Source organism: Rhamphochromis longiceps, linkage group LG2 (assembly GCF_057381845.1).
Source record: "Rhamphochromis longiceps isolate RC_006_pf linkage group LG2, R_longiceps_female_GT1.1, whole genome shotgun sequence".
In the NCBI taxonomy this organism is placed as follows: domain Eukaryota; kingdom Metazoa; phylum Chordata; class Actinopteri; order Cichliformes; family Cichlidae; genus Rhamphochromis; species Rhamphochromis longiceps.
In genome coordinates, this window is record NC_140558.1 from 40,716,796 (window position 1) to 41,226,876 (window position 510,081).

Below are 510,081 nucleotides of genomic sequence, written 5' to 3' on the forward strand. Positions count from 1 at the left end.
TCTATACAGAATAATTTCTTCAGGTAACACAAAAGCAGTGTCTCAAAGAAAACACAAGCTGAATCTTTCAGACTCAGATGAAAAATTAAACAGAAAGTGCAGGTCAAAAAGCTTGAAAGTGATTTTACACTTTCAGACTACTGTATGCCTGGAGTACATTAAAACTTTAAGGGCTTAGTCCAATATACTAGTGTAAGCTTTCAAGCTGCAAACTGCTTGGTTCATGGTTAGTCTGGCATCTGAAATCTAATGGTGCATTTATGGCATCACGGTTTATTAATATGTGAAAGGTCAAGTTTGCATCCGTCACACAGATGCTACATTTCAACAACGAAAAACGCTTTAGAAATGGTCAAAAGGTTGACTTTATTTTCACTTTAAGCATTGCATAAAGTGTCCAGAGCTGCTGTTGTACATCTACCTTGCAATCACAAATAACCTGCGGAGTTTATTGAGTCTATAAGCCAGAAAACACCCAAACAAAGGTCACTCAGTCTGGAACTTACACAGCAAAATCAGTGAAGTAAAGCACAATGAGTGGCAGTGATGGAGGACTAAAAAAACTGCTTGCAGCTATTCATGCAGTGGCTGAGAAACAAAAACAGCTCACTCTGGAATAACACCTTTTGACATGACTGCTTTATAAATGTGTTTTTCTGTAAGTGCTAATGAACTCCATGTCAAACTAAAAAATGTGCTACATTTCACAATATTTTTTTATAGGTCTCATTAGTCGCCAAATAACAAAAGTTTGTATCATTTTACATATCGGTCATGCTGGATCCTTTCTGTGTGAAGCTTGCAAGCTTCTCTCTGTGCCTGTCTGAGTTCTCTCTGGATACTTTATTATAAACTGCCCATGTCTGCGGATATGAGTTGTAGGTGTTAGTGTGTGGTTGTCTAGCTGTGTTAGGCTTGCAATAGACTGACGACTTGGGTGTGCTCTGCCTCTCACTCTGCGCCAGCTGGCATTCACTCTTTGCCACAACCCTGAATTGCATAAGTGATTAAGACAATGTATGAATCCATGTATGTATAGACAAACTGGCAAGATAAAGTCAAATGAAAGGATCACAAAGGTTAATACATTCCCCCTTTAAAGGACGACATGAATGTTTTTAGCCTCCCAAAATGTCACTAAAAATATAGTATACTTTTTAAGACATGTCAACCAAAACTCCAGTCGTCAACATCAAGATACGATTCTGTGAAACAAAGTAAGGTTAACCACGTTTATCGGCCAGGAACCTTTCGCTTCATGTTTACATTTGGGGTCAATTTTTTGAGGAGGGCTACTGCTAAAAAATTATTATTTCAAAACATCAGGAAGAAAAACAATTTGCAAGAATACACATAAGAGGGCAAATAGCACGGAGAGTGTGTGAGGAGGGTAAACAAGTTATGGCAACAAAGGTTCTTTTTGATTCAAATATCAATTTCCCTGAGCCTGGTTCTTCCTGTTAAAAGGGAGTTTTTCTTTCCTACTATCACCAAGTAAAATTCCTCCTCATGTGAGGGATTGAACTAGATCACACTGCCCAACCTCCAACATCAACAGCTTCCCATTGCAATACAATGTATACTTTAATCTGACTGGTCCTGCATACGATTTAAACTGTTCCTGTGTGGATTGCAGGGACATCAAGTGGCAACCATAAGCAGTCAGTCCATCTAGTAAATGCTGCTGCTGCTAGATAGAAAGTCAGATGATCATCAGAGTATTTAAGGTTCATTATCTGAGCACGATAACATCAGGGATAAATTTTCAAGGCCATCCTTTCAGTAGCTGTCTAGACATCTCTTTCTGGAACGGAAGGGTACATCATCCAAGTCACATTGCAAAAAATCGATCACTTCTCAGTCAATACAAAAATTAAAACAAAGGTACTCAGTATTGACTTCAATGCCCCTGCAATTATTTGGTTTGCCTCTAATTGCTAAATTAGGTGAAGGGACTTAATTCTTACCTGGAACAGTACGGTCTAACTGGAAAACCGAAAACAATATTTTCACCAGAGTTGTGGCAATACACAACTGTCCCTTTGACTTAAATAGACACAGACATGAAAAGTGCCGCAGAATAAGACTTAAACAGAGGCCAATTAGACAGCCTCAAAACTATTAGAGTTAATGTCCCAGACACTAAGCAGAGCAAATCACTGATTTCATCAGAAAATGTACTGCCTGTCTATTTCTTTTGGCTTTTGCAATACACTTTGTTTACCAGCAAGACTACACAACAGACTATTCTATCTAATTACTGTAAAAAATGTGCATCGTCAGGAATCCTAAAGGTAGGATTATCCCTGGCAGGTAATCAGTGTTTCTGTAAGAGCAACTGAAGCAAAGGGCAGCCTTTGTGTGCTCCCTGTCTTTTTAAAGTCTACAAACTGAATTTTGTATTGATTCTACTATTAAAATTGATTTTCTCAATATATACTGAAGTGCCTTCCACAGAGATGTTCTAACTATCTCCACTGGAGTAGCCTCTTATTAGTAATAATATTTCAGATGTAATCATTAGGAGAGTAATACTGAACAACATCCTCGCATTGGCAAAAGAGCAGAATCATAATGTGGTACATAATACTGAGAGCTGTTGTTTATTGCAGAGTCTAGGTGTGAGAAGAGAAAATATTTCAGGTTCTCTTCCCTCAAGGAAAAACATCCAATCTTGAAAAAGTAAAATATATTTGAGAGTCCCAAACTAGACAAACAAGACACTTCTTTCAGTTCAACCCTTTAGCTGTAAAGCAGTGAATAATTTATTATTGAGGTTTTTTTAAGTACCTATGCCTCCGAAACTGATCTGCACAAAAATAGAAAATGAAATACATGACACTTTGAAATCAAAGTCAAAATCATGTTTAATGTCAAATAATTGCTCAGAGAAAGACTGAACATTAGTAAGGAGTGAAAAACTGTGTAATGAGCTATTTAAGGAATGCATGTCATCGCTTCACATTCCTCTAGACATCTTAATCTGCTGGAATACAGAACATGCAGTTACATGGTCCCTTGCTGAGAGAGATTTAATCCGATTCCTGAAGGACCAAGAAATCCATCTTTGCTCTGAGTGCTTACATCTGTGACTTTATGGGAAAAGGAAATGAAATATTCCTGATGCCATCTCATGACTACAACATACTGAGTGAGTGGATTTAACCATACAGGAGATATATATATATATATATATATATATATATATATATATATATATATATATATATATATATATATATATATATCTCTATCTATCTGACATAATGACTTCCTAATTGCATTTTCACTTGTAATAATGGTAATAATGAAGCACTGAATTACTGAATTATATTGAGAATCTAATTAAAGATATCATCTACAATTCAGCTGGATAACCATACAACTTAGTGGTTCATTCTTTCTAATCACATGGTAATTATAGATATCCTAAATTTTAAAAAATAACTAAATATTAAAGTATAGCCAACATCCCCCAATTTTCTTTAGTTAGAAATGTTTGAAATCCAGGGATTGACCCATCAAACTCCAAATAGTAGTAGATGACCTGCTCTACCTCCTGAGCTGAAACTTAGAACACATGGTATTCCCAGGCCCATCCACGTTTTAATCAAGCCCAACCCTGCTAAGCTTCCGAGATCATGCATGCACAGGGTGGTATGGTTGTAAACTAACAAAGTATTAAAGAGTTATAGTTAGCTGAGTGTCTCCACCATCAGCCATGTGCAGTCTTAAAATGGGGGAGAGGAGCTTTCCTTCAGTTGGATGAAGAAATAAAGGCAGGAAATACAAAAAAACACAAAAACCAATCAAAAACAGAAGATTTCAACCAAACATATGAAGCACTCTGCTAGTGAGAGGACAACTACGTCAAAGAGTCTAGTTTGACAAACAGATGGCTCATAGGTCCTCAACTGGCAGCTTTATTCCAATAAGGAGAAATCATTTGGAAGAAAAATACAATTTATTGCGAAATTGAAACATTGGGAAGCAATCATAGGGTAAAATCCTAGATAAAGGCAGGATAGTTACAGACCCCCTGGAGTGTAGAAACTGGTGGAACAGAGTCAGCAGATGGCTGATGGAGACTTTGAATGAGATGCCCTGGGCAACCCGGATGAGGTGGAGATGGGGAGGAGAAGAGCTCCACAACAAAGTGCCTGAAAGGGAGAGTGACAGATCTCAATGAATTTGAAGGAAAGGGAGTGGAGGCTGACTGGCTCCAAAAATGTATGACAAAGGATTGTGTGACAAGAGCAGTGACATTGAAACTACAACGGAGGTAAATTTAACAGGGAGAGAAAATCGAAGTGCCAAAGAAAACAGTGATGCAGAAATAGCAAATAACATCAAAATGAACAGATACATAATGTGAGAACAGATTTTCCTAACCATCTAATTCTCAGTCATAATGAGCTGTTATGAAAACAGCTTAAACTTGTGGTAAAAACAGAAGCATCTGATCAGGATGTCTTCCCAGCACCAACTATGAGGTGGCATCTCCCACCAGAAGAAAGCCCTAGGATAGAAGCAGGACACCCCAGAGAGATTAAATCTTGCAGATGACATGCAAATGCCTTGGTGTCCTCCTGGAAGAGCTGGCCCAGGAGACAGAGGTCTGGGCATCTCTGCTCTGCAAAGGTCCAAATGGAAGATCATCTGACAAAACGCTTAACTAACAACTTAATCTCTGTGGGGTATTAAATCCATTTTTAAGCTATTTTTATATGTGTTTGATTAATAAAATATGGGTTTTCCATCAAGTCTAGGTAACATAGACTACTTGCATATAGTTAGGGCTGGACCAGGTGACCCTGAATCCTCCCTTAGTTATGCTGCAATAGACGTAGGCTGCCGGGGATTCCCATGATGCATTGCGTTTTTCCTTTCCAGTCACCTTTCTCACTCACTATGTATTAACAGACCTCTCTGCATTGAATCATATCTGTTATTAACCTCTGTCTCTCTTCCACAGCATGTCTTTATCCTGTCTTCCTTCTCTCACCCCAACCGGTCGCAGCAGATGGCCCCGCCCCTCCCTGAGCCTGGTTCTGCTGGAGGTTTCTTCCTGTTAAAAGGGAGTTTTTCCTTCCCACTGTCGCCAAAGTGCTTGCTCACAGGGGGTCATATGATTGTTGGGTTTTCCTCTGTATCTATGAAGCGCCTTGAGGCGACTTTTGTTGTGATTTGGCGCTATATAAATAAAATTGAATTGAATTGAACTTGTCACACGCCATGAGAGCTCCGAATGAAAGCAGCTCTACAAACAACAAAAAACCAAAATAAATCCTCTGATCATTAAACACGCTGGGTTTTACACTTAATATAATCTTTACTTCATTAACAAAAACGTTTGCACAAGTGATTTGAATTTAACTAACATAACCAAGCTGAAAAATGCACTCAATACATTGACTCATTTACGGGTCATGAGTTTGCCCCTAAAGGTTATTACCAGAGACCGTTTCAGACACACCCCGTCCAACAAGGACCTAATTAAAGTAGCCACATCAGCACATGTAGGCTCTTTCCCTTGTGACACTGGCATAAACAACTTAAGCACCTAATTACACAACAACAGATGATTCCCCAGTGAGGATATGTGAGCCATAGAGTGTTAGTCGTCGTATTTAAGGAAGCACAACTTTCTGATGGCATTTACTTGCACTGCTACCTGTCCCCATAGAGATCAATACAGTAATGAAGCTCAGTGGTGAGGAGGCACACCGTAACACAGCTTTGCCTTTTATTTTATCACCCTACACTTCATAACAAAGTTGCCAACATAAGTCAGCCATGACAGTCATTTCAATTATATGACAGTGGGGAAGAAAGAAACATGATGGATTGGTGTCAAAGCTCCGGGGAGCCATATATACCAGACAGCAAGCACGGGCTGCCCATATGTCAACAACCTCCATTAACCACTGTAAAGACAGAGGCATGCTCCTCTTTTATGCGCTCCTGTGAAAAAACAATGGTTTCCATCACAACCGGGGGCGACATCCCATTTTTACAAGAAGAAAACTGTGTATTCAGATGAGCTGGATTGGCCCATCCATCAGCTGGGAGGGGAGTCAAATTGAAATCTGACATTTAGAGCCCCAACGCCTTTGCTCACTGGCTCTGATATGAACTATAGCATGTGACAAATTGTTTGTATCAGGCCTGTCCCAGGGTGAAGCCTCTGATAATGTTTAGGGTTGAAATGGGCACCCTTGACATTTCGCTGAAAGGTCATGTTTTGTGTTCATTAATGCTCCCTTTTTACATGCACCCACCGGTGGAGGGGGGAGCAGGGGGGTGATATTATTGTCATAATCTGGGTGCGTGCCAACTCAGGGATGCATCATTTGTTTTGACTCCTCTCAATATCAGAATGCAAGGAGTCATGAGCAACAAAGACGGAGTGTCAGCAGCAGGATCACAGGGGGGTTTTACACAGGCAGTCTGCTGATTCAAATTATGTCACCTCTCCTTTGCAACTACCCCAAAACAACTGATCTGACAGCCAAATAAACCAGTAGCAGCTGTCCCTTAAATTTCTCCAAAAGAGCAAAGTAGCACATTTAATGCAAGACTCATCGCTGTCTCTGCGTGTGTGAGACGATTTCACAAATAAAAACATCCAGGATTATTAATTCTGCACCAGGGTGTCTGTTTACCTCTAAATTAAGAAAGCTATCTGTAATTCATTTTGTGTCAGCGGCAGACAAATTAGTGTCTCGCATCCATAGCTAATACACAGTTTGAAGCAACATCAATATGTACAAAGTCTGCGTTATTGCTGATGCTGTGCGAGGCATTTTTGATTAGGCGGGCTCCTCAGGGTAAATTGGTCCTTTTCTTCTTTTGTTCTTAGTGTCTGATGGAAAGAAAATGCAAGTATCAGGTGAAGGGTTTTCATTTACATTTGAGTACCTCCTATATTAAAACATGGCTTTAGTTTGGGCACAGGGTGATGGTTCCCTAGATTAATCTACTTACCCTTTACTTCCCAAATAAAAAAAAATTAAAAAAAGAAAAGAAAAGTGTATGTATGTAGGAAGACCTGAAAGACTGAGTTACCTGAACTAGACCTCCAAGGTTTACATAGCAACTAATTTTGATCACTATCCAGTGAAATTCTTTTATCAAATTAGATGATTAGATTGTTTTAACTGACAATTAAGTTAAGACAGCTACTTGAATCATTAAACTAAATAAGCTATTTAGGATGACACCAGAAGAAATTAAAGTCTGAAATTAAGGCTGTTTCTCTCAGGAGTTGACAATGAGGTCCAAAAGTCTGAGATCACTTTGAAATATACTTCTCTTTTTCATCAGCTTCAAATTTAGAACACACTGTTATTGTGTTCTGAAAATCCTATCTAGGTAAAAAATAATGTCTTTGTATAGTGTACAGTGAGCTGACATGGATAACATAATGTTACCGAAAAGCCCGGTGTTCCTATAATAATTTTTTAGTCTTCAGGTAACCCTATAATGGTTCAGTGGGACTGAGCTCTGTTGGCAGTGAGCACTCCTTGATGCTTTTTGGTCTTTAAGTATTCTTGCAAAGCTTTGGAGGAATCCTTTGGCCTCGGTATAACTCCTTCTCCAAAAAGATGCAAAGGAGAAAACATGCTATATCTCTGGAGGGTTGCTTCTACTTAGATGCAGCACCACTGTTTTGACATGGTGGAGTCAAAGCAGTGGATACTTTCACTCTGGGGGTTAATACTCATTCACTTACTACTTATTCCCACTGCAATGTGCACAGGTGTACCTGATGCTACAAGGTAATTTACTCGAATATGTTTCTTTAAGGATCAAATCCACTCGATCTTAAGTGGACTGAAAACTATCAACCTCAAAGTAATAAAACTTTAAATAAAAAAATTCTTTCCATGCAGGACAGTAATGATGATAGGAGTTAACTGCGATTTTTAAAAATGGCAATGTGCTCTACTACATTAAATTACCCACATGCATTTATCTCTGTTAAAGCATACTGATGGAAACTGAAATTCTGTCCTACGCAATGCATACTTTAATGCGGGACTCAGACAGGCATTTTAAATGAGAGATGGAAGCTTATTTTTAAAAGCTTTTGTTGGAGACAAAAGCGGTGTAAACTAGTGATGGGTCGTTCGCGAACGAAATGGCTCTTAGAGCCGGTTCTTTGACGTGAACGACGCGAGCCGGCTCCTTATCGCGAGTCGTCACGTGTTTGTTTTTTTTTCTTTCTCTCACCCTCTCTCTCTCTCTCGCACTTTTTTTTCGCTTCACTCTGCACGCGAGCCTTGTGCTTTACGCTGGGCAGAGGGGGGAGGGGCGGTAGTTACACTCACTAGCACAGGAACAGAGCCAGAGGGAGAGAAAGAGAGCCAGGGAGAACAACGTCACATTAGAAAGGTATAGTAATCATCCACAACTATTTTACGTTGCAGATGATAAAGGATTCAGAAAGTTTATTCATGCAGGCCCATATGACAGAGAATATGCATGTTCTTTTAGTTTTAATATTATAATTTATATTTAATTGTGTTGTGGTTTGCAGTGTTGTTTTCACTTTAAATTTGTAAAAGGAAAAAGCTGAAAATTTAAATAGTTAAAAGTTGAAATGTAAATAGTTGATTTTTGTATTATATGATTTATTTATTACATTTTATGTGGAGTGAATAAATAAAAGTATATTTACGGTGGCCCCTAGAGACAAAGCACATACAAACTTCAAATCACGTACGAACTCTGAAGCATGTACAAACTCCAAAACACGTAAAAACACGTACAAACTCCGAAGCACATAAAAACTCAAAACACGTACAAAAGACAACAGAATTGCTCCAGGATGCTGGGCGCAGTGTTGAGCTTTTGTTATCTTGTGGCTACACAAGCCAGCAAGTACCAACGACCGGATTTGGTGTGTGGTAATAACAGGTAAATGAACTTTTTTTTTAAATTATTTGAATATATATGAGTGCCTGTGTATAAATACACAAACAATACACACATGCTTTCAACTGTAATTTAAGTGATCTAGTAGCTCTGCTTTGGAAGTTCAGTTCATGCTAGAAATGTGTTTTGGAGTTTGTACGTGTTTTGTCTCTAGGGGCCACCGCATATATTTATATATAAACATATATAAATAAAACCACTTGTTTTTACATTAGTAATTCCTTTTGTGCATAATTTTATATTATTGTTAATAATAAATAAATTAAAGCAACAAAACAACCTGAAGAGCCGGTTCGGAGCCGAAAGAGCCGGCTCTTTTTAGTGAGCCGAACCGAAAGAGCCGGGTCTCTAAAAAGAGCCGGAAATCCCATCACTAGTGTAAACAGTGTTAGGGTGGAAAATTACTACAATAGAGTGTTTTCATACCCAATTTAGTCTTATAAATGTGCATCAACTTTACTATTTCCCCATCTACCAGATTAGGTGTGAAATTAATCACGTGGTTGCGGCGATGTTTTTGTATTCGGGTGAATCACAAGACCATCACCTGCCTCGTGGTGTCACCTGACTTTTCATGTTTTTCACCTGAGTTTTAGGTTAAATCCCGGCGCTTCCTGGTTTCCAGCAACGTCATTGGACGGTAACAGACGCATTTTAATTCAATTGGTCCAGCTTTGTGTCACTCATCCACGGGAGGCGGGCTGGCTGGCTTTGGCACTAGGAAATGAATAGTGAAAGAACTACAGTCGTTTGTTGCCGGTCACTGCACAACTATTGTCGAGCTGAAAATCTAAAATGAGCAGAGCTGCCTGTCTTCTCGTAATTATCAGCTTAATGAGTCCTGCTGCTGAGGCGCTGGACAATGGTCTGGCGCTGAAACCCACCATGGGCTGGCTGCACTGGGAGAGGTTCATGTGTAACATCGACTGTGACACGGACCCAAATAACTGCATCAGGTAAGAAGTGATCCGGTTATCCTGACGTGTATGTACGCTAAATCAAAGCACAAGCCTACATACTCTGTTAAAACTGAACATATCACTGAAACACATTTAAAAACCTCACCTAAAAGAATTCACCATTGATTACAGGAAGTGGCATTTGCATTTAGCCAGGTAATCAGGTATTATTAAAGAGGAAAGACATTTCTTGTGACAACTAGTAAGCACGCCTTCACCATTCATTATATGTTTAATCTGCCTTGAAAGTGTGGTATTTTTATACAAGTACGGAGGAACTCGTTATGAGGGGCTGTCATAAGAATAAGAGCAGGATCACGTGATTGAAATAGTCGTTGACAGCTGATTAAGTTCGCCTTTCTTTGTTCTCTGGATTCAGGCATTGGGGGACGTTGATGTGTGAGATATTGGTGTCAGCAAGTACTGTGTATTGTGGAAGCAAAATTTGCAACAGCTGTAACATAAAAGTCATTTATTGTTAAAGTCTAGTGGAGAAATATGTGAGGTCCAGATTGGTTGGGGGGAAATGATGCACATATAAAACAAGGCTTTAAAAATGAGAAAACTCGTTTAAAATAGCCAAAGTTTCACGTACATATACTGAGCAATAATAAATTGGTCAGTGTAAGCAACCTGGCTCAATAGAGGATAAGTAAGCATTATTTTGTAATCAAAATCATTCAAAGCTGCTCTGGAGGAGCTGGAAGTGATCACAGTAGGTCTGTTTTAGGCCCGGGTGTACTTGATGGTGCAGGGTAGAAGTGGGCAGATCAAGCCAATATCAATACCTACACTGATACTGGATCAGTACTAATGACACACTGCTGTCCCCTACATAAGATGCCGTTATATGTGAAAAACATTAGTATTGTTTTTGGTATCCGTAATATTGGCCTTGTATTTACTTGGTATGGCATTGATACCAAAATTTGCAGTTTCGCACAACACTACCGCAGGGTTCATTCAGGGTTTTCTCATAATGATGATATGTTAAGTCATAATTACAGGTTAACATATCTAACATATATATATTTTCTTGAATTAAAGATAACGTAAACGTGGTTTTGCTTTCAACCTCACTAATGCCTCCATTTTTGTGCCTGGCATATTTTTCCTCACAAAACGTAATGTTATTCACCTCTGAGCAAACCTTTTGTTCACTGTTATAATATCTCCTTCATCTCTAAATATTGGTGTGTGCCATATATCCATTACACATTACATTGTACACTGGCTTCTAACGGCTAATATTAACCCCGCCTGTCTCCTCCTGTTGCCTTGGCAGTGAGCATCTGTACATGCAGATGGCAGATGTGATGGTGAAGGAGGGCTGGAAAGAGGCCGGTTACGAGTACGTCTGCATCGATGACTGTTGGCCCTCCCACCAGCGTGATGCCCAGGGCCGCCTGCAGGCAGACCCCAAACGATTCCCAGGAGGCATCAAGAAACTGGCCGACTATGTGAGTATTAGTTATGGAAGAGGAATGAAAAGTCTGGATGTGAATATAGTATTAATGCCATAATTCCTCTATGGACATCAAACAGAAAGAGCTTCAGAGAGACTCGGTGAAAGTGAGAAATACTTTACTAGCTGGGAGAAGCAAAATGAGACCATGTGAGAGGACGTGACTGCGTTTATTGTAGCTTCCAGCTTTGGGGCAGCAGTTTGAATAATATACACAGTTCAAAGAATGATAAACCCACTTTATGTTCAACATGCCGCTGTGATTTTATGGTATGCAGTATTATCATGTCAGTACAACGTGTCTAAAATTTCAGATGTTAAAAAGTTCTTGTAGCCCTGGTTGAATATCTCTAGAAATAAGTGATTACATATTCATCATATACCCATTCAAGCTGACCTGCAGGTATTTACATAATGAATAGGAGCCAACATATTGTGTTGGATAGGAAAGTGCTGCCGTTGACTCTCTTCGCAGGAGACTCACAATAGAAAGGAGCTGGAAGCCATGATGCCAGGCGCATTTCGATGTATAAGGCTTCACGTATAAAGATTGCTAAAAATATATTGTTTAGCAGGAAAGGAATATATTTAGGCCCACTAAGGCAACCTTGAGTTCTGTATTAAAAGAATCACGTTTAGAGCTGTGCAACATTGCCACCTACTGGAAGAAACATACTGCCTGCTCAGAAAGTTTATGCTTTAAGCAGAATCAGTGGTTTGTTTGTTTTTTTGAGTAAAGTAGACCCTTGGGATGATCTGTTTGCTTTTTGGGGGGTTCATCTTTTTTAGCAATTTGCCTGTGCAGCTGTGGCTCAGGAGATAGAGCAGGTCATCTAGTGGTTCGATCCCTGGCTACTCCAGTCTGTATGTCTAATCAGAATCAGAATCAGAATCAGAATACTTTATTGATCCCTGGGGGAAATTATTTTTTGTTACAGTGCTCCATTTTAAACCAACATTAAGACAAGACAGACAATACGCTAACTAAGAATAGTACAATATATACATATATATACATACATACATAAGTCACTTATAAATAAATAATTGGAAAAGAAACATGTGTAGCTGTAGCAGCAAACAGTGTGTTAAGTGGATGCGTTGTACAGGGAGATGGCCACAGGCAGGAATGATTTCCTGTGTCGTTCAGTGGTGCATCATGGGTAATCTCAGTCTCTCACTGAACGAGCTCCTGTGACTGACCAACATGTCATGGAGTGGGTGGGAGGTGTTATCCAACATTGTCTTTATCTTGGACAGCATCCGCCTCTCCGACACCACCTTGAGGGAGTCCAGCTCCATCCCCACAACATTGCTGGCCTTACGGATCAGTTTATTAAGTCTGTTGGCATCTGCGACCCTCAGCCTGCTCCCCCAGCATGCAACAGCATAGAGGATCGCACTGGCCACCACAGACTCATAGAAAATCCTCAGCATTTTCTGGCAGATGTTGAAGGACCTCAGTCGCCTCAAAAAATAGAGACGACTCTGGCCCTTCCTGTAAAGTGCTGTGGTGTTTTTAGCCCAGTCCAGTTTATTGTCAATGTGTACTCCAAGGTATTTATAGTCCTCCACAATGTCAACACTGACCCCCTGGATTGAAACAGGGGTCAAGTGTTTCCTGGTCTTCCTGAAGTCCACGATCAGTTCCTTGGTCTTTGCCACGTTGAGCTGCAGATGATTCTGCTCACACCACGTGACAAAGGAGTCGACCACAGCCCGGTACTCCTAAGTATCCTTAGGGCAAAATTTACTATTTAACCCTTAAAGGGATATGGTACAAGCTTTTTCCAGCGTGCACAGGCACAGTGGCATGGTTGCTCGGATGGGCTCCAGCACCCATATGACCTTGAATTGGACAAGTGAAAGAAAATGGATGTCACTGGTATTTGTCATTCACTGAGATGAATCAACAAATCTTTGATATTTTTTTATGCTTTAAGATCCACTCTAATGGCCTGAAGCTGGGTATCTACGCAGATGTGGGGGACAAAACCTGTGCTGGATATCCTGGGAGCCTTGGTTACTACGAGAAAGATGCTCAGACTTTTGCTGACTGGGATGTTGATCTGCTCAAATTTGATGGTTGCTTCATGAATCGGGCTTTGCTGGGAGAGGGTGAGTTTCTATTTCTGATTGGCAGTGCCACAAAGGTGAACAACAGGCACCGTATAAATACACATACAGACACATATATGAACGTACAAAAAAACCCTCTGCCATTCTTGGGGGCATCTCCCATTTTGACCTCGTGACCGTTCAGGCCATATTTGGCCTGTTGATATGGGGCTGGATTAGCTACAATCTTCCTCTTAATGATCCTTCCCACTTGGTACCCAATCTCGGGTGATGATATCTCCCCCCCTGACCTGGCATCCTGGCTCCCCCTTGCCGTAGCATGTGTGTTGTACCTGTGAAAGCAGTCTTCTTCCGAACACTTCTAGTTGTTTCATGTAAGCTCTTTTCATCTCTCTATGTTTTTGTTTCTTTCTGCTGTAGGCTTGGTTAGCATGAGGTGTGTAGCTGGATACATACGCTCCAGGCGGGAGTCGAACTTGCGTCTCCAACTCTAAAGGCGTGTAGTCTTATCACTACGCTATCCAGCTGCTTACAAAAATACATATAAAATATAAAATATATATAAAAATATACGCGCAAACAAACAATGTGGACATGTACTCTCCATCTATACAGGAGGTCAAATTTCTTTCCTAAACATCATTTTATTTACCAGTTAAGGTGTTTAAAGGGTTAACTACTAAATGTTTGCTCTGTTTAAGGCTACACAAACATGTCAAAAGCACTGAACAACACTGGACGGCCTATCCTGTACTCTTGTGAGTGGCCGTTGTACGAGTGGCCTTTAAAACAGGTGAGAACTTGTTTTAATGGTTAACTTGGTTTTTTGTAGAAGATGCTGCAAAAATAATGGAGTATACTCAAAATAAAGAGCATTTCTGTGCTTCCAGCCCAACTACACAGCTATCCGTGAGACTTGTAATCACTGGCGCAACTTTGATGACGTGTTCGACTCGTGGAGCTCCGTCAAATCCATCTTGGACTGGACTGCCGCTCATCAGGACATCATCGTCCCTGCAGCTGGACCCGGAGGCTGGAATGACCCCGATATGGTACTTTGTTCTACTGAAGGCCTTGGACATGAGTGGTTTTACTATCATGAACCTGCTTATTTTTCTTTTTATCTAATGCTAATCTAAATCTCCTCATACTTACTATTGTATTTAGACATTTTTGTAGGTTGTGGACACACTGTAGCGTAAGCCTGATTTGCTTATGAATTTACATATTGAATTTATTTCTCTAGCTTGTAATTGGGAACTTTGGCCTGAGTCACGACCAGCAGGAGTCTCAGATGGCGTTATGGGCCATCATGGCATCTCCTCTGCTCATGTCCAATGATCTCAGAGACATTTGTCCTCGCTCCAAGGAGCTCCTGCAGAACAAACGCATCATAGACATCAGCCAAGATTCAATGGGCAAGCAGGGATATCGCACTGCCAAGGTGGGTGTGCGACTCAGTACGAACTCCTTCTGCAATGGCAGCTCAGTATTTATGGTAGCCTGTCGTTGCTGTTTAGAAATGCTACATGGTTTGTGATCAGCCTGACAGGCTCTTTATAGCATTAATTACAAATGATCAGTGTGGGTAATGGCAGATGAAGGTATAAACCAGTAAGACTTCCCCTTTTTCTACAGGGGAACAATTTTGAAGTGTGGGAGAGGCCGCTGTCGAAGAACCGCCTGGCTGTTGCTGTGCTGAACAAACTGGAGACAGGTGGTCCTCGAGGGTTCAACATTGGGGCTGCCCCCGGTTGGAAGATCTGTGGCCCGCAGTGCAACGTCACACAGATCCTGCCTCAGTACAAGGAGATGGGAGTTCAGACTCAGCAGAGCAAAATAATTGTATCTGTCAACCCTTCAGGCACAGCTCTGTTGACTGTCACTCCCATCAGCAGCGATTTCACAAGGCTTCACAAGCTGAACTGGCAGGGTACATTTGTCAGACGAAAGCACACCATTTTGTAGTCCTCAGGTGGTTAAACGCACCCGAGACGTGTACAATATCTCAATTGTCTGGGAAAAAATGAAGCTGAATAAGTTTTAGGTGTTTATCTTGTGTAAATCTTAGTGAATTAAAATTAAAGCTGCCTGGAAATGGATCACACTTCATCCCATTTATATTCAATAAATTAAACACTTGCTGTTAACTGTCTAGACTACTGAAAGGTTAAATTACCATAAGAGACAAAGCTTGAATTTTTGTACAAGGAAAAAAAAGATTCAACTCAAACACTCAAAAGTATGTTTGGATCCATTTATTGAAAATAGTGACAACTTCATCCATATGACTGGACCACAGTTTAGAACTGGATGACCTGGCCCTGTAAGAAAACAGAGGGAAACATTTGTGAGAATGTGCAACTTATATTTGCATTACTTTACAGTGGTGACTGCCATGAATTTATAATTAAATTCTGACTTTTGTACTGTAGTTGAATAAGACTAAATAAAACCCAGTATCTTCACATTCATCAGCTTTACCAGCCTGTTGTAAAGTCCTGCCACATATGCATACAGAGTGGATAGGACTTAACTTTTGTGCTGTTGATGAGGAAGACAGAAGCTTTTAAATAGAGTAAAGTCTGATTAATGAGGTAACCCAACACATGAATACTGAGTTATGGGGGGACACAGGAGCCAAATCACCTTGAGGCAACCGTTGTTGTGATTTAGAATTAGAATAGAATAGAATTCAACTTTATTGTGATTGCACATGCACAGGTACAGGGCAACGAAATGCAGTTTGCATCCATCCAGAAGTGCTTTAGTGATATAGATATATTACAATATATATTAGCAATAGTATAGATATGTAAGTATACTACAGAAATGGGTCTATTATGGTATGTTATAATGTACACGGTATGAAGTATGTTGTGAATATTCTATAACTAAGTATGTACAGGCTGTAGTGAGTACAAGCTATGTACAGGCTATGAACAGGATATAAATATGAAAAACTATACAGAATATGAAATAAATAACTTTACAGAATCTGGGATATACAGCTATACAGAAATGGGAACTATGCAAGTTGTAAACAGTTGTAGGATTAAAGATTATCGAATGTACAGAATGATTATTTACACAGAGCTATACAGTAGTGCAGTTAAGATAAGTGAGGGTGTAGATAGTTTCTACAGAGGCTATATAAAGTGCTAGTGGTTGTGAGTGGTGGTTCAGTCCATGTTGTTATTGTGTGTTTGAGGGTACAGTTGTCCATTGTGGGTGTGTGTATGTTCAGTCCATGAGTTTAACGTGGGTCAGATGTCAGATTTGAAATTGAAATAAAAGGTAGCCAATCATGAATTTGAGAATCATGTATTAGAGCTTCTATTGAAGGAAGAAAAAACAAAGACGACAAGCTCAACAGCAAACCTTGTAAAAATAAATAAAAACTAATAACTGTATTGACAGTATATATATTGAGATCAACTCATGCATCGTATTTTAACCACCACAATAAATCAACAGCCAGCCCTGAGTCACCATCTCATCAAAACAAATACAATTTACCACTAACCACAAAAAACGACAACAAAAAGAAAAACAATCTGTCACTGAAAGCGAAATATGCTCCAGTTAAAATCCAAGCTGGGCTGCACATTTATCAAGTGTAGCAAACAAACATTTCCTAATGCAATTCTGGTGCTATAGCGTGTGAAATGCGTTCATACATGCAGACGCATGCCTCTTTCACAACTCAATTTCAAAAGCGGTTTCTCACTAATTACATCAGAAAAGGGTGGGCAGAATCGAGTCGGACATGGTCAGGGTTGGCCCTTTCCCTCGTCTAACACACAGAGCTCGTGTCAGACGCTTTCACACTACTGGAAAAAACTGTTGGGGTATTTTTCCACCTCTTGAAGAGTGTTGCCTAGGCAGAAGCGCCGACAAATACTCTAAAATCCGTATTTTTATATGTACATCTGAAGAATTAAACAATTGCCAGAACAAATAATTCTGACAGGAAATGGGACGACTAGAGAGCGAATAGGCTCAAGATAATTACATATCCGATCAAACTGCATCCAACGTTTGCATTCTCGTGCACCTTCTTGAATATCTTGCAATATCCATCTTTAGCGTGCAAAGCTAGTGTGCATGTGTAACAACAGCTTTATGCAAACTATTTTTTCCAAACAGGAAATCCATGTTTAAGTGAAAAAACAGCTGATATGCAAAATGTGCATTTTTATAGCTGTCACCGTGTTGGTTCCATAATTTATCATAATTAACATAAAAGATGTCAATATGTCACATGAAAAACTAATAGTGGGTTATGAACATGAGGTTATTAAATGTGTAACAAAATAATTACCTACAAATATAAGAAGTCAGAATATTTTTAATGACAGATTTCTGTGGGATGATTCTGACACCAAACTGTAGCTTTAGCCGAAATTAAACCCACTATGAAAAGTACTACTGAAATAAAGTTAATATAAAGAATATGTTGTAAAGAATAGTTAACTTCAATCTTTACAATACCAGGGACATATGTGAGTCTTACCTTTCTCTTCTTGTCACCACCCAACTCGAAGTGCTTACATCTCTTGATGGCCAGCATTCTCTTGGATCTGCAGTTGGGCTCCACACACTCGAGCCTCAACACAATCTTCTTTGTAGTCTTAGCCTGTTTGACAGTATTTCAGTGAGTGTCATTTCCCCTCACATATATCTCAACACGATCAATCCAACAGTACAATGCTGTGAGATAGTATTTACCCTTTTCATGATCATTTTTCCTGTGAATTTGTCACACCTTAGCATTTTAACACTAGATAAAGATAATCTGAGTAGGGCTTGCTGTTGCGTTTTGGATCAGTCCTGCAGCATAACCCGAGGGCACTTGCAGATAAAAGCACAAACAGATGGCTGGACACTTTAGGATTTTCTGGCAGAGAGCAGAAGTCATAGATCCATCAATCAGAGCGGCAAAACAGCCTCTGACCATCACACGTCTGCCACCATGTTCGATTGGTATATTTTATCAAATGCTTTTAGTTTTGTGCCAGATGTAACACTACTTACATTTTCCAGAAATTTCAACTCTTCTCGACAGTCCACAGAATATTTCTGTCTTGGAGGGGGAGGGTGGGCGAAAGTGAAACTATTTGGTCAGTAATGGTTTGCACCTTGAAACTCTCCCATGGACGCCATTTTTGTCAACTCTCTCCCCACTGTTGAATCATGAACTCTGATCTTAACTGAGGCAAGTTCTTTAGATCTTTTGCGACCTCCGAGATGAGCCATAGATGTGCTGTTAAGAGTAATTTGGATAGGCTAGTCACTCCTGAGAAGGTTCGTTACTGCCCACAAGTTTTCTCCATTTGTGGACCATGGCTCTCTCCATGTTTCCAAAGCCAGAGAACAGCATTGCAACCCTTTTCATACTAATAACATCAATGTCTTGTTTGTCATCGTTTCTTAATTCCTTTAGATTGTGGCGTGATGTGCCGCTTTTTGATATTTTTTAAAAACTTAAAACCTGTACAACACATTGAAGTAAGTGACTTCTTCATATCAACAGATATGGCAGTATTCAGGCCTGGGAGAGGCTATTGAAATTTTACTCAACTACCCAAAAAATGTGGCTAATTACACTTAAATCATGATTTCACACAGGGCAAAGTAAAAACTGTGCTTTCTATTTACTTAGGTTATTTTTTTATAATATAAACAATTAGTATGATGATGATCTCAAACTTTAAAGTGTGACAAAATTAGCAGAAAAATATAAATCTGGAAAAGGACATACTTTTATTACAGCACTGAATGAGAAAGCCATGGTTACCTTTTTTCGGAAAATCGGCTTAGACTGACCGCCATACCCACTCTGCTTTCTGTCGTATCTCCTCTTACCTGAAAAACATTTAGTTTAGTCAACACATACTTGAACAATTAATAAAATAAAGCAAGGATGCACTGATGCATTATGGGTTCAAAACAAAATATTGGCCCATATTTGCAGACATCTTACAATTTCCCTTCTGTGATAGGAAAAAGATTGTAGATATATTAAGTGCTAAGACACTAATCTATTGATTTATCAAAATATGTGACGACAAATAATCAGATAATGCCATAGATGAGGCCAGTGTCGTGCTAAAAATTTACTGCTGATGCTCGTGTGACTTTGTGTATATCTTTGTTTGTATTAGTAGATGTAGTAAGCAGAATTTACTGAGTTATATATAAAATAAAGAAATGACCTGTTTTACAAGAATCCATCCACGTCATCAATCCAGTCTTTTTTGGCTACTTAAAATATATTTATGGAAATGCTGTTATATTTGGTGCAATTTGCTCTAAAATCTTGATCAAATCTACTGAAAAATAAACTTTTAACTGCTTGTATTTTGCGACAGGAACGTTCTTCCTGGCTCATAGTGACTTGATATCACTTAAAAAAGATGTTTTTGACAGATCACAGGTCAATGTTTTATATACAGACACTTTTTTTTGACTTTAGACACCAGTGCATCCCTTAAATACAGGACAAACATATTTACCCTGTACATAAAGAGAATCCTTCCCCTTCTTGTACTGGGTAACTTTGTGGGGCTGGTGCTTCTTGCACTTCTTGCAGAAGGTCCTGCGGGTTTTCGGGACGTTCACCTGCACAACACAGAGAATAACATTTGAGCAGACGTGCAGTATACACAAAATACCACAACGCGGACTAGCTAGCCACGTCCAACAGGCCCAAGCCATAAAACTCACAACACTTATGAAATATCAAGTGCACAGCTATCAAAGAGTTTTGTTCAATCATTTTCGAAATTGACTTAATACACAGAAGCACCGAGTTTATCATTTAAACTGTGGCCGGCAGTGTTGGGGCAAGCTAACACGTTAGCATCGCTATTTTAATGAAAACAGCGTAAACAAGTGATGCTCCAATACTTTTTACAAAGCAAAACACGTTTTGACGTAGCTGTTAATTGATTGTGATGTTTCGCTTGTTTAGTTTTTCGCTTCTGACAGAAAGGCCGGCTGGAGTAGAAAAACCAACAGTGGCGTTTCGCCACTAAGATAGCATCCATCAATATAACAGCGTTAAATATACCAAAGATGGCCAATACCGCCATCGTTACGCACATTGTAACATTATCAACATGACCGGGTGTATCAAATACAGAAATTGTACTTTAATCGGCAGGATTGAGATAGATTTGTTTTAGGTGTAATGGTAGCATACCATGGCTGCAACCCGATGCAGAGGGAAAGAGGAAGAAGGAGGCCGGAAGCAGTTCTTAAAGTCGCCCCTTCAATAGACCTCAGCCGTAGACAGGTCTGCCCCCTAGCGGCCGGAGATGCAAAGAAGCCAAAACCATGAAAAGACTGCAAACGGCCCCAATTTTAAGGAGAGTGACAGCCATGGAGTGCACAGCATAAACCTGACAAAACTCAGTGGGTCAGTAATATACTAAAACACAAGCTATACATTTTACTCACAGTGAAAAGGCTTTAATGCCTGCAGAAGTTATCATTTTGAAATATCTTTTAACAACGTAATAAGCAGGTGAGAAACTAAGAAATCCACTCAGGTTACAGTGTAACTATATGTAACAACCAAATATGGCCTTGCATTAATGTTTAGCCCGCTTCCACTTATCACCAAAACTGTCCAGAAGGCTGATATGAAAATTAGCAGCAAGAAAAAGGGGAAGTAAGCCCTGTCGATTCCTCTCTGTGGGTGTGTTTTAAGCTTCTTGCATCACAGACCAACACACATTTTATGGAAAGCCAGCTACTGAGGCAAAGGTCCATGCCACTCTTCAAGCTTCAGCATCTGCAGTTGTCTGATGTGTGTCATTTTTCAACATCTGGGTAAGCAGCACTTGTTTCTAAAGGAAGTATTTTTAGTCGCACTTTGTTCATAGAACTATAAATGAGAGAAGCAACCTTTGAGTACACTTCATCTGAAAGACCGAGGCCAAAAGTAGCATAGATTAGTGCAAGTACTCAACTGAAACCCACTGTAATTTCGTTTGTATGCAAATCCTGTGAAATAACCAATGAAATTATGAATCCACAAGTGACATTTTCAGCTTAAAGTCTAACGATGTATAAAGTTTTGAATGTTTTCTGGACATAAACGTACTGTTGTGTGCTGAGTGCTGATAATCCTTTATGTGCACACACTGACACTGTTCATCAAAGTGCTTTCTTTGTAGCAGAAACTGGTTAAATGTAAAGCAAATCGCTATCGCTAATCAGGTTGTACTTTCACACAGTTACTGACTCTCCATGACAGGTATCTTGCATTGAACTGTCATTTTTAATACTTACGTGTGCATCATAGGAAATTCTCGTATCCTGACAAATAGTTCTCACAAGTCACCACAATGTTAAACTTATGTGGTATTTTAATATGCCTGAGTATTCTTTGTGGTTAGAATCAGTCTTGTGACATTACTCACTTTTTTTCTCTCTGTCTGTTTCTTTGTTACGTATGCTCACACAGAGACACACACAAACACACATACACAAGTACGCATTTTATTGCACATAGCACTTATCTACCAGGAAACATCAGGAAACACAGCATCTTTACAGGTTCCTGTTAACATTAGTCTTTCATGATAAGGTTGTGTCTGCTGTGTCATTCACATCAGACATCATGCAGTCAAAATTTGTGCACTTTAGAATAAAAAAATGCAATAATGACCATTTATAATGATTTATTTGCTACTTAATTGCCTTTCACACAGAGGGTGTAGTGACACAGTTGGCCTGTATTAGATTATATAGTCTAGGTCACACACAGAAGAGTAAAATTACAAATGGAACCTGCCAAAACTGGTACATTACATGCTTTTCAAATGTCCAACTCATGCACAGCAAAATTTAAAAGAGAGATACTGTCAGGTAAGAAGAGGTGCAGGCCACAGGGTTTCTTCTCTCTTCATATTGCAAAGCAATACTGATGCAACTTCCCTATGAGTTTGTCTGTGTCAGCCACCATGAGTCAACTCCCATCAGAAAAGGCAAAAAAATAATCTCCTCTGAGTAGCCATGATGCATTGGTAGCTGCACAGTTTCAGTCAAAAGGCTTCACTGATTTAGAGGCACATATCAAAGTTTTGGGCGTGCGCCCTCAGAGTTTTTTGACCTTCACTCGAGTTAGTGATGTGAGAAAAGACGGGTCGTGTTAAATGAGGAATGAGTAAACAATGTTTCACAGAATAGGGAACACCTCTGTCTGCTCATGAAGGCACAAACAACACCAGCAGGTAGTGTCACTCGAGTGTGAAGAAATGTCAGACTCCCTGTTAGCAGAGAGCAACAGAAGCTTCTCGTAGTGCCACAGTTACAGTTCAGATGATAGAAGGAAGTTCTCTCTCTCTCTCTCTCTCTCTCTCTCTCTCTCTCTCTCTCTCTCTCTCTCACTAAGCTGAAAATAGGCTGAGTTGAAGTGCGCACACATCTGACAGAAACTGACACACAGTGAGCGCTCGGCCGTGTAACGAGGGTGAGTCTGAGAATTTGATAGTTCACATTTGAGCGGTAACCGGTAACAAATAACTTCCCCGCATTGGTGCACTTTTGTTGCACTTTTAGAACAATGTGGTGACGGGAATACCTTGGCTTTTCTTCTGGTCATTTGGTGAGATTTTAGTTTTAGTTCTGCATTGGTCAGAACCAAAGAAGCCTTTGCTTCCCAACCTATCATCAATATCTTTCAGCTTTGTTTTCATCAGTTGTCGTGATTTTCTGCGTGTACCGTCACTGCAGTACTATTTATACTGAATTAAGTTTCAGCTAGCTATATTTCCCCTAAAATATCAGGCTGTTAATGTCGCTATGTTACTAATTTCCACAACAATTAATTATTGTATGCTCCCCTTCACTCAGATTCTATCAATGTGTCTTGTTTTGGAGGTGCAAGTTTCATTTCAGCGCTGGTGGTTAGGAGGTGCTGCAAACAAGACACACTACACTGCCATAAAGCAAAAAGAGAGCCTTTTTCATTTGCCTACTTATCTTATGTGCGTGGTAAAATGTATAAATGTGCCCGAGGGGAAGGAAGCCTTCTGATAGTAGGAGTGATATATTACATGATATGTTTGCCAGCAAACAAATTTTATTTAGAAGTAAAACAAAAAATGAATCATGTCTAGACTGTATAGTTATATAAAATGAAAGAACTATACTACTGTATTTAGCCAGGTTTTTGGATCAACAAATCAGGCACTTGATATCCATTCCAAAGGCAAAGAGGAGTTAAATACTGTATCCAGATGACCAGGATGTAACAGCTAAGAGAAACAGATGTGCCACAGAGGCAAATGTTGGAAACCGAGGATGTTGCTGTCAGGAAAAGCAGGGCTTATGCAAACTACACCTAATCACACAGCGATATGCGCTAACACTGCATGCCTGTTCATCTCTTTCCAGATCTCCACTTTCACCTGTTGCAGTGGCACTGCTCCAACTCTATGAACAGTGGGTAGGTATTACATTCTTTAAAATGCTTTTCAAAGGAAACGAAAACACTGAATAAGTGTAAAGTTCAGCAAAACTTGAGGCTTTGTCATAATGCTGAGCCAGTCACAGCTCTCAGCAGAATTACAGATGCTGTTGTAGTCGGGGTGTGAACATGCTGTTTAGTGGAGAAGCATTGTGTTTTAAACGTATCCATTTGTCACTTGTTCCAGTGCAGCTGAATCCTGAATGAATCATGTCAGACTCTATACTGGAAGAAGTCTTCATTAAAAGATCTCAACAGAAGAAGAAGACCTCACCTTTAAACTACAAAGAGAGAATGTTTGTTCTCACAGCAGAAAAAATATCCTACTATGACTTTGACACAGACAAAATGGTATGTATATAGAACTGAAGAAAGGTTCGTTTCATATTAATGTTGGCTGGCAACCTTGGGCCACCAAATAAACACTTGGCTCTTTATCTTGGACTTACCTGACTGTTTCCTCTTCTGTTAAGCAGAAGCGAAAAGGTCTGAAAGGGTCAGTTGACCTAGAGAAGATCAAGTGTGTAGAGATAGTCCAGCCAGAGCCCAATGCCCCACAAGAGCGCATGTATCCATTCCAGGTAGATATTTTTCAATCCAATTTTCATTACTGAAGTTATAAACAAGAGTCAAATGCAAATGCTTTGTACCCGATTAAACTTTATATAAAATATACACTTTGCTTGCTTTCACTGCTGTTTAGCTTCGGGCCAGAACACGTAACAGGAAGATTATATAAGAATAGAGCTGCAGAAAAAGAACAACAAACACTTTCTATTAAAAAAAACACGTACGAGCAGCACACAGCAGCATGAGTGAGGCTCTCCAAGGACTGTTCGGTGCTCCAATAGTTAACACTGTGAAAGTTAATTGTTAAGAAGTGAAACTTCCTCTCACACTCAGATGAGCTAGGGGCTTTTAGTGCCAATGTTGCCATAAATAGTAAAAGTTCAAGCTAAACATGTCTTAATTAAAGAAAAAGCAAAGTAACACTTCGTGGGTTCATGTGTTGAATTTCCGCTAACGCATTTGAAGAGACTTTTGCCACACTTGCAGCAATCTATTCTGCAATACCAAACTTGAAAAAAATAAAGAAAAAAAATACTGAAAATTGCCGTCTTGCTCCGCTGTGGATTTTTCCACAGGTCATTTATGATGAAGGGCCACTGTATATATTTTCTAAGACTGAAGACACCCGGGTTGCGTGGATAAAGAAGCTCAAAGAATGTAAGTGTGCATGTCTATTCTCGCATTTCGTCACCGTATCTCGTATCATCTTTCATGAACATGACCATATCTTGTGTATCTGAAAAACTCTGTGGCCGTATACGTGTACAGTGGTGCGCTTCAACAGCGATCTGACGCAGAAGTACCATCCATGCTTCTGGGTTGATGGGGTGTGGTTGTGCTGCCACCAGGAAGTTAAACAGGCCATGGGTTGCAAAGTGCTTGATAGTAAGAATGGTGAGAATTAGACTCCCCTTAGTTTAAAGTCTAAAATGATCAGGTCCTAAACTTTTAAATTAATATATCTAATAATGCCTTCATAGGAGTGACATCACAGCTATCTCGAAGGTCAACAAGGAAGCCGCTTCCTCCAACCCCAGCAGAGGTATAGACCTAGGACTATGAGATGAACATTCACCAAGTACACACTGTTTTCTTCTATATGACAAAAAGCTATCTTTTTTTTTTTCCAGAAAAAGCCTACTCGTCCTTTACCTCCACAGCCTCCTGACCCACCAGCGTCCTCTGCAGGCATGACTGTTGTAGCTGAGTACAGTTACACACCCATGACACCACAAGACCTGGAGCTAAGGAAGGATGAGGAGTACACCATCCTGGAAAAGTCCGATGCAAACTGGTGGAGAGCTCGAGACAAATATGGGTAAGCTGACTAGAGGTGACCCAAAGATGTCTCGTAAGAAGAGTGTGACCGCACGTAGCCCATCAGACAAATCAAAAATCTCTAGGTCAACTCTGGAAACTTACAGTGGAGGCTAAAGTAAACCAACTGCAAGCATTATAATGAGGAAGACAGATAATCAGTGATGATTTTGAAGCACACAGATTAAAGATAATTTATATAAGAGAACGTTCAAAAAGTGGCTTCCGGGGCTACACGGCTCGTTAGTTCATAAATTTTGCATAACAAGTAGAAATGAATTTATATAATATACGATTCACTTGAATGATTTGTAAAAGTTAGAATCTGCTGGTGTTAAGAAGAAGTTCACGTTTTGCATGTGCCATCTGTTAATGTTCTTTTCTTTTCCAGAAAAGAGGGTTATATACCAAGCAATTATGTTGTAGAAGCTGAAGATGGGCTAGAAAGATTCGAGTGAGTATCAGTGTTATTGCTTTGCCCCTAAATAGGTGTATTAATGTCACATATGGTTATACATTTTATTATTTTTAACCTAACTCATTCTTGGTTCCTTATCTGCACTCTAATTAATTTCTTATTGTTGAACTAATACAACAACATTCAGGAAGAATTAAAAATTGTTTATTTTTTTTATTGACAGCTGGTATTGCAAGAATATGAACCGTAGTCAAGCAGAAAAACTGTTAAAGGCTGAGGTAAACCCATGACTGTCATTGCCAAAAATATGTTTCCGGACTGTGTTTAAGTCAAAACTTATGAAATATGTTGTTGTAATCAGAACAAAGATGGAGGCTTCTTGGTGCGGGACTCCAGCAAGGCTGGGAAATACACTGTGTCTCTGCTCACAAGGGGTGGCGGGTGAGTAAGCTTAGCGGTGTTAAACACTGCTACCATTTATATAGTGTATCCACTCGCTCCGGTCATGTGTGAACGCATGAAAAGAAGAACTGTTTGTAATGAAAGAGGAAACAGTGGCCCACAGAGGGAGAGAGATGTAAATGACTTATGCAAAACTAGGACTAATGTGTCTGCGGTACTTTTTTTTAAATTCCAAGACTGAGCTACCCTGTTCAGAACACTGAGGACATTTTACCTAATTATGCATATATGATAAATCATTCCTGTTCGGTGGTTCCAGTGAAAACGTGCGAACTAAATCCACCCGTGTTACTCTTCTCTCTACAGGGAAGCTGTTGGAAGCTGCCGACATTATAACATCTGCACCACCCAGCAGAGCCAGTATTACTTGGCAGAAAAGCATAATTTTAACACCATCGCAGAGCTCATCAACTATCACCAGCACAACGCAGCAGGTCAATATAACTGCCCGGGCCATATGGATACATAGTCTCAGCTTTAATACTGTGGTATTTGTTACACAATAAACTCATTTTCAAATTTGGTTACGGTAACAGGAAAAAGGAAATGAGTCATAAGCAAGTTTGAGTGGGGGGTAGGGGGCCATTGGAAATTTTGTGGGTTTAATTATTCTTTTTTTATTATTAATCTCCACTTTATTTAACTTAAATTTACAGTTGCTTTTTATTTTCTTTTTTAACGTCTTCTGTAGCCCTTTCACTCACATGTCAAAGCTCAATGAATTAGTTCATTCTTGCAATTCATATTCCAGTCATCTTTTCAAAAATGACTATCTTAATAGGTAATGTGGCTTTGTTATCTCCCCACTAGGCATGGTTAGCAGACTGAAACACATCGTATCTAACCGGGCACGGCCCCCATCCACAGCAGGCCTTGGTTATGGTAAGATTATGACTGCAGATGAAATTTAATTACACCTGCTTTCTTGGATTATGAATGTATTCTTTTTTATTATAACAGCTTTCAGAGAGTGTATAAAAGCTAACATGTAAGATACTGATCATTGTTTTAACAGTGTTTTGTGCTATTAGTATATTTGGCAAAGTTATTACACTTTTGTGCCTAGTATGAGATCAGAAGATTAAAAATGGTTTTCTGTCTGTGCACCTGATTACCTGGTTTTTAGTTTGATAAAAGGAAAAATGTTTCTAGTGTTTATGGTAACCAAGAGTGGCATCTCATTTATCTCTCAGCAGCAGCGCTAAAAAGATATATACAACGTGTCAAGCAGTTATTTTAATGAGGTCGTTACATGCTAAAAGAGCACAATTATTTTCTCTTGTTTGACGTAGGTGTGTGGGAGATTGACCCACGCTACCTCACCTTCATCAAGGAGTTGGGATCTGGACAATTTGGAGTGGTGAAGTATGGGAAGTGGCAGGGACAGCACGATGTGGCCATTAAAATGATTAAAGAGGGCTCCATGTCAGAAGATGATTTCATAGAAGAAGCAAAAATCATGATGTAAGCACAACTAAATGATAATTGCTGAATGTCTAACTCACTCTAAGATGAGTCTGTTTGTGCACAAGACTCATAAAACTGATCTGTCATACTGGGAATGGTAGTTCCTATAATGTCTTTGAGGAAACCCAGCTCACAGTGCTTAAGTTCCTTCTTCTTTTTGCTCAAACAAGGAAGCTTCGCCATGAGAACCTGGTCCAGCTCTATGGCGTGTGCACCAAACAAAGGCCTATTTATATAGTGACCGAGTACCTTGCAAACGGCTGCCTCCTCACATACCTCAAGGAGGGCCTGAAGCAGCACCCAACAAGCATCCAGCTGCTAGAGATGTGTAAAGATGTCGCTGAGGGCATGGCCTACCTCGAGTCACACCAGTACATCCACAGAGACCTGGTGAGAGACAATGATCCACTGTGTCAAAGCTTAAAAAAGAAAAATCCTGTTTGCTACCCAAAGATAACGCTGAAGGTTTAATGATTATTCCTGAACCAAAAGCATTGTTTGTTTTATCTCCAGGCTGCCAGGAACTGTTTAGTAGATGGAAATGGCACTGTCAAAGTGACTGACTTTGGGCTATCAAGGTAAAACACTTTACATAAGTTGCAAAAAGAACAAGACACACTGGTACATCATCAGCATAATATTAAAATCCTCTTCCTCCAAACCTTCCAGGTATGTTTTAGATGATGAATACACAAGCTCGGTTGGCTCAAAGTTCCCTGTCCGCTGGTCGCCACCCGAAGTCCTTCTTTACTGCAAATTCAGCAGTAAGTCTGACATCTGGGCATATGGTAAGTAATATACTGTATATATTTTTACTGTTTTATTGATGTACTTCAAAGTGAGTGGACACAGAAACTTCAGTATTAAAAATAATAAAGGTGCAAATGATTTAATAGGTTAATTAATAATTACTCTACTGTATAAAAACAGTTTTGGTGAATACATAGGGAAAATAAATGTGCTAACAAAAGTATTCTTTAAAATTGTAATTAAATAGTTAAATGGAAAACTAAATACATACATCGGGAATTTATATTACAATTAATGCATTAATACCTTCATTTAAAAATATATATTTTTATGCATGTAATGTTTTATTGTTCTGTTGATATCTATTTTTGACCTTTATATTTTGTTTTGTTTTGTTTGCTCAAATTGCATAAAAGCATAATGATTTTAAATTCTAACCATTTATATAATCCATTAGGGGTTTTAATGTGGGAGGTGTACACTCTGGGACGGCTTCCTTATGAGCGCCTCAACAACACGGAAATAGTGGACCAGGTGTCCCGGGGCCTGCGCCTCTTTCGCCCCCAGTTGGCCAACGAAAGAGTTTACAGCATTATGTCAAGCTGCTGGCTTGATGTAAGTGAATTTTCATATTTTATTGCAACTCTCGGTTGAGTTGACATTTAATATTGGCCCTAATCCTAGAGGTTTCCTTTGCTGTTCCTTTCAGAAAGCAGAGGAGAGACCAAACTTTCAGGAGCTGGCGCTGACTGTTCAGGATCTGCTATATGAGCTCCAGTAGGACTCCGAATAATGTATCAGCACAAAACATCGACAGTTCACTCAGAAGCCCACAGAGTCGTATCTTCAGATGCCCCTGGAAAGATAACAGTCAGTGAAAGTAACAGCACAGCGAAGTCCTCTGAAATGTGAATATGTGTACTGTGAATATCACTGTTGCTCACTGATTATACTATCCTTTCCATCCCATAAGTAGAAGTACATTCCTATAGAGTAGCATTTCAATTGTGGACATTTTATTAAAGAGCACCGGATTGAGTTTGTATGTATGTAGTGAATTTTGTGAAATATTTGTTGAATGTGTAAACATCTTTGCATGTCTAAACAAGCTTTGTACGCGCATATGTATTGCACAAATAAAAGCCAAGTATACCAGGCTTTGAAATGTTTGAAACATCATCATGTGGAATGAAAATTAAAAATGAAAATGTGCAAAAGATGGAATGAAAATTTCCAACCATGCGACAGACCTGCTGTATTCACGGATGGCGTTATCCTCACCGAACTGAAAACAAACGCGTAAACACACCCTCAAATGGATACGGCTGTTACGAACTGCGGTCAAGTGAGCCCTCACTTACGAAGTCACAGTCAAGCTAGCCGCTCCGCCAGCCGCACCGAAAATGTGGTTGCACTACTCTTACGTATATTACGGTATGGGTGAAGACTGGCTTAGAAACGCAGTGTTTTGTGTCCTGACACTATTTTACTTCACAATCCACTCCCAGTTTTAGTGTATCTCCACTTTCCCCCCTGTGATCCACAGCCCAAATTACTGTATGATTCAGAGAAAATTAACAATAAAATTTACCCAATTTACTCTACTGTACTCTTAATGTCCTCATCTTTGAGCTCAGATTACAGGAAAACTATAGGAGGTGACGCAGATATTTCACTGGATTATGACTCTGGGTGACCCCCACTCTGCACCCTGTGATCCACAGCCAAAATTACTGTATGGATTTCCAGAAAATTGATAGTAAACTTTGCACAATTTACTGTACTATACTCTATATATTCTCATCTTTAACCTCAGATTACAGGAAAACTGTAAGAGGTGACACAGATATTTCACTGGATTCTGACTCTAGGCTGTCGCCACTCTTCACCCTGTCATCCACATCAAAAATTACTGTACAGTTTTTGAGAAAATTGATAGTAAACTTTGCACAATTTACTCTACTGTACTTTTAATATCCTCATCTTTGACCTCAGATTACAGGAAAACTGTAAGAGGTGACACAGATATTTCACTGGATTCTGAATCAAGGCCATCTCCACTCTGCACCCTGTGATCCACAGCTAAAATTACTGTATGGATTTCCAGAAAATTGATAGTAAACTTTGCACAATTTACTGTACTATACTCTATATATTCTCATCTTTGAGCTCAGATTACAGGAAAACTGTAAGAGGTGACACAGATATCTCACTGGATTATGACTCTGGGTGACCCCCACTCTGCACCCTGTGATCCACAGCAACAATTACTGTATGGATTTCTGATAAAATTAAATCCTATTCCATTACCAAACAAAATGAGTTCATTGAAGTATTTGCTTAACTACAAGAAATTTCTTTCCACACACAATTTAAATTTTTCAAAATGTCATTCACACACCACCTCAAGTATCAACTTCAGTTTTAGACATTATTTATTCAGTGCTTAATCACAACAATAGTCACCTTAAGGCACTTACATAATAAGTTAAACCTTACAATAATACATACAGAGAAAAACCCAACAATCATATGACCCCCTATGAGCAACAGTGGGAAGGAAAAACTCCCTTTTAACAGGAAGAAACCACCGGCAGAACCAGGCTCAGGGAGGGGCGGCCATCTGCCTCAACCGGTCAGGGTGAGAAATTACATTACTCAGATTACTGATTTCTCATATTACTACTACACAGTTTAGATATATTGTTATTCATTATCTGTCATCACACAAATCAACCCAAAAAATCAAAAAGGAAATACTTGAAGTACGTGCACAAAGCAAGAATGTTATACACATTGTGTTTTACACATGTGTTCCTCAAAACACCAATAACAACTATAAGCAGATTATTCAAGTAGCTTTCACTGCGTGTGGAATTAGGTTACACAAAGCACACACTTCCACTCTGTCTTCTGAGCACTGCTGAGCTGTTCATTTGTCATGTCCAGGCCTTCAGAATGGAACCAGCGGTTATCACATTGGATCTGTAAACAAAAACATATGAACTTTCATAAACACATTAAGTAAATAATTCTATGTTTTAATCAATTACAATCTTTAAGACACAGAGTCAAATACTTTGTTGTAGATAACATAAAACAATTATATATATATATATATATATATATATATGTGTGTGTGTGTGTGTGTGTGTGTGTGTGTGTGTGTGTGTGTGTGTGTGTGTGTGTGTGTGTGTGTGTTAGTGTTCATCAGTTTGACACAAATAAATATGTCCATTTGAAGAAGATATTACACACCGGAGGCCTCAAGTATTGTCTGTGCAAATGTCCTTCGTGCCTGGGCCATCTCTTTTTTGTCGTCAAAAATGTCATTTCTGGTTTATTTGGGAATGCTTCCATTACTACTTTGACCATCTGAAATAAAAAAAACCCCAAAAAATATATCAATTTTCTCAAAAACCGTACAGTAAATTTGGCTGTGGATGACAGTGTGAAGAGTGGGGGTCACCCAGAGTCATAATCCAGTGAAATATCTGTGTCACCTCTTACAGTTTTCCTGTAATCTGAGCTCAAAGATGTTAATATGTGGAGTACAGTAAAGCACAATGGGAAGATTTTGCTATGAATTTTCTCAAAAACCGTACAGTAATTTTTGGCTGTGGATCACAGGGTGAAGAGTGGCGACAGCCTAGAGTCAGAATCCAGTGAAATATCTGCGTCACCTCTTACAGTTTTCCTGTAATCTGAGCTCAAAAATGAGAATATTAAAAGTACAGTACAGTAAATTGGGTAAATTGACTATCAATTTTCTCAAAAACCGTACAGTATATTTGGCTGTGGATCACAGGGTGCAGAGTGGGGGTCACCCAGAGTCATAATCCAGTGAGATATCTGTGTCACCTCTTATAGTTTTCCTGTAAGCTGAGCTCAAAGATGAGAATATATAGAGTACAGTAGAGTAAATTGTGCAAACTTTACTATCAATTTTCTCAAAAACCGTACAGTAATTTTTGCTGTGGATCACAGGGTGCAGAGTGGGGGTCACCCAGAGTCATAATCCAGTGAAATATCTGTGTCACCTCTTACAGTTTTCCTGTAATCTGAGCTCAAAAATGAGAATAATAAGAGTACAGTTGAGTAAATTGGGCAAATTTTATTGTTAATTTTCTCTGAATCATACGGTAATTTGGGCTGTGGATCATAGGGGGGAAAGTGGAGATAAACCAAAACTGGGAGTGGATTGTGAAGTAAAATAGTGTCAGGACAGAAAACACTTCGTTTCTAAGCCAGTCTTCACCCATACCGTAATATACGTAAGAGTAGTGCAACCACATTTTCGGTGCGGCTGGCGGAGCGGCTAGCTTGACTGTGACTTCGTAAGTTGTTTTTTTTTTTTTTTTAAACTTTATTTATCACATTATAGACATACAGTCAAGTAAAACAGGGATCACATAAAAGATAACATTGTGGTAGTACAATGAGGAACAGAAAGAGTGACAAAGACAGTGAGACAAAAGTGAGTACAAAAAATAAAATAAATCAAGGGGAACATAAATAAACAAAAGTTTGCAAGAGCCAAAATCAAGTTAGCAGTTTCAATCGGTTACAGATGTTAACAGTCTTGAGAGCCTTCGTGTTTTTTGATGAGGAGATTGTCCTTATATATTGTGCAAGTTCCATTTTTAATCCAAGAAGTTCAGGCTTTCTGCCGAGGACTTTGCTTTTGTGTATATGAAATTTTGCCAAAAATAAAACCAAATTTATAAAGAAGAAAGCATCATTGTCCTTGTCTTTAAAATTATAATAGCCAAAGATAACATCCTTATAGTACAGTTGAAGATTAGGGAGAACAGAGTCAGTAATAAACTTGTGGAAATCCTTCCAGAATTTACACGTAAATTTACACGACCAAAACAGATGAGAAACTGTTTCAGGTTGCTCTTGACAGAAGGTACAATTTACATTTATTTCAGCCATAAATTTGGACAAATATTGTTTGGTAGGGTAAAACCTATGAATCAACTTAAAGGAAATCTCTTTAATTTTGTTTGTCAAGAAAAACCTTTGTGGTAAAGTCCAAACTTTTTTCCATTCAATATCTGTTACAAAATTGGCCCAATAAAATATGGCTGATGGAACAGAGACCATTGCATCCTGAATGTGACTTTGTAAGTGAGGGCTCACTTGACCGCAGTTGTTACGAAAGTCTACGTGTACAGGATGACGATGCTTGTCACACAAACGTGCTCTGTGATTGGCTGAACTACTTCCCGTTTCCCGTCGTGCACACACACGTGAAGGTCAGCAATAAAGCCATTAAGCATTTACAGTTTGCAAAATATTACTAGTACGACCCCTTTATAAGCAAGTATGGACAGCCAGGGAGCGACAGCTGACCCTCAGCTTCAGCAGTTCATCGAAATCGAGTCTCAGAAACAACGATTTCAGCAGCTGGTGCATCAAATGACGGAGGTCTGCTGGGTAAGATGAGCGTTACGCTACCAGCTCAGCTCTGCCATTTGCTATGTGTATAAATATATCTGGTTTTTTTGACTGATGGCTGGTGTGTCTTATATTATACACAATTTTAGGCTTCCGTTTTTACTGGACAGAAAACTATATTAAAAATTGATTTTAGCCGTTTACAAACACCGGGTCGCACCGCTTTTCTTAGGCGACCCTTACCGCTATGTCAAAGCAGGGATTCAGTAATAAAGTGTTAGAGACACTATACTATTCACTATACCCCGGCTTGGTATAGCTGGCGCTTTAGATAAGGAGTATCGGAGTGAAGCGAGGTGGACGGACATGTAGTATTTTAATGTTCATGTCAAAGCGGGCAAAAGGCAGACGTGTGAGGTCACGAAGGACCGCCTAAGAATTTCCTGAATAACTGGTTTAAAAACACTTTTGGCTTCGACTTCGAGTGTCTGAGCAACACGTCCGAATCGTGGAGTGCCGCACTGCGTGCTGAGGTCACAGCTGGGGCACATCACGCGCTGACGTAAAGTTGGTACTTTGTAACAGGAACTCTGGCGCTGTATCCAATCTTGCCGTTACATTTCCTTTTAATCGTGTCTCTGTTTCCAGGAGAAGTGTATGGATAAACCCGGGCCGAAGCTGGACTCGAGGACGGAAGCGTGCTTTGTTAACTGCGTGGAGCGATTCATCGACACCAGCCAGTTCATCTTAAACAGACTGGAACAGACTCAGAGGAGCCGGGGGTCGTTCTCAGAGACCATGTCAGACTAAAAACTGTCTCTCAGAGCGCTAACGAGGCACGCGGGCACTGCTCTGAGAGGGACCGTACCTCTGACCCTGCTGTCTGTACAGTACCTTGAAGAACTGTCCAGCCAATGGGGGGAAAAGGAATCTAAAGTGTTACCTTTTCATACAAGTGCCTGAAAGTAACATCGAGCATGGACTCCTGTAGTTTTTTTTATTTGTCTTCTGCTGGCATCTGAGTGTTGAGAAAAAAACAAACAAAGCCACAAACCTAAACTCTGTTTTTGTCAAGTCACAGAGCTCAAGCTTTAAAACTGAGTCTGAATGTGAAAACTCACAAAATGTGCAAAAACACACTAAGCTGGCCTGCTGGGGGGTTTACTTGCAGCAAGAGGACTTAACTACATGCTGGTGTAATGAAAGGAACTAAAGATGTCTTGACAGAAGAGGCATGATCAGCAGCCGAGGCTGAACATATGCAATAAATAAATTTAACAAAAAGAAAAACCAAACAATATTGTCCATCTTTTGGAAGAGTGCAGTGACATGATGTTGTAAATGTGTTTTAATCGGCATTATCAAACATCCAAAACACAGTTAACGCAGCAATTTGTTACAGCTTGCACACATTAGGTAGACATTTATACAAGTAGACAGCATTCTTTGGTGTGGTTTGTGTGTAATACTGAGGTAATTCAGTAACTGACATCATCGACTCAGAGCAAATTAAGACTTTAACACTGACTGCATTTAAATAAGCTCACACATTTTTAAGCATGATGAAAGCTAAAGGTGCAAAACTTTGGTTATAGTTTTCAGTAACAGAAGGCACAATCTGGCTTGTGAAGGCTACTTTTTAACTCAATATGTTGTAAAAAAAAAAAACAAAAAAAACCCCAAATGTACACACCAGTATGATGTGGACAACTAATTTTAAATAAAATCCAGTGTACTGATAGCATTACTCTCATTTTAAAGCCTCCTCTCCCATCCTCCTCGCTTTTTTGTAAGATAGATTGTAAAGCTGTGATATGCATTAAAGTTTTAGAATGACTTTGTAGTGATAATAACAATACTGGCCCTCTTTAAGGTGCTCTCTGGTGTATACCCCACCCTCCATTTGTGGCTCCTTCTCTGGGAAGATTCATCTCGTCTTGTGCTTGCAAGTCATAGCTGGGAAGAGCCAAGTATGGCTGTTGGCCCCATGGAAAGCCCTGAGGACCTTTCCTCAGATAAAGTGGGAGGGAATCCCAGGTAAATGTAATGTCTTTAAAGGCATGGAGGAGAAAAATTCCCAAAATGATGGTCAAGAACCCACTGATTGTTCCCACTATTCCATCTATGTTCATTCTTAACCATTCCTTGAAGAGGATGGCCGAGCAGGCCATGACAGACGTGGTGAAGAAGACGTAATAAATGGGAGTCACTAGTGATGTGTTAAAAATGTCAAGGGCTTTGTTCAGGTAGTTGATTTGAAGGCTGACACAGATTACCAGGCAGATGATTAAGGCCCAGAACAAAGGTTCCTTCAGCACCGCTGTCCCGGCAAACAGCTCCTTAATGCCAATGCCCAGGCCCTTGACACAAGACACAGAGAGCGAGCCAATCACAGAGCAGATCAGGATGTAGACCAGCACATTCTTCTGTCCAAAACGCGGAGCCACAGCACAGATAAGAATCAGACTGCTTCCCACAACGCACACAGCAAACACAATGAAACCTAACGGGAGCATTCAAGAATGAGTTAGTAACCTGAAAAAAATCAAACATCTAGCTCCTTTCAGGGATTCAGCTTCCACAGTGTTGTTAATCAGATCACAGCAAAGCAGGTCTGGTCATACCTGGATCCAGGAGCTTCTCAGACATGGCACTGAGGGAAGCCACCTCTTCTTCCTGCGGTGCATGGATAACCATGACTGTGGAGCCCAAGACGCAAAGCAAACAACCAATCTTCCCATGCACATTCAACCTCTCGTTCAGAAAGTAAGAGGACAGCACGGCACTGGAGATGAAAAACATACACAGCAGAGGCAGCATTGGCACAAATGGTACTGTTCCATATTTAGAAGGGTATTTCTTTCATAGTGGAAAAAAGTGAAAGCAACAGCTTTTAGCAAATATATAGATATTTCAAACCATAGTAAATATACTGTATTTATTGGGGATCATTTTCAATCTCAGATGCATTTCCAACATGCATCCTTCATTAATAATACTAGTATACAACATAATACATTAAACCTTTAAAACGTTTACCTGACAAGTACACTCAATGCTCCTAGTGGAGTCACAAGTGTGGCTGGTGCAAATGCATATGCGGCAAAGTTGGCAGCCTCTCCAGCTCCCACTGCAACACAGCAAAGATCGTCATTAGCATGCAGATATATTCATATCTGGTGCAGCTGCTTAGGTTAAATATTTTCTTCCAAACCCACATGTGCAAATGTGCTCTTTGAAGGAATGTGTACTTGGAATATTTGGTGTGGGTGCAGTGCTTACTGCCACGTCACCAGCAAAAAAAAAAAAAAACAACCCACAAATGCCTTGTTTTGTTTTAAGAAAACAAAGAAGACAGTGTTTCTAGGAAGAATCCTGACCTTGTTGCCCGTTTACAGGGCAGGATTAAATCTGCCAAAGATTCACTTACTTGAAATTAATCCTGCCCACCACAGCCATTCTTTCAGGTAAGCATGGCCCCCTTGACCTGTTAGTTGCACAAAGAGAAACTGCAGTAGATTTCACAATAACAGCTGCAGATTTCGCCCTCAAAACCATCATTGTTGGTACATTTATGAACAACCAGGTTAATGTTACTAATCATAAGTTACACAATGTACTGCGGTAGCTTGAATGTGCACAGCCCTTCCGATACCCGCTGTAGTATATTTTTATTATTCAGGTACACCTGTCTTCTTTTGCACTACAACATATAGCTGTAGTTTTCCACAACTTATCTCGATTTTATTTATGCAGTTCAAAACAGCCAACATCTCAAGGACCTTACGGATTATGATTAACTCATAAAACATGATATAAAGTTCTCAGTTACAAAGCCCGAGGTTTTATAAAGTAGTTTAAATCAATTCCATATCAAAAAGCTAAACTGCTGTTTATATAATAATAATAATACAGTAATAAGACATTAATAGAAATGCCTATGTATTTATGGAAGAACTATAGTCCATGAGTCATTTTGAGTCATTTTGTCAAAAGCAAAATATTACATATTTACTGCTTCTTAAATGTAAGCATTTAATGCTTCTCTATGTCTTGAAGCTTTATTATACATATTAACTCCTGGTTAACTAGTAAATCCCTAAAAAGTAAATCCATTCTTTGTTTAAAAAACATACATAAATAAATCTAATTTCATTTGTAATAAGGGATAAATCTTTACTGTACCAGATGGGTGTGTCTTTTAGTAAACTCTTGTAAAACAGGGTTAAATACCACTGGCATACTGTGACTAGCAGCTTTGGTGCTACAGTGCAGTGGTTTCTGCATACCTAGGTGTCAGAATCACATAGGAGAAGTCACAAGGAAATCTCTTACATTTTTTTCTCAAATTAATATGCCACGTTTTCTCATAGTTGTGCTTTTTAGATGAGCTGACTTGTTTATTGTCACAGAAAAGTCCAATATTCTGTCATTTTCCCTCTAAAATGTCAGACTTCGATGCAATGATTAAATTTTTAGTCTTACGTGATAGTTAAGCGAGTAAGAGTCTCAAAGTATGTGAATGCAACACAGCTGCATGACAACTAAGCTCCCTCCATCTTACTGTTGATAATGAAAGCTGGATCATTTCCATCATGACAATTGCAATAACAATTCAGCTTTAAGGGTTACTTTATCGTGTTGTAGTTATTGTTGATACAACTACGTGTTCTAAAAATCTCTTCGCGCGCTCGCATAAACTTCGCTACAGTTGAGTTTTGTTGTATCACCTGCTCGCATGGACCCCTTGCTGGCCAATCGGAGCAGGCCTTTCTTCTTCAAGATGAAACTTGAGCCGATAAAAACACTGGAGCTCACAGCTAGTGAGAGGCCAATGTAGAAGTCCAACCGCGTCACCTCCATCTGAAACAGCGGATAATGCAGTTAAACATGTTCCGGGTGTAAAAATGGTCGACCTACTTCAAACACGAAACTTTCCAGGCATCGAGCGCCGGAAAGCTCATGTTTAAAGAAGTCACATGACAGGCTGACCGTACCGCGACGAACTGAAACTACCCATTAAAACGACCGTAAAAGCGGAGCAATATGAAAGTACGTACCGCTCTGATTTGCTTGTAGTTTGTTTTAGTGCAATTCAGCTTTAGCCGGTCGGCTAACGTCACATTTTGTGAAATGTTTTACCTCCGTCGTCACATTAAAGCTATTCGTCACATTCATTGCGGACCGCGGGAGGAGAAGCAGCTGATTGGCTGGTCGTCACCAAGCAACTTCCTTGTGATCGTCTTGGAAACGGTTATCTGCTACCGGTCAAACAAACAGCTGCTCGCCATGTTTTCATACGGGATTACAGATTAAATTATTTTCGTGATATTTAGTTATAATGGCTGTTTTCCTTAATAACATCAACAAAGTACTGGAAAGAAAGTCGTAGAAGAAATAACAGAGAAAGGTGTTAGAATATGATACTGATAAAACAGTAAAGGGTCAGTCTACAGTTGCAGGACATTTTCTGTATGAAATACGACAACATGTTTGTTGTGTAAAACACACTTCTACTAAGATAAAATGTACCTAGTTGTTTAAAACGTGGTTCCAAAATATTATTTAAAACACAGACAAATTGCATTTTTCTCTTGTCCCTACTTGCTGATAATGACATGTCTTATACACTATAGGATTTTAAATGAGTTTTACATTAACTTGATTGTTTTGAATTCGTTAACATATCTATAATTGTTCAACCTTTTTTAAACCTTTTCTAAACATCAGGATAGTTTAAAAAAAAACGTATATATCCACAGCAAGTTCCCACAAAATATGTGCAGACTTGTTACCGAAACCTATTTAGCCTCAAAAAGGAAGAGACAAAACAATGAGGTGGCATGATAAAGAAGAAGTGACATGATCAAGTCCCGTGCTAACACCAATGGTAGACCAAAGGTCAGTCCCTTTGACATATTTTGTATTTGTCCAAGCTTTTCTGACTAAAGTATGTCACTCTAACCATTACAAGTCCCTGTTACCCATATTATCAAAAGAAGACAAATGAATTTCACAGTTTCATTCTTTTATTAACTACGTTCATCCCTGACTTCCACAGTACATTACATTCCACATTACATTATCTACAAATAAAGCAAATATAGCTATTCGACCCTGTTGCCTTGTCCTACACTGTTTTTAACACTGTTACTATATAATTTTTATTAAAAATAAACACATTTTTTATTAGCTCACAAGGGTTGGATCTACTACCTTTGTAATAGTAACTATTATAAAGTTCAGCAAGGTAGATTTAGAAAGTTGCTTAAATGAATCAATCTTAGCTATTAGTATTAGTATATTAGTATTCCACGTAAAGGCAACCATCATCACCTTTTTAAAATCTAAACTTTTACAATTTTATAATCTACATTTTCTGGTTCTGGAGAATTGGAAAATATTTTTGTAAGTTTAATATGTAAACTTAAAAAAATATTATACATTACTTAAATAATGCTGACAGTTGATAACATCAGGCAATATCAATATTTAATAATATTTACAGTATTATTAAGTAGATATACAGTTGTGGTCAGGAGTTTACTTGTCATGGGCATGAATGTGATGGTAATTTTTGATGATTTCTTTGAAAAATTTCCATGGTAGATTAAATTGTATGGAACACATGTTCACTGACTTTACAAAGCAATAAAAATTTGGATTTATTTTGGATTTTCTCTAATCCACACTGGGACAAAAGTATATATACAGAGTCAAACATATACACAGGACCACTTAAATCTTTTCAGAAGTGGTGCTGAACGTTCTAAAATATCTTTTAACTTGACAAAGCCAAGGCATACTAACTTCTCGTTAGTAATAATGATTGACAATTGGAAGTTTCTTTTTGCCAGCAAAAATGATTTGTTTGACACCGCTCACTGGACTCACCAATACAAAATAATTCGTATTTCGACGAAGCTATCAGTGGATACAGTAAATCCACCAAATCCAGAAAATTTGGCCAATCATCAGGAAATCAGGCGGTGAAAGCAGTGCTCCACTACTGCTGACTTCGACTAAGGGCATAGACAAGCAGTAGAAGGAATACTTTGTGAACCTCTTTAATCCTACTGACACGTCTTCTGTAGAGGAAGCGGGGTTACTGGAAAGGAGAGTTTGTCCATTAGTTGAACCCCAGATTCGGGAAGAGCAATGTTGTTTTCTTGCGCTGGTGGAGCGCTGGACCATCTATTTATCCTGTTGAGGATAACTGAGTGTGCATGGGAGTTTGCCAACCAGTCTGCATGTGTTTTGTGACTTCAAAGTCTGAGGCCATGGTCTTCAGCCAGAACAGGTGGAGTGCTCACTCTGGAGTGGGGACATGTTTCTGGAGGAATTCAAGTATCCCAGGATCTGGTTTGAGTGAGGAAAGGGGGGAACAAGTTATTCAGATGTGTCACTACTTTGCCAAGGTTTGGAAGAAGATTCGAACAATCACAGTTTTGTTTGAACTGTGCTCCAATAATAATCACATCAACAATGTGCATTTTATTAAGCACATTGTTGTATTAATATATGCAACAACTCAACAACTTAATTGTGATGAGTGGATTAAAAAAAAAACAAATCCTTTGTATTTACCTCACTGAAACCATGTGCCTGTGCACATGTCAACTTCCTAGTCTGTTTTTTGTCAATAAATTCAAAGTTTAAAAAAACGTCCCACTGAAATCGATGTAGTTTTTTTTTTTTTACCGTAAATATTTTGCTTTTTGTATAGTTTCTTTTTTTAATATGTGTTAGAATATCAGCGGTAACACTAAATTAAAGAGAAAAAAAGGAAAAATAAGAAAGAAATAGGGGGAAAATACACCTCGTAATCTGATTGGTGGTTGATAGTCAATGCGCAACATACAGCGTTTTCATTGGACAAATTATTGTTATTCGTAGAAACCGGAAGAAGCCTCAACCTTCACAGGCAATGAAACACATGGATTCCAGGGTTACATTGAACTGAATTTGCCGGTTTTACGCTAACACTCTACACTACGTGGATTCAGTATCGTGTTTTGGTCTTCATGTGGACGTCGCTTGGTATCCAACTATGAGGTTCCCCTTTCTGTTTGCTACCAGAGGATGTAGAGCGGTTTACAGACTCCATCAAAAGCAGTTTTTATCACCGGTTCCACCTCTCTGGGAACATCGGAGCAGCGCTGCTTTGAGCACTCAGCTATGCAAAGATGACAGAAGTTACTATATAACTACTCCCATCTTCTATGTCAACGCTTCACCTCATTTAGGACACCTTTACTCAGCTGTCTTAGCAGACTGCTTACACAGGTACAAACTACTGCAGGGATTTAACTCAAAGTTTGCAACAGGTAAATCTTCCATTTACGCTAAGTGTTCGTTTTTCATGTTACTTTAATTAATGGGTGTCTATAGGTATTAAGGTCTTTGTTATACACCATTTTAAGCCTTACACTGAACAGATCAGGGCAAACGAGAAAATGGTATAACAGAGAAGAAAAGACTAAGATGTTGACATAAAACTCTTCTGTGATCACCTTATAATTTTGACATTTTGAAACTGTTGAAAAAGTAAATTAGTTCGTTTTCTGTTTTATATGATTGTGAGTGGAATGCATTTTAATTTTAACCATTATTATTGCTCAGTTGACTTTTGATGATGCTCTTGTTATGTTTGTCATACATTCAGGCACTGATGAACATGGCTTGAAAATCCAACAAGCTGCTGAAGCTGCAGGAAAAGATCCCCTGACCTTCTGCACGGGTGTGTCCAAGCAGTTCAGACATCTCTTCAGTAGCTGCAACATATCGTACACAGACTACATAAGAACCACCGAGCAGAGACACCGTGAGGCTGTGGAGCATTTCTGGTCGGTGCTGTGGAACAAAGGGCTCATCTACAAGGGGAGTTACGAAGGCTGGTACTCCACGCAAGATGAAAGCTTTCTTATGCCCTCTCAAGTCGGTGATGCTTTGGACTCATTAGGGAAGGAGATCAAAGTGTCGCTGGAGAGTGGACACAAGGTAATTTCGATCAAACCGTGCAAACAACTTTTTCCTTTTGTCTCTTGAGGAGCTTTAAGAAGTCTAGGAAAAATACGCTAACTTGAGCCTCTAATCTTTAGTGTGTGACATTTGCTGAGTACGTGGAGCCTAACAATGGGTTCGATTTTACCACAGACTATTTACTGCATGTAGTTCCTGTCTGTGCTCTACTGCCCTGCCAAATAAACACTGAAAATGCTTCCCAAACGAATTGTGAAATGGAGATTTTTATCCGTTTTCCCCTTTTCAGTGTTTATATGAAGCTATTTTAACTTCATTAACAAAGTTTCAAAAACAGATTATCTCGCCACTGTTTTGCAGGTGGAGTGGATGAAAGAGGAGAACTATATGTTTCGCTTGTCTGCGTTTCAATCTCAGCTGCTTGACTGGCTCAGAGGAAATCCTCAGGCTGTACAGCCTGAGCGTTTTCACCAGGCCGTACTTAAGTGGTTGCAGGAAGACCTTCCTGACCTCTCGGTGTCCCGTCAGAGAAGCCGTCTTCAGTGGGGGATCCCAGTCCCCGGAGATGATGAACAGACTATCTACGTATGGCTAGATGCTCTGGTGAACTACCTCACAGTAGCAGGATATCCAGAAAAACACAACCAATGGTGGCATGTGGCCCGCCATGTTATAGGAAAGGACATCCTAAAATTTCACGCCATCTACTGGCCAGCTTTTCTCCTAGGAGCTGGACTGCCACTGCCACAGGTGATTCATGTGCACTCCCACTGGACAGTAGGAGGAAAGAAGATGTCTAAAAGTTTGGGAAATGTGGTCGATCCTCTTGAACGCTCACAAATGTTTACAGCTGATGGTATGAGATACTTTCTCCTGCGTCAGGGTGTTCCTGACTCGGACTGTGATTACACAGATGACAAAGTTGCCAAGCTGCTCAACGCAGAGCTCGCAGACTCTCTGGGTGGTTTGCTTAACCGCTGCACGGCACCAGCTCTCAACCCAGCTCAGGTCTACCCCTCTTTCTGTCCTCAGTCCTTCCCCAGAGCACACGGAGGCAGAGCTGTGCATGAAGACTACCACATGTTGGATGCTATACAGAAACTCCCAGCTGTGGTGGAAAAGCACTATGAGGCTATGCATATATACAAAGCTCTGGAGGCCATCAGTGCCTGTGTGAGGCTCACTAACGGGTTTGTCCAGCGCCACACACCCTGGAAACTGGATAGGAAAAACAATGAAGACCAGCGCTGGGTAGACACCCTCATTCATATCTCTCTTGAGTGTCTGAGGATATATGGCACACTTCTCCAGCCAATTGTACCAGAGACTTCTAACAAATTGCTGTCACGACTTGGGGTGCAACTGCATGAGAGGAGCTGGGCAGGTCTGAACTTCCTGGCGAGGTACCAAGGAATGGACTGTCCTTTTGAAGGAAGAGCACTAGGATCTGACAGCGGAGTGCTTTTCAGTCGCTTGGAACCTCATAATGCCGATAAACAAAAACCTAAGAAAACAAAAAAGTCTGCAAATTTGAAATGAGGATGGTGTGGGTTTGTTTTTTAATGTAATCTCAAAAGTAAGTTTCACAGTGTGAGAGTTGTCACACATGCATTGCAACCATGAACCTTTTCCTCAGTGGTGGGTGTGAGAACACAAAGATCTAACTCAGTCACACTGCACATTAGGCCATCTTTCATCTAAAACCTCGTTAGGATAAGGGTTTATATCTGATTGCGCTTGCATCAAAGTACCTAAGTGCATTCACTGCTATCTGCACACTTTATACTGCAGCACATTTCCAGTAGTGAGAATATATCTGAAGTCATTTCTTGTTGAGTGCTACATGTGAGAAAGGACATCAGTCTCATTCGGATTCCAAAAATCGACAGTTCCTGTCTGAAAACAGCTGAAGCCTTTGTTTTAATATCATCACTCTAAACCGAATGGAGCCATGATTCAACATCTTTTTATTCTACTGTTGGATGTCATACTGTCTGGATTGAAACTCTATTCTAAACACTGTTAAGCTGAAATGAAAACACCTGTATAGTTACACGTGTATACAGGGCCTTTACACCTTGCTGTTTGTATTTCTGTGTTGAAATTTTTTTTGAAAACTCCAAGATTAGTTGTACTGAAAAAAAACATAATTAAATACTACATATTTCATAGCTGCCCAGTCTCTGAACAGTTGTTAGTCAAAGTGTCCTTCCACTCTTTTTACTAATCACTATGGTCGCAAGCTGAGGAAACACACCAACTTTACCAGTATGCCTTCCCCCTCTCTCCCAATATTAAACACACAGACGTGAATAATGAACTGATGCCTCAGTCCCATTTAGCTGGTTCACTTTCACAGTCCTTGTAATAAGAACACCGTTTTATTTACTCATTATTGGAACACTTTTACAAAACAGTCATTTACGGTGGTATTTACATCAGTTTGATACATTTTATGCACTCGTTGTCATTTTCCTTCTCCCAGAGCTTGAAAAAGAGCAGCGAAAGATAAAAACTTTCACTACCCGGTTTTAAAAGAGGCAGCTAACACAAGTACCAGACATTAAAAACTGACATGATTTTTAATGAGAAATACACGAAACTGAGAAAAATTGTACAAATTGAAAAAAAAAAATTGCATTATTCTTATAATTTGTGGTAATTTTTTTCTTTACATAGGCTCCATCATTAAGCATTACGTGTTTACTTCAGATAAGGATCACTCCATTGATATTCTATAATTACACAAGTGACACAAGATCATCTCTGATTGTGGTCAATATTGGATTTCGTTAATCTGTTTGGTGGTCCTTTGTGCCTTCAAGTCATCCCTCCTAACTACCTTCATGGGACAGGACACATGTATTCCCCCAATCCACAGAGCAGGGCCTCCACTCTGCCCACCACTATGAACAAACATTATCAGTAATAAGAGTTGGTGCCCTGTGATGGTTGTGTACCTGGAAAACAGAGGGGAAAGGTTTACAAATGTGGAACAATGAACACGCATTAGAAATGTGAGAAGATGCCACTGAAGAGGTTTCTGACTTACTTGATAGTTGCTGTTGCAGCTGTCTGACCAGCGCTGCGGTCTGCTGTTGCTGCTGAGTCTGCTGCATTCCCTGTCGTGGGAACTAAAAGAGAGAGAGGGTACTTAAAACTATTTTTGCACCTTTATCCAAATTAACTCATTTTAAATAAACTCAAGCTGGATTTCCAACTTGGAAGTCAGAGCAGCCCTACTAACCCAGGGTTAATGCAAGATGACAATAGTCCACAGAAACCTTAGTAAAACTGGCCAGTCTCTCTCCTTTAACCTTGATTTATTTAAAAAGCAGCCATTTAGCAGCAACTGAATATTTGGGGTGCCTGAATGCTCAAGTGGGCTGGTAAATGATCACAAACTGATCGGCCACTCGATAACGTTCACGCTGGTCTTCGGTAGTGAGTTCTTCACCAGGAATGACGTATGTTTTGGATTGCTATCATCCTGTAAGACAAAGTGATGACCCAGACCCGGTTTTGCTGCTGGCTCTAGTTTCATCTCATCTGACCAAAGGATGCACTTCCAGTATGCATGGTCCCTCTCCAGGTTGTCCTTAGCACACTTCAGTCTGGCTTTAAAGTGTCTCTTCTGCAGAAGTGGAGTTTTTCAGTGCAGGATCCTAGTGACTGTCGAGTTGGCTAACAAATTCACTAGTGTCTTGGCAGTTGTTCTGGGGTCTTTAAACACATCTCTCATCGGTTTTCTCTCCAGAAACATTTCGCTTCCTACCTCTGCCAGCCGCCTTCTGTGCTGTGTGGCTCTCTTAGAATTTCCTGATGATACTTTTCACTCCAGTTCTTGGCACTTGGAAATGCAGTGATAACTTTGTATAGCCATTTCCTGCTTTGTGAGTAGGGCTGTGCAATATGACCAAAATCTCATATCCCGATATAAGAATTCTATCGTCCGATAACGATATAAATCACAAAAATGTAACATTTTCTGTAATTTATGTGAATCTCGGGCAGCTCGACTTGCGTGAAGTGTTTCCAGCTGCGCGTCGTGTAGCTGGAGTTTTAACCGATGCATGAAACGATACATTTTTAGACATAAGTTGTAACGGCCGCCGTTTTCTTTATGAGTATTTATTACACGGCGTGCTGCGGGGAGAAGCCTGTTCTGACCTTTGAGTCTAAGGTTTATTTTTTAGCACCTGACGGCTCTTTTTTACTTCTCATCCGTAAATAATCTGCTCTTTCACGTGATTCAGTTTATTTTGAAAAGTCTCAACAGGATCTTGAGCTTTATTGTGAAAGGTTTATGTGGAACATAAACAAGCGGACACGTGATGGTGTTACTGTCGTTGTTGCTAACGACAACACATAAAAACAGTCGCTTGTCCGTCCGTAGTGTGGTTTTATTAAATATAAGAGAAAGAGAGAACTTTAACAAATGAATATAGCCACTACAGTGACCATCAAAACCATGAAAAAATATTGTTGTAAACAGTTTATTTTGCGACACCACGAAACAAACGATAGCGTAAAATGAAAGGACAGATGTTTTTATATCGTCATCCGATATATATTGTTATATCGAACAGGCCTATTTGTGAGTGTCAACAAGTCTTTTTCTCAAGTCTAAAATGATTACTCTTATTCTTGGCATTTATCTTCAGTGAGGCTAAATCAGAATCAGAATCAGAATACTTTATTGATCCCTGGGGGAAATTATTTTTTGTTACAGTGCTCCATTTTAAACCAACATTAAGACAAGACAGACAATACGCTAACTAAGAATAGTACAATATATACATATATATACATACATACATACATAAGTCACTTATAAATAAATATTTGGAAAAGAAACATGTGTAGTTGTAGCAGCAAACAGTGTGTTAAGTGGATGCGTTGTACAGGGAGATGGCCACAGGCAGGAATGATTTCCTGTGTCGTTCAGTGGTGCTTTTCGGTAATCTCAGTCTCTCACTGAACGAGCTCCTGTGACTGACCAACATGTCATGGAGTGGGTGGGAGGTGTTATCCAACATTGTCTTTATCTTGGACAGCATCCGCCTCTCCGACACCACCTTGAGGGAGTCCAGCTCCATCCCCACAACATTGCTGGCCTTACGGATCAGTTTATTAAGTCTGTTGGCATCTGCGACCCTCAGCCTGCTCCCCCAGCATGCAACAGCATAGAGGATCGCACTGGCCACAACAGACTCATAGAAAATCCTCAGCATTTTCTGGCAGATGTTGAAGGACCTCAGTCGCCTCAAAAAATAGAGACGACTCTGGCCCTTCCTGTAAAGTGCTGTGGTGTTTTTAGCCCAGTCCAGTTTATTGTCAATGTGTACTCCAAGGTATTTATAGTCCTCCACAATGTCAACACTGACCCCCTGGATTGAAACAGGGGTCAAGTGTTTCCTGGTCTTCCTGAAGTCCACGATCAGTTCCTTGGTCTTTGCCACGTTGAGCTGCAGATGATTCTGCTCACACCACGTGACAAAGGAGTCGACCACAGCCCGGTACTCTGTCTCATCATCCCTGCTGATGCATCCAACCACCGCAGAGTCATCAGAAAACTTCTGAAGATGGAGGTCTCTGTGCAGTGGCTGAAGTCTGTGGTGTAGAGGGTGAAGAGGAAGGGGGAGAGGACAGTCCCCTGTGGTGCCCCTGTGTTGCTAATCACCTTGTCAGACACACACTGTGGGAGACGTACATATTGTGGTCTTCCTGTCAGGTAATCAACAATCCAGGACACCAGAGAAGCATCCACCTGCATCGCTGCTAACTTATCACCCAGGAGGGTCGGCCTGATGGTGTTGAAAGCACTGGAAAAGTCAAAAAACATGACCCTCACAGTGCTCGCCGGCTGGTCCAGATGGGTGTAGACACGATTGAGCAGGTAGATGATGGCGTCCTCTGTTCCGAGACGAGGCTGATAAGCGAACTGAAGGGGATCCAGATGTGGTCTTACTATGGGTCGCAGCTGGTCCAGGATGAGCCTTTCCAGGGTCTTCATGATGTGGGAGGTCAGTGCCACGGGCCTGTAATCCTGGGGGCCACTGGGACGAGGCGTCTTTGGTACAGGGACGAGGCATGATGTCTTCCACATCACCGGGACCCTCTGCAGACTCAGACTCAGCATAAACAGTTTATGAAAGACTCCACACAGCTGGGGGGCACAGGCCTTGAGGACAAGGGGACTCACTCCGTCTGGTCCAGCAGACTTGCCTGAGTGAAGTCTCCTCATTTGCATCTCAACCTGGTATTGAGTGAAGGTGATGGGTGGGGGAGGGGTGTCAGGAATCTCACAGGAGGCAACATGTGAAGAGAGAGGCTGGCACAGTGGTGTGGCTCTGGATTCCAGGCTGACTGCAGGTGAGGTTGTGGGGGTGGGAGCAGACACTGTGGTGTCGAATCTATTGAAAAACAGATTCAACTCGTCGGCTCTATTCTCACCTCCCTCAGCTCCCCTGCTGTTGGTTGGCCTGAATCCAGTGATGGTCTTCATGCCCCTCCACACCTCTCTCATGCTGTTCTGCTGGAGTTTCCACTCCAGCTTCCTCCTGTAATTGTCCTTAGCCTCTCTGATCTTGTCCTTTAGTAACACCTGGATCTTCCTCACCTCCTCTTTGTTGCCCCCTCTGAAAGCCCTCTTCTTGTTGTTGAGGAGGGCTTTGATGTCCTTAGTCACCCACGGCTTGTTATTTGGGTAACAATGAACAGTCTGAGCTGGAACAATGGAGTCGGTGCAGAAAGTTATGTAGCCTGTGAACTCAGTAAGCCCATTGATGTCCTCGGCGTGAGGCTCACAGAGTGTTTCCCAGTCGGTCACCTCGAAACAGCCCTGTAGTTCCGCTATTGCCTCCTCTGACCACCTCCTAACAGTCCTGGTGGTCACAGGTTCCCTCCTCACAATTGGCACATAGCGGGGGGTGAGGTGAATCAGGTTATGATCTGACCTACCAAGTGGGGGGAGGGAGGAGGAGCTGTATGCATCCTTGACGTTAGCATACAGTAAGTCTAAAGTTTTCTCTCCCCTGGTGGGACAGTCCACATATTGTCTGAATGTTGGTAGTGTATTGTCCAGTGATACATGGTTGAAGTCACCCGAGATCACAATAAAGGCACTCGGGTGCTGAGTCTGTAGCCGAGCTATGGCAGAGTGGATAGTGTCACATGCAGCTGTGGGGTTAGCAGAGGGGGGAACATAGACAGCCACCAAGATGACGTGAGAGAATTCCCTGGGTAAATAATACGGCCTGAGTCCAACAGCACACAGTTCAGTGTCCGGGCAACAAATCCTTTCTTTGATTGTTATGTTGGTAGGGTTACACCACCGGTTGTTAACTAAAACAGCAAGCCCACCTCCTTTACGCTTACCGCTAGCGATGCTGTCCCTGTCCGCCCGAACAGTGTGGAAGCCTTCCACGGAAGCATTCTCATCGGGAATGTCCTGGTGCAGCCATGATTCGGTGAAACACATCAGGCTACACTCTCGGTATTCCCTCTGACTCCGTACCAGTGCTGAGAGCTCGTCGATTTTACTTGCCAACGATCGCACATTTCCCATCACGATAGACGGCAGACACGGTTTAAACCTCCTCCTCGCTTCGAGCCTCCGCTGTCTCACCGTCACCTTTTTTCTTCTCTTCAACCCTTGCAGAAGTTGTTACACTGAGTGTAACTTGGTAGATTGGTTTTAACTTGATTTTACATGTTTTGATCATTACTAAGCTAAAACATGTCATTACATGTCAGTCATTTGTGCTATTGCTCAATAAAAAGGTCCGTTTTTCAGGCAGTTAATTATATTGACTTGTATTTTTCCTGGATTAATTTCTGTCATTGTGTTCAAATCACTAATTTAAGCTTTCTAAACTATTATTACTAAATATTAAACTAAATTACTAAACTATTATGTTTAGAAATAGTACATTAGAAATGCCTTGCTCTGTTGAAAAAGTACTTGGGAAAATGTTTACAAAAACTTTAAATTTCATGGGGGGTGGACGTGTCCCTATCTGTAATTGTTTTTGTTTTATTATGCAAGACCATTTCCTTATTGCACTTTCTAAAAAAAAAAAATGGAAGAAAAACATCAGAATTAATGGAAGAGAAAAAAGACCCAACAACATTGGAGCTACTCTTTGATGCAAACGGCACCTTTTTTTATCCCTCTTGTGAATTATTTTTTGTGATAACTGAACACAGACTTTAAATAATTATTTAGCAGCATAACAACAAGTCTTAATCCTTTAGTTTATCTCGCCACATCCAAAACATATTTAAATACAGATGACGTTTCCACGAAAACTTCCCAGCACCTGCCACCTGTCCAGTCGTAATGAATAAATCCTGCGAATGCCTGGAGTACTAAAAGCCACTAAAATCACCTGGACTCCTACCATGGGTTGCTGCGGTGGCAGCGGCTGCATGCTCAGGCCCTGGTTCTGTGCCTGGCCCGGTGGAGGCACAGCCGTCACCTGTGGCTGTTGCTGCTGTGGAACCTGCTGTTGAGGAGGAACCTGCTGTGGTTGGACCTGCTGCTGCTGCTGTTGCTGCTGCTGTTGCTGCTGCTGCTGCTGTTGATGTTGTTGTGCCTGCTTTGGTTGGGGAAACATAACACAGAAAAAGCTTGTAAATTTCAATAATGCACCACAACAGCTGAAAGAACAGCAAGGGCCTCTTGCATACTGGATTTAATCTCAAAAGATGCAGATTTAAACAAGTTAACATGTCCAAATGGTGTTTCCCCCCTAATATGGTAGAAGACAAAGCTAGGGAACCAATCCTATCAATCTGAGATAAGACTAATTTTGTTGGGAACAACTTTTATTCAGCATAGGAGGAAACATTTAGCTGTGACGTGTTTAAAAGTAAAGTTAACGCTATTCAATACTACTACACTTCTAACACAGTAGTGATGTGCTGTTAGAACTTTAATCTATGCTAGAAGAGGAACTTTCTCTGCTTTTACAGGCCATGCCTTTTAAGCACAGCCTTCCATCAACCTGTTTTTAGTTCTTAAGGCTGCATCAGGCAACTTTTTTTCTGTTTTAAGAAAACCCAAGCCATGGCCAAGATGTGACTAACTTCATATAAGTGACATACCCTCATCGCTGCATGTTGTCTGAGGTACTGCTGCTGCTGCACTAATTGTTGCTGCTGTTCTGTTAATATCTGATTGGGCCTGGACAAGCCTGGATGGACACCTTGTCCCATTTGCCCGAGATGGGATGGCATGATAGGATTCTGCTGGAGTTGCTGGTGGGGAAACCTGATATGTACAAGCCAATAAGAAAAATTAGCATATGCAACAATACAGCAAGCATAACAAGGACAAAAAGACACAAAGACTTCTAAGTGCTAATAATTATCAAACTAGCAGATTTACTTGCAACATAATACTGACCTCTGTGTGTTCTGCATACTCTGTGGGTAGCCTGTGGGCTGTGGGGCCTGCTGGAGAAGATACCCACTTGACCTCTGTTGCCTTAGAGGTTCCACTACAGCAGGGTTGGCTCCAGGATGTGCGCCTGGGAAATTTTGGTTGCCATAGGAATGAGGTACTATACTACCACTTTGAGATGGATGCTGCTGCATTCCCATGTGTGATCCGTATGTGGTATAGCCCTGTGGTATAGCACAAATAAAAACAATGTTGATAATTCAAGCCAAGCAAGGAGGAGACAACTGCAGACAAAACCAGGAAAGACCACAGGCAAAATATAGGACAGATTTCAAAAACGGTCTGTGGTCTATGGTATCATGTTTGATACAACCTTGTGTTAAATGTGACAAAAAAAACAAAAAAAAAAAAACACCACTTACCTGGGATTGCATTGAAGTATATTGTTGGTTTGGTGGCATTTGTCTAATCTGCCCTAATGCATTTGGATTTTGATGCTGAAAACACAAAAATTGAATTACTCATTTTTCTCTACTACAAAAACAATCAAGGATCAGAATTTAAGCAGCAGTTAAACACAAACTACGTCTGTTTAAGTTTACTAAATAGTGCCAAGGTGGCACAACTATTCTCAAGGAGTAACTATTGCTTGACATGTCAGAGGTACAGACTCACCAGTCTGACCTGTAGTTGGTGTCGCAGATTCGGGCCTTGTGACATGGTAGCATGGGGCTTAAAGGTCATTTGGTACTGTTTGTCTGGTCCCATGATGCCAGGCATGCTTCCCGGCATGCCTGGCATCATGCCTGGATAACTAGGCCGAGCGGGCATCATTTTGCTAATTTGGCTGCGGTTTGGTTGTCTGTATGGAACATCTAAACCTGGACCTCCTGTGTAGAAACAAATAAAACACAAGTCTCAATCCCAGATGTTCCAGCTGTGGCAATTCCTCTTGGGTGCTACAGCAGCATAAGTCATAATGATGAGAGTATCCTGCAGTTACTATCTGACCTGTAATCTGACCTGGAGGTAGAGGCTGGCTCTGTGTGTACACGTTCTGTGGATTATAGGGCATGGTCCTGGGATATGTGGGGTTCTGCATCAACTCTGGTGCCATACTTGTATATGCAGGACCTGGTGTTCGGTTATAGTCCTAGTCACAGAGGATAAAGTATTTATTTAAGTTTGGAAATCAATGTTTCAAATATAATGATCTCTCATATTTAATAGCAAAAACATCAATTGGCAGGATAACAGACCTCTGTTTTGTTAGAAGGAGTTTTCTTTTTCTTGGACTTGGACTTTTTGTTGGACTCTGGTGGCACAGTGGCTACATTCTTCTCCGTCTTCACCACCTCTATCATCTTCTCTGGTTCCTGTGAGACAGGTGTCAGGGGTTCCTCCTCTTCAGGGGGTAGGGGAAGAGGCTCCAGGTAATAGCTACGTGGTTTGGGCTTCAGGTGGGTGTGATAAAGGAGGAATCGCTGCTGCTCCTCAAATTTAGTCACCTTACGGTCCACACGTACTGTACCAAACCAGCCCCAGGAGAGAGGGGCGGAGTGTTTCAGACCCTCAAAAACATCCCACGGAGAAATCTTTTGTTTAGTAGATACTTGAAGACCCTGATAGATCAGAGACAAATTAAACTTACTAAACTCTTGCTAAATTCAAAATCATCAAGTTAGCATCAGTTCGTTGCAGATTTATCTGGTTTTCCTGTGACCTTAACTTGTATTTATCTTTACAAGCTGCAGTATTTGCATCTTTAGTTGTCTTCAACATACTTCTCTACCCCTCTTTCAAAATATAAAAACTGTGTACATCTAATTTTTTAAGCCTAATGTACAGGATGTATATTGACAAATAAAAAGAAAGTGTTTACCTCCTTCTCAAAGCCAGCTATCTTGTTGCCCTTAGTGTCTATCAGCGAACCCTGAGGTTCACAGGTTATGACATCGCGGGTTTGCTTGGGCAGCGGCAGAAGCTGGCGAACCTTTTCCAAACTTTCTGACTGCCGATCTCCAAGTTCTTTCTGTGGACACAAAACAGATGGAGTGAGTGTTAATAAAACTTAACTTTACATGGGCAAAATGCAGTTCTTCTCATTTAATGTCTACATGAGCAAAGCCATTACTTTGGCTGCCTTCACATGCAAAATGATCAATAACCAAGATAGTTACAGCTAGAATTAACCATGACCTTTAGTCTTCAAAGTAAACAAGCCTTTTGCACTTAAGGTGAAAAAGCAATTGTTTCACTTTTGTCACTCTGAACAATGTGGTCAGTCTCATTTTTAACTTGAACTCAAGTGGTTATTTTTATAGACGGCGCTCACCCTTTAATCTGGCGAGTTCGCTACTTAATACACCTTTACTACTTATAAGGAAAGCAGGAAGTCGCTGTTACATACGCAGTAACTTCTAAAGCAGATCATGCATTAACATTTTTCTTTTGACACTGAATTTATTTATTTTGGTATTTATTTACTAATTGTATTAAGTAATTTAATAATCATGTAATAGTAACTTAATATTACTGATCATTTAGCAGTAAATACAAGTTTAAAAAGGAATAAATACGTGCATTTAAAAACAGTTTAACGAGTTAATACAATTAAATGGAAAATTAAATGACATGGTTAATATATTTCATGCAATACTTATTCAGAGAGTGACTTTTTTTATCCTTCATAATAAGGACCACAGTTGAGCATTACATAACATCACACATGGAAAGTATTATACACAGTAACAAAATCTTGCATAAGTGAGGAAACTGTGCTCATCCTACCCTGAGCTTCTTAACCAGGTTCATGTAGGCTCTCTTGTTTTCCTCCATGCTGCCCTGAGAGATGCTGGACATGTCAGCAGCCAGTGTGCCATTAATCAGCACACTCAACATGTCCAGCACTGTTGTGAAGAGCTCGCTGTTGGACAGAAGCAGAGTTAGTCAGTTAGATAAAGTCAGTGCCCAGTAGTAACACTCAAGATTTTCAAACTATAGTTTATTAGACTGTTTATTCAAAGATTCACGAGTGACATTAGATGGTACTCCACAGTTTCTTGCAAAGCAAAATACGACTGTAACTGTTAAAAATGCAGGTCAAGTGCTAGCAGCTGGAGAATCCAGCTCATGGTGTCCAATTCAAGAAATAATGTGCCAATATTTCAATAGAAGTTACTTTGAAGCAAACACTTACTTATTGGACTGCATGTCCACTGTGCCACTGCTGATGATGTCAAGGAGTAGTACCGCCCACTCCGTGGTCTGTTGCGTGCTGCGCTGCACTGTATCAAACATGCCACCGACCTGATGGGAGAAGAAGAAAAACAGGTGATTTTAAATAGTGCTCACATGAAAGATGTTCTTGCTTGCATTTCTTTTATTGGTCTCAGCTTTTTTCCACGATAAACGCTGGGTCATTCCAGCTTTCAACAAACCAAATCTACTAAGATTTGATTTGTTTCCACATGACTGCTTCATAATCCATATATTAAATGAAGCCATGCAAAATTTTACCCTGCAACCAACTATGTGCCCTCACAGCACATAGCAGCCGGTCAAAATTTCACTCTTTTAAAATTTGGACATTTTTTTTTAATTACTTTAACTTCAAATATAAATGTTTCAGAGCTGAAAAACAAATTTATGCTCTGCTAAAAACATCAGCAAAATCCATTTTACACCCACTCAAATGTAAAGCCAAAAATCACATTTTTGTTCAGCACCATCTTCTCTAAAACAATACATCATAGTTTCAAATGTGAAACTTGTGTGCTAGTGTCCACCAATTTAATGCAAATGATGTAGAGATACAAAGTAGCACTGATACACAACATCTCTGTTTCCTCATAATAAACTGAAGGATGCATCCTATGATTGGACGGGTGGCTGTGGCTACAGACGTAGATAATCAAAAGGTTGTTGGTTCGATCCCTGGCTGCTCCAGTGGATTGCATGCCAAAGATTTCAGATACCGAATGCTAGTTGCTCTCAATGACTTTGCAAGGGTGTGAATTAGGGGTGGGTTTTGCTTTTTGATTTATTCTAGTTTGGATAACGTGATATCGATTCATTAAAATTCTGAATCGATTTTTTTAATAGAAATTTTTTTGGCCGAAATGCCAGAATCTCAGGTTAAACCTCACAAAATTTCTACAACCACCAAACAGCTAAAACAGTCAATGAGAGCAGGAACACGGACTCTGCACAAAGACATAAACACAAAGCGCCGACGCATCAGAATCAGTGAGATGTGACTTTCTCACCCGACGGCACGGACACGGTCGGGGCTGAAAGCCGACAGCTCGCTGATTCCGATCGGTCGCGCTTTGTGTTCACGCCCTTTTTGCGGTGATTATGAAGCTGAAGGTTTTATCTCTCTCCAAACAATACTGTTTACAGCAAAATACAGCAAAAGAAGATCCAAACTACGCTTCACATAAACATCGTCGTGATTTCACTCTTAGTTTTGCTGCTTTGCTTCCACCAGGATAAAAATCACACTTCATGCACAGCTCTCTCTCTCTCTCTGTACTTCAAGAACAGTTTCCTGTCTAAAAACCCGTTTTCTGCATTATTCGCTTGCTTGTTACGCACAAGTCTACCGTTGTTTACAGCGCTGTCGGACGCTGTTTTTTTCCCTTTTACTTCTGAAACGAAAGCCTCATTTCTGCCGTTCAATACTGAACAAATGTAAACTTTTTAAAATTATGCAAAATTGCAAAACGCTCAGCTGTGTCTGTAATAAAACCTCTGTAACTTTGCTCTGCTTCACTTCAGCAGCATCAGGTAATGTTCATATGTTGATTAATGGTTTTCTTTCGTTTTTGATCGACTGCAGAATATTTTCATAAAATCCCAGGAGAATCACCTCCACGTTTTTGTTTTATCCTCAGCTACTTTGACACAAAGGCATCTGCTGTGACGCTTATACACCTTTGATCAAGTCTTGCAAGTGTCAGCGTTCGTTTTATAGATATAAAAATATGGAAATGTACTGATGCATGATCTGAATTGTAATATTTCTGACTGTCTGAGGCAAAATTTCCACGATTCAAATCACATCGAATCGAAGATCAAATCGATTCGGGACTTTGTGCATCAGAAACGAATCGATTCTAGAAATCAGTGACGATACCCAGCCCTAGTGTGAATGTTAGGTACTTCTCCCCACAAAGATTATAAAACAATGTGGATTTTTTTGCCTTCTTTGTAATTTGATTTAATTCATGCAATTCTTTCTTTCTTTTAAACCAGCTGTCTCTTCTTTAAAAACGCTTACAAGATTCAGTCGTAGCTTCAGTGCCTCATGCATCATTTGCTTTGCCTTGCAGTCATCTTGGTACTGGTCTTCTCTCCAGTTGGTGACAATCTGCTGCACTTGGCTGTAAAGGGAGGTGAGGAGACCCTCCCTCTGTTCATCCTGCCCTTTTAAGCAGGTCAAGACCAAAGACAGGAACGGCTGCTGGCTCAGCAGAGACATACTGTGAAAGGAAAACAAATTTCACTTGATGAAAAAGGAATCATTGTCCAGAAGTGGGCAGACTGAGTTTTTGGAGATTTCATAACATGTGTAAGTGCTACAAAATGAAAAATGTCCTTCCTGCCAAACATTTCTTTCTGAGATTCCAGATCAAAGAAATCTAACTGGTTTAACGACAAAGAAATGTTAGTTTGCCACATACCTTTTCTGTTTCTGCCTGTCCCTCTCCTTACGTGAAGAAGAGCCAAGGTGCTGCCCTTTCTCCAGCTCCTCTCCTGCCGCCTTTAGCACATGGCCCTGGACTGACGTGGGCAGCTTGGCTATCAACGGAGCCACCAGCCAAACACCCGATCGCTCTGATGAGCTGCAGATAAGAAATATTACACGTCAGCATCGCTGTATTCAAACCCAAATGCAATGGCTATGATTTTTTCCTTATAAATGTCCAGACACAACAAAAAAACAAACAAATTTTAACAAGACCCGAGGAGAGACGCACCTTAAAATAGGCTTCATTTTGCTTGTGGTACTGTTGTTATTAGATGCAGAGCCTCCTTGGGCTGCTGCCCCGTTCCCTGAGGGGTTACTGGAGTTCATCTCAGCTGATTTCTGGAACACCTCTATAGTGGCCTTGGCTATGTTCTCCAAGAGAGAGTAGAGTTCCTAAAGGAAAACAGATAAGAAATAATCTGATATGTCTGATAACAGAAATCCCACGATTATGTTTTTTTTTTTTTAAAAACCCAAAACAAACAGATGACACTTACATTGTTGGTGCTCTGTTTGATCATCAGCTGCAGCTCCAGAGATGACTGTCTCATCGTCCACTGGTCCATATTCTGCATCAGGGAAAGGATTACTGTTAAATTCTCTTCTTGTGGTAGAAATTAACAACCTGTCATGAACAGGTTATGGATAGTTGAGGCATTAGTCCTGTGTTAAACCATGTCCTAAACATGTTAGATTTTCTGCTTTTGTTTTAAACCACATGTAAAGGGACATAATGTGAATATTAAAAACAGCCTGTGATACTTTACGCAACTAAGGCCGTTCATAATTCATTATGTAAACAAACAGTTCACTGTGTGTCTGTATTTTAAAACAGGGGCATGTTTTTCTTTACTGATCCGATTTTTTCTGGTGGCCCATTAAATGAAATGAGTTTGACACTCCTGTCCTAAAAGCCTCACTTAGCCAGGAGAGGGCAGCAACACTCCACCAATCACACTCAAGCAACAACTTGATAACAAATGATTTCAGACATGTGTCTGAAATCATTTGTTATCAAGTTGTTACAGTTAACACGCTCGTTCTAAACGGCAAACAAAGTTTCATGCATCATGTGAACTTTTTTTTTCTCTACCTGGAGGATGCGTTTGATACGCTGCCTCTGTGGGTTGTCACCGTCATCACTGTCCAGCTGGCGGTGAGGATAGCAAATAAGCTGCAGCAGTCGCTGGGCTTGAATGTTCACCAGCACCGGGTCTTGGAGGGCACTGCTGTCCTCAGACAGAGACTTCAGGCAGCGTTCTCCAACCCATTCCTGAAAAACGAGGGAAAAGGCGTAAAGTGGGAAATGTCAACAACTTCAGCAACCCCCACGTTCAGGTTCAAGTATCAAGATAAACTCTGTCATCCAAAACAAGCATGACTAAAGCTAAGTGAGTGGTAATGAGAACAGGGCAATGGGTCAATTCTTATGAAACAGAGCTGCTGACTAAAAAATATTTTGGAAATTTCATGAGGTCTCAGAGCAAGTACATTCCTCTAAGATAATGAGCTGCCAGCTCTTTATCCAGCCTTCATATCTAAGTGACATCTGGTGCAGAATATGATCTCATTCATGCTTTTTATGCACCTCTGGCTTACTGAATTTACGTGAAGTACAAAATAAGAATAATCAGTTACTATTTGCCGTCTCACAAAAGCTTTCTGACAAAAACAATGCACCAAAGACCAAAGTTCTCAAAGTAAAAAGCAATCTTTTTTTAGCCATTTTACTGTGGACTATATTCACACCATCTTAACTCATGTTCTCACCTGCTGGCAGATGGTCTTCAAAACATACTTCGCATATACATCCAAGCTGGCCGTCTCGATCGAGACATTGCGTCCTTCGGATATGTCGTCGAGGCCGGCGGTGTGAGACAACCCTGAGCCTCTCAACTCAGCATCACCTGCAACAAGAAGGAGCCGGCAAAACCAATCAGTAAACATTTGGCAAAACTGATTATGCCTGTGTTTGATACCAGTTTTTACATGGTGCACTCTAAGCTCTAAATTATATAAGAGGAATATAAATAGTCATACCCAACATAAACACAGCTTTGAGAACAGCAAATACAGCTCCAACCACGATGCTGTTCTGGGAGGCAGCAAGAAGGTGGCGATCGCAAGACGACCGGATACCAACTGAAGCCTTGTCTGCAAAGTTATAACACCAGTTTAAGACAGGCTTTGTTTCAAGCTGAGAAAAATGGTAAAACGTTTGTAGATGCGCTCACTACCTGACTTCACGCCATCTTGGGGGACAGGGTTGCGTTGTGGTGTCTTGAAAAGATGCAGCAGAATTCTGCAGGTCAGTCTGGCTCCTGGTTCAGAGTCTTGCTCACTGCAGGCTGAAGTCACAGATCAAAACATATGCTCTGATTAACACAGAGTTCCTTCACATCGCATTAGGAAGGTTCACTCCTTTTTTCTTTTTGGATGGGCTACACAATCCACTACATCAAAGTCACACATCTAAATTTAAACCCTGTCCTAGATAGGCTCCTCATCAGGCAAGATAAAAGATGAATTTTCATAGAGCTGTTGTCGTGAAACAGGGAGTGAGAACAAAGCATTTACTACAAGTGAGAGCTGTTGGCATTTGGCACATGTAGTAGTGTTATAACATGAGCCAAATGCAACCAAACAGCATGGCTGAATGAGGCTTTGTCTCCACTCTGGGAGGGAAAAAAAGATTAACAGCAGGGAGAGAGGCACTTTTCTGGTGAAAGCACAAACTGCACCGAGGCTTTGTGGACCCAGATCAAATCAGTCACGTTTATTCTCCCCTTTGATAGAACTAATGCATTATAAAGCTGGATATTTCTTCCTGTGAGCCAGGCTGAAATGTGCTGCTCACTCATTTATAGAATGCCCAATGCCTGTGCGGTTATATAGAGATGCTTGGAAGGAAAGTGGTATAGAGAACGCAAGTAAGGCTAAAGGAAAAATGTAAGCGAGAGATTTAGTGGACAAATGGGCTTTACTATAAAGAATGTTTTAAAGAAAACACTCCCAACAGGGGGCAGTTTTTAAATAATACATAAAAGAAGTATACTTATCCATATCTATTATTAGATAAGTATTTCACACACATATCATATTCAAATATGATACTTAGGGATAGCTCAGTAGGTAGTGTGGTCGCCCCACGATCGGGGGTTCGAATCCACTGAACGGCTACCTTGAGGTACCCCACACGCTGCTCCCCGGGCGCCTGATTAGTGGCTGCCCGCTGCTTCACTGAGTGAATGGGTTAAATGCAGAGAGAGTAATTTCTCCACGGTGAGCAATAAAGTATACATTATTATTATTTTGGGTTTAGCAGTGGAGCACACCGATGACAGAGTTTAACCATCTCTAGAACAATGCTAAAATAAGGCAATGAAATGCATCCCATTAGTTAGGTGGACAAAACTCAACGTCTAAATGCACTATTGGGACTGAAGTTGTGTAGGTCACAAAACTTCAGAGTCCTCATATGTCACATGGAATAAAGAGCGCACTCTTTGAAACTTCACAAAGCTACATCTAATCAAAAGATGGAGTTGTGTCATTATTGTTCTTTTTTTGTGAAACGATCAGAATTAAATCTCAACCCTTGCATATACACATAACATAGTTACTTGTTCCTTTTGTCTTGGTTCAGTGCTTTCTATTTTCTTTTAATCTTCACATTTATTTTACTTGGTTTGCCTAATTTTACTTTTGAAAAGATAAGGAGCTGAATTGTAGATTGTAAAACTTAAAGCGTTTGACGAACAGTGGAAACCACGGAGAAATCGATATCTCAGCTGGACATCTGGATCTGCCAAAAATGTCCTTTCTGTCTGATACCAGCTGATCAACAATGTGATGTTTACTGATGGAAAATAACAAATTGTTACTTTAACAATTTCACAATTGAGGCATCCCTAACTGAACTTGTGAAAACGAGCTAGCAAAAGCATCAAGCTCCTGTGGATTCTGTTTTAGTACTACAACTGTAAACTTCACCAATGCGATCAAGGCTCCCGGCATCTGACCAATAATATTTGAACCAATGGCATAAAGTACTTCCTTTACCCGAATTCATGGGATTTAAAAACTCTTACCTGCATTGAGAAGGGAAGGAATGGCAACACAACGAACCAGGTCTTCAAGGAGCAAGCACTGTCTGGCAATGAGAATGGCTACGAAGGTTGCCAGAGAATCGTGGAAGGACAAATCGCTAACCTTAAGGACACAAGACAAGTAAAAGATCAAATTTAACACGTGTTTTGTGAAAAAACATTCTTCCCTAATTTAGAAAAAACAAACCAACCCCAAAAAAACCAAAATACTATGAAACTTCGGAAGAAACTAGCATTTGCTTTGCTTAATATGAGCCTCGACCACTGTTGAGAGTATATGCATAAGAGAAAATAAGGAAAACAGGTTTACTTTAAAAAGAAACTTACATCTACGTTACACAGCAAGTCATTGAAGCCACAGTTGCCGTTGTTAGAGGAGCAGCAAAGAGCCTTGAGAATGCCAAGCCATTCGGCGCTCAGGGAGCGGCAATATGCCGTCAGCTCCGCACACAAGATCCCAATATCGTTCACCCTGAAAGCACATCACATGTCATGAAACCAAAGTCCAGTAGTGCAGCAATCCGAGCCCTACACCCGCGTAGCCCAGCAGGAGTAACGCACCTTTCTGGGTCTCGGTGATCCACACACACATCCATTAGCACATTACAGACAAAGCTGTAGCGGTTGGGTGGGCTGTCATTCAAGAGTTTGCCCACCATGGAGTGGTTGAAGTTGTTGGCTGAGGGGTTGGCGATGGCCTCCATCATGAACATAGGATCCCAAAGCATGTTGGAGTCTGATGGGTCAATATTGCAGTAGATGGAGTTCTTCACTTTAGAGCAAAACTCACTGTGGTAGAACACAAGGCAAAAACAAATAGTTGAGATTATGTTGCACCGAGCAATAAAAAAAAATAAACATTAGTTCAAAAGTGGGTTCAAATTATTCTATTCTAGCATAATTTATGAGTCTATGCATTCTTTCCTGTGCATTTATACAAGTTGTTTTTTTCCTTACCTAAATATCTCACCAAACTTGTTCTTGAGGTGACTACAGGAGGTGTAGAGATCATACAGATAGGCCAGAATGCAACGCTCAGCAGAGGAACAGTCTGCTGGGTTCACACCTGACTTCACCACAATGCGTAACCTGTCAATACAACGAAAATGTGATTCGTTCAGTTATGAAAAGAAAAAGTTGGTTATTTCTTGCTCAGGAGGATGTGATGGGACAGCACGGGGAAACGGTGTTACTCTGATAAAATGTAATAAAATCCATTTAAAAACCACTAATAAAAACACTACTGTAATAACAATGCACCATATACGCAAGGTTATGAGGGTCCTGTTGGCCTGCATCATTAAAAATCAAGAAATTGCCTGCCACATAAAATCTGAACATGTGTTTCCACAAAAGAATAGAAAGCGATATACTGTGGTAATAACTGCGCTTTAGAGGTGCAATTAAGAGGCGTTTGTTAAGTGTTTTACGGTACACAGCATTCAGGAATCAAATGCACCGTCAGCATCCCCGCAGTATAAAAATCCCAATTAAAGTCAAGTGAATGCCTTTCTGAATGAGTGCAAACCAACAACAATTCTTTAACTCTGCAATGACTAAACGCATCCTCTCTTTACTACTTTAATTACAAGTTTAACTGAAGCCTTAACCCTGCAAACATCCCTTTATGGGTGTGATGAAATCTCTATTTCAGTTTATCTAGCAGAAAGATGACAACACAGTCTTGGTCCACCGACTGCAATTTAAACTGGTATAAAATGAGCTTTTCCAAACATTAAAACTTGTAACATACCCATCAAAAACTTGGGCTGTCTGCTCAGGATTGAGGATGAGGCAGGAGTGGTACCTCCTCAGCACTGCTACAATACACAGACACAGGCTTGTGGTGTAGCTGCCCACCAGGCTGGATGACTTCAGCAGCAGCTCGGCTTCCACCAGACTTAACTCATTCAGAAGCTGCGCAACACAGTCAACAGATGTTTACACATGACGCTCAGTAAACGGTGAAGTTAACTTGATTTGTCTGCATAAAATGTGACTGAAGTGCCAGTACCTGAATAGCGAAGTCTATGAGGCCACTAATGTTAAGGGAGTACTCCATGAGGTCAAAGATGAACTGAATGTGCTGGACGAGAGGCAAGTGGTAGGACATCCCTAAGGCAAAGCTGGTGATCTGTTCCAGCACATTTCTGGACACCTGCACACAAAATACCAGACGTGAAATTAATGCAAGAAATATGAGAACAAATATCTTCTTTAGAGTCAATAAACCAATTTGGAATTTTAAGTGCATGTGGATTAATACTCAAATCATGGTAAATAGGCAAACTTAGTTTAACTACCAGCAAAAGAGGAAAACTAATAAACGCTCAAAGTTTCTCACAAAGAGTCTGATGAATAAAAAGGACGACTGAACTGTCACATCTGAAGCTACAGCTGAAGGGTGATTAGCTTGGCTTATAGTAAAGACCAGAAGATGGGGAAGTAGCCAGTCTGGCTCTTTATAAAAGTTAAAAAAAGAAAGAAAAAGCTTAATGTTCAAGAGATATATGGATGGAATCAATCTTCTTACCCACTTGAATCTTCAAGAAAGCGAATAAGCATATTTCAGAAAATGTCAAACGATTCCTTTAATATAAATACAGACACCGACTCAGCTGTAAAGTGGTGGAAAGTTATCCTTATGTATTAAACTGTAAATCCCCAAACACTATGAGACAACGTCTGGCCTCCTGAGGCTTCTGAAATCTGAATTAGGCCCTTGAAGACTTGAGTCCAACTAATAAAGTAAAAAAGTTCCAAATGAAATTTTCAAAATGTTTTACACAGTTTATAATATGTGGGCTAATACTAAAAACACTTTACTATTCAGGACTGACTGCATTCTCTGCCATTTATAATTTAAATAGATGACATTATGATGCGTTTTTACCAAGTGGCAATCTCAGGAGCTGAAAATAGAGCCAATGCTGTTTCAGCTGCTCCCTTATACACAGGGGGTCGCTCCAGTTTGTGTTTTTAGACCAGATGCCCTTAACGACTCAACCCTGAATAGACTTGTCTCAGGTCTGTGAGATGGAACCATGCTAAATGCTAACCAAGCTGGTACCCGACTAAATATTCACACTTCTTTCTCCAACAAGTCAAAACTAAAATGGCCAAAATGCTAATGTTAAGGCCTCAAGGTGCAAAGTAAAAACCAGCTGATGGCATGGCCAATGGCTATATTTTATAAACTCAGGTTTTCAGGTTCCAACCTTCTCAGAGCTGTTTTGGTTCTGAGGCATTAAATTGTTTTGTGACATCTTACAGAAGAAATATTTATACGGATACATTTGAAAGGTCATTCCTTCGGGTCCATTTGGCTACTGTTTAAACAATAACAGAATCTAAAACACGACTCCAATGAGAAGATAAAATAATTCCTTGTCTAACCTGGGAGGTGACCTGGTGCTGGTCAAAGTGGGAGAGGTGCTGGAATTTGGAGAAGATATCCTCTGCAGTGGGAAAGGCCTCTGGCTTACTCCTCTTCCTTTTTTGTCCTTCCTCTCCTCCTGTGTATGCAGAGGGTAAAAAACAGAAGAAAAAGAAATTTAAAAAAAAGGAAGCAGCAACTCTTGCTGGTCAGCAGTATTCTTTCCAGTCCGCCAAACAGGCCAGCCATGAAATCTAGTTAAGCTAGTGGAGTCTTATCTTATTCCAGCCTACTTCGAAGCTTCGCTGCAAAATACATTGCTATGGAGGCACTTTAAAGAAAAGGAACGAGGTACTTTTTATTTAAGAGATACATAGCTGTGAAGGGAAGGTCATCACAACCTCAGAAATCTGCCATAAAACATTCTGGTATGTGCAATTATTACTCCCAAAACCTTAAATCAGACTAATAAGGTCACGTGTATTTGAGATAAAGTGTCTGTGAACAGATGAAAGCTATTAGCATAGAAATTGGGTAGAAAGAAGATTGAGTGATGTAAACCCCTGAGGGTTCATAGAGAACAGAAGGGAAAAAAAGAGGGCTTTTTCTTTTAAGAAGGGCAGAAGAAAGGCGTTACAAATGTAAAGTACACAAAGAGGAGAATTATTAGTCGGATAACGGCTGGAACGGCCACAGTGGGAAAGCAAGCAATTACCCTACGTGTGAAAAATGTTTTACAAACAACCAAACATGATAAAGCTTCTGTTTTCCATGTTGCTTTCAGCCAAAACATTATCTTTCATATGATAAACACGGATTATTCTGCAGAAAGATGCGGGGGAAACATTCAGTCAACAAATTGGGGGAACATGTATAAAACATTCAAACAACCCCCTGACTCCCATTTTCATCCTTAAAGGTGAAAAGTAGGTAAAATAAAACTGTAATGTAATCTTAAAAAAACATAAAACTGCCAGACAAAATTCATGCCCGGAGAAGCAAACAGAAAATGTTTAGCATCAGTCAAAGGAGGAACGCTGTTACCTGTTTCTGCTGTGCTTTTGCGGTTTAGCACCTTCAGGATGTCTTTGGTAATTTTCTTAATGGTGTGTCTCGCCTCATCTCTCAGTTTGCCCACACCGTAGAGGACCACTAAACGCTGGTTGCATTCATGACTGGCACTTTCCTCCTAAAAAGAAAGAAAGAGATCCTGATGAACTTCAATAAAAATCAAGAACGACAGGAACCAAAAGAAAAAGACGAGCAATAATTTAGCAAACTTTTCAAACCAGCTGATAAGGACAATAAAAACTACCCCAAAAAAAGAATCTTACACTGAACTGTGTTAAAATCATGCTGTGAATGAGTCCAGAATTAAAGCAGTTATAATTCTGTGTATGAAAAAATCTCATCGAGCACTAAACAGAGCCATTTCACAAATAACATTAAAAATATCATATTCATTTAGCTATATTAATATTAGAAATTATTCACATCAATGCTTTTTGTCCACCAATGACATTATAAAGCATCATTTATATAATTTAAACAACATTTAGGGACCAAGATTTAATAGATTCAAAAGTTCAATGGCCTCAGTGTATGTGCAACTTCATGTATTAAGCAAAGTCATTTTTTATAGCATTTACACCCATTCACAAAGACCTTGCAAAACAAATCAAGTTAATATACAAGACTTTATTGATACAGAGAGTAAGAGCTAGCTCTTCATGGGAAAAGGAAATCAAATCTAAAATAGCTGAAAAACAATTCCAGACCTCATTAGGAAACTAGGAAACCACCAAAACATATTTTCTTTTGGCCACCTGAGTTGATCTGGGTTGATTTCATAATGTAAATTTGCTTTTCAGTAATTTAGGCTATAGTTAAACTGAGACTGAAAATGAAAACGGGTTTCAGGAAACTAAATAAAAACTAACAGATGTACCGACAAACATCCAGTTCAGATGTTGTCAAAGTATAGAGGAAGAAGATTATTCTCCATCTTTATCATTTACTACATAATATCACTGAGTCATACTGTGCTTTCAGTGTATTAGGAAGATATCTGCGCTTAAGTCCCTGTAGGAGAGAGTATCGGGTATTTCTGTTTTCAAAGTCACACTGTAAGGATTCTTACCTGAGGAATAGGGAAGTGAGTGGCATACTGGATGTGACGGGGTTGCTCATACAGTTGAGGAAAGGCGGGGTCCATACCCTTGTCCTTACAGTTGGGCTTGCTGTCCTGATCTGTAACCGGCTTCTCTGGAGAGGGGCTTCCCTTGGTTTCACAGTGCATTGGAGGTGAGAACATCTGCAGGACAAAGAAGGCTGAAATTACTTCAAGCGAGGAACACCAAAATGTTCAGACAGAAATGGCTCCTAGTGTTTGTGTGTAAATTCTGGCAAAAATATACCTCATCAAAATTAGCACTGGAGTTATGATCGATTTCCATGGACTCCGACAGGCCAGTATCCTGTTGAACAAACAAGAATTCATGTTATCTTTTTACACCACACAGCTACTGTGTCTGTAACTCTACACAACATCGACAACAGATTCCTCCAACATGCCTCCATCTTGACACTGCTGCCTGCATCCTGCTCTTTGCGCTCCGATTCATCAGAGGGCTCATCGCTGGGTGAACGTGGGCGGGGCAGGTGGGAGTCAGAAGCCAAGTCGCCACGGGAAATGAGCGTGCACATGTAGATATTGTGGGAAAAGACGTCGTGACGGATGAGCTCGCAGAAGAGAAGGACTAGGTTGGAGAACTCCACGCGTTCGCTTTCATTCCCAGGCTCCGCTGTGAAGGGGAAAAGAGGATTTGAATAATTTATTAGCAGATTTCCCCTGCCAAATCATTTCGAATAAATATGCAACGAGTAATGAAGTAAAAAGGCAAAGACAAAAGGACGTAAAGTTCGTTCAATATTTAGACTGAGATCATGTGTGACACATCAGAGAATCATCGCTGCAAGAAACAAACAAAAAGAAAGACTCACTCAGGGTGGGAGCCTGAGTGTCGAGGAACTGCAGCAGCACATCCTGAAAGACTGGCAGTGTGGCAGCTGACAGGGAACCAGATGACACAGAGCCCTTCTCATCCACCACCTCCGACTCGCCGCACCTCTGCAAACAAATGTGCAACAGACAGTCTTTGAGTGCTAAATTCAGAAAAATGTTCTTACTTAGCATGTTTCTTTGGATTTACAGTAAATCTACACACACGCTGAAAGTCAACTGTGTATACACATTTAAAGCTTCTCACTAAATCTTATACTCAAAAGATAAAGATTAGGGATGCGACAACTACAAATAAACAACATCAGAGACTGATATGTTCAGACACAACAGATGGTTACCGTGACTTCAAAATATAAACTAAAGAATAAAACCCTATTCACACATTATCTGGAGATACATGCTATGTTGTAGGGAATGGAGAGCTTACCTGTGATCTTAATCACAAAATGTCACAAATATGTCTGCAAGTCATGAAGCATGCAGCAAATTCACCACCAAATTTTGTCAAATGGGTCATGTTAATAGTAAGCCCCCTGTAAAATGGCATTTCTGCCTTTTATTTTATTTGAACAGTTTCATTTGTGTCCCCACTGCTTTCTTCTCCTGCATGAGGAAGTTTTAGGGAGTTTGTATCGGCAATTATAAGGGACAGTCTGGAAAGCATTTTCACAGCACAGAGGCCCAGTCATAAAAACAGTGAATGGTGAAATCCATCACAAAAGGAAAATATTAAAATATGATGATGATGATGATGTTATGATGATGGATGACATGCATGGCAACATTCGGTAAGGAACTGTAACAGTAATAACGTGGCAAAAATTATTAGTGTTAGATCTGCGGCTGACAGCCACGGATGTCATTAAATTTGAATATATCCTGTGTAAGAAATGTAATAAATTATAAGGTTTCTGTGACAGAAGTTGCACTAAAGGTGCAGAAGCGGCACAACAGAACTCAGATTGGAGGGCGGTGTGTTTCTTACCTCTGCTTCTATTTCAGCCTGCCTCTTTTCCAGCAGCTTGGCCACAACCATGGCCCTGTGTCTGCCTGAACGCTTACAGCACACAGCCCATTCACAAAGCAAGGTCACCACCGCATCATCATCAGGTGACATCTGGGTAGAAACACGCTTTATGAGACAACATCTCCAAAAATAACATCACTCTGTGTCACACTATTATCTGATGATCGGTAATCACATGGCATCAGCAGTCTGCTTTTTATTACAATTAACAACAACGTGGTCAGTACTCTCCTGTAGCATGCAACTACTAAAGCTAACTCAAACTAAACTAACAACTGTGGGAAAAATCACTTTTAACTTAAATAAAAACCTAGCCTTTAGTGAACCATTCAATCAAAACTGGAAACGACCAAAACTACTTCGAAAACTAGAACTAAACTGAATACCAAACAAAATGTAACTAACTATAACTGCATTTAACTGTTAACTCACTAAAATATACACCAAACTCATTACCTCGTGGCCATCTTTGCTCTGGCCTGAACCAAATATCCTGTTGTACAGTGAATCCAGGGAGTTGTTGAAGTCAGACTTCTCAAAGCTGTGGTTGTCCAAAACCTCCAGAGTGTGGAGAACCCTTCCGATGGTGAATCCTGCCAGAAGATCAACATTATTTTAATTTGTTCTTAAAAGCTGCAATCAAGTATCTAAAGAGTGAAAGAAACAGTGTTCATACCCGCTGTCGTCTCCTGGCACTTATCAAACGACCACCTGAACTCCACTGCCTGACCTCGCTCCTTAATTTGTTCCTCAATCTCCCGCAACTTTGCACGAACCTGTGAAAGACCACTCTGTTAGAGGGCAAGAAACTGAAACCCAAAACCTGTGGGACTGCCAACAAATCTTAAGATTATGAGGTAACTAAATAACCAATTAAAAGTAGTGAAGAAGGTTTATGTAAAGCACAGTTGTGTTTATAAGTAGAGAATCTCCAAACACCTGACATATATTTCAACGCAAACTTCCATTTGCTCAAACTGGCTTTGTTGGTACTTCAGAGACTGTCCTTGTGTTTCTGCACTAGGAGCCTGTTTGTGCACAAATCTGTTTTGCTCTGTGCATTTCTTGTTCTTTATTGATTTACTGTAATACACTGGAATCCATTGCTTTTGTGCACTAGAAAAGCCAATACAATGACTTTAATTGCAAACAAATGAAAGAAAAGCCCATGAGGTTTTTTTTTTGAGCACCATATGAATAATTTCACATACAAAAAAAGGAAAATGTGAGTATGGATGGAGGTACCTGCTGTGTAAAGGCAGTGTTGCCTCCTGGCATTGGCAAGCTGGAAGGAGCGATGGGCAGGAGGTCGAGAGGGGAACCAGTCTTGTTTCTGCTGTCTGTTAAAGAGTAATGCCACACAAGAGCACTGGGACAGCACAACACAATGCTCTAATGTGACAATGACAGGAGAGAGAGGGGCAGGGAGAAGGAATAAAGGAATAAATACCGGGCTTAGAAACCATGTATTAAGTACATGAGAATGAAATTGGACATAGAATACCTGTAACATGCAGCTGAGACCAAACACCAGAGGCCTGTGCTGTGGACAGATATAGAAGTCTGTAAAAGGTGTCTGGGGCTGGTTCCCTCCCGCTGGCTGGGAGGTTGGTGTGGAGGGCAGAGCGTTGCTTTGCTGTGTCAAGATGCCGTGAGCTGGATGCCCTCCTGTGCCGGGGCCCAGGCTCCCGTCACTTAGCAACAAGTTGAGGCGGCGCGTGCAGAAGTAAGCCAGTCTTCGTGACAAGTAAGCAGACTGCACGAATTCCCCCGAGTACTGTGGCACAGAGGAGAGATTCACAGCATTAACCATATGTTTGATTTGATTAATATGGCGGATGTAGCAGGTGGTGGTGCAGACGTAGCTCCGACTTTCAAACGGTCACGATTAAAACCAGAGATATATAAAACAACTGATGGAAGGGTAATTGTAGAGGATGAACTACTTAATTTCCTTGCTGTAAAAATCAAAACTTTAAGTCAGGATGAAATTGTGTTGTTGGCCACGAACACATTTGAATCCGAGGGGATTGAAGCCTCCAAGAAAGTTTTGTTTGAGCTCTGCCCCACTACCTCACAGCGGTGCGTTGGATATAAAGGACAGCATAAAGACGCCAACAATATTAAACTCTGTCTTAAAGTGCTGAATGAGTGTGGGGAGAATATCCCAAGATTTGTCTCTCATCACCTGGATGATCTGCCGCCTGTTACATACTCCAGCATGGATGTGTGTTGTCTACTACGGCGAATGGACCAGCTGTGTGCTGAGGTGGGTGCTTTAAAACATGTAGTTAAACTACAGGCGGATGTCTGCGAGCAAGTTATGACCAATGCTGTGGAGGTCGACCAACGTGTGACTGTTCTTGAGTGTCAGCCTGAGGTACCGGCTGAGCCTGTTATGCTGAATGCTCAGGGGTCGGGGACCGCTTCCCACTTTCCCCTGGGGAAACACGCAGAGGAGCGGTGGGGGAATCGAAGTAAAGGCGGCCCGCGCGGAAGGCAGGGAGCCGGAGCTTTGGCTGCTTCAAGGACTGGGACAACAAGCACAGTGTCAGCGTTTTGTCCGGAGATGTTGCTATGTGGTCAAGATCGGGCTCCGACGACAGCCCGAGGCCGTAATATGGAAACTACAGCAACAACGGAGGATCCCGTTGAGACAGTGCTTTCTACATGCTCTCCACAATGGAGTAAAGTTGTGAAAAATGGCAAGCCTCGTCACAAGCTGGAGAAGGTTAATTCAGGTTCAGGAATGCATGCTGCTACCACTGGACACAATAAGAGGCCTGGACCTGTATCGATTATCGGCACTGGAGCTGTGAGTACAATCAGAACTGTGAAAACTAAATTGGTGAGCGTGTTTGCCACTAAATTTGCCCTGGATGTAGATGCAGAAACTCTTGCTCTGTATTTGAGAGAGAAACTTAAAAGAGATGTGACCTGTCAAAAAATTGCTAGTAAACGTAGCAGGTTCAGCTCTTTCAAGGTTACTGCTGAATGTAATGATGTGGGTGAAATGTACAATCCTGAACTCTGGCCTGAAGGGGCTCTGGTCCGGCGTTTTTATGAACCTCGTAAGCCCGGTACGGTGGTGCCAAGCTCAGTGGATCCAGCAGGGGAGATAACTGCGCCTTTTGGTACCAACGTATCAACATGAAGATGTCTATTCGGGTATTATCTTACAACTGTCGTGGTCTACGTTTGGGACAGAGTGCAGGGGACAAAGCTCGACGGATTGTTGTGGACAGTCTGCTTGCAGAATGTGACATTTTATGCTTGCAGGAGACATGGTTGTCCAAACAGGACCTGGGAAAACTTAACTGTCTAAATGCAAGTTTTTTGGGAGTGGGGGAATCAACAACTGATCTCAGCACAGCTATAGTCAGAGGCAGAATACCTGGAGGGGTTGCTGTGCTTTGGGACAAAAAAATAGACCCTGTGATAAAGCCCATTAGACTGGATGTAGACTGGTGTATTGGTATACAATATACACAGAACAATAGTAGTTTTATCATTCTTAATATTTATACTCCCTATGAATCTTGTCAAAATGAGCAAGAATACCTCAGTAGGCTGGCTTTTATTAATGCATTTATTCAAGACAATGATACTTACAGCATATATGTTTTGGGTGATTTTAATGCTGATCTCACAGACAGCAGTTCTCAGTTTGCTGACCACTTAACTCATTTTTGTCAAGTTAATAATCTTATCTTGTCTACCAAAGTGTTACTGCCTGCAGATAGCTATACATACATAAGTGAAGCCTGGCATAGTACATCATGGCTGGACCACTGTATCTGTACAGCTGATGGACATGCAGCTTTAGCAAACATGACTATTAGGTATGAGGTAACTGTGTCAGATCATATACCTTTTGGTTTTACTGTGAATGTGGAACAAATGCCAGCAACAACTGGAAACAATATTGCTAATATTGCTACCAGTGTAAAATTAGACTGGTCAGCTTGTAGTGAAGATGATTTCTTAGCTTATCATAGTAATACCGATATACATCTGAACAACATTTCTTTGCCGAAAGAAGCTATTTTGTGCAAGGATGTCAACTGTAAGAATGCTGTGCATAAACATTTACTCTGCTCCATGTATGATGATATAGTGACTGCTCTGCATGAAAGTGGCACACTGCTTGATAAACAATATAAGCATAAGAAACCTAACATCAGACCTGGCTGGAAAGAACATGTATCCATGTACCATGATGAAGCTCACATAGCTTATAAATGTTGGGCCATGGCTGGAAGACCTAAACAAGGCCCAGAATTTGAACAGAAAAAATGTGCGAATGCCAGATATAAGTACGCTGCTCGCTTTATAACTAAAAATGAGCAAATGCTGAGAGCAGATTCTTTGGCCAGGAAAATGTTGTGTAATAATATGGCAGATTTTTGGAAAGAGGTGAAAGCTCTTAATAACTGTAAACCATCTCTACCATCAACTGTTGAAGGTGTTTCTGGGGCAGATAACATTGCAGCATTATGGAGACAGCATTACAGTGCGTTGTTTAACTGTATAAAAAGTGATCCATATGAGGACAATCTTGACATGAGTAATGACACAATAAGTGTAAGGACACATGAAGTATATGAAGCCATTCATAGGTTGTCTGATAATAAATCCTCTGGTTTGGATCACATCACTGCAGAACATTTAAAACATGCTAGTTTAAGGCTAGCTCCTCTTTTAGCACTCTGTTTCACTGGGTTTATGATTCATGGCATATTACCAGACTCAATGCTGTGTATTTTACTGGTACCAGTTATGAAAGACAAAGCTGCAAAAGTGAGCTGTTTGGATAATTACAGGCCGATTGCACTAGCCAGTATTTTATCTAAGGTGTTAGAAAGAATCCTGTTTGATAGAGTTAGTGTGTTCATCTCTTCTCTGGATAATCAGTTTGGCTTTAAACCAAAGCACGGCACTGACATGTGCATATGTGCACTCAAGGAAATAGTCAGGTTGTATAGGGCTAAAAATTCATCTGTCCTCATGTGTTTCATTGATGCCTCTAAGGCTTTTGATCGAGTGAACCACAGAAAACTTTTTGATAAATTGAAGACACGGGGAGTTCCTCAGTACATCGTGAGGATTCTCTCTTACTGGTACGCTCATCAGAACATGCAGGTTAAATGGGGAAGCAGTATTTCTGCCCCCTTTGGTGTCAGCAATGGTGTCAGACAGGGTGGGATTTTGTCTCCAATTTTATTTAATTTATATGTCGATGATTTGTCCATACAGCTGAGAGCCTGTAACACTGGGTGTATATTAGGTGAAGCACTGATAAATCATCTTATGTATGCAGATGACCTGGTTGTTTTTAGTCCAAGCAGTGCTGGGTTACAGGATCTTCTTAATGTCTGTACTGAATATGGTGTGCAATATGACATTGAGTACAATGCTGCTAAAAGTGCTGTTTTGATATGTAGAACCAAGCAGGATAAACAGCTAAATTTCCCTTTGTTTAAACTGGCACAAAAAACTCTTGAAGTTCATAAAAAGGTGAAATACCTCGGTCACTTTATTACTGAGCAAATGAATGATGATGATGACATATACAGACAACGATGTAAGCTCTATGTGCAGGCAAATACTATTGCACGCAAATTCAGCTTTTGTTCACTTCCAGTTAAAGTGGCTTTGTTTAAAGCGTATTGCACACCGCTATATACTGCCCCCTTGTGGTCATCCTACAAACAATGTAGCATGCAGAAGCTGCATGTTGCATATAATGATGCGATGAGAATCCTTTGCAGGATACCTAGAAGTGGTAGTGCCAGTCAGATGTTTGTAGCTGTGGGTGTTTGGACTTTTAAAGCACTTTTAAGAAAGTTAATGTTCAGTTTTAGAGAACGACTGGATGGTTCGAGTAACAGTATAATTTTAGCACTTACAGATCCAACAGTGAGTGGTTCCCGTTACTCATCCAGTCTCAGAAAGCACTGGTTAAAGTGTTTGTGTATTTATTGATTTATTTTAAGTAATTGTGTTTTATGTATATTATGGTTTTATATTTTTACAAATGCTTTATATACTTATTTATATACATATATATATTTAATGGTATACCTTGTGTTGTGTGTGTGGGGGGGGGGGGGGGGGGGAGTTGTGTGTGTGTGTTTCTTGTCTTGTTTTTATGGACATGTAGTCTGCCAATAAAGATTGAATTGAATTGAATTGAATTGAACCAGAGCACTTGGTGTTCATTCACATCAGTCAGCTACAGAAATTGAAACAAAATGAGGGCTGTGGGCCCCGGTGGGTGCGGTCACCAAAGGTTACTGCCATCACACGAAGAAACAAAACAGGATAAAGTGGTGACAGCTGTAGAAGCACGTCATACCACAGAGCAGGTGGGTGGGTGTATCTGCACAGCTGTATGAATGTTAAGGAGGAGTGCAGGTTTCGCAAATGTGATCCATTAAAGCACGAGTGATGAGGTTAGATTGAAACTAAAGACTGAGGTTCATAATGAGGTGACAGTGAATGAGCAGATGTGTATACCTGTAGTAAAAGGGGCAAAAGTAGTCTGAGAAGCTCATCTTCACCAGGCCGGACTTTCTCAAAACACTCCAGCACCCACGTCAGGAACTCGTGTCTGTCTAACATACCATCCTGAGCACAGAAACACAATTCCAGCTTAATACTATGCAGATCTTAACACTCCTACACACTGTCTCCTTTGTGTGGCTGAAAAATGTATTAAATTAGAACATTTTCAACATCATCATATATACACAGAACACAGTAGCTGCCTCAGACTTCATATCATCCACTCAGAAGACTACTGAGATTAATATGACTGAATATGCTGCACATACATGCAAGAGCAACATCCTTTGGCAACATCTAACCTCAAAACTTTCCAGATCTAAAACAAATGATAATTTTTAGAAGAGAAACTATTGATACAGCAACAACCCTGAAGTTCAAAGCATCAATCAGCGTCTGTAACACGTCCATTTAAATTTAAATATCAATTACAGACGGCACAATTTAGTGAATTAAATATGATAAATATTTGTTACAAATTGCACGCTTGTGACTCAAAGATAAAATAGTATAATAAACCAGTGCGATTCATCAAAACCTAAATGTTGCCATGGAGCGTCATTAAGTTTGTGCACAGCAGGTAACTCGTGTAACTACCAAAGCTCAACTGCAGCATTTTAACTCCAAGACTTTTTCAGCAGCAGACTTGAGAGTGTGAGCTGACCTGAAACATGAACATGGCCAGCTTCTCGTTGTATTCCCACTGCTTCATGGCCGTCTCCACATCAGGGGGATTAGCTGGCAGGGGTGAGCTGCAGCCTTGGCTGGGAAACTGTCTGTAAAACTCAGCCACCTTCTGAAGCTGCTCCCAGAGATACTTGGTAATGATTTGGGTCCATTCTATACAAACACACATACACACACAAAGAAATTACTTTCACAGCTAATACATATCTAATACATGATGTCACAATATCAAATGAAAGGTAAAATTATATCGTTTAGCCAAATGATCCCTCGAGACTGAAAAGACCCAAGTAACATGCTCACCTATGCACGGGTCAATCACATGCCTCTTCTTGACTTTAGTTTCTGTGATAGCTGCATGATATGCGCAGGTCATCTTAATCATCCATGCTGAACGCATTACAGGGACTGAGTACTTGGCCAAGTATCCAAAAACCTCTTCCTTCTTGCTAAAGATCGGTACCTGTAAAAAGATTTAGCAACAAATTTAATGGAGTGCTGTATTGAACTGCTGACAGGGAAGCAGGAGTACACTGACCGAACAATATTGCTATATCTGACTGATATCTTCATCTCCTTATATGTAAAAATGACAGCATTTTCTGATTGCAGTGGCTGATATTTATTTTGTTGTGTTATCTTAATTGTGTGGTAAACGGCCTGTATTTGTATAGCGCCTTTACTAGTCCTGCCTAGGGACCCCAAAGCGCTTTACACACCCAGTCATCCACCCATTCACACACTGGTGGAGGCAGCTACAGTTGTAGCCACAGCTGCCCTGGGGCAGACTGACAGAAGCGAGGCTGCCATATCGCGCCATCGGCCCTTCTGGCCATCACCAGTAGGCAACGGGTGAAGTGTCTTGCCCAAGGACACAACGACCGAGACTGTCCGAGCCGGGGCTCCAACCGGCAACCTTCCGATTACAAGACGAACACCCAACTCTTGAGCCACGATCGCCCCGTGTGCTGGCAAACTGCTCAAAACCACTGTGATAAAGAGCTAAAAGAACCTTAATCATAAGTTAAAAAGGAAGAAATAACATAATAAGACTAAAAATATCCACAGTGATGACGGCCATTAATAAAATGTTTAACATGGATAAAATTAAGAGAGACTGTAGAACTGTGTCAAATTGCCACACCTCTAAATACACACAAATTGCATTCTGCACTTTTTATAGACTTCTTAGTAAGCCATTATTATTTAATAATTCCTTTATTTATTATGTCTATCTATATTATTATTAACATTAATGTTTAATTACATATATTTATATTACTTTTATTTTATTAGGGTATCATTCTTTTAATTGTTCCCAGGATGAGACCTCAGTAACTTCACCTCATTCTGTCACGTTTCTTCATCAAAATGTAGCATACATATCAGGAATGTATGTTATTCCTAAACTATATGGCTCCAGTCTTCAGAAATCATTTCATTCATTGCTTGATCTGCTTTGAAAATAAATGGTGAGAAAGAAAACACCTAAAACGCAGCCAAGGAGAAACCTGGAATTGTTATCCTTCGGGAAAAATGATCTGCCAAAGTCCTTAATAAATCCAGCCAGTTTATCACGGCACAGTGAAGTATGTTAAGCAATAAAATAATTTTAAAAACTGCAATGTGCAGGTAAAATGATAAGCAGCTTGCTTGAAAACACACACAAAGCTCACCTTTCATTTATTTCGATGCTTTAAAACTTCAAAATCTATATGCTTCAATTTGTAAGAGCACTTACTTGGAGAATAATTTCACAATATTGAACAAAACAATTCAGACGATCTATGACTAACAGATTTCGTAGTTCTTTAAAAAAAGAAAAATAAGCTGCTGACACTTTCAAATAAAGACATGCATTGTGTTTTGGGTCAATACACCCAAACAAGACTAACAAAAGGCTTGATTTACACAAAAGCATTACGTTTTCTTAACTAGGCTATTTAAAAAGCACTTTTGAATTGTTCCTGTTTCGTAACATCTCAACCAAACAGGGGAGTTCTGTTTAATATAGGAATTATTTTCTCTACACTCATTCAAACTGCTGCCTTTTCTCCTTCAGCTTTTACAGAACCAACACACTTTCTTCTCATGGTCATGTACACGTAAGGATTTTGCCAACAATATTTTTATATTTTGATCTTTTTTAACTCCACCATTTCTTTTGATCACGACCTCATCTGCCACGCTCTGGTGTGGTTTACCCCCAGATGCTTTCTATAACATCATCAAGAGTCCTCTTTGATGACCTCACCTGGGCTTTATATACACACTCCATTTGCTTCTCTTGGGTTGAGAAGCAACCTAAGAGTATGAGGAGTTGATGACTCCTCATACTGTTGCTCAATAATAAATACTAAGTTCTGTCTCACTAGGAAAAGCTTTCAAACCAAGCCTATCAACTTCAGTCAGCTCAATAAAAAAAAACAAAAAAAAAACAACAACAACAACAACAACAAAAAACTGTTATTAGCTAAAATCACTAGGTTTAAAAAAAACCTACAAATTCATATAGCTAGCAAAAAATATAGTTGTTGCTGTGGCTCAGGTGGAGTGCCCAGTTGTAAGTTTGGTAGACTCCTCTGGTCCTCATGCAGAAGTATCCTTTAACAAGATACTGAACCACTTGTCCCTGATGCATCCATCAGGGTGCAAGTGTGTGTGTAAATGTTAGAAATCTTAAGCAGTATATGTCTGTGTTATTGGGTAAATGAGATTTGCAGTTGAAAGGCAGTATATAAGTACCAGGCCATGTTCTACAATGTGTGCCTTTCTCTTATTTTTGTATATATTTCTCCTGTTTGCCATTTATTCCTGCTCTCTGCTATTTAATACATATATATATATACACACACACATATATATAACACAAAAAATGACAACTTATAAATGATATTCTACAACACTCAGCTCTGTTAATAGCTTATCTAGTAGAGCACACAACATCACATTTCAACTTGAAGAGGCAAAAGAGCCACTAAACTTCAAACTGCTGCTCCTTATGGTTATATAGCTATTAAACATGCAGGAAATCCAAAGTGTGGGACCATTTCAGTAAGTACCATTTCAAAAGACAATCCTAAAACGGTAACATGCAATCTCTGCAGGCATACATTCCCCTGTTATTCATCAACCTTTAAGAAAATGCCCCATAATTTGAAACATGGATCCACTTGGCATGCCTGCTGGCTAAACATTAAAGTCTCTTTTATTTATCTATTTATTTATTTTATTTAGAAAGAGGGGCAATACATATTAATGAACAAGTTAACAAATGTAAATATGACAGATTATAGCCTTGGGCTAATTTGCATCTGCAGACCCTCTGGCAGGTTGGTGTTACACACAAGTTAGTAAAAACATACAGAGACACTATTTACAGGTCAGGTGACAAGGACAAAAACAGTGAGCACATTATATTAGAACAAACAATGACAAGAAGAGTGGACAAGAGAGGACAATATAGATAACAATAATGGAAACACATCAATTATATTGCAAAAACCCCAAAATTACACATGCCCTGACTGTCCTGATATTGCACTGACCCATTACACTAATAGTTGTAATACACTAACTCTTTCTCATGTCCAATATAAAGCATGATTAATTAAACATGATCACATGTTTGTGTGTCCCTGAGCCACCCTTTTAAGTGACTCTTAAAGATTGGGAGACTTGTACTTCCCTCACTGACAGTGGAAGAGTATTCCAGAAGCTCACTCCCTGATATGACAAAGCATCTATGAAAAGGTGCTCCGTCTAAATGCCAATTCACAATTACATCTCTCAGTGGCTCGAGTCAGTCGAGACCCGGCAACACTGCTAGACTTTTGTTTAATAAAATCACTGATTGGTGGAGGCACCAGACCATGTATAACGTTGTATATTAGACAGGCAGATTTAAATCATTTGAAATTAGTAAAATTTAGAAACTTGTATTTATCTCAAATTTGACAATGGTAATATAAAAAAGGTTTCTTATGTAATATTTTCAATGCTCTTTTGTAGCACACTTCGATTGGCCCAATAGCAGCAGAGCTCGTATAGGACCATCTTGTAACACAATATTCAATATGAGCCGGTATCATAGAGAGCAGGAATGTAATCGCTGCTGTGTCTGTTAATGATGTGCAGATATGTCTAAAGTTCTATATTAACATTTACAGTTTTCACTACTTTTTTAACATGTTTTTTAAAGGATAATTTTGAGTCTAGTAGCACTCCCAAACACTTAAATTCCTCAACATTAATTAGTTCTTGTGCACCCAAGAAAACTTTTACTGCAGCCACGGTTGTTTTAGGTTTACTAAAAAACATTGATACGGTCTTTTTAACATAAAGGCACAGGCATGAGTCATTCAGCCATTTTTGTAAATCATGTAATGCCAATGAAAGCTGATGGGCTGCATCATCAGCAGTTTTGGCTTGTGTAAAAATTACCATATCATCAGCATACATAATCGTGTCCACATTTTTGCACACATTGGGCAAGGCATTTACATAAAGTGAAAATAACAGGGGGCCTAGAATTGAACCCTGGGGGACACCTTGCGCACAGTAAAGATAGGGTGACTTGCTATTCTTTATTAGCACGCATTGTTTTCTATCTGATAGATAAGACTGTATCCATTTAACGGTGTGATTACTAAAGTTAAATGTTGACAGTCTAGACAAGAGCTTAAGATGATTCAGTGTCAAACGCACGGAAATCAAGAAAAACAGCCGCAACGTAACTGCTCTTGTCTAAGTAAGACTTCACTCTCTCAACAAAAACACAGACAGCCGTTTCAGTTGAGTGAAGAGTGCGAAACCCGAATTGGAGTCATTAAGATGTTCAATGATTTAGCAACCCACTTTTCTGCTATCTTTGAAAAGATGGGGAGTATGCTAATAGGTCGATAGTTAGCAGGGTCTATTTATCACCCAATTTATAAATTGGTGTAACTTTTGCCACCTTCCAACTCAGAGGAACGACTGCCTGCGTCATTGATAAATTAATAAGATGGGTCACAGGCACCAAAAGACAAGATTTATAATACTTCAAGAAATTGGTATGAAACCCACACTCATCCCTTGCTTTAGAACTTTTTAATTTAGAGATTATATTTTCTACTTCATTTTCTGTAATTTTTCAAATGTTGAACTTTGAATCTTCAGAAGAAACATCCTCTTTGGTGTCAGTATTCCCAATATTTTGTTGAGGGTCACAAGAATTAGAAAACACGTGTGCAATTTCATTAATAGTACTTTGGAAAAAAAATCATTTAATTTAGTAGCTAGGCTGAGAGGCTCTGATACCAGCTCACTGGCAAATTTAAGTTCAAGGTCTTTATCAGCATTATGCTTACTGTTACCAAGGAGTTAATATTTTCCCAAATTAGCTTACAATTTCCTTTAGCAATATTAATTACAGTCATGAAAAAAAATTTGCTTTTGCCATTCTCAAAGTCTGTGCGACTTTATTCCTTGCAGATATAAAATGTAATCAATCAGTATTTAATCCAGATTGTAACAATGTTTTAAGTAACTGGTCTCTGAGTCTCATAAGCTGTTTACACTCAGTATTAATCCAAAGCAAGGAATAAACTCGTTTCTTTCAATGGCTCTCGTTCTGAAACTGTGACAAGACCCCTTTAATAGAAGAGTATAATAGATCACAACATTTATTAGTGTCATCATATTATAGTATGCTATTCCAATCGAAATTATTTAGAGCTGCCATTAAATGTTGTTCTTGACTATTTGGAATCAATGTTTTTTTTATATTCATGCTTTTACTGACGTCTCAGTCGCTTTTAGTCAGCTTTCTGGAGAAGAATATGGCACTGTGGTCAGACCTACCATCCCCCCCAGTAGCTTTTCTGGCTACTGAAGCACATTAAAAATCATTAATAACTTTTCAGGTTCTCTGAACTTGAGGCTTTCCTCCTGCATGCTTTGGGAAGACTTAAAGTGTAGTTGTTGTTGTGATTTTGCTTCTCCACAGCCCAGGAATTTAAACTATGCTTTAATGTGTACTTACTTCATATCATAAATTTAAAAACAATTAACTCACTAACTAGGTGGCTTAATGACTTGTGCTCAACTAGGAAACCAATTACAGGAATGCCCAATAATAAATAATAAACAAGGGTTTTAAGTTTTACCTTTTTAGCCAGCTGTGTCAGAGGTTTAGTCCCAGCTAAATCCGTGAACCAGTTATTGATGGAGCTCTGTGACCTCGCTGTGACAAGCCAGAAATTATCCTTCTGGTTGACCTGTGGTTTACGCTTCCCTGTGTCTGGAAACGTGCTGTAGCGCAGCTTCTCTGCAATAATGCTGCTGAAGTTTGAGCTGATCTATAAAGAGAGAGGGGAACATGTAAGATGGCCAAAATCCAGCAGGGAGGGGGGGGGAGAATCTATCCAGTTGTGAATGGTATGCTAGAGCAGGAGCTGTGTTAAAATGAGCCATTACCTTGGAAGGGTTGAAGTTGACATTTTTGGCACTGCCATGTTCATCACCGGATACAGCTGGTTGGTTATTGAATCCTTGCTTCACATTCAATGCAGTCAACTCATCCTGAAACACATTTCAGCGAAGAGAAATGATATTTTTCATGCGACGTTAGTGTTTGAGATCCCAGACCACTGAGAAAGTCAGGATGTGTGGTTGATTGGTTTTGCAGACATGACGTAAACATAAATAACAATAAAAACATTTTTTTAATTATTATTGGGGAAACATAAAGAGTCACTTTTTCCATTTGCATCAACAGATTACATCAGGTTATTGCTGGATATGAACGAACAGGGATACCTCAGCTAGGCCAAACTCCAGTCTAAAAACTCAGCAAATAATTTACAGCTTGCTGGTAATAAAGATTAGCTTTGAAGGTCTGGTTATTCGTAAAAACAAACCATATGGCTATTAAACAGAAACAGTCACGCACAATCCAACACCGAGCGCATATTGTTTAAAACCACACAGTAAGACAATGGCTGCAGTTTATATCAAACTGCAACGCATCCGCCACCCGAAGAGTTAGCTTAGCAAACTCAGCGATCTTACCAAGTAGCTGATTGTCAACTAAGAAGGGCAAGCTAGCTAACAAACTGACAACTAGGTTCTGTTCATTGTTATTGCTAGGCCCAGACCGTTCACAGGACTGCAAGCTAGTGTTAGCTCGCACAGCTCCTCTGCCTACAATTTTCCTCGAGAAAACGTTACTCCCGGCCGTTCAGGGAGCACGTCGTCAAATCTGACCTCTTTTTGCTTTGGATCTTGCGGATAAACGTCCGGGGGGCCGAGTCGGGGCCGCTTTAATGGACGGTGTTCGTAACTTAAGATCCCGAAAGCAGCCATCATCCAGCGGCATCACAGCTAAGGCTTTCCTCCTTCCAGCAGCCTGGGGCGAGCTACAACAGCCAAACTCACTTCCGGCAGGGTTCCAGTCGTGAACTTCAAAATAAAAGTCAGGGAAACTAAATTGCATAAAAAGCTTTGTGCTTTTTAGTTACTCTAGTAAACCGCCAGTAGACCCTATACAGAAGAAGAAGTTACTCTAGTACAGGGGTCGGCAACCGGCGGCTCTTTAGTCCTTTTAGTGCGGCTCCGCGTGGTTTGGGAAAATAAATTAGTTTTTTTAAGTAATTAGCTTTTGTGTATTTTACTTATGTTAGTTCTTTTTTAACTTGTAGTTCTAAATTGGAAGATTATTGTGATATTGAAATATAAATCTAAAATGATATTCTATTATTTTTTTGATCGCTCAAAATAAGCCGCTCAAACAGCGCTCACGCCTCACAGACGACAGCTTACAGTCCTGCGTAAAGTTGAAAGTGACTTCGTACAGCCTCGATTTGCAGACGCTGTGCGCAGAGGTTCAGGAGCAGAAGTCCCGTTGTAAACATATCACGGCAGACCCGACGATGTTTCCATGAACAGGCTTTTCAGCATCTCTTTATTGACCACTTTTCACACACGGGTGCTGTACGCATACAGCCGGCTGTAGCTTTTCAGCTCACTGCCCGACACACACCAACACAACAGCATAGAGAGCACAGACGTTAAGGCGTGATTGCGGGCGCCGCTCAGGTGCGTCCGCCTCCCCTGCAGCGGGGCTGCACACATTAACCGGGTAAAATACATATTTAGGCAGAATTTTGCAAACATCTGCTTTTCATTTTCCAATAATTTTTTTAACAGTCAGGTCAAGGCTCCAAAAGTCCAAAGGCGATATAAGGGTGGCGGCTCACAACAGTTTTTGTTTGCTGGATCATTTTAGTTCAGCTGCGTGTCTTTGCTTTTGTTATATTTCTTTAAGAGTTCAAAGTGTGTTCATTACATAAATAAAATGTAATTTTCTCTGTAGCACTTCATGGATTTAAGCAACACACCTTAGTTCTTCACACAAAGCATAAAGGTAAAAAAAAAAAAAAACAATATATACAGTGTTATCTTCATTTTAGATGTCAAAAAGTATTTGCGGCGCCCAGTGTTTTCTTTTGCGTGGAAATTGCGTCCAAATGGCTCTTTGGGTGTTAAAGGTTGCTGACCCCTGCTCTAGTAAGTAAATAGAGAACAAATAATGTTTTTCCTTTCTGATTAAAAGTGTGCTATTAAAAACACTCACGTGTATTTGGTTATTAGGCTATTATATAATATTAGATTTAATTAGGGGGTATTTAGCTTTAATGTCTGACTAAAAAAATCTACATCCTGCATAATTTGTGGTCTCCCATTTAACCTTTAAAGCCTAGTCAACACACGCACGCACACAGATATACAAAATAAATATACATGGTTTTTATACATGGTGTAATACGGCAAAATAAGTTTGTACATCTCTAACTAACTGGAAAGTCAATATTTGGTATGAGCACTTTTATTCTTAAACACAGTCCGAACTCAGGCAAGCTTTCTTGTAATTTCTTTAAGATGTCTTCAGAAATAATCTTCCAGAAAATTTTCCATATTTAACTCCAGTTTCAGCACATTAGCAGTTATCTCAGTGTAATATGAAAATCTGTCCCTCCAGTTCGGACTGAGGAAGTCAGAGTCTGAGCTTTTAAGAAGAAAAAACTTCACAGTTAGTCAAACATTTCAAATATTTTCCTCCAAAAAAATAAAATAAAAAGTTACAACACAAAAACACTGTGGACTCTCTTCAAGTATACATTATAGCATGAAGGCAGCAGGTAAGGTTATTGTAAGGTGTGTGATGAGGAGGTAAATCCTGGGCAAAAAATATTAACATTCTGAGTCTGATATGCAATCATTTGGGGGTCCGAGAAAACACACACAAAGGTTACTCCAAATGAAATGCAGTGTAACTTTTGCATTATGTGGAATAGTTCAAGTTTCATAAATTAAAGGTATTCCCTTTACTCCTGTGTGACTTCACGATCTTCAGATATTTCCCTACCTTGTAAGGAATTAATGTTATTTACCAACAGCTGTTTATGCCAGTTTGGTGGATTTTCATACTGCAGGAAGAGGTGACCAGATGGGAAAGTCATATGTTCTATTTGTTACTTTCATGTTTCTTCACTTGGAGTTGATCTCAAGGGTTAAAAAAAAAAGGTGGATTTCTTAGTTTTGCTGAAGTGCATGTGGGCAGATTGTTGCTGAAATCTGCAGATTAGGACTTTACACTTTTGAAATGTTCTCATAAACCCCAATTTAACCTTTGCGTTTGTTGAACGCCTGCATACAGTACTGGAGGAGGCCTTAGATGTCATGTTCATGCGGGGTTATTCTGAAACAAAAGGCTTCACAATTCCCTAACGAGCTAATGGAATATTCATGTATAAATGTCTCTGTGACTTTTATAAAATAGACTGAAAAATAGGAGTTGACTGATACAGCGTGACTCGTCTGCGGCACTGTTACACTCACATTGGAAATGCTTTAAAATTCAGTAGAACCAGATGTGTTTTGTATTCCATGCATTCTTTTCCCCTGTCAAAAAAAAAAAAAAAAAAAAAACACACACTGTGTCTGCAGTACCCACAATGCAAATCATGTTTACTGGTAGCATTTGGTACTATTTCCTCAGGCTAATAGCCTCAAGCGGGAATAAAGTGAGGGTGATAAAGGCTGGTAAGCTCACTTCTTTTAACTGATTCTCATTTTGAAACTTGTAGCTAACTCTAGGCAAGTCACCCAAGGAAAAATCATCAGATGTTTTGCTGCTAAGGAGCAACAAGACACTTTACAAAACTTTCTTTTTCCCTCTATACTATACTGACTGCTCTTACTTTTAAAATAATGCAATTTCCTTTACCATTAAAACTAGAGTAGCATGAAGAAGGCTCAAGGCTTTCAGGCTGATAAAGACCTCCACAGCATGTATGAATCGAGTCTAGTAAATCAAAAGCATGTATCGAAATTATTTCAATGTGAAGATAAAACATGAATTGCCCTAGTTTGTTTTCTCAAGGAATGCAAAAGATCCTTTCCAAAAATTCCTCTGGTAACACTTTCCTGCGTATGCATTCATAACCTTTTGAGGAATCCAGAGACAAATCAAACAACCACATAACATCCTTGATGGACATCTTATAAGAATAGACTAGACACGTCACCAATAAATTAAAAATAGGTTTATTCAAAAAAACCTCTATATATCAAAAATCCCACATTTAACAAATTTATATTACAGCTTCACAATCTCAAGTGTACAAAGGCAATCTTGAAAATAAGGGATATTGCACTTTTCATGATTGTTCAGCACATACTCGAAGGCAGACGTTTGCAGTCCTCTCATGTGTGAAAACAGAACATGTACAGACACACCCTGATGGTTTTCAGTTTTGTTGCAAACCACACACCATACTTCAACACCTAAATGATCTTGCTGGCAAAACATTCAACTCCAGCATTTGAAAAGATGAGCTAATTTGAAAACACAGTGCTTGCATGCAGTCTAAAAAGAGCATGCTTACATGGCTAACTCCATTATATAACCTGGAATTGTTTACAGGTCTAGGCACATATCACATCTGCAATAATTTACTGAAATTATCTCATTACAGCAACAACAAAAAAACACAAACATTTTAGCCTCTTTTGGAAAGCCATTTTGAGGAATGAATAGAAGGTGATGTTTTTCAAATATACTGTATTTAATAATTAATTCAAACAAATAAATTCCTGACATAAACAAACAAACATCAGTAGCAATGCAAATAAGAAATTAAATCTGATCCACACCATTTTCTGCCTAACATTAATTTCCTGGACTGTCAGGTCTCAGTCATGGAAATAAAACTAATTTAGTGTCTGACTGATTAACTGAAAAAAAGAACCATCCTACGTCCTTCCAAGTGTCCACATGACACATAAAGTGCTATTGTCAGAGACGCAGCTCTGTTTCACTTGCAGCTAATTGTTTGGTGCCCAGGAAACAACTCCTGTGACACGGCGGCAAAGAGCAGGTGGCTGATAGATCTCACTTAGCATACTAAGATTTGATGTGCTGTTAGGAAGTGCTGTCTCTGTGTCTTTGGTGAGGAAATAAACGGACACGGTTGCATGGACAACCCATCAGTGGATTTCCTTACTCATCATTTTCACACTTGGCAGGATTTGTGTGTGTGTGCAAATCATTTATTCAGCTTGATATTTTGTAGGATCACAGCTCAGGTCCAAAGTTCAGCTCCAGCGTGTTTTATCTGTTTTGGTTTTCTGATGCTTCTATCATGGCTCTAAATCTTGAGTTTTCATCTGCCAGCAAGGCAACGGGACTGTCAAACTCCAAAATCTACGAGAATGAAAAGGATAAAACAAAATCAGCACTTGCATATAAAGTCTGGGCACGTTATCTCCAAACTTACTCCAACCGAAGATATTTCCCAGCGGCCGTGTATGAAAAGCATTTCAATATGTGGGAAATATTGTCCTCAGACAGCCTTTGCTGCACTTTGCTGAATCATAAGTTCCTATAAGGAGTAGCGATCACTCCCGGCACACAGTGGCCAACACTGTTTGAGCCATGTTGACATTATCAACGAGGCTCGAACAACAAAATATTTTGGGATCTTTTATAATACAGGCAAAGCCAAAGATTACAAAATGGAAATGTAATTGTCTTTTTAATGCAAAATGCATGAAGTAATGAACCATTTAGGTACATCTAATAGTAATAAAACAACACGCTTACGAATATCTGTGATTTTTTCACTCCACTGCACAGCCAAAAAACTGGGTGTAAATTCAAGCTATAAATCTTGTCTCTTCTGATGCATCCATCTTATTTTACTCTACTTACTGATGCCAAAAATGCAAACTCAACTGATTAAGGGATAAGGGCTGAAACACATAAACTGGTGACTACTTGTGTGCTTTTCATGTTATCAGCTACCATCAAGAGTCTTGAAAACTGCTCAAGTGAAACATGAACTGTCTCATTCCATCCGTCATATCAAACACACAGTAATTTAGGGAATATCACATCAACGATTGAGTTTCAACCACTGGACCGAGTTTCACAGTCAGACATACTGCATTTATATTCACCTGGCCGCTGTCCATGACCATGACTCTGCTGCAGCTCATCACTGTGTTGAGACGATGGGCGATGATGAGAGTAGTGCAGCTGCCAAACGCAGTGCGAATGGTCTCCTGGATGAGACGATCTGTCTCGGTGTCAATGGCTGCTGTTGCCTCATCCAATAAAAGGATCTTTAAAAAGAGACACATGCATTCATATTATGGGAGTTTGGTTACTTCGATTGCACTGTTTCATTGACTCTAACGACCCACATTATGGAATCGAGTAATTTTTTATAATATAAAAAAAACGATGCAAATATTGCTCAAAGCAAAGTTTTTGTTTTCAGTGAAGGAGAATTTATATGATGTGAGAGGCATTTGAGGGGCAGGTGTGTGATAGCTGATTTAATCAACCAAGGTTGCAGAAAAATAAGATGAAATAAGAAAACTGAAAGAAACCTTCCAAACAAAGCAAAGGCTGAAATTGTGGTGCACATGCATGGTTATTGACATATAAAGTTATGAAATAGTACTTCACAAAAATAGCTGAAAACAAATAAAATTATACGCTATGTCCTGATGATGTCTGACCTCATGCTATCAGTTCAGAAGCCGTACCAGCTATGGGATACCACCAGCAGGGGGCAGTGGTATCCCATGCAGGTGGTTGTATGGCAAGACTGATTATTCATTTCAGTTTATCAACTATTCCACATGGAAATATAAACCAGCAGCATTATACAATCAGCACCTTGCTGTTTCTCAGCAGGGCTCTGGCCACACAGAGGAGCTGCCGCTCTCCCACTGAGAAGTTCTCTCCGTTCTCTGTCACCTCTGAGTGGAGTGAATGAGGCAGCTGGCTGACCTGAGGAAGGTCAAAGGGACATAAAGATGTAAAAGGAAGCTGCTTTAGTCATGTAAAATATAATTTACACTCCAACCAATTTGTAACTCACCATTTCTTTTATATGTGTCTTCTCGAGAGCTTCCCAGACCTCAGCATCAGAGTATTGATCCCATGGGTCTAAATTGCTCCTATTGGAAATAAACCATGGTATTGACGTTCATACTGATTATACATTATGACAGTGATAAATGGACAACACTTATATATTATACTATTATACTTTTCTAGTCTCATGAAGTGTGTTTTTTTATGCAGAGGACCACACACCCTCACAAATTGGTACATCTGGGGCAGGTTTTAGGGTGATCGAAGCAAACTCAACCTCCTGAAATGCATCTGCCCGTGTCTATTTCACATTATGACAAGAAGGGCAGCATACTCTGATCCTGAGCTCAAAACAATCCATGGCCAGGATCGATTCTGACCTGCAGCTGAGGGAATTCATTCACAAAACAGAGGTGCTTTTTTGCTTTTGAATACTCTGGCCTGTCAGACCTAGCACCCCTGTTGTTTAATTTCTTAACACAAAGCATCATTTTTCCTTTTTGTAATGGGCACACATCAGATCACCGCTGTGCACACACAGCAGCGACATCTTCCAACATCTCCCAAAAGCCAATTTCAGGCAAAATTGAAAACACAATCACAGACACTGAGTGACTAGATGGAAAATATCCTGCTCACTTTTGATGTTCAACACATATACTATAGCTTTAAACAGATGGGCTGACTATAGGCACTTTCGAGGAAGAGAGTAGCTATCTACCTGGTTGTACAACTAAAACAAATTTTCCATTAAAGCAGATGCATTAATTGCCAAAACGTTGGTGTTTTCTGATATGATTTTTTAGCCAAAAGATTTTTAAGGTAGTTCAATAAACCAGTTGCAGTGATTAATAATGAAAGTAATTATCAATGGATTACCTGATAGTACCGATGAAGAGCACAGGCTCTTGAGGAATAATAGCTAGCTTGCTCCGCAGGTCATACAGACCGATCTGTGCAACATTGACTCCATCAATGATAATAGAGCCCCCAGTCAGCTCCACAAGTCTGAACAAAGCTACTCCTAGGGAGGACTTTCCTGCAAACGCATATAGAAAACATGCTGCGTTAACAAATGCAGACACATTTAAGTGGAAACGGAAGCTGAAAAGTCTGCCGGCTGGGGAACTGAAAAGGTCAGTCGTACCTGATCCAGTGCGGCCCACAATGCCGATGGTTTCTTCAGGCAGGATAGTGAAGGACAGGTTCTTAAGCACCAGCGGCAGATCATCGCGATAACGCATCTCAACATCCTGAAAGGTGATCTTTCCCTCCTGAGGCCAGGAGGGGGCAGGTTGGGCTGCCTCAGGACTTTGTCTAGGTGCTTCGCTCTCAAGAGTCTTAGATAAGGAAAAGGTGATGGTATCTGGCATTAATCTGTAAATCTCTGTGTAGGGGCAAGCCCCCTAACTGATTTGTAGTGATTTTCTTTCTATGAGATTTTCTTGGCACGTCAGAAGAAAAAGTTGAGCTGATATTGTGGTTTGATGGCAGTTGTGTGACATAAGCTCTATCATGTGCCCTGGAGTGTGTTAATACTGCACAAGAGGTTTCTATCATTCCTAATCAAATGCTTGTGACACACACACACACACACACACACACACACACACACACACACACACACACACACACACACACACACACACACACACACACACACACGGACTTGCCAACAGCCTTGAATTAAAACGGTGTCATATATCTCATGTGGTCTGGTCTAGTGCTGTTATTTCAGACATGCTGTTACACAATCTACCTTTCTCACTGTGCTAATCAATGCTGTTACCTTTATATAATGATTGATCCTCTCAACAGATGTAAAGCGAGCTTCTGTCTCGGTGAGGAGCCGCACGGTAAACTGAAACAAGCCAGTCAGCTGGAAGAGAAAGAAAAGCAGAGGGGTAAAAAGGTTAATGATTAACAGTGTCACACCAATTACTATGAAACACTCGCTATTTATGTGCGCTGCCCCCCTTCAGCAATTGAGCAATAAAACAACTGGCAATTTACAGCCTAATAAACAGGTTTGCTGATATGGCTCCTTCACGATCTTGTTAATCGATTTCAATTCTCTGTGTCGATTATAACATGCAGTAAAGAACAGAATCTTAAAAAACCAAAAACTGGGCAATGAGAAAACAAACATATTTCTAAGACACACTGTGAAAATCATCCTGTCTGTGTACAGCAAGGTGAGAGTGTGCGTTAAAGCCAGACCATGTAACCTGTGCTAATCAATGGCTGCTTCATGCAGTGCTACAAGACCCATATTAAGCAGCAAATAACAGCTAAAATACTGCAGAATAAAAAAGATGAATGATGTTTTGTTCTGTCAAACACAAAAAGCCTCATTTTAATCTGTCTCTTCAAATCGATGAAGCAAACATTAAAACTAGGCAAGGTGAAGATGCCAAGAATGACAATGGTAACCCTGTTAGAGTTCAATGTTCCACCTTGAACTCTTACTTCATGGGATTCCTGTGGTTATATTGTGGTTACGTAACTCCTACCCAAACAATGGTGCAGACAAAGCTTACCACCCATGGCAGCAACCAGAACACCCACACTGAAGAATCTGTTCAGGACTAACTTGAAATTCTCAACAAAGAGCTCCCAGTGTTGACTAAAATCCCTGTCTGATTAAGCATCCACAGGATGCGCCTGCAACAAGACCTATCCGGCCCGTGCTGTACACGTTGGCAACATCCAGCCACATGTGCTTGCCCCAAACTGCCTGGACCAGTTTTCTCAATAAGGTTAAGTACACAAGGCGATCGGTGTATATTCAGACAAGTTTTAACTCACATTTAGACGCACACAGTTATAGAGGCTGCCTTGCTACCCTTCCTACACAGCCCGGAGCTTCAAACTGTCAACTTTTTTGCCATTCAGAGGACCAGAGCCGTCAGTGTTTTTGCACATTCTGTGTTACTACATGAGTTTGTTTACACACCTGCACTGCATATGATATGGCCAAGCCTGCGTAGGCTGGAGGTATCTGATTGTGCATGAAGACAATGAGCAGTGCTACAGCAGTGATAAGGGAGATACTGATGAGGTCCAGGCGGATAGCCAGCCAACGCATTGCACAGCTGAAGAGGTAGTTTGAGGCCTGGTTGGTGTCCAGCAATTCCTGATATCTGAAAAAAAAAGAGAGGGAGAGAAAGAGAGATACCGTAAACTAATTTCAGCCAGAGTAGAAGCAAGCAGAGCTCTGCACTCTCCTGCTTGCTGAGGGGAAATATTCTGGTATGGGCTCTGGTATGTTTACTAACAGAGGAGCAAACTCAAAAACTACAAGAAGAGATAAGATGAAATTAAAGTTTAATGATGCCCATAGCTAGCCTTGTACTCACCTTTGGAGGAAATCATGCCCTCTTCCATAGGCATGGATGGTGGAGAGGCCTTGAAGGCTGCTGGTGATGTGAGAGGTGAATGGTGATTGGCTGATATTCTCCAGGCGCTTTAGCTCACGAAGCAGTACCCTGCAAGTGAACAATGAAAATCATACATTGAACTTCCATGAAATTCACATTTTTATTTAAAATACATAGCTCAGTATTGATGATACTCTGAGCCGTTTCCACTGTGTATACATCACAGAAGCAGATATATTAGAAACACATTAGAACTCATTTATGTTGTGATTTGCAGCCCTAAATGGTTATGAAAATCCTAATGAGTCAGCACACTGCAGAACTGTAAAGCCTCCACTCATCTTAGTCTCATTTGAATGAAAATTATAAGGCATTGTGAGAAAGTGCGCTCTAGCATGTGCGGGGTAAATGGTTCAAATGGATTACATTCAACTGGAAATCACAAAAGACGAGCCGGAGTACGTGCAAAAGAGACAATTTTATGAAACACGAGAGTAATGTTTGTTTTGACAACCAACGCACGTATGTTATATTTCAGTTAAATTGACAGTGCAGCTTTCAGCCACATTTTTACTTTACTTGCACTGGCCTCTATTTCGGAGGGAAAACTGACCTCACACGTTAATACCGAAACACAAGTGAGGAGTGAAGGAATGGAGAACGCATCAGCTTTAACGATCCAAGAGCGCTGCAGACAAATCATGATGAAATGACGGGCAGAGACGGATCGGCACATGGTCCAAAACATGGCACCAGTTTTTCTTACTTCCCTACCGTTTCCCTCTATCTGATGCTTGTGCAACATTATGAGCAGTGTTTCATACACACAGACAGCCAGACATCAGACTCGCCATTCGAGACAAAGTGTCGGGGAGAGAGTTATACTGACAAAGGTGTGGTGTCTTCCTATTTTTAGATGCCAAGACTGAACGAACAGTACATGGGAATTACACATCTCCTATGAATCATTCAGTTTTCTCATAAAAAGCTGCGAAGAGAGACGGAAGGAACATGACACTTCCTCGCTTCGAGGCTGTGATCCAGACAAACATGTTTATGCCCTGGGCTGCTCCGTCTCAGAATTCAATAAAAAGCTGCTTTAGAAGTGGGTAATATCAATGGGAGATCTAGGTTGATGTAACATCCATAAATATCTCGGGATGTCGTGACTTTGTCAGATACAGCATTTCGTCCTGTTCAACAGCATTGCCAAGGGTCATCACTACCTTCCAGTGACAGGTGGGGATCATCTCTTCCTTCTGGGTCTCTGTTGTTTACTCAGAATTCATCACTAATTCCTGCACTACCCATAAATAAAATGTTTCTTTAAAGATGACTGAAGATGCTTAGTGATTTATTAATCACTCGAGAGACAAAAATGGTGTCAAGTCTGATTAAAGTAATCAAGAATTCCAGTTTAAAAATATCAAGCGGTACATACAGAGATTGGGAGGGAAAGTTTTAAATGTCTGAGCTCCCTGAAACTAAATCCACCTCCAAACATAATCATAGCTACTGTATATCAGTTTATCTTATATTTGTCATTATGATACAAGTCTAAAAGTCAAAAACACTCATAGTTTTATGTGTTTAAATCGAAATGTGCTTTCAGATTTCACATCGGAGCAGCAATAACACAGAGACTCGTGAGCTTCTTGAGCTCACTGATAGAGGAAATAACAATATGCTCTGGTTATTTCCCGAGACTCCGGCGAGCTGTTGTTTCCCTCTGTGGTTTCACCTATATTGCACAACTGCTGAAAAAATTATATAAAATGACTAGGTGCATTTGCAAAATTTACTATGGAACAGATCAGTTCAGATAAAGATTATCACAGTACTTCTTTCCATGGTATTTACCTTTAGCAGTCTCTCTCTGTGGTCCAAAGTGACTCCATATTAAACACTACTGATTAGAGCATGTTTTAAATAAGTGGAGAAGATTTTAACTGGCGGCTTGTTTGTGTTTGTCTTTTACTTTTGCACCTTGTGGTCTTGTTACATAATTTCTTTGTGCAAGCAACTGTACAATGACAATAAAAGTTCTCAGTCTGAATAATGGCAAATGGTCAGTATTTGTATAGCGCTTTACTTGGTCCTAAGGACCCCAAAGCACTTTACACAATCATCCACCCATCCACACACTGGTGATGGCAGCTACACTGTAGCCACAGCCACCCTGGGGCGCACTGACAGAGGCGAGGCTGCCGGACACTGGCGCCACCGGGCCCTCTGACCACCACCAGTAGGCAACGGGTAAAGTGTCTCGCCCAAGGACACAACGACCGAGACTGTCCGAGCCGGGGCTCGAACCGGCAACCTTCCGATTACAAGGCGAAGGCCCAACTCTTGAGCCAGGATCGCCCCCAGTAAGTGCAGTAGTGAGTTAAATATTTTTGGATTAGCAGTTCTCAAGACTTGTACCAGACTTTCACCCAGACTGAATGATCCCTGCTCATATTCGTGTATGGGAAGAATGTCTTAAGCAATAGTTTTCCAGGCTTTCTGAAAGCCTTTCAAAGTTTATCTTTGGCTGTTTTTTTACTCCACACATTTTCAGTCTAGTTCTTGTACCTGATCATCTTCAGAGGAATATGTTGACCTATGAATCATTCACGCATAAAAAGGCAACAAACTCAAAGGAAGAACCAGTGTTGTGTGTACACCTAACAGACAATCAACGATAGAACCAATTTTATATTCTGTCTTTTGATATGTTGTTATTTGCAGCTTGCTATGTTATGTGACAAAAGAAATGGCAAGCCCGGGGATCATCTTCAGCAGATGAAAGTTGTGTCCTTAATAAATAGGAAAAAAAGCCAGAAAAGGCTTGACATAGGACCTGAGAGATACATCTGTCCCTTCAGCTTATCTACTGTTTGTCGAAGCCTCATCAGAAATGGTCACAGTGGAGGCTTCGCTGTCAAGAAGCCATTCTTAAAAAGGGCAAACAGGGAGAAACACCGAGGTTTGCTAAATTACACAAGAACTGGACTGAAAGTGAATGACAAAAGGTCTTATGGAGTGAGGAATCCAAATTTGACATTTTTGGTTCAAATCATTGTCAAATTGCACAGAGGAGGTCAGGAGAGTGGTACAACAGTGAGTGTCTACAGCTATCTGTAAAACAGTGATGGTGTTGGGAAATTATGAATGCAGAAAGTAGTATATAAGTATATTCACTGACAATTATTAGCCCGAAGCAGCTTACCACTAAGTTCAACCATCACAAGTACGTGACAAGGCCTTTCCCTAACAGAAAACTAAAACTTATTCAATCGTTTAAGCCTCAAAGAGGCCTTTGAAGTCTTTGAAAAGGCCTTTGAAAAGGAGACATGACAGAGACATGTAGCTTTTACAAAATGTCATCACTCTAAGGGTCTAAATTTCAAACTATTTCACACACAGAAGAGTAGACAGTTTGATTTATTTTCATGTATTTTTGGTTTTACTTCAGTCACTCGTGATGTTTTGATGAGCAGTTCTCAAGAAAGCTGCAACCCACAATCTGCCAGCTCTGCATGGCCACATTTTAAAAAGGAACAAACAAACACACACACAGGTCTGTTTTCATATCTTAGTGGGGACATCTAATTGACATAATGCTTTCCCTAAAGGCTCACCCTAACCCTAACCATCAAAAATGAATGCCTAACCCTAACCTGATTGTAACCCTGACACTAAAACCACATTTTGAGTCTCACAAATGCCTTCAAATTCATAGGGATGGGATATTGTCCCCATAAAGTCTGCTGGTCCCCACAAGTATAGTAACATTCCAATATTTGGTCCCCACTGGGGTGATTAGATCCAAACTGACTAAACTAAGCGTAAGGCAAAGAGTATGTTTGTGTACAAGAACTTGAGCCACATGACAAATGCTAAGAGCAAGTCTTAAATTTTGATATATCTAACCTAAACTTTGTGCACTGTGTCATATTCCCTCAGTGCAAAAATGGGAAAAGTAAAACAAAACAGGAAAAGAGCCAAAAGGCTTTGAGAATCACCAGCTTTCCTCCATTCTCAAGTAATTTCTCAGTCCTTGTTATAGCTGGATTTAATTTTCTTTATCGAAGCATCCATCAGGCTTAAAGAAAATCTGCTTAACTTTGCTTTCTTCACTGCTGTCAGATAAAGGCTGGACTTTAGAAAAGTGTCTCTCTTAAAACTTTGAATTTTAAAATGAGAGACACTAAAAATGAAGGGTATTGTTTCAATCTGTGGACCAGAACTAAACGAGATGAGAACTAAACAAAAGAAAACAAAAATGCAGGTGTTCTGATTAGTGAGTGACTTATCACCCTAACTTTGACGATCTACGGTGGGCTTTTTGCCTGTGTTAGCTCTGTGTGTTAAGCCTCACCTTTACTGCATGCACTTCACTCTTATCAACTCCATGTAGAGAAAATAAGAGGCAGCTGTCAGTTAAAAATACAACTCATAGGGGAAAGCAACTTACTGCTCTCCAATTACTTTGCATTGCATGACGGTATCTCCTTGTCAGTTACGCTTGCTTTGAAAAAAAAAAAGACTTTAAGCATCTGTGTGGTGGGATGAACCACCAAGAGACTAGCGGACCCGTAACTTTTGTAAACTTATGAAGGCAGGAAAAATGGAGAAACTGTGTGATCATGACTCTTGGTATGCCTGCATGTGGAGCATGTTTTTAGTGTACACAAATCACACTTTTAGCACATAGTTGATACAATCTTTCAAAAGTGGATATTCTGGGGTCAATAATTTGAGGGACCATACAGTATTAGCTACTTGAATTTTCAGAATTTCTATTATGTCCATATCTATCATAGAAAACAGCTCTTTTACTAAAAACTGGATAAATTATAGAGGTTTTACTCTTGATTTTTTAAGTTTTAGACTAAAATAAAGTCACATGAAGGCTCTTTACCCTTGGCTCAGCTCAATCATGTTGGCACACTTCATTCATCCATGGAAGCATACACCAGATACTGGGTGAGAGGTTACGCCGACAGCCACTTTAGAATGACGAATTAAAATGACAAGCAGAGAATCTTCTTGCTTGGCAGCCAATGCACCACTGTGCTCCCAAGCTGTTCTACTAGTTAACTCATGTTATAAACCTAACTATCTATCAAGTTAGCTAGTCAACGCTGAATCCCAAGTTGAGTTTCAAAGCCATGATCACAACTGCATTCACAGACACATTGTTAATCGTCACGCATTTATCCAAACCCAGATGGATGCATCATGGGGTACTTGGGGTTCAATATTAGTTACAGTGAAATTTATTGCTTTTCATAAAAAGCTTAAGTCATTTTGTCTGTATGGAGCAATTTCACAGTATGGAGCTGACCATCGTACATTGTCTGCATTATAGTCTTGGAAAAAATAACAAAAGCCAAGATTAGGACGAGAGTGTTGAATGTCTGACCTGGAAAGACGATTGACAATGTAGAGAAAGCCTCCCAGAGGCAGGACTGAAATGAGGAACCAGGGGAAGACAATGCCCACCATTCCCAAGCAAAGCAGCACCAGGGACAGGTTCTGCAGGAGCATCTCAGCTTGCATGGTGAGACGCACATCCACTGTGGAGATAAAGTACATCAGATGCACTGTGTAGAGTCTCTCTAGGTCCCACTAAGTGTCTTTTGTCAGGGGAAAATCTATGAGCGGCAAAAAAACAGCAGAGTCTGCGAAAATATTAAACCCAACCACCCAAAGAAACAACAGCTCACAAATCAACATGTCAAGCAAAGACACCAGTGAAGTGCATAACAGAGAGCCACTCACTAGGGAAAACGCTCCATGTCAAATCACACTGTGTCTTTGCACTACACCTTGTCAACCAGGGTGACTTCACTGACTGAAAGGTCTCCTGGGGGAAAGGTTCACAGTCAAGACAAATCAAGACTCACCCTCGTCCATGTCCCTAGAGAAGCGGGTCAGGATACGACCCAGAGGTGTTGTATCAAAAAAGTGCATAGGGCAATGGAGGATCCGGCTGAACAGCTTGTCGTGGAGCACGGAGGCAGCCTTCACGGTGCACTGTCAACACAGACAACACATGTTGTGCTTGAACACGAGACCTGACACGTGTAAACAACAACCGTATGGACACATTCATTGCTTGGATAAACAGACAGTTGGAGTGAAATTGTCTGTTAGTCGACACAGTTTTAAACCTCAAAGCACAGCGGGTACAGTGGAACACATATGTTGCCCGAGTGTTATAAATGCTACATATGCTATGCATGTGCACAGTGGTGGGTAGCTGTCATGCACAGAGTAGTGCTGTCAAATCTTCATTTATGATGAGTTTCCGGGAGGCTGACATAAAAGGTCATGACCTACTGCGCATGAGACATTTCAACAATTGGACAGAAATTACATGTGGCAGCAGAGAACAAATTAATTCTATTACCGGTAATGGAATATTTAACACTCACAAAGATCTCATCACAGCTAGAGGTAAAAAAAAGATTAGCCATCTTTGAAAAATTAGCAATTTTAAGTGGCACACATTAACGTGGGGATCTAACCTCTGCAGTGCAGTGTCAGGATGGGTTAGCTTGAAAACGAGGATGCACACTCGAGGGGATGCTGAAATACACGAGCGTGCACGCACACACACAGACGCACACTCACAAGCTCTTTCTCTCTGCTTCTTTGTCTCCGTTTCTCATAAAGAAACAGACTGATATGCATGCAGCCACTGTATGAGTTGTGAGACAGGACAGTGGACAGATAAACTGACTTGTCCTGCAAGCACTGGATCCATAAGAGCATGAACAAATGACAGTGTAGACGTTCAAGCAGGAGCGCTGTCTGGATATAAGGTACACATTCTACTCAATTTTAAAGTTCATCAGTGGTTAAGAGGACAAACGTGAAAGAAAGGGGCTTACCTTCACAAACACCAACCCTCTGATTGTCTTCAGCAACAACACAGCTCCCATGGAGATGATGTAAACAGTTGAATAGTACCGAATATGAGGGTTGAGTCTCATGCTGTTGCTCGCTATTGTTTCATTCAACGAGATTAATGATGTGTTCTGAGGGCAGATGGAGCAACAAATTACAGGCTGACAAAAAAAATCTTTCTTTCCCCATTTGGTCTCTAATGAAATTGAGAAAAGCACACTTTGGATCACAAAAAAAAGGCATGAAAATCAGTCCGTTGGGTGGTGTTTGCCATTCCAAGCACATTTCTCAACAGCAGCCACCAACTGCTTAGCTGCACATCTGTTTCTTTACTGCTCACTCTTGTTTTTAATTAAGTTTACCAAGGTGCTGTTACTTTTTTAATCATGCACATCCAGATTAATGCTCAGTCGGCTGCCACACTCATCCAAACACAGTAGTTATTTTTCTTTTGGGAGTCAAACACACACCACTGAGAATCCTGTATTATAGAAAACTAGAGTCATCTACACTCACCCCGCTGCCCTGTCTGATCCAGTGGCTCAGCCACCAGTTACTGAAAGCTAGGCTGCCTGTGGTGGAAACAAAGAAGAAGATGTTGATGACGAAGACTACTGGGCCTCCCGCTGCTTTGATGTAGGCTCCGTAAACAGACCACGGGACTGAACCAGAGCCTTTCTCTTCAGCTTTCATCAATGGTTCTAAATATAAAAGCCAGAAAAGAAGTTACTTATGAACCATTCTCATGGAAAACAGCGATTTACATGAGAAGCATGAAAACGGGCAGAGTTTCTCACCTCCTTTCTTGCTTTCCATCTTTGGGCTGACCTCGGCAACATCAGTGGCACTGTCAGCCTTATTTCCACCTACCCTCTGCTCTTTGTTTTTTAGTTTCTCTTTCACCAGATTCTGAGAGTAAAAAAGGGGAGTGGGGGAAGAGTTTTGACACATGTCACCAGCAGAAATCACAACGGCCATAGCAATGGCATTGTGGACATTATTAAAACAGAGATATCGGTGACATGGTCTTTAGCAGCTCACCAGTAAATCACTGCACACATAAATAATAAAAGCCTTTGTATGCATTAACATTTCCTTGCTACAGGGCCTGCCTTTCTGGGCTTATGAATTATTCAGCTTGTAATGTTCAGTTTTATTGTGTCGTGAGGGCAAAGATGCCTTATTCAAAAGAGTTGGCTTTGCTCCTCGTGCGCCCCTGGCCTTACCTCCTGTTGCATGCTGTTGAATAGCATGGCATAGTTGCGGTCTTTACCAATTAGCTGCACATGGGTACCGTGCTCAGCAATCTGGCCGTCCTTCATCAGAATAACAACATCGCACTCAGGAAGATACTAAAAGATAAATGCATGAAAGAGGCAAAAGAGCAAGATATTAATTTTGCAGACATTCTGTGGATTTTTGAAGGTTTAAACTTTTTATTAATTGATCGCAGGAGCTTTTCCAGCAAAGAGGCAACATTTCTCATGGTTGAAAAAGCAAGAAAGACTCAGTTCGACAGAAAGGACTGAAATATTCTAAAAGAGCAGAAACTGCAAAAGGATGTTGATGGAAATTATTGGAATTTCACAGGTGATACTTACCTGCAGCTGATGCGTTACAAAGAGTATGGTTTTGCCTTTAGCGGCCCCCCGAATGGCTTTACTGAAGATATGGGAGCCCACACAGGCATCAACAGCACTGAGAGGGTCATCCAGGAGAAGAATGGGCCGCTCACTGTAGAGTGCACGCGCCAGGCTCACTCGCTGACGCTGCCCTCCACTCAGGTTGGCACCCCTCTCGCCAATCTAAAAAGAGAAAATAAAAATACATTTTGCACAAAACTCTCCTCGTGCTGAGGCTGAATTAAATTTATTGCATAAAATGAAACTGCTGGGCATGATATTTGAGAAATCGATGTTTTCGGAGCTGACATTTTGTTAAAAAGAAGCAACAGATACCTCTGTCATGTCTCCATATGGGAGCTCTGCAATGTCTGGGAGTAAACAGCACGCCTCCAGCACTGCACTGTATCTAATGTCGAAACAAATATGCAAAGTTAGGGATAAATTTGCAGGTTTAGCGCTTTTTTACTTATAACACGGTTATACAGTACTTATTCTTACTTGTCTGGGTTATACTTATTTCCAAACAAGATATTTTCCTTGAGAGAATCATTTAGGATCCAGGCTTGTTGGGACACATATGCGAAGCCACCGCTGACAGCAACTTTTCCTTCTAACAGAGTCATCTAAAACACAAAGGCAGAAGGTAGGGAGCAGAGAAAACAGTTGAAAAAGTCCTTTTCAGATTGCAGGTTATACTGTGACATTGTGTGTGACTGAAAACTTCAGCAAGAAAAGCTGTCCTTGTTGTTATTCATGAGTTATTCTGGGTTATCTGAAGAGGAAATCTAAAGTGAGCATCTAGTTGAGCATTCACTCGAATCTCACCTGTCCCAGCAGAGCAGACAGAAGAGAGCTCTTTCCACTCCCGACACCTCCACAGATTCCAACCAGCGACCCCTAGTAGCAGTGGCAAAATAGAGAACATTCTCTAATGCTACCAAAGTAGCCTTGTAGGAATCACTGTTTAAAATGATCTTTACTTTATACCCTTTTGTCATGTTTAATATGAGTATTCACCACTGTAAGTAACATGTATGGAAGGACTACAACTGAGAAAAAGCATAATTAATCGACTTGATATGTGTTTGTGGTGTTACCTTCTTTATACGCAGGTTAATTTGGTGCAGGGTCTTGTGCAGTGGGGGGCGTATGCTTTGAGTGGAGGAGACGGTGCTTTGTGGACTCTCCTGCTCCATATTTGTGAGGAGACTTTGCACATTGGGGTTTTCCTTGTTTCCTTTGCCATCCTCTGTGGAAATGTACAAGCTAAGCTTTTCCCTTCGCAGCACATGCTTCATTACTCCTCGCTTCTTGGGAGCCGGGTTTGGCTTTTTGCCTTTTGCCTTTTCCCAAGCCAGCGTGGCAACCTGAAATTCTACGGCGTTGCCAGGATCCTCCATTTTTTCTACAACCTCCTCTCTGTCATCCATCGTGAAGAGCCTCTGTGGAGTCAAACGTAGTGGGATAGATTATAGACAACACGCATTGTGATGACCAGTTTAATAGTTACTTAAATATTTTAGTGCTTGGAAAACAAAAGTGCAGTTTAATCCTTTTTTAAAAACATGTTTACATGTGGTAAACAGGTTAAGTACTACGAAAACGGAAAAAATAAAGAAACGACTGTAAATAAAAATAAAAAAAAAACAGAAAACCCAAGGATAAATCTAATGATCAGAAGGTCGGGGGTTCAAATCCACTGAACGGCTACCCTGAGGTACCGCTGGGCAAGGTACCGTCCCTACACACTGCTCTCCAGTCACTGAATTGGTGGCTGCCCACTGCTTTACTGACTGATTGGGTTAAATGCAGAGAGTAATTTCACTACAGGGGATTAATAAAGTATATTTTTTTAAAAAATGCTTTTTACTTAGTTTTGTATTTATCACGTGTTTGGAAAACAGCAAAAAATGTCAGATGTGATACGTGAATAGGCTAAAAACTGCTTCCCCACTGACACACTATGTGAGTTTAATTTAGTGTGTGACCTCTAAAAAAAGGTACTTATTCTGAGAAGTGATATGGATTATTAAGTTCATGTATGCTTTATCAACCTTGACATCTTAAAATACTATTAAGACATGAAGACATCAACAGCTACATCACTATTCTTTACATGAAACATTATCATTTATCCACTTTTACAAGACACCAGTCCGTCTTTCTCACCTGAAATCTTTTGACTGCAACAGAAGCCTCTGATAGTGACCTCACCGCCAGTGGTGTGACTCTCAGGGCAAAGGTCATAGCATTGAAAACTGCAACCACAGTGAAAGCCTGAGGTGGGATGTGTAGAGATGGAGACAGTTATACTCAATAATTTATTTATATTCATGAAGTTTGACTTTAAAATGTGTATATGTGCTCGTCATGACCACAGACTCGGTGGGCATCTTAAAAGTTACATGATTTAAATAAATATGCAGTCAACATGCTGACTACGGATGGGTGACAAATTATAGGAAAACCACACCATAGTGCTTCAGTTTTGGACAACATTGATTAATGATTTAGCCAGTGGACCATCCGTGCCCCAATATGTCCCTTAGATTTTTTTTGTCTTGTTGCCATTTTGATGTGAAAATCAGAATCCTCTGGGCCGGGCTCAGTACTTTTCTACATACCACAAAGCATAATTGTCATTCATTGTCTTTATGATTTGTTTTTCCTATTTTCTTGTCACACACCGGTAGATTTTTATATATAAATACCTCAGCTGCGGTTAGGTCATAACCTAAGGCCATATGTAAGGAGAAAGTGCAGACGCTTGCGAGCACCATAATGACAGGAGACAATCCCACTGTTATGCTTTGGACGTTCCCGGCCCTCTCTAGTATGCTCCTCTCTTCTAACCGCACTTCTGTCGAGGAGATCAGAAAGACAGAGATGATAAATAACCAAGGACAGACACAAAGAATGCGAATGTGACGTAAGGGTCGAGTGAAAGTGTTGGCCAGCCAATCCACACCACAATCAGAGTCACTCACCAAAATAGCAAGCACACAAAAATAGATACAAGAGAGGACAAGAGACTCGCTCTTCAAAGGGGCTCCAAAAGCTGGTGATCCTTGAAAACTTTTCAAGTCCAATTCCTGAATCCTGACCCTCTCGTCTATGTTTGTATATCCCGTTTGCACGGGCTCGTTTAGTCACTTCATTGTCCTTATTCCCCATTGGGATGTGTGTGTTCTTGCATAAACTACAAAGGAGGAGTCATCGGCACAATTGCTGACTGTAAATTTGGAATGACATTGTAACTCTTAAGACTCATTCACCAATGAACGCCAATTAATTATTGTTATTATAGCAGGTAATCACAAGACAGCAATGAAAGTGAGACCCAGCTGGCTAATTTGGAGCAGATTATATAGGGAAAATGATGCTTATCCATGACCTAGAGCAAGGACCTCATGAGAAAAGGCCATCGCTTAGTCATGAATAAGTAGAGCAGCCTTGACAGCCATTTAAGGTATCATAGGGCCCCAAACACTTTGCAAATTAATCTTGAAGTGCAGGGATTGAAAGTGCCTTTGAGTATAGACAATGGCACACTTAAACAGGGCAGGTTAATGGAAATGGATTAAGGGGCAGGGTTATCATGCCAGTTTGCTACGAGGACAAGCCTACTTTTAGGTGATAAACCGCTCATTTAGTGACTAATTTGCATGAGTAAAAGATGTTCAAGTGAAGTGGCACTTTATTCTCAAAAATGCTGACCTGCACAAAGTTCCCAGGTCTTCACCACATTCAAGAAATGAGCATTGGATATATTGCTGAGTCACATGACTGCCACTCACTGCGAATGTTTTTTGCAAAGGCATCTTCCCAACAATACATCTTGATGAACTTTATGCAGCCCAAGATCTCGTTCATCAGCCTCACGCGCTGGTCGCTGACTGCCACACACTTCTTACGGAAATATGCCGTCAACCTCGATGCAAGCATCTGTCCAGACAGGAACGGGGGAAATGATGACAGGAGAAATAAGTGGCGGGGGAGGAAATGAAAGCAGACATAATCACATTAACTGTGCTGCAGGCCTGTCCCGGAGACCAGAGTGATAAACGCCTTCCCCATCAATAGCAGGGTCTCTAGCTGTCAGACTACAGCTCAGACTGAGTGTAATTTGAAAACAACAGTTAGAAAGTTGACAGGCGACTGATAGCCACAGAGTTATGATGCTTTTAAAAAGTGTCTGTTTGGCTCTCCAATAATCTAAATTAACTTAAAGACTTTAATGACGTTACGATTTCTGTCTTCAACTAAGAATGAATCAGCAATAATAAACTCTCTGCTGAGTAATCTTTGGTAAAACTTTTTGAAACTGCTATAATTACATTATCTTAAAGTGGACCTATTACGTCATTTTCTCTCATATCGATGAACTGTCATACTGATGGACGCTCATATTACACATCACCAAAATTTTAAATCAGGTCAATTTATGTACACGTAATCCACATGAGCCAAAAAGCTTCAGTCTGCCCTAAACGCTCCATTTCAATTTCTTCTGCTGCTGGATTTGTTTGTCAAAGAGAGCAGATATTCCTAATACGGTCATCTAAAGCACACCACTCTGTCTTTAAAAAAAAGTTGGCTTACAGGGAGGATGGGAGAAAAGGAGAAAAACAGCTTGCTTCAGACAGAGAAGGAATAGAGGTGCTGCAACGAGGCACAGCACAAGATAAATAAGCAGTTTTTTGAACTGTGACTCATGCAAGTCTAGCAGAGTCCAGGAATAAAAAATAAGGAGCCGGAAATCAGCATAAAAGGTCCACTTTAAAAAGAATGACAGACAGACAACCATGTTTTCCATTCTTTGCCTCTGGTTAGATGTTATAGTGAAAGTCGTACCATGACAGGGTAAATGATGATGAAAATGGATGACCCCATCAGAGCCGTGGGGCCCAGGAAGAATGCAGTGTAAGATAGACCCAGTATTCCCACAAGTGGCCCTCCAGCCAGAAGGCAGCCCACACACACTGCTTCATAGAGCCGCTGGCCATCACTGGAGCAGATGTTGATCAGCTAGGTAGAGAGAGACAGTGATTTACATAAAGTACTGCTTCAAAATTCCTCCAAATATTACTACAAAAACAGTTTTATGAACACAGTTATCCTTATTCCCACATTCACTTATGGACAATGATTCCTCTTAAGCTGAGTAATGACTAATCTTAGACAGCCTCCCCTCCCTCAGGCTATGGGATTTGTCGAAATCTAAGCAGGACTGGTGTAAGAGCAGAAATTAAATCCATCTCAATCATCTGCATGTGGTGCCCTGCAGCGAGGGATGATTTCTTTAATATGAAGAGGAGTTCCCTCCAGGGTTACAACACCTACCTCGCCCGGACTGATGTCTTTAGTGCTGCGCAGGCGGAGGATCTTGTGGAAGGCCAGGGTAAGAGTGGCCCCACGGAGGCGTGCTGCAGTGCGGTAATTGACGCCCCACATGAGTCCCAGAGACCAGGAGCGCATCAGTTCCATGAGGAAGAGCCCGGCTGCCAGAGACAGGCCATACCACACAGAGCTCTCTGAGCTCTGGGAATACTCCAGCAGAGATTTAACCAGGATAGCCTGCCCACATAGAGTGACAGGAAGGAAAGAGTGAGGAAAGAAGGAAAGCACAGAGAAAAAGTGGCAGTGGCAAAACAGAGAACAACAAGGACAGAGATAACGTAGGAGACACAGAATAAAAACAAGCAGAAACACAGGAAATATTTCATATATAACTTGATTAAAAGTGGACAAAATAAAATATGACAAAATGCATTTTTAAGCAATATTTTTGCTCGCCTGGATAAGTAAAATTAGTCAGTAGAAAGAATACATACAACATTGCTTTGTCATTAAATGCACTAAAGAGGAAAAAATCACATAAGAATGTGCGACAAATGTGTCATTGTCTAAGAACTAAATCCAGTTAATGCTATTAGTTGTGGGTACAGGAATCACACAGTATGCACATAAGACATCAAAAGAAACAGCTTGGAGCAAAAGGAACAATGAAAGTCACTCAGACATGCCACAGACTTAGAACTTCAAACATCATTACTTTTCAGTTTTCTGATAAGGAATGTTTAGAAATATTCACACTTTGAGTTTGTTCTGCGACAATCATCTGAGAGCTGTTTTGGCAGGGAATCTAAAGCTACAAGTGTGCCACATAAAAAGCCCTGCGCATATCTGGACCAAAGTGTGACTGGGTACAAAACAGCTAATCTATGGTATTAATATGACTCTCAGTATCTAAGGCTTTGTAATCTCCCAGTATGTTTTCATTTCAATTTCCAGACCAGCATGAAACAGGATAAAGTGATTTTCTGAAAATACATGGACTTGAGGCTCCAAGCCAGCGACCATGCTGAAAGGCGTTTTAGCTGAATCAGCAAAAAAATATAAAAGGCAAAGAAGGATTTAGACTGTACTCACAGCCCCAACAAAGCCGGCCACCATTGTGAGAAGCAGGGAGAATACGGCCACCAGCGTACGGGTTTGGCAGAACCTCCAGAAGACTCTTGTCAGGGATGCCCCCTCTCGCCCGCTTCGTTTGAGCTCCTCGTGCCACAAATGTTCAAGCCTGGAACCAAAACCCAGGATCACAAATAGTGACAAACTATAGGAGTGCACAGTTCAGCCAAACATGAGTCCATTCTCACTAAACTAAATATATATAACTCTCTAACGGCTTCCCCTTTGTTCACGCATCAGTGCTATCCAATGTGGTGGTAAAGAGCCCAAAAGTTTCTTGGATATTTTTTTCTTTAATTGGATAAAATCAGCACTTCCCAAAATAGAGGATAAAAACAGTATAGAAGGCAATCAATGCAATCAAAAAACCCCAAAGACAACTGAAGATAGCTAGGGTGATAATAGTATAAAGGTGACCTACAATATACAATCACGCTTCACATAATCGCACTGAGAAAGGTACCACCAAACATGTTAAAGATGTGCTAATGCACTTTTATTGCTGTATAATGCCATTTGAAGTGGGTAAATATCTTGTTGGCCAAATGCATCACGGCTAATGACTCTATAAAGCAGCAGTCGAGCAGCTGCAGAAAGTAATTAACGCCCTAACGACTTTATTAAAAACGTATCAGAGATAGACACAACATTATACCCGCTACACTCTTGCACGGCCTGGTAATTGCTACTTGAAGTCAAATGGTGCTAAATCTAAGGAATTGCAATTATTTGCACTCCAAATGCTGCAGAGACACAGTTTGATTCACAGAAAGTTAGACTAGTGTTCCTAAATCCAATCAAAGAACCAAGCGAGGAATAGCAAATTAAACTGGAAGAGATTTTTTTAAGCACCCCCCCATTACTGTCCAAAATGAATATACAACTGTGGTCAGAAGATTACAGATAATTTGGGAGTTTTAATGATTTTAATGAGTTTGAACTGTTCTTTTTCCACGGTGGAACGATTTTAAAGCATTACTTTAGAAAGCAAGAACTGGTTGCACAAGTATGAATTTATAATGGATTTAATCCACACGGGGACAAAAGTATACATACAGGCTAAAATGTGCACATACATAGCATTTGTGTGACAGGACTGGCCAATATTCAAAACAATGAGAAAGTCCAAGGAACTCAGTCAAGATCTATGAAGGGAAATTGTAGATTTACACGAGCGGGGGAGGTCTCTCTGAGCCATTTCTAAACAGCTGCCATCATATTTATATGCACGATGAGCACATGCAAACTTCTGATCGCACAAATCCAAAGTCATGTGTATTTAGAAATACCATATTAGATCTCATGTGCGTACATGTACCTACATATAAATGAAAAGGAGAACAGCGGGGCAACAGTGCGGGCTGTAAAGCAGGAATTATTTGCTTTCGAACAGGAGTGAAATGTCCCTGACAGCCATCGTTTCAGCATGCCAGATGGCACGCAAAGCTGATGTTGCAGGAGTGTGTTTGAACAGCACACAGCATTCAAGGTTCGCACCTCACTGAGCAACCAACAAGTGTCAACTCTCCCAGGGCGCCTTTCCAATTTCCCGTGCTGTGCTTTTGCATCTCCATTCTGTAAATGTTCTTGCTATGTAAACTGTGACAGACACCCACCCAGTGGCTTTGTGCTCTTTTGCTGCTTCCTGTGTCTGCTTCTTTTTAACATACACAAAGCAGCACAAAAACTCTCAGCCCTGAGCCACGATCTTTAAACAGAACAAGCATTACTGGCAACCTACGCAGTTGTCACCAGATACAAGAGTGAACTTCCTCAAATAGTCGCTCTCCTTTTTACTGCTGAGTCACAGCAGCAATGGAAAAAAACACTGGTTTTACTTTCCCTGAGTAGCACAAATAATAAGCTTAATGTAAAACATTTAAGTTCATTCATAGAATCAGAGCGTCTTTACGAGGCATTTCCCAAGCTGTAGCTTGGCCTTTTATCTCACGGTCTGCCCCAGCCCGGCTCCTGTCAGTGACAGCTAATGGATGAGACAGGGAGACACTGTGCATTGCAGGTACACACTTAATGCCATTATTGTCTAAGAGAGGCACAAATTCTCACGGTAATCTGTAATCCCAGCCTTTCTTAGCAACACTCCCCTGCCTTTATCCCATCACATCGTTCCTGTATTGTAAACAGACACAGGATGTTCATCAGTTAAGTCTCAAGGTATAGCTTAACTATGTGCTGCACAAACACACAAAACGGTACATAATTATGAATACTAAAACGACAGCATAACAGCTGTATCACTCCAAAAACCCTGACTAATAACACTGAATGAAACGTGAACTTGCATTTTCCGTTTTCGTCACAATTAATCTCACTAGGTTTAACAAAAGGGCTTTCTCAATATTTATTTTAAAAAGACAACCCTGTCCCACGAGACTGAAACAGGCTTGTACAGTTACATATCATATCAGTGGAATTCATCCTCAAACAGCAAGCTCCACAGGATACTCTGGACAAATAACACAATCTCAGCTCAGGGTTGCAGCACAAAGAGAATCTACTTGTACAAGTGACCGAAGCACATTTTAACCAAGAATGGATTAGCAACTCTCCTCCACAACTTCACTAGATGTTAATTAGCAATTTGAATATTTGAAAATTAGTAACTTCATTTTCACTCCTTCAGCTAAAGCATCAGAGCATATAATGAAGATGCCAGTCATGTGCAGTGAGCTGACTGCATGTTACTTAAAATGATGACACTGGCATTACTCAACACTTATAAAGAAACCAAGCAACAACTACAAGGGCTGAAAATGGAAGTCAACAGAGTTCCCCTCGAAAAAACTGTATAAATTAATGTTGTTACACCGAACCAAAAAAAAAAAGGGTAACTCTGTTATTCATTTCTTGTTGAGAGACAGGGCCGATGTTAGTGCCAAAAAGGGGCTGTTCAGGCTGCCTGCCAGGCTTCATTTGGGTTCATTTATGTCTGTGCCCTCTCGACTGTCCTTGTGGTACCGGTGCCTTTTGAAATCCATTTTACAGACCATCCAGTTAATCTATGCTATAGGTTAGGCTACTAAAACTGTAGTTTTGTGCATATGTATCAACCTATAATGCAGCCATTTGCAAATCTCATGAATCCATATTTTATTTGCAGCTGGTTGTAGGGAACATATCAACTACTTGAACTGAGAAAATGTGCCAATTCACAAAAAAGTATTAGCTTATTTTGAATTCGACGGCAGCAGCACGTCTCAAAAGAGTCGGGGAGGGGTCAACAAAAGGTTAGAAGAGTAAGTGGCGCTAAAAAGAGAAGGCTCAATAACACGACTGGTTATACAAAGAGCATCTTAGAGAGGCCGTTTCATAAAAGCAAAGACAGGCAAAGTTTCACAGTCTGCAAAAAATAAAAAATATCACATCTACAACTTGTGGAACAATATCAGAATAACATGAATAAGTGTTAATAAGTCGTATTTATGTTAACATAAATAAATGTTAACATAAATAACAAAAAAAGATAAACGGGTTAGGTTTTGTTGGAAGAATTTGACAAGATTTTTTATTTCACCCTCTCAGAAATCTCAGGCTTAAGAGGGCTAACCTCCCTGTCAACTACTATCAGCTATCTCTAAAGTACTACCGTGTCTTTTCATCATCTTGTTATTAAAGACTATTGAAGGGGGATAAAAGACACTTTAATTGAAAAATTCCTCTAACGAGCAAGTCTATATATTTTGGGTATACACCTCTAGACTAGATAAAAGAGATAATAAGAACTTAATGAAACTACTGGTGGCTGGTAGAAAGACTAGGAAGGAGAGCCCAACATCTAATATATGAATGGAAATCACAATGTTCATTGACAAACTGGACAAGCATTTCTCAGTTATACATCTGAACAATTTGTTTTACACTGGGAAATATTGGTCAGCTCTGTGACGCCCTGTAGACCTGGTATTGTTTTTGAACATCTATAACTAAATTGTACTGACCAGTCGAAACCTTCCTGCTTGGTCAAAGTTGTTTCTCTTGTTTCTTTTTTCCTTTGTATATATGTTGCATATGTAGTCTTGGATGTTAATAATAATACAAAGAAGAAGAAAAGATGAAGAAAAAGAAAATGGCAGATCCATTTAACAGGAGTTTGTTCTTCAGTAGTTTCCAACACTCTGTCTGTGACCCTCATTCTCACTCTCTTTGTTAATGACGACATAAATCTTGAATAAGGCTATAATTTTGTGCAATGACGCTGCAAATTTTAGTAAATGCTGTTTCATAAAGGAGTGAACAGCACATTTGATGCTGGGTAAATACAGCCAGCTAGATATACTAGCCTGTATTTACCGCAGTGCTATGCTACACAGATGACTGATTTAAAATAATTCCCAGATTGTTGACTGTAAAGAAAGAAAGAAAGTAGAAGAAACAGTTTGGCTCATCAAAACTCAATATTAATATGTTATACAACATGCAGTGTCTGTGTAAACAGCATATTATAGTTTTGCTTTGTGATTTCACTCAAAAGTCCCTTTTTTTTTAAAGAGGGGACAGTTCCCATATATTAAATTTCTCTGTTATAAAGAAAACGTAAAAATCTAACACCGTCAAATAACTCCCACCTCACCTTTTTATTTCATGCCTCACCAGGTTCCAGTATTGTGGGAATACTGTGTTTCAACAATAAATAGACTCTTCCTAACACCGCAGGTCCCTTTCATCAGGCAAACCTCAGCTTTGGCACAATTACCTCACCTTTGGCAGTTGACTGCAGAGGCTTCGTGGCAAGACAGTCCCCACACATCATCTATAGACAAGCTGGACGCCTTGTAGGCTTTCACTGCCAGCGGCGAGAGCCAGTGCAGAGTCATAAATGAGAAGAGGCCAGCATTATCGACTGGATGCTGGTGCCTGGAATAGAGTGGAAGACGTGGAAATAGGTGAGATGTATAAAAGCACAGGTACACACACAGAGGCGCTATGCTGGGGGAACAGACAGACATAGGTTTTCTGAGAAATAATCGGCGCCTTTGACTCGCCAGAGTCAATGAAAGGTGAATCATGCCGGCTGTGTTTGGATAGTAATTTACACGCTCTTCACAGAAATCTAAGAGTGCAGTGAAAAGAAAAAGAAGTTGTGTGTGTGTGTGTGGGGGGGGGTTATCAGTGGGTATATGCTCAGACATGGCACTGTGCTGCTGGAGGATATGTTGCAAGCCCTTATCATGGCCTCAGGCTACACCCGAATAGTCAGCACATTAGGGAGGGGCCAAACAGAGCAAATGTGTACTCCAGAGTCTGTGTGTATCTTCACACTTCAACATACAACAACATCTTCACACTGTAGGAGCTTAAAACCGTCTCTGCCTTTATGTTCTCATTCATCTCTCTCGCTACCAGAGTCATCAAATACAATTAAAGTCGATTTTGTTTACTTGTGCCTTATCCTGAAGGGCTTTAAAAGCTGAAGGCTTTTCCTGTAGCGTCCTGGCCTCTTTGGCCCCCTCTCCAATGAAGCCTCTGCTTCCTCTTCCTCCAGTTCTGGCAGCGGTTGCAGAGAGGGCAGTGACAGACCCTCTACACACTCGGCTGCTTCCAGTGCACCAGGGAACATGTTGGGCCCTCTGAGGAGAAAAGAGCATTGTAAAAGCCATTGTACAAATATTTCTATTTATTTACACCAAGTTGTTACACAGTAACTGATCAATAGTACAAAACCCCCAAACATTGTTATATAATATCTCCAGACACAGTAATTCATTTTTGTGCACTGTAGTACACATTTAGTTTTTGCTTGCATCACTCACACTCTACATGCCACTCTGCTGAGTCCTGATGTTTCTTAGAGGACAACAGTAGCTTTAAAATGATGTCACATGTAAGCATGATAGCTACATTTAAAATATGTTTTTAAACTCAGATTATGATTAATTTTCAAAAACAAACATCTAGTAAGTAATTTGAGGGGGTTTTCAGACCTAAGCTTATTTAGTTTCACAGAGGAAATGACTCATTTATTAATGTGTACTCTGGTGCTCGTCAGGACTTTGTACTTAAATTTATTTCACTTTTTTCTAGTAGACAACTCTTTGACAGAGGCAGAAAGAATTCTTAACACAATCATTGAGGGAGATTCAGACATAGATCTTTCAGAAGATGAGAGTCATATGAGCCAAATAGGAGAGGGTGAAAACCCAGGAGGAGCCAGACAAACATTATCAAGATGCAGTGGCGGATGTAATGGAGAACGACACAGGGTCAGCTGGAATCTGCCGTCATCCTATCTGGTCCAACACCAGCATGTAGGAGAATCAGGAATTTTTGATTTTGAGTGAAAAAAGTACGGGTAACGTGCAGAAATGTCTTCCAGTAAATTGATTTAACTTATAAAGATGGTGTAAATGTGTTGTAAGTGAACTATATCGGATATTGGAGTATCTAAATTTTATTTTGCTAAATAATTTTCCATTATCTTCGGTTTATGACTTTGTTGGAAGAATGCAGAATTGGAGATGATGGTACCCTAATGACACTTAATGACTGGAGCCCACAGCAGTATTTCCAGCAGTAAAACTAATTCAGGACTTGTCCTTGTTGACCAACCAGCGTATGGTACAGGATTCAGGGTGTCGTTTAAACACAACACCAGAAGAAACCAATAGCTTTTTAGGAATCTCAGTGTACCATGCCAATGTACTGGGCTGCCAAAATAAGAGTCGCAGTTATGGCTGATTCCATGACATGTGGTCATTTCTACAAGATCAGGTCTTCGCTGAAAGTAGTCGATGAGCTGCCAGAAAATGAGAAAAAAAAAGGATCTCCTGGGGAAAGTCAGACCACTTCTAAAGAGAGTCCTTCAAGGTTGCCTCAATCTGCCCAGGCCAACAAAGGTCTGTATGATGAACAGGGACAAATATATGAACAAGACCTGAATAATACCAGTGATGAAGAGTTCTCTCTAGAAATCAAGAAAAGGACTGAATTTTGTTAGTTTCACATTCGTGATCAATGAACTCTCCTTGTGCACTGTAGTGCACATGTTGTAACATTTTAATAAAATTAGTTAAAAACAAAATTGTTTTTGCAATGTGTTTTTTACCAACCCAACACTTGATTTATATGGAAAAAATCAAAATACCTTTTTTCCATATAAATCTCAGGAGGATATAACATATGTTAATGTTTGAGGATTTTGTTAGCAGTTTTGCTTGATTATAGCATTATCAAAACCTCTGGAGTTTCCTTATGGCTTATAACATATGGTGAGTGTTTTGCTGAATCGTCCCCTGAGACACAGATAGGCTCGAGAATCACCTTGCTCATAGGTCACAGCCCCTCTCTGGTGTACAACTAAAGTGCTTATCTATTTAAAGACAACCTGCCAGCAGCCCCAGGAGCTCGGGAACAGACATCTGAGCTGTCGGTGTGTCCACACACCATCACTGATCCCTTGTATGGCAAACCTCCATGACAAGGTCAGCTTGACCTGTGTCAAGAGACTCACCAGAGACCGTGGTAGATAGTGAGATTCAATACAGTGCATACCGAAGGTGCATAACAGAGTTGCATAACAAAAAGTAACAACATGTTGTAACTCCTAATGTAAAAGTATGATGTGAACCTAACTCTGAGTTCAGGAAAAACAGAAAAAAAAAGTCCTCCATGCCCCAGTCATGTGAAGTTTGTCATATGGCTGTGAAGTTTCAAAGCTCTCTTTAGGGGAAAGGCTGCACGCTTTTAGTTTAAAATATAAACCTTTGCAGCCTGCATTCAAAGAGCTCCTGGAGCAAAACAAAGAAGGTTCAGACTAAATATGCTGGATAGTTGTTTAACTTGTTAGTCAGGTTTCAGCTGGGACAACAAAATCATAAACATGCATGAGAGAAGTCATTTTGCAGCTTTCATTTTACCAAAACATAAACACATAAAGTTCACATATCAACTAAAAAGTAGCAAAGGCACAAAGAAAAGTAGAAATTAGAGGCAGAGAAGTTAATAACTGGAGTTACGGTAAACATAATGTCTGATATTAGGATAGACACACTTACACGCTTTGCCCTTAAATTCCTTGATGACTTTATCAAAAATCAATACTTTTAAAACGCAGCCTCCCTCTAAACAGGCATTTAATTATAGAGATCCCGCAGAAGATCATATGTTCCTGTTACTGGTGTGGAAACAGAGGGATTAATTTATGTTTTCACTGTGACACTTACTTTTAAGTCCTCCTTGGTCAGGTCAGTACAGATCTCAGATGTTGTGCCTATAAGCAAGAACCAGAGAAGAAGAAGATTCTAACGACCATGGTATCTCTTCTCTAACTTTTGTCATTTCATTAAAGTCTAAACTCCGCACAGACACATCTTCCTCATCTGCGGAGCTGCGCTCGGATGAATACACGTTTAGGAAACATGGGAAACTTTAGCGCCTCACGTGTATGAAATGCGTGCTGCTTTCTCCCGGCATTAACTGAAGCTACCTCCTTTTGCCGTCACACGGAGCCCCGAGGGGAGAGGAATTCCCGATAACGCTCTTATGTCACACGGTCTCCACCAACCGCTGACAGAGCTTAGCGGTCACCCTAGTAACGGGGATAACAACGAGGAAGTGCACACAGCAGGGAGGGGCGGGTCCACAGAGGATATTTTTAAACAGGCGGAAGAATGCTGCATTTTAATTGGTTGCTAGGTTGTTAGGCATTGGGAGGGCCGCTCTGCTGTGATTGGTTATATTTGGCTCGCCCGGTTCTCGTTACCGCTCAAAGTGCACCATACATACTGTCCGTCCCTTCATCGGAAGGCTTTCTTTGCACAATCATCAAAATGTAGACAGTTTTCTAATGGATCATTCGGCGCCCGCATGAGCTTCAAATGACTTTCATTTTTTTTTAAAAAGTCCAGGTTAGAGAAATGTCCTAGAGAGATAATAAATATAATAAAGAAATAATATGTGTGAGTGATCCCATCAGGTATTTCTCACTTTTTCAGAAGGGAATGGGCTTTTTAGTTATATCTGATATAAAATGATAGATCACCCTCAATAAACACGAAGCAATAATTCTGAGTAAATTGAGATATATAAAATTAATGGTTGATATATATTAAAGAAAACGTGCTCGGTTTAAACCGAATCTACACCATTCGAGCAGATTTCATTTGAACAGATTCCATTAAATATAACATGGTACAAAATTACATGGAAAATTTACATGCAATTAAAATAGTGAAAGTTAGAAGTTTGGGCAGAATTTTTTGAATGCACGTGGCAAGATTATTAATATTAATAATCTTCTAAATTATGGCCACTATTTAAAAAAGAAATAAATCTATATTCAAGGTAAGAATTGGCTTAAATAAGTAAGATTTCTGGTCAGATGTCTCATATGGATTTTGATCTGCACACTTAGTTCATTAATCTGACTGAAATTATTTATTTATCTGCAGACTTTAATTATAATCTAAATTTTTCTTGAAGTACATCGACCTGAAAGCTCTGAAAAAACGACTACTGCAGTTTTTCGGTGCACAAGGTCATTTAATCACGTGTCTTTTTCGTCTGACTACTTTAAAACCCAAAGAGATTCACTTTACACTGAATATTAGTCAATAAGATGAATACATTTGCAAAGCTGGCAGCCTTCACCTCCGGCCCTAATGCCCTGTGATTAACAACTACTCAGCTTTATATCTTCCCATACATTGTGGGAGCATTTATAATGAATCCCATTTGCATGCATGTGTGCATGTTTATTCAATTTTGAAGGTCACTATATTTTAAATCACATAAGGTACCGATCCAAGCACAGACTATGTCCTTTAATATTTTCCTAAATGCCCATAAGACTGAAAATATCATTTTTCATCCCATAAACTGAGACAATTCAAAGTATTAACATGTCAGTTAGGTCTGAACAGCACGGCTCATGGTTGGCAGGATAGGGAATCAAAAGGTTGAAGGACATAAGCAAAAAGAAACGAAGATAGTGGATCACACAAAGGGCCTTTAGAGGTGTATAAAGCTGTGCTGCTGGTGCTAATAAAATACTCTCACTGGTTGGAAGAGTTTCACTACACTAACTATGACTCTATGGTGACTTGAAATTGTCCTCATGTAAATGTTAAGACCTCAAGCTCAGCTGGCTTTGCAAATAAAAGCTTCACTGAGACTTCGTAACGAGCCAAAGAAGTCGGGTAACGGCAGTTTACAAGCCTCAGCCAAGCACAACAGGATGGGAAATAAAGCCACCCAACACAGCAATGCAGCTGCAGCTTAGCTATAAAATGGACCCATCTTTCTACACTCTCCTCGGGTAAAATGGTAGCATCTACAAATTAATAGCTCTTCTTTTGAAAAAAAAAAAAAAAATGAAAAAAAAAATTGGGGGTAGAAATCATTGTGCAGAGAAGGGCTTTGTCTTTGCTGCTGATATAGTCACAGATCAAGACACAGCTCCTTCCACATCAGACTTTTGTGCACCTTTTTAAGATGCTTGCCTTGTCATTCAGGATAAGCAACACCAATTGTTACAAATGTCCCTGGGTTGTTATCACAGCATCAATAAAGGAAATCCTAAAAATACTTGTAAGGTGGAGCAGCAATGGAAACGGAGACCATCCAAAGTGCATCTGGGACACTGGCCAAAAGTTTTCCCCAAGGTTTGTTAACAAAAGTTAGCACCTGTATACTGCATATTATTATTATTACGTATGCTGCATTACAGTGTTCCCCATAGATCTTTGAAACATATTTATCTGGCTTTACATTATGGAGTATATACCCAGTGTTTGGGGTAATCTGTCCTGTGCTAAACATGTAATACCAAAAGTAATATGGGAGTTTTAAATCTATCTAATAAAAATACACCAACTGGGGGTGAAACATGTAAAATTTTCAAACTTTGAGAAAGACCAGATGTCTTTTACCCATTTCTCAGGCACACCACTAGCAACAGGTGCAGTGGCCACTTTGTCATCTCCCAAGCAGTTTCCCTTCACCATCTTCAGTCTAATAACGAAACGGTTTAAACTGGAAGAGACAAATTATGCCTTCAGTCTGGGAGGATTTATGGAAAGGTTTCATTGATTTGCTGAACTAACCGAAGCCTTTTTGGTTTTTTTTTTTTTTGGGGTTTTTTTTTTTTTTTTTTTTTTTTTTTAAATGACATCAGAAACAGCAGTATGCGACATTACGTGATGGCAGAGCTTCAGTTCATCCTTTGTCATTTTTTTTTTTTTTTTTTAATAAATAGGACAGGGGGAATGAATGAGAGAAAGAGGGGGAGAGAAAGAAAGAAAACCAAAGGGGAGAAGAGACGGTGAGAAGGGGGGGGAAGAGAGAGAGAAAAAAAAAAGAACTCCTGGGTCACCTGTATGGAGAAAAAAAAAAAACAAACAAAAAAAACAAACAGAGGAGACAGCAAACAACAAAGAGCAACATAATAATAGAGAAAACAAAGCACCATCACAATAAACTAGCTAGTCATAGATATCAATATTTACTAAATAATAAACGATATTGTGCAGCACGCAAGATAGACAGCGCACAGTGTGCTTTGAGGCAGCAGCCAAGAAAGCTTTAGTCCGCGTCTGTGAATACCCATGTGTGCATACCTGTGTGGATCAGCATGCTTGCATTCCAAAGGTTTCTCCATGTAATGATCTGCTAGGGAGTGTGGGGGGGCCACAGCCCCGTCCTCCAGGGTGTGAAGCGGGTATGGAGGAGATCAAAACTCCAGACATCCAGAGGCCCCCAGAACACAAGAGACCAAGGAAGACCAACAGAGGGGCAGCCGCGCCACTGTTCCAGTAAGAGCTGAGGAGAGTCCCAGATGAGGGCTCGCCCAGCAGCCGCGGAGCAGAAGTCAGGGGGAGTTGCAGTGACGCGCCCGTGAGCTCCGCCGGCCCCCAGCTGTGCCTGAGTGACCGAGCCCCAGGCCGAGAGGCCGGGGGCACCCCACCTCCAAAGGGGCCCGAGCGAGCCCCAGGCCCCGACAAGCGGCCGCCAAGGAGTGAGCCGGTGTGTACCCGGACGCCCACCCCCAGACACAAAGAACCACCAACACACCGACACCTGAGGGAGTCCGCCACCGGCAGGGGAAGTGGTGGTGGGTGGAGATAGGCCTCCAAACCTTGGAGGGCCTGAGGTGTCCCCAGAGAGGTGGCGTCTGATACCCAACCTGACATATAGACACAGACATACAGACACACACAGACACAAACATCCATTCCCACCCTCATGCTCTCATATGCACTCACTCCACACTCAACCAACGTGGAGACAGACATAAAGAGACGCTGTACACACGATCACACTCCCCAAGCGTACTCTACAAACCGGGTCTAGGTACCCTTGCCCCTGGAGGGGGGAATTGCACCCAGACCCAGGTGGTGTTACCCTTTTCCCTGCGGTGGGGAGAGGCAGACCACCCCGACTCCGCAGCAGCAGGGAGGCCCCACACCCCAGACCGCAGTCGGACGGCCAACTCCTCCTACTAGCCCTCCCGCTCCAGCAGGCCGCAGAGAATGGGGGTGGGAGAAGACTCCAAACCTCCCTCCACCCGCTCATTGTAGTGTTGATGCATATGTGTTCTAAGGTGCAATTAAAACCCAGGAGGGCATGGAGCTACCTGCCAAGGATCAGCAGGTAAGCGCATAGTCCCTCCTGCTAGCCCTCAATGACTAAGTGTATTTAAAATTGAGAGGTGGGCAACGACGTCAGGGGTGAGGTATACACCCTGATGGTGATTTGGACTCCGTGATTGTGCCCACCCCCAAGATCCTATATGTATGTGTAATGAGAGTGTGAATAATGTGAATGTCTAAGTTGTGGGATAAAATTGAGGCAGAGGCAGCCAGAAGGGGACAGGGGGGGGGGGGGGGTAGCCTCCTCTGCACCCTGGTGACATACCCCCACTCCAAGGCCCTGTATGTGTGGGTGGTTGTGGAGGAGCGGGAAGAGGGAGGCAGCTGGAGATGGGGAGGGAAGGAAGGGAGGGGCAGGTAACCCCTCCCTGGGGCCAGCTCCCCCGCTGACCCCAGTAGGCACTCCCACCCTCCGCGACCCGCCAGGGAAGGGGGGCCCAGGCCCATCAGACCGGGGCCCAGTGCAGTAGCGCCCCCCGGCTCCACAGAGCCCTGGACAGTCCACCCAACCCCACCACAGAGAAAACTGCACCCACCCCACCAACCACACATCTTCCAGACTACATAAGACGGTAAACGCCCAGGCTGAGATCTTCCTCCACCTCTCCTGTATCTCCCCCTCCTGCAGAGAGTTCCTGAAGAGAAGAAAGCTCCTGCAAGATGTGACCATCCCCCCCACCAGTTGAAGAGCCCCCCAGGCGGCTCGACGCACCGGCGGCACCCTGCTCCAGGGCCGGGCCCCCATGCACCCACCCGCCCACAACCCCGGCAACACACCAACCAGGACCCAAGCCCCCGAGGCCCGGCCCGGGCCCCAGCCCAGAGACGGAGCGCCCCCAGAACCTCACGCCCATCCCGGACCCACCCAGGGGCAGCCAGGTTGCCAGGTCAGTAACCCACGTCCGTCAGCACAGACCCTCCCCTAGCCCCGCTGCACGCAGCCGCGAGGAAACAGTCACCTGAGAGCCAACAGAGCCCCCAACCGGACGTGACCGCTACCCCGGGTTGAGCCCCCCAAGGAAGATGCCTCCGGGGAACCCCCCGACGCCCTAAGCCTGTCCCTACCCCCTCACCAATCACAACAGTGAAGGCGGGACCAAACTATGACCCCCCACCCCCACTAGGTGATGGAGCTGATAAAAGGGGCCCAGAGCAATTGATCTAATGTGGTGGCAGAGGCTGTATCAAGACTAATGTAATCTAATAGATAATTTCTATATTGGTTAGAATTAAGATTATTTTTATTTTTCCAGTTCATGAGGACTGTTTTCTTGGCTATGCATAGGGCAGTGAAGATCATATGGGCGATATTCTTTTCTGAAGTGACATTATCTAAGCTGCCCAACAAACACACTAAGGGGGAAGTTGGGATGTTACATTTCAGACACTTTGATAAGTCTTCACATATCTCGCGCCAAAACTTTTGCACTGGTGGACAGAACCAAAGAGCGTGGATGTAATTGTCTGGTGTATTGCCTTGACAGTGTGAGCAGTTGTTGGAAGATGTAAAGCCTTTTTGTGACAGCCTTTTGTCTAAAGTGGATAAATCCGTCTGAATGGACTGATTTTTTAATTTTCATGAGATTAATCCAAACATTATTGGAGAAGTTCAAAAGTTTTAAGACTCCACCTATAATTATTTTGCAGCATTTGTGCGATCTCGCTGGCAGCAGAGAAAGAAAAAGAAGAGGAAAAAAAGCAGTACACAAAGAAGAAAATCATCGATAGGGTCTCACTTTACTGAGCTGGGAAATTTGCTGAACTTCTGCAATCAATGCTCTGAATGTGGGCTTTGCTATCAACCTCCTGAGACTTTTAAGATAGCGACCACGCCGTAGTTAAGTACAATCACACAGTCCTTTCTTTTCTACAATTTAAGGAGGACTGGTTGACCATGAGGGACATGTTCTGTAAAAGGCTTGCTATACACGGTGGATTTGTACAAGTACATTTGAAGTGGGAAAGATCCCTGAGTCTAAAGCTATGGACAGATGAAATTTACACTAAGTGGAGACTGGAACTTCATATGGCCCTTTTTCACTGCTTCATTTGAAATTTTTCATCTTCTCGCAGCCCTCACACAATATCATCACACAGTGCTTTACTATATGAGCTTTGCTCTAGGCTAGACATTTCCACTGGTTATGGCCAGTTGGGGCTGCTGTCAGAAATAAATTGGTTTCTCTGCCTCTTCTCTGATTGTTGAATATACGTGCAAAATGGTGAAAAGGACCAGGCTGCTCCGCCGTTGAGTTAGAGACAAAAAAATATATATATACACCTCACATTTACGTACCACTTATGTTAGACGGCTGACTTCCATTCCATTAAACTGCAGTGTAGCTGCACCGGAAAGTTCACCACATGATAATATGCTGACTTTGTTCGATCGGTTATTCACAAGGGGGGGGAGAAAAATATATGCAGCACATTGCCGATAGCTGTCATGGTTTTTTTTAACAAACTCATCACTCCTTGATGATACCTTAAATGTTCCCACACATAAATGCGGCGCACAGCCTGTCTCTTTCTTTTAGGAGAGTTGTCAAATGCCATTAATATTCATAAATCTGTCAGTAGCTCTGCACATTTTAATTAGTTGGCATTTATTAGCAACTGGGGTTCTTAACATAGTGAAAATGTTGCAAATGTTGCATGCTTTCGTGCAAGGAAATTAACCTACAGCTGACATACAAGGTCGAGGCCCTTGGATTATTTAAAGCAGCAGAACACGTCTCTGAATATGTATCGCCACGACTGTAATCATTATCTTAGAGAAAACTCAGAACTAACAGAAGCCCTTGGATGAAAGTCTGAAAGAGGCTTGGCCTCTGTTTGTAAGCGCCATCTGAAAATGAATCTCTGTTTGACTCATAACTTTCCCCAAAATGAATTTTCTTGTTTGTTGTGTTTGGTGCCTCAGTGTGCAGTTTCATTTCATTTCAAGACGATTCTTTTCATTTTCCATCCTTTATGCATATGCAAAAAGCGACTTTGAACGCGACATGGTTGTTGGTGCCAGACAGGCTGCTCTGAGTATTTCAGAAACTGCTGATCCGCTTGGATGTTACCGCACAAACATCTCTAGTGTTTACAGAGAACCTTCTGAAAAAGTGAAAACATCCAGTGAGCAGCAGTTCGCTGGGTGATAATACCTTGTTGATGCCAGAGGTCAGAGGAGAACGGCCAGACTGCTTTAAGCTGATAGGAAGACAAAGTTAACTCAAGTTACTCGTTACAAACGAGGTATTAAGAAGAGCATCTATGGACACATAACATGTTGAACCTTGAAGCAGATGGGTGACAGCAACAGAACAACATACCAGGTGCTACTCCTGTCAGCTAAGAACAGGAAACTGAGCCTACAACTTGGAAAAACGCTGCCTGGTCTGTTGTCTGTTGGTGTTGATTTCTCCTGCTATATTGGCACAAGCAACATGAATGAATGGATCATCCTATCTTGTGCTGTATCAATAGTTCAAAAACAAGAGATAACTAGAAGTAACTGAACATGATGCACAGAATTCAGTGGAGAATAGTCTAGACACTGGTTGCAGGTGAAGATGGAGGCTTGGATGGAGGCTGACTGATGAGCGAGAGGCGGAGACGGAGAGGAGGTGGGTTGCACGGAGATGTCTGGAAGGGAGAATGGCAGATGCACAGGAAGCAGGAAGATCATGGGACTAGACCAGTGATGTCAAAATCAGCTTGACAGTGTAGGAAGGTGGGAGCTTAGATTAGCCGCCAACACTTGGGAAGCAGACAGATGAGTTACTACAGATCTTCCTTATTGAACCTGTGTACACTTTGGGCTCCATAGTACCAACTGGGCATTGTTTGAATACCATAGCCTACCTGAGTATTATTTCTGGCCAAGTTCATCCCCTTATGACACTTACACAACCTCCCCTTACACAACCTTTGAAGGCTCTTTCCAGCGGGTAACACGCCATGTCGCAAAGCTCAAATCATCTTAAACTGATTTCTCAACCAAGACAATGAGGTCTCTGTCCTCAAAAAGCCTCCACAGTCACCACATCTCAACGGAGCACCTGTGAGTTGTGGTGGGACGGGAGATTGATGTCATGGATCTGCACCAACTGTGAGATGCTATCATGTCAATGTGGACAAAAAACTCTGAGGAATGTTTCCACCACCTTGTTGAATTCATGCCATGAAGAATTAAGACAGTCCTGGAGGAACGGTGTCACCAACAGTTCAAAGCCCAACAATTATTTTTTTGATGAAAAATATTAAAATAAAGGCCTCTATACTGATTATAGCGTGCAAAGAAAAACATGTCTTTGTCATGTCTGGCAAAAACTACAAATGTAAAAGCTCGCTGCTGCTGAGCTACATGTCTCAGAAGCTGCGAAGATCTGAGCCTGCATGCTGCTTGTTTCAGCACTTTTTTTTTATTTTTTAGAGTTACTACAAAATCCCTGACAGTGACTCAGAGCAGAGCTTACACGTTGACAATAAGTCTGGTTTAATAAAGGGTCAGTCATGCATTGAGTGAAAGCTCCAGGGCTGTCCGTGTTGATTTTCCTAGAATGTATCCTTGGGATCTCAATCAAGCTGTGCAGCAAAGAATTAAAAGACATTAACTGACAACTGACGCAGTGCTAATGACAACCAGCTCCACAGTTCCTAGAAAGAAAGGAGTTACAGTACGTTTTACAAATTGCAAAAAAGAGTTTAAATATATGTTTTCTAAATTTGTAATTTGGGAATGAAACACTGTAATATGTTATGTGTTAATAAGAAGGAGACGGACAGGTGCACACATAACAGGCATGCAGTCAATCTTAACGCTTTACCCTTAACAAGGTTATTGATATTACTGAATAAACAAAAGCTACAGCATACTCAGATTTTTACACAAGTCCTAAAAGTGGAAACAGAATCCAATTAAATGACATGATGCTATTAGACTTTGCCATTAAAAAAAAAAAGAGTAGTGCAATTAGATTAACCACAAATGGATTCTTTAATTCTTAGAAATGAAGAAGCATATAACAGATGGATATAACCTTGACGTGTATTACTTTAAATGGCCAAGACTTCTGTTCAGGTAGGTGGTGACTTTAGGGGGTCAATCACTAGTTTTAAGTGATATTTAAAACAACCGGAAGTTTAGTTTTTGAATAACATTCTTTATTAGAGTGACAGAAGAATTATCCAGGGTATGATCATCAGCATACACATAGGTCATTAGCTAATCGGCATGCAGTGCCTTTGGTTTGTCAGGCAGAGCCAACCAACCTCATAATGTCTGGTTTGTTTGATTGATTTACAGTAACGAGTTCAATTTCAGTTACTGCTAAATACGAGATATCAGAGGAAAGTTCAGATACTTTTGCACCTTACAAACATATGTTTTTAAAAAATATATTTCTTTCTTTTTCCTCAATAAATCAGCAACCAAGTCCAATATTTTCATGTCATTTGTTTAAATTAATTGTCTAAGGTGAGTGAAACACCTGAATTCTGTGATTTGGATGGTTAAGTGGACACGTTTGGCAATAAAGTGCTAAACATACACCAACCTTTCTTGTAACTGTACTGGGCGAGGGACAATAACAGCAGCTGTCTGGTTTTCTTGCATTAGAGGTCAGATCAGGAAAAAAGAACCCACACAAGACTCTTTTACACACCATTTTTAAAAAAGGTGGATGAAGCTACTGTAATATCACTCATAGGTTAGTGAAGTCCTGTTTTAAAGCCTCAAGTTGTGCATTTCCACCATGCTAGTTCTTTTGAAACCAGATGTCAGAAGCTCAGGGTGTATCTGAAACCACCCAACAACCTGCGTAACAGCTTGTCTTTAACAAGCCATTAAACAATAAGCATACCTGGGTTTATTATCCAGCAGAGACCATATTGCATGAATTTTCCAGTTGTATAAACGAACATCATTTTGAATATAACAATGGGTTTTTAATACTTGGGTAGAAGTACTTTAGAGTTAATGACTGCCTTTACTGCAGGCAGTAAAGGCTTCAGTTGCTGCTTATCTGTGGGTCTCTCTGCATCCAGTTTCGTATTTAATAACTGAAAAGCATGCTCCATCAGACCGAGATCAGGTCACCGACTTAGCTTTCAGGATTCTAGCAGGACTGACATCATCAGTAAACACTTGCAACCTGTTTCCATTGGCAGCCATACTGTACGTGATCATACCACAGCAGTGCCTCCACCTCCTGAACAGTTAATCCAATACCTCTGCAAGCTGAAAGTCTGCACTGTTTGTTCAGTAGCAAAACTACAAAAACTGTCTTTATCCAACCAATTAATGACCGACTGAATGACTGTAGAACATTGTCTTTGTTTGTATTCATACAATCAGTAGAAATACACCAAAGTCTGTAATGTATGCAAGTCTACAAACTTGGCAGCTATCTGGAAATGCTTCCAGGCAATTAGATGTGTTGTTTTGGGGGTGTTTGAGTTATTTTGAAGCATTATGTAAAATAATTGCACCTATAGAATAAGAACTTAAATATTCTTCCAACTTTTCCTCCAAATGAGTTTTGTTTTACCCCCCCCCCCCCCATATCATCATATGGATGTGGAATTCTCCCATACATTTTAATTCAGGACGCTCTCAGCCTCCTTATGCTATGTTGTACCCGGTTATGCTAATCCAGCTGATGTTAATTATACATTTACTCAGTGGCTTCCATGCATGAAATTCAATTAATTTGCAGTTGTTCATGCTATATGTAAATTACCTTCAAATGTGCTTTAAAATATTCTATTTTTTTTTAACTATTACACACCATTTATCAGGTTTCAAGTTAGATATGTGGAGTGCAACTGTGTGGTAGAACACACTTCCCCTCAGCAATTTACTAAAAAAAGGAAAAGAAAAGAAAACTTCCTGTTTTACTACAGAGAGCAGTTTGTTTACAGATCCTCTGAATCCATTTTCTTCAAATGTACAACCATTAGTCTGACCCTGCTAGTCAGACAAATGGTTGCATCTCATTTGTGATAAATTATTTTTTATTTCACAGACGATTCTTGGCATATTGGTTTATTGAAGGAGGAGCGTTGCCAGTCTACAAGGAAAAGCAGTCGGACTTTGTGCTTTAGCCAACGAGGGCTCCTTGTTCATCTGCAACCTGGCTCCTCCAGCCTATCCCAGTGGCGAGAGGCGAGGTATGCCCTGGAAAGGGGACCAGCCTATGGCAGGGCGTGATGGAGAAAATATTAGTAGTATGTAATCATATTTCTCAGTGTCAGCTGAGAGGACTTAATAAGCTGATTTTGATTATGAACTTTAACTAATGTGATGTTAGCATGACACTGGTCATCGTGTGCTTGTCAGGAGTTAAACTTGTCCTTAGCGCTGTGATGTACTTCCCCTGCTGTGCTCCACCTTCATTAGTCTTTATGATCCACAGCACAGGCCCTTCTCCATCTTCTTCTAATCCGTCCACCCAGATCTCAAGTTGCAGTGCTGTGAAAAAGTATTTGTCTCCTTCCTGATTTCTTTCTCTCTTTTGGCATATTTGTCACACTTACACGTTTCAGATCAAATGGATTTTAATAATACTGTTAATAAAGTAGCCACATCAGAGGGGTTTAGAGTGTCTTTGTCTAACGTTCAAATTTGTTTGATGATCTTAAACATTTAAGGGTGACAAATATACTAAAAAACGAATAAAGGAGGAGGAAGCAAATGTCTTTACACAGCACTGTACAGACTTCTCAAGTCGTCACCAGATCTTCTGTTTTGATTCTGATTTCATTCAAATATTGGCTTCTTTAGTCATGCATATGCACTCACATCATATTAGTTTTTTGCAGTTTATAGTGATAAAGCTTTGAGTTTATTCTAATGATCACTAACCACTGTTTTCAGTTGGTAAAAGCCACGGTGCACAATGCTATGTGGTAGCTCCATTAATAGTTATCTTAGATTTCATCACTGGTACACTATTCAAAATTAAATATACAATCAATGGCATTTGTATGCAAACTACCAACTACTTTCATCTTAAATATTCATTTCATGGACACAAAGGTGGTTTTTTAAAAGTGAATTCTTTTTTTCAGGCTCAGGGACTGTTGTTGAAGGCTGTCTTTGTTTTCAGGAAGCTGATGAAAGTCTTACATTCACTTAACTCGAAACAACGCAGCGATGCTTTGCTAGCTCCGCCGTCAAACACAAGAATTACTTAAAATGAGTGTGTAAAGAAAAAACCCATCGGCTGAGGAAAAAGTCAAAGCACTGACGCTAGCGTAACCACTTCTCCTTTCTAAAAATAAACCTCTTTCAAATAAATGTCCGCAGTGCAGATAATTGCTGTCAGTGCAAAGCAATTCTTCTCCGGTAAAGGTCACTCGATTCATATCAGCATGAGAGTCCATCGCTCATCAGGCAAGGCAAGGCAAGTTTATTTGTATAGCACAATTCAACAACAAGGTGATTCAAAGTGCTTTACAGAGACATTAGAAACAAGAACAAATAAAAAGCATGATTTAAAATTGAATAAAACAAGCAAATAAACTAACTAACTAATTAACAAACAAACAAACAAACAAACAAACAAACAAACAACAGTATATAAAATCAAAACAGATAAAATCAGAACAATAGATAAGATCAGTAGTTAAATGTAAGTTTTGAAATTTAAGCTTAAAGTGTGGATTTGGTGCTTTATTCAAATGCAGCTGAGAACAGGTGAGTCTTCAACCTGGATTTAAATAAACTGAGTGTTTCAGCTGATCTGAGGCTTTCTGGGAGTTTGTTCCAGATATAAGGAGCATAAAAGCTGAATGCAGCTTCTCCGTGTCTGGTTCTGACTCTGGGAACTGATAAAAAGGGAGGGAGTATCACTGTCCCACCTTACCTGGCATGGGCCACACTGTGTTGGCATTCAGATCAAACACACTGGTTTCATCAATTAATGGGCCACGAATACCAGTGTAGGACCTCACCCCAGGAGGATGTTCGGTCCAAACATCTTATTACCAGTGAACAGGGTTAAAGAATCCAATAAATATATTTCCTGAACTACACACAGAGAGTTTCCCTCCAACTTTTTCCACCAAACCTTTCTTCTTACCTGTAGGGTTTCAGCATTTGATGTTGCGGACATCTGCTTAGCGGTTTCAAATACCTCGTGGGCATTCACCACTGTGCTTTCAAGTTGTGCCTACTTTGTATGAGGAGCGATGTACAAGGAACAAGTGTGGGACGAGGGGGATGAGGAAACCGTGAGCGGCGCTGGCATTGCGTGACATATGCCACTGAAATCCTCAGCTTGATATCCTGTACTCTGACACCCTGGGGAGCACAGTGTAAAGCAGTTATTCTAACACTTGATGTTCATTCAGGCTAAAAGTGGATGCAATTCTCCGAGCTTACCAAAACACAGTGGGGAAAAAAACATACAAAAAAAAAAAGATTTGCTACCTGCCAAACTAATAAGCCTCAGAGAAACAAATCTCTTTAGTTCTAGCTTTAATATTCCATAGTTTCCTGGTTTCTAAGATGTCATTCCAAGTGCCTCCAGGCAAGTATTTCTGGAGCTGCGCTGCAGAACTGGCACCTTGGATATAGAGTACAATTTAGGGGCTTTTATGCATACATAAATTAATGAGGACCGTGGAGCTTCTATTGAGAAAGAAACCTGCGTGAGCATGTCCCCCGGTGCTGTGGCCGAGCTGTCAATGCAAATCACCCCTGGTGCTGGACTGCAGACTGAAAAAGAATTACAGCGTGAGGTGTACTTGCTGTTAGGCTCAATAGGAGGAGCTGTTGACTTAACGCTACAAGTCAAAGAGCCATCTGAGTTTTTTTTCCAGTGATATATCCAGATAAACTGTAGCTTATCTGGCGACAGACAAAACAGCAGTGCGCCAGGCTGCGAGATGCCGGTCAGAGAGTTTAAACTCCTCATCCAGGTCCATAACGCAGACGAGCTTAGAAGCGAAGCCCCTCTGTGCTCTTCTAATCCACTTCCTGAGGTAATCGTTTATCTTATTTTGGACCACAAATGTTGCACACACAGACAGCATCATCTTACCTGCTCGCTTAAGGGAGGCCATAATCATAATTAAGTAGATGAAGATGCCTTCAGGACGCAACATGAGAGGAAAAGGTAATTAAGGGTGTCTAAAGCATCATCATGTCACCCACAAGAACCTGGTTATCTCCTCGCGTCCAATTATACCCATCTTACACTTATAAATGGATTTACAAAATCATTTGAAGAAATCCCCCCAGTATGACACCTGTGCCCTAAAATTTTAAATTCACACTAAGAATTTGTTCAAGCTCAACGTGAGCAGATGCCCAAGGACATCTCCAAATCTCTCTCTCAGAGGCTTTACAAGGTGGGAGCTGTCCTCCGGCATCGTCATTGTTGGTGAGTTAGATCACACCCTTTTCCCCTGCATACACCTTGAATCGAATTAATGAGGAGTCCCTCGCCGTGCCACAGCGATGAGACGACAACAATGGATGGAGAGCGGCATTCACCAGGGACTGCCGGTGGATTTAATTAGTCTGTTTACCTCCTCGTGTGATGCCTAAGGACCTGATGCACAGTCACAAGAACGTCAGTGCGTGCACGCTCGTGCACAAACAGCTGTAAAAGAGATAAATTGCAAGCGCCTCCAGTCTATCAGTGCGTAGGAATGGCAACTCAGTTGGGAGAAAACTGCAGACAGAAAACAGCTTCTGAAAAGAGAATTCGCCGTATTAGTGTTTTGTTTATGTCAGAGAGCGAGCCTAGTGAGTGAGAGCGAAGAGGCTGGTGTGAGGTGTGCTGGAGTTTGCCATCAGGGATGTTTCTGCTGAAATCAAGCCTTGCAGCGTGGAGAGGAAGTGTAGCGATGCACAACTCTGCGCAGGCAACGTCTCTCACAATCCCAAAGTGCACCATCACACAGACGGGAGGCTAAAAAGTACAGATTCACAGTTCCACATCTATCAGTAACATCATTATCATAACAAATAACTCTAGCATGCTTTTATGAGAAGAGAGAAGGCTGGATTTCCCTGCACATAAAAACATAACGTCCTGCATTACAGCACCAGCATTTCCTCTCCTTCCTAATCACGCTTGACAGAGGCCTACAGGCTAAGTGGGTTGGATATTACATACTATATTTAACGTGCAAACAGTTCCACTCCCATGACAGACAGTTTACTCTCCATCCATGAAACTGCCGCTCTTAATAACGGACACATGCGTACAGGAAGGAAAGTCTTGTAAGAGCTTGTAGGCAAAAACATTTCTCATTATTAATTCAGCTACAAGACGAAGTAGTATGCTAAGTGCATGAGTGCTAATTTTTCAAATGCAGTGAAAGCAGGAGATGGAGGAGGCCAATGAGAGCAAATCATGCGTAATAATAAACCTTTGTTTCCCAGAGCAACTGAGGAAGAGAGCATGCCGCCAAAAAGCCCAGTGGAGGCGTATTAAGAATGCTTGACTGGGCTTCTGGGAGGAACCACCAAGTCCTGGCGGCGAGAACTCTCTATCTAGCGAAGGTGGAGAAGAAAACTCCCCTCTGTAGAAAGAGTGTTGTATAACCACTTAATATATGGATCCAGGCAAGCGGAACACAAACACAAACATTTCATGTATGCCAGAATGCTCACAAACTAACTGCCTCACCAATTAAACATCATTAACATGATCCCCTAGGTGTGCTTCCTAGTTAAGTGCGATGTGGCTGCACTGTGCCTTTAGTCAGGCTGACAGCCAGGCTTAATTGGCTTCTGAAAGACACAAACGTCCTTCTCTAAGGTTCTAAAACCAGCTTCGAGTACAGCTTCTGTAAGAACAGGAAGACTAAAGAAATACAGCCCTTCAAGCAAGAGTGAGCACAAACTGAAGTGGACCACCTGTCTTGTTCTGTGCAGGTCTACGTATGTGTCTCCCAGGACTGATAGTAAGGGATGACAGGCATAAAGATATCTGAACAACTGCACCTGAATATCATATATCCACCCCCCATACAACCATCTCTGAAAATCACACATGTATATATAAAAAATAAAAATAAAAAAAATAAAAAAAAGGATTTTTAGCCAAGATTGCTACTTTTAACAGAAAAATCCCAAAAGGCCAAACCTGTGGGCTGTGCTCTGGAACATGAGTGGATTTTGTTAGAGGCCTAGAAACCTTTCTCTGGTGTCTGTCATGTGCTTACTTGTGTCTGCAGCAACATGAAGGACACAAAGCTGAGCTGTAGGCAAAGGAGCAGACAGTACCCTGTCTGGACAAAGTGATAAACACGCTTTTTGTTTCAAGTAAAAAATACTCCCTAAGGGTCATACCATGAAAAAATAAAAAAATAAAATCAATCGTTGCCTCCCACCTCACCCTCTCAGAATAAGCCCATTTTTTAAAAACATGAGCACATCACTCCAGTGCTGGCCTCTCTACATTAACTTCCTCTCCAGTTAAGTTTAAGAATTGATTGTTTTTAAGGCTTTTTAACAGTCTTATTTGTTTACATTCAGCTCCCAGTTCTCTCAGATCCACTGGTAAAAACTCAGAACACCTTTACTCTCTGACCCTTCCAGCCCACTAACCCCTCATTTGTTCTTATGTATATTCAGTTCAGTCCAGTTCAATCTTATTTATATAGAGCCAACTAACAGCCACCTCAAGGTACTTCATGTCGTAAGGTGAAGACCCTGAAAGCCTCCTAATTAATGCTTGTGTGTATTACATACTTTGTTAAGCACTTGGTCAGTGAACACTGTTTTAAATGTGCTTTATAAATAAATTTAGCTTGCTGTCAACTTTTTATTTGTAGCTTTAGCATTTTTAATGAAGCCATGCAAATTTTTTTACCTTTATTCTATGAAACTGCAAGTTTGGTGCTTTTTAATTCACTGTATTTTTCCAGGATTTCCGAGCTCTTATACCTTCATAAGTGTGTGCAATTTCCAGGACTGAAAGACACGCTTCAGCTCTGTTCAAATCTGCAACCAGCTCAATTTTACACCCACTCCAGCGTCACAATTTAAAGACAAAATCTTTTTTTTTGTGAGATGTTCCACACTGCACCATGACGTGGGCTATTAGGAAATGGATTTTTCCCTCCAATTTTCTGATAATACCCTGGAGAATAACATGAAAAGTGCTTTTTTTTGGAGCAAACTTTTAGAGGGCACATCATCACATTTTGACATTCATCTTCTAGCCGTGATTTCATCTGCTTTAAAATTACTTTCTATTAGTCCTGGTTTTTTAAATGAAGAAAAAAAACAGCTCTGTTTAAGGAGTGTCATGTGCCCACACTATTAACAGGTCCTGAAATGTTTTTTCAAAAACCTTCTAGTTTGAGAACAGAACTTATTTTGCTGAATTAAAAACTTTATATGGGATGACCCTTCCCCAAGTATATGATATCCTCCTATTAGCAACCTGGAAATCTTCTGAAAGTTTTAAGACAGCTGAGGAAAAAATATTTGATTCAAATCCCTCAGGATAAACGGGGAGAAAGTATTAAACATGCAAAAAAAAAAAGGGGTACACTTTCACTATGGTAGGTGTGGCTCTTCCTCACAGTTGCCCAAATTTACATCAATTCTGTGTATCCACATTTTTCTGATATTTTCAACAGTGTCAAAACGTATCAGCACTAGAACCAGAAGCCGGATCACTCATCACCCGAGTTTGTGAGGCTCTTTTTGGACAAGCTGACACAGCGGGCTTGTGATCTAACCTTTCCATGTGGATTAAACACGGTAAGATTAAGATACACTCTCAATATAACATGTTCAGGAATCGTTTCATATCATACTTTGCATGTAGAAGTTCCTAATCTGCAACCTAAACTGATCCTGTCTTGAGATCTGTGAGTAAACAGTGAGAAATCAGAAAGGTTTAGGTATTTAAAAACACATTTTTATGCTTTTCTACATATCTGTAATGGCATAGAGAATTGGTAATTCCTTATTATACTCCTTGGCTCAAAATAATACTTGAAATATGTACAACCCTAACCCTGCTAACCTTCATTGACACATATAAAACATATATATAAAAAATAAACAGACTCATTTATGTATACTCAAACATCTTTTTTATAATCAAAAATATCATCCAAGCATTTACAGTGTATTACAACAAATGATTCTATGCAACTGTTAACCGCCTTTACAGAAAATGAAGAAATATATCTATTTTTTGATCTATGTTACAAACCAGGAACAGCAAAAAAGAGAAGAGAGGGAGGCCAAAGGGTTTGGAGGATTGAAGTGTTCAGGCGTACCCTGATTACCTCCCAGTGTAGCCCTGTAGACCGGGCCCACACTGACACCACACAGAGCCAACTGTAGGCTTTGAAATCACAATGCCCTGCCCCTGTGGGCAAAAAACTACAGAATAATCCAGTGACTGTAGGAATTGGTGCTGTTCTGCGACTCGCGGGGAGTCATCGCGTCTAAAAATATTTAGCCGACATCGAGAAACTGAGTTCAAGCTCATGAAGACTGCATCACCAGGGCTTGGTGTCAACACTACTGTAGCCATAGAAATGCAGCATTTGCACGTCTCTGCCACCCACACAGAGTCCCTGAAATGCTGTTAACTTTCCTCTCTGATCTGTGCTCAGTCTGCTGTGTCCTCGTACAGTCCGGTCTTTGATAGCTGTGGACTTTACATGGTTTCTTTCACATGTCTACAGTATCTCAGTGTTGCCTTGTCCGCCTGTTTTCTCCTCCACAAGTGCCACCGGCCGTCTCTACGTGCTCTTGATGCCCTGAAAGCCGCAGAAGTTCCAGCGTTTCTCTAGACTGGCTCCGACACCAGTTAGCTCCTGTCTGAAGGTGCAGGGCAGCCGAGAGAGAAGAGACTCCACCTCAGTGGGGTTGATCTGCAAACACAGGTACAGATTATAAGCCCACATTGTCTAAGACATATCCATCTGCACCTGTGCACCACACAATCACATTAATTAAAAAAAAAAAAGAAGGTATTCCTGAAACAGATCTTGCACAAATCACACTTGAAAGTAGTGAAACCTCTGGAGAACCAGCATCAGACCACAGGTCACATCCATCTGCTGTCCCACTAACCTCTTGTGACTTCACTCGGCTCTCAGAATTCTGTTTTGACTTTCCTCACATGAGATAAAACACTTACACAGTTATTAGAAGCCAGATGTTGTAGTTAAGCAGTGGAACTATTAATTATATCATGTCTTGATGGACAGCTTATCACTAAAATTAAAACCCCTTGATTTATTTTTTGATTTAAAATCATTTAAAAAATGTTTTAATTTAAAACTGTCAAAGTCTGCTCATGGCACTGAAGTAAGCAACTGTGTTTGAATCAGCTGGGACACGTGACTATGATCGGTTCATTGCTCTTGTTAGCAGACCTGAGGAAGGTCATTCAGGCCTTTATCTCCTCCAGACTTAATTATAGTGATGTGCTTTTTTTCAGGTTTTACAGGAAAAACATTAAGAAACTACAGCTAGTCCAGAGTCGTGCTGGTGGAGATAATCTATCACATTAGCCGCGTCTTTACCGTCCTTCACTGACAGAGTTTAAGATTTTTGCTACCTTTGAAAACTTTGCGGGAGTGGGAACCTTTGTGCAACTCAAACGCAGCTTTGCCGTCTCCTGTCACTGCCGTACAGACTCATTAGCTGAAGAACTCAATGCTTGACTTATTAACCAACAAAAAGGGTTTTTTAAACCCCTTCTAACTACCAAACCTTTTGCAATACTTTAGTAGTTTTAATTGCAATCATTCTAACTTACTATTTTACAGATTTGTACCAAATTGCAAGCTGGTAAGTTGACGGGCGTCCATATGCCGTAAGAACATCTTTAATCAATCCTGGTACTGATTCTGCAAGCTTCCAAAATGTACTCAAGGCTCTCCTGGTATTTTAGTTATAATGTGGGAGACGCTGGCCACAGAATCTTTCTTAATCACCTGGGCTTAAATCTGGTGGTTGCACAGCGTAGCATGTGATTCATATCCCTTTCCTACTCAAACTATTCAGTGACTCATGGTATCCTGCGGATGGAGACATTGTCATCCTAGAAATGTTTCGACCCTAATGGAAAAGTTTCATTATAGGATGAAGGATAAGTCATTCAGAGCAGCTATTTTCATCTGTTACGATGGGCAGCGCGTCAAATTACGCATGCTAGAATAATAAAATCTCGACCTTCCCGTGAGTGTGAGACAGACTGCATTGCTCCCCATTTATAGGGACCGTCTTTCTTTACATGTGCGCGGCCTTTGGACTCTGTCTTCTAATGTAGAAGAAACTGAACAGCTGTGTGCTCATATTGCTTAATCTCACAGAAGTGCGCTGAAGAAGTTTCTAATGTTCTAGGCTTTTTGTCAGGAGAGCCGCGAGAAGTCCCAGATGCAGTGTCGGTACTCATTACGACATATTATGCAAGATAATGTGATCAATTTTCATGCGTGATGGCCATCTTTGTTCCAGACATCAACCAACACCCAATTTCATCTGGATCTGGTGATTATCGGGCTGATTTTGTGTAGTCTGCAGACTGCAAAAGGGGGCGAGTTAACCCCAAACCATGCTTTCTACGGCTTAACAGAATCTCTGGATCCCCTTAATGTAGCGCTCAAACCTTCAGGCTTGTCAGTCGTCTTTGAGCTAATTTTCAGTTATATTTGCACGACGCACATCAAACTCGGCACAGATGAAAAATATACTTAGCCCCTAATTATAACTTTGCAAACATTTTAGTCATACCCATTAGTGAGAAAGTGTACTCATGCTTTTCAATTCACTTTGTTTTCAGTGGAAACATCTTTTAAGGCAGGAAACCACTTTGGGAGAAAAATGCTCACCAGCCCTTGTTGGGTCACCCAGTGAGTTGTTCATAACATTCAGGCTTTATTCTCTTACACCTCCTCTACACGTTCAGTCACATGGGTGGGCTGAGGATCAGTCAGCCTAAATCCTGAGGTGACGCTGCCAAGATTCACTGTCCAAGCTGCTGTAAACATCCCACAGTGACTTGAATTAATAAGTAGATTGTTTAAGAGCTGCACTCATGTCAGGACGCATTAAGAGCCATCGTGGAGATAGGACTAGAGTGTCATTACACACAATGAAGCCGTGCGTGATTGTGTGTGTGGAGCGACCAGATAAGGAGAGAGGATTGGACTCGTTGTTGGTGAGTCCAGCCAGTGATATTGACAAAACTCTGTGGGCTGCTTAATGTGTGTAGCGAAGAGTCTGTGTGGGAACAACAGATGTACAGGCAAACTCAGACGCACACAGACAGACAAGCGTGGGCGTCCGCTCACATTAAAACACACTCAAGACAAAAAAATCCCCAAAAGGCATCAGAGAAGTCCGTCACACTCTTTGCATGTGTGGGAATGAGTCAGGCTGGTGATGAGCATATTTAAAGAGTTGCTACAGAGAACACGCATTTCTCGGGGCAGCCACGTCGATGCGCTTGAGACATCCGCATTTTTGCCAATTAATTCTACTAAATGATAAGTTGTCAGAAAAGGGTTTAATGTTTGCTCAGCGCTGGGAATATAAAGGGATAGGCTGCCATTTTTTCCCCCTGAAGGTCTTCTTGTTGGGGCGGAGAGGAGAAGTGGCCATTAATCTTAGTGTTGCTTTTTTGGAGGTGACACTGAAAGTTGGCATCTTGAAAGCCTCATATAAGTGGCAGTGAAGAGCGATAATGTGTCTAAAACGCCTCGTCGGAAAGATGGGGATGGAATAGCCTCAGCGGACAGAGTGGAAGCTGAGGATGTGTGAGGATTGGGCGGTGTCTGGCTTCAAGTGACATGAAGAAGGATCTACTTTTAATACGTTCCCGCATCAGGAAAAGTCAGATATGAGAAGACATGTTTGAAGTCCACATACAGAAAAGTGAAATTGTCAAAGTTAAACTTGCTTGAAAACCATTTTCACCACATTATTAGGTACACTCCTTCAACTGCTTTTTAAGGCAAATATTAAATCAGCCAATTGCACGGCAGCAACTTAAAGCATATCCAGTCATTTTTCTGATCTCACAAAGCTCAAACAAACTAAGCTCAACGAACTCATGCATTGGTGTCCTGAACATGTCAATGAGTTCATTGTACTCAAGTGGCCTTCACAGTCCCCAGTCTGACGTTTACTATGACTGGTTATGTATTTGTCTCAGTAAAAGTGGAGTGTCTCTTTTCCAAGAGACCTTTCCAAAACCCACAGTTAGCTCACAACATTTTTCTATATTTAACAAAACATTATAATAATAATAAATACCAAGCTGTACGCATTTAGAAGGCAAAGAAGAATGAGCAGTGTGGAAGTTAGTTGTTAGATGTGTTGGTGTGCACATGTTGGCACTGCTGGAAAACACCACCAAACCTTTAAATGACCCAGCGTATATAGGAAGCCACTCACATGACCCAGGTGTCTTACGACATCAAAATGTACACATTTGAACTTACAGGGAAGCGTTTACATGGCTAATGAAAAAAAACATATGTTAAAACAGCAAGCTCTCGGTTTATCCCAGTTCAAGTCAAAGACAAAAGAAATGTTGCTAAATACCAAAGGGGGCTAAAACACAGCGCTGTGTAAATCTGTTTGGACAGACACATGTTATCCTTCCTCTCACCTATCTCTTGGGGAGAAAACAAATATTTGTATTGTCAAAGGGCTCTAAAAGCAATACAGCTTGTGTTGATGGCACAGCAGGGCCTTGGCATACAAGCCCATACATCAGTCCTATACAGGAAAGAGACACGCTGCCAGTACAGGTGCATACAATCCACAGTAGAAGAAGTTTTGATTCGTGCGAGTCTGTTACCTTGGTGTCCAAACGCTGCAGGTATGAACAGATGTACTCGATGCTGGCTCCAAACGGGTGGACGTGCAGGAACGTTGAAATGATCCCTGAGGTAGAACAAACAAATCGTGGGAAGATGTTAACACAGAGCCATGTCACAAACCTCCTGTCACCCATAAAACGTCGATGAACTACACCAGTATGTTCACAACGCCGCTTTATCTGACTCTTTCTCCTGTCCTCTGACTGAGCTTCGAGTGGCGTCTCCCAGAGTCCCACTACTGTTAAGAGCCTCTTGTACATTGTGGCTCCAGATTAGAGAGAGTGTTTAATGGTGGCTTTGATGCCGTTGTCTCATCAAAGCCCAACTCTCCCCTAGCTCAAACATACCATCTGCTATCAGCTCACAGACAGGGCCAGGAGAGAGGTAATCCTCCACCTCTGTTTACAAATCACCTATGCAGCATTGAGGTACCCTGATTTGAAAAAAAGAAGCAAAAACAAGTAAAAAACAAACAACAATAACAAAACAAAGTGAAAGCAACAATGATTTCTGCTGGGTCAAACACCGAAGCAAAAATATGATAAGCATTAGAGTCTTTTTAGAGGAAAACAGTATGCCAAGACTTCATTTTTGTCACCTGCAGGAGGTCAATCGATACTTGAACACAAACAGCGTGCTCGTCTGGAGCTGCTCCACTGACAATGATTAAGAGACCGACTGAGAATCTAATGGTGCATTTAGATAGCACACCGAGTTAAAATTCACGATGATTTATTTGCAACAATTCGCCCACTACAATCGTTTTGCTGTCCATGCTTATTCACCTTAAAAATCAGCCAATAAACACCTTCTCCAACTGACAGCAGACGTTTGCTGGAGCAATATGCACCCACTCTCTGCGTCTGTGTGTAGATTACCAGAATGTGCTAGAGTCAGAGCTCATGATCATTACATTGATGAGACCATAAAAGATGACAAATGGTGATTTTCACTTCCAGAAAGGAACAGACACTGCTGCCATTCCTCTTATTTTACACCACATTTCTTTCTAAGAATTGTATAACTATTACGTCTGAAAGCTGACACAACTTTCAAGCACCTGAAGAAACAAGCCAATAAATATAAACAACACTTGAACTTGATTAAAAGTTTCTGTAAAATGTTCCATGAGGCAAATCCAAAAACAGGTGATCGCTCTATAGAAAGGAAGCTTTGAAGCTACAGTCACACTAATGAAAACAGTGGTTGGAGACCGAGACACAAACTTGCAATATTGTTGCCAAACTCATAGATTAAAAAATGGAATTCAGAGATTCCTTCACAAAGAGTTAAAAAGTATCTGCAGGGTGGTGATTTACCTGCACAGTGACAGCCACTGTGGAACCTGGTCTTTCAATAAGATTATAACCAGAATGCAACCAGAGTTAAATCTCATAGTTGATCATTATTTGCCAACCTCAGCCAATCTGTCTGAGTGCGACTGCAGTCAGTCTAAGGAAGAGTGCAACTGTTTGGAGACATGTTGCCTCCCACCAGGCAACCTGTGCTATCGCATTTCAATCTTAAGCAGTCGAAAGCAGCTGGTCACGGCAACTATTTGCAAAAATGAAAAACAACGCAACCCTTGATTTTTACTTGTTGCAAGGAAGTCGTCATCCTTTTTTTCCCCCCCATAAGCCATAAATGCAGCGGTTGGTGCAGCATCCAGACTTCCCATGTTTGGTGTTTCTGAATCTTTATCCAAATCTTCCTACTTTCTGCCTTCAAGGCACTCTGACACTTTGTGTGCAGCTGCAGGGCCATGAATGCTGAGGGCAGCTCGAGTAAGGTGTGTGTTATAATAATAAACTCTGCATATAAGAAACACACATTTCTGGAGAAAGGGGCATTTGAATGTAACCAGGAGCCAGCGATCAAATGTAGCTGTAAGCTTGTGTCCTGGTAAAGGGCACAGTGAAAAGACAATTTACTTAGCATGTTTTGGTGAGAAACCAGAGCTCCCGGAGGAAGCGTGAGGAGAGGATGCAAACTCCACACAGAAGGGCCCGGGCCTGCCACTGAGCAGTTCATGGGTTAAGAAATGTCTCAGTGAGAGTGCTGGGAAAAAGCCAGAGTGTCAGCGTACCAACTAGCAGAGCTTCCCTCTCGGAGTGGACAGGACTTGGTGGATTCCTCTCTGTGGGACCTTCTTTCTCCTGACTGCAGGACACCACCGTCGACGCTGTGGCTTCCTACACGTGCACAAAACACACACACGGTTAGCATGAATCAGTCTGCAGACAGCCACTGGCACTGTTTGACTGAGTTATCTGGCGTAATGTAAACAAATTCAAATTTAGGCTGATGCATGGGACACAATAAAAAGACAATCATGCACAAATAAGTGCGACGAGCACACCAGAAAGTTTCACCACCAACATGTCAATCCAGAGAGACAATGAAAACGGGGATAATGAATGAGGAAGGGGATAATGAGGCGAGGGAGGATATTCAGCCAGCAGCTATATTTCTAATAGAGGGAAGCGTGTCTCGCACATACACAATGACAGGACAGAGGAGACGAGTTTGAAAAGAACAAATAGAGGGAGAGGGGAAGAGACTTGGAAGGCGAACGATCAAGCTGCTCGTTTCAGATCTCTGACAGGTGGCAGAGAAGAGGCAGCATAACAGAAGAGATTTTGTCTGTGTTTGTTGTTCTACATAGTACGGTGCGTACCATTTCCACTTCTAGTGTGGGATCTCTGGTGGCCTTTTTTTATCCATCCATAACACCCTGTGAGTGTGTCTTGGTGTGTGGGTGTGTAGACATACGCACATGTGCAAGCCGTTTTGACTTTATGACTCCTTTATTTCCTAGCCCACTTGTGTCTGTGTGATTTATTAAATGACACATGCAGTTGCAGTGAACTAGTTTGGCCCGTAATGATCTGTCATGTCATTGGAAGAGGAGAGAGGGGGAAATCGGGAGGAGGAGGAGAAGGAAAACAAGAAGAAGAAAGGGAGAATGAGGACAAAACTATGTGGAGGACTGAGCATTTTTCCCCACTTACGCTGCTTTGATTAGCGCTCTCCTCGCTTCCTCTGTCGTCTTGCTTCGACATCTCCAGCTGTAGCACATTAGAAACATATGAAGAATAACACACTGAGAAACAAGCCAGGCACCAATGTATGCAGACAGGCAGGAGGGAGGTCTTAAAGTTGTTTATTTTTAGAATAATGTCAAGATATGAGCTGATTGTGAAGAAACAAGAAACGCTAAGACAGTAAACTCCATATGGATGTAATTAACTCTTCCTGAGTCAAAACTGGCACAAACAAGTCAGCTATTAAATATGTAACAGTGTGCGTCCTGATTTTTCTGGAATATAAAACAGCTCTAATGATACGTTAGTCCATCAACAGCAAAGTAATCCACAGCAGACCTGCTAAATGATCAGCTTAAAAAACAAAAAAAACAGCCTGTCAGGTGTAAGGACGGGTTTTCACGGATGTACAGTCTGTGTATTTAATTTGGATTGGTGGACTTGCTGGTGTGTTTCGGATCACTGTCCTGCTATGTTAACAAGTTGAGTCGAAAATATAAAAATTAGGAGCTTCAGAAGCTGTCAGAGTGTCAAACAGACCCACTGTAGCTCACAGACAGCTTTATCTTGTGAAAAGCAGTTACTACAAATAAAGTCATTTATGTCTATAAGTTATTATGGACTGTTATGGATTCTACATACACATCAATTTCTTTACTGATTTATAATCAATATTCTGTCTGGAACAATTTACTGGCTCTGGACCCAAACACAGCAGAAAAACAGTGTTTAATAAAGGCTTGCATTTGACTCAGGTGTGCAAAGCTCCAACGCCACAAGTTAGACTGTCAGATAAACCCGCCAAGCTTACAAAGAATACAATTAAATGGAAAGGACTCAACTAGAATTGGTTTTAGATTGCTACCCTTACCTCTGGCTCTAAATTATGCTTTTTATCATAAGGAATAATTGTGGGTGATGCTGAGTTTACATTTACAGTGTGGGAGGCTTCCAGTGAAAATAAACTATTGAGTTGCATAATGGGAAGTGCTTTCCTTATATTAGGTACTGAAAGTCTGAATATCCTGGCTTTCTCATGTATATCGTCTCACAAGTGGTAACTTGCGATACTAAGTCAGCGAAATGCCCCTTTACTCACAAAGGAAAGCAGCCGATAAATCCCAACGGAAAACTCTTAGTGACGACAATAAAATACATACAAAGAAATGATAAAGATGTTTGTTGTGATCATAATAATAAGGTTAATGGCTTCAATGACCTGCACTTGCATCGGTGAAGTGATATGTGGCGACAGCTCGCTGACAGTAAGGACAGTGACTGAACCAGTGAAGAAGAACTGATGGCATGAGAGATGTCCTCGGCATGACAAATCATCCTACATTGCCTGCTAATCTTCGGAGAAAGCAACGCCCCAAAATTGATTTCTCTTTCTCCCTTTAATGAGACTGTCTTTCATGATTCATGTTTGCCCATATGCAAGAATTTAATTAGCATATTTCCCAGGGCTCACAGTTGTGGAGGGACACATTTCTAATCAAACCCATCACTCTTAACAAGCTATTGACAACCCTGTCATTCCAGCTGATCGGAAGAAGAAGAGATCCGTTAACAAATGACTAACTCAGCTCGGCGTCGCATGAAACCTGTTATCTCCGAGCTAACAGACAACACACGCAGAGGCTCCCACATAGTTTGAGAGCCTTTCGTTTGTATTATCATCCAATTTAATAGGCGATTTAACCCGAGGCTCATTTTAATGACAGCCATTTCTCTCATTATACCGAGCGAGAAGGAACATTAACAAACATGAGCACTTTAGCACTCGGCGCATGGGACAACACCTGAAACATTAGTAAACATGACACAGCAAGCAGAGAAAAATGACCCATGAAAACTGAAATTATTTATAAGATTGAGGATTGTGCGTCTGTCAGTGGAAGAGTGTAGTAATACAGCTTGACACGAATCAATATTAAATGGAAAAATGTGTCTCAGTGGAAGAAGCACATTTAACTAATGTGTTTTTTTGGGGTAGGCAGGGTTGCTCAATGGTGGCAAAAATCCTTTTATCGTGATCAACATTCAGATGACCATTTACCACAATTACTCAGTTCGGAAAAATACTTAAGGCTTTCTGAAGGTCTTTCAAAGGTTTCACTCATTTTCATTCCAGTCCTTGTACCCGACTGCTTTCAGAGGAATGCTTTTGTTTGTTTGCGGAACCACTTAACATTGACCTGTGAATCACTCAAGCATTACAAAGGCACCTAACTCAAGGGATGAGCCAGTGTTATGTCAACACAGACGACTGAGCAAAGAATCAATTTGAAATTGCATCTTTAGGCACTTTGTTACTAGCAGTCTTTTCCCAAAAACACCAATGTAGATTAATAAAGCAGCAGGTGTGGCCACGTGGCTCCTATCTGGCAGGTAATATCCCCCAATCTGGTGACCATACTCTGACATCGCTGTTAGTTACAGCCTCTCTGAGAGAAAAAAAACACTGCTTTGTGTGATGCCGGTGCAGATGCATGACACAAAGGACAAAATGTTCAGGACTGAGAGCGCGTGACTGGGTAAGGCTGGTGGTCGGCGTGACATAAAATCGCAGCTGCAGAAAAGGGAAGAAACCATTTGAGTTTGGTCAACTGTGCTCAATGTGTTTCTAGTTAAAAAAGTGAATTAATTTCTTTGGTATTTTTGTCATGCGGGTGTTGTGAGAACATACAGTTCAGATGGTTAGCCAGCCTGCCTCACAGAAGAGAAAAACCCTTAAAAACTGCATTATCTGGTGCAGACGAGGGCACGGTGAGATGGGAGTTGCTGCTGGCGCTGCCTTACTGTTAGACAAACAGGTTACAACCTAAAGGCTGAAGGTATTTATTTTGGCAGTAATCTTTTTGCTGGCATGGATGTTCTGCAGAGAGCTTTTAAAAACTCTGTTTACACCTAGGTATATTACTTGGATAACGATAAGGGCCTTGAAATACTCAGCATTGTTATAATGAGGCAGCAAGGGCAGGTTTTCATTTTATGATAGTAAGGATGTAGAGATAATGATTGAAGAGCCTGTGGAGACTGATTAAATGTACCCGACTGGGCAGGATGCTGTTGAGGGTGCGTGCGGAAAGTTGGCCTTATGGGAGTTATTTAAAAGAAAAACAAGCCTTGCTACGAGCGATCGCTGTTTTTGGTGAAATAACGCTACATTCTGGTTCAGTGTGCTGTCACCCACTCAAAGATGAGACTCTGGCTGACCAAGGGAGAGGTGCTTTAGAGGCACCACAGCCCAGTCTTCTGTGTAGTCCAGCTTAAACACTGAATAAGGTCTGAATTAAAAACTCTAGAAATGGGTACATGAAAATCTAAAGCCTCGTTTGATTTACATTTAGCTCATGTCATTTTCTCATAGGTCATCTTCTTGACCATGTGCAGAAACCATCTACTACAGATTGGTCTCTGTAAGCCTTGTTCTGATCACTTAAACTGTATACTATATGAATTCGCAGTGGAGTCCAAACTTTCCACGGCTTAAGGCGGCGCTTCAGGTGAGAAAACACTCAGACAAATCCCATTTTTCCCCCACTGGGTTGTGCATCGTGAGTTGGTTCCCCAGGGTGAGACTGTTAATGTGGACTTTTACTGTACTGTCCTGAGGCGTGCAGAATAATAACTGTTCGAACAAACAAACTCACTCTCCTATGAAACGCAGAATGGCAACGCTCACATGTTCCCAGTGAAAGCGTGCATGTCTGTCACCTACCTGCATTACGTGTGCGTTTTGCAGGTTCTGGAGACCTTCCTTCAGGTTCTGCACTTGATTCTTCAGCTGTTGTTTTTCCTCCAAACTCTTCTCCAGCTCGGCCTCCCGCTGTTTTAATTCTTCCCTCATTTTTAACAGTTGCTGTAAAAACAAAAAAGCGAGCACATTAAGCCACTAATGCCTTTGTGAGCTAACTAACCGTGACAATGCTAACCTCATAATCAACCTGCTCTGAAAGCAGAGGAACAATACGCCATTTGTTCATTAATATTTAGCATCTAATCCCCATACTGGTAATTGGAACTTCAGCTCAATACAAAAAAGCAATTAGATATGGATGTGAATTATATGATTAATAAACATTTTTACAGAAAGAAAAATTCTGCTCTCGTGCATGTGTCCAAGAGGAATCATTTTGCAGATCTTTCAGTCAAAAATGAATATGCATGAATATAGAAGAAAAACTCTTAATAGGGATGTTAATCGGAACGCTCATTTGGGTTTCATGCTTGCTTTGAGTACCAGATGAACCAGTTTTGAGAAAGCTTTGAAGGCTAACACCTAGATTTGTGTCCAATTTGTCTGACGTTTCTTCCTGAACACAGATAAAAAGATCCACCTTCTGTGTTCATTTCAACACAAAGGCGGTACGCTTGTTGGAGGGGGGTCTTTGCAGCTAGAAATGTTCGCCTGCACTCCTAATCACTCAGTGCTTTTTGTCTGTTACACTATAATTCACAAGAATACGAGACAAGGTTGTCAGTATGTGCTGATATTTTTGTTTACTTTCTAGTCTGAGGGACTCTGCAATACAACGTGTGGACGCTGACAAAGGAGAGGTATCCCATTGCAGCGCCTTCCAGTTCATTTAATCCATTCACCTAATCTTTTCATAAACACACCACGGGATATGCAAGTTGGAAAGGTAATTACTCTCCGTGAGCAGAAATGAGCAGCGGGGGTTTAATGGATTTTTCTTCTTCTAAACATGAATTGATCATAATTTCCATTACCTGAGACACCCAGAGTGAGTCAAACTTTAGCATTGTAAAGGCAGATTTAAGGATTTCTGACAGCCTATGGCTGCTCATTTCAAATTTAGAAAGATTATTAAGCTGTCAGGTAAAGATCTAGTAGTTAAGATAATATTTCAGTGATCGTTTTGATCTTAATCAGCAGATCCGGTTCACAATGCTGAAACAGAATTAGAGTTAATTGAACTTACGCATGTCCTTGTTTCCCCATTTTGCTGCAGAACTACTCAACAGACCTTATAAAACTGTTTGCTGATCTGCTGTTTTCAAGGTCAAGAATAAAAGGCTCCAAAGGTAACCCATACAAATAATAAAAACTTTAAATGACTTAGCCAATATAGTCTTAAAGATTATCTTCTTTACTTTTGGACAGCTTTCAGTGTGGCTGCTTTTCCCCCTAAAACATAAAAAAATACTAAAGCCAATTCCTTGTAGAGGATCAACAGCGGTGATGAGAGGTGTGTCCTCAGCTGTGACCCAGCATGTAGGCGTGTAGGGTCAGGAGGGTGATCCAGGGGATCTGGGTCACTTTGCACCTTCACTTTGTCCCCAGACTGTTCTGACTGCAATTTTCCACAATCTGGAAACCAGGTGGAAACTCTGCAGGCACTGTGGAGGCACAAGTGCAAGGGGACCAGAAAAAACACTTCTGTGTAGGGATGTAAAACATGAGCTGAACGAAAATGGGTCCAGAGGTGCATGAAAAGATAATGCTGCATGTGAGGATGCATGAAGTCAAATTATTTTTGGAGTTTTAGGAGCCTATTAACTAAACTTTGTAGACTTGAACCTGTAAAATGTCTGCACATGCTTTGTGACATTACTGACCACCTCAGCCTCCTATCTTTCAGAAAACCTGACCTCACTCCTTGACCTTGGGGTTGAGGTCTTTTTTTGCCTGTCCCGTTTGGGTCTTTTGCCATCAGAATTATTGTCTAGAGGCAAAGAAAGATGCCCAAATGTTTTAAAACACTTAGATGGGTTCTTTTCAAAGTAGGAAATGTAAAAAGTTATTCAGCAACTTTTAGATTGAAACCTAGTTCATGTCATTAAAATCCTAATAATGTTTTTTCAATATCTTTTTTTGATTAAATGGTCTGAAATAGTTTTAATAGGCTTGGGTTCGTTCCAAGAACATGCTGTTCGAATCGCAGCACATAGCTCTCCAGTTCCAAATAAAACCCGTTCTGACAGTGAACAAGTGTTCCAGTAAAAATATTTTTCAGCTGCTCTTCACAGATGCTCCAGACAACTGTGCTTCTCTACGTGCTCCCAAATAGCACTTAGCTACCATTTAAAGTGCTGGGTCATGGATAAATGACAGCGAAGGTTTCAGCTTGCATAGAAAATTCAACGAGTTAACCTGAGCGACCTTGTTGGTACAAAGTACCCAGTGCCGACAGGAACCAATAGGAGATTAAACCCACTGATGGACAGAAGGCTGGAAGATGGTGTCTCTGTATGCTTCTGTGTAGACAATAAGCATCACCTTCTGCATGCCTTGTAGAGCCTGCTGCAGGAAGCTGAGCTGCTGTGAGTGAGTGTTGTCCTCCTCGCTCCTAATTGGCTGATTTTTGCCTTGTTCTTGTTTTAGCAGCTCCACCTCGTTCCTGTAGGCGTCCAGCTGGCAGCGTAGGGAGTCGTTCTCCTCCTTTAATGCCTCTGCTTGGGAAACTCCTACATAATAAACACAGAGAAAATTAAATATTCTGGTTATCATGGATCGCCACCGGTCATTCCATGTATTCATTTAACACCCCTAACAATACAAATTCCAGTTGAGATAAGGCTCAGTTTTACTGTGTCACTCCTGATACGGTGCTCTTGAGTTTTCCCCGAGCTGTTTGTTCTCTGAAGACGTATATATTAAAACACAAAGAAGATAGTAAAGGTTGCACCTCTGACAGTGACATGTGCAGTCATGATTGCATCACTCCTCATTCACAGAGGCAACAGCAGGAGGTGACTATTAGAGCGTTGATAACAAAAGAGTTAGGACAGAGCATGACAGAAAAAGATGGTATTTATCTACAAAGCAGCTGACATCAAAGCTCCAGAAAGCTTGGTTTACATCCCATTATTTTACCCACTGTTATTTTATTCGCAGTTGGAGGATTTCTTTCACTTGGATAGGCATGAAATTTACATACCATATTCCTGATAATATAATGAAGCATTTTCTGTTTGCAACCACTTTGATTTGCACCTCTGACTGGCTTCAGCTACCCAACAATAATGGCTGAGGTACAAAGGCAGCCATCAAGGTCAGAAATAATGGTCAAAAACTGATATCTCAGAAATAAAGTTGAAGAAAAAGCTAAAGAATGTGTAGTGATGGGATCGTGTTACCTGCGACGTGTTATGTTTCTGATATATAATTGGTAAAAATCGAATTTAGTAATAAATATATCATCGAAATAGTACTTTGTGTTCACAAGTCAGGCTACGGTGATTTTTGAGATGTGGCTTCTTTTTGATCTAAACTGAACACCTGGAAAATTTCAGATCTGCTAAAATCCAGAGGCAGACACGCCCTTTGGTGCAGGTTTTGCCAGAGAAACATTTTGCCACGTCTGCACACAGACACATACAGATTCACAAGATGAAAATCATGCCAGCTAGAGTATCACGGCTGGCAACAACTCACTGCTATATCCTGGACTTCAGCTCAGGCACATTTACTTTTCACTGCCATCAGGCGACACCCAGCCTCACAGATCTATCTTTAACAACGTATGTAATTCTTTATCTTAATAATTCAGCCAAGGACTAAAATACATTTTCAAACAAACCATTGGGTTTAACAGTGAACTGAATAATGTAGTGTGCATGAAGTGTGGTCTCCCAGTGAGTTTGTCTGTTTTTTCATTCAGATAAAATAGATGCCAGGAGAAGATGGACTCAAGCTAGGGAGAGACCTAGGTGAGAAAAGTGACACAGAAGCTTATTGTAGTTTCCTTTCATGAAAGTAAACCGCTATGAAAGTCTATTTCAGTTAGCCAGTTGCTACAATAAGCTAGCCAATAGGTTCCACTGCTAGCAGGGTTAGCTTACATTTGCACACTGTTCAATACAAAGTACTGAAAGCAGTGAAACATCACTTATAATGTCTATAAAGAATTTTCCTTTTGATGTAATTATAAGAAAGGCTGGACCATGATTATTAATTCCCATCTTTAAAGTTTGATGCTTCAACTTTTTTTACTTCAATATGGACCTTTTGTATGCAGAAATATTTTTCTGCCAGTCACAGTTATAAGTTACACTTATGAACCTCATACAAATCCCAATTTAATCCCCGCTTATAGCAAAACAAATACATACGATGTTTGATCAACTGAGAAAGTGCTGTGTCTCCAGGTTAACAGTGAGGATATCATTCAAAGACATTTTGAAATTGGAACCAGAGGCTCCTTCCCTTTCATAACTTGAATGACAGCGGCTTGGCAAGATATTAAAAAGAAAAAACAACTCTCATCACATTTTGAGTAAATCCAGACTGATGAACAAGTTCACTATATGAAATTTTATAGCTGACCCAGGGAGGAAAGCTTTACATTGCTACCCATAATGCTTTTCCTTATTTTCTGTGTAGTGCATGCTTACACTAAGCACTGCAGAACTTTCAAACACTGAGGTCAATATATATGAAAGTTATCCCTGTGAGCCAAAAGCTCGGGCTGCTCTAAATGTTTACTTTGAGGCATATTTTCTACTCTGGGCTCTGTAAAATGTCAATGACACTGGATAAACTGATATGGCCACACCAGGCCAACAGCACTAGCGGTGAAAGACGGCCCCAACAACTCCAAACAACTAGCAAATCAAAGAAACGCTGGGAAAGGAAAGAGGAAGGGAACGAAAGCAGCTTGTTTTAGACCAGTGACTGGCTGGACCAAGCTGAGGGGTTTGCACTAATCCACAGTATAAGATAAATACAGATTTTACAAAACTGTTACTGATACAAAGCTACAATTTTAGAGTCCACGAATGAAAACAAGACTTTGGAAATGAGCATAAGGCAGAGGTGGTTAGTGTCCTCACAGGAGAAAAGGTTGCTGTAAGCTGCGGGCTCGCTTTGTGGTGTTTGAATGCTCTCATTGTTTCTGTGTAAGTTTTCTCCAGGCACTCTGCTTTCCTCCAGTAGTCCAAAGATGTGTGTGTAAAGCTAATTGGTGATTCTAAACTGCTGATCTGTCCAGGATATACCCTTATGTCAGCTGAAAAAGGGGCCTCCCCCCATCCCCCTTAAACCAAAGCAGAAAGGGTAGTTAAGCAAACAAGCATTGTAGGTCCCCTTTAGAAAGCAGACTGGGTAACCAAATGTAAATGATATTTAGCTACTTTTCAAGCATTCTAACACAAAAGGGCCCAAAGTCCAACAGTACAATGCTGTCAAGTTGGTGGAGCACTGTCACTTCTATATACCATGTCCAGGGATCAAACACCTGTAGTATATATTAATGTACTCAAAGCTGTAATAATACCAGAGTGTTCTAGCCAGTAGCTCTCATCTGGACATTTGACCTGACCTACTGAGTAAAGGAGTAGATTGGGAGGAGGTATTATTCCATGAGATCTGCTTAGCTCCAAAGATGTCCACTACTATATCGGTTCTGCTCTCCTACTGCAAGCCTTGAGCAGAAGCTCTTTGGGAAACTGCAACACACTGACTGGACTGGGGAGATAAGCCCCATCCTGTGTGAGTGAGTGTGTGCATGAAAGCATGTCTTGTTAGGTTTTGTGTGGGTGTTCACGAGTGCTGCCTGCAGTCTATCATGGAGGACCATTGGCAGTGTTAATGAACTCTTGCTGGGCGTGTGTGTGTGTGTGTGTCCACGCTGGGTTTGTGTGTGCTCTTTCCTACCAGCAAAATGAAGGTTTGAGGTGAGAAGTGTATTGATCTGAGAGCCTCATCAGCTTGGTGTGAGGAGATGTCAACTGCTTGGCCAGATTCTGTTACGTAACAGGCAAAGCTATCGACCTGCAGATATCCGCGAGTGTGCACGTAGGCATACACCTTCGGGTGTACAGTCATGCACAGAAGCGGCTCTTTTGCCTTCTATTCTGTACATGAGTCAGATGCGGAGCATCGATTCCCTTTTTAAGAGGCTGCAGTCATAACACAGGTGTTTTTAGCCGGGATGGTTGACGTGTAAACATGCCCGTTTGCTTAAAGGTTAGTGAGTGTGTGTGTGTGTGTGTGTGTGGGGGGGGGGGGTGCAACACTCAGCCTGTTAACACAAATACGAAAAAGTGTCACATTAACACCTGCCACCTCAGCCAATCCTGCAGCATTGAGCGAAATGACAGGTCTTTGACAGCAATGCTAATTAATGATAGCTAAACTGCAAGGCTGCAAAAGAGAAGGGGCTGAAGTGACGAGTGCATTTACATACATTTGCATGCTAATTAGAGATGCTGTCATATTAGCAAAAGGCAGAGATCAGGCTGATTAACAGCCAAGAAGAAACCACACATCTGAGACATGAAAAGAGGCACAGAACATGGGATGAAGAGGCCTCACATGTGGTTCCCTGCATGTTGCACCAATGACTACTATAGAATTATTGGGTTATTGTTATGGGGTTTGAGGGATTAGCAGCATCATTAACTTTTGTTGCTTCAGCAAACACAAAGAGTCTCCTTTGAGGGAGCAACAGAAGATTATGGCACTTCAGTGATACCCCAATCTGAAATTAGATGGCAGCTGGCAGATGTGGACAGATTGGCACATGTACATGCTCCTATGTGTACATTCACTGGGGTGGACTGAGGTGAATGACATTCAGCACTTATGTTCAACATTAACTCAGGCTAGCCTGCATATTGTCAGCAACTTGATGTAGTCTGAATGTGTTTTTTTATTCATGCAGGCATGTCAGGTGCTTGGGGGATGATTACTGTCGTTTCAGTCAAACAGAGCTGTCTCCCTCAGTTATTTAACAGTCTCTGTGCTGATCCTTTGGAAATCGTGATCAGTGTACTTCCTGTCAAGATGACAGAAGTGCTGAACTGTGGATGCATATGCATACCTGAGTCCTCAGAGTCCTTGCTGTCAGGGGCATCCTCCATATCATCATCAGACATCTCCATCTCCTCCTCTCGTCTGATGCCCATCAGCTGCTCGTTGTGCATGTTTCTAATCTCCTGCAAAACACAGTGAAAAGAGCGACGGGTCAAAACTGCAAAGACTCCAGAGTGATGCACATTTTAGCAGGTGCTGATCAGTAAACTCCTTCAAAGTTGACGCTAAAGGAAAACTGAGCTGCAAAGGAAAACTTTTAACATATTGGTACAGAACAAAGGAGTGCAGCTGCAGAGAGATAAAAAGGATGATATCAGAGCTAGGGCTCAGTTCCTTCTATGGCTCGGAAATGGGGTATATGGTAGCACATATACAATGAGACCTCACCGTTTTGTACTTGGAGAAAAACAGTACACATTAAAGCAGCCATACAAATGCAACTCTACCATCTGTCAATGAAATCAAAGCTCCTCAATTTCACTACACACTGATTCACAACAACAAACCATGATAAGTGTCTCGGTGCACATTGCGCCTGCTGCTGGTTTTTATGCCCATGTTTTATTCTAATTGAGGGCACATCTGGAAACACCAGCAGTAACTGTAAAATACCAATCTTCTCCATTTCATTTCACCCTCACAGACAGAATCGCTAATGACTACATCCATCTGGAGACCAGTAACCAGAAGCAGGTTTCAAAATGGTTTAAAGATTAAGGTCATACCACTGAAATGGAGTGGCTGTAATTGAGACAAAACCTTCCAGGTTTGTGTTGAGAGAAAGTCAAAACCAACAAACGAATAAACATATGGTCGACTGTTAATACTAAGACTATCCTACCACATCTTCATTGTTTGGTCTGTGTCTGGACCTTTATGTAACATGCTTGCATTTTAGTGTAAAATATACATCTCGAAAGAATTATAATGCACAGCTAATTTAGATGTACGATGCATTAGATACACGATTACATGCTCTGACAGGCCTAATATTTTAGCTTGTGCTGCAAAAGGGGTGAGGACTTGATTCACACATGTATGCAACACATATTAATGAATATAATAAAAGCAGTTGTTAATATAACAGCTGCACAATCATCTATAGAGCTCAACCTTTGTTGCAGCTTAACGGTTGAACTTTGAGGCAGCCGATTTAAAGCCAAAGGCATCGATCAATATCATCTCACCATGATACTCCTCTCTCCTGCGACTTCACTCATTTACAGCATTTAGCGATCAAAAGTGATTTAAACTTTGACCTCCATTTATTTGTGTTGTCCTCGGGATTCCCATACACTTGTTTGCCATACACCTAGGGGTCATTTTTGACCCGAGGACGACACAAGGGTTAAATCATTAAATATATGATTTATGCTTTAGAACAAAAGCAAAACATACAAGCCATCACTTAACAAGCCTGCATGAGCCTCTAGTGTCTTTCAAAGGAGTTTTTTCAAAGCATGATATTCTCTTCATGTATTACACACAACTACACGGACACATTATCAACAGGGTGTCTCTTAGGCAATCAATGAAATAAAGACAGTGAAACATGAAAACAAGTATTTACTGAAATAAATACAGAAAGACACATATGGGGAGTGCTGTGTTTACAAACACCATCAGTAGATAAAAAGTGCAAAATCAATGAAATAACAATTTCTAAGGGAGGGAGCAAAAAAGCCGCCCAAGCAGCCCAAGAGTAAATACATTTAAAACCATCTGTCAGCTGATGTTATCAGCCTGAGCCCGTGGCACAGGTCAAACAGGTACTCGAAACACACAAGCACATGTGGAGAAACAACCCTCTGTGCACAAGCACACATCCACTGCATATACACAAACACACCACATAAAAACAGAGAGACAGCTGTTGTCTGATTCTGCCTGTGAGCTGCAGCTCCTCAACAGCGCCGCCCGTTCCTCTATTATTCGCCTTTAGGCCACAGAGTGATACTGGCTGCCTCTGATGTTAAACTGTCCCCAAACAAACACACTTACTTACCTATTCTCTATACACTGGACAGCGGCTGCAAGCACTACAGCCTCTAAGACAGATAGGCAAGAACAAAATAAAACCATTATTTGATAGTAATGTAAAGAAATGATCAGCTTTAATGGTTAAAGTCGAAGCATCCACCTCTACAGCCACATGCAGTTTTTGACTTTTTAAACCCATTGTTTTGGTTCTCTGACCTTCACACACAATGTGTAGTTGCCTTTCACACTTCTTGTTACACGTCCATATATAACTAAAGGTAACAGCTTCCGGCTCACGCAGCTGAGTGCACTGTACCAACCCAGCAATATAGGCGTGGATGTGTTTCTTGTAAGCAATCATGAAATGCAAGTGCACTTTTTGGAATTGTAAGCATTCGGTGAAGCATAAAGGAGCATTGCCTCCTTAGAGGTTGATTTTTTTCTATACCTAACGTGAGTAATTGTTCCCTATTTATTTAATACATTTTAGAAGAGTTTTTTTTTTCTGCCTGCTGCAGGTTAAGCTCAAGTGCCAGACTGATCCAAAGCAATGAGCTGACAGATACTAAAACACCTCACAGTGTTTGAATGTACAGGGAGTAAGGGCACCGAGTGATTTATTAGGATAATCTATACTTGAAGACGCCTACCGGTTGCATATGACCTCGCTAGTTACGATTACTTTCCCCCAGGCCCTGAGCCCTAACAGCCAGAGATAAAGACTCAACTCGGGTTTATGCTAACCCAACAGCTAGAGTTGAAATTACTTCACTTATCGCTCACTTTGAGACAAGCACACAATGTCACGAAGTGTCTAAAACGCTTCTCAGCGATTGTAAGTGTAAAACAGCCTAAAGAGAAAACACTTCGAAGGATGTTTCAAACAGGGATGTTTCCTTGTATCAGGACATATTTAGCAGCAGTGTCCACCCACCGTGGTCTCTTTTGTTTACATTTAGGGTCATACTGTACACTCAAATGTATGCAAGGCAGGAAAAGAACAGAAAAAACCCCAAGGCCTGATGTAAACACTGTTCACAGCATAAGAGATTTGAAAACTTTCAATATCTAAGAGTATGTTTTTATATATGTACAAAAGTATGATTCGCCAGTGAGTGTATTGCTTAAGGACTGAGTGAGGAATGGCAACAAAACAAAAGGGTCTTTCCTGATGGCAGCATGTGCAATTAAATATGCATCATTCTGCTTTCTCTTACTCAGAGGCCTTAACATGAGTCATTATAAACACAATTTCCATGCTCATAATTCTGCAGTACATCTGATAATTGGAGCGACATTTCTGATTTGCACCACCACCTACCTTCAATGTGAAGTTTTTTTGCACAAGTTGACTGCTGCTTCTGCTATGACTTATTTTGTTATTAATGAGCATCTTAACTGGGCTTTAACTTGCATCTTAAAACGGTTGTTTTTCATACTATGGTTCAAAGAAACTTACCAATCAGATATGCTCATATATGGTCCATTAGACGCAGGACTGCAACACATGCCAGACCCTCCATTACATACAACCCATCATCATGTCAATTAATGTTCCATTTGGCAGAGAGAGAAAATAGCAAGCAGACAGCAGATGACAAAAGTGCTGTTAGACTTGAAAATGAATATGCTTTTAGCTCTCAATATATGTCCCTCAATCATTTACTTCAGAGAACGAAAAAAGCCCCCCAAAATCAACATCTTCTAATTTATTGGTGAAGAGGGCAGGGAAGGCTTGTACAGATTTACCTTTCTTCTTGAACACACTTAGGGGTGGAAGAAACAGACTCACCAAGCACCTTGTATCTCTTCATGGGGGAGGCAAGGCTGGAGGAAGGAGTGGAGGAGGAAAGGGCAGAGGTCTGGGCCTCAGTCTGTGCCTGGATCTCGCAATGACTCGATTGAGAAGGCACCTGCTCTGCAGCCTTGCTTCAGTCAAAGTACTTACTATTACAAGGGCTCTGCCCTTTCCTATTATTTCTTTATTATTACCATCACCTCTTTGGTATCAAACAACATTTTAAAGAGCTTTACATTGAGAAGGCGTAAAACAAAGTGGGATAATGACTAATTTTTTCCATAAATGATGTGATTGACACAGTTAAATCAAAATGTACCAACCTCTGCTTGTTTGCGCCACATGTCCAGATTCTTGCGCTGAGCTTTGGAGAAATGGTCCCATGCCTTTTGTTTGGAAGCAGCTTGGAATACAGACACAATCTGTTCAACTGTGGCAGGATGCAGGGAAGGACCAGTGACCACCCAAAGACAGAGAGAGAGAGGGAGAAAGAGAGAGAGGACAGTTGGGAAGGAGCAGAGGAGTGAAAAAGCGGAGTCAACTAGGGATGTAAAGAACTGTGTGTGTGTGTGTGTGTGTGTGTGTGTGTGTGTGTGTGTGTGTGTGTGTGTGTGTGTGTGTGTGTGTGTGTGTGTGTGTGTGTGTGTGAGAGAGAGAGTGTGTGTGTTCGTTCAGTGGTATATGCATGCGTGTGTTCTACTTACCAGCTGATGCCAGTGCATCATCCAATGGGAGAGTGATCAGATAGTTCCCACAAGCAAAAGTTCAATAAATTATACAATTTCCGCAGAGCGTGCTTGAATTATATGAGACAAACTGGTTTCTGCAGAGCAGTTGCTCTTTAGCACATGTCTACTCTTGACTTTAATTACCAACACGGCTCACAAATTGATTATTTTAGTTCAAGCTGACACAAACATAACCACTGGATCACTAAACTTGGCAGTTATTCATGAACCCCAGAGGATAAACTCCCCTGAAATTTTCTGAAGGAACATCTTGTAGTTCTGTAGCTATCTTGAAATATTTCCAGGCACATATTTGGGAAGCTACTTCACTCAGCTTCTTACTACAAGCAAGCAAATTAATGGGTAATCTGCATTTAACAGGTATGGTATAATTAAACCGAGTGGCTTACGATTAGCCAAATACACCACCATGTCTAACAAATTTGAACATACCGAATTCAATCTTGACACTGACTGAAGAGTTACTCATATCTTCTTTTTTCCTGTCAGTTCAGGTGCTTTTAAATGCCAGTTGGGAATATCACAGGTTTCCCCAAAAATGTCAGCTTTCCAGTCATAATTACATCTTGGATGCTGAAGTTAATACTAGTTAAAAAAGACAAATTATAGTACCTCACATGTGACTTGAAGAAAGGAAGGAGTACAGTGTCTCAGAGCTGCGAGCATGGCTGCAGACTTATTGTTTAATGAGGGACATTTTGCTCAGCAACTGCCAGCTGCCAAAAATAACCAAGGCCGACTCTCAGTATGCTACCGTTGACCACAATGCAGCTCCACTGCAGACGTGGGCTCTCAAGAACCTTGCCCAAGGACAACAAGTTGTTCAAGTAAGAGTGTTCCTGATTTATTTTTCCTGTGCAAATGCCATAAGCTCCATGCCGCTGCTAAAACCTTTTACACGACTGTAACTACAAAGTCGTTTAAAGGGTAGAGACTCGAGTCTGGACTTTGAGTTTTTTTGGGTCATCGTGCCTAATTAGCACGAGGCAATAAGCCAGAACCTTTAACTTTAGGTTCTCCATTTACTCTGGAAGCGATGTGGTTGGGGACAGCTGCTCTGGGTCTAAATATATTCTGTGTCAGATTTTGTCTTATGTGCAGTACATCAACTGAGTGATTTTTCCACCACCAGCTACCTGTCTGTTGTCATGCAGGTGGTCATGGGTGGTCTGTGTATCTCAGAAGCCCTAACTCACGCAGAGGGGGAGCCAATAAGACCTCCAGTTAAGTGTGCGTTGGTGTGTGTGTGTTTGCAGAGTGGTGAGAGATAGCACAGTTCAAGGATCAATATCATCTTCCCAGCACCCTGTAATTTGATGGATCCAATCGATGGTCAGGGCAAAGAAGAGAGGCACATGTTCAGACAGGCTTTCAGGCCTGTGAGCATATATGGAAATATTTATACATTTTGTATACTACTCGTCTTCGACACGGCAGAAAGTCGGTCAAATACAACCTCTTCACTGTCAATTATCTGGAGTTTCTGGAGAAGCAATGTGCTTTTGAGTCTGTTTTTTTCAGGGCTTTAAGTAACACAACTTCAAATCTAGTGAGGTAGCAGCAGAAGCCAGTATCTCAAAACCTGGGCATATGCAATGTGACTGTATGCAACAATAGATACCACTAAAGATTAAGTGAACATGTTTTTGTTAAATTTGGGATAAGAGACATCCTGTAAGGTGACATATAGCTTCACAAACTACAATTTGTGGACGGCAAGTAGTAAAGCAGACAGACTTTAACTGTTATGACAAATAAAGCCTCCCCCACAGGCTGAGTTACAGTATCAGGAAAAAGCTAAGAATTTATGTTTGGCTGAAATAATTGAGAATGGCCAATACAAAACAACAATAACAACAACAACAACAACAACAAACAGGCCTGCCTCTCTTTCTGGTTTATACAAAGAACTATATACCCACCATCTGTGTTTTCCATGTGCATTGTTTATCTAATAAAAATGAAACAGCGAAACTAGCGACCGTCTCTAATGACGTTACGTTGTATTTAACATGCATGTGGTGACAAAGTGTTGCAGACTTTAGTGTAAATCAGCAGCCGAAGAGCTGAAGCTGCCAAAGGTGGGTTTCTCCATTTCATTATGCCTTTGGCTTTTTATCAACATCAGTGTGCAAAGCATTCCCTGTACATGCTTGCTCTCCAGTGTATTCTTGCAGAAAGTATGTTACTACGTCCATCCTGCAACCTTAACATTCCACTCCTGTGTTTTCTTCCAACAACAATATGAACCTTTCATTCCTCTGACTTTTTAAAGAAATATTTTGTATTATAGATGCAACAAAAAGGGAGCAGGAGCCTTACAGGGAACATTTTGTGGCGATCGTGGCTCAAGAGTTGGGAGTTCGCCTTGTAATCGGAAGGTTGCCGGTTCGAGCCCCGGCTTGGACAGTCTCGGTCGTTGTGTCCTTGGGCAAGACACTTCACCCGTTGCCTACTGGTGGTGGTCAGAGGGCCCGGTGGCGCCAGTGTCCGGCAGCCTCGCCTCTGTCAGTGCGCCCCAGGGTGGCTGTGGCTACAGTGTAGCTGCCATCACCAGTGTGTGGATGTGTGTGTGGATGGGTGAATGATCGTGTAAAGCGCTTTGGGGTCCTTCGGGACTAATAAAGAGCTATATAAATACAGACCATTTTCATTCTTAGGAAAGAAATTAAACTTACCTTTAAGCCATGGTCCCAACAACAATTTAGTACAAGACAAGAGGGCAGCTATGACACTATTAAGCCTAACCTTTAAATCCGCAGTGTGTCGGTCAGTAGTTACATTTGTGTGCAAGCACACGGTCTGTGCATCATGTGAGAGACTGTGAACAATGTCATACTTACTTTTTAGTGGATTACAGTTCTCCAGAATGCAGGCTTGATTTGGATTCTTGGTGCCTTTGCCTAGCTTACAAACTATTTACATTCAATGTGGGTGTGCTATCCTAAAACTTACACTGAACCAAAAAGGATTTGACTCATGCCATCATATCCTCTTCCTGCATTGCACAATAAGGAGCTTACTTACAGTATATACAGTGTAAATATTGAAATATGCAAGTGTGTGTTTGTGAGAGACAGACTGTAGTAACTCACATTGAGCCAGTATACCAGCCAGAGCAGTCTTGAACTTGTCTTTGGCTTCTTCCATCTCTTTTTCATGCTGACTCTTCTCGCTCATCAGCCGGCGGATGTGGCTGTTGGAGGACTGGATCATGGAGTAGAAGTTGTTGGCGTTTCTGCGGTTAACTTCGCCTCGTTCAAGCCAGGTCAGGAGCACACGAACCGCTTCAGGAAATTTGCCGTCATCTGGGCAAGAAAGAGTAAGAGTTACGATTGACACGGAAAAGAAAAAACGTGCTGTACCCTGTACAGTCTCACGAAAGGAGAGGAGTAGGAGAGGAGTGCACCAAACACCAAGCATGATGATAAAGCAGAGACTTCTCACCTATAATCCCATAAGGCTGAAAATATGCTCTGCTTTCTGGTCACTAATAAATGTTTCATATCATAAACTGTGAAACGCAGGGACATTGTAATATTAAAAACATGTTCTCCTGTACTGACCATATACAAAATAAAAGCAGGGTTAATAAGAGCAAGGAAACATTAAAAGCAAGTGCCTCTGGATGAAAGAAAAACAAATTATGACACACAGTTATATATTTGGAAACAAACAACTTTGTGGACTTCAACAACAGCTAAGGGCAGAGACAAGCACCCATTTATAGGGATCTTGGTGAAAACCTCCTCTATAGGTGTCTTGTCATTAAAAGCAGGATCTGAGTTATACAACTGCCTGGGAGAAACGGCTAAATCCTCTTTCCCCTTTGGAAAGAAAACCTAAATCTGAAGCAATAGTTGGGATAAAAGTTTTCACAACAGCAGCCCAAAGTGATCAGAAACAAATCCTTGGCTAGAACGGCACAGTGCTGGAGTTCTTCGCACCAAAGGCTGGGGAAGGGAGAGCTGAAAAAGACTCACGCAGATGGTTGAGAGGCACAAAGTCACAGCCATTATGTTATTAGGCAACTGTGACTGAGACCTGGAAGTGTCACTGCTCATTAGTGAAACAAGTTTATTCAGCCAGAAACTCGACAGAAAGCCGAGAACGGGAGAAAGAGCTGAGAAGAAAAAAATAGAGAGGATGAGCAGGGAGGAGAGTAGAAGAGAGAGGACGAGATAAGAGAGAAGCATTTGCTGAGGGGAGAGTAAACTGATATACTGTGTTTAACAGCCGTTTCGTCTTTTGAAAGCAAATTTGTTAGAACATCAGAATTACTTTCTCAGATTTACCGGCTGCAGTTTATGGCTGTTCCTGTAATGTCCTGCTCTGGGAAATCCCTGCAAGCACACACACTCGCAGTACTCAACCACTGTCATGACTTATTATCTACCTTGTCAGTTTTTGGATTGCATGAATAAAGACAGTACCATGAGGCCTATTTTTGTATTCTCTCAATAACAATGTGACAGAAGCAAATGATTTTCTTCCACACATGCGACAGGTTCTTCTCTTCTGCCAATCTGTGTTTCTTATGTTTGTGTTGTCATATCCTGCATGCTTTTCATTGTACATGCTTCACAGATTGCCAGCATCCATGTCTACCTTTGATCTTGTCTCCCAGCTGACCGCACTCGTGCTCAGAGTAGTGGACGATGGGAGGAGGGGATGGTGGCCGGAGGCGATCTTCTTCCATCTTGCGTCTGTGACGCTCCTCTCTGGCTAACATGCGCTGGCGACATTCCCACTCATAGAGGTCGTCTCTGGCCTGTGCGAAGTCGACGTGGAGGCGTCCAGTGTCTTTTTTGTCTGTGCTTGAACCCAAACGGATACGATAACCTAGGAAGGAAACGGAAATTGTAAATAAAAGAGAAATAATGGTCGAACGAAGTAGGAGGCGCTTAAGAGAAACTAATGTGGAGGAGCAGAAGGAGCAACGGTAAACGTACCAGTACAAGTGAACAACTTTGTGCACACAGTTTTTATAATGTGATGTGCAATCTGCTTAGTAACAGCGTGATCACAGGTGTTACATGTTAGCCTAACGATTTCAGAATTTAGTCTAAACCACTGCTACATTTTTCCTGTCTCACAAAGCCTCTGGTTTCATTTGTTACTTCACAGTTCAGAACACGAAGGGAAAAAAGTAGAGGGTAACATGTGACATCACTCGTCACAGAGTAACAGTTACGCAGCCTCCTGTGGCACGTAGACTGCTGCAGCAAAGCAATGCAAGGCATGAATGCTTCTAATCCCGGACATCTGTCAAATTCGTACGTCCTGTTTACATCAGTTTCTTATTAAACCGTGCTCATTTGTCTATGGTACTCTCCATTAGTCTTACACCTTCTACACTGCTCGAAAAACTGAGAAAAATGATTTAAGTTACACTTGACTGAACTGAAAAGCAATACATTTGAAAGGAGTGACACTCTAAAAAGGTATGTGTAGTCGGTGCCACTGGGGATTTCCTCTGAGCCAACAGTAAAACACTTTCCATTACTTTCAACAATGTGTATTTAGATCCAACAAAATCCAGTGAAGACACTTTTTATTGGGATCTACGAGTTGATTCAGCATGCCCTCATCATTACTCTCTTTTTCTTGTTAGATCTCTTGGTTTGAGAAGATATATTAGCTGTAGGGTTTGTGGAGTACAGAAGGCCTGCATCCTTTTGGGAATACACAAGGGAGACTTAGAGAGGCCAATTACTTCTCTAGTGGCACTGAAACACCACAATATCCCTCATTACCCCCACTCTTCTCCACACTAGTTCCCACTTATCCCCACTCTCCCCTCCTTACTCAATTTCCACTAATGACTGGTTGTGGACTGAAGTGAAATCTGGTCCATTTTGTGATTTAATTGCTTCGAAATGATCAAAGTGCATCCAACGTGTGTTTTCGGTCACACGTGTAAGAGTGTGTTTTCCAACTGAGCAAAGTAATGATGTGCAGAGTGATTTACTGACAGACACAACACACTCTCATCAAAGGAAAAATAAAAAGAGGGTGAAACAGTGTTGGATGCCAACAACAACAAACAAAAAAAAAAGCAGGAAAAGAAATGAGCGCGATTTCAGGGTCTCGACTGTCTGCTCCCTCTGCTTCAGGCTCCCAGTCTACTACTGCTCCAATATTTCATATGAGGAGATCTTGGTGGGTGTCATCTCTAGGTAGTGTTTGCACAGTGTGTGTGTGTGGTATTATTTATGGGGGAACTACACAGCTCTGTCAACACTTTAATATATGGACCCCCACTCCCACATCTCACTGTAAGAGTATATGTGGACGAAATCGACGGGTCTCTCATTCAAACCCACACTCAGACATACACACACCTGCCTACCTACCTGCATGGACACACAATAACGCAGAGAATATTCCTGAATTGGGTTAAGAGTTTGGGGGGAGCAGGAACACAGGACAATGTGTTTGCTCTGAGAGATTTAAGATGTCTGTAGTCCAGAAGCTACTGTGGTAATATAGGAGCCTATAAGCCAATGATACATGGTTAGTAGAGGTTTTTTGCCTTCATGGTAAATGGATTTTTTTGGCACCTGTAGTAGAAAACTCCGCTTAGATCTCTTTCCTTAAGTGACTTAATAGAGACTAGCCAGTTTTTGATTTCTGATGGTGCTCAGTCTAATAAAGAAATACGAAAACATTTTTAATAATTGAATGCTCTTCTTTGTGGTATAGCCACAAAGTTTAACCTTGGGTGCTGAAGGTGAATTACAAATGCACTGATCTACTGGGATTTCCCTGTACCACCATCTCTAGATTTTACAGAGAAAGAAAAAAATATCCAAAAGGTCTTTGTTTGTGGGATTTTGAATATTTAACCACTTGATATAAACAAAGTACGTAGAAGAGCATCTCTAAACGCACAACACACTGAGCCTTGAAGCAGATGGGCTACAGCAGCAGAAGACTGCAGCAGGTGCCACTCCTGTCAGCTAAGAACAGCAATATAAAGCTAAAATTCACACAGACTCACCACAATTGGACAATGGAGGACTGGAAAAAAACTCTGCCTGGACTGGTGACTCTCGATTACTGCGGCAACAGTAGGGTCAGAATTTGGTGTAAACATCATCTATCCTGCCTTGTATCAGACTGGCGGTGTTGTAGTGGTGTGAGGTAGTGCTGGGCGATATGGAAAAAATATTTATCACGATATGAATTATTTTATATCACGATAACGATATATATCATGATATACCACCTGACCTGTGGTCATCTAGAAAGTACGCAGTCTGTAAACAGCAAGTGCCGAGGGTGCAGTCTTTGTTGTGAGTTACCGTAAAGTATGTCGCAAATCCGGGTGCACGTACAGCAGCACCAGGTCGCAAACCACAAGACGGAATTTCTTTGCAAAAATTATCATTTTTTTTATACTTTATCTTCTCTTGCATAAAGTTAAGAGCATGTATAGTGAGAAGACAACACTAATATATTTGCCACAGGCTACTTAACCCTTTAAGACCTACCATAGAACCAAGTCCGCCAGAGCTTATCTTTATGTTTTTACATGCTGTAGTGCCATTTGTGGGAGCATTTCAAGTTTCCATACATCAATACAACCGTTATAGCCCAAATATTAAAAATATGTATGCATTAAGTCCATAGTAACTATATAAATTGCAAAAATTTGTAGTGCAATAAACTACAAAAAATTTAAAATCGTTTTTGTTTTTACATATATTTCTAGTAAGAAAAATTTAAGAGGCTTATCCCTCAAAACTGTAAATACAAAAAAGTTGCACAAAATAGTTTCCAACCACGAGAAATTTATTTTGAGTGTCTTCATAGTTTTATTTCTGAGATACACTAATTTTTATATACTACAGGAAAAATGAAAATAAATATTATAATTATAATTTCTAAGCATCCCAGAAACGATACAGAAAAGCATAAAATCAAACATGACTTTTAAAAACACCAACATAGGCTTATAAGGCCCTTTCGCGGAAATGACGTCACTTCCGGTTTCGGGCAGGTAATGGCGGATGTGCGATAGTTCGTGCTGACGTATATGCCAACGTAGGAAGTGTTATGAACATCAGCAAAGCGTGTTTCTGGAATATTATGCTTTTGTTGCTGCAAGTGCTTCTTATGCAATGTTTGCAAAGCTATATGTGGAAGGAAATCGTGACCTAGGGCAAGCTGATGGCATTAGATGTAAGTACGACTCCGGTTTCACATGCAAAAATTTTTTTTTTCGCTACCTTACGTGGTTCCAGTTCTACAGGGATTTAAAAATAGTTAGGTAAAACGGAGTTTGCCTGCTCCGACCGGTTGTAAAGGGTTAACTATATATTTTATGTAATAATTTATAAAATTTGGGTTAGAAACGATAGAAGACACTTTTCTCTCGTCCACACGATACATATCGTCATATCGCCCAGCACTAGTTGGAGGGATGTTTTCTGGCAATCCATTGTTTCAACACCGCAGCCTGAGTGCTGCTGCTGACCATGTCCATCCCTTTATAACCACACTGTACCCATCTTCTGATGGCTACTTTGAGTAAGGTAACATGCCACGTCACAAAGCTCAAACCATCACAAACTGGTGTCCTTAACATGGAAATTAGATCACTGTACTAAAAAGGCCTCCACAGTCACCCCATCGCAATCCAGGAAAGCACCTCCGGGTTGTGGTGCAACTGAAAAAATCTGCAGCAACTGTGTGATGCTATTACGTTATCGTCATGCTATGTTAACATGGAGCAGACTCTCTTATGAATGTCTCCAGCAGAATAAGGCAGTTCTCATATCAGAAAGAGGGCAGGGCTCTAGAGTGGTCAATTTGGTCGCATTTGCGACCAAATTTTTCAGTGGTGCGACTAAAAATAAATATTTGGTCGCACAGGTGCGACCAACTGTTCCGGTAACAAAAAAAAAAATCTCTGTAATTCTCCGTGTGGTCAACAACAGACACACATTATGCCCCTATCGTGGACTAAACCAATCAGAGATAGTCAGGGGCGGGACCTCTCTGATTGGCCGTGGTCCAGTTGAAAGTGCAGGTGGAAGAGAGAGGTGAGTAGCTTGAATAAAGCGATATCAATTCATTAACGGATTCCACACAAAGACCTAAACACGGAGCGGACCCAACACATCAGAATCAGCTTCGTCTTTCTCGGCTTTCTCACCCGACGGCCTGAACACGGACACGCTGTCGGAGCTTAGCGATTCTTCGGGTCCGCGCTGTGTTTACGTCTTTTTGCGCTGATTCTGAGCTGCAGGTTTTGCCTCTCTCCAACCAAAATTCACCGAGCCTGCAGCAAAAGAAGCAGCAAACTGCGCTTCACATTTGATCAATGTCGTCATGAATTCCCTCTGACTTTTGCTGTTTTGCTTCCACCACGATAAAAATCACACTTCCTGCACAGCTCTCTCTCTCTCTGTACTTCAGGAACAGTTTCCCGTCTCAAATCTGTTTTCTGCATTATTCATTCGCTTATTACCCACCAGTCTAGCGTTGTTTACAGCGCTTTTTCTTTTTTCACTTAAATGACCTCGGACAAGAAAGCCTAATTTCTGCTGTTCAATACTGAAGAAATTTAAATTTCTTAAAATTATGCAAAATTACAGAATATTTTTAAGGTTATCTGCTATAAAAAGCCAGACCAGGAAAATCTCCTTCATGTTTTCCTGTGTTTTATTCTCAGTTACTTTCACACAAAGGCATCTGCGGTGATTTTCACAATTCTGATGAAGTCTCATGTGTATCAGTACTGATAAATGATCAGAATTATAATATTTCTGACTGTCTGAGGCTAAATTGAATCAAATCAGGACTTTGAGAACCGGAATTGAATGGATTATAGAAATCAGTGATGATACTCAGCCCTAGTGAGCAGCCTAGGCCTGAGAGAAGTGGATGTACTGTAGCTGTGGGTAATAAGAAAAGATGAAAAGAACTATTGATAACTTTTTTGTTAAGTTAAGGCCTGATCTGTCTGAAATTCATAGCCAGTGCTCTGACACGGTGCCATCAATATTTGAATGCTGAAAAAGCACAGTGTATCCAGAAAACACATTATATGCTGCAATAAATGCACTGCCCAAGTGTCCCCTCTCCCCACGGCCTTTCAGCAGCAGACAGCAGCAAACAGGTCGTCAGAGGAGGCCAAGATGATGATTAAGTTTTTAACATTTTCTACAATATTGACAAAGCACTTTAAGCACAAGTTTGTTAGTTAATAATTTAGAAATTAATATTGTCTGTATGGACTTCCCCCCCCAAAGAAAGTGCACATGTAAAACTGCGGTGTTAAGCGATGCGGTTGAAAAATTTGAGTGCGCCTAACTTTTGTGCCGGTACGCCTAAATTTTTAAAGTTAGGCGTACCGGTGCGCCCATGTCAAAAAGTTAGTCTAGAGCCCTGGAGGGTCAAACATGGTACCAGCAAGGTTTACACAGCGAGTTGTTTTAGCAAAGGTCTTGATATTTTCTGACAGTTGTTTTGTTTGTTTTTGGTAGGCATTTTACCAAAGCACTGAAGTGCTCAATGAAAACACGGATGGCAGCAGGACATCCACAAGCTCACTTTGTGATTCTTTAAGTGGTACTTGAACTACAGAAATTCACACCACTGCGTTTCATCAGTAAGGCCTTAAACAATAAATAAAATTAAGGCTTTAGATTTGCGACCTCTTACCTGACAGGAAGAGCGCCTTGTCCACAGTTGGCTCCTCCGCAAATCTGATATGGCAAAAGTTCTTCTTGCTTTTGCGTATGGCTGTGATATCGCCACACTGTCCAAAGACCTCCATGATGAGCTGCTCTGTGGCATTTTCTGGCAGACCACCGACAAACACAGTCTTACATCCCGGAGGGCGGTCTCTGGTTGCCGGAGGGGGCAGGTCTGTGACAAAGAACAGCCATGTGTAAGACATCATCAAGTTGAAATATAAATACGAGGCTGGAAAAACTAACAACTCTAATTAGTCGACAGCATTTCTTAATGTTTGCAGTTCAAAAAAGTCCTCTGCAATGTTTCTCAATCACTGCTGTGTGAACTTAAACACAGGCAACCCGAGAACAATTCGGGTAAAACACTTTATTTTGAGCATGAATTTTGCTCCTTGTGAAGATGAAAACAATACAAGCAGCGGTAACCATTGATTGGACTTTGCCAGAGAAAAGTGGTTTTCTTTAAAATTCATTGCAAGAAAAAAACAAAACAAAAACAAAGTAACAAACAGAACTATTATCAACAGCACTGCCTGAAAAATGAGGGAAAATGATTAAAAAACCTTTCATCACTTTGTAATAATAACATTTTGTTCAGCTTTTAATCGAATAGGTGTTTATTTTGTCTTTTTTAAGACATCTGTGTATTAAACATGGAGACAAGTCAAAACTATAGATGAAAATAAAGCAGAACTGCAGCCAACCATAAAAATAAAACCTGGATTATCATGTACAATAAAAATATCCATTAAAATAAAGAGAAGAGAAGACCATTCAAATTCAAATTCAAATTCAAATTTTATTTGTCACGTACACAGTCATACACAGTACGATATGTAGTGAAATGCTTGGACAACTGCTCGTGACCTAAAGAAAACAAAAAAGGAAAAGGCTATGAATAAGATAGGAAATAAATATGAAAAATTAAAAAGGGTAAATTTAACTAGGAAGGAATAAAATATAAATTAAGGTTAAAAATGAAATAACTGTACAACACAAATTAGAATGAAGGGTAAATTTAACTGGGAAGAATAAGATCAAATATATAAATTAAAGTTGAAAATAAAATAACTGTACAACAAAATACACAATACACAATATAGAACTATATAAGAATGTATGAAGAAATCTAAATCTAAATAAATATATACACAATAACAGCAGCTGTACAAGTATTAACTGGAAATGAAGAATATAGTGACCAGTGTTGTGCAAAACCAAAGTCCAGAAAGTCCAGTGTGTGTGTAAGAACCATATGTGTGGGTCAGTACTGTGTGGTGGTGTGATTGAGAGACCGTATCGCCTGCGGGAAGAAGCTCCTCCTCAGTCTCTCTGTGTTGGTCTTCAGGGAGCGGAATCGCTTTCCTGACCTCAACAGAGAGAACAGTCTGTTGTTGGGATGGCTGAGGTCCTTCACCATCTTCCTGGCCTTGGTCCAGCACCGCCTGCTGTAGATTGAGTGCAGGTCAGGGAGCTCGGAGCGGATGGTGCGCTCAGCTGACCGCACAACCCTCTGTAGAGCTCGTCTGTCCTGCATGGTGCTGTTCCCGAACCAGGTTAAGATGTTTCCCGCCAGGATGCTCTCTATGGTGCACGAGTAAAAGTTCCTGAGCACCTTGGAGGGCAGTTGGAAGTCTCTCAAGCGTCTGAGGTGGTAGAGACGCTGTCGGGCCTTTTTCACCACGGTGTTGATGTGACAGGACCATGACAGGTCCTGCGTGATGTGAACTCCGAGGTATTTGAAGCTGTCCACTCTCTCCACTGGGCACTCGTTGATGACGGGGGTCTGGTAGTTCCTCTCCTGCTTAGTGCTGAAGTCCACTATCAGCTCCTTTGTCTTACTGACGTTTAGAAGGAGGTTGTTCCTCTGGCACCAGTTCTCCAGATTCCTAATCTCCTTCAGGTAGGCCGTCTCGTTGTTATCAGAGATCAGGCCCACCACGACGGTGTCGTCAGCAAACTTGATGATGGTGGTGGAGCTGGTAGTGGCCACGCAGTCATATGTGTACAAAGAGTACAGCAGGGGGCTCAGAACACACCCCTGGGGGGCTCCAGTGCTGAGAGTGGTGGAGGCTGAGACATGTCCGCCCATCCTTACTGCCTGTGGTCTGCCAGTTAGGAAGTTGGAGATCCACTGACACATAGATGAGCTGAGTCCCAGATGCTCCAGCTTGGTGGTGAGTGTGGAGGGAATTATGGTGTTAAATGCAGAGCTGTAGTCTATGAAGAGCATTTTAACATAATTCCCCCTTCCATTGGTGCTATGAGAAATGCAAAATTTTAATAAATAATTATAGCATAATAAAGGATCCCATCACCAAATAAGCAAGACTGACAAAAGCAAATGCAGCGTAATAGCAGGGCATTAATAAAAAATCCATTTTAGAAAAAGCCTCTACATTCAGACTGAGAATAATGAGGGCCAGATCACAGCAACATTAAAAGAGCAAGATGGTATCTGTATATAATACAAGCAAAAACCAAATTCTCAGGGTGATGCTGTGCATTTTCAGTGAAGTCATTCTAGAATAGAGCACTCATGACCTAAAAAAATTATGAAGCTTAATCATATCATTAATGAATAATGACCTCTTTAAGCAAGAGTTTTTTTGTAAGAGAAACTGAAAAATCAAACCCTCCCATCCATGAAAATGAAATTCTGTTGGCCCCAAAGTGACAGATCTTTTAATGTGAAGGGTCCCTCGCACTGCAGAAATCACTTATTCATCACAGATGAATGTTGACTGATTTAATCTCCAATAGCTACGGCTTCTCATCCATGATGAATATGATTAGCGTGGTCTACGAGAAGTGAACCAGCTAATCAGTGTAGTGCAGAGGATGCTGTATTTCTAGACGTCTACTAGGAAATCTCTGCAATGGGGCTGAACCTGGTTGGATACCTGAGATATAGGAGGAAGATTGGTCAGGATATAGGTGTTTTTAGTAGTAGATTTCAGTAGTGGCATGAAACGAAAAACAAAAAAGTATTTTTTCCTAGTAACAGCTGTTAAGAAAGAGTCTAGCAGCACCCTGAGTTTCCTATTCTGCCTTCTGGATCAGTCTTTAAAGGATTCATCTGTTGACACAAGTGCACACATCTAGAGTGCAGTCAGAAAAAAACTCCCCTCATATTCTCATTATTCTCATATATGCACTGGTGAATACAATTTCAGATTCACGTTACACATGGTTCATGTTTCTTTATATTTTGTTTTGTCATTCAACAACCAAACAGTCTTCCACTGATGCTTGTAAAGCAAGAACTCAAACTTTAATGAAAGCTCTGGATTCAATGCAGCACAGGATTTGATAAAAGAATGACGGAGAGGACGGCACGAGCTGCTGTGTTCTCAGCAGGGTGGCTCATCTCATGCTCAACAACAAACTAGACTGGTAGTGGACTCCTGATGCAGTTTCGGTTTTGGTAACAGTTTAGGATCATTATTAGCTACTATGAAACACTAATGCCTTATTCTCGATCAATAGCCTCCTACTTAACAATAAGGAAGAAAGTCGTCATTAATAAGTTATGTTCTTATATATGTTGTTCTATATATGCTCTTACTTTGTGCTGTACCACAAGAACAGGCATTCTTCGTTCTGCAGCCTCAAACATTTAAACATGTTATTTGGTTACGTTTAGACACCAAAATGACTTTTTGGGTTAAGTTTCAAGGTTAACATATTTACCTGAGGTTTTCTCAATGCTCTGTGTTGTTTTCTGTTCAATCGCTGATTACAGTGAATGATAACTGCCTACTAATCTCTGCAGGCAGGTTTGTAGGGAGATTAGCCTGTTAAAGATCATTCCTATGAGACTCACGAGAACTGATAACAGGAACTCAGTGGGAATTAAACATCTGGATTGGCTGTGCACATAGATAATCCTGCACAACAAAAAGCTCCGTCAGCTGAAAACAATGATTGTTTCGTAGCCTTGAACAATTGCAGCCTCTTTCAACTGCTTTTCAGAAAATCTCTGAAGTGGACGAGTATGAAATGGGATCGTTCTACGTGTAATGACTTCTTGTTTAACTGGAATAAACCCTGTATCATTTTAATGTGTTTACGGTGTTACAAATAGAACTTGTTAACTGCAGAAGTTGTGCACTATAAAGGATTTTATTATTACTTGGTTCTGGGGAGGCAACTTTATACCAGACAGTAGGAAGCTTTAATTCTGAGCTACTTGGAGACTATTAACACTTGGAGGTTTTGTAAAAGTTAACATCTTACCATATTTATTTTAAATAATTAACCACATGCTATTTGGGGAGCCTGACTATTCGCGAGATACTACTACCTTAGAAAGTCTATACTAAACAAAGCATACTGAACATGTAATCATGTAAAATTTCATTGCTTACTATTAACAACAAGTAATTACTGACTGACCTAGCAGATGCACAGCATGATCATAAGGAACAAAGGTGAAACAACTGGTTCATAATATCTAATAAAAAGCCAACCGGCTATGCACTTGGACAGTTTAAAGCCAAGCCTTGGTTTGGCAATAATAAACAATATATTGCTAACTGTTACATTATTTAGTTATTATAAGCACAACAATATACTACAGCATCATGTAACACACAAAGAAAAAAGTTAGGGGAAGGAAGTTTAGTTGTGAAAACATAACGATCCAAAGTCAGAGTTTTCTTTTGGCTAAAAAGCTTAATCAGCTCATAATCCCCTGCTGTCAGAACTCCTTGTACTTGCATGCAGCACTGTTAAGAGCTGCAAACAAACTTTATGTCTCTGAGCCGGAGCCAGCACCATCTCTTTCTTTTAATTTTTCCCCCTGTATCTCTTCTACCTTTACACACAGGCTCCAACAACCCATCCCTCCCCCTGCCTCTCCTTTTCTTTAAATGCGACCGTTAAAGCAAACATCGTCTGTTTCATTCCTTGACCTCTAGAGTTGGCGGATTAGACTAGTTTTTCAGTTGAGATGGACAGAAAAAGTAAAGGCAGAGCAGAAAAAGCTGCGATAGCACAGAAACGCTTTGTTGGCAGATGCAACAAAGACTTCCAAATTAACTGACCTTTTCGGTCCACGAGCGGCCGATGGAGCAAGGAGGACAGAGAAGGGAGAACAGGTGCAGTGCAGAAATAACTTACAGCATGTCACATTAGGTTATCTAAAAAGAATACAATGGAAAGTCTTGGGTTTTTTTTTGGCCTAAATCTGTGAATTTCTGTGTATCTTTTAAAACTTAGCAGGAGTGAAATCATTTTGCAATCCCCTCGGCTGCCTGCTGTGCTACTGAATCGCACTGTTTATCACAATCGAACATTTTATGCAAACGAATTAGAAACAACTCTCTAGATGAGCTATTTGTGACTTCCAGATTACAGTAAATACACGATATCAGAGGATATCAAAGCATTTATGAACAGTGCATGTGATTGCATTTTATGCAAATATAATGAGCCAGTGAACCTGAGGCTAAGGAAGCATAGGAAGAGGATGGATGGAGCAGCTTTTGCAGGATCTTTTGTGGAAATCATTTGGGAAATCATACAACACAAATGACTAAAAAACATTCTGTGTTTTCGACAGTGCACACAAAGGAAAGCAGGAGAAACAGAAAATTGAGCAGACGGCTAAATGGAAGAGACAAAACAGAATTTTAGCAGGTTAGAAAGTACTAATAATATAATAAAGGACAAACCAGTGGCTCAAAAATTACCCTGTGATTTTCTCTTGTATTAGACCGAATTATTCTGCACATACAGTTTCATGAATGTGGCTGTAAAGCAAACAGACTGGCTAATTTTTAGTTCAGCCCTGTCCCAATGGCCTGCTCTTCATATGACCACCCAGTGGTTTGCTACACTGTCACAGGTTATTGTAATCCATCAGCTCGACTGACCAGACACCCTTTCATGGTCTGAGAAGATGCCACAGAGAGGAAGCTTTGTCCCTCAAAGGCCAACAGTTTACAAGAGTGTGGTGTGAATAAGGCACGGCGGGACCGCAGATCGTCATTTTGAGCCGTCTTTATTTGCTGCGGCTGCAGCTCACAGGCTGCCAGCCGCACATGAACCGCACCACAAAACACTCCACCAACCCCTGAGTCCCGTGTTTTAACACGGCGGACGTGATTGCGGATGCTGTGCAAGTGCGTCCGCACGGCCCCGCAGACCACGCCCCACCCCACCACAAAAGACAAACTACAATCTACACACATTCAAGTACCTATGTTTAGCTGATTCTTGTCAGGGGTAAACTAAGCCATGTGCACGAAGAATTACGGTGAAAAATGGCACAACTGTCTCACAACTGCACACACTGCGATCTGCACATCAGTGTCTGTTTGCTTTTGTTTGGTTTAATCGGTTTGCTTACTACTGTCTGAATAACTGGTTGTTGCAAACACATGAAGCACTGGCATGTACAATGGGGCCCTGCTTATGGCGCGCAACGCTTGCGCGAAATGCATCAAAATCAATAATGAGCCAAGAAACTGGGAAAAAACAAACAAACAAACCAACCAAACATTTCTGAGCATCCTTCCTAAATATTTTATACTGTATGTGTTCATATGTCGAACTGGTACACACTGCAAGAATACTAAAATCTCTTTAAAGATAGCTATACAAACTCTTCTCTAACAACATCCTCAGAGGGTTGGATAAGAAAAACAGTTATCAAGCTTTGAAGTGGGTCCATAGGTCCAAATACTGGGAGCAAAGCCTTTGCAAACCATTTACAATACCACCGAAGCATTATATAGTCGACCAGGCAAAAGAGGCAGTAGAGAAGGTGAACCAGTGATCAATGCTGAATTGAGAGGGTTTGACTGAAGTCAAGAGGGGGGACGCATTGAGAAGAAGGGCTTGATGAGGATGTACGCTGATTGTAAGGTTATGCACACTGAGAAGACAGAAGAGCGAGAACACACAAGAGCTGGGGGAGGGCTGAAAGGGTTGTTGTTGCTCAGCTAAAAGGTCAGTGAGCGAGGATGCTGCATGCGGTGTCAGGTTGAGTGTGTGCAGCTAGAGGGTAATGACTACTTGTGATGGACACCATATGCAACCTTGTTGCCAAGATGCGAGTACTTTCCTGTGATATTTGCTTAACGCCTCAATGCAGCTAATGCCAGTGTTTGCTTCGCTGTTACAGTTCAAACCGTGAGCAACATTAATATGGCTCCAATATGGTTCCAAGCAGCAGTCCTTAGTTACTGTAACAGTGATTCATGCACATTCCATTAACAGCAAGCTTTATACTGGCTCAATGGTGAAGTATAATCCAACTGTATTATATGTTCTCTGGGTAAACACATGACAAAGACTTCAAATAACTTCATCTCCCAACGATTTGTCCCGGCCACCACTATTTTGCATCTCAAAGCACTTTTGACAGCATGCAGTATGAAATAATGATTCAGTGCTATCAAAATGTTCTCCTCTCACTCACCCGTCAGTTCTGTCATACTGGGAAGACAACACAGCCTTAGCGAGACAGATGCTGACAAGATCCTATTCTCAAAAATAAAACACCACTTTTTGATATGAAAGACTGGGTAAACTTTCTTGCCTGTTAAATAAAAGCTGATACAGTATCCGGTGCAACTGTGCATTTAACTATCTGACAGTATTGACTTAAATAAAGCGGTTTTCTACCGTTTTCTGCACGTCAGACTCTCTTTTTAGCTTCAGAGGTCTCCAGATATATCCCCACATGCCACGCCCAGCCCTGTCCTTTAGCTGACTGAATTTTTCAGTCGAGGTGAGATAATCGTCACTGACACCACATATAAAGACGTGAAATTAATAACACTGATCCTGTAACAATGATACCTTTCAGGCTTGGAATGTAATAAGCAGCAAGCAAACAGACAGGATTTCAAGTTTGTGTTGGAGACAGGAGAAAATGGATATGTGTAAGAGTTCAGGCAACTCTGACAAAAGGCCAAATTGCGATGGCTAGACGACTGCTCAGAGCAACTCCAAAATGACAGGTCGAAGTTAGTAGCTTCAGAAAGGTTATCAAATGAAGGACAACGAGTGATGTGGAGTGATGGCTGGCCCGTGTGGTCCAATCACATACACAAAAGCAGAAGTAGTGTAAGTGTAAGATGTGTCAGAACAGAGTCCACTGCAGTTTACTGTGTAAAGGTGATCACTGCCCATGCCTTAAAGCTCCTACAAGAAATGTGAGCATTACACTTAAGACCACAGAACAACAGCAGGAAGAGACCAGGTTTGACTTATCATCCATCTTTTACATTATAGTGATCGCCAGATGTTCACACCACATCTGGTAGAAGGGTAATTTACATAGCAAAACCTCCCAAAGAAGAAACAAGACAAAGAACAGCGTTACATTTGCAGTCTGTTAGATATGCTGGCCTTGCCTCGCTCCATAAAGATGTGTTGTCCAATTCCTCAAGACACCTTCAAAGGTCCTGTAATGGTCTGTTAAGTGCAAAACTCCTTTGGGGTTTGGCCTGATAGTCATTACCTTAAGGCTCAGCAACATATTTTTAATATTATTTCTCAATTAACAGTTTTTGGGATGGAAATAGAATGAGTCAAACTGTAGATGAGATATTGTAAATAAACTGGCGACATACCACAACCTTGCCAAATACCTGAACTGGTTTTAGTCAGTTCCCTTAGCTGGAAAATGCGACCCTGACAGATACACCTGAGATCGACACCAGAACTCTCAGAGCCACAGAAACACAAAATCAACCCATTTGATAAGGCGCCAATTCTCACTGGGCATTAGCCATTCCTGTAGACCTCCTACAGAGCTACTTAGCTTTCATGAGAAGAATCAAGCTAGACAGCTTCTCAATTGTCTGCCTATTTTAAAATACCTGGCTTATAGATGGACTGCTTTTTTGTGACACTGGAATAAGTGACACGCAAAAAGATCATAAGTAGAGCTGGGGAGCAAAAAAGCGAGAGAAGAGTAAGTGGAGCAGAGTAGAAAGGCAGGGAAGTAGAAAGTAACAAGGAGGATGAAAAAGGTTACCAATTAAGCCTCATGTCCATGTGCCACCAAGGATTGAAAAGGTTTTGGGAAGAGATCATTTTCCACAAAAAGTTTTCACTCGCGCTTGTGAGTGACTGTGACAGGCTATAAAGTTGTTGGGTAATTTCTTGACAAGCTGATCCCTCATTTAGCCTCAGGGTTTGTAGGTGCCCCTGAACAAAGTACCTGGTTCATTTCTGTACTTGCTCCTGACAACTAGCTCGAAATATGATCCAAGGTGAAGTTAAACTTTTAATCTGCTTTTCTCTCTGCTCTATTTTGTCACATATACTGAGCCAAAATGCATACAGCAGATGCACAAGAATATCTTAAAACAGCTTTATGTGCGCCGTGAAAAACAATATTTGCCTAATAAAATTCAGGAGTGTGTTTTGTTTTGCAAAAGGATTGTAAACTAGTGAATGCTAATGTGGTAAGGAGCTTTTCTTTCAGTTCACCTTGAAGATGACATGTAGCACTTGTTTGAAAAAAGTCCCCAGGCAGAGAGCTTTATGCAGCAGGAAATCTGTAAAGCAGAGGTGGGATCAATCAAAGTACCCCCCCACTATTTTGGTTCCTAACTCGGAATAATTGGAAGGTGGCGGTGAGATAAATATAAACGCCACTCTGGGAAACACACATACCATCAGATTATACAAAGTGAGATTTTTGCCCTGAGAATTTCCACTGTGTTTGTCAGAATGTAAATGCAGCTTAAAGTGAACAGGTGTATCTTCTCTTGTACTGACATTGTTTATGACAGTGTAATACTAAGTCTAAGCAACATTTTAACAAAACCGTATGGGTAGAAATCCTGCAAAGCAATAAATCACCTAAACTGATAAATATGATCAAATCTTCAAGAAACAACTCAATTTTTTTCTTTTTTCTTTTTTTCATTTCTTTTGCATCTGCAGTAAAGTGAAAAAATAATTTTGGCGTAGATGTTGTGGGACTTCCCTACAGTTCTGCACATGGATCGAAAGCATAAGGACATTGAAGCACGAAAGTAGAATCACAAACAGAACAGACTGGAGCTTGATGTGGGTTGCAAAGTGGCTTGCACGACAACTGTCAGCAGGCTAAAGCAATGTAAATAAAAGGGCTTACTTAAGATTTTACCAACATGATCAGTGGTCAGCTGATGTCAGCTGGAACTGAAACCAGCTGATGAGATCAGCTGTTTGGTCTCAACTTTGTAGCCATCTATGCTCAATCTGAACTAATGTTCCGATCAATTTAGCTGAAGATGCTGTCCAGGACACTGGGAAATTATTAACAAGATTATTAATTAAACCAAATTAAAAAATAATGCATTTCAAAACCTGACCCTTCTTTGAGGTATTTTTAATTAAGGTGCTGCATCTCAAGCTCTAACACAAGCCGATGTCTGCCAAAGAAATGTGGTCTTTTTAGCTGTATTAGAAGAAAAGAGCCGGTGTAGGATTAGCATAATACTATGACTTACTGGGGTTGGGGGGGAACAAGGTGCAGCTTTTGCAGTGGATGATCTCCTTGACAACCGGTACGTCTTGGGAGAGAGCTGCAGGTACCATACCGAGGCCGGGCATCATTGGGTTCATGGGGGTAATTCCAGCCATCATACCAAGGCTAGGGTCAAAATCTGGAGGCAGGAGAGAAATATGAATGAGCTCAAACAGTAGTTTCCTTCCAAAGGGAAAAGGTAACACCTACACAGTAACAATAAACAGAGTTGCACTGAATAACCAACCTTTGGTCAGATATCACCTCAGCCCATACTAAATCTTTTAAGTTGCATTCACATTGCGTACTTATTCCCTGAGTGATTCTCTGTCAACAACAGTGACACACAAGCAGCCTACACATAATGGAATACACAGCCATGCATGAATAAATAATCTTGCAAACCACATGCATATTTCAAGAAGTTTTTACTGAGTCATTCTTTCTCTGTCACCCCTGTTGTTTGAATGATGAACTTACAGATAATGCAAGTGGGTCTACATATCAGAGCAGCTTTATTTACAATGCTGATTCACACTGGGGCTGGGAAACATGGACACATCTACTCTCATACTGAAACACAGGCAAACACTGCACTTTTTTGTGCATACTAGTCTCAATATGGAACTTTATAAAATGGAAATGATGCTCCTCACCACATCGTCCAATGTGTCAACATCATCTGCAGAGGATCTGGAGTTTACAATTATGCCGCGGGGTGAGTGAAGCTTTTGCATTTGTGCATGCACATGCAAGAGCGCTGCTCGCAAATCTGTCACAAAAGGTTATATGCAAAATGTGATGCTCGAGATACTGTATGTTTAAAAAAAGTGACACTAGTTAAAACTGTTTTACAGACGGTGACATTTACTGATTGCCAGACATGTTGGTCACCAGCGGAATCAGGAAATACATAAATTAACCAGCAAAATAATGAATCTGAGACATCTTACAGCAAACTAATTTCTGGGAGAATTTAATGTTTTTCCTTAGTTTATTTGTAGATATGCAGATGCGGTCCTATCAGTCAGCACAGTGGGAGGGTTCAGCAGAGCAGACAGGAGGAGTGTGGATCCCCACAGTGTTCGATATCCAACAAATTAAAAAGAAATTAAACGACATTTAATAACCAAACTGTGTAAAATATATAATGAACCATGAAATTACTAAAGAAAGTATTAAAACTCGACTAATTAATTTTCAGTGACAGATTTTTCAGAACTGTGATCATGTCACAGACATGTCAAAGTAAGGCTCTTCAAAAGATGATGTAACAGTTACTGTTTCTGCTGATTAATCTGCTTCTACTAAAATCAAACACCGACAAAGCAATACAGTTCATCTGACGTGTAACATCCTGCAGGCATCTTTCATCTACTCCTTAAACACTATTGTTTATCTTTCTTGCAAACAAAGTTAAAGTGACAATCTGGTAGCATGTTGTGCTTTTAAAATCAGTCTATTGTTAACCACATGAATGTGTAATGTGTCAGTCGTTTCCTTTTAATTACAGGTTAATTACTATGTACTACTTCTATGACAACTACTATTTTATGACATGGCAAGGCAATCAAAATATTTGCTTCTGACTTATATAATAGGCTTGTTCTAAAGGCAGCAGGTGTTAAAAGCTGTTGAGTTATCGTCTTAACTGCTTCTGATTTTTGATGAAAACCCAAAATGTCTTCGTCATCTTTAAACCATTTGCTGGAGGTCACTTTGTTCTTCTTGCTGCTGAAGACAGTCCTTTATAGCTGGGGTAGTAGTCATGATGCAGACTTAATTTGGGGACTATCAGATTCATCAGATGCCTCATAGGGCTGTGCCATGCTGTCCACAATGATAGCAGTATTTAAAAAAAAAAAACCATGTCTGAGAGCAGTGTGCCAGCCTCTGATGACAATTTAAGGCCTAAAAAAAAAAAAAGGAGCTGCTTCAATAATATGCAAGTGAGGTGGCTACAAGAGGTCAGACCTCCAACTAAGCCCCATATTTTACAAAATATATAAGGAAACTCTTCCTGGTAAAGATGGAAATAAACCCGTTCCACCACTTAAGGCAAAAACACAGCATTGACTACAACCAGCCTATTGAGGCATGTGAGGAGGAGATACGAGCAGCTGGTGACTCAACAGGCAGTTGCTGGAGCACTCGCTAGTAGCAATCCAAATAACAAAAAGAACAAACAGCGGGGACTGATGCGGTTACGGTGGAAAAGAATGGCTTTAAGCAACTAGTTAAAGAGCTCAACACAAGATCCCACGCAGAAAATACTTCTGTTTCAATTTTACTATTCTATGCAGGCTCCTGAAGAGTTACAAGGTTAAGCTAGTATAACAACAATTAAAGTAAAAAGCTGAGCAGGTTTATTAAGGAAACACTTCCTAGGTTACCGTTCTGTATCACTATTGGACTATAATGCTACTGCTGGCACCTGCTGGCAATACAGTTGCACTTCAAACGAGCTGTTTGCTGTTGCTCATTAAAAAAAAGAAGGCTGGAAAATGACATTCACTTTTTTCCACTAATAAATGCCACTGCCTGCAAGCTGCAGTCACCTTATTTCAATATCATGAACATTATCACAGATTTCCTCTCACAATATAATCGTGATACATTTTTGAGGCGATATCGCCTGCCCCTAACGGGTAATAATGTAAAACAAAAAACCCTTTTGCATCTACCTTGGCAATTTAAAATATAAAACGGAGATGTCTCGCTTCAAATACCACGCTTTGATTTAATTAAATGCACATTAAACAGACATGTCACTGTAGTGTCAACCCTTAATATCTCACTTCTCTCATTGCCACCTCTGAGGTCCACGTTTCACACAGCATACTTAATGATGTGAACAGACAAGTCATCCATCCCACATGACATGATCACGGAATTAAAACTGACAGTTTGCTGGGATATTTCAGCTCCTCCTGACATGAAACATGATGCAACTAACTTTCACTGTCGCTGCAGTCTTCATGTAACTGCACTGTGTCGTTCTTACAGTACCTTTGGGTCCAACTCATGTTTATTGAATCCTGATTTGTAATCGGGAAATTTCAGCCTCTGATTCACCAACGCTTCCAGTAAAACTACATCGACGCATAACTTGCACTCACTTGCATCCAAATGTCTTTTCACGACTTGCTGCTTCCCCGCCTCTCTCTTACCCTCTTATACTTTCCAGGCAATTAAATTCCCCCGTCTCTTAACCAATTCGGAATTAACCAAGTTCATGCTGCTTTGAATAAACAGTAAAAAAGAAAACAGAAACATAATAAATTAAAAAATGGTTATGGGGAAAAAATGCCATTATGAAAACAAATTAAGTCCTGTAATTTTATGTTAAATTATGAAAATAAATAAAATGTATTATATAGTAATGAGTTGAGTTTTAATTATCTCCTGAATAAATTTGCAAATTATTGCTTAATTACAGCCATTCATATTTATTTATTTAATGCTGAGCACTTTGGGGGCTCCATATACGATGAGTCACAGTTTACAGCAATGCAAATAAATCACTGTGATAGGGCCCACCACCAGAAAATAATAGTAGCATGTATTATCTGTGATCTGAAGTCTGCTCATTTGAATCTTCAATAGCAATAAATCCATTGAGGAAAATATTATTTACTGTTCTTCGGTCTGCAGCATTAAGTGGAAATAGATGGCTATAGATACATTTCCTCATAAGTGATTCCCTCTAAATCTACTGTAAGAGAGGGAAGTAAAGGAATTAAATGACACTTAGTGAAGGCGAATAAAGAAATATGCATATTATCGAAGGCTCAAAATAGGTCCCTTGAGCAGGGGAGGGTGTAATGAATATGTTGGGCTGATAAAAATGGCTGAAGGATAAAAAGGAAATAGAGGCTGGATACTGAAAAAACAAACCCCCAAAAACACGGCCTCAAAAAACTAAAATGAGCAAAGCGAGCTACATCAAGGGAAAATGGATGGATGTGTGCTGATGACCTCAGTCTCTAACCAGGTGTCACAGTGAGAGGAAAGAATGATAAGAAAAGGTTGATAGAGGATGGGGTGGTGGTGCAACAGCCTGAATGCCAAACAATATGTCAAAAAGAAAAGATTCAGAACTTCAGGACTGCCCAAGCTCCACTGTCCCCGTTTTAAAACAAGGAAACATGCTGGTGAGTTTATAACATATTTTGATACAAATCAAACTAGATCTCAGCTCATATGGAGAAAACGATGTGGCTGCATCAGGCTGCAATTTCACTGCAGCGCCGTTCATGTTCCCTCTAGACAGGGTGAGAAAATGTGAGCCTATGAATTTATCCTTAACCATCAAATGCCTGAGACCTGAAGCACGTATAAAGCAGAATCAAGTGTAATAAAGACGATTATTTACTTCTTCCCAGAGATTTACAGCACCCGCAGCTTCCCTCCCCATCTCCATTTTTAACAATACAGGTCAAGGAGCACATTTCATCATGAATATAAACACACATAACTTTCAGACAAATTCTTTGTCTGAATTTCTACGAACATTATTGCTAAGGATTGTCTTATTGCATTGGAGTCACACTGGGTTAAATATGTACACTTGGGTTTTAAGGGGTATTTATTATTTTCTTCTTTTTTTTGGGGTTGTATGGAAGCCCCAAACGCAATTTCATTGTTCTTGACAATGACAATAAATAAATAAATACTAAATACTAAATAACATATTTCCTCCTATGCTACTTACAGTCTATTCTGTAAATGGACATGGATGAAAATTTAAGCTTTTGTTTTTAGGATCTGCTGTTTTGTCAGAATTTACACTTACATTAGATCTTATGCACCACTGTTTATGCCTGCTACAGAAAATATGTGTCAAAAGTCTCACTCCTACTAAGGTAAAATACCACTACTACTACTACTACATGTCCATACTGTAATGGAGATCATGTGAGCATATTTGGGATGCTGATTGCAGATATCAGATTAAAAACAAAAGAAAAGAAAAAAAAGAAATTTGGCACACTGTAACTAAGATGGATATTAAAATATCCACAACCTGATAGCTACACGCAATTATGTGCATTGTAAGACAAGAAAAGCAAAAAAAACACAAAAAACACAAAGAACACACAACCCCAAAAACAATACAATCTCACCAGACTATTACAAAATCATGACCAGCTGTTCCAACCACAGTGTAAATAATAAGCAGAATCTGTCACACAGTTGAAGGAGGAGATCTCATCGATCACACAAATCTAAGCTGGAAGACCACAGTTTGTGTGTTGTTTGCAAGCTCTGCTTTCACTCTTTGTTTGGTTACGTTCAGGCACCAAAACCATTTGAAGTGCTTAGAAAATATTGGTGGTTGCACCAGTATAAAAAAAACAACAGGATATCCAGTGTGCTCAAATGTGACAGGAAGTGGTGACCAAGTCTGTGGAGGTGAGACCGAGGGTGGGCTCACACATTGCCTTATCATTTCTACAAGCCTCAATCTTCTCTTACTTGTAGGAAAAAGAGAAAACAAAAACCCAGTCATTAATAACTGTGAACATGGCAACACTGCCAACTATTGGAGATAGTTCAACACAGCTCATCTAGCTAGCTTTGGTACACTTGGCTGGTAATCAGGGAAACACCACGTTCTATTAGAGTTTCAATTCTTTAAAAGTTTTTCCAGGAACGTAGCCATTAGTGTATGTGTTACTAATCTGCAGGAGTATTCAGCCAAAACCCGAGTTCAAGCTTGAAATATATAGCACATGCAGTGGATGAATCCTTCTTTGTTGCCAATTTTACTTTTGTGGTTTTCTTCTGTTAAAGGTTAAAGTGGACCGATTATGCTTTATAGCTAAAGTTTTAAATAATAAAGAGTGTCTGTCTACAAGTAATGACTTTGATCCAAAAGCTCAAAACACTTCCAAGCAGTCAGATTCCAACAGTTTTCTTCTGCTCCTGGATGTGTACGGCAATGAGACTGCATGTCCTTAATATGGTCATCTCAGGCACACAGCTCAGTCTGCCAGCAGAAGCGCTTTATCCACTCGCAACCATGTAAACCCTTCTGTTTGAGAGGAGAGGAAATGGCAAGGTGCTAAAATGGCTTGTTTCAGACGGTGGATGAACTGAGAGGCTACACAAAGGCTCACTAAGAGAGAGGAGGGGGAAAAGATTTTAAAATGTGAGCCATACAAAGCTACTAGAGCCCAAAAATAAAACACGAGGGTGGAAATTAGCAAAAACAGGCAGGCTTTAAATTGCTGTCGGAAAACACAGGAAAATGTCCCGTGTTTGAGGTTACTTGGGTCATTTGTCGGTCATCTGTTGTTTTCCTAAGTCATCCTAGTGGGGGAGAGGAAAACAACAACAAAAAGACAGGCTAATATATGCGGCATTTAAGAAAATCAATACAAATTTAAAATCAATCTGAAATTCCATTCACAGCTGGCTGTGTCAAGGTGAAAGAGGTTAATAAAGCCCTGTTCCCTCTAAGTACTAAGCTCCACTGTGATAATCATAAAAAGACAAGCAACCAAATAGCTCCATCGCCATCACCCTTCACACCTTTAACACAAAAACCACAGTAATGGCTGCCAAAACTTGTATTGAGAGACGAATTAAGGAGAAGGAAGACATTTAAAGGATCTTAGAAACTGAAGAATTAAAACAAACACTAAATTAAAGACAAATGAAGAGAAAAAATTAATCTAGGCCATTGTGATTTGCACAGTTATAAAAAAAGAATGTATAAGAGACGCGTGTGTGCTGCAGAATTGCTGCAAAAACAAATGATAAACAATGATAAACTGTCTAAGTCATGTGGGTTAAGGCACAAACAACTGTTGCTCCCAGAAACAGAAACATCTTCACAACGATGTCAATTCAGCTTTAATAAACGAAGCTTCGGAAGCCTGTGGGTGTAACAATAATGGAATGATACTTAATTGCAAATTTACAAAAAACCGAGGGGCAGCACATGCAAAATAATGAGGACATGATTGGGCACAGCTATAAGAGGCTATTACTTACGTTTAATTCAGTCAACCAGTTAAGCAAAAGGAGCACTAATTCAGAGGCAAGCCCAGATAACAAGACCCAGATTTGTGATTCAACAATAGCACAATTGGACAAGGATGAGATGAAATGATTAGTCAGTTACTCAATCAGTCCACCAACAGAATACAAGGAGACCATTCTGAACTAATCAATACACACAAAATATTTGAACCGTTTTAACAAAACAAGAAATTTAAAGAGACCGTCTTGGGCGCTGAGACTCTGGATTTGTAATGTAAACATTAAACATGGCTGTTTATTTGGCAGCGGACTAGCTGGACTACTACCGTCTAATATTCAAAATATAATCTTTAAGGTAAAAATGGTGTTGAGTGATTTTCAGTGCAACTTTTCTTGTGTTTAGAAAACATTAACATTTTTGTATAAATGATGCATATTAAACAGTTTGGTGGAGATACACGTCACACTAGCAAAAATAGTGTGAACTCATTGAGAGCTGAAGGAGAGGTCTCTCTGACTCGGTAGAAACCCCACAGAGAGACTTAGAGAGCACAAGGGTCCTCTTGTGTAAGAAAAACAAAAGATACCTGGGGCTGGGTCCACCCACACGTAGCCGCACATCTGTCTGATTGTGTTTACTACGCTTGTCTTTCAGCTTTAGTCTCTATTTTCTCCCAGTGTGGAAAACTGAAACGCACAAACATCTTCCTGCAACACCTCTTTCTTGTACAGTCACATGCATGAGTGCACACACAACGCTGGCCTCTGAGGTTATTCTACTCTCATTCATTTTCCTCTTGTTCTTCTTGATGATGTTCTTTTGATGTTAAACAATCTAGTTCCTGAAGGTTTGTTCAAAGTAATTACATTCTGAGTTGCCCGTCAATCAAGACGCGCAGATTTGATTATGTGAAGCTCCTGGCTATTAATGTCATCCTCCTCTTCCCTCCCCCGTTCTCCTCTCTGATTTCCAGGGTAAACGTCCCTTCTAGCAGAGTCAGCGGTGGGTGGTGGTGGGGGGGCATAGGCAGCTGCCGTGAGGCAGTGCTGGATAATATTCTTTAATGAGGCGAGCTACCCATGCCACCTGGAACCTTACCAGAGGCCGCCTCGCTCAATTTCTACCAAAAGTCACCCCCTTTACATTTTCATATGAACATCTCAGACTTAATTTCTTTTACTGCAACATTTCTTGTGAGCTGCAAGCTGCAGGATAGAGAGAAACTATCTACTTGCTGTTCATAAAAGTTATTTCATCTCTCTATTCGATTACATCCAAATAGGAATCAGTTCTCTTATGCTGCCCTCCAAAGTCCATTGTCTTCATCTGCTGCTTGTATACTCAAATCTCCATAAGAAATCCAGCTTTTAACAATATATAGCCTACAACAGGCAAACACATTTGAAGTAGATTGGTGAGAACGGTCAGAAAAGTCCTATTTCAGCAGCTCTATAAGTACTGTTCTATTTTTTTCCACATGTATTGTATAGTCGAGGTAGGGGAAGGCTTTGCCTCTCCGCTCTGTCCGCCTACGTGCAGCCAAAAACCTCTGGCATCGTCCCACTGCTGCTTCTGAGCAGTCAGCAGAAAGGGACACAGCTTTCAGTCCAGGGATTGGAAAACGCTTACGGCAAAGGAATGACTGTCATGTAATGTATTTCCTGATGTTAATCCAGGTGAGCTAATGCGTGAGAACGAGAGAGCCCAGATTCATATCCTATCATATGAGGAGTCCTTTTTAAATGAGTAATGAGGCATGACACTAACTTTTTATATATTCCACAGTGTGTACAGTGGTGCAGGGGTTCGTGGCAGCTGTGGGGAAAGAAAGAGGATGAGTGGGAAGCGACAGACAAAGGAACGTTTGTTTATTCAGGGAACACTTGTCTGTCCCTGGAGTCTGCTTATATATTCTCCAGAGTGTTTGAGCTTGTGTGTGTATTCATGCAAATATATGTGCATCTAAATTAATTCTGACAAACTTGCAAATACGTGTGTGTGAAGTGTCGAATGCTTTCCTAATGTGTGCGGCCAAGCCAGCATCTGCTGTTAGTCCTACAAATTTCTCTTTTGTCCAAAGAGTAGATTTGTCTCCAAATGTGAGAAACTAAATTAGCTAATCAAAGCCATCATTTGTGTGAAAACAGACATCTACTATAACGATTATTACAGAAGTCTTTTACTCGTCTAAAATGTGGTGCGAGCATTGAGCCAGTCAAAAGTTACTGGTTAAGCAAAACAGATTTAACCTTATAGCCAATAACTGGCAATTTGTATTGACCCTAATAAGAGTTAAAATGTTACTTGCTGTGGTCACTCTAACAGTGTATTCATATTATTGGAAAGAAATTACTGCAATGGTTATTTCTTTGTAACTGGGACTTGATGGGCAAAGCCAAATTAATTTTGACCACTGTTTGATCTGAAAGACTATTTATATATAGCATATTTGTATATCTGAATCCATCAACAATATTCTGAGACCAAGAATAAAAACAACAATTTTACGTATATATGTGTTTATATTCTTTGCAATGTGGCATCAGGCACCAGCTGTTGGTTGGTGCACATATTAGTTGAATAGTTAATTCATATCAAAAACAAACAAAAAAAGAAAAAGAACATGAGATAAAGTCTGTGAAATATAGTGATCCATTACTGGCATTATTAGAAGTGCGAGACACTGAGCGACAAGTAATAATTATAGAATCTCTCTCAAAACAAAGCCTAATAACTGTGTATACAAAAATGAAGGAGACTACTTCGATTTTCTGTATCAGAAACAAACAAAGATCGGGAACTTGCGCAGGCTTCAAATCAGGCCAATTGCTCTGCAGAATGGCGGTTACACTATACTGTCTTAAATAACTAAAACCATCTTGGGAGGTCTGTATGTAGTGAGAAATGTACAGGGGTAACTCTATAGCCATGAATCTGGTTCTGCTTATAGTCTGGATGTGTGGGACTAAAGGGAATACTTACGAAGGGAGGGGAAATACAAGGTGAAGCCCCTAGGAGGAGGACATGCGGAGGATATCTGTGTCAGATCTCAAAAATCTTGAAACCAGATGTTCTAGTTACTGTTTGCAACATTTGTTCCATTATCACAGTTTTCACTATTTTAGCTTTGTGAATGTTAAAGATGTCAACTTATCCACGAGCATTCAGCTCAGACGACTGCACCATGTAATGTATTTTTTTTTCTTTTCTTTTTTTTTTGCCTGTCCCATTTGGTTCTTTAGCCATCAGAATTGTTGTCTGAAGACCAACAAGGATACCCAATGGATTTACTTTGCCAAATGGATCATCGTGGCATTGCCGTATTGGTCCATTTGGTCGATCTTTGTTTTTATTATTTATTATATTTTATTTTCAGATGTTACAGACGGGACAGACATGAGTGAGGGATAGGAAAGGGAGAAAGAAAGAGGAAGGAAAGGAAAAACAGAAGGGGAGAGGGACAGTGAGAAAGGGGGGGAGAAAAAAAATAAAAATCTCCTGGATCACCTGTTGAGAGAAGAATAGAAAACAAGCAGAAAAAAAAACAAAGCAACATACTAAACACAACACCATCGCATTAATCTAGCTAAGTGTAAACAGCAGTAAATACTAAATATTCAATGTTGTTGTGCAGCACGCAGGACAGATGTGCTTCGAAGTAGCAGCCAAGAAAGGTGTAATTTGTACTACAACCCAATTCCTGAAGAAAAAGGAAAAAATCAAAGTTCAGCATGCTGATTTTACAGAGGGCAGTTTTGAGTGTAATTTTTCTTTTTTCCACATCCACAAAAACCCTTTTAAAACAGGAAATCAAAGAGTATGAAACCCCTGAAAAGCAAGCAGATCCCTCCTGTAGGACATGCATAAATGCAACAGATATATTCATTTATTCAGAATTGACAGAAGCAGCAACAGTATGGGGACACTGAATTAGTTAGGTAAATACAATGCAAACAAAAGGGAAAAAAATCAATCACAAAAGCCTTCAAGCAACTTCTAGGAACCATCCAGCACCAGTTGGAAGCAGACCACAAAAATCCTCTGCAGCATAAAGATCATAAATCATACAGTATGTACAACCTCACGCCTATTGCCCGAGTCCAATCTCTCTCTCTGTGTAACACAAACACACATCACAAAACTTTCTAATATACATAACCATTACCCAGTCCATCTACAGAAATAAAACTGTCATCATTGTAGATGTGCACTAGACTTTGAGAGGCTGCAGAGAGTTGAAGGCTATGCCCACAGAAGTCTGTTTATCCAGCTGTCTGTCTGGATAAACCCACTTGGCTGGAGGCAGGGAAAGACTCTGCAGTGTAGAAATACATTCTGGGCTCACAGTGGATGAAACAGAGGCAGACTTTAATGTCTCGGGAAAGTGGTCTGGCACAGGCAGTCCGTTTAATGAATGAACCTAGAACTGACATAAAAATCTCACATAACTCTACATGCAGGAAACATATGACAAAGTGTACTCGTGCAGAAATGCCGTCAAAAATCAAAGACAGACAAAAAGACCGAGAGAGTGTTCTCCCCATTGGTTAGAGGTGAAAATAAAAGGAAAAAAAGATGATGTACAGTCATGATGGGGAATCAATAACTAATCCACCTGGATTTCTTCAAAGGCAAAGGTGCCCTGGCAACAAATGCTGCATGACAGCATAAGTCTTTGATGAGTGTGTGTGCCTCCTGCTTCGTGTTCAGAGATTTCATAAGAGTTCATAATGAAACGGAAGAATCTAAATTTACCAAAAGAAACCTCTACGACAGAACTGAACAGTTTATGAAAGCTGAATGCACATATGTATAGTGGCTAACCTTGAGCTATTTTGTCCTACTGAGACAGGCAAAGAAGATGGTTGTGCTCAAGTGGATCCACTTGCATGTTTTTTTTCATGCTTTGAAATTAGTGGAAAATGCACTGGAGGAAAATGTAAAACTCCTTCTGACTGGAGACAGATGATAAGACAATTCGCACATTTCAATATTACATATAATTATTTTTGTGGCGTTTATCTGGTTGAGAAAGCATCAATTTCCATTTCTGTACAGCCTGCTGACAGAATACTATAAGTTAGCTGTCAGCTGTGTATTTATTTATTTATTTTTAAATAGGGTTCGAGTCCAGATGTTCATTGCAGAGTAATTGAATAAAGTCTGAGTGTTTAAGAATTTACTGGGATGAACTCCGTTCATAAAGAGCAGATGAACAGCAGATCTTCTGATTTGGCTCAACCCATCACCCTTCTGAAATTTCTTCTGACATCTAATGTTTCACTCTAATCGAGATTTAAATGCTTTGAAAACTGAAGCTAAACCCACCACATGGCATTTGCCTGATGAAAACTCTTCCTAAGGTCGCGTGGGTGTGAACAAACAACACTTGACCAACATCTTCACTCCCTTGCTGGTTTATTGCACCTCTTGGAGTGGAATAAATTACACCTCCCTCTCTCAGCTCCATCAACATGATACTGCATGAAGTCAGTCAGCTCGCATTAAAGGCAATCAAAATGTCAACATGCAAGCTATAATACAGCTAAAATAATTTTAATATTAAATGAAAGCGTTATTGTAGAAGTCACACCCATGATTGCCTAACCAGTAAGAATGTGGTCGGATGAAAGCACATTGATCAAACCATTGATCAGTGTGCTACAAGCCTGGTAAAATATACCTAAGAACCGTACTGAAGTGTAATTAGCTACTTCCAGTTATACACTACCAGTAATCTTTTATGATGGAGCTGAACTGAGGCATAAGTCTAATGAGACAGCAGAAAACATCTGTGTGGGTGTGTCGGCCTCGAAGCCATTCTTTCATACACACGCACAAACACACAAACACGCACACACACCGTTTTCCTTCTTACCACATCAAAATCAGGTTGTAAGATCGACCTGAGGCAAACTTGTCTGAGCGTCTGACTAAGTTTAAAAGCAGTTTAATTGGCCTTTCTCACAGCAGACATTTTCCTTGGACACACAGGTGCGGCTAATAACACTAATTGCTGCATTCCATCTACAGGTGCGAGTTTCACGGATCTCATATTGTGCACCCTGGATTACTGGTACGGGCATCATTAGTGTTTTAGTTGTGTGCCTTTTCTGCTATGAATTTAAATTACTGCTCTGAAAAGGTCTTCAACTGCTGCAAATAAAGTTCCAAGAGAGAATCTCAGTAGGGGGCCATCAGTCCGCTTCACACATACACTTCAGCTGCAATATAGACTCTTGAAAAGATGTGTTTATGTCCACCTTCCAGCATTGGTTTTCATCTCAAAAATTGTTTATTCTGACTGAACCAGAGTCTGGTTTGTTTCCCCCTTGAACTGATTTGTTTGGGGAAGATCTTAAAACTGCATTCGTAGCTGGATGTTGACCAAAATGACCACCAAGTACACCAACTGACTTCGCCAGTTTAGGCTGAAAAGCTACCAAAGGTGGGTATGTTTTGCAGAAAATACAAACCTTATACAGTCAGTCTTCCAGCAGCTAGCTGGAAAATGAATTAAGGGCTGACCTCCTCTGTAAGCAAGTACATTGCTCTCTTGCCATTTGGTTGGACAGAACCGTCTTCAAGACCTCATCCCTGTGTTTACTTTCCTGATGCTGTCCCAGAAACAGAAGGAACCAATAAGCAAAATGAATGTTTTTTTGGCTGACTCCGTAAACAGAAATCAAATCAAGGAAACATGTATTTTTCATTCTTAGTCAGCAATATGGAACTTGTCTGGGATGGTCAGATCAGTGTTAAAACTTTCAAACAGGCAAAATCTGTCTGGTTTCCATCTTTATGAGACTTTTTTGGTGTCACTTCTGACTTCTCTTTTTCTTTACTGGAAAGACTTCTACTATATTTGAAATACGCAATGCCTGCGTCTGTGTGTGTTTCCCTTAATATTTCCCGAGGAGTGCATTTGGAAGACAGTTCGCCTCCAAGTGCATATATATACACACACACACACACACCAGCCTGGCATATTTCAAATATGAAAGTGCATTTCAGCTAAGAAGTGGGAAGTGATTTATAAAAGGCTTTAGGGAAAGGCTTTCAACTGAGAAGAGAGAAAAGACATGGCAGAATAACTCTTCAGAGATGGAGAGTGGGAGGTTGCTGCTGAACCTAATGTTATAGATAGCAAAGCAATCGGTAAGGCTGGATATTTTAGCGGTAGATCGGGACACAGTAGCTCAACCTGGCGCATACAAAATGCACTTTGAGGTTGTAAGAGTGTGGGATAAATGAGCAAATAAATGAAATTTCACCGTTCTAATCCCCAAAACGGAGAGGTTCCAAACAGTTGAAGCAGCTGCTTTTAACACTAGCATCCCCAGGCTTCTACCTTTCATGCACACGTGTCAGGTCAAACACAGATGCAAAAAAAATCAGGCCACTGTGCGATGTGTTCACTGCTACAGGTACACATGTGGTAAATGCAGACGACAGATACCGTGGCAGTGCCAGGATTGTGAGTGATTGCTGAAAATGTTGAAATGTACTCACTCACTTTTTATCATTATTTGTAAATATGTGTACAAATGGTTGGTTTTTTGTACTGTTTTCATCAATAAATGTCAGCAACAAAGGACATACAAAGGACGTGTTGATTTCTCCCTAAGATGGCAAACTGAAACACTCCACTCCCCCACCCCCTCAATCACTCACCCCCACTCCCCTCCCTCCAGAATTCCTAGGTAACGACCTAATATACATATGAATGACTCCAGCATTTGACTGACTGCTCTCCGGCTTTTAAAGGTAGAAACGCAAAATGATGACTCCGCGGGGGTCTAAGGTAGAAAACCAAAATGACTGCTCTCCGGGGGTCTAAGTTAAACCAATGACTGATTTTTTGTCATTGCTTGGTGCTGAGCGATAATGCAGCAGGTATAATACAATACATGCCTTTAGTGCTGATACTGGTGTATTTCATTAAAACAAAGGGAGAAACTATGAAAACGTGCGTGAATGTTCTTGTTTGATAAGCTGATACAGGTGTTTTGTTTTGTGTCCTAAGGACTAGTTCGGTAATAGTGTTTCATATGCATCCTTTAATGCATTTAATTAATGGAAAGCAGAGCGTACAGAAGGCCATCGGTGTCAGCGTGTACACAAATATATAGGCATATGTGAACCTGCATTTTATCAGTACACAGCCGCCTGAAAAGGCCGCAAGGAAACGTTAACTTGCTAAAGGTGGAAGACAAAGAATGACCGATTACAAGTCACCTCAGCATACATTTGTTTTTTAACAGTTCTTTTATAACTTGCATGAAGCACAGAGTTTGAAAACAAAAAAAGCTCCTTTTAACTGATCCTAGTGGGACTGAGTCATATCAGCATCTGTCAGACAGACTTTGCTTGTGTGTATGCCAGTTTGAAACAGATTACCAGCCTGCAATCCCATCTTGGTGACTCAGCTCATGCCGTTTAAAAAAAAGAAAGAAATATGCTTACTCTAAAATGACCAGCGTAGCCACACTGATGACAATCCACTTTGCTCCACAGCAGCAGTCAATCCACACTTGACAATGCAGTCAAAGAAAAAGAGCTACAAATCCACAAAGGCCCCACTTCACACATGAAATGTCATCTTTTTCGTTCTTACAATGACATTAAAATGCTGTGCTTGAGAAGCTTTGGAGGCGAACTCCAGGTAAAAACTTAGATTTGCTTTCGTATAGCACTTTCCTTCCACGTAAAACGCTGTTGCCCATTGGCACATACATGAATACATCAGTTTGACGATCCCACACACTTAAACACTGATGACACTTCCACAAGAAGAAGCTGGAAATCTGACCAGTGAACACCTGATTACAGGTTGACCCGTTCCATCTCCGAGCTACAGCCGCCTACACGCTGCCTTTTCTTCTCCAATTTGGTTTAATAATCTCATTATTTTTCCTGTCTTTAAAAGGAAAACAACCAGAAGGAAAACACTGTAGCCATGATGAATAAAATAATTATCAAGGGAATGGATTAACAACTAGAGCTACATTTCTGAAGCGAGCACTTCAACATAAATCACCATTTTAGATGAGAAGAAATCAGGTAATTATGCCAAAAATGCAACTGCAATAAATGCAATAATTCAATTCAACAAAAACAAAACATACTTGGTGTTGGGTAACCAATATCTGGGAACTGCAGACAGCAAAATGATGTTTCCAACATGTGTAAAATCAAACTGATGCAATTCAACTGTGTTATATGAGGACAACTCCTCCCATATTCATATTTCATGCTACAGAGTCACATTTTCAACACAAGATTGGTTCTTATATGGAGAAATCTGGTACCTGGCATGAGTGGCTGTCCAGTTATTCCCATGGGAGGCATCCCCAGGTTATTCATAGCTGTCGCCCAGGCGTTGGGGTCTGACATCGGCATTGTAATCGAGTTGGAGTCCATTGTCATGTTGCAGATGCCTTCTGCAAAAGGACAAACACACACAAAAAGGGATAAGGAAAAGCGTCAGCATCAGTCAAGTGACTTTCAAATCACCATGACAAAAAGGTAACGGCAGAAGAAGAGCCATGTTGTGGTGAAGACCGAGGTAAACGACTGTTTTTAAGTGTGCAGCGCTGTCGTGGCATGTCTAGTTGCCAAATTGTTGCTTTAAGTCTGTGTTCTGTCTGAGGCGAGGAGAGGCGAGGCTACCGTGACCCTGCAGTCAGTCTGACCACAGTGATTTCAGCAGCGCTGTCACAGAGAATCTATTTTTCCTCGTGTTGTCGTTTGTTCAGTTGGTGCACAGAGGTTCAACAGCCTGGCCTTTTGACACATTCTGCCTCTGTGAGTGTGCTGAAATGGCGCCAGATGCCTTAGAAAGGCACGAGGAGGAGGGGGGGGGAGAAGGAGGACACTCGCACATATCAACACAAAAATGTACACCAATAAGTTCTCCAATGAAAGATCTGAGCTTTCTTTTGCAACCAGAGTAAGAAAATAATAAAGGCTAAACCAAGATTATCAAGGCGAGGAGCATAAATCCTGATTCTATCACACGTTTGCCAGGCAGTCTGCTACTAAACCTTGACAAGCTGAAAACTCTCCAACTTAGAAGGACAAATATGCACATTTCATCTCAAACAGACAACTCCAGATCTGTGGTTTTGCTTCCAAGTGTTGCATAATAAAGCATATTCTGGTCACCATAATAAAAAAAGCCAACATGAACACAAACCAGGGACCTATTCTCTCCATCTGCAGTCCATCCAAGAGCCCTAAATGCTTCTGAATTCTTTCCTCCGGTTGACCTTTTTCTTTCTGACAGACCTGTAAGTTGCTGTGGCTGCAGCATGAATGCTCTTCTTTCCTGATGCCAAATCCAACAGTCCTAATAATGAGAAGAGCTGTAGCCTGCACATACTTCACGCCTCAGAAGGTCTGTGACAGAGCTGACTGTGGTGCTAACTGTCTGCTCCGCGTGCACGAATGTGTGCGTCTGACGAACAACAACTGCTATATTGGTATTCCTGGTGTTCAGACACAGCTGGGAATGTGGAATAATGCCGTGTGCCTCTTTGCTTTCCTCTCAGAGCTGCTAATTTCAGACCCGTCTGCTGTCGCTGCCATAGAGAGGCCCGATAAAACCCACATTGTGTGTGTCGCTGTGATAATGCTGCTGACGAGGACTTCACAGGCTTGTTAACTAACACAACCCTATTAACTGGGGACACTTTTGAGGCGTTAGAATAAAGGAAGAGAAGAGTGGCTGTGAGCTCTGGTGAACAGCTGTGCTGCAGTTTACAGTACAGAAACCTGCAGTGCTAAAGTACTTTTAAATCCTCACTAAAGGTCAGTGTACTTCTTGATTGTGGTGCTCACATTCAAACTATCATGCATTTGACTAGTTAGGTCAAAGAAGTTAAAGTATCAAGTGGCAGGTCAAGTAAATTCAGCTGCAGTAGCCTGTTCCAGTCTTTTGCTGCCCATCCTGCATCGAACCACCCTGCTATCCACTGTCTCGGAGACATACACTCTGTCCTTCATAAATCAATTATATTTTTCTGACTTGCATCCCCTGTATGTCAATATTTAAAGGAATTTTAATTTTGTTATGACCCTAAGGACAGGCCTTGGCTCCCCCTGAAGCAATCATCCTACACCATCGCATCGATGTAAGTGATCTTCGGGGAGAAACGGCAAACAACTGCTGAAGGATCAACACAGGGAGACACATGTGTGAGCACACACCAAGAAACAGATAAACACAGTGCACAAGTTCACCTTGGCAGAAAAGAGGAAAGGGAGCCTGGGATAAGGGAGCCAATAACAGAATCAATGTTGGTAAATATTTTTAACTGAAAACACGGATTAGAGCACTTTGCTTTGCAGCCAATTGTCTGCATGGAATAAAAAGTGCCTAAATAACTCACAGAATCTAAGAGTATTCATCAAGGTCAAATGACTTGGGAAAACTTATAGCAACTTATATACAGTTTCAGCTCTTAGCTTAAGTAACATGTGTGCACCACATAAAGCTGAACATTTAATATCTAGGATGACACAAATGCCTAATATACCGAGTCCGGTTACGAGTGTCTAGCTTCAAAGACAGCAAGGCCTATTCACAGCATGTCCCCATGTCTTCCAAAGTAGTGACATCTTATCTGATTTGATTATTAATCACTAAATTATTATCCAAAAAGGTCCAAAATTCACAGCAACAGCTTGAACAACTTAGATGAAAATTGGGAAGGTCAAATTTCAAAAAAGCTATTTTCTTTTACTTTTACTGCATAAAAATGATTAACAACCGCTTTGTATTCTTACTGATTTGTTAAGCAGCAAAACTCAAAATGATGACTGCATGCTAACAGTAACAAATACTAATGGACATGCTGTGAAAAGACCAACATGTGTGCACCTCCACATCACTATGACACATGTCTGTATTACGGATTTTGCCAGTGGCAATTAGAGCAATAGCGATTTTGATTCAGCCGGGGTCCACCCGTTCCAAGTCTTTCCTGACACTCTCTGCGGGCTGTGACCAGCTTTTAGCTTCGCTAAAAGGTCCCCCAGGAGGCAGATAGGAAATTAAGTCATTTAAAGGCCCATTGGCCGTAAGCCCCAACAGCAGGCACAGGGACGCTGGGGGCCATTTAGTCTAAAATGCACACGGTTTTAACAGCTAACTACAGGTTTATTACAGCCCCTAGAGAGTGAACTCAAGAGGGAGCATAAAAGATACGGAGCAGAGACAAAAACAGAAAGAACAGGTCACTTAATAGATGTGATGCTGACGGAAGAGTAAAGTAGAAAATGGAACCGAACTTCAACATTGCACTAAATAAAGCACAGAGGACTGATGATAGTCATTACCACAAAGCAGGAACAGCAAAAACCCACAATCATGTATTATATTATTCCATTGCTGAACACAAAGTGGTTGAGCTGACAGATAAGCACATTTAAAGTTCACTGCATGTCCTCCAACCAAATGAAAAACCAATACCCCAAATATTTGTTCCACACTATGTTCTGACTTGTTAGTTTCAGGCAAAACATTGGAAGAGAAATCTGCCACTTTCCATCAAGAATCATGAGTACAGTAACATACATTTACAAGGAAAGAAAAAATGACTGCCCTAGATGCCTTTAATGCAGAAGACGCAATGTGCAGAACAACTGATACATCTTTAACCTAAACCGCTCCCGAAGTCTCCTGAGGTCTGTGTGTTTATCTGCAACTGTCTCTGAGTATGTGAGATAAATAATAAAAAAACTACTTCATATGTGAAAAATACTTAGAGCCTAAAACCACGAAGATCAGACTTACGCAATAGTAGAAAATCTCCTTTTGAGGACAATTTGTACGACTTTATCTTTGATAAATTATGAAAACCTTCTCAAAACGGATAAATCGGTTCATAAAGATCACGATTTTTTCAATGACTTACGTGACTAACATACACAGGCACATATACGTACAGAGTGTGTGTGTTTAATAATGCATGACTGCCCTTCTTTCTGCGTCTTTGATCTGTTAATTATGATAAAACTAGTAGGGGTCTGGTAATTAGTGGTAGCAAAGGCAAAAATGCCCAGAGTGTTATACTGCACTGCGTCTCACTTAGGACCCAAAAAGAGGACAACAAAGTGAAGACGTAAAGATGACAGACAAGGCCTGAAGACAGTCTGGCCTCATGGGGGGGGAAAGGGGTCAGAAACTCCCTGTGCTGTTTCACTTTCAATCACCTCGGTGTTTCTGATACATAAAATCATTAATGAGAGACGAGTGCTGAGAGAGAGTCTCAGATCTGTTAGGTTAGTTTGACGTTGCAATCATTTAGCACTGCTGGTGATGTCGAGACAGATATTTTTTTGTGACTGCTTATCCAACTTTTTCTTTCAGCATCTTGCACTTGTGTCCATGACTTTTTCCCAGACATTAGCTTTATTTGAAGAAAAATAAGGAGAAATATTATTTTACAGCAATACAAAAGCCAAACCGCCTTAAATACAGACGCTGTCTGTCAAATAGCCGACTACAAACTACAAGATTCATGGTGCTGTACGGTGACGTAGGAAGAAATTTCATCACCCGGCAAATGTGAATAAGAGGCAACCTCAGGCATTGTTCATTGTACAGAGGGCTAAACAGCCTTAAGATTTTAACCATAATGCAGTGCTGCTGAAAATAGGTGTTACAAAATACTCCCAGCAACTGACTGCAAATAAATTCATTGCAATTTGATGGCTGAGAGTGTATCTTTGTGTCCAACAGGTGACTGTGGGTTTAGTGAGGTGGTGGCAGCGGAGGTTGTCAAATCAAATTACGGACTCTAAAATTGGATTGGAAAAACTAACCCCAACACTAATTCTCAGCAGAGGTGAAATTCCAGCTCCACAAAAAAATACTAAGAGACCAATGCATATCTAATGACTAATGCATAATGTATATTATAGTCCAATCAAGCGCTCACGCTTATAAAGACTCCACTGCTTAATCAAAGTGCAGGAAATACTACTTTCTCTGCAGAATTTTTAAATAAAAAGGCATTTCCTTATAAAAATGTGCCAATTTTTAACTGATAAAGGAAAACGGGTTCGTTGTTCACTACAAACCACATGAAACTGTCGCCACAAAGCAAAGCACAAACAGTCAAACTGCAACACCCTTATGTACTGATGCTGCATAGATCTTCCCTTTTAGTAAACGGCTTCTTTTATATAATATCTGTAAGACTACGAAGTGTTGATCATGCGCTGACCCATAATAACGTAAGAATCACAGTTCAATATTTTCATTCTAGCTATGAATTACAGTTATTGTGCCACTGCGAGCACACTAGTGAGAGCAAAGACTCAACAAAAGCTGCTATTGTTGCTAATATGTTTGTAATAAAAATGATAAAACCCATGCTTTAATTCGCTCATCCCAACAAGTCATCCACGCTGAGTGTAACTGGATAATACTGCTGACATAATAAACCAACAAATTACTGCTGCTCTCTCATGACTCCAACAAGCTTTGCTCAGCAAGTACAGCTAAATGCCTAATTTCAATTCCCCAAATGAGTTTCATCGCTGGATTTGAAATGGCTCAATGCTGCTGTTGTGTCTTTTAAGAAAATATTGCATGATTAGACTGCGCTATGAAGCAAAGACGCCACACTAGCGCACATCGGGGGGGTTGAAGAGCCATAAACCCACAATATGACAAGTGGCAATGACTGAGAAACAGAAACAGACGCGGTGATGCACAGTGGACATCAGCATTCATCTCACTAAAAGAGGTCTTTCTGAAGACTTCAGTGATAGGCATATTACTTATAGTAAACAACTTCAATGTCTACTTCCTTATCTGGAGCTATTTTTATACAAATAGAGCAGAGGCCCTTGTGTTTGCGTCAATGTTGTCAAGGAGAAACATCCGTTCCTGGACGGGAGCATGGCTCTTCCCCTCCTTATCGGGTTGAGAGAGGTGACAGACAAGAACAGATTACTCCGACATCTTGGGGTGGGGTAAGAGGGATGGGAGATAAAAAGCATGAAAGAGAGAAAAAGAGAGATCACAAACAGAGTAGAAACCTGACCACATCAATATTATCAAGGCATTTCAATAATGCGATGGGGGCTGGGGCCTCTATCGGATGCTTGTAAAGTATCGTATGTCTCTAAAGCTGGCGCTTGGTAAGGAAATCAATGAAGACTCTCTTCCACACTTTCTTTGGAAGTTCCTGAAATGTATAATTTACTGGTTTGCATTGTTGGATGAAATTGTGCAAAAGCTTCAAACTCACAGTGCAGTTTCCTGCAGTGCTTTCCCACATACACAGGTGATTCTGAACATTTTGATTGGTCGAAATATGAAGTTTTATGCTAAGATGATACCGGTGGATGCATCTGTACACCACCAAGCAAAACAAACTTCAACTTGCTGCACAATCAATTGTGTTGCAGAATCTTTGCTACGTCGGCTTCAGCCCTGGTAAGCAACAGCAGGCAAATGATTTCGTTGTTGCTTCCTCCCAAAGCTTCTGGGCTCTCTGCCTCTTCTCCCATACAATCCCCTTGACTGCTAGCTCCTTAATTACTGCAACACAAAACAATATCTGCCGTCCAATAAATATCAGACTTCTGAGGAGCCTGAAATAAATCAGAAACCATAACGCTGGCAAACATTTACAAACAGCTGCAGAACAATTCCATATCAAAGTTACCCAGGTCTGCTGCTGTAATGGTCCACTTGCCCAGTTCTTACTGAAACTAACATTTTCCCTATGTATTGACTGACGACAACTCTATGAAGGAAAAATTAAAAGCACTAGACAGAAAGTTTGGGCAAATTATACATTTTAGCTGGAAGGGTGCTGACCCCGTGAAGCGGCCTTGGATTGGGGTAGAAAGTGGATAAACGGATGGATTTATGGATGGCTGGGAATAAATACAACAATCAAGTTTTTCCCCTTCCTCCTCTGCCATATACCTCTCAGAAGAAGTCATTCTTTGGCAAAACATCAAATGCACTGTGTTACTTTGGAAGTTAACGCACAATTGATTATTCAGAATCTCTTTAATCATCACAACTGAAAACATCCTTAGCTGAAATATTGCTGGAAGCAGAAGAAGTGCTGCAGGCCTGACTGGACGCAGGAGTAAACTGATTGTAGGACTGACTTTAATGATGAAACAAAAACAGCTGCTGCTAATCTGTAGGAATGATGAGCTCTGAAAGACAGGAAGTCACTTTAATGAACATATCTACAGAGAAAGCTAACATCGTTCTGTCCACACTGACAACAGTGTGGATTTGCCCAATTACAGAGAAGCAGATTATTTTCCTGTATTTCTGTCACACCTGGGACAAAAACACGAGACAGCTGGGAAATCTGTGAGACTAACATTAGGAATGGAAGTAGGGCTGCGTCTTCCTTTTCATTTCTTGGCCTATTAATTTGAACATGCACAATGAATCACTGACGCGATATATAATGTAAAACTCTATTGCCAGCTTATTAATTTAAACATGAACAATGAACAGTGAAGCACTACATTAAACTGTATAAAGGCTGACGCATGGCATACGCAATGTTTGTGAGGTGCATTTCATTCCAGATACCTATCTGGCATTTAGACGGCACCCGTTAAAAAACACCAAGTCCTAGATCTCATTACTGAGTGGAAGAAATGGGTTCTCATTTTAATGTGCAAATGATGTACAGCGCCTATTCCAGTGTCCTGGAGAGGGTATGAGCGACAGCGGCAGAGACTATGAATCTGGAATATTTTAAGCTGGCCGAGCTGTCACGTCGTTAAATACTGATTTGCGAGTAGGTAATCTAATGGTACAGATGTGAAGAAACGCAGTAATACAAGAACATCAATCTCAAGGAGCGAGGTGTAATAGGCAATTTGCTCATTTCAAGTTGTGCAAAAGAAAAATGTGAAAATGGTATTAAATCCTCCGGGATCTGTGCCACCAATTTATGTGCTACACAAAGTTAAGTGCTTAAATAACAAACTACTTGAACCAGATGAACTATGCTTCACCCTACATGCATTTTCTCTACGCACAATGAGGGTTCATTACAACATCTTTTTACTTTTGTTCTCATATTTCCACAAATAGCGGGCAGGGCATATAATTATTTCCTCTTTTTAATTTAGGATATATGCAGTTTTACATGGAATGAAGCTTTGACATGATGGGTTTGCATTTGCCCAGTTAAAGTTATCATGTTATAACTTTAACGGCCACGGTGTCTAACGGTGAACTCACGTGTCACAGCTCTGTCTTAACCTCAGGTTAAGAGCCTTGGTGTCATCCTAGACAGTTCGCTTTCCTATAAATCTCACATCAATAACCTCACCCATTATGCCTACTTCCATCTACGTAACATTAACAGATTGCTTCCTTCTCTTTCCACCCAGTCTACGTCCATTCTTGTACATAGTCTTGTTACCTCCCGTATTGACTACTGCAATTCTCTCTTGCATGGTCTCCCCCAAAAATCCCTCCATAAGCTTCAACTGGTTCAGAACTCTGCTGCTCGCATTATCACCAGAACCCCTCCTACCAGCACATCACCTGTTCTTCAGGAACTTCACTTCACTTCACAGTTCCGGATAATTTTCAAACTTCTTCTGCTCACCTTCAAGGCCATTCATAACCTCGCTCCTTCTGACCTTTCTGACCTGTTAACCACCACCTGTTCTGCCCGTTCACTTCGTTCTTCTTCTTCTATCCAGCTTACTGTACCTTCCTTCCGCCTCACCACCGTGGGAAGCAGAGCTTTCAGCTGCTCTGCTCCCAGGCTGTGGAACTCTCTGCCCCCTGAAATAAGAAACACTGGTTCTCTCCCCCAGTTTAGATCCCAACTCAAAACTCATCTATTCAAATCTGCATATTCACTGTGAATCCACTGTTTGTTCATTTTATCTTGTGCTTGTATTTTATTGTTCTTATTCTGCCATTGTTTTACTAAGTGTTTTATCCTATTGTAAAGTGTCCTTGGGTGACTTGAAAGGCGCTCATAAATAAAATTTATTATTATTATTATTATTACTGTTGTCACAGTGCCAGATTTCGATATCTAGGACACAACCTTATGCCTGATGTCATTTTTGATAGCACATGTGGAATGACAAAAAAAATTAAGAAGTATTATTTATTCACTTATGCATTCTTTTTAACAATTAAAAACAATCAAACAATAACATCAGTGCATAAACGGTGGCACTATTTTTAAGTCATCTGATGCTGGGCAAAAAATAAAGACATACACTCATAACTGTAGGGCATCTCCAGCAGTATTATTATTAGCAACATTCTCTTTGGCAGTGCATAACAAGAAAGGACAGAGTTTTAGGGTGTCTCACGTAGTGCTGCTCTTATGACTTGGCACTACAGCTCCTTGCTGAGCAATCAGAGTTGATATGATACACACTGTACACATCTGTTTTCACATCTGGGACTTTAAGAGAAACACTTTTTGGACACAAATAATTATGTTATCCTGTTAAATTATGATAATGGCCTATTTATAAGCTTAGTCAAATCACCGCTTACTTGCCTCCAAGCTATACAAAATGCTGCTGCTGCCCAACTATCAACACCTCTTAAGCTCACATTAGTTCTACTTTGTATTCTTCACACTAGCACCCAGTAGATTTTAGGATTTACTTTACAATTCCTGTAGTGAAATACAGAGTACCACAGGGACAAGTTCCAAATTATTTCAGCTTCCTATTAAACACACTCGGGCTCAGAACTTGGTGGTTGTGACCGGGAGGGGCAGCTTTTCAGCCTGTGGCACAGAGTTTACTCTAACTTTGGTTAGCCGACTCTGTGGACTCCTTAAAAAAGCAGTTCGCTGCTTTCATATTTAAGGAGGTCTTTTTTGAGATACTTCTTGAGTCACTGTTTTCAGTCTTCTTTCCTTTAGTGTATTTTTATGGGGTTTTGTATTCCTGCTCACTTTTTTTAGCTTTCCATTTTATTTCTAATATTCTTAATCTGTTATTATTTTGATTGTACATCACTTTGTAACAATATATCTCTTCAAAGCGCTTTACAAATAATCTTTACCTACCGATTAATGTTACAGATGGGCAGGACTGCCTCCAACATTAGTGTTATTGTTTTATTAATTAGCCACAGCCGCTAGCTGCTACCTTTATGATAACTAAACAGATGGCTAATGTAACATTCTGCATGTCTGGCATAAACGAGTATTTGTCCCCTTGCTCAATATACGCCGGAATGCAAAGTAAGAACCACTAAATCCAAGCAACATGTTCTGCATGTCACCAGACTCCACAGATTTCCAGGCAGTTTAGAGTTCTTGGAGTAGCTGAGAAACAGGATGTTGTTCCGGTTGACCACACTCAGCGACACTGTGGCCTGGTCTGTGTCGGTTTTTCTTTTGTTTTTCCTGAGAGTCTGTGTTTGGGTGTCCAGTGGCTTAAAAGCCAAACACTTCTGGTAAGAATCATCAGGGTGACAGAGATGAATGTGACACATACTGTAAGGTACCAATGAGAGCAGTCACAGATCATGTACTCCTTAAACAGCGCCTCTGGTCAGACCAGAAATGCGCCACCCTGACTCTGTAACAGCGCTCTCTCTCTTCTTTTTATTTATTCTTATTTTTTTACTATTTGGTAAGCATGCACTGAAAGTACCAATACTTTTAATCAGATTTTAGATCAGCTTTTTCTGACGTGATGATAGCTGGGACAGGCTTCGATGACCTAAGTGAATAAGCGGTAAAGAAAACAGAGGAATGAATGGTAACAATTAAAAACTATTATAATGTTTGCTTGGCTGATTACAATGGGAAAATAAGTGAGACCTTTTGTGAGACGTAATTGGGGGGAAAGTCCTGGAGCGCTTTCACGAAAGCTTAGTACAAAGCGTACGTGTCGTTAGATATTAAAAATGGTGTTTAACTTTCCTGTGACCTAATCTACTTCTACTTCACATTACTCTGCTCAAGCAGAAATGTCAATGCATTTAATGTATATATTATTATGGACATTGATGAAATAAGACACCCAGATTCATGTACATTTTAAATGAACTCTCTCATTCATTAATAATCGTGTCAAAATGTTACTTATGAGCAATTTGTATAACTTCGATCTCTCCTGCAGAGGCTGTATGTTCACCTGAAAACAATCACGTACACGGAGAAACAACAGTAGTTGAGCTTCATCTAAACTCAACATCAAAGGTAAGTCCATAAGGTAAGACAGCTGAAATAAAACACGACTTTAAACAAAAGCTGAATAATGCAACAGAGCTTTAATTTATACCACAGAGAAAACATTAAACACTACAGCTTCTTACTGTCTCGCACTGGTTCACAGACACACCAAAGGAGAACAGACCCAGCAATGAGTTTTCTCTGCAGAGTAATGCAGGAGCTTAGAATAGGTAGCTAAGCATCACTCTCATTACTATATCCTTAAAATGAGGAGTCAACATTTATGAATTTGTTTCTGACTTCATCTAGGTTCTAACAGGTCCTAAAGTTGGTAAGTATTAAACACTTACGTGCTCTGAGAAGAGCTCTGAAATTGAATTCAACTTTTCAGTTAAAATTTCTGAAGTTTAAATTTTAAGTGCATGACTTAACATTAAATATTTGTATTGATGGCCTCTGGTTCAGAAAAGGTAGGCCTTGGCTCTCCACTCTTAAATTAAAATGACATCTGAACATCGCTAAGTCAACAATCTACTCTTGTAAAGGGAGGCTAACCCGGTCTCTGACACTCCCAGCTCTCTCTGTTTGCCACGGCCAACTAACTGAAACAAAAAAAAGTAGGTGCCACTAATCGGCATGTGAAAATATTCATGTTAAAATGCAATCATGCAGACCAATTGTCAGAATTTAAATTGTTCAAAGGAAATGTGTCAAATGTCTTTCACATACTGCATATCTGTATTTTGAAATTCTACAACTTCAAGAAACGCTAACGTTAATTAAAAAAAGAAAACGTCATCTTGGTGGTTTCTGCCTTGGCTTAGTCCCCTATAATATGTATGAAATTGTCTCTAATGACTAAACCATGATGCCAAATCAAAAGAAAGCAAAAACCAAGGATCAGTGAAAAATGCTGCCAACTGAGGATGGATCAGATGGCAACTTGGACAAGGGGGGAAGAAAAAAAATGGAAAGCCTCCAGTTTTAGGGGAAAACAATGCATAAAATCCCAATTGTACTACAGCCTGTAGTTCAAAGCTGGTTACATCTGATGAGAAACTGAACAGCTGTGCAGTATAATTGATCCCACATGTGATGTCAAGCACACAGTCTAAGGCAAAAAACCCCCAAAAACATCTCTCTGTGCTCAGTTATTGGAGGTTAGTGCTACTGCAGACAAGAGGCAGTAGTAAGCCTGGCATTCCTGGATGTACTATGAAACCTATTGATGTGCAACATGATAACCCTCTTGGTGATTAAATTAAAAATCTGAACCTCCTTCCGCTACTCACTGCACAAGAAGAGTAGTGGAAGATATTACTTTGAAAATTAAATTGTTAAAACAGAGCTACAATCAATACAATGGCCTCTATCATGGCCTTCTGAGACCTTCCCTTCAGAATGCAAACACTTTCGCCTCTTTGTATTTGCCAGTCAGTGCCCTTTAACACTCTTGTAAACATCATCTCAACACAGAAGAGGGTTAAAAAGAAAGAACATACTTGATACTGGTGTTTACTGCCCTTCAAATAAAGCTTTCCCCTCTAACCCTGATTTATCTTTACTGCACAGACACACAATTAGCTATGGATCTTATTTATTGTTCTGAAACACAAGCTTAAAGGTTCCCCCACCCCTCCCTTCTTTAAACTGTTGCATGACAGCAGAGGAAAACCTAAAAACAAAGGTAGTGTCAAGAGAAATCTGCAGCCTTTTTTCCACCCTCAGGTTTCACAGGCAGAAATCTCAAGAGTGACCAAGTGTGAAGTTCAGAGGGCCTTATTAATCTCCTCAGTTCTGTCAGTGCTCATGTCTTTCATCATCCCAAGAGGATAAGCAGGAGAAAAGGATACCCTAAGTAAAGATTTATGTGAGTATTTATATAGAGCAGATATACAGTATATAATAATAAATTTGAAAAGCTTAAAGAAAATTTGCTAACATGCCAGGCAGCCAGAGGTAGACCTCGATCAGAGGATGTGAGTTAGGGAAGAGATTATGCTATAGATGAAACATAAAAACCAAACCTATAAAACATGTCTTCTCACGGTAGTACAGTTTTAATAGGTGAATATTAAAACATAACACACTGTGATGCATTAAGTGAATGCGGTGACCGCTATCCAATCAAAGCTTCGGGACTGATACTTTGCAGTCAGCCTGTGCCCAATTTGAAGCCTTTAGCTCATTGTTTAAAAAGTAGTCATTATGCAGCCAAACCCTCGGTTAGTACAAGAGACATGAATTGAATGTAGTTATTGATGCCTGAAGGACAGCTTGACAACTCTGAGAAAGAAAAACAAGTTCAAGCGCTTCATATAATCCCTTTTCTTTCTTCTTTGAAGTTTAAACTGTCAGAACTAGAGACCAGGGCCTGAGACAAAAAACAAAAAAAAGTTGTATGACTGTCATTCTTTGTTGCGGTAACAGTGCTTTAGGTCCCCATTGCTTGTTATGCCGTTCTTGGAAAGAAAATGCGTTTGATGGTCGTGGTTAATCAACAGCTGGAACAGTCCTGAAGCAAACTGTGAAACAATTACAAGCCTCTGACAGACAGTGTGTCTCCATCAGCTCAGCCTAAAGATAAAGTGAATGTCCACCGAGTTACCTTAAAGAGTCAGTTTTATATCGTTTCATTGGTATTTGTAAAATCTTTATAATTACATAAAGTCACTGAGAAAAAATTGTTCAGGCACAATTATTTCATAACTTGTTGACAGCGAAGGCTTTAAGCAACTACAAGTATTTGTATGATCGATTTCATTCAAACCAAACCATGTGATCACCAGTCTACTTACACGAATTTAAATTTGATGGCAAATAATTTGTTGTCAGTGGTTACCATGGCAATTATAGCTCGCACTCAGTCACTTACTCATTAGTGTAACTCAGGTGATTCCAAGTGTGACTATTATTGGCCACATGGACAGCTTGTTATTCTGGCTCCATATAAAGAAACACCAATAGCAATAAACTGAAACCGATAGTCAATAGAGAGCTGTGTGTAAGGAGATATCAGAGAGGCAGAGAAGGGCATTCAACACTGTTCTTGTTCAATTTTGTTAAATGGAAACGCTAAACTTTATTGAGTCACATTTGGTCGTTGACCTGAAATCGTCAATCAGAATTTAAAAAAAAAAATGTTTCCTTTAGGAGAAAATATAAGAAAAAAGTGCCTCATGAAACAATTTTTTATGTGTACATGGTCAACAATAAACCTTAAACTCGTGTTTTCTCTGCTGTTGCTAGGTAGAATAGTAGGCAAAGAAAAAGGTGTGAAACAAATCTTTAAGATTGACAGATAACAATTTACTGTGAAGCTGAACTCCAGTGACACTGGACGTCCTGGTGCCTGTGAGCAAAAGCATTTGTTTGAGACATCTACAAACAATGACAAACTCTGGGAGCTGTAGCAAGTTTCACATGGAAACTCTGCCTGGCAAAGTCGCTTATGTATATAAAGACAGAAGCATAATTACTTCCTGAAGATCAATCAAAAAAAATTATACGGACTGCAAGAAACTATGGCCCGCAGTTCAAGGAAGGCAGAAAGGAAGTAAAGTCAAGAGGAGTGTAGAAACTTTAGTCAGAGTTTTGAAAGCATTAATTACTTGGATTTTGAGGCTAAGGACACAATAGTGCAAAAATGTCTTTATCAGCAGTTCCAGCTCATACCCATGAGACCTCAGGCTACTTCTGCCAGCAAAAACATCTGCTAAATCTATGAGTATAGCCTGAGATATGTCCAAATAGACCAAAATTTCTACAGAAAGAAAGTGGCCCGGATTTAGCACAGTCAGCTGCACAAGAATGAGTAAAGACCTGGGATAAGGTGAAAAAAATGTGAATCTTTGTGACATGACTATCCCAGGAACTTGGACAAATTAAGTTCAGCGTTGTTAATGACAGCATGGACCTGTAAAGATTCATGGTCCAGCAAATATGTCCATCTGTGTAGACATTTTTGTTCGGATAGCAAACAGAGTGGTTTTCACCCTCTGCAGACATGCACCCGTGCAATCCTCCAAAATCCTAACTGCGCATCAGTGCATGTAGGTGACCTGTACACCTCCCAAATGCTGACCTGTTGACAGGTGGGCCAAATAGGGAAGTGAGTGACAATGGAATTTGCTGGAAACCGAAGAACCGATACAGAAGCTGTACCTTACATCAGATACTTCCCTTATAAGCTCATTCTTTGGTAACGGTGATTGTATCAAGATCCCCACAAAGGTTCCAGTGTCTATAAAACCAAGTGACCAGAGATTAAAAGCAAATAAAATTAGTTTTACACCAGCCCAAAAGGGATATTCATCTTCAGCTGGAACTGAACCAGCAACCTTTTGCTTTTTAAGTAAATGTGCTTCACTACAAAGCAGGCGAGGAATTACAAACCCCTCATCATCAGTGGCACGCCAGTGGAGAGAGTGGACAGTTTCCGATACCTGGGTGTCCACATCACTCAGGACCTGTCATGGTCCTGTCACATCAACACCCTGGTTAAGAAAGCCCGTCAGCGTGTCTTCTTCCTCAGAAGACTTAGAGACTTCCATCTGCCACTGAAGGTGCTCAAGAACTTCTACTCCTGCACCATCGAGAGCGTCCTGACGTCAAACATCTGCACCTGGTTTGGGAACAGCACCAAGCAGGACAGACGAGATCTGCAAAGGGTGGTGCGCTCGGCAGAACGCATCATTCAATCAGAGCTCCCTGACCTGCTGTCCATCTACACCAAGCGGTGCAAGTCCAAAGCTAGGAAGATTATGATGGACCTCTCCCATCCCAACAATGGACTCTTCTCACTGTTGAGGTCTGGGAAGCGCTTCCGCTCCCTTAAGGCCAAAACAGAGAGAATGAGGAGGAGCTTCTTCCCCCAGGCTATTCGGGGCCTGAACCAGGTGTAGGACTGGACTCTCCCACACATCACCACACGCACCACCACACATTTCCTATAATCCTATAATTCCTATAATTTATAATCCTTATCTTTATAATCTCTTCTGCTATTTGCACATTCTTTACTGTAAATTCCTAAATTAATTTGTACATTTTTGTAGTAAATTGTAAATATTGTAAAACTTTTCTTCTGTCATTTAATGGTCGGGCATTGTACAGCTACAAGCATTTCACCCCCATGTCATACTGTGTATGGCTGTGTGTGTGTGACAAATAAAAAAATTTGAATTTGAAATGTGTAATCCACTACAATATGGAGCCCCCAAAGTACTGGGACCTTTCCTTAAGATATTTTCACAATTAAAAGTTTTTTAGTTCATTTAATTGAAAAGAGAATATTGTACTCATAAATACACATTGATTAGTGTGTAATTCCATGTTCCAACAAAGTGATGTTCCCACAAACTGAGAACTAATGCATTGAAAATACACAGGAGCAGGCACTGTGGAAGCCCCAGTGTTGCCCTGTCATAATGAATAGGATTTTGCACTTGATTCAGTTGGCTCTGATCTACTGAAATCTAGTTGTGATATTTATACACTGAACCATTAAACATTCTTAATTGTAATTCTGGAGTTCTGGTTTTCAATCATTTTTATGCAAAGAGGAGTTTTGATATCACAGCTCCACCAGATCTTTATGCCATACTTGGCTGGTTTAGCAGAGATGCATTCCCTGAAACTGCACCTGCTTCTGAAATCGACCAACTGTTCATCAGCACAGAGAAGTAGCAGGGAGATAGTAACTGGATAACTTGGCTACAAATACTGCCCTAATATCTCAGAAAGCAGCACAGTTGTCTGTGGCATGTAGTTCAGGATCTCTTTGAATCTTGTTTGAGCTCTGTTATGTCTGCCATGGTCTACTTCAAAACATTACAGTTTACACACAATGTCCAAAAAACCTAGATACAGTTAAGGAATTATAAATAGCCAGACAACCTACCCTTGTCCTCATGGAAATGTGCATGAACAACCTGCTACCCCCAACACTTATGACAGATAAGTTTAATATGGATAAGATTTCATAAGATAATGGCCTAGCAGCAGACAGAAACAACCCACAAAGCAGTTTGTACCCATTTAGATTTAAATAGTGCTCAGATGTTATTGTTACACAGAAATACAGCTTTTTCAGAATTACTGCAGCCCTTATCACAGCAATGACAAGAGCATAGATAAGCACAGGCAGAGACAGATTGTCTTTAAAAAAAGGCAGAGAAACTGCATTTTCATTCATATTAAGAAACGAATTGATAAGACGTATTTTTAGGTTCTTTAAGCACCTGCTCCCTGGTCTGCACGATTGCCATAGCCAGCGCCAACCCCAGATTGGAATAGAATCTCTGGAAAACAAGGTTCAGGCCCTGGATTTAGCCCTGTCCGCCTACTGACTGCTGAGTCGTTGTCATCTCCCCGTGCTGCTGACTACTGCAGCAGGTGACAGCATCTTATCAGCAGCTGCCAATTACAACATGGGAATCTTATCAGCAGTAGCCAATTAGAACCAGGGGACTTGCTGTGAGGAAATGTCAACAGCTCAGTGAACTTGCCAGGGCTCTTATCTGGCCACGCCTCTTCATCCAGGCAGCTTTCTTTGAGCTTGTCACTGTAACGACTGCCAGTGCAATGTTGTGACAAGAAGGGCTGGAGGAATAGCAGGGCTTCAAAAGAGCAAGCCTCCCAGAAAGACTCCACACTTCCTGAAAGCTGCAATATTTTAGTAGGCTTCTGACAGATGATGACTGGAAAGCTTCAGGATTCGTTCACCTTTCCCTGGGTGGGTGTCCACGCTGAATACCTAAGCTAAAAGAATATATGAAATATTTTGGAATGTAACTCTGCGCATGGGGTCACAGCTCGGTAAAGTTTGAACGCAGCCAAGGAATAGAATAATCTACCTGACATAATGCCAGGAAAAAAAAGTTCTTAAAATTGTAAGGGTAAATTCTCAAATATATATAAAAAAAAAAAACCCAAAAAACCCCAAAAAAAACAATGCTAACCCCCCCCCCCCATTAAAGCCTGCATTGAAACCTCAGTCTTTGAACTGTGCAGTAATGTTGCCTTGCTTTTTTTTCCCTAAGCAATAACTTTGTGTTTAAATAGCTTTATTAAAATTACTGGACAAAATAGACTAGCATGAGCTCCACATCATTGCCGTTCAGCTTAGCTATGCTCATGTTTTGTGCACATCCCACACCAAAAAGAAGTCTCACATCCTGTGACGAACACAGGTGCTTCTATACCTCTATCAAAAAGTAATTGAAATAAAACTGGGTTGTGGAACACACTGGCTTTAGATCAATTACTGTGTAAGATTAGAAAGACGTAGGGAAGTTCAAGAAACTCCAGTGGGGATCAATGGACGACATGCTTCTGCATTTCTGTTCCACAGCTGAGGAAAAGCTGTAACCAGAAAAGATGTTGCAATTTTTGTATTTCTTACATAAAATGATAAAAACGTCTAGATGTCCAACTGGTATTTCAGAAATGTTTTTACACTTTTTAACTTTATAATGTTTCTAACATGTTGTATGCCGAATTTGCACTGTTTTCAATTAAATATATAATTTCACACATTTTCAAATCATTGCAATCTTTTTTCTAATAGACATTTTTACACAGCATCCAATTTCCTGAAACCACTTTAAAAGTTTCTTTTTGCATGGTGAATTTGTGGTTTCTTATCATGTCACACCATGGTTACAGTAACTGAGTGTTCCAATTACAACGTTACAAAATAATCTAAATGATTTTTGGACTTTTCATTTTTTTAAAATATAGCAAAAATGTCAATTGTATTGACTGTGGAAAATGGTTATTCAAAAAAAAAAAATAATTGAAAGCTATGCAAACCATTATACACCTGATTATTTCAGTATATAATGAAAAATATGTTGCAGGCTGAATCTTTGCTCGCCAATCTCTGTAAAGAAAGATTAAAAAAAAGAAGCTATCTTACATGTGTACATGTAAGTGCAATGGCCCCTCTTTTGAATTACTCAAGGACAGATACCCAGGCTGGTACTGATAAACGAAACAAAGGCCAACAGTACATGATCAATACCAAAACAAATTAAAGGACATCACTTTTTACTATCACTCTAACAGCTGGAGGTATAGACATTTTTCTGTTGTATGTCATCAACTGCATCACCGGTCGTGAAACTTAATGGGAGACACATATTAGTATGGATGGGTTTTTAAGACCATATATAAAAGATTCTAGCAGACAGTGACCTCCACAGAGACGTGAAGCATTCAATAAATCATGGTCTGATGCGTTCTTTAGTAAAGCTCGGTGGATGGAGGTCATTGGCGTTATTTCAATAGATCATCTTTTTTCTAATGGAAGCATGGTTGACTAGAGCCATGAGAGATACCTTCCCTCGCAGAAGCACATAGCTCATGGCAGACAAAAAACCTGAGCTGCCTTTGTAAACCCCCTTAACTGGCTTGGAATAGCAACAACGCTGCAACAAAGACATTTTCAGCACCATATTGTGGTACGGCGTTACTGAACACAATGCCACTGCATACTCACAGCTGATCCCCAATAGAAAGGTTTAAAAGGAAAGCAAGGACAAACCGTGTTTCTGTCTGCAGTGAACCAACTTTTTCTATCAGGTCATGTTTTCATGCATGTATATTTTTTAAAGAACCACTTTTGGATGAGGTTCCAACAAACTCGTCGTGAAGAGAATACAGCTGACGTTTCTTTATCTGAAATCACGTCATTTTGACCGTGTGCATGCAGTGTCTCCACATCTCCTTCAGCCACTTGAAACTCTACTTTTTAGTTAGACAAAAGGAAACGTTCTAATAATCAAGTCTCATTGCACCTGCAGGAAACTGTCAACAGAGAAAAAGATAAAGGAAGGAAGGTATGATGGAAGAGTGGACACACTTGGCAAATGTAAAAAGGGGAGCTTCCCTTCCAGTGGCTTTGACAAATGACTCAAAACGCTTTTCCGGTCGATGCCATTACAACATAGTTTGGGATTTAACAACACTAATCATCTGGCATGCTGACTTTAGATTAAACCTATTAACTCCCTACCTGAGGGGGAAGTCAGGCCAAGGAAGAGAACGTCAAAAGAGTGTTAATAAAGCCAATGCCGCATTGATACAATCATCATCATGCTGCAATAACCCTACATCTTCCAGAACGCATATGAGAAGTGACACTTCAAAAACAAAGGTTTGATCACAACATGCAATCTGTGAAACTCTAGTCAGACAACAACCATGTTTTTCTCATATAATTGGATTAAGAATATAAATTGGCCACATTTCCAATATGAAAATGAAAGTCTTGTATAAATATACAGTACAGATTGAGCATGCACAACCTACGCACACAGTACAAAATATATGCAGGTAAAGACAAGCTTATGAACTCCTTAGCATATCATCTAAATCATCCACCCAGAGGATTATCGCCTCCACGTACTAGGAGAGGAATATGGGATGTAGTGAAAGAAGGAAAGGGAAAAGCAGCAGCGAAACCCTGGGCAGAGAAAGTCATTGTTAAGGAAGGGGGTTGCTTATGATAAGATGTTGAAAGTGCAGAGTATATCTGCCCCTCTTAGATGTCTGGGAGACTTTGTGAGAGAAACAGAAAAAGAGACACATCCAGAATTTTAGCAGACTTTCTTCTGATCCATCAGGCTTTTCAAACTGCAGACCAAAGGTACCTGCATGATGTAATCTTGAGCTCGTGTTGCCAGTTGTTGCTAGAGAGCAGCAAGACCGGTGTCTTTTAGAAATTGGAAAAGGTGACGAATAAATGAATAAAGATCACTTCACAAGTAGAAACTGAAATTTAGCTTTCAAAAGAGAAAAAGAAGTTCAATAAATTTGCAAATACTTCTGTAATTGCAGCTTTACTCAATTATTATAGGGGCTTGAGTGTTGAGTGAGTGACCAAAATTGCGATTGTATAAATTTCAATTAAATCTACCTCACTAAAGTAGAAACGATTTGATTCTTTCTGAATCTATTGCATGAATCTGTTCTTGGTCTAAACACACGCACCCTCATGTAGACACTTGTTTTCTTTACTTTTTTTTTGAAGCACACGTATCCCTTGAGAAGAAGGGTAGTTTAAAGGCTTTTTTTCTTTGCTTACTTACATGCTGTACGTGTTTCTTCAAAGGAGTCCGAGCACGTGATCAGCCACAGTGCAGCTCTCCCGTGACATTTTTGTTTTTCAGACTTTGCTCAAACGTAACAAAAAAAGAGAAAGACCCTGGACTGTCTGTCAAAAAGTAATCCTGCTTTGGATATCTTCTCTCTGATGTTTTACTATGTTGTCTGCACCTGAAATGTCTTTCAGATAGACTACTTCACTTCTGAAAAGCTCTGACATCAATAACTATTCCTAGGCTGTGCGCACACTGGTACAATCATGCAATAATAACAGATGGGTGGCACTTTATGCGTATCGCTGAACAGGCCTTGTGATGAAGCTGCAAGGATGACGGAGTACACAACTCATATTCATGAGTACTGAAGAAAACAGCTGAATAGAAAATAAATTAGCGGTGAACTGATTGTCTTTAGATTTTGAACCAATGTTTAGATAAACACAAAAACAACAAAAGAATCATAAATATGCCGTAAACCTCATGTTTCTTATTATATTCTGCGATCTAGCTGACCTGTTTTTTCCTGCTATACCACAAGCTATGAATCAAATAATAATAATAATAATAATAATAATAATAATAATAATAATAATAATAATAATAATGGATACTTTATTGATCCCCATGGGGAAATTACTTGTTTTTCTCTGCATTTGACCCATTCACTCAGTGAAGCAGTGGGCAGCCCACTAAGCAGGCGCCCGGGGAGCAGTGTGTAGGGACGGTACCTTGCTCAGGGGTACCTCAGGGTAGCCGTTAAGTGGATTCGAACCGCCGACCTTCCGATCATGGGGCGACCACTTTACCTACTGAGCTATCCCTGCCCCAAATCTGATAATCCAAGATAATTTGATTGTTACTCAATAATAAGCATCTGTGCTCTGTGGAACAGTAACTGAGCAAATGATTCACCGCTGGGAATTTTTGTTTTGGACGAAGATGTTTTATTAGCGCTAGCCTGAAAAGGCCACACTTCAGCTGTAAAGCTTGTGTTTACAACTGTAATGAATATAAAATACCAATTTGTTTCGGCCAGTCACAAGCAACTTATGAAAACAGCTGATCCAGCTGTTGTGTGAATGGGTGATTGATCCAGTTTCATTGGCTTGGTGACCATCGGTTTGTCAGCCTCTCGTCAACCAAACTGTCAGTCCTTCGCAATCTAAATTATATTTTTAAAATGCTCTGATATTTGCTAAGATTCAGGTGCAAAGAGGTCCCTTCCTAACCGAGCAAATGCATAAGATAAATTCGTCACGTTACCCGAATCTCAAATTAGAGAAGCATACACAACCTACATGCCGTTATGAATCTAAGAGTCAGATGACAGCTCACATTTAGTCAAATAAATTAGGCTAATTTATAATTGATTAATTACTCATCTTTCTTTTTTTAGTATTACTTCTGAACCACTCTCTCGAAAGATGGTGGCAGGATGACGAAGAAGAGGCAATAATGTCAGGCAGTAAGAGGCAGCTGGTGTGGCTGAGTTAAACTGGCTTCAGGCTTAGAGGGGAAAAAAGACGAAGGAGAGGAGGAATGGGCGAAAGGCAAGGCGAGGCGGGGCATTAATAGAAGAGAAGTGGAGCTGTGGAGCGTCTGTGATGAACATCCTGCTGTGAGCACAATACCGGTTAAAACAGGGAGTTTCACTCACACGGAGGCAACGAGACAACAAGGAAAACTATGACGTGTCCAAACTGTATTTTCCATGTTTGCGCCCCTTCTTGTTTTGCTTAGGTTCCCAAGAAACTCAAGCTCTGAATGTATGAGCCAAACATACCACTTCCTGTATCATGTTCATCTCCGATTATGTGGTGAAGGAACACTGTGGTCTGTGTGTTCAACAGTCTTCTGGTACCATTTAAAAGAGTTTAAAAAACACACCAAAGGATTGTGTAAAGCAATTTTGGTTCAGCTGTAATAGAAACAAACCTCATCCACATAGACAGCATAAATAATTCATCTAGTAATCCGACCTTTCTGAGAGAGCAGTTATTCTTTGGTGTTTTAAGCAATCTCAGACATGTAGAGATCTGACAATCGCTGGTGGCTTCATGAAAAACACTCTAGATAAAACCTCTCAATTGCCTTTACATTTGTAATTGAACCATCTGAGCCTTTGAATCTCAGGCCAGCCCTCTCTGTTAGAGAAACATGCACTCAACAGGAGGAAATGGCAGCTTCTATTTCAACTAAATTGAGGATGGGGGTTGGAGGGCTGAGATACAGAGGAAGCGCTGGGTAGATTACAGCCCTCTTCTGGAGATGTACAACCCTCTTTTCAAAACGGTCGGGACACTGACGCAAGCAGCTTTGTAATTTAAAGTCTGTATTGTGCTAAATGGTAAAACATACTAAAGGTTCTAAATCAAAGAGAACGTACAGGCTTTCTGTATTATTATTCCACATGTTCTAAGGTGCCAAGGTGTATGCTTCTTGTTCCAGTGTCCATGAAAGTTCTCCAGTGACCTGGGTTGGAAAAGGGAATGGATCGGTAGGGGATAAATGCATGGCAGTTTAGCACCAAGACCATTTTATTTTATGGCCGTCATAGTGTAAATAATTAAAAAAATATATAATTTGCCATCATCTTGCTAAAATAAGCAATGCTTAAGCTGAAAAAGACATCATCTTGATGGCAGCATATTTTCCTCCCAAACCTTTATATGTATATATAACGTTAACAGAACCCTGACAGATGTTCAGTTTACACATGTCATGTGCACTAATGCACCCCTATGAATGTCATGGATGCAGGCTTTTGAACTGTGTGCTGAAAACACTCGAGGACAGTTTTCAGCTTCACTTCTAAAATGCTTTCATACTCAGAAAAATGAGCAGTGTTTCTGGATTTTGTTTCATGGGAGTCTTTTCTTTACAAGATAAAGTTCTAATTTGTGGATGTAGCTCTGAACTGTGTTCACCGAATCAGTTTCAGGAGAGCATCTGAGCCCACGCAACGATTTCCAACAAAGAAGTTTTTAATGGATGAAGATTATGGCTATTCATTACTGGTAGTCAGCCCTTGCACACATAAGTTTTTTTTTTCAAAATTCCCCAAATTTCATAATGTTTTAATGTGTAGTCCATATTTTTAATTGCTTATCCAATTCAGGGTCACCGGGGGATGTAGCCTATGTCAGCTGTTATAAGGAGAGAGGCAGGGTACACCCTGGACAGGTCGACAGTCTATCACAGGGCTAACAAAGACACAGTCAATTATTTGCTCTCAGACTAATTGCTGGCCAATTAAGAATCACCAATTAACCTCATGTGTATATCGCTGGACTCTGGGAGGAAGCCAGAGTGTGCAGAAAAACTCACATTTCCAGCAACTCCACTCAGAAAGGCTGCAGCCATGTGGTAGATTCAAAACAAGAATGTTCTTGCAGTAAGGTGGCAGCGCACCATCACAACGCCCTCTTTTATTTACTGTAGATGATGAGGTCTTCACACTGTTTGCAGTCACATGTTCAAAAACACTTCTTAAACTGTGCAACTGTGTGCCCATGAATTCCTTCTGTGCTGCTTACGAAAGCCCATCCTTACTTGTGACAGACTCTGTCGCTATGGGTATATAAAAAAAAGAACATCCCAATCACACTGCTGACCTGTTGCAAAATAATTGGTTTTCCAGCATCTTGATGCGCCTGTCCCTGTTTTAGAAACATGTTGCTGGCATGAAATTCAAGAGAAGCATATATTTTTTTAGTGTATTGAGTTTGGGGGAAAATAACTTGCTGTTGTAGCTTACGGTCTATAAAAGCATGTATCTTGCTGCAGCTTATTATGCTAATTTATAGTACGTCTCTGCCGAGATCTGAAAATACCTGTTACTGGCCAACGTTTTCTGTCATGGCCTAGATTTTTTTAAATCCTAAAAATAGAGCCAACTGGAGAAGAAGAAGCGTAGTTCTTTCTCAAAATAATGACGAAAATGTTTTGGGTTTATTGTCAAGTGTTGCCAATAAATGCTGTCTATTCCAGCTTTAGGAGAACCAATGCATTTAGCATGTTGGATAAAGCATTATGTTGTTTTTATGCAATAATACTCCCAAATCAAATATTCTCTCTGTATCAATTAACTGTTTATCAAAGTTTATACCAAAATGAACACTGAGCATTTTATGGGCTGTAGGTAGCTCACTGCTAAACTCTAAAATTTAAGCCTGCAGGGCATGTGCTGATTTCCCCGAGGCTGAGGAATGAAGAAGCAACTAATTGTTCACCTTTCTTGTTACACTGCATGAATTATAACACCGAGAGGACCATTTGCAAAGCAATGCAGGTTTTTGGGTTTTGTTTTGTTTTTTGCTTTGACCATGAACAAAAATGACAGCCAAATGAATATTTCTGTTTTTATACTTTCAGAGCTTGAACCTTGCTTAAGGCTTTACCATTAACTTTAGTGCAAGTCTAGAGACACGTCAGAGCTGAGCGCCTGCTGGCACTGAATTATTTAGGTCTCATGTTTGCAGGCTTTGCAAGATGGGGTGAAATGGCACTAAATCCCTGACCACTGCAGCTAAAAGAAAAGTGGCAGGGAGCAAGACAGCATGATTAAAAAAATATAAGGATGACAAATGGGAAAAGGAAAGAGGACAAACATCAATTTAATTTTCTTGCTCGACGATCATCAGTGGAATAGATCTAGAAACTGCACGTTTACCTGGATCAGACGCTTTGTATACGTGGTCTTTTTGTTGGAACTGCTGTAATTAACAGTTTCCTAAATACTAAAAGCTGCTTGACATAACTGTGCAAGAACACACTGTTCACAGTGACACAATGGCACTCTCCGTCTTTCCCTCAGCAGGAGTAGAGATAACTAAACTGTTATTTTGCAAGTGAAATAGAAGAGTCCCAGAAGAATAAGGAGCTGAACATGCATTTCAATCACTATTCTCTCCTGGAGTTAAAACACATATACTCTGTAGATATTGTGCGTAGAGTATCTGTCTTCAGAAACTTGCAGCTGCTCAATCTAGAACAATCACTTCAGAACTCAGAAAGTCATTACACTTTAATTCCCCTGCATGGCTGCATGCATCCTGTTAATCTCTTAATGAGTTCTTTTTAACATCAATCTGTCATTAGTGTCTCCAGTCCATCAGCATCACTCTAAATCTTCTGTGTGGCCTTGGCATCACAAAGACTGACATCCCGCTGCAGATCTGCCCCCACCTCAGCACGCGCCATGCAAGTCAGCTTACCCGCACACATACACCTCTACAGGACAATGACATAGTCATATATCTCAATGGACTGTCATCCACGACAGCTTGAGTAGCCCATTACAGAATTTACTTTCCAATAGACCCTTTGCCTACCAGTGGTGGGTCAGTGACATCACATTACATCTTTTATACTCAAATCCATTACCCTCCCATGTGACAACCAAAAAGGGCCACAAAAAGGCATACTACTGCCTGTAGTTCTCAAAACTATTACAAAGCACTTTTCAACATTCAGCTTACTGAACGGAAGTTTATTTCTGGTGTTTTGGAGCTCCACACAGTCAGAGTGGAAACCATTTATCACGAGCAGGCCACAGTAGAAGACAGAGTGTGAACTACACGCTCAGACTTTGTACTGGCTAAATGGCATGACAAAAAAACGTTACGACATCGGGTTAGTCAACACTACTCTCCTTTATAGCGCTCAGCTGTTTATCAGAGGCAAAAATAAAGTGCTGTGCGATGGTTTGTTCTTCGTCAGGATTTCAAAACTTAAATCACTGTGGTTGCAAAACTACGTAGCACAAATACATCCGTCACATTATGTTAAGCAGTCGAGTCCAGGCATTTTTTTGGCCAGCGCAGATGACGAGATGAGCTAGGTTTACCGTTATAGCTCGGACACCTTCATTTTTTTTGTTTCTTTTTTACTGACTAGACAAGCTTCAGCAACATGAGAGAGATGCACCTGCTTCCACAGGAAAAAATAAATCTGTGTTTTAACATATCTTTATTGTAGCTAACACTTTGGTGGCTCAGGAAGCTACAAAGCACTCCTACTTATATTGAGCTTCCTGTCTGCATGTATTAACAGTGGGACATAGATTCATACATATATGGGCGTCCAAACCTTTGTGGACACGGGCAGGTGATGCATTTTACATCAGATAGATCCGTGTGGATATGCATACATCAAAAGGTACGATTTCAGCTTAAGGCTCAAGGAGACTGAAGACTGAATACAGCGAGGCACAGAAACTGAGAAACCTCTCCAAACAGTAGTTGTATAAATAGTATATATGAAAACTTGCTGAGCCATTTGATGGTTGTTAGGATGCAAGATTGTATAGATAAATCTGCACATGTCGAATATTTAATATATGTAATAAAGTTCTCTCTATAAAAGAAAGGTAGGATACATGTTTAACAGAAAGAAGTCAGACCTACATATATTTTAATAACATTTTTAACATTAATAACATCCCACTAGGATACAATAATATATACTGTCCATATAATTTTGCTGCTATATTTCAGATTATGATGCAGAAGCTGTCTGACAATTGTTACCACTACCTACCTGCGCAGCATGTATTTTTATTTTCCTTGGCTAAATGGCATTAACCTTTTTCCTGCAGAATCAATAGATTCTATTCAATTCCTTTCTCACTAAAGGTTAATGCATACGTGATTGGATCGGTTAGAGCACAGTTCTTTTATTGGCTAAAACAATGCTAGTGAAATGGCATTCGTGTTGAAATTTAATTAATTGATTTTCATGCAATGAAAAAAAAAAACCAATAAAAAGAAAAACATTTCTTTAATCTAGGCATTGGAAATGCGTCGGATAAAAATCACACGCATGGCCTTAGGTTTGAAAATATACCTCCCCTCTGATCACTTCAATATTTTTCCCAGTCAACCAACCTTGTTACAAGGGTGCTTGAAACCCAATCAGCCAAAGGGTAAGTGTTCTCCTTCAAAGAGCGTTTTCCACACAAAGTTATTTGTTACTGCAATGAGCAGACACACTGCTTGCAGCGGACATACAGATGTCAAACTATGCTAACTAAACTCGCCAATCCAAATAGTCCTTTCTTTACGAGTTTGTCCTCATGTCAGACATATTTGGGTTACATGAAAACACATTTAATTCAAAGTCCTTTAAGTAGGAGTGTTTCTTAGTATTGTGTTAACTCTCACTAACACACTGTAGACTGCATGAGATCAAGAATGTTAGTTAAAGAGTGCTGGAGGCACAGCGCTGCGATTGAAATCACACCTCATTACCAGAGTTGACAGGGCCTCCCCACAGCAGAGGAAACCCTCATTTTAAGGCCTGAAAAATGACAGACAGTCTTAAACAGAAATACCTTAAAAAATAAAATTGATTTCCATCTTCCCCTTCAGCTGTTCGGTTTTTTGGTAACTCAGTTTTAGTTTGACATCACAAAATATTAGAATGCCTTTAACTTTGGCTCTCTTTAAATCACACAAAACTGTTTTGGAAACTGCTCCACAAATTATGATTATCATTACTATTACATTAACATGCGCAACAGGCACGACATAATTCAATGTAACATGTGCAGTTGCTACTACACTGATATTTATATTCATTATAAAAGGGTAAAACTGCTCCACTACAGGAGCAGCATCATTTTAAAAATCTCATTCTCTTCGCCACCTGCAGCTTAAACACAGCAGGACTTGAGGGGAAATGGGCATCTCTGGCTGTGTTGCAAAACTGATAACAAACAGTATAGGGAAGATCCGTGCAGTGCGCCTGCTAACCCTAAGGCACCACTTATTATGGATGGTTAAAAGACAGGCACACGCACAGAGTGGGTGCACATAAACAGAGAAGACTAAGAAAATAAAGAGCAAACATGGTGGCTGAGTGTGTAGTCGAACTATAGAGGGAATGGTCGCTGGGGAAAAAGTGCGTTAGTGTTTCATTTAAAAACTAAATAAAGTATAACAAAATTTTACTGGGCACAGAGAAGCTCAATAATCTCGTTTTTGTAATAACCAACTGGTAATGACCTCCCAAGTGATATGATGTTCACTGAACTTAATTTCTCTGGAACTTTTTCATACTGAAGTAAATAAAAACATGGAGTTAGTCACATCGAGTCAGAGAGAGAAGTGACTCTGACAAACTGTGTCTATTTAAAGGCCGAGTCCACAGAACATCAATTCAATTTCAAATGTTACTTTTTGACTGTTTACAAGAGAGGAGTGCTCCATCCCCTATGTGTCTGTCTGCTTAGTGTGGCAATTTAACGATTTAAAGAAATGTCATCAGAAAAAATGAAATCTTTCCAAAGCAAGCCATCAAATCTGTGATGACTTCAATTTCTCATGTCAGTTAGTTCATTTGTTAATTCCCTAAATTTTAAATCAGTTAGTGAAAGACAATTCTGCTGTGTAACATTTGAGGGGGCTGCTGTATAATGCCACTAGAGTACCATGAATTGTACATGTAATGAGAAAACTCTTTCTATTTGAGTTTCTGAACAAGACTCAGTCAATACAGCTGTTAATGAGTCACAGTGCTTCAGAGGGCTCAAGGACCTGACCAGGTGAAGACAATCAAAAGCCAGACAGAATCCAACCCTAGAAGCCGATAAATTCACAGCTCCATCTGCTCTAGGCCACCATTTACCTGCTAGTCCTGCAAGGGCTCCAACCAAGAAGGCAGAAATAACAGACTCTCAGGTCATACCAGGCCAAGTCAAAGCTAATTTGTAGCCAATTTAATTCTGGAATAGCACATGGGGCAGCTAGATTTGTGATTTGTCAGTTTGGACTCAATGTAGTCCAACAGAATCACGTTAAAAGTCAAGAGAAGAAGAAGAAACTAGTTAAAGACAGTCTGACGCTGAATGGGTCCTTTTCAGTGAGAGACACCAACCTAAGACACTTCCAATGCAAAGACCCCTACACTTAAAGTCAATGAAGAAGTGTCAATACAGGTTAGACAATGGGATGAGGTCAAACATAAGAGGTAACCAGTGCTCCTCTATATCACCAAGTAAATGACAGATCATAAAAAAGAATTACTGGGAATTTCAACACAATGTGGGCTGCTCCTGTACAATGTTAGTGCGGTGCTGCAATAATGCTTCAGCAGGTAACTTAATATGGCAAAAACTGGTAAAAGGTATATAGCAATACGATCAGTCCTCTATATTATTTACAATCTGAAATTTACGCACACTCGTGATTTCTAAGAACTGTTCTTTTGATGATTAACAATTATTACTGAGTATTACTGTAATATACGAGATCAAATCTCCAAAAATAGACTATGTTTGAGCAACCTTTGGTTAGAGAATGACAAAGTAGCTAATGATCCATTGCAACTCACAGATTATTGTAATGTGTCAAGTACAGAAAGAAAGTGTCAAGTTCTGTTGTCACTGCTTGACTGTACGGCACAAAATAATGAGGACTTAAGTCCATAGAGGAGTCAAGGAAGCTTGCAAGTGTTATATCCGAAACAAATTAGAATCTCATTTCAGAAAATCTGACCAAGACTCTAAAAATAGTTGAGATTCCTATGAAAATGGACATCCACACGTAAAATAACAGCCACTTTTCCATTTTATACGATCTTAACCCTGGGCACAATTTGAAGGAAGATTCATCAGGTGAGTTTCACAAAGAAAAAAAATTAATAAATAAAAAAATCGGACGAATGCTGTAGGAAAAGCGGTGATTTTCCTACAGCATTCGTAGGAAAATGCTGTAGGAACACATAGCTGGATTTGCATAATCCAGCTATGTGTAGCACCGTTTACCCAAGACAAATTTCCCATGTGGGAGAATAAGGCTTATTCTTATGATTCTTGTGAACTGTAGAGCGTTGGATGGAGGGATGATGGATGCCTTACCACCACATCAGCTCATGGGCCCTTCAGCTGGATGAGAAAAATAAATAAATCTCCTTTTGCTTTTTTGACAGGCAGAAATAGAAATTCTCGACCAGGATATCCTCTGGTTACACTGGAAGCTCTGAAAAACTGTCCATTGCCCCTTGAGGCCACTTGCTGTTGAGTTCCCAGGCTGTAAAAGATCACATCCTTGTATTATGTAATACTGGAGAAACCAAGTTCTCAGAGAATGGCAAATATAAATATAATAATATAAATAACTTTGTGCAGAATTACCAAGTTACACAGAGCCAAAATACTGTAACCGTAAAACTATAACTCTATACACTGTTACCACTGTTGCTCTGAGCACTTTTTGAATATACTGAACATTTCTGCCTCGTCTAATGTGACTTAAACATGACAGCAGAACAATGCAGTAAATATTCTCAGTTTCTGCTGTGAATGCACGGTCATACTGACAGAGTGATTTCACATTAAACTAATGACATTATGACCGTAGGATACTTGGTTCTCACTGCTGTTGTGGGAAATCTAACAAGTGAGAGCTCATTGATCATGAAGAAACTGGAATCTAACAAAAGAAAAAGCTCCATGTTTGTTTACATTTGCACAACATGCTCTCTTCATAAACTTATCTGTATAGATCAATTTTAGGAGGTTTGTAACACAGTTGAGACATTTTTTCTTAATTGAAAAGCTGTATTAAGCCAACTTCTCTTAAGCCAACAAACTCCTGCAATAATACAAAGCATTGTGTTTTGGTAATTGGTGCATTTTCTAATTTAAGGCTTTTTACCGATCGCTACCTTCTTTTATTTCCCCCACATGTCAACATGTGGTGTCAATTTCACTACCCCCCCCCCCCCCCACACACACACACACACACACACACACCCCGCCCTTCTACAATCATCTAAGATACATTGCCCAATTAGAGTTTAGCGTGGTCAGCGAATTAAAATTAAATTGCCATCAAGTCATGGACTCGTTCATGTGAAGATGTGAGGAAAAGATGAAGAGTCGATTAAGACTGCGCTAATGTGAAGTATTAATTAGCATTGCCACGAAAGCAGAGCTCACAGAACAACACCTCTCTGTCTTAAGGGCCTTTTTGTTCTATTACTTACAAAGCAATTAATTAGTCAGTACTTCTTTAATTCTTTAATTAGAAAGTCCTTTTTTAATTTGACACATTACCAGGCAAACACCAACACTTACTCAAATTACTGTTTAATTATAGCACATCCTCACATAAACGCATGCACGCGTGTGCACTTTTCTCAGTGTGTCCCTCCCTGTGGTCAGTGTTTGTGTGAGAAAACTGAAGCTGTGTTGGAGCTGTGATTGGCAGCCTGTGTTGGCACGGTAACAGACAGTCAGGCGCGTACACACAATCTCACCGGAGCATTTTTTTTTTCTGCTGCAGCTGCCTGACCTCCAAACAGGCCTGACAACCAGAGCCCGAGGACATGGCAAGGTAGAGCTGGGCGATAGAACGATAACGATATGTATCGCGATATAACTTTTACTCGATAGAGAAATTAAGCTATCGCGATAGACCTCGCCGCTCTTGTCCTCTTAAAAAAAAAAAAAAAAAAAAAAAAAAGGTCAGCCAATCCAAATTAAGCAGCGCAGAGCCGAACCAATCACAGCCGCAGCGTCACGTCGCGTGACTTGTTACGTACCGCACAAGTGCCAAGCCGCACGTGTGTTTGTTTGGGAAGCAGCCAGCGCGTAATGGAGGAAATGAGTGTGCCGACTAGAAAAATCAACCGAGCGTGACCGAAGAGAAAACAGATGATGGTTCCAACGCCGGAGAGATTGTCGAACGGAAGAGCCATAGAAGTTCCGTAGTGTGAAGGTATTTCGGCTATTTCAAGTCTGACAAAAAACAGAGTAGCTGCACTGTAAATGTGCCGAAAGCAAGTCTGGAAATACAATAAACTGGTGCATGCGTCACACTGTGCGCCACGTTATTGTTTCGGTGAAATGAATTTCTACAATACTGTTAATTCTACTCTCTGCAGTGTTTAAATGCTTACATATACACACAGTTACTGTCCCTCCACACATACGACTCGGTTCTGCTTCTATGCCCCAGCTTTGTTTACTTTTTCCCACCGAGGCTTCTAGACTTCTGATTGGCCAACATTTCTGCACGGTTAGGAATCTAGCGCCACCTGCTGCTTTGGCATGTTCATAGCAGCGTTTTCCTTCATTTCTGCCTTTATGTGTGGACGGGATTATTTTTAAAACAAAAACGGAAAATCTCCGTTTTCAAAAATACCCGTGTACGTGTGGACGTAGCCTCAGTCTCTGACTGGAAGCGCTAATTCGTCATTCGGCTTTTGTCAGACTAAAGTAACTGTTAAACTGTTTGAAAAGCTCAGCTATACAACAAGGAGAGATTGAGAATTTCCTTTTAGTTCTCAGTTTATTTGATATTGACAAAAGTTAGTCAGTTTTGTCTGTTCTTCTGTAAAACAAACTAAGATTTATTTTTAGAATTAATATTTTGTTTCTAAGTGGAATTGACAATTTAGTCTGTTTCGTTTGTTCTATTTTGAAACTTAAACGCTTTAGCGGCTGCCTTTTGTGTAGTTTGCAATATTTGCCTTTATTTATCTGAAAAAGTCTCATGTTCCTTAAGTACATCTACCCTGTTTAACTTATTATGGGAAATAAATATTTAAATAAAAACAAGCTGCTGATTATTTCACATTTTACTTGTGAGCAACGGCACATTTAAATCTTACAAATATAGTTATTTGGCTTATATCGTGATAGATATCGTTATCGCCTGAAATGAAAAAAACATATCGTGATATGAAAAAATCTCATATTGCCCAGCTCTATGGCAAGGTAATCGAAAACAACAAAGACTGAACTAAGCTACTCTTTTCCATACTGCCGCCAAATAATAGGATTATGCAACAATTCACATTGCACTTATTTGATGTTGGTAGAGGAAGACGGAGGGGAGAAAGGTAAGAAATATAACTGTTGTATCAAAGCACTCCTAAGTGAAGGGGGGTATTCTCCATTTGAGGTTACAAACTCTTGCATTTAGAAATTTGACATGGCTGAGGGCAAAATGAGGATTTGAGACCATAGAGCAATCCTGCAGCAGTGGTGCAAAACTTGTGAGGTAGCTGCTGTTAGTACCTGGAGGAAGGCTGGCTCTCTTCCTCTTCTTGCTGTTTTCTGCAGTGTTTTCCAAGGGAGGACAGTCGGTCACCAGCTGTCCGCTGGAACCGTTGAACTGAAGAGGGTCGTTGTTGGCTGCTGGATCAAAAGGCAAAGCGTTGAGTCCTGCAAAACAGACAAAAACAAAAGCCACAATATATTCAATTAAATAACGACTCTTCGTTTATTTAAAATGATGTGAGATAAATGAGATTACAAAAAAGTGGACGACATATATAAAGAGTGTCACTAAAAATGCTCCCGTTTTGGGCCTGACACTGCAAAACAAGTTCAACTATCTTCGAGTCACACTGGACTCAAACCGTTTACATGCTAAAAGTTGTAAAATATATTTTTAAATGTAATCAGTTTAGACCATTGCTACAGTCAATAGCAGATGGAATAACACTTAAATTAATTAACCCTAATCAGGCTGATAAAACCCATTCTCATTGGTACAGCAATCTAGAAAGCCAACTGGGCTACACTGATAAATTAGTATTTCTGCTGAGATTCAAATAGCCAAGGTTTATATTGCTGTTAATTAAAATGTGCTCGCTCTTTAAGAAAACAAAACCAAAACTAATATGGGATTTTATTTTCTAGGTCTTCGTTTCAGTTGCTCACTTGCAGGCAAAAATAGACAACGATACACTGGATGCCTGACATATGAATCAATATTTTGTGCTTGCCTGGGCAGACGGGTATGTGCAATGCTTCCTTCTCTTCTAATCAAGGTCAGTTTTAACAAAGCCACAACCTAATAGTAAAAATAAGACAGTGTGGTGAAGACAGCTTTTTCCTTAGCATCTTTATTTCGATCATACGAGACAGTAAGAACACTTGAATGAATCTTTATTTATCACTAAATTATTATGAGATTCCCCCCCAAGTCCTAATGAATGTATCACTTATTCTGCGCTCTTTAAGAGCTGCATTAGTTCATAATTCAGAGCGGGGTCCTGGAGAGACTCCGTCTTAATTCATGAAAAATTCATGACACTTCTTTGAGCTCAGATTTGTTTTCCCTCCATGGCAAAACAGAGCAGAAACCCCACTTTACTGTGGCTCTATTACAGGTCTGAGAGACTAATCAGTTTGTATCAAACTCAGAAGTAGCTATAGACATTCATTTTTTATTTTTTTAAATTGTGCACTGAAACTGTTGTAGCCTTGTTTTTTAGCCCATCAAATACTCAAGACTTCAGGGTGATGCTCTAATGATGCAGCTTTGAAGTAGTGGTTTAATTAAGGCTTATACAGCTAATGAGGTTACTGATACCTTTGTCAACTGTGTCTCAACCTTTCATGACTATAATCTGTCAACAACAAGAATGACCAGTAGCTTTTATGTGACTAGCAACTGACATAGACAAAGAAAAACAGATAGATCAAGCCTCACTTTAAAAAGGAGAATAAGGAAAGTAGAGAACTACCAAATTTCCCCTTGAATTTTATAAATCTAGTGTGCAAACTCCCATTCTGTTACATAAACAATCAGTTAAAAACAAACATACAAACAAACAAAGAAAAAAAACCAGAAAAAAAAACATAGGATAAAGTCTGTTAGAAAGTTAATGCCATGCTTGCAATTCCAGCAATAAAACCTGAAACGAGGCCTTAAAATACTTTAAATCTGTGCATGGGAGATTTCTCAGATTTAGGCATTGGTATTTTCTGCACAGTCAGTCTGAGTAGTGTGTGTGAGCGTGCACGCACGCACAGAACCCTCTTAAGTCAATCTCTATTCAACATCCATCTGTCACGTCTTTAAAGATGACCGTCCAGAGAGCGAAATAAATGCATTCCTCTGCCAATGTTAACTCTGTCACCAATAAACAGCAACAGTTTACATCTGAAGAGATGAGACTTTTAGTCATGCGCTTGTGAGTTCCCAAGCGAAAGGCAAAGAGTAGTTATGGAAAAAGTGAAGCAGCACTGAACACTGACCACTAAGCTTCAGTGGTTACAGTGTTACTGCCCTTCCAGATGAAGGAAAGAGCGTCACTTTAGCTCACAGTGGTGAGCTTCTCCAACAATTTTACAAGATTTGTTCCTAAACGGAAAAAAAGGACTTGAAAATATGGTGCAAAGGTGAATGAAAATAGGCAAATCTGTGGCACTCAAATTGTTGATTTTATTTGATCTAGAGTTCATGACAGAATGCTCCAAGGACTTAAACATTTTTTATTTTTTTAAATCAAGTTCAGTAACTTATCTGGCTCTTGAATGATACCATTACTCTGGAATTAACTGCAGAGAAAATAATGGACACAATAAATCGGCCTCAATGAAAAAGATTTTGGCTGCAAATCTTCATTTCTAATCACACACTAGAATCTTGTTTTTGAAGTTTAAGCTCTCAAGAGGCCATTTTCAGAACCAGAAATTGGACAGTTACTCACACCAGAAATGTCTTGGTTTAAATGTGCAGGGTGGGAAGAGAATTTATGAGTAAAGGCGGTGAGTGTGTGAGCTTTGTATACTAACAATGTCTTTCCAGGGTCATCGCCCCTACTTGAGTCTGTGGGCTGATGAATGGCGTATTTAAGTTTCAACATCTGGCCAGGGCGTGTAGCGATGTCGGGGAGAATCACTCCCCAGAGGGAGAAGAAAATAAATGCCAGGAGGGTGGGAGGAGATGGACAGCAGGGCTGCAGAGTAAACCGAGGAAATGAAACAGAGACTTCGAGCCTCAGAACGGAATACAAAAGAAATATCACAAATGAGTCTGGGCTGCTCGTCCAACAAGAATGAATTAACAACATGCACCATTAATGGTACAGTGAGCCAGGAAAGCACAGGACCATTAGAATGCACAGTGAAAGTCAGTGGCTCATTAAAACACCATTGAACTGCCTTGGAATTGAAACAAGGTAGTACGTCTACATTGTGAGTTTCTTGGGAGAATGCGAGACAGTTTCTGCTGATTATTTTAAAGTTGAGCCAGGTCAACAAACAACACAAAAACAAAACATGGAAGTAACCAAGCTGGATCCAAGCAGTTACAACAATAACTGCTCATTAAACTCACACATAATTTACCTCACAATCTATGAAATGTGATCCATAATCCCACGTTTAGCCTGCTTTACTCATTTTCTTTTAGTACACTGATCAGCTTTGAGATTTTAGACTAATGGTTATACAAATTAAGGAATTTAGGAAATTAGATTAGATAAGACTATTTATTTCACAAATGCCCTATTTTTTAATTTGACACTGTTGAAAACAAGTTGTATCTTACATCTAGTTGTATCACACTTCATAAGTCACTGGGAGCTATGGAAATTGAACCTATGAGCTTTCAAGTACAAGACAGCGCACTGAGCTGTAATGATTTTCTTCCTAACACGTTTGCATAACTCTCTTGTAGCCTTTAATCGAACAAATATCAGCTAATAAACCAATTGGTGGATATGAATAATGCAGAGCATAAGGAAATGTGCATCAGCGCACCACTGCGAGGATGGGCATTAGTGCGGGGACGACCCAAGCAGCGAAGTCTTTAAACTAGAGCAGAGAAAATACAGAGACCATGTAGATTATTGGACATTCATCCATCTGAACAAGGCAAAGGGCAAGACGGTGGCACATTCCATTAACACAGTCCCAACCTCAGAAATAAATCAGCTTCTCTGACTAATCCACTGCATTACTAAACCCGAACTGTCAACAAAGCGTCTTTCAGCTCCACTGATTTGCATCGGACGTTTAAAGTGGCTGAGCACATTCGCCTATCAGATCAGGTGAAAAACAACTTTTAATCCTGAACATCACAAAAAAAGCCAGAAGAGGAAATGCTGCATAAAGATCTGTGTGTTTTTCTGTCTTGTTGAGATGGAGCAGATTCATGCACTTTGGTCAAAGAAACAAGAAAAACACCTTCCCCATACACTGCTTCCGTTTTGCAAGTTTGTGAGCTCACAGTTGGATGCATCCGACAGACCTAATGCTCTAAAAAAAGAAAACATATTCATGATACCCAGCTGTGGTGAGAAGCAAGGGGGAAACCCAGAGCAGTTGCCCCACTAGAAGCAAAACCAAGACTTCTTTCTTATTTTCTTTGGCTATTTCAAAAGAACCCAGCTAAGGTGGAATGCCTCCTGGATGGCACATACTGCAGATATTACAGACATTACTCTTAACTCCTTGGTGTCATCCCCAGAAGACTTGGTGGAGGCAACTGAGGAGAGGCAGGCTCGGGCAGCTCTATTCAGATAGCCAGCGGTGTACACACTGTATAGGTTGTCAGTTCATCACAGGACACCAAATGGTCATTTTTTTGGTTTCGTTTTGTTTAAACAGAATTCCAAGTTGGCGTCACAGTTTGGAAAGAGGTCACAGCTACAAGGTCCTGTATGGAAACTGCATGTTCTCCCTATGTCAGACAGCTTCTTCCATCAGGCCATCAGACTGCTGAACACGTCATAGACACCTCAGCTTCACTACTGGAACTTCAACATTATGCACTCCACACTGTATATAAATGCCACTTGTTTTGCACATATTCAACTCTGTATATTTTATATATTTTATTATTATTATTATTATTATTATTTTATTTTATTTTTTTACTATTTAACTTGTAAAAATGTGTATACACACACACACACACACACACACACACACACACACACACACACACACACACACACACACGAAAATATTTAGTATACACATCCAGAAATGCATACACTATTATATATTGTACATATATTTATTAGTTTCAGGTTGGCCATTCTTGTATTTTGCTCGTTTGTGTTGTTGTGTTTGCACATCTCTGTTGCTTGTGGGGCTCGCACACAAGAATTTCACTCGCATGTGCTGTGCCAGTGTGCCTGCACATGTGATGTGACAATAAAAGTGATTTGATTTGATTTGATGTCACTGTGAGCTTCACCCCACACTTCAAAGGTATTCATGGGGTTAGGTTAACTGGTGATTCTGAACTAGCTATTAGTGTTGATCCTGAGGCCGACTGGCAACCTGTCCAGGATGTCCCAAAACTATTGCCCTATAACAGCTGTGATGGGCTCGAGCTCCACTGAAACCACACATTCACATTTAAGAAACCTGGAACACAAATGCAACGTTGCTCGATAACTAAATGATTCTCTGTCTTTGTTCTTTGCTGGAAAGTTTTTAATGATGGCATTGCATTGTTTGACATTCAACTATTTTAACTGAATATAATAATAAAAACCATTTCTAATAATGCCGTGATATACAGTGAAGCTGCCAGAATGTTAAAGAAACACTGTGAGACAGGTTTGGCCATACTGTAGCCACTAGTTTTTAAAATCAATACACAAAATGCTTTAGCACTATAGTCAACACTATATTGTCTATATAGATGACACACTAGTGAAGCAGACCACGTGCATAATAAGTGCCAGGGTAGAAAAGGTATGAAAGTTTTATAAGAATGGCCTAAGAGTTCAGGCTCCATTACCAAGAGGCAACATAAGCATCGATATAATAATGCAGCCCACAAAGTGACTTTGTGGTAATATTTTGAATCATGCCTCATTGCACTTACTGCAAAGCTGGCAGAGTGTGGGTCAGAGTAATGTGACAGTCACAGGCTATAAGTCTCATTTCTGCTGGCAACTGGCAAGTCTACAAACAGGATCCCAAATTAACCTTCAGTCACCTGAAAGGGTAGTGATCAGCCACAAGACCTCACTTAGCACTCACTAAAAAGGGTTTGTGCATAGATCAGACACTACAATAAAATGAGATGTTACTCTATTCATATCCCGTCTTGTGTGTCCATCAGGACACATTCTGGCTCTGGACTCGCTGGACACGAGCTCCAAGCTTCCTAAAAAGGCAGCTGACTGTAGATATGAATAAACAAGGTGTCTGACTGATACGGCTTAGCAAAGGATGCAAAGAACGGCAAGCAGCTGTGGTATTCTCAAGAGACCATTAACGAAGCTTTTCACTTCCTGTGTATTTATAGCAAAGACAAAGAGCAGTTAAAACCACAAGCACTCCACACAAAGTGGGAAAAACAAATTATCATTTTAGGTACAACCGTGTTTTCTGACAGAAAATTAATAACAGAGGGTATGTTTCTCACCCTTTCCCCAAAATATTAACAACAAAATATTATTAGTCTGTCGCATACGCAATACACAGTAGTTCATATTTTAAGCGAGCTACGGCAGCAGTCAAAAACAAATTGTCACGTAATCTCCGAGACAAGTTTCCCAAACTCAAGCTTTAATGAAAACTTGGGTTTTGTTTTGAATTCGCACACCTGAGGGGCCAGTTTTCCTCTGTCAGTTTGCGGTGTTGTGCGCACACATGAGTTGATCACCATGAATACTCTCGAGGTGTTTTAAGTCACGTTCTTGATCAGGAGTGACAGACTTCATCCAGGTAAAACCAGAGGCAATTAAAAGCCATTAAGACAGCAGCCTGGCCTGACGCAGCTTCAGCAACTCAAGGCGGGATGGGAGGAAGTCTGGCAGAAAATTGATTACGGTGAATATGGAGGGCACAGTGACACCGTTACCCAAGGGGGCTTCTACCAACTGGAGATTGTACGTGATGCTGTTATGGACGCCCGTTTCCATGGAGACCTGTCAAATTAAGACAGAAGATCTCCGCTGGGTAATCTATCCGCTTGGTTGTACACAGTCAGTGTGATATGTGCTCTATGGGACCTTACTGTACATTCTAGAAAAGCCCTTTTTTTACAGCTGAAGCTGACAAAGTTTCAGCATACAGACCTTGTGGTTGCGCACTACACTTACATTCCCTACAGATTTGGGGGTGTAGTAGCGAGATGCATGACACTTCAACAACATAGCTCAGAAAAAAAGACATTTAAAAGACTTTTTTTGCTAACTAGACAAAAATAAGACTAGTTTAAACTGCCAATGCAGTTTAAAGATGTACGGTAATTAGGCTATAGTGATCATAGCATCCTCCTAAAAAATGATATCTAGGATATTCAGCTTTTTGCATCTTTAAGTAAATGTCAGAGACACCAATCAGGGTTAATATCGTGATAAGTACGTAGAAAGAATTATGTTCTTATGGCTGGGAGTTTAGTAAAGGTCAATGTATTCCCTGATGTTGAGATGACATTTTAAAAAGATGCCAGAATATCTCATAGTGCATTTATAAACATCACCCATTTCTGCATGCAAAATAAACACTAATAATAAGTTGGCATATGGAGCTCAAACTGTGGCACAAAATGGATCAGGTTATTAGTGTTTAGGGAGGGAAATACATTTACGCGTTTGCCCATATTTGCGGTGCTCACTTGAGCTGTGCTTCAAACAGTCTCAAGTTTGCATTCAAATTGAGGAGTACAAGCTCCCTGTAATAATGTCATGACTATTCATTAAATCAGTAGCAAGTTTATAAAAAAAAAAAAATCCTCCTCAGACCCCCTCTGTCATTCTCCAAGCCTCAAGGGATTCACTGAAGGTTAATTTATTTAAATCTCCCATCCACTCATCTCTATTCCATTAAACTCACTAAGAATCTTTGGTTTGCAGTCTAATCCGCTTTCTGCTGTCAGAGGCCTATGCCCTTTCTGCAATGCAGTCAGTGCATGCGGTTGTTTGCGTGTGCACTCGTGCATGCGTGTGTGTTAACGAGACAACACAGCAGCTGATAAGGTCACGTTAGCTCACACACATACACACACGCTCATGCATGTGGAATGTCCTTTGAGACCGCTGCATAACATTGGTCAAATAAATCTAAAAAGGCGATGAAGTTAAAATGTAGGTTTCTCCCGAGAGACCCGTTCTTTTCTACTGTCCTCGAGGCCACAAAATGTCTAAGCCCTTACCATCTGTTCGCTCCTTTGAAAGACAGGATACTTTAATGCATGTGGGGCATGGCCACATCAAGCCATCAACAATTAGGCTCCACTACTAAGGATATCTTGGCTATGTAGGCAATTGCTGTATCATTACTACGGCGTGGCATGCATTACGACTGGCACTGGCACTCATATGCTAATGACTTTGGAAACGCTCACCCTTTCCTTAAACAGCCGTCAACGCTATTAGCAGTCTGTCGGAAAACCATCCAGCCTATGGTGATGTGTTTTTGTGTTCCAGAGAGCTGAGTAATGAGACGCTCGCTGGCTCCAACACACTTCAACAATGGCACACGTAGAGCTGTTTGAGTTTGGACACTACTGGCTGAAAACGGTCACCTTTAAAGCATACTTGGCTCAACCCGCTATATGGCCATTCTGTGCCGAGGTCACATCAGGAGATTTGGTTTATTTTGTGATCTTAACTTGTGCAGTATGAAGAAGTCTGCCAGATCGCTCTCATTAGCAATGCACACTTTGGTTGGTGTCTGCCACCATGTACAGAGAAGATGAATGCTCCTTAATAGCAAGGATTGACTCATTCCTGCAAAGACTATCCCGTCCGTTCTGAAATCTTTGCTGCTCTATAATTTGTTTCAGACCCGAGTATATATTATACTTGCAAGGGAAAGGATAGAAACAGAGGACAGAGGAGATTTATGATGAGCAGCTGCCAGCGCTGACAAAAGCTTTTAAAAGCCGCAAGATGTGTCCTGCTCTCTAGCTTTTTGCCTTTGATTGCACAAGTCCAACTTTTCTCTTTCAGTAGCCTTTGTCCATGTAAAACTATATCACTTTTGCATATTGGAGGAACTGACCATTATCTAGCCTTATTAATAATTAAAAGCTAAGGAGAAAAGAGAATAAATTAGGCACAGGAAATGGAGACTAGGAAGAAATACCAGAGAAAGAGGTCAGAGTTTATTTTAAAATGAAAATCTAAGTAGTTCTGTCATTAAATTCCTGCATTGTTAATGTTATTGTTTGTCGCAAAGCCCCCGAAGAACCAAAGACCAGAGATCATCTCTCAGACAAAACTCTCTAAAGCTTAGAGACAACCTAGTACTACATCTCTTATTCAAGCTCACTCTCTCATTTGAATCCTTTTCTGCCTCAATTTTCTGTACTTGCTTGCCTTAAGTAAAAGGGTCACTGGAGTATTTACTGCAATAATTTTCAAAGGAAAGTTTTCAGTTTCATTGAATACTGATGTAACCTAAGGCCATCGTGATGGCTTCCATATAGACAGTATTTCTTACAAAGCGGTTATAATTTGTTTCTTGATTAAATGCACTTGGAGAATAGTAATTAATCAAAGGAGATAGAGCCGATGTCTGTAATAATCCATAAAGAAAATGAATAGTGACAAGTTACTGTTTAAAAAAGGCAATACGTTCAAAATACAATGGAAGTTCGGGCCCTGCAGCCAGCAGTACACGAAAATGAGAATCATTAGCCTAAATCAACTTACAACCGTCCTAAAAAATTAGTTTCTTGACTCAGCTGGCGTCACAACTTCAGATTTCTTTGGAAACCATGTTAAGCACGTTTTTGAAAAGCACACCCACACCTCATCAGCACTCTTCAGAACATCCCAGAGGCGGTACTTGGTTTCAAGAAGAGTAGATAAGAAGTCTTATTCCCTTGTGTGTCAATTAATACTTGTAAAAAGTGCTCCACACTTGTTTGTATTGTTTGTCTTGTGCGTGCAGCTTCCCCTCTCTTCCCTCTCTGAAATGACAAAATGAGTGCAACTGAATCGGTGTCCAACTGCATCAGACCCCTGAGTGACAATTCAAGTGAGATCTGTCTAGCTCCAGAACAGCCCATTTTCAAAAGACAATTCTTTGCCTTTGATGCTATTTTGGGATGTAGCTACCGTACAGGTCTGAAGAGGAGAATTACCAGATGGCTACTTGTCATTCTCCAGGAGTCGGAGCTTTAAATGCTGGTCCAGCTTGCTCTCATCCTCAGAGCGGGGACTAATGCTGATCACGATCCAGTAGGACACACATTCTGCCGTTTTATAACCGCTGATTAGAAGCAATAGTAATTTTTACTTTCAGCTGTTACAACTGCCACCAAAAGACATAGCAGTCTGAGTCCTAGTTCAAAAACTCAACAGCTGGGAATTTCTTATTGCAGATCTACTGATCCATGGTATGACATGACATACTGCTAAATGATTTCACTTGCCACACCCCCTATGTAAAGATAATCCAGTAGTAACGATCTGAAAAGCATCTAGTTAAACCATAACCACAATATCACGTTAACGTAATCTGAATTTAAACTATGGCTTACAAGAACTCAAGTTTTATTTTTGTAGCTCTGGGAAACTGTTCCATTTAATATGAATACGGACAAAAATAGTTGTTCTGATCTATGACGGTAGCGACATTACTAAAAATAGGTTTGAAGGTGTCAGAAAAAAAGAAAAGGCAAAGTCATCTGACGATATGTAGAAATAAAAAAGAAAAAGTGTCTTTTTTCCATTTACAAATGACTTCGTGGGAACACTGTGTGAATGTCAGTCCCATTATGCCCATTTTTGTGGTTGTGGTGTCTTGAATCTCCCTGTCATACCAGGCTTTCTGCCTTTGTGTCCCTTCAGTACAGCATGAAACATTTTTTGGGCTTCAAATGTGGTTCAGTGACCTTTTGTACAAACTAATTTGCTGAAAACCGTTAGCAACACTTTGTTGTATAATTTCACTGTAATATTTCGTCACCATTTTGAAAAAAAAATATCTATCTATCTATCGATCGATCGATCGAGAGATTTGAGCCATTCCTCATTTCTTTAGTTTTGCTAAAAAAGGGAAAAAGCTCTAGAGAAACAACACCAAGTTTTGAGGCAAGCTTTCTTGTAACCTCCAGGAACAGTTCTCCAGGATTCCCGAAGGATTGGGGAGGCCAATCCATGACTGACGGCGTTCCATTGTGTGTTCTTCTATTCAGGTATGCTTCTACTTCACTGGCAGTGTGTTTGGGATCATCGTCATGCTGCAAAAATGAAGCCAATTCAATGTTTCTTAGATGGTATTGCATGGAGGATCAAAATCTGATGTACTTTTCTGTGTTCCTAATTCAATCAATCTTGACAAAATCCCCAACACCAGTGGGTGAAATGCAGCTCCAAACCACTGCAGGTCCTCTATGTTTTACAGATAGCCGTGGATGCTTACCGTCTACTTCTCCCTTGAACTTCTCCGTACATTTTAACAGCGATATGCTAAGAATATAACAGAAGTGTTTGGATTCATCGCTCTATAAGACCTGTTATCACCAATTTCAGTCCAAATGTGTAATTTGACATACTTCTGCCCGGTTCTTTTTGTTGCATCCTTCTTGACAGCCACCTTTCCACCGAGGCCATTTCTGATGAGGCTTCAGGGAACTGTGGATTTGTCAACTGAAGAGCCAGACACCTCTGTTCATTCCTGCATCAGGTCTTTGCTGTTTTTTTTTTTCCTATTTCTTAAGGATATGATTTTCAGATACTTTCATCTGCAGTAGAGAAGTCTCTTTTTTTTAAGGTCTGCCACTTCTATGCTCAACTTGTCCAGTTTCTGATTATTTTTTAAGGACACACTACACACCAATGCCAGATAAGCCATTTTTTTGGCTAGTAACTCTTTGGGAATCACCTTGTTGGTGCAAATATACCGTTATATAGTCGTTAAGCTGTTTATCTGACATTTTCCATTGACTGGATGGGAACAAATTATCAGTTTTTTCCTGGTAGAAAAAAAATTCTTCTGAAAAATGGTCTCAAAATGAGTGAAAAAAAACAAAACAAGGTGTGTGTTTTGTTTGCCAACAATATTACAGATTCAAAGTCAACACCAGGATTCACAGCAGAGCAAATACATAAATAAATAAAATGCTATGATACTGCACATTTAAGTCATCCGCACAGTCTGGAATTTTTGTGCTGTTTTATCCTTACTCAGTACAGACGTTCTAACATTTGGAGCTGTGAATGCAAAAATAACCAAAACAGTATTTAGTCACACATGAGAGTGCTAATGGACCCTGTGGCAGAAAATGTCAGCACTCATTGTCTGAAGTCTCTTGTTGTTTTGTCACTGGCAAATGCGAGAGAAGGTGTTTGTGGAAAAGAGGGTTTTAGCGTGCCAGAAGGAATTATTCAGTGGAGCAAGAGAAACCTCATTCTGAAATGACCAGGGAACAAGTCAGGGAGAATCTCTTCCAAATGCTGCCACGCTGATATTTGAGGCACAAATAAAGAAAACAGCTGAAGTAGGGCACAAGAGCGCAAAACATCTTTGTTTTAATTTGGGGAGGCTGGGAGCTGTCGGGGTCACAATGGGTTGCACTCAGTCAAGTAAACACCCACTTAGGAACTCTGTGAGTTATTTGATTTATTCAAATGCCTTGGGTTTCCACTGATGCATGCTAAAGATAAGCTCTGACTCATTTAAAAAGAGAGAAACACTGTGACAAAGGCCAAAGTGAATCATCTTTTTAATGTGACCCCTGGTGCAAACTTCACTAACAAAATATGCCACCGCAGGAAGAATAGTAAGCATAAAGTTTTGTTGGAGATGGCAAGAGTACACCATTAGCTAGTGTTTTTCAGAAAGGATGTATACACCCTTTTATAAAAATGCTGGAAATAAGATAGATGATGGAATAAAGCCAATTTTACAGTAGTAACAGGTTTAATGTTGACGGCACTGCTAAATACTCAGCTGATGAGGACACTTTGTTGCCATCTGTCTTTACAAGAGGGGGGTAAATGTGTCACTTTGGCCAGCTGTAGCTGAGTGATAGTGGATGGCAGGCAAACTATTTGTATTACCAAGCCAGTTTGAGCAAAATCCACAATAATCCATAATGTTGGTATTTTAGCTACTAAACAATTTCTCAGGTTACTGGGCAGTTTTTGAATGTAGGGATTTGTCATTCACAACTTGAGATATGCTTATTCCTTAGGACTCCACATACCCCATAAATTACATTATTATCATGAACTTGATTACCATAAACCTTATAGTAATCAAGTTTAAATAGTGACACAACAGTCTATAGATCTCTAGGCTACAGAAGAAACTGTGTTGCTACCCACTGATGCTTGATCGGAGCTTTACTTTGTCAGATGTTTCTACTCATTGCTCATCTCCCTGGCCAACAAGTGGCTGGCATCTTTGCGCACAAGCCAAAACTTCTTTAAGAAATATTCCTTAAGTAGTTGTTGTAAAAACTGCCTGTAAATAAACCATGCTATCTGTTCATTTTCTCCCCAAGAGTATCAGCTCACCTTCCTTTCATGCACTTTGCAAATATAAAAACTTCACAACAAGTAAATCCTGTATTCTATGTAATTTAAGTTTACCAATGGAGAAAAAAATGAGAAAAAACTATTGAGAGTATCAGCTTCAAAAAGTCTGCTTCATAAACTGTTCATTGCCAAAAACATGTATACATGATTCAGTTACAGTGAGCTGTCTGCCACACTTTTTTCTTTCATATGTTGAGTCAGTCGCTCTGATTTTTCTAACAGTACTTATGGGAAATGTGTAAACAATGCAGCTGAGGTCCATGCTCCGTCACACTCACCAGTCACTTTATGAGCTGCAACTGAGAAATCTGGAGGAATCAAAGGCTCTGCTTTGTTTGGACTTTGTCATCATTTTTTTTAAAACTGTCAAAACAGACGTTGTAAATGTGGATTATAAGCATGATTGTTCACCATCTTAAACACCATGTACTTTCTTAATTTCTAATGCGAAACAAATAAATAAGATTTCATTGAAAATTTCAAATGAAAAACAAATACATTGTAGTTAGGCCCAGACTATGGGTGTGTTTTTGCTCTAAAGCTTGGCTTACCAGGATAATCGCCTATGCCTGCCGGCTTGCAGCCTCCACCATAAACTGCCGGGGGCATCACAGTCCTTGGCAGCAGCAGATTTGCATGCCTCGGAGACCTGCACAGCAGCTACAGGGCGAGCAATGGCGACCCAAAGCCAACAATCAACTGACACCTTGTTCATGGACAACCAAAAGCAGACCAGGTGACAAGCTGCAAGCCAATCAATCAATCAGCTTTATTTGCCACATGCAGGTCGCCCTGCAGTGGAATGGACCCGCCCCCCGACCTTACACACACAACACAGACATCACATGGGGATACAGGTCGGAGATCGGTAACATTACAGAAAACCACTGAAATGTGCACGACAATGGGAAAGTACAAAGTACACCACTGACAGTCATTCTACAGGTTAATTACAGTAACTTTTCAGACTTTTACTTCTTATAGATGCCTTTGGCCAACAGGAGCTTTCGTCCCCTGATGTTAACTCAAGCTAAACTGCGAGTAGACGACAGTTCAGATTAATTAGTTTTATTCAGGTCCTCTTATACTATATTGCACTATATTTCACAAGTGTACCAAATAAGGTAGGTGGGAGTCTCTGCTCCACACAGACACAAACTTCCATGGCTCATCTCTAATTTCTCTTCTAATTCTGACCTAGTGCAGGAGGTGATTCATAAAAATGTTTCACAGCAGCCTTTAGAGCCTGGATAGCCTTCTGCTGACCTCTGAAGTCAGCTGTACATTCCCAGCTGTTTGCACATTCAAACCATCTCTCAGGGACCAGCTTGCTTTCGATAATTTGACGGATAAACTGAATGACAATATTGCAAATATCCTCCCAGTATTTTTCCTTTTTTGCAGTGGCTGAGCCTCCCTAATGAATAATACAGATATGGGACAGGAAATGACATTGCAGACAGTAAAAGCGATAGCCATAGAGGAAATCAGGCAAAGGCAATTAGGGGTTTATAGATCACATTTATGCAACTATAGATGAGGCAACGAAGCCTAACAGAGAGCCTGTCAACCACTATAATGAATAAAGCTTCCCACTTCCATCTAAAACATACAGTGCATCCATTAACAAATCTAATACACTGAACATGTGCCTTAGATTATGTTAATGACAGTTAAAGTTACATAAAATAAAGCAGAAAACCCCTCCCCCTCAACTGGGAGACTTGATTTTAGCATTCATGCATATGTTATTTTGACATGTACCAACATCTGGCAAAAGCAGATCAAGGCACCTTGCCACACCTCAAAACTGCTCTGGAACAGCCTGCAGAAAAGCCCAAGGCACTGACCTCTTCTCCAAGTTCCCCAGATCCCAATCTGATTAAGCATCCACGGGTTGCGGCGGAACAAGCCTGATCCACTGGGACCTCACCCAGGAAGGATCCTCTGGGTGCCTGAGCTGCTTTAGTGGCACAAAGCGGACTGAAAGAGTATTTAGCAGGTGGTTTAAATTTGTGATTAATACCTTTATTTTCATCAAAGATAAACTTGCCAGGCTGCCACAGAACATTACTCGTGTGCTGTGCAGAATGCATTATCATTGAAATAGAAGAGGAGAAGCCTGATTTTAACTGGAGTGATTCAGTGATTTCAGACTTTCAATCAATTGCAATCTCCTTCTCGATCAATAGAGGACTCGTGTAAGTGAAGAAGCAGTTGCACGGTTCTGTCTACACCCAGTACTGCATTTTATTTTCTTTCCATCTCTGATGCTTTTCTGTGTAATTCATGAATTATACATATTTGACACCAAGATGAACCCAAGTAGCTTTCTTCTCAATACATTCAATATGGCATTGATGTAAAATCAATGTATTATCAATCAATCATATTAATAGGGCTGGGTTGTAGTTCTAATTCCATGCAGGCACAACTGTTTCTTTTTCTGCTTTTCTTTTAATTCAAAGTCACACGAACAACAATGTCTATCTTGGGATAAATATTTATCTGCCATGATGAGGAAGGTACTTTTCATCATACAAAATAATAGCCATACACTTAGACTATTACACTTTAACCCAATCAGAATTTTTATACACGGCACTACATGCACGGGATTTGAAGTAAATGGGTTCGATAGGTTTGTTTAGTTTATAAACAGGGCTGCTGAGAAGGATGTCAAACAAGAGATTACTGAGGGGAAATTAGCATTGCTTGTTTTTAATGTGGAACATTAAATTACCTCAGGCATTCAAACAGGTGCAGCCTAAACTTATTGGGAAGAAGGCTCTAGATTTTAAAACTTGAATAGTAAATGGATTTTAGGGGATAGACAAGATAATCTACTTATGCACCAATGATTTGTGGAAGAATTACAGACAGATTAGCAAAGACTTTTCATTATATAGAACCTGTCTTAGTGAAACCCCAACATGGACAGACCTCTAAATACCTCAAAGCCTCCTAATATCAACACCGTCCCAGAGCAGCCGTCCCAGAGCTATTTCTGGATTCTGATGGACTAGAGCTGAACTCTGTCTGCATAAGAACCAGTTCCATACCATTGGTCTGAATTCCTCAGAGGTCCACGCTAAGCATTAATAAATGCTGGCACTGAGAGACTTTAAGAAATATAATGATTTCAATGATATGTTATCATCTCACGGCACCTTGCGCTTCTCAATAAAGGTGATTTTCAGCAGGCTGCATTTTGTTGCCTGCTTTACATCTGTGAAAGGCAATTATCCCCAAGTCCGTGTTGCATTTGGCAACTACTAAAGATAACTTAAAAGTAGCGCATATGGTTTTATCAGGTCACTCCAGAATACACTGATGGCATCTGGAGTTTGCAGATGCATGATGAAGCCATCAATCTTCAACAGTGACTGACCAGCAACCGCAAGAGACACACAGCTTCTTTATTCCTGTCCTCTAGGTTCCCAATGATTTTTTCCCCTGTCCTGTCGGAGTCATGTAATGAATAGTGAAACTGACTCCCATCCAGCGGGAATCCCACAGGAATCCCATAATGCACAGGATCTCCCCCCCAAAAATGTCAGCTTCTAATCTCCATACTGTTCTGTTTACCTTTAAGCAGCTCCTGGGGATTAAGTTCTCTGCTAGATCCACATTAATGAGAATTTGTGTGACACGTCACTCATACAGAGAAGCCCACTTCACCAGCGCTCCCCACCTTGTTCTCGCCCATGAATCCCCAATTCAAAATTAATTTGCAGTTAGAAAGGCATTTTCTCGAGTGCTGCTGAGGAGGCGTCTCTATCAGCCTGTTCTTTTGGTGGTGGTGTTAGCTAATGAGGGCCTGGTCAGGAAGCCAAAGCTGACAGCTCGGCTCTTTAAAAGCCTTTGTCAAAATATTGCTTCAGGGGAGACTTGAGCAGCTAGTTGCCCACAGGAACACTTCCACCATGGGCATAGCTCTTATTTCCTCACAGCTCTGTTTACCTGCAGGCTACATGTCCACCTCCTGTGCATCACAGGGCATACTCAGTCCAACATTTGTCAATAACAGGAAGTGAATACAGATTAAATGTGGAAATATCCAGGGACACAGAGACCAGCACTAAGTTAAATCTAAGTAATGAATGAAATAAAATTAAAGAAGTTTAAAAAAATGTTTTCCAATTCAGATTTTCAGTTTGTTTATCTTGTGCGCCTGCATGGCGACGCATGTATCTGAGTCATAGAAAAAATGTGTCACCTAATTACGACCATGAATAAACAAACAGAAATTAATATGACGTCAAGCTGGGAAACAAATTTGCTCTCACAACATACACAAAACCACCACAGCCTTTAAAGACAATGCTCAGTAATATTTTAAATAGCTTTTACTGTGAACAAAAACTAAGATCAAAATCCATAAATATTTCTTTCTTAACTGATCGGCTATAGCCATCTTCAGTAACCAGACCTATTTGTGTTCACAACAACACATAAATGAGCAACACTAGTGCACTGGTAACACACCAATCTCATATACATGACTTACTTAAAATGCATATTAACCCGTAGCTGAAAATAGTCCAAGAAATGCATTACTTCTGAGTGATACTTGCTTCTCCCATCTCTGCTTTTTATTAGACTTTTAATTTATTGACAGTTAGAAATGCTGATACTGATCCATTTATCACTCCTTGTGTGGTGCTAATGAAAAGAATCAGAGTAAAGTAAGTAGAAGTTGCAGTTAAAGAAAGAAGAAACTAACTGAAATAAACAGAACAGTTGGGATAAAGTTATCAAAATTTGCACCTAAATTGAAACTAAATACTAGCCCTAATACTATAGTACAGTAAATAAATAAATACTTTGACTTTGTACAAGTATTATTTCCTTCTTCGGTTGCAGATAAATATTTCAGAATCACTGCATTACCATCAAGATGTGGACAACATCTTGTCATATGGTGAGTTACTCTGATTCTCTCCCCTGGGAAGAACCAACTGGCTTGAGGCTGAGTGCCACAGTGAAGTCACAAACCATAGCTTTTAACATGTGCAATAAACTATAAATAAACTTTAAGCACTCCACTCATGATCCATATAATATGTGGGTAAAACAAACAACACTGATAAAGTCTGACACCAAAGATGAAGGAGAAGTCTTGGCTGAAAATATCCCCGTCTATGCCATGCTGCCACACTATCATTTGTCATTAGATGTCTGGACAGATACCAAGTCTCGATATCCTCGTCCACCAAAGCGATGACACCATGGCCAAGCTCTGAATAAAGAAACATGGAGTAAGTTGAGCAAACAAGATGAATCCCTTCCATTAACAGAAGGACTGTGGGCACTCCTGCCATTCCACCATTAATTATCTGGTCTTATGGGAAGATTAGGGTAGAGAAACTAAGCCAGCAGCCAGACTCCACTGAGTGGGCCTCCCCTGTTTAATTACCAAAATGGCACAAACAAATGAAGCCCCATAGATCTTGCAAGAGGATAGCACTGGAGGCTATGATTTGGCTGAGCCTGGCTCCACTCCTGTGTTTTCTTTGTTCTCTTCTGACTCTCTTTGTGCCATCTATCCATCCATCACTCATCAGAGCATGCAGACTGGAGACTGTAGTTGCACTGTTATTAATGGCTAAAATGATGACAGAGGAAAAAAGGAGAGAATACGGTGTGACAAGCGAGAGGGGGCAATGACAGACTATTTAAAACTATAAGAAAAATGTGCAAGTCGTTACCGAACTTCAGTTCCATCACGAAAATACTAAACAGTGGTCTTGCTCTTAGCAGACCCTCCTCACCCTTATACTTAAGAGCCCAAGAAATAATTAAACCTATTCCTAGACTCTAAACTTTGATCATTAGAAATTTTCACTGAACTTTTCTCAGTCTGGGACTAGGTTTAATCCACGCCTGTGAAACTTGTGGTATATATTTTACGCTTTATACACCTTTTTATTATTGTAGTATCCGTTAAGGTCAGCTGAAACTCTGGGTCAAGATCCAGAACATAATTTGTCTTCTTACTCTTGACAGACGCATTACATGAACTGACCTTTTCTTCAAGTATGGAATAAAACTTCAGTTCATTGGACAAAAATGACAAATTTTGCATTTTTTTATTTTTATTACTTCTTTGCATTTAATTAACAATATATTGTTACAGTAACAAATAGTGAATAGAATTATTTGCTACATCCTCACACATAGTGACTTAATAGTCATTTTATTTCCATTCTGTAAATCTTCAATCTCTGAATGCAAACGCAAATAGGCGATTGACACGCTGTGCTCTCGATTCCAACAGTACACATTTCGATACAGACAGAGCAAACACACCAACAAAGCGCCCAAGTATGTGTGCGCAGTCACGCATTCAGCTGTCCTCACCATTCTTAGTGCTGACAACTTCATTCCAGCAGTGATTTGAAAGTGCAATTGTGTGTCGACTGGCAAGTAAAGATGAGCGCCGTGTCTCAAAGTTCCCGCAAACAATATTTTCTGTTTCTATGCAACAGAGTGTGACAAGCATGACAGTTTGCAACAGTGAAATAACCACAAAATAATGTGAAATTCTGAGTAGGAATAGTAAAGGAGAGTCAAAACATTAAAGTTAATGTAGCCCTGTCTGCAATTATTCGGGCTTGCAGTATAAAGAAAAAGTGTACTGTAATAAAAAATGGTTAAACTATAAATAGTTGATAAAACGTTTAAAAATCATATGCTTTGGTACAAATGTATTTCATTTACAGTTAAGAGTCCAATAAGTAAAAGGGTTTCATGATTTAGAGTTCATTTTCTGTGCACACTAAATATGTTGGGGTGTAACCTAAGTTTATTTACCCATCTAGTGTCAGTTATCTCAATATGGTATTGTCATTGGTTGTTGTGCTGACGAGCCAGTCAATGTCACTCTTCTCTGTTATGGGGGCGGGAAAAGTGGTAAGGTTTGTGTGAATCTGTGGGAGCGGACACAGAAGCTAAGTCCGAAGAGAGAGATGTCGTAAGGCAAACGTGGTGTGGATTTTGCATCTAAGTGTGTCATTGAGGTCGACTACCCGTGGTCCTGATAGTACTTATTTGTGATCTGCAAGAGGTAAATGAGACTGTGTGCCTTGACATTTGTACTGTAACTATTCGTTATAGTGATATAATATCGTGATATGTGATGCTAACTAGCGACTTGCTAATTAGCGCAACTTACCGCGTTATGTGCTGTGATACCATGCTGTATGTCTAGCTCTGTGATTTTCAGCAAAGCATGCTAATGCTAAATCGTTATGTGATAGCATTTGGTATTGTAGCTCAAGTGTTTTAATGTGTTTAGAAGCCGAGGGACGCTCTGAAAGGAGAGAGGTTTCTGCCCGGATGGACCCTGCTGTTTCCTCGCCCCTGACTGTTGTTTTCTCACCCCTGGCTGTTTCCTCGCCCCTGACTGTTTTCTTACCCCTGACTGTCTTCACTACTGGTGAACTAACTGCCCGTTTCTGATTGCCCCACTAACAAACTCATTGGACTCGTGAGTACTAACTGGAACTAAAGTGCACGTATTTTGTTTATGGCTCAGTTTGAGTGAAGCGGCCATCAGTTTTAGGCCTCACCGCACCCGAACTTCGAATCAGGCCTGCAACAAGCACCGTGCTACAGGTGTAGTGTGGACAGGTTAAAGTGTGTGTGTGTGTGGGCCCACTGTTACAAATTTGGTTTAATTTGAGTAAGTGTGTAGTTAATCAAAGTTATTATCAAAGGTTGAAATTCATCCATTTTAAAGGTGTGAGCTGTTGTAACTGAAATAACAGTTGGCACCTAAGAAAGAGGTATTTTGTTTTGATAAATCTTTCATTGAAAACCCACGTAGTCACTTTTACAGTAATTTTGTTTGTTTATTTTAATTCAATTCATTTTATAAGAGTAACTGTTTATTTTATTCATTTCTTTTTGTCTAAATAAATACCCGGTGAGGGATTTAATTTGTGTAAAATACAGTTGTGGTGGTCCTTATTAGTTAAATTAGAGGGTATCAGTTATCATTATTAGTAGCACTACGAACCCAGGCCCAGTCTCATTGTACTATATACTCTAGCTTTACCATAGCTACGTGGGACCTGGGTTACATTAACATGTCACTAACACAAAATATACTTTAGTACTAATGTACTTACAAAAGTAAGCGTTTTTTAACTGTATCATCCTTCAGAGATTAGACTTCAACACTTTTCCTTAATTAACTAGAGCCGGACAAGTTTTTCTACACTGCAGAATTACTGTCATTATATTACATTCTGAACAGTCCAATCAAGATTAGACTGAAGTGAGGGACTTGACAAGCTCTTCTGCATAATGTATGACTCCTGCATGTACAATTCAAGAAGGTACTACGTGGGCGCTCTGGACAAAACTAGATACAGTATGAAATCAAAGCCAGAGACTTTTACTGTTTCATGCTTTTGCTTTTTAGGACTTTACATTCTTTAAATCTGGAAAAATCAATCCATTAAGGTAGCACATCACAATCAACTCATAAGGATGCAAAAATCTTTCTGAGGGGACTCAATCGAAAGATAGATTGTTGGTTACGTTGACAATGTTTTCCATTATCATCTTCCTCAGTCTAACCAGTGATTGCTTGGAGCGACATAATCACTCCCGACATCTCCCAGTGACACCTACTTGTGACTGATTCAAGTTCATCTGATGACACATCTTCGACATTTCTTTATCAAACTAAAACGCTCCATTGGACTTCAACAGGGAAATTTATCATTCTGCTGTCGGCAAATTCTTCCTGTATAGGCAGTTCAGGCTTATACTCAAAACACATGCTGTTGATTTATTGACATGACATACTAGACATTTCAAAATACAATACATCAAAATGCTTTAAAAAAAAAAAAAAGACGCAGTGATAAATTGCACAAACTCCTGCTAAATAATTAGAAGCAGAGTGATCCACTGCAGTGTACATAAGGAGTCATTTCTACTTCAAGTAATTATGGGCTTGCACATAAGATTATAAATATTCTTAGCCTGGAGTTGTTTCTTGAAAAATGCAGTGAGCTCAGGAGAAAGCCATCTTTTCACCATAGCCTACAGGATATTCTTCCCCTTTTGATACCTTAGAGAACGGGTAACCTAATACCTAATATCCAGGAGGTTACAATAAGCCCAGAAAATGCTGCGGGACCCCTGGTTTGCCTGGTGATGGTGCTAAGCTGAGCTGCACTGAGCCTCAACGAGTTACCCTTGGAGCCTGGTCCAATTTTCTCTCAGTGCAGCTTCGGTCCACAGACCACACTAACAAGCTAAAGCTTCAACGCTCGTCAAAAAGGGAAGCATTTGGGTGCTCACTAGAGGCCAGAAAAAATACAGGCTATCGGTGCAACCCTCAAGATGGACACAATAATTAATCTTCATATCGATCCACCTCTTCAACTTCTGTTGGGACAGGCACAGAAAGCATGACTGAGAACCTGCTGTATGTTTTAGCTTTCTGAGAGGAAGGCAGGGAAAAGATTCTTCTTAGCTATTCCTCACACCCAGTTTCAAACATATACACACACTTTATCATCAGCCACCCTGTTGCATTAGATACATTTGACTTTGCCTTCAAGGAAAGCAAAACGAAAAAGGAGGAGAAGCTGATGTTTGAAGAAATAAAGCACAACGAGGGGCAGGATAAAAGGAAAATACTACAAGAAGGCAGTAAGAAGGACAATTTCAATCAAAGAAAACGGGACACAAAGAAGCCATGAATCATATTTTGGTCCATTTCAATAAGCTATATAAAAAGCTATAATATTTAACAGGATTTCTTTTGGAAGAGCTGTTTTAGGAGCCACCCTGAAGCGAGGTTCAGATGGTCATCCATTCACCACCTTCTTGTTCCTACCAAGCCTCCTCTGACAAACTGCCTACCAGCTTCTGACATATGAGCCATAAAGTCCAATGCCACCATAAACCTAGAGCCATGGTGATTTGTGAATTCAATTACCTCTCTGTCTGTAATGGCTGTATTCAGTGCCCTGCTGTTAAGTCAGCTGTTGTCAGCATATGTCCGAAAGGTCACAGCTTCCACTTCGAACACCACTAAGCATCTAGGAATGATTATGTTAATTAATTTTTGAATTTACATCAGCAAACAACGCTATATGAACTGTGCAAAGCCAAAAAGAGAAACAACTATCGATTTCTGGGACTGACAGAAAACAATCAACAAGTATTTAAAGATGTGTAGACATATCAAGCTACATTTCCTTAAAGCCAACATATTCCTGCTTTTGGATATTCCTTAAAAGTCTTTATCAACATTTGAATCAAATAAAAATTGTCCATCAAGCATCAATGAAGACACTGGTATCGACTTCTTTCATGTCTTAAATGTCTGACTGAAACAGCAGTTTCATGGGCAATCCTGAGGATTTATGACTTCACACAGAAGCTTTTCAGTCCTTGGACCTTTATCTAACAACTCTCACCTCATATCAACACCAATATTGCTCTCAAATCAAGCATTGAAATTGGCAATTTTTCTCCCTTATTAAAAAACCCCTATATTCCAGAGGTAACAGAGATGGGGTATGGCACACAGCAAAGATCTATGCTTACACTTAAAGCTGGCACTGAAAGCAGCTCCAGCTCTCTCCATCTCATCTGGATAGCCAAAACAAAACATACCTTGCTGCAGATGTACCGTATTAATATAAACCATTTTGCTTGGTATGTGCTTCGGTTACACTCCATTTGCTCATTTTTCCAGCATTCACTAAAACGCCTTTCATGAGAAGCATGAAAACTCAAAGAACAGGTGCAGTGGCAATTCACATGGCTCAAGCTGAACTGCTGAGTCCCTTTTTCACATTATCACAAGAATGTTTGTTGACACTTTGCCAGTGTGGTAACGGGTGTAATCTGAGCCTTAACCACACTAGAGGTGCTTTCTTAAATCGGGCTAATGAACAGCAGCAATGTCACTGTGTTTTTACAGAAAACGAGAATGATGTTGGAGTGAGAGATCAAATTTGGGACTCCTTATAGAGGACCTTTGTCCATACTCTGGATTATTTTTCTGTATGTTTGTTTCTTTAACTCTTCAGAAATAACAAGAACTCTACCAGAGTAACGCTGACTCTTTACCTTAACGATATCCTGACCAACTCTGCTTACGTGGATTACATATGCAATGTCATGAGCATTTATTTAACTTATTTAACCTGCAACATGTTGCATCAAATGATAAACTGTTGAGATTTTGGATATTTATTTCCCTAAAAACCAAAGTAAAAGGCCAGTAAAGGGTCTAATTGTGAACTTAATCCATCTATGTGCGCGTCCTGAATTTAACTCACACCAGTCATGTCGCTGACGTTCTTAGGTTCAACCAAATGCTGACCTCAACTGTCATTCCAATGTTCCAAAATAGACGGAGCTATAATTTAAAGAACCCAACTGGAAACTAAACCACATTCCTGGGTATAAAAAAAAGAAAAAAGAAAGAAATATATTACACTGGTGTTGTATCATCCTGCCATAAATGCTGACCTTTCATAAAAAAGAAAAAAGCTACAGAACTAATATTGGCCAGTAAGATGTGCTGAGTACAGAAAAAAAAAAAACCCTTGCATTTATCCAGCAGCGGGGGTCTGACTCTAGCCAGACTCAGTGCAGTAAACATGCAAGTACAGGGCTTCCTTTGAGCTCAAGCACCCGACTTTTCAGCTGGTCTAGTTCCATTTCAGATAGGGTTTCCCCCCCTCTCTTCTCTGGTGCTATGAAAAGGTTCTACACAGTGGGGACCTTTGAGTAAGTGTTTGTTGATTCAAAATGGAAAGAAACACCCCAAAGAAAAATTCACCACAGAAATGTCTCTTGCAAATGGAAAATTCCAGGGTTACCCCAAGTCTTTCAACTTGATTTCCACACAGGGTAAAGGCATCATGTAAACATGGCTTAGAATATAAAGTTAGCGAGTCTTTCATAGCCATTCTATCATTCCATAAAAACACAGTTATTACTTGTAGAGCTTCACCAACAAGCAAAATGCCCCTAAAAGACAGAATACAGAGAACCTCGGCTACCCTATTAATAATGCATTCTTGGATCCATTCTGGTACCATTTTGTTTTCAAGCTCCTTCCCCCCCTTAAGCCAATCCTTCTTCCCAAAGTAAGAGCCATATAAATCCAAGCTCTCAGTCTCTATTACAGTAGAGTGATGGCTGCTTTCCAGACAAGCAATCTCTGGACACCCCTGTTCTTTGGTCCAAACTGCTGAACCATGGTCTAAGCTATGGGGGAAATGTTAAACATATCGATGCTGTGAAGGACAGATTTTGGCCAAGAGGGTCAGCTCCTATACAACTGATTCACAGGACAGAAGCAAAAGGGACATAAATACCATACAACTTATTTTAATACATTTTGTCTCCTCCCAAATGAATCCACAGTATATGCAATACATTATTCTTACATTCAAAGAAAAACAAATCCAAATAAAATGGAACTGTGATATAGAAGTTACATTTAGTGGCTTGATTTATCGTACAATTGTAAGGGAGATGATTTATTGTAATACCATCTCTGAAGCAGCAGTGGGCACAATTAACTTCCAGGATGTACAACATTTGTGTCCTACATCCCTCTGGTGATCCATCATGGTATACATTTTGCTACTTTGAAGTATTTTGGGGTTTTTTTTGGCCCTGCTTGATACAGCACAAATACCTTAAAAATAAATACTAAGGATTATTATCCAAGAAGTACCACATTACCAGGTACAACCATTTCAGTCAGAGTTGTCTTTTCTTATCTTCCATTACTATGAAATGATACATCCCAAAAGAGCTATCATTATTTGTCTTGTACCCAAAACGATTTTCCTCATGGACATGTCATGCTAATGACAAGTTCCATGCTAATGTGTAAAATAAATCAGCTTGAAATCCGAGACTCACTAGATGATCACCAGCCCAGGCAGAGCATCAGCCATTTCCAGTCCCTGACCAGTGAGTCAGTGAATCTATATAAACAACTTTTTGTGTATTTGTTAGGATGCTGCTGCCTAATGTTGTAAAGGCTTAACCGGTCAATTATGACTGGTGTGTGCACCTTAGTTCAGCTGTCCCCAACCCACGGACCAAAGACCAGTACCTGTCCGTGAGTTGTTCGGTACTGGTCCTCGAGAGTGAAATTTATGGTTTTCAGGGTATTTCATCTTTATCGTTATTTTGTTATGATTTTATTGTTAACTCTGTTTCTCTGGGTCTTTTCCCGTGTGTTATGAATAAATCATCTTTTTTGGTAGCGGTACTGGTTTTATTTTGTTGTATTTAACCGCAACACCTTAAAATATCCAACAAAATATTGTTGGACATAAACCGGTCCGTGGCGCAAAAAAAGTTGGGGACCGCTACCTTAGTTCACAAAGCTAATGCCGAGGTCCACAAACCAAAGGTTGGCCAATTAGTTCTTATAAGCAACACATATAACATATAAAAGTTAGGAACAATATAAATTTAACTTGAGTTACGTTGTCTGTTATTAATCACCGTTCCATATCTGCCATGTTTAAATCTCTTGGAATTTATCTTTCAGTGCATAATCTTTTGACCAGACCTTTGTTAATCCTACTGCTTTCTTCCCCCTTTATGCAGGCCATGTCAGTTCAAATAGTATTGGTTTGAAGGGTCTGAACTGATTCGGCACAAGTGAAAGTGTGTTTACATTTAAGAGCGAGCCATTGTGAAATATGGGTGCACATGAACATTATTTGAGTGACAGGATCCAATCTCTTTGTTAAATTTTGGCTTAGCCTACCAAAACTCCCATGGGATTGCAAATTACACAGAATTTTTGAACCACTGCAGAAGACGTAAGTGTTCAGTATAGGTTTTTTGAGAGAAGTCATGAAAATGTAGAAAAGTTGTACAGCATCTCCCTGGTGAACAGAATAATCCAGCTTCTTCAAACCACTACTCTCTTGTCTTCTGCTCAAAGGGACTGTCAGCTGGGTTTAAATCAGCAGCACTGCAGCCACAATCCCATCTCACAAACTTTAAATGTAGAATAAGTCTGATGGCTCACTTCATCTTTCATGTAGCTCCTGAACTTGCTGTTGCAAAGTCCTTACCTCCAATTTCAAGGTTCTCTGCGTGGCTGCTTATCTTGAAAGTGATTAGTAATGAAGAGCTCTGTCGGTGATAGCATTGGAGCCCCCGAGTTGGTTGCCTTCAGGCTGCCAAGCTCTCTTAGCTACTCAATACCAGATGGCAGGTTGAACTGCGGCTGCTGCCAACATTGCTGATCCTCACAGGAAACTTCCACAAGCTAATATACATTTCTTTAACCTGAACAGATTTTTAGCTTCACTTTAGCACTTCTGTTGTAATTCAGAGGCTGAACACTTAGACTAAGTTAAGTAGGATTCCTGGAGGGCACATACAAGTGAGCATTAGACACAGGAATTAGCAACATTCATTACACTACAGTAGGCTGCTACAGAGATTTAGGACCAGCAGTGAGGCGAACAATCAAGCCACCACACCAACAGCCTTAAACATCAGACTAACAGATGGTGCAGGAGTGATAGCACCGAATGAAAGGAAATAACTTGACAAAAGTAGCCAACCACCTTGTAAAAGGTGATATACATCATTTTCCTATTGGGAGCTTTGTAATGTGTTTCTAATGAATGGCTCTTGTTGTTTCAAGACAGAAAGTTAAGGATGAAACACTGTTATCCACAAATAAGGTTTATGGAAAACTTCTATGCATTTCTGCACTCTAAAACTTACCAATTAGTTTTAGTTATCAGTTGTCACAAGTAGCAGTATAACCCCAGGAAACAACAGCTGTTTAGAAAAACACCTAGGGTTAGTTAGGTCTCTCTAGATCATCCATATTTTTCACTCTTTAGATAAATGCAACAACGCCATCTACTAGTATTGGTAAATGGGAATCTTTGGGGGAGGAAAAAGTAGGCGCTTTTATAGATCTGTAAGCCAAACACATGACTACGTTTAGGGAGAGAAGGATTTAAACAGCTAGTGCAGCTGCATTTCTTGTAGTGTACTAAGGGAACATCAGGACATCCTTTAAGAGAAAACCCTTGAAATTCTGGCTGAAAATGAAACCAGTTGTTTCACTTTGACATGAGCATATCAAGGTCAAAATTCTGCACACACTTTTTTTTGGCCATAATGACAAAACACACACTACCATAATCTCACTGGTCAAAATCTAATAGCAGCCCCTGGCAAAATTTGAACAGTACAAATATTAAAAACTTACTGATAATTCTGTGAGGTAAAATGGTAACATTTCTCTCTATATATAAAAAGCCAGAATTCTAAACTATAAAGTTGCCAGCTTTACTTTTATTTATTCGATTTTTGACTGGATGCACACTACAGTGATACAGAGTACATGAAGTAGATAATACTGGATCCCAGTGAGGTTTTTCACCCAGTTCTACAAAATCCATAGATTCTTACCAATGAGTTAAAATGTTTTAGCCATATTAATAATGCCAGTACAAGCAGCACTACCCAGACTAGCTAGATTTGCCCAACAGACACCACCAAACACTTTACCAAAGCTTCTGAAGTGGAACTCACACTTTTTGAGTGCACAGCTCTCCTCATCAGTAATATGAAGAGCTTCCTACCTGTCTGTCAGTGCAACTCGGAGCAGTCAGGTGACAGAAGTCCAATGGGCCGGCTGAGTCAGGAAATGACTCTCTGAGATTATCGCATGAGTGGATGAAACTGAAGCCAATTGCTTTTCCATTTTAAACTGATATGCTCGTGATTGCCACAAACACTTCTTTCTGTGACACAAAGATTAATAAACTAGCAGGTCTCCAGTCAGCTGGCTTACTTTTCCAGGCCCAGCACACCTTAAATATAACAACAGAGTTTCTTAATAGTCCTGTGTAGTTATTATGGTATTTATCTTAGTTTCCCTTTTTTCACTTATAAGGCATGCGATTTGACTTTGAATTGCTAAGGCACAGAGAGAGCATCCTATGTGATGTCTACGTTTTAACTTACTAAACACAGAGCAATTTATGACGAGACCAAGTAAATTCCTGCTTAGTCAGGCTGTCACTGAAGTCGTTTTATTCACTATATCAAACATTTCCCAATCGTATAAGTCATATTTTTTCTTTTTCCCCGTCTTTTGTCACATTTTTCTCTCCGTCAGCCAGCACTGCTATAAGAGCTCCACTTAGAAACTGCAAATTGTCATGCAGCAACCAATTAAAATTTAAGAGTTTCCAAAGTTGCTAAATCTCCTGGCATTATACAGCAGTCCACTTTGTATTCAGTCTTAATTTGTTCTGCAGCACTATCATCCAATGCCAAAGAGCTGAAATATTTAAGCTGCTTCTCAAGCACTCTATGTACAACCTATAAATCCGGTCTCTCTGACAGATCTAGGGAGCAAAGTGCCTCCCCTCCCTCACGCCATTAAAGGCAATCTAAAGATGCTCTGCCAGTTGATCAGAGAGGACTAAAGCAGTGTGGAGGTAAATGGCTGTCACAAGGCCTGATGGACCTATTCTCTCCCAGTGGTCATAGGGAGGTACTCGACCTCCATCCACTCAATTTGATTCAAGGCATGTTTGTGCCTCTGGAAGGGGAGGAAATAGGAGAAGGGAACCGATCCTGTCTGTCTGTGCAAGATAAAAGAGAGTATAACGGAAAAATGAAACCCTCTAATTCACTGGACAAGAGCACTAGCCTCTGCCCCCCCTGAATCATTTGTTTTATTAGACTTATGTTTTTTTTCATCACTGCATAGTGACATAAAATAACCACACAAAAAAACCACCCCAAAACATTTAAAAGATGTTTAAATAAAGGATTTCAGATTGATGGTTGCTCTTCACAGGTGTGCCAACTTTGCTTTACTCCTGCATATACAGTGGGCAACAGGAAACCGCTTTGTTTAGTCACTACGCTCACTGCATTCGGAAATACGGCAAATTAATGACACGAGACTAATCTTTGAGACAAGTCATTGCTCAAGAAAATTAAGATTAGAACACTCAACAACAACAACAACAAAGCTGTGGGACATCTGTGGCAAATTTACCCTGACTATAAACAGAGGGCTGGCAGAATAACGCAGAGTAAGCAGGTTAATGTGAGAGTTCAAACAACATCGCTGCTTAATTAGATCCTGTGAGCCCAGAGAAAATGTCCCATTTCAAACAGAGCTTATGTGTCGCGGGGATTCCGGGAATAAATGACACGGAAATCCTAATTGTTGGACGTCGCAGCAAAGAAACCAAACAACTTGCTTACCCTGCGAGATAGGCCCATCCAGTATAATGTCTCACCAGGCTCGGTGATGCTGCCCAAACACAACAGAAACCGGACTGAATGGCATGTGAAAATATGCGATATTCAACAGCAGTGATCCGGCGTCAGCGTGGATTCAACCCATTCTGAAAACTTCCATCAATAAAAAAGCATATCTGGTTAGTCCAGATTAGAGCTACGACTCCGTTACAGGGATAACTGTAACATCCGCACAGGGAAATACTGCAGGTCATTTCTCATTATAAAGCTCACACGTTGTACATCAAATGCTCAGACACGCGAAAAAAAACAACGCTACCACAGTGGAGACGGGCAGCACGGCTCTTCTATTGCGGTTTCAAAAGCTGGTACACGCCCGACAATTAGAGACTAAACACAGCTAGGAAATCTCCAAGCCTGCTTTTATAACTTCCATCAAATAACGCAGATGAGCGACAAAATGTGGCAAAACGTGCGCTAACTGCCGTGCGCCAATACACTGTACTGTAGCCTGCAGCAGAATAAGTAGATGGGGAGAAATAAATAACATCTCTGCTGTTAATATAACCGGGAGTAGAATAAAACTTGACGCGTGTATACCTGTGTACTGCAAGAGAAACATTGTCCACAGAAGGCGGTGTGCGGTTCCCGTCGGTCCTGTGCTGTAGGACGAAGTGTATGAAGTGGAGGAAAAATCCTTGAATGGAGACGGGGCTTGTTCCTCAGTCAGTCCGCTCCGCTCGGCAGACTGGACTGCAATGAGAGCAGCTAGTCGAAGCGGGACCTTTTAGCTACGGCAGGCGAGCCCGCCCTCACGACGCGCCCGGCTGGTGACTGAAGGGGAACACTACAGTTCGCCTCCGACACACGCAGCGTGCAGGCGAACTGTTCAGGTTGAGAGCGTGTCCGTGGGAGCTAGCGTCTCTGGCAAAACTCCCGCTATTCACCGTGCTATAAAGCCGAGCCCGAGCTATGATGGGCTGTCAAGAGATGATGATGTTTTCACGGAGAGCTGAAGCCGAACTACCCCCCCTACGGCAAGTCACTCAAAGCGAACAAGAGAAATCACTAACACGCACCGGCTGCTGAGCTGAATGCCAGATAGACAAGATGCACATTTCCAACTTTGCATTTAAAAATCTCCTAAAGGTTCACCCAAGCAATGCATGCGCATGAAAGCCAGGTAATCTGTCCCAAACTTTTGACAGCTGTGCTTTGAAGAAGGTGTCATTCTGCAGCTTGCCGGTTGGAGGAGGAGAAGCATAGAGATTACCGTTCCAGGGCCATACTTAGCACGCAGACTGGGTGAGAAGCATCTCTTCCATTGCTGAAGCTGCAGATAATCTCTATGATTTAAAATAAATACATTAAGAGAGCACTCGTCCAACTAGTAAGTGATTATGCTCTTATTAAAAATGTGCAGGTTTCCACTTGCTACTATAATCTCTGTAAGAGATTTTCAGCAAATCTGTGATCGTGAGTAATTACACATATATAGTTTCTTTACTTCTACAGCCAGTCAGGTTTCTAAGGTTTCTCTGCGTCTCCATGATGGTTTCAGGAAAAAAGTGCATTTCACTGAAATGCTTCTGAAGATATGAAAAATAGTCTACATCTCTTTAATAAAGTAAAAAATGTCTCCACCTGTGTGTGTGCTTGTGTGTGTTTGTGAACAACCCCACTGAGGACTAGACTTTATTTAAAATTTCTACATTTCCTGGCTTTTATATAGCCCTGAATATCTCTGGATAAATACAGACCCCTTTTAGAACCAATTTGTTATTACATAATTTATATATCATGCAAAGAGCTGTAAATATCCAACATGCACACCTGAAGTCCCCATTTACAAAATTATTATTATTATTATCATCATTATTATTATGGGCTGATAGGGGGACCGCCTATTATTACGCCTATGTATCATCATAACAGACTACAAATGTTTACAGATGTTCACTAAATACAAATCTGTAATAATTAACCAATTAGTCTAAAAGTAGGCTTTGTTAGCCACACAATCTGTGCTGCTAGCTACTGTTAATTTTACTGCACAATTTAAGACCACTTAAATTGATAATCTGATTGGCTCAAAAGTGCATGTGCGTGTTATTTTCTACTCAGTATTTAACTGCCATTTTATATGATCAAACAGCCACATGAATGCCCATTCTATGAAGTTTAGTTTTTAACATCAAAAAAGATGTTGTCTCTATTCACCATCTATTTGTTTGTCACTTTGCTTCTTTGTCTGGGCCTCTGAACTGTCACAATAATCATCCTCCTACCCTTCCAATATGAGCAATATAAGGCTGCCGAACAGCTGATTAGTTCACTTAAGTCTTATGTTTGGAGTATTATGGGCTCAGTGGCAGTAGCAGTCTGTTGGTCATCTACCTGCAGAGATCACCTGTTGTCAGATGGGGGCAGTGTTAAAAATATGCGCTACAACCGTTCTGCAGGTGCTGTTATTGGTCCATCGTCAGCCAGCTGCCGAGAAAAGTGAAGTTCTAACATACAAAGAGCTGAAGCTGCAGTCACTGTCTGTATGTTTCATACTGTAATTTTTCATCTTTGATGCGTTTGTTTGTTTTTTTCAAAAGCTGTCTCTGGCTTCCCTTTCAGTTGGGTTGCTTATTTATAAGGGGACATTTTCAACCAAATAGACACAACTGCGCTAACACAAATTTGATTTGATTCCTGCATTTTGTCATTGCTTGCAAGACAGGCAAGTGATGACAACATAGAGCCATCTGAATGGAGTTAAAACAACAGCTATGTGTGATCTGGAAGTCTACTAGATCTTTCAATTTTAACCCAATTTTGACTTGTGGGATACTGAAGTCTTTTAAACATCTAAGTAACAGAAAATTGCTGGATGGAGACATTCAGCTGATGCATTTCAAGGGACCCAAGTAAATGCAGTGTCCATTTTAAAATCACTTTGGATGAGCAGTTTTCAAATTTTGACTTGAAGAGGTTTTCTTTTAACTGCGTCAAATGACTTCAGTCACTCATTTTGCATGGATTAGCAGTTCTCTGGAAAGCTGCAAATGCACAGACAAATGTCTGTGTGGCTTTCAGTTCTTTGCCTTTTCCCCCAAGTGTTCATCAGATGTACTTCAGAGTTGCTGGGTGACCTTTCAGGATGTGAACTTCACTGTCGTTCGTATGAGCAGTTCCCCCAACGTAGCTAAAACTTCATGCTTTCATGCATGCATTTCATGCTACGCTTTCACAGCTTTCCGTGCATGTGAGAAATTTAGGAAAGATCATTAAAGTGCAGAAATAAACTACCAACAAATTCTCAGCCTCTGGGAAAAACTGCCATGATATTTGGGCAGAATTATTAAAAGTTAAGTGAACGCAAGCCTCTAACACAAGGTACATTTCAATGTGATTGTTAAACAGCTGCCTCAGATAGCATTAGCTGTGCTCCTCAGGTTCACTTAATGTGTTTTGTGTTTATTAGCAGCGACGTGTTTATTGAGATTATCCTTTTAGCTGTCCTCATTTTTTTTAACAATAGCAGACAACATATGTGCCTGCTGGCTTTCACACCCACCAAATGCCGATGATCTGGCATGATCTGGGTTGCACTAGTTGTTAAAAATGACTGAAACTTCTGCGACTGTAAACACTGTTTTGGTTTGATCAACACACAGTAATAAGATTAATTACCCAAGCAAAACAGCAGAGCAAACACTATTATGCTTCCATAATTAGCCACAAGCTGTGTACAGAGACATGAAAAACATCCATGAGAATGTTTCTGAAATGTATGACTGCAGTGGTCACTTGATCCTCTTATCCCTGATCCCAAACACTCCCCCTTGAGACAACAACATTACCTGCCCACTGTTTATGCTAGTAAGAATAAATAAATAAATGCAAGATTAAAACAGTGTATACACAACATTGTCATTCGTCGATCAAGGCTGGGGTACAGCCATGCTGCATGCGGAGCACCTAATCTAATCAAAATCTGCTTGAAATTTGATTAAGGTGAGGTACTACAACATCGTCCTTGTGCCATTCTTGTGGCAGGTCCCCACGTCTGCGACTGTTTCGATGCCAGTGCAGTGCAGGTCCTTCTGTACAGGACCATAACCACAGACTTTTTTGGCCAGTATTTAGTCCTGATATGTCCCCTACTGAGCACGCTTGGGACACGATGTTCATCAGAGGCAATCAGAACCAATGACCATTGCACAGCTGCAGGCTGCAATCATCCCAGAATGGAGACCATCTCCTTTTTCTGACTAGTACATTTGATTCAGCCTCTAATGGTTAACACCTGAGGTTTACTGTTCGTTTAAGGTGAAATCAACAGTGTGTTCATTTTGGAAAATTTCAAAAACTGTAACCATTTTTCCTGCCAACATTCATGTTGTAGCTGTTGTTTTAAGTACCAGTCACTTCAGCTAACGTGAAACTTACAATTAGAAAGATAATATCAGCTTTTGTTGAGAATGTTTTACTGAGCTGTCAAATCAGCTGCTAACAATAAGTCAGTACTGAGTAACAGCTTTTCTACTTTAGTTTATACCAAAGTGATCAAGATATCACACTGGTAATGCACTGGTAATATACAGCCTCAAAATGACCATAAAGCTATTGCATTAAATGCTTTCATTATAATAACTTCATATACATATAGTACTACTAATCCCTTGAGCAGGTCTGCTGATTAACATGCTTCAATTCTAATTTAAAGCCATTTTGTTGTTGTACGTGCAGCATGTGGTTTAAAATTGTCTTGGTGAAATATTCAAGGTCTTCCCTGCATGTATGATGCACTCAAGCATCGACATTGCCATTCCAGATGTTCAAGCTGCCAATATTAAAGGCTGCATTGTTACATTTCTCCAGATTCTGGTCTTCTGATGATATATTATGTACTTTAAATAATGAGATAGTCATCACAATTTTACACTGATGAACATTATTCAGAAAGTGCTGCATCATTTGTAGACGCAGTTTTCTGCAGATTGGTGAACCTCTGTCCACCTTTACTCCTGAGAAAATCTGCCTCTCTAAGATGCTCCTTTCATACCCAATCATGTTGCTGACTAGTTGCCAATAAATCTAATTAGTTAATTCCTCCAGCTATTTCGTTTTAGTACCAATTACTTGTCTAGCCTTCTGTTGCTCACTAACTTTTTGAGACATGCTGCTATCAAACGAGAATTCATGAACACATAACTCCAATTTTAGCCAAATTACATTGGCTCCCTGTTAAATATCATATAGATTTTAAAATTCTTTTGTTCACTTTTAATATTTTGAATAATTTAGCGCCCAGTTATCTTTCTGATTTACTCCACTCATACAATCCCAACAGAGCACTTAGATCGTCCAACCACAGGCTCCTAGCACAACCTAGGACTCGAATGAAGTCGAGAGGCGACCGGGCCTTTGCATCCGTGGCACCCAGACTCTGGAATAACCTCCCCGTTCATATTCGCACTGCTGAGTCTATCCAGTCTTTTAAATTACGTCTTAAAACTTATTTTTTTACTTTGGCTTTTGTTTCTGTCTAGTTGGCTGTTTTTAGCTTGTTGCGTTGTTACCTATTGTTTGTTGTCCTCTTTTATTGTTTGTTTTAACTGTCTCATGTTTTTATTGACTGTGAAGCACTATGGTCAACACTGTTGTTTTAATATGTGCTATATAAATAAATTTTGATTTGATTTGATCAAACATCTATTTTTCGTGAAATAATAAGATGTGTCATTTTTAAAATCTGATATGTTTTCTATGTTCTTTTCTCAATGTGGGTGTATGAGCTTGGAAAATCATTGCAATCATACTATACTGTCAGGAAACTCAGCTGACATTCCCATCGGATGTTTCATACATGTCATGATTTATTTAATTAGTCTGTTTATGCTGAAGGTTCCTTACACCAAGTTTCCCACCTCTATCAAGAACAAAACCTTCTTTGTGATATCTGATTGGTTTTTTAATGTTTCAGTTGAGTTTTATTTGAAAATAAATAAAAAAACACTATAACCTGCAGAAAAAAGGAGAAGCCTATTGCAGGACTGTTGCATTGCGTAGGTTTCGAATTGAAAGGCTGTATTCAGACATGCACATACACACAAAGATGCATGCATATACACAAGCCAAAATTGAGGTTGTATAGTTCAGGTCAATAAAAGCTAGATACGTTTAGGAAATAGCCACTGTGTCAAATGATTTTCCCTTCTGCCCTACCAATACCTGGGTTTCCACTGCCATCGCACAATCATTTCTAAGGTAAATAAAAGTATTTACCAAAGGCCAGAGTTCCATCACCCTTTTCCAAAACACAAAATTGCCCTCAATTTTCCATCCACTGTGAAGTCAGAAGAACACTATTCCACAAACAAGGTATTGGGCTCATTCAAGTACAGTTACGACAGTACGCACTACTACTCTGTCTTTCTTCTAGCATCAGTAAATATTGTCAGTGACTCTTTTAACAGCTTTAATGATTTCGCCTTTGACAAACAGCAGTGTTTTATCAGTATACAGTTATTTCCTGCCAATAAAATCCACAAATTCACCTGCTGCTGGATGTTGGTTAGGATATACCTCAAATGAGCCAAGTAGAATTCATTTCAAGTATGAGAAACACCTAAACTGTCACACCACATGACAGATACGCTCTGCAGGTACGGTTTACCAAGAATATAAACTGCAGGCAGCACAAAAACAACTTCTTACTGATTTCCTATTGTATGCAGAGTTATAGTCTCAGTGTTCTATCATTTTGTAGATAGAAACTCCACTTTTTCAAAATAAAACATATCCATCTTTTTCGTTTCACTTACCCGATTCATAGCCAGAGTGGGGTTAGAGCCTGTCCAGCTGTCGCTGGGTGACAGGCGGGTTACACAGGTCGCCTGTCTATCGCAGATCCAGTAAAGGTAAAGCTAGGCTGCTGACCCAGTACCCTGGTATGAATTACGCCGGCTATGTAACAATGGAAAGACTTCAGAACCATGTCATAATATGTAATAACAAAACATGTCTTTCTTGAGCATTTGGATTACAGCCTAGCCTTTGGAAAATATTGGATGGGTATGCTTCCAGCTTCAGATGCCAAAGTAGGTTAAGAAAAACAAGAGCAGAACACCTGCAAATTATACTGCATTAAAACTTTGGAGACATCTAAGAGATACTTTGGTGAGCATCAGCAGACACAAACACAACATTATCAGCGACGAGTTTCTTATTTATCATCCACATTTAGAGATATTAAAAATGCAAAACAACAAACTCACTCCTGCAACGAACACTCTCTGTTCTGCTGTCCACATTTTCACCAGAAAATGCTCGTCATAAATAAAGTGAATGTTTTCCAGGCAGAATTCAATTACCCCTGTCAGCCGGTAGTAATGAGTAACAGCCAGTGCATGCTCTCATTCAATTTTAGTGTCCGTACGGAATGATGTTCATCTGATGTCTTGATTTTTTTATTTTTTTGTACAATAATGTTCTTTTTGTGGCCTGCTTAGCGTAGCAAAACATCCAAATCAAACATTAATTTGACTCTGTGCCTCAGCAGATGAAAGCAGCCTCGGTTCGCTTTAATGGCTTCATGTGAGAACGTGTGTCTTTGGTGACATTCGAGCCCTCTTTACTCAAATAAATTGGTGGACTTGAAAGTGAGTAGTAATTTTGGCTAGAACATTTCAAAATGTCTTATGTGAGAAGACTTGACCACGTTTCTGAAATCACGAGTCCATATCATGCAGCTCATCTCTGTTTCATGTAATAAAGCAGAAATACATAGAACAGCTAAACCAGAGAGATCTAATTTCCTGCCTAATATATTTGTTTAGTTAACGGGGAACTCTTAGAATGAATTATTCAAATTCAATTATTACATATTAAACAGAAGCTGGACCTCATCGACAACTATCACAGTAACATTTTAACAACGGCTCAGAGAGACAAAGCCTTCTTCTTACAAGCAAGCATTAGTTTCACTCAATATTTCCCTTTCCACTAAACATTTATGACTATTTCTCCCATGAGATGTTGACACTGTTTGTTTGCCTCTATTGACTAATTTGTCATATCACACAGTCCTGTTTTCACATGGTAAGAGAGCTCCATGCTGCACCAACATGCCCTTTTCCAGTCAAAGAAGATGATTCAGGTAGCTTCAGTGAAGGAAAGCAGATGATATTTAAAAAGGTTTTGCTCAGCAGAACGCCTATAAGTCTAAAGTGACTGTTGAGATATTGGGTGTTGACCACGCTGAGATCAATGAATGGTGGGCTTGTAGCCCAGACACGAGAAAATGTCATTAACTCCACTGCTCTGTATGAAGGGAGACAGCCAGTGCAGAAATGTCTCCTGAGGATGGCGGACATCTGTGTCTTTTTGGGCTCCTGCTAGTTATCTCTGACCTCTATCTTCCTTAAATCTTCCCTTTCTAATTACCTGTTCCTTCTTCTCCTCCTCCCACCTAACCTCATATCCTTGCAGCCTGACTGATGGTTAGCTGATGATCATCTGGACAGGAAAGGTTAAGGTGACTCCCCTGCATAAGTCACGGCTCATTAAGTGAGCTCACAGTGTCCCAGTTCACATACTGGTGCATTTCTCCCTGGATGAATTTAATGAGTTGTGGAGGAGTAACAAGCCACCATGAAAAATATTTGGAGCTAACATGTTTTGAGAAGGAAAACAATGTTTGCCATCATTTTGATGATGATCAGAGACGAGGGAGTTACTGTAGGCGCCTTGGTGACATCAGCATCTGTTCTGGAAACTGGATTAGGCAAAATCCAAAAGGAGGGCAGGCCTTCCTCTGGAGAGTCTTCCCTCAGGATGAATATTGATGGAAGTGGGTCCCAAATGGATTGAAAACAACTGTTAACCCCTCTGCACTGCTGAAATGTTGTTAACAATGCTTCTAGCCCCACTATCTCCCACAGCCAGAGAATCCACTGACACAAACACCACTCCTGCATCACCATCATTACAGCCACAAGAGGTGATCGCAAATCACATTTCTCTGTTCTGCAACATTAACACGCTGCATTGAGATGCTGCAAGTCTTCTGACAGAAGCAAAATCACTTTATGAGAGCGAGCGGACCAGCCGTGCATGTTGGCAGCTGTGTTCCACAGCAAGCTTGTTGTGATTCCTGGCACCAAATGTACCATCAGCCTTGCACTGGAATGAAACTCCACTGCCCCCAAGTTAACACAAAGCCAGGCAATGTCTTGTAGCCAGACACCTCGCTCCCCAGCTTAAAGAGAGTATGGTGAGCTTAACACAGAAATGTGAAAACATTTCATCCATATTCTAAACATTTATCGGTTTGTCTGAGAAAGGACATGTAGACCTATAGATCCCTGCAGATATAAACGCAGCTCTGAATTCTAAGAGAGCCCTGCTTGAATGTTTGTATAAACCAAATTAAAGTTTTTCTTGCATTAGTCATATCAGTGAGCTTATGTCTTCTGATGAATTCATTTGTAATATATGTAGTTTTTTTAAACACAGTGCCAAAACAGTCTTGCTATCTTGAAGGTAGAGGAGGCATTTTGCCGATTTAGGAAAGTGCCAAAGCCTCGAACCTCCTATCAAGCTTTAATAGACTTTCAGTTATTTAATGCTAGTTAAAGTTTCATTCTTAACACACTGAAAGTATCTTTGCTGCAAGTGGGGAACCCTTAAGATGTTGCTGTAACTGCTAACTCTATGAGATACCTTACAGGGCAATTTCTTTATTGTTTGTAAGCTAAAATAACTTAGTAACCTAACTATTTCAAAGTGCATCTATTGCATCAAATTAAATTAAAATTATTATCAGTAGTTACAATTGTCAATCACAGGATTGGTGCACTTCCAAGGAAAAATATGAAACCACTAAAAAGTCCCGTTTAAGAAACGTGCAATAGCAACATTGTTTTTGTTTTCCTCCTAAAAAGAAAATTACCATACAAAGTATGAATTCCAAAATAATAATAATAATTGATTTTTATTAATACTTTAGTGTTTACAAGAAATGTCAAAATATTACATATTCAACTTGCTTTTATTTATTTCAGCCAAACGTTGAATGAATGCATGATCACATTCCTTCCTATTGCAGATGGTCATGCAGTGGGAGTCAGTGTGCACAGAATTTGATTAGCTCTGTGTGCACTGTGGAGACTAAAGTGAATGATCTACTAACAAAATTTTCCTTCCGTTTTTCTTCATATAAAGCTGACAAAATTAGGTTTCACCGTCAGATGACTGTGGGTTGGAGTTGGGTTTTGATTAATTAAGAAAGAGACAGAAAACTTGACATCTATATTGTCTAAACTGATCCGAGACACATTTAAACTGCAAGATGTTTCCCAATAAAGAGAAGATGGGATTCCTGGTTAAAAAAAAAGTGAAGAAACAGAGAGGATACAGCAGAGAGAGCGAACCAGACGAGCAGCATGGAGGGAGAAAGGCCAAGTATCAGACAGAGCATTCATTACCACCTGACTGACCTGCATATTGCGCTGTGTGAGAGTAATGGGAAAGGACACACTCATCGGCCAAAGCCCAGCAAGTAAGGTGCTTTTCACTCCCCCCTCTCTTTCCTTCCTCTTTAGCAATTCGTCAGTTTCTTACCCGGTTCAATTTCTATTTTCAGACAATGTACTGTGAGATCCCGGTGTTTTCAAAGACTCCATAATAGGGGACTGAACCATGGTAATGCCATGGCTAATGTAATGCATAATGGATCACCTGCTTCTGCAAAACAAAACTGCCCAGTTATTAAGTACTACTGTTCTTCTTTTTCTGTGTTAGGTACTTATGTTAGTGGCATACTTTGTCAAAATACCCAAAATATTCTGAGGTGGAATAACTATCTGTGTAGATATAGGCATGTTAGCAGCTTTTAAGGCTGTCCACAGGAAGGCTTTGAAGGAAATGTTAAATGCCCAAATGCTCTTAGTGGTAATTCTAACATGCTTATGCACAAAACAAGTGGAATGGTGATCATGTGTAGCATCTTAGTGTTAGCAGTGGGTAAAAAGCACAAAACAAGGTGGGAGTCTTGCAGGTGTTTAGTTATAAACCTGTTTTATTTATTTTTTGGTGTTTTAGATAGCAAAGTGTGGACTGACCAGCAATGCAGGAAACAGCAGGGGAATAACAAGCAGAGGAGGATTATCTAGCTGGGGGGCAAATCATGGACCTGTCTGTTTAGGGCATTTCATTCCACGTGGTGCCCTAGCCTCTCAGTGACTAGATCACAGATGAATCTAACATGATAGACAAAATGACAGCAGAAGATGGAAACTCTAGGGATCATGCAAATTATAAGAATTCATCATTAGGGGAAAACAGATATTTGCATTGAATTTCATGGTAATTCGTCCAGTACCTGTCGAGGCATTCTACTAGGTGACAAAAATGTCAAAATTCTCAAAGTGCAAAAGGAAAATTCAAGATTACCATGGTCAACAGTGTTCAGTATCTCACAATGCATATGTTATTATGGTTAAAAATAAGGGGGACAGTGTCAAGAGATGGAAAATGCCCTGCATGGTTCAACAATATTTAAGAGATAAAAACACTACATTCAATGCGTGGATGCACACGCATGTTTACAATTTCTTTGTTTCTTAATCCATAATTTGCATTTAAGAATTACATAAAGTTAAAAGAACAAACATCATTGCTGGGCTTGAAACAATCTGCCAACAGTGGCCAGTGTTTATCAGTTTGTTATAAGTGAACAGAGGCTTTCACTTTTGTTTCTACAAGCAGACAATGCACTCAGAAAAAACACTTTCTATATATTCCCGGGTTGTTAAAATTGACTTTTCAGTTTTTCATCCCTTTCAAGTGAAGGAATGTGAAAATATCTGTAGCTGTATATTGGAAATGCTCTTTCCTTTGGACTGCCTTAGTTTCTCTGCATAACAAGAAGTTACAAAATCAGTTCCTTGGTTTTCTGTTATTGTCAGCAAATTGAAAAATTGTACTTAAGCTAGATAGATATTTACATAAGTACTCCACTGAAGTAAGTTACTTTAAATAATTTAAATGTGACATTATGTTAAATTCACAATTTTTACGGTTCACAAATATCAGTACACATCTGTGCCACTGTGCTCCCCGTGTTCAAATCACAGACGTGAGTTTGAATGAGGTTAATCAAAAGCCTTGGCACTAAGTCTGCACAAAAGAACCAAAGTGAAGTTATATATAACTTTGGTTATCTCTCTCTCTAGTATGTTGGCATATATATATATACACACACACACTAAATATCAGTAGAAAATCTTTTACTCAGCTTGCACCGGTGCATCACGTTAGTAAATCTTGTCCCATAACTTTAAATGCTGAACTCAGGAGCTCAGAAAGACAACACAGTAAAAGTTCTTCTATAGGTACTACCCACGGGCAGCAGCATCCACTTAGACCTCTTACCTGCGACTCTACTTGATCTGTAGTCTTTGTACATTCTACAGGTGTAGCGTCGTCAGGTGTGATCTCAGCTTCTCTGTTCTTGTAAGCGAATCTGTTTTGTAAAAGAAAACCAAGGGTAAGAAAGGTCTGGTCAGCAGCCATTTGTTCCGTTCACAAAACACCACCGAAGAGTTTTTTACACCACAACTCCGCAACCCGACTTATTCATTCTGTAGTCGTTCAAGGACACCAACCGGGAGGAGCTTTTAGGAGGGGTCTAAAATAAAAAGGGTTTTGTCTTGAATAGAAAGAGAAGACAAACAGAGGAGACTGTAATTCATCCGCTTCTCCAAAAGGCACGACCTCCCTGCTTTGTGGAGCAGAAGCTCATCCGAGCCATAGAGGGCCTCTGAGGCATGGGAGTGTCCCATTGACTGCACTATTAACACTCAAACTGAGAGGATCAGCATAGAGGAAATACAAAACGCTGCACAGAGAGTTCTGTAACGCATTTCATTCTACCAAGAGAGACCCCGAGGGTGCCGTGATGACCAGAGTAATTGGCTTTCTCCACTATGATAATCTGCATCAGTCATGCCATGCCAACACACTCTCAGGCCACTGAGAAGGTCACAGCGATCCCAAACCTCCCTCCACACTGCTGAGCATAGCATCTGAATTCTTATAGAAAGACATTTATACTGCATTCTTGGGATGTTACATTCAGGTCAAGGACTTTCAGTTACAAATTAAAGTTCACTTTCAAATGCATCACAGTACACAATACTCACAAGATAACACCAGTTCTGTGTAATTCTGCGATACACTTCAAGAGAAACACTTCATATGGAGTGTGTCTGTGTTTTATTACCATTATCTATTTTCCTCTACGGGTTTTTCACTCTTCGGTAAGCATTAGTTAAGTGCCATTAGCTAAAAGTCATGAAATATCGATTCTGGTTTAGAGTCCCTATGTGTTTTAATAAAAAGATATTGACATTTGGCACCAGTGTACTGATAATGGCACAGCAAAAGGAAGCAATACAGTACATTGCTTATCAATATTTTTTCCCCAACAACACTCTTTGTATCCCTGCCCTGAAGCACGCTTGGCTGTAGCGTCACTGGTATCATCATTTAAAAAATGAGCATGAAACTATAAGATTCAAAACTAGCACAGCTGGGACTGTCTTGCTTACAGCCAGAATCAAGTTTTCTTTCAAAAGACGGAAGTTTCTGGCAATTCCATGTTGGCTTCATTTGTCAGCTCTGGAGGCTGCTTCTTGCTTAATAGAGCTGTGCTACTGTGACAAGCCAAAATGTACTTACTTGTAACCCAATAGACTACAAATTACATGTAATAAAAAAATAACTCCAGACTTTCACATAGAGTGCACAACACGTAAAGAATAAGCTACCATCATATGAAACGTTGCAGCTTTGGTAGGATTTAATGCATCGTGTATGTTATTGTCTTCCATATGTCAGGCACAGATAAGATTGTTCTCGTTCACTAGTACAGTGGGATATTGGCACACATACAATGACATCTTTGCAAGCCACAATAAAAGTCTCTACAAACTGAATTAAATGTACAAACTGTGCCATACCAGCTAAGCTTGGTGTGTCAGCGTTAAGGTATACAACAATATCTGGAAATTATTCATGTTTAACAAATCCTCACCAAAGCAGTCACCCTGATTTGGTGAGATTTCGTTAAACAATGTAATAAACTTACAATTTAACTGAGGCGCCACATATCACCTTATTGGTTGCTCTGGTTTTTAGCTCATACACAGCAACAAAACTGTAAAGCTCCACTGCTACTATCAGCCTGCATTTGTTTTGAATACAGATAGCAGAACAGAAGTGTGATGAGTTCAAAGCTCTTTCCCAGTTGAATTTGTATTTTTCTGCGATAAAACAAAATTCACTCATCAGCATGAATAACTCTGTTGATCGCCTATTATCTCAAGATTCACTGGAGAAAACCTGGTAAATATGATAACGTTAGATAAATCCTGAGAGCACAGGATATAGTGAAGTTATGTTTATGAATGAGTGCACAATTGTTTCCTTTTCTTACAAGGTTTCAATATAGAAAATAATACAGAGTTAAAAAAAATGCTGGGGGAATGAGGGAAAGAAAAACATAATAAAAGCATAATAATAAAATATGTTACGTGGGATCAGGAATAGTTAAAAAAAAAAAGACTATAAAATAAACAAAAAAGAAGTACAATAAAAAGACAAAAGCCCATCTTTTGCATCAACATAATTGACTTAAATCCCTGCTTTACACATAATGCTTTATTACGACAATATCCAAATAAAGATTCAAAATAACTAACAAAGTACAAACGCCTGGCTTGCAATGAAATGTTACTTAATAAATGAATGTAAATTCAGGCTGTTAACCAGCAAAACAGGAAATATCACTGTGGAAAAATAAAAAATCATGCAACCTAATTCTGGTTCCTTTCATTTCCAAATGCAACCAAAAAGTTTTGCACATTAGAAGAAACCAAGTACACTGTCAGCCAAACTAAGAGATCAGATTATAAAAGAAAGTCAGGCAAATGAAAAAAATTATTTCCAGCTACTGTAGCGTAGCTATTAATGCTTTCACCTTGTTTTCATCCAGGCCTTGAGAGCCTGTCTGAGTGTGCAATCTTGGAAAAATGTGTCCATGCAGACATCTACTGTAGCAGGAAAGAACCACAAAGGCATTTGTGATCTGTGTGTTGGCAGATTTTGTCTGCAAGATGCACACAAAGACTTTAGTCAAGTTTGAGGATGAGTTTGGTCAGAAGCTTTCTCTGCACTGCAGCTGATGTGATCACACTTAACATATTATTACACAGAAATGTAATTGTAAACACATCAGAGTGGCATTTGGACCTATAGGCGTGTAATATATACATACGATGAGAATCAGCAAAACCGCTGAAAATCTGAGCAAACCATTAACCACAATAACGGTAACCGCAAAGCAAAATCAAGGCCAAGGAGAAAATGCACAATGAGGATGGAAAATTGGGTTAGCTGCTTTGTCAGCATGAGAATAACATTACCCCAGACTTACGAAGAATAATGACAGCTATTTAAATTTGGCAAAATAAGGGATTTCCTAATGTGTGGAGTTCCAACAAAAAACTGTTTTTGAAGTCCTCTGTGGGGACCACAAACAAATGGCATTCATCATTCTTAAGGCACCCACTTTCCCCTATCATATTTGTTATTATCAGCATTCGTCATTTTCCACATACTTCATTCTATAGTACGCTGGCTTTAGATGCTATCTTGGGCAAATTTGTACGCTAATGATTATGAATGAAACACAGAAGCTAGGAGAAAGAAGTTTCACATTTGCAATATCTAACATTTTAAAAAAGATCCAGAAAGCTTGCAATATGCAAACCTTCGAATAAACAAAAACGGGAAAGAAAGTGTTCTAAACACGGTTTGATGCGAACGGCCTTGCTGAGACACTGGACATTTCTTTACAGCACAAAGGCAACATGAATTGTTTATGAAAAAGTGTAGGAAGCAGTGCAGCACAAGCTGGTGAGTGTTTTACAGCTTCAAAATGCTGTTAAATTTGCTGCCTCTGTGTTTATGCTGCGTATGAATGGATTTTCACATGGATTTTTACTCACAGTTAACCACAGGTAACTCCTTGACACATGTAAAGGCCACACATCTGTCTCTAGGAGGGATTAGAGAATCCCCTCAGTGAAAAACGAATAATCAGAGTCAATTGGCCCCCTATAGTGATGGAAAAGGAAGATACCCCATAATAGCCTCGATAGGTCTATTCATCTTTTTTCTGCACAACAGGGAAACAGCAGCCTGGAAATTCACAAACCAAATCGCCCTCTGAAACAATTCACAGCCTTCGATTAATCATACCAACTTCACAAGAACTGATTGGTACTTCGCAAGTAACTAAATCTTTTATTTCCTGTAGCTGTCCCTCAGCCTGTGTGCTTATCTCTGTAATAAAGTACCTCATCTGCCACAGAGGGGCAACAAAATAAAGGCTTGGATGATTTTACATTTGTCTGAAAATCATAGAAATATGTCCACAACACAGAATAACACAACCAAGCTACTAGATTTACTATGATGACATAAACACACACAGAAATAGGTTGAAAATGTGCAGCTATTCGCTTGTGTATAAGTTGTCTGGTGTAGTACTGATGTTTTGCACAGGAAATCAATTTTTCCTTTCTTTTGTCTTGGTATGCCTCGTTGGGGGAAAACCCCCATCAATCATTCAATTATTGGACAGCTTTTCTTGCATTTCTCTCTTTTATGACAACCAGTGCTAGTTGTGTCTAGAAATAGCATTTTAACCTGCGATGCATTATCCACACAGTCACAATGTAAGGTAACGACATGCCCATTTAAGATAATGTGGGCAACCTGATGGTGCATATCAAATGGACTAAAATGCCATTAGAATAGGGTAGGCAACATATTTTGTTCCAAAGGGCCATACTGACTTACTACTACTAAAAGTAAGTGAACACTCACGTAATAGATAAATGAACAATTAATATTTTTTATAAAAATGTCCTAATGCTATGTCAACACTTCATTTAGCTTAGTCTTGCAACCTGATATGCCCCGGTCACTGAGGAAACACAATACATTGGAATGAAGCAAAACAGCAATAATAAAATCAATGTAATTATTCATCTCGAGACATCTTCTGTCTGTGTACCTGTACGCATGTTCATTATATACTAGTAATTAAGACGGGCTATATTATGAATTATGGTCTTTTTTTTTCTTCTAAAAGCAAGAAAAATATGTCGCTAAGTTGTCTTAATTTAGTTGTGTAACTCGGAGGGACACAAGCAACAAGAAAAGTAAATTCAATAATTTATGTGTATGCTATGATGTAAATCTGAGGGTAAATTTTAATCACAGGCGTCTAAGTTATTTAATCTAACATGCTTAAAATATCAACGATAAAACCACAGCTAACTTATGATCATATGAGGAAGAACTTGGTGATGGTATGAAGGAAGAAGTCCTTTTAAACAGGAAAAGAACTTCAAAGGAACCAAGCTTAGGGAAGGGCAGCTATCTTTTCGATTGGTTGGTGGGCGAGGTGAAAGAGAAGGTAAAGTGGAACCCAGGGCCTTCTTCCTCTAAGGCAACAGTGTGCCACTGTGCTGCATCATCAAACAAATATAGTAAATAAAATCCAGTGTCTTCTAAGCCTGGAATCTTCAAGAGCAGCTGCTTTCTAGACCTCTGTGGTCTGGTAGGATTGCAAAAGTTCATTTAAGTAGGGTGGCTCTCAAAAAGTTTTTTCACTGGACCCTTACATTGACTGGACATTAGACAAAAGGTAATAATAATAATAATAATAATGGATTGCATTTATATAGCGCTTTTCTAGGCACCCAAAGCGCTTTACAATGCCACTATTCATTCACTCTCACATTCACACACTGGTGGAGGCAGCTACAGTTGTAGCCACAGCTGCCCTGGGGCAGACTGACAGAAGCGAGGCTGCCATATCGCGCCATCGGCCCCTCTGGCCAACACCAGTAGGCAAGTAGGGTAAAGTGTCTTGCCCAAGGACACAACGACCAGGACAGAGAGCCCAGGGATCGAACCAGCAACCTTCCGGTTACAGATGCGATTCCCAACCCCCTGAGCCAAGTCTCCAAGCAGATGTAGCCTGTGGCAGGATAAATAAAGGTTGGTTCAAGGTCATCTGATACAGGTCTAATTACAAGACTGATTAAAAAGTAAAGTTTTAAGTCTTATCTTAAAAGTAGAGATGATGAACCCAAACTTGGAGGTGGTTCAACACCAGAGGAGTCTGATATCTAAAGTCTCTGCCTCACTCTGAACTAGCACAAGTAAGCCTGAAGAAGCCACAAAGCAGAGAACTACCAGGGAACTGGAGCACGTGTGGAAGGTAAAGTCCAAAGTGTTCGCAGTGGTAGGAGTTGTAACTCAGAAACTAGAAGAGTGTCCAGAATACACAGGAATTAAACACCAGTCAGTCCACACACAGGCTTGGTAGAAGAAAAGCTTTTCTAATTATACTATTAGGTAAGTAAATTCAGTCTGCAACAAATTTTCAGTGGTTTAAAGCAGCAGTCCCCAACCCCCGGGCCTCGGACCGGTACCGGTCCGTGAGTCGTTTGGTACCAGGTCGCGAGAGTTGAGGCTCAGGTGTGAAATGTCTGGTTTTCAGGGTTTTTATCGGTTTTCAGCGTTATTTTGTTATCGTTTTTATCGTTTACTCGGTTTTCGTGGTCTTTTCACGTGTGTTATGAATAAATCTTCTTTTTTCGGTACCGGTACTAGTTTTATTTTGTTGTATTTATCCGCGACACCTTAAAGGCCGGTCCGTGAAAATATTGTCGGGCATAAACCGGTGCGTGGCGCAAAAAAGGTTGGAGACCGCTGGTCTAAAGTGCCAGGTAATGTGTCCTTGGGCCAGACAAAACTACGTTTAAATGCAATTCGGTACCGTGCACCACAACCACCCACTATCACCTCAATAAAATAATAACACCAACAACTGAAAATGCTTCATAAACTCAAACCTATAGCAGAGCTGTTTGATGGTATTTGCATTGTCTTACACAGTAAGTAGTTAATGAAGCATCCTGTGAGTTTATGCAAAGACATATGCGGTTTTCTAATAGTCAACAGTAGATTCTTACTCAGTATCATGGTTTACACAGCTGATTTACAGTAATGACGAGGAAAATCTCGGCAGCTATCAAATGTGACTGCTGGGTTTTGGGACAGAAAGCAATTCACTGCATAAAAGAACTGCCATGTGTAGTGATGTGGCTGTTCCAGTCATCCTTTCTACAGTCACAGTGTGCGTACTCTAAAATCAATCTTATTCATATTTTTAACTACATAAAATGACAATAGCATTTTATACTAAAGAATACAGCCACAAGTGTTCCCACGCTGTTGCAAACAATCATGTAGTACGCAGTATTTGTTTGGTAATGAGCCCCTGCTGGCATGCTGAAGAGATGACAGTCTGTCAAATCTTCCTACACACAGGGAAACAACATGTTGAAGAGATGGCACCACCGCTGTGCAGCAATATGTGAGTAAAAACAGCTAAACATACATTTTAAAAATGGATACCCTGAAACATTATGGCACTCATCTGTGCCCTGTGGTTGCACTTCTTGAAGATATGACTGTACATTTCGTTTGTCATAAATGTTTAATGATAATGGAGAAGCACCAGGTATGCACTGCAGCCATCTTTATACACTTTCTAACATGTAATGGGATTTAAATAAAAAAAAAAAGAAGTTTAAAAATGATTTAAAATACTTAAGAAGTGCAAGACAGCCAGAGGGAGGAGAAAGGGAGGAAAGAGCAAAATCAGGGTAACAAGACGACTGAGAGGACGTCCACTGTTCTCCACAATACAACGATCGAAGAGGAAAAACTGGCTAGAGGTGGGGTGGGCCTTTTGTCATTCAGACAGGGCTTAGGCTGAAATCTTTGAAAGGGAGCAGGAAAAAAATTGCACAATGTTAACAGACATAGCCAGAGGACGAACACAATGTGATTTTTCTGTTTCCCTGTAAGCGTTTCTTGTCTCTGCGTACTCCAGCATCTTGTTCTTTGCATCTCTGTTTGTTTATGGAATAGTTTACTTAACCACGGTTGGTTTATGAGCAGGCATGATGCAGAATGCAGCTCCAACAAGACTCAATAGATATTTTTCATGGATTAATTTGGCAATTGTTTTCTCCAATTGCAATAAAACATTTTAGTTAATTAATTAATTTTTTCATAACTTTTTATCACTATATTCAGTCATGAACGACTGAATTTTCAGCTCAGTCATATGTTAAATGCGCCCACAGTAGACAAATATATAAGTGTAGAAAGAGGAGTAAAGAAACTAATGACACTTTCTCATAATTTGTCAACAAAGCTCTGGTCTCTGTGCCACAAAACTCCGTTAACTGACAGCTGTGCCGGTTGTTATGGGAAACAACCTCACTGACTGAACCGTTTCACTAAAGGCAGTCTTGGGAGAGGCTTTCTCTCCATAATTTACGAGTGGGCTGGGAGCCAGCGAGCGTTATTTAACAACCACAGACACGTGCTGTCTTTGCATTCACGGCCAATGAGGAGGTTGGGGAAATCATTTTCTTCCAGAAATGGTGAGCCCAGGATATAATTTATTAGTGCCAAAAAAAGCACCAATTTATTTAAAAAGGGGAAAAATAATCAACTGGAGAGGTAGAGACAACTGTTTAGGTGGCTAAATGATTACTTTGTGGATTAGTTTCTCTTTTACAACCAACTCTGAATGATATCTCAAGTGTGTGCCATTAGTTTTATCATGGTAATTAAGGTATGACAAAAGGGAATTTTGTTAACAAAATTAAGTGTAAATGACTGAACACCAGACGTTGAAATAAAGACGAGCAATGCTGTGTTGTTTCTAAGGTCTTTGTAATTACCGTTAGTCTCCATTCTGTAGACGTGACGCTTTTATTGTTAAAAAAAGATCCTTACAACTATTTTTCAACTGGTGATTTATTCAACAGAGTTTGACTGCAGTTCACGCAATTGGTTACAAAAACACACAGTTTAAAAGGCACAGTCAGTCATTTTTTAATGTTATTGAATAGGGAAAAGAAGTTGCACTCATATAAATAAATATTTATTACTATAAATTTTCAACAAACTGATGCAGTTTCATAAAGTTAAATATAATACATTATGACTACATTTTAAGTCCAGCAGCAAAAAGAGAGCATACCAACAGAAAGGTTTAAGGTTTCTTAATAACTAGTCTATTGTATTGCGGTCAGAGATGAGCTGACTCTTGTTTCAGACCCCTTTACAAGTACAGGTTCCTCCAGAGTAAATAGACGTGGACCTCTCACTCAGCATAACGACTGCATGCTGAGGTGAGCAGCAGACTGACAGCCTACACTCACTACAGATGAGTGCCAGCCACATTTTTGATGTGACACAGAAGTAAAAGCACAAAATACAACGAGATATTTAACTGACACAAACCCATTTTTTAAATTCTAGATTAAAAAAAAAACACTGGCAAGTCATAGCCGATAAAGTGCACAGTCCAAATGTAATGTCTGAACCAAAATGGGTTTGTTCAACAGCGCCATAGCTGGACTGGCCCGGTGGGCCGATGATTTTTTTTAAAACATTTATTTATTTGTATAACAGTATAAACAATGAGAGGTGGTGGATTGGCCAGATGCTGGCAGATGTGTAAAAATAATTCAGTTGTTTGGTGGTGGCTATGGCGGAGCTGCCACAAGAGGCCAGGTGGATGAGGGAAAGATGAGGCAGGAGCAGAGGCCCGAGGCGGCCGCCGGTCCGAGTGTCAGGTGAACTGAACTTCAGGTAAGAAGTTATGACCTGCAGTCTGTCTGGGTCAGATATAAAGGTGGAGTTTATTTTCGTTGTGCTGACTTTTTACCGTCAGTCGCAATAACTCGTACTGCGTGCTAGCTAGCATGACGTGGTTTCTATACAGCTGGGTGGTGCTATGTTACTGATAGTGAACTTTATTTTATTCATAAGGTTAGTTAGTAGCTGCCAACCGTCCCCTAAAAAACGGAATCGTCTCGTATTCAGAGAAAATATCACGCGTTTCGTATTGAGCTGAAAAGGAACACAGTTTGTCCCGGACTTCAGCTACAATGAAAAAGACACAAAGCTGGAGTTTTTCTCTGTCTTTACGCTGCAGCTGCCTCTTCTTCTCTCATTCAATCCTGAAACTGATCAATGATCAGCTGATTGTCTCTCTTGTTTGTTTATCGCCCACTTTGCGCCAGAAAGAGGAAACCAGCGGATGTCGTGCTAAACAACAGCAGCAGGTTTAAGCTTGATCAGCTGTTGTTAGAATTTATTTAGTATTAATTTCTAGTATCAGCTGATGTTTGCTGGAGCCACAGCTGTAAAGCTGCTGGTCATGATGTCGGTTTGGTTATCTGGTGAGAGGGAAACATGAAGATGAAACCAGGAGATGTCCTTACTGGATCATTAGAGCTGAACAGGTGATGGAGAAACAGGTTTACCTTTTAGGTCACATGAATGAGTTGAAGTTATGAACTGTTTCTGAGAGACAAATAACACCAGGATCCTTTTTTTTACGTAGCTGACAGCTGGTAACTGTGCAGGGGCGGGTCTAGCAAAGTGTTGCCAGGGGGCCAGGTAGGGTATTAACAGGGAGAGGGGGGCACAAAGAAATACTTTTCTTTCTTATTCTCATTTAAAAAGTCTAATTATCTGAATCTTACAACCAAAGTTTTTATCTGATGTACAACGTATAGAAATCATACATATACCAACAAGACAGTGTACACCACTGTCCCAACAGCGTTTGTTTTCATTCAAAGGCTTTATGATTTTTCCTATAATACCTGGGGGACCGGTCTCTAGTCACAATGCCCGGGCCGATTTTTTGTCCCATCATCAACTCATCATCTGAATGCCTCTGTTAAAGACCTCACAGGCATTATATAATAACCTCATATCATTTGGAAAAATGCTTGTGAATGGTCAACAGCATCTGCTGAGAATGAAATTGTCAACAGAAATCTCTTCCTACAACAGCAAATTGGTTATCTAAAAGACTTTAAAACTAGAAAACGTTTGACAAACTCATCCAATAAACTGGAAATTCTTTGCGGCGGGAATGCCAATGACTTATTACCCTGAGGAGGATGCTGTTTGATATTACATTCTGTTAGCTCTCATATATTAATTGACATTAAAGTGTTATAAGAGGAAAGACCGACATAATAATCCACCTCCTGCATTACTTTTCATGCAGTGAAAGCTCCGTGTGCATTGTGTAACTTTAACCAATGCACTTTGACTGGGTTTATACCTGCTCCCTTTCTTCACAGAGGAAGTCTGAATTAAAATAAAGAATATATGAAAAACATTCATCTTTGTTGATGCAGTTTATACTGCAAGGATTCCACAATTAGCAAAGATCCAAATTTGGTTCCCACTTGTAGCATTAAAACAATACTATCAGTTATGAGAGGCATCCTCATTCAGCTAGTCCACTGTGTTCTCTAACCAGACCACAGCCTTTGGCTAAAAAGCTGGGTCTGTTCTGCTCCAAAATGCAGGCGCTTTTCCAACAGCTAATTACTTTGTCTCAACCCCAAAGCTGTCTCTGATAAGAGTTATGAGCTGCTTAGAACTAAAGGAAAACTGAGCAACATACTGGCACATTAAGTGAAGAGATAGGATGAAGAGAGCTGCACGGCATGCCACTGGGACTATGGGTTACAATAATTAAGTATTTACATTTCGATTTATTTAAAATGAATCATTTACTTTTTTTTAAAATTACCCTTAAAATGAGAAACAGCACTTATGACATGCAAATGTAATCCACATCTTAAGAAGTAAAGACAGACAAGTCATTCCAGCCGTCGCTGCCAGTTAATCAAATCAAATCACAAATCAAATCAAATCACTTTTTATTGTCACATCACATGTGCAGGCACACTGGCACAGCACATGCGAGTGAAATTCTTGTGTGCGAGCCCCACAAGCAACAGAGATGTGCAAACACAACAACACAAACGAGCAAAATACAAGAATGGCCAACCTGAAACTAATAAATATATGTACAATATATAATAGTGTATGCATTTCTGGATGTGTATACTAAATATTTTCCTACGTGTGTGTGTGTGTGTGTGTGTGTGTGTGTGTGTGTGTGTATACACATTTTTACAAATTAAATAGTAAAAAAATAAAATAAAATAAAATAATAATAATAATAATAAAATATATAAAATATACAGAGTTGAATATGTGCAAAACAAGTGGCATTTATATACAGTGTGGAGTGCATAATGTTGAATCTATCAAACAAATCGCTCATGCTCAACTCTGACATTTTTTAACATAATCTATAAAAAGATGGCTGCATATGAACTCGAGCAGAATCTGTAGGCAAGGAAAAAGATCTCTAGTCTGCTTGAAGTCCAGATAATATTAACCAATAATGTATGAGCAAGCTCTGGCTTTGTGCATTGAAAACACTCTATGTTGGAAGCAAAAGAGGGATTACATTTTAGAAATAACCTGTGAACCATCAGTTAGAATCAGACTCCAGTATACAAAGCATATAAGAATAACTTTACATAGTATACTTATAATTACAGGCTATTCTGTGGTTTTGTGCCTTTTCTCCACATTAAAAGCCTCAACCAGGGTGGCCTTGTTTAACTCAGAGATTGTTTTTGTCATTAATTATATTTACTAGTACATTTTCATGCTACAGTATTATTTAGGCTGTTTGTGGTTATTGCAAAAATGTAAGTTTACACACTTAATCACAATGGTAATGTTTATAAGTAAAGTAAAAGTGGGTCATTTTAGCCCACTGTTGAGTGGCTGGTAGGCAACGATTGTAATAAGATTTTACTGTTGTAAAACAGTTACAGGATGCTTTCATATAGTGGTTTAGGTCCATTAGCTCATTCCCAGGTGGTTACTATATCTGATAAGAACCTTTAGGGTGCCAAGTCTTTGGGGAGTTTGTGGTCAGGGAAACAAGCAACAGTCAGACAAGGAGTTTGTGTATTATATTAAGATTCAAGATTACCTACCATCAATGAGTAAGAACTTTCAATAGCAGTGATCTCGGCGCCAACTACAGTAATTCTGCTTTTGTCATCAGTCAGAGCCTTATAGGAGATTTTCCTCTGCATTCATTTAAACTTAATGCGTAAGCATAATATACTCTTATTTGATGATAACATATTTTGTTGACAATTATATTCAGGGCCAACATACTGCAACTTCCCACAGATTTATTTATATAACCTAGAAAGGTAAAAACACTGCTTCTCCTAACTTGCAGTGCAAATTCCAGCTTTTGATTCTGTTATTTCATTGCATATATGTTTGATAGTTTTATGTCCTTCTTTCTATACTGAAATCCACCAAGTGAACTCCAGTGCCATTAAACTGAGATCACCAAACAAAATGAGTGTTGATCCATGTAACCGTTCATGCAGTCTGGCACTCTGGACATATGAAGACTCAAAATTCAGACACATTGGTTCGCTCATTATTTTTTCCAAGTTCAAATCTGGTGTATTACCATGAAATGCAAGCTGACCTTGGATAATTCATTCAGGGATTTGGGTTGTTATAAATGTAGCCTCCAACAGCTAGCCTCAAGCAGAGATAAGAAACGGGCTGTGCAGGTCTGGTAAGCACATTTCTTTTTAACTCCACACCCAGAGTTTCTTTTTTTTTCTTTTTCTTATTTTCAGTCTGTAGACATAACCGACACTGCCTCAAGTGACATGACTTGAGGAAGCTTATCAGATTTTACGCAGCTCCCTATAGTGTTAAAGAAGACACTGTTACGTTTTTCACATGCACAGCAGAACTCCTGCTTACAGGCTTTTCTGATCTCTGATGGAATCAAATATTTTCCAACCTGCTTGAACGGGAAAATCAAGCTTGCAATCCTCTCTATCTTCTAAAGAGTCCAGGCAATAAAATGCAACATCGATGCAATCAAACCTGCAACGCTAAATGAAACAGATAAACACTAAGCTTACCTTCTGCTGCTCGATTATAGTCGGTGACTATGTGTGTCTCCACTGGTTCATCTCTTTTTTTGGACTGTTTTAATATGCAACGTCTGTTTCTACCACCTTTAAGGCTGAAGTCTTAAATTCACTTGTGAAAGAATACACAGCAAACACAATCGCTTAGCTCATCACCCACAGTTATGCTCTTGCCCTGATTGTTTTCTACCATGGTAGACTAAACAGAAAACACTCTATTGTCTCTCCTGATGCTCGTGTTCCTTATTCCCAGCATGATGCCAGATCAAGGCTGTCTTGGCTGTCATTGTGTAATTATAATAATAATAAAACATATGATGCCGCTACATGATTCAAGCTCATAATGAGGGCAACTAAATTTCCCTGCTACCTGTTTGCTCAAACACTGAGCATATTGACACTCAGAAGACTGCTCATCTCCTTCTGGCCCAATTGACTGATGGATTTCCAAACTCTGCATCAGCCAAAGCTATTAAGTGGTCTGCTGGAGCGAAATGACTTTACTGTTCCCAGAGTGCAACATTAGGATCAGCAATTCCTGCCTGCTATTGTCTAGGGCCAATGTGACAGGGTTAATTTCTTGCCAGACAAGCACAAACATTTATGCTGACACGTGCAATAAATAACAATAACGGCAAAAAAAAAAAAAAAAAAAAAAAAAGGAACGAGCTTTATTTTCTATTTTTGCTTTTAGCAAAGATTTGGGGAGAGTATAGAGATCCATGCCAAAAGATTTCCACTGAACGAAAGCAAGCTAATAATTTCTCTCCCTTTTATTTTTTTTTACAATAAGCCACTGACCGCAGAATAGGCATAATATAATTAAAACGTTAACAATAGCTGCTGGTAACAGATCACCCTTTTTCCAGAATGTCATATAAGGTTTGCATTACGAAAAAAGTTTGTGGCCAGTGGAAAAAAAAAAAAGGTTTGCAGGACACCTTAAACGTGTTTTTTATATAATATAATTATATTAACATGTCTACATCTTTTCACAAGAACTATAAGACTACAAAATGAAAAAACAATTCTGTAATTAATGAAGGATGGCATGATCATTATCCCTCTACTCCAACTTTAAGTTTTGCTGCCACCATATAAAAAAAAAAGAGAGCATATATTTGTCTGAAGGACATTTGGTATTTTCTTTTTTATTGTTGCTTGATGTAGAATTTTACTGCTCAACAGTTCATTGCCTTACTTTAAAAATCAAAAGCCAAAAAGAGCACGTGACTAGTCTGGACTAGACAGGTGAAGACCAAGAAACTCACTCACAGAGATATGTAGGGGGAAAATAAAATCTTTATTACTTTCTAAATTTCTAAAACCTGTGTCTATTAGTTTTGGATATTTCTACAGAAACGGTGCATTCACAGAAATGCAAGTTATCATGTACATTAATGCACCATTATACACCATAATAGATTCTGGCTTTGAGTCCAACTTCTCTTTTTATCTGCATCAAATATGAAATTACTAAAGACAGGTTTCCAGTTTAACTCAATCCATTGTGAAAAATGTGGGCTCAAAGAAAGTCAGTCACTTTATATTCATAATGCATATGGTTCTCTCTTTGTATAGTAGTGCTTTAACTTACATTTGTGGATACAGCAACACACTGTGTTCACTGACAACGGCTTTCAAAAGCATTCCTGAGCCCGTGCAGTGATTTTCACTACAGAACGGTGTCTGTTTTAAATATAGTGCCGCCTGAGGGTTTGAAGATCACGGCCATTCAATATTGGTTTTCTGCCTTGTCTTCTTGTGTAACGTGATTTCTCCAGATTTTCTGAATTTTTGAAGAAATGTGCTATAGATGATGAAATCCCTAAATTCAAAGCAATTTTACATTGAAAATGTTCATCTTAAATTGCAGTCGTTAACAGACAGGCGAGGCTTGCGAATCCCTTTCCATCTTTCCTTCTGAAAGAATCGAGCACGCTAGGATGCTCATCCTATGTCCAATCATGTTACCGTCCTTCGGCCAATTTACTTTATGCAACACAATATTTTCAGTCTTTTCTAACCCTATTATCATTTTACGCCTGTATGTCACCACAATAGATTTAAAATGAAAGATTCAAGACGAAAATGAATTTGATTCAGTGACGTCAACAAAAATAATAAATAAAGCTTTGTGGAATTATATCCATTTTTGTACACAGATGCATATTTTCAGGGGCTTATATGTAATTGGAGACTGAGTCAGAAGTTGTTCCACTGAAAGGTGTGCACTATTTATTCATTGTTTGTTTGTTTTGTTTTTTCAACAGCTTAGAGAGTTTTTTCCCCTTACCCAAGGAGAAGCATTTGCATTTGGAAGCAGTTTCTGTGTCGAGCAGGCCATATTTAGGCTGCATTAACAAATCAAATTCCCAAAATAATAAGCTTGCAAATCAAGAGTATGGTAGATTGTGACCAAAAAACCCATGAAATGGCTCAAACATACATGAAAGGCATTGGTGGTAACTGCAGGAAGCTTTCAATGATAAAGGGAAACCTTCACAGCATGCAGCAAAGTGGAGAACAGCTTTCAAATCTTCAATAAAGGAAGACGAGATAAAAACGCAGAAGATTCACCACAAAGTGCAAACATTCATCAGATACAACAACAGAAAGGCCAAATTAAACCTTGCCTAATAAACAAATAAACAAAAACACAACACAACAACAATACTGAACATTCTTTGACAGCTTTAAAACATGGCGCAGGTATTGTGGCGCATTGGGTTGTTTCCTGGTTTCCACAGGGTCACTCATTCAGACTTTCAACTTAATTTCTGGTCCCCAGTCCAGCATTTAGACAATAGAAATTGAAATCTGTAAATAAGACGATGCAGAATACACTGCATACTGTTAGACATGACCCAGTGATATCGCCACCAAAATAGTATCACCTGTAGGTGACGTGCTTCCATACTTCCATTCATTTTGTAATACAGAGAGTTTAATCACTGTATTCATCGTCTTCACTACGCGGTAGTAGAGAGCCAAAGAGAACAGTGTCTTTGGCTCTGTTAGATGTGGGTTGCTGAACAAAAGTAAACTGAAGAGTTAATGATTTCTTATTGTAAAAAACAAAGCAACATTCAAACGTTTAAAACTAAATCAGGTGACTATTACGAAGAAAGATTCTTCATTATATGTCAGTAGTGTCACAGTAATTGTATACTTCACATCTAGTTATTATGTGGACCTTTTTGGCCTAGTCGCCTGGGAGAGCAAGTCACTTCCAACACAGGAGTGCCAGTTCTGCATAAAGTCTTGGTGAAGTCTAACTTAGCAATATCCACAATGTTAATTTAGCTAAAACTGACAATGAGAAACTTTAGTTTTGTGTAATGAAAACCTTGAGCTTTAATACTGAATACTAATTCAGAGGCTGAAAGTATAACATCTAAGTGGAGCAAACTGTCAAGGGTTATTAGTCATACATCTTGTTTTCTTTTCTCTATTGTAGTGAGTGGGGTCTAGCTGCAGCGCTTCTTTGTCTGGAGGCCTTATCTGGCTGTGAAGCACCAAGCTCTGTGCTGCTGCCTCTATTGGCATGGCAGTGGAGGCGAGGCCTGCCATCCCAGATAAACCTCCCTCTGTTCTCCCAGCAGCCCAGCAGGCTTCGTGTTTGCTGCAGGTGTCAGAGAAAATGTTCCCATAGCTATTAGACTTTAGCGCTGCTGGTGACATGTTGGCACTTCTGATGGGACTGAAAATGGGTGAAAGTGTTGACAGACAGGAGATGGAAACGGGCCACACACAGAGGCAAAAGTTAGACTGGGATGGCTACCTATTAGAATTGAGTTAAAATGGGAAATAAGTGATAATTAGTATTAGAATTGCATTTCACCTCATAAAAGCATGTCTCACATAATAAGAAAAGTCCACAAAAGTTTACAAAACTCCAAATATGATTCAAACTGGAGAAATTCATCTAATGATTTCTGTATACCATAAAGGAAAAAGAAACTGAGGCAGACAGGTTGTACTAACCACACAGTAACGACGGTTGTTGTTGCTGCTGCTGCTCCAAAACTGTCACCAAGGGAAAACCTTGTTATGCTCAATATTCAGGTGCCATACTGTTTCCAGATGGCAAGCACTGGGTGCAAGGAAATATAATTGAATCCTCTCAAACTGTTTCTTTGAACAATTTCCCAAACACTAGATACAGGTACAGTAGCCTCACAAACTTTCTTTTCAGTTTATCTGACATGAATGAGGAGCAGTTTGCACTGTGAAAAAAGGGAATAAGAGAAAACCTGGTCTTAGGACACGAGAGCAGACCTACACATTTCGCTTTTACAGCTGTACCTCAATGAAATAGCTCATTTTCTTTTTACTATAAACTAAAAAGCTAGGTGAACACAAATGATGTTCTCCTTCAGCCATGTCGTTATGCCTATTTAATAAACAAAATATAAGGTGTCTCTTAAGTAGAGAAAACTTCACAAATATCTCTGAAGCCACCGCTGCATCCCTATACAACAACTAGCCCATCTGTGGGGAATATGGTCTGTGTTAATGTGGGGACAAACAACTGCCACGCAACCTTGCTAGGCAGAGAGCAAGTCTCTGAACTGGCAGATTAGACCACCTGGTCCTGCCAGACTGTCAGCCTATTTATACTCGGGAAAATAATTTACACCAGGACTGCCCAGAAGCATAGAGACGGAGACCAACGGGAGGCAGCTCTGTGACAATTCCAGCGTAAAAAAAGGAAGAAGGAAAAAAAGAGTCACTGTGTCCTGCTGCTGCAGTCTCATTCCTTATAAAGCTTTCCCTGGAGTGAGCAACAGAAAATTTTCCAGCTAAGAGCGAATACTTCTTCAGCCAAGAGAGACACCTCTCAGCATGTGAGAATTAAACAAAGGAACTGCTGTGTTAACATGACCCGAGTGTCCTGTCACCAGTGGAATCAGTGATGTGACTCTATTTTAAGGTTGCAATGATTTATAAGTGGATTTGATTAAAGATGTCACTTGAGAGACCCACAATATTACATGATGCAAGTTTGACATAAAACAAACAAACATCCTTTTGGTGACAGTAATGTGGCCTCCATACAGTAGAAGCTGTACAGAACTGCAATGAAGCCTCTGAACTAATGTCAGAGTTTCAAGCTGTAAAAACTGGTGTCAGTTATCAAAAAAATAGACAAATACATGAATACATATAACACAAGAAGGAAAAAAACTACAAAGGACAAGCAACAGCCTCTGGTCTAAAGTGTGGGCATGAATAAACTTTATGCAAGATCTGCTCTCCAAACTCTGGCAAATTCTGAAAGTAGTAAGGTTTTGCAGTAAACCACACTGCAATTAAATCAGGCAACGAGTCGTTTGAAAGCAAAACTTCCAAAGAGCTCTATTTTTTGCTCCTCCCGCGACTGACATCTTCCCATTAGTGGCACGGACACATAATTTGGTGGCACCAATATTTCATTTCAGAGAGCATTTCACGCAGTAATGAACATGTCACAAAGTGAAATTAATGTGTCACTGTGTTTAACAGATCCAATAAAAGTAAAGAATTTGAATCACTCAGAAATTACATATCAGACCCGTTATCACAGTTCATACAAGACCAGTGACAATTTATTCTACTGGTACTCTACTTAAATGTTCAATGTCATGAACTTAGCAGTCTCACTTGAAGCCACAACACACATTTGATTCTCAGCCACATTATCCTCCTAAGACTGACAGGCACGAGTGTGACATTGTGATTAGAGAAGAAAAGTCCTATTAGTAGAGCATCAGTGGAAGTAAACAAGCAGGAAATGGTGAACGTCTTCAGTTGTGCTGTCAGTCGACAAAAAAGCCCCTTGGTTAAAAAAGAAAGAAAGAAAGGAACTCAAATGTCTCTAAAGTTGTAAATCCCAAATCTGGATGGTGTATGCAACATTTTCAAAACAAATTTTCTTCTCAAATATGCAAGAAGCACCAAGTATGTTTGTTGGGGTGGCTCTAGGTCGGGAGGTAGAGTATGTCATCTAGAAACTGAACCTATGAAGTGCTCAGGTAGAAGAGCACTATATAAGAATCAGTCCATATACTCTATCTAATATTGCAGGGGTCTAAATACAGTTAGAAATTGTGTTGCAAATTCTCTCCATTTATATCCAGAAAAATAAATACTATGAAAACAGAAATATATAGATTGTTTTTGTTTAGGCTTGTTTACATCTTCTTTGTGACAAGAAGATTATCAAGCAAGGCTGTACAGTAAGAAAAGGAAGACGCACTAACCAGCATGGCTCTGCAGTGTTTTGATGTGGAAAAAGAACATTTTCCAACCCCAGCCCAACAGCTGCTCACAAAGCCGGCGATTTGCAGTGACCTGGCAACCAGAGACCATACAAAGTCAATGACGTTATGTGACTTCAACTGATGATGAACACTGGTTGTGCACTGAGTGGATCCCAAGACAAAGAAAGCACCCCACTGAAGGGACTACAGATGTGATCCCATATATAACAGGGTAGAAATAGTGCATTCTAGCTAAATTTGAAATTCGGAATTTCTGAGTTTCTGAGAATATGTTGGAGTGGTGTTTTTAAGTGGGAAAAAAAATAAAATAAAAACAAGCATTGTGTTGTATTGCTTGTGCCATTTTTCCTTACTTTTCCGTCTTTACTATTGGAACACACTCAACTTGGGAGTTGCATCCCTCTCAGCTTCCGAGGCAAATGGACCGCGGCACAAACACTTGAGAGAGTTACCTAGACAACCGGAGCCTGGAAGGTTGCTAGTGACCAGCCGTGAGTTTAAAAGCGATGTGTTACGAGCGACTCACTCCTTGTGTGGACGCAGCTTTACCAAAGGCCTTGGTCAAATGCACTTTGGAGAAATAATTTTAGAAAGAACAGATTCCACTCAATGTACACAGAAATAACTCCTGAGCCACTGTACTGCTTGTTCAACATGGAGATTTATTCAGACTTGCAGGAGTGACAACACTGTCATGTCACTATGTCATTCCCCATAAAAAATGGCTGGATATGACAAGGTACTGAGATTTGAAACACAAAATGTGGCAAAGAAAAAACAACTATGCTGTACAATCACTGCCGACGATGTGCATTATATACTCTACCACGCATGGTTCAAAATGGGCATACTGGGCCAAACTACTAAGTAACTGATGTTTGTCTAATGTGTAAACTTACTCACAAACATTCAGAGAAATATGTCAGAAGTTTATTGTGACTGAGAGTCAGCCAGTCCTAGTATTCCTTCTTCAATTGCTCTCAAGAAAGCAGCTCCAAAACCTTTTGATGACACAGAAAATACGAAAATCACAGATACTGTATGTGCATTAATGTGTTGGTGCGGCAGAGAGTGCTGAAGTGTGTGTGTGTAGGTGCTTCAACAGCCGTTTCAGCCTACTAGAAATTCAACCCCCAGCCTTCTTTGTGAAAATATAAAAGGCTGGAGGCAGAGATGAGTTCAAGATATTGTAATTAGCTACCACCATCACAAAACTGCTGCTGTAGAAAATGTGAGAGAAAAAGACATTAGTGAGTTTCATGATGTGGTCACTGAAACAAAATGGTAATTGTACCATTTTTTAGACTGTATTACTTTGCCCACTTCTGTTTCATAGTTTGTGGTTACAGTATAACAAAAATTGAGGCTGGCACAAGGCAGATAGCAGGTCCTAATGGTGATGAAAACAGATCAACATAGAGGAGTTGCAATCAGTGTGCAAGACACAATACATTGATCTTACATGGAGGAAAAACTGCATACAAACACAAAAGTTTCATCAAGTAGATTCACATTTACCAATTCTGAGAGGCTGTGGATTTCATTACCACGAACAAATGTTATTCTATAAAAATTACTCCGTTAATATTGACGTGAAATTTTGATTATTCTAGCAATAATACCTGTTCTTTTCTCTGTGGGTACAGAGGTGAAAGAAAGCTTAATTCTGCGCCTGGTGGAGCAAAGTTGGTGTGTGTGTGTGTGTGTGTGTGTGTGTGTGTGTGTGTGTGTGTGTGTGTGTGTGTGTGTGTGTGTGTGTGTGTGTGTGTGTGTGTTGTTTGTATCAGAAGAGTCGATGAGACAGACAGAGGGAGATGGAATGAACCAAAGGTGAGAGCTAATATTAGCCTGCTGCTATGAATGGCAAGTTGTTTGGACAAGAAGATAACAACATAACTGCACGCCTGAAAAACACAGCATTTTATTTCTTGATCACCAAGGACAGATTTCTCTCACTAGTGAATTAGAAAAACTAAATACCTAAAAAAACCTCATCTTAATAGACAAGGTAAATCACTGGTGATCACACAAATAGTGTGTGTCTGTATTTAAGATTAATATTGTACTTATTTCAAATGTCCCAGATATGTGTGGTACTGGAACCAGCGTTAACACTGCTAGCACCACCAGCATTCCTTTCTTGGTGGCTGGTTGTGCAAAATGCAGATATGTACTTCTCTGGTTTAAATGCCAGTTTACTCTGACAGCCTAGATCTATCCATCCATTCGCTTCCGCTTATCCTTTTCAGGGTCATGGGGGGCTGGAGCCTAGCCTAGCGGTCTTAGGGCGAGAGGGACAGGTTGCCAGTCTGTCGCAGGGCTAACACATAGACAAAGACAACATTCACGCTCACATTCACACCTGGAGTTTCCAATTAACCTATCCCCACTAAGTACATGTCTTTGGACTGTGGGAGAAAGCCGGAGTACCAGGGGAGAACATGCAAACTCCAAACAGAGAGACCCTTGCCTGATGGTGGAATTGAACTTCTTCCTGTGAGGCAACTAGGGATGGGTACCGGTGTCCGGTGCCATGATGGCACCGGTTCTGACATAAACGGTAGTAACCAGACCGAAAAGCAGCGCACATTTCGGTGCTTTATTTCGGTGCTTTTTTTTCCTGAGATGTCATACACTTCAGATTCTAGCCAATCATTTTACGTTTCCAAGGATAGTAGGCGGGGCCAGGTACGTACGTTCTGTTAGAGCAGAGCTACAGATTAAAAATGTCCAAGGCGAAGCGGTCAAAGTCTGGCTGTACTTCACAGCAAAAGATGCAAACTCAGCAGCAACAAGTGCTTTAAGCTGATACTGTGATACTGTCAAAGGAGGTAACACCTCAAATCTGATGAAACAACTGGTGACGCATAGCGTTTTTTTTTAAAGCCGAGAAATGCGCCGTATTTGATAGCTTGCTGCGAGACCTCACACCGAGCACATCTACTGCGGGTGTGGTGCCTGTAATCGGACCCGGAGTTAGCAACATCCCCCAAAAACCCGAAGAGGAGAGTCCTGGCCCCTAGCCCTGCCAGTGTAGCAGAAATGATGAGGATGATGATGCAGCAGCAGCCGTTCTTCTCTGCGTGAGTAGCTTCATGTTGTTCGAGTGTAATTTACGTTGAGTAGGCTAACCACGTTATTACATTAATGCATGTAAGGTGAACTAGCAAACACTGTCGTAGTTACATGCGGCTGTCTTCTTGTTTGATGGCAGATGCTCCCTTCACCCTGGCCAAAAAGGCTAAAATGACCAAAGAAAAAGTGGAAAACAGTTAAACATGAGAGGTTTAGGACAAAGTTTGTGTTTTTTCCATTGTTTAAGCACTGCTTCCAGCCAAGAGTGATGCCATATATGCCCCATAGCTGCAGAAAAGGCTAACATTGTTATCTTTTTACAAAAAAAACAGCTGAACATGAGAGGTTTTTGGACCAATTTTGTGTTCTCCATTCTTTAAGCACCAGTTTGAGCACCGTTTAAGGACCGGCACCGTTTCAAAAGTACCGGTTTGGCACCGGTATCAGATAAAACCTAAACGATACCCATCCCTAGAGGCAACAGTGCTAACCACTGCCCCAAAGCCTAGATACAACTGCTTATTGTGTATGGTCAACATGCTATAGATGTTGTACTATAGAGCGCTAGTTAACAGAGCTATTGCAGTCTTACTCCTCAGTTGACTTATTTAGAGGTTCCCATCACACAGATGGGAGTAAAAGGTCTGCTGGGCCTGTGTCAGTGCTGGGTGGCAATAAATCAGTTAGAGGTCAACTTTTACAAAAATCTTCTAAATGCAATAATTTGAGAACAAGGTGATCTAGGTGGTGTTTTGAAATTGATACCAAAGATTTATCTGCTAAGAGGGTGATGAGTACCACTCACCCCAGACAGTATTTTATAAGTTGCTATTGGTGCATAAAGGTTAAAGAGGGGTCATTTTAGCCCATTTGGTACATGACTGCCAGGCAACATGATGATCTCATGATATCTGAAAAAACTCCAGGGGCCTAAGATGTGCAGAGATGTGCCAAGTTTTTCTTTTGCTGAACTCCTGATTGTGGAGGAGGAATTTGTGGACAAACAGATAGAGATTAGGTGTATTTCAGTAAGATAAGATTAATATCTGCAGCAACATTTCAAAGTCACTCAACTAGTAGCACATATGCCTTTTTGTCAAGCTACAAATTGTGACCACTATTAAGGTGTGTGAGCAGTATGATACATGTAAAAACAGATGTTCTTAGTGTTCAAAATAAACATAAATGGGAATGTTTTGCTTTGTTAGTGAAATCATTACAAAAGAAAAGCAACCTGTATTGTTCTCCCCCACTGTTGCAAGTCCCAGATAACAGCATAAAGAGATCATAGGGGATTTATCGGTCGCTTTTATTTAAAAGGAAGTGTTATTGTGTCACATGGATTGACACAGCAGTAATCCTCAACTATTACTCCTCCTACTACTTTCACCCGCTTACACTTGAATGTTAAACTGCAGCTATCAGAGCAGGCAGGGAAGGTAAAACAGAAGGACAGTAGGAAAATGCACATAGCACTTGATAGAAAATGGTTCATCAGGATGTTACATTACAAATTTCCAGTAATTTGGCCTGGTCTATAAAATTTCTGCACTAGTAACTCAATAGCAGGTAATATCCTCTCCATTTCAAACACACAGCATCATCTGGGATGCTCTCTATGTCAAATAGCTGTTTAGAGTAATCACCGGCAAGAGGCTGACGAACATTCCTAGGCAAGTATCACTGGCACTGAGTGCATGCGGTCATGTGGCCGGTACTGTGCAGGCTACTCTCAGCAAAAAAATTTGGGACAACAGTGTCAGTACTTTGGAGATGACTCAGATGAAAAAGAACAGAAAAAGCTCAAGTGGGAGTTTTTAGAGACAAGATGACCGGAAATCCAAAAATATCTTGCAGTGACAAAATGATCCCTGGTATGATGCAAAACTACCAAGCATGAAGAAAGTGCTGCTCTCATACAATCTTTCACCTTGAAAGCTTTTCCCAAAGGCCGGAGTGACGGACATTCCTCTGTGCCCAGTTAAAAACAGGAGCTTTGACCCATTTGCTTCCACTTTGGGTATTAAAGTAGGACACTATATTGCCTACTGAGTATCCCATGAAAATATAGTATGTGTAAAATTAGAATGAGGGCTTAAACAGCATCTAGCTAATTCAGCTAGCTAGTTCAGGATCCAATTGCCTTTCTTGGGGGAATGAATACTTCTGAAGCTCTGGTAGGCAGCTCTGTGGGAGATAATGGCAATGCTTGGCTTGGTTGAAAACTCTCTGAAAACTCTTATGTCTCTCTGGACTCAGAAGGCATTACTGACCACCACCACCAATTTAAAGTGAAGCAATGTGACTGAGTGTGTCATGTGGTGTGTCAGGTATAATTTGCTGTGGCTATGGAGACTAATAAATCTCTACTTTTTGAACATACATTATTTAATTACGATAACCTATAAGCAGCCAACACAAACTATAACAAAATGCAATTGTCGCTCCTCCTTTTAGCATCTAGTGGCACTCAGCATGATTATTAATGACAGTAACAGATCATGTTAATGAGTCATGCTTGAAACAGGTAGCTACAAGCATTGTTGAATCCTCTGCAAATGAGTTTGATTGTGTGCTGGATGAGAATTGGCATCCGATGCATGGTCATTAACTGCGCAGTAGTGCAACGATCTTTAATTTCCTTCAAATCTCTTGTGAGTTTGGTGATTTCATTGCCAGAGACAAGACTTTCGGAACATTACAGGCAATGTTTGTGCAATTTTCAAATATATAGATAAACTATTATGATTTAATTTTTTTGGAACTGAATGGAAAGGAGCCAAAGACCACAACAAAACAATCAACAGAAACCAGAGAAAGGTTCACATTTTACACAATCAACTTAACTGGAGCCCCTGTTGCATATTTTATGTAGTCCAAATACATACACCCAACCTAACAACATGCTTTTGAACTGCAACGCAAACTACGCTGACTGGTTGAGATAAAGCTCAGATGTATTTCAAACTGCACTGACGACTGCACAAGAAAGCAGAATATAATCGAGGTTAGATAATTATTCCATGGCCAGAAAAGAAAAAAAAATACACTGCAGTATATTCAAATGAGCGAGGCTCTAATTGCATGTGCCCAAATGCACGCACAGAATCTAGTTCGGGAAAACTGTTTTACATTCAGCCCACATCTTCAGTAGTTAGGAGTTCTTAGGCAACAGGCAATTAGAGGAGATACCACTGCTCTTATCTGCTGCTGAATCTGAAGGCAGATTCCAGTAGTAAAAGCCTGAGAGACAAGCGGCACCTGAGCCTCTGAGACAGCAATGAACAGTATACATCCTGCAAGCAAATTAACGCCAATACCTTTTTAACCGCCAACACCTCATTACAACTAAATTACTAAAAACTAATTTACTGCTTCATATCTACTATGAAACATAAAGGAAGCCAAAACATGAGTACACAACAGGTGTTTGTGTAGGCAGGCTTGGCCAACATCCGTTTACAGTTGCCATGATGTTGAAACTACACCACAAAAAAGTTAACAAAACTGAAATAAAAACAGGATGATTTTGTGAGAATTTAAGATAGAGACATAACTGTTTGTCCAATCCATCCACAACTGGTTTAAGGTGTTAGTTATAAAGTTTAACACTATTTCTAGACAGTAGAAATTAGAGAAGTTAGAGAAAAATAAGATGAGAGGAAGAATTCGAGAGCTTTTCCCCCCAAATGTTAAACTGTTAAATTGTATTGAATTAAATATTTTGAACTGACTGATTTACAGGAACATCTACAAGAGAAACATAATGATAAAAATTCAAGGCTAGTTCACATTAACGCTTCTTTTAGCCTCTTTAGAAATATTTTCAAAATCTGTCAACTGCCCAACTTTTTAAACAGACTTCCATTCTATCACAAGTATCAAGAAACACTGAATCCTAATCTCCACACACAGCTGCGTGCATCGCATGCATCGCATGCATCTCCTATTGTTGCAGCATGATGTAATTTTTTAATGGTACTTATAATGAATGATTAGACTCCCTGTGCTGCTTCAGAGTTTTTGGTATGCAGACATCAACCGCACATTAAATTTGACACACCATTAATAATTTGGTTCATTTCAAAAGTGAAGATGATAAATTAAGAAGTCGAAATAGAAAAAAGAAGTAAAAAACTTTGCATCTAGGGCTAAGTATTGAAGTGGAAGTCAGAGGTTGCGGGCTCTGTGGACTAAACAAAACTAAGTCCTCAGCTATAGTGGGAAAAAGTCCATGTTAATATATTTCACATATTACCAGACAGGGCTTATAACATAAGTACACCAGTGGTGAATTGCTTTCTTAGTCAGTTTGATTGGCATGAGCTCTGCATGCCATGGAGAAAATACCTGCATGCTGCAGCCATTGAACAGCTTCTCTCAAGCACCAGGTCACTTTACCCTGGCCATTAGAATGCTGGAGCAGTTTGGATTCATCTTGTAGTCTGCAAATGAGAGAAAAAACAGTATTAGGCTTACACTGCTAAAATACTTGTATTATCATCTTACTACATGGCTCTAAATCAGTTTTAGAGCTAGGAAACTAAAACAGAAACCACACAGTCCATTCTGATTTAGAGCATTTTACTTTTAGAGTCTAACCTGCAGCCTAAGGCACCTTTCTCTGTAATGATGCTGCATAAAAGCTCATTTCAGTGAGCCACTAGGCCAAAACACAGCAATGTGAAGTCATCTACTTTTCCAGAATGCAGTGTATGGCCATCAGGGAAAACGATAGCAAATCAAATGTGCGCAAACACATATCACGTAGAATAAGTTGAAGCATGGACCTTGAAGCACTGCACTAATTTGCTGTCTGCCTGGTGAGCACCAACAAAGAAGAGAAAGCTATTTCTTTGATTAACTTTCCAGAGGTGTACATTCAGACCTCAAAGGAGTACGAGGACGTAAACCACTGTCTTCGCATGTTAAGCCTTCACCCTGGGCTTGTTTATTTGTATTTCATATTTTTACCTGCACCCTGTGGCAAAATACCTGCACTTACAAAACCCCTTTTATTGTTTTTCCATTGTGCTATTGTCAGTGTCAAGGCCTCCAGTGGAGCACTAAACACTAAATGATTAGCAGACAATGTTGCTGCAATCCCTGAACTTTGGAGTGAGAAAAAAAACCTCACAAAGAATATAGTACTGTGAAAAAGTATTTGTCCCCTTCCTGATTTATTTTCTGCATATTTGTCACACTTATATGCTTCAGATCATCAAACAGCGCCCAAGGGTACCACAAGCAGTAGAGTAGCCAGGGATGGTTCTCCTGAACCATAGCCTCCTGACTAAGAGGTGAACTTGCTGGTGTGTTTCTGATCACTGTCCTGCTGCATAATCCAAACGAACTTGAGAATCAGGGCACAAATTGATGGCCAAACATTCGACTTCAGAATTTTGTGTTAGAGAGCAGAAATCATGGATCCATCAATTATGGCAAGTTGCTGTAGGTCATGAAGCAGCACCAGTAGTCCCAATACCACCACTATGTCGACTCTTGGTAAGACATTCTTTTTAAGAAATGTTGTGTTAGTTTCACACCAAATATAACACAATGTAAACTTTCCAAAAAGTTCAACTTTTTGGCTCGTCAGCCAACAAAACATTTTCTCAAAAGTCTTGGAGCTCATCAAGATGTGTATTGGCAAATGTGAAACAAACTTTTGAGTTCTTTTTGGTCAAGGGTACTTCAGCTTCAGGGTTGTGGGTGTTATAGATGCCACTGACTTTGTTTCTCTTGAGGTTCTATAGATCATGGCATAAGCCATAGTATTTTATATTTTTAGCCTATTCCACTTTGTTAGACAGGTTCTATATAACTGATTTTTTGATTCAACAGGTATGGTAGTAATCAAACCTGGGTGTGGCTAATAAAATTGAACCCAGTGTCAAACACATGTGAATTATTACAGTTAATTTATGATTTTACAAAGGGAAACAAGTACTTTTGGGTAATTTATCCATTAACGAAAATATCCTCATATAAAAATACTGGGGGCTGCCAGTGCTACCCTTCAGTCACCTAGTAACTGCACCTATGATATAAATTTGAAAATCCTTGGCGACTTCCTTCATGAGTTATCGCATTTCCGAGGTTTTCAGAAAATTTGACCTCTGAACTCCACTCTCAGTTCAAGGTCACTAAGATTCAGAACTCATTCAACATTTTTAGCAATACAAAAACTTTCAGTAGATGCGCCTGTGGTATGAATGTGAAAGTCATAGGTGACTTCCTTCTTGAATTGTTGCATTCACAAGGTTTTCAGAAAACTCGACCTCTGAACTTGACCTCTAAGTCAAAGTCACTGAGATTTAAACTTGTCCGAGATTTTTAGTAGCCGTCTCATCTATGGTATCGATTTTAAACTCCTATGTTGCCCAGTTCTCTAGTTTTTTCCCAGTTGGGTAAAAGCAATACCCCAGTTAAAAAAGGGAAATAAGGAGGGGGGAAATACTTTTCAATGCACTGTAGATTTCTTAAGATAAATAAGAATCTGATCAAATCAAGGTTGTTTAAAAATATAGGCAAAGAATTACTACAATGTATACAGCAGCTCTGCAGGTCACTGAAATATGTAGGTATTTCCAGTAGTTTGAAAGTAGGAAAATAAAAGCACCACATACTATTTTGACATGTCTTTTTCATGCCCCCAACTTGCCGTCTCATTACAGTCATGACATCTCCAGACTAAACTACTGAGTTGACGCATAACCACAATGCTAAGCAGCTCCTACAGCAGACTGAATCAAACTAGGGTGTTTTTTGGCTGTTTTGTACGTAAACACAACAAATGTGTGGATGCTGGTGTGTCTGTTCTGCTGAGAGAAACCACATTTGGATTTTGTTTTGACCAATTACATCAGTAGGCTGGTTTAAGAGTAAATCTATGACCCTTTTAGCATTTACACTGCAACAGGAAAACAGTGCCACCATGACCATGAATGTGACAGCAGAAGGTAAAGATTTGGATAGCAGCTCACACGTGTTGAATAAAGGTGAATATAATCGTAAAAATGTTGTTTTTTTTGACCATGAATCGCCTGTACTTCCAGCGAAGCTTAGGAGCTAATCACGACTTAACTCATTGTATTACAAGGAGCCAACGCACTTTCTCAGTACTGCTATAATACGATGACTCTGGCCCTTACCAAATCTCCAACTACACCCAAGTCCACCCACACCCTCTCAACATCCGACTCACACTAGCAAAGAAACCATTAACAGTAATGAGAATCAATGGGGGTGTTAAAAGTATTGGCAGGCTACCCTAGGAGCTGCTCTCTGTGCCATCTTTATTAGTCTGAAAAGAGACCCAGCCTCTAGCCTGCCAGCTCTAAATAGGAGTGCATTGATCAGAAGGTCAGGCCAGGCTGAATCCAACCCTTTAATTGTCTGCGCCACTCCTCATTCTCATTCCAGCAGCTGTCAGTCGACTCCCAGGTAAACCAAGGCCAGCATCACACGTGGTAGTTCTTACAGAAGTGGGCCTTTAAGGCTCAGACAGAATGTAAGCCATAGGTAACAGGAAGAAGAAATGAAAAGTTATTTCTCATGACATATTCATCTTAATCAGTTGAGAGAAAACCACCACTGATCCCACAACACACACAAACATACACAGTATTACATTTACTCTCAGCAGATGAAAGCTACCTTTTAATTCACTTACTTGATGCATTTCTCAAATTCAGCTCAAGAAAGGCTTCCCATCACGCTGTACTTTCCTTTAACACCTTTTTACAAGACATATTATGTTCTTCTTCAAGTGATATAATCTCCTTTACGGACACAGTAACATTAAACCACTTTGTAAGACTGCTATGCCAGGCCCCCACCTCTACATAAACCACACTACAAGTGGCACTACAAGTACAACAGGCTTATAAGGTCATAACCTTCGAGGGATGACGATCTAGTATTAAAGAATCTATGCTATAGTCTTTGAATTAACTGTTAGCCAGTTAAAGGAACCATGGACACATCTTCCAAAATACAAAACAAATACAAGCACCCAGTCAGTGCCGAAAAAGAGATTCTGTGTCTCTCTATGCATTTGCATATTTGTGAAGCAGATAAATTCACTTCCTCATTAAGTTTAATTACCGTTTTAAAATATGGATATGGACTCATCAGCTCCTCCCTGCTAACCTCTATTTATATATTTTTAGATTAAATATATATACAAGTCTGACTCAGAAAATTCCTTTTAAGTTTTAAATATATTTTCATATATTTATAAGATGGATAAAGAAAATGAAAACATGACCACAAACTATCTCCCAAGAAAAAGTTTAAACGCTAACATTAGAAAGTTTATATATCAGATTCTAGCACTTGCCCCGACTGAAAAAAAAGATAGTCAAATCCTTTTGCACCTTAATCCAGATGTCTGGCTGCTTCAGACAGCGCTTTGTCAGAATTGTTTCCTGGCTTTAGAGCTGGAGTCATTTCAGATTTCTTGGCGACTAATCAGATGCCATCATTCATCAAAAAGTTGCAGTGACAGGGCCAATGGGCCTGTCTTTACGAAATCTAGCAGGGTAAGATTGCATTGCAGTTGTACAGTGATTTGAAGCTCTAGTGTGTGTCGAATATGTCTGGCTGTCAGCCTCCTACATATATTTCATTACAGGATGGTAGCAGAGGTAAATAAATAGGTTTACTTAATATGTTGCACTCCATAAATCCCACAAAAAAGCTCAGATAAAACTGAAAAAATTAAGACAAAACCAAGAACACAGGCAAGGCAAGGGCTTGGAAATCTAATTTTCATAGCGTGAAATATGTAGATGTCATTCATACTGCACGGCAGCCCGGATAAAGTATGCAATGATGTTGTGACCACTTTTTTGCTATAATCAAAGTCCTCACAGCTCATCACTACAACTGAAAATTTAGTGCAATCAGTAAGATTATTGCCTATCATCAGCAGTGGCTGATTAAAAATGTGGCTTTCATCTTTATGAAAAACATGGCATTTGTGCAAGTAATTGGTCTGCCCAGAAGGATGGCCCACTCTGAGGTCATCCATAGATGATCAGGTAATCGGTGCAAAACAAAAGTGTTCAGCTCATGAATTACAAAAGTCATGCACGTCTGATATCTGAAAATATATAATCTATATAGAGATATAATAAACACATGACTATTTCCTGTGCTGGATTAACTGTAAAGTACATCCAGCACCTCTCTACTTGTCAATGTCATTGCAGCTTCCAGACTTACTCGGCTATGAAATTAATTTACTTCACACCTTTTGGAGACTTCACATAAGATCAGTATCCACTGAGATGTGATGAGAAGATTTAGCCTAAAGCCGGAATCCATATAGCCTAAATGACTAACCACGGGGAGTGATAAAGTGCATTGTCCTGAGATGGTTATACCAATTTCAACAGCAATGCAGTGTGCCGGAGGAAAGAGGTATTGGCTGTGTACAGCAGGTCTGTGAACTCAGTGGAACCAGTTATCAAGCCATAAGCAATGCAGTGAAAGTAATACCAAAGCATACATTTAACCTGTGTCTGCATTGTATTCCCATTGCTAAATTTGCATTTATCTCCTATGCTACATACCTGTGTAGGCCTACAGCCTATCCCAGGTGGCAGATGGAGTATGGCTGAGGTCACTGCTCTATTTTCAAATCCTCCTGGGAAGCTTACAGCATATGCTCCCATACTGTCATTTAAGCTAGTTTATTTTAGCAGTGAAAAAGTAGGTGATGTTTGAAGTTAAGAAACAGATTTATTTTTAACAGCAATTTGAATGAAGTAGAGCAGACAGCAACACAAGATTGCTACAAGGGAGGTGACTATAATTAAAGTTACCATGCCAACTAAATGTCTTCATCTTTGCCCTCATCATATCCCTGCAGTGCACACAAACTTAAAATCAGAAACAGAACGTCAGTGACGTAGTAGTTCATCCACCTCAATTCAAATGTTTTGTAAAGGTTTTTTTAACCTGTCCCATCCTCACAATGCTTTCACAACTGCTAATGATCTTCTTGTGTATCTGATGTTTTCTCATTTTAATTATTTATTCATTACTTGGGTGTCAAATGCTTCCGTGCTGTCACAGCGTCTGGCACCGTGTAGATAAGTCGATATACATATATGTATATATCAGGGGTGCAACGATACACAAAATTCACGGTTCGGTTTACATACAGACAGACAGATATAGTATATATATAAGATAATATGTTAATTATGACCACAGGACCATTTTCCAGTTTGCCTTAGCTCATCTGGTTTTTAACATTATAGAAAGTGTTCTTTGCACATAAGTTAAAATTAAAAAAACAAACAAACTTTGCTCTCTGCATTAAAATATAGGGTTTCAAGGATTTGTCAGCAACTCCATTTCATTTCAGTTTAGAAGACAAAAAGAGTCTGTATTTTAGATAACTAGCATGTGCTACATATTAAAAATGCACATGGCTAAAGTACATAACTATTTAAATGTGAACTCTGCAGTTCTGTTACATAAGAAAACACAAATAAGTATTTCCCAAGTTCGTTAAACAGAGCAATAAATTTTTTAGCACCTCTTTTCTAAACGTCCGAACTTTATTTGGATTATTTGCTATAATCCAACCTGTTCTTAAAAAAAGTAACCTCGATCAAAATGATTATGCCAATTATAGGCCGATTTCCAAACTTCCCTTCGTGGCTAAAATTCTTGAGAAGGTAGTTCTGCTTCAACTTCAGACCTACCTGGATGAGAATAACATTAATGATAAATATCAATCGGCCTTTAAACAACACCACAGCACTGAATCAGCACTGCTCCGAGTTTTTAATGACCTTTTACTAATGGCTGACAATGGACGCCCCTCTGTCCTAGTGCTATTGGATCTTTCATCGGCATTTGACATGGTTGACCATAACATACTATTGGCGAGACTAGAGCACACTGTAGGCATCAAGGGCGCTGCCTTGGATTGGTTTAAATCTTACCTCTCCGATCGGCTCTCTTCGGTTCACTTGGCCACCTCCTCCTCCTCCGCTGTACCTGTTTGCTGTGGTGTCCCCCAGGGATCTGTGTTAGGCCCTACCCTGTTCTCACTGTATATGCTTCCTTTAAGTGTCATTTTTGAGAAATACCACATTGCCTTTCACTATTATGCCGATGACATCCAGATCTATTTTGAGCTGAATGATGATCTAGCTATGTCCGTGAGTAACTTTCGAGAGTGCATGTGTGAGGTCAAGCAATGGCTTCTGGCAAATTTTCTTATCCTTAACGATAAGAAAACTGAAATTATGATCTTTGGCAGTGACGCTCTTCGTGCCAAACTTCATGATGCTTTTGGTTTTCTCACTAGTTCTTTCCCTGACACTGTTAGAAATTTGGGTGTGCTACTTGACAGCTCATTTAAACTTGATAAACAAGTATCTGCTGTCGTCAGATCTAGTTTCTACCAACTTCGCCTTATTTCCAAGGCCAAACACTACATCCCGCACAATGACTTGGAAAAGCTTATCCATGCCTTTGTAACGTCAAGACTAGATTACTGTAATTCACTTTATTATGGTCTCCACTCTACCCTTTTACATAGATTACAGACAGTCCAGAATGCCGCTGCACGCATTCTAACTAAAACTAAGAAGTTTGCTCACATCACTCCCGTCCTTGCTGATCTGCACTGGTTGCCTGTGAAATTTCGTATTCAATTTAAAATTCTGTTGTTTACTTTTAAAATTACTAATAACACAGGGCCAAGTTATCTTAAGGAACTCTTAAATTCATATCTTCCTACGAGGGCCTTAAGATCTTCCTCACAGTTATTGTTGGTTCAGCCCAGATCTCGCTTGAAGTCTAGAGGTGATCGAGCGTTTGCTCTAGCTGCACCTGAGCTGTGGAACAATCTCCCGATTGGCACCCGGGCGTCTGACTCTATTCAATCTTTTAAATCACGGCTTAAAACATATCTGTTTGAACTTGCTTTTTCTACTAGTTAAATTCTCGCCTCGCTTCTAGTGAGTTATTCTATTAATGTGTCTGGTTGTTTTGCGTTGTCCTGCGCTGTCAATGTTTTCTATCACTGTGTTTGATGGTACAGCTTTACTCTGCTATAGCTGTGTGCTATAGTTTATTCTTATTAGTGGTCTTTACCTGTGAACATAATCTCACACTTATATGACTCTGACGTTATAGTGCTAATTATTTTATTATTTTATTGTTGCGTTGTCTATGTTCTCTATCACTGTGTATGATGGTACAGTTCTACTTTGCTATAGCTGTGTGCTATAGATTATTCCTATTAGTGGTTTTTACCTGTGAACATAATCCCACACTTATATGACTCCGATGTTTTAGTGTAAATCATTTTATTGTTTTATGTAAAGCACTTTGGCATGCCCCTGGCTTTTTAATGTGCTCTATAAATAAAGATTGTTGTTGTTGTTGTTGTTGTTATTTCTGATGCTTGACATTATTTTACTTTGCATACAGAAAAAACAATTATTTCACAAAAAAAAAACCATGATTCTAACAGTCAATTGTGTATCCTTTTTGCTGGATAACGCAGTCGCAGTCATTTGTTGAAGTTTTCAACAATTCTTGCACACATCTCCTGATCAATCCCAGCCCAAATCTTTCAACCTCCTATAGATTTAAAAGTCTTCTGGTATAGACTTTGTAAAGTAAGGGATTACTGTTGCAAAAACGGTAATTAACCGTTACTTTCCCGTAGGAACGCTGCGTTACTGCGTTACTAAAACCGTGATTTTTTTGCGAGAATGTCTCATGACAGTGACGTAAGCGAGCGCGACGTTAGTGACAACAGCTGTGTGCAGATCAACAGTGGATAATATATCGAGTGAAGAGAGAGTATGAGCGTGCAGCGTTTAAAGCGTGGAAGTACTGACCTTACTTTGAGTTTGATTCCATAAAAAGTGACAAAAACATTAGTGTCCGCTGTGCGTGGGAAGAAAACTTCTTTTTACAGCGAAAAAACCCCTAAACTTCCAAACAAGCACCGAGTAGCTACGACGTAATGGGAAACTCACAGAGAAACTCGCGGATTCTTCCGCTGACCGCGGCACACCTGCACCAGGGTAACCCTCCGCCTACCCCACTCCTGCTTTACAGGTGAAAATAGAGCAACAGGACCGCTGAGTCTTTGACTTTATTTATTTTCTGCTGTGTTTTACTTGCATCTATTTGAAAGACTGAGTGTAAACAAAAAATATTTTATTTTATGTGCTGGAATGTGCAGAAAATAGGTTTAAATGTTAAACTAATTTCTTCCAGTCAGAGAATGTTGCATAGAATTAAATTTTTGCTTGATGCATAAAGTTAAAAGATTAAAACTAATAAAACAAGTTTTAAAAAGATGCTTTTCCATTTGATTACATTTTGTATGATGGATTATGCAGAAAAAGTAGAATTGGGCTAAAAGATCTATCGCTTTATCACCTCTTCAGGGTGTAAATCGGGTTTTTAAAAAGTAACTAAGTAACTAATTACTTTTGAAAATAAGTAATCAGTAAAGTAACGGGATTAATTTTTGGGGGAAGTAATCAGTAACTAGTTGCTGATTACTTTTTTCAAGTAACTTGACCAACACTGGCTGTTTACTGCCTAAGGTTTTCTTGAAAAATCCTCACATATTCTTCTTTCGTTGTGTTTTTTCCCTTCATCCCTTCAGCATAATACTCCTACCACCGTGTTTCACTGTGGGGACAATCAGTTGTTTGCCTCTTCCCGCTTTCTCCAAACATCCACTGCCAAAAGTATTCACTCACCCATTCAAATCATCCAGATTTCAATTACTTCTATGGCCACAGGTTTACAAAATAAAGAAAGTAGCTATGCAAACTGCTTCTACAAAAAAAAAAAAAACATGGAGCTTCATGGAATGGGTTTCCATAACCAAGCAGCTACACGCAAGCCTTACATCACCAAGCGCAATACAAAGTCAGATGGTGCTGGTAAAGCACACTGCTAATGGACTGCAACACAGTCGAGACATGTTCTCTTGATTGATGAATAACGCTTCTCTGTCCGTCTTTGGCAGTTGCCAGGAGACGATTAGTTGTCTGACGAGTAGTGTAAACTTTAGAAGAGGGGAGGATTTGGTGTGGGGTTGTTTTTCAGATGTTGGCTTCTGATCTTTCGTTTGAGTAAAAGGAACTCGTAATGGTTCAGCATACCAAGCCATTTTAGACAATTTCATGCTCCCAACTTTGTGGGAACATTTTGGGGATGGCGCCTTCCTGTTCCAACATAACTGCACACCAGTGGACAAAGCAAGATCCATAAAGAATGGCTAACTGAGTGTGATGAGGAAGAACCTGACTGGCCTGCACAGATTCTTGACCTGACCGAACACCTCTGGGATGAATAGGAGCGAGGACTGAGAGCCAGGCTTTCTTGTCCCATGCGTCTGAGGTCAGCGTCTGACCTCACAGGACGATACTGTGAGGAAGGACAGTTTATTTCCCATAAACACACTCTTAAACCTTAAGCCTTTCCAGCAGAATTAAAGTTGAGAACATTTTGATAAAAACTTAAAATTTTATTTGGAGGCAATTAATTTTGTCCTCATCTCTAAATCTCATTCAAGCTTGACAAGAGAAAGACATACACTACCTATACTATGCAAGATATGTACATAGTTAAATTAAACAGTAGTTTAATTTATTATCGTGCTCTTCTATTACCAGTTTTCACTATTTACTCACTTTAGGTATTTCCCAACAGACTGGTACTTTATGCACAGACCCAAAACGCACACAGGTTTATTGATTCGCTGAGATGACGCCTCGTCATCGCCTGCCTCTTCTTATCCAGCTGCCAAATTCGCTTGAGGCTAAATGAAAGATCTCATAATGAGAAATGTCACCTTTTCTCACCCCAAGTGGGACAAAAACAATTTGCTTCAAAACATGGAAAATATTCTCAACATGGTGAGCTAAGTTTAGTATCATGGCCTTGGGCAGAAAAGACTAGTCAGACAGATTTTGCAGATGGAATCAAAATAGTGCTGGGGCACATGGGAGGCTATAAAACAGTGAGGGCACAGTCTTAAATTCTAATAAATAACTAATACCAAATGAAGGCAACACTAGTAAGCCTCATTTAAGTAACATAAGCAGCATTTATGACACCTCTAAGGATATAATGGGAAGATCTGCTGATGTTAGTCAGATGCACAATAGCAAAAATGTTAGCTCGTGAGGTAAGCAAAAGTATTACATGGATATGCAAATAAACTCTTAAACAGTCAATTAATTTACTGGATGTGTAAAAACAAGTGAATCAAAGATATTCATGGTTAAAAGCAGTATACAGCATTTTGCTTCAATGGATATCTAGTCTGCATACAGTTAGAGTCACTGTTACTTTTTTTTTTAAACAGATGACCAAAGATGCTATTAAATAATGTTTAAATGAATTAACACGGTTGTTTCCCTATGAGTAAGGTTAAAACCTTTTTGCTGGGTGCCACAGTGGTTGTTTCTATGCAAAAAAAAAGTGTTTGTGTTAGTCTGGAATTGCAGAGATGTTTGGACAGAATTTCTGACAGCCTCTCTTCTCAGCTTGAACAAAATACTGAAGCTCATTTTCATGTTTTACAACAGCAGAGCTGTGGTGCACTTGTACTGTCTGGTTAGTTTGTGACTGACAGTTGGCTACAAAGCACTCAGACATTTTTTTTCTACAGTTTTACATTTAATCAAATCGCCTGAGGCCATCTAAACCTGTATACCTCATTAATATTCCTAAACAAGCTTTCAGCAACTCTAATGCTGCACACTGATAATCAAGGACATGACACACAGCTCATACGTGGGCTCTGAAAACAGAGGGACTGCCCACCACTCACAGTAATTTCAAGTAATGAAAATATTGACCATATGGTGGAAAGTGGGTGCGCTGTTATGGTAACGCATTTTAATAAAATTAATTAGTGCTGTGGACGGAAATTGCAGACATGTTTTTTTCCATGTGTTCGAAAAGATGGGACATGTAAAACAAGGGTCGTTTTCTTAACCTTCTTGCTATAGGCTGCGGTGTCAAAAAAAAGAGGAAATAAACATCAATATTTTATCCAAGCAAAGTAGAGGCTGTCAGAAATCCTGTCCAAATCTCTCTGCTACAGCAGTTTTAGACAAACACTCCTGTCTTCACAGATATTATACAAGATATGTTTTTATTTTATTTTTTATACAAGATATCTAATGTGAGACACTGGATGTCTTGTAGACATGGTTTTAACTTGTGTGCCAGTTAAATAACCCCACTGTTTAACCCTTATCAGCACAAACACAAAGGCGCACTGTCTAGAACAATATAAATGAAATAGTGCCTGGCAAAAATATAGATATCAACACATTGAATACTACTGAATTCTACTATTAGATATTTCCCTAAATTGAATGAATGGATGCAAAGTTATGACTCTTTTTAAAAAGAGGTAGCTCTAAATCCAAAAGCGGCTCCTGAAAAAAGACCTGGTTTCTGTGCTTCCGTGTGGCCTACCTAAACAGAGCACAAAACACAACACAAAGCACCATTTTTAATCTCTTTTGAAAGTACAAGATCATATTATGAACTGGCAAAGCTTAATCCGCAACTGGAAAACTAACCTACATTTGCATGCAGAACAGGCTTCTGACTTCAAAAGTAAGGTTACAGTATTTTTATTCAAGCTTGCCTCTGTTCCAAGCAGCCAGGGTCACCTTACCTAACATCCAAACATCCAACTTTAACTGAGCTGACAGATCTGAAATGTTGTGCAGACAAAAGCACATTCAGTAAAAAAAGATGACTGTTAGCTTTTTACTTCATTTGTATATATAAAGAAAAAGACCTCGCAAAAACAAAGTCAAATGAAATGCTCCTAGAATATACAGTCACTAAATACATACATCTTGAAATACTGTCTGTATCTGAGACTTTATAATACGAGCTAAAGCAGTGAGTGGCAGGATTTGTTAGATAAGTGTAAGGGAGTTGTAGATGTAATATTATTAGCAAATCTTGCCCTACCTTTTAAAAACCCTGATGTTTCACTTTAGGTTACGCCCAAAACTTCACCTGCCTCTCCACAACCCTTCCCCAATCTTTTGTGTCTGTTTCACTTGCACATAAACAAAAAATGGTGAAGCAGAGAGCACAGGGGAAACAAAAAAATAACATTTTTGCAATCACAATTATGTATAATTTAAAACTAACTTCATCATCCTGTTTTAGCCAGTATTCAGCAATCAGTCATTGCAAATTGTGTACTAAGTTTGTCACAATACTACAATCTAAAACTCAACCCTGTTCATTTTCAACTAATTTTCCTACTTATAGGTTATGTTTACCAAAATAATTATTTAAGCTTAAGTGTAGTGGTTTTATTTGTTTTAGAAATGATTTAGATCCTTTCATCACAGATTGTGAAGGTAAAATATATTTTACTGCCTACTAATAATAGAGATTACAACAATAAATGTTTAATAAACTCCACTTTTCAGACAGCTTTTTTGTTAACGGTGCGGTTAAGATAACAGAAATCTGAAATACTGGAAAATCCAGTGGGCTCAGCTGTTTTTGTGTGTAGCTGGGATTCTGAGCCTGCATCTTTCGCTGGCTTTTCTAATGCTGCATCACATATATCGATGGGAAAGTATGGCACAGTGCAGCGACACCACAGTTTATACTATCTTCATAACAGACAGCATAAAACTGGAATTCCGTGAATGAATCTAAATCATGAGCTTAAATGCAAACTCATCTCTGCTACACTTGATGTAACCTAAATCTGACCATGGGTACCACAGTACCCTGCGCACCAGTCCAACACAGTGGTTTACTGTGAATTCACCACAAACTAACCTGATTAACTGCCCAGTATTTTCATGCAGCATTTGAATAAAACTAGTTTGTATTTATTTATTTGTTTTGCAGGAAGTTTCACAAAATGAAAATACATAATTTATCAAAACACATCATATACAGATAGGGATGGGTATCGTTTAGGTTTTATCTGATACCGGTGCCAAATCGGTACTTTTGAAACAGTGCCGGTGCTCAAACGGTGCTTAAAGAATGGAGAACACAAAATTGGTCCAAAAACCTCTCATGTTCAGCTGTTTTTTGTAAAAAGATAACAATGTTAGCCTTTTCTGCAGCTATGGGGCATATATGGCATCACTCTTGGCTGGAAGCAGTGCTTAAACAATGGAAAAAACACAAACTTTGTCCTAAACCTCTCATGTTTAACTGTTTTCCACTTTTTCTTTGGTCATTTTAGTCTTTTTGGCCAGGGTGAAGGGAGCATCTGCCATCAAACAAGAAGACAGCTGCATGTAGCTATGATGATGTTTGCTAGTTCACCTTACCTGCATTAATGTAATAACGTGGTTAGCCTACTCAACGTAAATTAGCTACTCACGCAGAGAAGAACGGCTGCTGCTGCCATCATCATCCTCATCATTTCTGCTACACTGGCAGGGCTAGGGGCCAGGACTCTCCTCTTCGTGTTTTTGGGGGATGTTGCATAACAGGCAACCCACCCGCAGTAGATGTGCTCGGTGTGAGGTCTCGCAGCAAGCTATCAAATACGGCGCATTTCTGGGCTTTTAAAAAAAACGCTATGCGTCGCCAGGTGTTTCATCGGATTTGAGGTGTTACCTCCTTTGACAGTATCACAGTATCAGCTTAAAGCACTTGTTGCTGCTGAGTTTGCATCTTTTGCTGTGAAGTACAGCCAGACTTTTGACCGCTTCGCCTTGGACATTTTTAATCTGTAGCTCTGCTCTAACAGAACGTACGTACCTGGCCCCGCCTACTATCCTCGGAAACGTAAAATGATTGGCTCGAATCTAAAGTGTATCACAGCTCAGGAAAAAAAAGCACCGAAATAAAGCACCGAAATGTGCGCTGCTTTTCGGTCTGGTTACTACCGTTTATGTCAGAACGACACCGGTACCCATCCCTATATACAGATCAAATATGTGATTAAAATGATGACATTGCATGTGATCTTTAAATTTGCAGTTTATCAAGCATCACTGAGCGGTCCTTACCTTTAAATATAACCCCTCTTCTTCCTCTTTTGTCTTGTCTGTCTTCCTACACCATGCTCCATCTCTGAGTGAAGTTAACTCTCATTCTTTTCTCTACCTGGGAAACAGAGCAGCTGGACTTTAGCTAGAAACACACTGTGTGACAATCTGCACACAAACTCATTGTGTATTTGTTGATGTTTGTTGAGCTGATAGAAATGTTGAATTTGAAATGACCTCACACTAAAAAAAATAAAAAATAAAATAAATAATAATAATAATAAATATTAAAGTACAGATACCTGAAAATTCTACTTAAGTACAGTAACAGAGTATGTGTATGTTGTGACTTCTCTACTAAGAGAAGCCCACCTGGAACATCTAAAATATTTTTAAAGCAAAAATAATTTAGCATGTTGTATGAGTCCAGTCTGGCTAACACTTAATTCCGTTCATTGAGTCACAGCACTTATATCGATCCACCAAATCAACTGTGTATCTCCAAGGAATGAGTTAGGAAGGGATTAGCTCCTGGCCCTTGATTAGCATTTTTTGCTTACACAGCATGACACCATCCATCTCATAGCAGCTGCATTTATACCTATTTAACCTCTAAGAGATGTCTCCTAAGACCAACCCCCTTGACCTCATCTAAGGTCAAATTTCTCCAAAGTCCCCAAGTATTTTCTCAGTTCTTCAACCTTCATTAGTTTGAACAAGTCTATTAGGTCCATCCTGCTGCTACAGTCATATGATATCATGAAATGTAACAAAAGGCCTCCTCCTCAGCTTGGAGAGTTCCCATCACTCTCGTGGACTTGGTGTCCACATAAGTCTCTGTCCTGTGCTTTCAATAACTCACGCAGAAGCCTATCAGCAGAGCGGTAGATCAGGTAACACCAGCGAGGGTGCAGTTCTTATTTGTGCAAACCAAGGTCACTGAACCACATGGATGCTGGATCAATCAGACAGATTAATGAAGCACAACTTGCTGACATGACGAATATTGACACCCTTATTACATCTTGGTCCTGCAGTCCACAACACTGCTTATATAAATCTGGCCCAAGTAGAAGGAGATGGGTAAACTCCTGAACCTAATCCTTCACATGGTAAACACACTACAAGAAGAGCTTAAATAAGGAAATGTGTCTCTCCCTGTAATTTACTAAATCCAAAAATGTCACAGAATTAAAGCTCATGGTGTAAACGCAGGTTGCAAGCAGTTTGAGCTCCAGTATCCTCAAAAACTGATCAATATTTATAAGATGATCAAACAAAAGTGGATTATCAGGAGCAAGACCTAAACATTTAAATACCTAATGACTTTATTTATTGATTATTCAGTCATACTGAACCTAGTTTTTTGGTTATTCCTCAGTCACACCAGACTTGGGAATAACCAGTCAGCTACACACCCTTGCAACCACCAAATTTCCATAAAAACACTCCTAAACCTTGTGGAAAGCCTTTCCAGATGAACTGAAGCTGTCATGCTTGCAAAGGGTGGATCAACATCATATTAAATCCTATGGATTAAGAATGGGATGTCAAGCTCACATGCGTCTGAAGCCAGACAAACAAATACCTTTGGCAATATAGTGTGAAAAAATCCAGTAAAGCTTGTTTGTAGAAAACACAAAATCACAAAGGTAATTTTTCACTATTTTCCAGTATTTAATACTTCAAACAGATAACTAAAAAAACACCTGAAATAATAAGCTAAAAATAAACAGTAGTTATAACCCTGCAGCATTTTCAGCACACCAGATTGTGCTTTTGTTTAAACGTGTGCTATCACTCTTGATTACTAATTTTCCTTTTAATGAAAGAATTACCTAGTTAGTTACTAACTAGTCACTTGGTTTAAGGAACCACCCATTTTCATTTGAAAAGTCCACACAGTATAACAGGAAGTGCATAACGTTCAAAAACAGAATTAAGCCTCTGCAGTAGGTCTAATCCCATGTCACCTTGCTTTTACCTAAATTAACTGGTTTTCTTAAATGCTTAAAGCACCTCAAACGTCACATCTCTTGCCCAGATTCTGGTTGTATTTCTGACAACGGGGCCAGAACAAATGGCATCCTCCAGTTTTAATCAAAGGGAAGATTAACCTTTTCTATCAGCGGTGCCTCTCTTAGCAAAATAGGGAGTCGAGATTTAGGATTATACCTGTGAAGCCATACTTTAGCTCATTATTGGACTTGGATGTTCAGACCTGTATGACACCCCTTATATCACTGGCATTAGGTTACCATTAATGACTCAGTAATCCTTCAAATCTCTCTAAAGAAATGCACCTCAACATGAACCTCTGGAAATTAATGTATTTGTAGAGCCTTCTCAGGTAATGATCCTCCATATTTTTAGAGATAACCTCACCACTTACGAGCAATACCTGGCCACTTAAGATAAATACCACAACGTTGATTCTGATTTTTCATTTCAATCACACAGCAGACATAAAGCTGTTTTGCTGCATAGTGCCCACACTAGTTTCCTTAATTTCTACTAACAAAGAGCAGCTGTTTGCTTTCCACCCATTTTCTATAAGTTCCCTTATAGATCAGTTGCCAAGTTAAACTGTTATTATCCCAAGGCTTTACAGCACAGAGCAACAGCAAAGGAATATAAGGAAATAATACAAAATTTAAAGAGATCATAAGGACTAGTTATGGTCAGAATATAGCCTTTTATAGAAATTTGGCTGCATCACAATTACTGATTATGGATAACCATGGCAATAACACATCTGTAATTCTTCTTTCTGTACAGTTTCATTGGTACAGTTATGGCTACACTCTTTTACCACCTGCTTGCAATGAATGTATTCAATGTATTGCAGAGAGAATACTAACTAGGACTGAAAAGAGAGACCATATTTTCCCGTATTAGCTCCTCTTCATTGGGTCTCTGTTAAATCCAGAACTGAACTTAAAATCTTTCTCCTCACATTCAAAATCTTGATTAATCAGGCCCTACCATACCTCAAAGACTTCAAAGTACCTTATTATTCTAAGAGAGCACTTCACTTTCAGACTGCAGGCTTACTTTTGGGTCATAGTTTTTAAAGGTAGAACAAGAAACAGAGCAGTCAGCCACCCGGCCCCTCTCATGTGAAACCCAGTTTGAATTCAGGAGACAAACACTTTCCTTTATGATAAATCTTATAGCCAGGGCTGGATCAGTTGACTCTGAACCCTCCCTGAGTTATGCTGCATTAGAGTGCTGGAGTGCCTCCCATAATGTATTGAACATTTCTTTAGTCTTCTTTTTTGTTTCACATTTCACTTTCTATGTGTTTATACACCACTGCTGCATTTAATCATTGCTAATTACTAACCTCTGGCCCTCTCTTTGTTTTTTTGTCCTGTCTTTCTCTGCTCTCATCTTTCTCCTCAACCCCAAAACACCCAAAGCAAAGTGGCTGCTCACCCTCTGTCTGGTTCTGCTGAAGGTTTCTTCCTGTTAAAAGGACCCAACTTTAACTGTTCTTCATTTTTTCCCCTTCTCACTGTCACCAAGTGTGTGCTCATAGGGTTGCGTCTGATTGGGGTTTCTGTCACATATTTACCCTACAATATAAAGCACCTTGAGGTGACTGTTCAGAACTGGTGCTATAGAAATAACCCGTAATTGAAACGAATAAAGAACCAAGCAATGTTGGCTAATTTTAGGGCCAAACAAGGATCAGACAAATCTTAATGAAACCTTACTCAAGCAACATGCTAATCAAACTTCCCATGCTTTTCTAAAGCCTGCACTGGCTGCTGCAATAAACTGTTCTCTGCACCCAAAATAACTTCCTGAGCACCGCTGCAAATCACAGTAAATGGTTTTGACTATTACAAGACTATTATTCGCCTCTAGCGTTTATTTGGCGTGGAGAGGAACATTTTTACGGCACACGCTTTGCGTTCAGAACTCAGCAGCAGTATGACTGACTCGTATTTCACTGTGAAACAGACTTAGCGGTTGGACTTCCCGTGCCGATGCTCCAAAGACGCTTTAAAACATTACGCTTCCACACAGCTCGAATAAATACCAAGCCAACCCAGTTCATAAGTGGCAAAGTCAGCCAACTTAATGAGTTTACTCTACCAGTTTGAAACAAAAGCGTGGCTTCAGATAATAAAGTGCTCTGCGCGTTTCAAAACACATTATGTGCTTCGCTGTGAACTTCCAAAACAGAAGCTAACACGAACTACTGATGTCGGAAGTTAGCACCGGTGGAGTGAAAGAGAAAATGAGGGAGAAAGTATAAAGTACCTGTCTAAGGCGGTTGTCCTCTTCCATGCTTTCTGTGTTGTCGAAAAGCTTTCTATAAAGCCATGGAAGGCTTGGAAGTTTCTTTCTTTTGGTGTTGTTGAGTTGGTAACCAGGAAAGCCTCTGGTTAGCAACGAGACCTGTCAAACAATGGCGGAGCCAAGTACGGCAAGCGGGAGGTCGACACGTGCTTTTCGTTGACGTTTAGTGTTTTGGAAGGTTTCGTTTTGCAGCTGAGCGTCAGGGGAGAGTGTCCCGTCAAAATAAGAGCACACCAAAGACTTGAAACTGTTAAAAGGTACCTGCATTGTTATATAATGTTCTTTTGGCGAGTTAAGCTTTCCTCCAAAACTGTTTTTAAAAGTAAAGACGTATTTAGCCTAGATTGTCCTGCAACTGAAGGACAATTTAGGTTTAAAACAAACAAACAAACAAATCAATAAATACTTTTTTTAATCCTTTAAAAATCAGAATTGAGCTTAATAAGTTCCTGACCATTAAGTTAATGATAATTGAATATTTACATTACTGTACAATACCAACTGTCCAATAAAGCAATATAGTAGGAAACAGAAATATATGGACTGTCCATGGATAACAAAAGGTCTGCAAAATGCATGTACAAAGAAAAATGCTCTATACAGAGAGTTCTTAAGAACGAGAACTAAAGATGCTGAAATCAGATACAAAAGATATAAAAATAGGTTAACTAATATACTTAGATTTAGTAAAAAGGAATACTATAAGAAGCAATTAGATATAAATAGAAATAATAATAAAAGATTATGGGAAATCCTGAACAGTGTTATAAAATGTGGGACTGGACAAAAGAACTATCCCAAGTATTTCATTTGTAATGATCATGAAGAATACAATATGGATGTTGTGGCAAATAGTCTCAATGAATTCTTTGTAACTGCTGGACCAAATTTAGCAAGAACAATCACTCATCCTGGGAAACCACAGGAAAAACCCGATACACTGATTGACAGAAATCCATATTCTATGTTTCTCACAGCCGTTGATGAAAATGAAGTTCTTGAAATTGTCAAAAAATGTAAAAATCACAAATCTTTGGATTGTAATGATATTGATATGATAGTGGTTAAAAGAGTCATTGAGGCTATTATAAAACCATTTACATACATCTGTAATTTATCATTTCAAACTGGTCGATTTCCAGACAGAATGAAAATAGCAAAAGTTATACCTCTATACAAATCTGGGAACAAACACCATTTCACAAACTACAGGCCTGTCTCTTTACTACCTCAATTCTCAAAAGTTCTTGAAAAACTGTTTAAAAACAGACTGGAAAAATTTATAGATAAACATAAACTACTCACTGAGAGTCAGTACGGATTCAGATCAAGCAGATCAACATCATCGGCACTATTAGATTCAATAGAATACATCACAAATTCCATAGACAAAAAGCAATATGTGGCTGGGTTATTCATAGACTTGACAAAGGCATTTGACACCATAGATCATGATATATTAATAAGAAAACTGGAACGTTATGGTGTCAGAGGGGTAGTTTTAGATTGGGTCCGGAGTTATTTAAGTGACAGAAAGCAGTATGTGAAAATAAATGGTGGTTGCTCCTTATGTATGGACATTGCTTGTGGTGTACCCCAAGGGTCAGTTTTGGGTCCAAAATTCTTCAACTTGTACATTAACGACATCTGTAAAGTGTCCAAAGTATTAAAAATGGTTCTCTTTGCTGACGATACAAACATTTTTTGCTCTGGTGATGATCTGCAGAATTTATTGGAGGATATGACTAATGAAATAAGTAAAGTGAAGTTCTGGCTTGATAAAAACAAATTATCATTAAATTTGAATAAATCTAAACTGATGTTATTTGGAAATAGTAGTTTAAAGGGGGCAGGGATAGCTCAGTAGGTAAAGTGGTCGCCCCATGATCGGAAGGTCGGCGGTTCGAATCCACTTAACGGCTACCCTGAGGTACCCCTGAGCAAGGTACCGTCCCTACACACTGCTCCCCGGGCGCCTGCTTAGTGGGCTGCCCACTGCTTCACTGAGTGAATGGGTCAAATGCAGAGAAAAACAAGTAATTTCCCCATGGGGATCAATAAAGTATCCATTATTATTATTATTATTAAATGCAAAGATTCAAATAAATGGTGTTGATATTGAAAGAGTCAGTGAAAATAAATTTCTGGGGGTAATAATAGATGAAAAACTTAACTGGAGAGCTCACGTAAGATATATTCATTCCAAAGTATCACGAAGCATTGCAGTACTAAACAAGGCAAAACAGGTATTCGACAGAACATTACTTCATATTCTCTACTGTTCACTGGTTTCACCATACTTAAGCTATTGTGCAGAGGTCTGGGGCAATAACTATAAAACCACATTACATTCACTTTTTACTCTTCAAAAAAAAGCAATTCGAATCATCCACAATGCAGGTTATAGGGAACATACAAACTCACTATTTTTGCAGTCTGAAATATTGAAAATTGACGATATAGTGAAATTCCAAACAGCACAAATTCTATTCAAAGCAAAAAATAAAGAACTGCCAGGTAATATTCAGAGTATGTTTTTTTTTTGAAAGAAGGAAGTTATAATTTAAGGGGTTTTTGTAACTTCAAAACAATGAAGGTAAGTACTACAAGAAAAGGCTTTTGTGTTTCTGTTCATGGAGTGAAACTATGGAACAAACTGAATATGGAATTAAAGCAATGTCCAAACATAAAACTGTTCAAAAAGAGTTTGTCACGGCGGGGTGCGCCGATGTGTGTGGAAACAGGACCCAAAAGCAGATGATGACGAGTAGTTGAAAGTTTGAGCAGAAAAGTGATCCTTTATTAGATGACGGCAGGAGTAAACCAGGGCCCTGTTTCAGGAAGCCGGTTTAGTGGAAAAACTGAGTAAGTATACCCTGAGTTAACGAAAACTCTGGGTTTTCGGTTTCACAAAGCGAGTTCAGCTGCAGCCTGAGTGAGTCACTATGACGACACACTCCGTGAAGCTAACCTGCCCCCTAGCAGGTTTACTACAACTAACCCTGACTGTCTCCGCCCCCTTTGTCGGAAACCTGACAGTAGGAAGTGTCAGACATGGCGTGCCACTTCCTTGAAGAGCCAGTAGATGTTGAAGCCCAAATTCTCCGCAGAGCTCTCCGCCGGGAGAGAGTGATCAGAGCGCGTTTGGACATTTTGTCATTTCCTGATGATTGTCTGTGCGAACGTTACCGTTTCTCAGCACAATCTATAATTTATTTGGATAACATCCTCAGGCCATATATTACGCATGTGACACATCGCGGACATGCTCTCAGTTCTGTACATATTATTTGTATTGCACTTCGGTTTCTTGCAAACGGGAGCTTTCTGTATAATATTGGTGACGCTGAGCACGTTTCCAAGGCTACCGTCTGTCGGGCAGTCAGGAATGTTACAGTTGCACTGAAACGTCTCCTGTACTCATCTGTGGTGTTCCCCGGTCATAGACCCACAAGATTTATCAAAGAGGGATGCCACAAAATTGCAGGTATCAGGATGACCAAAACTTAATGTATGATGTGGTGATACTTGGACTACTACTTAAATTGCACATTTATTTTCAGGGTTCCCAGGCGTGATTGGCTGTACAGATGGCACTCACATTCCAATCATTGCTCCTTCAGTAAATGAAGGAGACTATGTGAACAGGAAGTCTTTCCACAGCATTAATGTACAGGTACATAGTTCCCTGTAGCATGTCAAACTAACAAATTATTTCATTATAGTAATGGATGCTAATTTGTGTTCTCTGCACTGTGAAGATCATATGTGATGCTGCCAACATTATCACAAATGTGGAAGCCAAGTGGCCAGGCTCTGTCCATGACTCACAAATATTCCGTGAATGTACACTGAGCACAAAATTTGGACATGGTGAGTTGAGAATACTTTAAAATATATAAAGACCAATTGCTTCAGGGACATTTGAACTGAAGTGTATCCTTCTGTCTTAGGAGAGTTCACTGGCTACTTGCTTGGTGATAGGGGGTATCCATGTTTACCCTATTTGCTTACCCCTTACCCTGACCCGGGCCCACAGCAGCGATATAATCTGGCTAATTGCAGGACAAGAGCCAGAATTGAAATGACTATCGGAATGCTTAAGGCCCGGTTCCAGTGCCTGCAAAGACTCAGGGTCACCCCAGAAAGGGCATGTGACATTATTGTGGCATGTGTGATTCTTCACAACATTGCCACAATTAGAGGAGAACACTGTCCTTCTGAACCAAACAGCAGTGATCCAAACCATGAACATCCTGACCCTCCCACGGACATACAAGATGGAAGCGCAGTCAGAGACACCATATGTCACAATCATTTCTTTTGACCCATCACCTCAACATGTTGAAAGAAGAATAAACAGATTTTTTGTTCAACTGGCTTTATTGGTCGCCTGTGTTTCCTGTACACAAAGTATTAAAAGATGTAAACCTCATAAAGTGTCTCTGTTGCTTCCTCCTCTGTAACAGCTGTCAATGTTTCTTCATTATTTTCCTGTAGTAAAGAAATAGACAACATTGCTGTTCTACTGTAAACTCATATAATCTGTGGAGTATTACTCACAACTGCATGTTGGTCTGGCTCAACAGGAGGCTGCACCAGATGCAGTACACCACCACCATCAACTGATAGAATATGAGGTTTATACAGGTCACTTATAACTTACAAGGGACCAAATGGCAATTAACAAACATACCAATCACCTTACACTTCATTGTCATTATGCTCTCAAAGACAACCAAGACTGAGGGAAGGCAAAATCAGTAGGAAAATAACTTCACTACAAAATAATCCATTATGGTGAAGAGTTTATCAAATGAATGAGTAGCACTGCAAAGGTGACTGTGGAGAAAGGATGTATGCACATCATGTATTATTTTGAATTTACCCCCTATGTAGGCACTTGTGTCTTGCGGGGTTATTGACTCAGAGGATGTCCCCGCAGAGATGCCTTCAGCCACAGGGCGCCCACTGTTTTGGCTGAGAGCCAACTGCTCAGCCTCTGTGAGTGGTGGTGGTGGAGGACCCCCACCTGTTTTTCGGGCCTCCGCTTTTTTTCTGTTGGCTATAACGGGCCACATTTGAGCATACAGAGTAAGCAAATATGTACTTGTAATGTGCTCAGATAATTTCAATAAGTGCTTACAGAAAGAAAATTAATGTAGCCTCTAACTGCAATTGATTTACATCGGACAAACAGACCAAGCACTATGGCTCATAATACAATTACACCTTACCTGTTTGGACTATATTTTTATATTTCATTTTTACTTGCTGCCAGGAACGTTTGGGGCCTGTTGGGTTGCACCTGCGCTCACATCACATCACAAAATAAAATGTATAAAATAACAAATAAAATAACATATGATAAAATAACGTGTTAAATGGGTGGAAATCCCTCGATCAATGTTTAAATTAACACTCACGCATTGACTGTCGGCTATGTTTTGCCATGCATGCTTTTGCAGCTGTGGCTGTGTTACTTTTTTCCGCGGAATTTGCATGTTATCGGCATATGCTGCCATCAGAATTTCGGCCTCAAGCGCTGTGAAATACATTGACCGCGCCTTCTTTCCCTCCGTCTCCATGGTGACTCGCTTAATCTGTGCTCCGCTTATCAGGGCTTTATGTATCCTCGTCCGCGCGCTTCACTTGGGGTTAAAGCAACTCCGCGTTGACTGAACTAATTGTTATCAGCCTTTCTGAAACGGAATATTCCGAGTTGGACAGTTCGGGGTTACTCAACCGTGAGTATCGTTTTTCACTCTTGAGTTTTCCAAACCGGCTTCCTGAAACAGGGCCCAGGAAACCAAAGTAAACTGACAAAACACTAAGAAACAAAACACTAAACGGTACTGAGACCAAAACCTAAACTATGACTGTGATGGAAAATAACCAGCAAATACTATGACTAAGACTAATGATGAATAACAGATGAAAACCATAACTAAGACCGAGGTCAAAATAAACAGAACCAGGCTAGAACTAGGGCAGAATAAACAGACGACCCGACAATGGCATGAAGAAAACAAAAGGCTTAAATACAGACATGAGGTGATCAGGGGAAGTGGAAACATATGGGGAAACAGCTGACAGCCATAAACCTAATGACAGGACCAGGAGAGAAAAGCTAAATACAATTAACAGAGAACACATGACATTGTCAGAATAAAACAGGAAATACTAAAACTAAACATGACAACACAACTTAACAGACCTAATACGTGATGAATAAATACCAAACCCCAAAACATAGAAAACCCAGGAACAATAACCAATAACTGCCTAAACTAAAGGCAAAATAGGAAATAACACAAAAACTAATAACATATCAAAAAATACAAAGAAAACTCAGAGTGCTGGGTCGGAGACCCAGCCTGTGACAGAGTTATAAAAACATGATCTTCTCGATCTATAAAGAAAAGGAAAATATTTAAATTAAGTGAATGTCTCTATTTAAAAACAAACAAACAAACAAAAAATTCATGATGTGATATTATAGTATATAGTATATCAGAATTCTGTTCACTATTTTTATTACAAATTATATCAGTAAGGAAGCTGACTAAATATTCACTGATAATTTATGGCAAAGGGGTGGGATTAAATAAGTGTATACTTCTTCCCACTCCCTTTCAACATGTAAATTAATCAGAATGTTTTTTTGTATGTAATTTGTATAGTATTTTTTTTCTCTCTTATTTCTTTTCTAAATGTACTTGTATATTGTTCACATGTTGAAATAAATTACCAATCAATCAAATCAATCAATCACTCTCATTCTAAATAGTTATATTAATTTAAACAACTTTGGAAATCTACTTTGATCAACTTTCAGTAATCATACGTGTTTTTAATTTCAGTATTTATTATCAGATGTTTACTCAGATACAATATTCATATGAAAATTTTAAAATAATATCAATAACATTATAGGGCTGCACAAGGCTATGACATAAATGCGTAATATATAATAATATAATAAGATTAATAATATTCCATATGTTCTCAACATGTGTTTGTAATTATTGCTTGCTCCATATACATACATACATACATACATAATAACAAAACCAACCAAAACGTAGATTCATAACGTATTTTAATTTGAAATGCATTTAGTCAAGAATTCGGAACAAGAGAAAAACTGCACTTTTTTTCTTTTAAAAAAATGTATTTATTTGAAATGATATTTTGTAACCACGTTTTCAGCAACTAGGTTTCCATCTTGTTCCATCTTGTCCTGTGATAAGTGCAATTTATCTTAGTATTTTGTGCACAGATTACTTTTCAGATTTATGGGGGGGGGGACAGAAAATGTACTGAAGCTGTAGAATGGGCCTTAGATTTTCACTGCATTTTCTAATTATATTTGCTTGGGAGTTTAACCACCCGAAGAGGAGTTCACATAAGCAGAATTAGAATGCAATCGTATGGCTTTGAATATACATTTATAAAAGCATTAATTGTTGTCTAACAGAATAACACCTGGCAGATTAGAAAATGCTTTAAAGCAACATTTTGACCTCAATAGGACAATCGTCTGTTGTTGCAGACTTTTTTGTTCTTGACTTAATTGTTAAATATGCAAATGAATTATGTAAAAGTACTCATCAAGTGGATTATAATCTTGTTTGTTATTAGATGACAATTCTATTTGTGCTTTAGTTATGTTTTTTGTATTTGTTCAGTAATAGGGGATAAGAATATGCAAATAGCTGGATTCTTATCAATAGGTTATGCCTATTGCATATTGTGCTGTGATCCAGGAGAATCCCATACAGCTTTTTCTTTGTTATATAGAGCTTCAAGCTATCAAAGTCTATATTTATTATATATTTATTATTCAGGCAGTGTTCCCAGAACCTCCAGAAAAGGATTGATGGACTGAATTTTTGTCTTCGTTTTATGTCTTGGATGGATTTTCTTTTAATTAGGCAAAAATATGTATAATTCTAAGCTCCTAAAGTTGGGTCCACAAATCTTTTTTATCTGTTCCTTTTTATTTTAAAGACAGATCTGTCCATCTGGTGCATTTATCAGAAGTCGTTATCATCTCCTTAAGCTGCTGTTATTCATTTGTGGCTACTTAATAGATCCACTTTAAATTCCAATTCAAATTAATACCCAACCATTATGCAGATGGGTTTGATGAAATTTAAAGTTGAATGAGTTATCCTTGCAGAGGCCAGTTATTCTCTGGAATTCGAACGAATATGTGTAGCCACCTCTGCCACATTTACTTATTCAAAAAATCCTGAAGCATACATAAAAGTCTGTTTTTGCAAAAACAAAAACTGGAAGTGAAGTGGTCAAAGTTAGTTATGTGGTACATTAGTTGAGTAATTGCATTTTATTTTTTTCTATTCTACTTTTATAATCAAGCATTTTTAATACAATAAACAAACTTTATTAATTTGAGTTATACCCGTGCTTCACAGTTTCTAAGGGGACTCCTTGTGATGTTTAGGATGTCTTTATGTTTTCATGATTTCTTCCATGTGATTTCACCTTTAAATTTCTATTGTGCAAAGAGGTAACACTGTAAATAAATAAATAACTCATTAGTCCACACACAGAATACAAATGGTGTATAGCAGAACTTTATTGTAATCAGTTATATCATCTTATGACCCTTTAGAGCAGGGGTAGGCAACTCCAACTGGACCCAATATAGGTGTACCTTGTTTTTCACAGGACTGCAAGAGGTCATGAAAACATTTTTTTTCATATGACAGCAGTATGCGTCTCAAACTGAACACTTTGATGTTAAATAGAGTGTTTCTACATAGATGTATTGGCCCTTTTAAGTAAGTCACATCACTATTTTTTCCACCAAATCAAAACTTTCCTCTCTAAGCTACTGTGAATGACAAGCTGGACTCTAAGCATTCTGGTTTGTCACAGGTTTATTTGCTGTCATCATTCGTCATTTTGTCCTTGTGGTATCTGAGCCTGGGATTTGCAAGGCTTACTTTGTCTTCATCCTAATCTTTAACAACAAAAAAGCTCAAACCTGATTCTTGTCACTTGCACACCACTTAAAGTGCGCCCTCATTGAAAGATGACAGAGTTATCTGCTAAATGTCTCGATTTTATCTTCAGAAAGCAGAGAAATGGACGAGTCACTTTAAAGTCTCTAATACCACCTTTCTTTTGATTAAGCAAATTATTTCATTTTGTGTGCAATTTCACTTTGCTCTGAGCTGTATTTCATGCCATCTCCTACTCCACAGCTTATTGTTACTGTTCTAGTGGCTAAGCTCTTTCAGAGATGCTGGGGCATGAACAAAGCCAGTGATATCTAGTGAATTCTCATTACAAGGGGATTATTATATGTGCCAGCATGCATTTCACTCCCACATCATTACGTGTTTTGGACAATTTAATGCCAATTACTCCATTGCTAATGCTTTTTTGCACCCACCCTTTCCCCTTAGGCTCGTGGTGAAATTTGACATGTTTTGACAACTTAGTATGAATTCATCTCGCTTGGTTTGTTTGCATGAGATTGCACTACCTGGTAACCACCATTTGCTCTCCATCTGATGTCTGTTGCTCCAGTGGGATGTGGCATGAATACTTATCATAGCTCTCTATGTCACATATGCGCCAGTTAAAGGGGGGAGTACGGCAAAGTGCAAATACTGATCTGAGGGACCTATTAATGTTTAATGATCCATTAATATTCCCAAATGAGGAATACTCCCTGTTAACATGTCACTCCCAGCTGGAGAGGGGGGCTGTTACCTGGTTCCCAGTAGGTTGGTTCAATTAGACACCACAGCACAGCGTCAGCTGCACAACATAAGGCTGCACTTCCACATATAGCTTAGTTTGTTTTCACTGTACTTTGTGCAGTCACTATTGTAAGTTTGTTGTCTTATTTGTAGACATTTGGGGAGTTGTCCCAAGAGCTTCTTCAGATTTTGTCATATATAAAAAAATTCAAGGATGCCTTACATAAGCTTTTTCTCCTTTTGTTTAGTATTTATTTGACCACATTCATTCATCAGGTCTTGGTGGATTTCAGATTTCGTTAAAAGGTTATAATGCTTTTTGCAGCTTAAGCTACTGAATTTTCATCATTAATCAATATTCTTTTCCTTACACGACAGAAAAAAATGACCCGGTACACAAATTGGCTTTGCTGCTGTTGATTTCAACATGATACACATGGAAATACATTCTCCTTAACACTTTCAGAGGTGAAAGTGGAGGGAAGAAAATAAGTTTATCGTAAATGCTGGAATATTCAGGATCCTGTGAATATTCTAAGCTTCACATCTGCCATGCTACAGCTCTGTGATGGTAAAACATCCGGGCACAAACATGAAAAACGAGATTACCTCCACAATATAAGCTGCTGTTGACCAAAGAAAACATGTCTTTCTCATCAACAGTATATGTGAGAACTTTCAGTATCAGCCCTCCTGCAGGCATCCAATCTCCTTCCAAGCTGCTGTCTGTCGTCCCTCCGCTAGTCTCTTCAGCTTTTCTCATTAGATTTCCTGCTCTTATGCATTCCAAGTATTTTTGAAGTGCATAGTGTGTGGAATGATGCAATGAATTCAAGTGGCAAGCCTGCACAAATCTCATCATGTCCAGGGTAATTCACATATGGAAAGTTTGGTATCCTAGCAACAGTCAATAAAGTCGGGCTTTGATTGGCTATTGCGTATGGCCGTCAAAACTTAAGAGTCAACGGGGCAGTCTTTTTATGAACTAATGAGAATTTGTTTACAAGAAATCAGAGGTTGTTTTGCTCATTCACACCTGCTTGTCGTAAACCAAAGAAATAATGGGTTTCTTGTCTTGAATGAGAGCTGAAGTGCATGAAATCTGCTGTACAGAACTGAAAGTTTTTACAGGAGTGAAGACAAAATGGGTCTAATCAGTTATTTGGGCTGGGTGGTGATTGCTGAATTAAACCATCTGACTGTCTTTCACACTGGAGGGTCACATTCATGGATAGGTTTCATCATGTGCCACTGCAGCTGATTGAGACTTGATTGCCAGTGTTCAGTGTGAGAATGATTTCATGGCAAATGTGAGCCCTCTGTGGATTTATCACACTCTCCACACCGAGACACTGAAATCTTTCAGCTTGGAATATCGAGGGAACTAAATTCATATCGCACCGCATGTCAGCACACATGACAGGATATGATGAGGCTGTAACGTTTGCAGGTAAAAGCCATAAGGAAGATTCTTCTAGCAGCAGTTCTGGCAGAGAGAGAGAGATAAATTAAACATTATTTTTTGTACAGTCAGTTCAGGCTCTGAAGCGTCTGCTGCTTTCTACCTCAAAGGTACTAAAATACATTCCTTATTTTCCAAATAAAATTAAACTTGTCTTCTCCATGTGCTCCTACAGCATCATTGCCAGAGAGAAGAGTGTCCCATGAAGTTTAACTCAAAGTCCCAAGGCCAAGCTTACCATGTTTGCTCAAATTAAGCTCTGTTGTTAGAGTCATACAAGAACTCACAAATTTAAAAAGTTTAATTCCAGCCCACTCCTACAGAAGAGCAACTGAGCAACCATGAAAAAGTTTGACTTGCCAATTAAATCTTTTCCAGCTCCTATCCCCGTGGTATCCTCTGGTAAAAAGCAATCGCAAACCGGCTGGGCTGGTAAACATGTGCTTTGTGGATTTCACACTGAGCTGAATTTCAGCTTTTTTAGAGTTAGCTCTCACTGTCTGCTGGAGCTGCCACTATGCAATATTGCTCCAGTGAGCCAAGATATTTTTTTCAAATTGACTGCATTTCATATAGCAGTCCAAATACCATACTTTCACTATGCACCATCACTTATTTTTATGTAAAGTGTTCAGGAAAATAGGAAATGTCTTTGACAGACAAACCACTTTTTTGAAATATTATTGTTTTAATTTGGTGCAACTTAACCTAACATCAGTTTTCACAACAGAGCTAAAACTTGCAATTCACAAATGTTCGTACTAACCTTAAATTTCTTATTTTTTGCCATTATGTCGCTTTACAAGAAACTATGTACACATCACCACTGTCCAGTATAAGAGTGTGGTCAAATATACGTAAACAAACGCCTTAACGACATTTGTAGTAACTTGCTGGTGGTTTAATCACTTTTCACATTTGCATAGCAATTTAAATATTTAAATGAGGTTTTAACAGCTGACTACGAAAAACACCAACAGATGTAGTTTGCTTTCATTTTGCAATAAAAGGAAGTGTTTTTTAAAATTTTAGTTTCACCATTATTTCCCTACTGTAAAAGCATCCTCTCTGATAAGCCCCATGCTCTCTCCCATTCCTGATCTAAACCACTGAGTAGGGAATCCCTGGCAATGCATTTCTCAGACAGCTTAGCCAACAAACCTTTGTAAAGCATGTGCAGAAGGACCGGCATGGCACAGTGCACACTAATGAGTTGCTATTGCTACGTATTAACACATTATCAAAGAAGCTGTTGCACTTTGCTTTAGAATTAATTGGCGTAACACAAATGGTTCAAAACACCATCAAATATTCTATAAAAAGTTATGAAAACGCCTATATTGTAAAGTAACAGGTAAAGGTAAGTACAAGCATCAAATTTTTACTCACTTCCCATCATTTACTTGTTTGAAGGTCAATAACAGCTGGAAAGAAAACTGTAAAGTCAATGATGAGATTCTTAGAATATCATATTACAATATTTAGCAACCACCTTATTTTCTTACAGTTTAAAATCAGTACTTTGAAGAACAAACAAAACACAACGCTATGTAAAGAGCTAACTCAGTTTGTTCTGTTTTGTGTTCATGAAAGAGAATTATTGAAGAGTATAACATGAAAGTTCACAGCAGCCTCTATTAAGGTCTCTCAGAGATTCAACTCTCAGCAGACTGCGTGCTCTACTTTGCTCTACAGACTCGACATATCAGAAGAATGCCTGTTCTGGTGAAATTTGCCACCATGAATGGAATGACCCATCGCATCATTACATCATTTACAATTGTGTAATTAATTCATTTTGCCCAATGTATCAGGACAAACAAACATTTCTTTGTGCATTTGTTAGGCATAACGTGTGTTTAATTTGAACAAACTAATCATATAAATGGATATGAAAAAAGATCTGTTAGTGTGTCAGATAAAATATTTAATTTTAGAACATAAGAGAATAGACATTTAATGCAAATCAGCACTTGATTTAGCTTATATCTGAAACTCATTCTTGGCCATGCTGATTTGATCATCAACTGATTGGAAATGGTGCAACTGCAGTTCAAAGCTTACACAACTGAATTTAAATGAACTGATAAAAATCAATAGCAGATTTAGTAGTGTATGTATTATTTTGCGGCATGTTCGAAGCAGTGAGTATTTACCATGACAGATTAGATAGTAGCTTGGCAGATATAGTGATACTGTTAAATAAGTGATACGAAAAAAATTATAGAGGACTGAATTGTAGAACCAATTTAAGTCCTTAAGCAGTGTGGCAAACTGTGAATGATGCGCTGATTCTGAGTGAGGGGCTGTAAGTTTCTGAGAATAAAAAAGCTTTTCAAGATGGAACTTCCCCCAATGCCTGAAAGACAAGGCTTTGATGAGGACACCAAGCTGAGAGCTCCTACCTTGACAAAAACACGAGAGATCATTATTTTATATTCAATTATCTGCAAGTGGGCTCTCGTTCCACCTACGCTTTGAAAAGACTTGAGGTTTTACTGGTTTATTAAAACTTAAGCCGGTGAAATAATAAATGGCACGCAGATGTGTAACAATCCAGTGCAGTAATATAATATGTTTTCTCAGGTTAAAATGTACATCGCAACAGTCATTATCATTGTTAAGGAATATGACGAGATTAAGCTGGAACAGCTGCTGCTGTGAAAAGTACGGAAGCAACCAAAATAAGATTCAGATAAGTAAAAATGAGAAACAATTCTTTGACAGAGCAGCTTGAAGATGCTTCAGTTGGTTTTAGCATGACGGAAAAGGAGGGATTTTATTGTAATTTCTGAATTTGAACAAACTATTTAACAATTTTAAAGGGATGTACTATCAGCCAAAGCTTTTTGTAAATGCGTATAAAAAATAATTTACTGTAAGTGAAAAAGATTAAGTAAGAGATTTCATTTTAAACATATAAAAACTGACTTCTTTGCAGTGGTGGTGGGGATTATTCACATCAAAATTCCACCCCAATTTGGGGTCATAGGGTAGATGGGTGGGAGAGCTAATGCATACAATAACCTAAAAAATAGCAAAGGCAGTTAATTTGTTTGATGATCAAGTTTAAAATGTGAACATTTTCACCATTGATTCCCTGATATTCACTCCCAGACATGTTTTTTTGAATCACCCATTTTTTCAAGTAACTTCAAGTACTGGAAAAAAACGTTTTCAACTAAATTAAAGTTAATTCCTGAGCTGGCTATGTTTTTGGATCATTGTCTTTCTGCAGAATTAAGTTCTTCCGAATGAGTTTGGATGCACTTCTACATAAACTGGCAGTCAGTATGTTTTCGTAAATGTATGTGTTCATTATGCTACCACCACTGTGAATTACATCTCAATAAAAATGAATTGAACCTGTTCCACAAGCAGCCCAGTCCATGACAGCTCATCCAACATGCTTCAAAGATGTTTAGAATCACAAGCAGATTCATTCTTTAATCACTCTGAAAAACTATTGTGAGTCATGTTTGTACTTTTGTTTTTCCGATTCAAGATTCTTGATTTCTGATATTTACTGCTGATGAGTGATTTGCATCTTGCACTATGGGCTCTGTATCATTGTTCTCTAAATCTCCTTCAAACATTGTATTGTGATATTTCTTTGGACTCTGTGATATGTCATAGACTGTTATTTCACGGTTTTTCTTTATTTTGTTGGATAACCAGTTAGATACTTATTGCTTTACCTGACATTCCAAATTTTGGTACTGGCTGTGTAAAATGTTTCTGAAACACCTCTGATGGATTTTTCCTGAATGGCATGGTTTTCTACAATAACCAGCTCTCTGGTTTTCATGTTGGTCTGCCCTTCTTAACTTCAAATGAGTCTTCACAGGTGAAAACCAACTGAGTCTAGACATGGCTAAGCAATAACCCTCTCTGGTCAAACCAGCATTACTCACTATCCAAGATGTGCACGTTAACATCACTGAAAGAGTGGTCACTGGCCTATAGGGGTAAATATACTTTGGGGAAGAAGTTGCTTAGATGAGTCATGAAATGTTTCTCCAACTGAAAATGCTACATCCAGATGAAAAGAAACAACTTTCTGGAATCAATCTTGTATCCTCCTGAGACCCAGCCTATTCATTTATGTCCTCTGTAGTGGACAAACAAATCACCAATAAAGTTAAACTGAGAGATACTTCCCCTTGGTTCTTAGAAGGATTTGGCACACCTGGGTGAGAAGAACATCTGTCGGTCAGCACTTCCAATTTGGCTCACTAAAGAAGAAAGGGGTCCTTTATTTATATTTGCTAAGTTGTATACCTCAGAGCAAATACTGGGGAATAGACCTAAAACACTGATCTTTCTTCTCATGTTCATCTTTTGGTCTCATGCTGAAATGTGTTCAGTGCAAAACACAAACAAATTAATTGCTGTTGCCTTGCTGCTCCAATGCTTTTGGAGAACATTCACACTTACACTTACCAACTAACATGCATGTTTAGTGATTAGGAAGTCAGCGTACCTGGAGAGAACCGACAAAGGCACGAAGAGGTCCAGCTCCACTCAGAGTTTAGAGTCAGGAGTTTGAACCCATGACATTCTTGCTGTGAGGCAACGGGTGTTATCCCCAGCACATTGGGCTGCAACAATGAAGAATATAGTATTGTGTATTAATTTAATAAAAAATGAAACAAAATGAAAAAAGGTTATACTCTATAATGACAATTACCAGAATAAGATGGGTCTTTTTTTTTTTGCAGCATGGTTAAAATAAATATGTCACACTACCTCTTGTTCATGTCTAATTGCAATGATCAGTAATTACTCTGGTATTTTTAATGTAATATTTCTATTTTCTCATGATGAAACATCCTACCTTATTCAGGCTGTATGTATTTAGTATCTTCTTTATATTTTATTTATGGAACTAAGCTGGAAAGATGACTTGTATAATAGATATAGAAAAAATTAATTTTCCACTCTCTCTAGAGGGAGAAGTTTTTGTTTTTTCCATTCTTAGTAATCTTCATTGTATGTGTGATGCTCTGTTGCACCAGCTCACAACTTGATTTGCACACTCAGCAAAGGTGTTAATTTAGTCTTTAAGTGTAAAATTCAACCCTATTTTGCCAAAGACTCTATAATTCCTCACCCATCACAATTTATTCCTACCGCTTTCACGTGGTTTTGGATTACTACCCCAGGGCCACATAAGCTCTGTGAGTGAACAAACGCATCAACAACAAATAATCTGCCACTGGGAGATTTGCCATACAGGAAGATGCCGCAATCGAGTATTTCAACTCGCACATCAGTTTGAAAAATGTGTTCATTTCTGACAGACAGAGTAAATCCGATTATAGTTTGCTGTATCATACTCTCTATTAGATATCTGTGTAGAACAAAAGACATTGGTCAACTTATTTTCTGGGGCTATACTCATTTTATTCAATGGGACCCTCAGTGCATTTTCATCTTTTATATCACCAGACTTTTCTTTCTCTTAGAAAATTTTCAGAATGCTTTGTACTCTGTTTAGAGAAAATGTAATACTGACTGAGGTCATTTTTTATCCGTACACTGAGGAAACATTTCAATTAAATTATCTGGGAAGTTTGTGAGACCTCTACATTATGGTTTGTTGAGGAACATGACAAAAACTTTATTAATTTACAAAAACACACAGCTTTTGGCTTATGAATACATTTTTGGCCTGGTTTAAGAAAGTCAGCAGTGGCTTACCAATAGTATAAAAAGTATAGAAGCACAGACAGGGAACAGAGTGCAGATCAAATCCCTTGCCCATCATACATGAATCCCTAAACAACTTTCTACATCCTGTACAAAAGTAAATGGAAATGTCTTTTCCCTAATTGTAATTCAAGCAGCCTGTAACTGAACTGATAAAACAGATTTGTAATATCTATATAAACATAATTTCGAGGATACATTGCTTGTTATTCAACCACTTTAAAAAAATCACAAAGGTTTTTTAAGAGTTCAGGGACAGCTCAAAGCTACATATGTAATCTTTTCTTAACAGACTTTGAAAAGTGATAAAGTTTCTTTTCACTTCCTGAAGCAGCAAAATTATATTGCCAATGACAGGATTTGTTTCATTGGTGATTGCAGCACAGTGACCACAAGATGTTTGAATGTGTCTTGTCAGCAGGCTTTGCTTCATTAATCTGCCTGATTGATTCGGCATAGCTCTGTGACCTTGCTTTGCACTGTGTGACCTACATGCCATTTTCACCTGATCTCCCACTGTAATTGTTAACAAACAAAAGAGACATAGAGTGAAGCGAAGGTTAAATTTCAACTCAAACTGTTAATTATAACCAGGAATGACACTCATCTAAATTAATGAATCCGTTTTAATTTCTATGTGATTGTATTTGCTCAACTGGGTTAATATTTTACATTTATTGTGTTCAGTAATATTATTAAGACTTGATTTGTCCCCTATTTTGTAGCTATTTCCCACCCAAGTTCCTTTTAAAACAACTACCAAAATAAAGTTCACTGCTGAACCAGAAAATAAACCAACATTGTAAGACTGAATAAACATCTAATCTCATAATCACCTCCTCTGGATTACAGATAAACCCCTCTCTGTTTTATTAGGCCCTCGGATTATATCGTGATACTACATAGTAAGAAAATGAGGAACAAGTTAATTAATTTAATATTCAACATGACACCTTGATTATTTGGGCTTACTAAGCCCCAAGTTCCCCTTTTAGACATGAGTGTAGAGTATAAGGAGAATGTGATACAGCAGAAACCTGAAACATAAACATGATATACTGTCAGCATGAGTGATTTGATCTAAATGTAAAGTAAACGTAAATGTGCTTTACATTTCTCTGTAGGCTGCCCGCGGTGCAGCTCATGAGAGAAATCAATGTCAGCTGCTAATGTGTGATCGAGAGGCTTTTAGTGATGCAGAAAGCATGCACAGCACAACTGCTTCTGTAGAGGTGATGCATTATATTCTGAATCTTTGCTCTAAAATGCATTATGTGCAATATGAGTAGATATACAGTGCTTAACAAATTAATTAGCCCAGATTTGGCTTAAACCAACCCAATGGTAGGTTCATGCCACCGCTGCCCTAAATGAAAAGTATTGGTAATTATTGCAATCATTTTTATGTTACTGTAATGGTTGATCTACCAGCATGTGCAAACTATTTAACTGAAACAATATATTTATTACTGAAATACAATTACTGTTTTTATCTGTGAATTTTCAAAGCTAAAAATATAATAAAGCACATAATTCTTTTTTTGATTAAGATACCAAATTATAGTTATTTGCCTGCATTCTTGACTTCTCAGTGAAGTCCAGTGTGCCCTATCAATTTCAAGTATAAAACATTAATTCACACACTTTTAGTTAGTTTAGTTAAAGCAAACACAGCTTTAATGCGACGTACACCCAGAAATTTGTTTTAAAAAATCTGTCTCTTTTATACTACACGCGCGTACACACAGACAAGGTACTCTTTGTTCACATGTATGCCTGTGTAAGACGTCATATGTTAATGAACTTATGCATAGTCATGTAACCACAATAAAGAGCAGTGTTACGGGGGAAGCTGGCTGAGAGCGACTGGGGTTCGAGCAGAAAGAACGGCGCCCGTCACAGTTCTCTCCCTCGTGCACGAGATCAAACAAAGAGCTCTGCTTGGTGTCCAATGCTTTTTGCTGTTGTAATAGAATTATCTCGTTCCAACGGTGGGTCTGTGCCAGACAGAGCCAACAGTATCTATGTGGAGCAGAAGCATTTTTGAGCTGCATGCACACTTAACAACAACTGGATCTGAGGCACTCGAGACACCAAAAGTTGGGTTGACCCCTGAGCCCTATCCTTTGGATGCATTTCAAGCACAAATTAATGGGAGAAGACCAGCCAGGTAGGAGACAAGGGGCAGACCAAGACATGCTGCAGGGGTTACATCTCCGTTTGAGGCCGCCTAGGGAGACGTGAAGGCAGCTTGGTGGGGGCGGTCTGAACTGCTTTGCTTGCACTGCTGCAGCAGCAATCCTGACAAAGATAATAAGTAGGCCTACCCAGAAGATGGTTGGATAAAAAGCTCTCTGTTTTTTTTGTTCAGCAGTCCTTTTGCTTTGTAATTGGTTTCTTTTCAACGTAGCTACTTTCAAAGTCTGAAAGGACTGCATGTGGTAAACATTTATATCACAGGCAGAATAGATAGGCAGACTCTAAATAAAACCCATCACCACAAACTATATTCTGAAAAACAAGCAAAGAGTTGAGTGAACAGTTTATGAGACGATCTCAACAAACAGCCCCTGAACTGAGTGTCACAAGGCCCAAGGCCATTCATTTTTATTATAAATATAAATCTTTAAAAATGGGTCATGAATCATTTTTAAAGGGTGCGTAATCTCCTAAAACAGCTGGGCATTGAGCACTCTAGATTTTACGAGTGTTCCTCTAACTCATGAAAAAAGCATCTACAGAATCAGGTCAGTGTGTCTGCTAAGTCGTCCCACCAAGTATGCAGGACAGATTCACAGACTCATGAGTATAACTGTTTATCAGCTTCATTCATACTTTTTCTGTATTAAAATCTAAAGATCAGTGTCAAGCTTACTGGCTTTGTTGTGATGTTTACTAATTGATAATAAATCAAACTGTAAAGGTTCTTATTTGTTATTTTTGAAGGTGAGTGTTTTGTGTGCGACTGTGTCTTAGTCAATGTTATTGATATAGTTATTCTCATAGTGCCTATTTCTATATTTGCTACCCGCTGTTCCATTTTTCCTCCCAGTTTATAGCAGGCAGGGTTCAGAGATTTGTCAGAGCTGACCTCAGAACATAACATTTCCACTGCCTTAGGCTGTACACACAAATCGCAGCCCTGCAGACAGCATGTGAACGGCAAAGACATTAGTCCCATTTATTACCCATCCTGGCCAAAATAGTTTTTGTTCTTCACAACGAGAGTTCGGCAGGCATTTCCAATTACCAAAGATACTGTGTTGACCCTCGAGGGCATTTGGGAAGATGAAAAAAATGTAGATTTGAGGAGGTTCAATTCTATTCAATCAATATGCTTTTTATAGGCTGTGCAGATCTGTCAGAGGAGCAGCGGTATCTTTACCCTCTGCAAAACATCTCTGACACAGGCTGAATCATGGCATGATGTATGAGGATCAGAGCACATAGCGCAGGTTTCCATTTCTGTAACTTCAAAACCCCGTTTGATTTTCTAACCTCTGACCTGCTTCAGTTTCAAGGTATGATATATTGGTCTGCGACAGCCACTCAGCTCTGACTGTTAATGAAAATCTGCCCAGAAGGGTAAAACCTGGCGTTGGAGATATGTGCATGTCACTCTAATTAGTGTCCCACTGGTTAGTAAGGAGGCCTTTTGATTGGATGATGGAGCGTTGACTGACTAATTGCCTGGAAGGGAAAGCTCTGATCCTTGCAAGCCAGACAAAATACTCAAGTGAGTCCAGGTGAATGATAAAGATTTGTAGAAGCAGACGTCATCAGACTGTCACAGAAAGACTGTTTCACTAAGATAAGAGTGAATGGGAAAAGAAGTAAAATGGAAAATTTCCTCTCACAATAGCATTGTATTTAGCATTATGGGCTCTCCTTCAGCAAATATCAAATTGGTATTCAAATTTATCACAGTCAAATATTTTGCTGTACTGCAGTCACAGTCTGCGTAAGAATGACCCAAGAAGATGTAGACCACAGAGTCTAATGTTCATAAACTGGCTTGATGTACGCAGCTGCATCATGGTTTGGGTTTTTTCTATTAGTTGTTGTAGGTTTGGCTCCCATTTTACTTTATGTTTCTCAGTGTTTACTGTGTCTCCTATTATCCTTCTTTAGACTGGATACAAAGGTTATCCTCTTTAGACTGCATATGAACAATAGTAGTGTGTTGTCACCCAGACTCATACAGTGGAAACAATGAATCCATACACTGAAGCATATGCTGCTTTATTGTAATTTTTACTCCAAATCAAACTATAATCTACTAAATGAATGCAATGTTCAATTTTTTTTTTTTTAAAAAACCCACTTTTGTTTACTGAAGTAAATAAGTTAAATGAGCAGTACTTTAGATTCATCATCTCATAGAGGTCCATCCAGCCAAAGGAGTTGCATCCTATTGGCCATTAGAAATAATGCAGTTAATTATCTTCTGTTTCTGTGTATTTCCCCTTTTGCTTGCCCTGCTTCCTGTTTTTTCACTTTGTTCTCTATATATTTATAGCCTTGTATATCTCTCCCTTACTTTGTTCTGTGCTTGCTTTCTTCGTGCCATTTCTTTAGCCTAGTTTGTTAGCCTTCATCTGCTCCCCTGCTTCTGCTTAATTTGCTAACCTTGTTTTGCAACAGCTTAAGTTAAAGCCTGCTTTTTGTTTTTGTGTTGCCCTAAAATAATCTTGTAGTGTTAGCTGTATACAACTTTTAAGTAATTCTGTGATTTTTCAAATACATTTCTAATACTGTACATAGTCCAATGAAAGCTTAAATAACTCTACTATAACCGAGCAGCTGTTTAACTGAATAACAAGACACTTTCTTGCTTTACACCATAGTTTGATGAACAGACTTTGGAGCAGAGTGTTTTGCCCTTGTAGTGGCTCCTGGCAAAGAAAACACACAGGGCAGTCCACCATAAAAGCCAATCCAGTGTGTGGAATTTCTGCTAATGAGCTTATGGTGATTGGCAGTAAAGTTTTAAATTAAATATGCCACAAATTTTAAAACTAGTTATCTGTTAATACAACTTGACTTCCTGGATCATATACATATACACAGTAATAGCGTACTGTTGTTTTCAGTCTGATTCGCTATACTTTTTTGAGTTGTATTTGTGGCAATTCTTCATATAAATTACTACAAATGATAAAAAAACGGCATCAAGATGATCAACTAGTGTTCAACCTAAAGTTAGTCAAAAATTGTTATAAGAAAGGGTTTTAAATCGCCTGATGACTTACTTTAAGTAAATAAATAATGAAATAAGTAAGGTTCATTTATATAGTTCTTTTCAAGACAAAGATCAAAGATCACTCATAAAAAGCTAGTAGTAAGGTAAAATAAGAATGAAAAGATTTTAAACTGAAGTCTAAAGCTGACAGGAGCTGTTGCAAAAGTGTGGTGATGTGTTGAGATTTATGAGAGTGAACCTTACAGCAGCACTTTAGACAGATTGGAGGCAGTTAATAGATTCTTTACTCAGACAAGAAAACATGCATTATAATAATCTAAATCAGAGGAGATGAAGGCATGGAGAAGCATCTTCATTGCTTTTTGTGCTTTTGTGACACCAATAATTCTTAAATGAAAAACAAGAGTGGTTCAGAGACTTGATGTGAGCATCAAATTTCAAAGACTGATCACAAATGTCCCCAAGTTTCTCAGTGTTAGCTTTTATGTTGGATGAGAAAGAACCCAGTCACTGTCTGATGCAGGCAATAATCCTCTCAGGAGCAATAATTAGATGCCCTGCCTTGTCCGTGTTAAGCTGCAAAAGGTTATTTGCCATCCAAACTTTGATTGCATTCAGAGAGTCATTTAAAATGGATAACTTACCCAGTTTCTGAGGTTTAAACGAGAGGTATAGCTGAATGAAAAGATGATAAGAAATTATTTTAAAACTGCTCATAATGTGACGTAACGGGAAGCTTTACGATGAAAATAGCTGAGGACTTAACCCAGATCCTTGAGGAACGCCGCACAATGGAGCAGCAACACATGACTAAAAATTTACCACCAAAATCAAAAGCAAGGTATGAAGTGAAGCTAACCAATACAGGGCAGAAATCCCAGCCATGCACTTTCACCTATGTGTTAAGATCTGAAGGTGAGATGTTTCAAAGGCTGAGCTGAGGTAAGATTGAACAGTCACACTCATGTGCAGGCATCAAAAGATCATTTGAAACTTTAAGGACAGCTGATACAGTCGAATGTCATTTTCTGAAACCAGACTGGAACTGATCAAAAAGATTAGTTTTTTGTTAATTGCATCCCAAAAACCTTTGCTAATAATTAGCAACAAAAAAGAAACTTTATTATTTACTGGTGGGTAATAATGGGTCTTAGTTTGTTTTTAAAAATTAACAGGGATTGGACAATAGTAGCTTGGGACACAATGAGCAGTCAAAGAGATTAATAGGGTCAAAAACTTTGAGAAACAAAGTTGTGAGTAAAATTAGCCTCCATTGCAAAACTTCTGATCATCACAAGTCACCACATGAATAACATTTGCAGTAGAAAAAAGAAATGGCTACACACAGTCTTACTAGGCATCAACAGTTAACGTGACTCTTAACTTTGCATTAAAAACAGTATCATCAATCCAAAATTCAAGAGATAAAAACTCCAGCAAAACCAGTAAATAACACCTTTGGTTGAAGGGGAAACAGCTTTTAGACGTTACCACGAATTAGTGAACTCATTGCAAAGGCTTCATATAAATAGTTCAGTGTTATTAAATTGTTTCAGTTTAAGAGTCTATTTTTTTATAACCAGGCTATTGACATAAATTTAATGATGCTCAAAAGTAAAGACATTTAAAAATGTAATGAAGTGAGGCTAGGGACATCATCAGCAAAGTAAACTGTATAATATTTTAATAAATACACTGTAATGCACTTAAAAAATAAACTAAAATGCAGATGGTGGCAATTACATTTCAAACTACATAAAGCAATTGACTTTCTTTTCAGGTTTTATTTTTCAGCAGGTATTACAAGTTTGACATTTGTCCACTTATACCTCTTGTATAGTAACACTGATGTAACGTGGCCAACCCAAGTTCTTTTTAAACTGATTATACGATTGAATGCTTGAATCACAAAGTAATAAGAAGCTTCTATATCATCGAGTAGCAAGAGGCATGTTGCTTGTGTTTGTGCTGATCACCATGGTGATCAAATTTACTAATATGTAACAAGTATACAAAATAATCAGTTTTCTGGAAAGATGGAAACATTTACAGATTGAAAAATGTTTGCAATGAAAAAAGAAAAAGAAAAGGCTGTTTAGCATGTAATATTTTAAATGTAACCTTTAACTTTAATTTGCACTTCTTATCCACATAGCTTAGAATTAGCAATCCCATTTTCTTAGCGATCAGCATTTAGCAAAATAACTGCGGTGCATTTCCCTATAAAAAGAAATGCCAAACTTGCATCTTGACACTCACTGACACCCTTTGACGTTGTCACCATCTGTAATTTAAATGCAAACAATGTTAACCAATTTTTAAAGCAGGTCTCTCTTTGTAATGATTGCATTTTGGTTCCTCTCCAGGCCTATTGTACTCAACTGTTGCCCACAACAGCTTATCTGTTTACATCTTGGTTGAGAGGAATCCTTAGAGAGCCATAAATCCTTTATAATTCTTATCAGTCTGCTTGTCTAGATAAAAGCAAACCTAAACCTTATGACATTAAACTTTTTTTTTTTACAGAAACAGGAAAAACACTTTCATTAAGAACCAGAACAACAGCATGTACAGATCATTATTCAAATGAATAAACACATCATGACACACGTTTCTATGCTAATTAACAGGAATAGAATGTGAATATGTGCCTGAAAGACAGATTTTTTGATGTTTGTCTTTCTGTTACTGCTACACATACAGATGCATACCAGCAATATTATGCCTCCCTGTTCCAGAGATGACACAGTAGGCACATCTGATCTTACTAACTGTACAATATTTCTGCCAATATTCCTTTCTCCAGTGAAAAGCTGAGTTTGCTGCAGGCAGCCACATGACTTAAGTCCTCCCATCAGAGCTGAATGGCCACTGATTTAAGATTAAGTCTGAGAAGAGGTGTGGAGCAAAGGAATTTCATACACCAGTAGGCCTGAAAACTCGGTTCTGACTGAGCAGTCAATGTGATTGAGGTTGACATGTGGTTAACTGTGCTATGCTAATCATGCGCAGCAAAAAGGTGTATTGCTGCGTCACCGTATGTACACCTGTTTGAATTCACTGAACATGGATGTCCACGAGCAGAGACACTCTGTGCTGTTCTTTTCTCTTGACAAATTTTCTGTACTTGACCTAAAAGCTGTGAGCAATTTAGCTCACTTTCTTTTCACCATAACGACGGAACTTACTGGCCTCTCTCTGTCTCATAAACACTATATTTTTCAAGCAGACAGCTGGTCAATGTTGGCTCTGATTGTATTTTTGCTGCTGGAATTGAGCCATCAGTGGCAGCGGTGATGAAGCATGAGCTGTTTGACATAAACTAGTAAAAGTGACAAGAAGATCATTACTGTGTCTTACCTTGGTCAGTTGCTGCTCGTAAATAAGCTGAAGGGCATTCTTTCAGCTCAGGCTAATGTCAGCCACACAGGAGGGGATCTGTCGCAATCTTTTAACATGATCACAGTCTCACTTGTGCCCCAGTAAAGTGAATCCTTTGTTGCTTACACTATCTCATGCTGGCATTACTTTTTTTTTTTTTTTTTTGTATTATCACAGGCGGACTAACCTGTGGTTCTCATGGGCTTGTGTCACTCCCCTTGGGGGTGGTACAGATGGTGCTTATCCACCCCCACCAGTCCGAAACCTGGTTTTCTCAGCTAGTTTTTGATTACAAATTAATCTAAATCATCTGCAAAAATCCACCCTTACCCCAACCAACCCACTCATCCACCAACACAGTGGTTTGAAAAATCCAGGAGCTCTGTAACATATTTTAACTGGTGTTTACACAGTACATTTCACACTGTTATGTTTTCAGAATATGAGTTACATCCACAGCGTCATCCATAAATGTAGAAGTAGCTGTAGTCTGTTTCACATTATTCAAATTTCTTTTTAAAAACAGACATTTTTCTCATTATCACCCATTACTACATTTGTACACACTTACTGCCACTTTGATAGGTACATCATGCTCTGCCTTCATTCTAAATGGCAAGGTAATTTAATCAATCCTCAGAGACTTTAGTCCGTATTAACTACACCGTTGCTATAGATTTGGTGATTGCATCATGTGAATCATTTTACATCCCAATGGTGGATTAAGATCTGGTGACTGTGTGTGTCATTTGAGTATAGTGATCTCATCACCATGTTCGGGAACCAGTTTTAGATTATATTTGATTATATTTGAGCCCCCAAGAATTGCTGCTTACTGACTATTCTTTCCTTTTTGGACTATTTTCTGTAAAACCAGGAAAATCCCTGTAGATCATCAGTTTCTGAAATACCCGGGCCAAGCCATCTGGCATCAACAGCATGTTTAAAGACACTGAAATCACATTTTTTTCTATTCTGATGCTGGCCACCTTGTCCATGTCTACATGGCTTTATTCTGTGCATTGGTGTCATGTAGTTGGCTGATCAGAGATTTGCGTTAACAAGCAATTGAACTGAAGTTTTTCATTTTTCCAAATGTAGGAGTGGATCGTTCCTAACAATGCTCCAGTTTAAGGATCATGGGTGATGTTATGTTAAAAATCATGTACTGGATTTAAAGATTATATACAAATGTTTCTATACCATCACTTGTAACACTTCCCTGTAGGACAAAAAATGTTTCATTTCCATTCTGATCAAATGTCACTTTAACCATGAGCAATGACGATTACATTTATAAAACACTGAAATGTTGAAACTCTTATATTTACTTTGCTCAACAAATATAGTCTTAAAAACTCTTGTTTTAAAAACCATGCTCTTAATATCTCCAGCTACAGGGGATTAACTTACACATTCCTTTATATGACTCACAGAGGATTTGTTGCTGCGAATGACCAAGCCCAAGGTTTATTTTCCATCTAAATAAGTCAAACACTCCACTACAGCTTGTTCTTAACCTACAACATTGCACATCTCCTAACAGACCTTACATCATATTTGCAGTTTATTTAATCTGTCTTTAACCGTTTACCGCAAATACTATCTGCTAGTACCATCTTCAAAATATCAATGTTAAATTAGGCAGAACTCATGTTAGCTAATGTGTTGGGTTATACTCCTCATTTGTTCATCATTGACACACTGTCTGAGCATTCAAAGACAATCAGGACAGAAAAATTATCCTCCCTGTATCAAGAGACAGAGTTAGAGCTGATCATCCAATGTGCCATCTGAATTCCATAAAGCTCCAATCCTCATTTCAGTCAGCATGACTCAGATAAGCAAAGACACAGAGGGGGGCTTGAGAAATGTCAGAGAATGACAATGAGGCTTTTGAAATTGCAGCCAGCCATCTGGATTAATGTGCAGAAGGGTTCGACCTGTTTTCCTCGCTCTTTGAGAGAGGGATGTAGAGGCTATAGCTGAGAGATTGACACATCACTGACTGTCATCTGTCTCTCATCCACTGTGAAAAGGACGAACACGCGAGACTGTCATGACCAACAGGAAACTCTCAATGTTCACCTTTCTCTGTGTAAACACTTGGAGCACATTAGACACAGCTGAATGTCCCTGAGCCCTCAGGCTCAGCATGCCAACAGGCCCCCTGCAGAGGAGGAAAAACATGAGACGGGAGCATTGCAAAGCGAGCATGTGATCAATGGAACACATTTTGTCTAGGTTATGTATGCACAGTGTTTATCAAGCTAACATCTTGGCTGCTATGTCTAGATGATTCTCTGTGAGCAATATGGGTTAAGCAAAATTATGTTGCTTTGTGATGCTGATCCTTGAATTAAGGAAGCTTCTTCAAGCGGCATAACTAAATTTTGGGTTATAATTTTAAAATTTCCACCTAATAACTTGTATTTTCGATGGTGGCGTGAACAACCTTCCATATGGAATCCATCCTTCACTTATCTCTGTTGCTTCTGCTGGATCTGTCAGCCAGTGCAGATAAAAGTGTTCTTCTTTATGCTACCACTAGACATCAGTTTACTCTGCTAAATATATTTAACAATAGAAACCAGTGAAACAACTATTAGCTTTATTAGTTTGTTGAAAACATTTGAATTATTCCAGCGGATTCATTTTAAATCCAAATCTTATCAAATGTTTCCTTTGTGCGTACACAGCACATGATATTTGTTTAGTATCGAGGGTCAAGGCCTGCTTCAGGCAGGCTTCCAAAGATGAATGAATAAATGTACAATTGCCTAGCAGGCTGATACAATGTATGCAGAATTTGATTTACATTTATCACATATTTGTGACACAGGAGAGTAAAATATATGCAACATCACCTCAGAATAATGAAAACAGCATTCTTTTAAGCAAATCTGATATTTATTGAACAACTAAGAATACGGCCCATAGTTCTCCATATTCTATCAGGCAATATCTTTTCTTTTCTTTTTCCTCTGGGCTTGATAACAAACCGTCTCCTCACAGAAACTCGGATGTCTTCAAACAGCTGAAAAAATATATAAGAGTGGCGACGAGGATGAGTGCATCAGTTCCGAGTCCACCATCTTTTCTTCCACATGTGGGTGAGCCGCCGATTCCATTTACTGCATGGCGGAAAATATTCGACAATTACATGCTAGTAATCAATGCCACGGGAGACGCATGGCCGGATGCTAGGAAACGCGCTGTTTTGCTACACTGGTTGGGCCCGGAGGGACAGCGGTTATTCTACACGTTACCGGAGCAAGGTGATACATATGCTGACGCCATGAGCACACTGGAGAAGCACTTTGTTTTTTTTTTTTCTTTTCTTTTTTTTCTAAATGACATCAGAAACAGCAGTATGCGACATTACGTGATGGCAGAGCTTCAGTTCATCCTTTGTCATTTTTTTTTTTTTTTTTTTAATAAATAGGACAGGGGGAATGAATGAGAGAAAGAGGGGGAGAGAAAGAAAGAAAACCAAAGGGGAGAAGAGACGGTGAGAAGGGGGGGGAAGAGAGAGAAAAAAAAAAAAACTCCTGGGTCACCTGTATGGAGAAAAAAAAACAAACAAACAAACAAAAAAAACAAACAGAGGAGACAGCAAACAACAAAGAGCAACATAATAATAGAGAAAACAAAGCACCATCACAATAAACTAGCTAGTCATAGATATCAATATTTACTAAATAATAAACGATATTGTGCAGCACGCAAGATAGACAGCGCACAGTGTGCTTTGAGGCAGCAGCCAAGAAAGCTTTAGTCCGCGTCTGTGAATACCCATGTGTGCATACCTGTGTGGATCAGCATGCTTGCATTCCAAAGGTTTCTCCATGTAATGATCTGCTAGGGAGTGTGGGGGGGCCACAGCCCCGTCCTCCAGGGTGTGAAGCGGGTATGGAGGAGATCAAAACTCCAGACATCCAGAGGCCCCCAGAACACAAGAGACCAAGGAAGACCAACAGAGGGGCAGCCGCGCCACTGTTCCAGTAAGAGCTGAGGAGAGTCCCAGATGAGGGCTCGCCCAGCAGCCGCGGAGCAGAAGTCAGGGGGAGTTGCAGTGACGCGCCCGTGAGCTCCGCCGGCCCCCAGCTGCGCCTGAGTGACCGAGCCCTAGGCCGAGAGGCCGGGGGCACCCCACCTCCAAAGGGGCCCGAGCGAGCCCCAGGCCCCAGGCCCCGACAAGCGGCCGCCAAGGAGTGAGCCGGTGTGTACCCGGACGCCCACCCCCAGACACAAAGAACCACCAACACACCGACACCTGAGGGAGTCCGCCACCGGCAGGGGAAGTGGTGGTGGGTGGAGATAGGCCTCCAAACCTTGGAGGGCCTGAGGTGTCCCCAGAGAGGTGGCGTCTGATACCCAACCTGACATATAGACACAGACATACAGGCACACACAGACACAAACATCCATTCCCACCCTCATGCTCTCATATGCACTCACTCCACACTCAACCAACGTGGAGACAGACATAAAGAGACGCTGTACACACAATCACACTCCCCAAGCGTACTCTACAAACCGGGTCTAGGTACCCTTGCCCCTGGAGGGGGGAATTGCACCCAGACCCAGGTGGTGTTACCCTTTTCCCTGCGGTGGGGAGAGGCAGACCACCCCGACTCCGCAGCAGCAGGGAGGCCCCACACCCCAGACCGCAGTCGGACGGCCAACTCCTCCTACTAGCCCTCCCGCTCCAGCAGGCCGCAGAGAATGTGCCGAAAGTGAATGTCGTGGCGTGCCGTCATACATTCAGACAGCGTATGCAACGAGCGGATGAGACTGTTTCTCAGTATGTGGTGGCTCTGAGAGCATTAGCTTCATCTTGTAACTTTGGACAAATGGAAAGTGAAATGATAAGAGATCAGTTGATCTCCAATGCTCATCTCAGCGCTGTGAAAGACAAACTGTTACTGGAGGATGAACTCACACTGGATAAGGCTCTAACTATTGCGAGCCAGGTAGAAGCAGCAGTCAAAAACGCTACTCTACTCTCCACACCCGGCTCGTGTCCGACCGCGCCTGTTCAGACAGTCGACGCGGCAAATTCCCACTCTCACCAGAGGAGAGGACCTCGCTGTGATTTATTTGTGAGTTTTGTGACTTAAGGTTGTTAAGTTACTACAGTAACCTTAACGGTACAAGTATTCATTATAAAGGACTATTTAGGCACCATAACAAGATTGTATGTTAAGATCACGGGTATAGTTCAAACACCCAGTAATGTTATAAGTGAAATAGGTATTGAAAATGCTGTCTGGTTGCAAAGTTTACTACTGATAATGTTCTGTGCAAATAGTAATGTTGCCATGCTAAGTAAGTAATACTGAGGTAGTAGAATTCTGTGAGAATGAGGAGAGATGTTGTGTTTACATACACTGCTAAGATGGTGAAGGGTTGCTTACAAGGGGGACTAAATATGAACATATACTCAGTTACCAGTAGGGGGCTCTGTGACTAAGGATGATGGAAGGAGAGAAGAAGTGAAGTGTATGGTGAGATGTAAAATGGCGAACTACTGCTGAATATATACGTTCCATTACAAACCAAGCCGTCTCCGTTCTTCTGTCGAAACACCACAAGTGGAAAACACCGTCTGCAACAAGCTTTAAATATGGCTGCATGCAATTCAACAATTTAAAATGCTCACACAAATAAATGAGGTGAATGTTGTGGTGTGTTTTGTATTGCTTGGACTAAACGTGATTGCATATGTGTGTGCAAATCAACAGTCATGATTAGTTCTTTTCTCTAGTTGCGTGCTGTTTTCCATGTTTGGGGTTGTATTTAATGATGTGGATGGCTCCTGCATGCGAGTATGAATAATTAATCTTTTTACAGTTTCTTCTTTTTCTTTCCACAGATATATGTGTGCAAGCTTAAGTTGGTCTTCTGGACACGGATTGTTGTTGTTACTGTTTAATTGTTAACTAGATGTGTCAATCTTCTTGTTAATTAAAAAAAAGTCAGCGTCCTCATCAGCTGAAAATACATGGAAATAAAGAAAAATGGATGTTTTTTGTATAGCTGTCTACAGAAGTGACACGCTGTATATATTTAGTTTGTTTTTGTTCTTAACTTTACAGGAGAAATCATCTCAGAAAAGACAAATACTCAGGGAGAAATACACAATGGATGCAAAAGTCATTCTTAAATGGGCTTCTTTTAATATAAAGAACACAAACTAAAGATCTGAAAATGCCAAGCAGACTAATACCTGTTGTTTGCACAGGTATGGCAAAAAAAATGCTCATCTTATGACCAATGATTACAACTAATAGGACTGCAGAGTTTGTGCTGGAGGTGATCAAATGTTTAGCTGTTTTAAGGCTGTTTTTGACTTCCTAAAAAGCTGTTTTCTATTTTTTACCAATCTGGATAGGCACTATTTTCCTTTGTGCACCGTCTCTTAAACACTAGTACTAAATTGCCATGATTGTACCTGAACTCAGTTACCAGTAGAATAATTTACAGCTGTTGAAGTGAGAACGTGGAGTGGCACAGTAAATTAGACAGCTGAATCCAATTGGAGCTGGTAGACTGAAAACCTGTGCTTTATTTTCAGGGTTGCAGAGGGGACACAGTGTGTTGCTTCTGGGCTGAGCTATCAATAGCTTTTACACCCACACCAATTTTTTTTCACTGCTGGCGGTGGCGAGTATTTATTTTAACTTCCTCTTTTGGTGCAGGACGGGCTGGCAAACTTGAATTTAGTTGTGAATTGCACTAGACATCTGCTGTTAAAACAGGGTATTTCTTTGCTTTAGCTTCTGAATACTCAGCTCCTGGACAGCAACATACAAAATAGGGCTTCAAACAAGAGGCCGAGTTTGTGACAGTGGTTATTACGTCATAGTGATTAGGACACAGCCTGGATTTGCACATATGTACTAATATCCAAACAAATCCCTTATCTCCCTTGGCATAGATGTTGCCAATATCAGTTGATTTCTAAAAGGAAGATAAATTAAGGAGCACCCTCTTTAAATCCACTGCAATTACTCTTCCCTACTTGTAATATGCTGTAGCTCTCCTTCCTTAATGTAAAACATAGCTCTATGTAATTCACTGAGCTTTGGAGCTGCATGTTTCATCCCCCCCCCTTTGGCTGTGATTAGTGACTAGTTAAAAGAGTGGAACATTGTTACTTTGGGGGGGATGTCGTACTTCTATCTTGAGTTTATGGTGGATAATACACAGTTGCTTGTATGATCGCTGAGTCCTGGGATTACAGCATCATCTCCTATTCATGGTCAAGGCTGACGTGCTGTTTAGTGTGGACACAGCTGGGCCATACTGATGAGTGACGTGTTTGCTGAAGGGATCTGGTTGATTGATGGTTGTCGAGCTGTTCTTTGTTTTGTAATGGGATCATGACGTTATTGGCAGATCCCTCTGTTCTAATGCATGCTGCCTAACTTCCATCCAAATTGTCTGGATGTGTGCCTGTCAGGCTGATCTTCGACAGTTTGGATTCGATTAGCCTTTATTGTCTTGGAATAATTTCTCACAAGGGATCAAAGACTGCAGGCCTTTCTCCTTAGCGTAACACTTGCAGTACATAATACTAATTTGAAACAGCAGCAATGTTTAAAAAAAACAAAACAAATCCAAGTAAACAAGTAACACGGGACAAAGTATATTGTGTGCCATACTAAGATGATCACAGATATGACTTTCCATTGTTTGAGATTTGTCTCATCTTAAGCATGATTTCTTTATATTTTGGTTGGTTTGCAGCGATTTATTAAAACATGTGCAAGCACACATGGAAACACAGTTTATAAGGCAAAAAGAACTTAGTTTGCAACTGTAAATGAGTCTCAAAGTCAATATTTGGTTTGACCAAATTGTTATTTCTTCAACACGGCCTGAGCTCTCTTAGACAAGCTTTGTTTTCAGGAAGACCGGCTTCTTAAAGGACATTCAAAACTCTTCTTTGGATGTTGGCTGCCTTTTGTTTAGTCCTCTGTCAAAATTCAACATGTTCCTACACGGCTTCAATAATGTTGAGGCCCAGGTTCAATCCATGATTGACAGTCTTCAAATGTGTGTTTTCTGTCAGGTAGACTTTTACCACATTTTGCCCACAGGTTTGGGATCACCGTCGTGCTGAAAAATGACCTCTGTCCTCTTCCATACATACATGGGGAGTCGTCACTCCATAAGACCTGTTGCCACTGATTTTCAGTTCAGGTTTTGTGTATTTGGCTTACCTCATCCTTTCCCCCGTTTCCCTTTCTTAAGAATAGCTTCTTCACAGCCACCCTTCCACTGATATCTTCCTGATTCTTAAGGACACAACTTTCAGATACTCATCATTTGTTGTACACTTGTCCTCTTTACTTGCAATTTTTAAGGACACATTTTACACCATGCCAGGATATACCAACTTTTTGGCATAATGTTATGGAGCTTATCTAGTTGTTAATTTAAAAATACAATTTTATGCCTGCCAAATTTAATTACATTTCATGGATTCAATTAAAGAACAAATTATGTTCCAATCATAAAACAGGTGACTAGCAACAAAGTTCCTTAAGACACAATTTAAAATCGATTCTTTGCTAAGTTGTTTGCTATTCCTTGAGTTAGGTGCCTTTTTTTTTGTAGTTGAATCATTATAATCATTACAAGATCTTCAGAAAACCTGAAGAACTCAAGGACATTTTGGAAAAAAAATACCAGAAAGTCTCGCTACTGGGAAGCAAAATGTAAAGAAATAAGGGCTGATGATTTTTTTCTTACCTTTTATTATATAACAATGAAAAAATGCAATAAAGAAAAGTAATAACTCAGACAGTATTTACAGCACAGACAAAAAGACTGTTAGTGTGTTTAAAATGACACATTTTTTTTGATCACTCCACAGTACATGTACCCAAAGTTTTACATCTGCTGACAACACTAAGACTGGTGCCCTCCTCACAGGTTATCATCAAGTACATGAGTCATTACTGTTGCCTCTGAGGCTGATGTAACAGGAATGCATTTTCAGTGAGATTCAGCTGAAACTCTGGCTACACTATCTCCATTAATTTCCCGTCTTTGAACCACACTACGGATGATGCCAACCATGCTCAACAGTATCCTTAAACTCTACGTTACCTTTCATCACTTTCATCACCAAAACAATATATATGTCTTTTGGATGTTAATAGATTTTATGCTAACTGTAATTCTTACTTACTTACAATTTCGATTTTCATCACCTCAAAGTAATTTTTTTTTATTAATTCCATTTTTGATTCCCATCCTATTGTTGCGCGCTGTTATTAGCTGGAGATTTTGGGGCCCCTCATAGTGACATGTGTTCATTATTCTAACACTGTCTGCAGATGTAGTTTTGTACTGATGTGACACCCACATGAGCATCATGTTTAGTCTCACCATTGTTTTAAGAAAACTCGCTTGTACTTTCTAGTTTCTAAAGTGGTCACTGTAACTTTCAAATTTTAACTTGTCTTTTGACCTACAAATATCAGCTCTAACATGTGTGTCAACTTTTTGGAGCCACTAGTGCAAGCTAACTTTGTTAACCTTCTAAATTATAAAAAAATCAATTTGCATGAATAAGTTCTGATTTGTATAATTTTTCTAAACATTTGGTTTATGTTGAACAAACAAAAACATATAAGGGGCTTCGGGTTGGGGTTAAAAAAAAAAATCACACTGATGTTGTGGACGTTTCAAAATCGCATGTATTACATATGATACAAATGGCATTCAAGAGTACCAGTAAAAACAGAAAAAAAGAAAAGCCATTAATTTGAGTAAAAACAACTAATAAAATCAGCTCCCAAAAATCAAAAGTGACAACATCGCCTCGTTCTCTGGACAACATCCAAAAAGCGAGGCCATCACAAGCTGAACTCCTAAAAATAGATAAAGAGGGAATTATCACTTTACTCTGTTTAAAGATCGACAAACACGGTAAAGCTACATTATTAAAATGAAACTGCATTGAAACAACAGCAGCCGGTGTTTGTACTGGGCTGTAAAATGAATTTGCAATATGGGAACATTTCATAGCATGCACCACTTGACTAAATTACTTTTTCCCTCCAGGTTTTCATTCTGCAATAAACGTTTAGGCAGACTCACTTCATTATTGTAAAAGTACCTGGAGGTGTTTGTACCTCTTTATTACCCTAACACAATATTAAATGTTATTAAAAATAATAATTAAAAAAAATACTACAAATGTTAAAGAACATTGGTCGAAAGGTTCGGTTTACCAGAGCTGCGGATATAAAGAGGACTAAACATCAGTGTGGACACAACAAACAAACTAGATAGAGTGTGAAGACTTCTGGCCACAAGCTATTATTGTAGCTGTTATTTTGTATAAGAAGACACGACACTGTATGACAGCAAATGGTATTTCCCTAAAAACGAGTGCTAGAACAGAAAAAACAACAAAAACAAAAATACAGTTTCCTGTCTCTCTGAAACACTAAGGATTACTCGTCCATCCATTAAAGCCAGCTTGTTATACACTTTAAATTGATGTTAAGTTCATAGTTTGCTTTAGACAGTTATGAGGAAATTCTTGCCTTGTTATTATGGAGAATATGAATATGAATATGCAAGGGTTAAAAGAACGTCTAGAGTATATAAAGGATTAATGTTGACCATACTGCTTTAGAGCCTGGTTTCTGGGTTCCTCCCCTACTTCTTACTGGCTCTTGAGGTCACTGGCTGAGGTCTGAGTCCTGCAGCCTGTGGATGCCCTCCAGGGCCTGTATAAGCTGGTTGAAGCTGCACTTTTGGTTCGTTAGAGCACCATGTGTTTTGAGAGCATTCTGTTAGGTTAGGTTTCTTATGGTCCTTGTTAGCTTGTTTGTCCTTGTTACACGTGATTTATTCTTTGTTGCAGTGTTTACATTGCCAGTGTAAGCCTGTTTTTTCCTCTTTTCTTTCTCCTGTTTTTCCTTGTCATGTTAAAAAGTTGAGATAAAGGCTTGTAACTTTTCTTTTGACTAAGTTAATTGATGCAATTTCATTTTCGGTTAGGGCGGTTTTATTTGTTATGCTGGCCTTGGCTCTGCCTGAAGTAAATCAATGCTTTCTTTTTAACATCCAGACAAACAAAGCTTTAAACTAATCCAAACAGTGTTTCTCCATCTCATTTTATGCCCTTCCCCTTACTCCTAGACCAACCTGGGGACATGACAATGACTTTAAAGGATAGTCAGAGTAGTTTTGTGAGGTCTAAATCAGCCGTCAGGATGATTGGATTGTTGTTGTCTTTGTGGTGGTGTTTCTGAAAGCCCTCTGCTGCCTTCTCATCTACTTATCTTACATACTGTCTCAGTGACACTGCTGCTAAGATGACAGAGACGAGCAGGCCTCTCCATGATGAAAGGGGTGCAGAAAGGGTGGTTTCAACCCCAGCAGGGTGGAGAAAGTGTATGATGTGTCGTCATTACTGCTGCGGGATTTCTGGTGGACATGGTGCGATCATTTGGAAGTCAATCCCTGAGCAGCCGGCAGGGCTGAGTTGCTTCTCTGCAGTTGGCCCAAATGGCTTGTCACTCACAACAAACTAATGTAGAGTCGACAAGTTGCTCTAATGTCAGACGGCCATAACCAGAAAATTAAAAGTGACACGAAATCCTAAAAAAATGACTGATCAGACTAAACCAATTAAAAATCGTCATTTAGCAAATTAAATAGTTGAGCAAAAAGAAATTATAGAACTTTAAGCTTCTTTATTTTTCATTCAATTAAGCCACGGGTGATGTGTTTTCACTGAAATTACATATATTTTAATGTGATTTGTCAAAAATGGCATTGGCCTGATGATAAATGAGTTAGTGGATTAATTATTGTTTATGTATTTTTAAGAAAAGCAAGTTGATGAAGCCAATCAAATCATCAAAAGCTCCCTCAATAACACATTACAGCTTGCTTTTACTTGCAACCAAATTTTTGTGGGTTAAATCAAAAAGATACCATATGTCAGTCTTCCAAACTAATTCTCAACATTAAATATAAGCATATTATGCAAAATGGTGAACTTTATCTTCAACAGGAAAACTGACTGAAGGTTAAATTGAGTGCTTCTTTGCAAGATGACTGCTTGGCTTCCCTTGTAAGTCACTTCTTGAATCTTTGAGGGGCCAGTCATTTGTCTGCTCTTAAAAACAGAGAGAGGAACAAAGGAGGAGATCTGGGGAAATGCATGTCCTGTCTTTTTTGAATGTCAGTTAGAAACACAAGTCCCCTATTGCAACTCCAGAGCCCGTTCTGCAGACTAATAGTAACACTCAAAACATATCACTGCTCTCATGTGCATAAGCATACTTCTTGTTTTAACCTTGTAGTGTGTCAGTTAAGAAATGAGACATTAACTGAGCATGGTGGTGAAACTATGTTTCTTTGATGGTGGCTGAATGAAATTGAAATGGCTATGAAATTAGTGAATTATTAGCTAGAAGTATAGCTTCGCTTCTCTATTACAGCAGTTTTGATCGATACTAATCGTCTTACATGAGATGAGCAAGGTTTCAGCTGCACTATTGGCCTGATGGACACAAAATAGCAGGAAAAATAAAGCAGATATAGATTCAAAATGGATGACACATGCGTTCATTGCTTGTACTTTCTAGTGATACCCTACACTTGAGTGAAAGGTATCATCTCTGTGTTTCTCCATGGATAAACACTGACCTGTGTCTCCAGTGACAGTAGAATGGCTAGAGCTTCTTGATGAGTCACAGAGGCTGCCGTTTAAGAAACAGAGTGGGCGTCTTTGCTTGACTGATTACAAAATGGAAAGTCCAATTGAAATGATTCCCAGAGGCAGATTGTTTTATATTGCTGCGTGATCTCTGTAAACAAGGATTTTTGTTTTTGAATTCGTTTTGGCACGAGCTTCCTTTGTGTGATTAGCGTAAAGGATCCAATTGCTGAGAGCTGTTGTGGTTTTATGAGTGCTTCTGTACCCTTGGGTGATAGCTCAACCACAACATGCAAACTGTACAACAAATTAATAGGAAATGGCTGATTTAAAGCCTGAAAACTGGCAAACTTGTTCATATGAGTGAATGTCATTCAGGCGCATCCAGTAGTTCGAGACATGGATTTCACATTACAGCTGCAGAGCAAGGAAACAGGATTAAGGAAAGAAAAAAAACATTTTAGATTAAAAACAGTAAAGTACAAATCAAGATTTACACAGTAATGAAAAACAGGATTATGGATTTGTCACACAAGAAAGCGGTACAGTCTGTATCTAGTGGAACACTGTTCAAATACTTACGGCGTGTTATCAGTTGATGTCGTATAATAAGTGCATGTTTGTAGCTCTTTTCCCTTCTGCTCTTGGTTGTAAACAATGCTTTTGACAGAAAGCTTTTCCCACATGGCAGCCGATTCCCAGAGCCAGCCAACCAGGATGTATTACAATTATGATTATATTTATTTAAATGACAAACAACCAAACTTGTTCCTCTTTGTCCTGTAGAACAAAACACAGCACTTTTTAAAACACAGGACAACGTTGTTTGTGCATTTTCCGTTCAAGGGATAAGGGTGAGGCTGACAAAGATTAGGTTTGGATTAGGTACAAAAAAAAGGCAATTTCATATTCACAGGAGAACCTCATTAAAATTAACCATATGTTTATGAAGGAATATCTACAAAATGATTTACAGAAACCGCCTCAATATTACAGTAAATAGAAAATGAGCTTCGTACGTCAGACTTCTTGTGTGAACACATTTATGTCCTCTTCTTTTGCCGGGCAAAAGAATGATAGAGGGAAAAACAGGCTATAAATGTTACTTAACATTTACAAAGTTGCAACAACAACACAATGTGACATGATTAATGTATAGTTTAGACAAAGTGCTGAAGCATTTTTGTAACACTTTATAATACAGCCTGTGACTAAGGGTCTAATTTCCCTGTAATTACATGGAATTTCAAAGCATTTTATTTGAAAGTATAATTGAACTATATTTACCTACAAATACTTAAAGATTGGTTCCTGTAAAAAACTGGCTTACCTAAGAAATAATTATAGTGTATGTACATTTAAGTATTATCTAAGTAAATTTAAGTAAAGTGGAATTTCATTGTAATTTTGCAGAAAAACAGATAATATATCCATGTATTGCGTCATAAATGGATTAATCTGGCCTTTTTACCTCTTTTACATCAAGACAAGCCAAAAAAATTCATTATTGCCATTAATTTTGTGACAAATACTCATCGTACCAAATGCCCTTTTTAAAGTTAATAAATACAAACTTTTATTGCATTTTATGCTGGGATGCACTGCTCTTGTTCCTCTTGTCTGTCACTCTTCCTTCACCAAAAACTACTATTCAAGAGGCATTGTGGCATACTTTGAGTGCCCTAGATAGGGTTTTGGAATTCTTACTATGCACTTAGATCAGACTAACAAAAGGTGAATACGCTCATCGACTATTTTGTTACATACATCTGTTTAAGTTTTATTTACACAAATCTTTAATCAATCACATGCTAGCAACTCATTGTTTTTGTAGAACTGGTCAAAACAAGCTGCTGAATCTTAAACCCAGCACTGGAATGTGGAAGAAAGGGGATTTCAGTGACTTTGAAGGTGGCATGGTTGTTTGTATTTCAGAAACTGCTGATCTGCTGAGAATTTTCCACACACCCATCTCCAGAGTTTACAGAAAAAAGGTCTGAAAACGCTTAAATATTCAGTGAGCAGCAGTTCTCTAGGTGAAAAGGCCGTGTTGATGTCAGAGGTTAGAGGAGAGTGCTCCACGCTGCTTCAAGCTGATAGGAAGGCAACAGTAACTCAAATAACGACTTGTTAGAACCAAGGTACACAGAAGAACATCTCTGATTACACAACACATTGAATCTGTAAGCACTGGGCTACAACAGTGCAGGACCACACCAAGAACATGAAACTGAGGCTACAATTGACATGGACTCACCTAAATTGGATTATAGGAGATCGGATAATCACTGGCTGGTCTGATCAGTGTCAATATCTGCTGCAAGATTCAGGTGGTAGGGTCAGAATTTGGCATTAACAATATTAAAGCACAAATCTATCGTACGTTGGATCAACAGTTCAGACTGCTGGTGTTGGTGTAGCACTGTGGGGCATATTTCACACTCCTGGCACCACTGGACTTCATTTAAATGAAACAGCCTACCTGAATATTCTTGATGAATCAGCTCAAACTTTCTTGAACATGAGAATGAGCTCATGTGGAGGCTGGAGACTGCCCTCCACAGTCTCCAGAACTCAGTTTAGTGACTCAGTATCAATAGAGCGAGGAGACTTGCATCATGAATGTCCAGCCAACAAATCTGTCAATATGGAATCATATTAATATGGACCAAAGAACGACATTTCCAGAACCTCGTTGAATTAATGACGCAACGAATTAAAGTAGTTCTGAAGCCAAAAGGGCATTCAGCCCAATGCTAGCAAGGCATAATAAAGTGTCTGGTGAGAGTATATCATATTACAGTATATGCTCAGCACTGAAAGATTTCTGATACAGCTAGATCAACTCACACTGTTAAACCAATTTTTATATTGTCTCTCTTTGGCAGATCAGATATTTAGTTTTCCTAAAAAGCAGACGCTTCTTTTTAGTGAATCTAATATAACAGGTGAAAACATATAATAAATATTTTTGATAAAAAGGTTCTATCTCCATTAGCATTTAAAAAAATGGAATAAAAGGAATAACGTATCAGAAGAATCATTTGAATCAGTTCCACTATGGGAAGTTTTGGCAGTGAGTGAAGCGTAGAACACAAAAACACAGAAAAGACAAAAAGAAAAGCAAATTAAAGTTAAGTGCTTGAAATAATGGTGATGTTAGAACACAGCAATAGACCATAATACCATATGAGATATGCTGAGAACCGAAGTGCAGACTTGAAGTGCTTATTTAAAGTATGAGTCTGGAGCAGAGTGCGATCGCTACGGGTCCAACGGTTCCAGGGTCACTATCAGTAGTTGAAGAGAGATAGAGGAGAGCTCATCATTCAAAACCCAGTCATCCATCTCTTCCTACTGCAATCCCTCAGAATCTATCCATACCTGCTTCTCTCCCCCTCTCTTTCTCTTTCTGTGGCATTGCCAGGTCCTGCTGAGGCAAGAGACAGCGTTGTGTATTTGGGGGCTTCGAGCCAAGAGGCCTCCTAGGGAAATTACCTAGAGCTTGCTGGGCATTTAATGAGGTTCACAATGATTTATGGTGCCTTATGTACCGAAAACAGAATCAGGGACCTGCATATTGGCTTGTTACTGATTAATTTCACACTCTAAGTTTACCCTGGATACATTTCAATATCATATTGACATCACTGTGATGTCTTCTACTTATTGCTTTACAAGAAGGGAAATTAAAGTTCTATTAAATTAAACTCATGGATGCCTGTTTGAATGTTTTGCCGTTGTTTATTTTGTTTATGTTTTGTTATATTGAACATAGAGGTGAAAAGATTTGGGATCAGATAAACACCAATCCTATATCTGCCATGCTCAGCTTTATTCTGCCTCCCTTTACATCGTTTTTTTTTTCTCTTATGTATCATCATAAGTCAATATAGTCTAACAAGGCTTACTGACCACTTACCTCTCACATACACGAGTAAATAATTCAACAGAATAATTCATATTGACACAACTCTGCCCTTACTCTCAAGTAACAGTATTTCCTAAAAGTGTGTTTACATGCATTCAGCCATCAACAACTTCTCAAGAAACCACTGTTTCTTTTTTCCTTGTTTCTTCACCATGAAACCAAGACAAGTTCCTTGTTTGTGTACAAACTTGGCAACAAACTTAATTCTTAATTCAACATGCAACATTACCATAATGATTATGGTCATTATGGTAACGTTGCATGTTGTGGCATTGAATTGTCAGTTGTTTGCATAGATAGCTCAGTAGGTAGAGTGGTGACCCCATGATTGGGTAGGTCAGGAGTTTAAATCCACTGAACTCCTGACCTTCCGGGGGTTTGAGTCCACTGAACGGCTACCCTGAGGTACCCCCGAGCAAGGTACCATTCCTACACACTGCTCCCCGGGCACTAGATTGGTGGCTGCCCACTGCTTCACTGAGTGAATGGGTTAAATGCAGAGAGGAATTTCCCCACAAGGATCAGTAAAGTATACATTAGTATACATCCTCAGCCTATAGTGGTTAATTGTTTGATGTCATTTGCACATTGCTTGAGAGTTGTCCCCTATTTGGACATGATAAAAGCATTGGTTTTGAAGGAAAAGTATATATTTCCAAAATGGTTGGTGAGTGGTTCCTAGAAGTTGCAAACTATCTCCAGTTGAAATTGGCCACAAAGAGGTTGCTGGACCAAAAACCGCATTGCCACTGTCGTCTGTAGTTCGCATAGATGATGCCGATGCTAACTATTAGCCAAGCAATAGCAAAACTTGAAAAAGTGCAAACTGGTAGCTGAGAGCTTTAGCTTACAACCAACATGATTCATAAATACATACTCTACTACTCTACTTTGTGCTCTCTTTCCATTTTGTGCAAATTTTTCAGTTTCACTACCATTCAGAGAGAAGATATTGAATATTTGTAGATAGGTCAATGAGTTCTATGCAAACTACAGATGACCGCAGCAATCTGCTGGCAACCAAAGCGACTGCAAGGAGATTTTTGCCAGAAGGAGTGGGGGTGGACCCATTTTTGCCTTGCAACTGTTTGCTGCCTGTGTGACTGGGGCTTTAGCAACCAGTTTCCCAGCAAACACCAGCAGTCACTTCATCGAGGGTAGCGCATTTTCGCTTACCGGTCTCTAGGTCTGTGTGACTGGGGCCTCATTCACTTGCCCTTACACTGTCACCATGATTGTCACATGCCCAAATGGCAGATAAGATAACATCTATGAGGTTAGCGGTGACGCGCCTGCAAAACTTCAATAGCCAGTCAAATTGTTTCATATCTAGCTAGTGTGTGGTTGTCACTGGTGCAGCTTTGTATTCTACATCACAATGGATGAGAAGTTGATTAATGCAATGAGTACCAACCTTGCTTCACATCAACAAAGTCACAGGTAGCTAGCTAAGCACATTGCAACTGCTAATGCAAGCTCTGATAGATTACCTTGTGAGTGAAAGCACCAGCAGATAACTCCAGCAAATGATGGGTGGGCCAAACATCAAATGTAACAAAACACATTGTGTGTATCTCTGCTTTAGAACGCTATATAACTTGCTGTCCATTTTTATTCTGTTAAGGTTGTCAAGTAATTAGTGTATGTTCTTTGAGAAAGAGCATTTTTCAAGTTTTATCTCCAGCTGCTATGTCATTCAGACCGATGACACAAGGGTCACTGGCTATATTCGAGCTGCAAATGAAACCAGGCAGTCAGTCTTGTGTCCAGGGGGAACAATGGATTATCTAACATCAGGCCTGCTCCTTTCCCTCTCAATCTAAACGCTAACAAGTCTATCTTCGGATCAGTTAATAACAAGGCACTTCTCTGTTGGCCAGATCTTTTGGTCTCTTTCAATTAGAGTTCCTCTTATTGACCCCAGATTTGAAAGGGAGTCTCCCTTGTGGTAAATCCAAGCCAGCAAGTCTTTCATAGCAGGCGAGGGTTTGTTGACTAAGATTATCAGTAATGTCTGCTGTGTGGCAGACTGGAGGGAAAAAAAGCATCATTTTAAGAGTTGAGGAATTTAACGATGAGAAGTAATTTTAAGTCAAAATTATAGCACTGACTGAAAAGATGTAAGAGTGGCTCTGTGAGTAAAGAAAATAATAATTTCATCAGCATCTTGTGCCTGTCGCCATATCCTTTCCTCTAATTCTCCTTTCCAAAAAACAAGCAGACAGATCTCAGTATGGCTTGTGCAAATATTCTCACAAGCTGTTGTCAATAAATGTTTGTTGATGGTTCTTTTTTTGTTCACAAAATCATAAAACTAACAAGGAAAAAAACAGATTTGTATGAACAGCCACAACATTAAAACCAGTGACAGATGAAGGGAATAATATTATCCAGCGTTCTACTGGGAAGCTGTGAGACTTTCTCATGACGCATATTTCTGAAAATGTCAAACTCTTCCTTTAAGGATTTATGTTCTGATTTATAGTTTAGGGTCATAGGTATCTTGATTTGCAGGGTGAAAATCATTAAACTACCACAATGAAAATCCTTTGGGTGGCCCATGAACACACTTGTGCTATAAATACTAGCTGTCAAAGGACCTGCCACAAGTATATCTCTAACTCTTACTTTTCAGCCACCCTGGATCCTCTGCTATGCTTTCCTGTGATCGCTGTCCAGCACTGAGCCAGAGGGAAAACAGAGACTGTACAAGTGTCCAAGTTTCAGGCATTAGTCTTGTGCACTCTGCCAACACGGCATATCTCTCTCCTTTGCCCTTGTGCACCTCTGGGACCCGTAAACAAATACATCAGCATGCACAAACACACGAGCTGGGTGCATAAACATGTGCACATGCACAAATGCATGCAAGCCTCCCACCTGTTCTGACTGCTCAACAACGCTGAGCTCCTGTTTCCTGCTCTGCTTAACAGACGTGACTGCCAAAATGTTCTCATAACCACACTGCTGCTTCACTCTGTCCAATATTGCAGGTATTTAGATTCACTTAGCTCACATATGCTGCTCTTTACTGGATCATATTTATAAGACTTTTGAGTCTTGTGAGATTTTATTTGACAGGGGTGACAACTTTTTTTGGTGTTATTTCCGTTTCAGCGAAAAAAAGCCCTTTTACACAAGAAGAAAACTATCGATTTATTATCATTAAGGTATATTCTGTGTTTTCATTGATCTAAAGGTTACGCTCCGTCTTCCACATTTGAACTTGAGAATGTTGCTGATGGACAGCCAAAGCCAGACAGCCTGACACTATCTAAAACTGCCATGGGTGTCTCGAGAGGTGACAGAAAGTAAATAGACTCGTGTCGCCCACCCAATAAAATCTCATGTAGCACCGACACTGCCCACTGCAGCAGGCACCCGACTCACTCAATAACTAATTACACTGTCTTTAGCCTGTTTTCCCTCCTTGCTACCTCCAGCCTTTCGTTTTTTCAAAGGAGAGCCAAGGAACAGGATGTCTATTAATTAAAAAGTCTGAGTAATGGTGGCTCCAGCAAATACACTTTATTTCACTCTGAGGCTGTGGTTAAGGATTTTAAATGAACTTGTGTACACCACATGGGTTCAGTTTATTTCACTGAAACACATACAAATGATTCCCATATTCAATTCAAGTCTAATTTAAAATCTTTTATTATGACTTTTATTTATTAATATGCTAATAACTTACATAACATGACACGCAGATTTAAAGTGGACGTTTTAATGCTTTGACTTATTTTCTGGGCTAGTAAAGTCAGGGTGGATGGCCCGATGGGATTTTCTTCTATTAATTCAGCACATGGAGAAAAAATAAAACCCACTGAGTTAGATTTATTGTCAGTGGGTCGCTATGTTGCTTTGGAGCTATCGTATTAGTCATAATAAAGTCTCTAGACCATAAAAATTATGGATTCACTGTATAATGTGTTATATACTGAGGACATTTGTTTTTAATAATATATCTACAAACTAATACTGTTATTCATTTATCTTAAGTTCCAAATTTGGATTTGGAAATGCTTTCACAGGCCTTACATTACTGATAAGCAAGCTAATTTTTAATCAACAGTGTTGTATTAGGGCTAATGTAGCTAACATTTCACATCAAAAGAAACAAATAAGCATTCATTATGACATATTTCATAAACCCACTTTCTTCCACTTATCTGGGGCTGGGTCGTGGGGTCAACAGCCTATGCTGAGGTGGCCAGGGAAATGGAGGTCTGGGCTGGTCTGCATAGGCTGCTGTTCCCAGGACCCGGCCCCTAATCAGCTTGTCTGGGGGAACACCAAGACATTCCCAGGCCAGCCGAGCAATATAATATCTCCAGTATGTTTCCCGGGGGCTCCTCCTGTGGGACGTGCCGGGAACACCTCATCCTTGAGGCGCCCAGGAAGCATCCTTGCCCGAACCACTTACACTGGCTGCTTTCGATGTGGAGGAGAGGCGGCTCTCCTCGGAGCCACTCCCGGATGGCAGAACTCCTCACCCTATCTCTAAGGGAGAGGCCAGCCACCCTTCGGAGAAAGGTGATCTTGTTCTGTTCATTACTACCCAAAGGCTGTGACCATAAGTGAGCACCCACTGGATTCACCAGTAAATCAAGAGCGTCGCTTTTACGTTCCACTCTCTTTTCACCACGACGGACCGGTACAGCATCCGCATCACTGCAGCTGCAGCACCAATTTGTCTATCGCTCTCCCACTCCGCTCTCCCCTCACTTTTGAACAAGTAAGGAGAGAGCGAGATAACCCCCGAGATACGCCCTGGGATACTTAAACTCCTCCACTTGGGGCAGTTATCTCTCCAGTGTGCTGTAGACCGTCAACTGGTTGAAGCCAACAGAACCACATCATCTGTGAAAAACAGAGACGAGATTCCACCCAAGTGGAAGCCTTCTCACTTGGTCATGCCCAGAAATTCTGTCCATAACAATTCTGAACAGAATCAGTGACAAAGGGCAGCGCTGGCGGAGTCCAACACCCAGAGGAAACGAGTCCGACTTATTGCCGACTATGTGGACTAAGCTTTTGCAACAGTTGTATAAGGGTCGAATGGCTTGTAGCAACGGGCCAGGCACCCCATACTCCCGAAGCACCTCGAACAGAATGCTCCGAGGGACACGATCGAATGCCTTCTCCAAGTCAAAAAAAAAAAACACACGTAGACTGGTTGGGCAAACTCCCATGCAACCTTGCGTATCTTCGAGAGGGTAAAGAGCTGGTCCAGAGTTCCACGACCAGGAAGAAAACTGCATTGTTCCTCCTGTATCTGAGGTTTGACTTTGAGGGTGCTCCCAGGTGGAGCACCCTCAAGCACCCCACCCAGGGACTCCAAGAAGGCCGGGTACTCTAAACTGTCATTTGGCAAACCGACAACAGTCAGGACCTGTTCCCCGTCCAGAAGGTGCAGGGAAAAAAATCGACCTCTCAACCTCACACACTAGCTCAGGCTCCTTACCCACTAGAGAGGTGATGTTCCATGTCCCAGTTGCTAGTCGTTGTAGCCATGGATTAGTTCGGCAGGGTCTCTGCCCCTGGCTGCTGCCCAGCAGCCACTGCACCGATCCCTATGCCGCCTTGTGAGGTTGGTGGGCCGACAGGAGGGCGGGTCCGTGGCCCCTCTTTGGGCTGTACCCCCGTGACCCCATGGACTGAGGTCCGGCTACCAAGCGCTCACCCTCAGGCACCCTCCCCGTGCCTGGCTCCAGGGCTGGGCCCCAGTAACCCTATCTCAGGGTCCACTGTTCACACTCATAAGGGTTTTTGAATTGGACTTTGTCTGGTCCCTCACACAGGATCAATTTGCAATGGGTGACCCTACCAGGGTGCAAACCTAAATAACAAATGTAAAATAAATTGTCAAAGATTTTGTTATGATCACACTAGATTTGTCATCTTATAGCTGGCTATAGGCATTGATATGGGGGAATACTTGATTTATGTGCTTTTGGACAATAGGAACCTTTTCACAAATCTTTCAGGAACATGGAACTATCATCTTTTTGGGGGAAATTTCTAAGCTCTTCGACTAGGGGCACAAGAAAACCTTTTAAGTGACATAAATGTATAGTAATTGGTGAATATGTAAGATGTTGCTCTGGCACTGGCAACTGAATTAAAAATAATTAAATCGATGTAACCGTAATTTATTAAATCAACATTAAGCTCTGAAAATGGAACATAACATTGAGAAATGGACTGATACTGTGACGACCACTGCACCTGCCTTCGTTTTGCCTACTTGGGTCTTGTTTGCAGGCATTGGAGAGGCGGAGTTCCTGTTCACAATTAGTGACACTGGCAACACCTGGGCCCAGTGTGCCAGGGTTCCATAAAAAGCGTTTAGAGCCTAGTTGTGCCACTAGCTCAGGGGTGTCGAACTCCAGGCCTCAAGAGCCGGTGTCCTGCAGGTTTTAGATCTCACCCTGGGTCAGCATACCTGAATCACATGATTACTTCATTACCAGGCTTCTGGAGAACTTCAAGACATGTCGAAGAGGTAATTTAGCCATTTGAATCAGCTGTGTTGGATCAAAAACACATCTAAAACCTGCAGGACACCAGCCCTCGAGGCCTGGAGTTCAACACCTGTGCACTAGCTCATCCCCCTGCGACACCCTGTTGGACTCTGGTGCTGTTGGTTTGGTTCTTGCATTTAACAACATTACATACTCCATTTTCCCACCCTTTACACCACTGATGGTACTGACTACACACACCATAGTTTGTGACAACAGGTTTCTTTTTTCGGTTTTATTTACTTAAAATAAAATAGTTTGAAAGACATTCCTATGCATCTCTGGGTTTTTGTCATGGCTGTGTGGCCTGATTAGTGACAATACTGGGCTTATCAGAATTTATATTAGACAAAGGGAGTGCCACACAGTTATGACTAGATGAAGTGAAACTGAAAAAGAAATGAAAATGAAAATACATGAAGGTAAAAGACCATATCTAATGTGTTTGTGAAGAGCTGCACTAATACAACACAGGTGTTCCATCTATGAAATGCGCATTTGAGGTACAATGGTGCACAGCTCATCAAGCTGTCATCAACTTTTAAACAGGCTTTTGATAAGAAGCCTGAAATAAAGTCTTTGGTTAAACACAACTGTTGTACATCCTCAGATTGTTATAAAACAACATACATAAGAAAAAATCTCAACACATGTCAATGTCAACACTTTGGATTTCAGCTTCAGAAACTATTTTGTGAAGATCACCTTGCTGAGCAAACTATGTAATGTTATCCATCCATTCATTTCAGGGTTGTGTGGGGGGCCGGAGTCTATCCTGGCTGTCATAAAGGGGACGTCAGGTACATCCTGGACAGGCTGCCACGGTGCCAGAAGGGGTAACAGAACAAACAGCTATTTCATTCACAGTGTTGGAGGTCACACAGGCACAAGAAGAAGACGCAAACACAGAAAGGGCCCACCTGGCTGGTGGTTTCAAACTCTGCACCCTCTTTCTGTGCTTGAAAAGATCATCCCGTTCTCTCCTGCTTTAGGATTATTTTTAAGGAAAGTGAGGAGTTACTGACTTCTGGACTGACCTAAAGAAATTTTACCCCTGTTCTCAGCTGCATTAGTGAAGGGATAATTTAAGTTTTATATTGAAAATATAACTTTCAGTGAAACGTTTTTAATTTTGTCCTAATTACAACAGATTAGACTGTTACATGGTACAGTATAAATAGTAGTGTATTTTACCCAAGAAGATGCATATCCCATAATAATAAATTCCAACGCATCTTTTCTTTCAAGCCAAATGTGAGCAAAGTTTTAGCCAGCACTTCTGCCCAGAGTGCAGCTCACGTCATTAATGTTTCTCCTCTTGTAGATGTGGTGACAGCAGGCAGAGAAGAAAATGCTGTCACTGCTTTTCTCCTCTGGGAAAGCCTCACAGGGAAAAGATGGCAGAAGGTTATCAGAATCCACATTAGATTGCTTTTTCCTTCACCATAGTAACCTCATACAGAGCCCCCCCCCTCCCGGATCTCCTTGTCAGTGGTGTTGAGGAGTTCTGGTGCAAATTATTGTCTTGGGTATAAATAGGCTGACAGTCTGGCAGGGCCAGGTGGTCTGATCTGCCAGTTCAGTGTCCTCCTCACTGCCTGGCACAGCACTGTGGCTCTGAAGTGGATGTTTACCCCACATTCACAGTGACCTCAGTTTGTCCGCAAATGGCACAGTTCCTTGGCAAGCTACGATGATGCAGGTCTTTTGATGAATAAATGACTCCAGTGTGTCCGAATATGCATTCCTTCTCAGAATAAATTAGTTTTGTGACATAGAAAAATAACTATAAGTGTAAAGTAGGTAAACTTTCTAACTCAAAGTTTGAAGGGCTTTAAAAAATGTAAATAAATTAGTTTTTCAATTTTTCTAAGAAAAATAGCACCTTATGATTAGCAATAGTAATTTAATGTAATTTTAATCTTGTTTATGTCAAAGATTGTTGTTCAGCCTGACCTTTTTTGATTACCCTCATGATTGCACAAATAATCCAAAAAGGTCATATTTTGATGAAGAGAGACTGTCTATTTTTAAAATTCCCTTTCAGGTGCAGCTAGTTTCCTGTTTATTAATAGCATTAACACTTGTCTGGTGCACACGTGTTTGTCTGCATGATTCTTACTTTTGGATTTGTGGTTTAGAGTCATGCTTAAGTACTCAGCAAGTGGACAAAAACAGCAGGAAACAGAAGCCAATGAATAATGAAAAACTGCCCTCTGGTGAATGTGGATCAGTGTGTTGTTGCAAGGAAGATAAAATTACAAAGTCTTATGAAATTGATTAGGGTTTCCTGTCTGGTCCTTCTTCTCTGTTCTGTCCTGTTTCCTAAACTCTGGTTGTGGCTTCAGTCGTCCTCCTTTATTGTTTGTCTCACCTCAGTTTGTCTTTCATCATTTCATTACACAGTGTATCTGCTATAACTTTGTGTAATCTTAAAATACTGTTTCCTACATAACTCAATTCTGTCATCTGAATGGGAAAAATACAATTACAGCCCAGCTATTATTTCCACATGGGGACATTTTCAAAGCTGAGATAATGCACTTCCAACCAGCAGTAGTTGACTGCAGATCCACAGTTCTAGAGAAAAGATTCAGAGCTACAAGCGGAGCACTGAAAGCATTTCAACGAGGGGAGATTACAATGCCTCCAGCAGGAAGAACAGGGGGAGGGTTTATCTGGGAAGACAGGCCCTCCCTCTATCAACATGCCAATAGAGACAGCAGCACAGAGCCCAGTGCTCCACAGCCAGATAAGGCCCCCAGACAGAGCAGCACTGCAGCTAGACCCCACTCACTACAATGGATGGGGCAGAGCAGAGACAGTACGTGACCAACAGCTCTGACAATCCTCGACAATCCTCCCCTCTTCTCACCGCCCGTGCTGTCATACAACTCCTGGTAAATCAGTTTTAATTTCCCCAAAGACCTGAGCTATTTCACAAAGTGCTCATTATTATTGGATAATGCACAGGTTTTTTTTAAAAAAGGTATTGCATCATTGATCATAATTCTCACCCTGTGTGGATGAAGATCATAGAACTTACTGACCAACCAAAGCAGTTTAAATGAGTGAGTTTATTAACCTTTTTCCGATCTAGGATATATTTAACAACACTCTACGGAAAAATGATATTAGAATTGTGTTTCTATGTTTAGCATTATAAATGTGTCAACTGTTGTAAACAAGCTGCAAATGATCTTTACAAAACTGATGCTTTAACATATTTGCAAAACCTGGCTTAACACATTCAGCAATCAGTGAGCAAGACTTGTACTGACTTGCTGTGATGTCCTTGTCTAGTTATTTTCTGGCTTTAGTTCTGGTTTGGCATTCCTGGTGAAATACCTTCCTAGTTACTTACTCAACAAACTGCTGTGATGAGTAAGTGATGAGTCATGTTACAGTAAACAGTACCAGCAGAATGAGCACATGCCATCTACTGAAACCTGTCTTTGGTGGAGTTCCTGCAAAAGTAGGGGTCTTTATTGTATTAGTGTAAAGTCTAACTTACAATATAAAGCGCTTTGAGATGACTGTTGTTGTGATTTGGTGCTGGATAGGCTAAATAAATCGAATTGCAAGATTTTCTTTAAGTTAGTTGAGAAAACCTAAAACCCTCAGTCAGATATGAGGTTATGATGATGGTGTTTATCAAATTTCTCCTTCATGCTCTGTGTGCACCCACATAAAAGGCAGAGAATCGTCATCCTTCTGAATGCATGAGTTAGTATATTTATTTGACTGAATATTCTGTGTAGGGGTGCAGATGTTCGAACCCAGAACCTTCCTGCTGTGAAGTGTTAACTTTCTGCTTGATGGTAGCTTTTCTGAAGAGCTGCATCTGTCACTTAAAATTGGCAGATGATGTGTATGTGAGAGTGAATAGTTTTTGTTTTTTTTAGACCTTTTTAAGGTGGATGCTGCTTCTTACCCGCTGACATCTCTAGAGTCCTTTATGCTAAGTTTGAATGAGAACTAAACATAAATGTACATATAATTGCTTATTTTCTATAAAGTACACTGGATGCATGTTAATTCACAGGGTGTACAACCCGTGCTACTGTAACTTCACAGCTTTGTTTATTAAAGCTATGCAGGACAAAAAAATCATAGAAAATATCAATAACAAATGGTCCCTTTGTGGTTACTATTACAGATGATTTTAAACTGAAACATACAGGAGCCTGCTCCTGAGAGTGTTACCATGGTGATCTAGCTACGATAAAAGACGGCCACCTTCATGACTTTGAGCTTCAGGCTCAACAAACCTGGCTAACCTATTAACCTCCCTTCATAGCGCACCTCACAGGACCACAATTTGCCATGGTGACACACACAGACACGCACACAAGGTAAAACTATCCTAACCATGGTGCTGAGGCTGGTGATGGGCTGAATAGTGCTAAAAATTAGTCACAGAGCTGAGGGCAACTGCAAAGTGAAGTCTTAGTTCAGTAGATTTTTAACTACAATTTCTTCCATACTGTATTGCAATATTCTGCCCTTTCTCAATATTTTTTTCCAATAAATTGGATTATTGCAGTTTTAAAGTTACACACATTTTGTGGCTTAGGTTTAACTCAAGGTAATTATTCCACTACTTAATCCTAATCATGGTGTTTCAATTAAATCGATGAAAACTAGACAAATTAAATCACGATAATTTTACCCTATTTTGGTTCTTCCTTTCTTGTAAGGAAACAAATTAAATATATTGAACATTTATCCTTCACTATCAGATGTCCAGCTTTAGTATTTCCTCTTTGTTTTAAAAATACCAACCTGACACAGAAGATGTCCAGCCACCCCGGACCACCAAGGCAGTGTGTCGTGATCAGGCTGTGCACAGGCAGGATGAGGACCAAAACGCAAACTCACGGGAAAACAGGACTGAACCCAAAATACAGCTTTATTGCTGACAAAAGATAACAGCGATACAAAATAATATGAACCTGAACTGGGAAGTACTAAGGAACTGACTTACGAGGAAACACACGGAGGGCCACACAGTCATGAGGGAGAACGCGACACTGAACTGTGGGAGACGTGGACATAAATGCACAGAGGGTAAACGAGGGAAGTGGGAGCACACGGGGAACACAGCTGACACAGATAATCGTAACGAGACAGGGCAGGGGTGAACACAACATGACGCATACTGACGAGAGACTGTCAAAGTAAAACAGGAAGTACACAGAGGTTCAGACAGGAGGAGAAAGCACGGACATAACGGAAAACATGGAATAAAACACAAGGAGGGGAAACAAGGGTTCAGATACATAAAGGGGCACACAGGAGGTAACCAAATAAGGAACATCTTAACTAAACAACCTAGGAACCAAGGCATAAATAGAGAACAAAATACAAAACACACAAAAACTAAGAATACTGGGCCAACATGGCCCAGGACCATGACAGAGTGGGTCAACGACCACGCCAGAACATCCAGCCATCCACCCTGGAACCAACAAGCAGCATTTATAGATATTTCTAAGGGTCCCTCTTTTTTGCTCTAATCTGTTTCTGTTTCCTAAAGTCTGGAAGTTCTATCTTTTGGTCTCTGTAATTCTTTGGTTCACCTCAATTTGTCTTTCCTCATTACATTACACAGTGTATTGGCCATAACATGCTGTTTCTTGCATAACTCAATTCTGTCATTTGAATGGGAAAATTACAATTATAGTCCAACTATTATTTCCAGTTGAGGACATTTTGAAAGCTGAGATAATGCACTTCCAAACAGCAGTCTGTCTGACTGCAGCTCCACAAGTGGAGCACTGAAAGCAAATTATTGATTCAGGATCACTTTTAAGAAGAAGAATCATTAGCGTTGGCATTTGCAGGTCTGAAAAGCATACGATACCTCACAAAACATGTGCTTTTAAGGCATGTTTATGGAGTTATCAAGTATTCTGATTCACTGGGAGACTGATTACACCCACAGATGGGTCACAGTGTGTTAGATGCAACCCCATCAGTGTTATTTGACCTAGATTCTGCAAGTCTTTGAACCTCCACTGGATGATTTTGCAAAGAGAAACTTTCTTGTTCTAGTTCACGGTGGACACCATTTGTTTGTTGGAATATGGTGTTGATTTTGAGTTTTCTTTTCAGTGATTCAGTTAATGTTGCCGTGTTCTCCTAAAGTGGAGTACTGAAAGCAATTTATTGATTTAGTATCATATTTAAGAAGATGAATCATTGGTGTTAGCGTTGTATGTGTATGTGACACAACTTGCCCTTTTATGTCTGAAAAACCTTGCCTATGATTTGAAGAACTGGTATATAAATTCACCTATGAATCACTGATCCACTTTCAGAAAACAGACAGACCACAGATGGGCCCCAGTGTGTTAAACGGAACCACTTCAGTGCTATTTGGCGCACACCCTGCAAGTATAGGCCTCCACTGGAAGATAAAAACTATTTACAAAAAATGGTAGAAGTCAATGTGTTGTAAAGCACTAACATTTGATATATATTTCACTCCCAGCAATTCCTTTAATGTTTAACTTCGTCAGGTTTTTCCTTGCCTTTCACCTTTCTGTTTCAGATCACACGCTGCACAAATTAAACAATTTGGTTAAGTTAGAAGGTGGTTTAGTGTTTTCATTAAGACATTTTTGTCCGCTTGCAATGGAAAGGCCTACAAACACCAGCCTCACATATTATCAGCTTATAATTATGTTATACATGCTTCCCTTAGACAATATTGTTGGAAAATACTGAATATATTTTCATTGCTATGCAGATGACACCAACTTCAATGCAGTCACATAAGACAAGTCAGTTAAACTACAGGCCTGGATGACCTCTAATTTCCCACTTCTAAATTAAAAACAAAAACACGAGGTTACTGTACTTTGCTTTAAAAATGTATTTCCTCTGGATGGCATTACCTTGGCTTCCACTAACACTGTGAGGAATTTGAGAATAAGTTTTGATCATATATGTCCTTCACCATGCATGACTATGTTCTTTCATCTGCACAATATTACCAAAGTTGATTTCTGTTTCAGAGTAATGCTGAAACAGAAAAACTAGTCCATACATATGTAACTTCAAGGCTGGACCATGGCAAATTATTATTATCAGGCTATTTTAAAATCTCCCTGAAAAGCCTTTAGTTGATCCAAAACGCTACAGTGAGAGTACTGACAGGGAATTAAAACTTACAACAACTTTCCCATGTTGCTGTCTGTGTTTATTGTGCTATGGTGTGTTGATATCTGTGCATTCCTGTATTATCCTTTTGTGTTGCACATTTCGATGTTTTTTTCCTCGCTACCTGGCCTGACCTGTCTCCCCAATGTGATGTTTGTGTTGTATGTACGGTCGGCAAGGTCTGTCATCTCGGTTGTGGGCAAAAGACCTGCAACTGACAAATAAAGGCTATCTCACCATCATCTCAAAAAGACAGAGCATATTTCCTCTATATTCCGCTCTTTTCATTGGCTCCCTGTTAAATCTAGAATTCATTAAAAAATATGCTCCTCACATACAAAGAGTTGAATAATCAGGCCCTGTCATGTCTTAAATATCATTGCACCGTATTATCTCAACAGAGCACCTTGCTGTCAGACTGAAGGCTTGTGGTTACTAGAATTTTCAGAACAAGAGCCTCAACGTTCAGGCCCCTCTACTATGGAAGGAGCTTCCAATCTGGATTCAGGAAATGGAAACCCTCTCTACTTTTAAGATTATGCTTAAAACATTTATTTTAACAAAGCTTAAAGCTAGAACTGGATCAGGTGACCCTGAACACCCCCTTAGTTCTGCTGCTATAGTCTCAGGGTGCTCAGTGGCTTCCTGTTATATACAACAGATTTCTTCTCCACACTACGGAAGAGGATTAGAGCCACTGGAAAAAACAGTGGCCACGTCTTTTTTTCTTTTTCTTTTCCAGAATTCTGAGAAAATAGTCAGAATTCTGACTTTTTCCTCAGAATTCTGACTTTCCCCCCAGAATTATGGAAAAGAAGAAGAAAAAAAGAAGTCCTCTTCCATACAACACCCATCTTTTCATTCCCCATGTCTTTATAGACCTCTGTTTCATGTTATTAAGCAATATTCAAAAGCAGTTGGTATTCTGTAAAAAGTGAAAAAGTGATGCTGTGAAAAATGTAAATACAAACAAATACAATGATTTGCAAATCTCATAAACCCACATTTTATTCAGAAAAGAACATGGAAAACATTTCAAATTATTAAACTGACACATTTTACTATCTCATGAAAAACACATTTTGAATTTGATGGGAGCAACAAATCTAAAAAAAGTTGGGCTATGATTAACTAACACATTAACTAACAAAGATGCTGAGTGTTACCACAGTGTACCATCCACTCTTCGTTTAACAATAGTCCTTAAATGTCTGAGTAGAATGGCTGCTAGACTTTAAAATAAGAAACATTGTCCCTTGGACCCATTCTTGTCGAATATAGCAGCTGCTCAACAGTAATGAGTCCTCTTTGTTGTATTTTATTTTGATTTTTCAAAAATATTTAAAAATGATTTTTTTTTTTAAATCAGCTGAGTTAAAAAGCAGTGTGTGACATGGTTAACAATATCCAGAGGGGGAGATTAAAATATGAATAAAAAATGAAGGTGGAATGTTGGCAAAACTGCTGGATAAGCTTATTACATTCAGTCATTCTCATAGATGCTAATGTAAAAGTGCTGCTGAGCCTGCAACTGCTCAACTTACCAGTTTTATTAGACTGGACATGGTCAGAGTTGCTGTCCTCTTTCCATCATGGTCACAGGTTTCTGTTAAGGTTCACAATTGAGGAGGGAGAGTACAAACCACCCATGGTCCAGAAGGTCTTGGTCAAACAATGATTTTAATGAACACACGTGTGGGAAGATACTCTGTACGCCGACAGCAAGTGATCTCCGACTTAATCAAAGCATAAACAGATATTTTATAGCATCAGGGTTTGATTTACTGACGCCCCTTCATGCGTCACAGATACATTTTATACATAGATCAGATCAACACCACAATAGCTTTTCACCCAGAAGATCATCTTCTATTTTCATGGCTGGTACTTTCCGTTCTTGTCTTAAAGTGAATTGTTCCTCTTTCTTGCCGAGACACGACTAATCTCTCCTCTAAATAAATCTAACTCATGTGTGTGTGTATGTGTTGACCTCACATGCTCTTTGTGTCACCTCTTCACCTACTGTCTGTGTCTCGTCCTCAAATGCTCTTTCTCAATTCACCTGTTGCACTTCTGACCTTTCACTAGACCAGAAGCTCACTGAGACTATGTGTATGTCTTCTACTAAATAAATGTTTTAACCAAGAACTTCTACTAAAACCTTAATATGAAATGACCTGATATATAAGTGTTTTGTAAGCATGTACTGCAATTCCTTCTATGTTCTAGTTTTCCCTCAGCATGGATCACCTAGACACTCTCACTAGATGAAGCTTAAGACCATTAATGAACCTGAACATCAACTCAAATAAGCACAGATATGCATTGTGTATAAAATAGTCATAACTGCTTAAGGCCTTCTTAAAGCTATCTGTTACATTGTTAAAGCCTCGTCTTAGCCTGCTGCTCAAAATAACTTCCACTTCTGCAAAACTCTCCAAGCCTGTTTCCTGTCCTGTTACTTTTAGCCTTTCTGAAAGACACACTGTTCAACCCCTGAATGCAATATAAACTCCAGATTATATTATTAATGCAATGGTAATGATGACAATTATTTAACAATAGCAGTAAAATAATTTCCCTGCTCCACACTCCCTCTCTCGACCTCTGGAACACCAGAGGTCGCAATACATTGTGTCCTCGCTCAGACCCCCTCTAGCCGTCCTCTGGCTCAACCAGCTCCCATTCGAGAACACTCCATGTGTAAGCTTTGGTTTTCTCGGTCCCTCTCTGGTGGTTCAGCAGGCCTCGAGATCTCCAGGATCCTCGCCCCTCCTGTGGTCGCCGAAATCGATCTTCTGCAAAGGAAACAAAACACCTTTTCCTGCCTCTCCCTAACTTATCCTTTTTGGGACTCTGTAATCAAAAGCATGATCCTAATTATGTTCTTAACTTATTGACTTGTATTTATATATATTCTTCAACGTCCTATGTGTTAACTTCATTTTAACCTCACATTTCCTATGTTATCACCTGTTTTTGGTATAGCCTTTTATTTCATTTTGCTCATTTTAATGTAACAATACCTTCTAATTCTAATTTATCAGACTTAACCAAAATATATGCTTTCCTTCCTCTTTGGTCCTTCTTTAAGTTCAGTCAAAAAGCTAAATGAATTTGAGGCCTTTTGCCTGGACTCAATACTGTCATGTGTGTTTATGGACTCTGTGTCTGTAAGCGTGTGCAATCCTTCAATAACTTCAATAACTCATATCAAAAAATGCAATATGTATAAAAATCATTTCTATTTACAAGCTCTCCCCTTTATCCTAAAAATACCTCCTATGTTATATCTGTATGTGTAAGCCTACATTATAACCACTACTTCTAGAAATCAAAAAGAAATCAAAGCTGTTCTACTCCTTCAACCCTCACTAATTTTCCCTCTAAGAATTATTCACAGCTTTGAAAAACCGGCATTGTATCTTCTAAACAGGATTCAGTTCTGTCATGGTCCTGGGCCATGTTGGCCCAGTATTCTTGGTTCCTTGTATTTTTGCTCCTTATTTAGGCCAGGTTTTCTGAGGTGTCCTGTTGTGGTGTTCCCCAAGTGTTTTTTCCCTTTGTGACTCTTACCCCCTTGTGCCCCTCCTGTCTGAACCTCTGTGTACTTCCTGTTTTACTTTGACAGTCTCTCGTCAGTATGCGTAATGTTGTGTTCACTCCTGCCCTGTCTCGTTATGTTTATCAGTGTCACCTGTGTTCCCCACCTGTGTGTAATCTCCCTGTGTTCTTTGGGTGTATTTAAGTTGTGTCTTCTGTTATGGTAGTTGCTGGTTCGTCTGTGTTGTTTCCCTTCGGTCTCCCTGCGTCTCTTGTGTATTTCCCCGGACCTCCCTGCATCCTCGTTTCTGGTTTGTGTTATTAGCTTACCCAGTTTAGGTTTCCGGTTTCTTGTTTTTCCACCAGTGCTGTTTTGTGCCCACCGTTGTAAATAAATATTCACCTGCACCAGAGCTGCCGCCTTTTGGGTCCTTTTCTACAACTCCACACGGCTTGCCCCGCAAACCGTGACAAGTTCACTTTAATCCTTTAACCTTAACTTAAAAATAACAGTTTCAGTTTTACCATATCCAAATGATCAAAAACCCCAAAAGTCCTAAAATGATCCTAAATTATTAAACAATTAAATTAATACACCCTAAACCCCCCTTTATCTTGATACATTTCATGTGTCAAGATACTATACAAAACTTAAAAATGCTCAGTATTGCCCACTCATGTTCCAATCTATATCTTACAAATAAACTTAAAACAGAACAATTATCAGTCATGTGTTTCTACAATTAATGGTAACTGAGTTACATCAAAATGTTTCCCCTTTAACATTTGGCATTCTCCCAACAATATACTATAATCCCATAATCTAACCCCAGTCAACAAAACAAAACAGAAATTTTCTCTGGTAAAAGCAAATTTGTCTGTCCACATGTATTCATCCACACCTTCATCCAGTCACACATTCACATGCAGTCACACCATATATTTGCTAATAGTGGAGCGTCCCGCGCCAGATTCTCCACCCTCAGCAAAATGAGCTCAGTCATTTTTTATTTTCCATAGGAAAATATTTCTTTATGCTTTTGGACTGGATTGACTCGCATAAAATCCTTTTTCCAGGGACTTACGACCTGAATAGTCCCCAGGTAGCTTTCTCCTCAGCCAATTGTAATCTGGAAAGCCCCCTTATATTTGCTCCTCCCGAGAATTTTCAGCGCCGTTATTCACTGTTGCAGGCCTGCTTAAAACAGAAATGAAAAAAAAAATAGAGCTGATTGTTAGCTCATAAAAACAAAACAAAATCACCTGGCAGGTTTTCTTTAAGTGCACTGTTACAAAATAATGGGCCCAATTTTTAGACATGTCCATGTTTCCTAAAACTCCCTCTATTAAAAACAAAAACAACAACAACCCGAACCTTAAACACACAAAAGTTTTGCCACCACATAATTTCACCTCCTCAATACACCGAAAGTCTCATTAAAACCACACAATTTGCACACAAAAACCACCCCCTTATGCTCTTTAACATACTTAAATTCAGCATAAGACCCCCTTACAACAACATATCACTAAACTATAAATTATTTCCTACCCAAGTCTGCACTCCTCTTGTCTGCCGTGCTTCCTCTCCTGAAAGTCACTTCCTCAGTCACACACACACACAGGAAGTTCCTTCGTCACCACTCACTCCAACTAATTTGCATACTGAGTCATCTCTCAATGAGTTGCTGTAACAACAGAAACATATGTTTAAACATTCCCAACTCATTAAATCATTTTATTTCTTTCTACAGTGATCACTGGTTTTGATCACTCAGTACGAGAGAGCACTCCTAAGTCACTCTTTTTAAAACTACTTTAATCACTTTTTTGTTTTCATAACTCCCTTTGTCATATGGCTTCTTCTATTCCTCAATTACAAACTCAAATGCATTTTATTAAACATTCACACCATTGTATCATTCATACAAAATAGCAAGCTGTTCTTCATTGCATATGTTTGTGTTCTTAGCCAGGTTTAATCAGTGTCTATGCATTAAACTCCATGAGCTTGTCTTGTCTTTATAAGGTTAATGCATTTTCTGTTTGTGTGTGTGAATTTGCATATGTTGCTTTTGCAGTGTGTCAGACTCCTGCACAATTCTCCACTCAAGCCGTCAGTTGTCTTTCCCAAATTTGCTAACCCAAATTTTAAGTTCCCACCTTATTAACAGCATTCCTGCTCCTCAGCCAGAAGTTAGGGCCCACTTGTCAGGTTTGTGGAGACATGGCGCTGTGAACAATTCAACCAGAAACTTGCCTTGGCATGTCCAGTCAAGTTAACCTACAGGTTTCTTCCGACCGCTGCATGGGGAGAATTGATCCAGGTCTCTTTCGCCCCTAAAGAAACACAACTGAGATATTTTCATTATTATCATAAGTACTTAAACTACCCGTTTCCCTCTCTCTGGTCAGAAATCCCAACTTATGTCATGTATATACGTGTAAGCAGGTCTTCATTGCTTTTCCTATGTATTTTGTTAATGTTCAGTGAGTGTAAGCTGCTTTCTTCATTGCCTCTATATGTTATAGTCAGGTTTAATTCATGCATCTTTTCCCTGATTTCTTAATTCAAAATTATCTCACTTCTGATTCTTTCCAAAAATAATTTCACATGTAACACTTTGTGTATGTGTGTTTTCTATTGTTGGTTACCTCTTTGTTTGTGACGGTGGACATCTCTAAACCATCATGAGTTCAGGGTTTCATTTCAATCCTAATTACACCCTGTATTCTCACAGTCGAACTCGTCCGGCTTCACCTTTCACTGGTCACTGTCCTCTTCTCTCAGTGTCCTTTTGTTGTCTTGAATTCCAGCAAACACAGTCTGTTTCTTCTCTGTTTCTCTTCAGTATTTTCCTTTTGGATCAAGTCCCAGCCTGGCAAAATACCACATTCAGTGCCTTTAAACAGTCATGTCACACTGTTCTTACCAGCCTGCTGTCCACCGTGCATGTTTCATCACGTGGTTTCTTCTTTTCTGTCGATCCTCTCAGTCATCTCTTTCAAGATTACTCCAAGCATGGCAAATCTGACAATCAGTGTCCAGTGCTTTACCACCGTTCATTATCCCACTGTTCAACTGCCCAGCCTGTAATTTACAGTACATGTTTCCACCTCGTGGTTCCTTACATGCTGCTGCTGGTGTCGTCAGTGTGGTTTCCGTTGCACTGTCTTTTGCCTGCTATTAATTCTTCTCAAGTCCACGATGTTCTGTCGGTCTTCATCAGGAGATTAACTGTCCTTTGAGCTTCTTCTCAGGATGGGGACAAGTGCGAGGTCAAGCTGTAAAATTTTAAGCCAAAATCTGGCCTGTTTTCTCCCAATTATGCTACTCTAGTGGTTTTGGCGCCGTACTCAAAATTCCAGGTTGAGAGAAGTCCACCTTTATTTATCTGTAATCTGTGTTGACACACTAAAACATACAATTAATATCCTTTTCATTTCTTTTCTCAAAACCTCCATTCGCTTTATCTGCCTAGAGTTTAACTCATCTGTTTCTCTCTCTGGGTGCTCACTCGTCACAGTCACTTCCTTTTATGCGCATGTAACTTCCTGTCACACACACACAGCTTCTCAGAGCAGCTCAAGCTGCTTTTCTGTTTCTGCAGGCTAATCAAACTTATTTTGTATTTACAATCTACAAACCCTCTGTAATTCTACTAACTTTTGATCTAAAATGTAGCATCATTCACACAATGATTTCATAATCCTCTCACACACACCTTTTAAATAAACTAAACTCTTATAACATCACTCATGCATCTCTTAAATTAAAAACACTTTCAAACTTTAAAACATCCTACTTTACATCACCAAAGAAATACCTCTCACACCTTTATTCATCATTCAAAACCTTCTAGTCACCGCCTTCACACACTTAAAGTGTGACCAGAGTTGAGGAATATAACTCAAAACACACTTTCCTAAGAGTATTTTAGACATGCTTGTCATAATCAAAAAGAGCAAGTCAAAAACAAAAAACAAACGAAAAATTGGAACCTCCATTAATTCTCACCGCACACACAAGAAATTAAAAATAAAACACACCAGCAACTAATGCTGGAGAAAAGTTACTACTGAAAGTGATGTGTTAGTCTTAAGTATATACAGTGCACTCAATATATTTATATATCTACATCCAAACTCAGTCAATTACTATACATCCACTACGGCAACTCAAAACTTTATTTATAGTCCTCTAATAAACATAAATGGCATTTTAAACACACACTCAACAATGTTTGCAGCAGTATTTGTAAAACCAACTGTGGCTTAAACAGTTCACTGCTTACTCATTTGCATTTTCACTCACACACACACCGTCTAAAAATAGCTCCAGCATTGCCTCAGACTCCTTTCACACAGAGATCTATTATTTTATATTACAAAGACATCTTATATTTACAACCACTGTCAGATCTGTCAGCTTTAGCGCCTACACAATTTCGACAAATTTAAAATAACCGCCCAGCGGATAAACTCCCTGAGTTTTTTGCGACCAATTAACCAGTATCAAGACTTTAACTGTTTCTGGCCTCATCTCTAAAATCCCTAACCCAATTTAAAAGCGTCAACCAACCCAAACTTTGCCTGAAGCTCTAATTTTGGCGTTTCACAGCCAAGGCTTACCCCAAAGTGTTAAGTTAAAGTTACACGCCCGAAGTCCAACTTCTCCTGTCCAAAAAAGCGCAGACTACCGTTCCAAACGGTAAGGAGACTCTAACTCCTAGTTATTCTGGAGTGCCCCAAGCTCCACAGTGACCAACTGACTATCCCTCTTCGAGGACAATGCCTAAGCGTCCTTGGCATTGGCAAGCGTTACCTCTGAGCACTGCGCTTCCTAGCAGACTCGAACTGCCGTTCTAGAATAATTTATAATACTTTGAAACAACAATCAACACCCAAAACAAGTGTATAACTGAGGCAGATCGACCCTGATGGACAATGGGGACTCTAACCCACAAATTGACCAACAAAGGTCTGACCTAATGACCAACCAGGACTTTAACCCACAAAATGACCAAATACCCTACCAAACTACTTGAGACTCTAACTCAATTTCTTTGGGACTTCAACCCAGTATTTAACTACTTGAGACTCTAACTCAATTTCTTTGGGACTTCAACCCAGTATTTAAACTTTTCCTGGCAGACTCTAACTGCTTTAGCAGACTTTACTGCTTTCATTTCTTCTTTCTTCTTAGCAGAACTCTAACTGCTTCAACTCATGAGATTTTCATCAAAATCAAAACAGACATCCACCAGTAACTTCAGTGAGTAGACTTAAATCTTATCATGTCCAATTTGGCACACTTTGGAAATAATTCAACAGGTAGTGCCTTACCTTTTGGATAAGCCGGCTTATGCCCACTCACTTCGACCACTGGAATTCATGTCTGCCCGTCAGACCACCTCAGAGACCACCAAATTTCTCCATCTAAACCTCCAATCCTCCCTCCTCAACCACCGGACGAGCCCCCAAATGTTAAGGTTCACAATTGAGGAGGGAGAGTACAAACCACCCATGGTCCAGAAGGTCTTGGTCAAACAATGATTTTAATGAACACACGTGTGGGAAGATACTCTGTACGCCGACAGCAAGTGATCTCTGACTTAATCAAAGCATAAACAGATATTTTATAGCATCAGGGTTTGATTTACTGACGCCCCTTCATGCGTCACAGATACATTTTATACATAGATCAGATCAACACCACAATAGCTTTTCACCCAGAAGATCATCTTCTATTTTCATGGCTGGTACTTTCCGTTCTTGTCTTAAAGTGAATTGTTCCTCTTTCTTGCCGAGACATGACTAATCTCTCCTCTAAATAAATCTAACTCATGTGTGTGTATGTGTTGACCTCACATGCTCTTTGTGTCACCTCTTCACCTACTGTCTGTGTCTCGTCCTCAAATGCTCTTTCTCAATTCACCTGTTGCACTTCTGACCTTTCACTAGACCAGAAGCTCACTGAGACTATGTGTATGTCTTCTACTAAATAAATGTTTTAACCAAGAACTTCTACTAAAACCTTAATATGAAATGACCTGATATATAAGTGTTTTGTAAGCATGTACTGCAATTCCTTCTATGTTCTAGTTTTCCCTCAGCATGGATCACCTAGACACTCACTAGATGAAGCTTAAGACCATTAATGAACCTGAACATTAACTCAAATAAGCACAGATATGCATTGTGTATAAAATAGTCATAACTGCTTAAGGCCTTCTTAAAGCTATCTGTTACATTGTTAAAGCCTCGTCTTAGCCTGCTGCTCAAAATAACTTCCACTTCTGCAAAACTCTCCAAGCCTGTTTCCTGTCCTGTTACTTTTAGCCTTTCTGAAAGACACACTGTTCAACCCCTGAATGCAATATAAACTCCAGATTATATTATTAATGCAATGGTAATGATGACAATTATTTAACAATAGCAGTAAAATAATTTCCCTGCTCCACATTTCCTTGCTGATCTACTAAATGACTTATTAACAAGCTTTTCCACCATCCATCCTCTCTACATCACACATAGTGGTCAAGCTGATTACCAAGAGGAAACTCTTTTGTTATCATGCTAATTTAGCGAATCTCATTTTCTTCCTAGTGCTAGCTGTGTTTCCATATGAAGCGTGGGTTATAACTGATCTCGGAGCAGTGAAAGCAGACCAGCAGCAGCTCTCTGATCTCCCTCAGTTTACTGTCTAGAGCAGGGGTGTCAAACTCAAACACACAGTGGGCCAAAATTCAAAACTGGAACAAAGTCGCGGGCTAACGTTAATATTTATTGAAATATATTTATTCCTCCAGATATAAGAATGAATTTTTTCTTATGGACTCAAACACGTTTTGCTGAAAAACTGAATATGGAACAAGCAAAGCTTAATACTAAACAATATATATATATTAGCTGTATAATACCAGTAGGCCAGCTCTGATAGTAATTTGGTATGGCTTCGCAGGCCAAATGTAATTAGGCTGCGGGCCAAATTTGGCCTGCGGGCCAGAGTTTGACACCTATGGTCTAGAGGTTCATCCACAATTCGCAGACCACCAGAAACAAGCGGCTGGCCTCTCAGCTTGCCCAGCTCCAGTCATTACGAATGGGAGATGGACACGTCCTCAGAGGCAAAAACAACTTTTCTGTGCTATGAGATAAAGTAAGCACAACAATGAATAACCTGGGCATAACATAAGGTGCAACAACCCCACACTAACCACACCCAAAGAAATGGTCAGCAACACAGGAACTGAAAGTGCTACATAGCAGCTTATTAGCTTCGGTAGTGAGCAATGCCAAAACAACAAACAAAAGTCTCTATTGTTCCCTACTTCCCTATCCAAAAAATAAAGAATAAATAAAAAGCAAACAAAAGACAACTTTCTAACCTAAGCTCCTAACCAATAAACAAGAGAAGGGACTCAAAAGAGGCTTCTCACTCCTACTACTGCAGCAGTGCTCAATTTATGCAGTGTAATATTCACAACAACAAACTGGTGGCCTGCAGTAATACAAAGCACACAACTTAGTCCGTGTTACTCACTCGCAGTCTTTCTGATCACAGATACAAACAGAACGACTAACAAAGACGCTGAGTGGTTCTTGGCTTTGGAGGAAGGAGAGGGCCAAGCTGGCTGTCAGGTGGTGGTTATGAGGCTGCTGTCCATCTAATCATCCAATCCAGATGCAGGAAACCCATTCAAATCAACCACTCAGCAATCAACTGTCTCAGCCAACACACACCTTGGAGGGAGGAGAGAGAAAAGCACACATGGACACACACTCTGATGGGAGTAGCCAAACACAAAAACAACAGACATGATTCTGGTTTATAACAAGGAGCATTTTTCTGACATTGTTTCACAATTTGTGGATGTCGTGTTTTGGTTGGTAAACCAATTAGTAAACTTCTGCACATCTTTACTTTTGAGACATTTTGGTTCTCTAAGATGCTTTTTTCATAAACGTGACTGACATGTTGCCAATTAACTAAACGAGTTGCAGAATATTCCCGCAGCTGTTTATTTTTAGTTCCACTTGTCTTTCCAGTGTTTTGTTGCAACCTTCTTTGATTTTTGCTTAAATAGTACAGACTTATTTAAAACATTTGGTATGTTTTCTATATCCTATTGAGAACAAAACATGTCTTTATTAGATTTGCAAATCATTGTTTGGTTTTCTTTTATTGCCTTTCTTTTCTTCGTATTTCACTCATTGCAAACTCTATTTTGCTAGATATAGTGTATTTCAAGTTGTTTTCTCAGTTTTTCTTCTGTCTTATTACTTTTGAAGTAGGCCCCTTGACTGTGGACGAGGTCTTATGGGAAATATCTCTATTCAGTGTTGGTAAATTCAGTTCTGTGTTTGCCCAACCATGTCAGGGACTTAAAACACAAAGGGCCTGAATTCCTTTGGGGCCATCCCCGCCTGTCACTATAAATACATAAATGTAAAGACAGACTTTAACTCCTACATCCTACTATGACCATGAATGATGTAGAAGCAGGTAGAGCAAGTACTGATGAAGGATCAGAGCAGTGTTACATTTTCCATGTGCCTTTGATATTGAGCCAATGGCACGATGCCACAGAATCATCAAATCTGATTTACTGCTATCATCTCGAAGTAGGAAGAGAATACAGTAATCCAAAAATCTGCAAAAAAACCCAGCATGAGCTTACAGATTTCAAACATGATAGATTAGGCCTGTAGCAGATTCATAATAAAAGAAACTGTTACAGCAGCAGCAGAAGAAGATGACAAAAAGCTCCTCTGAGTGGAATTCATTCAGTTTTGGTCACTTCTTCCATCTGAATTCTGTGCTGATAATGAGGGGGAACAAAAGACGTTGTTAGGAATGGGATTCGTTGCATTTCTTCCTTGTTATTTGTTATGTGTGTCAGCATATACGTGTTTGTGCTTGTCTGGCAAGAAATTAACTTAGTCACAGAGGTCTGAGACAATAGCAGGCAGGAATTGCTGAGCCAATTGCAGCACCTCAGCAACGGTAAAGCCATTTCGCTCCAGCAGACCACTTAATAGCTTTGGCTGATGCAGAGTTTGGAAATCCATCAGTCAACTGGGCCAGACGGAGATGAGCAGCATGCTCAGCTACACAACTAGTAGGAAAGGAAACAATAGGCCAGTACTCATCGTGAGTGCAGGTCTCTCAGTGTCAAGACCTCTCACACAAATTTTGAGATCTCAGATTGCAGCAGGGAGACAGATTTCTGCAGAATCTCTGCATACATGAGCACCAACTCTGAAATTCATTCAAGAGGAGGAAATGAAAAAGCATTTTACCTTCTCTGAATGTGTAAAATGTAAGTTCTTTTTCTATCAAACTACTGCACTGTACTTGAGATGACTGAGCACTATACCTGCTGACTTTTGAAACATAGTTGATGCATGAGACTAAAGTCATTCTCGTTTTGTGAAGTTTGGAAGTTAACATTAAAGTGAATATAATATGATTTTCCTGAACTGTGATACAGTATTGGTAATACAATTTTAAAAGTTCACACTAAACTAAATAAATCAAATGAGGTAAATGTTAAACCTCTGAGCTAAAAGTATTTATTTCAGTTTCTTAATTACCTGAGGTCATCTTGGAAAAACATTTCTTTACAAGGTTATCTGCTCCAGGCAGTGCATGCACATGAATACAGTTTCCTCAGTAAATGTATCTACATATTCTTAAAACAAGGTCTACTTGATTTTATAGGCATTTAATGTATTCCAGGAAATAAAGCAACAGTGCAGGCAGATGGAGTTTAGCAATGGCAGAAATTGGCACCTGAAAGCATTTCCCACATGTATCCGTATTAAAAGAGTCATAAAGAAAAACACTGCACATGCATTAAAGGAAGTAAGTGCAAATGGGGTCATAGACATAACTGCCAATAGTTAAATCTTCATAGCTCTTTATCGCAACCCCCCCCCCTCCCCTCCCCAAAAACAAATAAAAAAAACATATTTAAATGAATATTTTAGGAGGTTTTGCTGCTTATAATTATGGTGTAACAATATGGGAACACTTGTTTAATGGCTACATTGTTTTATTAAATAGGAATTATATAATTTGAAAACAAATTTGATTTTGAGTTAAGATGTCTTCATGCATGCTTCATGTCCAGTCAAGTAAATCCCAAAAGGTTGATTCTGTTCAAATGTTTTGACAGTCATCCAAGGATTTTCTTCAGACTTCTTCCCCAACCTTATAAACAGTACATTGCAAAATGTTACTGTGCAGGTAATATTTTGGTAGACATATATATGTATATACAGAGAGGTCTTAATTAATGGCCTTTGATCTCCTGTAAAAACAAGTGCTGGGACACTTGTTGTCCCTTTTGCTGACAGAGCTAATGCCTGAGGTGGAGTATATATGCGTGTCTTTGCTTCTGCTTGAGCTATTTGTGCTGATACAGGAAGAAATGCATATTGCACAAGGGAGAGCCAGATCTGCGTTATTGTATCCTGCTGGTATTGAGTAATGTCTGAGTAGTCTGTCATGTCAACATGCTGAAAAAATAGGTTATCATCTTGTCATTGTATAGACATAAAGACATGTAGGACTAGAAAAGGAAAACAAAAGGCTTTGGGTATAAAAAGCATCATAACACTGGGTAGATTTATGTGCTTCTAAATGGCAAATGGCGTGACAAATGACTTTCTTTGCTTCCATTTACAACTCACTGAGAGTGCAGATTTTGGTGCACAACTTAAAGTGGTCATTAATCTGACAGAAGTGTTGCTTTGAAATACGGAGTCTTCTTCTTTCAGTTTGGAGATGCTCTATTTGTTATGTGTCTATAGTCCCATAAAGTAAGAAGTCAAAATAATAAGTAGAAAGTTGCATGCATGTTGAAAAACAAAAAAACAATTAATAAAGAAACTCTATTGTATATTTAGACTTAGAGGCACATTTCATTTTCATCTCTGGTACAATTTGCTGTCCAAACCACACTTCTCACAGAGTAAACAAAACAAGTTTCAGATGTGTAGTATGTGACATACAGCTTTGCTTCCTTCAAATGGCAGGAATCAGTTATTACTCATGCTTTGTCTAGTAAACTAGCAAATTACTTTGAGGCTTTTTGAAAGTTTTCCAATTGACTTTGAGATCACTGGAGAGGAACCTCACAGTCTGTGAGAATAAAAGACTGTATATGCCATTCTTTGTATTCTTTGTCTATGTATTACTTTCTTCCTTGGCCCAGTCTTCAATTAAATCTTGAAAACAATTTGAAAATGTCACTGTTACTTTTAATAGTTGTCATACTTTCTGGAGTTTGAATTTCTAAGTCGACGTGGCCATTCAGCAAAATGTTAGATTTTGCTTTGTATAAAAGGGGTGATGGTACAGTTCGTGTGCAGGTTTCAGTTGTTGTTATATGAAGCAGATTAAAAGTTATCTGAGTGTCAAATGTCAACGGAGGTCAGATAGATGCTGACCAAGTGAAGATGATATGTTCTTTCGATGGTAAGCAGACTGGAAAGTGTCAAAAGGTAATGTAAAACCACCTGCGAGCATTGCAAAAACACTTAAAAAATAAATTTATTGATTTCTGACTCATACATCATTATACTGCTCCAATGACTCAGCTCTGTATCCTCAAACTTCCCAGCTAATATTGAAAAGTGCAGGTCAAATACATTAACCTCTTCGGTAGTTATGACTAGGAAAGAATGATAAAACAATGATTAACAACTTGCATAAAGACTGAAGGTAATTATTTGAAGAATTAGGCTGTGCAAGTTATGTGTGAACAGTTCTGAAGCAATTTAAAAGTGGGAGACTTTCTTCATATGCCACCCCATGCTCTAGAAAAAGAAGAAAGTTCAGAGAAATAAAAGTTGTTTTGGTGGAAAAAGAGTTTAAAATTTTTAAAAATATGCATATTGTTGCAAAAAGTGGCACTACATGATAGATTTTTCCTTATAAACGCTCTAATTGAATCAGTGCAACACAAAAACCGAAATGATTAGCCAAACATCCAACAGGCCAAAAGCCAGCTAAACAGCATAACAAACATCATGACTTACACTGGCTATAGCTCAGAGAAACACAAAATAAAAGATGACAATAAGCAGGACTCCCTTGTTTAGGAGAAGTATAAATAAAAAGCCAGTATCGATGTGCAGCGCCAGTACCAAACAAAGCTGCTATACACAGTCACTCAAATGAGAAAAAAGTTCATGGCCTCAGCATCAGTTCAAAATCAGGATAGATGGTCATTAGTACAGCTCCACTCAGCTGTTGTCATAGTTGTGCTCACACATCATAAACAGCTGTAGTGTTGCTCAGTGCTAGCAGAAGATATTAGCATCGTTAGTAAAAGATCAGATGCCACAAATGGCAGCACCCAGCTTTAGTTCCTCATCATAATGATAGTGGCACTAACTTTTGCAGACCTTTAACAGATTCTTCTTTGGTTAGAACAAAAATATTCTATATAAAGAAAGATTATGTTTTCTGATTTCAGTTTAACATAACACTAGAGACAGGGCAGTGACCCTGTGACAACATCTAGAGACAAATGTGTAGTCCTGGACTAGTTGCTGGCAGTCACTAAGTGACATTTGTCTACAGTTTAAAAACAGGGTGCTGCACCAAAAAACCGTTTACTAGCAGATTGCCATGGTCATCCATATTACATGAAAGATACTCACTTTTCTACATATGTTCTCTGTTTGCTCTCCAAGCTGCTGTGAAACTTGAAAAAGTGTGAGGCAAACAGAGTAAAGGCGGGGTTTACTCCTGCAATCAACACACCTCATCAGACCGTGACCTGCACTAACAGGTCTCTGAGCCTGTGTGAATGGGGCTTTAGTGTCACAGCAACTGCCAGCAACCTCTAAAGGCCCCTTGCCGCACAAACACACTGGTGGTTCCCAGTTCGACTGAGGCCTTAAATATTGTGGTACATGATGTTACTTAATCAATATAAAAAGATAAATAAAAAATTACAATTTGCACTAAATCAGTCACTGTCATGGTTTACCCAGGTCTTTGGATCTTTTTGAATCTGCTTTTCCTGGTTTGTTTTCAGTTTATATTGTATATCTTGAGTTTCTACATATTCCTGTATCCTTTCTGTTTGGCTTGTCTCTCTGTGTCCTGTCCCTGTGGTTGTCTGGTTTTCCCATTTAGTTATGTCTAGTTACTCTTGTCTCCGTATTTGTTTATCTTTCTGTTTGTCTCAGTGTTTGTTACTTCTTGTCTTATTTTGATAGTCCCTAATCTCGTATGTATTATGGTCTGTTCAGCTGTGTTCACCAGGTGTGTCTACTCTGCCCTAATCTTCTCAGTGTCTAAACCATAGGTGGGGATCTCCAGGCTTCAAGGGACAGTGTCCTGCAAGTTTTAAATATCACCCTGGGTCAACACACCTGAATCAGATTAGCCTCTGGAGAACTTCAAGACATGTTGAGGAGGCAATTTAGCCATTTAAATTAGCTGTGTTCGATCAAGAACCCATCTAAAACCTGCAGGACACCGGCCCTTAAAGGCTAGAGTTGGACAGCCCTGGTCTAAACCCTCGGCTTGCTTCTGTTCTTTGTTGCATTGGGGTCCTCTTCCTGCCTGCCACAAAACGGTTGCATGACATTCCCACTGATAAACATCTTTGAGTTTACACTGGTAACCAGCAACTGAACATAGTGAAATACTAAGCACTAGGGGTGCAACGATACACAAAATTCACGGTTCGGTTCAATACTTTGGTGTCACGGTTCGATATTTTCTTGATACAAAAAAATGTTCATGCTTTTTTAATTTGTCATTTATTAAAATTATAAATATATATTTTATCTCAAAAGTACAGTTTTTAAATTTAATGTTGCTGAAACAACAAAAGAAAAAGAAAAATCTATCTGATGGAGAAATCCCTCATCTTTGGAAAAGAGAGTTTATTACAGAGAAATGTCTCTTTCCAAAATAAAAGCTCTACTATACGCTTCTTCTGGGCTATATTCTCAGCAGCATATTAAACATATCAGGTCCCCCTAAGGAGAATCCTGTGCTAACGGCTGTCTAAATGACTCGGGTAAAGTTTGTAGCATGCGTGCTTGTTGTTTTTGTCTGCTTCCACTTGTCTTTGCACGAGGATGATGTCGGAGTAAATGTGCAGTCATATTTGTTGTGTTCCCACTAGTGCTGTCAGCGTTAATCTGAAATGACGTTAAAGCCACAACACGGCAAATCTCCGTTAACGAGCTACCGCGGATCGCCCCGTGCTTGGTAGCTGGACGGCCAACACGTTAACGAGCTAACTGCGCTAACGCAGTAGTTCCCACCAGGTTCAATTTGCCATGTTGCAACGAGCTTAGCTTCTGTCTTGCTAGCTTGTGCTGCGCTCAGTGGATCTGCGCTCGACAGTGCAGCCTAGGCGGAGTAGTCGAACGCAGATCCACTGAGCGCTCAACACAGACAGCATCGTCAGAAGGAAAGTTGATAAAATAAATTAAAAATTTTGTATTGTTCGATACATATGCGTACCGAACCGAAAGCACTGTATCGAACGGTTCAATATCGATACGAGTATCGTTGCACCCCTACTAAGCACCTACAAAGCCAGACACTTACTACAAATGGTATTAAATGCTATTTCAGAAACCCAATCAGAGAGAATATTTGACTTATTTTATTCAGTTGATCTGAAACAGGGCTCTAAGTTACTGCTTATATTGCTGTATGTCAGCTCAATTGGTAATTGGTAATTATAGTAATCACATCCATTGTGTCAACTTTGTGAGGTGAGGACATGTTAGTATTAGTAAAAACAAATCTATTTTAGATTGTCACTTATTTGCAGTACCACTGTATTAACATTACTACTCCAATGCAAAGGTGCAGTCACACACACAGAGTAGAAAATAAGAAGGTTTGTTATTTCCATTTACGGGTTTGTTCCCAGGAATGAATTTTAAGAGCTTAATGAAATTAGAGTTATTTGTTACAATAATTTCTTTGGGTATAATCTACATTTGTTCCTCTTTCCACTCAGTGAACTTGTAAATTCACAGACAAAACACATAACCACATAATTTCCGTAGGGATTAATAAAGTATTCTGATTCTGATTCTGAAAGTGGGCTGGGGAATTATGAATCTCTACAAATCCAGCAGCCAATTTGAACTGTGTCCATGCATGTCAAGTTGCCCTGGGGGTCCATTATACTGCTTGCTGGTATTCAGACCAACAGTCTGTAATTACATTTAACAATACCATCTCATGGCCCAGCTTCTGTGACTGCCCTCATAAAATGCCAATTCTATCTAGTGACAGATCTCAAATTCACTTCTAGCAGAGACCCGGGAGTTTAAAATATATAACCATCAGCATATATTGCACCAACTTGTTTGACTTTACCATGATAAAGAAATTCAACTGTTTTAACACATTGTGTTCATTTACTTTAAATGCAGTGTTTGTTTCCCTTTTCTTTTTTTGACGAACGCTTGTGTCAGCAGTTCAAACTGACTGCTTAGTATTGCAGACATATTGCTACCGATAACACTGATGACCTCAGGTTGAGCAATCAGCCTTGATGATAGTGCAGGGCAATATGAAAGAATTGGTATTCATTGTGTCCATTTCAATGAATTATTTATGGTTTGCTTGAAGCTACGGCTGGTGTGGAGAGGAATGACTGCAGCAGGTTGAGAGGAAAACACAAGAATGTTAAAGGGAATCCTTAACTTCTTGCCTCTCATTCTCATGTTAGGCTCGTTGGGCAAATATTGAAGCAATGTGACTGCACTGGGTTATCTCAATTACTGTTCTGACTAACTGACAATGACCAGACAAGTTTTAAGCCAATAACCTTCATCAGAGCATATGGTGTGATGTGTAGTCTCTTAAAAGTGAACTGCATAAATTAGAAAGTTTTAAGCCCAATTTAATATTAATTGAGATTTAAACAGTGCACATTACTCAGTAGATGACACAGATGCACTTTAATATGCATTTAAGCTCAAAATAATGATTATGCTACAAGAAGGCTCATAGTCATTAAAAAAAAACATGCTTACGTTATAATACCCATGAGTTTAATAGTGCAAAAAGTCTGAAGGAATCTAATCATTATCGTCATGCAGCTTGCACCAGAGGTTAGAAGACATGTTAGCTAGCTGGAATATATTTTAATGGCATTTGATTTAGATTCACACAGACAACACAGGACACAGTTGTGACTATATTTACAGCGATTATCAGTATGATACCTCTTCTGATCTGATTTAACCAAAATCTTCATATTCTAATAATCTTTATTATAGGTATAGTTAACCCTACAAATGCATAATAACGAGACCTTAACTGACAACAGCATACATTGTCTTCTTTTATCTGATTGGCTGCCCCTCATAAACAGAAGGTTTCAATAGCAGAGAGGTGGGGCTTCCTTGCTCTCCTCTTACTGACATCATGTAGAGTTAAAATATTAGAATAGTCTATAGATGTAGCTTTGGTTCACAGGGGTTACTTGAAAAATGTCATGTGAAAAAATAAAACTTTCACAGGAATAAAGAGAGTAAGTAATCAAATGCACTTGATCAACTGATCATTAGCAAGTGTAAATAACTCTATAAGCGCAGATGTTTTGGCATATCTAGAGCTTTCAGGAGTATGCTGGCACAATGCCTAGAAAGAAAGATATCAGCAATGATTTTAAAAGGCAAAACTGTTGCTGCTCATCAGCCAGGAATGGTTATTTGGAAGCCCATGAATCTACATTGAGAAAAGTGGAAAACACTCACTCTCCCTAAAGGGTGAAAATTAACCACAAGGTCTGACCACAGCAAAACAGCCAAGAGCTACATCTTAGACTCTCCATGTCTTAGTTAACATCCTAAATGTTAAAGTTTATAACACAACATGTGTTATAAACAAAAACAAGTATGGTTTGATTGGAAGGGTTACCTGGAGAAAGCCTCTTCTCTCTAAAATGAACATGAAGAACATGGCAGCACATCTTACGTTTGCAAATGTGAACAATCCAGAGGCATTCTGGAACAGTGTTGTTTGCACAGATGAGAGCAGAGTGGGGATGTTTGACCAGAATGTAAAGTGTCAAACACTTTGTGTGTCACGGGTAAAGATATGAGGTCAATCTCAGTCCATACGTCCATGTGCAAGCACATTTCTCCCATACTCTGCAGAGGGCAGTGACGCATACTTGTGACATCACTAAACATTAACTTAGGTTGTCTTAAAGAGACACCACACAACTGTGACTGTTACAGTATCTTGAAGTCACTGAATGTACCAGGAAGTCCTCTGTATATTAAAGTATTCTGGAGTCAAATGTGAGCTGTCCAACAGCTAAAGCTTTTCCAAATTGTGTCATGCAACAGGACAATGATTCCCCTCAGGCAGCTCTACAACAGAATGGCTGAAAAACAAAAGAATCAATGCGTTGCATTGGCCCAGTCAACGTCCAGACATAACCTGATTGTAATGCTTGCTAGGAGCTTAGGACAGTCATGTACAGAAGAATGCATGCAAACCTCAATTATCTGAGGCAACAGTGGTAAAGAGTAGGGGACCAAAACGTATTGCTGCTAAAGGTGGTTCTACAAACTGCTGAATTAAGGGTTGCACTCAGTATCTGTATGTACTATATATGAAAAAGAATAAGAAAAGTTCAATTTGAAGAACATTTTCTATTCATTTAGTTTTCACCTGTCTAACATTTATAAATGGTTACATTTATAAATGGTTACATTTATAAATGGTTACATTTAGGGACTTTAGTACCGACGTCACAGTAGAAATGTCCATTTTAAATACACAGTTTATAGTTTTAACCAGTGTTAATCTACAACATTATCTATTTATATTACATAACTCAGAAAGAATTTCATGCAGCACCATATTACTTACTATAACATTAGTTGTGTAATCAGACTCCTGATTGTTTTTGAGTGGAAACTGTCACAACTTGTGAAAATAGCAAGCTCAGAGAGAGAGAAAATTTTGGTCCCTGGTCTCACAGGATATTGTGATCAAGAACTTGGCGGGAGAGTGCATGACTAAAATGTACAAAAGATGAATGTCATCTAAATTCAAGATTTATTTGAAAGAATTTGTTTAACTCGATGAAAGCTTCAAGGTTGAAAATGAACTCATGACTTCAGCAAATTTATCTGAGGTAACATCAACAGCCGCACTCAGAGCAAGAGAGATATTAAACATGGTACACAGACCATTCTGTAGATGCAAAATTTCATTATCCTCTCAGCTGCCACCTCACTGTCTCGCTCGTGCAAGTAATAGCACAGGTGTAACTTAAATGTAAAAGTACGTCCGGTTGTTCTCATTAACATCTGGTTCTGGTACCTGTTTTATACACTATTTTAGTACGTTTAGTGCAGAACATTTTATATTTAATAGGTTTCTGAATTTAAATATTTTCTGATAGCTCTGAGTTAACCCAGAAATGTGTTGAAATTGTTTTAACAAACAGGTCAAGAGCACAGTATCAGGTTCCAGAGTTAAGGCATTTTAATTAATTCAGTGTGAATTTGCTTTTGAAACTCTTGTTGGTAAAGATATGTTTGCCTCTTAGATGGTTTATGTCTTTATTTTTGTTCAACAAAACGCCCACGATTAGCCTCAAAAGAAGCCTTGTGCTTCTTATTCAGAGCAAGTAAAAGTAAATTAGTTTACATTTATTGAATTCAGGGTAGATTTAATTGTTTTTCTGCGTTACACCTAATATCACTTACATTATGCACTGCTATGAATAAATTAATGAATAAATAAAGGAATGAAAAAATAAATTAAAGCAAGAAATGCAATCTATAACCCACCTGTAAAGCTCCATCCATCTATTTGCTGCTGCTGCTGCTGCTGCTGGTTTGGTGGTATGCAGTCTAAGTAGAGTCCCCCTGAGCTTTCTCTCCCCAGCCAGCACCTCTAGCTTTTTTGAGGGTGTTGAAGAGGAGAGAGGGAACTCAGACAATCCCAAGCCAGTCGAGAAACATTCATCTCCACTCTGTCCTGGGTCTGCCCCAGGTCTCCTCCCACTTGGACATGCTGAAGAACATTAATTAAGAGGCATCCAGGAGGCATCGTAACCTAATGCCTAAACCACCTCAACTGGCTCCTTTCGATGCAGAAGGGCAGAGGATCCACTCTCCCCCCTACTAAATGACTGAGCTCCTCACCTTATCTCTCATCTCTCAGAGAGAGCCCGGACACCCCTTGGAGGATGCTCATTATCTTATCCTTTTTGTCAATACCCACATCACCTATTCAGAGATGATTGTAGGAACAGTCTTGCTTTTAGGTGGCTCGGGTGGCTGTAGCTCAGGAAGTAGAGCAGGTCATCTACTAATCGGAGAGTTGGAGGCTCGATCCCTGACTGCTTCACTCTGCATGCCAAGATATTAACCCCAAGTTGCTCTCTGTTGCATCCACTGGAGTATGACTGTGTGCGAATGTTAGACAGAAAACACTTGTGGAGAAAAAGCAAAGAAAAAAGTGCTTGTGTAAATGGGTGAACAAGGCAAGTTATATGAAGCTACTCAGGTAGAGTAGAAAAGTGCTACATAGGAACCAGTCTGTTTGCCATTTCAGTCATAAAGCCTTTTTGATTTTGATTTGCGAATAATATTGTATTTGCTAAATGATTATTGAAAATGTTTTCCCCTTTTTTTTTGCATGTGTATGGTAATTCCTTAAAAACTGTCAAATCTTTCCTATAACGTACTTGTCACTTCAGAGACACAACCCAATTCCCTTCCACCTTCTAAAATGTCCTTAGGTCCACGGGTCTGTGGCTGCCGGTGAGTGTATGCATTAAAAAGAACACAGTGAAGCACTGTGTAGAACTTCTAAGGTAAATAGGTTCTGTAAGTGCAAACTATTTGGGAAGATTCAAAATGTTTAGCAGCTCTGGATTTAAGCACTCGAATCGAATAAAGAAAATGCATGATGTGAGTGCTTTAACACTCATTTATGGAGACATTTTACTTTTCTAAAACCAAGATATATTTTCTTATCTCAACAAATCTTACCAAATGAAATTGTAGGAGATTAGAGAACTAATAAAGAGAAATAAAAACCACATGAGGATAAAAATGAAAATTATTTGCCAGTTATATAACATCGTTTCTCTCTCATTTTGCCTCTCTTTTGGTTTTGCACAGTGTTTAGTCACTGCAAGCTATCTAAAGTAATTGGCAGGCACAGGTGTGAGCTAGATTCAGCACAAGCCTGCTTGCAACTCCACTGTCCAGAACAGCAACTATTGTGTTGATACTGGTGTAAGCAATCACTCACATAGTAATGTTAAGGTAGTAGTGGCCCTTTAAGCACCTCCTTTCAACAATATCACTGGCTTACAGCTGCAGTTATATGGAAAGGAGGTTTCAGCATTTAATGAAAAGAAGTAATGATTCATTGTCCAGAACAGTCAATGTCAGAGAAGGCTAATTGCTTCTCAAGTTAATGGCAGCTTTCAGGTGAGGGCCCCTAAATGAAAAAACTGGTTAAAAGCACACTCCACCATGGATATGAGGCCAATTTCCTCTTGACTCTGATGTCAGGACAGGGCGGTCCTTCATTTTCTTGCAAATGAAGTTGGAAGCCAACCAGCTTTACTGCATATGAAAGATTAAAAGTTTACTTGATTTTCTTTCCCTCTAAGCAATCACGCTGCAATGCTGCACCAATACTTCTGAAACCAAAGCTGTCAAGCAGTGCTTCATTTTTCCCTTTCTTCTTAAGTTGGTGACAATTATTTATTTTCTACCCTTTTCTACTCTGTTACTGCGGGGAATTCAGGCAGGTGCTGCTACACTGCATACTTTTCTGAGATGCTGTGTAATGTATGTTTATATGCCTGTGTGAAAATGAGAAAAGCCTTGGAATGATTTCCCCATCTTACTGCCTGGAAATAGATGCAAACAGAACACATGGCTATAGGCTGTTAAACAAGGTGAATTGGCTTTGCAGCATTCTCATAAATAATGGGAGAGAAGTGCTTTTCTTGACTGCAGGGGAGCTGTTTGGTCCTGGATGTTGAGATTTGCATCCTTAGCAGCGACTCCCAGCTGTGGTGTTGACATCAGACTTTGTACAAGGCTTACATTTGACAATTTTAAATCATTGTTCTGACTAGTCTTCAATATCTGTAAAGGAAAGATGGAATTTTTAACATTTAATCTGAGAATGCCACAACTTTAAATTCAATATTACAATAATTGGTTAATAAGCACTGACTCAAATGATCAAACAGGACTTTTTCAGGCCATCACATGTTTGCAAAATGTTGCATCCACTGGTTCTGTTCGTTAAATAGAAATACAGAAAATACATTTGTTTGTTAGTATAATTATGGTGTGGTATTTGTATTTTCTTTTCTTACAATCTTGCTCCCAAACATGGTTTACAATTCATTTTGGCCAGCAATCAATTTTTGTTGATTATTGTTGCAATCTGAGCCAACTCTCCTCTTTCTCCTTTATATCATTTAGCATATAAACAAGAAGTGAGTTTACACTTTGGAATGGGTTTCCTGGTCACAAAGACTGAGCTTTCTACCCATTAAATACTGAAATTTCTTGAGTTGCCATCAAACTCTAATTTTATTCCTCAAACAATTTCAGCCTTTGTTATTCTGTTTTTGATGGGATCCATTTGTTATGTCTGGGCATCTGCTTTGCAGCATGGAATCTTTGCCAGCTTTCAGACAGACGTCTGCTTCTGGCACCGGGCTGTTGGTTCCTTGTGTGTATGAAAGCATGACAGTGCCTGTCATGTCTTAACTGTGTCAGCGGGGACTCATTAACTAAACAAATCTGTGCCACCGCCCTGCAGTCCAGCAAGAGTTCCAGTCTCAGTGAATGAAAGGAACTGTAAACAAACACCAACTGGTGTCATTAAGTACTCTTTACTAACAAAAGATTAAATATTGCCTTTGACTTCTCTTGGCCAATCGTCAATGGATCAAATGCTTATTAATCAGAGCATAGGTATAATGTGATGGTGCACAGAGACCTATGATTGAAAAAAATATTCAGCTCTTTTTGTAAAGTAAATAGTCAAATTGCATTTGTCCACTTCTGGTAATCAGTCAGTATCCCCACAACTTAATGTTGGAGCGTATTCCTGTTTAAAAGTGCATAATAGTGGAAAAGGAATGGCAATTTACACAAATCGACACTGCACAGAAGAAAGGGACAGACCATCCTGAGTTGGTAATGAAAGATTACCCTCTTTCAGTTATATATATAAAAAAGCATCTGATCCATTACAATCTTTAAATTAGGTAAAAATGATGTTAAATGAAGAACAACACATAGCATGTCACACTGTGTTATTACATATTTAACAAAAACCAGGACCAAAATACTTTTATAAAAAGCAATACAATCCAGAGGAGGAAGGACATCAGCAATTACATTAGAAAGCAACTGTTGCTGCTCACCAAAATGGGAGGGGTTATAAGCTAATTTCCAAACAATCTGAAGTCGATCATTTTACAGTGAGAAAGATGTGAGAAAGGTCAGTGTATTCAATTTTCAGAGAAATTTAAAAAAACAACAAAGAGATACATCTCAGACTCTGAAGGCCTCAGTTGTTCATGACAGCACAATTAGACAAAGACTGAGCAAGTATAGCTGGTTTGGAAAGGTTTCCTGCCTTTTCTTACTAAAGAAACATGGCAGCACAGCATAGTTTTGCAAAATTGCATCTGAAGAGCCTAAATACTTCTGGAACAATGTGGTGAAAACCAACACAACATATTAGCACAAACACCTCATAGCAACGGTCAACGATTGATTTGGGCATCTTCTGCAACCACTGAACCTGTGACTCTGCAGTCTCTGAGCCAATCACAAAGTTGTCTGTGTACCCACATGGCAGACAGGTCTGGTGTCAAGCCGGCACTGCTGGTTGACTTCTGGCATGGTAAGTGGTATGTCATCTCGATTTGGGCCAGGCCTGGTGTAGATGGCACTGTTTATGTATTTGGCACATTGTGGTTTGGTTTATGTGGTCCAGGCTCATAGAAAACAAGTCTGGCCCGGATCCTGACTGGTGTCATGGTAGGGTGTATGTCAACCATGTGGGCCAGGTCTGGCAACGATGGCACTATTTATGTTCCTATTTTCCTATTTTAGTTAGAAGACCCAAATGCCATGTTGCAATACTATACTGCTATGGTAGCCAACCTTTCAAATGCAGGTTTCACAGGTTTGTGAGTGTGCACTTTATCCAAAACCTAGTGAGGGTTTACTCATGTTCACCAATGGGAGGCTGTAACTCAGGAGGTGGAGCAGGTCACCTACTGATTGGAAGGTTAGTGGTTCGATCCCTGGCTCCTCCAGTCTGCATGTCAAGAGTGTGAATGTGTATGAATGTAGTTAGGAAGCACTCAGTTTAGAGAAAGTGTGTGGTTGGGTGAATGTTGTATAGAATGCTTTGAGTAATCCAGGAGAGTAGAAAAGCGCTTTATAAGAATCAGTCCATTCACTGTCTGAACAAAGTTCCGGCAGGTTACTTTTGCACTATTATTCTTGATTAAGGTACACATTAGGCTGACATCTGGGGCCAGAGCTGAAACGGTTCTGGGCCAGCACAGGACCAGCAGTGTGTCTGCAACTGGCCCGTGGTTGCACACAACTTACACATGGCCCACATACCGCAAAGAATGACGGCCCTTTGGTGGCCCAGATCAGGTTTGCCAGAGGTAATCCATACATGGGCCAGCACAGGGCCACCAGTGTTACTTGCACAAAGAATAACAGAACTGGTAGGTCCACTACTGTTGCCCTGTACTTTTATCATATAAGAGCAGATTAAAATCCTTGGACCCATTGTCACTGGTGCAGTGGGTCCTGGGTTCCTCCTTGTGTATGACAACACCTGACCTCATGTGATGAAAGTATGAAAGTAGTATCCTGGAGGATGAAGGACTTGATACCACTGACTGGCCCATCTAAATCCAACAGAACACCTCTGTACCTCAGAATGCCCAGGAGCTCAGAGATGCCCTGGTCCAATTCTGGGAGGAGATCCCCCAGGATACCATCCGTTGTCTCATCAGGGACATGCCCTGATACAGTCAGGCATGCATAAAGCATGTGGGGTGCATACAAACTCAAACTACTGAGTACCATTTCGGGCTGATGAAGTTCATTTTCCCAAAAGTCATATTTTTTATCACTTTGATTGTTTATGGTGTATTTGAATTTAGCCCTCCATAGGTTAATCATTTGCCATTTCCACATCAAATGATGTGGCATCCTTTCATCCATAACATATTGCTCAGTACATATCGCTATAGATTTCCAGTGTAGTTTTCCCAGTGAGGTCTGATGCTTTTTCAAAGTGTTAATGTTAAGGTGGAGCAGTATATAATGATAGCAGAGCTTTACAGATAGATGCAGGTCCAGTATACTGCAACTTTGTTCAAGTTGCTAATAACTGTGATCGTTTTTAACATATGGCATTCATATTCTTTAACTTATTGCTGAAATGCATATGTTGATTTTTATCAAAATTCATTGATATCAAAGCCGAAATAAGAAATGGCTAGTGTCTGCTTTTCACTTTAAGCAAATAAGATTAAATGCAGGCTCATTTTCTTTGTAGTCAGTACAAAGAAAATGAGTTTGAGTCAGTTTGTACAGTAAACACCTCCCAAAACTCCAAAGCCATTTGCGACAGGCGAATATCCCTCCAAGGAGGACTTTTTAGCTTGCTGTTCACTAGGCAGAAAGCTAGCTCATGTGGTAAGGTTAAAAAATGCTCAATCACCTTATTGTGTTTTTCTGATGTTATTGTTAGTGATTGCCTCCATCGCATTTGTTCCCCCGAATATTCAGCCAACGTCTACCCAGCGGGAATTCTTATAAAAACGTAGTTTTGCTTAATAACCATTACTTTGGTGAAAACAGAAGATGATCAGAGTTGAACATTTTGCCCAAGTATGCCTTTCCTTTGCTCTCAGTAGGAAGTAAATAAGAATTTTTGTCTTGCTTCCCAGTGAAAGGGATGAGGTACTACATCACAAAGATACCCCAAGAATACAGACTGCAGCATTGCTATAGGATAAGAAAGCAGTGTGTCGCTTGTGAGGTATGGATTAGTTCTGGTAAAGTTATTATGATTAGTCCAATGCTGGGGAGCTGATGCAAAGCTGGTGTGAAGTTGCTCTGTGCTTCACTGGGCTGCTGTTTCTGTGCAATGGAGCAAGAGGAATGGACTCAGAGTTGTGGTGTTTTGTCGCCCTCCTCCATTACAGCACTCATGCTGATTTTCTGTAGTAATTTTGTGTTCATCAAGGTGGGTCTTCATATCAGTGCTTGAAAGGATTTCTGGCCTTTGCACTTGATATTTAGGACTCATCTATGATTCATCTGTTTGATTACATGAAAGGACTCAAGAGCCACTCCAAGAGGTTTTGTGTAAATACTCTAAGATTGAGAAAAACTTGCATTTATCATGGCTTTTCATCACATTCTCTGCTTTGTGCTTGATTTACCTGGAATAAAATTATATAAACTGTCAGAATATGCTTTAATCTTTAACACATTTCAATATGGCTCACTTCCTGCCGTGCAAATTTCCTGTGAAATGAACAGATCATATAATCTCTTGATGTTGCGTTATACTAGAGAACAAAACCCCAAGAACATACATGTTACTCATTTGCATCCCTCTTTTCTGTTATGTTCGTTTTCAAAGCACAGTAAATGCAAAATCTTTGCCTTTCAAGAAAAAAGTCAAATCCTCTTCTTATATTTATGGAATATCGTCTTAGAAAGAGTGCTGCACATTTCCTATTTGAGCTACCACTTCCATGTATAGGCTTAAATCTGAGGCAGCTATAGTCATAGATAACAGAAGCACATAGTCATTCTGGAATTTTCTTTTCATAGACCCCGAGGCATTAATAACCATTACACATTTGTTACTTCAAGCTTGTTAGGTGTTGTTTAAAGGAACATTTGGATGTAAGACCCAATGGGATATCTCAGTTGTACATACATAAATGTATGTTTCAGCTGTGATGAGTGGATGCTGCAGATGTGGTGTTTATGTGGGCTTCCATCAATGCGCTCTGCTTTTAGCGAAGTGCCTTTTACATCTGCCAGAACAGCTGATTTTTAGATAATGTGTGCGTGTGTGTGTTTATCATATGGATCAACATTGTTCACACTACATAATGGAAGTTCATACAAACTCCACTATTAAAGACCACCTTGTCTTTAATAGTGCAGGGAGACAATGATAACATACCCACACAATTGTGGTGATATGGCGACTGAGAGCTTGGAAGCTTCAAGTGTAAAGAGGAAAGACCAGCAATAGCACCCTGGGAGTACTTATGTCAAAACTAGAACAATCCCCAAGAAGGCATTCAGATCTGTTATACGCCAAACAGAGCCGTGATTAAAATGATCAAGAATTTGTTTTATTGGCAATTATTAAAAACAAGACATTAAATATAAGAGCCATTAATTTAATCACACATACTGTTACCATCAACTCAGAGCGGCACTTATCACTACGCAAATGAACTGGCAGATACACCAGTTCACATGTGCTTCTTAACCTCTGCACACACCGAGCTTAAACTGGAAGTGCAGAAATAACCACAGCACATGGAAGATGATCCCACCACCACATCAAATGGTAAAAGCGCTTTACACTACATTCAGTCATTTGTGTGTGGCAAGCTACATTGTAGCCACAGCCACCCTGGGGCGCACTGACAGAGGCGAGGCTGCCAGACACTGGCGCCACTGGGCCCTCTGACCACCACCAGTAGGCAACAGGTGAAGTGTTTTGCCCAAGGACACAACAATTGAGACTGTCGGAGCCGGGGCTCGAACCGGCAACCTTCCAATTACAAGACAAACTGCCAACTCTTGAGCCACAATCGCCCAGCAAAACAGAAAGGAAGGAGGTTTAGAGCTATGATTAAAATAATATTTACAGCCTTTCATAAATCTCACATTCAAAACAGTCATACAACTTTAAAGTAGGCCGAAGACCTGACACATTACACAAAGTATAAGAAAACTTTCTGGATCACCACAGAACATCCAAGTTAGTTCTGGTTGAGACAAAGCAGGTTGTTAACTAGTGCCCAACCAGTTATTGAAATGGACACAATTCTTTTTCAGACATGACCCAGAAAGTAACAGGGAAACATCAAAAACAACATCAAAAGGAAGAAAAGCAAAAAGGCGACGCAGCAGCACTTCTGTAGCCTAGGACAAAGTAGCAGTGATGCCCCACTGTAAGTCTACTGGCCACCCACCAAGGCCCAAACATCCTGTGATGCACAGTAAAAGTAGTGTTAATATTAAAGATGATGATAACAGGAATAAAGGTTGTTATCAGCTAGAGTAACATACTGATCAAATGTTAGGTACAAGCAGCCAATACAGGGCTCCCCCAGCTATGACCTATAATCAAAACACATGCTTATCACCAAGTGAAATAATTACACTTGCACCTCAAAAGAATAAATAAATCATATACCAGCAATAATCTGTAAAAGGAAGTCTTTCAGTAAAATAGGAATCCACAGGCAATTTCTAGAAAAACGCACGATCAGCAACAATGTAACCCATTCAAACCGAGGCAGCAGCTGCATAAACGACACTACCTGCGACAGCTATAGGTGGCATCGGGTGAGTGAAAACCCGGATGCGTACAGTAACAGGAGAGCAAGAGAAAGAGAAGTTCAGATAGCGGCTATTATTTATAACATGACCACACAATGCAATTGGCCAGCAAACAAGCAATTAAGCAGTGCAACACTGAACCAAATATTCATTCAGAATGCTGAATTTAACTGAACTGATTTGAATATCTTGTTATTATCTCCTCCACTGTCCTCCAGTCAACAATGAAATAATGTTTCTCCTAAATATGTATATAAATAATTATCCCATCACCAGAGGAGACACTCTACCATTTCATCCAACCTACTTCAGAATTCCTTCTAACAGACCTGTTGTGGTCAGCTAGAAATGAAACAGCCACACATCTCGCTGAAGGATAATCTAAATGTATTTTGTATAAGGTAAGCAGTCAAGCGAAGATTGTGCTGCTGGTGATGTATGTGGGTGGAAGAAGGTTCAGCGAAGGAGGACATTCACTGCAGTGCAATTCAATTCAGATCTATTTATATAGCACCAAATCACAACAACAGTTGCCTCAATGTGCTTTATAGTGTATGGTAAAGACCCTAAAATAATACATAGAACCCCCCCCCCCCAAATCAGATGGACCCCTATTAGCAAGACAGTGGAGACAGTGGGAAGGAAAAACTCCCTTTTAACAAGAAGAAACCTCCAGGAGAACCAGGCTCAGGGAGGGGCGGCCATCTGCAGGGGCCAGTTTGGAGGGGGTGAGGGGAAGAAGACAGTGCCAATGCATAATGTAAGAGAGCAAGAGATTAATAATAACCAATTATCAAATGCAGAGTGGAGAATAAACATCGACATGCAAAAAGTTGGCGTGACAGAGGAGGATGCTAGGCATAGGATGAAATGGAAGCAGGTGATTCTGTGTTGACCCAGTAAAGACAGCAACCAAGACCACAACCAAGCTAATGGTTTAGAAGCTGACAACAACAGTTTTTATAATTAATGTGGTAATAAAGTCAAATGGCTATGTTATGGGTGTGCAGGTTGCAGCCCCAAATGCATACAGACTTCTTCAACAATTAAACGAAAATAATTAAACTCAATTACAAATAGCAGCAACAAAACTAAGCACTAGAGATAAATACTGAGAAAATACACAAAGATAAAAAAAATTCTAATCAACAAACATACAAGAAATCCAACAGATTATTTTCTATAATAAGTTTAATAACTCAGCAACCCTGTGTCTAAGACCCATGACAGCTATTGAAATGTGAAATTGCAGAACAGATCAGACTCTGAACAAAAATCCCAAAACAGAACGTCATTTTTATAAAGCACCAAAGAATTCTAAAGCTGCCTACAAATTCACTACTGTAAAAGTAATAATTTACTATGCCTTTATATCTTTTCTTCTAATAACAGAAGCAGTTTACATTTTTTCTGGCGTAATTAAAGGCTCAAGTGTTCTTCTCTTATTCAAGGAGAGGAACGCTTTAAAGTGCTGTTTTCACATGATTTTTTTTTAGTTTTCCCTCAATAAATTAAATAAACTATTTTTAAGAACCGCAGTCACTGTTAAAAGCAACAACACTGAAACTTTTCCACATAAATGCCAGACCATAAAAAAATCGTGGCTGGGACGCTGTCACTCACACGTGTCTGAGCAGTAACTCACATAAAGGAAAGTTGTTTAGTGTCAGGACTTGACAAGACTGCTTGTGCTCCTCTCCCGTTGGTCATTATTCACTCTGACAAATAAGCTACGTGTAATGAACAACTTTGGTCCGGTGTTGGAGCTGAAGCTAAGCCTGTCCTAATTTGAGATAAAGACAGGTTATTGATCAATGGTCTTAAACAATTAGTTCTCTGTCTGGAATTCTGGTATGCAACAAATACATTAGGCAGTATGCTGAGGCTGCAAGAAGAAAGGCAGAGGCAAGGTGTAGATAAAGTGGACAGGTTGGCTGCTCAGCAGAAACAAATAGCTGGGCTATTTTTGCACACTTACACTTTATGTAGTCCTGTGCTGGTTGTCTGTTATACGTTACATGTAGCACCATCTTGGAGGAACGACTTATTTTTTTTTGTGCAAAAGGACCTGCTGGCCTTTATAAAGAATTTAGGTTGGCTTTACTCTTCTGTCCATTTTAAATCCTAATAATTGTTAATTTGCTTTGAACAAGCAGTATAGCTCGAAGGTTTCAGGTATTTGTATGTTTAAAAGCTCAGTAAGAGGAACCAAATAAAGTACAAAATACTTAGCATAACAAAAACACTATGAAAATAGTTGCGATATCTTCAGAGTGCCTATGGTTTAAGGCAGCTCACTGTGTAAGTGTCTGGATGAAGCAAATGTTAGTGCTTTGATAAGTGAAACTATATAATTCACATAATCGTCTCAATAATCTCTATGGATATTTAAATTTGGACCAACGTGCTGAAGCAACATTTTTATCCGCGAGTCTCACTCACTACTTGAATAATCACAAACAACAGTCATACAACAAACTTGATATTCTTTAAACCTTAATACACATACATCTTTATCAAAAATCAAGAAAAGACTACTTGAAATCTGCCACAGAAAAAAACAAGCAACAAAAAACCCTAAAAAAGCAAATGTCACTCATAAATCCCGTCACGTTGTTTTCTCACAGTGAGGCCACATGATTGATGGGCAACATCTCTGCAAAGACAACTAAACTCCTTTTTCTGAAAACGCACTTGTGATGAGATGTCGCAATCTTTTTTTGGCTGTTGAACTTTCATTGACAGCTTTCATTCATGCAAGAAAAATAACCTCTCTGCTGTTTCTGTGATTTTAAAAGAAAACACGATTTCTCTGCTGATGAAAACAAGCAGGCTTAAAATGGTGTGAGACTCTGCTTTGGGTGCTGCAGTATATTAGCAGTGAGTGAATGATGCAGATTATAATAACATGAGATATCTAATAATTCTCATCAATAAAAGACCTTCAGGACTGTTCTTGCACTGCTCTTTCAGTCTGCCTCTGGTAGCGTACATCTGGTAATTTCTTTTAGTTTAAGTGTGAATATTAAAGATTCATTGCCCCCTTTGAGCTTTGAAACTGTCTCTGGTCCAAGAAACCTTTCACCACACTAAGGACTAAGGTTGTACTTACCGGTGTAGCAGATGAAACACTTAAAAAAATCGTTTGTTTTTCTTTTCTTCGTGGTTAAGAATAAAACAGCGACCCTTATTAACCACTTGTCTCAAAATCCTTGAACTTGTGGCGGTGTAGATAAATGGGACCTCTGGGGTCCATATGTTGTGTAGATGGGTTTAAGAGAGAAGTGGCGAGAGAGAGGAGAGCTGTGTGTGCTTTTGTATGTAGCGTTTGTACTTAACACCTTGAAACGCTGGGATCCACCACACCAGTGGCAAGTTCCTCAATGACAGGAGGGTTGTCCAGATTTTAAAGCACAAAGAGGATTTTTGCTGGCAACAGCTCTACTTCACACCTGATAACGGTGTCATTGTCTCCTGTGAAGAGGTCTTTCCTCACATATGAGAAGAGCTTCCTCTAATCTGAGTAAACCCCGGGAGTTCCAACTTTCAGCCATTTTTTTCTGCACTACCCTGGAAGACTTTAATCAGTAGTCCTGTTCAGACATTAAGGAGTAGGTGCTTCACTCGGTTGTTTTTGGCTGTCAATCTAATATGAGCTGCGGTCTTATCAAAGAATAACAGCATGTAGCACCAGATAATTAACTATAAAAGGAGTATACACACACCTTTCCTCTGTGGCTCATATCACACAAAAATGAAAGTCCTTTTCATTTTGGTAAAGATAGCTATGCAAATAAATGCAGTCTGGTTTTTTGTTTGAAGGCCAGCAGTCCAGAGATCAAAATGTGAGAGCACAAGCTGAGCATGCCTTTATTTCATTCCTCCAAAACTACAGGTTTACAAAAGTGAGTGGAAAATTACAGGTTGTTAAGAACGTTAACATTTCGCTTAGGGTGAATCTGTGTATGACATTCACCAGAACAATAACAGGCGCGGGATGCGTGGGCACGGCAGAGATTAAGGGAGACTGCGAGAGAGGGGGGAAAATGGAGGCATAGAGGAGACGGTTGGTGAGAGACGGGGTTGCAATAAAGATCAAACATGTAATGATAAAGGGGGGCTGATAAGGAGGGAATCAAATTTCTTGAGAGAAATTCTTGAGAGTGATTAGGGCACATACAAATTCATGAGTATCCATATTTTTTAGCTGCATTTAACCTCATAGCTCTCATCACGTTTTCATCAGCATATCCCCTCCCATCCTTCACCCCTCTTTCCCCACCATAGACTTTTTTGTTCACTACTAACAGCTGAAGTGCCCACGTGGCTCTCTCTGATGGATTCTGGCATGTGTGCGCATGACGTCATTCATCGCCCTCTGTCTCTGTCGACTAATTGGACCCTGTCCTTTTTGTGGCCTTTAGAGACTCAGACATAATTAAAGCAGAGAGACGGGAAGTGTCAAGTTCAGGGCTGCTAACCACACCCTCCTAATTGGTGAGAGTGAGAGGTGGAGGTCAGGGCACTGAGTTGTAGGAATGGTTGGATTTGGATGCCTCTGTGGTTTTCTCTATCAGTTGTGACTGGCACTTAAATGTTACGGGGAGAGAATAGTGATGGTAATGAACCTGGAGTGTGTCTGATGCATAATTATCAAAGACTGAACATGCACAGTCATAAGCAATGAGATGATGTGGGTTTAAATGAGCTCATGTTCACAATAGTTACGCTTTTGTATTACTCGGGTCTTATTTTCTATAGCTCTGGGTGTCGTTTTTATCACCACTGATAACATTGCGTATTCCAAAAAATCTGCGTTAGGTTTTAAACATGCTTGGTGTGGCTTCATTTGAATAATTCCTCCAATATCATGAGAGCTGTTGTATTTTTGATGCCCTCATAAAATGGCACTGTTAAGTTAACATCATGAGATGTGTTACAAAGTACTCTCCCATTCCTATTTATATGTTTCGAGATCTTCCAGCCTTCTGCATGCAGTCACTTACCAAGTGATGCCAATCAAGTCTTTGCGGGTTTAGTGCTAAGGCTTAAGGGTGAAAACTGGGATCCAGCAAACATAAAAAGACACAAAGACAGAAAAACAAGAAAAACATAGAGCAGAAAATCAGCAGAAACACATTGGAAAGGCAGGAAGCTGTGGCACAAAGCCTCCTGAATCTGTAGAGCATATTAAGTCATCTATCTGTAGACGGTCTTTAATCCCCCCCAGAGAGAAACATCTTTCAGTTAGTCTGATTATGCCCATGCTTGGTAACATTGCACATTGTTTCCTTTTTATGTAGTGTGCTTAGGAAATGATGGGAAAGGAGGGTCCCAAGCCCCGACAATTAAGCTTTGCAGTCTACATCTCAGCCCTTCATATGGTGTTGTATTTAGACTGTCACCTTCTCTGCTCACTCCTTTACTGCGTAGCTGCAACCACATTTGCAGCAGAAACACCTTTTGCCATCATGAGAAACAGTTGCTGTACCCATACCATTTCAAAAGCCCCTTTTTAGAGAAGGAAAGTGGAAAGCTTGGTCCTTACCTTTAAAGTAAGCTGCTCTGTAGCCAGATCTCAGCGATTGACCTGTTACTGCCGAATTGGCGAATCGGCACCATGAGCTGTAATGAACCAGAATTACTCTTCAAACACAATCATCCTCTCCTATTTTAATGCTATGTTTTTTCACTCTCAGCCCCATCCTTGGTGTCAGTAAACACCGGCTCTGTCAGCCTTGCTTTAATGTTGTGTATGAGCCAATGCATGTGATGCTTATCTGCACAGATGGCACATTTGGTGCCAGATATCATGACCAGCTAGCTGCATAACACAGCTGCCAAAGTGTATTACAATGCCCACTCACTGTCATGGACATGTTGTGTTGCAGAACAGGGTCCTTGTCGCATTTTAATGGGAACTGGGACTCCCTTGAGATGAAAACAAATAATTTAGCCTGCTCTCATTCGTCTATTGATCTTGTTTATGTTTAAGCAAGCTCAGGTGATGGGCTGAGGCCCTTGCTGTTGACAGGGATTCAGAGATAAAGAGAGGTTAAGAGCTTTTATTTTGCACTCTGCATGGTATTCAGGCTGGGGAGAAACCCTCTTGAGACCGACTGGCCTCCATGTGGATTTAATCCAATTTACAGAATGCTGCCACTGACTAAGCACCAATCTCTTTCCTTTCACTCTTACAAAATAAGCGACCTCAAAACAAGGTTCCTGGAACATAAAACACCTAGGCGCCGTGTCTTTTGCTTTCACCAGTGCATTACATCACTCGGACTGGTAAATCCCTGGATTTTTACTGGAAGCTCGTTTAATGAGGTGTAGCTTTGATGGGCTAGAGAATGACTTCAATCTCCAAGGTCTAAGATCACCTACTAATCACTATTGAATCAAATCAAATCAAATCACTTTTATTGTCACATCACATGTGCAGGCACACTGGCACAGCACATGCGAGTGAAATTCTTGTGTGCGAGCCCCACAAGCAACAGAGATGTGCAAACACAACAACACAAACGAGCAAAATACAAGAATGGCCAACCTGAAACTAATAAATATATGTACAATATATAATAGTGTATGCATTTCTGGATGTGTATACTAAATATTTTCCTACGTGTGTGTGTGTGTGTGTGTGTGTGTGTGTGTGTGTGTGTGTGTGTGTGTATACACATTTTTACAAATTAAAATAGTAAAAAAATAAAATAATAATAATAATAATAATAATAATAATAATAAAATATATAAAATATACAGAGTTGAATATGTGCAAAACAAGTGGCATTTATATACAGTATGGAGTGCATAATGTTAAAGTTCCAGTAGTGAAGCTGAGGTGTCTATGACGTGTTCAGCAGTCTGATGGCCTGATGGAAGAAGCTGTCTCTCAGTCTGCTGGTACGGGACCGGATGCTGCAGAACCTCCTTCCTGATGGAAGCAGTCTGAACAGTTTATGGCTGGGGTGACTGGAGTCCTTGATGATCCTCCCCGCTTTCCTCAGGCAGCGCTTCCTGTAGATGTCTTGGAGGGAGGGAAGCTCACCTCCAATTATCCGTTCAGAGCACCGCACTACTCGCTGGAGAGCTTTGCAGTTGTAGGCGGTGCTGTTGCCATACCAGGTGGTGATGCATCCAGTGAGGATGCTCTCAATGGCACAGTGATAGAAGGTCCTGAGGATGCGGGGGCTCATGCCGAATCTTTTCAGTCTCCTGAGAAAGAAGAGGCGCTGCTGCGCCTTCTTCACTGTTTTGTTTGTGTGTACTGACCACGTAAGATCCTCAGCCAGATGTACACCAAGGAACCGGAAGCTGCTCACTCTCTCCACAGCAGCGCCGTTGATGGTGATGGGGGTGTGTACTTCTCTGCACCTCCGGAAGTCCACTATCAACTCCTTTGTCTTTGCGACGTTGAGGGTGAGATGGTTGTCTTGACACCAGTGGGTCAGGGCGCTGACCTCCTCCCTGTAAGCCGTCTCATCACCGTTGGTGATAAGACCCACCACTGTAGTGTCGTCCGCAAACTTCACAATGATGTTGGAGCTGTTAGTGGCTGTGCAGTCGTAGGTGTAGAGTGAGTACAGGAGAGGGCTCAGTACACACCCCTGTGGAGCACCAGTGTTCAGTGTGATGGGGGATGAGGTGATGCTGCCCAGTCTGACCACCTGGCGTCTGTCAGACAGGAAGCTAAGGATCCAGCTGCAGAGGGAGCTGCTCAGTCCTAGATCCTGCAGTTTCCTGTCCAGCTTCGAGGGAACGATGGTATTGAATGCTGAGCTGTAATCTACAAACAGCATCCTCACATACGTGTCTCTCTTCTCCAGGTGTGACAGGGCAGTGTGTAGTGTCAGGGCTATGGCATCATCAGTGGACCTGTTGTGGCGGTATGCAAACTGTAGAGGGTCCAGTGAGTCGGGTAGTGCAGAGCAGATGAAGTCCCTGACCAGCTTCTCGAAGCATTTGCTTACGATGGGGGTCAGGGCTACAGGTCGCCAGTCGTTCAATGAGGAGATGGTGGAGGATTTGGGTACAGGGACGATGGTGGCCATTTTGAAGCAGGCTGGGACTACAGACAGAGAAAGGGAAAGGTTGAAGATGTGCGTGAACACTCCAGGCAGCTGAGCCGCGCATGACCTGAGGACGCGGCCGGGAATCCCGTCCCGACCAGTAGCTTTGCGTGCGTTCACCTTCCTGAAGCACTTCCGCAACGAGAAGGTATGGAGAGAAGTCATAGAACAGATGATGGGAAATAATGAGAATTATGATGATAATTCATGAAGGACGAAGACACAGAATTGAGAGTGGGAAAAGGCGAACAAGAGGACCACGCTGAAACTGAAAGGGAGTAAAAGGAAAAAGGAAGAAAAGATAAGTGGCATAAACTTACAAAAGAATGATTTGCCTTGTGATCTTTATTCAACAGAGGCCGGTGAATTTAATGAAAAAATGTTAGCCTTTAGATCCATTCAGAAACAAAGATACAGAGCAGAAGTAGTTAAAAGGCACTTTATTAAATTAAACAAAAACTACTTAAAATAAAATAAGTTTTATGAAAAATTAGAAATTAAAAAAAAACCCAACTCAAGGCCACTGTCTGCCTGAGAGAGGCTCAACTGAAGAGCCCAGATACCACCTTTAGTAATAAGTCAGGAGTTGTTAACCATTAGCAGGGTCTCAAGTAGCAGTCGCGCTTGTAGGGAGTTAGTAGATTTTAGAGGAGTCAGGCTGAAGTCAGACTCTTTAATGCTTTGAAAAACAAGAAGAATTATTCTAAATCTCACAGGAGGCCAAAGAAGGTGTAATGTGGTCTCCTCTCTTACTATTAGTACAAAGTCTGGCAGCAGAATTCTGAGTTAAATATCGCCTATGTACATGCTTTGCCTGCTAATACCAGAGTTAGATCAGATGATTTATGGCTTTACTGCATGCACATCATATATGAATTTACAAAAAGTAGTCAGTTTGCTTAGCATAAAAACATGAAGAAATGGTGAGTAATTCAAAATAGGCTATAATTGGCCATTTTACCATGTCTGGTTTCAGATGTATGAAATAAATTAGTTTTTCTGCTGCTGCAGGCACAAGCGTTAATCTTGTCATCTAAGATATATAGCTAATGAGCATCACAAGGACCTATAAGCATGGCACAAAAGACAATACTAGAAAGCAAATATCAGGCTTCACAGACCTGTCAACCTGGCAGGCGAACAAAAACAAGAAGCAACCGGGAGAAGCAGAATCTACGTATCAGGTGAGGTTAAAAAAAAGGCAAGATAGAAACAGATTGCTGGAGACCATGGCATAAACACAGGTGAGCTTAGCATACTGACCCTGAGAACACACTCGGCATCTGATGGGGCTGTGGAGTTAATCGCATCCACTCAAGATGAGCTTTTCCACCAGATGCTGGCTAGCTACTCAACAACCCCACAGACACATGTTGAGTGTGTGTTTTAAAGAAAGCCCTTGAACAGATAAGAAGAGCAGGAAATTGAGCATAAAGTATCTGATACATTTTCAAAATAAAATACAACCTGTTCAGGCTTCATTGTCAGCTTGTGAAACGCTACTTTCAGCTGCTCCCTTAGTGCATGCCACAGCAGGAAGATTTTTCCACCAACCCCAAAGAGGTTCCTGGAATCAAACCAGGAATCTTTCACTTCTTAGGCAGTTACTGACTGTCATTAGTATAATGGTTGGAGGTGAGCGGCACTGGTAGGTGGAGCAAGGTTCGGATGCTAAAGTGTCCAATAGCTTTATTTAAGGAGACAACTTTTCCTGAAGAGTTTTTCTTTGCCTTCAAAATGCCAGAGTATTGAACCCTGCGCATTAGCCTGGAGAGTGCAGTGGACTACACTGTTTACTTTGCAAAGCACTTTGGGCATGTGGGGCAACACACATTTCCTCCTAAATACAGAAGCACAGCAGAAGACAAACCCCGAGTGTGTGTTGTGCTGAGAGAGGGAAGCTGAAACTGTGATTTAAAGCTCTGTGAAACTATAGCAAGAACTTTATTTCATGTGGACAACATTCATGGAAAACATCTAAAACTACGATATCTTTTATGAATAAATGGTCATAACGATACCGCCTCCGAAGGGTGTTAGGATCATCATTATCAAGATGTGAGTGGAATCTCAGTGACATTTGAAAATCAATTTTCCTTAACTTTATTATTAGATGGGTTTTCGGAAATGATCAGCTGATGAGTACATTTTGCCTTAGGTTTGAGTGTGCTGGGTCAGATTTGTGCCTCTTGACTGAGAAAATGGTTATTCTGAAGTTCTTCATCTGAGATGGTAAAGATTTTTCCTCATTTCTGAGGGAAGTGGAAATGTTCTGGCAGGAATTACTTTGATTTATTACAGCCCCACTTTCCATCCATTCAGTTCAATCTGCTGAGGAGGACTGTTGTGCTTTTAACTAACAGTGCTATCTGTAAAAGCCACAGGTCTCCTACATCTGTTAGGTTTTATGTCAAATTAGCATTTGATTAAATGAATTTTCTGGCTAAGAAAACCACAGAGAGAAAACCATTGTCTGAAAATTGAAGAAATGTAAACGTCATCCCTCAGGGACATTGGGACATTGGGTGACAGAGGTAATTGAATTTGGGCTGGAAACCATTAAGATTATTTATGACTGCCTTTCTTTAGAGAAAACACGAACATTGAAAGAGAGCCCGTTTGGCTGTATATTCCTGCACGACCAGTAAAGGCCATGAAGCATATTCTGCTCACCCAGTGGGTGATTTTAAATCTCTTTTCCTGCTTTTTGTGTAAAAATAGAGAGTCTTAGGTTTTAAAACATACAGAAAAATAGGCGCTCTGATCTACTTAGCGTTTGAATTCAGTTACATGTTCCTGTCAAGCCAGCCAAATCCCACCTGGCCTTCAGCATCAAATGATCAATACAGGAGTTTAAATTTAGCTCATTCAACACTTTCACGGTGACTTCATTAAGCTCTCACACACACAGCACACTGAATTTCTGGCCTCATAGGTGCTGTACTTCACCACACAGGTAATTTGAGGTAATTGTACTTTCATTAAGTTCTTCCATTATATACACTTTACTGTTCAAGGCCTCTGTATTTGTACAGGAAGTCCTGTTCCACCATTTCCACCAGATCTATCGCAGGAGTGTATTTTTGAATCATTTTTCAAATTAAGATTTTATATTTTGTGAAAAAAACAACAACAGATAAAACAGATGACCCAAACTATAAATTATGTCTTTACCCATGCTCAACTTCATGAAATACCACTTATTTTTCTCTCAGTTTCCTGACTACAACAGTTTCACACTAACTAGGGGCCATTTTTCTTCATTAAATCCTCTTCTAATTTTTGGATAGTGTTAGTACTCATATGCTATTTTCAGATATCAACTGAAACCCTGAACGTTTCTTTACTTTAGCCTACAGAATGTCTGATGCAGTCCTATCAGACCTGCCAGCTCTGTATCATGCTGTATAGCACCCATATATGAATACTGCAGGTAGCAAGTGTGTGGGTGGCATTGTGGTGCAGTTGTTAGCACTGTTGCCTCACAGCAAGAGACTACAAATCTTCTGGTTTCTGGGGCCTTTCTGTGTGGGCTTTGACTGTGTGGGCTATGTGGCGTCCTCCCACATTCCACAGACATGCATGTCAGGTTAATTGGTGATTTTAAATTGGCCGGGGATATGAGGTAGATAAAGCACTATGGAAATGTGTGGCTTAACACTGGGATTCTTAGGCTTCTACCGTTCTACCTTTAAAAGCCGGAGAGCAGTCAAATGCTGGAAGTGGAAGCTAAATTGGCTAGTCATTCATATGTATATTAGGTCGTTACCTAGGAATTCTGGAGGGAGGGGAGTGGGGGTGAGTGATTGAGGGGGTGGGGGAGTGGAGTGTTTCAGTTTGCCATCTTAGGGAGAAATCAACACATGTCCTTTGTATGTCCTTTGTTGCTGACATTTATTGATGAAAACAGTACAAAAAACCAACCATTTGTACACATATTTACAAATAATGATAAAAAGTGAGTGAGTACATTTCAACATTTTCAGCAATCACTCACAATCCTGGCACTGCCACGGTATCTGTCGTCTGCATTTACCACATGTGTACCTGTAGCAGTGAACACATCGCACAGTGGCCTGATTTTTTTTGCATCTGTGTTTGACCTGACACGTGGCCCTTTTTCCAGGGCTCGGTGTGGAGTGGCATACCTGAGTGGTGAATTCATTGCAATCTGTCTGTCTAGTGGATTGAGGAATTTCCCTGCGAATCTTGTTGACTGTGCCGAGGATGGTGGTTTTCCGTCCAAGAAGTTTTTGCGCAAGTGAAAGCGATGTGAAGAAATTGTCCGTGGTAACATTTCTGCCCTTGTCTAGGAATGGTTCCATCAGCCTCATTACTACATTTTCAGAAAGTCTCTCCCCAGTGGGACAATTGGGGTCCTTGCCAAGATATGGGAAGACATTGCAAATGTACTTGGATTTTAGGTCGCAGGCCACCCAAAACTTGATCCCAAACTTGTCCGGTTTACTTGCAATATACTGCAGGAAACAGCACCGAGTCTTTGATGGGAAAAGCTGTTCATCAACGGTGATATGTAGACCAGGGTTGTAGCACGTGATGCAGTTGGTGACAAATGATCCCCACACACTGGAAATTGCAGCGAACTTGTCAGTCTTTGCTCGATCACAGCGGGTGGACTTGTCATCAAAGCGTAGGTGTTGCATGATGTCTTGGAAGCGGTTTCGTGCCATACAGGGAGTGCAGAATTATTAGGCAAATGAGTATTTTGTCCACATCATCCTCTTCATGCATGTTGTCTTACTCCAAGCTGTATAGGCTCGAAAGCCTACTACCAACTAAGCATATTAGGTGATGTGCATCTCTGTAATGAGAAGGGGATGCAGAGGGATGCAGCAGTCTCAAAATTGCAAAGCTTCTGAAGCGTGATCATCGAACAATCAAGCGTTTCATTCAAAATAGTCAACAGGGTCGCAAGAAGCGTGTGGAAAAACCAAGGCGCAAAATAACTGCCCACGAACCGAGAAAAGTCAAGCGTGCAGCTGCCAAGATGCCACTTGCCACCAGTTTGGCCATATTTCAGAGCTGGAAGAAGTCTGCATCCTTCAAGAAAAACATGATTTTCATGCAGGACAATGCTCCATCACACGCGTCCAAGTACTCCACAGCGTGGCTGCAAGAAAGGGTATAAAAGAAGAAAAACTAATGACATGGCCGCCTTGTTCACCTGATCTGAACCCCATTGAGAACCTGTGGTCCATCATCAAATGTGAGATTTACAAGGAGGGAAAACAGTACACCTCTCTGAACAGTGTCTGGGAGGCTGTGGTTGCTGCTGCACGCAATGTTGATGGTGAACAGATCAAAACACTGACAGGATCCATGGATGGCAGGCTTTTGAGTGTCCTTGCAAAGAAAGGTGGCTATATTGGTCGCTGATTCGTTTTTGTTTTGTTTTTGAATGTCAGAAATGTATATTTGTGAATGTGGAGATGTTATATTGGTGTCACTGGTAAAAATAAATAATTGAAATGGGTATATATTTGTTTTTTGTTAAGTTGCCTAATAATTATGCACAGTAATAGTCACCTGCACACACAGATATCCCCCTAAAATAGCTAAAACTAAAAACAAACTAAAAACTGCTTCCAAAAACATTCAGCTTTGATATTAATGAGTTTTTTGGGTTCATTGAGAACATGGTTGTTGTTCAATAATAAAATTATTCCTCAGAAATACAACTTGCCTAATAATTCTGCACTCCCTGTAGTTCCAATTATCTGTGGGTTTCCCAGGTTTGCTGACCAGCAGTCATTTACACTACCTTTCACCCCAATAGAAGCGTACGCTGCAGATGGAGAGCCAACGGCTAAGGCCAGGAGAAGTATCTCGAGTCGCCTTCAGAGCTTCCTGTGTTTCATCACTCTTGACATGCTTCATAGCATTCAAGAATGGACTATTCAACATGCACAGCAAACGGAGCATGTTCATTGGTTCATGGACCTCCCTGAACTAATGGCATTTATTGCAATTGTCATCTTGCGGGGGGTTTACAGGGTTCCATCGGTAAATGACTGCTGGTCAGCAAACCTGGGAAACCCACAGATAATTGGAACTATGGCACGAAACCGCTTCCAAGACATCATGCAACACCTACGCTTTGATGACAAGTCCACCCGCTGTGATCGAGCAAAGACTGACAAGTTCGCTGCAATTTCCAGTGTGTGGGGATCATTTGTCACCAACTGCATCACGTGCTACAACCCTGGTCTACATATCACCGTTGATGAACAGCTTTTCCCATCAAAGACTCGGTGCTGTTTCCTGCAGTATATTGCAAGTAAACCTGACAAGTTTGGGATCAAGTTTTGGGTGGCCTGCGACCTAAAATCCAAGTACATTTGCAATGTCTTCCCATATCTTGGCAAGGACCCCAATCGTCCCACTGGGGAGAGACTTTCTGAAAATGTAGTAATGAGGGTGATGGAACCATTCCTAGACAAGGGCAGAAATGTTACCACGGACAATTTCTTCACATCGCTTTCACTTGCGCAAAAACTTCTTGGACGGAAAACCACCATCCTCGGCACAGTCAACAAGATTCGCAGGGAAATTCCTCAATCCACTAGACAGACAGATCGCAATGAATTCACCACTCAGGTATGCCACTCCACACCGAGCCCTGGAAAAAGGGCCACGTGTCAGGTCAAACACAGATGCAAAAAAAATCAGGCCACTGTGCGATGTGTTCACTGCTACAGGTACACATGTGGTAAATGCAGACGACAGATACCGTGGCAGTGCCAGGATTGTGAGTGATTGCTGAAAATGTTGAAATGTACTCACTCACTTTTTATCATTATTTGTAAATATGTGTACAAATGGTTGGTTTTTTGTACTGTTTTCATCAATAAATGTCAGCAACAAAGGACATACAAAGGACATGTGTTGATTTCTCCCTAAGATGGCAAACTGAAACACTCCACTCCCCCACCCCCTCAATCACTCACCCCCACTCCCCTCCCTCCAGAATTCCTAGGTAACGACCTAATATACATATGAATGACTCCAGCATTTGACTGACTGCTCTCCGGCTTTTAAAGGTAGAAACGCAAAATGATGACTCCGCGGGGGTCTAAGGTAGAAAACCAAAATGACTGCTCTCCGGGGGTCTAAGTGTTTAATGTGGCTCTAAAGCCCTTTGAGTTCTCAGTAAGATCAGAAAAGCTCTATATAACACACTATCCTGGCAGCTTGCTCACCTAGACCAAACGTATTATGTCCTGCTCTGTGCTACATGTGAAAGCTTATTCCCAGGAAAATGGCTATAGTGTCAAGATATTTTTAAGAACTTACCTGAAAAGTTTGCTGCTCCTTAGACCTGAAACAGACAGATAATGTTTGGTGCAAATCTAGGTAAAAATATAATACTTATCAGAAACATTTACTAAAACTGCAGGAAATAGTTTTTGGGCATCCTGCAAGTACACATTTTTATTTATCAGAAAATTCAGAGTCAAATTTACTCAAGTAACACCTGTCATACGAATAGCAGCTGTGGCTGTGTGTGTCAGCATCTAGCTATATGCCAAAGCTGCCATGCACTTTATCAACATGACTTCAATACAAAATAAATGGCTGAGTTATAAATTCTCTCCTTGCACATTTGTCTTTAGGAGTAAAGGCTGTAACCATGCTGTAAAGCTGAGCAGTTTAAATTCCCAGGAGGAGACACAAATCCCTTTGGGACTGCATCAGGAAGGGCTTCTGGTTTAAAAATCTACCAAATAAAACATGCAGCACTACCTGCTTTGGCAACCTCTTGTGAATAAGGGCACAGCCGAAACTTGCAGTTATTTAAACATGGGGGTCACAGAGGAATGGTGAAGGGTTTCCTCAAGTAACCCAGAAGGTTAGGAGGAACTGCGTCACAATTAGCAGATAAAAGTATGTCAAGTAACATTTTCGCCTCAGGACTTTTACTTGTAAGGTTCTGTATTTCTGTGATATTGATATGGCGAGCACTTCTTACATCACTGAATAATTGATGCTCGGACAGACAGACAAGTCATTTCAGAATACAGAGAGTTTAATTTACTTGATATCTGTCTCTCTTCAGGGAATCCTTTGTTGTAAGTACTAAGCAGTGTTTGTAGTTAAAATAAAACCCTACATAGTGGATCAGCTCTAATATAATTGGCAAATAAAGTAATTTAGCTATTTGTGGATGTATTCCTTTATCCGTGATGTGCACAACTCTATTTGAAGCCACAGGAGATTCTCTCATTCTATTTTGCCTCCTATGAAACTGGCAGCACATACTCGAAGGCAAACTCTAGCTTAAGCTACATCATTCTGGGGCAGTTAATACATGACTTTCCCTGTTTCTCTAATAAACTAAATTAAAGACTTCATTAATTCGTGCACCGGGTTCTTTTACTTTAATCCATTTCATATGCAGCGTTGCTCTGACATATGTATAAATGCCACAGCTGGAAATATGCAATTTCCATTTCTGGAAAATGGCTGTGCAGACTGAGAAATCAACATCATCCTTCCTTCAAAAGCTGATGCCTCATTTATTTCTGTAATTACATGAATGGTGTTTAAGAATCAGTGCTGGAAACACGTTCCAGTATGATGGATATACCATTTGCCTACTTCTTGTCCTCTTGCGGGAATGTCTGACATGTTTATCTCTGACCTCTTTCTAGTTCTAGGGTGAAAGGACAGTAATTCAAAATCATTTTTCAAGGAGACATTGGTGTCTCCTGATAAATACAGAATGTCACCTTGAACCAAAAGCACAATTTCAGACAGGGAAAATCACGGCCATCTGTTGCCCAAGCATTTTTCTAACTATTCACTTTGAAAGGCTTTTTATATCATTTCACCGACCTGCCATTGTTTGTAAATGGTCTGTAATATGCCAGAGTACAATATAAACCGACACAACCACTCCACTGCCTTCAAATATACAGCAATCACCATTGCTGAAACATCTGTCACAGGAGAATAGTACCTGCCAAAAAGGATTGCTAGTCCCTTTCTAGATGTTTTCTTTACATCTTTATGGTAAATATGAAATATGCTACAATAATGCAATTGATAGCATCAGAGCTTTGGCAGATTTTTGGAAAGCATCACATTTTCAAGAACAATCTGGATCCGTTTTTATCTCTCTTGACAGTACTCATGCTGCAGATTAGCTACATATAAATATACATGATACAAATGACACAAGGGGCAAATGATTTTCAACTAACTTGAAAGGAGATTAAAAAAATGGATAACATGTGTTGCTCAGGTGCTGGGCAAAATGTTTCCCTGCTTAGAAGACGTTGCAGTGATATTAGGCAAAGCGCCAACCAGACGTTGGGAGTGGAGCACAGGGACAGCTTGGGTTCAGGAGGAGTGCTTCCTCCAGCCAGGATTCAGAGTATGAAACTATGCAGCCACTCAGTGAATATAAAAGAAAATGCTGTCTTGATTTTGCTCTGTTCAAGTCTTTGAAAAATCCTTGAGCACATCCCGCATGCATTTCTCTCCAATTTACCAACAGACGAGAAGTCATCTCAATACAAAGATGACACGCGATACGTGTACTCATCAAGTGAAAACACAACATTAGATGCTACTAGTTTCTTTGTACTGTCACACCAAAAAGTTCCCTTCAAATCTTTCGGTCTTGGTTTGATCTATAGGCATAATAATGAAGACGGAAGAAACAACCAGGTTACCCACAGCAGCATATTTGACACACATAGTATGCTGTTGTATTGTCGTTCTTTGGGAGTTCTCAATTGTACTGAGCAGTATTTAAAGTATAGTAATTTAATAGTATTGACTATTTACTTATTTATTTAACTCGCATGATTTATTTTTAGATAAATCTGAGCAACTGGCCATCCACTGTGGAATATTGGAACTTGCACGTAAAAATAAGCAGTTTTGCATTAACTCAATTCTTCAATTTATCATTTCAATGGTAAAGTTTATTTAATCGGTCTCTACAGCCATACCATAATACTTTCTTCAGGAATTTCATTTCTTAGGAACTTGGAAAGAAAAGCGTCTGGACTTCTTTAAGTTGCTTGAAGATGTTTCACCTCTCATCAAAGAAGCTTCTTCAGTTCTAGAGTCAAATGGTGAAACCTGGCCCCACCCTATCATGTGATTTCCTGAGGTCAGATGGCCCAGGATGCAGGATGTGAGTGGGCATTAAGGCATCTAGGAAGGGATCTCAGAACTGGATTATAGATGGCAGACAGTTGGTGTCGTAAGCCCACGCTTCTGTTCAAAGATGGTCGCTCACAGTGGACATAGATGGCTTCTTTCACTCCTCTTTCAAACCATCTGTCCTCTCTGTCCAAAATGTGAACATTGGCATCCTCTAAAGAGTGACCTTTGTCTTTTAAAAGCAGATGGACTGCCGAGTCTTGTCCCATGGAGGTGGCTCTTCTATGTTGTGCCATATGTTTGTAAAGTGGCTGTTTGGGCTCTCCAATGTAGAGGTCTGGGCATTCCTCGCTACACTGACTGAGAACCTTCACAGGCATTTGCCTTTCTTCTTCTTCTTCAATATATATATATATATATATATATATATATATATATATATATATATATATATATAAATTTTATTTATGAGTTATATAAAAAACAAACATATTTGGGTCAGACAAGGTCAAAAAAGCTATTCAGAAGTACAGAGGTTTCCTTTCTCCAAAGCAGTAGCACTTATTATGATATGATTCTTACAAATCAAATCTAGTTTGTTGCAATGTGATAAAACAGAGTACATTAATGTCACCAGAGGCTTTAATGCAGAAGTCATAACAGGACATTTGTTTAAATTTTGTTACCAACTTTTATTAAGGTGGGACTGTTTAATCTCAAAACACAAGACAAAGGACAGAGTTTCTCCATACATGACATCACAGCATCACCTGACAATTTGGGTTTGGGGCTCCATTTTGCCTTCAGAACTCAAGGGTTATTTGTGGCACAGATTCAACAAGGTGCTGGACCAAAAGATTTGGTCCATATTTATCACACAGCGGATTTGTCAGCCGTGCATGCACGATGGAAATCTGCTGTTCTATTTCTTACCCAAGGTGTCATTGTCCTTGGATCTTTGACCCTAGGTTTTTGCATTTTTTGTCAGTTCTTGATTCCTTCTGGTTTTGACCATGATCCTTAGTCTTTGGGTTGAGTTAGTTCTTAGTTTTCTATTTGTAAAGTTCTTGCTTTAGGTTAGTTACTTGTTTATTTCATGATGCTCTTCATGGTTTTCTAATTAGGCTTATTGTGTTCCTCTTCATGTTGTTTAGTTTGTTCCTTTTGTGTTTTCATTCTCTTCCTTCTATCTTCTCTCTGGGTTGTATTTTGTCTTCCTACGTTCCCAGTGTCAGGTTATCTAATTCCAGATTATTTGTATCTTACTTTTAATTTGTCAGAGTTTTATTTCCTCTGGTCTCATGATGTTGTCTTCAGCTGTGTTCCCCACCCATTTCCACATCTCTTATTATCTCCTGTATATATTATCTCAGCTTTCCTTTGTCCCTTGTTGTGTTGTCCATGAAGCTGTACGTCACATTCTTAGTGGTTTGTGGTGTTTGTCTTCCTTCACCTTTTTCTTTATTTGGTTTATTTTCTGGAATATTGGTATTGAAAACCTGCTTTCCATTTGGATATACTGTATTCAGTCATTGTCATTTTCAAGAAATACTATGTTAAAAGGTGCCTTTTCCTGTTGGATTCGGGCATCAGACAGTGGGCACACTGTGGTCATAAAGCAATAGACATGGTTAGAAACAATACTCAGGGAACAATGTTCAGTTCGTACCAAGGGGCTCGCACCAAAACAAGAAAATATCCCCCTCACCCTTACACCACCACCAGCAACAGTCTGAACTGTCTATTCAAGGCAGGATGAATCCATGCTTTCATCTTGTTTATGGCAAATTTTTACCCTACCATCTGAATGTTGAAGCAGAAATCAAGATTCATCAAATCAGGCAAGGCTTGTCAAATCATCTGTTGTCCATTTTTGGTGAGCACATGCAAATTGTAGCCTCTGAAGTCAAAATTTTCACCCAGAGAAATGCCACTAACTGGATGTTTCAGTGTAAAACCTTGAGATAGCTGTGTGGGAACAGCTGAGTAGACCAGGTCGTCTGGTACAAAGAACCGTGCTATGTTCAAAGTCACTTAAAATCGCCTTTCTTCCACATTCTGATGCTCAGGTTGAACTGAACATATCTACTCACCTACATGCTTTGGGTTGGTGCCCTGTGATTGGCTGATTAGATATTTGCTTAACGAGCAGTTGAATAGGTAATGCTAAAAAAGTAGCTGGTGAGTGTACGGTTCTGTGAAAAAGTTTTTGCCCCTTTCCTAATTTCTTAGTTCTTTAAGTATTTGTCATACTCACATATTTCAGACCATCAAATACATTTTAACATTTGACAAAGACCAGCTGAGTAAATGCAAAATTCTGTTTTTAAATGATGATTTCATTTGTCAAGGGAAAAAAGCCCTCTGAAGCCACACAGCCTTGTATGAAAGTGTAACTGCCCTGCTAACCCTAATAACTGGTTGTGGCACACTTAGCAGCAAAAGCTGCAATTAAGCATTTGTGATAACTGCCAGTGAGTCGTTTACATTGCTGTGGAGGAATTATAGCCCACTCTTCTCTTCAGAATCGTTTAAAGTCACCATTCCAAGCAGTTTTCAAGCATGAGTGGCCTTATTAAGTCTTTTTTTTTTTTTTGAGCAACTGGGAGTTGGACAGTGTATTCCTGATTATTGTCCTGTTGCGTTACCTTTAAGCCAGATGTAATGGGAAAGAATTTTCCAAAAAGTTCTGGCGACTATTAGACAAGCCTTGAAACTCTTCCATGGATGCCATTTTTGCCCAGTCTGTTTCTTACTGCTTAACTATGAACGCAGATCCTAAGCGACGCGAATAAGGCCTGCAGTTCTTTAGATGTTGTTCTGGGTTCTTTTGTGACAGGGAGCATGTGGTGTTGATGTGCTCTTGGAATCATTTTGGTAGGACAGCCTGGGTGGAAGGCCTGGGAAGGTTCACCACCGTTCACCACAATTACTAAATCATTATTTAAAACAGCATTGTGTATTTACTGAGGTTATTTTGGTCTGACATTAAAACTTTATTTTCCATTTTCCATGGCAGTGTATATTTTTGATATGGAGAATGCATTTAAAGTGTGTTAGTATCAAGTAAGTCATTTGTGTAGGTTCTCAGACATCCAGCTCAAATCAAAGGAACTTGGCAAGGAAGTCCAGTCACTGTCTTTCCAAGCTCCTTTAACTTTCCTTTAAGTTAGTTCTTAAAGACACGTTTTGTGGTGTTCTTAAGTTAATCATGCTGGTGTGGTCCTCATTGTTTGGTATGTCTACAATATGCATACATTTATAGAAGTAACATTTCCTCTGCTCGGAATCGATAGGACTACATCTTCCTATAGGAAAAGTTATGTTTCCATACTGCATGAAAGTTTCTGTCCCCCACAAACTTCATTACAGGATTAGTTTACTTCATTCGTAATGAAATGCAGCGTTCTCATTTGACTTTCTAATGTTGTTTATCCCTTGTTTTTTCATTTCCTGTTTTTTTTTATCCTGTCAGCAATAGGGAAGCGTGAACCAAGTGTTGAAAAATCATTTGATTTGGCTTGGATAGGGATAAACAACTTTATCATACTCTCCAGCCACAGATCTGATATGCATGCATGGCTGGAGGATCTCAAATCCTTCCCTCTTTGTGGGTTACTCAGTCAACTGTCATAATAATCTATGTAAAGAATATCCAGTATACTGCAAGATAGCATCAGACTGGCCAACTCTTATTCACCACAGAGAAATGTCAATAAATCTGCTATCTTTGTGCTTTTACTTATTAACCTCTTGGGCTTATCAATGAAAAGATAAAGAATAGTAAATCAAATCGATGCATTTTTTATTTCTTGCTGTTCTGGGATGACGATTCTTGGACTTCACTGAGCTATATGAGCTAAGCCTATATCTGTTGAATTAAGGTAAAAAATAAAATAAATCTGAATACATGTCAAGTGTATTCTTGTCAATAAGCATTTGAGGTTTCATTCAGCCCCGTCAGATCTTACTTCATCTGTCTCTCACTGCCAGTACTCGATCAGTGCTCTTAATTTGATTGGTTCCCCCAGTACCCGAGTGCGGAGCCAGCCAAATGCTGAGATTATGCAAGTGAGGGGAGGATCTCTGTGCACACAGCTGTGCAGTTTGGTCAGCCATGCTGCGTACATGCTGTAAACTGTTAGTTGACTTAATACTGACAGATGTTGCATTATGACATAAAAATCACAATAAAACTTAGTAACAGTGAAGCACAGCAAACATGCCTCCATAGGGGCTATGTGAGGACACTGTGCGCAGATCCACATGGCCTACATTGGGCTACCCACATGTACCCTTTACTGACACCAGTTTGGAGTTTGGACCAGAATGTTGCTCAAAAAAAGAGGAAAAAAAGAAGCTATTTTTAACTATTGCCTGATTCACAAAATGTTACCACATAATTGATTTTTGCATGAGATGCCCTTCGTGACACAACCCTTGAATCATTTTTGTTTCCTGCATAGTTCAAACCATTTTCTCAGGGCAAGCCAACTGTGGTTTCCCCACAGAAAACCCTCACAGGGACCCAGAAGGGCAACGTTTTTATGGGTCCCACATCGACTAGCCAACATGTGTCACGGTCTTTGAAACGCTGTTATTTAACATTTTCTGTTTGACTCTTAGTTAGTTTATTGTTTATGGCATTTTGACCTTTGTAGTCTTCATATCTCCTGGTTAGTTTGCTTATGTTATATTCTCGGGCCGCCTTAGTTTTAGTTTTGCTTTGTTTTTGCTTTGCTTCTTTCCAGTTGATCCCTGCCGTCCCGTGTTCCACGTTAAGTCTGTCTGTGTTAGATGTTCATTTGTTATGTTGAGTTAGTTACTTCCTGTTTTGATAGGCTTTTGGATCTTGTACTTTGTATTTAGCTTTACATCCCTCTGTCATCTCACCGGTTAGTTTCACCCACCTCAACTTCAGTTTGGCTTAGTTCCTTATTGCACTGCTTATTTAGTGTTTTTTTTAGTCCGTGTGATCCCAACGGTGGGTCCACGCAGACATATTTTCTGGGAGCATCCTCATCAATTGATGCTACTAACAAGAATTTTAATGATCATTTAATGTTTTTATCATATTTTTGGAAATATGTAGTCTTTTTTTTTTTTTTTTCTTTTTTTTTGCCTGTCCCGTTTGGCTCTTTTGCCATCAGAATTGTTGTCTAAAGGCAAAGAAAGATGCCCAACGGATTTACTTTACCAAACTGACCATCCCAGCCTTGCCGTAATGGTCCATTTGATTCACCTTTTATTGTTTATTTTATTTTCACTTACTGAATACGGGACAGACTTGACTGGGGGAAAGAAAGAGGAGAAAGAAAGAGGGAAAGAGAAACAGCTGAGAAGAGGGACGGGGGAGAAGGGCAAAAGACAAAAACCAACAGAACGGGCAGAGAAAAAAAAATGCATATATCAATCACCTGGATCACCTGCTGAGAAAGAAAAAAGAAAGCAAGCAGAAGAGAACAAGAGTAATAGAATAAACAACATCACAATGATATATGGGAATATGACAGTAAATACTAAATGTTAAACATTATTGTGCAGCACATAAGATCAACAGAACACAGTGTGCTTTGAGGTAGGAGCCAAAAAGGGTGTAGTTTGTGGGTGTGATCACCCGTGTGTACACCTGTGAGCATGGACGCGCTTGTTTTTTGTTTTTTAAAAGGTTCCTTCATGTAATAATCTGCTAGAGGGTGTGGGGGGGCCACAGCCCCGTCCTCCAGGGCGTGAAGCAGGTGTGGAGGAGATCAAAACTCCAGACATCCAGAGGCCCCCAGAACACAAGAGACCAAGGAAGACCAACAGAGGGGCAGCCGCGCCACTGTCCCGGAAAGAGCTGAGGAGAGTCCCAGATGAGGGCTCACTCAGCAGCCGCGGAGCAGAAGCCAGGGGGAGTTGCAGTGACGCGCCCGTGAGCTCCGCCGGCAGCCAGCTGCGCCTGAGTGACCGAGCCCCAGGCCGAGAGGCCGGGGGCACCCCACCTCCGAAGTGGCCCGAGCGAGCCCCAGGCTCCAGGCCCCGATAAGCGGCCGCCAAGGAGTGAGCCGGTGTGTACCCGGACGCCCACCCCCAGACACAAAGAACCACCAACGCACCGATGTCTGAGGGGGTCCGCCACTGGCAGGGGAAGTGGTGGTAGGGGGAGATAGGCCTCCAAACCTTGGAGGGCCTGAGATGTCCCCAGAGAGGTGGCGCCTGATACCCAACCTGACATATAGACACAGACATACAGGCACACACAGACACAAACATCCATTCCCACCCTCATGCTCTCATATGCACTTACTCCACACTCAACCAACGTGGAGACAGACATAAAGAGACGTTGTACACATGATCACACTCCCCAAGCGTACTCTACAAACCAGGTCTAGGTGCCCCCGCCCCTGGAGGGGGAACTGCACCCAGACCCAGGTGGTGTTACCCTTTTCCCTGCGGTGGGGGGGAGGCAGACCGCCCCGACTCCGCAGCAGCAGGAAGGCTCCACACTCCAGACCGCAGTCGGACGGCCAACTCCTCCTCCTAGTCCTAGCCCCCCTGCTCCAGCAGGTCGCAGAGAATGGGGGTGAGAGAAGACTCCAAACCTCCCTCCACCCGCTCATTGTAATGTTGATGCATGTGTGTTCTAAGGTGCATTTAAAACCCAGGAGGGCATGGAGCTACCTGCCAGAGAGCAGCAGGTAAGCGCATGGTCCCTCCTGCTAGCCCTCAATGTCTACGTGTATTTAACATTGAGAGGTGGGCAACGATGCCAGGGGTGGGGTGTACACCCTGATGGTACTTTGGACTCCGTGTATCGTGCCCACCCCCAAGATCCTATATGTATGTGTAATGAGAGTGTGAGTAATGTGAATGTCTAAGTTGTGGGATAAAATTGAGGCAGAGGCAGCCAGAAGGGGACAGAGGGGGGGGTAGCCTCCTCTGCACCCTGGTGACATACCCCTACTCCAAGGCCCTGCATGTGTGGGTGGTTGTGGTGGAGCGGGAAGAGGGAGGCAGCTGGAGATGGGGAGGGAAGGAAGGGAGGGGCAAGTGACCCCTCCCTGGGGCCAGCTCCCCCGCTGACCCCAGTAGGCACCCCCATACTCCGCGACCCGCCAGGGAAAGGGGGCCCAGGCCCATCCAGACCGGGCCCAGTGCAGCAGCGCCGCCCGGCCCCACAGAGCCCGGGACAGTCCACCCAACCCCACCACAGAGAAAACTGCACCCACCCCACCATCCACTCATCTTCCAGACTACATAAGACAATAAACACCCAGGCTGAGATCTTCCTCCACCTCTCCTGTATCTCCCCCTCCTGCAGAGGGAGCTCCTGAGGAGAGGAAAGCTCCTGCAAGATGTGACAATCTCGCCCACCAGTTGAAGAGCCCCCCAGGTGGCTCGACGCACCGGCGGCACCCTGCTCCAGGGCTGGGCCCCCATGCACCCACCCGCCCACAACCCCGGCAACACACCAACCAGGACCCAAGCTCCTTTAACTTTCCTTTAAGTTAGTTCTTAAAGACACGTTTTGTGGTGTTCTTAAGTTAATCATGCTGGTGTGGTCCTCATTGTTTGGTATGTCTACAATATGCATACATTTATAGAAGTAACATTTCCTCTGCTCGGAATCGATAGGACTACATCTTCCTATAGGAAAAGTTATGTTTCCATACTGCATGAAAGTTTCTGTCCCCCACAAACTTCATTACAGGATTAGTTTACTTCATTCGTAATGAAATGCAGCGTTCTCATTTGACTTTCTAATGTTGTTTATCCCTTGTTTTTTCATTTCCTGTTTTTTTTTATCCTGTCAGCAATAGGGAAGCGTGAACCAAGTGTTGAAAAATCATTTGATTTGGCTTGGATAGGGATAAACAACTTTATCATACTCTCCAGCCACAGATCTGATATGCATGCATGGCTGGAGGATCTCAAATCCTTCCCTCTTTGTGGGTTACTCAGTCAACTGTCATAATAATCTATGTAAAGAATATCCAGTATACTGCAAGATAGCATCAGACTGGCCAACTCTTATTCACCACAGAGAAATGTCAATAAATCTGCTATCTTTGTGCTTTTACTCATTAACCTCTTGGGCTTATCAATGAAAAGATAAAGAATAGTAAATCAAATCGATGCATTTTTTATTTCTTGCTGTTCTGGGATGACGATTCTTGGACTTCACTGAGCTATATGAGCTAAGCCTATATCTGTTGAATTAAGGTAAAAAATAAAATAAATCTGAATACATGTCAAGTGTATTCTTGTCAATAAGCATTTGAGGTTTCATTCAGCCCTGTCAGATCTTACTTCATCTGTCTCTCACTGCCAGTACTCGATCAGTGCTCTTAATTTGATTGGTTCCCCCAGTACCCGAGTGCGGAGCCAGCCAAATGCTGAGATTATGCAAGTGAGGGGAGGATCTCTGTGCACACAGCTGTGCAGTTTGGTCAGCCATGCTGCGTACATGCTGTAAACTGTTAGTTGACTTAATACTGACAGATGTTGCATTATGACATAAAAATCACAATAAAACTTAGTAACAGTGAAGCACAGCAAACATGCCTCCATAGGGGCTATGTGAGGACACTGTGCGCAGATCCACATGGCCTACATTGGGCTACCCACATGTACCCTTTACTGACACCAGTTTGGAGTTTGGACCAGAATGTTGCTCAAAAAAAGAGGAAAAAAAGAAGCTATTTTTAACTATTGCCTGATTCACAAAATGTTACCACATAATTGATTTTTGCATGAGATGCCCTTCGTGACACAACCCTTGAATCATTTTTGTTTCCTGCATAGTTCAAACCATTTTCTCAGGGCAAGCCAACTGTGGTTTCCCCACAGAAAACCCTCACAGGGACCCAGAAGGGCAACGTTTTTATGGGTCCCACATCGACTAGCCAACATGTGTCACGGTCTTTGAAACGCTGTTATTTAACATTTTCTGTTTGACTCTTAGTTAGTTTATTGTTTATGGCATTTTGACCTTTGTAGTCTTCATATCTCCTGGTTAGTTTGCTTATGTTATATTCTCGGGCCGCCTTAGTTTTAGTTTTGCTTTGTTTTTGCTTTGCTTCTTTCCAGTTGATCCCTGCCGTCCCGTGTTCCACGTTAAGTCTGTCTGTGTTAGATGTTCATTTGTTATGTTGAGTTAGTTACTTCCTGTTTTGATAGGCTTTTGGATCTTGTACTTTGTATTTAGCTTTACATCCCTCTGTCATCTCACCGGTTAGTTTCACCCACCTCAACTTCAGTTTGGCTTAGTTCCTTATTGCACTGCTTATTTAGTGTTTTTTTTAGTCCGTGTGATCCCAACGGTGGGTCCACGCAGACATATTTTCTGGGAGCATCCTCATCAATTGATGCTACTAACAAGAATTTTAATGATCATTTAATGTTTTTATCATATTTTTGGAAATATGTAGTCTGCTCTCAATGTCTTAGCAACAATTCATCACTGTTTGTTTTTTTCTCTTTGTAGTTCAAGCTGAGTAAATTCATTCTAATTCAAATGTAAATTGAAATAATAAGATTTGTTTCTTTGTATTAATATTATTCTTTTATTATATTAATATAGCAAGTGGAGATTCAGTTTGCTTTGTACAAAAATTGCTGGTAGAAAGCGTCCTCCAAAGAGCCACTTTTTCACACTGTTCACACTTATTATGTGCTGTAATAAATGAATAATGGCTTTCTGGAGTTGTACATTGCCACGTGCCATGTGCAAGTCTTTGGAAACCTGTGTTGGCCTGCTGCCCCCCACCCCAAACAGAAAATCAGGAAATTAGTCAGGAAAGTAATAAATAGTTGGACCATACTGACATTGGTAGCAATAAAATGTCTGGCCTTTGCAAGTACCACAACCTTTTGGACACATAATACTGAAGTAGATGTGGCTTTGAATCAGAGAAGTGTGTGTCTGTGTGTGTTCAGCTGTTCCAAACCTCATGACATACAGTTGATTTAGAAAGAAGCACATCACATTTTCAAATTTTAAAATCTGGAACCAGTGATGTACTTTGAATATTTGCTTGAAAAATTGCTTAAATGATGAATCACTTGGCAAATGTATTCTCTACTCATTTTCTGCACATCACTGAAAACAGAATTTGAACTAAAGGTTGACTTTAAAGCCGTGTTATGTTTAATTTGACCGTGTCATCAGTTCACGTCTGTAAAAAGAAGATGAATTGATTTCTAAAACTGATGTTTTATGTTAATGTTTCTTCACTCCTCCAGCAATGAAGCAAACTATTCCCCTCTCTCAAGAATGTGATGGGCCACATCCTTGCATCCATCACCATAAGTGGAGCCTGAGTGGCCTCAGGAGCAACCATGGTTGAGTTAAGGTCTATCATTCCTTGTGACAGCCATTTACCTCCACACTGCACCGACTCTCTCTCTGATCAATGAGCAAGACATTGTTGGATAGCCTATAGGAGGGAGGGGCTGTCAGAATGGGATGTCAGAAATACAGAGAGATTTGGGGACTGAGAGAACGAGAGAGAAACTGCTGGATATCTGCTTTGTTTTGAGTTTTCAGTGGCCCCAGGATAATGGTGCTGCTAAAGCTAAATTAAAGCAAAACTGAATTCAAAGTGAAATATCGCAGTATGAAGAGATTTGTCAGCTTTGGAAAAATTTCCCTTTTAAATGAGGAAACGTAAGCTCAGTTTTGCTAACAGTTCTGCAGTAAGTGCGCGTCTTGTAACAATGGCTATGGGGAAAAGAGGCAGCATAATAAAATGTGAAAATAAGAGTTGGAGATAAAGGGCTCTTGCTCTGTTAGCACCACTGGCAATATCACTGTTGGGGAATGGAGGGCTTGCAGCTGAAAAGCTGACATTCCCTGCTCCTGGTGGTAACCTGGTTATGGATCATTCTGCAGGGCCCCGAAGGCCTGGGAAGACATAGCGTCCCCAGGCTTTGTAAGTCATGACCTGTTTTCTTTTCTTTTTTTCGTTTTGTTGTTGTTATGAGTTCTTCTTTGTTTTGCTGTGGTCCAAATAGTTTCACTGGGGCTGTTATCAGAAACCAAAGGGTGAGGCTAAATAAACAGTCGTGGCAACAGCTATGTGTATTGTGAATTATGATCCACTAGATCAAGTTCTAGGCTAAGGAAAGGTTATGATTAAGATAAATGAGTTTATTATGGCTCGGTGCATTAATACTTGTGTTTTTATGCCACATAAGCAGTATTAAATTAACTGACAGATGCCTGTCATCATTCATTTATCATACCTGACAGTTTCTCTATTACAAACCTGTGCTTTGAGCCAAACATTTAGTATATCCTTGACACACTAGAGTAAGTAGAGAACATGTTAATATAATCTAATATCACTGTAAGCCCATGCGGAGAGAATTAACAACAAAAACATGTGTAGAGTGCTGCCATTAGGGTTGTTGTGGATTATGCAGTCGGGATAGCTGTACTATAATGTGGTTAAAATATATAGGTTAGTCTTATTCCTGTGGGAATATGGTAGATTATATGGTGTTTACACAGGCTCCATCTCACAGGGATTTCACACAAAAGTTGAACTTTGATGCTGCACATAGGAAGGGGGCATTATTTCCAATAGAGTGAGCAGCATGAGCTGCAGTTGTGAGGAACTTCTGATTTTCTCCCTGGTTGTGTGACTAAATTCATTTCATTTAAAGCTGACCTTCACAATCCATCCAGTGGGGTTTGGTTCTCAGTGGAAGCAAGGCTGCTGCAAACAAAAAGAGGAAATACATGTACACAGAGCTGGGTATTTAAATTGAGATTTACGTTAAAGTTTGATATTCTCTTAGATAACAGACATGCAATTAGTTGGGTTGGGTTAGGTTCTGGATTGCCCACACATGTAGGTATGAATGTTAGTGTGAATGGTTGTCTGTTTCTCTGTCTGATCTGTCCAGGTCTGTGCCTCTGTGCACCCCACCTCTCGCCCTATGGCAGCTGGGAAAAGCTCCAGCCCCCCCGCGCCCCTTATAAGGATAAGCAGACGAGAAAGGATGGATGGATACCATAATGCACTTACTCATTTTGTGTGTTTTATAAAACCTGAGCACCTTTTCCCTTTACAGCACTGTACTCTTGCCTCTCCATAAAAACTAAAACATCCAAATGTTGGATTATTCAAACACCAGTGTTGAACATGAGCAGGGAGTACAAGTTCACAAGACAGGCTGGTGCTACCCTACTGATGATGTTTTGTTGTAATAGTAATGCTGCTGAGTATGAGAGGAACTAAAGGTTCAGACATTTGATGCAAAAAATCAGGTCTAGATGTGCCAGCACTGTAGTTATTGATGGATATTTGGCATGGGCCATTACGACCACGACAAGGCTAGACTAAATCTAGATGGTCTAATATTGTATGGATGTATGCTGAGAAAAAGGCTCAAACTTTCTGATTACATAGTTGTTGTTTTTTTTACATAGCTTCTAGATATATTTTTCATTTAACCAATATTCAGAATTTAAAGGTTCAGTAAATCATCAAACTGAACAGTGAAAGAAACCCAGGCAAATAATATTCTGATCAAATGGAGTCAAGTGTAGTCCTTAGGAGTTACTACTTTTTACTGCCCTTTGATGCATTAATAAGCTGCTTTTGTGACTTTAATGTGAAATCTGTCACTTGCCTTACTTTTTATTATTTTATTATTGGTGTGCACGTAATATCTGTTTTGTAAAAAAGAAGGCTTTTGTAACATGAGACCTTTTTGGTGGCTTCAGATTTTACATAAGCCTGGAAAGCAGATGAGAATACATCCCGTACAATTCCAGTTCAGTCGCTTCTATGACATTAAACTACATATTTGCACAATTTCTGTATAATTCAAGGCCGGAAGACACACTGAGAATGTAAAATTTAATACAAAAGGGTGGATGACAAGCTATGATTTTGACTCTAAAACACACTGTTTACAGCAGATTTCTGATTTTAACTCTACATGTTGATTACGGCTGTCATAACATTACAATATTCCACAACATGTTATTGAGGCCAAAAGCTATACTTAAAGATATTATTGTAAATATTTATATAGAAACAGGGGGAAGAACAATAGCATCAAATTACTTTAAATGTTGTTTACTGTGTGTTTTTTGGCTTGTTTTGTTCTTAAGGGAAAAAGGTCCTGATTTTTCTGACTTTTTTTCACTTTCAGAAACTCACTAGGAGCACACCAATCATAGCAAAATTACCCTACACTTAAAAACAGGAGAGTCAACACTTCAAGCGTCACGCTAAAGTACAAAAAAAACTTCCCACACATACATTCACTGAAATTTAATGTAATAGAACAATACAAAAAGACTATGCATTTAGCCATTTTGTATTATATATAACTAGTCATAGATGCAGTTAATTCTAATGCTTATTCAGCTGCATGTCTCTGTTGTATCAGCTCTCGAGATTGCAATTGGCTTCTCTGGCCACTGATAGCAAAACAAAATGGATAAAGTCTCTGTGCCTAGAGAGACAAAGCTCACACTGCTCACTTCCTGCAATGGGAGTGTGTTGATATGTGCTCAGGCTTTCTTGCTGAAATTTTACCTGGTGTGGGGTCAGAATAAAGGTGTTGTTTTTCTGATAATTTCTTTAACTTGAAGAGAGTGTTACAAAGTGACTCACTTCAACTTTCTTTTCTGCAGCAAGTAACTCTCAACTCTCAGTTTCACCCTCCAGGCGAAGGGTAACTATTCGAAGCCAGATGCGAGCAATATCTTAGAACTCAAAAGACTTAAGAAGAAAGCATAGCCATCTTAAATTTGGTTTTGAGGATTTATTTTAATGATGCATTTTATCCATTTTGAAGAAGCTTTGAGAAATGGAGTCTAAAGGCTTTTGGATCTCTTTAATGACAGTCGTCAGCTTTTTGGTTTTTTTTGTAGATTCCTGACAAGCAGCTTAATTGAGTCCCAGAGCAGCTCTTCTGAGATTGTTAAGTCTTAATTTCAGAGTGACCATGACAGAAACATTAGTGTGACATATGTGCAAAGAGTTTAGAGTACTCATTCACATGCGCCTTTATGCTAAAACAGGTGAAAGAAAATGTGGCTTTTGGTTTAGACAGTGAGACATACTCATGGGGTTTGTAATTTTCATTACGCCCCACTTGTATTTGAGCACCTCACCCAAGGCTGATGTATTGCTGTTACAAAAGCAATTGTTTGGAAAATTGTTTTTTTTCCTTCCTTTTTTTCAGCTTGAAAGGAAATACGAGAAATGTTTCTGTTTCACTAAGAGACACACTTTTACATCAGAATTTGGTGCATAATGGTCCTTTTCCCCAATTACTACCACTGCAGCGGAAAGCAGCACTGCTGAGTGCTGTCAACATCCGTGTTTGAAGCATTCACACTGATGGCAACTTTGTTGAAGCTTGCTCTTTCCTGGCTGATTGTGGGTGGTGCCAGAGGCTCTGATTGCATCTCCTTAGTGGTCTCATGTAGCTACAAAGTTTTTAACAAATACTCTACCTCTTAAAAAAAGAAAAACAACAACTTTCTTTAGTACATTGCAACAGCTTACAGTGATGCTAATTACAATGGATTACTGAACTAAAATGTCCAGTTATTAATGGAGGTAATTAGGCAACCATTCCCCACCTATTGTTTTAACACCTGTAGTCTTTTGAAATCCAAATAACAGGGTAGCAGAAAGCTTTGATAGGCTATAATCAAGTTTTAAAAAAATAGCCACAGAAGCGAGGTGCGCACATCGACTGATTGCTGATTGTAAAAAAGCAACATATGGACAACCTTTCTGTGCCAACAGTTAAGCCAAGTGCCTGGGCTAAAGGCAGGCTAAACGAGACAAAGACAATAATTGTCAGTATTTAGTTCATTATAAGGCATATAATTATAATGGAATATAATAGAGCTTTTCTACTTTGCATGTAAGTAGTTGAGCAGATGAAAGGCTCTTTTACTTTCAGCAACACAGCTTGTCATTTGAAGCAGCTGTTGGCGAAAAAAGAAAAGTCTTTACACTTCACATATTGTTGTGGTCTCCACGAGGAAAGTAAATGCAATGCAGTGACAGTGCAATGAATGATGACTATACAATTAGCTGCAGCAATTTTCTGGTGTGAAATGTAATTTTACAATCCTTTGGAGAGTGAACAAATAGGACAGGACCTTTTATTTGCAAAAGTTGGCTCACCAGAAATGTGATATATGGGTTATAGATGATGCAAGAACACATGAGTTGTCAAGCAAAGCGATTAAATAAGAACATATGATGAAAGTGTAACACTTCTGGAGTCGTTACAGTATACTAGGACCAGTTAGGTTCGACTACTAGAGCAGTAATGAGCGTAGCATGTAATAAAGACCACAGACCAGTAAATACGTTTAAATTGCCGGCTTATTATTTTGTGAAGACAGAGAATAGACAGTTATAGACACATTACATAAAACATTCAACATCACACATTTAAGGAAAACAAGATGTTTTCTTTCCCCTTCTTAGTTCAGTATGTTCTGTTAGTTCATCCTATTTATCTCAAAACCTTTTATTTGGCTTTAGAAGGATGTTATTCTCAACCTAGGTTATTGTTTTATTTATTTCAAGTTCTAAGTTCAAGTTTATCCTTTGATCTATTTGCATTAACACTGTGTTATTTTAAATCAAGTTCAGTTCTTTAGGCCCAAGATTTAATTTAATCTTGGTGTAGGTTCACCTTTAAATTCTCAACCAGTTCTTATTTTGTTTTAACCCAACAAAATTATTTACATTTCCATTAACACCATTACAGCATTAAAATGTAAGGTTGACCAAAATAAATTACAAAAATAAATAAATAAATGTAAAACTGAAAACAATTCAGCAAAAGGCTGAATAAATCCCTTAAACAAACAAATAAACAAAAGAAAGTTGTCTTTGTGTCCTTTAACTATTAATCCTGGAATTACTCCGAATGATTATCCAGTGCTTTGAAAAGTCCGCTGTTCTTTTGCAGAGGTGTATGGATTAATCCTACCAGTTTTATCAGCGAAAGAGCTCAACGTCCAGCAGGGGGCGTTTTCCTTTTTCCTGCTCGGTACAGTTCAATGGGTCCGTGGGTGGCTCGCCATCTTGTTTCTCGCTCAGCGGATCAAACTCCGATTCTAGCTCAGCATTTCCCGATCCAAACCTTAATGGCCTACCATAACAACAAAATAAAGTGCATAAACATTCGAAAATAACACACGGGTAGCCCTTAAATAACAGTAAAAGTCCGTTTTTTCCAGCTTATTTAGCCGTAAATGAGGTGACGCCAATATGGCGCGCTGAAACACCGTCAAAGGCCTTTGAACTGCAGCCTGTGTGTCGTTTAAGCACGAATCCACCGTTTTTAACATAAAACAACATAAATCTGCTACCTTGGCTCTCCATTTGCATGAAATGAGCAATATAATACAACAAAAATTTCTTGCATGAAATAAAAGACAATTTCTGAACTCACCAAGTCCCGTTCGGTTATGTTCACAACGTCACCAAGGCAAGGACAGGTCGGAAAAACAAAAATACATTCTCCAGAGTACAAAAATGGCTTTAAGTAGATTTTTGGCTTATTTTTACTATTTTTTCAGTCATTTAAGCAGCAGCTCTGCAAGGACTGTCTGCATTTCTCCCTCTCGAGCATCAAAAAGAAGGAACAACCCGATTGGGTGTGGCTAATCACAGGAGTCACGCTGCAGCGTGCCCTTTCACAATAAGAGTCTCAACACATATTTTAGCCATTTTACCTGAATTAACATAAAACACCATGAATTAGCAAGTTCTGTACCCTTTTAACATGTTTTTAAACACAAATGAAATCCTATACCATGAATTATATCATTGCTGATGTTTTTAATGAATTTTCTAACCATTATGATCTATTTATTGACTATTTATCACCTGTAATATATTTCTTATGACTGTTTTTACTAACAGGCTTTTATTTGTTGTTAGCTATGTTAACCAGGGTTACAAAAGCAATAACGAGCTGTGAAATGTCCAGATGAATAGCCCTGAGGGGGCTCAAAGGCAACAACAGTAGTTGCTTTCCCAGCTCATTATTCTTTTTATAATTTGAGGCAACACAATGATGGAGTCATACATTTTTTAAAAACCGTTTTCATTTTTTTTCTTTTATATTAGTCTGCACTTCCACATAAATCTCAATATAATAAATACTTCCTCTGCAAAACACAATTTTTAAATGTTCTCCTTGTTATTTTTAAAAAGTATTAATTACATATCGTGACCATTTTAAGAATGTAGTTCATTCTACCGTGTTGTGTAATAAAAGCAGTTTTATAGATCTGCTTACTTTTAAAAATATACATTTCCTAAACTGTTTTAGTAGCCACTAGTGACACTTTTGTGTCAAGTGAAAAGGAAATTGGTTGGATGGCACTATTGTTCAAACGAGGCAAAACAAAACAAAAATAACCCCCTCTGTCCAAGCAGAAATCATCCAGCATGAACATATTACACTAATAAAGTAAAACAAATTAAACATTTCCCCTGGGGACCAATCCTCTAAAAATTTGAAGTATATTGGTATTTATACCCCCCGCCTGTATTTTCCTTGCCATTGTCCGTGCAGTGACCACAGTGATCCACCTCAAACTCAGAGATAACTGATGGAGTTCATTCTTACTATTGGTTTGACTTTCATTATTCAGCTATGGATCTGGAGAGACTTTATCTAATCTCTCTCTTCATGACTCTGTTTCACCCTGTGTTTTTGATAAACGAGCCAATGTGTGTGTGCATCTAGTGTAGCACATATGTGAGGATAATATTACTCAAGGTGACTAAACATGTCACATTTTTGCAGGTGTTTCCTACCAGCATGCAGTCTGTCAAATGCTAAAGCACTCAGTGAAGGAGAACTATCCGATTAGGTATTGGAGAGACAAAAGACTTGAAGAAGATTGTCTAATCTGCCATCTACAATCCCAAATTCAGAAAGAATGGCATGATGTGTAAAATGTAAACAGGATCAGAATCCAATGACCTGCAAAGCACTTAAACCCATATTCATGGCAGCAATATGCCTCACAAATGCTTACCACTGTAGATGCACTCTTCTTCTAACAACAGCCTTTAAGGGTCTGAGAACTGAAGGGACTGTTTGTTAGACTTTTAGGAGCTCTGGCCATATTTATAGTTCTAGCTGTTCATCAATGCTTGGTCCTCTTTGTCGTAGTTTTCATTTCATGATGATTATTTGGATAGTTTCTAGTGGGTAGTAATGCTTTTTGAATATACTGTCATACTTGCTTTTCTCTCCTTCAGGCCTGGTATGCCAAGCAACCATTCGCTCTGGAGCCTGACCACCTGTATGCCATCAACATCAGTGTTAAAAGGACCGTCTTCAGCACACATTCTCCGCTACATGGTCTGACTCTTAAGTGTGGTAGTCAGGATAAACCTTGACTTCTCATAAACCCCTAGTTTTTTGTGCTAACAACTTTTCCACCGTCCTCAGTGTTCTCCAATTTCTCACCTTGTTTAACAACCAGTTTCTGCAAGCTGGCCCTTTCCTTCTAAGCCACCTCTGGATTATCCACCACCTGTTCCTCATCTTTGTCTCTTCCAGTTGTGCAAGCTGTTAATTCCATAGGCACTGATGCACACTCATACCACCAGAGATGCAGGATTTTGAACTCAATGCTGATAACAAATTAGATGGTCTCTCCTTTTCCATTCAGAGTATGCTGCATCCATGTTTTCCAAAAACAATTTATAATTTTGTGTCTTTTGACCACTTAACAGGTTTCCGCTTAGCTTCAGTCCATTTCAAATGAGCTTGGAGTCATTATTATTTATTATAAGGAGCACTGTTCTAAAATTGTTTCATTTTGTTTCATAACATCTTGTTTTTTGCAGATTAGTGATCCTCTGCCCATCTTTACTTCTGAAAAACTCTGCCTCTCTAAGATAGTCTTTTATAGTCAATCCTGTTATTGATCTGCTACCAACTAACCTAATTAACTTGAAAATGTTAGTCTAGCTGTTTCTTTTTAGCACCACTTACTTTTCCAGCTTTTTGTTTGATGTTCAAACATTTGAACATTTTCTATCTTTTATTATGGATAAAAAATCTGTCAGACAGATCATTCTGTTTTATTTAAAATTTGCACAATATCCCAATTTTCATGGAATCAGGATTAGTCAAATGAAATCAGTACAAGTTTAGTCTATTTTCCAATTAATGGATACAGTTTTAGAGGTTTATTTCTCTGATGTGCATTTTTGAATATCCATTAGGATCTATTTGATTGTTTTTGCTGAAAGTCCTTGTCATGTGGGTGAGGTGAGACATTCCTGGCATTTGTAAATGCCTACAAATTACTTAGCCTCAGCAGATTCAGCAGAGTCCCAGCAGCCTCAAGGTGATCTGCTCTGTTACTCTCTACACCTCTACCACCAGACTGATAGAGGTGTTTATTTCTAATCACTTCAGAGATAAAGTCTCAGGCAATGAACGCTGAACCTGGAACTAAAGACACTAAGACTATAGCTATAGTTTGTGCGGCAACCTAATCTTCAGATTGTGTCTTTGTTTTGAACTCATGCTCTCCCTGTGGCTTTTTGACGGGAACAGCTGTTTAAGCTTGCCAGTAATGTCTGAACTGGCCAGAAACTCCATTTAGGCTGGTGTGATTGTTCAGCTTTGTGATCTTTGGGGGGTTTGCAAAGCTGAGCAATCAGTATTATGAAGTGAATTATCTAAATCAGTCGATAAGTCCATTTGAGTAATGCTGGTATCAATTCACTTCCAGAGTTTGCGTAAAAAGCCTAAATCAATATGTGGAGAGATTGGGCAATGTCATGTGTGCAAACAGCAGTTGTTAATTCAAATGGGTCAGACTGAAAACAGTGAAAGAAGATTAAATAGAAAAGGCTAACTTATGATAAGACGAAGGTGGAAATAGAAAAATGAGAAGGTGCTGCAAGTGCAGAAAGAAGAAACTGCTGTAAAGGGAAGTGGTTCATTGTTTACACTGCAGAAGATTTCTTTCCTGTCTATTCTCATATATCACCTAAAAAACCACAGGGACGGACCAAATGTTAGCGGGACTATTAAAGTCCACCTTCTATGAGTCTGTGGTGGCCAGTGCGATCCTCTATGCTGTTGCATGCTGGGGGAGCAGGCTGAGGGTCGCAGATGCCAACAGACTTAATAAACTGATCCGTAAGGCCAGCAATGTTGTGGGGATGGAGCTGGACTCCCTCAAGGTGGTGTCGGAGAGGCGGATGCTGTCCAAGATAAAGACAATGTTGGATAACACCTCCCACCCACTCCATGACATGTTGGTCAGTCACAGGAGCTCGTTCAGTGAGAGACTGAGATTACCGAAAAGCACCACTGAACGACACAGGAAATCATTCCTGCCTGTGGCCATCTCCCTGTACAACGCATCCACTTAACACACTGTTTGCTGCTACAGCTACACATGTTTCTTTTCCAAATATTTATTTATAAGTGACTTATGTATGTATGTATGTATGTATGTATGTATGTATGTATGTATGTATGTATATATATGTATATATTGTACTATTCTTAGTTAGCGTATTGTCTGTCTTGTCTTAATGTTGGTTTAAAATGGAGCACTGTAACAAAAAATAATTTCCCCCAGGGATCAATAAAGTATTCTGATTCTGATTCTGATTCTGATTCTTAAATGTAAGAGTATAATTTTGGCATTCTAGTTAGTAGACTGTGCTATTTAAAAAAAGAAAGCGCCTGAATAAAAATGCAGGCTGTCCCCCTTCCCCCAGCTGTGATTCTGGCATTTTTCTCTTTCCTGCAATGCCAGGATAAGCAAGTGGAAATAGCACAACACTGGTTATGATGAATGGCTGTAAGGATATAGCACAGTACATCAGAATGTGTCTTCTGCTGCAGCTGCTGCACAGTTCATCAGGACTGCATCATGCACGGGCACAAGGAGCTAGCTTAAACTGTATGCAAACTAACCAGATTTACTTAATATTGTTGAATATTCTGAAGTAATGCTTTTAAGGTGGATACTGCCAGTTGTTTATGTTTCAGCAATTTGATATTGCTTTTCTTTTACAAAAACAAAAAATACATATTTTTTGGGAAACAATTGTTGGGATATTTTTTATTGTCTGCTTTAGTGGCGACGTTGTGTATTTTGTATTCTGTATATTTGCTCAGTTATCTCTTGTCTCTGATCACTCTTACTCTAACACGTACTTCAGTCTATTTCTCTCGAGTCTCCAGCAGTTATCCAGAGTTTCCCTCCATGAAATTGGTGAGCATAGATGTTAAGCGGTGATAGATTGTCTCTTAAACGAACTTCTACTTAATGCAGACTCAACTGGATAATGTTTAACGCCATAAGCCAGAGACTTCTTTAAAAAAATAAAAATCTACAAATTTGTTCTTGTAATGGCTGCGACACTGCAAGGTTAAAACAAAAAGCTGATCACGTGTTCTGTGAGATACTTGAGAGAGAAACTCCAACAAACAACAATTTTACTAAAAATAAGAGTAAATAAAAGCCATTTAGCAATGAGTCATTGAAGTTATCCTAAAATTCTCTAGCGAAAATTTGATGCTACATAAACGAAGCACAACAAATTACACACACGTTTTAGTCACAGCAGCATCAGGTGGCTCCTTTGGTGAATGTGCCATGCCTGGCAACCTTTGAAAAATGGCACCAGATGCGTTCTTTTAACAAACATGGCCTAGACCCAGATCAGGGTGCTCAATAGAAAAAGAGGTTAAAATCTCAGGGGCCAGTCGGTTCTATGGGGCAATCCTCACGGCCAGTATTTGTCTACCTGTTACTGGTGACTTGCCCTTTGAAACCACTTTTCCGCTCTCAGCTTTGGAATTGTGGTGTGTGTAAACATCTGATTGTAAAGGGTGTTTTAAATAAGTGCACTTATCTTGAGCTTGAAACCGCCACACTCCAGCTCATTCAATTGTTAACAAAACTCCAGTTAGAAGACAAGTTTATAAGAAGAAGCAGAAAATATACTGATCCCACTGAAATTTGTACCACTGCAGAAAATTATACTGAATGTCTTCCATCAATCAGTCATTCTAGGAGCTTGTTTAAATCCTGCCGACAGCATCCTAAAGCTATGCCCCTCCACTCTGTTTAAATGCTATACATTATTAATGTAAACTCCACTGTTATGGGTCAGTATGCACTCTCCAGCTTATTTAACTGGATTTCCATTCGCCAGATTAATGCACGCTGCCCAGTAGTTATTTAATTAGTAATCAGTGAGCCCCTAAACTGTGATATTGATAGATTTACAGATGATTCTGCTCTCAAAAATCCCATTTTTTCAGATGTTTGCTGACCATTTTCTTCAGTAAAAACAACACTGCAACCTGTGGCCAAAGAAAAAACAGCTTGCTAGTCTGAAAAGCAGCCATGTTTCCAGCATAATGGATCTGGGAAGCTTTGGGGGTGCTGGTGGCAGCTGAAGGATAATAAACGGGGACATGAACACATGCATGACATAAAAAAGTCAAAAAGAAAAAATACACATAAAGCCAAATTGTGAACAAGGGGATGCAGACTTTGGAGCCAAGCACATCATCAATAGTGCAGGTAAAGCTGTCTATAGTGGTTGTTTTTCTCTCCTTGGGGCCAGTCTGGCACTGACTGAAGGACATCCCTGTACACTCGAGTGAACTAGAGGAGTGTTTTTATTTTCTGCTGAAAGGGAAGGGTTGTTTGTGGAATCAGAGCAACTTCATATGTGGCTTTATTTTACTGAAATACAGAGAAGCCTCATGGCAGCTTGGTAATTTTCCATTTACCCGAGAAGGCTTCTGGGAATCATATATTGGAATTTTTTTGCGCTGTTTGCTGTAAACATGCCCACTCTGACAGACCCTCACTGTGCAGACCCCTTGAAAAACACAGGAGGAGCTCTATCTACTGTGTCTCAGAGTGGCGATGAAGGATTCACTGTGTGGACTCAAAAGGAGTCCTGTACCTGAGTGTTTACTGCACCGAGCATGGTCTAAATCAGACTCCTGCTGTTTGGATAACTCTGTGGATTTTGTGCTTTCAGCAACTTAACTGACCAAAATGTGTTCACTTGCTTTTTTAAGTCTTCTTGTGTAATGGACTGTGGTCAGCATTTACATGACTGGTGTAAGATTTCAAGAGAAAAGGAAGCCAGCTTTCCTTTGAGATGTTAATGTGGTCTGTCCTTTTCTGGCTGGTAAAGCCTAAAGTCAGCAGCATGTTTACGCCTCACTCACCAAGGCTGTCTTTTTCATGGCCGCTAAATAAATTCTAAATTTCCTCTGTCTGTGTAATTACTTTCACTTTCCTTTGCTGTTCTTGTAAATCATATTGTCTTTGTGCTGTTGGTCCATCAGGACGAGTGTAAGCAAAGCAAATTCACCACAATGAGGACTTGTTTAATTTCTCTGGAGTTTGCTTCAGCAGTAATGTTGTGTGTATTCAGCGTATAGACTTACTTCTTTATCTCTGTTTATGATCGTTTACACACAAACTGAAGTCAATTTCCCTAAAGTCTCTACTTACTCAGTTTCCACTCACAAAAAATGATGAACAAAGGAACTAAGTAGCTCTTTGTGTTTGAAATAAGATATATGCTTTAAATCTTCACCCTGGCAGAGGAGGGCTGAACGCACCTGATTCTGAGTGAATGAGCATCTATCAGAATTACAAAGGAGCCTTCAGTCTATTATGGTTAAACTGCGATACCTTCTTTATCCATATATGCGTGGTTTAAACTCAAACAGTAAGTTGCATGTTTATTACTGATGTGTCTCCAACTACTAAGAGATGCAGTCTCTGTTAACAGCGAGACGCAGAGTGAGAGCTGCCTCGTGAGTGGGTGTAATGTGGGCTCGACGTGGACTGCGCCATATATGCTTTTTAAAAGCGGTATTACCTACCTGTGATTCCCCAAGTGTTTTCTGGCGTATTGTTACACAATATTCTTAAAAATTATAACAAAGATGGAAGAGACAAAAATTCAGTGGAAGACATCAGCTCCTGTGGTTCCTGTCAGGGCTCATTTATTCACCTCTCATGCTTATGTGAGTCCTTGCCATCTTCTCACCATATGAATACTCATCTACATTCACATCCCTCCTCTGCCTGTGGCTCTGCATCCAAACACCTTCCCAATGGGGTTTGCTGTCTGCATTTCACTGCATCCCTCATTGATTTGGCCTCGTCTGTGAGTTGAAGAGACCTCCACCTGGGTCAGCCCAATCTGAATCCCTCTTTAGGCTGCAGACTTAAGGTCTCAAACAGTTCAGATGCCCCCTTTGATTATATTTTGAGCCCTAGGATATGAAAACAAGGTGGAAAAATAAAATTACTTTTCCCCCCCTTTTTGCTGTATGTGCTGAAAACTCTCACTGTGCATTTGCCCTTTTCCTTAAGACTGGCAGTAAAACAGAAGGAAGTAAAATGGATAAAAACATCAAAATCAAAGGCCTGATATCAGGTTACACACAAACCATGATAAAAATACTTCACGCCGTTTCTTATATTGGGCCATGATTTAATTAGATGAACTATGACAGACTGAAATAGAGCTAAAAATAATTCATTCGACATTACCCAGAGGCAGGAAGAAAACTGTCGGCAAGACAAGACAGGAGGAAAACTAACAATGACACATACATAGCAGGAGTTTGTCCTTTCTCTGCATTTGTCCCACCACCCCTCCCTCCTGCATTCAGTCTTTTATTTCACCACATTGAGCATTTAACATCAAACTGGCCTGACCATGGCCTCCTGTTGATGATAGATACCCGTGGGACCTGAGTCATCAGACTTGCATTCCTGCATGTCATTCCACCAGTCCTTTGATGGATGTGCTCTGTTTCTCTATGCCTTTCAGTGAATCATGTACAAGAGTACAATTTCCTCCTTAATTTTCACTGTATTGGTTAAAGTCTCTCTAGTCAGACCTTTTCCTTGCTCCCCTAGCAACATTACAGCTGCAGTGGACAGCTCCCGCTGCGCTGCAGCTCCAGTGGAGATAATCTCCCTGTCAGCATCCCGACTCTCTTTCAGATGTCAACTGATGCCAACACTTGTATACCCTCAGATTGCACTTCCACAGTGCTGCTAGCAAATACTCATCTCACCTTTTTGTGCTACTACTTTTTATATACCATCACATCATTTTGATAGAATCAGGCATGCTATCATATACTTACACACTCATAGTTGCTTCACTTTAACCTGGTAAACTCCTGTAGTCACTTTGAGTTGATGAATATCATTAATTTTCTGTGTGTGACTGCAGGAATGCGTGAATATGTTTAATGGCCTATAATAGTTTGTGTTCCAGCTTAATATGAATAAATTCAATTCTGAAACTGTGTGAAGTAAACTGTGATTAAAAAGAACCAAAGGAGGAAATCTTCAGTCAACGCATACTCAAGATTCTCAACTACTGCAGGTACTTTTTAACTACACATGTACAGCCATGCAAACCGGAGGTGTGGCTTTAGTGTAATTAGCTTAATTATGCCGTCTGTCTTCTTACTCACAATGACTGAAATGAGTCATTTTGGACTAATCCCAAAGTAAAACTAATGAATGACTGATGAGAATGTTGCCAATTTGCATTCACATAGCCTTACATTTTGAAATATTTATTTATTTATTTTAACTGATCACGGTATTAGATCAAAAACCACAAATACGTCAAGGGATTTTCGAACATCTTCTTCTGGAGTGATGAATATCTGTACAATCCACAGAGTCAGTATTGATTTATTTCGAAGAATGCCTGAAAACGTTGTCTGGCTTATGATCAGCTTATGTATCTGATGCCCTAATTGATCGTTTCCAGTCGTGCTACTGGCTGTGGGGCAGAAGAGGGGAAAACGCCATTTAAACATGGCATAAAAGTTCCTGTCTGACGTACATTGTGTGGAGATTCCTCTCCCTCACCCTGCCTACAACAAGAAAGCACACAAAGGTTTTCTGTATTTTTGATGTGGTAGCTTGACAGTATTTCACTTTTCATTGATAAAGCAAAGGTGAGAACTTATTAGCAGCTGTCAGCTAACTACCTAACACTGATCCTTAGTTTCCCAGGTTATTGCTGTCGATGCTCCAGGGGCATTAGTGACATGGCAGTAATATGTTAATTAAGTTATATCAGATAAATCTAACCAAAACATTCCAGTATCACTTTAAATGACCCACTACTGGCAACCTAAGCTGCTGTGGAGAAAGATGGATGGGTGCAATATTGGCTCCTGTACTCGTATGATTAGCTTGGGAGAAGAGGGTTCACATACAGTGCCAGACGCTACACTTTGCTGGCAGCTTGGGAACAAATTGAAAGGCTCATTAGTGTTTATTTTGGTTAAATATTCCAGGAATGAATAAGTGTCAGGTAGCAGAGAAAAGTCTTGTTTTGCCTTACAGGTAGAGGTTTCCTTAATTACAATGATAAACTCGCTAGATCTTTAATGTGCCGCTGTAAAGTTTATATTATGCGTCCTGGTAGCTGTATGTCATTCTCACAGAAAGCTGAATGTTTGTTGACAGATGCCAGCAGCAGCTGACTTACATCATTGCACTGAACACACCCATTACTGAGGGAAAGGTAATTGGATTCACAAATCAGCTGACAGCTCCAGGTTTATAGTGGCATTGGGCTTTATGGGCAATATTTCAAGGGCTGTTGGGCAGTTTGTCAGAGGTAGTTTGTAGGTAGCATGGAACCGGCACACATGAAAGCACCAGGGGAGCATCAGCATGCATTTCCTTTTACTGAGGAACCCACTTGCGAGCCATGAGTCACCGTGATTTCAGTCAGCACCAAAACTAAGCCCTGGATCCTTGTAAGGAGGAATACATTTTTTTTAAAGATAAATACTTGACTTATTGTCTGAAATGAAGCCCAGGCTACATCTTTTATCTTATATCAAAGAGCATTCAGAACTGCACTAACTGACCCATTTGCTTGGATCAAATAACAAGCATGCTACAGGATCTTATGAGTCATTTTTCTATCAAAGCAACTACAGGGTCTGTCCATTGAGAAGGTCTGATCTGGGAAGATGAAAGGCATTTTGTACTTCTCAAAGTTTGAACTGAACTGAATGAAGAGGTCAGAGCATATGGCATGGTGCAGTATGAGACGACCCCTTTTTCATTCCATCTGTATCTTGTGCTCTTTATTTCAGCAGAATGGGCAGTATGGTTGAGCTGTGAGAGACATACTGGTATGGCTTCTCCTGGGTCACAAGAGAAGAAAATGTCGAGATGGCCAAAGCAGACTCCAGCTGAATCTTTTCAGATTTTCTCCCTGATCCTTCATCTGCCTGTTCTGCTGACACTGGTCCAAACAAGAGCCACTAAGGCAGGGAGGCTTGAGGATTAATTGTTTTCTGCAGGTACAGAGGGCAATGCCAGCGGTCTGCTTTATAGAGCCCCCATTGAGATTCCATATGTTGGGTTAAATCTGTTCCCTTTTTTCCCCAAAGAATTGGCTTGTGTGTGTTTGTCTGCACTCTGGACTGACAAAGAGGTCCAGAGCAGCATGTTGTGGCTCGCTTACCAGCAGAACGATTCCCAAACCAGAAATCATGCCAGCCACTTGGCCTAATGACATCTGCTAACATCTCATTAAAGTATTAAATAGCAGTGAAACTGTTGCCTTTGGAGTTGTGGGAGGCATCAAGTCTTTTCTACCTGAGGCTACAATCGTGTGAGTGCGACCTTTCTTTCAAGAACATCCTTCGTTTCGTAGGTACTTGGAGTAAATTCGCTGAAAAGGTATACATTCATGTCAACTGAAGATACCTGTATCCTTCACTGCTGATGAAAAGATAGAAAACACAAGAATTTCTAATTGCATCTGATATAGGAAATACTTAATTGATTATTAATCACACAAATCAGCCGCAGCATTAAAGCCGCGGACAGATGAAGTGGATAACCTTGATGACCACATTATGATGCAAATTTCTAGCAGGAATCCTTGGGTTTTGGCTTTCAGTTTTTTCTACTTCTTTTCCATATGGGTACAGTGAGACCTTGAGGGCACTGCTTTGCTTACTTGGTCACCTTGCTACTGTAGTTTCCATTCTATAATTTGTGCTTGTCCTTGTTGTGAAGATTGGTTTGTGACAGTTCTAAGATAAATGGCTTATGTCCTGTGGAACATATTTTATTTTGCTATGTCCAGTATATCATGCCAATAAATCAACACTTATGTGTCTAACCTCCCCCGCCGTTGCCAGGACAGCTCGTGGTGTGCCAGATTTGGTCAACAGCTGAATGATAAATTCCCTTTCTGAAGGCCACAGGAATATGCCAATGTTGCTGGGCTGATTTATTAAAGACAAAACAGAATGTGAGTGTGGGAGTTTTGTTACCGATGGGATCGTGAATGATCTCTGCTGCTGCCACCGGCCAATATGGAGGGGATGATGCCACAGTAGGTGTACACAGAATTATCTCTTTGGATGCACTGTCGAAGAAATGAAGCGAATATATACAGCAACCAAATCGCTCCCTCCACAGGGATTTGCAACGTAAAAGCATTTTGCATCAATAAACAGAGTGAAACAGTCCCGTCATCCATACTAATTTTTCTTTATCAGTGTTGTACTGTAACAGCGCTGGATAAAGGCTTAAATCCTGCGATGACTGTTTTTGTATCCTTGCCAACATTCGTTCAGTTCCCTACGTTATGTTGAAGATGAAGGTAATATATAGTACAAACATAAGTAGATGAATTTTCTGCTATGACCCTAACTTTTTCTCAGCCAGTAAAATATTTAAAGCCACAGATTGTTTGAGCTCAGCTTATCCATGTAATGTTGTCTCTTGCCTTCACATCGAAGTGCTCATTAGTGAAACTACTCGTATCTCTGCATGATGTACTGCATGGGAATGTCTTTAGGGTTCCTGCATATACAGAGAACAGCAAATCGTTTCATCATATGACCACATTTGGTTGTGACTACTGTGGGCCCTGTCAACTACAGCACACAATAAATCCCTGCAATGCAGGCAGCAGATGTGAATGTGCATCAAGCTACTGTATGAATGTGAAACTGCAGTGCTCTGTAATGCTTTTTCTTAGATACAGAGACATGAGTTCAATTTAAAGGGGTTTTACATGAATGCCAATTTCCTTAATGCAGACACAAAAGACCCACTACAGTGTTTGTCTCCCTGCTTATGTCCTTGTCTACTCTCGTGTCTTTTTTGTATTACTTTCCCTGGAACACTCTCTCACAGTCTGTGTCTAAAACCTAAAGATAATTATTGATTTGATCAACTGGTCTCTGAATGCTATTGACTCCCTTTTCTCAACGAGAAGTCTGCTCTCGGGAGAGCCCGAGTGCCCTGGAGGGACTTTCCCTGCCGGATACACGATGGACGGGTGGCAGAAATGGAGGGTCATGTGCCTGGCGGGACTGTCGATCGAGGGCGCTGAAGATATCTACCTATTTGGAACCATGATAACAGGGTTCTTGCTGATCGGAGCTGGCTTGGCCCTGGCTTATCGGAGAATTAAGACAGCGGAACCAGCTGTTCAAACCCCCCCAAGGCTGCCCGCTGGGATTGGAACGATGGGACGAGGCGCGACTTCTCAGAACGGGCTCGAAAGCAGAATGGTTAAGACCTTGGAGACGCTTACAGCTGCCGTGAATACTCAGAATAACACCTCTGAACGTATATTAGAATACATCAAGGAGAGGCCTGCTCAAAATGACACCCTTGAGCGAAAGTTGGATTGCATCGCGGAACAGCTCACTGCAGTCGTGAGTTCTCAGAATTGGCTATCTGAGCAAAAGAATGAAAACACCAGCAAGTTTGATACCATCATGGAGAAGCTCGCGGTTCTCCGAGACCAGTGTCGGAGTGTTAAAGAACAGCTTTGAAATTCTCATGAGTTGTCGCAAAGAAAAAACACCATCATAATCCGGCTACCCCTTCGACGCCAGCTGTGGGCTCAAGGCTGGAGCTGAACATCGGGTCAGCTGGAGGCGCAGTCGAAAGATTGCAGCGGTCCCAGATCAGATGTACACACTGGGACTCTTTCCCATGTTGCTGTCTGTGTTTATTGTGCTATGGTGTGTTGATATCTGTGCATTCCTGTATTATCCTTTTGTGTTGCACATTTCGATGTTTTTTTCCTCGCTACCTGGCCTGACCTGTCTCCCCAATGTGATGTTTGTATTGTATGTACGGTCGGCAAGGTCTGTCATCTCGGTTGTGGGCAAAAGACCTGCAACTGACAAATAAAGGCTATCTCATCTCTCATTGTCTCTGACAGAAAAGGGAAGAAAGAAGAAGAACGAAAACCATCAAGCCCGACTGTCAGATGAACATGACAGAGCTGGGCTTGTCTTTTAATACATATTTTCACTCTCAACTTGAAATCGCATCTAATATTGAAGCATCGCATCTGTTACTCTCTGGGGTTCATCAGTATTCACAGCTCCTTACATTCAATTAGCTGAGTGTTCGCTATACACACACACACACCACATCACATACACACTCCTGCGGATGACCTTCATCTTTTTATATGCCTGGATGAATAATAATAAGAACTGTATTTTAAAGTACACCAATCAGCCACAGCATTAAATCCACTGACAAATGAACAATATTGATTATCTTACAACAGTGAAAACTGTGAAATAGTGGGATAGAATAGGCAGCAAGTGAAAAGTCTGATTTTCAGTGTCTTAGAAGCAGAAAGAATTGGCAGGTCGAGTATCTGAGCGACTTTTACGAGGGCCACACTGTGATGATGGATGGGTCATAGCTTCTCCAAAAGCACAGGTCTCGTGGGATGTTCCTGGTATGCAGTGATTAGTACCTACCAAAAACGGTTCAAGGAAGGCCACCAGCTGAACATAAAAAAGGGTCATGATTGCACAAGGTGCTCTGAGAAGCTAGGCTGGCCCATGTAATTCAATCCCTCAAAAGAAGCTCTGGATCACAAATTGCTGAAAGTCGAAGTGCTCGCTGTGTCACAAAGGCGTCAGAACACACAGCTTGCTGCCTGTGGGGGTTACGTTGGCAGAAGCAGAACGGTCAGAGTGCCTATGCTGATTCTGAAACATCAGAAGTAGATCAGGGAGCAAGCAGTGGAAGGATGGTTGGATAAATCACCTTTTCTTTTTCATGCGGGTGGTCGGGTGTCTCTGCATGTTGTTTACCAGGGGAAAAGATGGCAGAAAAATGCCGAATGGAGGAGCTGGCTAAAAACATTAAGTACTGGCAATCGAGTCAAAGTTACTCTGACACATAAAACGTACCTAAATAACACTGCTGGAGATCATGTGCAGCACACTGCTCAATAGCAATCGTTGTCCTTGATTGAAGTGGCTTCACTTGAAACACTGATCAGGACTGGTTTGAGAAATATAACAAATAGTTAAAGGTGTTGATGCTGGTATATTCACCATTCATAATATATAATATTAATATGATATGCTGGAAAAACAAGCCTGATCCATTGAGGCCCCACTTGGAGCCTACTTGACTCCTACTTGTAGGAGTAGCGGTTGTTGATACAAGGCCATGTAAGAGGTCAAGTGACACCTTGAATGGTCAAAGCTATTTTAGTGAGATGACAGGCACTTCAAAGTACGAGCAGGGTAGTTTAAATTCTGAAAAATAAACATTTGCATTAAAAATGAACGAGAAAAGAACAAAGCTCTAACGGGAGCAATTGAAACAGAACATAATTAGGAGCACTACCTCCAGAGCATTAGTGTTTAGAGACTTAGCAGAAGCATGGTGATTTAAAAATAATAAAAGTTTCCTGTGTTTTAAGGTCATTTGCCCACTTTGGCTGATAAAGATGGCTTCTAACAAATTGCACATAGCTTACACTGATGGTAGGTATCAATAATGAAAGACGTTTACTGTTGCTTATTAAAAAGGCTGGAAAAATTTCATACAATTTCTGACAGTGATTGATGCAATTCGCTGTGTTGCACTCACATTACGTTCTTCGCTGCGTTGAAGACAGATGAGATGACTTTGAAGATCTTTACAAAGCCTCAATGTGATGAAACGCTAACATATCAATAGAAAGTCTGCCTACTGTGCCTTAATGCTGCGACAATGTGCCTTAAAGGCTGTGATAACCCCTTTCTTTGACACTCTCTACACCAGGGGTATCCAACTGTTTTTGAAACAAGATCTACTTTTAAAATTGCCCGTCTGTAGAGGTGTACCAGTCTGAATAGTGATCAGCCTGTACTAACAGTGCATCTGCATATATACATATAAACAGAACAAAGAAAAAAGTAATCAGCAGGAGACTTATTGTCAGAAGCAGCGGGATGTTTACCAGTGGCCTGAGGGTCAGTTTGCCCTGCATGGCCTACACACACACACATGCACACTTTGATTAGTTATATTGTTGCAGCTTATTTGAGTTTCATTGAATAGTACAAAGAGAGTCATTGAAATATTTGAGCCAAGTCTGTCTTTTTTTCACTATGTATTTCAAAAGTGTAATTTTTTGAGAAAGAGAGAGCATTTAAAATGTGTAGCTTTCTCAGGCTACTCGCTTGAAATAACCTATTCTGAAAGTTCATTGTTCAGATTTTTATATTTGTAATGTGGGTTAGGTTTCTCACAAATTCCCAGCTCAAGTTATTGTTTCAGTCCAAAACTGTTCCAGATATATTGTAACAAATTTTTACAAGTCGGCTGGTGGAAATAATTTTACTTCTCTACTTTTATGAGGTAAAGCTGACAACTTGAAATTATACAGAGCAGGTCAGGAACGCAAAAACCTGTAACTGTAAAAAGTTGTATAAAGTTACAGTGAGTGCTACAGTCATCTGTGAAACATAGTGGAGCCTCTGTCATGGTTCGGGGCTGCATTTCAGTCAGTGGATCTTATCAAAATTACAAAAAACAAAAAAAACAATTGATGGACAATGATCTCAAACATGCTGGCAATGTAGTTAAACACACACACACACACAGTGGAACACTATTAGTCATGAACTGGCCTTCCCAGAGTCTGGACCTCAGCATTATTCGATTCAGATTTATTTATAATATAGTAAAAACAGAGAGAAAACCCCAACAATCGGACAACACCATATGAGCACGCAGCTGGCGTCAGTAGGAAGGAAAACTCCCTTTTAACAGGAAGAAAACGCTGACGGAACCAGGCAAAGCCCCTTGCAACCAGTTGGAGGTTAGGGGAGGGAGACAAGACAAAAATATCACTGTGAAAATGCAGAGTGGTGAATAAACACAGTATGAACAAAAGTGAATGAAGAAGAAAAATGATTGATCATTGCTGAAGCAGTATGTGATCGTTCTGACAGAGACCAGAAAAAAAGACATCCAACAACCAAAGAAGAGCTTTGGAGAGTCCTTACAGGAGCCTGGAAAACGTTTCCTGAAGACAACCTGAAGGAATGACACAAACTTCCCTAAGAGAGTTCAGACACAGTTGAAAAGCAACAATGTTCATGACTGGGACGGTATTAGACAATTTTTTTCCAAGTCTTTCTACGTCAAAGTATTTTTAAAGGAATTTTATAAATAGGTTCCACTGAGAAAGGATCTCCATGTCTGAAAAGTTCAACAGAAAATAATTTATATTGTTTTGTTTCAACAGATAGTTGCATTAAGAAAGGTTTAGTCACAGAGGGAAAAAAGATTACAAATTGTTTATCCCAAAGGCAATCAAGTCACATTGTTTAAGGTGTGGCAGCTCATTCTGGCATGCACAGACATCCAACAAAGGCGTTCCATTGTAGTGATAATTCAAGTAATCCCCCTTTTTTATTACTTGCAGCACTCAGAGCAGCTTCAGCTGATGTGGTTTTCAAACTCTTGGTAGATAACGGACACTCCCTCCTCCAGGCTGCATATCTGTTAGCAATAACTTTTCCACTGGGATTCCTATTTTTGTTTGTGCTGGCTTCGCTTGTGTCGAATGTGTCTCATGCATTGAAAGCTCCCACCCAAAACTCTTAGTCAGTTGGATTAAAAGCACTGACATCCCAGCAGTGGAAAAGTTTCACCATGTTCACTGAACAATAATAATTACATACAGAAATGAATGACCGAAGAAGTTTAGTCATGTTGTAGCTTTGTAAGGAATGCCTATTTAATTAAAAAGTCAGCAGTCCTCCGGGCAGTAGATGCTGGCGTATGGCTTGTTGTTTTCTCTCATCTAATCTCTCTGTAAAACCAGATAATTAATGGTGCTGTGGCAGGGGAGCCTGCAGCCATTAATGGAATGGATTCAACTTGTTTATCCAACTTACTCCTTGTCCTGTACTTTACTAATGAGGATGTGTGCCAGGGCAAGCCATCACTATGGTTATCCTACATTTGGGGCTTGACATCAGTCAGTTCCTTGTGCATGAGGCTCTAGAGAGGGATCGTGAATTCGACAAAATCTTCATTATTATTAAACATATATCACTCCTGGTGAAGAACTACCTCCAGAAGACCAAAATGATCTTTTTTGATTGGGCTGCACAAAGCCCTGACTGTAAAATCTGTGTGATGAACTGAAGACCAAAGTCCAGAAGATCGTCAGAATTAAAGCGATTGAAGCCTTGAAGTATTTGGAAGTCTTCTGAATTGTAAACCAAGGAAACAACTATTGTTTTCCACTTGAAAATTATGTTCATAGAAAGGTGAAGAGCGTGGGAGGCTTTGGATACTGGAACCAATCCCACTTATAGGGTGAAAGACAGGGTACACCCTGGTCAGGTTGCTAGCCTGACTGAATTGTAATGAATTTTAAATTGTGGTAAATTGTTAACCAACTGTGAAAATATATGTGTAGAAAAAAAAGAGGATCCACTTTACTGTCTCCAAGAGTCACTCTAAACTGTATGAAGCCAAGTCGGTTGAAAAGTAGGGCAACAAAACCGAAACCACTTAATATCCAAATAATATCATGTGGTGGTTACAGTTGAGTAATATAACACTAAAATTTATGGAATTGGATAATAAGGGCCCAAAAGCTGGTGACAAAAATGTGGAAATACACCTTGGTAATAAAATGGTAACAGAAAGGTAACAAAGAAGAAACAAGAACATAATAATGTGGTCATTTCTAAGTAAGTACCAATAAATTACCTGTGGGAGTTTTTGTGTAATAAGCAAAAAAACAGCGATGCAAAACTGCCACTAATATTTATTTATTATTTTTTTTTATTAAATAGAAACAAGTAGTTTTGCATTTTTCAGCTCTGTTTCTTGCCACTACCACAGTTGTTTCCAGGTATTAATCACACAGTTTAAGTTTGCTTTAATAGGTTATTAATATGTTATTAAATAGAAACAAGCAGTTAATATTTAATTAATTATTTTTTATTTCATCAGACAGTTTAATAAACACAAAATTTTCAACCTCCAACACACACACAATTTCCAACAATTGCTTCATGCAATTCAGGCTTTAAACGGCTAAGATGTGAATACGAAAGCTTTGTTTGCCCGTGTAATTGCTCTCTGAGTTGCAGTAGGAGAGAGTAAATGTGCTGGGCAGATCCTAGCTGTGAATACCTAAACTACATAGCTTTACCCATTGTTTTATGAGTTTTATCAAATTATACAAAATATATTTGTTTTTTACATGGTGTAACAAAAACTGTATTGCATGGTTTTCTGCACTTATATAAAAGGTTAAAGAAGCTTTTAATCTTTGCTTTGGAGTATTTTGGATATTTACAAAAATTTATCTGTAAGCTGTGACCTTTCAAAACTAATCTTCTGCACTATCTCTAATACCTTCACATTTTTTGTGGCCACAAACTGGATTCAGATTCTACCAAATCATTTTTTTCTATTTTTCAGTGGATCCTAAACAACGTTCCTCTGTTGCTGCGGTAGCGTGCACTGGCCTGTGTAAAGTCAGGTGGTGTTTAGATCTTGGACTGACTGGCACAAATACAGAATGAGACACTTCATTTGCTTCCATGTTTATTGTTGCAGCGTGTGCCTAGCAGCAACCTCTCATCAGTAGCCTCTTTAATTGGTTGCGACATTTGCCTCTTTTCCCCTCATTTTAAATGTGTTATGTTGGCACTGGTCAGAAGCTCTCGCACTGAGTTGCCTCTGGCATTGGCTTGATTTGACTGCCTCATCAAGTGAGGAGTGTGATTGGAGAGAAAGAGTCTGTAAGGCAACTAAGCTCAGACCTGACAAGCCTCCATGCCAAGTCTTTATTTAGATGACTTTTGTCACTGTTAATTATCTTGCTCTCTTGCTGCAGTGCCACCCCAAGAAAAAAATAATAAGCAGGGGTGTAATGCCAACTGCTGCTCTTCTCTTCGTTGGTCACGACAGCCTGAAGGGCTCAATGAACAATTTTAGAGAAAACCAGGTCAGTGTACTACGATTACCTCTAAGGAGCTGAAACGAGAGGTTAATTATTTATTTATTTGACAAATTTTGACATAAAGCATTTCCTTTGGCTTTATTCAGTAGCAGTACTATGAACTTCATATCATTTGCTGCCCCGTCATTGGAGAGTTTTAATGCCAGCTCTTCGCCTCGTGTGTTGGCAGAGCTCCTTTGCTTCTGTGGTTGGTGTTTCCTTTCATTTTGATGATTTTAACTACATGAAAATGAATAGTCAAGCTGATGAAAACCACAGGTTCATTAGCCCATGCCATGAATCATTTAGCTCCCAGTGTCTTCATTTCATTTGTTTTTAAATTGTTTTTTTCTCCCACTGTTAACAAACTGTTGTGCCACCCACACCAGTTTAAAGTGGAATAAACAGGAACATTTTTCATTTGTAACTTCCCAGCACCAAATAGGAATAATTAATACAGTAAAATACATGGTATACAAAGAGATATAAAAGTTAGGGATAGAAAGTGTGAACACTGAAAGGTTGTGGAGGCACATTTAAGATTACATGCAGCTTACATCTCTTACACTAACATGGATAACAGGCTTTGGTTTACAGCAGCTTCTCAATGACACAAAGGACACCTGTTGGGAGGCTTTCAAGAATCCTTTGTAATCAGTAATTTGCATTGGGCGTAACTCCATTGGGCCATTTCACATATTCGCTAAAGGAAATGACCTTGATGCCTATTGTAATGCAGTTCAGAGGATCACTTCCATTTGAAAGTTCTCGAAAGTACTCTACACAAACATAATGTGGCTCTGGCTTTTTAAAAAAACTTTAAAGGCGTTTTTTGTAATATATGTATATAGTTATTCCAGTCTTTTTCAAATAATCATCTGCATGACTCATGTCCCAGGGTGATCTTTTCTGAGAGAAAAGAGGTTAAGCTGCTTAAGCTCTCTTTATATATCAACACTCTTCTATTATTGTAGTTTGGATAAGATGAGAAATATGCCTCCAGTAATCCTGCAAATAATTAAAACTGTACAACACAGATTGCTTAGTTGAAGTAGTGTGACTTTCAAGATACCGAGTGGCAGATTTTCTCACTACTGTAAATTGCGTTTTAATGAAAAATAAGGCATTATTAGAAAGAAAAAGGTACATCTACAATGCAAGGATTAGAGCCAATTATTTTTTTATGTGTGTTTTAAAATGATCCAGTATATAAGTTCAACAGCTGGTTTATGCCAGCGTCACCAATAATCATTTCCATTTTCTGTCCTGCAAAAGTTCAATTTAATCATCAAACATCAGTTGGATGCTCCAGATTTGAGTCTGCATCAATATTGTTTTATTAAACACATTAAGGGACTGCATTGACTTGACAGATAAAAAAGTTCTCTGTATAAGATTATTTGTTTCTAGTTACACTCATTCAGTTCAGTGCGGGTATATAAATGTCGGGCTAATGAACAACACAGACCATATGTACTGTGAGGATTTGTAGAGTACCTTTTATTAATCAGAGACGGATTAATAAAAGGCACACAATTTTACTAAGGACAATAAACTTAAACAAATCCAAACAGCCACAAGGCACATCGACACAGAGTAAACTAAAGGATAAAGAGTGAGGCAGAGCTATTTATATATCGAATGTTGAATAAGAATGAGATGTAATTAGGACAAGCACAAAAAAGGAAATAAATCTAAGATAAGACATGAAAGAAAAACAACCTTCAAAATAAAACAGGAAATAACCTAAAGACAATTGTTAAACAGAGAGAGTTTTACAAAGACAGCAGTGGAACAGTGGAGGAAGATGGCATGAACACAGAAGGATGAGATAGGAAGGAAGACATAGGGACACATACAGAGAAATAAACACACAAGAAACAACTTAAAATAGAAACTGAAGCTGAATAAATGCCAACAGTTCACAGTTGCTACAATTAAGTTGTCCTAACAAAGTTAAGTAAGCTTTACTTAGTTTTTTTCAGGCAACAAGTTTTTATAATTAGACAGGAATCAGAACTTAAGACTAGATCTCAACATACTAACATAATATTAAAATTATGATCCACAACACATGACCTCAAAACAAACTTCTGATGGGAAAAAATCCCCGACAATATCACAAGAAGCCAAACTAAATTGTGAGCTCAAATGCCTAGAAATAATAATACTCAAAATTTCAAGCATGATAATGAAATCTATTTAATTTTATTTATATAGCGTCAAAATACAACAGTTGCCTCAAGGTGCTATTCAGGAATCAGAACCTCAACCTAATAATATTTAAATGCCCTAAAACAACAGTGAAAATAAAAAGAATATTTTTTTTATCAAGAACTCCAAAGCAACTCAAAGCCCACAAACACCAGGGACAGTGACATTTATATGGTATACATGTTAAATATAGCAATAAACTACATTATTACCCAGCTACCCCAGACAGGTCGCCAGTCTCTCGCCAACGCATACAGACAACCATTCACACCTGTGGGCAATTTAGAATTAGAGCATGCAAACTCCACAGAGAAATCCTTGTCCATGTGCTGGAATCAAATCCAGGCCCTTCTTGCTGTTAGATAACAGTGCTAACTACTGTGCCACCATGCTGCCCACTCGCCCTATGATAGTTGGGATAGTCCATTAATTTTTTAAAAATTAACCCTTGTTTGGCCTTTTCTGCATAACATATACATTTTTTTTTTACATTAATATTGATTTTACAGAAATTGCTTCAGGTAATGCTTTGGCTTGTCCCCAATCTTTCTTATTCAGTCTATAAATTAAGCTACTGTGAACTATTATTGTGAAAGACATTTTATATAAATTAATGCATTATTCTGGTGATAGGATAGTTGAAATAAGGAGTACTCATTTAAGCTAAAGTTTGCAAAATGATGTTGTGATAGAAAGAGTCAAATCTGTGCAAGCGTATTTCCAGATAATTTAGTAGTGATTTGTAACAGATGCAAAGTTTTTCCTTCTCATGAACAATGTTTTTTATCCTACTTTTACTAGATGGGAATGTTTGTCTTGACTTATACCAACCAAATGCATTTTGTGCTTCTGAAAGCTTTTGTAAATCTGACTTTAATGTTTAATAGTTTATGAATCTCTGCCTTCAAACACATTTATTTTCATTCAGTAAATACATTCTGCCCTATCTGAACACCTGGTACCAGCCATCTTTAATTTAAAAGGAATAAGATGTGAATTTGTTCATTTACTTCATAGAACCGATTTTTATGACACTGTTGGTATTTTGTAAGGTTAGGAAATGTTTCTTTGGTGATACATTTATTAACGAAGGCCAGAATGTAAATGTGGCTGTTGCAGCTGACTGTGATACTGCTTTGAGTCTTTGCATTTGTGACTGGAGGTCATATCGACTTTATCAGTGGGTTTGAAATGTAGACTGTGTGAACAACCTTCTTTATGTCACATACAGGAAAAGCCTACTGCTGCTGTGGGACTGATGAGTTGCAGGAGCCTTTTGAGATATTTAGACAGGTGAACATGTTTCGCTGACCCTCATTAGGAAAATATTTCTGCAATGTTTCAGAAACATTATCCTCTCATAGTACAAAAACCTTGGTTACTGTAAAAATATGAGGTTGTTATGTAAATTATTAAAAAGACTTTAGCAGATTTATTTGCAAGGTTTTTTTTAAACTATCCTTGGAATAAATAATAAATAAACAACTGAATATGCAATGAAAGTCACGTCTTTCCTTGGTGACAGGTTGGGAGACCCGAGGTTAAGTTCGGGATATCAAAGGTGCAGAATCTCGGTGTTGGAAGATGCTTTTTGTTGATAGCTATATATATTTATTTATAGCATATTTATTAATTTTTTTCTCTGTCATTAAATTGTCCTTTGACGTCTAAAAAGGGCGATCATCTTCATGCCATTTTGCTGATCTGGCCATCAATGCAAATGCCATTTTGATTAGTTTTGTGGTGGTAGTAAATTTGCACCTATAAGGTTTATTTTAATCCTTTCCTGTCCATCTTTACATTCTTTTAAGTAGACCAAAAAGAACTCAGCCACCACCAACCGGTCAAAACAACAGCAGAGATAAATACAGAGGGAAAAAAAATCCAAATCCAGTTTATTTCTATAGCACGTTTAAAAACAAAAGGTTTGCCCAAAGTGCTGTACAGAAACACAGGATACAACCACTGACACTCACATAAAACACAATAAAACACATAAAAAACATATCAACCCATGCCAGTCTGAACGCTATCGAAAAAAGGTGTGTTTTTAAAAGCATTTTAAAAACAGGAAACGAAGATGCCTGTCTAATATCTAAAGGCAGCGTATTCCAAAGTTTTGGGGCCATAACTGAAAAGGCTCATTCTCCTCTACGTTTGAGCCTTGATTTTTGGACAACCAACAGCAGCTGGTCAGCTGATCTGAGGGTCCGTGAAGGAATATAAGGCTGAAGTAACTCGGAAAGGTATGGGGGAGCAAGACCATTAAGGCATTTATAAACCAGTGTTAGGACTTTGAAATTAATTCTGTGATGAACAGGAAGCCAGTGAAGAGAAGACAGGACAGGCGTTACATGTTCATAGCTGTGGGTAACAGTTAAGAGGCGGGCAGCAGCATTTTGAATGAGCTGAGGACGAGCAAGAGATCCTTGGCTGACTCCAACCTTGGCCAACCAGGTGTTTCAAATGAGAGATAAGAATATTGTGGTCAACAGTGTCAAACGCTGCAGTAAGATCTAAAAGCACAAGGATCACAGAACTTCCACAATCAGTAGCTAAAAAGATATCGTTAAAAACACGTAAAAGTGCTGTTTCAGTGGAGTGTAGATGTTTAAAACCAGACTGAAAAGGTTCTATGATGCCATTAGCATCAATTATATTCAGTTGGGTAAAAACTAGTTTTTCCAATAACTTTGAAAGGAATGGAAGTCTTGAAATAAGTCTAAAATTTGAGCTAACTAAAGGGTCAAGGCCAGTTTTTTTTAATAAAGGGTTTACAATTGCGTGGGGCAGCACGGTGGCACGGTGGTTAGCACTGTTGCCTCACAGCAAGAAGGTCCTGAGTTCAATTCCACCATCAGGTCTTTCTGTGTGGAGTTTGCATGTTCTCCCCGTGTTTGTGTGGGTTCTCTCCAGGTACTCCGGCTTCCTCCCACCGTCCAAAGACATGCAGCTTGTGGGGATAGGTTAATTGGATAATCCAAATTGCCACTAGGTGTGAATGTGAGTGTGAATGGTTGTCTGTCCCTGTGTGTTGGCCCTGCGACAGACTGGCGACCTGTCCAGGGTGTACCCCGCCTTTCGCCCTATGACAGCTGGGATAGGCTCCAGCGCCCCCCGCGACCCTGAAAAGGATAAGCGGAAGCGAATGGATGGATGGATGGTTTACAATTGCATGTTAAAACCATAAGGAACCACACTGGAAGTAATACTGCTATTTATAATAGCAAGGACTAAGGTTCCAATTGAAGGGAAAACCTCTTTAAAGAGCCATGCAGGGATCACATCCACGGGAGAACCAGAAGCTTTAATTTGTCTAACCATCTCGTTAAGAAGTGTAATTGAGATGGGTTCAAACTGGTATAAGGCAGCTGACCAGGGACTAAACGTGGATGGGTCATATGTGGGAGGTACTATTGCTGACCTGACGGACTCAACCTTGTTTACAAAAAAAGAAAGAAACTGATTACATCTATTAGCAGAGCCTTCCAGGGTGGCAGATTGGGGCACATTTAAAATAGAACTAATGGTCTTATAAAGTGCGCGGGGATTATGACAATTTGATGCAGTCACCTGAGAAAAATGGCTGTTTTTCTCATTTTTCACTGTATTTTGATAGCATTTCCAACAGTCCTTTAACAAGTAGACACTCTGCAGCTGAGGACAAGACTGGGAAATCATGAAGTCAAACAAAGCCAAGAAGTCAAATCAATCACCTGTTTACTTGGGAGAAGTGTCCACTAGTGTAGCACAGGGAGCCTGTGCTGAATTTTAGAGCGTCATCTAAAGTGTAGTAGCAAACACTCTGACTGTGGCTGACTTATGCATTATACAGTCTGGCCTGTGCTCCCAAGTTGTAGAGGCCATGGGGTATGTGTGAAATCTTAAAAGTGGATTATGAAAAAAGTCAGGACAAACATTTCAGCAAGGAAGCCATTTGTCTGACCAGCACCAAAACTGAATAACTGTGCAGCACAGCAAATATGGAACAGTGCATCTGCATAATCTTCTTTTCCTTTTGTTTCAGCTAATAATAAATTACTTTGCCTTCATTTCTCGGTGTCAACTAACAGTCACCACTTTGCTTCAGCACAGACAAAAGCCTCAAACCAACCATATTTTTGCTTGCATGGAGCTGAACGTTTTTGAAATTCTTTAAAGTGGTCTTGAGAAATAATTCTCCAAGCTTTCTGAAGGTTTTCCAAAGAATTTCTTTAGACATTGACTGCTTTAAACTAGACTAGACTGGTGAACCACTTAACACTGACTTATGAATCATTTAAGCATAAAAAGCTCACCAAACTCAATGGACACAAGTGTTGCATCTACATATAACAGACAAATGAGCTAAAAACTGATTTCAAATTGTATATTTAGGCACATTGTTACAATCAGTTGGTCACAAAAGAAAAACCATTTGCTCACATTTGTCTAATTCAATCTATGAAAACCAGAAAAACAAGAAATCATAGTTTGGCAGGCATAACATAGTATTTGATTATTTAAGACCTTGTATGTGAGGAGCAGGATTTTGAATTCAATTCTGGATTTAACAGGAAGCCAATGAAGGGAAGCCAAAACAGGAGAAACATGCTCTCTCTTTCTAGTCCCTGTCAGGACTCTTGCTGCAGCATTTTGGATTAGCTGAAGGCTTTTCAGCGAGTTTTTTGGACTTCCTGATAATAATGAGTTACAGTCGTCCAGCCTGGAAGTAATAAATGCATGAACTAGTTTTTCAGCGTCACTCTGAGACAGGATATTTCTAACATTAGAGATGTTGCGCAAATGGAAGAAAGCAGTCTTACATATTTGTTTAATATGTGCATTGAAGGACATGTCCTGGTCAAAAATGACTCCAAGGTTCCTCACAGCGTTACTGGAGGCCAAGGTAATGCCATCCAGAGTAAGAATCTGGTTAGATACCATATTTCTAAGATTTTCAGGGCCGAGTACAATAACCTCAGTTTGATCTGAATTAAGAAGCAGAAAGTTAGCGGCCATCCAGGTCTTTATGTCTTTAAGACATTCCTGCAGTTTAACTCATTGGTGTGTGCTATCTGGCTTCATGGACAGATAGAGCTGGGTGTCATCGGCATAACAGTGTAAATGTATGCTATGTCTTCTAATGATGCTGCCTAAGGGAAGCATGTATAATGTAAACAGAACTGGTCCTAGCACTGAACCCTGTGGAACTCCATAATTAACCTCAGTGTGTGAAGAGGACTCTCCATTTACATGCACAAATTGGAGTCTATTAGATAGATATGATACAAACCACTGCAGCACAGTACCTGTAATACCTACAGCATGTTCTAATCGCTCTAATAGGATATTACTGCAGAATTTACTGTTCTGCTTCATCAGAAATCGTCTCAGTGGAGGGATGGCAATGCACCTTATAGAGTGTGGAATTTTTTGATTGTCTGTACGGACTTTGGAAAAGCTCACGAGGTCCACCACCAAGTGTAACATGGTGGAGGCTCTGTCATGGCTCCAGTCAGTGATGTTAGGCATATTCTCAAAACTGATGGAACGATGAATGCAGAAAAGTAGCATCAGGTAAGATTTTGATCCACCATGTAATACCATCATTTTTCAGCATGAAAATGATCCCAAACATGCAGCCAGTAGACCTCAACAATATAGAAGCAGCGTGGGATCATTTTGACAGTGAATGAAAAAAAAAAGGCATCTTACATCTAAACATCGAAAGAAGAAAAGTCGCAAGAACTATTCCTGAAGACGACTTAAAAACTTTACAAGAAAGCTTGGCTAATAGAGTTCAAGCTGTGTTGAAAAAAAAAAGTTGGTCATATCAAAACTTGAATTAAAATTTTTGCCTTATATTCTGTAGTTCCATGTTTTGACATGCTTCAATAAATCAATCCACCCATTTCCTGTTTTCCTAGCAAAAATATAAAGAAATGAGAGGTTTTGCACAGTAAATCTAAGTCACCGTTGTTTTATTGTCTGTCCAAATGTAACACAAGTCATATAAATTATATGTCAACATATAATTTATAAATAGGAACTGTTGAATTTATGGAGGAAAAAATGTTACTTTTCATTATATTTTTTAAAGTTGCACCAATGCTCCATCTGAAATGTCAGGATGTGGTTTAACTTTTTTTTCTTTAAAGTCATGAATAGCAAGCAATGTCAAGCATTGACTGGAGAAGCCCTTCTTCACATGCAGCACACAAGAGGAGATTTTCTGCATCAGATGTGTTCTCACAACTGGAAATACTCAATTTGGTTTAGATGAGAGTGCTGTCTCAGCAGAGCATGCAAGGGGCAGGACTCAATTCTCCAACCGTTCCCTGCTCTATTCATATCCTAGTTCAAATGGGCATTAAACCAAAGTCCAATTTATGGCTAGTCTGTTTTATTTAGATGCTTGTTCTTACAGCATTTCCATTGTTTAATCACTAGACAGCTCTAGGGATGCAGTGCACTTGAAAAGTTTGAACTTGTTGAATTACGTGTGGGACTAATAAAGGTTATCTTATCTTATCTTATCTTAATTATTTAAAGTCTTTATCAGAAATGCAAAAATCCAGTTATGTGTGACACACCAGCATTTAAGATATACCTGAGTGTGACACTTAAATTTTCCTGTGCTTAACAAGTGTACTGGATATTTTACTCTACCCAAGGTCTGATAGTGCACACATACTCCGGATGCAGAACAAGCTGTATTAGAAGCATTTTCTACAGCAGTAAAAAGCAGGTTGGACACAAGTGAAACAAGGTGGGGGAAAAAAAAACAATCTAAAAGCCTTACAGAGGCACAAGCCAAAAGACAAGCAGGCTATGATCAGAACAGGTATATTCAGGCAGAACACAATAACGAGAAAAAGGCTTCAGAGATGGCAGTGAGTGATAGCAGTGCTGTATGCAGAATATACTGAACATACAGAGCAGCTGTTAGTGTGACAAGAGCCGAAATAAGCATCTGTCCAAAGAAGGAAGATTAGTGTGGGCCTGCAATGATGTGATTTATTAAAACTAAGTAAAAAAATATTGATATATACAGTACAGCCCATATGGAGAAGATGTATATAAATCTTATAAAGTTTGTATCTGTCTTGTGTGAAACTTTCGTATGAAAAGCACACAAGAGTGAAAACAGATATAAGATCCCTTGAAATAAATGAATCTTGTATGTTTTGGATACTAAAACAATATATGAAAGTAATGAGAAAGTGGCCACTTTCATGAGTAAATCATATAAGCCTTGTATGATTCAGTATATGAAGTAGGCCACATCTTATGCAAGTCTCTTATAAGTTGTTTCTATTTCTTTTCTATATGGGAGTACAGTGCAGTAGGTATGGCAAATAGAAAAAGTCACATAAAATATGAACATTTCTGTTCAGTGAACTGGGCTCTATTCTTCTATTTCACTGTCTTCATTTTTTGTTATTGTGTTTTGTTACAAGGTAGTATTAGGGCCACATTAAGAAAAAAATGTATATCATTGATCATTTTGAGAATAAAGTTGAAATGTGGATTTTAAAGCCATCTACAAAATTCCTTGCGTAGAGTTGGTGAAATCATACTTCACAATTGGTTTTAGTTACACGGAAATGATTTCTCTTTTAGGACAGAAAACCAGTGTGGTGATAGAGATGTGGCTGGTGAAGACATGGTGCAGAAAGCTGCATCTGGTCAGAAGGAAAAAACACTAATCTGGAAGAGTTGGCCAGATTTGTGGAAAATGAAATGGCTGTCAATGGACAGACGCAAGGATACCGATGGTTACACCCTCGTGTAATTAAGTCGATGTTGTATCAAAGACACAATCATGCTGATCAAGCTGTTTCCCTCATCTACACTCTAGGCATTTTGTAAAGGGTAGTTGTTAGGCTTGAAATCCCATCTGTAATCTGCACATTTTGGCTTTAATCTCAAAATTCAACATTTTTAATTTAATTTCAAAGGTTCAACTTAACTTAATATCAAAACCAATATTGCGTGCTGCACAATATCGTTTATTACTTAGTAAATACTGATATCTATGACTAGCTAGTTTATTGTGATGGTGCTTTGTTTTCTCTATTATTATGTTGCTCTTTGTTATTTGCTGTCTCCTCTGTTTGTTTTTGTTTGTTTGTTTGTTTGTTTTTTTTTCTCCATACAGGTGACCCAGGAGTTTTTTTTTTTCTCTCTCTCTTCCCCCCCCTTCTCACCGTCTCTTCTCCCCTTTGGTTTTCTTTCTTTCTCTCCCCCTCTCTCTCTCATTCATTCCCCCTGTCCTATTTATTAAAAAAAAAAAAAAAAAAAAAAGACAAAGGATGAACTGAAGCTCTGCCATCACGTAATGTCGCATACTGCTGTTTCTGATGTCATTTAGAAAAAAAAAAAAAAAACTTAATATCAAAACCAACACTATTTTTTTTCTTAATGTGACCTACTCTAACTGCTTATCTTCATTTTCCCCATCAGTCAATTAACATATAAAATATTTTGTTATTATTGGGAGGTATCTCCCACCAGAAGGAAGGAATTCAGTGTGAATTCTTGTTTTAAATGTGATTTCTTGCCACTTTTGATTTTCAATGTATTATTTTTGTAATGATACCCCCCCCCCCTCCCCAAAAAAAAAAAAAAAAAAAAAAATCACGACATGATTGCCAAACAGGTGGTCTTGTAAAATTATAACACATTTGAATTTGAAATGTCATACCGTCCCTGTTACGTTTGCAGAGCTGAAAGCTCAAAGACTCACAGGAAATGACAAGCAGCCATCTGTCTATCCTTCTCCCCGAGCTTATTCACTAACTGCAAACTGGAAAAGCTTTAAAGAAGAAAGCCTCTCCTTTTGAAAGAAGCCTTTGGCACTGAAACTCTCCCTTGTGTCATTGCTCAGGGGTTATAATTCATCCTGAATCAGATTTCATCATACGCAATCATCACACTCATTTGGGGGAAAAAAAAAGTTAAGCTTGTTGTCCTTCCTGCTTGATTGAAGAGAAATTCCTCAGAGAGAGAAATGCATCAGATGTGGATTAGTACTCAAACCACAACAGTGAATGTGCTAGTGGTATGCTGCAGGGTTGTTATGTGAAGAGGAAAACCTTCGGGTTTTGGTGAAGTAGGCACTAGTGAAATTGCACTAGTAGTATGGCATTTCCCAAGTTGACTTGAGTGCTCCTTTAACATGTGTCACAGTTAGGCAGGAGGGACCCAAATACAGAACTCACAGACCAACGAAAAAGTAAACTAAAAAACAACATTTTATTCGGTGGAGAGTTGAAGTACAACAAAATATTTAAAGTCCAGAGCATAAAGCAAACAAAAGAATTCAAAATTGTTAACAAATGCAAACGTGAAGGTTAGTGAACAGACATTCTGACAAAGTGACCTGAAACATATTTTTTCATATTCACCATTTAGCAATATAAACCTGTAGGCAATACTCCCACATCACACTTCCCTGTCCTAATGAGAAAACACATTTAATCTTTCTCTTAGTGTTAATGTATGAATTAAAAATCTAAAGATATCTGAGCAGCATAATACAGTGGTTTCTTTCTTGTTTCTATCCTGAATACAGTTTGCACTTCACCAATGTGCTTTGATCAGAAAAAATAAAAGTAATATCCATATGAAATCAGCTGATTGTAAGTGGAACCGACAAGCAGAAATAATGGCCAAAAATTTGGATTTGTTACCCATATAAAAAACCTTCTTGTTGGTAAGCTCTGCTGATTTGGTTTCTGTTAGCAATTGCTAATTGGTGTTAGCGAACCTTTTTTTGAAATGGCTCAAAAATCACTGGACTCGCACGCTTCACAAATAAAATCTTATATGATGTCAGACTGTAATCAAACTTTATCAAAGTGTAATTTTAGGTCACTTAACATTAGCTAGCATAATTCTAACTTATAACCAGCTGTTGCTATTGTTTAGCTGGCTCATTGTCAATAAGTAATTGCAACAATATCAGGAATAAATAACCGTTCTTATTTATGTTTTTGTGTGCCAGAGAACTAACTTCAGTTTAGGATATGAAGCTTGAAGTGTGGAGGAAAAGGGTGAGGTGGAAATGAAGGAAGAGAGAGCAGTGATAGAGGAAGATAAAGACATAATGCTAAATGACATCATCACCTAATTTGTATAATTGGTCGAGCGGAGAGAAATAACATCGTGGAAGAGACATAAAGTAAAAAACACCCTAAATGCATTTAGAACTACAAATTAAATTTCTTTTAGCAATTATTTTTTTGTTGTTTTTTTTAATGTCACTATTCCAACCCTCCTCTGGCGTAGTTACTTTTTTTGTTTTTAAGTGGTTTTAAACCTTTAAACCACAAAAAGTGAGAGTAAAAGAAGAACTGACTGCGTTACAGTCAGGGCGGGAGCAGCGGCTTCGCTCATGCGCTATTCGTTTGCAGTTTGGACGCGTAGGTGTGAACATCTCCTGCTCTGACAGCAGCTCGGGGCGACTGCTGCATGAGGAATATCTGCCGCCTGTGAGCGCTTTGGCACGGGTGAGGTGCCCACAGCAGCACCTGCTGCTTTTTGAGAGTACGAGCGATACGTGCTTTCACGTCAAAAAGTCGACATAAGTCTCAAATAACACCAGCTGAAGTCAGCAAATTTGTCGCTAGTCGCTTGTTAGAAAAAAAGTTGCTAAGGGGGTCTGAAAACTTGCTAAATATAGCAACAAAGCTGCTAAGTTCGCAACACTGCCCACTTCTATATATTGTTAACGCATTAATTTATGACAAAGCATCAATTTGTGAGACCTTTTTTATCATTAAAGAAAAAAAGGACTACATTAAACAAACAAACCAAAAAAATCCACAAAATATAAATAAGTTAAGTTAAGCAAATCTCCTCTAAAGTCTAGTTTCCTTGTAGGACCTGGTCAGGTGCACATTAATTAGTAGACATTAGTCTCTTGTAAAATGTGAAGAGGCTCAAACAGACATTCATTTTCCCAGAAAAGTGATGCAAAATGTTCAAAATAAGAGAAAGTGATACCATTCCCCTTTTAGATGTTGAAAATGCCACACTTATCTGGCTGATGTGACAGAAACTGATGCAAGAGAAAATAGTGGACGCAGCAATGAGGAAAAAAAGCAAAATCTCTGAGGCAGTGTTACACGTAAGATTGGTAATATGAGAGACGTGGTAACTCTGTTTTGTGCTAGCATAGCTTTATTCGATCTCTGAAGCTACATTTCAAAGTGCGTATTTCATATCTTTAGGTGACGTTTTGTTTTGTGGTAAATTTGAGACTCTTATAGATTGCGCTACATTTTCAAAAGCTTGGAATATAAGTTAAAGCCATGGAATTTAAAAATGAGACACTCCGCTCAGAAAATCTATACCTTCATTTTTTAAAAAAACAAACCCTATAACCTTCTTGCTGCAAGGCGACGGTGTCGATCACTTCACCACTGTTTCACCCACAGAAAATGCTATATCTAAGTGATGATATATTCTAAATTGCAAGCTTTTTCCCCCAACAAATGTGTTCTTTTCTCAGTAAGAGACTGCAAGACTTCCATTGTAAAGTGGCCTTGACTTCTCTTTCTTTTCTTCTGCATCATTATCATGGATGAGAGCCTGAAACAATGGAGTCCAATGCAAACAGAGAGTAAGTACTATTCTAGAAGCCGTGTTTGCCCTTGTCTGAATAGATATATGCGGTGTATATTCACACACTGACTTCTTATTTACTTGTTAAATTAAATATTACAGAATTACAAACTAAGCCCATTACTGTTACTTGACCTAAAAAATAGTCCTTGTTTTTCTAAACTACTCTGACATGATTGTGGACAAGTGGATTCATATGCTATGGCTCTGCCCTGAAGTCAAGTCCTCTTGAAAAGAAATGGTTTATAGAGTTTCAGAATTAATGAAGAAGAATATGAAATGAGTCTTTCTGTCTTCTTGGCTTGTTAGGGGATAGTTGTGCAGCTATGGTCAACAAAAGAAGGGAAATTGCACTAGTTTTTGGCAGTAGAATTAATTTGCTAAATTGGCAGATTTGCAAGTCAAAGTTTCTCAGTAGAGACTCTAAAGTTTCCCTTAACCTTTATACCTCTTTAGTACGGAACAAAAGCCGATATGATTAGTGAGACAAAACGATTCATGACTCATTTGATTTGGTGTGGTTTTTGGATGTGGCGTAACAAGGATTGAATGCATACGGTGGACAAGACCATGTTACTAATTTAGGAAGTGCTCACAGAATTATTAAAAGCAGCGTTTTACCCTGATGATTAAAAGAATGGATGTGCAACATGCTTCTATCCACTGATTCTTTTTTGTTGAACCAACTTTTAAAAATTACTCTAGTTGTTACAGCTAAATGTATTCGTTTAACAGGACTTCTGATTTGATTTGAACTGTAAATTTCTGTTTAAAATAACTCAAATATTTATTTTTTCAGAATCATAAATGTACAATGAAACAAACCAAAAAGAATTTTTTTTCCAAAGACCTTAAACCTTCTTTTCACTTTGGTACACCTCAACTTTTCTCTTAAGTAAAACTCGATTTTTCACTTTGGTAAAACCTGATATTTTGAGTGAATTCCAAGTACATTTGTTCTTTGGACTTTTGGACTTTCAATTCTAACTTTGTTATATGCAGTTCTTTCAACTTATACTTTTTTATTCAGTGTAATAAAATACAATTTTTACTTATACATAATTGAAAATTGGTATCTTATGTTCTCATTCAAAATGTTCATTAATAAAGCTTCACAAAAACCTATTTTATTCCTTAAAATTCACCACAAACCAAGATTTTGTCACAATCAACTTGCTAGAAATAAAGATAAATTCTCCTCTCAAGGACCAAAATTTATTATGGTGCAGTTTTAAAACAAAGGCTCTCTTTTATGAACAAAAAATACAATAAACAAATTACAAAATAAAGGACTGAAGTCTTTAGTGCTATTTGCACAAAGCTGCTAAAGGAAAAAAACTAAACACACACCAGAAAACATTAGGCAAAATGATTCCCCTTCCCAACCCACACTCACCCTCACCAAACCTCCCCTTTTTAAACTCTCTCAAAAAAATATGCTAAGGCAGTTTCTGCAGTGCATCAAAGATGTATTTGAGCTTAGTAGGATACCTCAAGTTTAGAGTATCGAGGAAGCCAAATGAAATTAATAAGTGAAATGAACAGTTTCAAACCAGAAATCCTAATTTTCCACTGCACCAATAGAAAATTTTAATACAACTAAATGACACAGACATTTCACTTTTTTTAGTGTTGGCCCAAATTTAAAACTTTGTACAACTAAATAAATCAATTGAGAGTGAGGATTTATCGTGTTATGGGTGCAATCTGGTTGTTTCAGTTTTGGGGCTGTTTTTCCCCTTTAATTGAGTACATTTTATTTACTACTACTATTACTACCACCACCAATACTACAACTAATAATAATAATTATCATTACTATCATTACACTTTTGCAATTTTGTAAAGAAGGCAGCTGGACTCATTGAAATTTCGAATCTCATCAAAGAGGCTTTTTCGGTTCAAAGCAGCCTCTGGTAATAAACCCTTAGTGGGGCTGTCCCCTTTGTAGGTGGACTTGAGTATCATTAACCCACTGTTGATCATGCCATTGTCACATTAGCCAAGATGTGAAAAAGGGGTGGGTCATTACCTTCGCTGGGGCCGATGGGTGAAACGTCAGACATTGAGGCCACTTGATGGGGGTTGAAACACCTGAGAAGTGATCTCCGGACTGCATCGTAGGTGGTAGCTGGTGTCATAAGCAGCCACCTCTGTTCAGTGATGGTTGTTCACAGTGGACATGCCTTTACTCCTCTTTCAAACATCCGCCTTCTCAGTCAGAAAGGTAAGCGCCTGAATCCTTGAGTGACCATTGTCCTTTAGGTGCACGTGCACTGCTGGGTCTTGTCCTGTGATGAGGTGACTCTTCTATATTGTGCCATTTGTTTGGTGGCTGTTTGGTTTCCTGTGTAGAGGTCCGGGTGCTCTGCACCACATACACTATGTTGTTTAGCTTCTATTTTTGTGTTTTGTCCTCGGGATGAACCAGATTTTCTCTGGACCTGTTTCTAGATCTAAATTGCAATTTATCAAACCCATTTTAAATGTTGCTGGTTTGTGCAGGCAGTCAGAAATATATACTGTGACCAATATTATTTGGCCAATCATAGCTTACTTACAGAGCCTCTACAAATGCAGAGAGGTAGGTGGTGAAGAAATGCTTATGTATGTAAAAACACTGTTCTGATAATGAGCATGAACCTAGACCCATTCACTGTCGCTCTTTACTGAAGTTCTGCCTTCTTCCTTCACAGCTTATTTAAAGATGCTGAGTTTGTGGATGGTATGCATTTTCTTCCTTATAAAACATTTGCATAGCCAGCTGTTTCAAATTCTACAGTGTAAGATGTTTGTTACCACCTCGTGGCCCCCTCCTTTCTTTCCTTTTTGGCGTGTTGCTACATTTCATTAGTGTCACATAAGTTATACATGTCTTCAAATGTGGGGTAAGACGACGATTCCAAAAGGCTCATCTTTTTTTCATAAGGCGTCCCAAATGTTATATCATTTGCCTTTTTCCAGTGACAGAAAACACGTAATGTAAGAAGCAATTGTCACAGCTGACAGTTAGTTTTGTCTTCTCGGGTATGTGGAACTTTATCAGGCTGGTATTGTCTCATTTGAATTTTACTTGTGTGTAACATATCACAGCACCACAGCACACACTGTATAGTGACCCTCTTTTTTAGTGTTGACACTTCAGAGTCGGCTTTTTGCTCATAACTCTGTGGCTCTTCCAGCCCTCTTATTAAAAAAATCCTCTTAAGCACAAAAACCCCACACTGACATCAATGAGAATTCTCTTCAGAAGACTCCAAATGGCTTCACCCACTGTTCAACCAACAGCCGAGCTTTTTAGCAGTCATTACTATAACAGCATCTGTGTAACCCTGACATGACATGCTGTAATAATGATACAGCATTTGTCCATATAGCCAAGGTCCCCTTGTAGCTCAGACTGATCATTGCCATCCTGACCAGAGAGGTATGACCCGATAAAAACAGGAGAGAGGCCAAATGGGAAATTGTGTTTAAGACCACAAGCTTAGAATTTACAGGGCCTTTGAGACACTAGAGCAGCACAGGGCTCTGAGAAGGTTCAGCCTTTTGATTTTACTGCCCCCCACTAGGAGCCCCACTTAGATTAATTCTATGAGGCTTTTTGGCAGCGTTGAAAGGGCAGACGTCTGCACATAGACACATGACATCTACTAAATTTAATGTGACCTCATAACTACTTGTGTTGTTGTTGAGCGCACATCCACAAGCATACATGCAAAATTTAGCTGAGGCTTGGGCCTTTCACACTGGAAAACAGATTACATGGCAAAGTAAAGATTTATTAGTAGAGTTTAATGGAATAGAGATGAGTGGATGGGGGATTTAAATAAATTAACCTTCAGTGGATTCCCTGAGGCCTGGGGGAATGACAGAAGGGGGCTGAAAAGGGATCGTTTCTTTCCTTGTCACTACTATAATGGATACTGATGACGTGATTTTGGCATGAATGCACTCTGATTATGTTCATATGAGCGTGTGCTGAATGATATTTTCAGAATGGCATTTAGGCATACTTGACAACATGTTTACATCTGTTAAACATACCTAAATACACATGTATTTGCATTTTTGTTGCATGTCTTGACAAGATATTTACCTCATAAAATGGATGCAAACTATGTTGCACTAGAGTGGAGTGAAAAATGAATAGACGGGTTGTACTGAGGTGGCCTCGTGGTTAATTCACTGAAACAGCTTTTCACAGTGTGAATGAGTGAAGTAAGACATTTGGAAAACCTCTATGTGGTAATGTAAAATATCAGAGTGACCTTATAAATTTCAAATGTCAGTAGGGAACCACTCATATGAGCAACCAAAAATATTTTGGGTATCTGGGTAATAGTGAAAGTTGTAAATTATGCCCTAAGAAGAAAAAAATCCCACTCAGGGTGCAGAGATGTGAAAGAAACCTCATTTTTTAAATGGCACTATCTCAGCTGGGAAACTGACAAATCTCTCTAAAACAAAATGTATGAATCAAAATAACAGTTTTCAGTTTTTACATATTTATTGAGCTTGGAAACATTTATACATTATATTCTCATCTCAGGCCATCAAATTGTGCAGTTTTGTCTTGCATATTTGGATCCTAAGAATTTATTTTGCACATTGTTATGCATTTTTTTCACTCACTGCATTTAGGATTTAAAAACATACTTGTTGTGATTTATGCACTAAAAGGTTTAGGAAAAAATTGGGGTTTGAGTTAACATCTGAGCTTTCACAGCATTAACCTTGGATGCTGAAGTGCGTTTAAATGTGATGGCAGTAGATCTGTTACTAGCATTCATTTGTAATGAGTTGGAATTGCCAGGAATTTCTGAACTCAGTGCATCTGAAGCACAAAGGACAAAAGGATGCCTTGTGTGTTACTGTGAGACGCTAGCAGCATTACTAGAACTACAGCATTTGATGCCCTGGGAACGTGAATGCGCTGGTTTATCCACCCTTTTAAATACAACATTTTAATAGCATAGAACAGTTGGTAGATTATGTTGTCAGTCTGAACAGCAGCCCTTTCAGCGTTTTCTAGATTTCCCTTCCTTTTTTAAAGGAAAGGTGTCCATTTGATAAGTTATTATTACTGGCATAGAAGATCTGCTTCACTGCTGCATACAAAAGTACATGTGGCTGAGTGTGATACAGACACAACAAAGAGAGCGTGTAGGCATGTGTCTTTGTTTATGTATGCCCGTGTGCACTTATTTGGCTCACTATGCTTGGTTGCATGCTCAAGTGTGTGTATATCTTTGTGTTTCAAAGTGACTGTGTGTGAAATGTTTCTTGCTGCCTCCCCGGGTGTACAACATGGAGCTGACAGCTGGCACAGCTGAGATCTTCACGTTTTTTTCCCCTGCATTCAGATCTCTATGGAAACAGTCAAACTGAACAGTAGCAGCTGGTACAACTGCCAACACATACCTGTCACTAAGGGTTATGGTGTCACCATGGATACCCCACTCTGCATAACCAATTTGTGTAAACCTTTATTGCGTTATGCACCCTTTTCACCATGACTCAGTTTTCAGCAAACTTAATATTCATTAAAGTTTGTTGCTTCATTGTAACGTAAGAGTGGGTAAATGGACGAATATATCAGTCAACTGACTTTTTCTTTGTTGCAGAACAAATTTTGCATTTGAGATTACTAGTTAGCAAACCATTGACTGTTAAACTGCATTTTGCATAATATAAATGTGGAGATGCACATTTCCATGTCCCCACAATTTTTAAATGAACGTATCCTGGGGGTCCCATGCAAGGTAAGCTAGCTGCACATTATTAGATTATTTCAACTTGATTGTTATGATGACACAATTGTTATGAATCTCAGTTTCTTCAATCAATAGCAAAAATGTTCAAGGTCAGAAATCATACAAAGAGTGCAGCACTAATCTCAAAGTCAACTCTTTCTACCATATCATACGCTCATTTTCAGGTTGATGCAGCAGTTTTGATATGTTTCACTGCATCATATCAATGTAACGAGTTTCCGTCATGTTTGGTTGTAATATGCCTAGAATTTCCTGACTGTACAGGTCTTTCATGTCTTCATTTGAGGCAGATGTTGCGTGGGCAGACTGAGAAACTATTGATGAATGTTCTCTCACATGTTCTCTTTGGTCCTGGCACACAGTGAGGAGCCCACTGCTGAGATTGACTGGATGACTGCTGTCTGTCTGGTGGCATTTGTACATCTGGAGCCCTAAAATCTGATGGATTTATTTGATGCATGTTGTTTATGCACCCTACTTTAGCTGTGACTGTGAGGACATGAATTCATGGAGCACAGAAGTTTTTTTTATGCAAAATGAAAACATAAAACATAACTGTATAGTTTACCTTTTTGCCAGTGCAAAAGTTTGTCCTCTTATGTTTATTTTTTCTGGAGCTAAAAAAATACTAGTGGATCTATTAAAAGCCAGTTTAATATCTGCCTGAGGATGCTGGATGTTCTCTGTGTGCCAAACCAGACAATGCTAGGCCAATTCAACACCGTATTCTTTTTTGGGGTCACTTGTCTCTTACCATAGTCCGCTACTTTTATGAGCATCTTGATTTTGCAGCAATGGACCTGAAACCTTCATTATTACTGTGCCAGCAGCATCCTGCAATGAATTGAATCATGACTCATATTGACTCATACCAGTGGTTGACCTGTCAGTAGCTCTCCTCACCTACAGAGTCATAGGCAGCCTAATGTCTGGGTTTCATGTGCAGAAATGGGAACGTAGCTGACAGTGGTATCGGGAAGCTAATATTAGAGCTATCAACAGAGTAGACCCAAGCAGAAATGTATCACTTGAATATGAGCAATAGCAGGGTAACCTGGAATTGGGTTATCAGCATGTAGATTAATGCATGTGACGGCACTTGCATGTGCACTTGACCCCTCTTCTACGACTGGGTGTGAATTACGGCCTCAGCGACCGATATAATTTCTGCAAAAATCATGAGTGTCATTAAAAATCACGACTGTCATTTGCTCTGTCGTCCTCTGCCTGGATATATTGTTTTGGTGGGGAGAAAGCATGTAATTCAAGCAATGACAGAAAGGTCATACATGGCTAGATTTGACTTTAAGTTGTTGAAGGTTAAAATCCGACAGAAGAACTTGTAAGAAAATAGTCTTCAGACAATTTTGTTATTGACTGTAACTCTGAAAGCGTTTCTTTTGCACATTTTTTTGTCTAGAACGTTAATGATCTGGTATGACCCTGTGGTGTTAAGTTGTATACAGAGAAATTCCCCGTCACAAAGTTTAAGTCATATGCTTAATAAGGTGTTTTTTCTTTTGCTGTCATATCTGCACTCATGGGTCTAATGTTGGAGCATACCCAACCCATTCTTTTATCCCGGGGTGTATTTTGTCAAGATGTCCTTGACAGTGTTGTGTGACACACCAGGTTCTGGCATCATTTTAATTGGTGTCATTTAACCAAAACAACCTTTTTCCAGTCATGTTTGAATAGTTTTTATTGCATTGATCTAGCCAAGCACGTTTTGGTGTGCACACATAATCAAGTATTTTAGGTTCTTTAAACCTTCCACTTCTGCAGTTTTTTCCTGTGGGCTTTGTCCTGTTTTAGAGACATACAATATCTCATAATGGTTAGTATTGCACCAACATCAAAATACACCTTGGCTCATGAGGCAACAGGACGAAACCACTGCCAGACCAGAATTCATGGCCTCTTTATGTTTTCATATTAGTAATTCTCATAACATGAGAATTGAAGACATAATTGCTAATAATAAATAAGGCCATGATACCTGCACTTAAAAATGTGAACAAAACACTTCCTGCCCTCTGCTCTGGCCCTGTGTTTACAATATTAACTTGAATGTATGGAATTAGGGCTGCTCGATTATGGCAAAAATGAAAATCACGATTATTTTCACTGAAGTTGAGATCTCGATTGTTTGACAATATTTATTTAACAATAACAATGTATTGAATAATGACTTTAAAGATTGTCAAAAAATAATATAAAATAGTGTGCAAATACTGATAACAGTGCAAATGTTTGCAATATAAAAAATAAATGAAAAATGTAAACATCTGTGTTTAGTGAACTTTGCAGTGTTGCTCTGTGGTGCAGCTACACTGTAGCAAAGTTTACACACTGTGTCTACTTGATCCACGTCTGACTGAACCCATAATGTTTCCACACCACTGAAGTTTTTTTACCTCTCTTTTCAACCAACAGCAGTCACTCTCCTCTCCAAATAACTTCTGCTTAGCTTTCCGAGCTTCCCTCGGGTCCTCTTAATCAGCGGTCCCCAACCCCCGGGCCTCGGACTGGTACCGGTCCGTGAGTTGTTAGGTACCGGGCCGCGAGAGTTGAGGCTCAGGTGTGAAATGTCTGGTTTTCAGGGTTTTTATCGGTTTCCAGCGTTATTTTGTTATCGTTTTTATCGTTTACTCGGTTTTCCTGGGTCTTTTCACGTGTGTTGTGAATAAATCTTTTTTTCGGTACCGGTACTAGTTTTATTTTGTTGTATTTATCTGCGACACCTTAAAGGCTGGTCCGTGAAAATAATGTCGGTCCGTGGCGCAAAAAAGGTTGGAGACCGCTGCTCTTAATTGTTGTGACGCGTGTTCGAAACGCAGAGAGGTGCGCTCGATTTGCCACACGGAGCAGCGCGAGAGTAAAGCACGAGGGAGGGGCTAATAATTGGCTCAGTCATTTTTAATGATCGTTGAAAGCCCAGATCATAATCGAGATTAAAATTCGATTAATTGAGCAGCCCTATATGGAATGCAAAGGCCAAGTGTGAGCTATAACCTTACAAATACAAATAACTCATTTGAGAATAGTATAGAAAGCGTATTTGATGTAGTTCAGAAGAGCCATCAACTGTGTGTTATTGAATTTATTCATTATAAAAATGGTATAAAATGAAGGTTTGGAGCTTTGAAGTTAATTTCTGTTGACAGCTCTTTCCTCCTTGCATCCCCTCCTGATACGTGCCTCTATAGTAAAACATATAATTATCTTTGAGCCTACATTACCATCAGAATGTATGTTGTGACTGAATTGCATTTAAATGAATTCATGGTGTATATTTATGAGCACTGCAGCTGCATAAAACACTGGAGCAGAGAAGATTCAGTCCATGCCTTAATTCAAATGTTTTTCATTGCCCTTGATATTTTTACTGTCATAGCAGTCAAATCCCATAAACTGCATGGAGAAATAATCACCGAGATTCTGAAAGTTATGTAAAAATAAAAAAAAATTGACTTGCTCACTGATGTGTTGATGTTTTATGTCTCTGAACGGATCTTTATCTGCTTCAGTTGGATGGACACAAGGTGATCTAAGTGTGTTTTTTCATAGATGACTGAGACGGTTTGGCTATTCTGCCTGCGAAGACTAATTTTCTCTTGAAACACTCTTTCAGATGCACATGAGTTCACCTGTGTCCCGATTTTCTGCTGTTAAACATAGTCATATCTTTATAACGAGCTCTAATGATCTATGCATTTACACGGTGTTAAGATTCAAGAATTGAGAAAGGGTACAAGAGGTGATCGAAAAATAACCACACTGGTCCGGCCGGGTGAAGTCAAACGAAGATTTTAATTCGCACGTGGGAAGATCACTGGACACAGCAATTGATCTTCGACTTACTAAGGCACAAACAATTATTTTATAACATCAGGGTTTGTTTACTGACGCCCCTTCATGCGTCACCGGTACATTTTATACATAGATCAGATCAACATCATCATGACTTTTCACCCAGAAAATCATCTTCTATTTTCATGGCTTGGTACTTTCCGTTCTTGTCTCAAAGTGAATTGTTCCTCTTTCTTGTCGAGACATAACTTAATCTCTCCTCTAAATAAATCTAACTAATATGTGTGTATGTGTTGACCTCACATGCTCTTTGTGTCACCTCTTCACCTCCTACTGTCTGTGTCTCGTCCTCAAATGCTCTTTCTCAATTCACCTGTTGCACTTCTGACCTTTCACTAGACCAGAAGCTCACTGAGACTATGTGTATGTCTTCTACTAAATAAATGTTTTAACCAAGAACCTCTACTAAAACCTTAATATAAAATGACCTGATATAAGTGTTTTGTAAGCATGTATTGCAATTCCTTCTATGTTCTAGTTTTCCCTCAGCATGTATCACCTAGACACTCTCACTAGATGAAGCTCAAAACCATTAATGAACCTGAACATCAACTCAAATAAGCACAGATATGCAATATGTATAAAATAGTTATAACTGCACCTGAAATACAAAGTTAATATCATCATAAACATCTTAAGGCCATCTTAAAGCTATCTGTTACATTGTTAAAGCAATGATCATACTGCAGATTATATTATGCTGGTAAAATACTTTTCTGTTCATCCCCACAACGGCTAATTTACTTCAAACGAAAAAGTTCTATGGAGCAGACAAATTGTGCAATAGAAAATATGGTGCAACGCAGAATTATCAATCATTTTAACAGGCGGACTGGAGAAAACGGATTGTAATACGATAATGAAGTGACACTGGTTCCTTTAACATCAACATGCTAATTTGGTCTAGCTGATGCTACAAAACAACCCCAGCATTTAATTTCAGGATTCAGAAGGATGGAAAACACCACTTCAGACATAATGACAGAGTTTTGACATTGTGAAATGAATGGAATGGGATTTGTGTCTGAAATTATGCATCAGGGTATGTTTTTGTTTCTTCGTTAGATGTGATGCAATGACAATACTTCATGATACCTCCTTTTTTATGAAATTTTAAGAAGTTAAGTAAATACCATCACAATTTTCCAAAGCTTCTAAATTGCAATAAGTATTTTTTGTCATTCACTCAAGAAAAACATAACTATGAATTCCTGCAAAGTTTAATTTACAATGACAAAGAACAGTGAGAAGCAAAGGCTTTACTTCTTCCTACATTTTCTTTTATCCCTGTATCTGTATTAAGACTAACTTCATTGAGTGATTCATATTATTCTATAATTTTCTAAAATATATGTTAGTGTACCTTGAACTGGGTTATCATAATACTGTGTTGCCCATGGATCTTTAATCTCCTCAGTCATACAGGCCAGGAATCAGTTGATGACCACCTAGTTAGGAAAATGTGTATTCTTAGACCAGTTGTGAGTGGTTGCTGGTAAATACTGTGAAGTATATTTGTCAGTGATCCAATGGTAACCAGATGTATTCAGTTACGAGTTATGAGTAGTTGTGTGAAGTTGTATACTTTGCTGCACTGTAAACCTCCTTTTGATTGTTTTGGTTGCTAGTATATCCCCCATAGTTTGTCTGCAAACACTCTCCAGCCACTCACTGTGGTTGTGAAACTGTACAGAACGCCTGCTGGTTAGTAAGCATTTGCAGACTAGTCAGCATCTTCCATGCAAAGTTGATGGCTGACAATCTTCTTGCAACCAAAGCAATCCAAAGGAGACATCTGGTGCAACACTCTCTTTGCAACAGATTTCTACCTCAAGAAACTACTTGCCAACCAGTCAGGGAATATATTATTTTCCCCAGAGGCATTAGCTACATTACAACCATTATTCATACACGGATTAAAAATGTTCAATAGCTAAAGCTAAAATCACAAAAATGGAATGCATTTTAACAATTTTCCTTGTTGCCTAATTGAATTCAGTCATGGCTGATCTCCACCAGCGGTCTCAAAAATATAATGTACATGTTGTTTAAAAAAAGAAGAAGCTAATTGCACATGACAGCACAAATATGTCTGTTGAGCCTGGCTGTACGCCACCATAACCTCATCTTGCTCCCTTTTACAGTGTTTGGAATCCCCAGGAGAATGTTTCTGCCCACCTCCAATCCCAGTAGCTCTGCCGTGCAGTGTAGGCAATTCAGGTTAAGCTCTTTGGAGAAAAAACACACATCCATCTGCCTGGACACAGATGGAGAGAGGAGACACATATTTTATCTGTGTATCAAAAAGCACAAAAACCTGACAGAGTAGAGCTAGAGGGGTAAATAAAAAACAACAACTTTGCAGGGGTTGTTTTGGGCAGGAAAGGTTTGCTGTGGCACACATACATGCTGTTTTTGAGACCTAGAATTTCTAACTGTGTACAAGACTAGTCTGTATTCCTTTTTCTCTTTCACAAACTCTGATGTTTTGGCCCTCATGTTTCGTTTCTGTATCCGTTTTAATGTCTCGGATGCCAAAGATCAGCTTGCAGACTGACAGCAAAAATATCAAATCAGGAACAGAACACGAACTGACACTTCGTGGCTCTGTCATGTGGCACCAGAGAGAGTGAGAGAGAAATCCCAGACAGATGGATGGTGATGGGCTGCAGACATCTTAGGAAGGAAAGACTGATGCAGTCAGTAAAAATTTGTGCGTAGGTGTGTTTGATGTATCCCCAGACAGTTGCACTACAGAGACAGACTTTTTGGTGAGAAATACAGGTGCAAGCTCAAGCATGCTTCAGTACTTGCATTAGTATTCCCAAGTACAGTGAGGGGAAGATTTTGATAAGGACTCGGTTCTCTACAAAGGAAAGCAAGTCATTTTAAAGAGCTGTGTTTTCAGACATTGGGATGGCAGTGGGAGTGAATGCATCTTGAGGTAAATTTGTCTTGATCGATAAGTCAGCTGATGGTTAAAATGGAAATGCAAAGACAGGAGTTAAATTCTACTTTGGTCATTTTGCATTCTGAATGTGACGATTTGTTACTATTATGTGCTGCAGTGCAGTTTTCCCGACAAATATTGTGCATGTGATTGTGCCTGTAACACCACCTCTTATTTTTCATTTTTTGTTTGTTGCTTGCAGGGAGTAGGAGGAGGGCATGACTTCAAATGACACCTTTACTTGAGTTTTTCCATCTTTTACTTGAGAGAAAATTGATAATTTGATTCCATGTTAAGACTGTCGGCAGAGAAATAAACAGACTCAAATTTCATGATCAGCGAAAAGAAAACTGTCAGTTGTGTTTGCAGAGCTCCAGAGAACTTTTGGGAGGAAAATTGCTTCAAGTGTGGTTCCAGAAAGAGCTGAGTAAATTCTAATGAAAATATACACTCTCAACCATATTTGTTATATCAGCTGCATTTTAACTTAACTTTTAACTTGATTAGATCAGCCAGTTACATAACAGCAACTCAGCACATTAAAGCATGCTAACATTCTCAAGTTCAAACTGAGCATGCTAGAGGTTAGAGGAGAAGGGTCAGGCTGTTTTAGGCTGATATGAAGGCAATAGTAATACCCATTCATTACAGCCAAGGCATTCAGAAGAAGATCTTTAAATGCACAACGCATCAAACCTTGAAGCAGATGGGACACAGCAGCAGAAGACTGCACCAGGTGCCACTCCAATGAGTCCTGATTCTTGCAGCGACATTTGGATGATTGGGTCAGAATTTGGCGTAAACAACATGAAAACATAGATCCATCCTGCCTTGTATCAACAGTCCAGACTGCTGCTGGCGGTGTAATGGTGTGGGGAATATTTTATCAGCCCCTTAGTACCTATGAAGCATTCCTTAGCCACAGCCAACGTGATTGTTGTTGTTAGCCATGTCCATCCCTTTATGAATATAGTATATCCATCTTTTGATGGCTGCTTCCAGTAGAATAACCCCACATGACACAAAGCACATTTCAGACTGGTTTCTTGAACGTGATAATCCTCTCCACTGTCACCAGATTTCAATCCAAGAGAGCACCTTTGGGATGTAATGGAGACTCACATCATGGGTGTACCCAACCCAGTTCTAACAAGGTGTACCTAATAAAATGGTCAGTGAATCTATAAATGCAGTGCTAGCTGAGCCAGCAGTAGTTAGGCCAGAAGTGTAACCATGACTACAGGGTGGGCCATTTATATGGATACACCGTAATAACATGGGAATGGTTGGTGATATTAAAGTCCTGTTTGTGGCACATTAGTATACGTGAGGGGGCAAACTCCTCAAGATGGGCGGTGACCATGGTGGCCATTTAGAAGTCGGCCATCTTGGATGCAACTTTTGTTTTTTCAATAGGAAGAGGGCCATGTGACACATCAGACTTATTGGTAATGTCACAAGAAAAACAATAGCGGTGGTTTTGTTTGTTAACGTCACCATTCACATAAAAGTGAATGCCGTGCTTTTTTCAAATCTTAAAAATGAACATAAATAAAGAAAGACGTATGTGAACCTTAAGGAAACTACAAAAGAAGGGGTTAAATGATATACACCCGACTTATGAATACCCCGTTTCACGAAAAATTCAAGTTACGAAGGCGCTGAACGGCAATATTTCTGCCCGTGTTACGGCAAAATGCCCGAGTAACGAAATCCGCTGGCTGTGATTGGCTGAGCCTACAATGCCCACAATGCCTCCCGAATCATGTGACAAACCCTTGGCTTCCATACTTGCGGTTCGCTGTTCCACTTGAACGACGTATTGTTGTTCTAGTTAGCAATTAGCCTATATCCTATCGTTCAGCATCGCCTCACTGAAAACGCGCGATGGGTGCTTCGACTTACGAAAGACCCTCAGGAACGAATTAATTTCGTAAGTCGGGGTTCCACTGTATTAAATTGTTTGGGTTCTCTAACATATCATTAATGTGAAATTTGGCATAACCAGCAAGGTAACTCTAAAATAGAAAGTGACAAGATTCAGCAGTAATACTGAAATACACTCTCACATACAAGTTGGCATAATGAATCATGACATGTAAACAAACAGAAAACAACAGGTAATCCTGCAAAATAGACTTGTGACTAAATATAAATATTAGCAAGGTTTAAACATGAGAGAATTTTTGACTCCCATGTTTTGGATGAACATGCTGAACAAAATTTCAGGAATACCACGAGCACAAAACCTAGATTATGGAAAGAGGAAGGTATCCAGCTCTTCTTGGCTGCAAAAATAACAAAAGCACAACAGATAGAAAGAGATGCTGATATAACACACTCAAAGGAAAGGCATGTAAAAATGAACTGTTTGCAGAAGACAATGCTCGATGCGCCCTTGTCTATTAGTGAATGGGGAAACACTCAGCTGAATAAAACTGAATTAACATTGCTCATAAACACATTATAGGGCTGGTCTTGGCAAACATATAGACCCAAGCCATAACAGTGATATAAAGGCTGAAATGCATCCATAAATGCATGAAGCCAATTTTATGTCAATGTCAGTGTTGGCAACTTTCTTTGCATCCTGATGTGCAGTAGTTACACAGCAGAAAAAAGAAAGGAAAACCCAAAGAGCGCATGAACACATATTTGACTCAATACCGAGACTGAAAAATACAAGCAAAATCAAAGCCTTAGCACTACTGATGCACCATGTGAGGTGATTTACATGATATTAGCATACATTTGTGTGCATAATAGGGGAGCACTTTACATATCCTAACTCTAGGTGAATTGAGAATCTGTTGTAGTTTATAGTTCAGGGGAAAATTTAGCCACATTTGCAACAAGGTATTTATTACCATAATTCATGCTTAGAGTTACACTGTAAGAAAAAGTCCTAATATAAAAGTATTTTACTGTGTATTTTACAGTTCTGTTCTTCTAGAATATCATTAAATTTACATAAATAGACTGATTTCACATTTCAAATGTAAATTAACGTAAAATCACTGTAATGTAATAAAACATAATTTTCTTGTTTTTTAAATGTATCTGTCTGTACATATGCATATTTAGATTGTTAAAATACATTCACAAATGTATCATGCTTTCACAAATATTTGTCTGTGATTTGAAAGATTGAACTATGCTATGGAAAAATATATGAAATGATTCCTATAAACTTTTTTAACATCAAATAATTGTTAATATTATTGCTATTTAGGGCGATCGTGGCTCAAGAGTTGGCAGTTCGTCTTGTAATCAGAAGGTTGCTGGTTCGAGCCCCGGCTCGGACACTCTCGGTCGTTGTGTCCTTGGTCAAGACACTTCACCTACTGGTGATGGCCAGAGGGGCCGATGGCAGCCTCGCCTCTGTCAGTCTGTCTCAGGGCATGCAATCCATTATTATTTAAACCAACTGTTAACTGTATATTTCTGTACATTTAAGTATTATGATTCATATTGCCACATTCATTGACCTTGTTTATAGGTAATTTCATTGTTTGATCACATTAAAATGTTCCTAATTTAATGTTTAAAAGCACTTGAAAAAGGCAAAATCCCATGTAAAATTAGCGCAACAAACTGTATTTTCATTACTGAAAATAACCGTATTTTTATGAGAAAGTTATTTTCTGTTATTTTCTGGTATTATTTTGGTGCCCCAGCTGATTTTTTTTAACAGTGAAAAAAGAAAGTGTTTAAACTTCAGTATGTGTAACCAGCCATGAGTGAAAGCGCTGGTTTTAAGTGAATAGATATGTGTTTATATGTCTTTTTGTCAAATTAATTTATACATTTGGCAACAAGGAAAGGAAAAACAGGCCTATATTTTCCATTGCACATAAAGAGAGAGCACATAAAGGTCCCACCCAGGCTGGAGGGAAAAGCAGCTCATGGCTCTGCGCTCACTTTGCAGTGTGTAAAAAGCTAAAGACATTCAGAAAGCTTCTGACACAGTACTTGAGTCAGACAGAGCGAGGCATCCAGACAAAACAATATGAGAAAAAACGAGATTCTTACACTCATCATTTCTATGTATACAGGAAGCATTTTATTGCTTATAAATCAAATATTTAACTGCATGCTTTAGGCTGCTAGGTCTTTCTTTAAGTTTACCTAAAACACACTGACAACGCAGATCTTGAGTTATAGTGGAATGTGTATCAATGGGAAGGCTGTGTTATTACAAGTGCCTCAGGTGCTGTGGATATAAAAAGTCTACAAACTCCTGTTAAAATACAAGGTTTTGTGACACAGTAAAAATCTAATTTTTTCAACTAGCTAAAAGCTATATTTTTACTGGCCTCAAACCACTGTTCAACATTTTTCCCTGACCAGTGGGTGTGGTTTCCACAATACTGCAAACTGGCCCTCATCTCTGGCAGTAATTATATTCATTTGCAATCCTTTATATATCACATCATGCCCTTTTTAAAAAAAAATAAAAATCAGCATGTTCATTTGTGACAATTTAGGAAGAGTTGTTAAAAAACAACAACTTTATTTTACAAATATTGTAAAAATTTATTAAAAGCAATCATAAATTATTTATCTTTTAAATAACTGAAAATTATCACAAAACTCTCTGAAATCTGTATGTAACAAACAGAAAATAAACAAATAACAAACAGAAACAAGACAGTTATGTGTTGTCTGAGCTGAGACCTGTAATGGCTTCTCATGCTGCTGTAGGTTATCAGTTAAATTGGCAAAGCATGAAAAGGCAGTTACGCGCTATCATTCACACCAGGTGAAACTTGGAGAAGTAGATACATAATCTATTACGAGCTGAGTTCTGTATTTATTGCAAAGCAGCAGGGACCAGTGTCTCCTAAGCTCATCTCACTTGAAAATAGCGACAGCTTTCCCTAATATTCTTGGCAGAGGAACACTAGCTGATATCTCACGACTGCTTGTCATTCTCTAGGATTTGGGGAACTCTTTGAAATTAATGTTGTGACTGTTATTCAAGCCGCTTTCAATAACTGGTTATTGGATCCGCCAAGCCCTCCACCTTTGAGTGTCACCTGAAAAGCTTAGGTATCTCAGTATTTTTCACAAGTGAGTGTAGGATGAACTGGGAGATTGACAGATCGTTTGTACTGGCATGTTGTGCCGAAGCGAGAGCTGGATGTTAAAGTGAAGCTGCTGACTTACAGGTCAGTATACATTTCCACCCTCAACTATAGTCACTAGCTCTAGGTAGCGATTGCGTCAATGGCTGGGAGGCAGGAACATGGGAGCAGATGAGGAACCAGGACTCTGCCCTCATGTGCAAAGACAGACACTCACTCGGATCGTCACAGTTTGCAGAAGCAATAGCCAAAATGAGCTTCTTCCGAAAGGTGGCAGGGCTCAGCCTTAGAGACAGGTGGAGGAGCTCGATAGGGCCTCAAAGTAGAGGCACACAACCTTCATCTGGCTAAGATGCCTCCCGGGTACCTCATAGGTGAGATGTTCCACTGAGAACAGACCCCAGGCCAGACTCAGGACACTAGAGAGATTGTTTATCTTGGTTGGCTTAAAAACATCTTTATATACCACTGGATGAGCCAGTGGATGGATGGATATTACTCAAGCAGTTGCTGCATTGACTAATCTGTAATGTTCTGTTTCTAACTCTTATAAAAGAGAATAATAAAACAAGCGCATGAAAGCTTAAGCAGTTATAAATCAGAATATCAGCTCAAACGTGTGAGGCAGATGTGGCTGATTTGCATTAAAGCCCAGACAGTTATGATACGATGAGTCATCTGAAGCTTCTGTGTGGCCATATTAATATATTTGAGATCTAGGAGCTCTTTAGCATTTCAAGATTGAAATGTTTTATTGTTTTATTGATATGCAGAGCCTGTTTTTCCTATCTTTTTTTAAAATCTAATTTGTTCTTTTGTAGTTCATTATATCCTCTTCCAGCTGTTGCGTTGGTTACTAGTAGGAAAAATCTATTCTGTGTGATGACTTTTACTTCAGATGTATGATGGTCATACTTGTATTTAAATGAACTTAAGTGACATCTTTTGCAACAGGGAGAAAAGGTCATCTTTAAAAGATTTTCTTGTTATATGTGTGACTTTAGCATATATATTATACCAGTGCAGAAATGATCAATACAATATATCAAAATTGGGTTTTTAGTTTCTGTTTACGCCAAATATCACTGTGTTGTCTCATCTAGGGGACTTCTTATCATCATCTTTAAAGCTCAGTGCTCTGCCCTTTGACTCTGCAAACAACAAAGACTCTCCCCACCTCACAGCTCCAACAGGCCACAGGAGAGTGTCACTCTTTGAAAGAAGAGAAAAACAGACTTCTCTCCTGTGTGTCACTAAAATCATGACGCCCTCTCTCATATGAGCAATAATGCTCGTATGTGTTTTCCTGTTTGGAATTAGAGTTCTTTATTTTTGGTTGTGCTTCCTGATTCACTGTAAATTAAATGCTTCCAGCATTAAATTACTGGTGTTGAGAGATAAACTCTAATCCTGTTATTTTGAGACAGTTTGAAAAAGTTGTTCTTTGTTGCTTTTGATTAACTTGCTTTAGCTTGCGGCTTTGCTTGTCTGGACTGTATGAAGGTCACGAGCCTGCCACCTGCCTTTTACCACGCCAACAGTCCCGCCAATCAAAAACTCATTTGCCTTTGGCTCTGACATACATGTTGATCTGTGATGAATTACCTTAGTATGCACTGTAGACTGTTTCAGTCTGTGTGCTATGTGTCACCAGTGAGCCTTATTTTAATCAAGGTCAGTGTGCTGTCTAATTCAAGAAGGGCTTTCTAATTAATTGCATTATGAACAGCTGAAAGGAGAAGGCCCTCAGGACAGAGAGGTGTTGCTCCATGTTCTCATCTGTTGAGGTGACACTAATTGGTCTGGATTTGCAACCTGGCAGAGATGTACCAGGGCTCCAAATTAACTAATATCAGTTATTTCAGGGGACAGGCAGCTTAGTGAAGGCGCTTTCAGTAAAGCCATCTCAAAAGTTCCTGACTCACCTGTCAAATAAAACCATCAGCAATTTCATTAAAAGTATTATTAGTGTGTTCTTTTTAATCAGAAGTCCATAAAGAGGTGGTGAATATGGATCAAAAACCCACATATCCATCTTTTCTTCAGTGTGGTGAGTAAATGCAGTGTTTTACTCATCAGATCTTGAGTATCATCCATTTAAATCTTGAACAATATTTTTTTGTGTGTGGTACTTTTAGATTAGAGACAGCCATCTTTCATTTATATATTTTGATAATACCACCAAGGTTGCTTTGAAATCATTAAAAAACATCTCTTCATTCTACCCCTACTTTCTATCTGTAGTTTAAATGTCATTAAATGTCCTCTGCTTCCCACGTTCCAGCATTTCTCTCTGAAATATGAATTCAGTAGAAGAGATTTGCACCTATGGCAGCAAATGCAGTGTAAATAACTAAGAGAAGGTGCGGCAGGCACATTTAAAACGTGACCTTTGTGACAACAGCCTCAATCACAGAGTTACAGTACAACGTGACTCACCACAATTTGTGCGTAAGGGGAAACAGATGTGTTTGCCATGGCTTCGCATTTTATTTTCACTGTGTAAAAGCAATTTCTTGTTATTTATTAAGCACTTAAAAACAGCTTGCCATCGCGTCATCCACATTGTGACTTTTCCCAAACAGACAGGCGAGAAATACAGTGACTCTGTTTTGTACTTGGTGGTTTCAGTGAAAAGATATGTGCGTGTGTGTCTGTGTGTGTGGTCTGCTCAGATTAAAGCCTGTCAGAAAGCCTTAAGATCAAAGCCTTTGTGGACCACAAATCTGATCTGTCACTGGAAAAGCCACACAATTTTGTCTCTTCCATCTTAGAGATAGAGAGAAAAGTCACTCAGCTGTTATTTTTCACTCTGTAGGTTTTCAAGTTATGAAATGTGCCATTAAGGCTGTATAAGAGCATCATTGTCCTGTTGTTACTTGTTGTTACCTCTACATTTAATCACAGTGTTGCACAACCAACTGCAACAAATACTATGATTGCTCATATTTTTATTTAAATCAATGCTGCCATGTGTAATTCTTGAAAAAACTCAAAAATTTCAAGTCTGTAAAATAAATTGTTATCAGAGAAACTGACTTCATGTTGTGAAGCGGACTCGCTGATTTCATCGAATTTAACTGGCTAAGCAACAAAACTGCAGCATCGTTACTAGAAACATGCTAGCAGGCTAAGCACTGTCAAACATATAGCGCAGCTTATGATCGAGGGCTTCTCTCAATGCTTACACTTACAACTACTATGATGCTGGGAGGAAACAATTAGCAGGGTCCCAGTTGCATCCAGTTATCCTGCACCAGCCCTCTATAGTACTTCTATGTGGCTAACAGTTTACCCAAGCACCTTTTTATTTGAAATGCTTGCCCACCTCGTCCATTTTCAGCTTGTCAACAGACAGTAGCTTGATGGTGTGACAGTGATGGCTGTAGATGGACTTGTTTACTGGAAAAAGGCTCCCTGGAGGAAACAACACTTTATTTTCATAACTCCAGTTTCATTGAAATTGTCTAAGTGCTGTGCTGCTACATGAGCTAGAAGTTGTTCCACAGCATACACTACAAGTGCAGAAAGTTCATGTTTTTTACAGCAGTAACTGAGAGGCTAATAATAACCTAGTCAAAACACAGTGCTGAGCATTATTCCATCAGACTAATGAGTAGGCCCAGTAATGGCAGATCAATGATTACAGATGATTAGTGTTTCCGGGGATGGCCATGACTTCAGTCCCTGTAAGTTGTTGCTGCTTACTAACTTCAAGTCTCTCCCAAAAGGACGGACAGCTAAATAATGAAGGTCTACAATACAACAGCTGGAGCTGTGGATTTACTGGCTTAGAGGGTCTGATTCAGCATGCCTCGGGGTCGTCCAGCCTTAGTCAGAATGTCCTCTGGCTCTCTGAGGACGGCTGTTGGAGCACTGACTCATTAACAGCACTGCAGATTTAGTCTTGTTAAGGGACCCTAATGGATAGATTTATCTCATTACATTTGGCACTTCACTGGATACACATACTGTTAGGAAAAGGCATGTGCACCAGCAGAAACACATTTGCACACGTCTACATACACACACGCCTGCGCACACTGTGTAATTGTATTTTTCACCCAGTCCTTCACCAAGGTAGTGTAATGACAGAGCCCAGTATAATCAGAGATTATGCACTGCTCAAAAAAAATAAAGGGAACACTCGATCATCACGTATAACACAAAGTCATTATGTCAAGAACCATAAACCTTTGTGAATCAATTCCAGCCTTCTTTGACGCAAATGAAAGTGACAACAGGAGCTTATGAGAACCAACAACAAGAAGGGACTAGTTTAACAGGTGATAGTCAGAGACTATTGCTCTATCCATATCTGTCCACTAAAGGACCTCGTGGCATGCTCATGAATTCAGATTCTGAACTGCACAAGTAGGTAGCTGGAGGTAATTTTGCAGGGCTCTGACAGTGTTCCTCCATAAACAAAGGAGCAGATGCAGCTTTTGCAGCTGGGTTGATGCCGTTCAATAGCCATCTCCAGCTTTCTTTGTGTAACAGACCATATCCTGGTCTGGTGTCTTCTCCATGCTCCTCAGACTGTGTTAGGAGACACAGCAAACAGTCTTGTGACAATACGTATAGCCGTGCCATTTCTGAAGAGCTGGACTACCCGTTTAACTTGAATTGGGTGCATCTACCTTTTAACGCTACCAGTAGTGACAAGGACACTGGAAAGAAGCAAACCCAGAGAATAATCAGTCAGTAGGCATGAGGAGAAAGTAATGGTCTGTGGCCACCACCTGCAAAATCATTCCCGTTTTAGGGGGTATCTTTTCGTTCCTTCTTCAGTGCACATGTTGTCACTTTCATTTGCACTAAATGGATTCACAATGGTTCATTCCTGACTAGAAAGACTGATATTCCTGTGGTTTAACTGACATTGAATTACTAAGAAACATGGGGAAAACATCAGAAGACTGTTAAAATAGCCTGTCAACCTGAGAGGTCCAAGAGCTACTACACTAAAACTCTGTTATGCTCATTTGACTTAAATAACAAATACATATTATTACAAATAATTATTAGTGTTATAAGTAAGGTACAAATAAATAATATTTGTACCTTAATATTATAATATTTTTCATGATGACACGAGAGGAAAAGCGAGGAGATCAGCAGACTCCCACACAAACAACAGGGATATGTAACAAATTACATCTCAGTGTTTAGCTGTTGCTGAGATATTGCAGTTTGAATTAAAATGAGGGCCTGGCTGACCAACGGACACTGCCATTCCTATTAGTGTAAATATAATCCAGCGCAATACATTATGAGACATCAGATGTATCTGTTAATTAAACTCATTTTAAACAATTCAAGCATTTAAGACAAAGGGAGGCACCAGTGTGGTTTCTATTCCAACAATACTGTCAGTTATTGTAGTTGCCAGGGATACATATAAATATAGGTTTTAATACTGGAAAGTAATTAAAATACTGTGAACATGTAGCTTTTCATTATTCATTCTTGCACTTCTCTTCACTATCATCGCTTTTCAAACAATGCAAAACAAAGGCTGCCTCGGGGCCTGGCACAAACTGCTTGAAGTGTTCTTTTTCCATTGGTATCAGCATTTCACAGCCATCCAGGATGGCCGTCTCTCTGCACTGCTGTTGTGGCTGAATAAAAGCAAGTGAACAGAATGAGCAGTTAAAAGCCTGTTGTGTGTGTTTAAAGAAAACTGTGTGTGTGTTTGATTGTGCCTTTTTTTGCACACTCTCTAGGACTAGTCTTTTAATTTGAAAATGCTGACAGGAACCTGACATTATCTGTTTCTCTTGAATTCTTTTTCTTGGGCATTCAATCAACAGACATATATTAAAGGCAATGGAAACTGGATTACTTCCATATGCATTTAAAGTGCATCCATCCATCCCAGCTACCATAGTGCAAGACGCCGTGTACACCCTGGACAGGCCACCAGTCTGACGCAGGGCTAACACAGACAGACAGCCACTGGGACTCATATTCACACCTATGGGTAACTTAGATTAACTAATTAACCTAACCCGCACAAACACAGGGAGAACATGCAACCTCCACACAGAAAGGCCCCAGCCAGGTGTCTGCTTGCAGGAGTACCTGTATATGAGATGGTCTGTATATTTTAAACCCAGTGCCCTTTAACCACGAATGGTGTTGCAGTATGTCACGTCATAAGACTTCATTTGCAGTTAACATGTAACTACTGCACTATGGTCTATTCCGTTTCATTTGTTGTTACTAGGCATGTGAAAATATCAGACTTTTTCTTTTGTATCATTTTTTTATTGTTGCATCTATTTATTTTATTCCTGCTGTAATAATGGGAATTTCCAAACTGTAGAATCAATAAAGGCCAGCTTATCTCATCTTCATTTACTGTTGTACTGTTATTAATCATAATCCAGTGGTTACAATTTATAGTTACATACACATACACGCACACTAGAATATGAAGTAGCTGGGAAATATATGTTGGCACATTAAGCACAAGCTCTCTTAATTTTGAAAGCACTTTTGTTTATGCTACTCCATCTTAAATAAAATATCGAAGTATTGTGTCTGGCAGAAAAAAGCTGTGTTTTCAATCCAAGTGATTTTATCATGCAACACGAGCACATTTTGGAAATACCATGCTGTCATTTGGAGCACAGCACAGCTGTGTATGTGATAACTATTAAAATCTTATCCCTGTGTTTGTGAAGCGCAGAATTAACAATATTTGGATTTTTCAAATTACTCCAGGGGAGAAACTTGATGCTACTTTGGAAGTAGTGGCTACAAAATTACTAAGTGTATGATGTGGGAATGTAAAACTGTCAAGAGAGTCTAATTTGTGTTTTCATTCTGCAAAGTGACAGATGCACTTTAATTGCATATTGTAGTAATTCAATTTTCAGTGCTTTTAATATCTGTCAGCAGGATTTAGTTTATATGAATGTTTGTTGAGTGAATGCCTAAAGAAAATGTAAGAGAAACAGATCATAGTGTGCATGCTTTTCACAGATTTCACATATCATATGCAGTACAACTTTAATTTATATATTTTATCTTATTCTCCCAGTTAAATTTACCCTTCATTCTAATTTGTGTTGTACAGTTATTTCATTTTTAACCTTAATTTATATTTTATTCCTTCCTAGTTAAATTTACCCTTTTTAATTTTTCATATTTATTTCCTATCTTATTCATAGCCTTTTCCTTTTTTGTTTTCTTTAGGTCACGAGCAGTTGTCCAAGCATTTCACTACATATCATACTGTGTATGACTGTACGTGACAAATAAAATTTGAATTTGAATTACATGTAATATCTAATCATTAAAGGAACGACAAAAGGCAAAAGAATTTAAAGTGACATGTTCAACAACTGTTCAAAAATCAGTCATCAATCAGTCAGTTGATCATTAAATATTTTATATAATGTTTTGGGATCAATTATTAAATGTGTATCAAGTTGGTGCTTCAAGAAATACATAGACATAAAGTTAAAATTCAACATTAACAAGCAGTCAAACAGTCCATCCAGAAGGTGAATTGATTGATCTCTCCTACAGTAAACCTCTTTAGTGGCCAGACTATAGACATTATGGCAACGTAGTATAGAAAATACACATTTATAAACTGTGATTAAAAAACAAACAAACAAGTTTTTAAAGCGATAAGAGAAAACAGACTAATTTATACATTTCATTTGCTCACATTTTACATTTTAAACTCTCTCTAAGCAGCTTTTGCAGAGCTGCACCTTGTGTGTTCTGCTGAAAGTTTACATCTTAATTCACTGACATTAATCGATGGAGAAATTCATTATTATCTAGCATCATGTGAGAGAAACTGACCATCATTTTATTTCAATGGATTTTGTATGCTATTGTTCAATTCAATTCAATTCAATTCAATTTTATTTATATAGCGCCAAATCACAACAAAAGTCGCCTCAAGGCGCTTTATAGATACAGAGAAAAACCCAACAATCATATGACCCCCTATGAGCAAGCACTTTGGTGACAGTGGGAAGGAAAAACTCCCTTTTAACAGGAAGAAACCTCCGGCAGAACCAGGCTCAGGGAGGGGCGGGGCCATCTGCTGTGATTGGTTGGGGTGAGAGAAGGAAGACAGGATAAAGACATGCTGTGGAAGAGAGACAGAGGTTAATAACAGATATGATTCAATGCAGAGAGGTCTGTTAACACATAGTGAGTGAGAAAGGTGACTGGAAAGGAAAAACTCAGTGCATCATGGGAATCCCCGGCAGCCTACGTCTATTGCAGCATAACTAAGGGAGGATTCAGGGTCACCTGGTCCAGCCCTAACTATATGCTTTAGCAAAAAGGAAAGTTTGAAGCCTAATCTTGAAAGTAGAGATAGTGTCTGTCTCCTGAATCCAAACTGGAAGCTGGTTCCACAGAAGAGGGGCCTGAAAACTGAAGGCTCTGCCTCCCATTCTACTTTTAAATACTCTAGGAACAACAAGTAGGCCTGCAGAGCGAGAGCGAAGTGCTCTAATAGGGTGATATGGTACTACAAGGTCATTAAGATAAGATGGGGTCTGATTATTTAAGACCTTGTATGTGAGGAGCAGGATTTTGAATTCTGGATTTAACAGGAAGCCAAAACAGGAGAAAGTCATGTTAAGTCATGACCCCAAAATTCAGATGCAACAGATGTAACATGCCTGAAAAAAATTCTGAACACATTACTTTACAGTACCCCTTACACTGCTACAGCCACTTTGGCTCATAAAGACCATTTATTTAACCCTGAAACATGAAATGCTTCAGAGTATCACTTTTGCACAGAGGGCAGCAGATAGTGAATGTCTTAGGGACTGCATAGACATGAAGTTGTCTGTCTTCCAGGTGACACATTATGACACACAGTGCTGACAGCGATGGAGGGAAGAAACAAAATGACAGGCTGCAGTTTTAGAGGGGGGAAAATAGTGTTGGAATCACTCGCCAAGTCCAACTCACCATGTCAATCCCTTCAAACCTCACTTGTTGTTTCTGACAGGAGTGATGATCAGCGGGGCTGAGTTTTCAGCCCCATTAGTAGCACACGGACTGAAGAAGGGAAAGATCTTCTCTGTGAAGTTACATCCAGTAAAGGAGAAGATGCTAGCCCTCGTGTCCACATCATAAAAGGAAACCTGACCGTCCTCATAATCAACAAACACCCCGATCTTTTCAGGTACCTCCGTCACATGAAGATTTACAGGAGGGTCTGTATTGGCTGTGAACTCGTTTCCCTTTCTCAGCCAAATTGTCCAGTATCCATTCTTTGGACTCAGTCTTATGTCCCCCCTCCTGTTGATGGATTGCTTTGCAACTCCTAAGTCCCACTGTGTTTTGTCTTTTACTTGAACCTCATAGTAAAATCTTCCTGAGGCGAAACCTTCTCTTGCCAAGACATTGTGAACACAATCAAACCTCTCTGGGTTCTTTGGGACACGCCTCCTTTGGGTTCCCCATGTGACTTGCTTCCCATCTTCAGAAATATAGAGATAAGAGTTTGCTGTGTCAGGATCCAGTGTCAGTTCCACAGCGTGCCGCCTGACTTCTTTAAAGTTGGGATCACAGAGCATCCTTATTTCTCTTGTGACTGTTGCCTCCAGCGAGGCCATAACTTCCTGCATTTTAAACGGGTCGCAGCTAAGAGTCACATCAGACCAGTCCTTTACTTGAGGTGGAATGATGGTAAGTGAAAGGTAACTTTCAAGGAATCTGAAGGGGTCGTCTGTGACTGAAATGTTGTCAAGCTGCTGGCTTTTCTGGGTTATTTGCATAATTTCACCGTTCAGTTCATTAATTAAGCCGTCTGCCTCTGCTTGCTTTTTTCTCTGCTTTGTCTCAATTACATCCGCTAGCTCAGCTTGGCCTCTTTTAATGTACTCCACCATAGCAGTCATGACATGTTCACTGCATGACAGTGCCTTCGCTGCATTATTTTTGTTAGCCTCCAGTGAGCGTTCAATTTCCCAAATTTTCTGCTGACGTTCATCGATCATCTTATTCGCGTCTTTTTTTTCTGATTCCAGCTGGTCTTTCCTCATTAGAGCCTCCTCCTCTAGAGTCACTATCTTATGCTGTTTATGGTCCCTGTCTTTGCAGGAATCACAGAGAAACATTTGATCCACGCTGCAAAACAAATCTAAAGGTTCACCGTGATATTTGCAGATCCTACTCTCCAGGTTTTCAACCGGGTGAATAAGCTTGTGTTTTTTTAAGGCCAAAAGTTTCTGATGAGGCTCGAGATGTATTTGACAATAGGACATCATACACACTAAGCAGGACTGCAGGGCTGGGCGCCTCGCCCCGGTGCAAAGCGTGCAGAGCACATTTCCATTTCCTGATTCTTCTGTGATATTAGCAGACTTTTCTTGAACTGATTTCACGAACTTTGCTGCCATTTCGGCTATGAAATGATTAACCCGAAGCTTTGGTCTGATGTTAAACTCCTCTTTGCACAACGGACATGTTATTAATGGATTTGAGGTGTCCCAGTAGCCTGTGATGCAATCAATACAGAAATTGTGCCCACAGGGAGTTGACACCGGTTTACTGAACACACTCAGACAGATGGAACAATGAAAATTCTCCTCAGCTATTAGACTTGCAGGAGAGGCCATGTCTAGAAGGAAAGATAGTGAAAGTCAGTAGAGTTTCAATATTAACTGTGAGATTACCAAGAAATTGTTTGTCTTTAAAATGTTTTCCTAACTATCTGACCACCTGCCTAACCTATAAGACACGACCAAAAGACAAGAAACTTGGAAACTTAAAAAAAATTACAAAATTACCTGTTGTATCAAGACTTTACTCGACTTCCAGCAGCATAAAAGACCGTTAAAACTGTGCAGCTCTTTTTTTCCTTTTAGTTTCTCTTTCACAGGTCACTCTGAGTCCACTCCCATTTCCTCATCTTCCTGCGACAAGTTAACCCATTGTGCGCACAAATATAGAGAGCATATAAATATATATAAATATATAAATCCCTTGTACTTCTGTTTTTAGTGGTACAAATAATCAGCTTTTATTCTGTTTGGCATACTAGTAAGATATTTAGATAGGTGTGTACTTAGCTATGTGGGCGCATGATGTGGGCGTACGCTGCATGCGTCATCTCTCTCATATCCTGTTTCCGTGTTCACGGTTGTGTATTTGTGAGTCTTTTCTGTGTAGATGTGAGCACATGGTGCAGCTTCAGCAGCTGATAATGAATTCAGTGACTGACTACCAGTGTGCAGTGTAATTAAAAGGGGTTTAGACTGACTAAACAATCAGGAGAATTATGGACACTAGCAAAATGAATGTGAGGTCAGAATGGAGAATGATATATACTGACACACACACGTACCTATTACGATCGTCTTGAGTCTCGTCTTATTCAAGCCTCGACTCAATGCCCTGACTACCATAAAACATTTAAATGACATTTGAATCATCCAGTGTTTCCTTTGATCGGGGGCTGAGTGAAACTCTAGGACCCAGCACCTTAGCTTCCTCTGCATGATCCAGTGACCAGTTCATCACAGGATGAGAGTCAAAGTCTTTTCCTCCCTTCTTTTGTTTCTTCCCCATTATCCCCATTGCCCCCAAAACCTCCACCTCCCACTTGACTCATGTGGCTCTAACATTGAAGGCATTAATAACAGATCACATGAGCTGAATGTTTGAAGACACAGACCTCCCTATTAGAATTGAATCCCTCTTGCAAGGTGTCTGCCCTGTTTTGAACTCAGTGTAAATCCAAAGTAAAGGCCTTGCCTCTACAGCACACCCTAGAGTCCAAGACAAAAACTGTAATACTGACTTAATGCTGGAGTACTGCTGTGCTATAACAGAACATTACACTAAAAAACAAACAAACTAAAACCATAAATGGTGTATCAAAAAGAAGCTTCCAATTCCAAAAGGCTTTCCTTTTTAAAGTAATGGACAAAGAAGCTGGCAGTAATTGTTAAAATACATGGCAATATATGAAGTGTTAGACACAAAACAGTGTTCACAAGTGCTCAATGTGTCTCCCTCCAGATGCACAGCATATGTTGTAATGGTAACATTTGTGCAATAATTTTGCAGCAATTTGCACAAAATTCTAAGTTTGTTACACCAACAAGCCACGACTTGATTCCAGTCAGCGGGATTTGTAAATCTGATCTATTGCATCATGGCTGCATCAAGCAGCGAGGAGCATAATCTGCTCCATAATCTTTTCCAAATTAGGCTATTGTTGTTTACTTCAATAACACAAAATGGAGTAGTGAGCTGTCCTCAGTGTGTAATCTTAACACTATTTTGAATTTGAAACCACAGATAGGAAAGGTTTAAATAAAATTAAGGCTTTAAGATCACATTGTTTCCATACCCCGCCCCAAAAAGTCACCATAAACCCATTCATATAAAGTAGCACTCTTTTCAAAATAGACCTACTATGACCACCCATGATCAGCTCCATTTTTTTTATCTTGGACTGGCAGAGTACCTTTTGTGAATCACAGCTCAAAATAAGGCTTATTTAGCTTTTACTGGGCTTTGGTGCAGGCTCTGTGTTCAGCTTCGATGTGAATCAAACCATTTGAACTCCTCTACATTTCAGGCAGCTCTCTTCTCTTTGGCTGTCCTTCACAATCAAAAGACTTGGACAACAGTTTTGCTGTGCTAGCATCTAGAGCTTGGTACCTCAGATGAAAACACTACAGACATCCCCTCACTGACACCACAGAGAACCAAAACTAGAAAAAAACGGAGCCTGTAGAGTAGTGTGGATCGGCCATTAGGCCACAAAGAAAATGAGCAACTGCTATTCTAACAACACGTTACAGAAAAAAGAAACAGAACAATAGGTAATTTAACAGATTTAAAAAAAAGAGAAATAAAATTTGCCATGTTGTCTATAGGCTTTATGTACAGCAGCAATGCTCAAGAGAGGGAAGAAAGAAGACACTCTATTAACTCCATCATTCTAGTTTGTTTACTGCTTGGTCAGACCTGAGGGTTGTATTATTTTCAACCCCCAGACACAACACTACTGGAGGGAAGATAAATAATTAGTCATGAGATGAGTTTCTCCCTTCATCCATCAGCCTGGGGATGGCAACCCTAGGAGAACTGAAGCCAAATGAGAGTCCTCTCCCTGCAGTGTTTTTGTTCCCCAGACACTGTAGCTTTAGATTTACTCTAAGAGAGCGTGACTTTGAAACACTCAAAAGTTTGCAAGGATGACTCCATCTTTGTCAAGGTGTTCACAGATTAAAAGGAGTGCTTTAATCTGAAATAGGGAGACGAAATGCAACTTCATCAGACTGCGCGGAACAGTAGAAACAGTTAAACTGAGTGTAAAATTTACTTATATCTTTTTCGAAGCAATTCCTGCTATTGAAATCTCAGACACTAATGCATTTACTCTTAAACTAACATACCGCACAGAACATTTCTCATCTTCTTTTCCGAGTAATTTGACAGCGAGGAGGATTTTACGGCCTGTCATATAGGAAGCCATGGAGAAATGTGGGACACAAGCTGTTAAGTTCTATTAAAGATCATTAAATGGCACTCTAAAACCAACACTGAGGTCCCACCTGAGTGACACCACAGGAAAACCTGCTGGTAGAGGAATACATTACCTGGAGAATATTTTCAATATGTCAGAGTGTGAGACCTGTCTCTGAGAGGCGAACGTTTTTTGAATTGTATTTGCTCTACTCTCCTGCAGTGAAATCTGACCAGATGTTTTCTTAAACCTCAAGTGGTGCATGGAGATTTAAAGCGTCAAAAAGCATTGTCCACATGTAAAGACTGATAAGCTATTCTATCTAGACTCTTATTCATTAAACGGGTTGTGACTGTTGGAGTTACACCACTATCTAAGATAGCCTCTAAACAACAGAGGAGTTAGGTTCTCTGATAGGCTCCTTCAGCTGTTGAATAATTCATGTGTGCCATTTGCCAGACTCGGGATCCGTGACTGAAATTAGACAAGGACTGAATGATTGAAGATTTAATGAGATAAATATTTCTGATGTTTCAGTGGTCAAACAGTCCTGGTAGTTTGCTGTGTAGGTGGGGCTGAGCACCTACATATTAAATAGATGAAGAAAATGAAAATGTTTGAAAGGGAAGAAGTTGAGATTTGATTTAATTTTTATAGCACCAATTCGCAGTTCACGTTTTATACTATAAGGCAGGGACTGCAAATATTAGACTATACAGGAACTGGAACCACCTATGAGGAAGTGCTTTGCGACAGTGTGAAGAAAACCTCCACTACAAGCAGGCTCAGGGAATATCAGCCATGTGTTATGACCAGTTGGGTGTGAGGGGAAAGAGATGAAAGAGACAGGAGAATAGAGTGCCACAGATTCATAATTTCTCATGATAAAGGATTTATTCAAAAATAAAAATATATATTTAAACTAAAAATATTACAAATGTAATAGGAGAATGATAGGTTTGTAGCTTGAACCCATCCGCTGGAACGTTGAAGACAATATAATTACACTGCTAAGCAAGACACAAATAGGCAAAGTTCTTCATGTTACTCGTGCACGGGAGAGACCGGACAGAGCGCCGTCCCTTCGCTTGACCCCAGTCGCTCTCGTCCGTCCTCCCGTACCACTGTCCTTTTATTGAGGTTACATGAATATGCATAGGTTCATTAACATACGACGTCTACATACAAACAAAGAGTACCTTGCCTGTGTGTGTGTGTGTGTGTGTGTGTGTGTGTGTGTGTGTGTGTGTGTGTGTGTGTGTGTGTGTGTGTTGCTGATCAAAGGGTCAAACATCCTTGGTCAGGAAGAGGGTAGACTAGACCCCCCCCCGGTGAGGAAGTCCAGCAGTTCATCTAAACAGAAAAGCACTTAGACTAGAACAGACGTAGCTACGTTAATCCTACCATAAAACAATTAAGACAAGGTACGAACTTTCCCATGCTCCCAGGATATAGGTGTGCATTCTAGTGTGGAATACACACCAAGCCTCTGTAGCCTGTTAAAGATCACACAACTTATCACTACACAATTGATTATACACCTCTAAGCATCTATGGTTAAATATTTCTAAGCATAAATGACAATCAACAATACAAACTCTAACATTCCCCCGTTTTTGACCTTTATGCTAGAAAGTTCCCAGTTATGCATACCTCATGTCTGACAGTTTCAATGCAAACATTTTTATACTCAGCATATGTCAAATCACCCTAAATTATTGCAAAGATACACAGTTTAATAAATGTATTAGCAGTTACCCCATTCATTGAGCTCATCTCATGGCAAACTGCATCTTACGAGCAACCAAAGAAATTGTTAATTTAATAGTGAAACTAAGAAAGTAACATTTTCAAAAACATCTCAGCTTGGTGATGCTTCCTCCGGGTGTGCAAATCACATGTCTCTCTGCAGAGTGGTTTGAGTTCTGCAGGGCGTCATGAATGTCTCTTCTAGTTGTTTCGTTGTCCATAGGACCAGAGTCCAAATGTATGTAGAATAAACATTCAAACATACCAGTTAGTTTTGTTGTTTGTCAACATGGGTCTCAGCTATTTCCAGAGCTGCAGACCTCTCAGCACTCTAGTTTTATGGCCTCCCATCACCTCACTTCAGGCCTTCATCCTGCGAGGGGGATATTTATGACTCCTTCATTGTCCACGCTCTGCAGAGAAACACCTCTGTGGAAAGGGTGCAGGGTTCTGTTGTCTTACTGCTGTTATGATCCCAGCAGCCTTCAGAGTGTCATCGTATGCACAGTATAGTGGCACAGCATTAGGTGATGTTCATAGGAAACCGCTGTCATCACCACCATAGCTTCTGGTTCCTGTGCTTTCACAGAATCATGATGTCATCCCCGAACTCCTTCTGCGCTGTCGATGGAGCTTGGCACGCTCCCCTCATCCCACGAGTTTTCATGTTCCAACGCTGCTGAAGGTTTAAGGCAGAGCACGTCGTACACCTTAGTTGTCTTCCTCAGCGTCAATATTGAATCTTTCATTTTATTTAAAATCTCCTGGAAGCTCAGTAGCACAGCTCTCTGTGTCATGTCTGCTGTGCTGAAGATGATCTCTGATCCTCCTGAAGCCTCTCTCCTGGCCTCCCATCTTGTGGACGATCCTCTCCTCTATTTTGCAGGCAGTTTCATGGTCCTTGCTGTGGCTCCAAGGTCTGATCTCATGATGGGCCCCAACCAGCTTGACCTTTGACCTCAACCACTGCCTGGCTGTCGGCTATGCCTGGAATGGTTCACGCTTCTCACTGGGCCTCTGAAGATTTCTCAGGAGATTACTGCTGCACCTGTATTTCAGAAAGACTTCTATGTGGAGAGCATGTCAACAATCATCAAACCACATTCTTTAGTTCAGTGAACTTCACTTATAGGCCATCAAAGCCTCATCTGAACATGGGTGCACCACTTGCATAGGTTTAATACTTGTAAATAAACGGCTAATCACACAAATCACTGCAACAATAATAGTAAACATTGTTTAATGTTAATCCTTGCACTCCACCTCTTGACGCATGGACATTCCCATGCGTCAACTCACCAAACCTGGATCCCTGTCTTAAAGAAAAAGATTAGCTAGATCATGTCCCAGGCAACATCAGGGCATCTCCTCTGGAGTAGCTCCGTAACCCTGCAATAAAAGATGTTAGCGTGTGTTGCATATTAAGTTTGCTTAACACCTGGCTCTCCCAGGAGCCTGCATACACACCATCACGGCCTGGAAAGCAAAATCTGGAAGTGAAATCAAACTTCATACCTGTAAACAATTGTATCATAAGAGTAATAAGCATTCAACATCAGCAAGACAAGTGTCATGTGCAGGTTTTCTCAAATCAGTAACTACAACTATTACCCTAATTCACCTCAGACATGGATTATCCCATGTACTCTGTTAACATTGATGTAATCAGTGACTTCTCTTAAGCAAAGTCAATCCACTCATATATTATTATTATTATGGGTTCAAAAGTGGCCAGCAAATGAGCCCATAATAAACTATTCCATAAATACCGTAATCTCTTATTTGTTTTACTCATGTCACTTGTCCGCTTCAGCTGAATCTACTACAGCATTCTCAAAGAAACAAACATTAGCAATACACATTGACTGTGGTCAGACGGAGGTCAGACACAGGTCAACAGATTCTAGAGGTGCCATAAAACACCATAAAGTTAACACTCGCTGTGGAAACAGTAACACTGGTCTCATCACAGTATGTCTCAAACTATATTAATTTCTCCATCAACATATGCCTGTAACTACAGTTTTCGTCACACATAAACCCAGAAATCTTGTAGTAGAGAAACATTAGCCAGTATTCCTATAAATCACATGATCAAACACATGAAGAACCGTAATGCTGTAAAAACGAAAATGCAAATGTTAGCGCTTGCGCAGGCGTATGCATACTTTGTCACAGCTATCTCTGTGAGCACACAAGCTAGTGAATGACGCACACATAGTAAATTCACAGACACAGAAAATGGCATTTAAAATGTTAAATCATCACGCAACC

General features: G+C 39.9%; 10 protein-coding genes and 1 long non-coding RNA gene across 32 annotated transcripts; 5 read left to right on the forward strand and 6 right to left on the reverse strand.

Annotated features, from left to right (window-relative positions):
- Nucleotides 1-9,627: 9,627 nt before the first annotated feature.
- Nucleotides 9,628-15,545, forward strand: gla (galactosidase, alpha). Its single transcript, XM_085429004.1, has 7 exons — nt 9,628-9,896; nt 11,185-11,359; nt 13,308-13,482; nt 14,145-14,236; nt 14,334-14,495; nt 14,690-14,887; nt 15,082-15,545. The coding sequence occupies exons 1-7, from the start codon at nt 9,736-9,738 to the stop codon at nt 15,409-15,411; spliced, it is 1,293 nt and encodes a 430-aa protein (XP_085285130.1). The 5' UTR covers nt 9,628-9,735; the 3' UTR covers nt 15,412-15,545.
- Nucleotides 15,546-15,686: 141 nt separating this feature from the next.
- Nucleotides 15,687-20,700, reverse strand: rpl36a (ribosomal protein L36A). The gene is made up of 5 exons (XM_085429017.1): nt 20,651-20,700; nt 19,962-20,067; nt 19,244-19,311; nt 17,960-18,082; nt 15,687-15,767 (listed from the first exon to the last, which is right to left on the reverse strand). Exons 1-5 carry the CDS (start codon nt 20,651-20,653, stop codon nt 15,747-15,749), a joined length of 321 nt encoding a protein of 106 aa, XP_085285143.1. The 5' UTR covers nt 20,654-20,700; the 3' UTR covers nt 15,687-15,746.
- A 470-nt stretch (nt 20,701-21,170) lies between these two features.
- Nucleotides 21,171-30,519, forward strand: btk (Bruton agammaglobulinemia tyrosine kinase). Of its 7 annotated transcripts, none has more exons than XM_085428955.1 (20): nt 21,171-21,282; nt 22,850-22,927; nt 23,854-23,905; nt 24,114-24,277; nt 24,400-24,507; nt 25,072-25,153; nt 25,265-25,390; nt 25,477-25,538; nt 25,627-25,814; nt 26,205-26,267; nt 26,455-26,509; nt 26,593-26,672; nt 27,000-27,127; nt 27,504-27,575; nt 27,986-28,157; nt 28,331-28,550; nt 28,674-28,738; nt 28,830-28,948; nt 29,368-29,525; nt 29,620-30,519. In XM_085428955.1, exons 4-20 carry the CDS (start codon nt 24,137-24,139, stop codon nt 29,689-29,691), a joined length of 1,911 nt encoding a protein of 636 aa, XP_085285081.1. In that variant the 5' UTR covers nt 21,171-21,282; nt 22,850-22,927; nt 23,854-23,905; nt 24,114-24,136; the 3' UTR covers nt 29,692-30,519. The 7 variants fall into 7 exon arrangements, with proteins under 7 accessions (XP_085285081.1, XP_085285099.1, XP_085285072.1 ...); XM_085428973.1 differs by having other exon boundaries at nt 24,119-24,277; XM_085428962.1 differs by having other exon boundaries at nt 21,200-21,282; nt 21,920-22,927.
- Nucleotides 30,520-34,129: 3,610 nt separating this feature from the next.
- Nucleotides 34,130-35,429, forward strand: timm8a (translocase of inner mitochondrial membrane 8 homolog A (yeast)). Its single transcript, XM_085429043.1, has 2 exons — nt 34,130-34,352; nt 34,962-35,429. Exons 1-2 carry the CDS (start codon nt 34,242-34,244, stop codon nt 35,121-35,123), a joined length of 273 nt encoding a protein of 90 aa, XP_085285169.1. The 5' UTR covers nt 34,130-34,241; the 3' UTR covers nt 35,124-35,429.
- A 217-nt stretch (nt 35,430-35,646) lies between these two features.
- On the reverse strand, nt 35,647-39,531 carry LOC146677972 (magnesium transporter NIPA2). Its single transcript, XM_085429031.1, has 6 exons — nt 39,374-39,531; nt 39,044-39,176; nt 37,744-37,800; nt 37,353-37,443; nt 36,938-37,098; nt 35,647-36,816 (listed from the first exon to the last, which is right to left on the reverse strand). Exons 2-6 carry the CDS (start codon nt 39,174-39,176, stop codon nt 36,182-36,184), a joined length of 1,077 nt encoding a protein of 358 aa, XP_085285157.1. The 5' UTR covers nt 39,374-39,531; the 3' UTR covers nt 35,647-36,181.
- A 2,664-nt stretch (nt 39,532-42,195) lies between these two features.
- mars2 (methionyl-tRNA synthetase 2, mitochondrial) lies at nt 42,196-45,779 on the forward strand. The gene is made up of 3 exons (XM_085429052.1): nt 42,196-42,640; nt 42,979-43,313; nt 43,656-45,779. The coding sequence occupies exons 1-3, from the start codon at nt 42,364-42,366 to the stop codon at nt 44,832-44,834; spliced, it is 1,791 nt and encodes a 596-aa protein (XP_085285178.1). The 5' UTR covers nt 42,196-42,363; the 3' UTR covers nt 44,835-45,779.
- An 84-nt stretch (nt 45,780-45,863) lies between these two features.
- med12 (mediator complex subunit 12) lies at nt 45,864-84,656 on the reverse strand. 6 transcript variants are annotated; one of them, XM_085429051.1, is made up of 43 exons: nt 84,499-84,656; nt 83,710-83,814; nt 83,400-83,591; nt 77,554-77,713; nt 77,228-77,403; nt 76,516-76,626; nt 71,501-71,773; nt 71,242-71,388; nt 70,673-70,772; nt 70,453-70,589; nt 69,955-70,086; nt 68,948-69,074; nt 68,519-68,748; nt 68,362-68,421; nt 68,085-68,258; nt 66,989-67,133; nt 65,965-66,083; nt 64,583-64,726; nt 64,322-64,485; nt 63,526-63,657; nt 63,130-63,357; nt 62,896-63,040; nt 62,551-62,671; nt 60,697-60,807; nt 60,500-60,613; nt 60,230-60,366; nt 59,553-59,732; nt 58,957-59,028; nt 58,689-58,852; nt 58,392-58,553; nt 57,989-58,190; nt 55,904-56,013; nt 55,495-55,630; nt 54,587-54,736; nt 53,964-54,326; nt 53,728-53,857; nt 53,380-53,594; nt 53,127-53,201; nt 52,708-52,928; nt 52,407-52,572; nt 51,701-51,898; nt 46,348-46,429; nt 45,864-46,255 (listed from the first exon to the last, which is right to left on the reverse strand). In XM_085429051.1, exons 1-43 carry the CDS (start codon nt 84,598-84,600, stop codon nt 46,218-46,220), a joined length of 6,450 nt encoding a protein of 2,149 aa, XP_085285177.1. In that variant the 5' UTR covers nt 84,601-84,656; the 3' UTR covers nt 45,864-46,217. The 6 variants fall into 6 exon arrangements, with proteins under 6 accessions (XP_085285177.1, XP_085285176.1, XP_085285173.1 ...); XM_085429050.1 differs by having other exon boundaries at nt 51,689-51,898; XM_085429047.1 differs by having other exon boundaries at nt 51,689-51,898; nt 53,389-53,594; nt 53,716-53,857.
- Nucleotides 84,657-87,841: 3,185 nt separating this feature from the next.
- LOC146677975 (ATP-binding cassette sub-family C member 5) lies at nt 87,842-117,506 on the reverse strand. The gene is made up of 29 exons (XM_085429054.1): nt 117,239-117,506; nt 114,458-114,646; nt 113,778-113,933; nt 109,020-109,167; nt 107,931-108,164; nt 107,442-107,615; nt 106,385-106,532; nt 105,299-105,447; nt 104,757-104,864; nt 103,685-104,029; nt 103,413-103,484; nt 103,086-103,210; nt 102,921-102,993; nt 102,564-102,767; nt 102,189-102,314; nt 101,760-101,871; nt 101,479-101,663; nt 100,947-101,093; nt 99,957-100,086; nt 99,473-99,626; nt 94,042-94,170; nt 93,639-93,825; nt 92,472-92,561; nt 91,830-92,022; nt 91,562-91,721; nt 90,687-90,765; nt 90,482-90,595; nt 89,755-89,919; nt 87,842-88,999 (listed from the first exon to the last, which is right to left on the reverse strand). Exons 2-29 carry the CDS (start codon nt 114,634-114,636, stop codon nt 88,907-88,909), a joined length of 4,179 nt encoding a protein of 1,392 aa, XP_085285180.1. The 5' UTR covers nt 114,637-114,646; nt 117,239-117,506; the 3' UTR covers nt 87,842-88,906.
- An 18,217-nt stretch (nt 117,507-135,723) lies between these two features.
- enox2 (ecto-NOX disulfide-thiol exchanger 2) lies at nt 135,724-319,612 on the reverse strand. Of its 11 annotated transcripts, XR_014914642.1 has the most exons (19): nt 319,450-319,612; nt 315,199-315,295; nt 300,512-300,606; nt 293,066-293,156; nt 230,333-230,479; nt 196,334-196,465; nt 180,015-180,170; nt 169,517-169,723; nt 163,451-163,684; nt 161,938-162,150; nt 158,417-158,523; nt 154,323-154,437; nt 149,777-149,964; nt 147,254-147,394; nt 143,497-143,553; nt 142,572-142,677; nt 140,833-140,918; nt 140,464-140,549; nt 136,489-136,519 (listed from the first exon to the last, which is right to left on the reverse strand). XR_014914642.1 is itself a non-coding variant. In XM_085429058.1 (18 exons), exons 3-18 carry the CDS (start codon nt 300,515-300,517, stop codon nt 136,388-136,390), a joined length of 2,118 nt encoding a protein of 705 aa, XP_085285184.1. In that variant the 5' UTR covers nt 300,518-300,606; nt 315,199-315,295; nt 319,450-319,612; the 3' UTR covers nt 135,724-136,387. The 11 variants fall into 11 exon arrangements, 10 of the variants coding, with proteins under 10 accessions (XP_085285184.1, XP_085285187.1, XP_085285185.1 ...); XM_085429058.1 differs by lacking the exon at nt 140,833-140,918 and having other exon boundaries at nt 135,724-136,519; XM_085429061.1 differs by lacking the exons at nt 140,833-140,918; nt 293,066-293,156 and adding an exon at nt 273,220-273,310 and having other exon boundaries at nt 135,724-136,519; nt 319,450-319,611.
- LOC146677977 (uncharacterized) lies at nt 250,451-250,996 on the forward strand. Its single transcript, XR_014914543.1, has 2 exons — nt 250,451-250,585; nt 250,817-250,996. It is a non-coding gene; the product is annotated as an uncharacterized LOC146677977 (long non-coding RNA).
- A 180,503-nt stretch (nt 319,613-500,115) lies between the features above and the next one.
- Nucleotides 500,116-503,440, reverse strand: LOC146677978 (E3 ubiquitin-protein ligase TRIM21-like). Its single transcript, XM_085382936.1, has 2 exons — nt 503,366-503,440; nt 500,116-503,196 (listed from the first exon to the last, which is right to left on the reverse strand). Exon 2 carries the CDS (start codon nt 503,192-503,194, stop codon nt 501,560-501,562), a length of 1,635 nt encoding a protein of 544 aa, XP_085239062.1. The 5' UTR covers nt 503,195-503,196; nt 503,366-503,440; the 3' UTR covers nt 500,116-501,559.
- Nucleotides 503,441-510,081: the final 6,641 nt, after the last annotated feature.

What these genes read in the sequence shown, in the direction of transcription:
- gla (XM_085429004.1), top strand. Translation starts at nt 9,736, where the DNA reads ATGAGCAGAGCTGCCTGTCTTCTCGTAATTATCAGCTTAATGAGTCCT. An exon ending in GACCCAAATAACTGCATCAG is followed by an intron (nt 9,897 to 11,184) that starts GTAAGAAGTGAT and finishes TTGCCTTGGCAG; the next exon opens with TGAGCATCTGTACATGCAGA. An exon ending in GCTGGAATGACCCCGATATG is followed by an intron (nt 14,496 to 14,689) that starts GTACTTTGTTCT and finishes TTATTTCTCTAG; the next exon opens with CTTGTAATTGGGAACTTTGG.
- rpl36a (XM_085429017.1), bottom strand. An exon ending in GGATTCTCTTTATGTACAGG is followed by an intron (nt 19,312 to 19,961) that starts GTAAATATGTTT and finishes AATGTTTTTCAG; the next exon opens with GTAAGAGGAGATACGACAGA. An exon ending in GTGGTGACAAGAAGAGAAAG is followed by an intron (nt 15,768 to 17,959) that starts GTAAGACTCACA and finishes GTTTTCTTACAG; the next exon opens with GGCCAGGTCATCCAGTTCTA.
- btk (XM_085428955.1), top strand. Translation starts at nt 24,137, where the DNA reads ATGTCAGACTCTATACTGGAAGAAGTCTTCATTAAAAGATCTCAACAG. An exon ending in GATGGGCTAGAAAGATTCGA is followed by an intron (nt 26,268 to 26,454) that starts GTGAGTATCAGT and finishes TTTTATTGACAG; the next exon opens with CTGGTATTGCAAGAATATGA. An exon ending in AGTACATCCACAGAGACCTG is followed by an intron (nt 28,551 to 28,673) that starts GTGAGAGACAAT and finishes TTTTATCTCCAG; the next exon opens with GCTGCCAGGAACTGTTTAGT.
- timm8a (XM_085429043.1), top strand. Translation starts at nt 34,242, where the DNA reads ATGGACAGCCAGGGAGCGACAGCTGACCCTCAGCTTCAGCAGTTCATC. An exon ending in AAATGACGGAGGTCTGCTGG is followed by an intron (nt 34,353 to 34,961) that starts GTAAGATGAGCG and finishes CTCTGTTTCCAG; the next exon opens with GAGAAGTGTATGGATAAACC.
- LOC146677972 (XM_085429031.1), bottom strand. Translation starts at nt 39,176, where the DNA reads ATGGAGGTGACGCGGTTGGACTTCTACATTGGCCTCTCACTAGCTGTG. An exon ending in GTGGGCAGGATTAATTTCAA is followed by an intron (nt 37,444 to 37,743) that starts GTAAGTGAATCT and finishes GCTGTGTTGCAG; the next exon opens with TGGGAGCTGGAGAGGCTGCC. An exon ending in TGAGAAGCTCCTGGATCCAG is followed by an intron (nt 36,817 to 36,937) that starts GTATGACCAGAC and finishes TGCTCCCGTTAG; the next exon opens with GTTTCATTGTGTTTGCTGTG.
- mars2 (XM_085429052.1), top strand. Translation starts at nt 42,364, where the DNA reads ATGAGGTTCCCCTTTCTGTTTGCTACCAGAGGATGTAGAGCGGTTTAC. An exon ending in TAACTCAAAGTTTGCAACAG is followed by an intron (nt 42,641 to 42,978) that starts GTAAATCTTCCA and finishes TCATACATTCAG; the next exon opens with GCACTGATGAACATGGCTTG. An exon ending in CGCTGGAGAGTGGACACAAG is followed by an intron (nt 43,314 to 43,655) that starts GTAATTTCGATC and finishes ACTGTTTTGCAG; the next exon opens with GTGGAGTGGATGAAAGAGGA.
- med12 (XM_085429045.1), bottom strand. Translation starts at nt 84,600, where the DNA reads ATGATGGCTGCTTTCGGGATCTTAAGTTACGAACACCGTCCATTAAAG. An exon ending in GTGCCAGGAGACGACAGCGG is followed by an intron (nt 70,590 to 70,672) that starts GTATGAACACTG and finishes ATCTTCTGGCAG; the next exon opens with GATTCACCATCGGAAGGGTT. An exon ending in TCATAGACTTCGCTATTCAG is followed by an intron (nt 64,486 to 64,582) that starts GTACTGGCACTT and finishes TGTGTTGCGCAG; the next exon opens with CTTCTGAATGAGTTAAGTCT.
- LOC146677975 (XM_085429054.1), bottom strand. Translation starts at nt 114,636, where the DNA reads ATGTTCCCTGGTGCACTGGAAGCAGCCGAGTGTGTAGAGGGTCTGTCA. An exon ending in TCATCATTTACCCTGTCATG is followed by an intron (nt 106,533 to 107,441) that starts GTACGACTTTCA and finishes CTGTCTGGACAG; the next exon opens with ATGCTTGCATCGAGGTTGAC. An exon ending in AGACACATATAAAAGAAATG is followed by an intron (nt 90,596 to 90,686) that starts GTGAGTTACAAA and finishes GACCTTCCTCAG; the next exon opens with GTCAGCCAGCTGCCTCATTC.
- enox2 (XM_085429059.1), bottom strand. An exon ending in AACACTGCAGAGCCATGCTG is followed by an intron (nt 230,480 to 293,065) that starts GTTAGTGCGTCT and finishes TCTGTTTTGCAG; the next exon opens with GACTCAACGCTTTGCCTTTT. An exon ending in AAAACGCACACGTAATGCAG is followed by an intron (nt 143,554 to 147,253) that starts GTAGGTGACAGA and finishes AATGTGCTACAG; the next exon opens with CTGGAGATGTCGAAGCAAGA.
- LOC146677978 (XM_085382936.1), bottom strand. Translation starts at nt 503,194, where the DNA reads ATGGCCTCTCCTGCAAGTCTAATAGCTGAGGAGAATTTTCATTGTTCC.